At 39.4% G+C, this 576716-nt stretch overlaps 9 protein-coding genes across 15 annotated transcripts; 4 read left to right on the forward strand and 5 right to left on the reverse strand.

Annotated features, from left to right (window-relative positions):
• Positions 1 to 3021: 3021 nt before the first annotated feature.
• camkk1a (calcium/calmodulin-dependent protein kinase kinase 1, alpha a) lies at positions 3022 to 139752 on the reverse strand. Of its 2 annotated transcripts, XM_041801637.1 has the most exons (17): positions 139442 to 139752; positions 79126 to 79574; positions 66575 to 66622; positions 62913 to 62966; positions 54255 to 54306; positions 53585 to 53718; positions 45583 to 45619; positions 43513 to 43534; positions 40673 to 40761; positions 31264 to 31463; positions 27203 to 27256; positions 23211 to 23284; positions 19436 to 19523; positions 17547 to 17675; positions 14127 to 14230; positions 11032 to 11079; positions 3022 to 10759 (listed from the first exon to the last, which is right to left on the reverse strand). In XM_041801637.1, the coding sequence occupies exons 2-17, from the start codon at positions 79453 to 79455 to the stop codon at positions 10687 to 10689; spliced, it is 1536 nt and encodes a 511-aa protein (XP_041657571.1). In that variant the 5' UTR covers positions 79456 to 79574; positions 139442 to 139752; the 3' UTR covers positions 3022 to 10686. The 2 variants fall into 2 exon arrangements, with proteins under 2 accessions (XP_041657571.1, XP_041657572.1); XM_041801638.1 differs by lacking the exon at positions 11032 to 11079.
• A 20744-nt stretch (positions 139753 to 160496) lies between these two features.
• On the reverse strand, positions 160497 to 285036 carry atp2a3 (ATPase sarcoplasmic/endoplasmic reticulum Ca2+ transporting 3). 2 transcript variants are annotated; one of them, XM_041801272.1, is made up of 22 exons: positions 284542 to 285036; positions 248000 to 248017; positions 247567 to 247649; positions 228812 to 228916; positions 226489 to 226627; positions 205114 to 205194; positions 204757 to 204842; positions 201321 to 201785; positions 185185 to 185273; positions 182926 to 183028; positions 179592 to 179723; positions 176913 to 177029; positions 176614 to 176832; positions 172379 to 172714; positions 166182 to 166402; positions 165891 to 166093; positions 165657 to 165742; positions 163650 to 163783; positions 162955 to 163072; positions 161632 to 161749; positions 161454 to 161486; positions 160497 to 161351 (listed from the first exon to the last, which is right to left on the reverse strand). In XM_041801272.1, exons 1-21 carry the CDS (start codon positions 284657 to 284659, stop codon positions 161482 to 161484), a joined length of 2976 nt encoding a protein of 991 aa, XP_041657206.1. In that variant the 5' UTR covers positions 284660 to 285036; the 3' UTR covers positions 160497 to 161351; positions 161454 to 161481. The 2 variants fall into 2 exon arrangements, with proteins under 2 accessions (XP_041657206.1, XP_041657205.1); XM_041801271.1 differs by lacking the exon at positions 161454 to 161486 and having other exon boundaries at positions 284542 to 285035.
• Positions 285037 to 370521: 85485 nt separating this feature from the next.
• Positions 370522 to 435458, reverse strand: zzef1 (zinc finger, ZZ-type with EF hand domain 1). Its single transcript, XM_041800974.1, has 54 exons — positions 434954 to 435458; positions 432366 to 432510; positions 432045 to 432239; positions 431215 to 431398; positions 430897 to 431096; positions 426476 to 426686; positions 426253 to 426369; positions 420491 to 420669; positions 420136 to 420234; positions 419933 to 420024; positions 419694 to 419839; positions 418697 to 418802; positions 418297 to 418515; positions 417781 to 417872; positions 417411 to 417625; positions 413135 to 413268; positions 412976 to 413046; positions 412780 to 412894; positions 412521 to 412686; positions 412284 to 412405; positions 412072 to 412194; positions 409661 to 409830; positions 409496 to 409577; positions 409200 to 409401; positions 406452 to 406585; positions 406114 to 406354; positions 405918 to 405997; positions 405750 to 405840; positions 404346 to 404826; positions 404099 to 404263; positions 401501 to 401620; positions 401216 to 401377; positions 400893 to 401025; positions 400517 to 400655; positions 400205 to 400370; positions 399855 to 400117; positions 396271 to 396443; positions 395796 to 395988; positions 395514 to 395677; positions 395093 to 395373; positions 392894 to 393068; positions 392675 to 392807; positions 392361 to 392587; positions 389653 to 389961; positions 389471 to 389571; positions 389238 to 389373; positions 387316 to 387675; positions 387082 to 387225; positions 386620 to 386788; positions 386409 to 386507; positions 386117 to 386282; positions 383490 to 383640; positions 378951 to 379022; positions 370522 to 375496 (listed from the first exon to the last, which is right to left on the reverse strand). Exons 1-54 carry the CDS (start codon positions 435350 to 435352, stop codon positions 375416 to 375418), a joined length of 9093 nt encoding a protein of 3030 aa, XP_041656908.1. The 5' UTR covers positions 435353 to 435458; the 3' UTR covers positions 370522 to 375415.
• A 1327-nt stretch (positions 435459 to 436785) lies between these two features.
• LOC121518754 (neuferricin) lies at positions 436786 to 441905 on the forward strand. Its single transcript, XM_041801322.1, has 4 exons — positions 436786 to 437140; positions 437370 to 437510; positions 441347 to 441533; positions 441699 to 441905. Exons 1-4 carry the CDS (start codon positions 436891 to 436893, stop codon positions 441868 to 441870), a joined length of 750 nt encoding a protein of 249 aa, XP_041657256.1. The 5' UTR covers positions 436786 to 436890; the 3' UTR covers positions 441871 to 441905.
• A 103-nt stretch (positions 441906 to 442008) lies between these two features.
• ankfy1 (ankyrin repeat and FYVE domain containing 1) lies at positions 442009 to 463737 on the reverse strand. 4 transcript variants are annotated; one of them, XM_041801320.1, is made up of 25 exons: positions 463702 to 463737; positions 459016 to 459223; positions 458688 to 458806; positions 458161 to 458296; positions 457915 to 458038; positions 454692 to 454841; positions 454426 to 454591; positions 453956 to 454160; positions 453785 to 453853; positions 450981 to 451183; positions 450785 to 450882; positions 450295 to 450496; positions 450065 to 450163; positions 449781 to 449934; positions 449253 to 449421; positions 448863 to 448981; positions 448540 to 448696; positions 448201 to 448401; positions 447934 to 448110; positions 447671 to 447818; positions 445738 to 445828; positions 445426 to 445550; positions 445187 to 445333; positions 443695 to 443785; positions 442009 to 443594 (listed from the first exon to the last, which is right to left on the reverse strand). In XM_041801320.1, exons 1-25 carry the CDS (start codon positions 463712 to 463714, stop codon positions 443462 to 443464), a joined length of 3504 nt encoding a protein of 1167 aa, XP_041657254.1. In that variant the 5' UTR covers positions 463715 to 463737; the 3' UTR covers positions 442009 to 443461. The 4 variants fall into 4 exon arrangements, with proteins under 4 accessions (XP_041657254.1, XP_041657252.1, XP_041657255.1 ...); XM_041801318.1 differs by lacking the exon at positions 463702 to 463737 and adding an exon at positions 462747 to 462859; XM_041801321.1 differs by lacking the exon at positions 463702 to 463737 and adding an exon at positions 461062 to 461103.
• A 99-nt stretch (positions 463738 to 463836) lies between these two features.
• On the forward strand, positions 463837 to 509306 carry spns3 (spinster homolog 3 (Drosophila)). Of its 2 annotated transcripts, XM_041800993.1 has the most exons (15): positions 463837 to 463903; positions 464095 to 464238; positions 488425 to 488553; positions 490958 to 491203; positions 491282 to 491347; positions 494375 to 494511; positions 495072 to 495223; positions 499887 to 499953; positions 500114 to 500256; positions 501612 to 501764; positions 501858 to 502047; positions 504003 to 504068; positions 504166 to 504264; positions 505264 to 505435; positions 508665 to 509306. In XM_041800993.1, the coding sequence occupies exons 4-15, from the start codon at positions 490978 to 490980 to the stop codon at positions 508736 to 508738; spliced, it is 1545 nt and encodes a 514-aa protein (XP_041656927.1). In that variant the 5' UTR covers positions 463837 to 463903; positions 464095 to 464238; positions 488425 to 488553; positions 490958 to 490977; the 3' UTR covers positions 508739 to 509306. The 2 variants fall into 2 exon arrangements, with proteins under 2 accessions (XP_041656927.1, XP_041656928.1); XM_041800994.1 differs by lacking the exons at positions 463837 to 463903; positions 464095 to 464238 and adding an exon at positions 487951 to 487994.
• On the reverse strand, positions 469362 to 481496 carry ube2g1a (ubiquitin-conjugating enzyme E2G 1a (UBC7 homolog, yeast)). Its single transcript, XM_041800995.1, has 6 exons — positions 481295 to 481496; positions 479306 to 479408; positions 479065 to 479162; positions 474544 to 474722; positions 474240 to 474359; positions 469362 to 470672 (listed from the first exon to the last, which is right to left on the reverse strand). Exons 1-5 carry the CDS (start codon positions 481338 to 481340, stop codon positions 474273 to 474275), a joined length of 513 nt encoding a protein of 170 aa, XP_041656929.1. The 5' UTR covers positions 481341 to 481496; the 3' UTR covers positions 469362 to 470672; positions 474240 to 474272.
• A 15830-nt stretch (positions 509307 to 525136) lies between the features above and the next one.
• adssl (adenylosuccinate synthase, like) lies at positions 525137 to 539300 on the forward strand. The gene is made up of 13 exons (XM_041801830.1): positions 525137 to 525417; positions 526351 to 526453; positions 527234 to 527302; positions 530303 to 530353; positions 530436 to 530502; positions 530642 to 530749; positions 531281 to 531362; positions 532698 to 532824; positions 532912 to 533066; positions 536347 to 536471; positions 536631 to 536728; positions 538170 to 538319; positions 538423 to 539300. The coding sequence occupies exons 1-13, from the start codon at positions 525181 to 525183 to the stop codon at positions 538473 to 538475; spliced, it is 1425 nt and encodes a 474-aa protein (XP_041657764.1). The 5' UTR covers positions 525137 to 525180; the 3' UTR covers positions 538476 to 539300.
• Positions 539301 to 557493: 18193 nt separating this feature from the next.
• LOC121518952 (potassium channel subfamily K member 4) lies at positions 557494 to 572746 on the forward strand. The gene is made up of 7 exons (XM_041801659.1): positions 557494 to 557628; positions 557876 to 558152; positions 568560 to 568674; positions 568798 to 568958; positions 569057 to 569243; positions 571504 to 571646; positions 571744 to 572746. The coding sequence occupies exons 2-7, from the start codon at positions 557964 to 557966 to the stop codon at positions 572368 to 572370; spliced, it is 1422 nt and encodes a 473-aa protein (XP_041657593.1). The 5' UTR covers positions 557494 to 557628; positions 557876 to 557963; the 3' UTR covers positions 572371 to 572746.
• Positions 572747 to 576716: the final 3970 nt, after the last annotated feature.

Consider the following 576716-nt stretch of genomic DNA (forward strand, 5'->3'; position numbering starts at 1 on the left):
GGAAAATGCTTCGGCTGAATGTTTTTCAGTGGTTTACTGCTAGAACAACAATGCGAGGAGAACAAACCTCAGCTAAGGCTGCAGCAGGCAACACCTCTGATATCATTTTTGAGAATGTTTTTATTTTTACATTTAGATCCAGCTGGGAAAATGGAGAAAAATGTTCTGATTTTGCAAAAATCGGAATTAGATTAAGATTGGTGACTTTTACTTATATGTTGTGTAAAAATGTACAAGATTTCTACATTTTGGAGAAAGGTAACCCTTTGGTATCATTCAAATTTTACACCCTATAAACCATTTACGACATGTCCACTGTGAAAAACTTTCATTAATAATGTTTGCCCATTTTTGGAATTGTTTCATCAAATTTAGTTCTGATCAAAAACCGGAAAATATTTAAATATTTTGGGGATATTAAGTCAAATCTAAGCAACAAGACTGATTTTGATCCATGATTAGATTTTATAATCATACAATAAATTCATTATTTGAGCTGAGCTTAGAAATATCCAAGACTGTAATGTGATTTATTCATTTAATATTTCATAGAAAACAGTGACATCATGTGTTCAAACTGACATTTGAAGGATTAAAATCCTTGAAATGATTTAATGTTTAGTAGTTTTGATCAGGACTGAGGTTGACTGAAAGATATGAGGAAAAAATACTTATATATTAGATTTTTTTTAAATTATTTGACATTGTTGTCCACAAAAGGTATAGTAGGGACATTTTGAGTGCTCAAAAACTAATGCATCAATCAAATCTGCTGTTGTTAATTGTTGACATATGCAACATTATGCCTGAAAATTCTTCAAATATTGATATATTTTGAAGTTTTGATCAGGACTGAAGTTACTGAAAGGAAATTAAGCAAACAAAACAAAAAAAACAGACCAAAAAAAAAAAAAAGGCTTCTTAGGGTGCAAAATTTGTACACAGTAAAGTACAGGCCCAGTTAAAAAAAAAATCTAACTTGGAATTTTAAAGTTTAGAAAGAAAATATGAATTTATACAAAACACCATGCTATATTCAACAACATGTACAAGATGACTGCAAATAAAAGTGAAAAAGTCTCTTTTATGGACAAAAATGTTCAGATTGAGATTGGATGATTAATAAAATATTTTCACATTACCTTACCACTCTTGTGCAATGCACTCTGGGTAGTAACATCATCTGGCTGTATTGCTCCTCTTCCTGTGGATTTTCATCACTAAAACCTTTTTCAGACTCAAACCCAGGTGCAGTTATAGTAAAACGGACAATAAAGGTCTTTGCACACTAAGCCTGTTGTTTTTGGATGTTTTTGGGTCAAACACTCAAAGCTTGCACACTAAGTATAATAGGTTTTTGTGTGATCACTGCAAAAAAACTTAATAGAATGTGGGGAATGGTTTTGTACTGTGAAGAGAGAAAAAAACAAAAACAATAAAGATGGTTCTGTGGCTCTTTCACTCACTCACACAGGGAGCAAAATTTAATTCAGTGTGTGGTATGTGGCTGTAAAAATTTTGGACTGGATCTATTATACGGTTGTGTCCACATAATACACGAGCCAATCCCTGAGCTAAATGTGAGGAGAGAGAGAGGGGAGGGGGCAAGTGAGTGAGTGAGAAGGGAGCTGCAGCCACTAATCTGAATCATCTATCACTCATTTAAATGACTGTGATTTGCAAAAAATAAAAACCTGTTCTGAAAGAAATAATGGTGAACAAAACTTTTGCAGTCAGTCTGTAAACAAGAGAGACAACTTTCAAACAAATTTCAAATAGATCAAAGTTAGTACAATCACAAAGATATGGGAGAAGATCAGTACAGCGATATGGTATCACTACCCAGAGTTCATTGCACAGAAATGACAACCTTTATGTGAAGCAATTGGGTGTCTTGAACTGCATACAAATAGAAGACACTAATGTTGATCTGATAAAGTAAAAAAGCCTGTCGATGTTCTTGATGACTAGCTTTTTACTGTGCATTGGTTTACAAAGATTTTGGATTGGATGCTCAGCAGCAACTGTGTTTTAATTTAGCAACTTTTACAAATGATCTAAAACAGTCTGAAGAGGCAGTAAGATTTATTAACATTTGTGTATGGAATCAGGCTACTGTGTTATTATCTATGAAATAAATAAACCCCTATGAAAAATGTCAATATGCAATTTTAAACTAAAAGAGAAATAGATAAAAGAAAAAAACCATAACCTTTGCTGGAGTTTGACGAAAAAATAATCTTCTGTTTAATGTGCAGCCACACCACAGAGTGACGGACTGCTGTGCTCATCCAGCTCCACTGTTTACTTCTTGTTGTGGATTTATAGGTCTCTTTCAATAAAGTCTGTACTCTATCAGGTATAGTTATAAAACAGTAAACAAAACTGTCACTTCATTTCTGACCCTAAGTCCAAAAAAAGTTGGGACACTGTGTGAAAATGTAAATAAAAGCAGAGTGCAATGAATCCAAATCTCATAAACCCATATTCTATTCACAACTAAGACATTTCACCATTTTATCAGAAATATGAGCTCATTTTGAATTTGATGGCAATAACACATCTCAAAAAAGAAGGGACAGTGCCATGTTTACCATTGAATAGCATCCCCTCTTCTTTTATCAGCAGTCTGTAAACATCTGGGAAGTGAGGAGTCCAGTTGCTGGAGTTTCGGGGGAGGGATGTTGTCCCATTTTTGTCTGATGTAGGATTCTAGCTGCTCAACAGTTCTGGGTCTTTTTGTTGGATTTTTTTAGAAGGCCCAAGGCCTAGGCTCACAACCACTGAAGTAGATGATGACGTATTTCTGACGTGCTAGTCTTGTTGAGTCGTGGGACGTCTTTGATGTCATCAATTATGCCACACTACAAGTGTTTGTAATTACCTCCGCCAAGGAGGTCATGTGATAGGCAGGGTTTGTTAGTAAGTTTGTTTGTTAGTTTGTTAGCTACATAACTCAAAAAGTTATGGATGGATTTGGAAGAAATTTTCAGGAAATTTCAGAAATGGCATAAGGAAGAACTGATTAGATTTTTGGAGTGATCTGGATCACTGTCTGGATCCAGGAATTTTTTAAAGGATTCTTTACTATTGGGAGATAGGGCTAATGGTGGAGGTCTGCGCTCTCTGAGTGGTTTTTTAGTTCCCCATGTAATTCCCCATTCGAGTCGGCCTTTAAACAGTACTTTTACATCCAGTCATGATATCAATTAACCTAATTAACTGCAAAATGCTCCTTAGGATGTTCTCCATCAGTACCACTTTTCCAGCCTTCTGTTGCTCTGTCCCTACTTTTTTGAGATGTGTTGCTGCCATCAAATACAAAATAAGCTTCTGTTATCATTAAAATATAGGGGTTATAAAGCATGCTGTTATTATTGACATTTTACACAGTGGCCCAACTTTCTTGGAATTAGGGTTGCATAAATTCCACATATCAAGGGGAAAAGCTGTTTAAAAGTGACAACACCTTTTAAGAAGGGTCTCGGGGTGCTCGACACCAGCTAGTTTCTGTTTTGTAACATTTTGTATTCCTCAAATTTAAAAAGGAAGTAAGCGGTATACGGAGGGGCGACGCTCATCTGTCAGTTACTACAAAGCTTGTGGAGAAAAGCTGTTAAAAGTGGCATTTTTTAACAGCTCCCAATCTACTTATAAATCAGTCTGGGATTGGGCAATTTCTCCTGAGATTCATCCATGAATCTGTAATTGTTTAGTAAACCCATCTAAAAGAGTGCTTATGTTATTGAAAATACTCCCAATATGTAATAAGGGTGGACAGAGCTGTCGTCACTATTCAGCTTAGATGGATTCATGCAGCCCTGGAAGAGGTGGTGTCACAGCATGAAGACAAATTCCTGCAATGTTTTATGTTGTAGAGCAGCTGGGGTCATCTATCACTGTTACTCAGGACCTGCTCTTATACACACCCAGCCTATCCAACACAGTTTTTACCATTCTGCATTATCCCTGCAGTGACTTCCAGAAGTCTATTCCCTTGATTACATAACATAAAAATTCTGCTTTTTTTATAGCATCACGACAAAGACAACTCCTCAGAGTCCTCCTACAGCGGTTACAGTATTTTCACACAGACAGAGGAGGAAGTTTGAAACATCCTTGAGTTTCATTTGGTAAAAGTTCAGGAGCCCAGAAGCAGTGCTGTGACATGCAGGTTGATATCAAAGAGGAATGCCTTCAAAGAGACTGTAGAGACAGACGGCAGGAGCTCACAGTAAATATGTCTTTTACAGGTGAATCACTCAGTTCTGTCCTTGATCACAAACTGTACAGGGTGAACGGCTGGCAGGTACCAGAAGTGTTTGATGAAATCACAACTTTAATATCGATCTGTAAGTGGAAAAGTGCAAATATTTCAGTAGAAGCATTTTTTTTTCAACAAAGAAGCTTAAACATAAAAGGATGAGCCTTGCACAACAAAGATGTCTGTACAAAAATGCAAATGTAAAGCAGGAAACACTGAAAGAACCATTTACAGAGTTAAATAGCTTTAAGTTAATAAAATACCACATATCATTTCAAAGTTTTTGGTTAAACAGCCCTTCACTGAAGGTTACCCTGTACATTAATGCTTTCCGACACATCGGTCTCTGCAGAGAGAAGAAAAAACAGACACAGACAACCAAACCCTCAGTTTTACAGATACAACATTTCAGTCCAAGACAGGAGTGTCCAAACATTTCTCACTGAGGGTCTCACACAGAAACATGAGGATGACTGAGCCACTTTAACATATCTCATCTTTAGTGTAAGGGTTGACTGATTTTGGATTTCCAGGGCTGATACCAAACGGATTATTGGAGATTCATGAGACTGATTTTACAACTGATATACGTTTATGATTACAAATATGATTAGTGTGATTAAAATAAAACTACATGATCAGAAATGAAGGAAAATAAATCATTTAGTACTAGCTCCACTGAACAGGAAGTGATGCCATATTGCTTCCTGTGTCAGCATGCATCCACCTTAGTGCTTGTGAGATGCCTAGCCAGTCAGATAGTGTTGTGGATTGGACGTTAGGTGAGACCTTGGAGAATGAAATCATGGCCAGAGAGGGAGATACACCTCACAGTTGAGCCACTTTTTGATTAATATGCTAACGGTAAAATAAAACACTGATACAGATAATTGGCCAAATGCCAAATAGCCTCAAGCCTGGCTGGTAACTTGTCGACCCTTCCTTCTGTGTCCTAAAGAATTTTTCAAAAATCCAGTCTAAGTTAAATGCACAGTACACAAAATTTACCCACCAGCAGGCTCTTAACCAAATCAATAACACAGTATGACGAGTACAGACCAGTGCTGCTCAGATATCTGTTTACTTCTTTTTGTTTGAACTGAGGACACTGTTCCATAAAAATCCAAGACAGTCTGGTTGGACACCACAGATCTCAGAGTGCCGTCTTTGCAGACCACTACAGTGAGATACCTGCATCTGTCACATTAAAAAATACTCGCTAAAACTTAAAAAAAATTAAATCAGATTAAACTTCTGTTAAGGTTGAGAATAAGGATTAAGGTAAGAATAAGAATACCAGAAGTTAAAAGTCAAAAACCTGACCTGCTAAACCTAATTAGAAAATGTTTATCAAAGCAGAGTAAACAGTCTACAAGAAATGATGAAACATTTTAACACAGCTAACTTAGCCAATGCTAAAGCTTAAGAAGCAACATTTGCTATGTAGATAATGAAGTTATGTAGATAAAATAGCAAAATCACAAGCTAATCAAGTCATGTAGGATACATAGCTAATGCTAAAGCAAACAAAACTACAATAGCCGTATAAACTACTTAGGTTATGTAGCTACATAATGAATGAAGCTTAAGCTATAGAAAACAAAGCTATGTTAGCCACATAAACTACTCAGCTAATATGACTGCACAATGAATACAGCTTAAGCTATAGCAAACAAAGCTATGTTAGCCACAGAAACTACTACAGTAATGCAGCTACATAATTAATGTAGCTTAAGCTTTAGCAAAACAAAGCTACAATAGCTATGCAAACTACTTGGGTATTATAGCTAAATAACTTTTTTTAACTAAAGCTGAAGCAAATGCAGCTTGTTAAGTGACATTAGCTTATGCTTAATTTGCAAAAGCTAGACCCTTTTCAGAAGTAGTTATGTGAGCAGTGTCTTGCATGACCTACATTAGCTTAAACTAGAGCTAACTTAGCTACACTGGCTGAAGAGTTATGGTAACTATGCAGCTAGTCAAGCTATGCTGGCTTAAGCAAAGGCTTACAAGCTAAAACAAGTCTCCATTTGTATAACTACTTCTAAAATGGGTCTATACAGTTCTATTGCTTTCATATTTGTTTAAACCTGCTGACAGATGTAAAGGGTGACCAGTAGCAATGATTTATGAAATTATTAAAACAAAATAATGAAAAATGGAGCTACAAGGTTTTGGCCCAACACCAGTGATAAGTTGCTTACTCTGCGTTTTGGTGAATTCATTTTCAGACTTTGCGAATAAAGATGAACTTAGAAAAAAAAAATATCAGAAACATTGTACCCACAAATTACATCCCTTCTGTTCTGATAGAGGTGACGTTTCACAGTAGAAGTCTGAAAGAGGGGGCACCTGAGGTCTGCGGTCTGCAGACAGACCCCTTGTTAAAAAACGGTACCTCATAAGGCAAATTTACAAATCAGCAAACCAAAGTTTTTTTTTCATTCATAAATATCTCATAATGAGGGAGAAATGCATTGAAAGGTGCTGGAAGTGGTCCCAGGATGCATATGTACTCTGGATTTGCAACCAGTGCGAACCTAGAAGAGCACTTTTAAGAACATTTCTCCCTCATAAAGGGAAATTTATGAATGAAAAGAAATCATAGGTTTTCTGTTTAGTTAATATGCCTTATGAGGTGCTGTTTATATTGAACAGGGCCTTAATTTCAAACCAAGAATGGGTATTGAGAAGGAGGTTGTAAAGTTGGGCAGTGCTGAGCAGTGCTGGTCTTAAGTCACAGGAAATGTGGCGTATGAGGGGTTCCATGTTTTAGAGGTGATTTTGGGTTGACTGAAATAAAAACAACCTATGGCAGCCTCCACAAAAAGATGAGTCTGGTCACAGTTGTAAAGATTAGGAATTTCCCTGTATTTGAAATTTGGGAAAATCTTTGAGAAAATATAAGACTTCAGCTGAAAAAATATGTATATAACATAAGAATGGTCCCTAATTGAGTTAATATAGATATTTCAGAGCCAAAATGCTACATACCATATCTTTAATCAGATGACATCATTTAGGGATGGGGAAGCATGTAGCCAATCAGGGTTAAGGATTTAGAAGTGGCCTATCAGATTACAGTGGTTGGCCTTAGTTAAGAGGAAAAAAGTTACTGCGAGCAGCAGAGAGGAGAGACACTGACAGCTCATTTCAAAATTCAGACCAGAAAACAAAGCAAACTGCAGGAAGCTGCAGAACTTTATATGAGTGTTGATATCTGAAAATCCATCCTTCAGTTGGAGCAGATAGAGGCACATAGAAGTGCAATTCACACTGCTGTTTGCTTCTTTTCTCATAATCCGCCAGGTGTTATGAATCTAGATATCGTCATTACTTTGGTTGTCAAAAACTTTCACAGTCTGACATGGTAAGGTGTTGGTATGCACTTAGGCATTTTGCAAAACCTCCAAGAAGAAGAAATAAGAAGAGGCAGCCAAGGAAAACTCTCATTTCAACATTTTTTTATGCTCTATGCAGTCCATGCATCCTGCAGGCTGCTGAGATTTTTGTAATTTCAGGATGTCAGCCACTACCTTCCTCCTACCTCCACATCAACCATGCACCTCAGAAGATAAAAGGGGTCAAAACTATATAGATCTGACAAGTGTTGTCTTCAGTATATCATGTCTGAGTTCACATGAATTATGCCTGACTCAGGCATATGGTATGGCTGCATTCACACTGATCCAATGATCTGGACTTTTACAGATCTGGGCCTGGATCCCTAGTGAGAAACCACTCAACGGAGTACAAATCAGTCAAGCACAAGCTAATGTGGACCATATTTCATCTTACATTTAGAATTTGCTGCAGGCTAACTGAATGGACCACATTGGACCCACTTATCACAGTTTGGACACTCCTGCTTTAATACAGGCATTCATCCTCTACTAATAGTTTTTTTGAACAATACAATTAAAAGATATACAGATTTACATTCCCATTAGCCACAGGGTTATAAAGTTGACATTCTTATATGAACATCATTCACAGTTTTAATGCATAAGCCTTAGTGAACATGACTCTGTAAACAAAGAGACTCATAACAACATCTCTCATCAGACCCCTGTGTGCTCCCCACACTTAACTCTCCATCCTTCACTGGAGGATACCGCAGGCAACGCTAATCGAGGAAACGCAAAGCAGTGCTCTCTGTTTCTAATCAGCCACACTGTGGAGGCTCTGAAGTGGATGGAGAAGTGTTGTTGTTGGCAGCTCGGGCCTAATCATGACATTGAAATGCTCCTTTTCACTGCAGTTCAAGTGATCGCAGCACTCTGGCAGCCAAACACAGGAGGAGGGTAGAATCAAAATGGAGTTACATAACATTAATGTGAGGCACAGAGAGTTGCTGTGGAGGCTGAAATGTTCCCATCGATTGATCGGAGGAGACAAAACAAACCACAGTCTTCGCTTTTAAGTGAGTCCACGACCTAACAAGGTCCACGATTGAAACATATCAAATAATCCTTTTTGATTCACCAATAATTCCTTTAATCTCACTGCTGATTTATTAGTTTCTCCAGCTCTTAATCTAGAATTAGTCAATCAATAATGCCATCAATCAATAACATAATTGGTTTTTGGGAATTGGCTAGGAAATTTGCATGTATGTTTTGGGGTGGATGTATATATTTTGGAGTTTTAACTGGCTTAAATTCTTCTGGCATTTTTGGATGCAAAGACTTTTTATGCATTTAAAAAGTATCGCAAATTTTCATGGAAATGTAGGGATTATTCATGGAAATGTGTGGAATTTATTTGTAAATCTTTGCATATGTGGGGAGTATTGAAGGCTGAAAATTTCCAAGAATTTAATGAAAAATTTTCAGGAATTTGTTCAAGGGAATTTTGAATAATTTATATGGAATTTGGGTGAATGCATTTATAAATTTGGGGAAATTTTCTTAAATTTTTGAGGAATTTATATCCATTTCTCTTTTAGGTTTTTTTATGGTTGTCTTTAGGCTTAATGACAAAATTACAGAAAAAATTGAAGAAACTTACACCTAATCACACCTTTTGTGATAACATTCCCTCCTTTTCTGAACATTTTCTGACCTCGTTTTCTCCCATGATAATTTGTGTGCAGCCCCTTGTCGGGAGAAGCTTTAAGCCAGAAGATTTAATTTGTTCTGTTAAGAGTTTTCACTGATGTTTAACTTGGACCACAAGATTTTTCACGCCTTCAGATAAGCCCTACATCAAAGAACATTATATAATCTGAGTTTGGAAGAGGACTTCTGTGAAGTACAGGCATTAGGAGGAAATTACAGTCATTTTTTGCATCTCATAAGGAACATACTCACATTCAAACATCCCCGTTTCTGTCACAATTACTTCACATCAAATCAAATGATACAGTCTGACATTAAAGGAAGGAGACAACGTTAGATAACAGGAATCGGACACATAACAGAGAAGGAGAAGAGGCGTAAAATGACTCCTTAAACAAAAATGTTTGAGGAGAAAAGTTGACATCCTTTCTGTGCAATCGCCCTCCGACAGATGACGTCCTCCCTTAGCTGTCAGAGGCTTCAGGCTGAAGGGAACACAGGAAAGACTTCAATCTCTATCACACGGCTTATAAATAAAAACATCTGATGGTGCAAATACAAGGACCGGGCTGTGAGACAGTAGCAAGACATCTATGTACATTATAAATATCACTGATTGGGAAAAGAAAGCCTAGCAGTCCTCTGTAGAGACATTTTTACATGCAAAAGTTTGAAGTGTTTCTTTCTCCCTTTGACGGGCTGTCTGATGATGAAGCTTTTACTTTTCATCATGCAGATGGGTTACAAAAAGTCATGGTTTGGGGTGCTTGTAGCCTTGTGGTCATGCAAGTGCACCCATATAGGCTGACGTCCTTAAAGCAGGCAGCCCGGGTTCAAATACGTTTCCTTTCCGTCATGTCATTCTCCATTTTCAAACTCTGTCCACTGTCCTACTTAAAATAAAGGCATAAAAGCCTTAACAAAGTCTTATTTTGACAGTCTTCCTCACATTTTAAGTGTAATGCTGACAAATAAGTTCCTTTCTTTTGCCACACAATCCTAATGTCAGCCGTTAATGATCCAGAAATTCAGCGGAGAGTTCCCTTTCTTTTTGGTTCACTGATGCCAGACACAACAGTCAGTGGATTGACGAGTTAAGACGAGAAAGATTAGTGCCATGAGACTTGCCATTTGGAAGAGAAAAAAGAGGGAGGCTTCATAATTTGAGGCGGACAAGAAGCTGAAACCAAAGCAAGCCGTAGCTCACTCTGAATGTAAACATGAGCATTAAATCAGATGAAAATACGCAAGAGTCGTCGGCGTATAGAGTGATCTGCCTGTAGTGTGTCGCTTTGGATGAAGGGGTAAGCACACAGTGGTCCAAGCAAAGGGATGAAATGTGGATGAAGTTGAAGGAAAAGCTCACGAGGAGGGCTCGTCTTCATGCAGGTCCTCCAGCTCGCCCTCTCGCGGCCCATCTCCTGTGCTGCTCTTTCTGGAGGAATAAATCACAGAGAGAGAGAAAAAAGAGGGAGCTGAGTGATTTGATTGTACGTGTAAAGATTCTTCTCTTGTGCTTGTGACACAATGAATGTTAAAAAACACCACAAATGCAGCGTTACATGACAGCAGCAAAGACATGGCTCTGGGGAGGAGGCTGCTTGGTCGTTTCTACTGATGGGTTTAAGCGAGAGTCTTAAGATGATGATGATGGACGCAGCAGCAGGTAGATTTGGATAGACAGCAAGCGGGACTGTATTGTGTTACCTTAGCGAGGGGTGGAGTTTTAATGAGGGCCGGAGAGGCCACGCATCCCTGCAGCACAGTGAGAGGGAGAGAAAAGTCATAGGTGAGAGGGCATCTGTCACCTCAGGGGGTCAAAGAAATGGTCACTTGAGGAGATGACCTAGCCCTCTAGCATTTCACCTCCACAGTACAAGGGGCATCATGGAGCTTTATTATTGGTCAGTCTATTGATTGACCAACAGGTTAATATCTCATGTTTTAGAATACTAAAGAGCTATGATGACTTCCTTTTAAACATCTATTTTCTTTGGTTTTAACATGTGTTTGGGAACTAAAACCTTTGAACTGTAATTGTTTCATTGTTATGATTCACCATAAAAGGCTCAGATTGGCTAAAAAATTAAAAATGTGCAACAACATGAACAAATGGGAACAGAAACATTCTTTTTTGGTTCATATATATATATATATATATATATATATATATGTATGTATACATATATATGAATATAAAATATATTATATATAATATATAAAATCAGCCAATAAGAAACCTCTTGCTGTCTTCAGAGCATCCCTACCCGTTAGTCTTTCTAGTGTGATAGCAAGGACAGCACCTCTTACACTAAATACACACAAATTAATACACAACCACAGGAGGCACTATAGTAACAAAATATGAGTATTTTACAGTCCTGGTTCTCTTTGAATCATTTGGCAGATTTCAGTATGTCACTTAGAGCTCCACACTGTGACTGTTTGAAAAATATTTTATTTTTTAATAGTGATTACCCTGAACAGAGTCATACAGACCAGGCCTCAAAGCAAACCGGATCACCTGATGTGGGTGGTGATCAAGGTTTATAAATATTTTAGTTACAGCTTGGTAGATGCTCCAGTTAAGCCAGCAGCTGAGGCTGAGTTGTGCAGCTTGCAGCGCACCAGCTAGTCAGCTCTCACACTGCGATTTCTTGAAATTGTCACAGTCTATTTCCTTTTGTTGTTGTGAATGTTAAGTGTCCCCCCTTTGCCCCCTATTTCTGTCTAAATAAAGCTGGGCCCCCTCATGACCCACTTGGCTGTCAAAAATTGTAATTGATTTCATTTGTTTCATTGATAAAAACCTAACAACCAAAAGAGTTATCTTCAAACTATTTAAAACTGTGTAATGATGATTTTAGCTAATATATGCAAATCTAATTTTGACAATCTCAGAGCAGACAAGGCTTGCAAAGCCTCCTGAGGTCTTTGGTCAACCCTGCAGCATTAACTAAAGATAGGATGGAGACTTTGTGACCTAACACACTAGATAGACTGTCCCACTCTATCCATTGCATGGGATATATTTCACATCCAACAGTTTGGGAAGGGCAGAACCTTTCAGAAAATTCTTGGATGGTGATTGGACGAATGTGACAGCTACATCTAACTGCTCCACTGGCAGCCATTGTTTACCAGCTAATACAACTTTACCCCTGCCCTCAGCTACACTCTGGTTCTCCTTTAATGATGTGGATTGTTCAGGCTACTCTCAGACTGGGGACAAATGTTTCAGATTGACGCTTTGTAAGATGGAACTACCCAGGGTGCCAATAGTTGAAAAACCTGAGGTGAGGGTACGCAGGATACGCTGTGCACTTTTTTGAGTCTGGTTTGCAGTGCATAGTTTGTGTGAGACCTCAGGCCATGTGTGAGTATCAGGGTTTTGGTTATATGTCATAAATGTTTCAGTGGCACAGCAGGTACTGATATTAGACCACCACTGTTAAAGAGTTGGATGCAGTCAGTCCAAGTAGAGGGTTAAAATAGGGTTAAAACATATTCCCCCGGGAGATTAAAATTTATCATCAGAAGCAGAAGCAGAAATCCAGACTTTCCCTCCAGCAATTCACACCCTGGATGACAGACAAATCTGGCCATCTTGGCTTTGCAAGATTCTGAACATTCTGATGCATGCCTTAAACCGGAATAAAAGCAAAGTATAAATTGCATAGGGGGAAATGTAGGACACTATGCGGGGCTTTACCCATAGAATGGAATAAAAATCAGAATATTGGGGCCTCTGTTATTGTTTAAATGTTTATTTTGATGCAACAACATTCATATCTAATACTACATCCTTTTAGATTACTGAAGAAAATGCAAGCATTTCTACTTAGATCAGATTAAGTGTTATTTATCTTCTAACATTTCTAAATGGTCCCATATGTGTAGATAATGTCTAATCTTAATATATAAGTGTTTAGAATAGATGATAAAATGATACATGAGGTTGTTGGTTGTTCTTCTGCTGTCTCATTGAATTCAGCTCTGACATGAAACAGGGAGCCTCAGCTGAACAGGACAGTTATTTCAATTTTCCATAAGGGGGCAGTATTGTGTAAAAGTCCTCACACGTCCTCTGAAAACACCTTCACCTCAGACAGCAGCTCTGAGGCTGCCTGCAGTGTAACAAGGGAAGCCTCGGCCTAAAAAGAGGAGAAATCATCTATTAAAACGCTCACAATGGGAGATTACACGTTCAGCACTGCAGTGGTCCCTCCTCATGACAAACTGTGTTAGACATATAACACAGATTAGCGTCCCCAGGGCACCCACAGTACTGCAGAGAAGAGCTAGAGCTGCTCTCATTTGCCCTGAGTTGTACTGTGTATGTTGAACGAAGGAATAAGACGATTGGCTATTTCCCCTGTGATGCTTTCAATCCCTGTTTCAGAAAATCCAAGGTCAGCCCTAGGCGCTGTTGGATCTGTATCATTCTGAGTCTCTCTGAATCCCACTACCCTTGAAGGCTGAAAGCAACACACAAAGAAACACTTATAAAAGCTGTAAGCTCCACAGCATACAATGAAAGAATGAATTATGGTGCTATGGCAACCCAAAGCGGCAGCAGCTGCTGTTGCAGGACAGAGAGCTGCTTAACCTGATACACAGAAAGGAGACAGGTGAGAGCTACAGATATAAACATGTCACAGTCTACAGAAATCCCTGCTATAAAAGCAGCATGTGTGCTTTAGTTTATGGTTTTAATCTTCATGGATAAGGTACTCAGTGTAGAAGGGAGAGCAGGATCAGGCAGACAGTGTGTTACTGACTGCATAATAAAGTGCACTTACATCAGCAGACTGCTAGGAGCAGACATGGACCTCTCCTCTCTCCGGCTCGGACACTCAAAGGGGTTACTGAAGGAGCGCTTCCTCAGCATGGCTCGGACCAGGATCTGAAACATCCACAAAACATAAGGCTGTTTTAAAGACCGTTAAAGTCTAAAAATCTTTAGTACAAAAGGATCTTAACCCTCTATGGACAGCACTGAGAGGAAGGAGGAATAAGATGGGACAACTCATTCCTTCATGCCATCATAATCAGCTACGTCATCATATACAGCCTATGCTGCTTCTGTGGTTTTTGTCATAAACCACAGAATCGTAACCATCAAAGGCAGACTCAGTACAAAATATCAGATTGTATCTTATCGGCTTAAATTGTATCATTTATTATCATTTGCATCTTTTCATTTTGTACCATACAATATCATATCATACTGATCCTATCATATTGAATAATATTGCATAGTACCATGTCTTGACATCTCCTAATGTATAGTACTCCAAAGTAATATGGTATAGTATCATGTGGTAAAGTATTGTATGGTATGGTATGGTATGGTATTGGCTCATATTGTGTTATTGCAGGATATATCCTATCTAGGGATGAACAATATTATTGGCCTGATATCAGTATCAGCAGATATTAGCTAAAAAAAAGGCAAATATCTGTATCGGCAGATATCAAATTTCTGCCGATATTTTCATCCGATATTGTGGCCATGAATATAAGCATATATTGAGGGTAAAATTTGGCCATATATATTAATAAATTAGTGGAGATTTAGGAAGAACAGACCTATGTAAGTTGAGGTCTTTTTCTTTATTCATCCTCATACTTTAAACTTTAAAGTGTGTTTTTTTTAAGAAAAGTTGTTTTTGGTTTTTTTTTTAATCCTCAAACCTTAAATTGTGTTCAAAGGACTGAATTTTTAGTTAGGCAAAACATACTTAATATTGGTTTTGATATCGGTAAGGGCTAAAATGAATCTGTAAATATCCACATATCAGATATTGGCAAAAATCCAATATAGTGCACCACTAAACCTATCCTATTCTATCATGGTGGCTTGTATCCTATCCTTTCCTATTGGATTTGCTTGTATCATATCCATATTGGCTTGAATTGCATTGTATTGTATCATATTGTATCGTATTGTAATTGCTGTGGCTTGTATCATATTGTTGCAGCACATCCTAATCCTATCAGCTTTTACTGTATTGTAGCAGCCCATATCCTGTCATATTATAGTATTCTCTGGTATTGGCTTGTTTTTGTTTGTTTCATATTGTATCAGAATGGCTTGCATCATAACGTTAAAGCCCATATCATATCAGCTCATACTATACTGGATTGCATTGTTTCATATCATATCAGACTGGCTCGTATCAACTCATCCTATTGTTACAGCTCATATCCTATTGTGTTTTATCAAAACGGCTTACATCCTCTCAGTTGTTTCATATTGTATCAGCTTGTACTGGCTTGATTTGTATCAATCATATTGTATTGTGTCATATTGACTTATACTGTATTGTATTGTACTGTATTGACTTGTATTGTATCATATCGCATTGGATTTCATTGTATCGATGCTGCACAAATCCTTTCATAGCCTGTTGTGCCCCATTGTATCCTGTCATATTAGCCTGCATCATATCGTATCATTTTGGCTTGTATTGTATGATATTGTATTCTATTGGATTGTATTGGTTTGTATTGTATCATATTTTACCGGATTGGCTTATATCACATCACTTTATTGTATTGTATCATTGCAGCACATGTCCTTTCATATCTTATCATATCCTATCATATGACCCTTTATCACACTGGATTGTTCTGCCTTGTATCATATTGTATCATATGGTAACAGCTTGTATCCTAACATACCCCGTAAGTACTATTGTATTGGCTTGTACTGTACTGTATCGTGCTGTATCGTATTTTATTGTAATACCTTCATGTACATAATGTCTTTCTGTGCTAAAAGTCTCCCTACTTTCAACTTTTCTGAGCATTGATGGTTAAAAAGCCACCCTCTTAAAATGCTGGAAAATTTACCAACCTCAGGTAGCCATTACTGTTTTTTTTTTTTGTTTTAATCTCATGGGATCTATGTGCTCAATAAGCTATCTTGATTAGACAACTTTTGGAGCTCAGTTAAAATACTACAAAATTGATGGCAATTCCATTCACACCTCTACCAGGATACAATACAATACAAGAACTTTATTTATCCCCGAAGGGAAATTCAATCGTCTGGGAATCTCATCTGTTTACTTTAGAATGTAAATAATTATATAATATATAATATATTAACAATATAATATATATTATAAATATATCATATATATGTAATATGATAATTTAGGATTTTTACCTGTTTCAAAATGCTCCATCATGTATGTACTATACTCTCTATAAGGGATCAGTGTGAGAAAGCTTTACCATTCCAGAAGAAAACTCTGTGTTGTCATAGCTGTATTGTATCATGTTAATGAGCTCTTCTTTATTATTTAGAGAAAATATCCTTATTCTGTTAGTGAAATAAGCCATAAACAGTGAATGCTTTAGCAAAATGTTGTGATATTTTTGAATAAATAACGCACAATACCATCCCTCTGAGTGGAGTGTGAGGCTTTGCTTTAAGTGAGGAAGATCATGCATCCTCACAACTAAGAGTTAAATAGATGGTGAGATCAACAGGTGGATTGTTTTAGCACTGCTGCGGACATTTCAGCTAGAGATAGAAGACAGATCTGTGTATCTGTGTATCCCCTGTGGTTGAGAGCTTTAGATTATAACCAAAAGAATAAGATTGCAGATACCAGCTGTTAAAATGAGACTACTCAGGGTGTCTAGGCTCAGACTTCTGATCTCCTCACACTAAGCCAGAGCCGCTGCTTCTTCACACAGGAAGTAGCCAGCTGAGTTAGTAGACCTCTGATGAGGATGGCTCCAGATCTCCTCCCTATGGAGATCTTGCAGGCACATCTAAATGGGAGGAGACCCTGAGCAGACCCAGAACTCACCCATGAATTACCTCAGGGATTTTTTATTGAGTCTAGCCTGACCCAAACTGGATAAGCAGATGAAAAAGGATGGTTGGATGAATGCAAGTTTTACAGTTAGATAGTGTAGGAGCTGGATGGCTTTAATCAGGGGACAAAACAACAGAACTGACATGGTTCTCTAAAGAAAAACACACAATTCAAACTATCAGAGTTAGACAATGTTGAAAGCTAACCTTGTTCTCTAAAGTGTGAAAGTAAAATCAATCATGGCTGCTGTGTTTGTCACTTTAATGGTTCGCCGAGGACTGAAGCTGTTAGAGAGCTGCTACCTTGGAGGCATCAAGGAAAAGACAAGTATTTAGATTTGATACCAAAGTATTTGGTAAAGAAAGGACATTTGAGGTTTCTTACCACTGCAGAGAGACTGGGGACAAACTTGACAGAGTTCTGGATGTCCTCCTCTGTCACCTCCACCACAGAGCAGTGCTCCTCCTCCAGAGGTAGGGGGTCAGTGCCTCCCTGGGTAACCCACTGGTCCATCTAAACACAAGCCACAGTCTTTAAACTTCATAACATGTCTCTCACTGTTACATCATTTAACATTTGAGACACTTAGAAGGCATACAGCAGATTTTAATTATGATTAGGCACTTGGACATATTTTACATACTAATTACGGACAATTTCTTCCTGCCAGGCTTACCTTCTGTTTTGATTTATATTCTTAAGCTGAAACCAAACTACAAACACTAAATCTTAAGACAGAAAATCAATCGGAGAGAGCAGCCAGTCTGTGTTTATCTTTGTCAAAGTAGCTACAAGTCTGCTCACATTGATTTAAAGTAGAAGTCTGGGAGAATTATGTCTGTTTGTTGTTATCTACTCACAAAAAGAACAAAAATATGTTAGTCAGCCTCCCACTTTCACTGCCCGTCTGTGTCTTTTAGTTCCAGCCAACTCATATCTGCTGAAAACATCAGTCATAAAACTAGAACTACCACCTGGTGGTTCGATGCCTCTGTGAGGGATACAGAACGACTGCCAGGCAGTGAGAGAACAGTGGTGGATATTTAAGACAACTAGGGTGGTTTCTTTGGTAGAATTATCATCTTTAAAGGAAGAAGGCTGCAGTTTTCCTCCTCAAAAAAAAAAACAAAAAAAAACCAGCCCAAATTCAGGAGGCTGGGTCCTTCAATACACTTTTAAATATAAGAATTGCCCCATCCTCAGTAAAAATGTTATCATAACTTTATGGCATCAAAGTAAAAGTGGACGGGTGCTGTCGTTAGTACATCTCCATTTTAATTTCTGCAACTGCTGAGAATATGGGCGTGGTCATTTCAGTGATGTAATCTCGCACACTCGCTAATCTGACCCAAATTTGTGTTAAACAGATGCCCGGGAGGACTCTGGCCTCACCTCCATGAGACCTGACTCGGTAGCAACCTGACTTTGAGAAGGACTTTTTACTCCTATTGAGACCCCCCTGGTGGATGAAATTGAATACTGCATGCTTTATTTAATTTACAAAAAACACCCAAAATGAAACATAAAGAAATATTTTTTATGCATAATTACAACCAGTTATCTAATGGAACTTTTATTAGAAAAACAGGCCACGACTGACGTCTTTGCATTATTTAAAATCTAATCAAGCACTTGGTGAGAGAAATGAAGAAAACAATTAATTTCAGCAGGCAGAATCCTCAAGAAAAAACTAGATTCCTTGTTGAATAGCCTTTTACCTATAAAGCTGATATTTAAAAAGAAGTAAGCAATAGAAAAAACATTTCTAGTAGTGATAATGAAATAAAAAAATATAGTAACAACTGTTAAAAATAAAAATATAGTGTGTTTATGTGCATATTTGTGCACACACATACACCTGATGCATGACAGCCTAATTATCTCTGGTTCCATAAGCACAAACAGAGTCTCTGGTGAGAAAATGACTCACTGACACATTATCAGATTGTGTCATGGAAACATGGTGGGGAGTGGGGAATGACATGTGTCATCCTCACCTAGTCCTGGACCTCTCTTCCTGCTGTAGCTTGTACTCTAAAGACACAGACAGGTCTCATCATGCCCTGAAGCTGCACAGCATGTCTAATAATCCCCTCTGTACGCACCACACTGAGGTCAGAATCCTCTGAGCCAATCACAGCAGAGAAAAGCACAGTCATGTTGTGTCTGAACATGAACAATGAGAGCCTCGTTATGATGAGCTGCCTGTCTCCCTGAACAGTAAGTGGAGAACATGTGTTCTTCTTAAACGCCTGCTTTGTTCTCGTTGTTACCTTGATCTCTGGGATGGTGATTCTGCTGTCTGGGTTCTTGTCAAGCATCCGTAAGATCAGAGTTCGCAGCTCTTCACTGATCTCTGGCCTGAAAGAGACACAAGATAATGATTCAGGGAAATGTTCTGGAGGCTGGCTTGTTTGTGCTCATGTGTTTTATAATGAGACTACGACTATTGTCTGGCGGTTATATGCCCCTGCAAGGTATAAAACTGCCAGACAGTGAAAGAACAGTGGTGGGCAGAAGGCTGAGGTGTTTTTGTGGCAGTGTGATTGGTAGAAATGTGATTTCTTAAGCTACTGCAAGAAGGTTGCAGTGACTTGTCACATCCAAAATGTAATCGATTCACCTTCAATTGGAGTTTATGCAATGCATTCTTGAAATATTGTGCTCAGCAGATCTAAAGCCATAGTGACGTTTATCTCGATCCTTCAAAATATGGTCAGTTTATTTCTAAGTCTGTGTGGACATTTGTGCAAATGTTGAAGAAACAACATGAGGGCTTGATGACCTTTTTCTTTTAACTCAAAATCCTAATCAGTTAATCTCTGAGTCAGAATGGACATTTGTGCAAAGTATGAAGACAACTCCTCAATAAGTTTTTGAGATATCATGTTCACGAGCAAGGGATGAACATGAGGCCTGCTGACCTTAACATTTACCTTTGACCTAAAAAATATAGTCAGTTTATTCTTGAATCACAGTGGACATTTATGTTAAGTTGGAGAATTCCTCGATAGCTTCTTGGGGTATTGGAGTCGGAAGCAAAGGATGAACATGAGGCCCAGTGACCTTTACCTAAAATCCCCTAAAGTGTTCTTGAGGTATTGCATTTTAAAGATTGGCCTAAACAGGGGGGTGGACAGACAGATGGACAACCCACCAAATGTATACTTCCAGCCCTGGCTACTATTGGGGCAAAGGCACAAGGACAGACACCAAAGCTAATAGTGCGTTATGAAATCTGATTTCTTACATCCTTGTTGGAAGTTAAAAAGACACTATATCTACTCCTCTTCGCATTTTTCCCCCATGAGTAAACATGTTCTCTCAGGTTCTTTTAATTCGATGTTTTTGAATGCCATAAAAGAAAATCAGAGAGAGAATAATAAATTATGTCCCATCTGCAGTCATCATTTGTGTGATTGTTTGTGCTGTCAGACAGAATTAACAGTAGATCTTCTTCTCTCACCTCTGAGAGCACGCCTGTCACGTTTGATCACTCTGAATATAGATGAGTGTTTGCTCACATGCACAGCAGAACAAATGACGGGGTAGATGATGACCCGTGGATGATTTAGGTGTCTGAGTTCTTCGTGTTACAAGACGGGCAAACAAAAGTGTTGATGGAGAAAATGAAAGACTTGTCAACCCCTGCCAAGCCTGCTTGTACCAGGTTTGCAGTTCGCTTGTTTGAGTCCTGTGAAGACTGAGAAATGCATTCACCTATCAAGTTTCATAAACCGGGGTTAGAATTACAGATTGACTGCATATGTCATGGCTGATGTAAAAATAAGGGAACAAGGAAGCAGTTCATTTTATAATGGATAAATAAAGTTGGAAATAAAAGTAAGCCAAGTCAGCTAAATCTAAGAAATAAACACAAAAAAAAGTCACAATGCTATTAGTTTTCCAAAAATAATCAAATTAAGAAAAAAAAAGTGCTTATTTATTTAATTTATTCGTTTTTAAGATGCTTAACAAGTACAGTTGACTTGCAGCTTTCAACAAGGGTTGAGATTCTAAAGGCATTTTTGCATAAAAAATACAGGCGGACCAAAACTAAGAAAAACTGGCTTGAGGTTACAGAGGTTGAAACAAGAGTGAAGAGCAACACTGAAAACTTCTTAGCAGAGAAGAAGTTTTTGCACATATCCGATAGGTTCCAGCATAAGTTTCAGCCCCCGGCTAGCCTGTAGAGCTGAGGTTAGCACCTGAGCTAGCACATGTGTACTACTTTATTTTGTCTTGTCGCTCTGATTGGCCTGCCATGAATGTGACTGACAGAAAGTTCGTCCAATCACCTTCAACTATTCTTATGAAAGTCTTGCCCCTCTGAAACACTTTGTTTGGAGGTTTCTCAGATGAATGTGAAATATAGCCATGCAAAGGATATATGAAACACTCTATCAGGCGTGTCAAGTTACATAAATTTAAGACTTTATAATCTCCAAATTTTCGCTGTGAGTTTTTTCAGATTGGCCCTAATATGCTGTCATACTTCGGCATAGTCAGCACCCAGCTAATTTGTTTTTAGATCAGACCTCACTAGCTATGGGAATAGATTGAAAAAGATCTCCACTGACAAGTAAAGATGGCCAAATAAGTAAGATGATTGACAGAGTTTCAGGAGCAAGCCACCAGCAGCAGTTTAGTTCCAGATTCATGCAGAAATGCTGACTGCAGATTCAGCTCCATCCTGAGCCACAGCACCTCAGTGCAAGTATCATCATCATTACCACTGCATGTGTTCTTGTACATTGTTTTTCCTGCATTGTAAGTGGTTTTATTTTTGTGTGTGATTTTTACTGACCAGTACCAGGAAAAGTCTTCCAGCCTCAGCTTGATGGTGAAAATATTTAATCATATTGGTCGGATGTTTGCTTATGTCCAGTAATGTACATGTGAGAGGGCAGAATAACAACCTCTGAGCTGTCTGCCTCTGTAGTTGCAGTGATTTGATGTGCACTGCTATTGGGTGTTGATGTGACTGCTGGGATGTTATGGTATTATAGATTTTTCTCACATTAATCAGTGACCTAGGCCTCAGATTGTTTGTGTATGAACTGTAATCTTTCATAGTGTTGTGAGGTTTAATGTTAGTTCATGCAGCACACAGAAGTCATAGGCCCAGCTGCAATCAGCCGACGGCCTACTGATTACAATTACTGGCTCCCGGCTCTCACGGCAAATAACTGCTTTTCCTCTCAACACGAAGGTCCATTTAAAAATGACATCCTAATCCCTGATTCACCACACTGCTGCAGGCAAAACTTCCCCTCCTCCACCCTAGCCTCCTCCTTTACAGCCTAAAGCTTTTGTTGCGCCCTCAGATTCAGTTTCTGCTACCATGGAGTAAATTGCTGCTGAAAATATTTTTATTGTATTAGATACACTTTGTCAAAAATGTATCTATACAGGGATTTCTAACAATGCACTCACTGAGAAGTCAAAGCATGCTGCTTGATTTACCCAGGGAGTGTCTAGTAAAACTGTAAATTCCTTTTGAAATAAAATAATTTAAGCTATGATGAAAGGGTTCCTGATGGAACAACATTTTTTTGTAGAGGCAACTTTGCCAGTCTTCTAAAAATATGCTGCATACTGTCAGGAGCAGGTTGGCTGAAAGGTGTATTATAATGCTATTATAAGATGATCCTGCATAGCCTGCATAGTGACCTATTAATTATGAAAAAGCTGTTGTACTCAAAGTTAAGCAAAAATGGCTTTGGTTGTCCCAAAAATTGACCAGCTACTTTTGTCTGTTACCAGGACTGACCAGAACCATACTGTGAAGCTATACAGTTAAGGGTTAACACAATGTGTACTGTGTTTGCAAAGGCAGCTGCACCAGGCTATTAACTTTTTTCCTGCAGGGGCAGTTAGTGACTGAAAATGAGAGAAATGCTTGTGTGACGAAAATGAAGACGAACAGATAGCAAAATGGGGAAAATGATGACTGCTGCTTTCGAAGAGATGGAGGCTGGAGAATCTCTGCTGTCCTTTTTTTTAATAAAGTGGAGCAGGGGAGAGGATGCAGGAGAGAAGGCTTACATTTCTGGGAACTCCACAAGCTTGGTCCTTATCTTATTGTGCAAAGCCAGTATGTAGTCGTCAATAAACGGGCACTGCAGGAGAAGCAGAGGAAAAACACAGACAGGGAACATTGAATTACAACTGTGCCAGAGAAAATCTGTTTTGCTGAAGACAGCCAAGAAAAATAATCACTGCAGTAATCAAAATCTAGCTTTCAGGACTGTTACTAGACAGCTGCTCAAATTAGAGTTAAGGAGTGCTTTAAGAACATTTATTAGTCTATTTGACGAGAGCCATGCACAACCTGACTTGGTCCCTAGATAGGAAAACAAACAAACATGAGCAAACAAAATTGTGACACAAAAACACGATAAATTATAAAGACCTTCTCTACATGTTTAAAGATGAGTTCATACAAGGGATGGAAACTGTGATCACATGACTGGTTTGCTTTAAGCCATGATGCTGTCTTACAACTACTTTAATGAGTAGACTTTGACTTTAAAGTCCCGCTATAGGTACAGGTGACTCATCCTCAATATTGTCTTGTTTGACTGACATTACACGCCTCTGTCTGATACAGTAGGTGGCAGTATGCTGGTGTACAAATGAAGACGAAGAAAGAAGAGGAGGCAATCATGACAACCATTCATGTTTGCATTTGTTATGCTCCATGCAGGCTACTATGAATGTTTTCATTATTTCCAGACATCAGTAATGACCATCTTCTTACTTACACATCTACCACAAAGCTCAGAGGATAAAATGGGCCCCTGCTGTTTGAAATTGATGGTTTTAAAAGAGACATCCTCAGGCATAGTGTTAAGATGTATTTTATATATTTAGTTGTGTTTAGGGGTTGCCTATTGTACAGTGATCTCTGCTGGGGTTCTTATGGTCATGTTTCTGGTAGATCGTTTTGTTTAAGATGCAAGACAAATTTGCACCATGAGCAACGTTATCCACTGAGTTTCCACCTGTGATGTTTCTAAAGGGCGTATAGTGCTTATTCTTCATCAGTAAGCAGTGCCCTGTAATGAAGTTGAGTCACTGTTTTGTTCTTGCCAGAGGAGACCCACCTTACCACAGATTTACAGAGTTACTGCAGCTCTGTCATACTGCAAACTGTTTAGCACTTTCTAAAGTGTAATTTAACTCTATGTAGTGTGGACCAATATAGACACTTTCACAGTGTTAAATTGATCTCTCTGTGAGTTTAATTAACTCTGTCAATTTTGCTGTGTATTTGACTTTATTACAGAAAGAGATCTGAGAGGAGCTGAGAATATCGAGATTTTTAAACTCAAGCCGAAAACTCATTTATTCAGTCTTGCTTTTATGTAGTACTTTATAATTTCTATGACTATATCACAACCATTGTTTTATTTTATTCTATTTCTTATCTTAGAACATTTTAAATCTTATTATGTTTTTTTTAGGATTTTATTTAACTCTAGTTATGATTATCTATGTATTTATGTCCAGTTTTATAAGCTTTAAATTGTGTGAAATGTTCAAACTTTTATCATTGTTTTATTATCATTTTTTATGCTAATTTTAAAGATTCTTAATTTATAAATCCTTTCCTTTACTGCTTTGTCTTTTATCTGTCTCTTTTTAATCATCCATTTTTTAAAGTATTTTAGTGAATTACTTTTCGTGTGCATTAGTGTCCAAACTCTTTACCATTTTACCTTTTCGTCAATCACTTTTGTGCAATCCTGTAAAGCAAACTGAACTGCAACTGAATTTGTTTAAAAGGTGCTCTATAAATAAAGTTTGATTGATTGAGATGTAACTTTACCTGAACAACTTTGTTGGAAATCCAATCCCTTGTTGTTCTTTCCATTAAGGAAAGATCACATTTTACTGCACAACTCCTTAGTAGCTACTGGGTACACATTACTTAAAGAAAACTTTAATCAAGATACTTTTTACTTGAGTAGATTTTTAGATCAGTATTTTGACTTCTAACCAGAGTAACTTTACTTTTACATGAGTACGAGTATACTTTTTCCACCTCTGGCTATGACCAACTTTGTGGTTCAACTTTACACCGAGTGCACCAAGTGTAGCACAGAACAGTGCTGCTGCCAGCCATAATCCTGTACACAATGTGTACAATTTATTACCAGTATAATTTTTTTCAATGAAAATAAACTATGACAACGGCTGATCATGTGTTCGGTTGTTTAATTCCCTCAATATCTCTACTTTTTCTGTTCCTGACTTGCAGTCAGCATCCACTCACAAACATCAGGACCCAAATACATTTGAAGGTGTATGATTGGTGCAACATGACTTGTAGTGGTAAACGTCAGAGGTTATTTTTCTGAAATGTTTCTGGAATTTGGAAACAACAGAATAGCCTACAAATACAACTCCCAAAAGTGAAACCTGCCGGGTTTGGAGATTTTGTTCGAACAAACTGTGCCTAAGGTTCTCTTGATGATGCTTGTATTCAGTACTGAGCGCTCCTCTGGCTGCTTATGTTGGTTAATAACATATCTAAGGAGTACGAGGGACAAACGCCTGAATGGACTGACGCTGATAAACATTCATGAAGACACTGACATGGATAAAGAGTTTGACGCATCTGGAAGATTATGAAATAACTTCTTCTATGTAGGAATGCAGTTTAATTTGGTCATTCTATTTCATCTGTCTTGTTATTGTTAGTAGTGGGGGATAGAGTTATACCTATCTGATGCAATTCTCTCCTTACTCTATCTTGCCTTTCTCTAATTCATGTTGCCAAATGCTGTATCAATTGCCTGCACAGCGCCATCTCTTTACATTCCTCTGGCCCAGTGCATTTCTTTCAGCATTAAGCAGCTGTTTGCTGTCAGGTGTGATGTCTAAGTGCACGTAGGAACGTTTAGGTGTCATAGGTTCATTCACCATTGGAATGTTATTGTGAGTGCACTGTATCCTCCTCCTGCCACTGGCATAGAGTGAACATAGCTACACCTGGTGTGATTGTGAGAGCTTTCATGGAGAGGGGAGGCTATGGGACACCAGAGTTTACCGCCTCCTCCAGGTGTCGTGGGACAAATCTGATGAAACCACCTCAGTGATGTCCTGGCTCTTGCTGCACATCTACCTACAATGTTGGGTTGGGTTAGGTCTTTCTACAAAACACTTACCCATTCATTAAAAGGGACATATTTTACCCTTTTAAGACAATTTTATGTTAGTCTCAGAGGTCCCCAAAAAATGCCTGTGAAGTAGGATTTTTGCATGTTTAAAAACCCCTCTGTTTCAGCCCTGCTCAGAACAAGCTGCTTCTGTGGCTTTAAATGTTACTGAGCGGTCTGACTCCGCCCCTTTTCGGGACATTGATGTGACTTAATGGATGGCTCTCCTTATCTTACTCTCAGCTGCCAGCTGAGAGGAGGATCAGGAGGGGAGGGCGGAACTTCTTCCTGATGGGGACGGCCAACCGAACCTGGGGGCGGTGCTAACTTTCCACGTGACATCATGAGGTGAAAATCTGAGAATGGCTTGTTTTAGCACACATTTTCTGAAAGGTGGAGAAAGACGGGGGGGTTTCTGGTACTTGAGGGGATTGTGGACAGGCCAGGGGCACATATTTTTGTTAGAAAAGCCTAAAAAAGTGATCCATGCATGATATGTCCCCTTTAAGGCACATGAATCTCGTGTCTATTTCAAATTTTGCATCAAATTAAAAGTTTCTGGTAATATGTGAATCTTTTAAATCATACATTCTTACAACTTCAGATAATTAATCTCTCTTCTAATTAGCTTAAACAACCAAACATGGTGTCTCGTTTGCTCTAGTTGGTGGTTTTCAAAGCCTTACTTTCAAAGTAAACTTGCTGTAACAAAGAAAAAAAATGGTTATAGAAAATGTTCCTGCTTAAATGTCACTTTATTCTGTTAACAAGCACAGCTGCCTTTGAAATGAACACTTTTCTCTGTCCTCTCTGTTACCTTTCATGGACCAGATGCTGATTAATGACTAAGAGACAGAAAACTTGCTGACTCACCTTCCCAAAGACGAAGCAGTACAGAGTAACTCCCATGGCCCACACGTCCAGCGCCTTCAAAAAGAGACATTAGATGTGACATAAAGACCAACAGACGCTTAAAAACCACCATACTGCTGAGATCCAAACAAACATGGTGACCTTAATCTGTGCAGCCTGCCTGCTGTGATTTATCGCACATTTAAGGTTATTTTTCTGTGGATGTGCGCTGTCAGATACCTTGTAGATGGATGTGTGAGATCAGATAGAAGAGACACTGCAGCTATCCATCAGCCTCTTTGTCTCCTCTCAGCCTCTCTCTCTCTCTTTGTGCGAAAAGCTCTCCTGGAAATCCATTTTCTATTCCCTGATAGATATGAAATGATAAAAGCAGCCCTCTGAACCTCAGAAATCTATCTCAGAACCACGCTTTTGTTTGCAGGCACTATTCTCATTGACTAACATGTGCTAATGGTCTGAGGTATCACTGGGACTGAACACTGAAGGGTTTAAGTGACATAAAAGTGTTTGATATTCAATATTTTAATACTGAGGAGAGGTGGCAAAAGTAAAACTCCACTAAAGCAGGCCTATTCAACACCTTTACTGAGGAAAAATGGAAAAATACAGGCTCTAAAATGTTGTCACAGAATAAAATGAATCCATCTGAAGGACATTTATGCACTGTTTCTGTGCTGAAGGATAGCTGAACCTCATGTCACATCCTTTAAAGGTACAAGACGTAGAATTTTCACAATTAAATATCTACATTAATTACAAATGGACTATTCCAATGTTTAGTTGAGCTCTTATATTACCTCAAAAACTTCCAACAGTGTCTAAGCCAGAGAAATAATTGATTTTTATTGTTGATAGAGTCCGTGTCCTGTCCAAAAGGAGCTTCTGTGACAGGAATAACATGTCTGCCACTGCGGTAGAAATGCAATAGGTCTTATGTAAACGACTGATACTTTAGTAAGCATAAGCTGCTGCTGGCTGCTGCGTCTTTGTTGCTCTTTCTCACTCATGTTTTGTGCTGCTGAAGGTTCCCAGGAGCACAAAGGCCTCCAAAAATCTCAAATTAATGAAGGTTTGCCCAACCAGGACTCTTCCAAGAGCTGGTTGTCCAGTCAAACTGAGCAATCAGGAGAGAAAGGCCTTAGTAAGAGAGGTAACCAAGAACCTGACAGTTACTCTGACTGAGCTCCAGAGATCCTGTGTGGAGATCGAACAAAGTTCCAGAAGGACAACCATCACTACAGCCCACCACTGATCTGGGCTTTAAGGCAGAGTGGCTACACGGAAGCTTCTCCCCAGTGCGAAACACATGGAAGGCCACTTGGAGTTTGCAAAAAAGCCTCTAAGGAACTCTCAGACTGTCAGAAACAAGATTCCCTAGTCTGATGAAACCAAGATTAAACTGTTTAGCCTCAATTCTAAGCTTTATGTCTGAAGAAAACCAGACACCGCTTATCAGCTGCCCAATACCATCCCCACAGTGAAGAATGGTGGTGGCAGCATCATGTCGTGGGGTCGTCTTTCAGCAGCAGGGACAAGTACAGAGATATCCTCAATGAGGAAAACTCTGTGGATGTCCTAGAGTGGGCCAGCTAGAGTCCTGATTGGAACCCTTTTCAACCCTCTGCAGAGACCTGAAATGGCTGTCCACCAACGGTCCACATCCAACCTGACTGCACTTAAGAGGATTTGCAAAGAAGAATGGCAGGAAAAATTTCTTAAATTCTGTTTTCACTTTGTCATAATGCCAGATTGACTGCCTCGTATATCTACTGCATGGATATGTTTCACATTCATCTGGGAAAGCTCCTGTAGAAAGCATTTGCAAAGGGCAGGACTTTTCAAAAAAATCTGATCATCCAAAGATGATCGGAGAAACATTACGTCTGTCACATTAATCACAGGCCATCAGAGCAGTGAAAAATGATGTTGTACGCATGTGCTTCTCCTGAGCTGACAGGCTACTGCTGCCATAGTTGTGAATGGCAGAGAATAAAACTGATGCTAAGGCCAGTCAGCAAACATGCAAAAACATCTTCTCTACCAATAAGCTTTCTGTGGGACTCTCAGTACTTGTTTTATTATTGTTATCATACTGCCACTTTCCCTCAGCTACATCCAAGCTTATAGGTATCCCAGCAGCAGCGACTGGATACACTGGCAGACCCTACCTGTAGCGATTGTAAACCCCTACTGAAGCTGACTGGGAGAAGAGTGAAACCATCCTTTCTATCATGAAAAGCCTTCAGTGTGGCTCTTTGCTCTTGTTTTAATAAAGGAATGTTGTCCTGTTCTGAATTTCCCTTGGGATCAATAAAGCTTCTATTTATCAAAACTAACACTGTGGCTGCATCCGAGCGAATCACTCCACCAGCAGCTATTGTATACAACCACTAACTACACAACTACCACACCGTAACTGTTACAAACTCATGCTGAAGCAGGTTGGCAGGGGAGCGAAGATATCTTTTCCATCATGAAAAGCTTTCAGTGGTGTTGTCACTCTTTGATTCATACAGAAATAAAATCCAGTTTTGATGAAACTGCAGCTATGTTGCAGCTACATCCAAGCTAATCAACGCTACGGAGGCAGCCATTGCAAATGGCTTGTATAACTAAACCCCACCCATAGCTAATGCCTCGTTCTCCTTAAGTGATCCTGATTGGTCCATCTGCTTTGCAAAGTTCACTGAGTGTAGATTAGACTTCGCTTTAGCTTAAGCTAGCTTTGCTAAAGCTCACATTGCTAAAGATAATGCAGATACACTAGCCTGTGTAGTAACCTTATCTATGTAGCTTTTGTAGCTAAGCTAGCTTCAGCCAAAGCTTATGAAGCTTAAGCGAGCCTCTTTTTGCATAACTTCTAATACAGGTCTGTACATAATCTCGTCTTTCTCTTTCCTCTCGTCCCTGCAGACCCAAGATTATCAAAGCAGAGTCTGTTTACATACCTTGTGATAAAAAAAAATGTATAGACTAAAAAGGTAAATAGCTAATCCGCATATTTCTATGCATTTTCTCATGCATTTATTTTTCAACAGCTTTGTTTTTATTTTGTTTGAAAAAGGACTTAATTTACAACTGTTTCACTTTAGTTCCTGTTGTTTTGTCACAATTATCTGTTTTTTAATTTTATTGTTACTCTTTAAATGACACGTAAAATAATCTTCACTCATTTGCACCCCTATGTGAAGTTGTAAATACGCATCTTGAATCTTGAAATTAAAGGATTAAAAGTAAAAATGGTCAGAAATAGTATTTGTTCTTACTGCTGATTACACCCACATCCCAAATGTTGATGAATAAAGAGCTCTCAAGGGATTTGCTTGAACAAATGAAAAAAAAAAAGGAGCCCGTTCAGTTACTTTGTATGTTTCTTAAAGGCTCAAAGAAACAGCAGGCTGAGGCACTTAAATTCCTCTTACATCCTCTTCATGTGCAATCAACTCTCTTTTTATAGCTGTACAATTCTCTTCTTTGAGCAAATCCATTGGTAGTAAACAGTGATAGATATCAGGGGAAATGTTTGATAAGAGGAGAATGTCAGGGTTCAGTCTGAAGCCTAGATATCGAAGGTCTTCTGTAGATATTTGTTCAAATATTACATAAGACTGATTCAAAGACCTGAGCAGATTTTTAATTATGTAAGCATTATGAAAGGGGTACATTAAACATGGAGGCAGGAGGTTGTCGATCCAATCATTAAATCTGAGCGGTATTATCCTCCACAAACATGGCTGATCTTTATTTGACTGTTCAAACAGAAGCAGCTTAATGATGGGAAACATTCACAAATCAATATCAGCAATGTAAAATAGATCTGTTCCTTCAGACTGGTAATGGTGCTATTCTTAGCAGGACTAATGACTCCAACCAGCTCACTCACAGAGGGGATGGACAATGACAGTTTTGTCCTTGGATTAGCAGGTCGGCGAAGGTCTGAAACCTCATCTTGGTTTAATGGTTCTCATTTAAAGTAGTGGGTTTAAGGCTTAAGCCAGCAGCTGCAGTGACCGCAGGAGTTCAGCTCCTAAAATTGTTCCATAAATGTGAAGTTGACTTACTTTTCCACTAAAGCTCTTGCGTGTGTCAGAAAGTGTCTCTGGAGCCATAAAAGCAGGAGTTCCAGCGGTGCCGGAAAGCAGAGCATCATTTCCCTCAAACTGGTTGCTGACTCCGAAGTCTGCTATCTTCACATGACCGTCATCCCCCAGCAACAAGTTAGATGGCTTGATGTCCCGGTGGACGATCTTCTGGTAGTGCACTGAGGAGACGACAGAGGAAATTAACCATCATCTTAACAATACCAGATAAACACTGAGTCATGATTTACTGGATCTGCATGATTAAGTCATTCATGGTCTATTAACAGCAGTGGACTACTTTAAAGACTCTCCAGGGCTTTTCTCCCAGCTATACCTCTTCTTTTATTTATCGTTTCTGCTATTGCTTCAGTTTTATTAAGGCCCGAGCACCGACATGGTCGACGAGGACCCTATTGAAATTGAAGGGATTTATTTTCCCCGCCTCTGTGCGGCCTGTTTTGGGGGCCGAAAAGTCTCCTGAGGCCATCCTCTAAAACCTACAGGAAACGCACTACAAACGGCAAAAGGTCAAATTTTTGCATTTTTGCAGATATTTTGCACCTTTTAATGAACTGGTCTGAGGGCTTTCATCTAATTGACTCCAGAATTTTTTGCTCAAACTAGACAACCTTGAGATCAAAAGCTCTCAAAAGCTTGAGTTTTTACCATGGGGCGTGGCTGCCATAGGGGCTCACTTTTACACTACTTTTTGTCCTTTTTTTTGTGAAATTGCACCAATAATGCCTTTCAACATTTTAATGTTTATTTCAATCATCACCAAACTTCACAAGAATAATCACACATTGACCCTGAAAACATCCATGCCCCAATATCAGTACTTGGTCACATCAGCCCCTTCTGCCAGTTGAACATTTGCTCCACTGATTTTTTCTTTGTTGCCACAAAAAACAACAACAACAAAAAAAAACCACATCAGCCCTTGCACACTGTTCAACCCAGGCTTATGTTTTTTGGTCTGCATATGGGTCATCACTAGGCCTACAAAAAACCTCTTGGACCTATGCTTAAATCCCAACAGGAAGTCCACCAGTGAATCACAATTTCAAAATCAGGCCTTTTTTAAGGTGCCAAATGACTTTAACCTGTTCTAACTTTTTCATACTTTATCCTATGTTTTTCAACATTTTCTAGCAAAGGGGTGTCAAACTCAAGGCTCGGGGGCCAAATCCGGCCTGTTGTATGGTTATACCCTGCAAGATCATATCATATTTTTATTATAAGTGGTCCACTAACATCTGCAGATTTCCAGTACAAGAATGTAAACTTAACCCCGATAATTAAAAAGAATGTCAAGTCATAAAAAATTGAAAAACAAAGGCTTAAAATAATTACATAAAAAGTCAGGATGTGGTAAAGAAATTTTCTATTCATTTCATTTTTTTTCAATTTTATTTATTTTATTTTTATTATTTATTATTAAGTTCTCATATTTTGCCTTTTCGAATTTATAGATTTGACTTATGTCATTTTTTTCATCTTTTAGGTCACAATTTTAAATTTTAAGTAATATTTAATGTTTTTTTACTCAATACTTTTCAATTTTATGTCATGTTTTGGCCTTTAAAACATAATTCTGACTTTTTTTCATATTTTACTTTTTTAAAACATTATTTTGACACTTAATTTTGAGTTATGACCTTTTGAACTAATACGTTTGACTATTTATCTCAGATTTTGAGCCTTTCAACTTGTCATTTTGACTTCTTTTAATCTCAAAATCATTTATCATCAGTGCCATTTTTTCCCCCATTATTTATTACTGTTGAAAATAAGGTTGACAGTTTATGGTTAGACGTTGACCCTGTAAGGCTCTCAAATTGGACCGAAATTCAGAATCCAGACCCTGCTGAGATTGAGTTTGACACCCCTGGTTTAGCAAGACATCAGTGTTGTACTGAAAATGCCAACATGCAAAAATATCACCGTAGTGCCCCATACTGGCAACAGGAAATGAAACAAATGGGTCATATCTATAATATATACAATTTTGTCTTTGTGACCAAAAAAACCCCAACACTTTCTAAGTAGTGTTAGTAGGTTAAAGTCAAAGCATTTGCATTGAAATCCCTGTTTATGAAACTAGAATACAAGGGTTTGGTGAGCCCTGGAAGATTTTCTGGCCTCAAATTGGGGCACAGCATACTGTAATTCTTTTCTTTTAAGAGGGATGAACAAAAAAACAACAGTTAAATGATAAATGTGGAGGTGACAGAAGCTCATGCGAATTAATCAAAGTGATAAACTATTAATTGTATAATTTGAGGTTGATCTAATGAAAATTGTTGCAATTTGAAGAAAATAGTGATAAATCTTCTCATTGTGATATTTTTCATTTATCATTTCATTTGTCATTAACAGCTTAAACATGGTCATTTATAATCAAGGTTGGAAGTCATAAAAGGTTATAATAAAACTTATGGTGATAAAAAATGTATGTGATTTGAATCATAAAGCATTAAATGCATTCAAATTAAAACACTGAAAATGTTTGTGAAGTAAAAATAAAAGCAATGGATCCAGTAAATATAGAAATCCCTTGTCATCATTTAAAACATGCAGTTTTATGACCTTTGAAAAAAATGTCAAGCTTCTGCTCAACTCAACTTAAATGTGTCAAACTTCACAGCAGCAATTAAGACTTTTTATAGACTTTTGGGTACGAGTTCATCACTTAATTAACTTGTGGGAATTTTTGAGGTGAGAAATTGATGTTGGTGATTGTTAATATTGAAAGTTTCATGAAATTTGACATCAAATGGAAAATTTTCTCCCATGTTTTTAGAGTTGAGAGGCTCCCCAAGGTGAAGTAAGCAGTCAGACACCCTCGACCTCATTCCACAGCTGCCAGCAAAAGGATCTCTGGCAGAAGGCATATTTTTTGGTCTTCCAACAGTAAAACATCAGGCTTTTTGTCACTGGAACTTTGAAATTATATCACAGTGTATGTATTATAGCTTCGTCCCATGTCTGTGTAGACAGCAGGGCATTTCCAAACTGTTACTGGCGTCCAAATAATTTTGTCAATATAATGTATCTAGAAAAAATGTTAAAGAAACTGAACCACTTGTTTTGTGATATCACATTCTTAAAAACAGGATCCAAAACAGATAGGACACATGAAAATCATAAATGCACCTTCATATTAAGGCAGTGCAAAAACAACAACAACAACAACAACAAAAAAACAGATCGGATGTGAGTCAGTCATTAGCCAAAGATAATCACAGCCTGCTGATATTTACTCCACCAGCTAAGCCTTGACTGTGCCACTGCTAATATTGCATTCAGCTGCAGACACTAATGAGGAACAGATCATTATTTTTTGATTATTTGATCATTCATTTGACTCAACCAGCAGAACAAATGCTTTCGTGCATTTTTCTCACCCAGTGTGTCAACATGGACTGGTCCCTTACCAATATGATTATTTATCTGTATTTCTGAATTTAGCAGAGATTTAAGGGTTTGTTGGCTTTTGCATTAGTTGATAGGGAAAAAGACTGCTGATGTGATGCTGTACAAATATGTACTGTAAAGAAACAAACATTTTATCAACAATAAATACAACTCCAGCTTGTATCCTAACAAGGAGGGAACACAAGGGGTAACAGCGTTGCATGTTTAGTCATACTGTTCTGCTCTACTGAAAAAACTACCTCGTTACCTCTGCTCTCTCTTTGTTGCTTTAAATGCCAGGTCATAGAACGTTTTAACATCAGCTGAGTCTGCTGTTCACATGGGAAAAAGAAGTTCAAATTCTCTGCAGAAAAGGGCAAAATGGACATTTAAAAAGGTTGCATATAAGTCATATTGAAATGTTGTCTCATAGTAAGAGCTAAAAATGCTTCGCTTTAAACAACTTCATTTGTTGTCAGGTAACTGGGACAACCAATTTGGATAAAAATATAGTCTCCATGTTAAAGACGTCCAGGACAGTCATTTTAAAGTTTCAAAGTCACTGGCAATTCTTCATATAAAGTAAGAATAGCTGCACCCCCTAATACCAGATTTTATGCTTCAAATGCATTCAACAGCGAGCCTCATTTACCACAACAGGCTAATAGATTTAGCTTTTTTTGCGCACTCACGCTAGGCCTAGTTGCTTGGTCTGGACCATAGGTCTATGCTGAGATCCATCGTCATATTGACTGGCCCCTTGGTGCCCTGATGTTTGAACAAAAACCAGCGAAAGTGCCCTCTTGGATGCCACTATGGTAGATAAGAAAGATAAATGTCCTCTAAGGTGCCATTTCACTGACAAATAGTGCTCATAGGGTGCCTTCTACGTGAACACAATTTGACTCTTTTGTGCACTTTAAGTAGATAAAATTTGTCGAGTGCCCTAGGTTGACCTTTGAGTGGACAAAACGAGACATAGTGCCCTCTTTTGTGCCCTCTTAGTGGGAAAAATCATTATAAATTTGCATCCAGGGTGCCCTTCTAGCAGAAAATATGGGGTTAAGTGCCCTCTATGGTGACCTTTCATTGTTGAAATCTTATAAAGTGTACTCTAGGGCAGTGGTTATCATCTGGTCAGATATCAGTACCCATCACCACTTTGGTAAGAGAAATTTATTCAATGAAAAAAGGTGCAGTCTGGGCCCTAAAATATATCTTTTTGCCACTTGACATCCATTTCTGCCCCTTGTAACCCTTTTTCATCACTTTTTCTGCCTGATTTTGCCACTTTAGAAAGAATGGTACCACTTTCTGTCAATGCTTTTCCTCTGTCTACTTATTTTTGCCTCTCTGACCAATTTTGGTGCATTTTAATCTCACTTTCACCAATTTTTCTGCCCATTTTTTGCCACTTTCTGCCTCTTTTGACCAATTTTTGCCATAATTTTATCCTATTTCAACTCCTTTTCTACCCCTTTTCGCCACTTAATGCTTAGTTGTCCTCTGTTAACCCTTTTTTTTGCCATCTTTACCCAATGAGAACACTTGTTAATCCCATTCCATCACCTTTGTTATCCCAATGTTCTCACTTTTTACTCATTTTTTTCAATTTCAAGGAAAGGGGTTTAAATTCCAAGGTGGCTATATACTACAGAAAAAATAAATAAAACATTTTCTTTGCTTTTAAGAGTGATTATCATTCAGGCAATAAAAAATAAACTCTGGTTTTCACAGAAAGCTGTGATTCAATTTTACAATGGAGTGTGATTTTGCTGACCTCTCTTGGCCCCCAGTTTGGTTGGGCCCCAGAAAGCTCTCCCCTTTATCCCCTTATAGACAGCCTTGCTCGTCATCAGAAGAAAAACTTGTATGTCTATTATGGGCTTCTGTGCATAGACTTTTTTTTTTTAAATAGTTAATTGCTCATCTGTTCTATTACAGAGGTGTGGCAGGTATAACATGCAAAACTCCGAAACTAGAGTGTTTGTTCAGCAACAAACTTCATGGGCATGTTTTGGGGACCACCAATATAAACTTGTCTTAAAAGGGTAAAATATGTCCCCTGTATAGTTAGTATATCTGAGGGCATGATTACTCCTCTGTGTCTGAGCCCTGGAGACTTCACTGATTGGATAAACGGTGCCTTCTAGTCTGAGGAGATCTTATTAAAACATGAGACACTCAGCCTATCAAAGGCCTTCAGTTAAGTGATATGAGCTCTGATGTTACTCAGATTAAAAACACACATCACTGACCTACAGAACGAGTGCATGCATCTATAATTGAAGCTAATTTAGGCTTTAAACAGACATCCCGTATCACTCTGGTTTGACACAAAAACCATATTAGAGTTCATCAGGAGGAAACCAGCAGACAGTGGCTGCTTTAGGTTTTTAATAGAGCGTTGAATATATAGTAAATAAATAAGTATTTAGAAAACAAGGCTGCTAATAATGAGCGGGTTGTTTCTGGTTTACAGCTAAGTGTAAGCGGTTAATTCAGAGTCTCTGTCTCATTTAGATTATAATGATGTACCAAAGAGGCTCCTCTCACACATGCACGCGTGAAATTTTTCTAGTTTGGGTGCATGTCTGAACAAAACTTAAGATTCACAAGTGCCCTGGAAAATGTCTGGGTGAGCCGAAGGGTGAGTCAGTATGCAGGATGGTGACCTTGGTCACACTGGAGCTAAACGCTTGTGTTCTTCTTATGAATCTTCTTATGAATCTGCTGAAACATTGTTATTTTTTTGGTTGTATAGTGGAAACATCTCTAAAGTATTAGAGTCCTGAGAACAGTGGCACACCTATAAAGCTCTTCCAGAAACTATCAGGGTATCTGAATATCTAGATATTATTTAGAAAATGTCAGGAGTTCATAAACACCATCATCATGTCCAACACAATCTATTTAATTCAGCACACACTGGTCTTACTCCTGCAGATTAATTTTGGCATCTGTGTCCATTCATAAAAGCCTTTAGTTGGTTTATCAAGAAGTTAGGTCTGTCCCTCTTGTTTGTATAATTTCTTTAAAGGAAATGTTGCTTATTTGAGGTTATAAGGTTCAGATTTGTGCAAAAGTAAATGGTTTGGAAAAATAGCTGCAGCTGCTCCAGATGTTCTCTGTCTCTGAATGCAGCATGGATTTGTTTAGTCTCAGTCATTTGTCACGGTTGTTGGTCTTAAGGGTCTACAGGTCATTTAAGCTTTACTGCAGTAAAGTCAGTTTGTTAATTCGACTCTTCAGAAGTCAAAATTAGTTTTTCATATATTAAAAAAATCCTGATAAAACAATGGCTGGATAGTTTTATTTAAAGATTTTTGGTAAGGAAGAGCATGCAAGCCTATTCTGTCAGGCATCTATCAAAGAAAATAATTAAAACTAGTGAGATTAGGTGTGACCCCTGGAAATGGACCAAAACGCCCCACTTTTGGCTAATTTATTCAAAATGATGGATTTCTTGTTGGACATAGAATCATGGTCCCGCTATTTCTTTTGTAAATCTCCCAAAGCCGGGTCTTCACACCAAATTTCAGAAATCAAAGTAAAACTGTCTTTTGACAGTGTAACATATATCACAAAAGGTGGTGTTGCTGTGTCAATTCTTCTGGACCATTTTTGAAACTCATGTCAACCGCTCATTTTCAGTTTTGGGTGTTTTTGCCAGTTTTCATACAAATTACTTCATGTCTAAACAGAGAAAAACAAAATGCCTACAATTACAATAGTGCTGTTGCACCCAATTGGTACTTGGACCCCAATGAATCTAAGTTTTTGATAAATATGCATTGCATAATTTTTCATCCAGGGCCTGGGGGACCAGGCGATTCTTACATACAAGTGGGAGGGGGGGTCTCCAAGGAAATGGCTGGCAACCACTGCTCTAGACCAGTGGTTCTCAACTCGTCAGGCATCAGGACCCACCACCTTCTACGTAAGAGAAATCATGACCCAAGGGTGAATTGTCCTGACTCCTCTGTCCTCTGTTTCCTTGTCCTTGCTTCCGGTTGCGTGGCATTGCTGCGATACGGACTCCTGTCCTGTTCTTGTTTTATGTGTTTAAAGCTGCTTTAATGCGTTGTTACTATTCCTGTTGGTCTTTAACGTTGGCTCTGGACAGTATGGCATGATATGCTACAGCATAGATTTAACATGAAAGTGTCACCAAGCTTAAGGTTGTGGATATTGAAGAACTATGTAGAAAAGGATGTATGAACTGCTGCCTCAGTTCCTCCTTCACTGATTACTTTTACTCTGTGGTTTTCAACCTTTTTTGTCCATAAGCAAGAATCTCAAGACACACCATACTCACGTTGATACAAAATAGACTCTTGAAATAATGTTACAGTCAAGGACGCTCATAACGGTGGATAAAGGCAACTCCCAGCCAACTGGGGAATCATAGAGGTTAGCAAAACCATGGTCCATTGTTAAGTTAAATTGTGATAACCAATATATTTAACCCGAATAATAAACATTCTTATCAAAGCAACAAAAAATAAGTTTTATTTATCTGTGCTTTGCTGCGATATAGCTAAATAACTAAATAATTCAAAAGTTGGGCAAACAATGACAAAACTGGGTGAAAAGTGGCGAAAATGGGGTTGAAGTAACAGAAAATGTGGCAAAATTGGGCAAAAAGTAGCAAATTGGTTCGAAAGTGGCAGATTAGGGTTAAACAAAACAAACAAGACAAATGGGTAACGAGTTGCAATGGGAAGAGGAAAAAATGGCCCATTATGTGCAAAAAAGTAGGAAAAAGGGACAAAAATGGGTTAAATGTGACCAAAAGAAGTTGCAAAAAATTGGTAGTAAGTGTGGTTAAATTGGTTAAAAGTAGCACAAATAAATAATTTCAACATCTGAACCCAACAATAGCTAGTCTCTTTTTTCACCTCCAAAATGAGAGAAGTGTTAGCCAGAATGCTAGCAGGGGCTCAGCTAATTCTGTGGGTAAAACTGGTTACAGTTCTTTTCATAAAGTTGTAGTATTAATGTTCGGTTGTACAAATTCCCAAGGCACACCTAGACTTCCTTCAAAGCACACTAGCGTACCTTGCCGCACCATTTGAGGACCACTGCTTTTACTCATCACTGACTAACATGTGCATGAAATTCAGTTACAGCCACAGTCATACACAGCTATGATTTCATTTCAGAGGAAAAATTATGCACTTCAGTGACGTTTTAAGCTCATATCTATCAGTACTTATTATGAGCAGACTCTGATTGGTCTCCTGGTGTAGTTTTCAGTGGATCCACCATTAAAGTGGAGTTGTTTATTTGACTTGTTAAACTGAGCAGGAAATGTAGCCGACTCTCTACACTGACCTGTGACTCATTCAGGTTAAAGCACTCAAAAACAGGGAAAAAAAGGTTTGCAAAGAGCTTTAACATATTAATCTGTTGAAACGTAACACACCACAACATTTGAGCAATGAGAGTCGGCTTTTGCATCAGTATCTGAGCCTCTGTGGCCTTATTTTTGAAGACGGAGCTCAGAGAGGGCAGCATTGATCTCTAATCATTAGTCTCATAGCTCAGTGAAATAGATCTAGTGCAGCAAATGAGGACACAGCTTGAGGAAACCATTTCAGTGAAGAGAGACTCGATACTGATGAAGTGGACAGCACACATCAGCTGACAGAGCCTGAGGGCCTGCAGACAGACGGTCAAGAACATGTTGTTCTTTGAAAAAGGAAACACTACAGGAGCACTTCTTTTTGAGAGCACTGAGAGAGTATATGGGTAGAGAAAGACATGTCTCTGATTTTATACTTGAGTATAGAGGGGGATATCTTTAGAAATGGAGACTAATGCTTCATGGGTAAACAGAAATTCTTCTCAAACTGCATGGAGCTCTCTGTAGTGGAGCATCAGAGCTTTAAATCCACAAAAATACATCTGACTGACACTCTGTAGAGGTGTATTTCAGCAGCTCAAACACTAGTCTTATTCTACTCACAGTACTCTATCCCCAGGATGACGTCTCTGAAGTAAAGCCTGGCCTGCTCCTCTGACAGAGGGCTGTCTGTGGGCACCTCCATCACTGGACTGTGGATCCATGCAGGCAGACACAGGAAGACAGAGAACAAGTCAGACAAATCCTCAGAATATCAGTATCAGTTGCTTTATTAGCACAAGATTTTTGATGCCAAAAGCAGAGATGTATGCAAACAGACAAACATGATGACCAAACAGCTCTGAGATCCAAAATCAGCGATTGAGACTTTGTTTTTCTTGTATGGATCCAAATCCAACAGCACCAGAAACATCCTAGTATTTGTTTGGATTAGCTACAGCAAATACATTCATTAACATCTCACTGTAGCAAAAGGGTTCTAGAGGACATTAGGACTGCCAATCCGAGGACGGTCTGAGCAATTAAAAGTGTTTGTTTACAAGTATATGTAGTTGGTAAAACACTTTAGTTATATTCATCTAAACTCTCTTTTTTTCTGCATTTACTCAGACGAGACAGTGGATAAAGCCAGAAACTGAGGAGAGAGAGAGAGCAGGGAATGATATGTAGGAAAGGAGCTACAGGCTGGATTTGAACCTATGCCGCCTGCTCCAAGATCAACAGCCTCTAGACGTGGGGTCTGCAGACATAACCACTTCAAACTATCTTAACACCTGGATACCAGTGAGGAACAGTTTTAAAGGAATTATTCAGTCAGGACCACTTAAAACACAAATGATTTGTGGCTATATTTAATATTTTTCTTCCTAGGCAGTTATTAATTTGCATTTATTGCCATTATTTCTATTTGGCCATTTAACTGTTCTGGAATCTCTCTGCCCTTTCACAAGCCTAAATGCAAAGCATCAAGCAGGAACAGAACACACATCTATTTATGGCTAATAATGCTGATTTGTTGTTGTGAGTTTAAAATGTCGTAATCACTGTTCACTGCTCATGGTGCAACAGTGAGGGCTACCTTCCTGGCTGTGTTTGCATCATGATGATGTGTTGAGCTGATGCTTACAGCTATTTTGAAACTTCATGAAAATGTCAGGGATGCATATGTGAAAGGGCTATACAGTGTGTAAGAAGTACCTTGCAAGGCAAGCTGTTTAAAGAACGCATCAGGTTTTACTTTGTCCTTTTGCAACTCTGGAGATATCATTCAATCATGAGAAAACAACCAGAAATGACTGGTTATGACAGGAAAACAGATTGCTGTAAAATCTGGTGTATAAGACGACTTTTAAGATTTGTTTTTTTCATCTGAAAATTGACCATGTCCTACATCACTTTGAACAATTTTCCCTGATAAAATGCTGAGACTCCCATAGCAAAATCAGCTTTAGGCGGCTTAACACTTAAGGACTTTTCCACTGATTTCAAAGTCGCAGACAAAACTCTAAAGCTAGGGTAAAATCATGGGAGCCTTGCTAAAGTCGCAGCTCGCTCCCATTGTCGCAGTCGTTAGGTGTAAGGTGGTCATAAGACTTGATTTTAGCAGTTTTAAGGCAGTCTTTCTTCAGTCTTTAGACAGGTTGTATGCAAATTGTGTTTCTCAGTGGCACAACCGTCATTCACAACCAGTTGGAGCCAGCGTTACGCATAAGCACATTAAATCACTTCAATTTTTCAAAATATAAACGTGAGCATAGATTATTCTAGAGTCGCTGAGTGTCCGCTCAGAACTTGAGAGATTTAAAAACTTTTCTGCTCAGACCTGAGATCTCCTTCTACATCTTGGTCTCTGCCCAAAAATTGTTGTTGTGAATTTCCACCAGATGCGTAATGGGAAATAATCTCAAAAGGAGTGAGGAGTAAGTGACCACCAGTCTTTGCAAAATCTAAGTCTGGGACTGAAAACTTAGCGACCTGCTGACAAATTGTCTCAGGGTCTCAGATGTCAGTCTTTTAAGAGTTTTAGTGAAGCCGGCGTAAGGCCGGCCTTCCTGCTAGTGCAGCCACCACCAGTGCACTGCGTGATGGCTGTGGGTCTGTACTTCACAGCTATCACTACTGTGCAGATAGCTTAAAAACTGTACAGTAGCTACAAAGAACCTGAATCATAAGAACTTTTCTGAAAGCAAAGGAAAACATCATGCGGGAAGATACTTTTTCTTCTGGGATAACCCCAAAGAACCGACTCTTGTAAACCAATATGATCTATGTTTTTGATTTTACAAAAAATAAAATGTATGGACACAAGACTTCTGTAAAATACAGATCCAAACAGTAAAACTTTCTATCATTGTAACATCAGTGCTCAATATTGCAGCACTGAAACGTTAGAATAGCAGTCTGTTTTATTAGAAGAAGTAGAGCCAGTAGCTGTAGCAGCAGCTGCAGAGTTTTATGATAAGCAGAATCCAAAACAGGCAGCTGTTCAGTATTAATCAGCTCCTCCGTCTATCATCTCTCTCCCAGGGGCAACAAGAGAGCAAAAGTTCTCCCCCATCCTAAAAAAGCTTACCAACAGAGCAAACCTTCCTATTAAAAGGAGAACATTACTTATTAAAGTACATTTGTGTAATGATACCAGCTGCCCCCACCCTCCTCCAGGCTCTGAGAACAACAAAAGGTCCCTGATCATTAGATCAGAGCGGTGTAGGAAGGCGCAGCTCGTGCATCAGAATGTGAAACATTTACACAGCTTACTACTGCTGCTGATAACTGTGAAAACCTAAGAGCATTTCCAAAGCCTTTGAAGCCTGGGATTCAACAAACAGCATGCTGTCAGATGGGAGGAATAAAGGAGAGGAGGAAGACATGGAGGTGAAGGTAGACCAAACAGGAGATGGGGAGCTTTCAATTATTTAAAAAAGAACATGTTCTCTACTCACCCTTTACGCATCAGCTCAAAAACTGTCAGGAAAATAAAGAAGGAAAAAAGGACACATAAGACCAAAATATGTATTCGCTGATTTATTCAGCCAAGTCTGAGCACTAGAGTCATGCTATTCCTCAACCTCCTGAGACCCTGTGTGTACATACGAGGACATTCACTTTGGCTTTCCTACAACATAACAACATAGTAATCATTTCTCATTTTAGATAGTTATTCTGAATTCACATGAGTTTACATCATTTTCCTAGATTGTCTGGAGAATTCACTCTGAATTTTCAAGAAAAGTTCTTGAATTCTTTTGGGAACATGTTTTCTTAATTTTGACAGTTTTGATTGAGTGTTTTTTTGGGGGGGTGCGGCGCTATGGAAGTGTATTTGGAAGTTTTGGAGTTATCTTAGTGGGAAACTGGGGGGATTCATTTGTAAATTTAGGGAAATTTGATTGGAAATGCAGGTGGGGATTTTCCTTCAAATTTTCCTGAATTCCCTGGGAACTTTTATAAAAAAAATTTGTAAATTCTACCTGGAATATGAATCGAAACTTTATTTTTTTTTTTGTAACATGTTTTCTTTAATTCTGACAGTTAAATTGAAAATTTTGGCAGTTTTAAAGAACCTTAATGGTAAACTGGGTGAATTCATTTGTATATTTGGGGGAATCTGATTGGAAATTTGAATGGGGATTACCTTTAAATTTTCCTTAATTTTCCGGGAACTTTTAGAGAATTTGTTTTTCCTGGAATTTGAATTGAAATTTTGGCTGGAATTTTCTTCGATATTTTGGAGAATGTGCCTTATAATTATAAGCAATTTATTATTATTATTATTATTTTTGTGTATGTGTGAATTTGGTGATGTTATTTGTTCTTAGGGAATTAGTTTGGAAATTTAAGTAGGGAATTTCCTTTAAAATTTCCTGGAATTTTAGGAAATTTGTTTGGAAATTTGGGAGAATTTGTGCGTGTCATTTTTGGGAATTTGATTTAAAAGTTTTTGCTGATTTTCAGGGGAATTTTTATGGATTTCTTTTATAAATTTGAGAGAAAAATTTACTGAAGTTTTGGCTGGAATTAGCACTGACATTTTGGGCATGCCTGAAATTTTTTTAGGAATTTTGAATGAATTTTTAGTTTAAATTTTGTGCCTTTTTTAACAAAGAGTTTATTAAGACATTTTGGGGAATATTTGAGGATCTTTTAGGATATTTATTTTGAGGCATATTTTGAATTTAGCAGACATTTATGGTAATGTTTTGAAAATTTGGGGGATTTTTAAAAACTTTTTAAAGTTCTCTGATCTTTTAAAATGGACTTTTCCAAGACCTCCACAACTAAAGTGAAAATCTTGTTCATTACTGGCCTTACAGGCTGAATCCTACCAGCTAGTCAAAATACACTCAAAATGTAGAATAAGAAAATGTTATAAAAACTGTGTTTTGGACAGTGAGATAAGCCTGTTGTTACAGACATCATTTTTGTGAAAACTACTTCCAGTTCAAAGCCAGGGCCAAGGTTTTGCACTTATTTTAGATAAGTGTGTGAAACTAAAAATGCATTCCACACAGAACTGCAGGTCTCAAGAGGTTAATAACATTGTCAACTTTTCAATATTTTTTGAAACCATACGTTTTGAGACATGCAATCTCAGGTATTTTAATGATCAATAGTGTCTAAGAACTTAAAAATAAGGACATACCACATTTTGGGAGCAGAGGAACTTAAATGGCCATGCTTTCCTAATATGTCTCTATATAATCTGGTTTTTATTCCTACCATGTAAAATCTAAAATTCTAGTATTGTAACAATCCAGTCTGAAATAGCATTAGATGAGGCCAAAGTGTCCCATTAAGCACAAAAAGTGTTTGATGTTTCACACTAACGGCGTCCTAACCATGACCTGGCTCTGCTGATGGAAGATCTCTGCATAATGTTTGAGCCCTGAGGTGATTATTCAAGAGATGGACTGAATTATGAATAAGTCAGATGAGCACTTGTCCCTGGCATATGTGCCACAGAGGGCAAAAACACAGTGAAAGACTTTGAGAGAGAAAAATAGTGAACGTACCCATGTGAAGGTTGTCCTCTGCAGGATCATCCAGCACCTGAAACATTTACATAACATCATTAACAGAGACTCTGAAAGCTCAAGGTCCTATTCTGAAGTACAGGTAGGAGTGATGACTGTCAAATGAACTTCTACTTATTTCCAAGAGGGTGTAAAAACCAGAGGATGCATTCAGGTCTGATCTTATGAAAGCACTGAGCATGAATTCACTGAGGACAGAGTCCTTGATGCTTTAGAAACTCTTTGAAAATAACCTTTTGGTCTTTATTCATATAAAATCCAGGATGATTGTCATCAGTGGGACACTGGTAGGAGGTGAAGTTAAATAGACTTTACAAAGTTTGTGCAAATTCACAACTCGACAGTCGACAGTTGGACAGGTTCATGGCCGGCTGCTATGTGGATGTGTTCTGACAGTTTTTTTTTAAAAACTGTTTCTTTTTACACTTGGTGCAATGTTTTCTTTTACACAACCAAAGCCAGACGAAGCGAGCCTCTACCCGGGTAAACAGACTGCAACTTTAGAAGAAAACGCTTCCAACACCACAAATCTAGACCCCCAGAATAAAGTTATTAAATTGACACTTATCAGCACTCAGATATGCCAGAGTAAAGAAAAAGATACTATGACATCATTTTATATTATATTTTACTGCATTTTTAAAAAATAAATTGAGCTCTTTTATATCATTAAATAATATGAACAAATACATCTCTTCAGTATGGTACACTTTAATGTAACCATGCAATGTTTGATCTCAACTGTAAAATGGTTAGATTACAGGTTAAAACTCAGAACATTTTACTCATTCAGTTTTTAGAATAAATGCAGCTTATATATTTTATCTGGAACGAGGCATTCTATTGTCATCACAGTGTGATGCATGTTGTTCCTGATGTTACTGCTGTCTGAATCAGAGATATTGTCCAATTTATCCGTCTGTGCTGCATTTTTAATATCCTCTTCTGGCACTAAATGTGAAACTAAACAAACTGAATCATGCTTTTCCAGCTTCATTTGGAGCATCAATACACCCACTTTAGTTTACAGTGCTGTGGAAAAGTATTTGCCCCTTTATGATTTCTTATTTTTGCATATTTGTCACAATTCAATGTTTCATATCACCAAAAAAAATATTATATTACACAAAAATAACCTGAGTAAATACAAAATATGATTTTTTTAAATGATGATTTTGTTTATTAAGGGAAAAAGCATCCAAACCTACCTGGTCCTATGTGAAAAAACTAATTTGCTCCTCAAATGAATAACTGACTGTGCCATGTTTGGCAGCAATAACTGTGAACAAACATTTGTGATGAATGACAGTGAGTCTTTCACATCAGTGTGGAGGAATTTTGTCCCAATCTTCTTCGTAGAATTGTTTAATTCAGCCACATTGAAGCATGAACAGTCTGTTAAAGGGGGCATATTATGCAAAAATCTCTTTTTCAGGCTTTTCTAACAAAAATATGTCTGTCCACAATCCCCTCAAGTACCATAACCCCCCACACCCTTTCTCCACCCTTCAGAAAATATGTGCTGAAACAAGCCATTCTCAGATTTTACCCTCATGACCTCACATGGGGAGTAAGCCCCCGCCCCCAGACTTGGTTGGCCCTCCCTGCATGGAAGAAAGTTCCTCAAGTCCTCTCCTGATCTTTCTCTCAGAGGAGGAGATGCTGGATAGCTCAGTGTGTAACCCTGCTGACTTTGATCTGGGAGATTGATGGTTCAAATCCCAGTCAGGTCCTTAACTTTGGATAAAAGTGTCTATAACATTGTAACATCAGGAGTGCCACATCCATCTCCTGAGAGGGGTGTGGTCAGGGGCGGAATCAGAAAGTTCATTAACATTTAAAGCCACAGACACAGAAACAGCTCATTCTGAGAAGGGCTGAACCAGAGTGGTCTTTAGACATGTAAAAATCACACACTAGAGTTACTTTTCAGCAGCAAACTTCACAGGCATGTTTTGGGGAACTCTGAGACCAATATAAACTTGTCTTAAAAGGGTAAAATATGTCCCCTTTAAAAGTAATGCCACAGCATCTCAATCAGATTTAAGTCTGGACTTTGAATAGGCCACTCCAAAACCTTCATTTTGGTTTTTTAAGACATCCATAGGCGGACTTGCTGGTGTGTTTTGGATCACTGTCCAGCTGCATAACCCAAGTGCGCTTGAACCTCAGGTCAAGAGCTGATGGCCCAGACCATCACACTGCCAACACCATGTTTGACTGTTGGTATGATGTTCTTTCTATGAAATGATACAGTATGTTGGTCTTACTCCAGACAAGCCTTTGTGTTCTTTTTGGTCAGCAGTGGTTTTGGTCTTGGAACTCTCCCATTGATGCCATTTTTGCCAAGTCTCTTTCTTATAGTTGAATCGTGAACCCTGACCTTAACTGAGTCAAGTGAGGCCTGCAGGTCTTTAGATGTTATTCTAGGTTCCTCTGTGACCTCCTGGATGAGTCAACAATGCGCTCTTTGAGTCATTTTGGTAGGCTAGCCACTCCTGGGGAGGTTCACCACTGTTCCAAGTTTTCTCCATTTGTGGATAAAGGCTCTCACCATGCTGTGCTGGAATCCAAAGGCTTTAGAAATGGCTTTGTAATCCATACCAGACTGGTAGGTGTCAATGACTTCTTGAATTTATTTAGATGGCGCCATGATGTGTTACTTTTTGAGATCTTGTAGCCTACTTCACTTTGTCAGATAGTTTTCTATTTGAGTGATTTCTTAATTAAGTAATCAGGCCTGGGTGTGATTTAATGAGGGAGCTTTACTTTATCACAGCACTGTACTTGAGTGTTTCTTATACTTTTTAAATTGATTTATTCTGAAACGTATATTCCTGACCTCTTACTACTCCCCTTTCCTTTGTTTATTCACAGCCCTGCAGTCTCATGCCCTTATATGGGCATAAAAGATGCATTTGGGAACAACATGCACAAGCTTTCAGCTTACATGCACAAGCCATTTATCACTTTATGACCATATGTGAGAATAATTTAACAGTTTAAGAATATGCATCCAATCTGACATCATTTTTCCTTAAAAACATTTTTTTGAAAAATCTTAAGGGCCAAAGTTTCCAAAGATCACCTGTGTGTGAAACTACAAAGCCAAAGCAGTGCTTCTACTCTTTAGTCTTCATACTCTTTGTTTGATTTTGAAATTTGGTGCTTAAGTGAAAGATCTATATCTACTCTCTCATACTTTTAAAACTCTAAAAGCACATACATGTTCCAACTAAATAGATGTCTTGAGTTTAGCTGTAAAGAAGTGAACATGAGTGTTCTTGTCTGTTTGAAGCCCCCTGGGACTCTGGACTGCAGGTTAGCTGCCTGTTACGTGCAGTCAATAATCCAGTCTTGGCCAGGTAATAAAAACAGCCGTTCTCTCTGGAATACGAGGTCCATGTTCTGCTAGAAAATGGCTCAGACACAAACATGGAGTCCATCTGGAGCCGGGCTTTAAAACACAACATGCTGCTGAATTTAAATGACGACAGGGAAGGTAAACATCACACAGTACACACTGAACTGGAAAAACAAGGGCAGGAAGTGTCCTCTAAAGTAAGAGGAAGATGATTTACACAGGACACAGTAAATAAGTGAATGTTTGTTGTTTTCTTCAAATAAACACTGTTTTTAGGCTTGTTTTTGGTGTGAAATCAGAAAAATATGAGCGGTAAATTGGCTGGAAAAGGAAAGCATTAATATTCAGGTAATTTCTCTGCAGCTGCAGTGACTAAGATGTATTAAAAAGGAGTCTGAACTTATGTTGAAGTGACATTAATTGAGCCTGGTGTGTTTAAGTGTCCTCTCTCATATCAGCTTCATGCCTGGACTAATACAGACCTAGTTTTACAGTCTCTCCCCACCATCTGTGACAAATGACCACATCACTCATCGGTTTTAATCTTCTCCACTCTGCGTCCGCTTTAATGTTTCAAATGAAGAGAAAAAAAAACCCATTCATAATTAGATGGACTGGGCTGCAGTCTCATAGGAATCAGTCGGGAGGCTGTAATAAGGCACAGGCTGTTAAAATGGATGAGCGGAGAAGGACAGAGAGGAGAGAAACGGGCTCTCCCATCACCCACATATCCCCATTATGAGAGGGGGCTTGATGGCAGACAAAGATGCCAAAGAGATTCCTCAGAAAATACAGAGCTTTTCCTTTAAAAACGGTTTCATATTTCTGGCACATTTGATGCCCGAGTGAGCCAGACAGCTTTCCTTCTGACTGCTTCCCTGAGCTTAACTCCTGACCACGACGTCGGCACCCCCGCCATCTGGCCGAGATTGAAACACAGATAACATCGAAAGGGAGCAGCGGGCATCTCGAGTCACGTCTTCAAATGGCCTATCATTTTTCACAAACAACCGCCTCTGCAGAAAGTGAAAGTCTATCCATCTTTAAACTTCCCAAAGTCAGTTTGAGAGCGCCGTCTGCTGTGAATAAGAATCCATTCAGAGGAAGCTTCATTTTTCCAGAGAATATAACACTGTAAATATCCAGTGACAGGAAGTGTAATGGATGTTTCAGAGGTCAAACCTATCTTATGTCTCCTGCCTGATTCCTGACAGCACAGATTTTATTTCTCCTTTTTTGTCAGAATGAAACACGATAAAATGACAAAGGTTCAAAGCCTGGGCCAGGAAGGCTTTCTACGACACTGTCAGACATGATTTTCAGACTGAAACAAATGCTCTCTTTGGATAGACTTCCTTCATCCTTCAGCCCCCTCTCTCTAATTCTGCTTCTAAACTTTCCTCATTCCTCCTTCCTATGAACTATCAAGTTTCTCTGAGACAGAGAGCCACAAACAAGTTCTGACACAGTGCCTATAAAAAAGTATTCATCCCCTTGGATGTTTCATCCTTTTATTCATATTTTATAAATCAGTCATAGTCAATATACAGTATATATACAAAAACAACCTATTTGATGTCAAAGTAGAAAAAGGTTATATAGAAAAAAACCCTTTGGAAGGTCTAGTCACCACTATTCCTGGCTACCATTACACCGTGAAGACAAAAGAACACTTCAAGCAACTCAGAGAAAAGGTTACTTAAAAGTAGAAGAACATCCCCCAGAATTCAGTTAAATCCATCATCAAGAAATGAAAGGAATATGGCACATGTGTAAATCTGCCTGGATCAGGACGTCCTCACAAACTGCATGACTGTGAAAGAAGGAGAGCAGAAAGGCCACCAAGACACCTATGACTACACTGATGGAATTAACAGTCATATAAAGACATCTGTCTGGAAGGTCCAGTCACTGCTTTATCAGTATTCCCGGCTACCATTACACCACGAAGACAAAAGAACACTTCAAGCAACTAAGAGAAAAGGTTAATGAGAAGTATAACTTAGTTAAAGCATTACGGGAGAGTGGCAAAGAAAAGAGACTGTTGAAGAAAACTGATAAAATCTGGATAAGAGCTCACAAAAATGCATGTGGGAGACTCCAAGGTCAAGTGGAAGGATGTTCTTTGGTCTGATGAGACCAAAATGGTGCTTTTGGGCCTCAGACAAGATGCTATGTTTGGGGGACACCAACAACTGAACGATATTTCCTCATATAGGGAATCATTAAAGGTTTTTTATCTTTTTATCTTTATCCCATGCCCACAAACACACCATCCCTACTGTGAAGCATGGTGGTGACAGCATCATGCTGTGGGGATGCCTCTCAGCAGCCAGCCCTGGAAGGCTTGTAAAGGTAGAGGGTTAAATGAATGCTGGCAAAATATATAAAGATCCTGGAGGAAAATCTTATTCAATCTGATAGAGAAATTTTGCTTGGGAGAAGATTTATTTTACAGCAAGACAATGACCTGAGGCATACAGTGAAAGCTACACAGAAGACCTCAGTCCAGTGGAGAATGTGTGGCTAGACTTGAAGGGCTGTTCATGCCTGATCCCCGTACAACTTGACAGAGCTTGAGCAGTTTTGCAAAGAAGAATAGAGTAAAATTGCATAGCCCAGATGTACAAGCCTGATTAAAACCTATCCACATAGACTCAGTGCTGTGATTGCAGACAAAGGTGCATCTTCTACATATTGACGTGAAGGGGGTGAAAATTTATGCAGTCACTTATTTTACATCACATTTTTTTATTTAATTGACGTTAATTCTAGAAATCTGTTTTCACTTTGCCATTAAAGAGGTTTTATTGTTTTAATTTTTTTCAAAAGGCAAAATTATTTTGACCGTGACTGATTTATAAAATCAATCAAAGGGTGAATACTTTTATTGTCACTGTAAACCTCTAAAATACATCCTTCTGCAATTTTTAAACAGCTCCAGTGTATTATAATGCCAGTGCTAATGTTTCCTAATAGGCACAGAACACGTCATTTATCACCCACCGTTTCTGTTCTACACAAAGTCATAGTTGTATTCATGTCATCATAGCATATTTACTTTGTAGTTGTGGTTTTAAAAGATAAATACTGACGTTGTTTGTTAAGATTAAAATTAATTGGTGTTTAATTGACCAGGTCTCTAAGGGGGTGCAGCATGTTTGCTTTTTGTGCTTGTTAACTAGGTGTGCTATTAGCCTGAAATATCATTACCACCTCTGTGAATAGTGTTAAGTAATTATCACTAATGTGGCAAAATGTTAGGGAACTAGTGTGGGAACACGGGCAAAGAGAGTAGTTTTTATAATGACTCTGAGCTTCATGTAAGAATGCAGTAGACTAAATGGCACATGCACTATGTGGACAAAAGTATATGACACATTTGTTAACGATTAAATTTAGGTGTTTCAATCAGACATGTTCCAACAGGTGTATAAAATCAAGCACATAGCCATGCAGCCTCCATTTACAAACATTTCTGATACATAATAAGTCCTCTCAGTGATGTGGTACTGTGATGGATGCCACCTTTGCAATACCCTGTTTCACATGATTTCATCCCCGCTGGATATTCAACAGTCAAATGTAAGTGTTATAACTGTATTAGAAAGTGGAAACGTTTAGGAACAACAGCAACTAAGCCACCAAGCAGAGACCACATAAAATCACCCTTAGCCCAAAATACTTAATTTAGACTGGCTATTTGTCTTAGTTAAGGCAGGGCTTATTTGTAAATAATCGGTGTGAGCTGTGTGATGCAACAAGCTGCTTGTTGTATCGTCATACCACAGCTGAGTAGCATGAACTGTTTTCTAATAATCCAGAAAACTGATAAAAAAAACTTCCATGCCTTATTGGAGCAATTAAAATACAGAATAATGCTGATTTATCAGCAACCTTGAAACCTATCCAGCAGTACCTGTTATCATTATCTGACAGACGCTTTGTACCTCTGGGAATAAAAGTGGCTTTTTCTTTAGTTCTGGTGAAGCCAGCGGTTAGTGTTGAATGACTTGAAGTGTTCCCTTTCAATGTGGCATTTACATCTACATTGTAAAAGCTGTCATTTTTATTTTCTCTGGAGTAGCGCTGTTCATCTGAAGAGTCTTAGTTCTTCTGTAGACTGTATTCACATTTCAATGGCTCTACTTGCACTCATTTGTGCAGAATATGCCCAGGAAAGACATGTATTTTAATCTTGTTTTATCACAGTTAAGGTGAATGAAGTTTACAAGAAAATTAACATCACCGCAGATTTCTTTTATGTCAAATGTCATCAGCTTTGTCAGATCTTGAATTTCCCCTTAAAACAAATAAAGTATCTGTTTTTAGAGACAAAGAATGACATTGAGGTGAGCTGGTTTGTCAGCATAGACTTTGTTTCTCAACATGGACTGTTTTACCTGTGTACACCAAATCCTCTAGATACATAACTGGTCAATATTGCAAGAACTACAAATGTGCTCCAAACAGAAACCAGAAGACTGAACATGCTGAAACTCAAAATCCCTGTGTACAGATTCTACATCTCTGTACAGGAATCACAAAGACAGATTCCTATTTCAGTAACAGAACGCATTAACTGATGCTATTTACTAAAGATAAATATAATCTCACCTCCACCAGCTTGACTATGTTGATGTGGTCCAGTTTTTTAAGGATGGCGATCTCTTGGTAGACCCTCTCCAGGGGTCCGAGAATCTTTGGCTGCTCTCCTTGCACTGCTTTGGGTCCTCTTGGAGGTGGACGACCTTGAGACCACCACACAAAGCGAACACGCTTGTTATGTGCAAGTATTAAATCAAACCACCACAGTCTTGATACAGTCTTGGAACACAAAGTTCTATCTCAAGCATAAGGAGGAATTTTAAAACTTATTTCCATCTCTCACGCCTTTCCTCTGAACATCTGGTGGCGGGGCAGTGAACATATCGCTGTGTAGCCTGGCGTGACTTTGTGGTAGTGTGCCTGCCTAACCTGACATAGTGACCATTGTAAGGGACAAAAAAATCATGTAGCCTGACCTCAGCTTAAGGATTACTTCTCTACGGTAAATCTTCTTCATCTACTATCATCAGATTTTAGATTTTACTGTTACTTTTACTATTACTGTATAATGTTCTATTCTTATTCATTTTACTATTTAATAGTAATGTAGTCCTGTTTCACGATTTGCTTTTATACTGTGAAACACTTTGGTCACCCGTGGTTGTTTTAAATGTGCTATATAAATAAAGTTGATTTGAACTGAATCACTCATTGTCAGTAAAGATGGAGTTGGACTTACGTGGAAAACCACACTGCTTCATTAACTTCTTCTTGGACACCACCTTCATGGCCTGAAAAAGAAATAAAACACTTTAAATAAAGAGAACAAAAGCAGCATCAGTTAAGTGAAGTTTATAAACTTTAATTACAGATATATATGTAAAATGGGAATATCATGAAAAAGGTCAATTTCCTTGTGATTTAAGTCAAGAGAAACTTCCATTCTAGATTTATCTCATACAAAGTGAAATATCTCAAGACCATCTTTGTTTTAATATTGATCATTGCAGCTTACAGCTTATGAAAATTTACAGTGATCTATCCCAAAATATTAGAATATCACAAAACACCAGTCCAAAAAAAGAATTTATAAGACAGAAGTGTTGATCTTCTGGAAAATTCTGGTCTGCCAGCAGCCCTCAGCTCATCTGAATTGTTGAGTCTGGTGTCTCTCATCTTCTTCTTGACATTTCCCAAAAGATTCTCTATGGGGTTCAGGTCAGGCCAGTCAAACACAGTAACACCATGGTCAGCAAACCAGTTTCTGCTAGTTTTGGCTTCACTGTGGGCAGGTGCCAAGTCCTGCTGGAAAAGTAAATCAGTATCTCCATGAAGCGTCTCAGCAGGTTGAAGTATGAAGTGCTCTAAAATGAAGAGACATCCGGCTCCAGACCTCAATGGTGGGGTGTTTTGGGCTCATCTGTTGCAGACCTCTACAACAAGGTGACCTTGGGGTACTAACCTTTGTTGAGTTTTTCTGTAATTTGTGGTGTGTTATTTTTAACCCTAACCTTTAAGGTTCAGGTTCCTAACCCTAACCCTTCGCTTTATATTCATACAATTCTGCTGATGGGAGAAGTAGCCACTGACTGTAACCTTTGACAGCGAGCAGAAAATATACGTCATTCAATACGTCATTCTGGTTCTGGCTCGGGTAATGTACGTCACATCCCACCTCACAGCCGAGGTTGCCCCATTATAGAGGTCTGCAACAGATGAGCCCAAAACGCCTCACCATAGAGCTCTGCAGCTAGATCATCTTGCTAAAATCTCCTGGCAGACAGCTGACAGTGTTGACTCTGGACTCCATAAAGTCAGTCACAGTGGACTAACAGCAGCAGATGACATGGCACCTCAAACCATCACTGACTGTGGAAACTAAAAACACTGGACCAAGCTCCTTGGATTCTGTGCCTCTCTGATCTTCCTCCTGACTCTGGGACCTTGACGTCCAAATGAAATTTAAAATTAACTTTCATTTGAAAACAGGACTTCGGACCACTGAGTACTGGCCCAGGTCTTTTTCTCCTTAGCCCTGGTGAGATACTGATGGCATCTGTGGTTCAGGATTGGCTCAACACTATGAACAGAACATCTGTAGTCCATTTCCTGGGCCCTTCAGTGAGTGGTGGCTCTTGATCCACTGACTCTAGCCTCAGTCCACTCCTTGTGAAGCTTCCTTAAGTTCTTGAATCTGCTTTATTTGACAATCCTCTGAAGGCTGAACTCATCTCTGTTACTTGTACACCTTTTCTTACCAAACATTTTCCCTAAAGTCCATTGTAAATGTACATGCAAAAGGGACAATCATACAGCCAATCAAACTGAATTTTCAATGCTCTACACAGAGCCCCTAAGGGGACTAAAATCTTGTTCAAACCAGAGTCACACATATGAGAACATGTGTGCACATGTGAGTCAGATTTTTGAGATAAGTTTGGGTTTATGCTCAGACTACATGTGAGTGAGTAAAGTAAAAGTTGTAATGATGTTTTAGGAGATGTAGCTGGTTATACAAAGAGAGGAGAAAACTTTAAATGCATGTCTGATGAGTCTCAAAAACCTGCTGTCAGAATGTCAGTGTGATTTTTAAGGTCTCTAACTCAAGGTTAGGTGAAACATTTTCCTTCAACAACCCTGTATCAGATGTAGTGATCTGCAGCTCTTACAGACACTTATGCTAAAAGTCCGGTCATTGTGGTTCTGACTGTGCAGGAACCAGGTTTGGCATGGAACGGATCCTCCTCTTTCCTCAGTTCTCCTCATGCTGTGGTGTTTAAGTGTGCGTGTGTGTGGGAGGGTGACTCAGCCTCAGAGTCATCAAACAGTTAAAATTATCAAGCAATTTTCAGGATTACTGCAGTTTTTTGGTAGTTTAGATCACGTAACCGCACAAGCACTCAGACAGCTCTATTATTCTTGATCAATCAGAGTTCATTACACAATCTGAGACTGATGGGCGACAGTCTGAGTTATTAAACTGATCTCAGGATGACTACTTTATGCTTTTATAATTTCACTGATATAACAGGTTTTAAAGATAGAATCAAAGATGATGTGAAAGAGCTACTGTGTTTATGTTTTACATTGATTAAATGCAGTCAAATACAGCTTCTGTAATTCATAAAAAGAGTAGAATAAAGAGGTCTAAGTAGAGTTTGATTCATATATTGTTCCTTCAGACTGCCATTGTGTATCTTTTGGCTCCCCAGTTTGCAGATCAATTAGTTTTTGCAGGTAAACAAGACCCTGAACTGTGGCTGAAGTTGTCTAAGAGATGAAGAGACAAATGTTTTGGTGAAGAGAAAAAGCTGAGCTGACCTTTTGTGAGTGTTGACACAAAGCTGGATTAACCTTCTATGGGGAGAAATAAGATAAGGCCTTTAGGGAGCGACTCTTCTTAGTCATCTAGACTGCTGTTATTCAAGTACACAAAGACTGAGGAGGAAGAGTCTCCTAAAAATGTGTTTTTATTAAAGAAAGTCGATACCGATTCCTGGTGTCTCATATAAAACTGGTCCTAGATGATTGATTCAAAATAAATTTAAGTTATAGGTGGGGGGGGGGGGGGCTTACAGGGACATGGGACAGAGAAATATTTAGAAATGGGGATCACCTGAGTGCAGCGAATGTGTCTCAAGTGACTGAAGTATAAAAAACACCTGTGTCTGGAAGGTCCAGTCACTGGTAAATCAATATTCCTTGCTACCATTACACCACAAAGACAAAAGAACACTTAAGGCAACTCAGATAAAAGGTTATTAAAAAATATGAATCAAGGGGTGGATAGAAAAAAATCCAAGGCACTGAACATCCCCCAGAATTCAGTTAAATCCATCATCAAGAAATGGAATGAATATGGCACATGTGTAAATCTGCCTAGATCAGACTATCCTAACAAAATGGGAGGCCGTGCAAGAAGGAGGATAGTCCACCAAGACACCTACGACTACTCTGAAGGAGTTACAAACTTCAGCAGCTGAGATGGGAGAGACTCTGCATCAACTGTTGCCTGCCCTGTCTTCACCAGACAAAGCTTTATGGGAGAGTGGCAAAGAGAAAGCCAGTGTTGAAGAAAACTGAGATTAAATCTGGACTACATTTCACCAAAAGGCATGTGGGAGACTCCAGGGTCAAGTGGAAGAAAGTTCTTAGGCCATCAGACAAACCAGTGTTAATGTCATTTACTAAAACTATGACAACATTTTTATCGACAGCCTTTTTTCCATGAGAAAGACAAGATTAAGACTAGCCAAAAAAAGATCTTTGATGACTAAAACTGACTAAAGTAAGTTCAATTTTTGCTAAGATGACTAAAACAAGACTAAAATGTAATGTAGTTTTCGTTGGACATTCAAAATCCATGATTTATCTCCAATGTGGGTAAATCTGTCAAAATACAATGCATCTGTAGCTATTCTGCCTCTCAGCTGTAGAAAGCAAGGACCCCAGGTTTTGCAGCTTGTATAGAGCGCACTACCATGATTTGGTGCCAGATTCAGGCAGGAGAATTAATGTTTGGATTCAAAGTAAAGACTAAAATGTGAGGACTTTTTATGGACTTAAACTAGACTAAAATGTTTTTGAGTTTTCGTCGACTAAACTATAAAGGACAGAAATAACTAAAATGTGACTAAAACTAAAAGGTGTTTAATCTAAAGACTAAGACTGAGACTAAAATTAAAAATAGCTGTCAAAATTAACACCATCCCCAGTGAAGCATGGTGGTGGCAGCATCATGCTGTGGGGATGCTTCTCAGCAGCTAGCCCTGGAAGGCTTGTAAAGGTAGAGGGCAAAATGAATGCAGCAAAATGGAGGAAAACCCTGACTTTGCTCCTTTTATCTGCCCTTTCATTTTGTTCCTCCACCTGTTCTTAATGATTGAGTTATGCTGCAAGAATAAAGTCAAGTTACCCTCCTGAGTGCTGCCTTCTAGCAACGTTATGAGCATTTAATCTATGGAAGTTGCCAGAAAACACATACATGCAGGATTCAAAGATCTCAACTACCAAAATCAAATGTCCTAAAGAGGCAGGATCTTTTTTAAGACTTTCATGATATCCCTCGTAAGAGAAGCATATAGTCATGTCTATAACTGGAATGTCCCCAAAGCCTCTTATTCACATATTTTCCTTCCTGTGCTTGTGCCATGATATTTGTACATACTGTACGTGGGCTCTCGCTGCAGCTGCTCCAAACACCAGAATCCAATCCATTTTGTCTGAAACCAACTGAGATTGCCAGGAAATAGAATCAGTCGTCCATGCCTTCATTACTCATCTACACCTCCGATTCCTGTCAGTCTTTTTTCAGAACTAAACGTCATTCAGTCGACCTGCACTGACCCAAAAGTCTGTCCAGGAAGGTTACATTTTACATCATCGTCAAAAATCAGGAAAAAGACAAAAATAAATTAAAAAAAAACAGTGGAAAAGAATGATGGCACAGGCAGAGAAAACATGAAATCCTTGCATACTTTTGCACTCACAATGATCAAAAAGATAGAAGAGGATGAAAAAATTAGTTTCTTCTGATCCATGAATTTCATGTTTGGGATTCTGTGGTTTTAGATTTAAAGATTCTGACAGGAAGAAAATCTTTCAAAGTGCGTTTGCATGTGGAATATCTAAGACTGCAACACCACTCACTGGAGAGCAAGTACGTACTGAACTACTATGTTTGCAGTTTTGCTCACAGCCAATTAAGAAACTGTTCTTTAGTATCATCGTAGATGTCATTGTGCTGCCTTAGCAACAGCTGCAGCATCTGTATCTGTAGTTAGGTTATCTTGAATGCTGTATTATTATTGAATTTGTTAGCTTATTGTGGTTGCAAATAGAGGTTAGATTCTCTGCCTGAGACAGGCCAAAATAATAAAACGGAAATATTACATTGACACTTAAAATTATTAACACTTGAAATTTAGCTCAGGTGGCTCCCATTTATTTTGATCATTGTAGAGATGTCTCTTCACCTGTAGTAAATCAGACACACACCTCTCTGTAGAAGGCCTCACACATATCAAAGCCATGAGATCAAAGGAACGACCTGCACTGAAGGTGGCCTCCATAATTATCAAATGGACAAAAAGACATTTGGCAAAACCAGGACTCTTCCAAGGGATGGGTGCCCCTTCAAACTAAGGGAAGAAGGGCCTCAGTAAGAGAGGTGATCAAGATCCTTATGGTCCCTCTGACTGAGCTCCAGAGATCCTCAATGGAGATGAAGCAAAGTTTTGGAAGGACTACCATCACTGCAGACCTTCACTGATCTGGGCTCTATGGCAGAGTGGCTGGATGAAAGACTCTCCTCAGTATAAAACACATGAAACCCTGTTTGGATTTTGCAGAAAAGCACCTGAAGGACTCTCAAACTGTGAGAAACAAGATTTAACAGTTTGGCCTCAATTCTAAACATGTCTGAAGAAAACCAGTCACTGCCCATCAAATGTACAACACTATCCCAGCAGAGAAGCATGATAGTGGCAGCATCATACTGTGGGGGTGGTTTTAAGAAGCAGGGTTAAGGGAAAGCTGAATGGAGCAAAATACAGATATCCTCCATGAAAACTGGTTCCGCAGCACTTAGGACCTCAGAAGGTCACTTTTCCTTTTTTATAAATTTGCAAAAAATGTAAAATTCTGTTGTAATTTTGTCATTGTGGGGTACCTAGTGTAGATAAATGATGAAAATTTATGACCATAGCATCAGGTTGTAACATAACACTGAAAAAAGTTAAGGGAGTCTGAATATAAGGGGGTTTATGTAGCCTACAACCTTCATCTATCTCTACTATTAACCAAGACACAGCTGGCTAAACAAAGACAGTTCTTATAGAGCAAGAAAGGAAGAAACTGATAAAAAAAACCCACAATCTCAGAGACTATTTCCTTGTATGTTGACTGTGTTTCTAGGAGTCAGAGCTGTGCAGTGTCTGAGCAGCCCTGCAGGTACACATTATTATTTAAAGCTGCATGTCATTAGTCCACTCCAGAGGACACATTTATAAATACAAGCACTACCTTGTAACAATGGTTTCCTCATGGTAAAGGTCTCGTCTGTGTCCTCACATTAACTCCTCTTGTTTATCACTCTGAATCAGCCTGTTTTAATGATACTGCATTGTGTTGAGCTCCTGCTGGCCCCAGTACAAAAGTAGATCTTTAAGCTATGCAGGGTTGGCAGCTTATGTTAGCATGATTCATCCAAACACCCTCATTATTGTTACTGTACGGAGCAGCTTGGTTGTGTTCAAACCTTCAAACAGCTTACATTTAGATGGGTTGAGTTAACAGAGCTGCTACACGGTGAAATCACTTATATGGTAACTGAACCGACTCACAAGGCTGTCCATAAGAGGGGATAGGGGAAGCTTTCTGGAGTCCAGCCAATTTGAGGTCATAGTCCAGTGTAGAGTTAAACAGTAATGACTACATTTCATATCTAACCTGAATAATAACCACTCATCAAAGAAACACAAATGAATTGTATTTATTTATGCCTAAGAATAATAAAGCCCCTCTTAAAACAGATTAACCTTTTAATTGGTAATGTTTACAGTGTGGATGGGCACACTGACTTAACAATTAGGAAAGTAATGTTAGCCTTCATAGCTAAGCCATGATATTCACAAACGCCAGGATACTAGTGTGATAAGTAGAAGGAACAAATATTTCTTTAGCAAAAATAATCATCTAACTTAAAGATAAAGGTAAAATGGGTAAAAACAAGTTTAAAGTGGCAAAAATGGGAAGGAATGAGTAATGAGAAATGGTAAAGAGTAGTAAAAATGGATTAAAAGTTGGAAAAAAATTGTTAAAAGAGGCAAAAATGGGATAAAGCAGCAAAATGGGGTGAGAAAGGAAAAAATGAAAAAAAAAAAGGCAGAAAAAGCAGTGAAAAGCGGTTAAAAAGTTTCCAAAAAATGATTAAAATTAGTCAAGAGTGGCAAGAGTGGCAAAAGGGGCAAAGATAGGAAAAACAGCAAATATGGCTTAAGAAAGGTAAAAGGAGTAAAAATTGGATGAAAAAATGGTGAAAAGCAAGTAAAAAGTGTCAAAAATGGGTTTAAAGTGTGAAAGATAGGTTAAAAGAGGAAAAAAGGGGCAAAAACAGGCAGAAAAAAATAGTGATAAAAGGGAGACAAAAATGGGATAAAGCAGCAAATATGGTTTAAGAAAGGGAAATGGGCAAAGATGGACAGAAAAAAGAGTGAAAAGCTGTTACAAAGTGTCAAAATGGGTTTAAAGTGGTAAAAAGGGCCAAAAGAGGCAAAACAGGATTAAACAGCAAATATTGCTTAGGAAAGGAAATAAGGGCAAAAATGGGTAGAAAAATAGTGAAATTAGTTAAATGTAGCAAAAATGGCTTCAAAGTGGCAAAGTAGACGAGGCAAAAATTGGATACAGGGGTTAAGAAAAAAAGGTAAAAGGGGCATAAAACCTGGCAAAACAAGGCGGGCTGTTAAAAAAGTGTCAAAAATGGGCTGGAAGAAATGGGTGGCTAGTTTAGTTAAAAGGGTAATAAAAAAAAAATAAAAAAAACAGCAGATTTGAACAAAAACTGGCAAAAATGTATTCAATGTGGAAACAAATGTGGCAAAATGGGCAGAAACAGTGATCAAAAGACCAAAAGAAACCATTAATAATTTGACACACTTTTCAGCTCTAAAATGTGGAAACCTTTAGCCAGGACGATTGCACCAATTATACTGATCCAAAATCGCATTGATATCATCATCAAACTAGAAAAGGACTTGGAGAGTGCAGACCTCTGCCATTAGCTCTATCTCCCAATAGCACAGAATCCTTTAAAAAAATTCCTGGATCCAGACGGTGATCCAGATCACTCCCAAAATCTAATCAGTTCTTTATGCCATTTCCGACATTTACTGAAAATTTCATCAAAACCTGTCCATAACTTTTTGAGTTATGTTGCTAACAAACTAACTAACAAACTAACAAACCCTGCCGATCACATAACCTCCTACGCGGAGGTAATCACAACAGGGGAGGGCCCATCCACTGGATTTTTCAGGGGCCCAGCCAGCTCTGCAGGGAGGCCTGCCAGCTCATAACCACAATTTCGCATGAACTGACCTCAAAGCAGCCCTGCACGTACAATCAGCAGCAGCAGCTTTGAAGACCGATAATAAAGTCTGGGGACGCACTTTCAACAGCATCACAAGTCACTCTCATTTCCAAGTTCCTTCCCCGAGGCGACTGATGCAATTTGAGGGAGGGGAACTTGTAACTTGAAAAAGAAAAAAATCAATAGCACTGTCGAGAGCTTTTCTGTCGAGACAAAAGAGGCTGAGAGGACTGATGCTGTGAGACACAGTGACTGCAATTTGAGTTTGGAATCAGAGAGAAAATGAAAATGATTGCACTGACTTACATAATGTTTGTCATCATCTTCGTTGTAGGCAAGTTTGACCACACCATAGGAGCCCTGCAACACAACAACAACAAAGAGATTACATTTTATATCCGCATAGATTTGTTCACAGCAAGGTAAGAAAGCTTCATTTAAACAAAACCTTTCAAACACAGCGACAGCCAAATAACTCTACAGGCAAAGAAATGGTAAAAACATCCCACATTTTAAAACAATAAGGAAAGTTTGGACATGGACAAGAAAAGCCTGGGAAAATGTGTACAATGTGCAAAAAACACCTGGTACATTTCACAGGTAAGTAGATTGATTGGTAACAGGTGATAGTACCACGTATGTGTAAAAAAAGGAGCACTCCTGATTGGCTCAATAATACTCAACCAACAGTAGTGTAAGGTTAGCAAATGTAGAGTGTTTATATCTAATAGTTAAATATTTCACAGCTGATTTGAACTCTTTTCTAAGTTAAATGGCCCTCAGTGTGGAGTTATTTCACAGTTTTGATCCATCCAACACGGTTGAGCACTCATACCCAAAGTCTGGGTATCCACATGAGTTTTCAGAATTTCTTTGCTACAGTATTTAATGTGACATTTATGTTTTCAGTACACATTATAACCACAAGGGTGGCTCCATCATGTAACACTCAACCCCCCTTACCATACAAAAAAAAGCTCTACAAGTCACTGGATGGCAAAAGTGATTAAGTCAGTTGTTGATGTTTGCCCAATAAAAAAGAAACATGCAAAAAAAGCTTATGTGATGGAGGTGAAGTGATTTCTTCCAGGCTTGTGAAACAGAAAGAAACAGGTCCATATTGAGTCCAGATTAAAGGTAATAAATGCTAGCAACAGCCATCAGCTCAATCAACCAGTCAAGGATGGCGCAGAGGGCAGCCTGATGAAGAATAACGTACAAAAAACTGCTAAGTTGATGGGTCGAAATGGCGTCTGCCTTGTGAAATGGGGGTAACCAGAATAAAAAAGTTTGGGAATCACTGCTGTACAGAGTCAGTTGATCTAAGCTCCGCCCACTGCCATTCTAAATCTGTGGGCAGAGTTTTCCCATCATGACCTTGGGCAGCGTGTGTATACAGTATGTCTTGAAGATGTATTTGAAAATGTTCCAGTTGGGACCAAATACACTCAGATACAGTGTAAAATTTAACTCTTTTCTTCCAAGTTGGAATGATGAAAGGAGGAAATTTCCAATTGTCAGGAGGGGGCGCTGTGATAAAGTAATGATATTGATACCTGAATGTATTCAGGATCAATGTGAGAGCCTCCCTGTGAAGTTTAATGATGAATGATGAAAGCACTGCAGAGTTACGTATAACTAATTATATGACCTGGAACACAGTGAAAACAGATGAAAAACAGTTTCCACACTTTGGCTCCTGGTCGTGGCCCCACCCTACAGCAAAAACTCAAGCTTTTGATAAATTTTGCCCTCCAACTTGACTAGAATGAGCAAAAAAATCTGAGGTTAATCAGATGAAATTCCTTGGGGAGTACGAAAAAATGTGAAACTTGTGAATCAGCGAAAAAAAAAAAAAAAGCGCCTAAATTGAACAAAAATTGACCAATATTTCATAGTGCATGTCCTTTACATTTTCAAGGATGGGCCCAAAAGACTTTTGGCAGTCTTCCCCATGATTGTGTAGCCTACTGATCCAGACTGAGAGACCATTTAAAGGCTCAGGAAACCTTTGCAGGTGTTTTGAGTTAATTGGCTGATGAGTGTGTGACACCATGACTTTCCAATATTGAACTTTTTCACAATATTCTAATTTTCTGAGACACTGAATTTTGGGCTTTCATTATCTGTAAGCCATAATCATCAACATTTCAAGAAATAAAGGCTTGAAATATTTCACTCTATGTGTAATGAGTCTATATAATATATGGGCTTCACTTTCTGAAATGAGTGACAAAACATATTGAATTTTTTCACAATGTTCTATGTTTTGAGATGTACCTGTATGTATACCAATTTTCATGCATGTAGCTTTTACCCAATCCTTATCTCATGTTTGGGACCTCTGTGGGGGCCCCCGGGGCACTGACTTGCACAGTTTACCTGATAGATTTTCCACCTGGAAGGTTTTTTTGGACTTTTCAGGCATAAGTCCCCCAAAACAAGTCGCAAAGGGCCAAAAAAATAATTCTAAGAACGGCTGCAGTTTCAGCAGGGTCCTCGCTCTGAGGTCGATGCTCAGAGCGTTAAGAAAACAGTATTTCTTAATTAGGTAATTGCCTTTTTAACTTTATAATTCCTTCATCTTTGTTACAAAAACAAAAAAGAAACTTCTGCTCTTTTCTTGTTTAAAGTGATGGCAGTATGAATTTACCCAACAGTTTTCTATCTCCAAACATTGACAGAATGCAGAGCAACATGTTATGTAACGTAATTCAACCCTTTAGGTAACTTTTGTGCTTGAGCTCAACTTTAAAACAAACTGGGTCATCAGCAGAAGTGCTGAGGGACTTTGTTTAAATTCCTAAAGCATCACTTTGAGAACAGACGGCAGCACCATACTGACAGAGTGTTTTTGAAGGCAGCACAATTTCCACTCAAACACAACATTTTCATTCTTTGGCAGCAAAAATGGATCATCCCACTCACTTAAACACACATACACAGGCTGGTCTAGAATGTGTGTTTTCTATCAGTCCTTTTTCACTCGACTTATGGACCGACTAAATCCATTTGTAGGCTTTATCTACCTTTCCACGTTAATATTAAATTCTCTTTAGACTGTTAATAATCTAATGATAAATGCTTTTGGAGTGTGGCAGTGCTTTTCGCATAAAATGATGTGTGCTTCACTCTTTTTAATTTAACAGCTTTTTCAATTTCCATCCTTGTTGCAGGCACAATGAATTCCCCCGTGTTTGCACTAAAGTGTTTATCTCTAAGCGGCACATTTTCAAATGCAAAAACTGAATTGGATCTGGTGTGCTGTCAGAATCAGTAATGAGACATGATGCTACTTTCTGTGTCTAGTGTGCAGCTTGGAAATACTGAAGTTTAACAGAATAATTCTTTTCTCCAACTCAGATATTTAGCGTTTTGAATTTTTCCCCCTACCACTTTCTATTCGTTTAGTTGGGTAGGTAACGTTTTCCCAGCATCCGCCAAACCCAGACTCGCCCATCTGACCGCTGCTCAGCCATGTAAACCTATTCCATGAAGCTCCTGCCACACAGTTGTTGCTTTTTTTGTTGGAGCACTCACAGCATTCTGTTAAAAAAACAGTTGAACTCTAAGATTGATGCTGTAATCATCTTCCTCACTGGCCAATCAAAATCAAAAAGGGTGGGACTAATGATAGCAGCTTTGTCAACAGCAATAGTCAAGTAGAAACTTCAACCAACCTTGTTTTGGAGCTTGAAGCATTCAAATGTGCACCAGAGTGCTCCGTAGAGTTCTTATAATCTTAGATCAAATCACAGATAAGAAAATTTTGGTGAATGTCAGAATGTTCTTGAAAATTGCTAAAAAGGGTTTTAATAGAATTAAGGTCCATGGTTTGTTTGCACATGCTGAAAATACTTGTGGTGTCCAATTTTCCCTTAAAAGTTTAATGGCCATTGGGTCAATCTTCCCTGCAGCTGTATTTCTTTTAATACTGAACAGAAGCAATCAGCAGAAAATACACTCACCTTTCCAATCTCACTCTTCAGCTTATACTGGTTCAACTGGATACAATCCTGTGAGAGAAGGAGAGAAGAAATTTGGACTTAAAGAAATAAACCATCAGCGTCAGCTCAGCACAAACACAGAGAATGCTTCAGTCATGCCATGCTCCTTGTGAGACTATAGTCTTAATATGACTCCACCTGACATGCCAGATAGACTGTTTCACGTATCAGTTGATTGGGATATATTTCACATTAATCTAGGAAACCTCCCATACAAAAGTATTTGGGAAGGACAGAATGTTTCCGAAAATTCTTGGAAAGTGATTGGACGAATGTTCTGCCTGTCACATTCATTATGGGCCAATCAGAGCGATGCGACAAAAAGAGGTAGGTATGAGAGTAGTAATGTGAGCTCGGCAGGTTGGTGCTGTCGTACTTTATGAATAGTGGGACTTGTTGGTGGATAAAAATCATAACGAGGCTGGTCAGGAGGTGCTAAAATTTTTTCCTGCTGTTGGTCTTTGTTAAATAAAGAAATTCTATCCAGATCTGATAAACTGCTACTATACTGTAGCTCAGTGGTTCTCAAATGTTGTGGCGAGGTACACTAGTGCGCTTTGAGGCAAGTCTAGGTGCGCCTTGGGAAACTGCACAACCATACATTATCATTACAACTATACAACAACACAAGTTACTGTAGCATGTTCAATGCAGCTGTTTTGTATGAATGTTGATGCCTTGAGATTCTGGCTTGATCTTAGGTGGACCTTAAACAAAAAAAGGTTGAAAAATACTGCTAAGGCTACATCAGAGCTAATCCCTACACTGGCGGCAGCCATTATCACCATCCTCCAATATAACCAAACCCTGCCTCCTCAACTGTAACTAAAGCTTCATCTGAGCTGATACCTTCACCGGCAGAAGTCACTGTGTTGACTCACAATACAACTGAATACTCCCCACAACTACTGCAATGTCATTTCAAAGCAGGTTGTGAGAAGAACAAAAAAAAACAGCTTTCCTGTCAAGTAAAGCTTTCAGTGTGAGTCGTTGCTCTTGTTTTAATAAAGAAATGTGGCCCAGTTCTGATAAAACTTCCACTATACTACTGCACATCCAAGCTAATTGCTACACTAGCAGCAGCCATTACTACCAGCTTCCAGAACAACTAAGCTCTGTCATTAGCTACCGCCTTGTTCTCTTCACAGTCGTTCCAGATTGGAGCTTCACAAGATGGATCTGCCTCACAAAAGACAAGGAATCTGGCCAATCCCTCTGCTTTGCAAACTATGACACTTAAAGCTGTAGGTATTCTTGCTACAAGTACACATAGGCATTATTGCCATGCATCACCTATATCTGCTTGACGTGTCTTCTTGCATGTTCTCAAAAATGTATGTGACACAGGCACAAGACTTTCTCCTTACATGTCAGAGGACATGTAATCTGTTTCAGAAGGGTCAAATTATTGGCCTGCATCAAGCAAAGGAAACATCTGAGGAGAATGCTGAAGCTACAAAAATTGGGTTAAAAACTGCCCAACGCATTATTAAAAACTGGAAGGATAGTGGGTAACCATTATCTTAGAGGAAGAAATGTGGTTGGAAAAAAATCTTGAATGATTGTGATCGGCAATCACTTAAACATTTGGTGGAATCAAATCGTAAAAAAAACAACAGTAGAACTCATGACTATGCTTGATAGTGAAAGTAAAAACATTTCCACACCCACAATGCAAAGGGAACTCGAAAGATTGGGACTAGACAGCTGTGTAGCCTTCAGAAAACCACCTATCACTTTGGCTAATCAGAAAAAAAGGATTCAATGTGCTAGGGAGCATAAAGATGGACTCCGGAGCAATGGAAGAAGGTCATGTGGTCTGATGAGTCCAGATTGACCCTGTTCCAGAGTGATAGGTGCATCAAGGTCAGAAGAGAGGCGGGTGAAATGATACCCCCATCATGCCTAGTGCCTACTGTTGGTCAGATCTGGGTTCAGCAATGTTGCGTGCACAAAGAACAAGGTCAGCTGACTACCTGAATGTACTGAATGACCAGGTCATTCCATCAATGGATTTTTTCTTCAGTAATGGCACAGGCATATTGCAAGATGATGCCAGGATTTATCAGGCTCAAATTGTGAAGAAGTGGTTCAAGGAGCATGAGACATAATTTTGTCACATGGATGTGCCACCACAGAGTCCAGACCTTAATCCCATGAGAATCTTTGGGAGGTTTGGGAGGGTGCTGGAGAGGGCTTTGCACAGCAGTCCGACTCTCCTATCTTCAATACAAGATCTTGGTGAAAAGTTAACGCAACTCTGGACGGAAATAAATATTGTGACACTGCAGAAGCGAAATGATACCGCAGCGAATTCATTCTATAATCAAAGCTAAGAGCAGTCCAATGAAATATTAGTGTGACTTTTTTTTTTTTGATAGGCATTGTATTTCTACAAGAACACTAGTCATGCAGCCAGACGCATAGGCAAGCACAAGGTGAAACAGTAAATATATCTCTGTTCTAAGATGCCATTTAATATTCCTGTTCTGTACATGAAGGGGTCAATATCTCTTCGTCATAATAAAGCGGCCTACCTGGAACTTCCTATGATTTTCATTTGCCCCAAATTGTACATTTTTAATCTTAAGTAACTGAAGTGTCCATAATGAATTGGCAGATCTTTACGATGGTTTAAGCTCTCTTTGGATCACCCACCTCTCTTTATTGTTGTACAGTTTATCATACAGAATATTTCAATTTGCTACATTGTTAGAGAACATATAAGCAGGCTTATATTTTCTAAAGCATCTCTTGAACACATCCTCCTGGCTTTGAGTGCTTGTACACGTGTCTGAAGTCATTTATTCCTGAGATGCAGGTAACGATGCAGTCTGTAGTTTCTGTTTACTGTCTGAAAATCCATTAGAGTGCTACTGCTTAAATGGCTGATTTGCAGTTCCATAGCAACCACCTGCTACAGCACGGAGTCAGCCAGGGCCATGGTGGAGGAGAAGCAACCACAGCTGGACAGAGAGGGGGAGAGAAGGGGGGGCAGATGGGTGTAGGGAAGGTTTTTTTTTTCTTTAAAAGGGGTGCAGGTACAGGAGAGTCAATGAGCAGAAAGTGCGAATGTAAAATGGGAGGGAAAAACATATTGAAGCGAGTCTCTTATTAGCGTGAAAATGGCGTTAACTCCTGTGCAAAAGCCAGACCAGAGCCTGAGGCTTGATGCTGTTTGCAGGATGAGAGGAGGCAGTAGATGTAACAAAACAAAAAGTGCTGCACCAACTCACAGTACAGGGCAGGACTCTATCCAGCACCAGGCAGGATATTTTAGAAATATATCCCTTACATAATCCTCCTGGTTATGTAGCTGGTTTGAACACTGCTTTTGGTGCTGCAGGAGATGTGAGGAGGATGCTCTGCAGGGTTTGACGGTGTGAAGCACTGTGGGAAGGGATTGTATCAAAGAGAAAGAGAAAGAATAAAGGATGGGAGTTTTTGTGGTTGAAGTAAGCTGAGGAATTAGAAAAAAGGATTTCTTTGATTGGACGTAGAAAGATGAAACGAGGAGAAAATAGGACGGCGAAGGATAAAGGGAAAGTCAAATGAGGAGAATCAAAAGAAAAGAGGGGATTGTGTGTGAGGACTTCCACAGTTTCCCCTGCACATGCTCAGTGGGCGCTGCACTGCAGTTAATACTCTGTCAGGACTAATGGATACTGAGGGGCCATGCAGAAAGCCTTAAATACATCTGCCACTCTTGCACATGCACGCACACGCTACAATGCTTCGGTGGGGTTCAGTAAATCTTCACAGGGCTCTTGTGGTCATTTTGGCATGTTAGCCTGTTGTTTTACATCTGCACTGCAGCCCCCTGAATGCAACACACTCGCCTCTCCTCATCTACGTCCCTTCACATTGTCCTCTCCTCCAGCCTGCAGCGACTCTCCATCCATTACTCAGAAAGTTAATCAATACAAGCGCATAACTAATAGATCACTGCCACTGTGCCACTCAAAATCAATAGCCATGCATTTCATTTTCATAAGTAATGAGCATGCCAGGAAGCCTGCATGATTGTATTTGAAGCCTGTAAATGTAAAATCATTTCCTCAGCCAGTCATTTTAAATGGAGGTTGATAAATGAATGTAAAAAACATGAGATCCCTGCAGAATAAGATTGCTTCCATGTTGTTCTGTTCCTCTATGCGTCTGATGGCAATGATAGAGCTATGCAGGATTAGCTTATAACACAGGGAGGGCCTGTTTTAATTCTAAAAGACAAAAATAAATGAGCCAACACAGATTCAGCAGTGTAGTACCAGTACTAACTACTGGTGCCAAAGATGGAGAAAAGCACATTTATTAAACTAATGCGCCGTGAAAAAGAAGACACTTGTGTTAATCTGTGCTCAAGGGGCTGCCAAAGTTACTTACTTTCAAATTTTCTCAACTGCTTTTTCTAATATACAAACCCCAATTCCAAAAAAGTTGGGGCATTGTGTAAAATTCAAATAAAACAGAATACAGGGGTTTGCAAATCATTTTCACCCTATTTAACATAGCACAATGACAAGATATTTGATGTTCAAACAATTTTACCATTTATATGGAATTATACACACATTCTGGATTTTATGACTGCAAACACATGGCAAAAGTTGGGACAGGAGCATGTCAACTACTGTGTTACATCAGCTTTTCTTTCTACAATACTGTAAGAGTCAAGGGACTGAAGACACTTATGTTAAAGCATTCTCATTTCTTTTTGATCCAAAGTTGCTCAACAGTGTGAGGCTTCTGTTGTTTTATATTACAGTTCATATGCACCGACAAAGAGTGAAAAAGGTACTTATTGGACCAAGTGCTCTTCCATTGTATTCGGCACATCATCAATACTGCTGTTGCTCCCCACAGGTGGGACTTCTTTAATTGAGTGGGTAACCTCACTCATGGTGCAAAAGTGCCTAATGCCCAAAAGCATTTCTGAGAAATTTCTGCACATTATAGGATGATTATGATGATAATTTGAATACAATGATAAAAAGAAGAAAAATCAAACCTGATTGAGTTTACTTGAAACAAAAATTGTGTTCCAACAGCTTAAAAAAAAAGCTGACTGGCTATTCTGGATTTTTAAGTAAACACAACTAATTGTTTGTAGATCTCCATGCAAGCGTTGCTTCAAAACCTGTATGTAGTATTGTCAGTCAGTATTAATGCTGAATTCACAGATGTGCGAGTTACCATGCCATGGACATTAATGCACCCACACACCATCACAGATGCTGGCTTTCGAGTTTTATGTTGATAAATTTTCTGGATGATCCTTTTCTTCTGAAAACCAGATGACTCAACGGCCATTATTTCCAAAACAGTTTGAAATGTGGACTTGTCAGACCCAGAACACTGTCACATGTCAGGTCTATTCATCTCAGATGAGCTCAGGTCCAGAGTTTGCAGGGTTTCTGAACGTTGCTTAACCTTGCAAAGCAGATGGATACGCCCGTTTCCTTGTTTTTCACTGGTGAATCCATCTTGCAAAGCTCCCATCTAAACTGTTTGGGCCCAGTTAGAAAGTGACAGGACCAATCAGCAACGAGGGGTGGTACTTTCAGGCGCAGCAGAGTCGTGATGTTAACAAGCAGAAGCAAGAGCTGGTGCAACTATGGAGGAAGAGATTAGAGTGGATGCTGCTAAAGTGCCAGTTTTATCAGAACTTTACAACATTTCTTCGTTAAAAGAAGAACAAAGAACAGCAGTGAGTTGTTTTCTTTTCAAAAACGACAAAAGTCGAGTACTTACATGTCTATAGTTGCCATGTTTTGCGTTATTCCTCAGTAGCTGCACATGTGCAGCTTGATAGCGGCTACGTCACGTGTTTTGTTGCTCTGATCGGCCCGTAGAGATGTGACAGAACGTTCATCCAATCAACCTCCAAGTTTTTTTTCAAAGCCTCTGCCTTTTCTCAAATGTTTCCTATTGATGCTTTCTCAGATGGATGTGTGAAACAAATCCATCTGTCGTGTCAGGTTAAATGTTGTTAACATGGCTTTCATTTGCATGGTAGAGTCTTAACTTACATTTGTAGACATAGCAACATACTGTGATAACTGACAGTGGCTTTCTGAGGTGTTCTGGAGTCCACATCGTAATATCAATCATTTTTAATGCAATTCTGACTGAGGGATCAAAGGTTACAGATGTTCACTGTGTGGCCTTGTGCAAAGGTTTCTCCAGATTCTCTGAATCTTTTTATATCATTATCTACTGTAAAGGGATAAAATCTCTTAATTCCTTGATAATGCACATTATCATTGATCAAAGTGCATGAGTCTCAAATTTGGCCATACCTCCCTGTTTGTTTGGGGGTTAAATCTGGGCTTAAACCAGGTTTAAAATCCTCCATAGTTAAGCCAGAAAGATACAACTTAAAACATATTTTGTATGAGAAAGTTCCCGAAGAGAAAAATAAAATCGAACTCCTACAGTGAGCATTCACAGTTCACATAGTTAACAGCGTCAGTGTAGTGGGTATATGAAGCACTGAAGCTGTCTGCTCTGAATACAAAGTGGCCTTGAGTACAGAAACAAGCAGAAAGAGGTCTCATCAGGGAAAAGCTGCAAAAATCTATTCTCCAAAATGACCCTGCCAAGTATTCTGATTTGGTTTCTTCTCTGCATTAATCATAGTTTTAATATTTATTCCCCCATTCTCAGTACCCATCCTGAACACACTGGAGGAAACAGTCTAGTAAGAAACATTCCCTAACAACATGTCCTTTTGTTGCCCTTAGAGGATTAACTCTCACTGTTTGGAGTCTTATCTGTAAGGGATAGTCCACTAATTTTAGTGACCTTAGTGCTTTCCCTCCAATCAGGTATAAAGTGTAAAAGCACCTGCAGTATTTATGTGGTTATCAGTGCCTCTGGGCACAGCCTTGTTCTTCAGCAACCACTGCTATCTGAAGTTACATATATCCTAAAATAACCGCAGGGTGTTTCAGCTTGGCTACAGTCTCCACCTTTCCGTGCACTGCAAACTGACCATACTCTTTAACTCAGTCCACATTGGTGATTTTAGACTTTTTTACAGATTCTGAAGCACCCCTAAGTTTCATCTCAGCACAGCTGGGAGAAAAGCAGGGGCACTGACCCACCACATTTTTTTCTAAATCTTACAGCTGTTTCATAAAACTGCTTTCTTGATTTTATTTTTCTGTCATTATTTTCAGTAAATTGAAAAAAAGGAAAAGAAAAATCAATCCATAAAAACACTCTGGTTAAAGGGGACATATAATGCAAAAAATCACTTTTTCAGGCTTTTCTAACACAAATATGTGTCCCTGGCCTGTCCACAATCCCCTCAAGTACCAGAAAAATCCATTCTCTCTCTCCCTCTCTTTCTCCACCTTTCAGAAAATGTGTGCTGAAACAAGCCATTCCCAGATTTTACATCTAGTGACCTCACCAGGGGCCTAAACACCCGCCCCCAGGTTTGGTTGGCCCTCCCCCACTCGGAGGAAAGTTCCCCAACCCTCCTCTACTGATCGTCTCAGCTACCACCTGAGATGCTGGATAGCTCAGTGGGTTACCCTGCTGTCTATGGTCTGGGAGCTTGATGGTTCAAATCCCAGTCTAAACAGAGGGGTTTTTAGACATACAGAAATCTAATACTGGAGTGTTTTTCAGCAATAAACTTCACAGGCATGTTTTGGGCACCTCTGAGAACAATATAAACTTGTCTTAAAGGGGTAAAATATGTCCCCTTTAAGTCAAGCATAACACAGTCTGATTACAGTCCACAGCTCTTAGATGTCAGATCTGTCAGAATGCAGATACGCATTAAAAACTTCAAATTCAATTGTACAAAGGATTGAGGTGAGGGTTAAAATAAGGGAAAGGATACCAAAAGTTAAAAGTAAAAAACCTGACCTGCTAAACCTAATTAAGAAATGTTTAATAAAGTTGACTAAAGAGTTTATTTACAGGAAAAAAGCTTGTCCACCATGAAAACATTAGGCTGACGCTAACGTAGCTTACCTTAGTGACGTAGATAACATAGTTACATAACTAACAGTGGCAACATAGCTAATGTAGCCAAATCAAAAGCTAACATTAGCTACTGTAAGCTACATAGGTAACAACCACATAGCTTAATCTAAAACTAACAAAGCTACATTAGCTACATAAGCTATGTTAGCTGTGTACATAATTTTTCCACACAGCTTAATCTGAAGCTAACAAAGATACCAAAGCAATGTAAGCTATGTAGCTAACTTCTCTACATATCCTAATCTGAAGCTAACAATGCTACCTAAGCAACATAAGCTAAGTAGGTAATTTATCTACATAGCTTAATCTGAAGCTAACAAAGCTACATATGGGATGTAAACTACAGGGTAACATAGCTACATAACTAACAAAGCTAAGGCAAATGACACTGTGGTACCTACATTAGATTATGCTATGTTTGCTGAAGCTCACCCTTTTGTAGATAAGGTGACCATACATCCATGACTTCCAGAGATAATCTCCAATTTAAGAGACCTGTCCCTGGTTTCTTTCCAAGGGAAGAAGAATTGAAAAAAAAAAAAAGAGCAAAATATAAAGCTAAACCAAACAGTACTGGATTGGTGCATAAACTTGTGTACTCGCCATACCAGTACCTGCATATTAAGCAGTATCAGACATATTTCTGATGATGAATTGGAACCAGAGCAACCCTAATTTTTAAGAACAATTTTTTGGCCTGAATATTTCACTACTTTCAGGACACAGAATGAGCTAAAGAATTAAGAAGATTCATATTTTCACTCTTGAACGCTTGGAATCTTGGAATGGGTCCTGAAGAGCAACACCCTGGCCAAGGAGCTGATGGTGTCCTTTTACAGATGCTCCATTGAAAGTGTACTGGCATACTGCATCCCAGTGTGGTTTTCCAGCTGCGCTGCTCAGGAGAAGACAGCTCTCCATAGGGTCATCATCACAGCACAGAAAATCACTGGCTGTGCTCTCCTCTCCTTAGAGAAGCTGTTCACGTCCTGTTGCCACAGGAAGGCCCTGGGCATCCTGAAGGACACATCCCACCCAGCACATCACCTGTTCCAACTGCTACCCTCAGGAAAACGGTTCAGGACAATAAGAACCAAAACTAACAGACGGAAAAACAGAACATATCCAAGAGCAGTTTCAGTAATAAATGATAATTGCACCAAATGGAACTGCTCATGCACAGAATGGAAATGCAACAATTTTGTTGTACCTTGTACAATGACAATAAATGATTCTGATTCTGAATCACTACTTTCAACAAGTGTTCTCCACTGCTTAATTACATCATCTGCAAAGAACCTTTAAAGCTGGATTTTTAGAAAAGCTTCTGAAATGTTGTACCGACAAATCAAATCTCTTGTTTTCTGACAGAGGGGACCTTTCACAGTAGTGGTCTGTAAGAGGGGGTATCTGAGACCTGCAGCCAGACACCTCTCATGTTAAGGATGTGGTCTGAGTTTAACAATTCACATTAAGAAACCATGAACCAACAGTCTTCACAAAAAAATTGTATTTCCTTTTGAAATATCCAAAGACAGAATCTACTTGTGTTGCAGCTGTGAGTTAATCCTAAATCTAAAATTTGGCAAAACACAACACATGATTGGTTTGGACCACTGACGACCAGATAGGCAGATATTTTACCAGGTTCTGTCCTGTGTAACTCCAACAATATCAGGTTTGTTATGTTCTGAGGTAGGGAGCTAGCTTTATTTTGGGTTGGCTTTCTCAGGATTTTCTTAATCTTAGTAGATGGATATGTTGCTAAAGTTGTGTATACAGACTGATGGTGAAGACTAAGTGTGAGAATGAGAGACTTTCCTGCACCACACAGTGATGACTGAGCCAAATATGAGGCATTTCTGTCCTTCAGGATAATAATCGCTGTAGATGTATTTCCTCCTGTTGCTGAATGTGGGACTCGTCAATTTCATGTGTCAATAACGAGAAAGGGGACATTTTCCATGTTGGAATTCAATGCTAAATACAGTAACAGTAACGACACAAAATGTCAGTCATAGCTGGCATTTGTGCAGCCAGAATCCTCTCTCTGTCTCCGTCTCTGCCTCTCTGCTGTGTCATGCTGTAGCCGTAGATCCCGTCGAGCAGAAAAATAGGAGCAACATGAGTCCTTTTTATGGTTCAGTGAAGGAGCTGCAGACGGGAAGGACACAGTGACAGGTCTGCCGGTCTGTGACAGCAGTCTGTTAAATTCACAGGGGTTCCTCATCCTGGCAGAGCTCATGAATTTTTAAAGTTGAGTCTAAAAATAAAAAAGTCAAAAAGTCAAAAAGTCAAAAAAAAAAAAAAAGAAAAAAAAAGGGAGCAATAAGGGGTCACAACAGGAAACTCTTTACTTTTTACGGTTTAGAGCAAACACAAGGATTTATATTTTCAGCTGCAGTCACTATGTTATATAAATCATGGTGCTGCAGCATTGCCAATAAATTATGTATAACTATCTCCACTGTTCTCTCATTTTTTGGCATTTTGGCTCATTGTTGTCTTCATGTTAAATCTAAAGCTACTTGACCTGTTAGCTTAGCTTAAACTCGTATCATTAGCATCAGCTAAGCAACAGCATCAGTAGCAACAGCTACCACTATCTATCTTATTTACTCTACATAACAACCAAATGTCAGATACAGACTTTCAGAGGAGTTTCCAACATCATATTAAATCCTATGGATTAAGAATGGGATGTCACTTTTGTTCATATGCCAGTCAAGGCAGGTGAGTGTATACTTTTGGCAATATAGTGTATGTGTGACTGAATTTTTGATATAGACAATTCGAAAGTTGTTCACCTCTTTCCTGGCTTGGTTTGAGCAGGGCAAATATAGGAGCCCCTGACATCATCGGTCTCAATGGGAAATTACCCCACCCCTCTAATGCTACAATGATGAAAGATCATGGAGCAGTTCTTTTCAGTACAGTCTGTTGTTAGCTGATGTCACTGCCTTTATTAAAAGTTAGCAGCCAGTTACATGGTATGTTTCTACTCATTTTAAGGTAAATTTCCTAAACCTTTAAAGCTGTATTAAGCGATTTATATTTAGTGTCGTATGCCCACAAAAACGACACAACGCGTCAGGGTCTTGTTATTAAAGCCATCCAGCAGAAAAACACACTTCTGCAACGCCTCCTCGCGCTGCACTCTCACCTGAGGAAAACCAGTTAGGGACGATGCTCCAGCCAATGAGAGGGCTAGTACTCACTGCAAATCAAAGCTCAGGTCAGAGGGAGCACTCCTTTTGGCTGCTGTAGTGGGTGCGCTTCCACCTCTCAGCTCAGTGAGGAAGTTGATACAATGGCGGAGTTACCGGCGGCGTTCGGTCCTGTGTAGAATTTGTTCATGCTGAGACAAAAGGTTTTTCTTGCCTGTGATTCGGCCACCTTTCAGTGGAAAAATGGAGCAAAATTACTCCACGGGAGCTTTGCCACCGTCAGTATTCAATTCAGCGGATGTGCACATTCGCGAGGAGGTATGTGAGAAGAGGGGCGGAGCTACGGAGCTCAAACAGGGAGAACAACAGAAGGGAGGGGGCCAAGGGTTGATTCTACACGGTTCTCACTGAATGTTACATACTCAAGCTTTAAGCCACGGACTGGTGGCATTGGGGTCACGAAAAGTATCAAAGATTTGTAGCAGAAAACATGAAATGTAATCCCAAACTTCTGTGTCTCTGCTCTGGCACAGAGCTAGGCAGTTGCACTCTGATCCAAAGCATTTTTTTTGGTTTGAGAGGTTCATATTTCTTGACTGAAATGTTGTTAATCACTACTTCAGATTTATACAAACAGATGCATACACAGAAAAACAAGTAGAAACGTTCCACATGATGGCTAATCATTTCAACTCCTTCTGTCTCTCTTTTTTAAATGATTTATCTGCTTCCCAGAATACATTTTATGTCTGTGTGATGAATCAGTGTAAACATAATCTTGTAAATATCACAGCTAAAGCTGCTCTTATACATCATTATAACACAAATCTACCCACAGTGCAGACATTCATAATTATATAGGCAGCAGATATGCGACAACAGCTCTGATGATGATGATGCATTTACATAAACCAGCTAATCCACAGTGCTCTGTTTCCACCACCAGTGCTGATAGTAGACTTGTGTACACACCTGCTTGTGCTCACTCCTTACTTTCATGTCGCATGCCGGCCTTCTGCTCCTCTCACAGAAGAGTGACTGAGCTCCATGTACAGTGACCACTGCTTTAATGAACACAATGGTGCTGCTCTCTGTTTGTTCTTCACTCCCTGCTATGATACCACCTGTCACACCCGACTGCAGAGATTCATCAGCCAAATGTCCTAATTTTGACTCCAGATGAACATTTTAGGAGAAAATTTCTCATTTTTACTGAACTTGCTTTCTGTGCATGTCCATGTGAGTAGTATCTGTGTTGATAGCTTCAAATATCTATATAAATTTAACTTAAGACCTTTTCAGGAATTTAATGCTTGAAGTAAAGGCTAAAAGTTGCTGCCTCACCTGAGAGTCTGAAATAGAGACTCGTTTGGATTCCACAGTGGGCCGTCGAGCCACACGAGGAGAGATGTGAGTGTACCCTCCTCCAGAGCCCGACATGTAGGTGCCCTTTTCCTGAAGAGACAGCTTCCTCCCAGCCATGTGAGGCCGCAGCGAATGAGTCCTCCTGCCCTGAATTGCCTCTCTCTGACCCCCACCATTCTTCATGCCGTTTGCAGCTGAGCCATCTGAGTCTTTGGTCGTCATGGCCGCCAGGTTGTCTGTGAGACTGCTGGTCTGTGCATCCGAGTCCGGGGCCAGCCTCTCACAGACGGGGTCTCCGCTCATAGCCATGGCCGGTGTGGAACTGGGAGGAGCAGGAGCAGGTGGTGGGGAGAATACTGGACAGCGCCCAGCAGCATCAACGTGACCCCGGCCAGCCTGGAGCCACCTCGGTCAGGGTCCCACCAGAGCTGGAAGACAAAAAAAGAGGCTGTGAGAGGATATTACAGATTACTTAAGGCTAGTATCACCAAGCAAACATGCAGTTGTACTGTTTTAACACCCTAAACTGAAATATTTCCTGTAGTTAGATTCTTTAGGCATGTTAGCATGCTAACCTTAATGATGAGCCCTGAACATAAATCACAATGGATGTTGACGAGACAGCAGGTGGAACTAAAACTACTACCTGGTGGTTCTAACAACAGTAACTGCTTGAAAGTCAAAGTACAGTGGAAGGGCTGAGGTGTGTCACTCTGATACAGCAGGTGGCTCTATGCATAGCTGGTTTGCAAATCCACCAAGGAGAAAAAAAGAAGCAGATGGTGTCGGTGTGTTTTGGGCATAAGGTGAGTCATGACAGACCACTTGCTGGCTATATTCTTATGATTTCCATCATGCATTTATGAAAACTGTTAACAAACAGCTAACCTGGCATGCCATATAGACTGTTTCATATAATAATAACACAGGATATATTTCATATTCATCATGGTAACCTCTTATAAAAAGTATCTGAGAAGGGAAGGACTTTAGAAAAATTCTCAGATGGTGATTGGATGAGACGGTGATTCTGTCTTATTCATCAAAGAGACAAGAGAAAATGAGGTAGTAGGCATGTGAGCTCTGATGTGAACTGAATCTGGCAGAAAGGTGCCGTGATAGGCCATGAAAGGCTGAGCCTGTTGTTGAAGAAAACTCAAGCTGAGGCCTGTTTGGAAAGAGCAAACACATCTTTTACATAATTAACAGCTTTCAGTGCTGTTATTTGCTCTTCTTTTTATAACGATTCAGTTCTGATGAAACAGCCACTACACTACAGCTACATCTGAGCTAATCGCAGCAGCCATTTTTATCAGCTTCCAGTCCAACTAAACCCAGCCTGTAGCCACTGACTCATTTTCCTCTAATGACGCAGATCAGTCAGGTCCATGATCGTTTAAGATTGGAGCTTTAAAAAATTGATTTTGGAGACATGGAATATGGCCAATCTATCTGCTTTGCAAGTTTAACAAACTGCCAAGTCAAGGAGAGAAATTCTGTTTTCATGGTGATGTCATACTGCTGATACAATTCTTTGTCCTGTATGTGGGTAGTTGTGTTTACATCCCATCACACAGTCCATTTACACCCTTTTAACTATGGGTGCAGGGGTTAATCACAAGGAGCAAATTTCCGCAACTGTAAAAGAAAAATGTGAAAGTTATGCAATTCCTTAAAAAAAGAAAGAAGAATCCTAAATCAAAGTCAAAATTATGGAGTAAAAAAATCATAATTCTGAGATTACTTTTTATCTCAAAATTTCATATCATCTCTCTTTCAATCTCATAGTTATGACGTTTAATATCATAATTTTGAATTTATATATCAAAATGTGGCTGTTTAGCTCAAAATTCTGACTTTTTATCCCATCATTTAGACTTTTATCTCAAAATTGTGACTTTTATCTCAGAATTTTCCCCTTTTTGTCTCATAACTGACGTTTTATCTCATAATTTTGCCTTTTATCCCATATATGACTTTTTAATCTCACAATTTCAACTTTAATTTCATAATTATGACTTATAATTTTCACCTTTTCATATGATTTTGATTTTTTATCTAATGATTGTGACATTTGACTTCACAAGTTCAACTTTTTCTATCAAAATGTAGCCTTTTAGCACACAATATTGACTTTTTATCTCATAATTATGTATTTTATCCCAGAATTTCCACGTTTTTACCTTATAATTTTGCCTTTTATCTTACATGAGGTTTTATCCCATAACTTCAACTTTTATCTCATAATTAAGACATTTTATCTAACAATTTCAACTTTTATCTCATAATTCTGACCTTTGAATCTAATGATTTTGACTTTTTTCTTATAATTTTGACCTTTATCTCAGAATTCCAACTTGTATCTCATAAATATGACTTAGGATTCTTTTTTTTGGGGGGGGGGGGGAATGCCTAACTCTCACATTTTTCTTTTATAAGTGTCCAAAATGGGCTTCCATGCTCATCACCCTGTGAACCATGTTTAAAGTGTTTGATGACATTTAAGTTTTGCTCTGGTTCTATTCCTTTCTCTCCCCTCTTTCCCTCCTCTGTCACAGAGCAGTACAGGAATCAGATTTGGACATCTGGAATCCGAAAAGTACTCAAAAAAACAAAAAGAAAAGAATATATGTTTAGGTTAAAATTGTAGCAATGTACATGAAAAGGCACTATATCCACCTGGAAAAGAAAAAAGCGATGTATGTATCACAAAAAGCCATTTTTTGGAGCATGTGATTACTCACATCGAGTCAACTTTTATTGCATAATAAATTTTAAATCAGGAAAGTTAGCTTTAGTGATCATCGCTGGTTTAAAGCATTGTTTTTGGTCACAAACTGTCAACATGCTGAACACCAGGCAGATCACACCTCCACTCATGTCAGCAGAGAACATCTGAGGCCACGAAAACCAAAAGTGGACATTAGAAGATTCCCTGGTTTGAGAGAGTCATGATTTCTGCTGCAACATTCAAATGGTAGGGTCAGAATTTGGCATAACACAAAAGCCTGCAAGGCCATCAACAATCATCATTATTCCCCAATCTGAGCCTCAGTTTGAACTTCAGCAGATCACCTTGACCATCTATACATGTGATTGGCTGTTGAGATATTTATGTTGATGAGCAGTTGCACAGGTGTACCTAATGAAGTGGTCGGTGTATGTAAATGTACCATATATGGTAAAAGACCTTTAAAATTGCAAAAAGTAACGATTTTCTCCTAACCTTTGTATTTAATTACAATTCTCTGGATAGTGGCATCAAACTGCCAAAGCACCTGTGAGACTGAAGTCTAATTACACTTTCACATTATGTGGAAATGCCATCTCCCTCTGTTTCTCTGTATTCTGGTTGGTCAGTTATCTACAGTAAACATGTGCTCATAAATTGAAATAAATGTCCCTCTGATAAAAGCCAGCACAAATGCTGCAGAGTTAATTATGCTTTATGCCTTCGGCCACGACTCCCTGAATCCTCATCAAATCCATGTAGGAGGTCTGACACTAGGAAAAACACACAAAGAAAGACTGGAGGTATTGTGTGTGCACAGTATATGTAGAAGACATTTAGTGGAATTGATTTTTAGAACTTTTTCTCTTTTATCTACAATGAAAATAAAGCCAGAGGCAGATTGCCACTGAGCGAGAATATCAAAGCTTTCTGATACATGTGGCTCATCTTTTGTTGTGCACATGAAAGAACAGAGAAATGCAAAGAGAGCCTGTGAACAGCAGTCTAGAGGAAAGGCCACTTAAATCTTGCATCCTCAAACAGTGTCAGTGGAACAGGTACCCATGGGAATCAGGAGAGATTAGTGCAGTGAATGTTTTCTCCCTGGAGGAGCCAGCTTGGTCTGTTTGTATCACATCAAAAGACATGGACTAAAGGAAAATAATGGAGACAAACACAAAGTCAGCTCTGATGGTGGTGGACAACAGGTGGTCAGTAAATGGGCCATGTAATTCTATTTTAAATGTGTGTCAGGAAGGTAGAGATTCATATTCAGAAATAACACACTGTTCTACTTTAACAGGTGGGTCGGAATCATTCATGCACTAGACAGCCAGGGTTCATACAGACCTCAGAGTATGCTAAGATGCTGACACTCCTTTAGAGACAATGTCTATGAAGGCCTTCTGACCACGTCTTTCTTTGCCTACCAATATTACTCTAAGAGTGCATCAAGGACTCATCCAGGAGGTCACGAAAGAACCAAGAATCGGCAGGGTTTATTTGTTAGTTAGTTAGTTTGTTTGTTAGCAACATAGCTCAAAAAGTTATGGACGGATTTTGATGGAATTTTCAGGAAATGTCAGAATTGGCATAAGGAAGAACTGATTAGATTTTGGGAAAGATCCGGACACCATCTGGATCCAGAATTTTCTAAAGGATTCTTCACTGTTGGGAGATAGGGCTAATGGCGGAGGTCTGCGCTCTCCGAGTGCTTTTCTAGTCTATCAGTATTATGTGAACTGATGAGACAAAAGTTAAGCTAACTATACATATATATATACATACATTTCATCAAAATAACATCATCCTAAGAGTCAAACATGGTGGTGGTAGTGTGATGGTCTTGGGCTGCTTTAGGACCTGGACCACTTGCCTAAATTGATTAAACCATGAATATCGGGGGGGGGGGCACCCCCCCCCAGCCATTGAAAAATCATTGAAGTGCCCCCACAATCTTCATGTCATTGTAAACATATAATTGTGTGGCATATGATATGGATTGAATAAACTTGAGTGAGTTTCACAAGCAAAACAATTTAGTTAAAGTTTGTAAAGACCCCACCTGTCCTCCATCCAGTGCCTTAAAGGTGGGTAGTACAGAATAACTAAAGTGACTATAGAACAGGGATAATCAACTACATTTGTACAAGGGCCAGATTTTTCTTGATGGATGCTTTGGGGGCCAAACTTTCAAATAAACTTGAATTAAGAGACATTTTGGACTAATTCAAATACTTAAAACTATTTTATTTTATTTTGAATGTGTGCTATTTTTTAGCCTCTATAAGTAAGATCAGTCCCTATACCATAGCCAGCCACAAGGGGGCGATCGAGATATTTTAGCTGAATACATCAGGGCTTTTATGTTTGATGCTAATATGGTGTGTCGTTATTGGAGGAAAAACTGTGCAAGAATAAGGTCTTTAGTTTTGATATTTAGGCTTGAGGTCGATAGAAAACCATAGTTTTATACAAGAACTCAAAATATGTGTTAACATGCATCATATTTGCTGATAATGGCTGCTAGGTGGATTTCTGTAAAATGTAAACATTTAACAAATCTGGTCCCAATGTTTTTTTCTCCCTTTCTTTTTTTATAGCTTTAGGGAATTTAATAAAGGTACCTTATTTATACCAATCTATTTTTCCTGTGCATATTTCTGAATTTATTTTTTTCTGAATTATTTTATTTCTGGGGGCCGGGTGGGAAGATATGGGGGGGCTGATGTGGTCCTCAGACAGCCAGCTCATGATAACTGCAATAGAGCATCTTTAGGCTATCAACTCTTTTTAAAAACCTATAAACATAACATTTAAAATAATTTTTCACCTGATAGACATTAATTATCCCTAATAAGAGTCGTTTTGCCCTCTGCCTTGTTAGCTAAAGTCAGCTGTGACTTGCTTAAAAGCATTGCCTGCTCAGTGTTGATAAACCGAGTTCAGAGCTGTGTAAATCGAAATGACCACCTAATCACCACTGCTGTTAAGAGCACTATTGTGGACAGCCAAACTTCAACTGATGTTTGAATATTTTATTTATACATTAGTGATATAAAACTTACTATATATATACTATATATATATACTATATATCACTATTCTTCACATTTGGGTTAGAAAAACATGGTCAGTCTTCAGGAAAGAAAGCCTCTTGTAATGAGGAAATTGGACACAGCACCCAAACAAGAGGAGGCCAGCCAGAAAAGAGTGGCTGTAATAACTCACTTTCAGACATCATTATTAATATCATTATAAGAGGCAGGGAGCAGACAGTGATATGCTGGTATACAGTGGAGATAAACTGCTCTTTTCTTTCTGTTAATGAGACTTTAAAAGAGATTAAAGAAAGCCTGAAATGTCTGGGAGCCTATTAAATGAATAAAGTGATATGTCTTTTTCTTATTTGAATAGCTTCTTGCCAAACAGAAAATTTTACTCCGACATTTCAGAGCGCTGGAGTCCCGTCTCTTTCTTACAGCCTATGTGTGCAATTAGACAAGGGGCCCAGCACTGGCTGAGATGGATTATTTAAATCTCAAGACATGCCCGTTGATTATGAGCTAGTGTACAACCTCAGTTCCAAAAAAGTTGGGGCATTGTGTAAAATGCCTATGTTCTATTGTGAATAAAATATGGGCTTATGAGGTTTTCAAATTCTGTTCTATTGACATTTTACACAGCATCCCAACCTTTTTGGAACTGGCATTGTAAATAAATGTTATGATCTGTTTCAAACGCAGTCAAGGATCACAGGGTTAATAGAGCTATAAGAACAGTCTGGTAATATTACACTGACAGTAATATTAAAGGGTAACCTTATATGCTGGCGTTCTGGTGACATCCATAACTGCTGGATTACAAATCTACCCATGAATGTGATTTCCATACAGGGATAATTTCATGTTATGAGGCAGGAAATCAATTACTCCTAACACACAAAGACAGACTGCATGTTCACACCTCACCTATCATCATTTGCCCTCAATTTGCATATTCCATGACTGTTATTCAATCCATGTAAATTGGAAGTGCAGGAAAACCTTTTAACCATCATGACTGAGAGTGCTGTATTATTTGACTCCTGATTCATTCCAGCAGAGACAAGGAGGAACCGACATATTTTTTTATTTCTCATCTAAATCAGCAATCATCAATCTCTTTACACTTCAGCAGCATGTGTGAACATTATCCTTCTATAGGTGGGAGGCAGAGGAGCAGCAGAGGTGTGTTCGTTAATTTCTACAGCTCCCAGACTCTGAACTGTTTCTCACACTGAAGACGCCTTTGCATTGAGTTTTGCATTCTCTGTTCTACGGATTCTCTTATGAACATGTGTCGCTCAGCAGCAAAGGTCAAGCTCGATGGCATCTCTTTTGTCCGGTCCAGGTTTTTGTTTTAAAGATTTATTTCTGGGTATTTGGTGCCTTTATTAGAAAGAGAAGGACAGTGGCTAGAGTCAGAAACAGGGTCAAGAGTGGGAGAGAGATATGCGGTAAAGGGCATCAGGCTGGATTCGAACCTGGGCCGCCCGTGCATATGGGGAGCGCCTTTAACCACTAGGCCACCTGCTCCCCCACTAGCAGTTTTCAAGCTCTTGGTGACATCTACAGCACAATCAGGGATCATGGCAAACCTACTACCCATCTGATGGAACCGTAGGCCACACTTACTCAACCCTACCACACCTGAAAGGTGTGAACTATGCCATTTTTTCAACTGATAATTTTCCAATGCCCCTAATTCGATGCAAGGATATCCATAGCACAACAGGCAGGCCTGCAAACAGAATTGGCTGGACTCCAGAAAAAAACAAAAAACAAAAAACCAAAAACCATAAAATGGCCCTCACAAGTTGTGATCTATTGATAAAATCAGTATATGTGTGTTGGATCAGTAGCTTTGGCGCTAGCACCCTGGCTATAAGTTACTTTATTTTGGAGCTAACAAGTGAGTAAAGTTATTAAAGGGCCCTGATGTTCAACTTACTTGTTCATGCAACTTTTAGACCCCTTTCATCAATATTTTCACCCATTTTTGCCACTTTTTTCAATTCAACTCAGTTTGGGAGCTTTTGGCATATTTTGTCTCTTGTAACCAATTTTTACCACTTTTCAACCACTTTTCACCATTTTTGCCACATCTACCTATTTTTGCAACTTCCAAAGCCATCTCTTCCACTTTTAAACTGCTTTTCACCAGTTTACCCACTTATTTTTGCCTTGCTCAGCCCATATTTGCCACAATCCCATTTTTGTCTCTTTTGAAAAAACTTTGTCCTTGCATATTTTTGCCACTTTACCTGTTTTGGCCACTTTTTAAACCGCTTTCACAAATTTTCTGCTACTTTTTGCCTTTCTTAACCCATTTTTGCTGTAACAGTGGCAAGGGAACTCTTTTTCCAAACCTTTAGCAGAAGCAGACTCGTGCTAAACAGCCATCTACTAAAGCTGTTGCAGTTGTAAGAAATAGAAACAAAAGCAGAAATATAATTTGGTCAGGGCTGCTTAGTCAAGAAACACACAGTTTGCTGTGATTTTACTCTTTATCAGCGGTTATTAATTTTGCCCCTAAGGCAGTTATTTATATTTGGTGGTGTGGCTGTTTGGGGATCCCCCTGCCCTTTTTCCAGCTTACTTACAAAACATCAAGTAGGAACATCACATGTTCTTTCCCTTCCTGTGCATGCAAGAATAGCCTGGGGCAGGGGAGAAGCAGCAAAAAACCCAGAGCAAAGCAGGCAACAATGATGACGGAATGACATTGACTAAGTAAAAGCAGAATAGAGGAGGAGCTGGGGTGGAGGAGTGTTGCAAAAAAGCAGCTTGCAAAGGGAGCAGCAAAGAACTGGCAAGCTAGAGCAGCTTAAATAAAGCAGCATGAGTGCAATTAGCCATCAGCATACTTAAAAGTGGACCAGCTAGCAGTCAGCTAATCGCAATTATATGGCTGTGCTTGACTCCATGGACAGCTGTGATAGTAATCTAAGATGCAACATTGAACTATGGAAGTGTGATCAAACCCACTTAGAATGTTGAGAGGTATGACTGTCTGCTGTTGTGTCATATTGAGTGCCTTATGATTGACCTTGGAGTGTTTTGCTTATCTAGCTTTGTATAAATACGCACCTTTAATTTGTTCTAGGTCAGACTCTGCAGAATGCTGATGTACTCTGTGTTGCTTGACCCCTTTGCAAGGGCTTCATTAAAACTCACAAAAACAACTCTTTGGTGTGGACATAACTAATTTGGATTTCCATAACAATATTATGTCAGAAGTGGAATCCTATGAACAATTACTTTTGGAACTTTATCACCCTGGGATAAATTTCCCTAGCCTCTACATCACCAAGTTGAGAAATGCAAGGTGTCAACCGACTCAAGGATCAGAGACTGTGTCCATCTGGATCTCTATTTGAGTCTGACCTACGTTCTCCATATGACAGTGAGAAATCTGAAACGATGCGATGCTCAGTTAATTCAGGGTTTATGCCAACAGCCAGTGATTTTAGCGCTGGCAATGCTCATTTTCATTACAAAGCCAAAGTGATCTAGAGATTTCTCTATGTCATCATTTTTTTTTTTTTTAAGATTTATTTTTGGCCCTTTTATGCCTTTATTAGATAGAGAAGGACAGTGGATAGACTTGGAAACAGGGACGAGAGAGTGGGGAGAGACATGTTAAGGCCCACAGGCCGGATTCGAACCAGTGCCGCCTGCGTACATGGGTCATGCCTTAAACCACTCAACCATCTGCGCGCACCCCTGTCATCTATTTTTTGCCACACTTACAATCTCATTTGAAAAATGTTGAACTTTTCAAACAATGCTGTGGTCGTTAATGCCACTTGTCCCTCTCTGGCCCATTCAAAGTGAAGAAGGGAGCGGAACTTACGATAATAATGGAAGAACCACATATTCCACTGCTAAAAATGCTGGCTATCAACACAAAACCCTAAGATTTAAGAATGCAAACTTCTGAACGTAGATGTGAGAAACACTTTAATTCAAGTAATATACTAATTTTAAAAAAAGTGAAAATAACAATGTGATAGATTGTTTCACTGCTTCCAAGTGCAGAATCTCATGACTGCACCACTACTGTGAAGATTGAGCACTTGATGTGAATGTAGTGATAACTGTGATCTAATGCTTCATAATTCATGTCAAAAAGTGGGAACAGTGAGGAAGAAAATTAAATAAAGCTCATCTAGGAGATGCTCATATTGCGTTCTAATGAAGGCAATTAAAAAGATTGATGCTTCGTGTCAACAAAACAAGAAGCTCATGTGCAAGCTTCAATATTTGAATGAAAATAATTGTACCACATCTTTCTATAATAAGATCAACAAAGCAGGAAAAATAAAGCAGAGACCAGCCAGAGCCTGAATATGAAGTCTTTTAAATTGCTGTCATCTTTCAATAGTTCAGCTGGAAAGAAGCTCCAGCAGCCAATTACAGGAGGAGGAGGAGGACAGAGTGGGCAGAGAGGGTGAACAAATGAATCCATCTGGCTCCATTAGTAAACCACTTTCACCCCTAACCTGGCTGCTATTTGTCTCCGTCACCATATTGGTGAGTGCAGAAAGCAAACAGAGACGAGCGAGGCCAAAACTAAAATGAAATCTGTCATTTCCTGAGCAGGAGACAGGCAGAGAAAGTCCAAAAAGATTCACTAATGCACACAAAGACAGTTTTTCAACAGGTAGTCTTTAATAATGTTGTTGATGTTTTTCCTCTTCCTCTGAGAGCCTCTGAATTTAAGGTCGTGTATTTACTCTTCTGAGAGCTGACCTTGTAGACGGGAGGGTTAAAAGTGTTCTAAAAAAAAGTCTCTATTGATGTAACAACAAAATGTTGAGAGCAGACGGCTGAATCCTAAAGGTTATGTTTGCTACTTCTCTACATAAGGCAGGGAGGGACAACTTTGGTTGCCAAGGGGGCAGGGTAGCTTGATAGTCAATTCTAAATGGCCAAAGTATTACAGATCGTTGAATATTATCAATTTAACCCCTGATTACTAATTATCCAATCAGAGGACGTAGAAGTTGCTCACATGATCATTAATTATGCCAATATTTATTATTTTAAACTGTACTGCAAATGGAAATGTTAATTTAACTAAATAAGCACAGATTTAAATCAGTTTCAAGTAGCTATTTCATGGCAGTGAACATGGTCGCAGTGTAAATTTTGACAGCTATTCTTAAATTTAGTCTCAGTCTTAGTCTTTAGATTGTTTTTTAGTTTTAGCCACATTTTAGTCATTTCTATCCTTAGTCTAGTTTTAGTCAAACAAAACTCAAAAACATTCCAGTCTGGTTTAAGTCCATATAAATCTTTACATTTTAGTCATAGCTTTTAGTCAAAACATTTATTCTATTTCTTAAATCTGGTACCAAATCATAGTAGTGTGTTTTATACACTCTGCCAAACCTGGGGTCCCTGCTTTCTATAGCTGAGAGGCAGAAGAGATACAGATGCTCTGAAAGATTTACCCACAGTGGAAAAGAACGTCATGGATTTTGAACGTCTGATGAACGTAAATTACATTTCAGTCTAGTTTTAATCATCTTGACTAGTTTTAGTCTAGTCTTTCTCACGGAAAAAAGGCTGCTGACAAATATTTTTATACATTATTGTAAAATTAACACTACATGATGAATATTTACTTGCATAGTTATTTTTTAACAAATGCGTATCTATTAGGGCTGGGACGATTCACTTTTCTCCCGATTCAAATTTTTTTTTTTGATTTTTTAGGTGCTGATTCGATTTAAATTGGGATTCTACGATATTGTCGATTTTTGCAATCTTTTGTTAGCTTTTTAAACACCAGTGAAAAAGATGAATGATAATGATGCCTACAGACTATATCAGGAAAAATACACATCACATGTGTATAACGATACATCACAAAATATGTCTAACTAGAGAATACAAAATAGTTGTAAAATGGTCAAGTGCAGGATTTCTCAGGTTATTCACAACAATTTAGTATCAATTTCACAGAATTTGACACAGACTGAGCTAAATACTGAATATGAAGTGCATAAAGTCTATACATATGTGTGTAGTATATATATGTATAACTTATGTAATTTTAAGTTAATATCGAATTTAACAATGTAGAATTAAGCTATTTAAAAAAATAAATAGTCCCGCATCATCTCGCATTTTACCTATCTTTGTTCAATCTGAAGATGAGGATTTTCCCCATTTGTTGCACTGAATTAAAATGCTACCGTGATTTTTTTTTTTTTAAGAAAAGGGGAATAAATTATTATAGAGTGAATGTACTCCAATCCTTTATATTTCATATTTTATCAGTTTTTATGGCATCACATAATGTGTTTGTGGAGGGAGATTATGGGAGATGAGCTGATCGTCACGTCCAGCTTTAAGACTGATGGACTGTGTTTTGCGGAGGGCATCACGTGACAGGCCAGTATTTCTTTCTTGTGTTACCGAAGCCGTCATTCTTAACGACACTACACGGGACATGTCCTTACAAATAATACGACTGTGATTATGGTTGCATGAGTAGGCTTGTTTGTTGACGTTAGCCGTTAGCTGTAGTGCTAACGCGATGATGCCTAACTAGTAGATTCGTTGTGTTGTCTCAGTATTTTACTCTTTTATTTTTATTTTTTTATTTTATTTACTCTTTTATTATATCTTGCAAACGACTGTCTAACTCCTGTCTAAGTTTGTGCTGTCGTTAATGTTTTGGAAGCCAAAATAAGTCTACATATCCACTATGAATGCGGCAGAAGTCGCTCTGCTGGGTAGGTACAAGCAACCGGCTCACGCAGACCGGAAGTCTCGTGTGATCTCGTTGTCTCAAGAGAGAAGAGGCAAGTGTCAACTGCCAGCTGGCGATTCCTGCCGCCAACTAGCAGTCAGGGGTGAAATTACACCACAAACTACCGCACCAACAAAGTGAATAATTGGCTAATTAATTAAATATAGATACTGCATTCTAAAATATCGATACAATATTGTGCCAGGAAGTATCGCGATATTTCAGTGTATCAATTTTTTGTCCCACACCTAATATCTATGCATATAAAAAAGTGTACAGAAGAAATTATAGCCAATTAAAAAGACAACGACTAAATCAACGATATCAAAGACATTCAAAAAATAAATTGAGTTAATTAATCAAGGAAAATAAGAATTTAAATGAAAACAATTAAAATTAAAGAAAAATGAAAATAAAAACAATTGAGAAGTTAATAAAAGAATTTCTTCTTTTATCAAACAAAAAAATTAAAATCAATATAAAAGCAAAAAGAAAATTTAAATGCATACATAAAAATAAAATTAAAACAGAAAAAAAGTTCTTAGAAAAATAAAAAGAAATATAAAAAAGTTTAAAATCTTACTGTTATAATTACTATAATATGTCTGTCGGTATTTCTGTTTCTATTTGCATGCAACACTGTTGCTCCAATTGTCATTGACACCTCTCAGAACACTTCTTGGACGTACTGGTTTGAAACTGGAACCATGAAAAAAAAAAATCTGAAAAATGTATAGATCTTCAATATAAACCTTCTTAAAAATAATATAAAATAAAATGAATTGAAACTTCTAAAATGTTGTGACAAGTCATCATTCAGGGACTTCTGCTGTGTTCTATTTCACTCAGAAGTTGGAATGTCAGAGCTGGGAATGATGTCACACCAGAGTTGGATTTGTTCCATTTGCCCAAGCTTGTAATGGTGGGTTCCATAAAGCATTCAACTCAGGTGTGTCTTGAGGAGATCTGAGGCACTCAGAGGGATTGTTGATAAAAAGCCTTCATTTCATAAGGGGCTCAGAATCATAAAAGCATGCCAAACATGTTTCAGCCATACCGGCCTTCATCAGGGCAATTGGTGCAGTATCATTCCGTGCTCCGATATACGAGAAGGGAATGTGGCATTAGTGACAGAGCTGGGAAAAAAACTGGACTCGGTTGAAACGGTGTAAGCTCTCTTTAAAGCACTTCGCTGCTCATGTTACACAAGATAATATGGGCAATGTGTCACACGTTGCTCTTAAAATAATCCTCAAAGAAATCACAGTTTGATTGCGGTTTTGCCAGCTGTAGTTGCTGGTTCTGCATATATATGTTGGAGTATGGGTCTGTCTCCACGTAGCAAGCATCACACAGCAGGTGGGACGTGATGTTTTATTAAAGCTTCACAGAAAAGTGCATGCACTAAAACTGTGTAAATAACTCTAAAAGCACAGCTTTAATGATCTCCTTATTGGGTTGGTGGCCCATCAGCACACATACGCAGAGACACTGAGCCATTACACAGTTATTTGGGGGAAAAAACACCCGATTCCATGCAAACTGGCATTAATGCATTAAGCATCTAATGACGTAGACAGTAGCAGCATGGTGTAAATAGAGTAAAGATTGGCCTACCGTCTGTGAGAGCTGATGAAAGTGCACTGCAGTTTTCAAGATGCACAAACTTTCCAGATATCAGGAAAAATTTCACCTCTGAATGACTTTAAAATAAAGAATGTGTAAATAAGGTCAGCAAATATTACTCTTACATTGCTATTAATAAGCCATAACCAGGAGTTAAACCAATCTGTGTCCCAGCTGGTCTTTTACCCATGTGACACCGTTTATGCGTGACGAGGATGTGGTTGTTCGAAGTTGAAGTCAACATAACAATATTGCCTTTGATTAAACACACTGTCTGTTTTTCTGAATATTTAACATGGACTGTCAGAATCTGTGAGGGATGTGGGCTGGATTTGACACACCTGTTGCAGGTAAGGGCCTGAGTGGATGGCATGCACTGCAGGACCAGGTGGTAATGGTCAGAATCCAGTGGGGGGCAGGATTTAGAAGATGGTCCTGCACAGGGCTCTAGTTGTTTTAATCAAATAAAAACACTAAATAAAAGAACTAACCATGCGAGGTAGTGAAAGAATATAAGAGAAACGTTTCTGTTTTAATTCTTTAAAGGCAGATTTTGTCCTGTTTTTTAAAGTTTATAATTTATTGGTATCTGAAATTGACTAGGGACTGCATCGGCCCCCAGGCAATGAGTTGTCCACCACTGGTTTAAAGGTAGTGGAGTTCCATTTTTGCTGTCCTTTTCCCAGCAGTGATGAGCTGTAAAACACAAAAGTTAGAGCCAGGTGATTCACCTTGATCACCAGAATAAAAGACAATTAGCTCTGATTGTTCACTGATTGCAATGACAATCTGCACTGTAATGATCTCAAATCAAACCCAAGCTTTCCTTTGTATTTGCATAATAGATGAAGACAAAGGGAAAGATGTAATTTGGGTGTCATCCTGTCAGGTTTTCTGATATGTGGTTTTACCACAGGTTTATTTTGTAATGTGATGGCTGTGAACTCTTTCTGTGGAACAGAGCTCAGAGGAACTGACAGCATACTTCAGCTCCAGGTCTACAGAGACTTTACTTTTACCTCAACACTGACTGTGCTTGGTTCAATATCTGAAGGTAAAAAGAGCGCACTCCAGGGAGAATCACACTCAGCTGCCTTCATTGTTGGATGCATGACTTTTGTGCAGGATCTTTGACATACTTCCTCTGCATCAGTTCAATCAATATCGATTTGTGTGGCACCAACTGATACTAAATGTTGTTAAGACACCTTTATGATTGAGACTACAGTCTACTGGTTATATTCCTCCATGAGATATACCATAACCAGGCAGTGAAATTTCACTGATGGGTAAAGAAGGACTACTGTGGTGGTTTCTGTGGGTGTGATTCATCGAAATCTTCAGAGTGAGGGATGAAGGCCCACTGACTTTGACTTATGACCTCCAACATCTCATTAGTTCATTGCTGAATCATAGCAGACATCTGTGCAAAGTTTGAAGAAAATTTCTCCACTGCAAGTTTTCTTGACATATTGCATTCACATTAACTCGACAGATGGATTAACATAAGGATGGTGAGATGTACAGTAGGAATGGGCAGTAATAGGTTAATACCGTATGCCAGGGTACTGAAAAATAAACTTAAAACAAAAAGTAAGGCAATTTGTGTTTGGTACATTATTTCTTTGTTGTAACAATGCTTCTTGGTAATAAATCTTATACTGTTGGAAAGCCTGTTTATTACCCTTTTAAATGATGCCACATTTGTAAGGATCAAGCATTTGTGGGATGAGCAGCAGAGCTGAATATGTGGGTTGCTCCCATGAAAAATGTGCCAAATCTTCTCTGCCAATGCCAAACAGCTGATTCTGCCATTGACTCTTGTTTGGTGTTTGGTGGATTGGATCATTGAAGTCTGAAGAAACAAGACATATTGACAATTTAACAATTTATTCATTTAACAAACAGGAGCCTCGATAGTGTGTGGAAGAACTATACACAGCCACAGCAGCCTGGCTCCTACTCCTCATGCTGGTCACCAGCCTGGTCACACACTGCTGTGGGATGGCATCCCATTCTTCAACCAGCATTTGTCGCAAGTCAGCCAATGTGGTTGTGTTGGTCACTCTGGCACGAACAGCACACCAAAGCTGATCCCACAAGTGTTCAATGGGATTAAGGTTAGGACTGCTGGCAGGCCATTCCTGGCAGGCGAGTGTTGTCATCTTGGAGGATAGAGTTCTTGCTGACAGGGTGAAAACACAGCATTCTTGGGGTGTTGTCTTCTTGGGACGCCTACTTCGCGGCATGTCTCTGACATTCCCCGTTATATGGAACTTGGCCTTCAGTTTGGAGATGGTACTAGGGTTCACTCCAAACAATGCCATAACTTGGTTTTGCGGAACACCAGCTTGAAGTTGCCCAGCCAACGGGCCCTATCCAGATCAGTCAAATGTGGCATGTCGATTCTTGAAGCAGACATCTACTGACCACTGTAGCAGCGCCCATGCTCACAGGTGCTGCAAATCAGGCACCTGATTGGCATCGCCTGGGGGTACCAGAAGCTCAAAACAAGAGTCAATATCAACAGCAAAATAAGCTGTTTGGCATTGGCAGAGAAGATTTAGCACATTTTTCATGGGCACAACCCACATACTCTGCTGCTCATCCCACAAATACATGATCCTTACAAATGTGGCATCATTTAAAAGGGTAATAAACAGGCTTTCCAACGGTATAAGATTTATTACCAAGAAGCATTGTTACAATAAAGAAATAATGTACCAAACACAAATTGCCTTACTTTTTGCTTTAAGTTTAGTTATGATTTTGCTTTGATTACTGTCATAAAGACGGTCCTGTGTAATGAGCACATGTTTATGATAAATGCCTGAAGACTGTGGGTCTGACTGTAGCAGCAGAACTGTCTGTATGTTAGATGTTCTAACAGTGATCACAGAACTCAGGTTAACTTGTCAAATAATGGCTGAGGAAATTAAGTTCAGTTCATCCTGGACGTGAAAGTCATATACCGAGCTGTGATCAGCTGACAGCCAGCTGATTCCAATCATTGCCTCCCAGCTTCCACAGCCAATCACAGCTCTTTTTCTCGACACAGCTGTGCATTTAAATATGAAGTAATTCTCACTAATCCCTGCTTGCATTAATGCTGATGCACCACACTGCTGCTGGCAAAGCTCAACCTCCTCCATCCCAGCCTCCTCCTTTATAGCATAAAGCTTGCACCCTCATATTCAGAGTCATGCTCCTATGGATTTATTACTTCTGAAGTAATTTTATAGCAGTCAATATGCATTGTCATAAATGTTTATCTATATCTACAATAAAATAATCACCAAAGCCAGCTCTGTTAGTTCAAATTCAAGAGCAGTTTCGTACACCTGGTTGGTTCATGAACAACACATTATTACAATGTTACTTACCCCAAAAGGTTTCTTTTTGTCAACAGTATAGCATCGTTCCTTTTAAAAGAATGTTTATGACAAAATTAGGGAGAAAAGCTGTTAAAGTGGTTCACCTAGCCTCTTAGCTGAGTACAAGACGCATTAAGGGTGCATTCACACCAGAGCTGTTTGGTCCGCTTTAAACAAATTCTGGTCAGTTTTCCCAGATAGTCTGGCTTGTTTAGAGTGGTGTGAAAGTTCACACAAACTCTGGTGCGGACCAAACAAGTGGACTCTGGTCCTTTTAAAAACGGGGGGTCTTGGTTTGGTTCAAAACCAACCCTGTTGTGGTTCGTTTGAGGTTTGAAAGAAAACTTGTGAACCAAAGGCAGGAAGTGGTATAAAGCGTAATGATTTATAGATTTATACATGTTATTTGATACACTCAAATACATGTCAGTACCTTGCTCGGCGTCTGTGTAGCCATAGCAACACGTCATAGTCTCTCACTCACATGTTGGCTCACCTTTTCTTCGGTACCAATTTATTTGTCTCATGGTAGGAACGACACACTGTACAGCTTGCTGCTTTGCTGTCTGCTCATAACACCCCAAAACAAAAGCAGAAATCCCAAGACAGCATATATTTGGTGTTGTTTCATTGTTTGTGTGGGGAACAAAAGACTGGCAGAAGAAGATGGATTTCCGGTTTTGTCTTCTTCTACATCTCCTTTTTTTCTTTGCCACTCTGTTTGGGACAAAAGCGCCACAAACTGAACTGAGTACTGAGTACCCCAGACTATCAGGTGTGAAAATGACCTAAGGCTCTGTCTAGTTTCATCTGGCTAGACATGCTGTAGGAGGTCTGCAGGACTGAGTCATATGTGATATTTATCATCTCCATGATGGGCCAATTGGCTAACCCTTGGGAAAAATCACTCTCTGTGAAGTATAGGCATCATTCCAAATGTATGTAGAAATTTTCTGATGACAATTGCAGTGTGCAGGTCTATTTAGAGGTTTTATGTAACATTTCCTCCATTCCCATTGGTTTGTAGTGGCTAATCTTCACTTCCTGCCCCACATCTGACATTCACTGGGATCATAGACTGCAAATAACCTATCTGGGGTGTGTCATTGTGTATAAAGATTTCCCAGAGACCTGCTCTTGTGTGCCCTTGCTCATTAAGCCTCAGATCTCAGCCCTCCTTTCTCGATCCTCTGAGCAAGCTGAAGAGCTTTGGGATGGAGGGTCAAAAACCAAAAATGGTTTGACCTAAGACACATCATTTAAGAGACTTGAGATGCACCTTGAGTTCAATAGCCTGTGTTTATTGAAAAGACTATGTCTAACACCGTATGCCCCCGCCCAGTTCATAGTCAGATTATGAGCATATTGATGATCTGTAAAGGTCATCACGTCTGTTATTGTGTTATCAGGCTGCAGGGTTACACATTATAGGCAGTAAACTAGGCTGTAGAATCGACCTGTATGTGTTTGAATTTTCTGTAAAAATGCATGATCAGCCCAGACTGCTGACATGCACAGCGCTCACACACCTGTAAGAAGTGACTGTAGAGTATGCCGAGAATATTAAGTAAATGCCAGCTGATTCAAAGGGAAAATGTTATTTCGGGGCTGAAAAATAAACTGAATCTTTAAGCTTTGATCCCTCCTGTGCCTTTTACCGAGGCCCAGAAACATTTACAGACGTGCTCCTGCTGAGGCTGTGTGCATGTACATTACTCTGCTGGATCGCTGAGCAGACCAACACTCAGGCTCTGCAGGATAACGTTTACATCAGATCAAAGTTAAATCAGGGACAGAAGGACCATGAAGGTAGACTTGCATGATTTTATCTTTACTTGTCTCAGCATTACAAAGAAAGAAGGACTCAAATGTCAGCAAAAGATAAATGTCAGGAGTAAATGTGTCTAATTAAAGGGCACTCTTATCAAATTAACTTCATTTATGACGCCTATAGTAGAGGCAGATTACTGTTGTTTGATAGATTATTTTAATCAGAACTTAAATGTCATGGACATAATAAACATCTTGTCTTAATTCATGATTGCTGATGCTGAGTTAAAGGAAAATAACAAGGATTCAGCGCTCCTCATCCACAGTCAAGGCTCTTTGCAGAAGCAAGGCCTAATTAAAGCTCAAATACTGAGCTTCTTTCAGGCACTGAGAGTCTTGTTCATCTTCATTAAAGACAAAACGGTTTGACTGCAGGGATTTTAACACTACAACAACACTATCACTGACTCACTGTTTAAAGCCCCTGGAACTGAAATCCACATGTAACTCATGGTCTTATGTGCATCAAAACACTTTCACTGATCACTTTATTAGGTACACCTGTTCAACTGAGTGTGTGGAACGTGTCTCAAGTGGTTGTAGTGTAAAGATACCTGTGCCTGGCTACCATTACACCATGAAGACAAAAGAACACACCAAGCAACTCAGAGAAAAGGTTATTGAAAAGTATAAGTCAGAAGATGGGTACCAAAAAATTTCAAGGCACTGAACATCCCCTTACAAGCTTCTCCAACTCAACTGTTGCCCATGTTCTTCACCAGTCAAAACTTTATGGGAGAGTGGCAAAGAGAAAGTCACTGTTATAGAAAAATAAATCTGCACTAGAGTTCACCAAAAGGCATGTTGGAGACTCCATGATCAAGTGAAAGAAAGCAGGTTTGTTTGTTGTAATGCCTGGATATGCATTTTAATCTGTCATCTCTTATAATTCAGCAATACAGCAATATAATACTGTTACTGAAAAGGAAAGAAAATAATGTGATACACATTTTAGGCCGTTATTTTCCAGTCCTATTTACACGAGCACTACAGAGATATCATTTAGTATCCTGTAGCTTAAAAAAACAGCAGTACTCATGCCACTTTAGCATGTGCATGCTAACTGCCAACTAGGAAGTGGAAAGAAATGTTTTGTAACTCTCCATGAAGTGACCAATATTGGCTGGGCTTCTGCCTTCTCCATTTACGTTGTCTAGACACTGAAGAGACCTTATATGAAGCAGAACTGTTAGAAAAAAAAACACTGGTGTGCAAATAAGCCAAAGGAGTGTCCCCGGGACTGTTGTGTCGCTGTTATGCACAATTTGTTTGCACATCCAATGCTTCAGGATGTGTACACATGTCTGTGTCGGGGTTGTGCTTCACCTTTGCCTAATGGGTTCATCTCTGAGGTGCTGCACATGGCAGCTGGATCTCCAGTTAACAAGATCGGGTGGTAATAAAGAGAATGACATACAATGACATGCATGTTATTTTGTCTATCTGAGGCTGATTTGCAGCAGCTCCATTGGAAAAACACTTTGCTACACTAAATGGACAAAAGTATTCAGCTGCCTGACCACTACACCAACAGGGACTGTAATGAAATTGTATTCAAATACATGTCGGCTACTTCTTGAAAGGCTTTCCATAAGATTTTGGAGTGTTTCTATGGGAATTTGAGCTCATTCATTCTATAGAACATTATGAGGTCAGGCACTGATGGTGGACAATGCCTTGCTCTCTATCTCCCCCAGACACTTGGCATTGGACTTGGAGATTTGAGGCTTGCATGCAGCTGCTCGGCCAAAGAAACCCATTCCATGAAGCTCCTGCTGCACAGTTTTTGTGCCAACATTAATGCAAGTGGAAGTTCAGAACTTTTCAGCTATGGAATCAGCAGAGCATTTCTGACTTTTACCTACCATGTGCCTTAGCAGTTGATGACCCTCCATGAATTTTGTGGTCTTCTGCTTTGTGGCTGAGTTGTTGTTGTTCCTAAATGCTTCCACTTTCTAATAATATTCCTAATAGTTGGCTGAGGAGTATCCATCCATCAGAGCTAAAATTTCACAAACTGTCTTACTGCAAAGGTGACATCCATCATCGCAACATGCTTGAAGTCACTGAGCTCTTCAGAACGACCCATTTTATATCCCAAATTTTTGCAAATGGAGATGCATAGCTAGGTGCTTGAAAGCATCTGTGACAACAGACCTGATTTCAACACCTGAATTCTATGATTCACAGATGTGGCTAAATCTCAAGTGGAGCAGAGTGGAGTGGTGCTTCTATCAAGGGCCAGAGACTGATAGTGGTGCAAACTGTGGAAACAAACTTTGACTAACCACAGGATTAATAAACAATGTTCCGTTCAAACATCAGTGGCCAAGACCACAATTTCACTTCACGATAACATGAAATAGAATTAAAGGTAAGTTAATTCAGTGGATGATTGTATGGTATTATAATTTTATAACAAGAGAGGTTAAATCAGCCGTGAGATTTACCCGTGCACACACTTGTCCGCGTATTTGGCAGACTCTCCTTTACGCACAGAGGATGAAATGTGTTTGTTGTCCTGTGAGCTGCTGTTTGTGGCTCAGTCAAGGAAAGAAGCTTTATGTCACAAACCAACAAAACTCTCACAGTCGTTAAAGCCTTACTTTGCTAGAAACTGCTCAGGAATGTGGACTGGACTGGGATCCATTAGAATGAGGTCATAGTGGAGCTGTGGAAAGTTAAATTCTTCAGCTCTTATAAAGTCCTTGTAACTTGTTGAAATACAATGAGACAAAATCTCTAGTTCTCTCTATCTTTCTAGAAAAAAATCCTGCTGTCTCTAGCATGCAGCTGCTGCCTGGTGTGCTCTCTGCGCTGAGGCGGGTCCTTTTGTTGTTACTTCACATTACGTCACATTCCAACACTTGTGCTCCTTCATTTGCATCTGTGCTGTGCCTAGGCCCACCTCGTCCTTCCGCACGGAACGATTGCACTAACACTGGCCAAATGTACCGGACTTTAGCCTGAAACGGGCTAAACGGCATGGCACGGATGGCCCAGTATGAGTGTGCCCTAAGATGCTACTAGTTGCTCTAGAGGTTGTAGATGGACCCTGTAGACATTTTGGATTAGATGTAAAGGCTTTTGATAAATCAAACTGCAACAGTAACAGGAAAATAAGCTGTTTTCCAACTGTGTTTCCCATACTCAATAAAACTCATTTTCCTCAGAATGAAGTGAGACTAACAAAACCCTCTAATGTGAGATTATTTTTACCATTCTAAGTATTCAGTAGCTGAAATTAAAGCCCACAATCAGTCCAAAACATGCACAGATGTGTCTTCTTAATATGAAGGCCTATTTTCCTTCCAGCTGCTCCTCCTCCTTCCCTGAGCCCACAGGTTGATCAGGCTTTCTCTCTTGTCGCCTTCCCCCGTCACATCTCATCTGCCTCTCACAGAGGATATAGGTCACGCTGACTGACTGCTGGGAAAAACTAAACGTAGGAGAGGGCAGGGCGGAAGACCCAGCAGGAACATCCACTAGCTGATCCTGACGGATGATAGAGCGAGTTGGCGGAACAGCTTGGATTTGCATGCACACACGCACACGCCCACTCAAATACACAAGCACTTGATTTTGTTTTTTTGTAAAGGGGATTAAGGTCGGCGTTTCATCCCATATTTACATGACTGTGCACGCCAGAATAAGCGCTTCCACATTTCCTTCCTGTCGTGGATGTAAACTGTGAGTGGTAATTCTGTCGAGTCATCCCTGACTGACTGAGCCTCATAAGGAGCAGAAAGCGTGGAAACTTAAAGAAAATTATTAATATCAAGTGTGATAAAAGGAACCTCGGCAGCACATCTGTAGATGAATATCTTTAAAGTTAAAGACAACCCCTTCTCTCAGAGAAGTGCACATGCAGAACCACACATCAGTATCAGAAATAAAGTCTACTGCCTACAGAGAGTGGACTACAGCACCCACAGCACATTGGTGATCCTCTCACTATAAACAACACATCATCCCCTGAGTGCTTTTTGAGACTTAACATGAACTGACTGAAGAAAATCCTCCACAGTGAGCTCCATTTTACCCTTTTCTAAGACTATTCAAATAAAAGACAGGAGCAAGTCAAATGCTCTGACTGTTACATAGCTCCATTTAAAAAGATTTTATATTATTTCTTTGGGTAAAAAATGACATTATGTTCTTAAATTTTGTTAAAAAAAAAAAAAAAGCTCTGGGAAACTAAGAAAAAAAAGAGCATCACTTGACGCTAGTCTATTATAATAGGCCACATCAGAGAGTACAAGGAAATATGGCCAACAATAAATCTTAAAGCATGTGCTTAATCATACTGTACTTGTTTTCAGCACAAGGCAGTGCTACTGGGTTAAATCTGTAAACAAACATTTTGGCAAGAAAATATCTTGATTAATAACATCCTGTTGGATTATCGCAGCAAACAGCACCACTACTAACTTTTCAGCCATTAACTAGCCATTTGGGCATACTCAATGGTTAAGCATGCATCAACATACATTGAATTAGTCTTACTAACTTTCAAATCATCATGGCCAGAAATATGAAAGTAGCCCCACCATGCTAATATAGTTCTGTATGTGGAACTCTGGGGACAATGTTTGGACACCCCTGGAGTACAGTCCAGACCTGCCCTCCTTGTAAAGTGTCTAGAGATAACTTTGGTTATGAATTGGCACTATACAAACGATGATTGATCTGGAGATATCCCTGTGTGCGAGGGACAAGGCTGAAGGTCAGTACTGAATGTTCGTGATCTCTGGGCCCTCAGGCAACACTGCATAAAAACAGGCATGATTCTGTAGTGGGAATAACTACATGGGCTCAGGAACACTTCTACAAATCACTGTCATCACAGTTGGCCGTGCCATCTGCTTATGAAAGGTAAAGCTGTGGCATGCAAAAAAGAAGCCATATGTTAACATGATCCAGAAACACCGCTGACTTCTCTAGGACAAAGCTCATTTAAAATGGACTGAGGGAAAATGGAAAACTGTTCTGTGGTCACATGAATCAAAATTTGAAATTAATTTTGGGAATTACAGATGCTGTATCCTGTGGACTAAAGACGAATGGGACCATCCAGTTTTTTTTTTTTGTTTTGTTTTGTTTTGTTTTTTTACCAGCGCACAATTCAAAGTTCTGCATGTCTGATGGTTGTAAAAAGAAGAGGGGATAATACACAATGGTAAACATGGCTTTGGCTGTACTTTTATCGAGACCTGTTGAACAGAGACTGGAGAGAGTCCACTGCAGGTCTGCTCTGTCTTTGTTGCCTGAGCATGTGAAAACCAACAACTTCTGCCTAATTGAAAGTGCTAATACCCACAGTAAATACAGCCCAGTCTCTCACAAAGACTGAGTCTCCATCATGTGATGGTAAACAATTACAGCTGACAGGAGTTCATAACTGTCAACAGAACCACCTACGCACACCCTAGCTTTAAACACACAGGAACTAAAACTATAATTGCAGCACTTTCCTTCAGAAAACACTTGACTGTGTTTTCACCTGTCACAGACTAATCCCTGGAACTCTTTAATTCAATCCACAGGATTAACAGGCAACTGTGCGAGACACAACCAGCTCTTTCCGTAAACCTGTTAAAGGCATTCTTTCGGAGCCGATCAATGGGACATGATGAGAAAACTGGCAGCTTTGCTCCTCAGGACAGACACCGGATACCACCGGTCCATGAGTGGCGATCAATCTGACTAGACAGAAATACTCTCAGGGACAATCCCAACTAAATCCAGGGCCACCCTCTCTGAGGATGGCTGCCTCAGGCAATTATAAGCCCAGGATTACACGGGATATAAGAGTGCAAAGTGGCAAGTTGGATGAGCCAATTATTTCTCCTCCACTCAATCTGACAACAAGTCTGCTGCAGCTTCCAGCATGGCTGACCTGCCTGGAATCTCAAAAATGTCGCCTCTAACAAGGAAAGACCGCCCACCCTGCACACAGCACACTCATAAAAACCCAGCTGCACATTTGGGTCAGAGAGGACTCTTGAAAATGCTCAGGTGGGGCAGGCATTATGCCTGCTCCACCCTGCCCTTGTGACTAAGGCTGTTCGGTGTCGGCTGATCTATTTATAGAAGGACTTTGTTGCACTAGAGCTGAGTCTGGAAGGTGAAGCAAGAAAAAAGTTAATAAATAAAAGAAACAGAAATCCATCTTCCATCCAGCCTGAAATAATCCCATTCAGAGGTTTCAATACAGCCGTGCTGGAAATCTGTGATGATGTGAGCCCACAGAGGATTATCTGCTCTGCTGAAAATGAGAAGCCATCCATCTTTGCCATTGGGAGTGGTGCTCAGTGCCCTCTAAATCCCCCAGAGAGCCAGAATATCCCAGCAATCTCTGTCCCTGCTTGTCACTGTTAGAAACCTGTGGTAAAGTAGCGGGCAGGCTGCCAGGTCAGTCCTGACGCAGCGAGGCCGGATACAGCAGCAGCTTAAACTCGTCTAGCTGTCTGCTTCACATAAAGCCAGAAAACAAGAACAGATTAAACTTTTTATTACTCACAGAAATGCATGAGGACGAGCCACACCTGAAATATAAGTAAATATTACAAAATGCATCAACAGATTTAAGAATGGGATTGATATAATATATGCAGCACTGTTAGCTTTTCATACCGCAATATTGTAAATGTAACCTTCCATGCTTGAAGCGTTATTACACTGATACCAGCTCTTGACCCACTGCTCATTACAGTTGTACTGGCTGTGATTATGAGACTGCTAACTCTTTGTCCCTTTGCATAGTGATGGATGTCCATCTGGAGTTTGGCTAAATGCCAGAATGGCTACCCAACTACGGGCTGTTTCAGCCAATCAGAATGTCTTATTATTTAATAATAATGCTAATAAATAATAATGCTAATAATGGGGCATAGATGGGTGCTGGTGGCCCAGGTTTACAATGTGAAATGCTCATTAAAATAGGTGTATTATAGAGCAATGCATCACATTTATGATTCACAAAGTGTGCTGTGACACTGTCAAAAAGTTGTTTAAAGTGGTTAATCATGCAAAATCCTGACTCTTGTTTGCCAGTGAGGACTACAGACTAGCTCATGTGAACACAAGGTGGGTTGATGTAACTGAGCCAGAGCAGAGCACTTAAAAACACAGACTTTTAGCCTGTGCTCTCTACTTCTGCAGGTTGGTGCATAGTCTGTAAAAAGTGTTAGCATCTGTAATGTCTCAGACTCTTTCTGCCCGAATCCGAAAGCTTTTTAAAAACATTGCAGAGATGATGAGAGGACACAGAGGCCTGCAAGTCTTGCTGCTTTAGTGGTCTTTGGTATGGATGCCAGCTTTCTTCTTCATGTGTTTTATTGTGTGTGCTTCTTCCTCTTCTTCATTAGTTGTTTGATAGTGGTTAGCAAACACAAGCATTACTTCCCCTTAGATTGGTGAGAAAATACTTTCACTATTGACCTTTTCTTAAAATAGTTGGGACATATTCGATTATGTGCACCAAACTGTGACCCATGCAGAACGAAGACAAATACATCCCTAATATCCAATAATTGTATATTTAACCACCAACATTAAAGGAAATATGTTGGGCCATCCAACCCTTTCCCAAGCTGCCCAAGCTTGAGTAATGTAAGATAGCTTTATTTTATTTGTCAAGACTTCAATAATTTGGTCATCTAAAGTCTTCAGTTGAATTAAACAAGACCAGGTAAAAACCTAGCATATGTCTGACCACAACATAACACCCTGTCAGCAGTAACAGCTAACCTGACAGATAGACTGTTTCATATATCCATTGCATTAATATATTTGACATTCATGTGGGAAAGCTCCCATAGAAAGTGTTTGGGAAGTGCAGAACTTTCAGAAAATCTTCAGAAGGTGATTGGAGGAAAGTTCTCTATGTCACATTTATGACGGGCCAATCCAAGCGACAAATGATGTAGTGGGCATGTGCTACTCTTGTGCTGTCATGCTATCACTGCCTTAGATTGTTGATGGTGCAGCTTGTCCTTGAATAAAATTGATGCAAGGCAGCTCAGGGAAATGCAAAATCCTCTTCTCTGTTAAGTCAAGCTTTCGATAAGCCTCTTTGCTCTTGTTTTGAAAAGAAATTTGGTCCAGTTTGGATTAAACTGCCGCGTTCCTACAGCTACAGCCGAGCTAACGGCTACTGCGGCAGCAACCACTGCATACATTGACAGGCCCCCACCCATAATGATCGGCAGCCTCTGCTGAAGCAGACCAAGAAAAGAGAGAATACATTTTTTTCTGTCATGGTAAGCTTTTGGAGTTGTTTTAAAAATGACAAAGATGTCAGTTCTGACAAAGTTGCCGCTGTGGCTAATTCTGAGCTAATCACTCCACTAGCAGGCACTGTATACATTCAGAGTCGGCAGAAGAGCAAAAACATCTTACACAACATGAAAAGATTTTAGTGTTGTTTTTATTCTTTATTTCATACAGAAATATGGTCCAGGCCATAATGCTAAAGCTATATCCAAGGCAAGGTTATTATAGTTAACTCAAACGAACTAAATGACTAAAACTAAAATTTAAAAATCATTTTAGTTTAGAATCAAAACCAAGCTTTACAGAAAAAAACAAAAACTAACTAAAACTGCATAGTGTGCTTACAAAACTAACTAAAATAAAATAAAAATAGAGACAAAATATCCTTAGATTTAGTCTTTTATACAACCATTTTGACTGGCACCTACACCAGAGTTTGGGGAGTGTAAAAATTGCCTGAATTAATTGGTTAAGACTTCACACAGTGGTGGTTTTATGTCTGGAGTTGTATTCAAACATCATCTTTAAACAAATAAAATGAAAAGTGAAGAGTAGCCTGTTTAAATATGTTTTTAAAAAAGGTATGACGTTCCCTCAGCCCCGACATGTATCTGAGAAAACTAAAACTAACACTAAAACTAATGAAACGAAACTGACACAAAGCATTTTTGCAAAATAAAAACTAAACTAAACTAACAAACCAGCAGTAAAAACTAATTAAAACTAAACTAAAATTAAAAGAAGAAAATGAAAACGAAATAAAAATAAAAACTATTGAAAAATCCCAAACTATTATAACCTTGATCTAAGGTATTGTCAACATTGGAGGCAGCCATTACCGGTGGCTTTCGGTAAAACTAAACCCCGCCCATAGTGCAACTCTGAATGTATGGCTCTGAAAGTAGAGTCACTTGCTCACTTAGTCAGCCAGCAAGACACAAACAGACCCACGTTTAGGGCTGACCTTTGGCAGTCAGCCAAAAAAAACTAAATCAAAATGGAGTATTTTCACAATATATAAACTAACTAACAAACCAATATTTAAAACTAATAAAAACTAACTAAAATTGGAAGGAGTGAAACTGAAATCAAATTAAACTAGTGAAAGAAATCCAAAACTCCATAACTTTAGTCAAGTTTGTGCAGCCGTCAGTGTGTATGTCTGTTGTACAGAGCTGCTGTTAACACTAAGTTTAATTTTTCATAAACACAAATTTGCACAGACAGGGACCTCTGTCTAAAATTTCAAACGATTAAGATAACTGTGCAGATCTGACATTCTTGCAAAATTTGCACATCTTGCCATCACACTTAATGCACACAGACTTGAATATTGCAGTTAAAATACCAAACAAGAGCTTGTACATATTGAAATCTGAATGCATGCAAAGCTAGCAGAGTTAAATTCCTTGTTGCATAAGCATTCTTGGCCAATAAAGCTGTTTCTGATTTCTATCAGAGATTATACATAACAGATGATTCATGTGTTTCAAGTGAACTTTTGTTCCTCCTGTTCTGAAGGCAACAGCATATCAGCCTCCCTCTTTATGGGTATATGGGCTCTTTAATTCTCTGACTCTTTCTAAAGTAATTAAAGGAAAAATCACTTCAATCTTTTAATTTGAAGTAAACAGCAGCTATTAAGACATTTCATTTCATGATGTGCACTACATGTTGTAGCCTATATTCACACGGTATTTAAAAAAAAAAAAAGACAAGAAAGGGCAAGTCTTTTCAGCTGAATTTAACTGATCATTCACGAAAGGGAGATGAGTAAAACTGACCTTTCAAGTTAAGAAATGAGCATCGTAGCATCTCCACAGTCTGTTACACTACAACTGTAAAACTGGACACTGATGCTTTCTTCTTCTTCTTAGCAAAGAGCTCTCAGATGTGCTGAGACAGTCACCTACAGCTTTTAAACACATAAATGTTCTCTTATACAATATAAAAAGTAAATAACCCAGTACTCACTCTTACTCGACTAAGATGCATAGTCATTTTTACATTATTACTTACAGTGCATTCAAAAAGTTTTAAGACAATTATCCACACCCTTTGCCAAAACACTTGATATTTAGCTCAGGTTCCTCCCATTTCTCTTGATCTTTGCTGAGCTGTTTCTACACCTTGACGAAAGTCAGCCTGTGGTTGATTAAACTGATTGGATGAGATTTGGAAAGACACACACCTCTCTATAGAAGGAGAGAAGGACCTTAGTAGGAGAGGTGACTAACCCCTAAAATACACCGTATATATGTTCGGTCCGTCTCCACTCCAGCACGGTAACGGAGCAGATAAGTTTTAGTTTTAGTCGATGAGAGTGCCTCCACCAGCTCTCCGGAGCCTTGCACACAAATTCAGCAAAGATCGAACGGGGCAAGAAGTGTCACCGAAACCAAATTAAAATATCTGGTTGAATTTCAGAATAAAATACTCTGTGTTGACGCCAGACTTATGCCAGATCGTATTTCCTGTCACCACATCAATTAAAAGTCTTAATGGGTGTAGCCGAGCCTGTAGTCAACAGGTCAGCGGAGCAAAAAAAAAAAAAAAAAAAAGGCAAATATATTTATAAAGCGTTACTGATCCATGGTAGAAGCACAAAAATCTACGTGTAAGGACAAAACAGAGACAAATCAAAGCAAGTCCATCCCACTCCTGCAGTTCAGAACAATAGCTTCACGTGTGTTTATTTTTCTGGCACTTGAGTAGTTTCTACTCACGCGGCCAGGTGGGATTCTATAACTACCAAGAAACTCCTCAGTCTCGCGAGTCTGGCAGTCCACCAGTGCTGCCCCGTGCTGCACTGCAATCGAGTCAGTGGGAGTTGACGGACAGCGGGGCATGCAGTCAAACTGCAGCGCAGCCGTGCTGGAGCGGAGACGTATCTGGTGTATTTTAGGGGTAAGAACCAGATAGTCACTCTGACTGAGTTCCAGAGATCCTGTGTGGAGATGAGGCAAAGTTCCAGAAGGACAACAATCTCTGCAGCCCTCCACTGATCTGGGCTTTATGGCAGAATGGCTATGGAAGCCTCTCCTCAGTCCAAAACACATGGAAGCCCACTGAAGGCCTCAGATTATACAATTTTTTGGTTGTTCACAGCATCACCATGTCAGACTATGCAATAAAAATCTCGACCCGTCTTGGCTGACAGTCTGGCACACTACAAGAATGATCCCCACCACTCATATACTGACGTCACCACTGTCTCCGCTACTGAGTGCGGGATCACAGGTCGTCAGGGGGGAGGGTCAAAGAGTGTCAATCACTCTACAACAGAAGTGATCTGTGTGATTGTAGTGGTCTTCAGCCCATGAAAGGAAAAAAACAACTAACAAGAAATAACAGTTATAAATGTATCAAGAGGAGGACAACATAGACTGGCTCTCCTTTAGCTAGAACTTAAGGTATGCATTAAATAACATAAATGAAATAAAATAAAATGAACATGTTACTTTTCCAGAGGGATAAAAATTGAGACTCTTGTGAATAACGACGCAAAGATAAGGATCAAATGTTCTCCTCTTGTTAGGCCTCAGGATTCACGTTGTTAACATTGTGTTAAGGTGTCAAACTGGATGATGACGTAAGAAAAATTCTGACATGCTAGTCTTGTGGAGTCGTGATTGTAGGGCGTCTGACTATGCAGTCAGGCTGAACTCTGCTTGAATTCGTGTAATCTGTGAGTGAGCATGAGAAACAAGGTTCTCTGGTCTGACTAACCAAAACTGAACTGTTTGACCTCAGTTCTAAACATTATGTCTGGAGGAAACCAAGCACCGCTCATCATCTGCCCAACACCATACCAAAGAAAAGAAGCAAAGAAGAATGGCAGAAAATCCCCCAATCCAGGTGTTCAAAGCTTGTTTCATATCCAAAAAGACTCAGGGCTGCAATTGCTGCAAAATGTGCTTCAACTAAGTACTGAGTATGGGTTCTAAATACTTATGTCAATGTCATATTTCAGTAGTCTTCTTTTTCATAAATTTGCAAAATTTTCTAATATTCTGTTATCATCTTTTAAGGTGAACTGAGCGTAGACTAATCAGGGAAAAATGCATTCAAACTACTGTAGCATCAGGCTGCAACATAACAAACCTGAAAACGAGTGAGGGTGGTCTGAATACTCTCTGAATGCACTGTATGTGTTACAAGTATAAAATGTAAATGGTGCAGACTTATTTTGAGGGAACAAGCAAGCATAAAGCTCACAGTCAGCACGAAGCCACAAGTGTTTTTACCTCGCTGTGTATTTATGCGTGGTGTGTTCATGGTCTAATGAGTGTAAACTTGCTGTATATTATCATGCTGTGATGTCAGAGTATATAGGGCGTAAGTCTAAAACAGAAACATGACTAACACGATGATGTTCACAGCTTCTGACTGTGGATAAAGATCTAATGAACACAATTAGTCATGTAATTACAAGCTTGTGTTACAGACGGCTATTTTAAATGAGCAAACACAGCAATCAGCAGACTTGATAAAGCATTTCCTGTTTGATGTAAGATGCAAGACCCTCGATTTAAGTCCCATTCAATCAGGAGTTGTTTTTCCTCTGAGCTCCTCCTGAACTGTATTTCAGAAAATCGTGACTGTAAGAGAGGATGAAGAGCTCTTTCTCCTCCAGCTCATCTCTCGCAGCGTTTCAAACATCAAAAACAAAATGTTAATTTTTGGAGCTCTTATCTCTTTGGAGCAGGTTTCTCAATGTGCTTTTGGAGGTTTTATTTGAAAAAAAAAAAAAAAAAAACACTGACAAAAGTCTCTGGGGAACAGAATGAGCCAGAAGTTTGTGTTTGGGGAAAGGTCACAGATGGAGGAGGACAGAGGCTTGGGCTGTAACAGGCTGCTGCTATCACAGCAGCAAATGTTTGGCCCTGCAGCACTATGGTAACTCATCCAAAAATAATACTCCCTGAGGATAGAGGATCTTTATTTACAGCATTTACAGATGCTTTCATTGAGAACTCTCCTTTTATATGCCTTCTATTCAACTTGACCATATTTCTGTTTAGTGTGTAATGTTACTAAAGTCAAATGTCCTATTAAGACTGTCAGTTAAAGGTGTGATATTTACACCCAGGTGACATTTCACCTTCACTACAAATGTCACAGAGGTGTGATCAGGTTGCAACAAAGTGACCCCCCCCCCCCCTTTATGCTACCATTGGAGACTGTGTCCCTTAATTTTTGCATTGAATTGGTGTTTTGGAACTCCTGTTTATATAGGACACTCACTGAAATACTTACAAATTCACAAATTAAATACTAGACAACACCTCCAGGCTGACAGCAGAAAGACATGCCTCACCTGGAGCCAGCTGGAGGTAGGCCTGGGCGATATGGCCTGGATATCATATCATAGTATTTTTCTTGTCTTTGCCAGTAACAGTGTTATATCACGGTATTAAAAAATGATAAAGAAATAATGCTTTTAAATCCAAATTAGGGCAGGCTATTACAAACCCCCTTGAAACACACCTTTGATGACATACTCAATTTATGGCTAAGCAGACTTTTTTTTTTTCTTTCTATAGTCCATTTCTTTCTAACTGCGCTCCAAGTTTTATGTTTCATCTCTACCCTGCTGAGATTTGTTAAGCTGCAAATGACTTGAGCACATTTACTGATGAAGCCTTTCCTAATTAAAAGCATTTCAGAAAAATATTATATATATAATAAGAGCTTGAAGGAAGTAGTGTGTTTGGCATTGATTTAGCTTAGCTTTGGCTGCCGTACTGGCAAATTTATGCAGCTAGATTACAGCTGTTTCTCTGACCTCATTTAGCATCCCAACTTAAAAAAGAAACTCATAAGTTATATTGTTGTAAGAGGAATGTAACCTGATGCACCAGATAGATTTGTTTCATATATCCATCTGGTAAAGCACTCATAGACAGCGTTTGGGAAAGGGCAGAGCCTTTGAAAAAAAAATTTGGAGGGCGATTGGATGAACAATCTGTCTGTCACATCTTTATGGGCCAATCAGAGCAACAAAACATGTGACGTAGCCGCTACCGAGGAGTAAACTCCATAGAGAACTGCATAACGTGAACCATGGCAACTGTAGACATGTCAGTACATGACTTTTGTCATTTTTGACAAGAAAACAATTCACTGCTGTTCTTTGTTCTTCTTTTAATGAAGAAATGTTGTCAAATTCTCTCTCCCTCTTGTTGCTGCTTGCTTGCATCACAACTCTGCCGTGCCCAAAAGTGCTACCCCTTGACGCTGATTGGTCCTGCCCAGATGGTTCAGACGAGGGCTTTGCAAGATGGATTCACCAGTGAGAAACACAGAAAGGGGCATATCCATCTGCTTTGCAAGGTTAAGAGGAATTCGGAGACCAGTCAATCAGCAGGCAGCTTGTGTTGAAGACCCAGGCAGACTGACAGAGAAGGCACATTGACTTTGTTGCGGTACAGCTATTGAAGATGGAGAGAACAGACCACATGTTTTGCCTGTTGACTGTGCTTAGTTGGGTGATGTTTAGTTAGTTATCTAACTACCGTAATGCTAGTGCTAAACATGTTAATTGCTGGACTCAGCCTGAGCCGCCCATCATGAATCACTAACCCCGCCACCTGTTTTACTGCCCCGCGTGTGCATCACAGCACAATGCAGGCATTTAAAACAGAGTTGACAGTGTTGCAAAAATCCATTAGGAGGCAGAAATTTTGGCCAGTGATGGTATTGATACTGGTTTACCACCCACCGATAACTCAGGCTCAGGACAGAACACACTAGAGAGCTTTCATCGATGGCCTAAACCCCAGCAAAGTCATGGGCCTAAGTAAATATGCCATGCTGTAATCTGTGTAGTGCACATTTGTTACATGGAAAGTTTCAGAAAGCTTAAAATTTCAGTATTAGATGCCTATGGCTCATTTTTTAAAGCATAAAACAGCATTATCCAGAGCAACATCTTATCTGTAACAGAAGCACATCATGGTGTAATATGCTGTAGTCTTTATTGGTTTTAACTGATGGGATTCTGAAAACAAGGAGTAGTCATGAATGCCTCTTTGTCTGGTCTGATGAGCATAGTTTTACATTTTAATGACAGCTAAACAAAGAGGTTTTCATGTGGACAGCTGCAAAGGATTGAAAGCTTTTAAAAGCTTTAAGATCATTGCTTGTGTTTGGAGAACCTAAGCTTACAGGTCCACAGACTCACACTACAACCCCCCAATGATCGTAAAGTCATGCTGAAGCAGGTCAGCAGAGCATATCTCTTTCTGTCATGAAAGGTGTCAGTGTGGGAAGAACACTACTTTTGTAGTCCAGTCTTCACAAGTTTCTTTGTTTTTAAATGCCCTTATTTATTGAAATTCATTCAACCAGGAGAACCTTGGTGAGATCAAGAATCTCATTTACAAGAGTGTCCTGGCCAAGACAGGCCACAGCACATTTAGCAGACATAGAACATCAAAACTATTAAAAGCACTGCCTTTTTCAGACTCAGGAACATCTCCAGACACAGATCATTACTTGCAGACTCAGTGGCAGAAACCCTCATACATGCATTTATCACCTCCCATCTCGACTACTGTAACAGACTCCTGTCCAAAACTGCCAAGTTCCTCACCCCCTCCAGGCCCTCACAGCACATCACCCCTACCCTCATCCACCTCCCAGGCTCCCAGTTAAATTCCGAATCAAAAACAAATTGATTAAGAATAGCCTTAAAAATAAGAACATGCCAGTGCTTTTGTCTATGTGTGGCCAAAGATGGCCATCCAATATAATCATACAGGATACAATGATAAGTTAAGGAATTTAGATTTGCTATAAACCTCAATGCCTCATGGGACAGTATAAGATTTAAGTCATTGAGAAGATGAGATTATAACGTCAATGAGGCTTTCCTGGTTAAATAAATCTCAATAAATAAAACGAATCCATTTACAGAACTTTACCATAATCAATCATCATGGAAGTGGCAGAAACAAGTCTTTCTTTTTCAGTAAAGAAAAAACAAAACTTATTTCTTCCAACTTTAACATTTTTATAAGTTGCTCAATATGAAGCTTAAAAGTCAAAGAATCATCAATCAAGAACCTGATGTATATTTAGAACGAGACCTTATCAAATTTATCACGTTTAAATAGTTAACCATACACGCCAAATAGACTGGGTCATATAACCATCAGTGACTTCAATCATAGTACTATGATGGACGCCACCTTTGCAATAAGACACTTGGGGAAATTTCATCCTTGCTGGATATTTCACAGTCAACTGTAAGTGATATTATTAGAAAGTGGAAGCATTTAAGAACAACAGAAACTCAGCCATGAAGCGTCGCAGAGACAAATGTCAAGCGGGATGGAGTGGTGTGAAGCACACCAACACTGGATTGTGCAGAAGTAGAAACATGTTCTGCAGAGTGACGAAACATGCTTTCTGTCTGGTGAGTCTGGTTTGTTGGGTGCCAGGAGAACATTACCTGTCTGACTGCACTGTGCCAACTTTGAAGTTTGTTGGAGGAGGGATAACGGCATGGGGCTGTTTTTCAGAGACCCCTTTTTTCCAGTGAAGGCCAGTCTTAATGCTTCAGCTACCAAAACATTTTGGACAATATTATGCTTCCAAATTTGTGGCAACAGTTTGGGGAAGGCCTTTTTCATGACTCTGCCCCAAGTGCACAAAGCAACGACCAAAAAGACATGGTTTGATGTGTCAGTGTGGAAGAGCTTGACTGGCCCTGACCCCAAAACCACTGAGAACTTTTGAGATGAACTGAAGATTATGAGCCATGCCTTCTCAACCAACATCAGTGCCAGACCTCATAAATGCTCTACAGACTGAATGGGCACAAATTCCCACAGAAACACTTGGGAATCTTGTGGTAATTGAATACAATGTCATTACAGTCCCTGCTGGTGTAATGGTCAGGCAGCCGAATGCTTCAAAGGCATGTTTATGACAAAACCAAGAAGAAAAGCTGTTAAAGGGGCACAGCTAGCCTCTTAGCTCAGAGCAGGATTTCTCAAGACTTTTCTCAGCTACTGAGTTGTTATTTTGGACCCACCAAGCTACAGTAGAGAAGAACAAGGCTACCTGAACTGAGGAACCCCACATTTTGTGAAGTTAAATGACTGCTTTTGCTGTACATATCAGTTTTACTTTAGCTGACAGTTCTTCCTGATGATGTTCCATCTATTTTTTTTCTTCCGTCGGTGTAAGTGCTATTTTTCTTGAAAGACAGAAGAGTTTAAGCCCTCTGAGCTGTGAGCCTCTTTCTGCCTTCATCAATAATGTTATTAGCAGCATCTAGGAGTCTGTTATTTTGCACCCTGGTGCCAGCTACAAAGAGAAATTTTGATGCAGGAGCCAGGAGAGCAGTGCCGAGGTTGGTCGATCGTGCAGAAGACGACCGGTTTGCTCACGAAAATAGGTTGCTTTCTCAAAAGGAGAGCGCTTGAGTCAGCTGGCCCAGGGTCAGATTCTGCTTCTTACTCCTCCAGGATTTCATCAAAAGGACGACCGGCTCTGCTCTTTCATGCAGCTCCATCATGCACACCGAGGGATATCTCCAGCAGCCTTTCTGCAAGCAGACCTGAGCAGAAATAGTAAATCACAGTCCTGAGAACACGAGCGCTGTCAGCATAGATCTTAGCTGAGGTTTAAGCTCTTCTCTGTGGCTGGCACATCTCGCTGAAATCACAAACCTGTCTTTAGAGCCATGAGAGCTCATTCCTCCCCCAGCATCGCTGTCACTGCTAAGCTCTAGTAGACAATGTGCCAGGGCCTCCTCCACCACCACAGCAAACATAAAAACATAATTATAGAAGCAGAGGGGGGGGGGTGGGGGCTTTTGAAACCTATTAATTAAGGATTTTATGTTGGCACCGCACGAGAAGTACTTAAGAGGTAGTTTCTTGTCACATCAGGTAAATTTAAGGAGAATTTAGGCACTATAAAATCTTTTTTGTGCATATTTTAGCATTGAAATCACTACAAGGTACAAAAAACTTTGGTACTTAGTAGATTTTAGGATTTTAAAAAAAGTTGTCAACACAAACAGAAGCAGAGAAAAACTGGTGCATTGTTAAAGTCTTACAAAGCTCCATTATACCCGACGTCCTCCACCCAAGAGTCTTTAAGAGTTGAGGCTCTAACTTTGGCTTCTGCTGCGGTGTAATTTCCTGGGTTTAATGATCTGATTAAAGAACATCTACTCAAGTTTTTTGTTCTGCCACTGAAGGGAATAGATTAATTTAACCAGCCAGAAACATCCATCCATCAATTATCTATATCTCTGGTCCTGTTCAGGACCAGCTGGAGGCTGTAGCCGGCCTCCTCTGGCAGGGGCATCTGCTGCAGCTCAGTGAATATCTCTGAAGAAAAATATGACACATTTTGCTGCCAGAAGTTGTCTAATATGTGCAGTGAGAACTGCTGTATTTAAAAAAGCAGATCATTGTTTTCCCTCATCTCCTATGTGCCATCATGCCAATTTAAAATCGGAGCTTATTCACATTTTTTGCAGCAAAGCTAATTTCCTAGCCCATCTTTGTCTTAGTCTTGCAATGTGTCTGTGTAGTAAAAACGTTCCTCCCTTTCCAGGTCAATTTTTATTCCATCATTGTAAACACTCACTATCCAGAACCATCCAGGACGTTCAGTGACTTTAAGGAGCATCTGCAGCAACAATAAAAAAAACACCTGCACCCAGACCCAGTGTGGCTAACCTGGAGAACCTCTGTAGACTGGTGTACAGTGACAGTTGGTAGATCATCGGGTACCTCTGGAAGGAACGGCACAAGCACTCATTGTTGGACTGGTGTTTCCCTCACAACTCCCCCCTCTCTTTTTACAGCTCCCTCCCTCCTTTTCTTTCTGCATCTACCGACAGTAATGTCCGACTGACAGCAAATCAATACGTTTGGTCAAGAAGTCCATCCGTGTCCATCTGACTGGAAACACAAGTATGACATTGGTTCCTTGAAAACAGTCAATCCCTTCACCCCATGAATAAAAACAGATGGATACAAAGATGATAATGAACCAAAAAGCTGAAATGTGCCAAATTTAACAGGTATAGATTTTTCAAACTAAAACAAGCTTGCAGCTTGATGTAAAAACCAAGGTGGAGGGGACACAGGTAAGTTAACAGTGCTAAATGTGCAAAATAAAACACAGGATATAAAATGCAAACCACTATCCAAGTTTCTGAATAAATTCAGTTAATTGCGGTGTTAAATAGCCAAATGAAGACAATATGCTTAAATTCTTAGCAAACACTAATTATTCACCACAAGAAGTTTACGTGAAACATTAATACCGTAAGTCTGTTTCAGGTGTGTGTTTTAGTGCATCTGAGATCAGACTTTCATGCATAACTATGACATATTCATGACTATGAGAACATTTTTAAATTTTGCGTCATTAGCAGTGAAGTACCCAGTCCAGTGAGCTGTTACCTCATTATGTGAACAATTCTACATGATCCAGTTATTTCAAATATCATAACTATTAACACCTGAGATTGACCTTTAATGCCTTTAATTCATATTAATGGTAGAACAGTAGCGTAAGAAATATGCTAAATCCACAATGATGTATCTCTAGTAAAAGTTTGTAAATTTGGCTGGTCTGAGCTGTGAAACTCCAGCCCTGCAACATTTGCAATGCACTCTTTATGAGGCTATCCATCTATTTTGAAGCTCATATTAAATGTCAATAAATGATGGGAGGAACTGCAAAAAGTCCACTTCCCCTCCAGTTGGCTGGCTACAGATCTAGCTTGCCTACATACTGTATCTCAGTACCTTAGCAGTATTGTCCAAACAAGCTACATCATCCACCTACAAAACATACAGTGCTGTGAAAAGTATTTGGCTCCCTCCTGATTTCTTTCTTTCTTTTTCTTTTTCTTTTTTTTTTTTTTTTTTGCATATTTGTCACACTTGATGTTGATGATGATGATGATAATTGCATTTATTAAGGGACAAAGCCATCCAAGCCTCGCTCTGTGTGAAAAACTAACAAACACCTAAACTTAATAACTTGTTGTTAGGTTCAGGTTGTTAGGTTGCACCTTTGGCAAAAATTTGTGACAACTAGCAGTGCTGATGTGTTTCTATCATTGTCCTACTGCATAAACTCAGTGTGCTTGCGCTTGAGGTCATGAACTGATGGCTGGACGTTCTCCTTCAGGATTTCTTGTAGAGAGAATTCATGGTTCCATCAATTATGGCAGCTGATCCAGTTCCTGAAGCAGAAAAGCAGCCCCAGCTCATCACACTACCACCATCATCATGATGTTCTTTCTATGAAATGCTTTGTTAGTTGTACTCCAAATGCTTTGTTAGATGTAAAAAGTTCGGCTTTTATCTGGTCAGTCCACATAATGTTTTCCCAAAAGTCTTGTCTGGGGATCATCCTTTTTTGGTGAGATGAGTCTTTGAGCTCTTTTGGTCAGCAAAGGTTTTGGCCTTGAACTCTCTCATGGGTGCCATTTTTGCCCTGTCTCTTTCTTCTTGTTGAATCATGAATACTTAAGATATAGTTCTGGATTCTTTTGTGATATCCTGGATGAGTCATTGATGCACTCTTAGAGTAATTTTGGTAGACTGGCCAGTTCAGGGAAGGTTCACCACTCTTCCAAGTTTTCCCTATTTGTGGGTAATGGCTCTCACTGTGGTTTGATGGAGTCCAAAAGCCTTGGAAATGGCTTTGTAATGCTTTCATGACTAATAGATGTCAGTGACTTTGTTTTTCATCTGTGGCATGATGTGTTGTTGGCAATGACTTTTTCCCATAGTCAGGTAGGTTTGGATGGGTTATTTCCCTTAAAAATCAAGGTATCATTTAAAAGCTGCTTTTTGGATTTACTTTGGTTACATTTCTCTAATATCAAATTTTGTTTGATGATCTGAAACATTTAAGTGTGACAAGTATGCAAAAAAAAAAAAAAAAAACTAACACGTTATTACTTCCGCCAAGGAGGTTATGTGATCTGGTGGGTTAGTTTGTTAGTTTGTTAGTTTGTTAGTTTGTTAGCAACATAACTCAAAAAGTTATGGACAGGTTTTCATGAAATTTTCAGAAAATGTCAGAAATGGCATAAGGAAGAACTGATTCGATTTTGAGATTGATCCCGATCACTGTCTGGATTCAGGATTTTTTTAAAGGATTCTGTACTATTGGGAGATAGGGCTAATGGCGAAGGTCTACATGGTTACCACTTTACACCAGGAGATGGTGGACATGAGTAACTTCAATCCCAGCAGCATTTTAGGTATGTTTCTATTCAAAGTTTTGGAGTTTATAGAGTTTGAAAGACGCACGCCTGGTGGATGAGATGAGTCGGAGCGTAACAAAGAGAAAGACATTGAACTGTAGCGAGAAAACTCACAGTGCTGGGAGGAGTAGAGGAATAGTGCCAGTGAGACCATGGGTGAGACTGTCAGTGCATCTGTTGGCACTAGCAGGCAATGCTTCCACCATGACAGTCCACCTGTAGTGAAGCCAATGCTTTGCCTTGCTGTGTTTCCACCCCATCGGGGAGGAAGTAATTGGCAAATGTTGTGTTGGGGGGCACAGGGGGATGGATCCAGATGTTTTATAAAGGATTCTTCACTAATGGGAGATAAGGCTAATGGCGGAGGTCTGCGCTCTCCGTGTGCTTTTCTAGTTGTTACTGCATTTCTTTGCCTGGGAGCTCCAGTGTAGCTTGATGTTGAGTAACCAGTACATTAGCTCACTATATTTTGAACCCATATCTTAGACCGGCAGCTTCTTATATCTCGCCAACAAAGCACCGTCTTTTTAATTAACCTGGCTTTGTTTTCAATTGCTTTAACATGTACCCCTGGGAGAAAATTCACTTACTTAAGGGACAAGAGCTCTTATTGATTTTTCTTCCCCACAAAGCCTTCGATGCTATCTTTTCCTCTCTAATTTGTGTTGACCCTTTTTCTGCAGAAGGACATTGACCATGTTACTATGACAATATTGCCATAATTACTCCAGTTACTTGCTATGTGGTTGGCCAAGTGTTTATTAGACGCTGCTATCACGGCTGCTAACACAACAAACTATGATTTATTTCTAAATCACACCACAGGTTCACAAGGATTTAGCAGCTTAAAATTAATTAGGAACTCCTTGCAGATATAAAATCCACACATGTGACACCTGCAGCTTCATGGACCAGATCCAGTTCTTTATTTAGGAGATAGTGTTAGCTACACCATTCCTGTTAAGTTCAACACACATCACACTAAACTAATTAACGCAGTTATACCCCCCATGTTTTACTGGAATTGTAAGAAAACACAGAAAACACCATCTGCTAATGTAAATCTCATTACTACTGAATGTATGAGAGAGTTGACACGTGTGGGCTGTGTTAGCCTCTGTTAGTGGGAGAGTGAGAGAAAACTTAATACTATATTTAGCCTTTATTATTGAAATCAAGAATCAATACCTTCTGCATGTCCTCCTGGCCTGCAGAGTGAAGTGAAGTGGTGCTGACAGATGCTAACCTGGCAGAGAGGCAGAGGCTGTCAGAGGTAAAACCCAAAGGAATAGCAGTGACATGTCGACGCAGGGGGAATGATGGTGTCGGGTGTGTGGATGATTTTTGGACAGCATAGAGACAAGCCTCTCTAGAGGACACACATAAACTCAACCAGCCATCAACTGTTTCAGTCAGCTCATCAACCCGACACACAATACAGCAGCACTTAAGAATAAACACTGATCCTCTTTCACCAATAACTTCTTTTTAAACTTGGACTGAAGTTCCTTACAAAAGCCTACCCAGATTGTGATCTTAAACTGTAAAATTATCCACATCTGTGTTCTTACATTAATGAAGGCCATGCACTTGTACGCTGAACGTTTGCATATTTTTTTTCTAAAAAGCACAGAAAAATGCCCCTTTTATGCTTAAATAAAAATGCAACACTGCAGGGTGAGCAAACAGAAGAATCAAAAAGTTAAGTTCAAATGGTTGCATGCTGATCTTTTATATAATAACTTCATGAAATAAAACATCCAATAATCAAAATCTTCTCAACTTTAAGCTGAGGAACAACAGAGGATTAAATATGACCTTGTCCTAACTTTTTGCAAAAAAAAAAAAAAAAAAAAAAAAAAAAAAACATTGGTAAGTTGTCCCTGTGCTTTTATTCATTTTAAAGGGAGGTTGCAATTTTTTTTCCAAACTTACATTGTACTTCAATTCAAATTTAACACAATTTCCCATTTTTTCAGGAAACTGGGCTGAGAAGAGTACAGACAAAATATTTGTAGTCCCACATTTGCTACAAGACTTGCATTGTCTTAAAGAAAGAATGGTCAAACTGAACTATGTCAAAAACAGTTCTATTACGATGAAACTTCCTTTCAAGATGAAGGTCAAGTCAGTTTACCAACTGTAATCTTTACTTCCTATAAGTTTATCATTTTAATCATCAGTGGAAATCATTCACAGAACCCACTGTAAAATAAACCTTCATTTTAATGACTATTTCATTGTAAAAAGAGGCGAATCATGTCAAAAAAAAAAAAAAAACAACGTGAGGATCCTGAGGAGCCTTGATGAAGACTGTCCTTGCTGTTTCAAGGTTCCTTACAATTTTAATCCTAATCGTCAGATTCAATGAGACTATTATTCCCCCACAAAGGATGGCCTCACTTTTTCCTCTTGATTTCTGTTCACTGGCAAAATGTACCTTCAAGTCTGAACTTTGGCAAACTGCAGACTGATTATTCTTCAAGATATAAAGCATCAGTCAAAAGAATCATGGGGTAAATTTGCTTTTAGTCTGTAGCATTTCTTCACATTTTTTTTTTCTTTTTGAATGTAACTGCAGCAATAAATGACCATCAAAGTTGTAGAAGGAGAAACCTTCACTGTGTAAAATGTAAATAAAAACAGAATCTAATAATTGTCAAATCTAATAAACCCAGATTTTATTCACAATAGAACATAAACCACAAATCAGATACTGAAACTTTTTACTTGTTCATGAAAAAAAATCTGCTCGTTTTGAACTTGATGGCAGCAGCACGTCTCAAAAAACTAGGGACTGGGTCATGTTTCCTACTGTAAGCATTTCTCTTCTTTTAACCACAGTCTGTAGGGGTTTGGACTGCAAGAAGGCCAGTTCAGCTCCTGGACTTTTCTAATAATAATGGAGCTCAGCGAAAGTTCAAGCAGGAAGACTGTTTCTGCTCATTCTTCAGTCCCCACTCAATCACATCTCTCCCTTGTCCTTTCTTTCTCTCTTCCTGCTCTGACAATCAGCTGATGATGGGCATTCATTCTGCTAAGTTCTCAGCTAATCAGATCCTGCCTCAACCCTGTTTGTCCAATCATCATGCACCTGTCAGATTTTAAATCTGTCATTCTCTCTTTCAAAGTCAGCCAGTCGTTCTCTGCAGATGCTGCAACCCTCCTCCACCCCTGCCACCTCCATTCAGTTATTCAGCATCTAGTCCAGATCCTTACAGGTCTCCTGTTCATCTTATCCTGCATTCCTGGGCAGCTTCTCAGAAGTCTACTCCTCATCCTGCATCTCTTAACACCACCTCCAGTGTCTAGACTCCATGGGGGGGTATACTATTCCTGCCGTTTGCTTCACCACCCCTTCAAATACATGATATCGTCACAGTGGAGTCTAATCGCCGAGGACTTTGCACAATTCTCTTTCACTCAATTTGTAAAATAACTCATTGTCAAACTCATGTTAAGTCTCTCCTGATTGAAATGCTGTTGTGATGGATGTGGTATGTGGTTTAGCATTGTCTTCATGAAATATGCCAGGCCTTTCCTGAGAGAGAGGTTATCTAGAAACCTCTGTTTACTTTTCAGCATTAAAAGTGCCTTTCCAGATGTATAAGCAGCCATAGGCACTAACGCAACCCCATACCATCAGAGAGGCATGGCTTCTGATCTGTGTTGTGATAACAAGTTGGATGGTCCCTCTCTAAGGACACAGCATCTGTGGTTTCCAGAAAGAATTTCAAATTTGATTCATCTAACCACAGAACAGTTTTCCATTTAGCCTCAGTCCATTTTAACTGAGTTTTAGCCCAGAGAAGATGGCCCGTGTACACATATGGCTTTATCTTTACATTTACAGCTTAAACTTACATTTGTGTATGACAGTGAACTGCATTGACAGACAATGATTACTGGCAGTGTTCCTGAGACCATGCAGTGGTTTCCACTGCAGAATCATGCATGTTTTTAATGCAGTGCTGCCTCAGGGCATGAAGATCATGAGCATCAGCCTTGTCCCGATGAGCACAGAGATTTCTCCAGATTCTCTGAATTTTTTATGATATTATGCATAATAGATGGTGGGTGATTTAAAGTTTTTGCATTTTTTACGTTGAGAATAGACACAGTTTTTCATCGACAGGGGAGCCTGTGCCCATCTTTAACTCTGGGAAACTCAAACCTCTCTAAAATGCTCATTTTATACTCAAATATGATGCTGACCTGTTGGCATTTAAACTCATTAGTTGCAAAATGATCCTGCAGCTGATTTTAATTAGTGCCACTTACTTTTCCAGCCTTTCATTGCCCCGTCCCTACTTTTTTGAGATATGTTTTTGCCATAAAATTCAAATTAAGCTAGTATTTTTCATGAAATGGTAAAATGTGTCATGTCCAACATCTTATATGTTGTTTATGTTCTATTGTGAATAAAATATGAGTTTATGAGATTCAGACCATTGCACTTTGATTTTATTTACATTTTACTCAGTGTCCCAACTTTTTTGGAATTGGGGTTGTAGATAAACAAGTACAAGTTTCATAAACTTTCTCTTCTTCTTCTGAGCTTAATTTTAGTTATGATACAAAAACCCATCGGCTGGTTTTGATCCTTGACTGATGGAACTTCAGTAAAGCTAACTTAAGGCTGACCTACATAATAGCACCACTCTAGAGTTTTAAGCTCATTGAAAATCTAAACAGCTCTGCACAGTCAATTAAATTACATTTGACAGACAAAAATCCAAATCTAGCCAGGTCAAGGGCTCAGAAAGTAAAGGGGACACACTAATAGCTATCCTTTCTTTGTTATTTACTTGTATCTCCTAATAACTCAGCCGTGCTCTTCACAAAAACATGTTAAGATAGAGGACACTAACTGTCGTAGGTTCCCAGCGGGTGTCTCATTCATGCTGCTGTCTTTCACTCACACTAATGAGAAGAGGAGAGATGTGTAGATCATTTGGAGAGCAGGATAACACTTGAATGAGGTTAGCTTAACGATCTAAGAACCTCCAGAGTCCTCACAGGTTGTGCTTTGAATAATGAACACTAATAAAATGCAAATGTGTTTTCTGCCCCGCTGCACAGAGGAAACTAATGAGGAGCTGTAAGTGTATTCATGTCAGCACGCTACTAAACAGCTCAAAACAATTTGTAACTGAACTGTTTCACTCTAGTTGCATAAGTATGTTTCTTTGCTGATGTTGACATTTGAGTTAATTTGGGGAGTTATGCTAATGCTAGTGTGGAGGCTAACTTTCTATTTTCCACTGACGTTGGCTTTTATCCGTTATGTCAGTCAGTTCAGACAGGATTTAAAGAAGACATGCTAGCAGCTCACTAAAGTGCACAGTGGTCTGCTGCGCTAAATGCTAACATCACTGCTAAAGCCAAACACATGCTAGGAGAAAAAAGTGCAGATCCCGGGCCAGAGTCCCCCCTTTCAACCAAAGTCGGCGAAAGCCAGATTATCATAATATACTAGGAATATCTCACCAGATTTTCCTGTGGTGAGTGGTGTTGAGGATTTTCTTTCCCTCTCTTGTCTGCTAGGAAGACAGAGCCATTCAGATTAGAAATCATTACTATTTAGACCATAAACAATATCTAAACAGTATGTTGAAAGTCTGCACTGAAATACATATTCATTTAAAAAGTGACCATTCCTATATTATAGATTTTACAGGCTGCCATAGGCTGTGAGTTCAATCACTTAATCTGTAACATGGATTCCCACCCCTCTGCATTTCCAGCGAGTTAACTGTTTACTTCTTGATTCTAGTTGAGGACTGAGCCCCTAGGGAGTTTTAAAAATGGTTTGTTTTCATTCATAGATTTTTCAAATTAGGGAGAAGTGCACTGAAAAAAAGCACTCCCGGGTTCCTGCGGTTCCATGATTTGCCTGTGCGTTGCCTCCAGCGCACATTCACATCAGGGACAGCGTCCAGCAAAACCAGAAAGTAAGTTTGGGGGAAATTTTCTCTGAATATTTTAGCTCTTTAATTGGAATTTTGTTTTGATGTTTGGGGGGAATTTATTTGGAATGTTTCAGTACAATTTTTCGTAAGTGGATCTGAATTTCTGGGGAGAATTTGCTTTGATTTTTTAGGTATATACTAAGAAATTAATCAGTAAATTTCGGGGATTTTGATATACTTCTTTTTTTATTTTTAGATTTTTTTCTTGAAATTTTCGAGAATTGACATGAAAATTTCAAGGAATGTTTTTGTAAAAATTTCTGGGGCTTTTTATGCCTTTCATTGGTAGTGCAGGACAGTGGATAGAGTTGGAAACAGGAGAGAGTGGGGCAGAGACATGCGGGAAAGAGGCCGTAGGTGACTCGGACTCGGGGCATGACCTGGCCGCTAGGCCATCTGTGCTGTGATGGAATGTTTAGGTATTAAATAAATGTTTAAGGTATAAAGTTTCACTGAAACATTCCTGACACATTTGAAGAATTTTTTTACATTTTTTGGGATACTTTGCGAATATGTTCAAAAGTTGTCACACAAATTTTAGGTAAATTCTTTGACATTTTAGAGAGTTTATGGGGATTTGGGAAAGAAAAATTTCCAAGAAATTCAGAACTTTTTAAAATTATATATTTTTTGCCATTATTTGATAGAACAGCTGAAAAGAGGCAGGAAATATGGTGAGAGTGAGTGGGGAAAGACATGCACCAAGACTGGGACTGGTTCCCATGGAGGACTACAGCCTCTGGGTGGCTGTGGCTCAGTAGTTATGGTCAGTTGTCCTGGAATCAGAACATTGGGTTCAAACACCAGCTGCTGCAGTCACGTGTTGGGCAAGACACTAAACCCCGGTTTGCTCCCACTTCTTCCTCAGGAGGAGTAAGTGGTGTGTAACTGGGATGGAATTTAATGGGATTAACCAATACTGCCATTTACCATAGCAAATTCTGCCATCAGTGTGTGAATGGAGTGAATGGGTGTGAATGGATTGGGGTGACCTGCAGTGTAAAAGCGATTGAGTGGTCAGATGACTAGTGCTATACAAGCTCAAGTTCATTTTCCATTTACCTCTGTTTAAAGTGGAAGTGATGCTTTGTAGAATAGTCTCAGGACCACGCCTCTTCCTGCATTCCTATAAATTCAAACCTGCACTTCTCCTGCTACTTTCATTCTCGCTTTGGCAACCCTCCCTCCCAGCCCTTTCTTCTATTTCTCTTTTTCACCAAAAAAAGAGGGGAGCTATGGCAGAGTCCCTAAGTTTCCCAAAACCACCGCCAAACATCTCAAATCACTGCCCAAAGAATCATTCCAATCATCAATAAATGATTAATGAAATAACTTTGTTAATGCTTTTACATCACTTAAAATAACTTTCTATTGGAAAGTTTCTCATAAATTGTTTTATATCCGTGACTCCTTCTCTAAAATGACTGTTTTATTCAACCACTGATTCAGGGTTTTTATATTTTATCCAATTTCCTTTCCTCTTTTATTTTCTTTGTATTCAGTTTTAATTTGCCACTATTTTGTATCTTTTCCTCTTAAATCCATGATCATTTTTCTTTTTATTGCTGGACTTTGATGTTTTTTTGAAGCTAAAACAGCCAAAACATATGATCTTAAACTCATCCTGTTGTATTTTCTGCAGAAACAGGACCTTTGGGGACAGGAGATTTGTGGCCATCATTTTTGACTCCTCCCTGTTAAAAGACAAGGCTGAGCTTTTAAACTTATCAGATCCTACTGATCCCAATTAATGGGAGGAACTAAAAACGTATTCAAAACAAAAGCTCAGGTTTCAGGAGGTTAAGATTATACTGATGACAATACTGCCACCCTCTGAATAAAGGACTTTTACTTGTTGTAGGAACACTAAAGTGTGAGAACTTTTACTACCAGGGGCAAACATTTTACCACAGAGGGAATGGCAGATTTAACCAGTCAAACGTCTTCTTTATAAAGATTTGCCTCAGCTTTTGAATGTTATGAGATTATGACACCTCAGAGACCTTTGTCACTCTCTGCTTTGCCAGGCTGTTGTTACCTCATTAAAGCCTGGTGTCATGTCAGCTCCTCATCTCTGTTGCAAGCACAAGCACACAGATGAATATTTCTCCTTCATTTTTTCAGCTATACAAGGGTTTAGAAATATCAACAGTTGATCTTTGAGTAACCAGGAATTTCTGTATAACACTCTATCCCAACATATGTGGTACATGTTGAGATACTGGCTGGAAATAGGTCAAAGTGAATACTCCACCCAATGTAAAATCTATGATTTACCTGTAAGAATAACAAGAACAACTAAACATTAGCCCATGGATACGATTTTGTTGCACCTACTCTGACATCAAACCTCACTAATGGTGGTGCAGTAAGCAGAAGGCAGACACATACAGTAGCTGACATTTTTAAAAAGTCCACGCTACAATAAAGCACAATAGATGAGAGATGCATGATGTATGTGATACGAGCTGTCTCTGCTCCTGTCATGATGCCATAAGGTCGGCCTCCTGACATTTATCATTCATCACTGCAGACACAGAACAGACACAGCAGAATGGAAAAGCAGCAGCACCGATCATCAGTGTCCATGTTTGAATATGGAGCCTGGTTGGTGAAGCAGTAAGAACTCTGTGAACCTCCTGAATCTCTCAGTCCCGCTAACTCTTCCTCTCCTCTCTGTACGCCCTGTTTTCTCTTCAGCCTCACTGAAGGAAAAAAACAAAGATTGTCAAAACTCCCCGCGGCTGGAGCATGAATTTTTCTCCCTGAATGCAGCTGTTCCCCCGAGGGAAAAATTCACCCAATAGTTTTTCAGATATGTCATTTCAAGGCAGTCGACACACAGAAAAACAAATCCATCCCTAGATGAACTATGCTAGCATGGCTAAAGAAGGTACAGCAAAAGTCAAAGTAGGCCAAAACTGACCAAACTCATCAGTCTTTACAACAGTTCAATGTCTGTTTTATCACTGTAATTATCCTTTAAAAACATATTCTTATTACAAATATGTGATACAGACCATAAAACCTATTGATCAAGCAGAGGGAGAATTTAAGATTCATCATAAGTTTAAGCTTTCCAAGTTTGAACAAATTGAGTGTCGATTTTAAATCAGTCAAACTTGGTTATTCAGCAACTCCCATATCTCTTAAAGTTTTTCCATATATCTCATAGATTCGTAGGCTCTAAAGATAAAGCCAACCCTGATGATATTACACTGACATTTTGGGGTTATTTTATCAGATCACTGAAACACCTGAAGAGCCAAAACTAGACAACCAGTACATTTTTTAACTGGCTGAGTGGATTAAAGCTATTGTGGATTTCTAACTGGATATGAAGCATACTTATATTGCTATGAGGTCTCTCTCTGATCTGGAAATGCATACAAAAGCTAGCTTTAAAGCTATTTAGCCAGGGGGAGACTGAGAGATTGGTAAGCTACGTTGCAGAAACAGCTTTTAACTATATTTGACTGTTTAAATGAAGGTGGAGACTATTTCTATTGTAAAAAACACCTTACTTTCACATTTAAGGCACAAATTCAGCTCTGAAGCAAGATTCGCCTATTGCTTTGTTTACAGGGGGCTCCAGAAATGACACCCACTGAAAGAGAATTTAATTAGATGTTAAGTAGTCATTTTGTACATAACCTCATGCTTATTTCTTAAAAGTGTTAAACTCTGCATTGAAACAAGTAAGTGCTTTTACACTAAGCCAGTGGTTGCCAAACTCTGTCTGAGGGCCCCTTATCGCAGATAAAAAGGTATTCAGTCCCCCACTACCTTTTACCGTGCACATTAACATGTAAATATATGTAAATGGATGACAAACACTCTGTTACTCTCAAGTTTTGCATACAAATTCCTGATTTTTTTAATTAACAAAATTGTGTAGAATTAACTAAAATAATTGCCTTAAACAGAGTTTCAAAAATCTGACTCTCTGTAGAAAAACAATTCCCTGAAAATAAAAACTCTCACACAAGTAGAAGTTGCAAATTGGAGGACTAGAGCCAGGGCTCGCCTGCCTAACAGCAGGCTGTCCTTTTACACTCCAATCCAAATTATAGACCATCTTTGGACTTCAACTGTAACCGCATTGTTGAATCTGAGTTGACATCAATGAACTCCTTCTCTCCTGCAGTGTTAAAGTAATCAGCTGGTGCTGCTAAGCCTTGCCTTGCCACAACTCCCCTGTCATGATGCATAGCTGATTGCACAGCATCAACGCAACTGACCAGCGTCAATGCCATGTTGAAACCAATACAGGATGGTTTTAAAACTTCTCAAAATAAAAAAACTTCTTGGTGTTGTAACACACCTGGCAATTGAGGTCTATGGACAATAACTCAACCGACTGAATTTTGAAATCAATAGGAATTCTGACTTTTACATGATATATTTATAGTAAGAAATCTGACTATTGACTGAATCATTTCATCAAGGTATTTACAGAAAAATGATTCAAAAAGAAAATCGAATCAGATTTTTAACAATGCTTGGTTATTTCCAATTTTGCAAAGCAGATGGATTTGCCAGATTCCATGTCTGTCATCAGGCAAATTCCATCTTGCAAACGGTTTGGAACAATCAGCGTCATCTGAGGAGAACGAAGCAAGAGCTACAGATAGAGTTTAGTTGTACTGGAAGCTGAGAGCAATGGTTGCCACTGCTATAGCAATTTCCTTGCATGTAGCCATAGTATAGCTGCAGTTTCATCATAAATTTGCCAAATTTCTTTATCAAAACAAGAGCGCAGAGCCACTCTGAAAGCTTGTCATGACAAAAAAGATGTTTTCGCTCTTCCCTTTACTTGCTTTGGTATGAGTCTGCGAGTGCTACAGGTGGGGTTAACTGGTACTATAAAGCAGTGTCAATTGCAATTAGCCTGTATGTAGCTGTAGAAAGGCAGGAGTAGCATCAGAACTGTACCACATTTCCTTATTCAGACAAGAGTAAGGAAGCACACATAAAGCATCTCTTGGCAGAGAAGATGTTGCAAATCTCCCAATAGGTTTCAGCATGAATTTTAACCACAGACAAGCACAGATGTGCATAGACTACAAGCCTAGCCTGTACGGCTCAGGTTAGTACAAGAGCTGAGCATGAGCACTACTTCTTTTCGTCTAGTTGCTCTGTTTGGCCCAAAAGGGATGTGACAGACTAAACATCTGTCCAATCACCTTTAAGGAATGTTTTTTTTAATTCCTGGCCTTTCCAACACATTTTATGGGAGGTTTCCAAGATGAATGTGAAATATATTGCATGCAATAGATATAATATGTAAATGCATCAAATCAGATCTTCACCATTACTTTGTTATTCCTAACCTTGCAAAAAAGATGGATTTGCTAGATTCCATGTCTGTCATCAGGCAAATCCATCTTGCAAAATTCCATTCTACAATGTTGTGCCAGACCCAAAAAAACTTCCAGACCAGTGGGCGTCATCTGAGGAGAACGAGGTGGTAGCTACGGATGGGGTTTAACTGTACTGGAAGCTGATAGCAATGGCTGCCACCGCAATTAGCCCATAGCGGCAGTTGACAAACAAGAGCAAAGAGCCACATGGTAAGCTTGTCATGACGTAAATGGTGTTTTAACTCTTCTCTTGACTTGCTTCAGCATGAGTTTGCGATCATTACAGGTGGAGTCGAGTTGTACTATAAAGTAGTGTTTACAATGACTGCTACCGCTGTAGCAATTAGCTCAGATGTAGCTGTAGGGAAGCGGCAGCTTCATCAGATCTAGGCAGCATTTCTTATTATAACAAGAACAAAGAGCTATACAACTAGAGCTTCTCCAGATAGGTCTAGACATGAATTTTAGCCACAAATTTGCTCCAATTTTCATGGACTATGGCAGCGCTTGTCTGTACCACTTAGGTTAGTAAAAGAGCTTGGTAAGTGTACTGCCTCATTTTGTCTTGTTGCTCTGATTGGCCCGCAAGTTATGTGACAGACAGAACATTCATCCAATCACTTTCAGATAATTTTTTGAAAAGTCCTACCATTGCCAAACACTTTCTATGAGAGGTTTTCTAGATCAATGAGAATATAAAATAGTCTATGTGGCATGCAAGGTTATTCCTAGTTATTTGATTACTGTGATCATGTAAATGCGGACTTTGCTCACAAGTATAATATACACACTGCAGAAAACACAAAACATTTATAGTCCCTCAGTACAACACAAAAAATGAAGACAGTTAATCATCTAGAACAGTTAACTTTTTAAAATGTACGGTCCAGAGCTGGAGTGGGAAAAAAAGCAGGATTTTAACCCAGCAGAAAACATTGTTTTGCTGGTAACCCTGCGTGATGAACCTTTCAAGATGCTGTAAGCATACACCGCAGTGATTCCCTGACACTGCGTCTCCATAAACATCTTGAGAGCTTCCAGGAACTGAGGGCTGATTTCATGGAGGAGGAGGTGCATGCTGTGCTAACAGTGCTAGCTGTGTGACAGTGACTCTACAGCAGGTACAGCTGCTACTCTGTTCTCACAGCTGTAGTTTGAAAAACCTGTCAGACACCAAATAAAGAGCCTCTGAGTGCAGATTCTCCAGCACTGCAGAGAATCTTCACACTCCTAACTGGGAGACACGATTCAGTCACACCTTACAAGACGTCTTAAATCTCAGAGGGAAACTACAGTATAAAGAAACACTCTGCAAATCAAGAAACAAGCCTTTACTATACTATACTAGCCTTTAATGGATGCATGAATCTGGAAATGCCAAGGTTAAGGTCATACATGACCTGTAATTTCCATCCTTTATAAGTGCCTGTAGATGTCTTCATGATAATCACACAGACATCCTTAAAGCCAACATACACATCATAAAGCACTCCACGTGCAGGATATATCATACAAGTACACATCCAGCAGGCACAAGGGTCTTTTGGTTCAAGTGTGCCAAAGAAAAGCACTTTGAACAATTGAACGCAGCTTGACAGTGATTCAGTGTCACAATCAATCAGGATGATGATTGAAACACAGAAAATTGCAGCAATAAGAGAAGCAGAACAGAGCAGCCAGAGAGCAAAGACTCTCTGTTTATTCTCTCATTTACAGTTTAGCTTAGCCTGACGTTCTGGAGATGAACACTGTCCAGACCAACTTGTAAAATGTTTTACTAGATTTATTAAAGACATTCATATAGTAATAACAATATAAACTCACAAATCTGCTCATGCAAGAATAAACACACATCCACACACATAAAATGCCTCCTTCTCTCCTCCGCCTTTCTCAACTGATTTCCCAGAGGGGCTGAAGGAGCTGGAAGCTGTTGACGTGTCCTCTTTTTCAGGAGCTGGGTCGAAGCTCCGGTTTGATTAGCAAAGCCACGTGAAGGAGTGTAGAGCGGGTTACATGCGTCAGCACATTCAACAAAAAGTGTCTAAGGGAAACAGAAGTGATACTGACGATGCTCATTTATACCATCTAGTGACTGGAATAAAGCAAGGTTAATTTGGCAGCTATTCTAAATTTAGTCTAGACGTTAGATTGAAATGTCTTAAGTCATTTCTACACTTTGCATTTTTAGTCTAGTTTTAGTCTTTAAAAAGTCCTTTTAGGGGCCCGAGCACCAACCTTGAAGTGAAGGCCCTATTGAAACTAAAGCAGTTCTTTTTTTTATTTATTCGGACAAATACATTGCTTATTTGGAGGCCTCAACATGCTCCAATACTCACAAACAAAAACTAATATACTTTCTTCTTAAAATATGTATAGGAAGTGAGATCATAAAGGGAAAAGCTCAAATATGGCAGTTTTTTCAACATTTTTGAGGTTGCACATTTTGATGAACTAGTCCAAGGGATGTCATCTGATGGACAACAGAATTTTTATGCTGATTCTAGACAAGTTAGAGATCTAAAGTTATCAAAAACTTGAGTTTTTTCACCATAGGGCAGGGTCACAGTCCCCATTGTTTGAATTATGATTTTCTTCTTCCTACATCACTTAAAAAATTCAGCCCCCACACACCACTCAACCTAAGCGTTTGATTTTCGGTCTGCATATGGGTCATTATGAAACCTACAATCTTGGACCCATACCAAAATCCCAACAGGAAGTCCACCAGCTTCACCTTAGTTTCAAAATAAGGTCTTTTCATGATATTAAATGATTTTAATCTATAATATCACTTGGATATATTGTTCTTTGATCCTCAAAGTTTTCTGACAAGACAGAAGTATGATACTCAACATGTCTACATGCAAACATCTCATCAAAGCACCACATACTGGCAACAGGAAGTGACACAAGTGGGCTATTTGTTTATTCCTCTTACTGTGCTGAAACTACCAAGCTCAGATTTTGAACTGTACTCCTCAATATCTGTCCACAACACAGACATGTTTCATTGAAGGGCACCTCACTGCTGACAGCAAGCATTTTGGCATCTCGCCAGTTTCACAGGAAGCTGGTGTAACTCCAATATGAAAAAGCAAAAAAAGGAGCACCCTCCCAACACTAAACTGAAAGGTAGGTGCACGACCACAAAGATTAAACTGGAAACAGGAAGGTGAGCACTCAAAATGTCCTTTTTAAACGTTTATTCAGGCTAACAGGCCACAACGGACGCGTTTCGACACGTAGATCTTCTTCAGCGTTGTAGACAAAGAGCGGAAGGGCACCGTAAATACAGGAAGTAACTCTAACAGTACAGGTATATCCTTAAAAATAAGACTCTTAGTTTTAGTTGGGTGAGATGCAACCGCTCATTGAAACCTAACACAAAGACATCAATGTACATAAGAACACAAATTAATCAAGTACAAATACATCACAAAATGATCAAGTTGTGTATCTATACTGTTAGTTACTTTCTGTATTTAAGGTGCCCTTCCACTCTTCGTCTACAACGCTGAAGAAGACCTACGTGTCGAAACGCGTCCGTTGTGGCCTGTTAGCCTAAATAAACGTTTAAAAAGGACATTTTGAGTGCTGACCCTACTTTTTCCAGTAACTCCAATATGAAACATCCGATTTGCTTCAAATCTCACAAGTATGATCAAGTTCTGCCCCTCTACACATTCAGACATTAATTTCACGGTTTTGCTGTTGTGCCCCCCACCATAACAACCGTAACATCTCTAACATAAAATGTCCAATCTCCTTTTAATTTTACATGATAAAAAATATCAGTGCTGGTCTGGTCACTTCTACATATTAACAGCTTGCTTTGTCATACTGCCACCTACTGTTGACAGCCAGTGCTACCTCATACACAAAGTGCAATATGTTCATTTCTTTCAATTTAATGGCACCTTTAAACATCTTTAATTCATTTTGTTGCCTGAAATATGTCTCTGCTCTGCTTGTGGGCTTTTTATTGTGTTTACTTTAGAAGTTGTCTTTGATATAAAAGTATTCAGGCACCGTTTGGACCCTGGAACCATTTTGATTTAGCACTAATATGGTGAAAACCCCAAACAACACCCAACCCTAATCTCCACTTAAGTTGCAGGGAGATCATAATCAGAGGCATAGATCACGAGCATGTGTGTGTGGGGGTTTTTTTTGTTTGTTTGTTTTGTTTTTTTGAGGAGCTTAGCATCATGCAAAACATACTATTCCACCAGGTGGAGACATCCTGCTGCCGTCCTTTGGCTTGAATGCACCTGCAACCTGCAGGCCTGAGTAGGCAAGGGGAGAATATTCAAGGTGTCCAGCTATTTTTTTGTCCTAGTGCAACCACATCCAAGATGTTGCACTGTCAGGAAACGTAATCTTGGACAGCCAACTGGAGAATGTGCACCATGTAGCATAGAAGACTGCCTGTCATCACTTTTGCAGTTTTTGCATCATTAATGCATTCATTGTTTAATTAGTGGCATTTACAATTTTGGAATTTGGATCAGAAAGACTACAAAAAAGAGATCCTGGTTATAATCAAAACTTTTCTGTGCACATTCTTTACATTGTCTCTTCTTTAAAATATCTTGCTAAACCACAATGTTGCTTCAACACAGAGTGACTGAACAGGAAGGAAAGACACAATACAAGACACATCCTTAAAGGTCATCTGGTCTGGAAATCCTTCATTGTCCTGAAACAAGCCTGTCACACAGTTGTTGCACAGTTGCCTAAAACATGGTGTAACCTCACAAGGGGGAAGTTAAACTGCTTAGCAAGAATACACACAAACACATCAGCACATTTGCATTTCAGCCTTCAACCAGCTCAGCAGAGCCTGTTTTAAATATTATCCAGTGAATATTTAAATCACCAAACTGTCAGAGTTACTCGACCACAGCTGACAGTGGTTTTCTGTTTGAGCAGACAGAACGTCATTTACAGCCTCACTGTTTCAAGGCGCAGCACTATAGGATGATTTCATTTGAAGTCACCTTTCATGCAAAACAAAAGAACAATTCAGCCCCGCGTCTCATGAAAGGCGGATTAAACAACCTGTCAGTCCAGGGGAATGAGAACCACTAGAGGCAGAAGTGAAGCCAGGGCTTTTTGTTAATTTGATACCAAGTCACTGTAGGCTAGAGAGGAGCTGTGGAAACATGGATAACGTGCTAAATGAGGTCATTTCATAAAAATAGGACCCAAAAATCACAGGTTTTGATTTACTAGAGCATACAGAAGCTCATTTTACACATGACCTGGAAATTTCTAGATGATTTCAGGAAGGCTGCCCCTGGTATAAAGTTCCTACTCTAGCTCTATCTTTGAAAATTTCTGTGATTAGTGTGTAGTTTTCTGTGAAGATTCTAACCCCTTTTGTTTTTCTGTTTTCCAGTGCTGTTGTCCAGACTCCTCAATTAAGAAACACCTCAGTTTGATGGAGTTAAAAGTGTAAGACATCCCTGCTGGTTATCACATCAGAGTATTGAATTTTCAGCATTAACTGTCATTTCTACCATGGACTCTGTTTACAAATATGTGGCGAGCCATTTCTGCAGTTTTATTTCTTTAACCAATTTTTGGGAGGATGTAAGAAATTTACATAGGAGGATAACCAACAACTGTTTTGTTTGACTGTATGTCCAGACATATTGGATTTAAACGCTAAGGTGAACACTCCAGGAACAGTGCCACAAACGCCACTGCCAACCCCCCAAGAACAGTGAACACTGATCCTTACCGGACTCACATGTGGCACTGTGAGCATGTGTGCTTGACATTTATGCAGGTGCATCATCAATGGTGCATTCATTTAATGAGCAACTTTAAGCTCATAGTGATTATTCTGCTTTGAAATACCATTGTATGCATGTGCACAATGGTTGCAAACTTTTGAGGTGTGATACCATTATTTTTCATATGTACAATACTGTTGGTGCAATATGACTGAATAATTATGTGCATTTCTTTTCTTCTTGAACCTTTTGTTTTAATGTGTGTAACACTGTAGATTGCACAAGACTTTCAGAAACTTTCTACCTCCATTTTTTCATCTGTCTTAACTTTTAAACATACCATGTAACCAGGGCTTGACATAAAGTCCATGTAGAGTAAAATCCAAACTTTGTGTCTGTTGGAATATGGTTGTTGTTACCACATGAAAACACTGAGATCTATGCCTGACTGAATTTTTGATTTCGACTATTAGAAAGTCGTTCCTTGCTTGGTTTAATATGAGTAGGGCAGATATAGAGGCTCATGACATCACCAGTCTTGATGGGGAATTACCCCACACCCCCAACACTACAGCAATACAAAATCACCAAGCAGTTCATCCCAGTACAGTCTGTCACTGCCTTCATTGAAAGTTAATAGCCAGTTCCATGCTGTGTTTTTATATATTGTGAGGTAAATTTCCAAAATCTGTCAGCCTGTGAGTCATTAAAAGTATTATTTGTGCCAGAAAACAGTAAATTCAATCCCAAACTTCTGTCTCTCTGTTCTGGTGCACAGCCAGGCAGCTGATCAGAAGTGTTTTTTATTTGAGAGGATCGTATTTCTCCTAAGTGGGCATGGCTTCAGTTCATTCAACTGACACAACCACGCAATTCTAGAGCAGATTTTACTGCCTCATCTTTCATGATTTTGAAGCTTAATTTGATCAACTTAGATGTTTTTCGTGACTGAAATTTGGCCTGGTGGGTCATAACTCAGCTACCTGTCATACTACCAACCTACAATAAAGATTTTTTTTGATCACTTTACGGGGACTTTAACATCCACCAACCAGCCGATGCAGGTGGATTTCAGCTCTGGCAGGTAGTGCAGTGCCAGGCTGAATTTATGGCTGACACATCCTGTGCTTTACTCTAACTGGGCACAGCTGTTCTGTCAGTGTTTGTGATCACTGTTACAGTGGTACATGCTTACTGCAATTGGCTGTTTTGCACATAAAGGGGTCAAGTCTTTTTCAAAATAATTTCAAAGCGCTAGATTTAATTCAATTTATATTTGACTTCAAACTTTGCTGGTCAATTTGTGTTTTCTCTCAGGTGGATGAGGAAAAAATACTTTAAAGTTGAAAGCGCAGTGTTCATTTATGATTCAAAAGATTGCAGATCTAGATCAAGAAAATTTAAGTATGATATGGTGAACCTTAATCATTTATGATGTTATTTCCAACAAGACATTTGTGGCTAGTGAAAATTCAGAGTGGCTAGTAACTTTGGAAAACTACTGGTCACAGTGGCCGGTAGTTTAAAAAAAAAAAGAATGTTAAGCCATGCATGAGTTTGTTATTTTTTTCTATGTTGTCCTTATTTTAAGTGTAGCAAAGAAAATTTCACCGTAGCTACAGCGTGCGATGACATTAAAGCTATTCTATTCTATTCTATACTAAAAGACAGTGTGATAATTATGCTTTAAATCTGCACTTTGTGAATCTGTAATGAGGAAATACATTGCTTGAATGGCAGATCAATACTCCATCCATGTTTATTGACTGGTAAATTTATTAATTTTACCACTCAGTACCATAACATATCAATATTTATGGACTGAAGGGGAATCCTGTGATCAAATCAGACATCCCTTGGTGTTCTGCACCATCTCCTAAAAAGGAAAGTGAAATTAAATCCTTCCTTAGTTGTGGACCGCTTGGATCGCACAGAGAGTCCGTGATGGGACCTCGTACTTCAGTTTTAACAATACTTAAATTAAATCCCTCACAAAAGTCCCATAGGGGTGAGGCGCCAGTATTTTACGACAGGTGCATGACACGGATCAATAGCACATTACTGGCGAGCATGCTTCATTCTGGTGCAGCTTCCAGTTCCATGGTGCATTGTGCGTAAAGTGGTTAAAATCCACAGCAGCTGCAGAGGAGTCAATATCCTTCCGATCGGTCTGTAAACAACAGTAAAGCACGTGCAGGGTAATCCAGCTGCAGCGCTGGAGCATATTCAGCACTACTTCCTCTTAAACACAGCGCACAAACCGACAGATCACTGCGGCACAGATAAGATGATCGTAAAAGTTTCACTCACCCAAATGACAGCCCGGGTGTGTTTGAGCCCCTCTAAGCGTCCCTGTGATCCCGAGGCGTCCCGTTCGGACGCACGGAGCCTGTTAGATTCCGATCACCGCAGATTCTGGTCCCACAGTCACTGAAAGACATCAACACAGACACGCTTTCTGTGTGGCAGGCAGCGGGATCAGCTGCTGACCTCAGATGTGTCCCATGTTTCACACCCTCTCTTCCGGAAAACACGGACGGACCAGCCCACACCAGCCCGTCAGAGCGCGCGCACATACAGAGGCTCCACGCGCACAGAGGCAGCAGATCAGCTGGTTGCTGTTGCACCGCAGCACCCTGCACACAGCTGCCTTCTCTCACAGTTTAAGTCCGCTTCGAGGGGCGTCGAAGCACACGGTTAACACCAACTTTTATTATTCTAAGAGACACAGAGCCACGGGTCCTAAGATCCGCCTTGTTTCTGCAGAGTGACCAACTATGTGCCATTATCACCCCACTGCAAGCTCCCACAGTGTCATAATTTATGTTTGCATCACAGCACATGATGTAAAACACCTTTAGCCATTCAACATCTCAGGTGCCATATGCCAATTACCTCCCCTGCTGCCCTATTGAATCTTACACTATCAGGCACCGTATTTATGCAGCAGAAGCGGAAATAGCGCCTCTAGTGGTCAAGTCCTCATTTATTCTCCAACCGACAAAACTCAAATGAATGTCTGAGTGATCAGGGAGGACAAGCAGAGCAGTCATCTCTGATTTCAGAGGGTAACAACGTCATTATTGAGGCGTCTGAATTCTGCTCAAAATGTAGGAAACAAACTCATCAGCTTTGGACTTCACAACCAATTTAAATCCTGAAGGAAGGGGCGGTAATAAGTAAAAACTTAGGAGTTTGAGTGAAAAAATATTTAGAAACATCCTTTTCAGGTAGCAAAGACAGAGAAATATCCAAATGCTCAACAGAAAAGCATCAAAACTACAAGCCACATCTCTTACATGATTATAAATTATGTGAAACTTCTAGAATGATTCAAACAAACCCATAGGTGTAGTTTTATTAATATAAACACATTATGGTACTGGGCCATCTTAAAGGGAAGAAAAATTTTGCTCGCTTGCTTTTTGTTGACTTTCTTCTGCTTTTAACTGAATACAACCTCACATTTTAGCTGATCGTCTCAAAAACAATCATAATGTGGGCCAGGGTGTGGTATGCTGACTAGCTGAAAACAGACCTTCAGAGGGTAAGAGTAATGGTGTTTTATCAAAGGTGCTTTAATCTTCCACCAGCTCCCCTCAGGGGTGTGTCCTCTCACCCCTGTTATTTATTTTAGACTCAAATGAGTACCAAAGTCGAAATGAAGGCAGATATTATGAAGTTCACAGATGAGCTGGTGATTGTTAATGTCACGTTTTACTGCATAGAACAATATGTTTGAATGTGCAAACCCATTTTCGTAAAACAGAATTACATTTTAGGGTAATGTTAACAATGTGGATGTGCACATAGAACTAAACCAATTAGAAATTAATATCAGATTTCAGGATGCCAGAAAAGGAAATAGAAGAAAGTGAGACAACTTCAGTGAGTAATTGAATAATTGTGAAATGATGCAAAAATCAACAAAAAATAGCACTAATGGGATAATGGTGACAAAAGTGGCAAAACTGTCTAAAAGATCAGCAAAGCTTGGTTAAACATGGCAATGAGAAGAAATAATGGGTCAAAAGATGCAAAACTGGGTTTAAATGGACAAAATAGGTGTGAAAATGGGTTAAGAACTAATGGGTTAAGAGTGTGAATAAGAAGCAGAAATGGTTAAAAGTGGCAAAACATGTTAAAATGGCACAAAAAGTGGCAAAAATTGGTCTAAATTGGCAAAAATTGGTAAAAAAAAAAAGTGGCAAAAGTTGATTAAAAGTGGCAGTGAGCGTCAATTAGTTAAAGTGGCAAAAATGGTTTAAACTGGGCAAAGAATGGTTAGAACTGGTAATAAGTGGCAAAAAAAGGTAAACATTTTTACAAGGTGGCAAAAATGTGAGAAAAATGGGAATAGGCAAATATTGGTTAAGTGTCAATAAGGTGACAATACGGGGTTAATAGTAGCAAACATTGTATAAAAGTGGCAAAATGGGTTAACAGTGGCAAAAATTACCGGCAAAAATGGATTAAGTTTGGTATAAAGTGGTATAAATGGGTTAAGAGTGGCTTTAAGCTGCAAAAATAGACTTAAAGCAGCAATAACTGGTAAAAATGGGTTAAAAGTGGAAAAATGAGTGGGGAATGTGGTGAAAAGGGGTTTAAAGTGGCCTGGTGTAATCATTTCAATATTAGATCCAAATAACCACTTGACACTTTCTTCAGCTCCAAAATGAGGTAACTGTTAGCAAGAAAGCTAGCCCCGATGCCACTGGTCCAACAAACATGTACTGACATAATTGATAAATCACAACTAAGGAGGATCTGTTCACTGGGAGTTTCAGCAGCCCAGCCAATTCTGTGGGTGGCCGTGATTGTATCACTTCATAATGACCAGGACACTGATCATGGCCATGTGGTGAATTGTTTTATTAATTGGTGTGAGGGTTCATCATCTCAAAAGTTAAAGGGATACTTCAACATTTTGGCAAATTTGCCCATTGCCATAATCCCTATAGTCTGAGTAATAGGTTCGTTACCTTTAGTTGTCCGTGCAAGCTATTTTTAGATCACCGCTGCCAAGTTCGGACCTGCTGTGCCAACTCATGACTCAGGTTGATGGTATTCCGGCTTTCCCTCATCAAACTCATCAAATACACAATCCAACAACTCCAAAACACTCTCGTGGACAAGTTGTGACCTGCACATTCACCACGCTATGAAATAATCATGGAACGATATGAGACGGAGATGTTTTAAAGCTAAATGCTAAGCTGGAACTACACTCCAGACATGGCTGCTGCACTGTGTCACTCTGCCCAGTGGTTTACTCGGAAAGTAGTTCAGAGTATTTGCCTAATGTGTCATAATGTTACATAATTATACGTTATCATTTCATAGCGTGGTGAATGTGCAGGTCACAACTTGTCCACGAGAGCATTTTGGAGTTGTTGGATTGTGTATTTGATGAGTTTGATGAGGGAAAGCCAAAAATACCATCTGTCTCCATTGAGTTGGCACAGCAGCTCCAAACTCAGCAGTGCTGATCTAAAAATAGCTTGCACGGACAACCAAAGGTAATGAACCTTTTACTAAGACTATAGGAATTATGGCAATGGGCAAATTTGCCAAAATGTTGAAATATCCCTGTAAGAAAAGATCATTGGTTTTAAGAAAAAAGCCCCTAAATTTTCCTTGTTTTTATTCATAGGCTTGCTGTGGAAGTTTCACATCAATACAAGTTTCTTGGCACTTTCATTGACATTTCCTTGACCTTTGATGCTAACACAGACACAGTCTGCTAAGGTCCACCCATGCATGTTTTTTTTTTTTTTTTTTTATGGTGAACTGAGAACGTTTAACATTGACACGTTTTTTATGAAAATGTTTTATTCTTGTTTATTCTGATCCATTTTAACTTTCTCTTTTATCTGTTTTTTTTTGTATGGTGTTTGTAAGTCTGTTACCATGGTTACTTTGGAGATGATAGAGCCAGAGATTCTTGTTTTTTTACTTCACTGACAGGGATTTCAGAAACAGTGCTACCTGACCAGTCCTCACAACCACAATTATGATGTTAGACTGGACTACACCTGCACAGCTGACTATAAACACACTGTATTTACTGAACTATTTGTTTGTCTCTCCAAGCATTCTGCTTGCTTGATATTAAAGCTAATGGCACTTACTTGCTTGCTAGAGTGCATCAACTAGTTCCTTCCAAAATTTCTCTTCTTTTAGTCTGTCCTGGTCATTCCTCAGCAATGCTTTGTAAAAGCAGGGATGTTGTTAGAGCTCGACAAACTTTTCCTCTGTCTCACAGTTTCATCTCACAGCACCAGCCTCATCACTCTTCGCTTTGTCTTTTAGTTTGTTTACATTTGTGTCTGCTGAACATGCAGAGCGCTCTGTGCTCTCATTGGTCAACATCCCTAAAATCATGTAATAAATCACAGAAAGCAGGACAAAAATCTGACATGCTAGACTTTCTGTTGGGATGTCTCAGACGATTTCTTGATTGTCATTCACAATGACACACGAGATGAAACAAAAGATTTCCAATGCAAACGTGCCCTGAAACCCTTTGACTGTGCTATAATCATGCTGAAAACAAGCCACATGTGGCTTCATTGGACACCAGTGTATTATGGCGCCTATTCAACCTTCAGAAGATAAGTTGGAAAAACCCATAAGAGAACAGACTGGAAATTTGTCAGTGAAGTAAGTTATGGCTGTCACTTAATTCTCTTAATGGATGACAATTAAAGAAGCCACTGTTGGCTCCACATGTTTACCTTCAAAACGATTAACTGAGGTGGAAGAACTCGCAGCCTATTTGTTGCATTGCAAAACAGTGCCAGACAGAGGCTTTATGGAGCAAAAACAATAAGTTTTTTTTGTTCAAGCTACTGCACATTTAAGTCAACAGCTTTGATGCATTTTGACCTAAAATTCACAAATTTTTGCAGAGCTTCAACACCTATCCGTAGTGCTATATAGCCTACCCAGAATTCAGCTGACTCTGAGCTGGATCCAGTCACAATTTGCTGGATTCGCCTAGCAATCACAGCTGCTTAGCACCATTGCACCAAACAAAGCGGGATTAGCAGAATGATTGGTAGGGTGTTGGCAGGGTATGAGTTTACATGGGGCGGTCCTTGCCGACTGGACGTGCTAAAATTAAAATATTGCCAGATTCAATGAAGTCATATCCACAAAAGCAAGCTACTCTTGCTGGGCTCTTACTATTGAAGAAACACATCCATGATGCAAATCTCCCATTCCACCACATCCCAAAGGTGATCTATTGGAATGAGATCTGGTGACTGTGGAGGACAATGAAGTACAGTGAACTCACTGTCACATTCAAGAAACGAGTTTGAGATGATTTGAGCATTTTTACATGGTGCATTATCCTGCTACAAGTAGCCATCAGAAGACAGGTGATCATAAAGGGATGTGCATGGTCAGCAACAATACTCAGGAGGGCTGTGGCATTTAAATGATGCTCAGCTGGTACTGAGGGGCCCAAAGAGTGCCATGTTAAAAAATCCCCCACACCATTACACTATCACTACCAGCCTGAACTGTTGATACAAGGCAGGATGGAGTTGTGCTTTCATGTTGTTTACACCAAATTCTGACCCTGCCATCTGAGTGTCACAGCTGAAATCAAGACTCATCAGACCAGACAACATTTTTCCAATCTACTATTGTCTAATTTTGGTGGGCCCATGTGAATTTTAGCCTCAGTTTCCTGTTCTTCGCACTTAAGAGTGGCACCCAGTGTGGTCTTCTGCTGTAGCCCATCTGCTTCAAGGTTTTCAAGTGTTTTGCATTCAGAGGTGGTAATCTGCATGCCTTAGTTGTCATGGGTGGTTATTTGAGTTACTGTTGCCTTTCTATCATCTTAAACCAGTCCAGCCAGTCTCCTCTGATCTCTGACTTTAACAAGGTATTTTCATCACCTAATATTTTCACTTTTTCAGACCATTTTCTGGAAACCCTAGAGATGGTTGTGTGTGAAAATCCCAGTGGATCAGCAGTTTCTGACATACTCAGACCAGCCTGTCTGGCACCAACAACCATGCCATATTCAAAATCCCCATTCATCCCCATTCTGATGCTTGGTTTAAACTTAAAGGGATACTTCAACATTTTGGCAAATTCGTCCATTGCCATAATCCCTATAGTCTTAGTAATAGGTTTGTTACCTTTAGTTGTCCGTGCAAGCTAATTTTAGATCGGTGCTGCCGAGTTTGGAGCTGCTGTGCCAACTCAATGTAAGCAGATGGTATTTTTGGCTTTCCCTCATCAAACTCATCAAATACACAATCCAACAAATCCAAAACACTCTCGTGGACAAGTTGTGACCTGCACATTCACCACGCTATGAAATAATAACATATAATTGTGTAACATTACTACGCATGAAGCAAATACTTGGAACTATTTCTTGACTAAACCACTGAGCGGAGTGACACAGTGCAGCAGCCATGTCTGGAGTGTAGTTCCAGCTTTGCATTTAGCTTTAAAACATCTCCGTCTCGTTTTGTTCCGTGATTGTTTAGTAGATCTGGCCCAATGCCTTTTGTTTGCATATGATTATATGAACATTTGTTTTAATAAGAAAGTTTTCTTTTATGAAAAATGTATTAATTTAACAATAAACTTTTTGTCTGTTTGTATGTATTTGTTTGTATTTTTAGTTCTATGGTGTTTATGAAGTCATAAAGCAAACGTCATTGAAAAAGAAACCTGAGTCATGAGTGATCAATGGGTCGCATAGTGGATGCTGCTAAAGCGCCAGTTTTATCAGAATTTGACATCATTCTTCGTTAAAAGAACAAAGAACAGCACTGAGTTGTTTTCCTTTTAAAAATAACAAAAGTCAGGCGTGCCAGTAGTTGAGTGGTTAAGGTGCATGCCATATACGCAGGCGACCTGGGTTCGAATCCGGCCCATGGCACCATTTCTTGCATGTCTCTCCCCGCTCTCTCCCCTGTTTCCGACTCTATCCACTGTCCTATCAAAATAAAGGCCAAAAATAAATCTTAAAAAAAACAACAACAACAAAAGTCGTGTATTTGCACAAGATTTGGGCATTCATTCATTCATTGGTTTCCATTAATCTGGACCTGTTCTGGTCATAATCTGTTACAGTTTCATCAGGTGAGTCCACATCAGATTAAGCCAGCCCATTGTGCAAAAAGACACTGGGCTGAACCCAGTTCCCCAATTTGGACCAAAAATTTTACATGTGGCCCATGTCTGGTCCAGTCACACATTGCTATCTGGGTAGCTTCTTTGCCTGTTACCTCAGCAGTCTCTCCTCAAAGGGGCAATTAAGTCTCTTGTGGCTAAATAACTACTATTACCAAAGTATACCATATTCAACCCAACTAACAAAATACAGAAATATCCCTTTAATATCATATCTTGTGTTGCCTCTTAGATTGGTGTACAGTGAGTGACTCTACCCTGTAAGTAGCAAACTCGATCCAAACCAGGCCTGCAAAATGTCCTGAGCACCTACAGTCTAGATCCCTGTACTGTAACATTTCTTAGTCAAAGATCTGAACAAGTAACAATGTGCAGAATATTATAGAAGAGTCTCCATTTTTTCTTAAAAAAAGAGCCAGATGCACTAATGTCTGGTCACTTTGCATTTGCAGGATAGAAAAAAGAGAAGGTGTCACTGAAAACTCAATTAAACATGTTACACTGTGTCTGTAATGACTTTTTAAGACCAGCAGGAGGGGTTGTTACACTACTTTTACCTTATGGGTTTAAGGTTATGGATGTTTCATGTGTACTTTTTCTTCTGAAGTCAACAAAGGGTTTTTTTACCTTCTCAAATGCAGTCACACATAGATCCTTACATTTTCTTCATGAAAAAACATAATCTCTTTACTTCTTCTTCAACACAACCAGACCTACCCTCTGTACACCTGTGTGACTGCCAATTAGCACACAGCCATATTTGTCCTTCCTCACAGCTTACCTGGGGAATGACCCTGAGCCCCTCTGGAGGAAGTTCTCTGAAGGTGGTGTCCCACGGGTTGCTGGGAAAATAGAAGGGGACCTCATTAGTATTAGGCCGTTATTTCCACCTCAAACCTCACAGGGACGCAGGAAGAAGAAGGTCAACCTGGGCAACGTCCCAAAGAAACATAAACACTCCAACACAGGGAGCTGAGAGCTCAGCTCCATTCACACAGAGTGGAGTCGAGCCTGAGAGGGGCTTCACTGAAAAAATCCCGAAACAATAGGGAGCAGGTGGTAAAACTTCAGATTACTAACATTTTGATTTTAGTAAAGACAAAAAAATAAGACAAAATAAGAAAAGATTATGTAATACAGAATAGGAACCTCGGCCTGGGTTATACCATTAAACAAGACAAGAAATTGTTTTTCATTTCCATAATAAATCCCCTTGCCTGGATCCAAAAGAAGATGAGTCCTTTTGTAAATTAACAAACGTAAGAACTAGGGATGTCCGCATTAGTGATTAACTGTAATGTAATTAAGATCCATCAGTCCAAAACATTTTTTAATGGCATGCTTTATTGTCTCTTTCACCACTCTTAAGCCACTGCAGCATCTCCCTGCAGTCACAGTAAAGTAAAGTAATTCCACCACTGCCCCTTAAAGGAATAGTTTGGTATTCTTTAAATTGGGTCGTATGATGTACTTGGCAACAGGTCTGCCGATTTGCAGATTTGGCTGGGCCCATGGCCCTCCCAAGATGTGATTTATTGATGATATCAGTGCATGTGTTGGATCAGTAGCATTGGTGCTAGCATCCTGTCTAACAGTTCCCTCATTTTGGAGCTGAAAAGTGTGCCAAGCTATTATTGGGTCAGAAGTTGTAACTGTTTAGTCATGACACTTTCCAACACTTTTTCACTCTGTTTTTGCCACTGGTAACCCAACTTTCAGCCCACCTTTGCCCCTTTTAACCTGTTTTTGCCACTTTCCTGCTACTTTGTGCCCTTAGGACAGTTCTCATTCATTTTTTTAAAAATAGCCTTTTAAGAGGAAAAAGCACAAGACAATCTGGCTTATTTCTCCACTCTCTCAGACCCTTCGTCATGACCAGCATATCTCAGAATGGAAATCCACGTTAAAAATTATAAAATAAAATTGGATTAAACTTCTGTTTAGGGTTATGGGTAAGGGTTAAGATAATGGTTAGGATACCAAAAGTTAAAGTCAAAAACCTGATCTATAAACCTAATTACAAAATGTAAAATAAAGCCAAATAAACAGTCGGATAACAGGAAAAGACTCCTCCATAAAAAAAAAGGACACAGCAAGCATAGCTTACGTAGCTCTTTGGACTTTGTAAACTACACTGGTAACACAGCTACATAGCTAACTGAGCTAGAGCTAAGCTCACAAAGCAGCTACGTTATCTGCGTAGCTAACTTAGCCGTAGCTATGTTTACTAAAACATAAATATCAATTGTGCTAAAGTTCATAATGCTTAATTAAACTACAGTAAGGTATTGAGCTACATAGCTAAAGGACCTACAGACCTAACAGAGCTCAAGCTTAGCGCACACAGCAACTACATAAGCTATGCATCCACATTATCTGCATCTTAAGTTAGCTTTAGCTATGATAGCTAAAGCAATAGCTATCAAGTCGCGCTTAAGCTCACATTGCAATAGCTATCTTAGCTATTGATAGCCACAAAGCTAACGGAGCTACAGAGCTATAGAGCTTAAGCTCAAAAAGCAGCTGCATAAGCATATCAATATGTGCTATAGCTCACAATGCTATATGTATCTTACATAGCTATGTAGCTTACACAGCTATGTGTCTTACATAGCTACATGGGTACAGAGTTAACATAGCTGACATAGCTATGTACATTGCTGAAGCTTAGCCAAGTTAAACAGTTTGCTAATGCCCATGTTGCTAAAGCTAACTTAGCTACATTGGCTTATAAAGTAACATTAATTACAAAGCTTGCGCAGCTATGTTAACTTAAGCTAAAGTTAAAAAAGCTAAAGGGAGCTACCATTCATGTGACTACTTATAAACCAGGTTTATACATTATCATCCCAGATTAAACCTCTGATGGCTGTTTTATTTATGAAATCTATTTTCAGTCTGTAGTGTTGTTAGTATGGTTATTTCATAAATGTAACTGCCAGATTTTGTTTAAAAATCTTAAAAAAGAAATATGTTCCATCATATTATGGCACTTCCTTCTTTATAGAAAAAACCCCCAACATTTAAGTTGCCTATGTATCATTGTCAAGTTGTATTTAATTATCCCCCCCACACACACACACTTTAATACATATTATTTATATAACATATATTTTTATGTGTATTTTTTTCTGCTCCTTGTGTAACCTTTCTCAAGGTTTTACTTTATTTGATATTGTTATTTTAGTCTGCTATTATTTTTTGTAACACCTGTTCGTTTTTGTTCTTTCATAATGGATGGACGGATGGATGGAACTAAGATGATAATGAAATATAAAAATTACTTGTTTCAAGATTTTTTAAAATAGAATTGAAACATTTTCATGGGGGATAATGAACCACGTTAATTATCTTTATATACAGAGCATGGAGCTGATGTGCAGCACAGACAGCTGGTGTCTTGCCAACTTCAAATTCATGTCACAAGCTGGGCCTCCAAATGTGTGAAAAATACATAATTCAGTGACCAAATCTCATTTATAAACATACAGTTAGATACATAAACCACAATGTTACAAAACATAAGGTCTATAAAGCAATACAAAAACAGAAGTATAGGAACAAGCACTGGAGGTCTGACTGAAAACTCTGACAATGAGATAATAGATTTGTCACATTGTAACAAGACTGTTAAAATAGAAAATGTGCTTTCTCCAAAGTAAGGCTGAAGTCAACTCTGTTTAATCTTTTAAATCTTTTTAAATTGCATTTAACCTGCTGTGGAACAAAGCCTTCTTTGGCCGTATTCATGCCCCGCTCAGTAAGAGCATTTTAGGACAGAAGCATGGCAAAGAAAGACACATGAAAAATGTCTACAATATGGACTTTCTGGCACATATTTTTTCTGTGTTCATCATGAGATAAAAGAAAGGAGAAATCAATTTGACATGTTGATGATGATGAACTTATAAAAAGCACACACAGAGGCTAATCTCTGCTAAAGAATCTGCAGAAAGGGGACTGAAATACTGTTTCTACTCTCTTTGATTCACTTTCATCTGTGCTTTTATGTAACTCTCACTGCTCCTATTGATTTGACTCTATTTGCTTTTGTAAGAGAAAAGATTTTGGTTGTTTTTGTCGTCCCACGCATTAATAAATATGTCATGACCCGGTCAGCAGCAGTCACAGATGCTGGATTAAGATCATCTCAGTGCTCTCACACTCTGATGTGTGTGTGCATGCAGGCGGCTGGCCTGCGTCTGATTTAACAATGACTCATGAGAGAATAAACAGAGGTTGCTCGCTGTGACGACACACATCTGAAACTGCACCTTGAGACAGAAAAATACTTTAGTCTGGGGGTGAGGCTCGGCCTCTTATCCCACAGTGTCAGACTGTGTTGTGCTGCGAGGCTGAAACTGTTGCCAAGAAAGGACATGAACTTCAAATGAACTTCCCCCACGGCTGTGACAGGAAAGGGGCAGTGCTCTCTAAGACCACAGCCCCCATGTAACCACTCCGCTTTTATCTCTGTCGGTCTCTGAAGCAGTCTAACAGCCAGTAGTATGGGGTCATTATAGATGCAAAACTCAAGAGTCAGTTTTAACTTTTTGAAAGCATGACTTATTAATTTTGGGCTCTGATTTTTCTTTTAAATTTACATTAAACCCTGACTTTGAGCCCAAAACTGCATCCTTGTGCTTAGATATTCCCTACTAGTATTCTAAATGTCTGCTTGCTCTCAGATCTTTAGTTGCTTGCTCAAATATCCTTTGCAAAAATATAAAAACTGAATATAAAACTGAAGTTTCACACTGACATAATCAATCCCTTTGCAAAAACACTTGAAATTTAGCTCAGGTTTCTCCCAATTCTCTCAGTCTTTGTTGACATGTTTCTACACCTTGACTGAATTCCACCTGTGGTAAATTAAAATGATTGGACAGACTTTGAGAAGGCACACTCTTCCCTATAAAAGAGTGGTTCTCAACTAGCGGAACAGGACCCAAACATGGGTCGCTAACGTCTGCCAGGAAAAAAAAGTGGCAGAAATTCTATATACTTTCTACCTATTTGTCTCCTTTTCTTTGGCTGACACTGGTTTCCCAAATTCCTCCAGAAATTACCAAATATCCATGCTGCATGAAAATGAAATAAAATCATTTGTTTGGCTTTGTGTCCTTCTGTAATGATTGATTATGCTTTTCAGCATAATTGTTTTGTGCATTTCCAGTCTCTTAGGGCCCAACATTTTTATGAAATACATTTTTTCTGGCAATGCATATCAGAGCAGAAACCAAGCCATGAGGTCAATGGAGCTTCCTGCAGAGATCAGAGACAGGATTGTCAAACTGAGCAATCATGGGAATGACCTTAGTGAGAGACATGACCATGAACCTGATGGTCTCTCTGACTGAGCTCCAGAGACTGTGTGGAGATGGGACAAAGATCCACAAGGACAAACATCACTGCAGCCCTCCACTGATCTGGGCTCTATAGTGACTAGAGGGAAGCCCCTTCTCAGTACAAAAAACATCAAAGCCTGCTTGGAGTTTGCAAAAAAAAAAAAAAAAAAAAAAAACTCAGTGTGAACCAGGAGGTGACAAATACATGGAAGGAACTAAATTCATCTGGGATAAATGTTGGTTAACATGAGTATGGGAAATGCAATGGAGTATTCAAAAATAACTCTCTTGCTGTTTTCAAAAATTCCACAGGGCGGCGCCAGAGGATTATTTACACATTATTAAAAATACCATTTACTGACGTTTAGACTGTTAGAATAGTTTAAAAAGTGTATAAAAGTTACTGACATTTACACACAGATTGACTTCACACCTTTGTACCTTCCCCACTCCCCACTAACAGACAGACTGAACCAGTCTAACCACTGTTAAACCCTTAAATGGGTGAACATATATATACATGTTTTTAAGAAAATTAAGTAGTTGCTTTCTAAGATGTATCTAGGCTACAATAACATTGATGGAATGTCTTTTTTCAAATATAACATTTGATTTCTAAGTTAAAGTCTGTATCTTCCACAATAAATTGCCCATATATTTTTTTCCACTTTCTAGTTTTGTAAAAACATAAATAAAAAAATAATCAGCCTTTTTTTTTTTTTTTTTTACATATATCGTGTACAGAGTTATTCAAGACTGAAAGTGTGCAAAACTCCAATTCCTAATAAGTTGGGACATGGTTTGACCTGTGATTTAAAAGAGAATTCTGAGATCTGCATGTCCTTTTCAGCCTTTTTCGATTGATCGTAATAACACAATGAAGATATTTAATGTTCAAATTGATAAACTTTATTGGTTTTTGGAAACACACACATTCTGCATTTGATACCTGTAACATGTCGGTAACAGGCTGGGACAGCAGCAAGGAAAGAGTTACCTGTAAATGTAAAAATAAACACCTGGAACATTCTAAATATAAGTAGTTTACTTTAATAAAGGTTATAGTATCATGAGTGTGTATAAAAGGAGCCCTTCTAAAAGCTTAGTTATTCACAACCAATGATTGGGCCAGGTTATCTGATATGTGAAAGCATGTGCCACCAAATAGTCCAACACTATATTAATAACATTCTTCATTATGCAGTTGAATGGAATTTGGAGGTTTCACCACCTACAGTCCATAGAATCATCAGCAGGTTCAGAAAATCTGGAATAATTTCTGCATGTAAGTGGCAAGGCCAAAATACCAACACTCTAATTTCAGTACTTCAACAATTAAGAGTCTTTAGTCCCCAGATGCTTACAGAGTTTCTGTCCTAAGTTTTTAGGAACATCCACTCTTCTAACATGACTGAGGTCTGTCTCCTCAATGCTGCATCAGCCTTACAGGGCCATCTTGTGGCAAAACTACAGACCTCAGCTATTGTGCCATAGAGACTGATATTCTGCACAGAGATGAATTAATCGATAATACACAGTCAAGAGTAAAAGAGAGAAATGAATATTTCACACCTTGATGATATTGAGATCTGTACAGCAAAGGCCTAAAAAACACAAGTACATCAGTGAGTGATCTTCCTCCTTTTGGTAAATGTATACTCCAGGATACAGACTTAAAACACGTGATTGTCAGAGTGGTGAAAAGATAATAGAAATCTGTTAAATCTTGCCTTAAAACCAATATTTCATTAAGAATTCAGGTCAGGTGTGGGAGTTGATTCTGCAGTTTCCAGTGTCAACCTTGACTCTGTGCAGCTCTGGCCTCCTGGTGGCTGAAGTCCAGACCTGCGCCAGGCCCTATCCCCCCTACGGCATCTTTCAAGCTGACCACGGGTATGCAAGAGTCCTCCTGAAGAGAAATCTGGTTCCAGGTGCCGATTCGGACTGGCTGCCTCAGGTCGAGCTGAAACGGTTAAGAACTGGTTGTCAACTACCAGAAACTTTCAGCCTATTTTTGCTGTGCAGGGATTTCTGATTACTCCCCTATGACAGTGGTAGATGTTTACATGCTTAGTTGTTGGAGCCCTTAGTACGACAGTAAATGCAACAGGGAACAATATCCAGGATTTGCTAGCCGACCAGCGCAAAAGAACGACATAAGAAATTTCAGTGTAGTAAAATCTATTGATGAATTCAGGGACCAGTCATGTCTTCAGTGTCTACTGACGTTTCCTGCTAACTGATAGCGACAGAGATCATTAGATTATGTGTTAGATAGCTGTTTGTGAAGGTACAGATGATATTTTCAGTACTTATGTTTCACATTAGCGTCTCAGATCTGCTGTTTGTAATAGTAAGTTTCAACTTTTTTCTCGACATTTTGACCTTTTTCTCAAGATTGTATTTCAACTATATTCTCAACATTTCCACTTTGATCTCAACGTGCCCAGCATTATTTTTTACCTTTACGTGCAGCCCTTAACCTCTCCGTAACATTTGGCTAATCCAGTTTGTACTGACTGTTTGGTATTGTGCTGAAACAGAAAAGTAAAAACTGCTTTATGTCCCTCCCTCCTATCACCGTCTGGATCCAGGAATTTTTTATAGGATTCTGTATTATTGGGAGATAGCGCTAATAGCGGAGGTCTGCGCTCTCCAAGAGCTTTTCTAGTTGTTCATGGTTTAGTGCAAATATCATAGTTTAACATCAATATTAAAGATATGAAATAAAAAAATGAATGAATGAAGAGTTGTAATAATATTCAAAAAACTACTAAATTTGATAGTAGATATTCTATTTCAGTTTTAAGTAAGCTGAATAAGGGTTTGAAAGAAAATACAGTGTTTTACAAAAGTATATTAAAGACTATGTTCCTTTTGATCAGTAGCGGTTTTGGCCTTGGAACGCTCACACGGGTGCCATTTTTGCCCGGTATCTTTCTTATAGTTGGATCATGAACACCGATCTTAACTGAGTCAGGTGAGGCCTGCAGGTCTTTAGATATTGGTTGGCTTAAGGTTGGTTGTCGTTGGTTTACTGTGTAGTTTTACCTTATAGAGTGCAGTTTTTGTGGAATAGATTATTGAATTCAAAACAAGAAGAAACAACAGAGGTGGATAGAGCTGAACAGCTCGTCTCCACATGTGATCTTTTGCTATAGTTTTGATTTAGTGCCCCCTGGTGGTGGAATTTACAAACTGTGCATATACAAAATTTCTCACCTTTTTAAGGTAAATTTCTATTAGTGAAATAATTTCCATATTTCAAATGAGCAACAGAAAGAAGACAAGCTGTGAATAAATAACAAGATAAATTATCTTTATTTCCACGTCTTTGTCATTTATAAAATTATGTGTCCACAATTAATATTAACAAGGCAATACAGAGAATCCTTTAATTTCTCAGAGGCGGATCTCGGGCTCTAGAGACAATAGAAACAAAATAAAGGGGATTAAAGATCTGATTTTATTGGTTTGAGCCTGATCACTCTTGCACTGTTGTTATTAAAGATGGTTTTCATTGTAACATAAGGTATTGATGACTGAGTACCGTGCTGGACTCATAAGGATTGTCAGAGGTCTCTAGAGCCTGCATCCACACCAAGCCCTTCAATGTACAGTCATAAAACTTCATATCCCAGGATTCATCACTGCTTATCACTCAGTGTAAACCAGACAGTTTATTCACAAACTCTTGAACATTCTCCCATCGGATAACCATCTCTGAAATGATCATCATCGTCATTTATTAGCGTAAGCATGACACTTGTCTATCTTAAACATGATAACGACAAATTCTTCTCCCTACAGTAAAAGACACAAAACCCCAGAAACTGTAAAAACCAAACAATGAAGAAACAACCTCTCTACTCTACAAAACTAAAGAAATCAAATCCTTATATACCATGTGCTCAAAGAAAAATAATTAAAAAACATTTCTTGCAAGTCTGTCTGTTGTTGGTAAGTAGGTTTCATTGATGTAAGTTATCAAAAAATTAAATATTATATACTGTATAGGTTATTATTACAGTAACAAGGTTCCATGCGCTCATATTCTCGTCTTCTGTACAGAGTTGAGGATCAGTAGTAAATAACAAGACTATACAGACCTATAGTGCCCAGAGGCCAGAGTGCCAGTAAGTTACAGAGCCGTGGAGACCTGGGGCGGGACAGAGGGGGGTCTCTGCTGGTCTGGACTGAGGGGCCACATTCAAAGGATGATCAAAAAAATATAAGGTTAGAATTATGTCAAAGTAGGAGCTGTTTATGTGCAAAAAAAATCCAGCATATTGTTTAAATGGAAAGGAACAATCCAACTTTAAAATCTCTCATGTTGTGGGGGTAGGTATGGTAGCCTGAGAGGCAAAATGGAAAAAAAGTAAATAATTTTCAAAGTGTAACTTCAATAATCAAAGACTGTGAGGAAGAAAAATGGTTAATTTTCAAGGTTTTTTTTCATGTAAAATTGGGAAAATAAAGATGTGAAAAATTGAGCATTTTTAAAGTTCTGATTTTTTTTTGTTTACAGGGGATAAAAGTGTTAATGTTCGTATAGTCTTTAATGAGCTACAGTCAATATTTTGTGTTTTCAGGCTTCAAGAAGAAAACAAAAACAGCGCATCTATATGTATAAAGAAACTGTACGCAAAATGTCATTTTTAACCTGCTTTTAAGTTTTGAACTCAGAGGATATAGGTGTCGGATAAAGAAAATGAATCAGAAGATATTTTTTTCTTGACTCTCAGAGGCTTCCATACTCACTGTGCACCATGTCCTAACAGCATGCAAACAACAGACATCATGCTGCATTGTTGAATCAATTAAAAATCTAATTTTATTCCCTGTGAATTTCAGGCTCCACTTGTACATAGTACGCCATCAAGAGCTTTTGTTTTGAATGTTGAGAAACAGAAGTGTAGGGCTGTGTACTGACAGCCTTTGACAGTTTTGAGCTGAATAGTTCTGAAGATGAAAGCAAAACTATCTCCACACTTTGTAAAACAAGCTGACAAGCTCTGTTGAGAGAGGAAAGTGAAAGAAAATATTCCTTTCCAACACTCCTGATGCATTGTCATCTCCCTCTTTTCTTCTTCCTCGCTCATATCAATGTGAGTGACAGGGAGGAAAACATCCTGCCGTATTGCACCACATCACTCACAAGACTCCAGAGTCAGGGCTCTACATTAGGAATCAATGTGATCAAGCTGATTTTGTTGCTAACACTTGTGTCGCGTGTAGTTAGGATCCGGTGTTTGCTCCACAGTTTGCTTTTTTTGGTATGGAGTTATATTCTTGTGTGATTTTTGTAAATGACTCCAGGGAGAAGGCAGGCCTGAAAATACCATGATTACTATCCAAGTGTGGCTGATTTTGTCAAAAATTATACAAGATAACAAAAAATGAAAATAGCTAAAGGAGTAATTTCAGCTGTATCAGGATTGTGCACAAAATTTGAGGTTTTTAATGATGGACTGTCCCTTGAGCTAGGAGTAATGCTCTGTGACAAATTGCTGAAACAAGAGCAAATTTTATAAATAAATCTGGAAAAAGCAAAGAAAGATCTGCACAGTGTGCCGGTAACGCCTGATTAATTTAATTCTAAAAAGGTCAATAAAAGGCTGTTTACACCTTGCAACTAACATCCACCCCCTGGGTGATCTGATTTAAGCTGACATCACTTCAATACAGACATTTCCACTCTGCATCAGCAGTGCATTTCTGCCAAATGAGCAAACAAAATTCTTGCCGGTATGAGAAGACCAAATGCATCACTGTCTACACCCAGAGGGAGGTGATATTGTTCTCATAGTTTATATGTGGTCCTTACTGCTGCCCAGGATGCATGAGCATTTACACTGCCATGTATATAATGTGTCCAAGCCTGCTCTAAAGCTGTCAGATCTCCATCTTTCTTTAGGATATGTTGGTATGCGATCACAGCTAGCGTTAAGGCTCATCATGTGAGGTCTGATCACTCAGGATGGATGTTAATGTAGGGTGCAGATGGCCTCTTTGAGATCCTCATAAGCCATCAGTCCCTAGAGGATCAAAATGCTACCTTATCAATTTTTCTTTGACATTACTTTAAGTAGCTGAAACTGTGCAGATCCAACTTCCTGTTTCTGTTTGAGTCTTTACCAAGTATTTCTCTGAATGTGCACTCTCCTCTGTCATGTGTGGAAGCAAAAAGAGACCAACCACCCCTGACCCAGTCCACAGAGCGCCAAGGCCTGTCTCACAAAACCCATTATTAAGACTTAAAAGACACAATCCAACCCCTGTGGGTTCATTCAGTCAAATACATTACTATTTCGCCATTATAAAACAATACCCAGGTGAGTTGCTAAAGCACTGAGAGAGCAGGAGGAGCTGAGGGAGCAGCACACGAAGCAACAACAGGAGAAGGAGAAGTTTCCTTTCAAACGCGCCTCAGACTGAGCTGACATTCAGAGTCTGTAAGAGCTCAGCGATGGGAGTCAACTTCACTGGTAGGGCACGTATGAGAGGATGGCTTTGTTAAAGGCTAGCAGAAACACATTCATTTCGACCACATGTTTCATGTGGAGGTGCAGTGGGCTTTATAAGGCATGGATGATACATGTGCTTAATATTTAAATGACTCATCAGCAAGTGAGACAGTCAAGCTGTTTCAATGCTGTCTTCTTAACTTAATTTAACTACAATATTTGTGCGATTCAAGGACTGAAAAGCTAGACAAGTCAAATTTAACAAATTAAATTAATTAAAGTAAGGCTAAACACACACACAAACAAAAGAGCTGGTACAGGGTTAGTGATGTTTGCAGTGCCTTTCATAAATATACAACCACCTCAGACTTGTACTATTTTACAACCTGGATTTAAAGCTCCTGTGAGGAATGGGTGATTTGGCTCCCCCTTTGGACGAAAGTAGCTGATCATGCAAAAGTAGTGCTTCCTGATGACAATCTCCTCCTCATGTCTTTAAAATGGATAAAACAGATAAGGGCTGATTTTGTAATAACCACTTCTGACACCTACCATGAAGCAGCTCTTACAATGACCTCATGGATTAAATATAAAAAGTCGTTAAAAGCCTTCTTTGCTTTTCTAGATCATAGATAGGTCTTTTAGATTAGCTTCTTTCTGTTTCATAACCACTAAAAAATTCCTCGCAGGAGCTTTAAATCAAGTTTGGCTGTATAAGGGACTCAGTAAGGGCAATAGCAGGTAAGCTAAGCTATACAGCGCTTCAGGTTGGTACAGCTACTCTGCAAAATTTAGCCAGTTTAAGGTAAAAACAAGCCATTAATTAATGCAAGCTATCCAAAACATGTGGCATTTTATTTTTCCTTCACAAAGCCTCTGAGTTTGGCACTATTTTGCAATGCAACAGATAGGCTGCGTGTTCTTCTGCCTAAAGGCTTCAGGAGACAAAAACTAGAAACTGAATTAATACTGAGCCTAGCTAGCTTTCCCACCCTTAGTACTCTTCCCTTACAGGGGCCACAAATACTGACATCCCTGGTGAATAATACACCACAAAGTACCTTATACAACCAAACCTCAAAAATACAGAAATGTCGCTTTATGGGCATTTTAATGTTACGTTGATAAAAAACAAAGTCCAAAAAGCAGACATGATGGATGTACAAGTTCACTTGAAGGCAGTTAGTTGTACCGATTCTCATTTAGAATCCCAAATTTTGGGCGTAATTTTATTTGATGATTCACCTCTATCTAATATTTGATGTTTTTGTGTTCTTCTATTACCTCAACCCCAATAAACTGTTTAAATTTGCAGTTGTAGCATGACAGAATCACCAAAAGTTCAAGGGGGTAAAACTGCACAGTAAATCTCAAATTTAAGCAGGTTTGTTGGTCTAACTTCTAGTCAAGATATCACATTACATTCGTATTAGCCACATCAACCAGTAAATTTAAGATAAATATCTAATTTCAACATTAAAAATAATAATAAAACTGGGGAAGCTTAGAGTAGGATTCATTTTCTGTTTTACCATCCAATTTACAATTATTTAAAGACTGAACTTTTTAGAGAAATGTCTTTGATTTCTTCTGGCTTTTTTTTTTGGTTGGATGATCAATGAAAAATTACAGTTTTGCTTAAGAAAAGGAACCTTTTTTATAGCTTTTTTCTGAAAAGCCTTGGAGGAAAGGCAGAATGTATCGTTCATAAGCGAGCTGTCACTCTGATTGGCCCATAATGAATGAGACAGATGGAACGTTAAGCCAGTCACCCTGTGAGGATTTTTTAAAAGGTTCTAACCTTCCAAAAACAGATAGATGTATCACATGTCATAGAAATGGAAAAATGTCTGTCTGATTAGTTTATTTTTAATTAAGGAGGAGAATGTGGCTTAAACTTAGTGTGATGAGATATTTTTTTGACTAAAAATCAGACAAATGCCCTTGTTAAACTTGAGTTTTTACAGTGTGAATGCAAAGCATTGCAAAAGGAGATTAAAAAATATGATGCAACAAGATGAATTCTGCACTGAGCATCTTTGAGCTTCATCATCTTGTCTTTTAAAGTCGATATCTAACGGCTAAAACTCAGACAGCAGCACAGCAGACAGACACTAGAGTGAGGCGTAATAGGACCAGCTGGGGGCACTGGCTGAAAACTACTCTACTGATATGCTGGTTTGGTTTTAAATCATCTGTTTATATATTTCAATGTTTTTTTTTTAGTTCTGTCTGTGAGCTGACCTCAGCTCCTCCAATTAGGAGCCGAAGGAAGCGGCCAAGCAGCATAAAGCTATTCACACCATTTTAGACAGAGTGACACCTCAACACCCGGACACAAGAGCCCGACAACATCACAACACCCCACCCACCCACCCACAGCTGCCTCCAAGACAAAGAGCGAGAAAAGAGAGACAGAGAGAGCAAACAAACAAAGAGGAAGAGGAAGAGTGGTGCTGTGACAAACTGGCCAGAGATACTATGGTGTTGTGCTGATAAGGCCGTGATCTCCTGCAGAGCCAGGCTGAAGTGCTTTGCCATTATTGTGGGCTGAGCCTCCTTGTAATGTTCCTGCAGGTACAATGGCTCTCATTCCACCTCCAAAGCTGGCTGTTTTCACCCTCCACATTCCTGCTGATCCTCCTCATTCGCCGGTTTCTTCTCCACGACAGGCCTCTCAGTCTCTCTTTCAGTCTCTGTGCCAATTTCAAAAACCCTCCCTTCCTGTCCCAGATATTATTATCAACCTTTATTCCCCAGTCCTCCCTCTCCTTCCCTCCCCGAAAAGTCCATTTTCTGCACCACTATATTTGTACTGTACAGTCGGAAAACTGATGAGCAGAAATCTTTAAAAAGCAGAGCCCTGGGCGGTTTAATCTTAGATTTTGTCTGTGGTTGTTTCTTGCTCTGGCATCTATAAAGACAGGCCTGCATCTGCCTTTTCATACACACTTACACTCACACACTTTTCACTCTCTCACACACCCCCACAAAGCCATGCTCGCACAAACACGCATGCTCTCTCTCTCTTACGTTCTTGCACACGCTCGCTCACATGCAAGCCCTGCTCGTTTTCTAGTGGTGGTTGGTTTGTCGGACATGCAGGAGTGGGGAACGAGGATGGGGGGAGAAAAGGTTTCTAAAAGGAGGAGAGAAGGTGTTTGTGTCTAAGTGTGTGAGTGTTGAGGGAGAGGTCTTAGTTCAGCTGCCATCTCCTGCGGTATTTCTTATCGTCATCACCTGTAGAAGATAAAGAAAACATTAGTTAGCACCTTTTCTAAGCCTAGAGTGAGCGCTACACTAAAAAAATGTAAGGAGGCATGAAGGGGTTGGGAAAAGTACCTTTCCACAGAAGGTGAGATTAAAGAGTTTAGGCTGAGAGAGAAAGCAGCAGAGAAAAAAGAGCAGATAAGACATGTCTGTAAAATCACAAGAAGAGTCACTGATTTTTGTCAACACTGGATAATTCTGAGTTAAACATCAGGGAGGTTTAATCATGGAGAGAAGTGGCTGAACATACCTTCTATATGGTTCCTGGACATGTATTTTAGTGCTTCATCCAGGAGGATGACTGGGATGGAAATCTTCAGGACCACAATCCACTGGGACCAACGCAGAGGGGTCACCTGGAAGATCAGCTAAAGGACAGAGGACATGAAGTCAGAAACTTTCTAGTAATACAGGTGCATCTCAATAAATGAGAATATCATCAAACAATTTATTTCAGTAATTCAGAGCAGAGGGCTATATATTAATTACACACAGACTAATATATTTCAAACGTTTATTTTTTTTATTTTAATGATTATGGAGGCGATCAGTCTGTGGCACTGCTGAGGTGTTATAAGGCCCAGGTTGATCTGATAATGGTCTTCAACTCCTGTGCATTGTTGGGTCTTGTGTAATGCATCTTCCTCTTCACAATACCCCATAGATTCTTTATGGAGTCTAGGTCAGGTGAGTTTGCCAATCAAGCGCATACCACTACCTCCAGGTAGTGGTATTTTTGCTAGTGTGGACAGATACAAAGTCCTGCTGGAAAATGAAATCAGTATCTCCATTAGGATGGTCAGCAGAGGGAAGTATGAAGTACTCTAAACTTCCTGGTAGATGGCTGCACTGACCTTGGACCTGATAAAACACAGTGGACCAACACCAGCAGAGTCCATGAGAGACCATTTAAAGGCTCAGGAAACCTTTGCAGATGTTTAAAGTTAATTAAGTGATTAAAATGTGACACCAAATGTGTCCAAGACTGAAATTTTTCACAATATTCTAGTTTTCTGTGATACTGAATTTTGTGTTTTCATTATCTGTAAGCCATAATCCTCAAAATTAAAAGACAAATACTAGATATATATCAGTCCGTGTGTAATGAATCTATGTTTCACTTTCAGAGTTGAATTACAGAAATAAATCAATGTTTTGATGATATTCTAATTCACTGAGATGCACCTGTATATCAGGTGAAGACAGGCTGACAGTCTGAAATATTTAAACTATTTCAAACCCTCATTTTCAGTCATGAATACCCGCTCCACCGAAGCAGAACAGGATGGGGTGAATGAACATAAGTCTCGTCAAGTAGAATGCGATTCTCCTCATTTTTCAGCTTTAGCAGATCACCGATACATTATATTTCTTCATGAAATGATCATGATCATCCTATTATGCACCCCTAGATGAAGGGCAAATGCTTTTTCTGGTTGGACTGGACATCTATGAGCTACAGCCTTAAAGCTCAATCCTTTTTGTTTCAGATCTGTAATTGTACGTTTGAAATACTAAAAGTGAGCATGGTACTATGTGTAAGAGCCTTGTTTTGTTGCTGCTGTGAACTCACCGGCAGAGGCTCCACATAGAGGATGAAGAAGTGGAGGGAAAGAGAGAGGATGATGGCACCCAGCAGCCAAATATTGACCCAGGGAGGCATCCTGATCAGGGACTGGTTCTCAGACAAACTGCAGGGAGGAGACGTTTTCAGACATCAGAACAGGCTTATCAAACATGCTTAGTTGAAACAAGGAAAACCAGAGCTTATTACTGAAACTACTTTACAGTCACAGACTTCCTAAAATAGGTGAAATCCAGCTTTTTAAAACCTTAACCTGCTGCTTTAATAATTTATAATGATAAATAATCACCAAAATGCTCCATCATTGCTCCTGTGTCTCTTTATTTAAACATTTCCCTCAGATTCTTTCCTGAATGACACAGCAGTGTTTGTTTCTATAAGAAGCTGCTGACAGACTTGCTCCATGAGCAAACCTGGCAAAAACACAGGCACTTTCCCCCTTATTCAGCCTCCTAAATAAGCATTATTCCATTTCTTCAGAGGTGTGACTGAGCTGATTTCTTTTCCACATTCACTTAAACAGAATCTTAACAGTAAATAACGTTAAAAGAAGGGAATAGATGTTTCTGACGGATGTGTTTTTATCCCTCTCTAAGCTGTGTAGTCGTCTCGTTTGATGACAGTTTTCTTTTTAATAAAAACTGTGACATTTAAAGAGCGCCCTCAGAGATGAGATGACTGACCTGTTGAGAGCGTTGAACATTTCGATGGTGACCAGCACAGACAGCGCCATGGTGGTGGGGTAGCGGGATTCAAAGATCTCACAGTCGATGCCCTTGAACATGGGGTTATCCTCCGTACACTGCATGAAGTGTCTCTGCAGAAACAGACAGGCAGACAGAGGTTAACGTGTGCTTGTATGTGTGTCAGCGAAAGTGAGCTGGACCTGTGTGACCTGGTGTAATGGAGCTCAGGTCTGATAGGGGAACAGCTGCGGAACCCCGGCCTCATTCCCAGCCTGTGTTCAATCAAACCACATGGGTCTGATTCCTCTTTTGATTTGTGGACACTGTTAAGATTTACCAAAATATTTCTGTGTTCATGTGGGTTTATGAGTAGAAATTAAGGATAAGCACCTTTAATTTAGCAGACATTTGTTTAAATCTTCACCAGAAGAGAAAAATTGAAAAAATTCAGGATAAACAGACATTTCTTTAGGCCTGTTTCACATCACTTAAAAACATGCAACACTAATGTATCATTTTATATTATTTTGGTAATATTCCTACCTAAAATGATAAAACATGAGCCTGTGAGCATGTGATTAAAAGACTGAGCTAAGTCAGAGGTGTCACTTTCAAGGACATATTGGTGCAATATCAATAATTAGCAGGCACAAAAATTGATAAAAAATAAAGTCTTTGCCTCTGCACATACCATCCACTGAGGCAGTTAGAGGGAGAAAGGCATTCAGGTAAAAGATTTTAAGCTACAGCTGATCTGAAGGGAGCAAAGCAGTGAATGCATCTGTGTAATGATTTTGACTCGAGGGATAAAAAGAGTATCAATATGTGTTCAACTCTTTCTAAACTTTGCACAAAAAAAGGAAATTTGTGTTTTGTAGATTATTTCTTTGTGGTACCAATGTTTCTTGGCAATAAATCTTATACCATTAGAAAGCCTGTTCATTTCCCTTTAAAATGGTGCCACATTTGAAAGGAACATGCATTTGTGGGATGAGCAGCAGAGCTGAGTATGTGGGTTGCACCCAAGAAAAATTTGCCAAATCCTCTCTGCCAATGCCAAACAGCTTACTCTGCCATTGACTCCTGATTGGTGGATTGGATGATTGAGGTCTGAAGAACCAAGACATGTTTGCAATTTAACAAAGTTGCCTGTGGAAGAAATATACACATCCACAACAGCCTAGTGCAAAATACTGCCCCACACATCACACTGCCTCCACCAAAAGATGTTACTGTATTGATGCAGCAATCAGAAGAGTGTTCTCCATATCTCAGTCTTTGACCCTATGATCCAACTGCTGTGGGCAGAATTTGGACTGATTGCTGAACATAACGATCCTCCTCCTCCAAGCACCTTAGCTGCTGTCATAGTCAGCAGGCAGCAGTAGATTCTGTGATTAAGACCACAGTTACAGCTGCCAGCCATGATGGCAGCTTCCGCAAATAGGCCGTAGGATTTGTCCACATGATGCGAAAAGGTACACATCAGCTTCTGGCATTGGTGTATACCACTTTATTGGATAATTAGGGTAATATTTTTCAAGGGCAACCAGTACAGATGCTGAACTGATATATTAATGCATCCCTGGTAAAATACAGTGAAAAGCATAATAATCTGGCTAAGAGCTGTCTGACACATTTATCATTATTGGGTTATCATTGACGAGCCAAGCAATAAAACAGTTTAATACTTGTATTTATCAGCCCCATGCACTCCTAAATTACAGCTTTAAGGTAAAGTGTAATATGTCAGTTAGAGAAAACCACAGTGCAGTTCTTTTTAACAATGCAATCTTAGTCAAAGACAGCTAAATTTTAGTGTTTTTCATATAATAGTATGCATATTTTTTGCGGTTTTGTATTTGTGGTGAAATCTGTTTCATCAATAAACCAAGTCTTAGTATCAAAATTGATATAATTAAGGAAACAATTGCATCCTACACCTCAAATCTAAGGATGGAAATAGTCAAATAAAAAAAAATAAAAGAGCAACTCAAAACTCACCAGCTGATAGAAAGACACCTGTGGTCCTTCTTCATCAAACAGGTACCACCATGTTGCAGCACTCACTGTCCCAAGACCCACATAACCTACAGGAAACACAGTCACACAGACAGATTCAAGTCAAACAGAACAATGCCAGGCCATTTTCTCATTTAAACTCCTAAACATTGTCATGACAATCAATTGATCACAAATGGATTATTTTTGGTGCATTCATGTCAGAGTTGATACTACCTCCAATGGCCAGGTATCTGAAGAACAGCCAGCCTGAGATGAGGGGCTCTTTGGGGTTCCGGGGCGGTTTGTCCATGATGTCCAGGTCTGGGGGGTTAAAGCCCAGAGCAGTGGCTGGCAGGCCGTCGGTCACCAGATTAACCCACAGCAGCTGGACTGGAATCAAAGCCTCAGGGAGACCCAGGATGGCGGTCAGGAAGATGCTGTAGACGACGAAGAGAAAAAACTAAAAACGTCAGACTGCATGTGGAGTAAAGATGGCGGCTGTGTTGCAGTGTTTCCATTCCTCACCAGACGACCTCTCCCACGTTGGAGGAGATAAGGTATCTGATGAACTGCTTCATGTTGTTGTAGATTGCTCTGCCCTCCTCCACAGCAGCCACAATGGTGGAGAAGTTATCATCAGACAGAACCATCTCTGACGCCGACTTTGCCACTGCTGTACCAGAGCCCATGGCAATTCCAATCTCTGCTTTCTTCAGGGCCGGGGCATCATTCACCCCGTCTCCTGTCTGGAGTGAGATACCACTGATTTAGTCATAAATACAACAAAAACCTTACTCATAGCTTCCCATTTGCTAAATTTCATGAACAGTCCTAACACATTACTGGTATATGCATTAGTGTTGCCACAATACCAGAATTTTTATCTTTGATGCAATTTGTCCAGGCTTTTTCACCCCTGGTGATACTCTTGGAAGTGGTTTTAGGGCCCCTGTGACATCCACATCACGACCAGGGACTTGTGGCAACCATATTATGGTAGGACAGTAACCTAGGCCATGCTTACTCACCACATCCACCCTGTACGCCGCCTTAAAGATGTTTGTTATTTTTTCAAAGAATTATTTTCCCATAACCCTGGTAATATGTAGGACATCCAGAGCACTACTGGGGTTGTGCCAATCCTTTTTCATGCCTGAGGGTGGCCTTAGGCAGCTTACTCGCCATGTATAAGCCTTAATGCAGCCTCAACTTTTGCCCAAATATGACTAAAAGTTCTGCAAAGTATGGCACATTTGTACACAGAATGAAAAAAATGAGACTTAAATGGCTTCTACAGGCAAAAGTCAGCATTTAGTGTCGCTCCCCCTTTCTACTAAGCACATATACTGTATTGAAGTTTTCTTCAGTTCTAGTTAACTATCTTTACATTATCCCCATCTATTTAATGGAGGTCACTCTACGCCTGTGTTTTATCAGATGTTTATCTCAACAAAAAGTGTCCCTGTGTGAGCATTCTGCTTGGGATCATGGTCATGCTCATAAAATACTGCAAAAACGTCAAAACTAATGGTGATCTAAGAATTTCGCAGAGTACTGCTTGCGTACGTTAAATATGCACATGTATATTAATATACATACAGAAATTGAATAAACGGTCAATTATTAATAAAGATGGGTTGGAATCTAATAAGTTCTTATTTATTCCCACTCCTTTTTGGAAGTCTGTGTGTTACCAACACATAGATAATACTCAGGTGGGCCACGCAGATACACTATATTGCCAAAAGTATTCACTCACCCATCCAAATAATTGAAATCAGGTGTTCCAATTATTTCCATGGCCACAGGTGTATAATATCAAGCACCTATGCATGCAGACTGTTTCTACAAGCATCTGTTAAAGAACGGGTCGCTCTCAGGGGATCAGTAAATTCCAGCGAGGTACTGTGATAGGACGCCACCTGTGCAACAAGTCCAGTCGTTAGATTTCCTCTCTCCTAAATACTCCACAGTCAACTGTCAGTGGTATTATAACAAAGTGGAAGCAATTGGTAACAACAGCAACTCAGCCTTAAAATGACCGAGTGGGGTCAGTGGATGCTGAGGTGCATAGTGTGCAGAGGTCGCCAACTTTCTATTGCTACAGTCAATTGCTACAGACCTCCAAACTTCATGTGGCCTTCAGATTAGCTCAAGAACAGTGCGTTGAGAGCTTCATGGAATGGGTTTCCATGGCCAAGCAGCTGCAACCAAGCCATACATCACCAGGTGCAATGCAAAGCGCCCGATGCAGAGGTGTAAAGCACGCCGCCACTGGACTCTAGAGCAGTGGAGTAGCGTTCTCTGGAGTGACGAATCATGCTTCTCCATCTGGCAATCTCAAGGACGAGTCTGGGTTTGGTGGTTGCTAAGAGAACAGTTCTTGGCTGACTGCAACGTGCCAAGAGTAAAGTTCGGTGGAGGGAGGATTATGGTGTGGGGTTGTTTTTCAGGAGTTGGGCTTGGCCCCTTAGTTCCAGTGAAAGGAACTCTGAATGCTTCAGCATACCAAGAGATTTTGGAAAATTCCATGCCCCCAACTTTGTGGGAACAGTTTGGGGATTGCCCCTTCCTGTTCCAACGTGACTGTGCACCAGTGCACAAAGCAAGGTCCATAAAGACATGGAAGAGAGAGTTTGGTGTGGATGAATTTGACTGGCCTGCACAGAGTCCTGACCTCAACCTGACAGAGCACCTTTGGGAGGAATTAGAGCGGAGACTGAGAGCCAGGCCTTCTTATCCAACATCAGCGTGTGACCTCACAAATGCCCTTCTGGAGGAATGGTCAAAAGTTCCCTTTAACACACTCCTAAACCTTTTGGAAAGCCTTCCCAGAAGAGTTGAAGCTGTTATAGCTGCAAAGGGTGGACCGACGTCATATTAAAGCCTACAGATTAAGAATGGGATGTCACTTAATTTTATATGCAAGTCAAGACAGGTGAGGGAATACTTTTGGCAATATAGTGTATATTTACTACCACCCAAGCATATTTGCCAACCATTTCTTCTTCATTTTATTTACAGTGCCATGCAGAACTTTTAGGCATGTTTGAGCCAAAAATAGGGGCTAATGTAAGGCATGTAATGGCAAGTAAGCCATTAGGGCCACACAGGGTGGAAACAAGGATTGACACAATCCATGTTGGATGACCTACATATTACCAGGGTCATGGGAATTAATCTCTCCAACAAAGTCCCATTTTAGGGTGGATTAAGAGGTGGCTGTGACAAGTAGGCACAGCCTTTGGTATCGTCCAGGTTGGTGGTAGGGTTGCCACAAGCCCCTGGGGGTGCTGTGGATGTCCAGAAGGACCAGAAAACTCCCAGCAGGCTCTAGCCATATCACCAGAGGTGCAAAAGACTTGGAAAAAGAAATGCTGTTGAGCTTGACCTTGGCTGCTGAGCTACACACAATGCAACGTTCCATGTTAAAGATTTAGAGCTTCATGCATTGTCATTTTAAAATTATTTCAGCAGCTAGTTGCTGCCAATATCCTCCTGTGCTCCAGTACTTTAGGAGGATTATTGTACAGCTGATGTATACTGCCAAGAGATCAGAAACACACAAAAATAAACCTACAAAAGGAGGTTAGGGTGACCCACTCTGCCACCCCAGCTAGCATAGTCTCATTATGTGGGAGACACTGGACATGTTTTAGATTTTGCTTACAGTTAATTATTTATTCTGCATAACATTTCCCATTGCTTGAGGTTTTTTATCATTTTCTGAGTATATGCTTGTCTTTTGGTACATGGCTAAAGGAAATCAAAATTCATAAAACACTCTGTGCCTCCTAAAAGTAATTACACACTCTGAGCTCAAGCTCAGCATTAGTATAGTAAAAGTGACCCTGACTCTAACCCCCCCACTAATGCTTTACTAATAGACCAATAAAGTATCTATAATTGTATTTATACATGACATATTAGTCACTAATGCTTTATGAATGATACAAGTTTGCTCATGTTTTCCTAATGCTTAAAACTGTCAAGTTATACAAGAACTCAAACATCAAGACCCAAAATGTCTTATTTTTCTGAGGCTTCATAATAAATCTAAAAACACAGATATTGGCAGAAAACTGAACCCAAGCTTTGAAGAATTAAAGTTTTTATTTTAATTTAGAAAAACTGAACAGAAAGTTTTCAACTCGTGTACTTTCCACTTGTTTACCCCTAGAATATTGAGCCCACATGACTTATTTAGGGATGATTATTATTGAAACAGATCAGTATACTGATGATTGAAAACAAACCGCTGAGTCATTATACTAAGTCTCATTATCGCTCCAGATCCAGGCAGGATTAAACTAAAGCTGAACAACAGAGATATATTAGTCTGTCATGTCAGGGCCTAAAGCAGCTTTAGTCTGGGCTGAATGGTGCAGTCAGCCTGACAGCTAAATGGTGAAACTGTTGTCTTCTCTTTCCCTCCCTTCTTTCTCTCAGATCAACGCCTGCTCTGAGACATGTGTCAGAGAGGAAGCAGCCGAGCGGGTGGAGATGACAGCTCTTGATAGCGGTGTCAGAGAGAGACCTGCAACATGTCACACCTCACTACACACTTTCTTCACGAGTCTTTACATGACCCACAGCTGAGGAGAGGAGGAAAGGCACTTTCTCCTTACTATAGGAATGAAAAAACCTCTACACAAAACAACAGACAGGAGAGGATGGATGGGATTTTCTCCTCTTTTGTTTATGTCATCTTCCCCTCGGTTCCACCATTTCCTATCCCTACTGTGGAATCAAATGATGTCCCAAACCCGTCCAAAATACCTATAATATTTAATTATTTCTAAAATAAGTTCAGTGCTGCAATGTGTAAAAAATTGCTGCAGTGCAAAGAACTGAAATGAAGAAGTACGTTAAATGGAGAAGTACATTAACTCAGGGGTTCCCAAACTCTTCAGCCTGTGAACCCCAAAATAACGGCGTCAGCGATCAGGCACACCCATCTTCCCTTGAGGGGTATAAAGCGCACAATATAAACACAAAGCATCATGTACAAAACTTGCATTTTACATAGTTTTTTGATAACTTTTACTTGCATTTAAGCACAAATATCACTTAAAACTATGTTTTGATTTTAACCCTTAGAGCTCACAGCTATTTTTCCCACCATTGTGTCTTATTGTCTTTAAAAGCTTGTAAAACATAAATGCTGTGGTGCACAATCAGGCTCTGAACATCTTTTTTTTTCAGGGCAACCTGGGCTTTAAGAATATGTGTGCTGCAGTAATGTCACTTGAATTTTAAAAAAGTTATGGGGCTATATATACAAAAGAAAAAACTGATAGGAAATTAAAACTCAAAGATTTTTATGTATTACACACAGTAAACATTAATGAATACGAGTTTTTTTTCACAAACTTGTCCTCCCAGCATTGAACTAAAGAATTAAAAAATATTCATTCTGTGACAAAAAATGTCAAAATATGCTCTTTTGGGAATTTGAGCCATAATTTAAAGTGCGGTGACTCTGAGAGACAAATTACAGCCTCCCTGTGTCTATTTCTCTCTATTATGACTCATTCAGACAGTTTCAAAGTCTGTCCACATGTGTTGTTCTGCAAAGCATGATGTGACAACGAAACAGCTTCCAGTTGGTTGTCACTGCCTGGTGGCAACGAATCCTATGATATAAACAGACAATATGGCGGTGGGCTAACCGGCCAACTGCAAGAACGATGGAAAAATGGATTAAAAATAAATAAAACGTTGTTCAATGTCAGAGTTACTGGTGTAAACTTAATCTTTAAAGACCCTGGAAAGTTAGCCAAGTTCCAGGCTCAGTAGAAAACATTCTGTAAAGGCATGGGGAACATAATTAGAAAGGCACAGAGCTTTCAAAGGTTCAAAAGTTACCAAGCAATTTACAAGGGTGTGCCTGGGCACTGATCTGTGCTGTGTGAGCTCTAAGGGTCAATTTGAATATTTTTTAAAATAATAGATTAAAATTCATGATTTAAAATAACACGAAATTTCTCTTTGTGTTTCAGAAAGCATCCCGCGACCTCCCTTTACCATCTCATGACCCCCCTGGGGGTCCCAACCCCCAATTTTGGAACCACTGCTTTAACTATCCACACTCATGTCAGTATGACAAAAAAAAAAAAAGAAAAAAAGAGAAAGAAGTGACTAACTTCTCCATGATAAAGAGGTGAACAGGTATTCAAAGGTCTCCTTGCCTCTTTAATTCCAACATTTTCAACCAACCCCCCCCCCCCCCCCCAACTGTTCCAGCCTAGAACATTTTAAAGCCAGCCAGCTACATCCGCATTAACAAAGCAGTTGTCAGGGCTGCCAGGGCTGCTTTTTTTTCATTTTTGCCACAAAGTAGTTAAAGTGATTGTGGCAGGGTAGAGCTTGATGCTACTGCAGCTTCTTCCACCTAACAGTGATGGAAAATAACGACACCAGCTTTCCTGCAAACATCTCATTTCACTTATACTCCCAAACAGCTCAGAGGGTAATTTAAAATGTAGAAGTCAATCTTCTTCATGTTTATCAGCCTTAGAGTTGATAACTCGTATCAGAAGATATGCACATTTCTGCTGACACTTAGTAGAACTTGAAATTTTTGGGACTTGTTAGTATATTAAAGTTTTATTTCTTTGTATTTCAGCAAAAATGTAAAATAATGTGCTGTATAACTTTCTTTTGTGTGCATTTTTCTTAGATCAGCGAGATTAACATATGCCATCCTCTCTCTTCCTCACCATGGCTGTGATCTCATCAAACGACTGCAGGTATCCTACAATCTTTGACTTGTGAGCCGGCTCCACCCTGGCGAAGCACCTCGCCCGTTTCACCGCCTCTCTCTGGGCCTCTGGCTGGAGATCATCAAACTCCCGACCCGTGTAAGCCTTTCCGGCCACGTCCTCTTCCTCGGAGAAGATGCCGATCCGTCTGCAGATGGCCACAGCTGTGCCCTTGTTGTCTCCTGTGATCATGATTACTCGTATTCCCGCCTCGTTGCACAGCTTCACTGAACCGATCACCTCCTTCCTGGGTGGGTCGAGCATGCCCACACAGCCAACAAAGGTGAGACCCAGCTGAAAGAAAAACAGAAATAAAGAGAGAGAATCAGACTGCACAGGACAATATCTGAACACAGACCTCACCTCGGTTTCACAGAGAGAACAGTTCACCTGAATTTATTTGTACTGCTGCTGAAAGCATCACATAGATCACTTTCTACTCAACAAAGAGACTGTTCCAGAGAGGAAAACAACGTGTAAACGCTCTCTGCTTTAGGTGGAAAAAGACTTTGTCACTGGAATGACTCAAAGAAAACACAAAGAGAAGAAAAGCTCACAACCTGACAATTGGTAAAAATTACCAATAATGGTAGATAACAAAGCTCAAAAGTCAGAAGACAGTTAGCTCACATTAGCATGAAGACTTAGGTACAAGGGGAAACAGTCAGCCTGTTTTTTCTAAAGTAAAATTAAAGTTAGCTAAATGCACAGTATGCACACTCTAACCTGATCTGAGAGTGTTTTGTAAGCTAATACTGTTAACCAGGAGGGCTACTTTTAACGGCTTTTCACTCTCATTATGTAAAATTCATCCATGCAACCAAAACGCTGGCTACCTTTTGAGAAAATACATGATGGAATGTTTTTTTATTTGATCAGACTCCTCAATTCAAATTGAGAAGTTAGTTGAAGAAATGAAGCACAGCGTTAGTTCATGCAGGACACGGTAGTCATACACCCAGCCATGATCAGCTGACAGCCAGCTGATCCCAATTATCGCTTCCCAGCTCCCATGGCCAATCACAGCTCTTTCTCTCAACACAGTGGTGCTTTTAAATGTGACGTATTCCCACTAATCCCTGCTTGCATAAAAGCTGATACACTATGCTGCTGCTGGTGGCAAAGCTTAACCACCTCCACCCCAGCCTCCTCTGTTATAGCATAAAGCTCATTCAGACTCATGCTTCTATGTATTTATTGATTTTGTCATATTCAGTATACATTGTCATTAATGTGTCCATCCATGTAGGGTTTTCTAGCTATGCCCTCTCTGAAAAGTCAAAGCATGCTGCTTGATCAACCCAGGGAGCATCTTTAGAGCAGAGCCTTCTCCACCAGGTAAAACTGTGTATACATTGTGCAATGAAACGGTAAAATGAGAGTGTTCCTGACTGAAGAGGATGGAACTGGAAAGCAAATCAGTGTTTATTGTGTTAAATTCACACGTGACAAGCTTAAACCAGAATTTACCGACATTTCTGAAGGAAAACATGGAGGTGCTGCATGGCTGCAGCAAAGAATTTTTATTTCTAAATTCTGTTCAAAAAAGCATTGTCGTGGACATTGTCTTTAGCAGGTGACACTTCCTTCATATATCCTACAAATACTGTTAACCAGTTTCCAAAAACAGGCACACAATGTTAAGCGACACTTTTCCAAACATAAATTGTTATACATGAAATCTACAGCTAAATAATACTGACATACAGTCAGGCACAGGTATAGAGAAGTTGTGGGAGGAAGAGGAGCAGAATCACAGTAGGAGTTAAGAGGGCAGGGATGCACACGCAGGTTAAGTCTGTAGAGTTTAAATTAATAATTAAGCAATATTAAGTCATTTGTGAACATAAGCTAAAATGAACTGAAAGCAAAGCACATTAAAGCCCTATTTGTGTCAAAACTTTGTTGACAATGTCTTGCACAGCCTCTATTATTTTCTTTGTAAGAAAAACTTGCATTGACCACTTAAGTTTAATTATAAAACACCACCGTTAACTACAGAGATGCTGGTTCGCATGGGATAAATATTACACATGGACCTCTGTGGGCAGAAATGTGTCCAATTTTCCCTGGAATTCTAACTTTGCAAATTACAGACATGGTAGATCCCCACAGGATTATTATAAATTACCAGATGTCTTACTAGGTAATACTAACTCAGTGCAAATAGAGCATTGGATTCTTTTTTTACATTCCCTTGGACAAGTATGGGTCATGGCTTTCCCAGAGAAGCCAAATTCATTGGTCACACAAAGGACTTAAACAAAGAGGAGACAGCTAAATTTACAATGAAAGAGCTGGAACAGGATCAATGGAGCTGGAGGGAGCAGCAGTATTTTCTGCAATTATCAACTGAAGACTGCAGAGGATGCGGGTTTGTGTGACTATGATAAGATACCAAATTAAAACCAGGGACATGCTAGATATGAAAAAGGACAGATAAGAGTAAAGCAGAGTGAGAGAGCATTGATTTTTCAGCATTTAGCCCTTTGTTTTAGCTTTGATTTATTGACTCTGTAGCTTGTGGAAACAACTTGGCAAAATTTTTCCTCCTTACATGCTTTAGCACTTGCAAAAAACCTCCTAAAATTCCTGAAGTTTTAGGGGGTCGGAGGTTGCATATCTGGACTTTCTCCCGCCAGGCCAGTGACCTAATGTGAGATCCTAACAGGATATTATAAGGAAATTTTACTGGGATAAAGAAAAAGAGGTGCACAACCATAGACTACTTGCACATGACCAGCGTGATCTCCGTGCAGTTATACAGCTTTATAGGGGTGTAATGGTACAGAAAAATTCCAGTTTGGTACGTACCTTGGTTTTGAAGTCAGGGTTCGGTACCTTTTCAGTACAGTTAGTAAAGTGAATAAATAACAGATTTTATTTTAAGTGTATTAAATTGTTTAAAAATAAATAGGCTGAATAAACTGCATTTAAATTATTAATAATGCTGCAACCTCCTTCCAAAAGGTCTTCAATTAATACAAATATTAATAAATAAATACATTTTTGAATTACTAGGTTGTTTTCGTTGATATATTGGCATATTTATAACCATTCTTTAAACACCAAAATTTCCCAGCCAACTTGAATCCATTATCACACAACCATAAGTTAGCTTGTTAAGTATGCCAATTAGCATCTATCCTGCCGATTTCAACACCGACTTCAGCACTAGATTAGTTTTTTAACCAATGGGACCTACTACAAAGTTTGGGAGAATTTTCACAGCACATCTAGGCGTTTAAAGAGGTTAAAGCTGTGTGAAATCTGAGGATAACTTTACCTATGACGCAGCTGCAGACATGATGGAGTCCCCTCTCCCCCCTCCTCCAATGCTGACAGTTGAAGGTAAAATTAATTTGATTCACAGAGCCAGAGCACCCTTGTTATAATAAAAGATCTAAAATTATGGGAAATTTATAACTGGCTGGTGAGACTTTTTATTGTTCCTCCTCATTACAGTGACGTTCTTGTTTGAGTGGTCCCTCTTTAAATGCTTTGATTGATCCGCTGGATGACAGCTGCTGAATAATGTAAGCATTGTTGTCTTTGTCCAGTGTTGTATTTTACCTGGAAACAAAGTGTTCCTAAACTTTTATCTGGGAATTTTCAGGCTGTTGCTGGCGTTTGCTGTGGTTGTGTGGTTACCAGGAGAGTGTGACAGTGAGTTGTTCTTTGGTTTTCCATTCCTGTATGAGCTTCGTTCCACATCTATCCATTTGGTGCACGTCTGTACCGTACCAAGAGGCCCTTACAGAATCGGTATGGTACGAATACATGTACCTTTACACCCCTACAGCTTTATCATGTTGTCTGTTCATTGCAACATTCTTCTCTGCTCTTTCCTGCTGAACTACACTTCGCAATAATATAAATGCAAATATTCTCATTACAGTGGTAAGGTGGACTTTGTTACATCATCTTCCACATTGTTCCATTATTAGCATGTCTTACCTTGGAAGGACACCCTGACCGCAACAATCCACCCCCATTTCTTATATAAGAAAATGACTTATGCTAAGCTAAGCTAAGCTAAACTATACGGCTACAAGGTTCATATTTACAAGAATTACCCAAAAAGGCCTAAAGCACAGATTTTTGTCAAACTACCTACCAAAGAAGAACTGTGGTGGTTTATATGAACATGAGCACAAGTGGATCAAAGTTATCAGTGATCTCTTCTTCTTTACCTCATACTGTGCAAACTTGCTGGAGTTCTCCAGGTCCATGTCCTCTTTACGTGGCGGACTGTCATGTGTGGCCAGAGCCAGACAGCGCAGTGTGTCCCTTCCTGTCCCCCAGTCTCTGATCTTAGACATCAGCTGGTCACGCAGAGCAGGTGTGAGTGTCACTTTCCTTGTTCCCACCCTCAGGTACTGACAGCGCTCGATCACACTCTCTGGAGCGCCCTGAGGGGGAAGACTAACATTACCTCAGGACAAAGGGACACTGGTGACTCTTTCTAGGAGTTTGTTAAATTCATGCATACCTTGACGAACATCTTGCTCTGAGATCCAGGCTTCACAGGGGTGCAGTAAACAGACATGGACTTGCGATCACGAGAAAACTCCAGGGTGAACTCTTTCTTCATCAGCTGTCTGATGACCTGATGGATGAAACAAAGAGGAAAGTAAGAAAGGACAGAAAAGACAAAGACGAGAGGGATGAGGAGTCAGAACTTCAGTTAAGTAGCAGTGTTCATGGGCAGCTGTCAGGAAATGCAGACAGAAGACAACTGAAGTGGCTGAGTCACTGACATTTGAAAGATGACACTTTAGACCTAGCACTCAACTATTGTATCTGTCTGAATGTCTGTCTGAAGCTTTGTAGGAGATTTGCTTCATAAAAAGGCATGTGATGCTGATGTCTGCCGAAAAACATCCCTGTTGTTTGATTCTATCTATCCTGGTTTAGCGTGGACTCTTACATTTATTTTTGAAAGAAATCAGAAATAAACAGATGTCAAGTTCTAAATAGTGATCAGTATTAAGAGATTTTTTCCCCACTTATGTTCTGGTTTGGATTTGGAATTTTCATTATATCTGTAAAGCTAAGTAATAAAACATTTCTGAAAATAGTGTGAATATATAGAAAAAAAATCCAATAAACTGTGGGACATTTTTAATCATTTCCAATGGCAAGGAGCCAGGCAATGAGAGATTCTGTCTTACCTAGTAATAGTACCAAGGAGGAAGTGGCTTGACAAGGGTCTCATAGAATTGTTTGTTATCAACCTACACCACATGGACAAAAATATTCATCCACCTGACCATCAGACCAACAGGGAATGAAAAGGGCCTTCCCCAAACTGTTACCACAAAGTTGGAAGCATAGCATTATACAAAAAGTATTGGTATGCTGAAGAATTATATATATACACACACTCTCATCCAATCTTTCAGTACACTAGGCTGCCAGAAAGAGACAAAGAGGAGAACAAACATAAGCACAAAAGACAAACACAATAATTCAAAATAATAAGTACATTGAAGTTAAACTTATGTAAAACTTATGGATGCTGAAGGTGCTGATGTCAGAAGTGGATGCACTGAGGATCATTTGACTAAGCAGATTAATACTCTGCCATCTCATAAAACAAATAGATGAATTATCTCTTGAGAATTATTTACCTTTTCTAATGACAGGGAGCAAATCAAATCATGTAATCAGGAATCAATGTTTTTTTTATTGTAAACTCTGAATCTACCACTAGGTGTCTCTCTAGTTCAGGCTCTATGCTGATCTCAGTTCCTATTAAAAAAAGCCCAAGAGTTTATCATTGATCTTTCTCTCTGTCCAGCCAGATGGTGATGATGTACACACACCCTGTCAGGGGACTGAAAACATCTGACGGACGTCCTGAAATCTGTCATTGTGACAAACTTCTCCTCGTCAAACTGGGACAGTTTGTCTTGGCTGGGCCTGCTCTCCTGGGGAAACTCTTCAGCCATTTCTTTTGTTTTCTATCTGTGTATAGTGAGCAAAGTTTGCAAAAGATGCATGTTATTTTTAGGAATTAATGCATTAGTTTATCAAGCAGAGGTGTGAATTTAACTACAAGGTATTGAGTCAGTCTTTTTTTTTTTTTTTTTATCAGACGCCTGTCACTACAAGGATAATCTCACCTAAAGCGTCTGCCACAGCTGAGCTTTGTTCCTCCTGAAAGTGAGACCCGTGGGGACGATAATGACCTTTATCTACAGAGGAGTGAGAAGTCTCTGAACCACGGGTGACTGGCTTTAACACAGCAGATGACAGCTCCCTCGCCGCTAAAACACCAGCAGCAGATTTCTGATCCACTGACATCAAGGAATTCTCTCACTTCAGCCTCTTTCCATGTTGAACGCACATCTTCTTAAGCATTTAATTTGATAATCTGCCCTTAGCTTTCAACAAAGTTGACGTCATTCAACTAAACATAAACGGAGCATAAAGCAGGGTTGTTTTCTTTACTGCTTTACTAAGCAACATGTCAAATATTATAGTGTGATGGTTCACACCCTGATGTCAAACATGCTGCATGTGTCGGTCAGCAAGTTTGTTCTGGAACAAGACGATGAACCTTAAACTGTTTACTCATCCCCTCTCACCAGTTCAAACAACACTTAAACACTAAACATTATCTGGGACAAAAACGAGGCACTTTATTATCCCAGCCCCATAACCAAGCAGAGTTCAGTATGGTCAGAGAGCTTCACGCTGGGATGTTTCGAGTCTTCATCAGTTACTGAAGAAAAAACATTCAAGCTGCTGATGAAAGAATTAATGACAATTTACCTGTCCACTTAGACTTGGCTTCAATCATTTTCATCTATGAGGATTATGCACCATCTGGCATATTCTTTATGTGGCTAACGTTAGCAACGCTGCCACCACTGACCTTAGACCCTCTTCGCAGGTTAACGTCCAAGTTTGGTGGAGGAGGGATAATGGTGTGGGGCTGTTTTTCAGGGTCTGAACTAGACCTCTTATCTCCAGAGATTAGCAATCTTTATGCTTCAGCATACCATGACATTTTTGACAATGCTATGCTTCCAACTTTGTGGCAACAATTTGGGGAAGGCTCTTTTCTATTCCAACATGAATGTGCCCCAGTGTACAAGGACTGTAAAGACATGGTTTGATGAGTTTGGCAATGGCAAAATTCTCCTATCAACATGTATCTTACCCCGTTGCAGGTACCGGCTCGTTCCACCTTGCTGAGTCCAGACAGGTCAGTCTTAAAGACGTTCATCTTCTCCACCAAGGTTGTTAGAGCCGTTTCTGTGGCTTCTCCCACCTTCTCATACACTCCCTTGGCCTAAGAGAGAACAGGAACACATCAAAACATGCCAAAAGACTTTCCAATGAATCTAGAAGTGTTATAAATAAGCTGAGTGAGCATGTGAAGAGTGGTTTAGACATTAAATTCTCGGAGCAGAAACAGATTTTAACCTATAACCTGTGCCTTTTGTTAAACATAATCAACCCTCTTTAGAATGCCTCCTGAGCAAATGGGCAGGTTATTCACCTCTGCCTTACCAAACATTGACTCACACATGCAAAGTGTTTTTAAGTGCGTGCCTTTGCTAGCTGAGATTTGAAGTGTTTGAGCTGAAGAGGTAATGACGTACCACACATCATTTGTTTGTGTGACTGAATAAAGACATCAATAAAACACCTGGCACCCGCACTCAGCTCTTCTAACCCTCTCTTCCTCCCCGTTTAGCACTTTTTGATCCCACTCTCAGGCTTTTTATTCAAAAACAGTCCAAATTGGTGGCTAAATGCCTGTTTAAGAGAGCAGAAACAGTCTGAGAGGGAACATAGGAGATGAAATGAGCCTTATCCTTAGTCTCTCTTCTCAGCGTGGTTACCATGATACCATGGTGATGACAAAGAGGTGAGAAAAGCAATCCAAACCAGAGAAAGAAACTTTGGAGTAAAACTAGCTCAGCTGATGAAGAGGAGAAAAAACGCTTTCTGTGATGTCACTCTGTGTGTTGCAGTTCTACTTTTTGTATTACAGTGTTTTTATAAACTTTACACAATTAAACTGTGCGGTATTTGAGAAGAAAACCTACCTGTTTGTGCTGTATGAGCCACAGATTGGTATCTTTTAGAGCCTTAACCCTCATTCTAAAAAAACGATTTAACAAACAGTACTAATGACTGTGATCCACAACCAAGTATTTTACTGTTAGCTCCATACTTTTAGTATGTCTGTGAAGGTTCTTCTCCATCCAGGCTATGGCTATGGTTTCATTTCCTCAAGCAAACCCAGTATGACTAAAACTTATATGTCATTTCAGTAATACTGCATGAAAGGTAGTGCAGTTACACTGAATATCAGCACTGCTGTGATTCAGCCAGAGTCACAGCATGCAGATATGTACTGCAACAGCACAGCATCTGGTGTGATACTGTCTTCATATATTTTTATCTATCTTTATAATTTTAGACAATACCGATTCAATACTGTTCAGACCTTAATCTTAGTCATAAGATTAGTCGTACATTAGTCGTACACAACTTTTGTCTTTTTGAAAAGAAAACAACCCAGTGCTGTTCTTTGTTCTTCTTTTAACGAAGAAATGTTGTCAAGTTCTGATAAAACTGGCACTTTTGCAGCATCCATGCTAATGTCTTCCGCCATAACAGCGCCAGCCTCTTGTTGCTGCTTGCTTACGTCATGACTCTGCCGCGCCCACAAGTACTGCCCCTCATTGCTGATTGGTCCCGTCACTTTCTAACCGAGCCAAAAACGGTGCAGACGAGAGCTTTGCAAGATGGATTCACCCGTGAGAAACATGGAAATGGGTGTACCCATCTGCTTTGCAAGGTTAAATATTTGCCTTTTTTAGCGAATATCTGCTGAGACCAAAATGGGTCGCAAAGCTCTTTCCAGTGGGTCACAAATGACAGCCTGGAAAAAAAGCTGTCGATGAACAGTGGAAGCTCTAAGTAGATAGAAACCCCCTTTGTTTTTATCGTATGAAGTTTCCTGTGATGATGAGTACATTTCAATGATTCTCTCAAGATTTCTTCATACTTATTTCCATCTCTTGGGATAACAAAGCTGGTTTATCCAAGATTATGAGGTATTTTGTTAGAAATCTGGGTCGAGACTTCTCATAAGGAGGTGGTGGTGGGGGCTGATACATGACCGTTTAGAACCACTGTTTTAAATTGTTCCACATTTGTAAGGCACATACATTTGTAGGATGAGCAGCAGAGCTGAGTATGTGGGCTGTGCCCATGAAAAGTTTGCCAAATATTCTCTCAGAATGTATAACTCTGCTTAGTTATAATAGCCAGTCTTTTGGCTTATAAGTGGCTATTCATCTGGTAAAAGTTTGGCTTTTTAAAATGTGTATAAAGTAACAAGAAAAGTGGAGGAAGGAAACAGGCCTGCAAATGAGTGCCAGCTGCTGTTGTCCACCTGAAAGAGCCCACTTGTAGAACCAGACTGTTTGTGAAAGACACTTAACCACTTGGTTGCTTTCCCCACAAGGTTTATTTGCTTAATAGCATTCCCATCAAAAGCATCATTGTGAAAAAAAATGCAGGTTGGAAGGTGTTCAAGGAGAGCAGCTAGCCTCTTAGGTCTAGAGATGACTCCTCAAGGCTTTTGCCTCTCTTCCTCTGGCTAGAGAGAACTGAGAAATATGTGATATCGATCACCTTTATGCCAGGCAGGTTGGTTAACCTGAGGGGAAAATCATTTTTTTGTAAGTGTAGGAATCATGCGCGATGTACAGTACTGTGCAGAAGTTTAAGGCACGTAGAGCGCTAACAGTTCTTCACAGGTCCTGATGTTCCACAACCCCGGGCTGAAGAGAGGAGGGAGGGAGGCCAGAGTCAGTGTCGACACATTTGACATGTACGTGTGTCACTCCAAGGTCAAGCTTAACAGCATTCTTTTTGTCCAGGCCGTTGCATCCCTGGTAATACGCCCAGCAACCACCAACAGTTTTCAGGTGCTTAGAACATACACATGACAACCAGGGGGTTGTGGCAACCCTCAAACCCACCCTAACAGTACCCTAGGCTATGTTTAATTGCCACATCTACCCATAACTCTGCCCTAAAGCTGTGGTTTTTGTTTTGTTTTCATCAGATTATTTTCCCATGCCCTTGGTAATGTACAAAGACATCCAGAGCATGACCTGGGTTGTGTCAATCCTCCTTCCCACCCGATGGGGCCCTCGGGTGGGCGTACTCGGCATTACACACCTTACTTCAGCCTCAAATTTTGGCCCAAACATGTCTAAACTTCTGCACGGTACTGTATGTCAAAATTTTCAGTAAAAACTGCAGAGTGCAAATCCACCTAGAGTCACTGATTCCCAACCAGGGTTCTTACAGTCCTTGGTGTGTCATCAGGATAACATCTCTAAACAACTTCAACTTTAAATTAAATAATTTTGCACTTAATTTCAAAAAGACAGCATTCCAGTCTGCTGGTACTGCTGTCACTAAAACTTCTAATGATGAAATTACTGTGTTTCTGTATTAATGACCTCATTGTAGTCCAGCGAGGAGTCGTTGCACATGGAGCAAATAGTGGCCAACTCCAGGAGTCCATCATAGTCGCCACACTGGATCGGCTTGTCTCCTTTCAGTCTGGAAACACACACAAACACACACATATGCATGTCATACACCATGCACGAGGGAATTCACTTCACAGTTCGCTACACCTCAGATCCAGTAACCCCATCCATATGTATGAGTGTAGCAGTCTTTCAGTTGTTTAGCATTCAAAAGTTGAGCAGAGAAACAGAGCTGGTTCAGTAGTAAACAGTGTGTATCTCTGCAAGTGTGTCGCTGACAAGAAGTGCTGATTGCATGACAACCGTGGATCTCTTCCCAGTAGAGACTGCATTGGTTGCTAGCGAGGCTCCCACACACTAACCCACACTGTGCTGTTATGAAATCGACAGGTTCATGCAGAGTCACTCAGCAAACAGCAAAATAAACAACATGTGTATGCACTGAACCCTCTCCTACCTGATGACTGGCCTTCTACCTTTAATCCTACACTAACGTAGAGATAAAATGCAGAGATCAAAGCTGAAAAATATGACTGTTAAAACCCTTTTACTTTTCAGTTTATCTGCAAAGTTCACACTCCACTTCACAACTTTTACAACAAAGAGGGTGTGATGCAACAAGAGTACAGTACAGCTGAGGCATAATGGATTATAATGGAGCACTACAGCGGCTATGAATGTATAGCTCTTCTGTTAAACTCATAAGAATCATCCAGGGTTACTAACTGTTTCTATTTGTAGAAGAAATTGCCAAGGTAGTACGTGGCAGCAGAACATTTTGAGTCATCATTAGAGTAATGAAACAAATCTTGGACCACCGACCATTTCACAGTTTGCCTCATTACAATTATTTTTATACAGCATCTACTTTTGGAGAAAAGCTGCTTGGATTTTCATGAGAGGCAGAAGGAGTTAAGAGGAATGGGATCAAATTACCAGTGTAAAATATAATGAAATCTTCGAAAGGACAGGACTTTATTAAATAAATAAGGGATGTATGTACAGTAGAATTCAAAATCGATACAAATGGGAAAATTCAAATACATTTGCAATTAGGCACCATTGTTTCATACTATACCCAAGTGCGACTGTTTCCCAGGTTCTGTACCTGAGCACACCAGGCGACTGTAACCCAGTAGGTAGAGTCGGTTGTCTCATATGTGGAAGGCTGTGGGTTCAACCCTCAGCTCCTTAACCTCGTAAAAACACATAGATTGGCCAGATTCCACGTCTGGGAAAAAGCTCCAATCTGAAAATGACCAGTCTGAAAACTGACCTTACCAATCAGAGTCATTTTAGGAGAATGAGACAGTAGCTAAGTGCAGGTTTTTAGTTGTACTGGGAGTGGATAGCAATGGCTGCCATCTGTGTAGCAGTGTGCTTGGATGTAGCTATAGTATAGTGGCAGTTTAATCAGAACTGGACCACATTTCTTTAATAAAACAAGAGCAAAGAGCCACACCGAAAGCTTTTCATGACGGAAAAGATGTTTTTCAGTCTTCTACGGACCTGCTCCAGCATGAGCATGTGATCATTAGGGGTGGGGTATAGCTGTATTGTAAACTGGTGTATACAATGGCTGCTACCGCTGTAGTGATTAGCTCAGATGTAGCTGTGGAAAAGTAGCAGTTTAATTAGAGCTTTTAAAACACTTTTAAAGTCCCAACATTTCAAAAACCTGAATAAAACCATAGCAAGTGACAAAAAGTTGAGGAAATTCTGCGCCCGTTAATTCTTGTTTTCAAAACCAGAAATTCAGGCTGCACCTCTGACTATTTCAAGATATTCCTATTTATACCATACAGATCTGTTTGATTTAGGGTTCACTTTAAAATCCCACTTCGGAGTGAATTTGGGAGGATTTCATCCTCAATGAATGAAGGGATATAGAAAAAAATCCCTCATCTCCCACAAGGGACCAAACACAAAAATGGTGAATACTTGAAGAGCATATGACAACAGCTGAGGTAAGGCTTAGAACAGTTTGGCTGCCACTGTAAATCATTTAGACTATCTTACTAAAAAGGTAAATGACAAACCTACAGAAGCTGTACTGTACTTTACCTAAGCTTGCAGCATATCTAGTGAGTCAGGACTGACACACCCCAAACTCTTCAAAATCTTCAAATATGGTGTTATCAGTTATACTGTGTGTATCGTATTGTAATGAGAGTACCATTACATTTGTTAAATTAAAACTTGGAATGTTTGAACCGTGACACTCACATTTGTCCCTCAGGAGCATACGTAGATCCAGTTATGGAGAACTCATGAAGGGTGCAGTTTGAATCCTCCACTTTGTCAGTGACGAACATCTGGAGAAGAGAAAAAACAAACACAATCAGAGGCACAATGGTGAGCTAATTAGTGGATACGGAGCATTAGATAGTCCCCATAATGGCTGCACCACATTTCTAATGGAGTCATTGTCTACAACTCTAATGGGCCCTTGAGTGCTTTAACCATTAAACCATGCTGTGTGGGTAGACATTTATATTTTCCTAGATTGTTTCATCATTAAGTCTAATTTTCATACATGTATGATACATTAGACACTGATTTATTTAAACCAGATTGAGAGTATGGTGACAGATGATGAGGTTGCTTTACTTTGAAATATCATATATTTAATTATCCCTGTTTAAATGTTTTGGTTTTCTCATGTCGTTACAGTCACGTTGGTTTTAAATGTACAGTGCTGTGAAAAAGTATTTGCCCCCTTTCTGATTCCTGATATTTTGCATATTTATCACACTTAAATGTTTCAGATCATTAAACCTGTTTAAATATCTCAAGTAAATACAAAACAATGCAGTTTCTAATGATGGTTTTATCTATTAAGGGAAAAAAATCCCAACCTATCTGGCCACATGTGGAAAAGAAATCCCCCCCCCCCCCATTAAATCATGCATTAACAGATTAACCACAGTTCTTGGAAAGTATCAATATATCGATACTTTAGTATTGATACTCCCACCATTACTTTTACTCCTTGCCATCCTCTCACTTTTCTGCAGATGTTTTGTTAACTGTACTTAAACTAAGAATAAGTTGTCTAAAAGAAAATTCCTTATAACAGCTTTAATAACTTCTGAACAGGTACGGCAAACACCCTAGAAATTAAAGGTAATATTTCTATTTTATGAGTGTACATTAATTAGGATCTCCTTGTTAAAACACAAACTTAAAAGATGAAGATTCACCAATGCCTGCAGAGATTAATGCAGTGATCAGAAACCAGGCAACTAGTATTTCTCATGCTTTTTGGGATATGGATGACCAGGGATACCAAAGTCCATGTAAACACACTCAATAAGTGATCAAGTTTAATAACCGTGGTCTTAAAATCTATAACAATAGTCAATTATAATTTTGGTAAACTGGAGCATCCATGCCCGCAGCCTTCCAGAGGTGACCGACTACCACTGACCCACAGCTGCCTCTTGTTCCTCCACTTGAATGTGTACCTGAACAGGTAATAAAACACCACCACTCTTACAGTGAGCCAGCCTACAGCTGTAGAGGAGATGTTTATATTTGAACAGTCACACTTGGTGTGTTCCCATCTGTAATTCACACCTGGCTTCACGGTGTCAACAACAAGTCAAGGCAGGATTAAGTGTAAATACTAAGAGCAAAGAAACAGCTCACAAAAGATTCACTAACTCAAAATTCTTTACTAACTTCTTATCTTGTTTCTTATAAATAAAGGGTTTAAAAGTATTTTTGAAACAAACAAAGAGCTGTGAACATGAAGAACTGTCCAAACAGGGAAATAGTCACAGGAGAGGTGGAGTCCAAACTGCCACTAAAAGCCAAGAAATCCCCTTGCTGTCAGTTTGTGCAGCAGTCCCTGCATTATTACGCCTCTTTCCTTGGTTCTTCAGTGTTTCTAAACACGCAGGCGACATGGGAGTTTTATTGCTTACATGTCTAGATGTAAGGCTTCATCATTCACTCAGACTGCCACACACGCTTCATTAAATCGCTGCAAAACAAAGAACAAGTCAGAGAGAGTTTGAGAAGGAGCCGCAGTCCCAGAGCTGTCCAAGGATTTGCTTTGTTGGCTGCTTTGTTGGCAAATCTTCTGCCTGAAAAACCCCCAGGAGAGCGAGTTCATGATGCACCGCTAATACTAATTTATCGATAAAAACGGAGAGGGAGAGTGGGGGCTAGAGGTCCATAAGAACGAGATACACAACTTTTCTACAACGCACTTCAAACGCACTTACGTTAAAGGAAAGTAACACACAAACACGCAGAGAAAAAAAACACCCTTCTGAAAGATTTAAACTCCTTTTGAGACTCAATTAAATGTGACTGATTGAAGATTTAATGAAGGAGCTTTCAATTTAAACTTGTGTTGATTCCTCTCTCACTGTCGTTGTGTTGCAAACTTACCACGGATTTAAAAATAAGCAGATAATCAATGGCAGACTTCAGATGAGACGAAGCTTTAGTCGCTCAAGTTTAAAAGAACAGTTTGGCCTTTTAATGGAGTAATTTAAAAGACTGCAGCACAGGGATACAACATGTAGTCAGCCAAGACTAGAAGAACCGTTAGAAATAAAAGTGAAGCATGGTTAAAGAGGCTGAGATCATAGCTACTGTGAAAATGTTCAGTTTGGGATTGTTTCATGTGGATGTAGTTGACATTTTGCTTCTCCAGATAAACCACGGCTCTAATGACAGGGATGTTTAGAGTTTTAACTAAGTGGGTTTCACTTTCCAGTCAATTATTTGAACCTCTGCAACTTCAGGGTTTAAATCAGAGTCAATTAACTTCAGGGAAAAGTCATGAGCAAATGTTCATGATTGCCGAGACCAACCCGTTTACACAAAATTTCATAATGAAAATAACTAATTACTGTTTTCATTGTTAGTTTGCAAAAGCTTTTTGTGATAATGTGATTGTAATTGCTTTGTTATGCACAAGGATTTTACAGAAAGAGAGGTATGCATATTACAGTTATCTCACTTACGTGCACTTTAAACTCATTAGCAGAGTTGTCTTAAGTCACAAAACATGCATTTTTTAATTTATACCAAAGCAGTCTAAGTTTAAAGTATTGTCGGGCAAACAATGTGAAAAGTTTCAAAGCTTACTGTGCAAGAGTTATGTTGTAACCCTGCCAGTGTATTGTAGTGTTACCTAGAGCAGCAATGCAATGACAATGACCACCTCACAGTTAAAACGCTCTCTCGCATTCTCTATTAATCATTCGGCTTTTATTTATCACTTCAGTTTCATCTCAGTAGTGCACTGCAGTACCCACTCACACACATACTCACAGGGGTGGAGTTCATACAATTCTCAGAGTTATAATGATTTTAAGGAAGTCAAAGGGAGCTGACTCTTTTTAAGAACAACAAAAAACCCCTGCTCTGAGTCATTAACAGGAAAAGTATATAGCTGTAATTAACTGAGTAGTCAGCCAGAAGTCAGTGAGGAGCTGTCTTTGATTACAAACTCTGATGTCACTCTGATGGCCAATCAACAGTCAAAGAGTGTCAGAAAATAGAACTTTCATTTAACAAGCACCTTAGCCCTACTTAAAGTTAAATACCATGCACTGTCTCTTACTGTTTTAATGTCTCTCAAATATTGTAAGAAAGCTTATTGATGTAAAATGCCTCACTACATATGCACGTATACTTGCACTTATTAAACTACTTACTGTACTAATAACTAATTTAATCTATTTACCATACTTAAAAATTGCAAGTAATTTATCTACTCTACTGTAACTTAAATGCTGTAAGAAGGCTCTCTGTGGTTTAATGCCTCACCTCATACGTACATTGCTCTAATCCAATGTTTCCCAACCATTTTCCTTGAAGCCCCCCTACACGTACCTAGGAAAAGTGGATAAAGGAATTGGACCGTTGGGCCCAATTCCTTTATTTTTGCTGTAGACTTAAAACATCTGGGTTTGATGTCAAAAGATGAATATGAGACAAGAGACCAATATCTCAGCTTTTATTTCCAGGTATTTATGTCTTGATCTGGACATTTTTAGGTGAGCAAAAGTATTGGAACAGATAGACTTAAAAACAGATTAAAATGAACAAGACTTAATTGCATTACCTGCATCAAGTCTGTCACCCACTGGCATCACCAAACTTTTGCGTTCTTTTTTTGTGATGCTTTTCCAGGCTTTAACTGCAGCCTCTTTCAGTTGTTGTTTGTTTTTGCGGTTTATGCCTTTCAGTCTCCTTTGTAGCAATTAAAATACATGCTCTATTGGGTTCAAGTCTGGAGATTGACATGGCCAGTCTAAAACCTGCCACTTCTTGCCTCTGACGAACTCCTTTGTGCTTTTGCCAGTGTATTATGGGTCATTATCTCACTGCATGATGAAGGATCTCCTTATCAGTTTGGTTGCATCTTTCCTTAAATTGGCAGACAAAGTGTTTCTGTAGACTTCTGAGTTCATTTCTGCTACCACCATGTGTTACATCATCAATGTAGATTAATGAGCCCATCCCAAAAGAAGCCATGACATTACCTCCACTGTGTTTTACAGATGAGCTTGTATGTTTGGGATCATGAGCAGATCCTTTCTTTCTCCAAACGTTAGCCTTTCCATCACTTTGGTAAAGGCTCATCATTGTCTCATCAGTCCATAAAACTTATATGTGTAAGTAAGTTCTTACAGTATTTGAGAAACATCAAAACAGTAAGTCACAGTGCATGGTATTTTACATTAAGTAGGGCTAAGGTGCTTGTTAACTGAAAGTTCTATTTTTTGGCACTCTTTGACTGTCCTTAAGACACACACAAACAAATTAACAAATTTCCATCCTGAAGACAGCTTTTATGTGTAAGGAATGACACTGAATAAAGAAAAAACTTCAGATAATGTAGGTCTGTTGATCCAGCCTAAAATTCCACAAACCAATTTGTTTTTACAGACAATATATGCACCTAATAAAGGCAGATTTATAAAGCCAAATGTTGGTTGTAATTATGTCAAAAATGTTTATATTCGCTTATACCAGGGGTCTGCAACCTTTTCTGTCAAAAGAGCCATTTTTGTTGTACACCCTTCCAGAAAATCTTTGAAGAGCCGCAAAACGCATTTGAACCTTACAATAAAGTTAATGCAGTCGATTACTCATCAGTCAACAATACTGACTGAGGAAAAGTATGTGGCCATACACTGACATGTTTTATCACACTTATAACCCTCCAGTTAGTCATGTTATTTTTCCTCATAATTGGCTTTTTGATAATACATTCATTCTGATGCATTTATGGATTTAGAACTCTAACAGAAACAACTGTGCACAGATTTTATTATTTTTATCTATAGGTGTCATTATCAGCTAGTGATTGTTATTTATTTATATATTTATTTATTTATTCATTCTTAATGATACCGATATAGTCTTTATCATTATTTCTTGATTCACCCACACACACTTGTTACAGTTACTGTCAGACAGAGTTAGTGCAGGATATTGTCGTAACCTACTGTTCACCTATAGATGAAACCTCCTCTACTTCATCTCCCCTCTCTATCATATGCTGTCATTTCATATACAAGACTTTAGTAGGAAAGGCATGCTTTTGCCCATTCGATAAACAACAGCATCCATTATTATTAAGCCACGGACTGCATCAACAATACAATCTGAAGAACAGACCCAAGCAATCATGTTAATCACTGAAAATATCTATGATTGAGGAGAGGGAGCCATCTATAGCCTCTCTCCCTCCTTCACTCTCTATAAGTGACAGATGTCAGTCAGCACCATGGACAGCACCACATTAACACACAACAAACATCAACAATCTCATCTTTTCCTACCTAAAAGCACACTCATACACTGTAACTTACATTCATTACATGCCAAAATATTTAAATTATCATCAGATTTATCCTCCTAAAAACGAAGACCTAACAGCAGCAGAGAGGAAAATAACAATACAACATAAGCTACCTGTTCATTTGGCTCAAACAGCCCATTATTGATCCCTCAGCCTCCTTTCTATCTGTCTGTCTGACTGATACTGGTAAGTGTGAATTTGCCTTAGGTTTTTAGGTTTTAGGTTTTTTAGATATTCTCCACTGACACCACTTTAGTCTGACAGATACACCAGTTTAATATGAAACTTATCAAAGTTGATTGTCTTCCTCACATTTCCTCCATCCCTCTTGCTATGCTCCACCAGCTCGCAGATATTAAAAACTAAACTTATGCACAAAACTCCTGCTTCATGTGTCACTGGTGACATGACCACAACCTAACAAGTGAATGAAAAAGCGTGTTTGCAGATAAAATATACATGTCTATCTCAATATAGCATAAGAAAAGCACATATTTTCATATTAGAAATAATCCTTTATTCAAAATTTCTGGCACAGCTGCAGAGAGCCTCTTGGGAGGTGCAAAAGAGCGACGTACAGCTCCGGAGCCACAGGTTGCCGATCCCTGGATTATACCGATATCATGCAGAAAATGTCATGCTCACCTGATTTGCACGGAGTTAACTTTTATTAAGATTCATTTTGGGGCTTTTTGTGCCTTTATTGTGTTGATAAGACAATGAAAAGAGTCTGAAAGAGGTATTAGAGAGTGGGGAAGGTTATGTGGGAAAGAAGCTACTGAATGGAAACTGAATCTGGGCCACCGGCGTATCGTGCCGTGAAAAAGTATTTGCCCCCTTTCTGATTCCTTAGTTTTTCTGTATATTTATCACACGTAAATGTTTTGGATCATCAAACCTATTTCTTTATGTCACAAAGACAACCCAAGTAAATAGAAAATGCAGTTTTTAAATGATGATTTTATTTTTTAAGGGAAAAAAAATATCCAAACCTATCTGGCCCTATGTGAAAAAGTAATTGCCCCACCCTTGTTAAGTCATGAGTTAACTGTGATTAACCACAGTTCTTGGAAAGCTGAGTCCAATTTCACTGGCCACACCCAGGCCTGATTACCACCAGATTTGTTGAATCAAGAAATCACTTAAATAGAAGCTGTCAGACAAAGTGAAGACGGCTACAAGATCTCAAAAAGAAACGCATCATGCCACGATCCAAAGAAATTCAAGAACAAATGAGAAACAAAGTGACTGAAATCCATCAGTCTGGAAAAGGTTACAAAGTCATTTCCAAGACTTTGGGACTTGCTTTATCAAAAATAAATCTTTAAAGTGCAAAATGAATATTTCTGGACACATTTTTAGCAGTTGTACCTTCAGATCTTGTTACAGAAGAGCTGCAGGAAATATGCCGCAAACACCCAACCTCACATCTAAGTAACAACTTTTATTGTGTCCTTCTCACACTCCTGGTGTAAAGACAGAGCACAATTATTCCCTGATTTGTCATTAGAACCACAGAAGATAATTTGGCTGCACTGTAAATAAATACGATGTCTTGCACTTTAAACGAAGGAGTGTTTGAAGTGGTATTGAACCACACATACTTTAAAAACCAGTAACCATGGGTAAACAACCCCAAACATGACTGTGATGGAAGTTTAAGAGCTGCAGCAGAAGCTCTACTATAACTATTTAGACTGTGAATGGCTCAGTTTGTGTGCTTTATTTCATGCTTGCCTCATAAAACATTGAAAACTTTTTAATTTCATCACTGAATGAACACTGAAACTACAACACCTCTGCTCTATTCTTAACAGCAATAAAGCCTTCTTACTTGTTCACTCCATTTCATTCTTAACTAAAATCTATAGTAACGTCTCGGCAGCCTGATAAATTCCACAAAAGCACACACACACATACACATCAAGGTTGAGAGAAGAAAATAAGGCTGTTCTTTCATCTGAGGTCAGTTTTCTCTCTATCTAATCTGCTGCAGTCTCCAAGGAAACGAGGCACAGTGAGATCCATGTGAGACAGCCGTAGTGGAAAGAGTTTGTGTTCTTACATTCACTTCACTTTGAGCTTATGTAGGGATTAATGAGGAGTAACCCTCTTAATGTGTGCATGTCTATTCGTGTTTGTGAGTGTTTGTGAAGGGCAAATGGGGGGAAGTGCAGAGTCACCATCAGCAGGATACAGAGGGGGGTATCCCTGGAAATCCTGTGGATAACGGGGCAACCCCAGAGGCAGGGGAGCCACAAGGAGAGGACCAAAAATATGCACAGATGGGTAAACATTAATGCAGCCAATTTATACTTTTATGCACTAAAAAGGTATCAAACAGAGAATAACAGTTAAAGGGGTAACCCGTGCTGTAAATGACTATCACCAGGAAGCACCATGTTGAAAAAACCTGCAAAGAGGAAGTTTGATTTTCTCTGTGTGAGTGTTTACCCCCTTATCTCCCTCCAGAGAGCCGAGGGCAGCCGGCCAGGGAGTAAAGAGGGAAGCAGAAGGTCAATATTTACCCGTGTCAGCCTGCCTCGCTCTTTTTCTGTCTGAGAGGATTTCAGGGCTGCAGTGAGATCACCGCTCCATGTCCCTCCTGCTGGAGGGAACTCCCTGCTGCTACGCATTAATCACACACACACACCCACAATCACGTTAGGAGTCAGCTCAGGAGACAGTGAAGGGAGGAGCTTTGACTTTAGACGACAAGAATACCAGGCAGCTTTGAGGGAATGCACTGTCCCCTTTCAGACAAGCCTAGAAAATACTGCAGAGTGTTCATTCAATGACTGAAGTCAACAAACCTCAGCTAGATGACTTTAAACCTTGTTCTGGCATTTATCATTAATACCCAATGGGCAAAGTTTGGTCAGCTTAAGTCTCACATGGAAAAAGTCACATAAAAAATATCAGCTTATTTTGAATTTGACGGCAGCAACACATCTCAAAAGCAGGGACGGTGCATCAAAAGGCTGGAAAAGTAAGTGGTACTAATGAGAAACAACTGGAGGAGCAATATTAACTAATTAGGTTAATTGACAACAGGCCAGTAACATGACTGGGTATAAGAGGAATATTTTACAGAGGCAGAGTCTCTCAGAAGGAAAAATGTGTACAGGCTCACCAATCTTTGAAAAATTGCATCTAAAGACTGTGGAACAATTTCAGAGAAATGTTTCTCAAAGTAAAATTGCAAAGACTTTGAATATCCAACCCTCTGTAGTTCATGAAATCATCAAAAGATTCAGAGAATCTGGAGAAATCTCTGTGAGCAGGGGTCAAGGCTGAAGGCCAACATTGGATGCTTGTGATCTTCAGACTCTCAGGCAGCACTGCATTAAAAACAGGCATGATTCTGTACTGCACACGCACAAGAGCACTTCCAGAAATCATTGACTAAAGCTGTGTTTGCAAAGAAGAAGCCATATGTGAATAAAATCCAGAAACACAGATGTCTCCTCAGTGCTAAAGCTAATTTAAAATGGACTGAGGCAAAATGGAAAACTGTTCTGTGGTCAGATTAATAAAAACTCAAAAGAGGGATCACCCAGCTTGTTGTGAGAGCACTGCTCAAAAGCCTGATGGTATTGGGTTTTATTAGTGCCTATGGTGTGGGCAGCTTATGGGGCTTTTCCAATATGTCATTTTGCGGATCCAAACCAAGGCGTGCTGATTTACTTTTCCATCACCAGTTGGGCCATGCCAGGTTACGCCAAGCCACACTCAGAATAGTCCTGCTCTGGAGTAGGGACCATGCATGCCTGTGCCACCTCCAAGTGCCACAATGACGTCACAGAGGTTCGTCATCATTCAGGGATGCCTCGCAGACATGTTTAAGTAGCAACCACTGCACCACTAGAACTGAGGTAAAGGTGGACCTGATCATACTCAAAGTCATACTTTGTCATACTGTACAATAGTTTCTACTGCCAAGAAATTCAGGTGTTTGTGTTTTTATGTATAATAGCTCAGTGGATCTTAATGGGTCAGAGTGTTGACAGTATTAATTTGATCCTGTGGTTTGTAATTACCAGTAGGGAAAATAAAAAGAAATCACTGACTTTGCTACAATCATTTTTCAAACTTTGTTTAGGGAGAATGAATTAATTAGAAAATCAATATCATTATCTCTGCTGGATTGAAAGAGCAAAGGATAGACAGGAGAAGTGAGAAGAGAGAAAAGGAATAGTACGCAGGAAAGTTACTGGGTTGGGTTAAAACTAATACAGGACTCAGATCTCAGTCTTAATGAAACATGCTCTATCAGGTGACAGCAAAGATATGATCTACTTTTACCAAACATACTTTCAAGAGCAACAGCCTAATCTGGGTTAGCACTACCCTCAATCAGGACACCTCACCCCTTTCTTTCCCCAATGTCTTTCTATCTTGTAATCTTCCGGAGGAATTCGGACTCATTCCTAGGCCAGATGAGACCCTCTAGCGAGTCCTGGGTCTACCCCGAGATCTCCTTCCTGTTGGATGCACCTGGAAGACCTCCGCAGGGGGCATTTAGGAGGCATTCTAATAAGATGCCCAAACCAACTGGCTCCTTTCGACATGAAGGAGCAGCGGCTCTACTTCGAGCTTTCACCCTTGTGGGAATCTAATTTTGATTGCTTGAACCTGCAATCTTATTTTTTTTGGTCATTACCCAAAGCTCATAACCATAGGTGAGGGTAGGAAGGGTGGATCAACCAGTAAATTGAGAGCTTTGCCTTCAGGCTCAGTTCCACTTTAACCACAATGGTCCTGATGGCACCTGCATTACTGCTGAATGCTGTACCAATCTGCCTGTCAATCTCAAAATCCATTCTACCCTCACCCGTGATACCTTAACTCCTTCATTTGAGGTAAGGATGAGAGAGTAGTAATCCACCGGCCAGCAGAGAACCATGGTTGGACCCTCAGAAGGTGCTGACCCTCAGAAGCCAACAGAACCACATCATCTGCAAAAAGCAGAGATGACATTCTGCAATCCCTAAACCTCTCTAATCTCTATCATCTATTTGTTTATGTGTAATGTTGGCATGAAGAATAGCTGCCTGGGCCTATTAATGGTTGTGATGCTGTTTGAGCTGCGTGATAAATATGTCTAATGAAGGTCTACAGTGTTTTTAAGGGTGCTGGAGCTCACTATTCAGCCTTTCTGAATAGATTGGACAAAGAACTGTTGAAGGGAGGTTTCCACTTGACAACCCTAGCTTTTGTAGCCAATCAGTCAACATTGTTGAATTATGGGTGCCATAAGGGCCCATGCATGGGTGGAAAGAACTGTACACATGTACACAGCATGGGTCCGTTGAGGGTGGCTATGCTGTGGCAGCTAAAGGCTAGTGTTATAAGGTTATACAACTCATCAATGTACAACATTGGGGCAGAATTAAGGCAAAAGGTCTTGTGTCTGAGCTCTCATCCTTTCATTTACTTTGTGTTTATTACAAATTATTTCACTTTACATTCATTTTGAGGACATTATCACATTGTTGCTCTTTTTCAACCATGTGGACTGATGGAGCTTCATGCTCCTGTTGAAGTTGTTCTGTCTTTGATCAGGGCTGGTCAGACTACATGCATAGAGGATTTGGTCTAATCATCCCAGGTCTATTCTGATCAGGGCTTTGTTATTTGAAAAATATGCATATGCATAAGGTTCAAGGAGATTTTCTGCAGATCACTTTTTGATGGTTTCCTTGCCACAGATCATTGAGAAAGAGAGTTTTAGTGCAAGAAAGTTGACCATACACCTGCCATACACATCTCTAGTGTCTTCTAGTTCACTTTATCCTGTCCAGATATGATTTGTGCTGAATATTTTTTTGGTATCAAACATATGATACTGAGATTTTCTGCTCCTGTTTAATGAATGAGCTGCCAGCAGCTTCCTGTCATAGTGATGTTAACTGGACATACCTGCCAGTACCTTTGAGATCATTAGCTGGGGTGAGAGGTGAGATGGAGGATGTAAAGACGAGGTGTTAACTGATTAGGTTTGTGTGTGTGCGTGTGTGAGCAGAACCACAAACAGGAGCCAAGACAAACAGCAGCTCTGGCATTTACTCTGTGACTGGAGCAAAGACTTCTAACAAAGAGACGCTCACGAACACACAAACAGAGAAAGGAAAGGGCGAGGCTATTTGTCAGAGAAATGCTCATGATTAGTGTTGATATGTTCTTTAAGTATTTGTTTGCAAAGTTAAATATAAACGCTTTTTTAAGAATTATAAGTATAGATCACTTTTGGTTTATCCCACACATTTATTTTCTCAGCACACTGCCACAGTAAATTTGTTGACTGAGCTCAGCATTTTTTAATTTACACTGTTGTGAGTAAGAATTCTTTCAAACCTATACATTGTGAAAATAATACACTGTTGCCTTTCTTCTTTTCCACTGCAATATTGTAAAGTGTGCCAAAGCAAACATCAACACAGAGATGTCTTAGAACTTATTCATCATAGCCAGATCTTCCCACAGGTTAACAGTCACAAGATGCTCCATGTGCTATCACTTCACTACCATTTACATCAGGTTAAAGACCATTCAGCTGCATGGCAGCTGCTATTGGATCACCAGTAACTGGATCACACTGGATCTACAATGGCTGTGAGTGGGGCTGGTTTACTGAAGTTTAGACAAAATATTTCAACAGGATTGTGGCCCTGAACTGATAAAAACAATCAATAATGCACCAATGCATCGTTCAGTGGTGTAACACTGGCATCAGTCAATGGTCATCCTGTTAAAGGTCACTGGCCCACTGAAAAACAATGTGACATGCGTTGATGATGGTTGCTAATGTGCATCAAACATGGAAAATAGACTAAAGTGCATGCTTTTGTAAGAGATAATGGTATTATACAACAAATGGGGATGGGAATTAAGAACCGGCTCCAATTGGTTCAATCCATCAACATCATTTACATTAAATGTGAAAAACATAGTCTTGTGAGAGGCAGTCAACGGTGCGAACAACAGAGAAGTCGAGGAAGTCAACATGGCAGACAGTCACAAAAACAGGCTACAGCGGTCGAGTGTGGCTTCACTTCTCAAAGAATTATGCGAACAGCGCAACATTTCATGCAAGGCATGCATCGTTTTTCAGAACAACTCTTGATTTTGTACAAGAGTTGACTTTGTTTTTATACTTCATGAGATCTAGGATCCAGAGACTACTTTAATATTAATTTCAAGGTTTAATTTTTTAAAGAAAATAAGCAATAGTATTGTATTATAATTAAGCTCAGATATTGAGGATTCAGAGAGCTTGTTTTAAGACAATTCCAACAAGATATTTTTTTTCGTATTTTAATGTTCTCCTCTCAAACACTAACCTGGCAGGCCAGATCTGGTAAACAGACAGTGTTTGGGAAAGGGCAGAGCCTTTGAAAGTAAACTGTGATGACTGGATGAACATTCTGTCTGTCACATCTTTACAGGCCAATGAGAGCAACAAAACAAGTGGCGTAGCCGCTACCGAGGAGTAAACTCCATAGAGAACAGCAAAACATGAACCATGGCGACTGTAGACATGTCAGTAGGGATGGGAACAATTAATCGATGATCAATTAATTGGTCGTTAAGAATTTGGTCGATCATGGGGAATTTAGTAGATCTGATGTTGGCATTTAATAAAGAGACTAAACACGTCTTACTCTGCACTGCACAACAATAACTACTGTCATGGCATTGTGAGTGGGACCATGCCTTGTTTATGTTTAAGAGCCCTAGGCACCCTAGGCCTTAGGGAAATGTTATACATTATATATATATATATACATTATAAATATATATATATATATATATATATATATATACATTATAAATATATATATATATATATATATACACACACACACACACATTATAAATATATATATATATACATTATAAATATATATATATATATATATATATATATATACATACATACACATACATACAGTGCTTAACAAATTTATTAGACCACCACCCAAAGTAAGGTTTATGCCACAGCTGCCCTAAATTAACAGCATTAGTAATTACCAAAAATCAATTTTTAATGCTAAAATATAATTATTACTGTTATCCATTAATTTTCAAATTTACTGATTTACAAAAAAACAGAAAAAAATAGTAAAGCACATTAATATTTCTTGATTAATATGTCAAATTATAACTGATGGACTGGCCAAGTCAAAGTCCGGATTTCAATCCTATTGAACAAATTTGGGATTTAGTAGATTCAAAGATTGATCGCACAAATGTTTCATCTTTCATCAAAATACATAAAAATAATGCCAGCAAGAATGCAAGCTGTTATCAAGGCCAAAGGAGGCCATACAAAATATGAAGTTTTTTGGTTATTATGTGTGGAAAAGGACTATTTAGTTGTTTCAGTGTGTTATTTGCCAAATAAATAACAATAACATTTTCAGTTTTAAACACATTTTGAAAGATTTCTAAAATATTTATGTTTTCTTGTTTTTATGACAGTTGGTCTAATAAATTTGTTAACACTGCATACATATATATATATATATATATATATATTTTATACATACATAATGATTACTCAATTAATTGATCGTTAACATTATAGATGCTCTTGGACTGGTTCTGGCCAAGTTCTGACAAAACTGGCGCTTTAGCAGCATGCACGTTAATGTCTTCTGCCATAGTTGCACTGCCCTCTTCTCACTGCTTGCTTACATCACAACTCCACCACGCCCAAAAGTACTGCCCCTTGTCGCTGATTGGTCCTGGGACTTTCTAACCAGGCCTAAACAGTTTAGATGGAAGCTTTGCAAGAGCTTTTCCAGTTAGACACACGGAAACAGGTGTATCCATCTGCTTTGCAAGGTTACTCAAACACTATATTTAACATTTTTAGTTATCAGAACTGTTAATTACAGTCAGTAATTTAAATGTGCTTGTCACTGACTTTCACTTAAGGTGGCATACATCTTGTTCAATGTTCAGAGAGAATCGGACTCAGAAATTTTGAGTTAACAGTAAAAACCTATATGGTCAACCTTTTTAAAAAGAAAAGTCAAAGAACAGAACCAATAAGGTAATTGCTAGAGAATTATCGATAAATAGAATTGATATGGTATTGATATCAACAAAATCTTATTGATTCCCATCCCTAAAAAGCAATAATAGACAGTGGTCTGAATGTGGTTGCGATTGGCCAAAACATAGGACACCTTGCCTGCTTGTGCCTGGAAGGCTGTGCAGGTGCAGCTGACAATGAAACCAACAAAGACTGCAGCAGGACTTGTCAACCCAGTGGAATAGTATGTTTTTCATGATGCAAGGCCTCTTGGAACAAAAACAAACACTTGCCATAATGATAATTAATTTTTCTCCCTGGCCTGGATAAAAAACAATCACAAAAATCAAACTGGTTACCACAGTTAATGAAAAAAACATCACTTTTGGCATCAGCCCTGATTTTCATAATTAGTGCATTACTCTAAGAAATCTTATAAATTAGGTAAACCAACTCATAATTTGTTGCAAACTGCAGACAGACATTGTATCTATTCATTTAGAAGGTTAATTGTAGGCATCCCTACTTTCTTCCTTTGTGAACTTGTGATCAGATGGTGCAAAACTGTGGTGCAGACAGACCTCGGCGCACTGCCTCTGTGGGTTATAGGGGTGTGGCATCACCAATCTGGTCACTACTGCACAGACTCTGACTGCAAATTTTACCGTCAGCTCAAGATACTGCAAGGGTATTCTGCTTTACATGAGTACGACACATGGAAGCAGAGTCATGCCATCCATCTTTATAAAGAATCAGTGGGTGAAACACAGGAGAGAGATCTGCTGTGTCCTGTTAATACACTGAGACTTAACTCCTCATGATTTATACCAACCTTGTCATGCTGTTGTTCAACAAGCATGTACGTTGTTCATTTGTCATCCAGGGAACCAATCTGGTTATAAACAATCCTCCTTTATTTGTGTTGACCAGCTTCTTTTGCGTGTGAAAAGCAAAAAATGCATAAGATAGAGATGACTGTATTAAAGCATTTAGTGGATAAACAATCAAATAAGGAGTAAAGTATGGTAAATCTAAAGTGAGGAAATGAGGAACAACCTACTATTAATATGTCACAGCGTCATTCTGTGGGAAACACTGACTGCATTGTTTTCTCTCAGGCAGTATGACATTTTGGAAGGCTTCCCTGTGTGGAAGTGTGAGCTGATCTGATACTGTGATAGCACTCTGGCTGCTGCTAGGTCATGCCAACCTGTACTATCCACCAGCAGCTATTTCAGAGCTGCCAAATGGAGGTAAACATTACAACATCACAAGGATTTTCCTTTATCTCTGAACACCACTTCAACAGGGAACAAAGAGAGAAAAACAGAGAGGGAAAATCTAGAAAGGTAGAAGAAACCTATTTACTGAGATCAGATTAGTCAATTCATTGAAGCTTTTATGGCGTGTCAATCGTACAGCAGGATATGGATTTTAAATATTTAGTTTTCTAGTACGGGTTTAAGTTTCCTGGTTGCTACTTACTCTGCAGACAGACATCTGGTTGGTGGTGAGGGTTCCCGTCTTGTCTGAGCAGATAACAGACGTACAGCCCAGAGTCTCCACTGACGGCAGACTGCGTACAATGGCGTTCTTCTTCGCCATGCGTCGAGTCCCCAGGGCCAGGCAGGTGGTGATGACGGCAGGTAGCCCCTCTGGAATAGCAGCCACAGCTAACGCCACAGCGATCTTAAAGTAGTAGATGGCTCCTCTGACCCAGGACCCACCATGAACGGGGTCTCCGAAGTGTCCGATGTTGATCACCCACACAGCCACGCAGATCAGAGAGATGACCTTGGAGAGCTGCTGGCCAAACTCGTCCAGCTTCTGCTGCAACGGTGTTTTCTCTTGTTCTGTAGCGGCCATCTGGTTACGGATTTTACCGATCTCAGTGGAGACTCCGGTAGCAACGACAATACCGATAGCTCGACCTGCAGCGATGTTTGTGCCCTGAGAGGGAAAGAAAAGTAGAGAGAAATGAGAGCTAGTAGGTGAGAAGAAAACCATAAAGAGAAAATTCCTCTCTAAAACCAAAATTATGAGTTAGACAGTTTGAGGACAATTTATGAAGAACAGGAACAGAGTTTTTATCAAATCAAAGAACTAACTAAAGAAAGGGGACATTTCTGGGAGTTTAACTCTGTTCAACTAACTTAAAGTCAGAGTTATGTATCTTTATTCTGACATGGCTGATGTGAAAGCTTTCTCAGTGATCTTGAATGAAACTACTTTGGAAACTACACACAGACAACTTGAACTGATCTGATCACAGCAGCACTGTAAACAGACTTTCATGCCAGATCCGGGGGTTGTACCACAAACCCAGCTCAACATGTACAGGCTTTCTTTGAGTAGCTCCAGAAGGTCTTTAACGCAAAGTATGTACTGTAAGTTCTGCCACCAGGAGGCTCTTAAACTTTAAAGGGATATTTTGGTATTTTTGAAGTTGGGTGTTACGAGATACGTTCCAAAAATAGTGGCATTTTCCCCAGAGATTTCAGTGAGTGTTGCCCCTTTAAGAAGACTAACAGGTTGTACAGGCAGGGAAGCTAGGCTATATGGTGCGACACTTTCTATGGTCAAGTTTTAGACAAAAATGGTGGAAGAAACAATGTTGGCTCAAATGTACACTCAATCAAAAATTTTGAAGCGTTTTACTTTTCACCCAGAAAGCCTCTGTGTCTGGCACTTTTTTGCAATGCAACATTCAGCTATGTGCTCTTCCATCACAGCATACCGTCAGTCCAAAGTATTCACATAGGACTACTATTAACTGTGGACCTCTGGTAATTTGTGAACTACACCTTGACATAAGTGTTTGATTTGCTGCATTTGCATGGCATAAGCAAAGTTTATAATGAACTCAAATTTACAGAAATTTCTGAAGGAAAGCATAACAGTACTGCATGACTGCAGCAATGACAATGCACAGCGAATTTATATTTCTAAAGTTATACACAAAAGAAATGCAATGTGCACATCACATTCTGCAGGTGACATTTCCTCCAGTTTCCACTGGACAACATATGCTTTAGCGTTTCTTTTCCCTATATGTAAATATATTCAAAATTTCTTAGATGTGTTGCAAGCTGTCCATAAATAATACACAAGTTAAATATTGCCTCCAACTCCCCCATTATGCATTGGGGTTGTGCAAGTCACCTGCGCTTATCTGCAGCTGATCAGGCAGAAGAAGAGAAAAAAAAGTAGTTAATGTATGAGAAAGAGAAACATCTATTGCTAAACTAATGTGAACCTCCCCTGTAACTTTTAAAAGTTGTTATGCACGTGTTGTCGTTGATGTTTGGGATCGTTACATATCAACAACAACACTGCTCATTCAGATCAGCTGTTGCAGCTAATCACTTGATGTTGAAAGACACATTTTAAATTATAAATTGTGTTATGTGTGAAATGTACGGCTATACAATACTGATATGAGAACAGGCACTTGGAAAGAGGAAGCAGTAGGAAGCAGAGCAGAATTGCTTTGAGTATGAAGACAGCAGCAATGCGCCCTTGCACATTTGGATTTGGAAAATAAATAAGTTAAGTGTAATAAAGCCATTTTTACAGATAAAATAAAATTAACTGAAAGAGAAGTACTTTTTACAACCTGTACGTGTCAAATCGTTGTTGATCTCCTTAGCAGCCTCAATTTTTTTTTTTGATCAGAAAAAGGCACATGAAAAGCTGCATGGAAGCCTCTGTGTGTCCTGAAATATGGTCGGTAATTTGCACAAGAATTTTTACTGGAGAAATTGCAGGCATGGTCAATTCGCATAGGATTGAGGTCCGATATGATTATAAAAGGTACCAGAGGTCCCTCGGTAACACTAATTCAGTGCCTTATACATACTTGAGCCAGTGTTCTCTACCTCTGAAAATATGCATATAGCCTTTAATATGCTGTCTACTAACAATGTGATGTGTTAAGGCACACTACATAACCATTATAAACATAATACCTAAAAGGCTCTAAAATACACACATTTTATTGTCATTATTACATTGTTACAGTTGTTTTAATAAGGAGATATCAGGAGATACTAGACTATTTATTTCTGTGTTGCTTGTTCATTTGGCAACTTTTTTTTTGTTTTTCCTCTTTCTTCATGTTTAATATACCACAGACATTTTATCACAGGTAGTCCTCAATAACAAAAAGAAGGTTCATAAGCTACACTGCTGTTTGCCTAAAAATAATAAATGAGAGAAACCAAGAATTAGGCCTTTAAATCCAGCACTTCATGTTCGTTTTTTACAGATGAACCAAACCTGAACCGAAGAATGAACCGAGCCGTGACCTCTGAACCGTTACACCCCTATTGTTTAGTGAATACACCTTTTAGAAGACAGTTTTTTACGAACACAGTCCTCAAATCAAGACAAGGTGTAAGCCACGTAGGCTTGTGCACTAAGCAATGAGCCTAGTCTCTACTTAACCTGAAAATGTCTATTGGGCACATTAGGTGAGTGGTAGGAGGGGTTTCCACTGAGTGTGTAATTGAAATCCTTACCAAGAGTCAAGATTAAAGTGAGCTGTGACTGGGATTACTTTAAACTCAAACTAAACCAGGTTTTTAAAGAAGGCTTAATCATGTATCCTACAATGATATGGGTCTTCTTTTCTAGGGTGTCTTTTGTATTAAAGTCTCACTTTTTTACTGCCTCTCTGTCTTGATTATACTTGTGAGCAATTAAAGTTGAGACTGCCTTTTGTTCAACCACTTAGTATTTGTTGTTTTATTTGTCCATAAGTCAAAAATCACCATCTGTCAAAGGTCATTGTAAATGACCTCAGGCTATAAATATAGTGGTTGTGTAGCTTCATTCCTTCTCTGGTTCAAACAAAGATTAAATAAATAAACAAAGGCAGTAGATCCACATGAGTCAGCCGGCTCCAGGGGGAAACACTTACAGAAAACAGCATGTTCTTCTTGTCTTGGTTGACGGCTCGGGGGTCAGGAACAGGGTCAGTGTGTTTGATGACGGACACGGACTCCCCTAAAGGAACGATTGTACCAGACAAGTACACAAGATTAGATCTGTGGGGGCGACAGGTGATTATTTGAACAAAAATAGGGTTTTTCAACAGTGACTAAGCTGTTAGAGTCAGAGCTGAAAGGCTAGAAGATCACAGACAGAATTACAGAAACTAAAGCTGGCTATAGCTCCAAAGTGTTTTAGTCTCAGGAAATAAAACTACAGGAGACTGAACTGAGTCTGTGTTATGTGAATGAGAGGGTTTTAAACAGTGATATGACAGGAGGGGTACCTGTGAGGATGGACTGATCCACTCGCAGCGTGGTGGATTTTATGGAGGTCACTCTGATGTCAGCAGGCACCTTGTCACCAACTGAAAGAAAACACACACAAAACAAGAAAACAAATATTTAAATATAATATGAACAGAAATGATCAATAAAGTTTAGATATGTTAGGGTGTTTTTTCAAAGTGGTGCTTAAAACTTGACCCATTGGCAGGCTCGGATTAAAACGGCTTATGCTTATGTTGAGCATATGTCACATCGTCTTCATGTGTTACCTTGGGTAAGCCGGCATCTATCACACACTGTTGCATACTGAAACATGCTTTGATGCAGCTTTGCATTTTTGAGCATGCGCAGACCCCCAATGCCTGGTTTTGTCAAAATGAATCTTATTCAAAATTTGTGCAATAAAGCATCAAACTCTTCCTTACAGTAGAGCAGCAGTCCTGTCAGTGTTGGTGTAATTAAGAGTGAATCTTTACTGGGAGTATTGTTTCAGAAGGCTTTGTGTGTGAGCTAAAGACACAAAAACTAGGGGAGGCTTTAACAATTCTCTGCACTTGTTCCTCTCCATATTTTGCTGCAGGATTGGTGTATGCAAGCACACTGCCCCTATACATACACGCACTTCCACTGTGCAGGCTAGTTAGCATGCTAGCAAGTTGTTTGTTTAAATTAATATTTCAGTAATATCTTTCTCTTAAATGATAAAACCTCAGAGTGTGTTTACAAAGACTCAGTGTCAATCAGATGTATCACTTAACAGGAAATATAGATCAATATTGACAATTAACGATTATATAACAAGACCCAAACTCCCTTAAACGTGTTTAGTGAGGCAGAGAAACAGAAGAGAGAGGCTGTTAAACCGTTTGAAGCAACAGCTGAAATAAACAGTGACTACTTGTGGTTATTTATTAGATATCTTATATTCCTCCAGTCAGAATCTGCAGGAAACTTCTCAGTTTTATTGATTTTATTTGTCAAAAAGTTGTATAAAAAAGAGGGATAAACAGTGTTAATCCTCATAGAATATGAACTTAACCCAGAAATTAAATCACATAATATTGAAATAGATAGATCAATAAAATAGATAACTTATAGATAATTTAAAAGCAAATATACATTAAAAATATCAGCATAACGTAGGAATTAAAGGTACAGAAGGATGTCAATTACAGTTGTTTAAGGACAAAAACTCATATCAGAGGGTCCATCCAGCAAACAGTTGGAAAGTAGAATTGATTAATTTATTTGGAATCAGTGCATCTTTGGTTAAAGTACTAGTAAAGCATAAAATCGCTTAAAAGAAAAAAAAAAAAAACTACTTTTACTATCTGAAGTAAAAATTGATGTTTTCTAGAAAAGCGATCACATCTACCATCTGGAGTCTGTGCATTGTACTGCATTAAGAAAATGACATTCTCATTCCTGTTGGGTCAGTCTGCTCCATGTGGATGGATATCATTTAACAGCATCATCTGCTGGAAATAGCCTCAGGATAAATCTCAGGCAGAGCAGAGCGTTTGATGCTTCTGGCACATGCTGGAGATGGATCAGAATGGGAAAAATTTACCAGAGGAGGAAAATGCTCTCAAGTGTGCTTCGTGTACAGATCGCTGTACAGATGGAGAAGTGAAATTTGCGAGTTAGCCCAAGTCTGATCCCCAAAGTCTGGTTTGTTTGACCAGTGCGAGTGCTCTGAAGCACGCTCAGGCATGGTATAGTTCCCTAACCTGGCATGGATGGAAGACATGGGCTTTGGCATGGTATGATTGCTTGTGCAATTGTACAAGTACAGGGGTGCAACATGCTGTTATGACAGTTCCTCTTGACACTCATTTCAAATGCTGGTGGAGCGCTGAAGAGCTGTATATGACCTAAATGACTCAAGTTGAGCCACAAAGAGGGTTAAGTTGCTCGTATGTGTCAGTGTAAATCTCCATTTTGTTGTGCTGTGAGACTGAACAACTTGAAACTGTGTATCATTTTACAACAAGATGATGTCTCCATGTCTGTGCTGGGCTGGGAGTAGTGTGAGTGCAGGTCATGAGGGGACAGGGGAGAGGGAACAATCATGCTTCAACACGGGGCAACTAAGCCCTGCTCAAGTGCACTTAAGGACAATCCTGGCAAAGTGCATAAATAAAAAAAATCTTAAAGCATGAAAAATTACACTAGCTGTAGTTCAATATCAAATCCTCAGAGCTCACTTTAGAGTTAAAGGAATGAGGATGAAAAATGCCAGCTGATGTAGGTCTGTTGGTTCTGTTTAGAACTCCACTAACTCCACCATGGTTTACTTTATAAGGTGATTCAATATTATCATTATTGTACATTTGTATTCTGTCAATATATCAGAAATAAATATCTGCTTAAATGTAGGGCTTGGCAATTAATCGCAAATTAGATTAAATCGCAATATGACGTGCTGCAATTTTCAAATCACAGAAGTTGCAATATTTCTTTAACTAGAAATTTGTCAAAATGCCAGTTTAATAAATCTATTTTTTGCAGCGGCACAGATTTTATGCACATTATGCAAACATTCAAGTGTAAATTTTTTCATAATGGTTTACAAAAATCCTCCCTTTTGTGTTTTATGCATGTTTTTCTTAATCAAAATGAGTGACATAAAAATGATAATGCCCTTAAACAAAGGAAATGACATCACATTTGCAATATGAGCAAAAAAAAAAAAAAAAAAACTTAGCTCATTCAATCTAAAACTGATGAACCTAGCGTTATTTCACGAAAGTCACACCCCAGCTGCGATCAGCTGGTAGCCAGCCTCACCTCCCCCACCCCAGCCGCCTCCTCTATAGCTTAAAGCTTGTTGCACCCTCATATTCAGATTCTACTAGTACGGATTAATTGCTTCAGAAATAATTTTATTGTTTTCAATTCACTTGGTCTTATTTATGGAATTACTTATTACTTGAATTTGTCAAAAAACATACAAGATTAACCAAAGAATAATTGTATATTAAATCGCAATCGCAATATTTGGGGGAAAAAAAATTGCAATTAGATTATTTTTGCAAATCATTCAGCCCTACTTAAATGTCATATCTGCTTACAGCAAATCTTAACATTTTAAAGTACTATCTGTAGATTCTGATATTATGCCAATAATATCACGGATTCCTAAGCTATTAAGTGATATTTCTCCTATGATATTAATTAAATACTTTTAAAGAGTGCATAAAAACATGCTCTTCATAGTCTTACTATATACATGGACTGCGTGGTGGTATAGTTAGTCATCAGGTAGGCTGCTGGGACAATAATTTAATAGGGGATATTGATAGCTTCTGTTATTGAATACCAATTCAGTAGCACTACTTATGACAAAGAAGCACAACTCAACAGAAAAAACTCAGCATTTTCAATTTTTCTTATTAACAATAAGCATAAAGTACAAATAAGGACGTGTTATTTCAGGTCTTCTCCTATCAAAGTGTTGCCATAAAGTCATTACCTTTTGCCCTGTGGTCCAATAATAAATGAGAAATTTAACTTATAAAAATTGAAGATAAGGTTGTTGAAGTATTAGCCTTGACCTTTACAAGCGCATTATTTGCAATAGGGGTAACTTTAATGGTATTATTTGTTTGTATATATGTCTGTTTTTTCTGTTACACTGCTACTACCTGGTACAACAGTTTTTTGTCTTACTTATATCTGCTGATGCATGAGGAAAGTGACAGTTAATCTAGAACTGAAAGCACTGACCTGCTTGTGGTTGTAGAGAAAAACACAAAGAATCGACCAAGTCATCAGAATTTTTCCACTACAGACCTTAAATAAAGCCGCAAAACTAACATCAATCCACCCAATGGTTCTGAAAAAATGTCAGTGTGAAATGTAAGGGCACTTAAGGAAAGGTCAGCGGATGACTCAAATAATTAGACTTTACCCACAGGAGACCAGGGATTTATGAACAGAATTTCACAACAGAAAATTTAAATGGCCATTTGATGCTTATGTTGAACTCCGGGTGTGGATTACAGGTTAAGGTAAGGTTCTATGCAACCGTTATTTTTTCCTTTTAATCATAAAATTAAAAAAATACATTTTACAACGAAATTTCAAAAGGATGTGAAGCTATCTTTAATAATAAAACAAACTTGATAACAAATAAGACATTTTAAAAAAAGCTAAAGTTAGCATTCAAGCACTTGTTGTTACCGAAGCTGTTTAGCTAAAATTCTCAACTTATTATACATGAACAGGAAATGCATGCTCACCTAATTTAATGCACAACACTTCTGATGGTAATACAAGCATAGGATAGCAACATTTAGCTAACATGATTGGTTTACACTGGCTTAGTGTTTTGTTTTGTTTTTTGTTTTTTTTTTACTAAACTGGTTATATAATGGCACTGGCTAAGTTGTTCATGCTGATTACAGAGGTGGTTATATACTTAAACTGGCTAAGTTATTTGTGCTGATTACTGAAGTGGGTTTATACTAACACTGGTAAACTTGCTGCTAGTTGGTGAACTGGTCATAAGCTAACATTAGCTAGTTCTGAATGCATTTGGTTAGGTTTTTATGTCAATATGGCTGAGTTGATAGTGCTTTTTACTGAATTGGTTACAGGTTAACATTGGCTAAGATGTTTTAATTATATATCTGACTAAATGTGTACACTGGTTAGGTTGTAAAAGGTTAATTAAAGGGACAGGTTATAAGCTAACCAGTTATTTCTTCTAAGTTTTTTGCTAACTGTTTAAATGCCAACAAGATTCAGTTATACATGCTAATTATTAAAGTGGTTATATGCTAACTTTGGCTAAGTTGTTAATGCTATCAATGGACTGAATGTTTGTTATTGAACTGGTTATAAGATAACAAGCTAGATTTTTATGCTTGTTAGCAAGCTTTTTTTTTGTCAACAGGGCTAAGCTGCTCGTGCTTATTACTGAAGTAGTTATGTCCTCACATCCGCTGAGTGTTTAAAAGCTAATTACTAAACTGGTATGATAAGAATGGCTAAATTATTTATGCTAATTACTTAACAGTTTAGTGCTAGTACTGGTTAAGATGTTAAGTGTTAAATACTGAACTGGTTATAAGCTAACATTTGCAAGTTTTTCGATGCTAATGAATTAATTGTTTATATGCCAACGAAACTCAGTAGTCTGTGCTGATTACTGAGGCGGTTATATGATAACATTGGCAAAATTGTTAATGGTAATACCTGAACATAAAATGTTTATTACTGAATTTGTTATGAGTTAAGTTAACTAGATTTTTATGCTTGTTAGTAAGCTGTTTATTGCGAAGTTGTTTTATGGTAGCACTGGTTCTCGAAATTGTAATTTGGAGAAAACTTTTGAGGTAAACACCCACAATTCAATGTGCCTGTTTGAGCAATAAATAATTTCCCTGCGATTCATTTTATCTAAACTTTGAAAATTTATATATATATATATATATATATATATATATATATATATATATATATATATATATATGTGTGTACACAGTGCTTAGCAAATTTATTAGACCACCTGTCATATTTGTCTCAAAGACCATCCAGCATTATGAAGTGCTTTAATGCGGACTCTTTCATTTTCAGTGAGCTCTCCATGTTTTACCATTTTGAACAGGAATGAGGGATTTCAAACTGAATTCACCCAAATATGAGCCGGCTCACTGGTCTTCTCTGAGAAGTCAGAAATGAATCAAGCATAACATTCAACCACTAAAACTCATTTTTCTGTTCAAGAATGCAAATAAATAACTATAATTTGACATCTTAACCAAGAAATATTAATGTGCTTTACTATTTTTTCAGTTTTTTTGTAAATCAGTAAATTTAAAAATTCATGGATAACAATAATAATTATCTTTTAGCATTAAAAATATCATTTGGGTTAAAGAGTTTCTACATATTGGTGTATTAACCACTGCAGAAACATAAAAATGATTTTGGTAATTACCAATGCTGTTAATTTAGGGCAGCTGTGTAATAAACCTTACTTTGGTTAGGGTTAGGGTGGTATAATAAATTTGTTAACCATTGTATATATTTTTCAGATGGGCTACCACACACTGCATTGTTAGGGTTTATATCTCAAAATAGGGACACTTTAATTTTACTGCAGTCGCATATGTATTATGTCATAATACAAAAGGGATTTTTCATCAGTGCACCTTGTAACACTATGGAAGCAGATAAAATAAATCAACGAAAACAAGGCCATGTTTTAAAATGTTATGTTACACCAGTAAAAACAAAACACAAGTACTGCACTGGTATTAAATAACATATGGCATTTGCTCCATTAATTTGATTATCACTGTGTTCTGTTTGTGCAATGTGATGTTTGTGTACTGTGATTACTGACTGTAAAAATTATATTGTCACAATGTAAACTGTGGACCCCAGGAAGAATATCCTACAGCTGATGCTTGAGCTAATGAGGATCCAAATAAACAAACAAACAACTAAACAAATAAACTGATGTCTGCCTCACTGTACCAGGACAGTTCTATTTCAGTCATTACATTTGTGTTAGCTAGTTTTAATACTGCATTGTTTGCCAGCATGTCTACCATGCAGTGTGTGCAAAATGTGGCATATTCAGGTTGCATACAATTCAAAACTGAACTTTGAGTTGCTGTGCATTACTGATATTTTTCCTCTTGGTTAAAACTAGGGATGCTCTCAGGTGCCTAATGCCCTATTAGGCTAAACGCACATTCAAATTATGATTAACTGACTAGTCTAAAGAAGGGAAAAGGCCAAGAAAACAGTCAAATTTGTCTCAGGGTCAGGCTGAGTATAGCATTGCTAAAGTTAGCAGCTAGCCTCTGTTGCTCTTTGCAGATTAATATCATGCCTAATATGGTTACTTATCACTTCGGTTGAGAAGCTAAACGTGTATAGCCCTCCACAGCCTGCATACAAGTTTGTTTCCATTTTCTAGCTCAAAACACTGCCAGATCGCACTGTTTCCACAACACACTAAAAGCAAAGTTTCTCATGATTTGTCCAGTGAAGTATCAGGGGGAGCTCTGGCAGGAAGCTAATGGCCATTAACTGAAGCTACAGTGTCTACTAGTGGAGGGTGGCTACATTTTAAAAGGCTGAGTGGTTTTAAGGCCTGTATATGAAAAATGATGGGGATTAGCTTCATTGACTAGTAAATCTTGCATAGGCTAATTTGATATCCAAATTTAGCCAATTAGCTGGCTAACTACCAGGTAGAACAGCAACATTGACATGTACAGACAAATCAGTGTTGGCAGGCATGGGGCATTGTTTTAGTGTTATAGCTGGTCAGAACTTAGACAGCAACAGTTCAAAACAGGACATTTTAGTGTTTATAGATATTAGTTGGGACTTTGGACACAGAGCTTGACAACAGGATGGTCCTAGTCAAATTAGGCCACATGGTCACCCCGTCTATTGTACCAGGGTATTTTTAAGCTAATTTTCATCTGTAGTCTCTAAGAAGGTTTTGTTACTCATTGTAAGATAGATTAAAACCACTGTCACATCAGTTTGACATAACGGCACCAGTGCAGCTTCTAAACCTGACCATGAAGTTAGATATAAAAGGCTGCTTGGTGGATATGGTCTGAACTGTCAACTGGACAATATTGTAACCACAGCAAGCATAGCTCAACATGACCAGAAAGCCATGCTACAGGAGCTTTCCAAAATAAAATAAGAGGCAAGAAAGGCATGATAGTTTAAATATATTTTCACTTGTGTTGTAAGTAGCTGCAGGTTATCATTGGTTCACACCCACCACTGAATACATGTTCAAACAATAAATCCTTGAGCAAAGAAAACAGTGGGTTGCAGAGCTCAGGCTGCAGCTGCAGGTAAACAAGAGCTCTGTCTAACCTTGATGCAGTCACACTGGTTTAAAATAATCGATTATTTCCTCTCCCTTCCTTTTGCTCCATCTTCACTCTGTAGCTCATTGTGTTCCTGATACACCTTATCTACGTACAGTCAGACTTAGATGGCAGATTAATCCTGAATTAAACCTACATAATATGTTCCATCTTCTCCACCACAGAATAACTGTTAGCTTATTAGGACCTGAATATTAAACTCATATTTCATAACCAGAGCATTTTAAGTGTCTGATGCCCTAAAACATAATGGTTATTGCTTCCTCTTTATCAGAGCCTGACAATGAACATTAATGAAAATATTTCCCTAACAGCAGGACAGAGCCAGATTATTGAGAAAAATTGATATTTTGATGTCGTTAATGACTGCAATCTCTGTGAGGAGGACTGGGAAATTGCTCCAAACACTCCAGGCAGATGAAATTTTCTTCACTTGTTCCTTTCAAGCACTGATGGACAGGGAGACAGGGCAGAATATGCTTTGTGTAAAAGTTATTCATGCAATGGGATACTTATTAGCAAAGGCGGGAAAGAAAAGACATTCTCAGCTTCAGCAGATTTGGTCAATTTGTGTTAAAATGCTCTGGTTAAGGCAAAAGCACTGACTTGCCATATCTACTGAAGCAAAAGTTGATTGTAAAGGCTCTGGAATGTATAGAAATAAACACAGGCTGCTCTAAATGAAATATTCCAGGCTAAACCTTAATTTATACTTTCTTTGGTTCTGGCCAGGCAGCTTGTTGGTGCAGCAGCTAGCATTGAAGCCTCATTGCTAGAAGGTTCCTGGTTTAATTCCCCAGTTGGTATTCCCCATGTATGTGTTGTCTTAATAATATCGTTCTGTGCTTGAACACACTTGTGTATAAAGTCCGATACAGCAGGTGGGGGTATGCAGGGAGCTGGTTTGCAAATCTGTCAAGAAGAAAGAGCAATCATGGCAACCACTCAGTTCATCAACTGAACACAGACCGTTAACAATTCATGCCGGCAATGTCGTCATGTCACCACCCCAACACCATGGATGTTTTTGTAAAATCATCTTGGAGATTCTTCATATTTGCACATCTACCATGCCTATCAGAGGATGAATCTGGCCTGTGCTGTATTGCTACAATGTTTTTCAAAGATACAGGAGACGATCACAGCAGCCTACAACTTGCAGGCATCCATGAGGTAATGGACATTTTAGTCTCAACTTTAGCCAAGCCAACTCTAAGCCTTTATTCTCTTGCCAAAATCGTGATTACACTACCAAATTAGGTGTTTTATGCACCCTGCCAAACCTGGGGTCCCTGCCTTCTACAACCATGAGGTAGAACAGCTACAGACGCATTGTATTTTGACAGATTTACCCACAATGGAAAAATACCATGGATTTTGAAGGTCTGACAAAAACTAGATGACATTTTCATCTTGTTTAAGTCATCTTGACAAAAACTACACTTACTTTTAGTCAGTTTTAGTCATCACCGCCTTATTATCGGCTAGTCTTAGTCTAGTTTTGCTTATGGAACAAGGCTGTCAGCACTTTTTTAGTCATAGTTAAAGTCAACAAAATTAACACTGTTCTAAAAAGGGATTCCCCATCACAACATACAATGCTAAATGGTCATCAGTCGTAGAAATGCAAGCATGATCAGGGTTTACCATGCCAAACTATGCTACACTGTACAGAAACAACCAGGACTGCTTGGTGGAAACATACGTTGTCCGGCACTGTTCTTCAAGGCTGTAGATGGAGGCTCCTATCCTGGATTTGCCTCCATTTCTCTATAAGTCTTTTGTCTCTACTTTCAGAAGGTTTTTTTTTTTTTTTTCCCCCCAGTTTGGTTGACACGATCTAAAACACCCTTGGCTTTTTTGATAGTACTTGTCTATACAGAAATCACTTCCTATCCCCCATGTGGAGTCTTTCAATTCATATGATGCCATCTGCAAAAAACCTATAGCAAACCGGTCCCCAAGCTGGGGTTCAGGACACCCTTGGGGGTGGTGGGGGGTGGCAAAAGATCTCAGGGTGGGTGCAAGGCCTTGTTTGCACAGAGGTTGTCAAAATTTGATTTACACAAACTGACTAAAGCCATGATAAATTACTTATTAAAATATTCATAACCAGAGATTGGTAAGAAAAACATGCATAGGCCTACTTTGCTTTGGTTTTTATCAATGAAACACTTAAATTTTTTGTTTATAATGAGTCACTTGGGGGGCTCAGCTCCTCTCAGATACAGGGAGGGTAGGAACCTCTGCTACGCAGTGTGAAGATTGGTTATAGTCCCAATAGGATCAGGGCCATAGATAATAAGTGGGTGCTTATTTTACATTTATCTCAAGAACAAAACTCAACCTACAGTTGATCTGATATGCCTTCTTAAAATAAGGAAGCTTGGACATCTTGTTGGATTCCTGCTTCTCCCAGCTCACCTTTCAGGCACATGCAATATGCAGATTTTCTTCTGCGGCACATTTCAGTGAAAACTTTCCAAACTGGTTTCAAGCCGAGATGTTTCTGAGTGTTCATTTTGGATGGTTTTGCTCTGAGACCAGAGAAGTTATTCACCATCTTGTTCCTAACGGGACAGAGAAGTGAGCGAAAAAGATGAAGAGGCTGTAGTGTTTAGCTGAACAGACTCTTCTCCTGCATGTTCTCGACATTTCTGTGTCTGACACCCATGGGTTGTGAGAGAACAGGAGTGGGAGAGGCGGAGGGGGAGAGGAGAGTGTGATGTGTTTGTGTGGGAGACGGCTGGGGGCTACAGGTTCACTGTAGGACTGGCCGAGGGCAGAAAAAGAGAGGCTTTTCAAACGCCTACCCACAGACTCCTGTTCCCCGAAGCAGCCTCCCACAGAAACTCTCCATCTGCTGGAAGAGAAATTTAAATCCTAATGCAGACACTCAGAGCACAGATAGGCAGTGTTTTAATATCAGAGAGAGCTGAAATATGTATGACTATTAAACAGACTTCTTTTGAACTCAAGAGGAAAGAAATCATTATGAAAGTCATGAATACGTTTAGGCATAGAACATTAGTATTTGATCAGAAATAATGAGGAGATCAGCTGTTTTAATGAGAGGAGTTCTTCCATTTGGTCAGAATGGACTTGAATCAAAATCTTAATGTCTTGCATAATATCCTGGCAAAGTGGTCCCCCTTCACGTGCAGGATAGCCGTGACTTGTTACAGGGAATATTTAGGTGCAGGTTTCCATCTCTTTTATGTCCACCGCTTCAGTCACTCCATCTAACAAACCCAGGAAAGTTCCAGTGGAGGCGCAAAATCACAACCGTGTCGTAACCATGGCTGGCATCCCCGGGAATGTACCTATGAGACGGAGGCAGCAGCAGCGGCAGTGGTGGAAACTTGAGTAAATATATTTATGTTCTTTTCTTTCCCTAAAAACCTCTGGTGGTTAGCCGTGTCCTTTTCCGATACCTTCATACGGCTCGAGTTCCCATGGAACAACCACCGGCTGCTAATCTGCACTACAGGAAAGGCCGGGAAATCACTGCAGGAAAGGAAAATATTTACGTGTTTTCTTTGTCACCATATACCTCACATGTTTCACTCAGGAGAGAGCGAGTGAAGATCCCTGACACACTCTTTCTGAGCAAAAGGAGTGTGTGGTAGAAGCAGTGGCCACCTCAGCTGTTTACTCATGTTTTAAACTGGTTAGCAACAAGATTATGTCAGAAACAACTGAGGCAGCTAATATATGGCTGTGTGTATTTTAGAAAAATGCAGGAGTGTGCATAACAGCCCCATCATAGCTCTGCTTAAAGTAAACTTTGACTGTTAATGCAACTGTTACGTTCAGCTTTCACAAAGTCTTCACACTGATGTCTACATGCTGATATCTTTACAGGCTGTGAAGGACTTATTCTAACTTTCTGTACCATACATGGTCATTTAGGGCAGTCATGAAGTGCATTAAAAATGGCAGGACTTATTCTATTAACAGTTAAATTTTCAGTTTCAAAACAGCCTTTCCTATGAAACAGTGGACAAAATGTACTGTACAGATGACTCACTGTGTTCAGAGAGGAATCTTTTGTTGAGAAAAAGGCACCTTCCTGATGTTTAACACAAGATTAAAGATAGGCTGGAGACAAACTTGCTGTTTCACCTTCCACTCACAAAATTTTTCAGCTGTCATTAGAGTTCTTGTAAATATACTTGCCAAATAGGCCGCTGGCTGTATGGCCTTAAATTTGTGTCATGTATCATGTATTTGGTTAATCTTTACTTTAGGGTACAGGTCGCAGCATTAATTAGCTTCTTATAAGCATGCTAATTGGCAGCATGCTAACTGCTTTTTAGTCATTATTAAGGGCTTATTTGTACATTATTCTACCAGACCATTAATATGTTAATTAATATGATAATTTATTGTAAATCATATTTTTTAAATTTATTATCAATCATTTTGCAAGGCCTTAAAATCATCAGTTAAAATTTTGTAGAAGCCATGACAAAGATAGTTTGCAAAAAGCAAAACAACTCTAAAATACTTTAACTGTCAATAGACACTGGCAGTATATCAGTTATGATTATTGTTATAAGACATTATGAATAGACATGAGAGCTTATAGCTCTATAGGTGCGTTTTAATGCACTACAAGTATACTTATAATTTGTTATAGTACGACATAAATGTAGGCTTCATAGAAAGTCTTACCCATTTCTCTTACCAGGAACTGTAAAATGTTTCATTCAACTCCTACATATCAGTTGCATTTCTTGTGTGCCAAGCTGAGACAGAGAAGTGAGCGAAAAAGATGAAGCCATAATATATTACTTATGAAATTATGTATACCCAGAGATTTTGGTAAGATCTATTTTGATAACAGCAAATTAGTGAATTGTGGAGAAGGGGTGGGATTAAATATATGTGTACTTCCTCCCACTCCTTTTGGATATGTAAATCAAATTGTTGCATGTGATATTTGTTTTGTGCTATTTTGTTTAAGAGCATGACTTTCTCTCTTTTTGTATGACCACTTTGCACTCTCTTTTACATATTCAAAATATCTATCTACCTATCTACCTATCTACCTTATTACTCTGAGATACAAAGGTTTATTTAGGAGTTATTTGGACATTACTAAGAACTTACATTGTATGTTTTGTTTTATGAGATTAGACCATATTTATGCAGATCAATTAAGGGAATTATTCATGTGGTAATACCTCATAAGGGCCATGCCAAGCAAGACATATTAAGATCATTAAAATGTGAACAACTTCCTAATTTGCTATCAATGTGTAGTATTAAGGTGGTTATAAAGGAAAACTCTTAATTAACAGCCTATTAGCCATAGATACGGTCTTGTAAAATAAGGCACTAAAAAGCTCTTAATAATAACTAATAAGCAGTTAGTATGCAATAGGGCTGACAGCTTCCCATTCGAAGTGTTTGGTCAAAAAGTTGAAGTTTCACTTCTCTCCTGCTGAAGTTTTGCCAAGCCCATGCCCCATCTCTCCAGGTATCCCTCCAGCTGATCTCTCCATGACGTCTGGCCAATGGGTTGTGATATAGAAGTCTGGTCCAACCCACCAGGTCCAGGGCACCCAGTATGCAGTGAGCTGGATTAGACCCGGTAAAGCATGCAAGGTGCCCACAGAAGCTCAGCTGCTGCTCCTGTATCAGGAAGTTGACCCTTCCCATCCCTGCTCTCCTGAGCACATGGCCCTGCCAATGGTACCCAAAAATGCGCAAAAGAGAAGATGTCGCAAAAGGAGTCCAATTGGCACCTCTGGCCATCAGTTAACGTCCAGGCCTCACAAGAGTATAGGAAGACCGGGAGGACCAAGGACCAAAAGACTGACTTTTGTCCATATGCTCAGATACTGGAAGTGCCACACAGCCATGTGCAAGTCCAAGTCTGTGGTTGATCTCAGCCTTGCAATCAGCGGATCAATGGATAACACTGCCAAGGTAGGTGAACTGCCTTACAACTTCCACGCTCTCACCATTCACAGACACAGATTCGATGGCAGCATCCAAGGTATCCCCAAATGCATCGGCAAATGCCTAGATCTTTGTTTTGGCCCAAGAGATGTGCAAAGTCCAGATCAGTGATCTGGAAATCATCAAATGGCACTCCACAGTTCGCTACCCCTGTTACCCGCCTCATTATCCAGTCCATACAGGTACCAAAGAGCATAAGAGGAACGGATTTGGGATCCCACAGAGCTCTAGAATTCTCAAGAGGACATCCCTGAACACTTTGTCAAACACCTTTTGAAAGTCAACATGGGATATGTACTTGACAAAAGACTAAACGAATACAGTCATGGACACTCGGCTGAAAGGCACTTATTAAATTAGTTGTTTTTAAAATCCTATTTTCATTATTTCTTCAGGTTCAAACATAGACTTCTGAGACAGATTTTATCTTCCATTATCTGGTTAGACAGACGTTTGTCTCTGTGAAGTGACAAAAACACATCATAAAGATGTAGAGAACTGTCAATTTGGTTCAACAATCTTCACAATTAACCTGTGGGGCAATAACAAGGGCATGATCTCTCCTATCCATTCTCACTCAAAGACCTGATTAGATTTGAAAAATTATGGATCACATGACAAATTCATCAGTCCCTTCATGCCTTGCTTGTGAATGAAATAACCCAACAACTCTTTCCCTTCTGAAATGTCTTCAAACTTTGCGTAAATATCAACTCTGACTCAAGGATGAACTGAATACATTTTGGTAGCCCAAGGATAAGGGCGAGAGCCATCCCAGCTTCCAAAGTGATTTTTCTGAGAGGAATCTCAATTGTCAGATTTTGTCTTTTGTTTTTGTTTAAGGGTTTGATAGGACAACCCCTGGTCCATGTAATGTTATTTCATTATGAATCTAAACCTCTGTTCATTGGCTATAAACTGGGCAAGATGGGGTTAAAAAAAACCATCAGTATTGTTTTCCTGCGTCACCACAGTGGGACAAACAGCAGACTTCACCAGCAGCAGCTCACAGCCAGTATTAATATCATAACCCTTTATTCAAACAGCAGATGGCTGATCTGAAGTCATATCTGCCTCTGCTGTCATCATCCCCTCCTGAACTTCATTCACTGAGCTGAACGGAGCATGCAGCGTTGTCATGGTAACAGTGTCGGTGTTGACAGTGACGATGACGGTGGTGGTGGTTTTAGAGGGGGATGTCTGAGTACTTTCGGTTGTGCCTACCTGTGTGGGCTTGTCTGAGTCTGGCAGTGAGAGTAAATGTGTGGATGAACACGCCGGCTCAAACAAGCCTGAATTCCACAGAAGAGCTACCTGTGGTATAAACACACAAACAAAACTACACACTGACACTCACACAAGGGCTGTTTTAATTTTCCAACACATGTAACCTATAAAAATAATCTAGCTTTAAGTGGCTTTAGAGTCTCTCTATACTTTGCACAAATAGTCTATTTCCTGGTTTATGAACTGTCTGTAGGTTTGACTAAGTTAATTTTTTTTACATACTTTGGTGAAAAATGATTATAAGCTAAATGAAAAGGTTAGCCCATAAACTAAAGAGTGATTACAGTCGAAGCTAGAAAAGCACTCGGAGAGCGCAGACCTCCGCCAAGGCAGCTCAGCCCTATCTCCCAATAGTAACGAGTCCTTAAAAAATTTCTGGATCCAGACGGTGATCCAGATAAATCCCAAAATCTAATCAGTTCTTCCTTATGCCATTTCTGACATTTCCTGATAATTTCATCAAAATCCGTCGACAACTTTTTGAGTTATGTTGCTAACAAACTAACTAACTAAATAACTAACAAACCCTGTAGCGCCACATTATGTAATAACGCCTCATTATGTAATAATGTCATACATGTTCAATTCAGTATGTAATAACGCCACATTTTGTAAGCCACTAAGCGGTTAGGGTTAGGGCAAGGTAGTAGGGTAGGTGTTTAGTCTAGGGCAGTGGTTCTCAAATTGGGGTACGCATACCCCTGGGGGTACGTGAAGGCACTCCAGGGGGTACGTGAGATTTTAAAATATATTCCGGCTATTTCAGAAAACCGCGTCTTTCTATGCATGTCAGGAGCGACACGATTTTGCGAGTACATTACCTACATTCTAAAATCACATTTGTGCTGTGAACGTCTGCTGTGTGTTTTCTCTGTCCTCTAAAAAACAGTGATATTTATTGGAGCGGAAGATAAAAGGTTTCTCCCTCCCTGTCCTTCACTCCATGCCTAACGCAGCACTTTTACGCACAGCCAGGAGGTCAGAACCGTTTTGTTTCACTGTTTCATTCACTGTGCCAGCCAAGTTTGTAAGAGGAGGAACTGACTTTTCATTGATTCTATGTCAAATATGATCAATAAGAGTAATAGGGCACAGCTGAGGGTCGCTGTGAGAGGAGTTAACTCGCCCACAGCCCACAGATTGGCTCACCTGTTTGTGTTCCAGACTGGTCAGAGGAGTAAGTTCAGTGAGCTGGTTGATCCGTAGCATTTATAAGTCATATGCCTGAGGTCAGAGAAGACTGTGTTGGTAAATATTTCACTGGAATAAAGTCCTGTTAGTTTAGAAACAGACCCAGCTGTGCGAGTAGCGCATTTGCGCTCATGTGGACATGTCGGGCTGCCTGCTGCCTGTCTCCCTCTCTACCAGGCTACATGAGGCAAAAACACAAAAACTGACTACAGACAGTTATGAGGACAGGACAAATATCAGGTGGTGTTAGAGAGGAGGACGTTTTTGTTCCTCTGTCTGCCTTAAAAATTGGCACCACCACCATGTGCGCTCGTCGGAGCGAAACTTTGAAAAAATATCTGCAACAATATTGCGCTCCGAAATGGTGTTGCAGGTATGAAAGCTTGCATTGATTCGCTACAGGTTTGAAAATAAATATTTTGTGTGAATAATTTGCATGAAAAATTTGAGTCTGGCGTGTAAGTACTTAAGTTTATGAAGTGGAGTTCATGTTTTGTAAATTAATTAAATTTAAAGACCCTAAAACCCCCTGATTCTCCCCCGTTGGCAGAATGGTTTGACCCACACTGGCACATGCCTGTCAATCACTGTATTCACAATCTCTCCATTCATAAAAAGGTTCATGATTTATTTTTGTGAGGAAATGCTGATCTATAACTAAGTTCATGATTTCAGTTTGAGAAGAGATCTTTATTATGATCCCAAAAAGGGGCACTAAGCTGTCTTTTTTATAATTAGTTAATTATTTACAGGTTTTTAGTTCTTTCTAGCTCTATGTTTATATTCCCAAATTGTTCCAGAGAGACCACTGCAGCTGTCCAGCATTTTGCACACCTCTGGGTTTAAACGGTTTTATGCCTTTCCACTCACTGTTTTCAATACATTAATTTGAATTCCCACATTTAGTGATGAGAAGATGTGCCATGAATTTAGTCAAGCATTTTTAACATTTAAAATGTTTGGAAAAAAATATTTGTAATTTGAAAGTGTTTATCAGTTACAAAGTTTGATAAATCAGACGGCTGTCACAGCACTCTTTAATGTCTCTCTTTTTGGCCAAAAAGCTTTGCACTGTTTAGGGGGTACTTGGCCGAAAAAATACTTCACAGGGGGTACAGAACTGAAAAAAGATTGAGAACCACTGGTCTAGAGCCCTGAAGGGGGGTTAGGTTTAGGTTTAAGTCACTAAGCGGTTAGAGTTAGGGCAAGGTAGTTGGGTAGGTCATACCTTGGAGCCCACTCTAAGTCCTATGGTTAGGGTTGTTACATAATGTGGCATTATTACATAATGTGGCTTTACGAACCCTGCCGATCACATAACCTCCTTGGTGGAGGTGACTATGGCTATCACAGCTTAACCCTTTGGGCGCCAGAGTTTTTTCAAGAAAATATTCAATTTTGATATCAAGATTTTAAAAGGCTGTAGCTTGAAAGTGGTTAGAGATAAAGGCATACTGTAAATGAGAAAAATTTTCAGTATGACCCAAACTTTGTGACATCACCAGGCAGCCTCCACCGCCATTGGATGTGCGTTTTCTCTTACGGCTTGTACCAAGTCTCTGGGAGTAAATTTAGTCATCTACTTTGCATATTCTGACATCACCAGGCAGCCTCCACCACCACTGGCTGTGCGTTTTCGCCCATGGCTTCTCTTCTAGGCTTCTACTCTGGGCTTGTACCACATCTCTACCTCCACAGTATTTTGCAAACCATGGTGACTGTAGACATGTCAGTACACAAATTTTGTCATTTTTGAAAAGAAAACAACTCACTGCTGTTGTCATCAAGTTCTGATAAAACTTTAGCAGCATCCACGCTTATGTCTTCCGCCATGATTGAACCGCTCTCTTGCTGCTGCTTGCATACATCACGACTCTGGCACACCCGAAAATACTGCCCCTTGTTGCTGAATGATCCTGTCACTTTCTAACTGGGCCCAAACGTTTCAGATGGGAGCTTTGCCAGATGGATTTGCCAGTGAGAAACACAGAAACAGGCGTATCCATCTGCTTTGCAAGGTTAGATACATTTTGCATTCATCTGGGAAATCTCTCATAGAAAGCATTTGAGAAGGGCAGGACTTTCTAAAAAATCTTTGGGCATTGGACAACATTTTGCCTGTCACATTCATGACGGACAAACCAGAGCAACAAGACAAAAGGATATTTTATGCGTGCACCTCTCTAGAGCTGACAGGTTGCTGCTGCTGTAAATTGTTGATGCCTGACATATAAAAATGACGCCAAGTCTGGTCAGGGCCAAGCATAAATGTCTTCTCTGCCGAGAAAAAAGCGTGGTTCTCTGCCCTTGTTTTAAAAAGATAAGTGGTCCAGTTCTGACAAAACTGCCGCTGTGGCTAAGTCTGAGCTAATCACTCCACTAGCAGCCACTGTATACAACCACTCACAGTGCAACTAACCTTTTCCTCTGTAACTCTCAAAAACTCATACCAAAGCAGGTTGGCAAATGAGCTGGAACATCTTTCCTATCATTAAAAGCTTTAAGAGTTGTTTTTATTATTTACATGATGCAGACACGTGGTCAAATTTATGCTATACTAGAGCTGTGTCTTAGCTAGTCACTGCACTGGAGGAAGCCATAGCAAACAGCGTTGAGAACAACTAAACCCCACCTGTAGCTAGTAACTTGTTCACCTCTAGCTGATTGGTCCAAATAGCGTTTTCCACGCTTCATTAATTGCCATTAGATGTCACTACTTCTCTGTGACAAAGCTCTGAAAGTATAGTCAGTCACATACAGACCCACATGTAGGGCTGACCCCAGCAGTCAGCCAAAAGTTCATTGTTAGTGTAGTTGGATTTAATAATAGCTAAAGGATTATAAATAAACAAATTTACTCTGAGGATGTGAATTTAAGTGATTTAAGTCTAAGAACTTTAAAACTATACTTATTCTATCCTCTTCAACAAAGAACAGCAGCTGTGGTGACTCCAGTGTAGGAGTCCCCAAATCAGCATGTATCACAACACATATCACATCATGGCCTCTGTATCGTAGTATGTATCCTTTCTTGAGGCTGTGGAAATTAGCCAGCGCTAATTTTAGTATTAGTTTACTAAGTAATTCTTTCTTAAGTGTAAGATGAAAATGAAAAATAATTAGTGGGCTAAATTTATAAGTTTATAAGTTAAGTCCAGTAGATCATCTTTGATGCTATGGTATCGAATCAGGCACTGGTATTGTAACAAAATTCCAAATTCTGGTAGTGTGACAATTCTTAGGTTGTTTTCACACCTCATAGTCTGGGGGACTTGGTCTGTCTTGGAATGGAAAGTGCAACATTGTTGCACTTTCCTTTGGTTTGGTTCACATTCACACTGCTCTTGGTCAAACAGACCAAAGCGTCTGAACACCTACAACCTCTATCTATTAGGGGCACAAACGGCGGCCAAAAAGAAAAGAAGGCATAGAAGAAGATGAAACCGGAAATCCATCTCCTTCCACTGGTCTTTGTGCATTACGAGCAGGCAGCGAGGCAGTGAGCTGTCCAGCGTGTCGTTCTTTACATGAGATGAATAAATCAGCACAGACTATGACATGTTGCTATGGCTACACAGACGCCAAGCGAGATGCCAACATGTATCTGAGTGTATTAAATAACATATAAATTCATATATCATGATGCTTTATGCCACTTCCTGCCTTTGGTCCACAAGTTGGTCTGCTTTGCTTTCGCACCTCAAATGAAGGGATGCGGACCAAGACTCCCTGTTTTAAAGAGGACCAGAGTCCCCTTGTTTGATTCGCACCAGAGTTCTTGTGAACTTTCATACCACTCCAAATGAACCAGACTATCTGGGTAAAATGGTACAGAGTTTGTTTAAAGCAGACTAAACAGCTCTGGTGTGAATGCGCCCTTAAGTGCACTACTGTCAGTTTAAAGTAATAAATGAGGGAAACTAAGGTTTATAAATTTGGGACTTTATGTTTCCTGATAAACAAACCTCTATGGAACCGGGAATGCAAAACCAAGGTAAGTGTGAACCCTGACCTCTGTGAACTGCTACATTATTTGATAAGAGGTATAGAAAACCTTTTATTTACTTGAAGTTAGCATTTTTTGTCAGGGCAGCAAAAAACTTAAAAGGAAAAAGGCCCAAAATTAATATTTTGGGGTGTATAAAAAAGCTAGAAAAAGTAAGTTAATTTGCTGCTCTGACTGCTATGATAATGAATGACATCCAACCAAGAACCACACCTCATAATCTCAGTTTCAGCAGCACATTTCTCAACCACCCATTCATACTGCTGTCTGCAGTGCTGCTTTAAGAAGTGCTGTTCTGAGGAGTCCTCAGTGATGGTTATTTGGATGAATGATCTCATTTCCATTTCTGAACCCTTGAGCTGAAATCGAACAGCGCCAAGGCTTCACTGTAACCACTGTAGCGAGTATAATCCTTCTCCTTCGTTCTGCGTGCTGTGATTATGAATGAATGCTGTGATCTCCCCTCCTTGCTGCACATGACTCTGAGACGTCTCGGTTGAATCACAAACCACGTGCAGCTGAGGATTACACTCTAAAAACCAGTCATGGTAACCATAAAGTGATCTCCTTGGTTGTTACGCGGGCACACACAGATGCTCTGGAACCAGAGTGACAACAAGACTATTTTTAGATCAGGCTGCCCACACACCAACGAGTGTACAGCGGGGGGATTGTGTGTGCTTGTAATGTGTGAGTGAGGAGCTGACAAACATCCAGCAGCGTCCAGGTGGTGGGACTGAGAGCATGGAAAGCAGAGTGAAACGGGGGGAAAGCTGTGGAAAATTAAACTGGGCCTTCAATACGAGGGGTGACCACAGCCACTTGCACAGACCCTCACACAAACAGCAGCTTTGGCACCTGCACATCCAGGGAAAAGACACTTATGTAATCCGGTCAGAGATATTCCAGCAGTGTTTCCAGACTCATGAATGGGTGGCTGAGGCTGAGTGAGTCTGTGTTTCGGAGCGTGTCGGAGTCCTTGAGGTAGACGAGGCATAAATTAGTCTCAGTGAGTGACAGTCAGACTTTGGCCTGGTGCTTACCTGCCACCTCAACTATGTCTCCAGGAACAATGTCTCTTGCTTTGATCCTCTGCACGGCTTTGCGGTTCATGCGGTAAACCTTCCCCATCTCTGGCTCGTACTCCTTCAGAGCCTCAATGGCATTCTCAGCGTTTCTCTCCTGATGGGAGACAAAACAAAGTGAAAGCTATGCCAAAGACATTTACTGTAAATAGTTGTTTTACTCAAAAGCTCTTAAAAAAGGTTATTTGGTGTCATGATATAATACAAAAATGTAGGAAGTAATCAATAAAAACAGACCAGGGTAGTCATACACCAAGCCATTATCAGCTGACAGCCAGCTGATCCCTATTATAACCTCCCAGATCCCACAGTCACAGCTCTTTCTCTCAACACAGAGGTGTATCTATATATTATGGATTATCACTGATGCTGATACACCAGGATGCTGCTTTTGGCAAAGCTTTACCTCCTCCACCCAAGCCTCCTCCTTTATAGAAAAAATCTTACTGCACCCATATTCAGATTCATGCTATGTTTTAGTTGCTTTAAACTAATTTATTGTATTCAGTACATATTGTCATAAATGGATCTACCCATATGGAGCTTTCTAGCCATGTGCTCTCTGGAAAGTCAAAGCATGCTGCTTGACTAACCCAGGGAGCTCCTTTTGAACAGTCTTCTCCACCAAGTAGAACTGTATATCCATTTTGCAATAAAATTTTAAAATGTATGATCAGAGTGTTCCTGACTGAACTGTAATATAAGTTGAAATTATTCTAAGTAGGAATGCTCGCAATTAGCTAAACAGTTGAAGTGGCATCCTGTAGCTGTTCTTCACAAGACAGTCTGGCTGCAGACTGTCAACACTGACGGCCACTCACACAGACAGTTCATTTGAAATTCTCAAAGTGCCATAATGTGCCGTACAATACATTTCCAATTTTAGATTTGCTTTATAAATTCAACTTTATTCATAAACAAAGTGAAGCAGTTACATTCCTGAAATAACAACACTGCAGATTAGGGCTGGGCAATTATGGCAATAATCACAACCACGATTAATTAAACTTTTTTCCTCGATTACGGTGGATTGGGGTATCCATTTTTTTATATTTATGAAAGTCATTCCGGCAATAATGTGGCTATTTTAATACCTCGGCATATGGTATTATCGCTCATTCCTAGCTGGAAGCCTAGCAGAGTTACCTCGGGATCAAATGATCCCTCGTCTCCCTTTTCCCCCCTCTCTCTTTCTCTCCATGTCTCTATGCCTGATAACTTAGCTGATTTCTTTACCCTATTGTACGAAGATAAATCAAAATAAGAATCCACAACTATTATTATACAGTATACGAATGTGAGTCAACGTGTGCTTCAAAACAGATAAATATCGACTTCAATTTATGATATCCACGTTGTGCAGCCTGGTGAGCTCCGTCTTGCTGCGAATTCACTTTATAGGAAGCTTACAAAAAGTCATGGACTACTTTAGAGCTTGAAATAACTAAACATCGATAAACTTCATCTACATCTCCCAAAAAAGGGAGTTAAGAAAAATTATGCTCTACTTTGCTGCCACAGCGCGCAGCTGTGGTTATTAATAGCCTAAACGTGAACATTTCTCATCACTGACCTACACACAGAAAGAAGAATTAGCATGTTTAATAAACTCACAATACCGTGGATAACATTACAGCCAGCAGTGCACATAAACACTTTGACTTTTGAGAGGACCACACCGCGTACCGTGCCAGGGAGCCAGGCCATTGCACACCGTGCACGAGTTTAAATACTCTGATATAGCCCTGAGCACCTTTGCCAAAATGAAATGAAATCATAAGCAGGATTTCATTCATCATGTTAAAGCATCTTCACACACTAGCAGGGGTGCTGCTGGTGGAGCGGGACACATTTTTTCACAGCATTTTTTTTTAAAAACCTGCACTTATCACATGGCACCTTCTTAATGACAGTAATTGAAGCAATACTGTGGCTATTTTTTTAATATCCCGGTATACGGTATTACCATATTACTGCCCATTCCTGCCTCCCCAATTCCCCCCCTTCTTCATAGGCTACACACACAGCAGTAACTGTGTGTGTAGCCTATGAACTGTGTTTCTTTGAGTGTTATCATCAGTAGAGCATGGATAAAAGACACCATATGAGACTCCATGTTTTCTGCAACATTTGGAGGACAGACTAGTCTTTTTTTTTTTAATTGTAGAGCATTATCAGACAGTTTTAGCCTTTGTAACCCTGTAAACATGCTGTAAAAGAGACAGAGTAACTCCTGAGAGTACTATTTACACAGTCCGACAGGATGAAAGGCGGATCTCACCTGCCACACTCCGATAACAGCGTTGGCGATGAGGATAAGAAGAATGACAAGAGGCTCAACAAAGGCGGTGGTTGTCTCCTCTCCCTCTTCAAACAGAGCCAATACCTAAATAAACACGGAGAACATGGAAAATTAGCAGACATTAAACATCCTCAAGCCACATGGTGATTTCACTTATCATCCAAATGACCATTATGTGTTCATGCTAATGGATATTACACCAGTTGTAATCAAAAGTCCTGCTTGTGTTTGATATTTGTACAATATAAATCAAATTGATAAGACAAAAAAATGCACTGTATTATCTGTACACCCAACTATGAACCAAATATAGGTTTTGGATAAAACTGATTCAAGTCATCATCATGATATTAACTTACAGTATTAATTTCTATGATTCTGAATCAATTCAAAATGTTCAAAAATTTATGTTAAAACTGAAATGAAGTGCTGTGAAAAAGTATTTGCCCCCGTCACACTTAAATGTTTCAGATCATCAAACAAACTTCAAAGTTACACAAAGATAACCCGAGTAAATACAAAATGCAGTTTTTAAATGATGATTTCATTTATTAAGGAAAAAAAAACATCTAAACCTGTCTGGCCCTGTGTGAAAAAGTCATTACCCCCTTTGTTAACTTTAATTCACCATATCTTTTGGAAAGCTGAGTGCAATTTCACTGGACACACCTAGGCCTGATTACCGCCAGACCTGTTGAATCAAGAAATCACTTAAAGAGAACCTGTTTGACAAAGTGAAGCAGGCTAAACGATCTAAAAAAGTAGCACACCATGGCACCATCTAAAGAAATTCAAGAACAGATGAGAAACAGTCACTGACATCTATCAGTCTGGGAAGGGTTACAAAGACAATTCTTAGACTTTGGGTCGCCAGCTAACTATGGTGAGAGCTATTACCCACAAATGGGGAAAACTTGGAACAGTGCTGAACCTTCCCAGGAGTGGCTGGCAAACCAAAACGTCTCCAAGAGCGTACTGACGACTCATCCAGGAGGTCACAAAAGAACCAAGAACAGTGTCTGAAGACCTGCAGGCTTCACTTGACAGTTAAGGTCAATGTTCATGATTCAATAATAAGCAAAGAGACTGGGCAAAAAAATGCGTGTTAAACGTTTCACGAAAAATTAAATGTAGATGTGCTAAGACAAAAAAAAAAAAAAAAAAACGATAACAACTTGCAAGATACAAGATTAAGTGGTGATAACATGCATAGGTTTAAAACATTGGTAAGGTTAAAACACGAGGAGAAACCGCCAGAGGAAGACAACAGGCGATCTCACATCATCTGCTAGTCCTGTAAGCACACGTCACTGCAATGTACTAGAGAGGAAAAGATCAGTCTGATAACAAAAACGGTGACCAATGATACACTACATTTATTCAAACACTCCTCTCTCTTTATTCTCCCATATCAGCTACTTGATTTTTGTATTTTCTTGATATGAATGGCTGCTCCACAGTCTGCAGTAAATCTCTGACTTCCAGGTGATAAAGTGTGTGCTCTTTTCACACTCTAGCACTCCAAACACAAAGACTCTGAAATGACCAGAGGCTGGAGGTCTGTTCATCTGCAGCAAATATATTCAGAGGCTGTAAACACTTCAAACTGGACTTTACTACAAGAGAGGGATACTGCAGAGCTCAGAGAAGCTCATACATAGTGCCATTTACGAGGAAAAGTTGGAATCTTTTATCAAATAGGGCTTTGGACATTTGGAGGAAATACAATAAAATGATGCAACTTTCCCTTTTTCTAATGAGGATGTCTCCAAAAGACTGATATTCAGGCTAGTTTCATATTCAACAGCTGCCTTCTCTCACACTGCTGATCACACAGTCCTCCTGTCAGATTAAAAAAACTGAATAATGGTACTGCACTACCGTAATTTCAATCCCAACACTAGCTATTCCTCTGAGACACTGGTGTCCCACAAGGTTCTAGTCAAGGTCTCATTGAACATGTTGAATTAGGGGTCTACTCTTGGCAAATATAATATCTTGTTTAACTGTTATGCACATGATGTGCAGAATTAAATGATCATGACATCAAGAGGAAAGGGTTTACTTTACTTGATTGTCTTAGAAACATCGAAACATGGATGACTTTTAATTTTCCTTGGAAAAAAAGAAACAGAAGTTCTTGTACGCAGACGCTCTAAGCTGTTGGATGCGGGTACTCTCAGCCCTCTTGCCTTTATTCTTCAGTAAAGAATCTTGGAGTTTATTTTGACAGCCTTTTTGAATTTGACAGGTCGATCTCTACTGTTGTTAAGTGATACATAACCTGTAGTACACACGTACCGCACCATGTTTTCTCAGGGCTAACTGGTCATGTGACACTGTACATCACATCCTGAGACCTATAAATATGAAAAAAGTGTTTCCATTGCACCTTTTTTTTTTGCACTTTGCAGATACACTTTTGTGATATATACTATATCGAAACGTCTGATACATTAAATGCAAAAAAAAAAAAAAAAAAATCATGGTAATTTGATGACACTCATGCAGAAAACAAAGTAATGTTTAAAAATCCTTCTAATACAAGTCTTGTATGTGACTATTCTTGATTGTGCGAGGCTGTGCTTTAATCAATCTTCTTCAATAGCTATGTTTACATGGACCACTGGTAACCTGAGTAAAAATGCCTGATCGGAACGAAAACGCTTCATACACACACTCCATTCGCAATGAAATCTTCTGATCCGGCTCATTCTGAATGAAATTTCATTCTGAACGAGAGGGGTGGTTTATATCAATCCTCATTCTGATCAGCGTCTATGAAAACACTTGATCTGATCACCTCTCCCCGTTTGGGGTGTGTTTGTCTTACCGCGCCTGTCTGCCCCACGTGACATGACGTCTTTCTGCGTCCTTATTCCCCTGTCTGAATAGACAGCAGCAATCTGACAGCTTAAGCATGCTGCTTGAACAGGGGAAGCACCAGAAACATCAGAACTGTCTGCAGCACACGATAAAGGTCTATTTATAAGCACAATAAAGTAGAAATAAAGATAATATAAAGTACAGGCATGAGTAAGTAGAACAAACCAATATTTTCACGTGGGGATGAGTTAAAAAAATGAGTGAGCGATCTGACGGTGTAAAGCAGGGTTCCCCACAAGGTTATAATAGTTTGGGGTATTTCATTAGTTTTTTTAAAATTTTGTTTTATTTTTTCTTTCTGCGTCATACTTACGTTCAGTTTTAATAAGTTTTTACTGTGGGTTTATTAGTTTAGTTTAGTTTTTATTTTGGAAATATGCTTTGTTTCAGTTTAATTTTTATTAGTTTTAGTGTTAGTTTCAGTTTTTCTCAGATGAATGTCAGGCCTGAGTGACTGCGATACATTTTTTAAAACATATTTAAACAGGCTACTCTTCACTTTTTATTAATTTATATAAAGATGATGTTTGAATACAACTTCAGACATAAAGGTACCACTGTGTGAGGTCTTAACCAATCAAATCAGGCCATTTTCACTCTCTGGACTTGGATGTAGGTGCCAGTCAGTGTGGTTGTGTCACAGACTAAAACTAAGGAGATTTTGTCTCTAATTTTATTTTATTTTAGTTAGTTCTGTAAGCGCACTAAACTGTTTTTATTTAGTTTCAGTTTCCTAAAAAGATTTTAGAATTTTAGTTTTAGGTATTTAGTTAGTTTTAGTTAACTATAATAACCTTGATTCCCTAATCACTCTATTACGAAATATTTCAGGGTCAGAAAGCCGAGGGCCAGACATTGGATTTTTTTTTTCACCCATGACACCATTTAAACGTCTTGGATGTTCGCAGATATAATCTAAACAGGGCAGGCAGAAATATGCTGTCCTTGTATCAAAATTTTTTTCACTTTAACGTTTTCAGGATCCACTGATGCTAGATTTATAAGACTGGAATATTCATTATCAATATACATTCAGCATGCCTTTTTATGGCTTTAAAACAGAAAGCTGTTGACCACAATATCTGATCTGACCCTGAAATTATTTCACCCGACCTGGGATCAGTGCACAGAGTCCAGAGAGAGCTTGTAGAACTACAAACCCTCACATACTAAGTGAAAACTTGACTGTGAAGCACATATGAGCCCTCCAGTCGTTTTTTTTCGCATATACTTTCTATTAGAATCCCCCTTACACCTCTGCATGTGTCATGAACTGACCCATCTCTGTGCATAATTTTGGATGTCTTTCAGCACTGCACCAAGTCATAGGACAGCCTGTGTCCAGATGAGGATTAAATTTTTGGTTATAAAAAATTGTTTTTACCTTTTGATGAGACCTGTAGTTATAATACGTCACAGTAAAGATGTCCCGCATTTCTTCTCGACATAAAATTATATCATATGTAAATTAAACTAGCTGATATTAGTTTGGCATTCCATATTTCTATAATGAGGCATTAAACCAGACTGACATTGAACAGAATCGCTCACCAAAGTGAGATGCGATGTCTGCGATTGGGGCTGACATACTATTACATGGGAAAAGTATTTGCTATCATGAGAGCAGCTGTTTTAATCCCACACAGGGATAGAAGTTTTTAAAAGGCAAAAACCTCTGCCTCTGATATTTGTTAAAGTCTGAGATGGAGAAAACTAGTCAGAAGTGCTGAGATGATGTTGCACTTGCGCTGGTGTGCGCTCTGCTGTGAAGTTCCTCTAAAGAGGGTTCCATGTACCATACTTAACTCATTTATTGCATAGTATCATGACCTTTCCTTACTATAATTATCCCCGCCAAGGAGGTTATGTGATCGGGTGGTTTTGTTAATTAGCGTGTTTGTTTGTTCGTTTGTTTGTTTGTTAGCAACATAACTCAAAAAGCCATGGACGGATTTTCATGAAATTTTCAGGAAATGTCAGAAATGGCATAAGGAAGAACTGATTAGATTTTGGGACTGATTCGGATCACTGTCTGGATCCAGGATTTTTTTTAAGGATTCATTATTATTGGGAGATAGGGCTAATGGCGGAGGTCTGCGTCTTCAGATCTCCATTCACCAGTGCCCCGTCAACCTGCTCTCAGTTCCAAGATTCCTTCTCAACTGTCGACACCCTGACGACAACAGGTAAACTGCATCCCTAGGACACGGGGATCAGACTTATCCAGTTACTCATTACATTACTTGATTTTGCACATTAAACTCAATTTTTTGGTGCCTGTATTGTCAGTCTTACAGTGTTTGTTATAACAATCTGGTCCACTTCATAATACAACACAAACCACAGACTACCAACTGTAAATCTTATCACTAAGTCAACATTATCAAACATGTTTGATATTTTTATAACGCCAATACTGAAGAAAGACTGCCTTAAAACTGCTCGGATCAAGTTTTATGACCACCTTACACCAAACTACTGAGCTCACAGGAGGGTGCTGCAACCTTAGCAAGACTATTGATTTTACTCTAACTTTGGATTTTGTCTGCGACTTTGAAATCACTTGAAAAGCTGTCAGGTGTAAGGCCGGTATAAGGAGTCTGAGGGCAGTAGGGTTGCCACAAGCCCCTGCTCATGCTGTGGATGTCCTAAGGGCCCGAAAAACGCCGGTGGTCTCCGGGCGAATCACCAGAGGTGAAAAGGCCTAGACAAAAGAAATGCTGTTAAACTCGACCTTGGCTGCAGAGAGACAGACGTATGTGGAAACATATGTAAAACTTACACCCTTAAGTTTTTTATTTTTATGCTATTTTATTAAGTATTTTTGTGTCATATTTATAATTTAAGGCACTTTGGTAAAACTTGGTTGTTTTAAAGCAGCTATACAATTAAAACTAACTTCACAAGTAAAAAGTTTAGTTTTTATTAGGGCTGTCAAAATTGACGCATTGATGCGGATTAATCTATCATCATGATTAATCTGATTAAAAATCTCAACACAATTAACCCATCTACAGCGCAGGATGAGTCAAAATCCCTGTAACGTCTCTGGCAACGCATTACGGGCAGTTTGTCCAAGTAGGGTTACCTCAAGCATGCTGCCGTGCAGGCGCAAATGGGCTGTTGATCCAGTAGTGACCAACCAACTTGATATGGAAGACGCTAAACAACACATTGGCCCTCTCGATGGGAAATCTGAGAACAATAAAACCCAAGACGAAAGTCGACCGACATAAAGTATTATGCACATTCTGCAGGAAGGAGTTTTCTTTTCACCGAAGCACTTCCCGCTTAAAATACCACATTAACGTTCATACGTTCATTGGGGATTCTGCTAGCACTTTGGCTAACGCGTCGCCAGGCTTGCGACAACCACCCTCACAGAACGCCAAATTTAAAAGGGAGACTATGAATAAAAGTGAATATTTTTCACCAAATTGATCCGTTTTTTTTTTTTTAATTTGACATTACCAGCTGCTTACTGGGTGCCAAACATGTCTGGCCTGGCTACATTTCTTGATTTAAAAATTTGGCTCAGTTGAATTTGTAATTGAATAGCCCTGGCATAAATATTCTATTCTTTCTTGAGTTTGCTTGCTTATGCAAAATGAAATGCGATTAATATAGATTAAAAATGAATGATATTTAATCATGATTAATCTAAATTAATCCACAGCAACCCTGTGATTAATCTGATTAAAAATTTTAATCGTTTGACAGCACTAGTTTTTATTCATCTAAATTAAACTGTCAACACGAGTGATGGATACAATCGATGAAAGACCAAAATGAAGAGAATGAAGTGTCTGTTTAGGTAACTTGAAGTGGAAGGACACAGTCATGAATGGAAAGAGAAAAATCAACCCTGCAGGAAAAAACTAGCTCTTTAGAGGAATTAAACTCTTAGAATGACATGACATGAACACCACCTTTCTTATGGAGCTTTGATTTGCAGGAGCATGTTCTGTAGCCCAGCACAGTTCAGATTCAGCACACACAGGTAGGAAAATTAAACACAAATTAACATTTACACAAGGCTCCTGTAGGATCTTGTTGTGCCTTTTGCACGGTGTGTTTTAAATAAATGTGTACAAGACAATGAGGCTTGAAATGCTTGAATGACACGTCAGTCAACAGTTCAAATACTGAGACTGAAATCTGTCTCACAGAAAACTTGTTTGCTTTTTTTACTTGCATGTTTACATTTGCAGAGAAAGGAATGTCTGAGTCATTCTGAGTGTAATATCTTTTCTCAATATAATTAGCCTACGTGAAGCATCTTTGACCTTCCCCTGTAATTACTGTCTCTGTCTTGAGATCTGGTTTTAGATTCCGGTAATATCTGATGATGATAAATAAATTTGTGAAAACATCACTGAGTAATACTCAATTAACATAACCTCGTAGCTTTTTTGTTTTCCGACCTTGAACAGCGTCTGAAACATGATTTTCTCCTGTGCTTTAACTCGTTTGAAAATGTTGGCTTGTGCACTTAAATGTTGTAGGAGTTCCTGTGTTTTACTTTTGATACTGTGAGTCGTAGATATGACTTCAGCTTGCTTTATCTTATATCATATAAGCCCGATTTTGGGTTAAATTGCCCCCACTTCAATTGTGGAGGTCATATTTACTAAAATCAAAAGCTATTTCAATCAAGAACTTTTTAACAGGCCAAGTTACATGTTCACATAGGAACCCTTCTTTGATATCACCTTCACAAATCTTGCATCCATTGAACTTGGGAGATTTGGAGAATTTCTGCTTGAATTTCTTTGCAAGATGTCAGAATAGCCTCCCAGAGCTGCTGTTTTGATGTGAACTTCCTCCTACCCTCATAGATCTTTTGTTTGAGGATGCTACACGGGTTCTCAATAGGGTTGAGGTCAGGGGAGGATGGGGCCACACCATGAGTTTCTCTCCTTTTATGCTCATAGCAGCCAATGACACAGAGGTATTCTTTGCAGCATGAGATGGTGCATTGTCATACATGACTAAAATTTTGCTATGAAAGGCATGGTTCTTCTTTTTATACCATGGAAGAAAGTGGTCGGAAACTGTATATACTTTGGGGAGGTCATTTTCACACCTTCAGGGACCCTAAAGGGACTATCAGCTCTCTCCCCATGGATCCGGCCCAAAACATGACTCATCCCCCTCCTTGCTGACATCGTAGCCTTGATGGGACATGGTGGCCATCCACTACTCCATCAGTCTGAACTATCCAGGGTTGCACGGCACTCATCAGTAGACAAGACTTTGAAAATGAGTCTCCATGTATTTCTGGGCCCACTGCAACCATTTCTGCTTGTGAGCATTGCTTAGGGGTGGCTGAATAGTAGGTTTATGCACGACTGCAAGCCTCTGGAGGATCCTACACCTTGAGGTTGGTGGGATTCCAGAGGCACCAGCCGCTTCAAATACTTGTTTGCTGCTTTGTAATGGCATTTCAGCTGCTGTTCTCTTAATCCAATGAATTTGTCTGGCAGAAACCTTCCTCATTATGCCTTTATCTGCACGAACCCATCTGTGCTCTGAATCAACCACAAATTTCTACACAGTACGATGATCAAGATTAATTTTTCATGAAATATCTAATGTTTTCATTTCTTGTCCTAGGCATTACACTATTTGACACTTTTCAGCAGCAGAGAGATCCTTCTTCTTTCCCATATTGCTTAAAACCTGTGGCCTTCTTAATAATGTGGAACGTCCTCCTTAAATAGTTTTTCCTTTAATTGGGCTCATCTGGCAAACTAATTATCACAGGTGTCGAGTGAGACATAATACATCCATGAGTTTAATCTAAAAACAAAAAATTCATTGTCTGACATTAAAATCCAATTTGCATAATATGTGGAATGTGGTGTAGTACCGCACTGAAAAAAGAACATGTTTAATCAGTAGTTAAGGCCTTTGCACACTGAGTCAGTTTTTCCATCACAATTTTTCGCACACTGAAAAGGAAAATCGAGCTTATGTTGTTCTAATCATGTTAGCACACTGATCACTTTAAACACTGTCATTTGCCGGTGTATTGTGTGGATATAACCATAGAAATATAACAGATAAAGGCATAAGTTTGTACCCTACTCACAGGCCATAACAGATTGAATTAAAATGTTGCTGGCCATCTCTCCAACTTGGCTCAGTGCTTTGATGCATGAGAGTGTGCTGTATGAAGCTCTCTGTCTGGATGAATGCATCCAGCTGGATTTTAAAGGAGTGACAGAGCCACAGGCTTGCAATACAAGAATTTGCAATATTCTACAAATTTTTGCAGTGACAGCAAATAAAAATGCATCTGACTCAGTGTGTAAGGTCCGAGTGCAAAATGGGTTTTTTTTGGATGATTGATCAGAAAAACAGGCATCTGAAAATAACAGACCTAGTGTGTAAAGACCTTTTGACTTAATGAAGCATAAATTTTTAAATCAAACTGATTCAGAAACGGTAGTTCACTGCCTTCCTTTTTAAATTTCCCCGACGTGAACTGAACAACAACTTCCAGAGCATCTGGAGTGACTGAGCTGTCACTTATAAACTCATTGGCCAACAGGGATACACCTCAGAAAAACCAGCCCACCATGTAACATTTATGTCAGAACTGCCAAAAAACCCTCAAGAAACGCTAACAAAGGATCACAGCGCAAATGCAAAACTGAATAGTGAGAGCAAAAGTCTGATCACTAAGAGAGAAAGATGTTTAAGATTAATAGTCTGTTTGCAATTTCAAATTTGTCCTCCTGATGTGAACCTTTTTTTTTGCTTGGATCACTTTGTTCTGTCCGATACCAAATAAGTTTTGTTTGATTTTTTTCCTACTCAAAATACATCCATACAGAAACTCATCCAGTGGATGAGGGTGCATGTTTGGTTGGAGCAAAACTGCAGCAGAATTTGCAAGTTATTATTCACCATTATTCCTCCCCTGAAATACCCTATAGTTAAAAAAAAGTCCATTCACTTTAGAAGTTACCAGCAAACTCCACCAATCAGAGATTTTGCTGGGATATCCTAGAATTGTGGGATATTGTAGGCTTTTTTTTTTTTTTTACCCCAAAATTGCAACGATACCATGTGTTTTATTAAAACAAGGTTGGTAACATACAAACTTCTGACTTCTACAGGAGCATATGCCTTCTCTGCCTTGAAAAGTTTGACATTATGGCTAATAATCATATCTGAAAAGCAGCATAGATAGACTGTAAAATGTTGGGATGGATATAGCACAAAAGAGGAGCGGGCTTATCTTATCCCTCCTCCTCCAAGTTCTCTCTATGATGTGTTAAAGTCATTTTTAAATTCCAGGGTAGCTGCACCTCACAAGTACTGTGGTTTAGTTACTGTTTAATTAAAAGTTAAGGTCTCAATAGCATCTCCACAGAGATGGCACATATTCTTTCCAATCACTCTTGTGTTACTAGAGTTGTCACCTCTCTACAGCCATAAATAGTTTATAATGACAGCTGAGTTTAACGGATTCTGAGAAGGTGTCAAAATGGCATCTACTGTCAGCTGTTATAATGAGCAACAAAGACCATCCTGTGGAAATCATAATCCACACTGTAACATAAAAACTGACTCCACGTTTGTGCTATCAATGGTAGAGAAACTAGAAAGAAACAAAGAGAAAGCTGGAGATAATGTGGATCTTCATCTCCCTGATCTGATGGGGCTTATCAAATGATAAAAGAGTATATTCTCCACAGAGTATTGAGCAGAGGAGAGCACGTCACACAGCCTGAGCCCGGTCGATAGCTCATCATTCCACATCATTTGGGACGCTAAATCTCCCCCACTGACTGAGCTGAGGGCAACAAAGGCAGTCCTCTCAGTGAGGAGCGATTCAAAAGGCTCTTCATTCAGAGCATGGCTTCGATATCCAACTGCTGCCTTCACTCTGAATGGAAGCTCAAACAGAGAAATTTCTACAGTGTGCATGAGGAGGAAATTCATCTTCTGGCTTTTGACAGTTCAAAAGAAAAAAAGGAACTGAATTTCAGCACCAAAATAAAACATTTCTGTCCTCACAATCAAACTGAACACAGATAGCAGACAGATGGCACATGAACGTCTCCAGAGTTTTAGAACAAAAGAGCAAAATGGAAAATTTATATCAAACTAATCAGGAAAAACACTCTTAAGGTCACCTTTTGATAAATTTTCTTTAAACTGAAAAGGCCTGTTATCTAATTTGACCACGGCTTGACTTTTAAGCCCTTCCTGTACTCTACCCCCTCTTGGTGATGAGGGGATGCGGACAATAAAATTTAAAGTTCAGCCCTGATTCTTTCTCCAGCTCAAAGGGAGGAAGTGTTCTGATTGTTTCAGGTCGTCAAGTCAAACTTTATTTATAAAGTGCATTAAAGGGAAATGTGCTTTACTTTCAATCAATCAATTAAAACTATCAATCTTAACCTGATATGCCAGATAGACTGTTTGACATTTCTATGGCATTAGATTCATTTAACATCCATGTGTTTGGGAGGGACAGAACCTTTCAAACAAGTCCCATTAACTACCAGCTAATCAGAGTAAAAACACATAATGTAGGAGGCATGCACCACTGCAGAGAGGTCAACTAAGCAAGCTCAGGCAGCAGTCGCTGCGTGAACACTTATTCTTCACTATCAGTGGAGCCAGTCTGTAGATCAAAATCTTTCAAGCTTTCAGTGCAGCTATTTGCACTTTTGAATTAAAGAAATGCTGGTGAGTTCTGATAGAATTGTGGCTGTAGTTAGATCCACACTTAACTCCTCACCAGCCATTGTCACAAGCTTACATTCACTTTAACTAAACCGCAACCGTAGATACCACATCCTTCTCCTCAGAGGATGCTGATTGGTCCAATTATTCTCTGATGCGGAATAAATGCTTCAGCGTGAAGATTTGCAAGATAAATCAACCTGGCCAATCCGTCTGCTTTGCAAGGTTTAACCTTTCTTTGTACAGTGCCAATAAACAGTAAATGTCATCTCAAGACACTTTACATAGAGAAAGTGTCCATGTCATTCTGTTAAATGTTTCAAAAAAGATCTCCAAGGGGAATGATTTCTTTATTGATTAAAAAAAAAAAAAAAAAAAAAAAAAAAGCATGGTCTCCTCCTCCCAGTCGTCCACGCTGTTATCCACTTCATCAGTGTCCACTCCTCCTCTTTTTAAGTCTTCAGCAGAACACTGGTGGTATACAGTATTACTGCTAGGTGTTTAGAAACTACAGCATACCAGCAGCCTGCACAAGTGAGCTAAGCATGCTCTTTAGCAGGCATTTCATTCAATCTTTAAATGAAATGATTGAAGTCTTGAAAATAAGAGAGGCATTGTTTTCACACTGCACAGGTAAACTGAGTCAAATCAGGTGGATGATTAATTGAAGTTCTCTATTTTCCACTCCCTCTGTGAGCAATTGTTCTCTTTTTCTACCTTGTTCAGAGTATAAATTTGAAATAATAATCTAAAAATATTACCGGACAGGACCTCAGAATGTGAATTGATGTTTTGCATGCTTTTAAACACAGAAAGATAGGCCATAATTATTTTTGCACTGCACAACAGTGGCAAGCTCCATCCAGCCATGAGTACAGAGTGAACTTGTCACATCGGTAAACCAAGGAAGGTGGAAAGGGTGCGCTTCCAAAAGTGTGATTATCACAATTAAGAATAATTATTAAAGTGGTGCCTGTTTGGCTCAGGTAGTGAAGCGGGCAGCCATGTACAAAAAGTCCTCACTGCACAGGATCTGTCGTCAGTCCTTGGCATTTTCAAGCATGTCTTCCCCCTCTCCTTCTCCCTGTATTTCCTAACTCTCTTCAGCTGTCCTATCAAAACAAAGGCAAACAGCCAAAAAGATAATATTTAAAAAAATTCAAAAGGAGTACACAAATTAACACAAAGATGCACATAGTCATAAAAGCTATTAGAGCATTAACAAATTTCAGGGTTTTTTAAACTGAATATCATTTTTGAGTAAGTCTGAGTTAAGAATAAAAAAGGGATAAAAAAATATGTCAGATCAATGGTACAAGATGACAATTTCATAATCGATTCAATTTTTAGGGATTAACAGCATTCTTAAACTTGTAGCATAAATTTTGTAGTTTTATTGGATATGAATACAACTCCAAAATAAAGACTGAGACACTTGAAAATGTTTCTTTTTACAGTAGTTCAAGTGTTGAGTAGTGTGTTTTAGTCTGAAGCTAACTCATCTGATTTCACTGAATTTTTCATTTTCTGCTGTAAATTCATAGCATTGTTTATTAGGAGCTTAATGCACTCACCAACCACTTTATTTGGCTCACCTGTTCAACTGCTTTTTAAGTAATCAGCCAATCACATGGCAGCAACCAATGCCTTTGGGCTTGTAAACATGATGATGATGATCTGCTTAAGTTCAAACTAGGAACAGAATAAGGAGGAAAGGTGATTTAAAAAACTTTGATGTGCCTTGGTAGACTTTTGCATCGTTTTTGTTTGATTCTGCCCTTATCATTCAAACGCTGCTGCAGAAATTAAGACTCAGATGAGGCATTGTTTTCAATCTTCTATTGTCTAATTTTGGTGAGATGTAGCTTCGATTTCCGGTTCTTAGCTGACAGGAGTAGCACCTGATGTAGTCTTTTGCCAATTCTGCTGAAGACATTTTGCTTCATAGATGCTGCATGTAACAAGTGGTTATTTGAGTGATTGTTGCCTTTCTATCAGCTCACAAGTCAGGCCATTCTCCTTCCCCCGCCATCAACAAGCTAATCTGGCTGATTAGATATCTGCAACCATGAACATGTGTACCTAATAAAATGACCGCTGAGGGTAAATTATAAAGGAGCCTAATATGCCATGTTGGGTCTGATAATAAGCTTTTTGTTTCATGCAAAGTAGAGTCTCATCTCCTCAGTTTGAATATATTCAAAATATCAGTCAAATGAGTCTCAGGGTGCGGTTCCACTTTCACTCTCTTTTTCTGCCACTCCCTGACTATACATGACACTCAAAAAACAGACAGTGAATAGGAAAGTTTAAAAACTTACAGAGGATTAAATAAATATAATTCCTGAATAGACAAGATCTGCAAATTGTGGAGGGATATGTGAAAGATTTGGAGTCAGATCAGGTCACCCTGGATCCTGAGCTGAAAACACTGCAGGCAGAGATGACATAGTGAAGCTTTCAAATCTGCAGGAGGGGAACAGAGGCCTTGTTCCACTATAAACAAGCTTTTTAAAGTAAGGACAGCCTGATTTAAACGAGGGAAAGTGAGCCCACGCTGAACAGTCCTGCAGTAACATCCCGCCCACGCCCCCTTTAAAAACCTCTCACCAACAAGAGAACAGCCAGAGAGGATATATTGTGTCATATACGTTTTTAGAGCAAATTTTCCTACTTTCAGAAATAGAAACAGCAATTCCACCCTGAGACACCGGGGACGTGCCGTAACAGATGGAAAAAAGTCATTATGCAGGCAGGATTCCCCCTCTCCACCCTTGTACGACCTTCACAGAGCAGGGTCACAGTATGAGCTGCAGCAGCAGATGAACTCATGATTAATTCTTATTTTTACAGGACAGCAGAAGGGCTTTACCCTGTTCCTTTTAGGAGAGGTAGAGGTAATAAAGTAGATATTATTTTTAAAAATAGTTATCTACTCTCTGTCCTCACTTCAGTATCGTACTTTACCCTTGACGTTTAACTTGTGGTTTAAACAACCACAAATATCCAGAATTTCTTCTCTTTTCATTTCTAAAACAGGCTCCTTCCTTTAGCTCTTAGTATTGTGTTGCATCTTCATCGTTCTTGCAACATCTAATGTTATTTCAACCAAAACGAATGGGCTGAAAATACATGGGAAAGATGATTCTTAGGTGCACCAATCAGTAGAAATGACAAATCAAGATATACAAAGACAAAACACAAAACTTGAGTAAAACTTATTCTGAAAATCTGGGATGATAACAATTACCTTGTTTGTATCACTTTATTAAGTAATGATTGAGATACTGTGATTTTTTTCTTCCACCTCTATGTGATTTGTTGGGTCGTTTTTCAATGAGCCTGTAAGATTTTATGTAAAATCAAGCTCTAGAGAATGATTATTTAAATCATCAAGGGAAAAAAGCCACCTAAACCTACCTGGCACTATAACTGGTTGTACCACCCCAACAACTGCAAGCAAGCATTTGCAATAACTTGCAACTAGTCTTTCACATCTTGTGTGGAGGAATGTTGGCCCACTCTTCTTTGCAGAATTGTTTTAATTCAGCCACATTGGAAAAATTTTTGGGCATGAATGGACTGTTAAAGGTCCTGCCACATAATCTCAAACCGATTTAAGTCCAGACTTTGACTAGGATACTCCAGAACCTTCCTTTTGTTGCCATTCAGAGGTGGGCTCTCTGGTGCATTTTGGATCATTGTCCTGCTTCATAACCCATGTACACTTGAGCTTGAGGTCACAAACTAATGACTGGACTTTCTCCTTCAGAATTCACTTGAAGAGAGCAGAATCCATGGTTCCATCAATTACGGCAAGTGGTCCATTGTCCAGACCATCACACTACCACTACCATGTTTGCATTGGTCAGCAGTGGTTTTGGCCTTGGCCCACTCCCATTGATGCCATTTTTGACCAGTCCCTTTCTTAATGTTGAATCATGAACACTGACCTCAACTGAGTCCAGCGTAGCCTGCAGGTCTTTAGATGATGTTCTAGGTTCTTTGGTGACCTCCTGGATGAGTTGTTGATGCACTTTTGGAGTAATTTTTTTGGCCACTCCTGGGAAGGTGAACCACTGTTCAAAGTGTTCTCCATTTGTGGATAATGCCTCTCATCATGGTTTACTGGAGTCCTAGCATAAGAAATGGCTTCACTAACCCTTACTAGACTGATAAATGTCAGTGACTTTGTTTCTCAGCTGTGGCATAATGTATTGCTGGCAATAACTTATTCACATAGGGCCAGGTAGGTTTGGATGGCTTATTTCCCTTAATAAATTAAGACGACATTTAAAGACTGCTTTTAATATTAACTTGGGTTATACTGTCTAATAACAAAAATTGTTTTATGATCTGAAACATTTCAGTGTGAGCCTACTTCACTTTGTCAGAGGGGTTTTATTTGAGGGGTTTCTTGATTCAACAGGTCTGGCAGTGATCAGGACTGGATATCGGGTTACATTGGGTATTTGATGAAGACCTTCTAAGACACCTGCCTCTGATGTTCAGCTGGTGTAATCCTGAAATAGTCTGCAGAAGAAATACAGGTCTTAGAAAATTCAACCTGGTAAGTTTTCATCATAGAGCTGTTGTGGAAAAGGTGAAACCGAGTAGCTGATGATGCTTCAAGGAGCCTCCCAGGAGAACCCTGGCAAGAGGATTCAGAACGAGGTAAGACGGTCTAACCTGCTGTGTTTATCTTGCAAATAGAGTTTATAAAATGGATCCTTTCATCATCATGATAGCCTCCTCTCAGTCACCTTAGAAGTGTCTAGAAACAGTGATCACTATCGACTGTCTTGTAATAAATTCAAAGAACACTACTGATAACACTCATCTGTGTATCTGCACACTGACACCTCTGCAGTATCTGAACATCAAGAAATGTACACGCTGTGCTTATTTCCAGCATGTGTCAAGCTGACACTGGTCTGTTATTTTCAGACACAATTTTTCTGATCTGTAATCGGAAAAAAACGTCACACACTCAAACCTTGCAGGCTGAGTCCATTGAGTTTTTATTTGCCATTACTTCGAAAATTCATAGAACATGGCAAATTGTTTCGTGCTGCGAGCCTGTGAGGCTTTGTAATACTTTAAAATACAGCTAGATGCATCCATCCTGACAGAGAGCTTCATACAGCACTGGCTCATGCATCATAGCACTGAGCCAAGTTGAGGCGACAAAGAACAACTTTTTATTTAGTCGTTGTTATGACCTGTGAGCAGGCTACAAACATATGCATTTATCTGTTAAATATCAATAGTTAAAGGAATATTTCAGTATTTTTGAAGTTGGGATGTATGAGGTACATAGCAGTAGTAGTGGCATTAGCCTCCAGTGATTTCAGTGAGCATTACTCCTTTAAGACAGACTCGCTGGTTGTACTGGCCAGGATGCTAAGCTAGGCTATACAGTGTAACAGATGGGTACAGTTTCTCTGCCTTATTTAGCGAGTCTTTGGTAAAAATTGGCCACAAAACAATACTGGCTAAAACATACGCACTATCGAAAACTTCTGAAGCATTTAATTTTTTAGCCAGAGAGCCTCTGTGTTTTTGTCACTGTTTTACAATGCAGACTTTGGCTAATAGTTATGTGTGCTTGCATTGCAAAATAGTGACAAAAACACAGATGCTTTCTGGGTATGAAATAAAATGCTTCAAATGTCTTTGATAAAGCTTACATTTAGGCCAACATTTTTTTGTGGTCTGTTTTTTTACCCAAAACTTGCTAAATTCTGGAGAAAAACTGTACTCATCTGTTACACTATATAGCCTAATTTCTTGGACGGTACAACCAGCGAGTCCTTCTTAAAGGGAGCCTTTAACATTTTGGCATATTCGCCCATTGCCAGAATTCCTATAGTCTTAGTAATAGGTTCGTTACCTTTCGTTGTCGGTGCAAGCTATTTTTAGATGGCTGCTGCCGAGTTCGGACCTGCTGTGCCAACTCAATGTAAGCAGACGGTATTCCAGCTTTCCCTCATCAAACTCATCAAATACACAATCCAACAACTCCAAAACGCTCTAGTGGACAAGTTGTGACCTGCACATTCACCACGCTATGAAATAATAACGTATATTTATGTAACATTACGCCACATGAAGCAAATACTCTGAACTATTTCTTGAGTAAACCACTGGGCAGAGTGACACAGTGCAGCAGCCATGTCTGGAGTGTAGTTCCAGCTTTGCATTTAGCTTTACGTCTCGTAATGTTGCATGATTATTTCATAGTGTGGTGAATGTGCAGGTCACAACTTGTCCATGAGAGCGTTTTGGAGTTGTTGGATTGTGTATTTGATGAGTTTGATGAGGGAAAGCCAGAATACCGTCTGCTTACATTAAGTTGGCACAGCAGGTCCGAACTCGGCAGCAGCCATCTAAAAATAGCTTGCACCGACAACTGAAGGTAACAAACCTATTCGTAAGACTATAGGAATTCTGGCAATGGGCGAATTTGCCAAAATGTTGAAGTATCCCTTTAAAGGAGCAGCAATCACTGAAATCACTGGAGGCTAATCACTGGAGGCTAATACGGCTAGGTACCTCAAACGACCCAACTTCAAAAATACTAGAGTGCAAGCAACAAGGAAAGGGAAACGCTGATCTGAACCATCGATCACCCATCTAGATTACTTGGACTGATGTGAAAATTTGCATAAAATTGAAGCTGTTCTGTAAAAAGTACAAAATTGATGGTGTTCGTGTGCAAAAATAATCAGAACAACATGAGCGCTATTTTCATTTTTAAAGTGCTACAAGACTCAGTATGCAAAGGCCTTAAGACGAAGCCAACTTTTAAGATGATAAAAGCTTTAAAAGGTACCCTATATAGATTTTACTCTACAAACAAAAGATTGTGTACTTTTGCCTCTTCTGCCCACCAACACTGTGTAAAAGCCTGTAATTCACCAGTTTCCCCATGAACAGGGAGCTCTAACTAAGCCGAGCAGTGTTCTAACAGGGGAATAATTGCTCCCTAAAGCTAATGGAGGATTCTATTATGCTGCAATTTCCTGACCAGTGTCCAATTTGGGTTTTAAGTCCCACAGGAGGGAGTACATTTGAGAATCAAGATGAAGAACAAATAGGATGAGGGCTCGTGGACTTTTAATGAGCTGTGTCGTACTCACAAAGGAAACGCAGGCAGCCAGCAGCAGGATCCTGACCAGGAGGTCCTCAAACTGCTCCACCACCAGCTCCCACAGGGACTTCCCTGGAAAATTCAAACACGTCATGGGACTTTATGCATGAAAGAGAAATAAAAGTTCAGGCTTTAACTACGGGATTCAGAGTTAGCTCTTGTACTTAAAGGTGAATAGGTTTTTGTACGATATATTGACTTTATTTTCCTGCCACAGATAAGCTGCTGTAAAAAAAAAACACAATCCCCATGTTTACAGAGTAGCAGGGATATGTGAGCAGGATTTGAAAGCTGCAGGAGTGTCCCCTCCCAAAGTTTAGCCCTCAGTGTACAGAATGAAAAAAGCTCAGAGCTAGAGACAGTTAGTCAGGTAGTAAAAAAGGAGGAGGACCTGCAGTGCACACAAAAAAATCAATATTTACCTTCTTCAGCTGGGAGTTCTGTGTAGATGCCACACCATGACGGATGTAAAGGAATCAGCATTGGCCCGGACAGAGAGGACAAGCAGAAAGGAGAGACAAAAAATAGTTAATTTATTTGATTAACTCTGAATGTCTTTAAAATGCACTGGCACGTACACGTCTCTCTGCAGATAACTGAGGTCACAGCAGAAAAACAGAACAAAAACACTGCATTTCAAGCTGAAGGTCATTAGCTTCTGTTGTATTGTTGCCATCTTAAATAACTACAAATGCAAGCCTATTGATATGCTACTGAGACAGCTTCCTGTAGTTTCTGGATGTCTTTCATTCCACTTTCAGATCCTTTAGTACAGCCTCAGGCCGACAGCATATACTCAGCTGCACACGCTCTGAACAACCTGGTCCACACTGACAGCGTTCTAACAAACAGCTTCATAAGACCTAACCAAGGCCTCTGATACCCGTTTGATTGCTCATATCCTGCTCCTGTAAAGGTTATCTGGGATCACTGATGGGCCTTCAGCTTCTGAATGGTTTAAAATCATCGGTGGGATTGGACTCAATATATCTTCAATGAAGAAGGTGAGAGGGTGTTCTCTTAAAATGAAGCTTGATGTGGTCAAAGCTAGACTCAGTTAAAGCAGTGGTTCCCAACCTTTTTTTCCACTGAGGCTCCATTTGCATATCTAAGAAGAGCTGTGGCCCACCACGACCAAAGAAAGTGGCAGAGAAAGAAAGAGTAGACAGACCTTCTGCCTACCCTCCTGAAATCTCTGCCCCCCTGCCACACAGGGGTCTCAGACTAGGGTCCTCACAAACCAGGTTGTAAACTTGGCTGAGAGTTTAGTAAAAAAAAAAAAAAAATAAATAATAACACCTGTTAAGATGCCACAACAAGAAAAATGTGAGTCCTAGGTCGCAGATATTGTGTCAATTCTTGCTTTAATTAACAAAAATTCACGTCAGATTTCTCTACACCGTCTAAACTGCACCAACAAAAAATCACATTGTTCCTGGTTCAATCCTCTCCGATGTATAGATCCCATGAAGTAGTGGCTTGTAAAAGTTTTGGTACTTCTTTCTACAACCGATAATTAATACAACAGAGAGGCCGAAATATTTCGAAAAACACAGCACTGAAAACTATTACAAAAGCATCAGTTGTGAAACCGTGGCCAGTACTCGTGTTTAAAATAACAATTTAGTCAATGCTGATGGTTTTTTCATCGCTATGACAACATCTTCTCTCCTGTCTGACCTAAAACTAGGGATGCATGTTATTGGATTTGTGCCATTATCTGATTTGCAGATATCTGTAAATTAATTTTAGCCAATATTGGCATTAATACAATATATAAATGTCCCTGTAGGTTGGGACTAAAGCTACAGTCCTTAAAATACACTTCAAAGGTGAAGGATGAACAAAAATAAAAAACGGACTTCAGCTGACATGAGTCTGTTGGTCCTGCCGAAAACTCCAAAACCTTATTAGTGCATTTAAGGAATAGGTGGTAATATAGTAAAAACGTATCCTAAGGTATTAAAAATAGTCACAGTATTGCTCTAATTAATGTCATGTAGATGGTGCTGTATGATAAGCATATGTCTATGATAATTTTTTAGACTTCAAGAATTTTGATAAAGGATGAAATGAAACACCTGCAGAGGCACGCGCTCTGCCTACTGTGCTTGCACATATATGCTGACGAGTACTTTTATAATTTGGTTTTTAAATACCTGGTGTTAATACGGTTTACCCAGGTAAAATCTGGGGAGGGTATGAAAGTATCAAAAAATGAATACCGCCCAGTCCAAGTGCATTTGGCCGAAATTTATAGCCAATGTATCTGTTGGAAACATCTACTGAAATGTTCATATCTGATGATATCGATACCATGCTGATTAAATGATGCATTGCTCCTTAAAACAGATAAGGGTTTGTCCAACAGGCGACTTCTCCTGCCAAATAAAAAAATCCTCTCTGAATCCACAGTTAGGTAAACTAGATGATAGCATTAAACTGATTAGACAAAGCAGATTAACACTGGCTACTAATATCTGTTCATGACACATTATTTGTTTTTCTGGAGGGCTGATATGAGCAGACATTGATGTTAACTGGTGCACCCTAAAAAGTATCATACTTTCAAAAATGTTGATATCTTTAGAATCCTTTACTGGAAGCAAATGCATTATCAACCTTGAGCATTAAGGGATGCAAATGAGCATAGATGTAAGCTTTTTAAAAAGTGCACATTTTACTCGCAATGCACCAATTGTAAAAATTAGGACTGATACTGACACTAATGTTTGAAAAAACAACACAGTCTTTGGGTACAACCCTCCTAGTATGTCAACATTTTCTCTCACATTTGATCATGAAATCAAATCAAAGTTTGTCCAATAGATCACTTTCTCTACCCTGTAAAAATCTCCTTTATTAAAATCTCCTAAATATATCAGATACCAGCATAAAACTGATTGGACACAACTGATAACCACTGATAACTAATATCATGCCACACATTTCAGTAATGAAAATGTAAATGAAAGTTATTTCTGCAGGGTGCAGTTAATCACTTATTTTGATGCCTAGGCCTAGCAGTGGTTTCAGACATTAAAAGTAACAACAGAAAGAGAAATTCTTTATAATGATAGTTAGATTTGCTTTTGCAGGCCATATATCAGTACCATGTATCAGTAATCGTCAGTCTGTGCTATACAGGAATTTACAACTCCTTGCACGAGCTTCAACTTTTAAAGAAATGAAAACTTTCTCAAACATTTTTTAAAAAGATGCACCTGGGACTTTACTTTTTTAAAGCAGTAAAAATGAACTAAAATGTTGAACAGCTGTGTAGAGAAGTAATTAAAAGATGAAACTTTTACATAATAAATAGATTAATAAAAACACACCTTTTAAAACTAAAAACAAGTGCAAACAGTCTTCATAACAGAGTTGTACTGTTAAATTATTGCAAAAATTGATGGACCGTGTACCACAGGTCAGTGTTGGAAATATAGAATCTCAGTGAAGTTGAAGCTGCTGACGGCATTAAAATAAGTCCAAGGGCAATCTATCGACTGGATGTGTCTGACACTCTGAAGAGGAGGCTTAAAAGTTTGTTGCCTACAGGCAGGAATAACTTCGAGACAAGTAACAGATTGCATCTTAATGTAACAAGCTCTATACTGTATGCATAGCAATGCTGAAACCATGAAAGAAGCCCTACAGTAATGCTGCCATGGAGTCTAGCTCCACCTTTATAGCGTTTTAGTCACTCAGTCCCTTTACACTGGATTTGTAAGGGGACAGCAGCAGAACAGTTTGTGTTTGGTATCTAAGCTCTTACCCTATCCCTTCAAAAAGATTTATTTCCACGCAGAGATTTGTGAAGTAATGAGATAAGACCTGAAACTCCACATCAGAAAATGATGGTGGCTGCTGGGGCGGTGATAGGGCTGCTGATGGCACAGCTGGGACAGAAAGTATTTCAATGAGTGCTACACCAGTGTAGTCTGAAGCCATGACTCAGGTAGGATAAAGCTTCACGGATCTGATTCTGTGAAATACAGTGTCTAACTCTGTTAAACATTAAGGGTGCTCTCACACTAGGGCTGAATGCCCATTACAATGTTAAAGCTCGCTTGTCCCTAAAGCCCAACCAGGCTTGATTACAGATACCATACTAACCATTCACACACACTATTACTGAGTCATCAGAATGGAGAAATACACAGACATGATGGTAACTTTTCTGACTTTATGACTTATTTTGAGTCATTTTAGTCAGAGGTGGCCCTGTAACATGCTTGTGAGCACAAACAAATGTATCATACTAAAGCCCACCTTTTTCAAAGAGTACTGTGTCTGAGGACAATATGGAGCATTCACACTAGTAAAACAAACTGGACTTTGGGGATTCTGCATGATACTGACTGCCTAGTGCTAAAAGCAATATACAGGAGTGCATGTACAAAATGACTAACTGAAGCCCAGTGATCTCTGATAAGTGTGAGGCCATTTTCAGTTTTCAGGAGTTTCAATTTTGTAGCTTTATCTGTGGAAGTATCCCAGTTAAGGTTAAATATTAAGAAGTTTATCACCAAACTGTTTGTTCTTTCACTTTGTAATTTGTACTGTATTAAGCCAAGGGTTCTCTAATTCCTTACTGATTATAAACCTGTTTTAATTTGAAAGAAAATAAAGATCTAGATAGTGCTAGGTATTTGATTGGGCTACAATTAATACTTTAGCTTCCCATAACCATAAAAACAAGCTAGTCGATTAAACAGTTACTCTGACACATGACGTGTTCTGTTCATATTTAAATGTATTATTCTATCCTATAATTCTTTTAAGATGTTTTATACTTTTCATTTCTCATTTATTTATTTCTTTTTAGAAGTTATCAGCAGTAAAGCTTTAGAAATATTGTTCACAAATGTGATGTAGAAGTTGTAAAATCAATGAGTATTTAGGCATAATAAAAGTGATCTAAATATTAATCATAGCCTATACATCAGGATTATGTTTTTTTGTTTTTTTGTTTTTTCGAAAATCAAGCAGCACTTCTTCTGGTGGATTCAAACCAACAAAATTAGGAAGACAGAGAACATGCAACACATAGAATACATTTAGCTTTACTCATAAAATCTCATTAATTTTTGTCTAAATGGTTTTCATTATCTGCACTTGAATATGAATCACTGAGTATGAAACGATTCATTAAAATTAGTTTAATGTGATCGTTTGTGCTTTTTATTCCTAAATCTCACAGATTCCTCATCCTCTTGTATTGCCTTACACAGTGGACTTGCCTCTGGCAATATGGCATCATTATCGACATACATCCACCCAGTCAATGAGGCGTCTATGTATATTATGTCTATGATGTTCGCAAGCTAGTGCTCTAGCTAACGTTAGCACTGGCTAGCTAACTAATGTATTACTAGCAATGGCAGCAGATTGCTATCAAGACAAAGGCATTTAAGGAAAAATAAGTTCATTTTCTTTTAGCGAGTAATGTGAACATGAAGTACAAGTTGGATGAAACTAATAGTGAGTGAAAATAGTCATCAACTTTCGATCATAACTGCCTAACTCCTATTCATAACGAAGTAAAAGAAGAAAACAGGAAGCTGAACGGTCGTCACTTCCTGTTAGCCCAAAATGGCACTGCGCATTTTGAGACAATACTAACCCACTGTGATAAACGAAGTACAGAGCACTTAAGTGTACTGTACTACAGTATACTAACATAAGTATGCAATTTGAGACAAGCTTCATTAGCCTTAGCTAACTAAATAACTACAACACTAGCCTTAGCAGTGTTGTAGTTTTTGCAGGTCAGCTTTTAGACTTTTAACTTTTGGTATCATAAGCTTTACCTAAACCCTTACCCTAACCCTAACGGTAAGTTTATTCTGATTTTTTTTTGCATGCATTTATGTCCTGACAGAAGTGGTGTCTCACAGTTTTGGTCTGCAGCCAGACTGTCTTGATCATTTCTTATGATTAGAAGGAAAATACTTCAGGGTGCTGGTTTAGCTCAGTCAGAGAAGAGTCATATATAGAGGTTTCAGTCCTTGATGCGTCACACACAGGTTCCCCACATCCCCACAGTTCCTCTCCCTATTCAGCTTTCTTATCAATGGAGGCAAAAAGACCTTGAAAAAGAATAAAACAACACTGTTATCAGTAGATGGTGCTGCAAATGAAATGACTTCAAAGCGGTAGGTAACCTTTGTCAGCTGGTCCGGGCAGCGCTCTGCCTCCATCAGACTGTGCTGATGTCATTGACATTCAAGCTGCAGACTCAGCCTGTGAACAGGCCGACTTCATTACTCAGTGATCAGAGCCACTAAACCTCATTTCTAACATCAGTACGTGGCTAAGCTCCCTCTGCAAACACAATATGATGCTTCTTTTCCTTCACATCATCTGGTCATTGCCCATCTGTTATTTGAAATAGATGCTGTGATTCGGGGGGTATTTTAGGATAAGCTGAGCATCTTCTCTCTGATGGTTTGATAATCTCACATCACCCACCACATGAGTCACTGATGCGAGTAGAAAACACATCAGTCACTTTCTAAAAACATTCCTATTGACAAGTACTGTTGATCAGTGTCAGCGAGAAGACACAGATGTGATTAGTCACTGCGTTTGTCAGAAAAACATCAAGTCCAACACAAAGGCCGAACAGGCTGGAACGTCATAAACAGCATCCATCACATCTGCAGAGCTCCATGAGGGATGGCAAAGCTGTTATTGACTAGATTTCAGCTCGGTTTGGAGCATTTTTCTGCCATGAAAGTCTTTGTTTTTGCTCTTTTTCTGGAAGAGTGGGAGTTCTCCTTTAATCAGTGGAAACCTCGTGTTTCTCTGCATGTTTTGGCCTCACTGCGCTACACGAGTCTCAAACGTGACCCTGTGGGGAGAGCGAGCAGCTGGAAAGAGGAAGGGCCATGACGCGAGTCTACAGCCGCCTTCCAAAATAAGAAAACTCTAGCAGCCACTTGCATTACACGTGCCACTGGCGGAAAGAAATTTATTTCACATTAAGAGCACTGGGATCCTTCCAGCACTCGCAAATGTTGTTATTGGGTGGTCGGAAGAGTGCGGACTCTGCCAGAGGTAATGAAAAGTTGTCTGATAGATGGAATAAGTTTCCTAATTTGGTTGGTAATAAAAGCAGGACGAGAAACAGACTGTGGCACTACAAAGACGCTATTAGAAATTCTTAAAAAGGCGTTTGAACAGAGCTCTTTGATTCTATCACGCCTCCGTAAAGATCCTTTTTTGGAAGATTGACCCCTGGGTCAGGGTTGTGTCTCAGCTCCACAGGAGACCGTCCTCCTCCTGTGTAAAAACAGCTGATGAGTCATTGTGAAGAGCTTTTCTAACTCACTTTCTGGAAGCTTTTCAGAGTTCAGGTTGGACACAGTTGAACTCACAAGGGACTTTTGGCTGCACTCTGCCCAGAAATGTGGAGAAGTGGGTTCTGCTGTTTTCCATGCTCCACCAGCTTGACATAAGCCGGTTTCCCCATTACTGCGCCTCCATGGTTGTATAATGTTTTTATGGCAGACAGGCTGGCTGAGGGCTGCAGACAAAGACGAATTGAGTGAAAGGACGAGACAGACGAGAGGGGAGAGAGAGCGAAGGGAGGGAGGGAGAGGGCTGGAGGTGGTGGACGGGGTTCCCCGGCTTCCCTCTGCCAAGGATTCCCTCACAGTCATCTGGGCTGTGTCAACCCGGGGGCTTGCCCAGGCGCATTCCTGAATACTGACTTCACCTCCCTCTCTCCTTGTCCCCAGAGCACCTCCCCAGCTCTCCCCCTCCTCTCTCATGGCCCAGACAATGAATAAAAGAGCTTGTTTACACGCAGCGCAGAGCAGAGAGGGGAGACACTTCCTGGAGACGGTTGCCAACAACAGCAGGGAGCTGGTTTGTGTGTCCAGAGAGTCAGGAAGGAAAGGAGGAAACTGGACATCTATCTGTCTCCATGCAAACTGCAAATCAACTGCTGAGAGAGTGGATTTCATAACAAGCTTACAGGGCTGGGCGATAAGGACTAAAAATTCTATCTTAATACTTGCAGCAAAATGGAAATACACACAGTATAACTCAATGTTTATTCATGTAGCAAAATAATCAATCAATGTAACAAAACCAGATTTATAGAGCTTGATATGAATCAAGGAAAACCCTTCTAAGTAAGTCTCTAGGGATGCCACAATGACCAGTATAAAATTGAATCACTTGGTATGGCATCCATGATTCAACACATGCTGATGGATTACAATATTTCATAATGCTTAATAATAATAATAGTATCTTGAATTTATATAGCGCCTTTCAAGAAACCCAAGGACGCTTTACAGGAACACATATACATGGACAAACTATGTGAGGGGTAGGATGAGTGTAAGGGGTGTTTTAGTGAAGACTGTAGGCTGTGGTGAACAGGTGGTGCTTGAGACGTTTTTTGAAAATGTCCAGAGACGGAGCGCTACAAATGTCTGCAGGAAGAGTGTTCCAGAGGGTGGGAGCTGCAGCACTGAAGGCTCTGTCTCCATAGGTTCGGAGTTTGGTTTTGGGCATGGAAAGTAGGCCGGTGTCTGAAGATCGAAGGTTGCGGGATGGTGTGTATGGATGGAGGAGATCAGAAAGGTACTGGGGAGCCAGAGCATGGAGAGATTAGCATGTGAGGAGGAGGACTTTGTAGTTGATACGGGACTTGATAGGGAGCCAGTGGAGGTGGATGAGGGTCGGAGTGATGTGTTGCCAGGGTCTAATGCTTGCATGCATTATCTATTCTGAATTGTCTCTGTTCATCTGTGCTTGTGAGTCCACACTGCAATAGTCCCATAAATTCATCAACTCAAGAAAAAATTCAAACCAGAGTCCAAAATTAACACCAATCAAGCACCAAATAGCAGTAGATTGTCCATTTGGTGTGTCAATTTAAGAGGCTGGTCCCCATGTGGAAGAATGTTTGTGCCCAAATAAACATAATTTTAAAAAAAATGTGGAAAAAATACTGCAATGAAAAGTCACTTCCAAAGCCCCCGTTGAAAATGTCTTCTTTTTGGAAGCATTTTCGTAAATGTCTGGAACACCTGTCGTACAAAAATGTATGATAAGCGTGTTTTACTGCAAAATGAATGTACAATTTTACTTGGCAGAGACAGCTCCGCTCAAAAGACGCTCCCTGGGTTAGTCAACCAGCATGTTTTGACTTTGCAGGGAGCACATAGCCAGACATCCCCCCAATATGGGTAGATACATTCATGGCAATGTGTATACAATAAAATGTGTTCAAAAGCAATTAATTCATAGTAGCATGAGTCTGAATATAAGGGTTGCTACAAGATTTATGCTATAAAGGAGGAGGATGGGGTGGAGGAGGTTAAGCTTTGCCAACAGCAGTAGCATGGTGCATCAGCATTAATGCAAGCAGGGATTAGTGAGAAGTACGTCATATTTAGATATACTGCTGTGCTGAGAGAAAGAGCTGTGATTGGCTGTGGGAGCTTTCAGGCGATAACTGGAATCAGCTGGCCGTCAGCGGATCACGGCTGTGTGTATGACTACCCTGTCCTGCATGAACTAATGCTGAGCCTCATGGACTGAATAAGGGCTGAACATATTAGAAAGAATCACGCACAATATGATATTATTTCTCTCTGCGTTTTTTTAAATTAAGAAATAATATCAAACAAAACCAGATCAATGAAGTGTATTTATTTACATTTATTAAACGGAAAAAAAATCTAATTGGGCCATTTTATCACTTGTTTCTTTATCAGTTTTACAGATAAACTCATCACACTGTGTTTTTTAAAAATCTCAACCATTACTTAAGACTTTCAAAGTTGAGTTTAGGCAACATGATCATAGCAGTAGAAATGAGATATAAATAAGATATAAGTAAGATATAGAAGTCCTTGGTCCAAACTGCTTCTTTAGTCATTAATATTTGCTAAAACTTTGCAGTATTACAGCACTCTGCAAGGGGGAGGGAAACTTCCTGTTGCCAATACATTTGAGCAACTTGGACAGAGTGCGGGAGTTTTGGGGCATTTTTTGATGAATAAAACAAAAAATAACCCAAAATTGGGTGTCTGGAGTTCTAGTTTTGTTGCAGTGGTATCAATAAGACTCGACTTTCATTAATGATAAAATACTCGCAAATTCAATTAAATAAATTCAATAATAATTTCCCATTTAGACAAATCACTTCAAATAGATTGTCTAGTAGTTAATAAGCTTAAAGCTGTTAGAGGTTCTTACTTGTAAACATTTTTACTGAGCATAAGCTCTGACATCTATTCGTTTCTAACCAATATCAACATCAGCTACATCGATGTAAACTAGTGTCATCCCATTTTAAAACATACCGAAAAATCTTAAAAACTACACATTTTTTCCAGCCCTAAAGCTCCTGTCTGAGTCCATCAAGAAATCACAGCTCAGATTACCTGTCCCCCATGAACATCACAGCATGGTTGAGTCTTATTAACAAGCTTGAGTTCAAAACCCTCTTCTGCAAACTTCAGACATGAGAAAGTTTTCAGCAGTTACCATGACGACTTGGCTCATGCTGCCTCCTTGAAAAACATTTCATGAGGTAATGTGCCAGTGTCTGTCAAAATTAACCAAAACAACAGTTATGCAATCAGCAGGGCCTTGATACAGGCATCAAAAACCCACACACAAACTTTCTGAAGGGAATAAGCTCATTTCAAGCTTCTGCAGATCACTAACACACAGCTAACAGGAGGAGGAGTAGCATGCAGGTGAGCAGGCACACCTCCTTATAAACAGCAGCTGGTGAAGTGTGAGCTACAAGCTGAGAGGGTGCGGGGAGTAAGACTTGTGCTACTGACAGGTCAGGCTCAGTCTACAGGAGGTTCAAAATCCAACATAACATGCCACATTGTACCCATGTAGGGAAACTTAAAGCCCTGTAAGGAGTTTTTAGAAGATTTTTAAAAAGACAAAAATCAATGCTGATATTTTTATGAGACAAGAGCAAAGATGGCCATCAGCGTGAAGACTTGACTATCTGTTTAATGTCTGGGTTTGCTTCTGCAGGTTAGGAGTCAGTTGAAGCGATTAACAGCAATGATATATTTGACTGTTACAAACAACAGCAATACTTTCTCCACAGTTTGTAAAGATTGTCCACAAAGTAAAAGTTCCTCTCAGGAGCTGCTGAATCCCTCACTACAGGATGGTGTTAAAATTATCACAGGTCTGTTCTCACAAGATCAGATGTGGAAACAGGCAAAAACAACATGTAAACTAACTTTGAGCTGCTGTAAAGATGGTTTAGGGGATGACAACCATCCAGTCTGGATTAGATTTTTTTCAAGGTAACTGGTGAACATGGGTTTCTATTCATGAATCCATTTATCCTTCCATCCACCTATCCATCCATTCAGAGTTTCCAGGGTTTCCATCCATCCATCGATTTATCCAGAGTTACCATTCATCCATCCATCCATCCTGGTTTTCTCTTCATTCATTCATCCATCCATCTATCCATGGTTTCCATCCAGCCATCCATCCATCCATCCTGGTTTTCTCTTCATTCATCCATCCATCCTGGTTTTCTCTTCATTCATTCATCCATCCATCTATCCATGGTTTCCATCCAGCCATCCATCCATCCATCCATCCTGGTTTTCTCTTCATTCATCCATCCATCCATCCATCCCTGGTAAGGCTGCAGTGGCAGCAGGCTCAACTAGTTATTGACATCTCTTTCTCCCCTGTGTCATTTGGGGGATCCTGGGGTTGTTCCCAGGCCAGATGGGATATAAAATCCTCCAGTATGTTCTGGGTCTACCCTCAGGTCTCCTCCCAGTTGGATGCACCCCAAAGGCCTCCAATGATAAGCAACCTGATCAGATATCCGAACCACATTGACTAGCACCTTTTGATGCAAAGTAGCAGCAGCTCCACTGTGAGCTCCCTCAGGATATCTGACCTTCTCACCGTATCTCTAAAGCTGAGCCTCTTGAGGAACCTCATTTGACAGTTTGTATATATGATCTGATTTTTTTGTCACTACCAAAAGACATGCTCCCCATCTTGAAGGAGCAATCAGCTGTTTTCAATATGGATGCATGATATTGGAATTTAGCTTACATCCAATATTCTTTAGTTGGCTTGGCATTTATAGAACTCCATGTCTCAGTGGCTTTCTGTGACCGCAATTCATTTAGCCTCCTGCCAAATAACGTACGTGACCATCGTCACCTTTTTTCCGTTTATGTTTTCAAACACTGCATCTCCCCTGAGGTTCTCTCATGCCCCTCAGTGTTTGAAAGCCTCTGGTCTAAGACCTTATCATGTAAAGGTTTGACTCAGACAAAAGTGTTAAAAGATTGTAAACATTTTTATTTGTTGTGACACCACCAACATATCAGCTACTACACAATATCACTGTAGTAATCCTGTGTTCAAAGAGAGCACTGAACCAACTAATGAGAGTTATTTGACAGCAGATGTAAGGAAAAAAGAGGCTTTAAACAACCTGCTGTTGTGATGTTCAGCAGAGAGAGTAAACAAAAGCAGACACAAAAACAAGTGTGGATGACACAATGTCTTTGTCAACACCTGTTGTTTATTCGTGAGGACAGACTTTGTGTTTGTTCTCTGTCAACATTAGCATACTAGCTAACATTAGCATACGAGCTAACATTAGCCTCAGGTAAACGTGTTTATCTCAGCTTAGAGACATTATCGATGGTCTCGCCTCTATTATATGCTGTTTCTCTTTAGAGGAAGTAATTCTAACCTAAACAGGCTTAAAACTTCTGTAGAGTGCATCATCAGGATCCCACTCCATCAACAAACCACAAGAATGTAACAGAGGACTATAAATATCCTGATGATGTAACCTCTAATAACAGTCTACTATAGCTTCCAATATCCGCTCTCCCTCTAATGTATTCTCCCAGTGGTCTGAATGCATTAACCATATCAAAAAGGAATTGGAAATGCTTCCCTCTCCATCCTTATTATCTCCGATGTTAAGAGGGCACAGCAGGTAACAGCAGGAGAGACATCTGCAGTCCACTGAGTCAATATTTCCTTCATTTGAGTGAAGATGTCAAGGGAGGACTTCCCGTCTCTGAGGAAGTCATTCACGGCCGTGTCGAGTGGGTGAGTGTCAGTGGCTATCTTAAGGAGTACTCAACCTCTAAAACAGTCTAGAAGGAAATAGTCATCATTTCTCTGCAGTAAAACAAGAACATGGAACTACAACATGGACTAAACGCAGTCATCAAAGGTCCTAAAAGCTCATACAAGTTTCTGCACTTAGCACAACATTCAAACAAATGTTTTGCAAGCACATTTTTTGAGGATATAAAAACTGCTATCTTCCAAATACCAACATGCACTACTTTTACACATGTACTCCTAAAAAATTTAGGACATTTACACATTGGCTCACCCTGAAGTCACACAGAAACCTTACTTGACAGGGAAATCTGGTGTAAAGTCAGGGTGGAAACTAGTGTTTTTACATTCACCCATGCAGCTCAATCCAGATACTTTAAGACATTTCAGGAGTTTTGTGCATGTGTGAAAACACCAATAATCATGGTTACATGTTCACAATGACAACAGCCACTTTTCCATCACAGGAACTTTCCCCAGTAACAAGAACATTTTCAACTTTCCATGGCATGGTTCCAGGGATTTTTTTTTTAAAAATCTGTCAGTCACTGGGAACAATTTCCAGACTAAAAGGATGGCATGGACTGGACGCCATTGTACTGAACACATCTAAAAAGTCTAATTCAGCATCTGCATTATGTATTTGGCTTTTCTGTAATAGAATTATATGACTAAACTTAATGGGACTGTAAGTAGGGATGCACGATATCATCTGCAGTATATTGGTATCAGCCGATAATAGCTTATAAGGTTAATTATCGTATCGGCCAACAATAAAATTTACGCCGATCTGTACAGCCAATAATGTGATGTCATAATAAGGGGTACGCGATGACGCCAGACGTGCGCCAACAAGAAACTCAACATGTCGCCTGTGTGGGAGAAGTCTGAGGTGTGGGAACAAGACAGCAAAGTAGCTGTTTGCATCGCTTGTAAAGTACATGTGATGCGAGGAAGACTCGACAACACGCCTTTAACACCACCAGTTTAATTTTGCATTGCTTTTGGTAACATGTTTCGGACATGGAAAACAGAGAAAAAGAACGTGCATGTCTTGCTACGTGACAGTGCACGAAACATGGCAAAAGCAATGACAGACTTCTTCTTCTGCCATTTCTTTTTTCACTGTGGAGCTCACTGTCAGCAGGTTGTTTTGCTGCACTTTATTACCCTCAAAGATGCAGATGGCTTTGGCTGCACTGTCAAAAATACACGTAATGCACAAGTAACCCAAAGACATCACTGTAAGCTTTTCAGTAATGTATGGCTGCTTAAAAAAAAAACAAACAAACAAACAAAAAAAAAAATACATCCTTCATTTCTAGTAAAAATCAGATGTTTTGTCAGTTTTTTTTTTTTTAAATAGACTACCAATATTTTAAAAAAATATATTTTTAGTACAGGATGGAATAGGTGTTTTTTACAGTGGAAAAAATATAAATAAATATCGGTATTGGACAAAATGTGTTTTAAAATATCTGCATATTGGATATCGGCAAAAATCGTGCAATGTCTTGCAATCGTGAAATATCGTGCATCCCTAACTGTAAGTAATGGTGCACACCAGGGGTTTTCAAAGTTTGGACCTCCCACCCCAATGAAAGTGTGATATTTTTTTAAACATCCATCTTTCCCAGGTTATTTATCAGTTATTTGGTTTCAGTGATGAAGTTAGTGCCAATACGAACTCCTCCTCTACTCTGCGCTCTGATTAAGTGGGAACTATGAGTTTGCATCTATGCAGTTGATGCAGGATTGCATAACAGCAGATCATCCTCCACACCTTCAGCCTTGCCTGGTACTTGCTTTTGATCACTGTTGTTGACAAAAACCTGCTGTTGCACAGGCTGTCTTGATGTTAAAGGCACTAAAAGTCTCAGTTACCTTCAATGATCAAAATTCCTTTCACTTCTTGTCAAAAATCCCCCTGATTTGTTCACAAGAGTTGGTGTGTTTGTAAAACCCCAGGGTTTGCACAGCCTTTAATAATTAGCTTGTACATCTTTGCTAATTAAACCCTGTGACTGTTGAGCATCATCAGGACCAGTGCAGGAAAATCCTAATTTTAATAGTCAACTCTAGCATAGTCTCTATAGTAACTATGAATCTGTCCAATTTGCCCCATACGCAGCAGAAGTTAAAAGCAAATCACCGGTTTATGGTTCCACACCTCTCTTTATGTCCTGTGGCGCCCCCAGGGGAGGCCTGCGTCTCACTTTGTAAACCACTGGTATACAGAAAACAACAAGGTTGTTCCTGTAATTTAAAGTCCTCCTGGGAATGTCATTAATAGTGACTTTGTGAGGTTTCGCTTGTTTAGTGTTTACCATATCATTTAATTTAACATTTAAGGGTGGCTATATGGGCAAAGCAATTAATACAAAGAATAACTAATAATGAAACAAGGAATGTAATTATTTCTGAAGATATTTAGACAGCCAGAGAAAAGGGGAGATGAAACATTTCTAGGGATATATGGGTTTAATATTGGTATCAGCTAATATAGGCAATCATTCAAATAATATGGCACGTGAGACTAAAAACTCAGAAGTCTTCTCAAAGTTTTATCGAAGTCCTCTAGTGTTAGGACAGGAAAATTGAAATGACTCTCAGAAAAACCACCTTATTTTGAAAATAACATCACAGGACGATTCTAACAGAAATTTATATCGCAGTAAAATTCTCTTTTGCAAGAAATTATCATTTTTGTATCACAAATTTATGTCAACCTTCTCATGGTCTACACACAACCACCAACTTAGGCAAACAAGATTTGTATGCCATGGTTTCTCTGCAGCACTATAACATACTTTCATTTGACTCTTGATTGGTACTGTTTCAAATTTTACCATCTTCACAGGAGCTTTTACAAATAGGACACCACACTTGTCACTGGAGCCCTAGTACTTACATTTGTTGGGATGCACAATATTATTAGCATTTCAGTATAGGAAGATATTAGCATTGTATTGACATTTGCATGGCCCAATGCATGACATCCCTTTACTGTGAAAATGCCACAAAAAAAAAAAAAAAAAAAAAAAAAAAACTTGTGGTGGCACTGACAGACTGAGAGAAATTTAAAGAAATCACCAAAATCAATTGAATAAATCCTCTAAGGACATCTTCGTGAGACCATGACTTTTGAACAAGTCTTTTTAACCCACGACATCAGTCATGTTTTGATCATCTGGTAGCTCTCAACTAAACTCTGATCACCAAAGTCACTTTTCTTTCCTCTGGGGACAAAATTTCAAGGCACTTTATCCAAGAGTTAGACAGGCTATATATCAGTGTCTGAACCAACCAAAGATCAGTATTGGCATCCCTGAAGTCCTGCTGCAAAAAAAGCCAACAACAATTCAAGAACATAAATGTACCACCATCACATTGGCAAAAATTATGGTAGAAATTGAGCCATAAAATGCTTGTATTAGAGGAAGTTTTCAAGCGGTCTTTATCTTTTGATTCCATAAAAATCCAGATGTTGGCGCATCATTAAAGTCATTACATCAGCAAAAGCTACCGTCTATTAGGTGGAATATTAAGTGCCCAGTCAATTTCAACTTTGTTGGAAAATGTTTTGCAACATCACAAAAAAGCTCAAAGCTTGTCTCAACATTTTCTTTGTCTTCAGTGTGAATGTTTTTAGAACACCTTTCTACATAGTGACAGTAAATGTTCTCCATTCACTTTCTGCAGTAACTGTTCCAAACTAACCCGGCCAGTGTTTGAAACCTGCTGACACATTCACACTCTCAGGCTGAAATGACTTTGACTTCAGCGCAGTGCTCTCTGGACAAAGACAAGCAATAATGCTCTCATTTCAGTGAGAGAATAGAAGAGACCAAAGTGAAGGGAACTGATGGGATGTCCCGCTTAATACAATTTTATCGCTTTAATGTTTGATAAGCCGATCAAGCTGAAACTTCTTCAGAGCTGGCCTCACACAGAGGAAACACCATCAGCTGCCAGAGCTGCTCTGAGATAAGTTCTTTTTATGAGTCTGTCCCGTCAGAAAAGGAGAATTACTTTGGAAGTGGAGATTCTATCTTTTTAGCCAATTAAGAAAGAAAAAGACGAGAGAGATTCAGCTCAAGGGCTGGCGAGGCTGCTGATTGGCTGAACTGTTTCTGATGTCATCGAGCTGTGGTCAGGGAAAAAGAGACTCCAAATGATGCTGCACAGGACACTGCCTGCTGAATTTACACTGCAGCTGCACACAGCTTCACCTGAGAGGAAAGCCAACACCTGTGCAGAGAGTTTAGTGTGCATTATGCTGTTTGTTTTCAGGGTTTTCACAGTCATTATTGAGTATTTCCTTACTGGACAGTAATGCTGCACAACTAGTGGTAATTTCATTGTTTTTGTGGTCTAAGTCTGAATTTATTACAATATATAAACAAAGCTATTTTATATTTACCAGAAACCCTCACTTAGTATTCGTACACTTTATCTGTTGAATGGAGTTCTAGGTATGATAAACATGCAGCTTTACCATTTCAATGCAACTAGACTAGAGATTTTACAATATTACAGCTGTAAATGTTAAAATGCTACAAGTATATTGATCAATACTGATATAATACTTTGTACCACAGAAACAATTTTTGATTTCCAACATTTACTTCTGGTTAGAACTGAGGAATCTGTTCACTAAAAACTGTACTTCATACAATGTATTTAATTACCAGTGTTTTGGTTTCATGGATGAATTTATCATATTGAGGGGCAAAATCTGTTAAAACTTTCCTACTAAAGTAAAAAAAAAAAAAAAAAACATTTTATTCTTACTTACCAACACTCAGTACCCCATTATGATGAAGTGAAAACTGAATTTCAGATTTTTTAGCATATTTAGGAAAAAATACATAGATATCCCATTGACAGAAGTGTTCATACCCATTGTAACAACTATTAAAATTTAGAACAGGTTCCTCCTATTTCTATGGATCTTTGTTGAGATGGTCTACACCCTATTATTCTCACTGCTGATGTTGTCCCTGTGTACCTTGTCTTTTGTGTGTTCTTGCTGCAGCACTTTCCCCTTAAATAAAGAGATTCTGATTCTGATCCCATTGGAGTCCACCTGTGTAAAATTAAACTAATTGGACATTATTTGGAAGAGGGGGTTGCATGGTGGCGGGCACAGGGGTTAGGGCTTTTGCCTCTCAGGAAGAAGATTCCTCATTCGCTTCCCGGTTCACCCCCGCAGATGCTTGGTTTCTCTCTGGGAACTCTGGCATCCTCCACCACTAAAGACATCCCCTGTATGTCATCCCTGTGATTGACTGACAACCAGTCCAGGGTGTACCCTGCCTCTAACTCTATGACAGCCAGGATAGGCTCCAGCCTCCCACTATCCCAAAACGGGATAAGTGGCAAAAACAAAGCCATGAGGTCAAAAGAACTGCCTGCAGAACTCAGGGACAGATATTGTTGCAAGGCAAAGATATGGATAAGGCTTCAAAAAAAATCCTGATGCACTGAAGGGGGAGAAGGGCCTTAGTAAGAGAGGTGGCCAAGAACTTGATGATCACTCTGAGCTCCAGGGATCCTGCATGGAGATGGGACAGAGTTCAAGAAGGACAGCCATCACTGCAGCCCTCCACTGATTTGAGCTTTATGGCAGCGTGGCTAGACAGAAGCCTCTCCTCAGTGCAAAACACATGAAAACCCATTTGAAGCAGGCTTTCATGTGTCTGTTTAATGACTAAAATGTCTTTATTTGTTCATCCTCAGACTTTAAATTGTATGTTTTAAGGAGTAAAGTTTTTAGTTTCTTGGTCTGGACTTTACATAACTTAGATATCAGTATTGGTATTGGCTAAAATTGATTTGTAAGTATCAGTATATCAGATATCAGCAAAAATCCACGATCATGCATTGCTAACAAAAAGTAAACATGCAGGTTTTGTCCCATCTGTCCTCAAGAGGAAAATATACAACCTTTTGTTGTATGGAGGTCTGATCAATCCCTTCTGATGTGTTTTCAGTATTTGGGGGTATCTAGTTGCTGATTGGCTTTATCAATACAGCATCATGCCAGTTTGAGTTTCAAGGTGAAATGTTTGACCTGTATTTGATTTTCTGTCTCAAAACGTTGCATTAATCATAGCCAGAATGCCATTGATGGAAGCTTCTGTATCATTAGCACTGGTAACGTTTCATCTTTGCTGTCCATACAGTTTCTCCTGCATACACCAAAGCCTACTGATACACGATCAGCACAGCTCAGACTAGAAATGCAAAACAAATGGATACAAAAACACTTCCTATGCTGGGGATTAAGACTGAATGATTTTGAAAAAATATCTTATTGAGATTATTTTGACTCATATTGCAAATCTGATATTAAGTGTTGCATTAAGAGAAAGCTTATTTTTACGTCATTCTCATTTTAATAACAGAAACATCTGCATGGCATTCGAATGTTTGCAATGATGTTGTTGGCAGCCCTGACCCCCATGTTCAGACTGTTATTACAGATGAATGAGAAACATGTTGCAGGCACAGGTATTGTGTAAAACATGAAGTACAGCTTTAAGATAAATAGGCTTGTTCTCAGCCTCTCTATGCTAGAGATAACACATCTTAGTCAGTCTGATTAGGAAATTTAATGTAGCACAGAAGAGTGAGACAGCTGATGTTTACCAAGATATCTGTGCTCTTGCATTCACTGTTTGTAGCTCATCTCTAACCAGACATATCACTACCTGTTGCAAATTTGGGTCTCAACACTCTGAGCGGGCTTCTCTCTGCACATCTAAGCCCTCGCAGTGATGAGCTCCAGTGAAGGGTTAAAGCGGAAAAAGGAAAAGGGCCTGTCAACTGCTCAGGACATGCATGAGGTGATTAACACAGAGCTGCTATCTCGTCAGGGCTCGCAGCTTCCTCTTTAAGGTCGCAGCTGTGCAAAGAACCATTTTTTGAACATCCCAAAAGGCCGGCAAAGGAGGGTGGCACCCAGCCATCCGGCAGCCAATCGCAGAGGCTGAAAGCTGTGAAAAATAGTCAGCAGGGCCCCAAACGACGGTCTGAAATATCTGTGTTACCACCTCACTATTTATAGGGTTTATTCTAGGTTTAGAAACCAGAGCGACACTTTTATCCAATCAGATGGCTGCTGCAGAAGAACTTTACTGATCTGAGCCCTGCAGTTATGGAGGACATTCAAAGTGGTGAACAGTTCAGACTGCAGAGTTAGGTTCAAGAATATACACAGACTACCACTAGAAGAGTACGTCACTAAGAAATCTGGTACGTCTAAAAAAAAAAAAAGAAAAAAAAAGACACTTTTAGTACTACAAGTCTGAAAAAAATCTATATTTATTCATGACAGATCAGAAAACAGTGGCCTTTAACATGCACTGCCTGTGTTTTTAACAGTCTGACATCTATCTTATCTTATCGTATCTTATTTCTTTATCGCCTCTTTAAGGAAAGTGACAAAAAAACTGCAATGTCACTATGGAAAATTTTTAATATTGCAGCTGTTTTTGACTATACTATGTGTGTTGTCTGTGTGCTCGCCTTTAAATGTGAATTAGTAGATCAATTTTTTTGGTTGTTTCTTTCTTGCAATGTTTGTATTCGTTTGGTTTTTATTTTACTCTCAGTATCACTTAACAAGGACATGACCTTAATGATTTTTCGAAGTTAAAAAACAGGTTGAATAAACAATGAACCTGGGCTTTTTAGTTTCTTCCACAAATCCTCATACACTTTTCTGCAGCTGTAAACACACAAAAGAGAAATAGCAAAAAATAGTCCCTAACTTTACAAAACTACAGTCAGAGTAAAAGTTTAGATGAATTAATATCTTTATATACACTCATTTTATATAGCATATATACAGTCATGTCTTAGGCATGTAGGGCGCTAAGGATTTGTCTAAGAGACCCTTGTGCAACAACACGTGTGTGTCACTCAGCAGTCAAGGTCAAGCTTGATGGCATTTCTTTTGTCTGGGCCTTTTCACCCTAAGACCGTCAATGATTTTCGGACCCTGTGAACATTTACAGCATAACCAGGGTGCTCATGGCAACCCAGATGTCACTCTAGGCCGTGCTTACTTGCCAAATCGACCCCTTACTCCACCCTAAAGACATGAACTTTGTTATTTTTTAACAGACTGTTTTCCCATGCCTCTGGTAATATGCAAGAACATCCAGAGCATGACCAGGGTTGTGTCAATCCTGCTTCCCGCCCGATGGTGCCTTCAAGAGGCTCACTGGCCATTACACACCTTACTCCAGCCTCAATTTGTGGTCCAAACATGCAAGTTCTGCACAATACTGTAGATTATCAGCACTAAAATTACAGTCTGTTTAACTAAATTGTACCATTTTTTTAATATCATTTCAGGCCCACAACCCCACTCAAATGTCCAATCTAGCAGTCGATGTAGTTCTCAATGATTACTGCCTTGCTGCCACAATGATCTTTACTCCATCATAAACAATCACTAACTGATAGCATCTTGTCTAAACAGTGCTGCCTTTCACTATTTTGATAATGGGGATACAGTTGTCCAGGGGCTGTGTCAGATTAAACCAACATAACTTAAGCATGAAGTGATGATATTGAGCTTAGGAATGTGGACATTAACCTACAAAGAGGCTGGAGGCCGGCTGTGCTAGCTCTGCTAACCTTAGCTACATTCTGTAAACCGACTCTGCATCAGTACAGCATGAAGTTGTTTAATCATTGAAGTGTGAAGCTGATTTACAGAATGCACTCGTATTCACTATAGATGAACAACAATGAATTTCTGCTGATATCCAATATGCCAATATTTCCCAAGACAGTCTGGCTGCAGATCGTACATCTCAGATATCCCCTCTTGCAGACCAAGAGATGTTGTCTCTATCTGATTGTAAATACATGCTAAAAATTTCTCAATAAAATCTGATTAAACTTCTGTTAAGGGTTAGAGTAAGGGTTAGGATGCCAAAAGTTGAAAGTTCAAACCTGACCTGCAAAACATAATTACAAAGTGTTTAATAAAGCTGAGTGCTTAGAGGGAAAAGGCTAATTCTCCTTTACAATATCCTAATACAGCTAATGTTGCTTTCATAGCTCTGTTGGCTGGGTTAGCTACATAGATGACAGAGCTACATAGCTTATGTAGCTAAAGCTAAGCTCACAAGCACATAAATACATTTACAAACAAAGCAAAAAATTGAATGCTTGCTACACAAGCTATCTTAGTTTTAGCTACATTTGCTAAAACTCATGTTGCTAAAGATAACAGCTACAATGGCTTATGTCGCAAAGTTAACTATATAGCTAGCATAACTATGTTAGCTTTAGCTAAAGCTTAAAAAGCTAAAGCTCCACTCTCCACTCCACTGTTCTTACCTCTTTATGCTGCTGTGTCCCTTATAGCTGATTATTATCGTTATAAGGATTTTATTATGACTATTATCTTACCACTACTAGCTTTCTCATTTTTGTATTATGACTCATTTATCTCTACATTTTAATTGTTTTTATTCTACTTATTACTGTTTTGATTCATGTTCCTTTCTGTCTCTTTCTATTATTTTAATGCTCTTACATTTCTGGTCCTTGGGTCTCTTTCTAAGTAGTTGGGTTCCTGTGTTGCCTGGATTCATCCAGGTTATTTTGGGTTTTTTGTTTTATTTTTATTCTTGGTCTTTAAATTTATTCTGGAATTTTATAAATCAAGGTTTCAAGATGTAACTTGACATGTTTTCACTAGGATGATTATGATGTTGTAATTACATTGCTGGCTTTACTGGTTCTCCTGTTGATGTGGTTTTGTTTTGTTGTTATGTTCTTTGCTTTTTTTATGATGCTTTGTTTTGATTGTGTTTCTGCTTATTGTCAAAGCTCTTTGCAAACCCCTGTTTTTAAATGCTGTACTATACAAATAAAGTTATTATTATAAAAACATTACATTTAACAATTGTAATGTTATTTCATGAATGTAATTGCCAGTTTGTTTATGAGTAAAGCTAAAAAAAATTTCAACTGTTAACATGTTATACCTGTAAATTAAGGGCACTTTTGTTCTGAAAAGGAGCCGTCAGAGATGTGCTGATCTGCAGCCAGACCCCTCTCATATTTCCAGACTCATTTCAGACGACAATACTAATACCAATATGTGCTCACCTTTTTATTATGTTAAGATAACCAAGTGTTTTAAGTGCAGAGAGAGGCTATGTCAAGCAGAGCTGAGAGAGGCACGGAAAAGGAGACAGTCTGGTAGTTGTTTTACATTTCAAGTTTTATTTAAAATGTTCAGAGCTCAGGATGTGTGCTGTGCCCTAAGCAACCCCCTACACCTGAAGGTACAGTTGTACATTTTCTGATACTCAAGGCCGTCTATGCTACCATATATACTGATGATATGTATGCTGGTAACATCATGCATCCCTAGCATTTATTGGGCTAGTTGGCTAAACAGGGTTAAATCGGATGGAATTAGTGGTCACTTATTATCCCTTTGAAAGTGAAGCATTCAGGAACAGCCAAAAGCCTCAGCCCGAGTAAAAAAAAAAAAAGCTAAACAACAGGTCACAACTGTTTATAGATGCACCATTTTATCAGTCTCACAGGCAATAAAAATATAAAAATACATCTGTTTCATTTCAGAGACCTCCGCTACAGCATCATGAACAATGAAGGATTTGACTAAATAAAGTTTATTCAATTAAACTTAGCTGCAGATCAAAGAGCTTACATGGAGCAGAAAAATCATGATGAGAAAAAATTCAAATTTTTTTATTTTCCTCGTCTCAAGGCTGTTCAGTGACTAATTGGTGGTTAGTTTTGAATTGCATATACAGTGCTTAACAAATTTATTAGACCACCTGTCATATTTGTCTCAGAGACCATCCAGCATCATGAAGTACTTTAATGCGGACTCTTTCATTTTCAGTGAGCTCTCCACGTTTTACCATTTTGAACAGGAATGAGGAATTTCAAACTGATTTCACCTTTTAATACCCAAATATGAGCCGGCTCACTGGGTTCTCTGAGAAGTCAGAAATTATTCAAGCATAACATTCAACCACTAAAACAAATTTTTCTCTTCAGGAATGCAAGTAAATAACTATAATTTGACATATTAATCAAGACATAATAATGTGCTTTACTATTTTTTCAGTTTTTTGTAAATCAATAAATTTGAAAACTCATGGATAACAACAATAATTACATTCATCATTAAAAATATTATTTCAGTTAAAGAGCTTCTACATATTGGTGTATTAACCATTGCAGAAACATAAAAAAGGATTTTGGTAATTACCAGTGCTGTTAATTTAGGGCAGCTGTGGCATAAACCTTACTTTGAGTGGTGGTCTAATAAATTTGTAAAGCACTGTATATGTCACAATGGCTGTAACTGTATTGATTTTTAATTGTACTTTGAGATATTGGCTCATACCTACAGCTTACCCTGGTTTTGGAACAGGTTCACCCAGCTGATCCGAACACGACCTCTCGTGTTTACGTCTTTATTCAGACTGTAATGAGCTACAAAAGTTACCTCACAAACAGCTCATTATACTGACCACACAGCTCGTGTCTCGTTCTCTTTGAGATAACCTCCTCTTCAGTTTACGATGCCCTGCAGGCGCACACATACTGTACAGTATGTGCTCTGTGTACACAAACCTCCACACTGAAACACAAACACGTTAAAGTACACCTCTCCTCAGCGGACCGGGCCGTGTTTTTAACAGCGAGTTAGAACTCTGTGACTCAACATCATCTCAACCAACAGGCCGTGAGTGACAGCTGCAGAGGTGGGAGGGAAAATAAGACAAGTGACAAGCTTGAACAGGATCACAGCGTCTTTGAAGGCAGCCGGGCAGGCACACACAGAGCCCACTGAAAACAGGGAAGTGACTCAACACCCAAAGGACTTCAAATTACTTTCTACGACTTCTCTCTCCTTCTACAGCCCACACACGACTCCAACACGGTCGAACTCTCTAAACTGGACTGCTTTCAGAACAACAAAGTTAGAAAGAAGTCCTTGGTGTCGCTATGAAGGAGAGGCAGGAAGCAGACATAAGTTAGGCTGTCTTCATGTCAAGTTGCAGAACAGGAAGGGAGACAACACGGCGTGAGGTTTCACTACAGGAAGTTGTAATTACTGTTTGTGGCAGATACCAGAGTGAGGACGCTTCAGTTCTAATTGTTAAACAGGGAGGGCATCACCTAAAATATTTGAGCAGCAACGTCACACTGCATGTGGAGATGGGGAAACCTTTTAGAGGATTATCTTATTTCCACTTTAGGAATAATCAAACCAATCAAATCATTAACAGGACTTAATGTCAATGGGATCAGCAGGAGCTCAGCGTGTGCAGAGAAAACTGACTCTGTGTTTGTCATATCTCTTTAAAAGGCCAGCAAAGTTCACAATATTTCAGTACTTTCTGGATATCACCTTTTGTAACGATATGATCTCTGTTGTTTGAATGGTTTAGAGCAGGGGTGTAAAAATCAGGGCCCGGGGACCAAATCCGGCCTGTGGTACAGTTAAACCCGGCCTGCAAGATCACGTCACATCTTTACAATAACTGGCCCACCGGTATGAGGTTTGCAGATTCCCTCCAATATAAAAATGTAAATTTAACTCTTATTTAACTTGTGATTTTGACCTTTCATGTCTTATTTTGCACTTTTCAATTTTTCAATTTTAAATTTTAAACCATATTTTGACCTTTCTGACTTATTATTTTTAATTCTATCACACGTGTTGACCTTTCAGCTCCTAACGCTGACCTTTAATCCTATAATTTGACATTTTAGACACGCAATTTAAAATCTTAACTCACATTTTGACCTTTATAACATGATGGTGCCTTTGTATTATACATATTTGATTTTTAAAAACATCATTTTGAAATTTAAATGTGTTTTGACCTTTTGAACTGATAAGCCTGACTTTTTATCTCAGATTTTAAAATCTTAATCAAGAATCTGGCCTCTGCTTTGATTGAGTTTGAAACCCCTGGTAAAGAGCATCAAAAGGCACCAAAACTTTAAATAAACTTCATTTATTTCATGAGCTAGGCGTTTAGGAGAGGCATTCATCCATTAGGAATTTCAGGCATACTCCTGCTTACTGTCTGGATTGAAAACACATTTTTGGTGCTGAAACGGGACAAATGTCGTTATGCTTTATATCCAGCCTCCAATTTCTGGTCATCGAAAGCTAGAAATTACCCAGTAATGAGTGCCAAGGAATGGGTATTGACAAGGATCTCATGTTATGCATTTTAAGATTTTGCAATACTCTGCATAATTTAAATATAAAAAATGGCTGAAATACAGTTTGCTGTTGTAATGAGGAAAAACGATCTAATGCAGACTATTTATTTCAATTTATTAAGACACAATCTTTACAATACCAATACCAGAACATGGAATTAATTTTAAAAAATCAAGGAATATCAGTATCAGTTTCACGGTCAGGTATGTGGGGCCCTATGATTTCAGAGTTAATGGAATCACGGAATTGGTCAATAAAAATGGAATTTGCAATTTATTTTATATCAGGGTTATCCAAACTGTGGCTCCTGGGCCAACTTTGGCCCTTTTTCAATAAATTTAAGGTTATTACCTCTGCCAAGGAGGTTATGTGATCTGGTGGGTTTGTTCGTTTGTTTGTTTGTTTGTTAGCAACATAACTCAAAAAATCATGGACAGATTTTGAGGAAACTTTCAGGAAATGTCAGAAAGTTTCTATTTAATTAGTGAACATTTTATTCATTTACATAAACAAAACACTCTTTTTTATGGTGAAATTAGTGGAAAGGTTAAAAAACGGAATTCCAAAAAATTAAAATGGAGAAAATGGAATTTGGCAAAAAATAAAGCGGATTTCATAGGGCCCTAGGTATGGGAGGGTATGCCAGTTTTGCACTTCACCACGTCAATCTTGGTCCTGTACGGCTCTGGCCTTACGCCAAGCCAATGCCCCATCTCTCCAAGTATCCTTCCAGCGTCCCCCTTCATGACACATGCAGTCATCTTCGGCATCTGGTCCAGCTCATGGGGTCCTGGACACCCAATATCCACTGAGTTGGATCAGGCCCTGGAAAGCACAGCTGCTCCTTCCCACTGTGGTGGTGTCTTACGGTGATGCTGATTCATTATGGTGATATTTCATATATGCATGCAGCCTCTCAGTACCTTACATATTTGGATACTGTTTACAACAGGGCACTGAGGTTTATATCAGGACCAAGCTTAAGTCCTTAAGTCATCATTGTACTCTGTATGATCGACTTGGTTGGCCTTCTTTGACAAGTCACAGACAAAATCACTGGCATATCCTTATTCGTTAGACTACACCTAACCTGCTTCCATCATAGTTGTGTGATTTCATTCATGTGAAAAGTGCTGGAAGCTTCAGTCGTTGCTCTGTGACTCAGTCACAAGATTTACTTTTGCTATCTGTCCCCAAAGTGCATCTTGAAATGGGTAAAAGGATTTTCAGGTGCACTGCTCCTGCAGCCTGGAATCTGCTGCAGGAGGCTTTGAGTCTTGAGAATCTGGTCTCTTTAAATCTTTTGTAAACTAGATTGAAGACGTTGGAGGAAGATGCATCAGGTTGTAGATGTTTTGACTGGTGACTTTGTGCTGTGTGGCTCAGCATTGACCAACCTGTGATTTTAACTATGTGGCATGTCTGTGACCGTTGATTATGCTGCTGCCTGCAGATAAGATTCTTGATCTCAATTAGGCGTTATATACTAGTAAGTAACAGTGTCTGTGTTTATGTGTGACCCTACTGTTTAAGACTTCTATTTTTGTTGTCCTGGCAACAAAATAAATATCAAAATTTTATAAATTATATAAAAACCATACTTAAAAGCAATGTATTCTGTCTAAAATCAACAAGTGTATCTAAAATAAGCCACTGTAGCATGATGGTGCAATTACAAGCGTTGCCAACTTGTTTAACCTGAATATGTTGCGCAATCAGTCCCCACAGAAGGGAGTGTCAGGAGACACAACCACTAAAAAAGGCCGTCAGACTGAGGGGTGATTTATTTATGCGTCTGATTAATAATCCTACTTAATTTAACTATCTTATTATCTTATTACGTCAAAGAAACGGAAATTTGATGGAGTAATTTGTGAGATTATAAGGTTTTATTGACCTCAATGATCAATAAATTAAAACTAAGCGATTTTAACACCTGTGCATCAGCTTACAAGTAAGAGAAAATGTCCTGCTGAGGTCACAGAGAGTGAGAGGGAGAGGCAGAGAAAGGCCTGCTACTTCCCCTCTACATCAAACCAGCCATGTCACAATGAAAGTGACAAACGGTCTTGAAAATTTAGGTGCTTGTTAAACAGTACATTTTTTGTCTTTTCAGTCTGTGCTGGCCATGCATGTTAATCAGGTCTATAAATGAAAGGTGTGAATAGAAGTTCATCAGCTCCTCACTGCAGCAGCACAGTCTGCTCCATTGTAAATAAAAAAAAAAAAAAACATCCAGATGTGATTGCCTGAGCTCGTTCTCCAACATGTCAGAAAAGGATCAGAAACTGTGACACTGCTCAGCGGGGTTTTACTCTCACAGCACATGAAAGTGTTGACATACAGTCTGTCTTTACTCACAATGTGCCATTGAAGGCAACAGTTTCTTGCCTTCTTATTGGCGTAAGCCTCCTAAAGAAAGGGGGATCTGAAGCACAAGGTCAAATCCTCCTCTCAAAAGGATGAAAATTTCTGCCTTTACAGCGGAATTAATGACACAGATCAGCCTTAACTTTGAAAGGATGCTGTCCTGCATACTAATATCAGAGAAAACTAGGCCAAACTTTAGGTTATCTCCTGAAGTAATGAGGCAGAACATTCTCATCATGTTTTAATTGTGGGGCCAAAAGAGCAGAACAGACAGTTCTAGGTTCTGATGTGCTGATGCTATTTTTTCCATGCTGCTACCAAACCCAACACCAAGATTTGAGTATTCCAACATGCAACAGGGAGATTAAATAAAGAAAACATTTATATATTAGAGAATGACAAGAACAAGAACTTGCAACTTGATTTTGTAGGGTTTTTTTTTGCAATTTTTAAAGCAGCATTCTAGCTGTACTAAGTTGATTTTTGCAGTTTTCAAGCAACCAGTTTTTTTGCAAAATGGGAAGAACTGAGCATCATCCTTTAAAGATTGCACCCAAGGCTAAACCTGCAATACGGCATGGTGCAACTTCACCCTTTACCAAACATAAGCAAGCCACTGCCCATTATACAACCTGAAAAATCTTCTGGTGCTCACCAAAACCCTAACAAAATAGAAGATTTCAGTCAGGAGCACTGGTCATGTTTTTGATTGTAAAATGGATATACAGTCTTACTTGGTGGAGAAGGCTCTGCTCAAAAGACACTCCCTGGGTTAGTCAAGCAGCATGATTTGACTTTCTAGGGACAGCATGGCTAAAAAAAACCATATGGTTGATGCACTAATGGCAATTATACTGAATACAATAAAATAGGACCAAAAGCAATTAATTAATAGTAGCATGAATCTGAATATGAGGGTGCAACAAGCTTTATGCTATAAAGGAGGAGGCTGGGGTGGAGGAGGTTAAGCTTTGCCAGCAGCAGTGTGGTGTATCAGCATTAAAGAAAGCAGGGCTTAGAGAGAAGTGTGTCATATTAAAACACACCGCTGTGCTGAGAGGAAAAGTTGTGATTGGCTGCAGGAGCTGGAAGGCATTAATTGGGATCAGCTTGCCGTCAGGTGATCTTGGCTGGGCGTACAACTACATATCCTGCATGAACTAACATGAGCTTCATTCATGATACGGTATTTCCCAATACCTCAAACTCAGCCACAATACAATTTTGACCCAATTAGATTCAGGGGATTTATTTATTTATTTGATGATCTTATGTTTCCATCAAGTGTGAGGCCACCTCAGTCCCACTAAGAAAGAGAGTGATGCCTGATTAAAACCCATCAGTGCCTCCTCCTGTAGACTCTTTTGCAGTGCGTCGGTGGTGGAACGACAGCAGATCATGTCAGTTTGGGTTCACTTGCCTTCTCTTCCCAAGACTGAGACATATGATGACTGTGGGAGTAGAGTCACACAGCAGAGGTCTTGTTTGAGGACAAGTTGATTTAGGCTAATGATCCTGCTGATAATGAGATCCTGTTAACTACGCCCCAGAGTGACACGCTGTGAATGCATGTTAGTGGGAGTTCTGGATGCATACCGCCTGCAAAACAACTTTGGAGGGACTCCACAAAGCCACAATTGGCTAAAATCTGCAGTTTGAGAGAAGGAGCCGTATAGCTGTTGTGCATCATTCTACAGATGACACACCATAAAAAAAGAAGCAAACTCATGCCAATGAAATGCAGTTTTCCCTCCTTTTAAGCTTAAGGAACAGCAGCTACAGAGCAGATAAAGCCCCAACAGAAAACAAGGGTATCCCCCTCTCTGCTGCATGCATCTATAGCATGCTCACACCAGGCAGGAAGTTCACAGCTAAAAGCGAAAGAGATGTTATCTGTGGCAAGACGTTGCTTTCTTTCCATGAAGTCATCACAAGCCCCTGGGTAGAGTGGCTGGCTGCAACAAAAGGGCTACTGTTCAAATGGCACAATGTGCCGCTCCACTCCACAGCTTGGCCACACATGCAAATGACAGGCCGGGAGGGAAAGGTGTGGCGATGTCAGGTCAGAGCTCAGCATGAAAAATCAGCCATAAAACACCAGCTGAGACTCAGAGATGATGAAGACTACAGGGAAGCCCTTGATGTTTAAGCTAACACTGCTAAAAAGGAACTCTATTTTCACTTCAGCTCATATTTTACCTTATTTTGTTCTTACACTATTTCCTCTTTTTGATCCGTATTACTCTCTGTGTATCCATTTTTTTCTGTTATCTTGTAACTGGAGCTGGAAAGTACAAGCCATGTGGAGAACAACTGTTGAAAGTGAAAACAGGTTGTTCAAGATTTTCTGTTTCATTATCTTCCCCTCCTCATCTTCTTCCACTCCAGTAGCCTGAGCCTGCCAGCTCTGCACTTCCTGATCCCTGACTGTCAGCCAGGGATGTGCGTATTTACACACAGACACGCACGGACACAGGAGCAACATGCCTGTGTCAACACCTGGCCGGGGACGGCTGCAGGTTTGTTTGCAAAGACAATAAAGCTTTCTTTACTGTGATACTGTATGTGTTATTTGACATACTTTGACATGAAGTGACCACAAGGGATGAGTAAAATGAAAAAAAAAAAGTCAGGATTAGGGCTGGAGGATATAGACCAAATATCATAATTCAATATTTTTCAGCTGAATTGTGATGCATCATATAAAATTCCATATTTTTTTTCTGTAAACACATAAGAAATGTGAATCACAAACCCAGAATGATCAACTTTGATAAAATTCAAGTGAAAATCAAACAGTATTGAATTTAATTGATATTACTGCAAAAACTAGAAGTGCCAAACACCCAAAATTAAACATGTTTTCATCTTTAATCAACAAAAATTGCAGCGCAGCTCCTACACACTAAGCCGACTGTTGTTTATCAGGGCTGTATATTGGTAGTTGATGAAACCAGTAACTAGGGATGTACCGCATCACCAGCACGATATCAGTATCTACAAGTATCTGGTTAAAGAGTTCATTATCATATTGGCACATTTGAAAATTGACACTGATATCATAACTGATATATCAGCTGTAAATTGGACTTTGAAGCCAGGTTAATAGACCTACAATCTTGGGCCTCTAATCCAATCCAGTGTCAGGCTGTGCTATTACATAACTGCATAAAAGGCTGCAGTTATTTTTGTATCAAGTAGTAACTGAAAGGTTTGCTAAAACGCCTGCAAAAAGCACTTTAAGTTTACAATAGCGCCAGAAATGCACTTTGCAAAGCTACCTTTACTTTCTTCTTACTTGAAGTAATACACTGGAGAACAGCTGATCTCCAGCTCAGTGAAGTCCTCTCTGTTTGATATCATATCTGTGGGCTCAGATGTATTGATTATGACACCAAATCAATCACTTCCAACAACACGTTACGGTTGTAAACCCTGTGAATAAAGGGGCTGTTGCTACGGTGATAACTGAAGACTTCTCCAAGTTTTAACTGAGAAAAGTGTTTATTTTCGGGTTTGTTGGTGCTGCTTTTAGCGTTAGCGTCTTAGCTAAACTTTAGCTCTGCCGTCCAAAAAGGTGAGATTTATGAGCTGCCAGGGCAGAAATTTCGAATGTTATCCTTTCTTCGTAAGAAGTCCATGTGACTTTTTCCTGAGGTGCAGAAATGAAACTGATAGACATTTAAGTGACGACCGGTGAAACACATCCAGCTACCTAGCGAGTACCTACGGTGAACGGTACTCTCGGTTAGAGGTAAAAGGTCACCGCAGGTCGCTTGAGATTACAGACACTGAGCCAGAGCATGGTGGAGCGGGCTATGAAAACAAGCAGCAATCAATGAACTGATCTCTAACGTTACAACCGGTCCAAAGACTGATTCGTGCCGCATTTTTTACGGTCCAGGGCTCCACAGACCGATGCACTCGGACCACTGACATCAAGATCGGTTAACCAATCATCTTTACACCAAGCAACCAGACCAAACTTTGAAATACCTCTCGACAACAGCATGGACAATAGGGGTGGGAATCACTAGTGGCCCCACGATACGATATTATCACGATATTTGAGTCACGATACGATATTATTGCAATTTTAAACATTTTGCAATACAGTGAGTATTGCGGTACATTATATTGCAATACAGTACGATCTATACCATTTTTTCAACAGCTTAGCTTATTTAGCATTAGTCTTGCCCTCATGTTTGTCTTATTTCTGTAGTATTTTATTTTCATTTAGCACTCTTCTTCTTCTGAGAGAACAAAACGATGCTTACTGAAGCGCAGCTATCTAACATCGACTCAAATCATCGCATCATGAGCTCTAGCAAGCCCTCAAATGGGTAGCATGGTTTCAGTGGAAAAGTAAATTCCCTGCCATGCAGGAAGAGTCAAACCAGGTAGAGCCAAGCCACTCAATGTAATTTAAAAGCCCCAGAAGTTAAATTTGAAAGCAGTACTGTAAAAACTTGGTTTTGTGATTTTTATGCTACTTAATATTTGTATGTTTTGAGTCGAGAAATATGCACAACAAAACTATTATTATTCTCTGTATTTCCCTTGATATCTAAGCAAATAGACTCATGATACTATTTATGTATCCAGTATAATAGTAATAGCACATTATTAAAAAAACACAGCACTGTAAAATCCAACATCATTCATCCCTAGGGATAATTGGATCAAAATTGTAAAATAAAACATACAATGTGCATCTGTAGCACCCAGGCTCTAGTGCTGATTGGCTACTACTTTTGTGACGTGTTGTGGGCAGGACAACAGGTAAGACCTTGGAGAGTCAGAGGAGGAGACAAACACCAAAGTGGCACACTTTTAGATTAAGTCTTACCTATACAGATAACCAGCATAATGCAAAACATCAGCTTTAATAATTGGCCAAGTAGAAAAGATGTCAACCTTTACAACACAGTCTAACAAGTGCAAGGAAGCTAGTATATTTCCATATATCGAGGCTGTACGCTTGGAAAGCAACTAATTACATGTACTCAAATCACTGTAACAGAGTAGCTTTCTCATGTACATGTACTTATTTACTATTTCTTGAGAATATTTTGGGAGAAGCGTTTTAATTCACTAAATTTTTTAAAACATCAACTACTGATAAAAAAAGACCCACTAAAAGTCAAAATAAGGAGGTTCTGGCTTTCTGTGAAAGACATGAAACTGGCCGGTAGTTTGGCTTTGACTGCACATGACCGTTAGAAGCACACTGCAAGAGATCGACTCCACACCACATCTGAAAACAGCTGTTATGTTTAACTTTATTGTAAAAGTGTGACTTTACCTGAAAAACCCGGTTACAGACCCATAATCTCATGTTGTTACTGCCAATAAGGAATTATATTTCATTGTACAACTCTTAAGTGCTTTCAAATGAAATACTTTCAACTTTTTTCTGAACTGATTTATAGAATAGTTATTTTACTGTTACTTAAGTAACTTTAACCAAAGTAACTGTACTTTAACTCAAGTATAAAATTCTGGTACTTTTTCCACCAGCCTGTGAGGCTGTCACATTTCTTCTATACTCAAATACTCTTAACACACTCTTTCAAATGTTGCCAACATTTTGTGAAATTTAGACTGTGTAAGAGCTTTTTTTTATAATCAAAACCATAAGTGTTCCAGTATTATGTGGACAACACTTCTGGTTTTGCTGCCATGGTGTCAAAAAAAAGCATCAATATCAATTGTTTTTTTAAATTAATATAAATGCTCTTACATTAAATGGGATAACAGGGTATATATGGAAAATTTCTTCATATACTTTAAGATCCAAGCTCGTCTTCATTTTCTAAGCCATTTCATCAGTGATACAGTCACATACTATATATATATGTTATGTACTGACTGTAAGAAAAAATATGACACCATAGAAAAGAAAAAGCCAGTAGTGTTTCTTATTGTAGTAAGCAAATAAGGCTTTTAAGGAGTATTTGGCCATCACCTTGGTTTGATACCATAAAGTAGCTGTCAAGGGAAGGTCAGATTTTTGTACTTAAGCGGTCTAAAAGTAGTCACTAACTGTTGCACCTGATATACTACAGCTCACTATTACAGCATACAATAAACAAACACACCAATGTTTCCCACAAATAGAAAATACTTGGGTGGGCCACCCAGGTATTCTTGCCAACCATCTGAGCACATAAGAGAAATTTCTACTGGTCTATTCCCTGGTATCTTTAATAAGAGATGTCACACCAACTGAGGTGGGATGTCTACTACTGCGTAGTGTTGATATAATAGTACAAAAAATACAGGCTGGCCATCCTTACATCCTTAAGTACAGTGTCAGTCTATGTGAAATGCTGTACTGGCCTACAGGCCCGCCCACAGGATTGGTGGGGCCCATGGCAAACCTCTAGAATGGGCTGTCCCCAGCTGTGATTTAGTGTCGGTATCAATGCATGTGTGGTGGATCAGTAGCATTGGTGCTAGCATCCCAGCTAACAGTTATTTCATTTTGGAGGTAAAAGGTGTGTTGAACTATAATTGGCTCTGATGTTGGAATTATTTATTCGTGTCACTTTTAAACTTATTTTCCAAACTTTTTCTTTCTATTTTTGTCACTTCTTTCTTCCACTTTTAACCCATTTTTGCCACTTTTCACTCTTTCTGCCACGTCCAACCCATTTTTGCTGCTTTTCAGCATTTTTTGCTACTTTGTTGCTATGTTTATCCCATTTTGCCGCCTTTTTTTTTACAAACATATTATGACATATAATATGACAAAAATATGTTATATAATATAGAATATATTTTTTGCTGCATTTCACCCTTTTGCCACTTCTTTGCCATTTTTAATGCATCTTTGCCACTTTTAGCCCATTTTTGCTATGTTTAACCCATCATTGCAGCTTTTCAATTTTTAAAAATATTTTTCTTGCTACTGCTAACCAATTTTGCCACCTTTTCAACCATTTTTTCCACTTTTGGCCACTTTTAATTCATTTTTGCCATTTTCCCTCATTTTTTTTTTGCTCTTTTTATCATAGCTTAGCACTGAAGTCTGACATTACTTTCCTAATTGTTTAATTCAGTGTACCTATCCGCATTTTTTTTACATTACAAAAAAAGTAATTCTGTTCTAAGAAAAGGGCTTTCCACTTCTTAAAAAAGGCTGTATTGTAGAACATCATACATAAATAAAATTATTTTTTATTGCTTTGATAAGATTGGTCATTATTCAGGTCAAAAATAATGTTTACCCCAGCTTAACTTTACAATGGACCATGATTTGCTGATCTCCATGGGTCCGTTTGACTGGGCCCCAAAAGCTCCCCCTTTATCCCCCCTTATTGGCAGCCTTGCTGGCACTTCTTATTCATGAATCATGTATCTTAAATATTCAACACCCTATCGTATTGCATCAAGACTTTAATATTTCAGCTATACATAGTATAAATTATATATTGGCCTTAATTATTACAAAAATGCTAAACTGTACCATCAGGCATAGGTGGTTACCACAGGGTGTCACACAGTCAAGGGAGCGAATCATAAGCTCTGAACATTTTGAATGAAGCCACAAATGTAAAACAGCTACCACACTGTCTACTAACCTCCGCTGCTCTCAGTCTTTCTTTGCACAGGAGACACTTTACCAATAAAAAGGTTCATGCATCAGTGTTGGTTTCAGCTAAATGAGTTTGGAAATATCTGCATATCATATTGGCAAAAAAATCACTATTGTGCATCCCTAAATGTGTGGTCAACAAGAATATTTCTGATAGGCTCGAACTGTAAAATATGTTTTCACTGAGCATTAATCTAGCCTTTAATTTGAACCAGCACCAACATTAACTATATGGATAGAAATGATACTGCCTCCCCGTTTCTAGAATGCAAACATGCGGATATATGTGTTAAAAGTTGATTCATTGCCCACTTCTACTTTGGGTAAATGATAGTGAGGTTAAATGAAGAAGCCTATCTGCAGTGTTCAGCTCCCTTGTTCAGGTGAGTCAACTTTCCTGGTGTGATACGCAATGAATGATTTCAACAGCATGTGCATCAATGAATGTGCCAATGATAGTGCGCCAGTGGGAGCAGGATTGTTTTTTTTACGCGCACTATTTGTTCAGCCTGGCATTAGACGAGAATAGTTGGATTTCCTGGCACATTAATCGATCCAGGCAGCACGCGCTGAAATAAAAGAGGAAATTACTGCATCAAACTACTCACCGTTAGGTCCATATTTCTCCAAATTGACTTTGACCTGCTCCAGAGTCAGCCCAGTGTTTTCGTTCACGCCGAAGTTGTCCAAAACTTCGGTCGCTGTTTTAGTGTGCGCATTTTCCATCGTGTTGGACCGGGCTTAGGTGATCAGGTCGTGTAGTTGAGAAACATCTATTGAGACAAACGCAGGGTGCGCACGAGGAGGGGTGGGGGGGGTAAGTGAAACAGCGGTAATGTCCACCGAAGGACGCAGAGGCAGCTAGGAGAGAGTCCGTCACCTGTCTCCGCTGAAGAGAAAAGCCTCCCTATCCGCGGAACAGGCGCTGTTGTTGCTCTGTGGCTCGACTGCTGCTGCTTCTACTTCATCTCCATCTGAAGGTGTGCTGTGTGTGCGCCGGGGAGCCCCGCCTCCTCTCTCATGAGCACTCCCTCCTGCGCTCTGGTTGGCTGTGTGTACCTGAGCGCAGGCTTCAGCTGCTCCATGCAAACATCTCCCTCTGAACCAGGATACACAACTCTGCCAGTCCTCGTGATTCCTGTACTTGTAGACAGGTTACTGTAGAGCCAGCCAGGTGACGTCATGGTAGCACTCCTCATGGGAAACTTTCTCTCTCTCGCTCTTTTTTTATTTTATATTTTTGGTGCAATCCCCAATCCCCCTTGACTCTATCCTTAATTTAAATTCCTTTATACATTTTCACTTTCACATCCCATGCTTTTTTTTAGTTGTATATGGATTCTAAGTTTTCCTCTGTTTACCCAAGGGGCTGACTCTCAGGGGCTGAGAAGTAAAGAAAACAAGGAAGTGACAGAAATTGTACTTCCTGGAGTGGCCACTTGAGGCTGGTTTTAAGTGCCAACCAATTTACATTGTAAGGCTTGCTGAACATCAAATTATTCTAAATGTAAAATGAATTTTTAAAGGACAGTTAAGCTGATGTTTTATTCATTATTGCCCACTGAATGCTCAAACTAAACCAGGAGTTCCCAAACTTTACCATGCCAAGAAACCCAAAAAGCTTCAGCCTCCACTGAAGAACCCCATCTTGAAAACTTGATAAATAATCATTTTTATTTATTTTATTCAGTCTTTTTCTAAGCGCTTGAGATTTCTATTGTATTTTATTTTTCTAATTTTCAGTTTTAAGAGGGGGTACTTGTGAGCAGTACAGAAATTTCCCAATATATAAGTGATACTCATATGGGCCGCTTGATCTTGATTATGTGTTTTCTTTTTATTTTCTTTTTTTATGAAGGGTTTGCAGTAAAAAAAAAAAAAAAAAAAATCCTATATTTTTAGGGCTCGGATGGTGTGGCAGTTTGGTTGTGCAACATGCACAGGTGCATCTAAAAAAATTAGAATATTGTGAAAAAGTTTTTGTTGTTGTTTTTTCCTGTGATTTACTTCGGAGAGTTAAATTTCCAGAAAGTCTAGATTCATCTCATACAAAGTGAAACATTCCAAGAGCTAGTGGTCCACTGGTCTTTATCGAGTCCAGAGTCAATGCTGTCAGCCACCGACCAGGAGATTTTAGAGATCTTCATGCTTCCCTCTGCTGAGAAGCTTTATGGAGATACTGATTTCCTTTTCCAGCAGCACTTGACACCTGCCCACAGTGAAGCCAGGAACTGGTTTGCTGATTCTGGAATTATTGAGTTTGATTGGCCAGACAACTGGTCTGACCTGAACTCAGTAGAGAAAATCTGAGGAAATGTCAAGAGAAAGATGCGAGAAACCAGACTCACAAATACAGGTGAGCTGAAGGCTGCTATCAGAGCACCCCAGCAGTGCCACGGACTGACTGACTCCATGCAATGTTGCAGGGATGCAGTAATTTACAAAAGGAGCTCCAGTCTACTGCTGAGTGCTTAAATGTGCATGGTTTTCCATAGACACATCTGTACAGGTTTGTTAAGTCAAAAAGAAAACAGTGCACCACCACCATTTTTTATATTTTTGCACAGGCATCTACAAAATTGCCAATATCTTTTGAATATAAATATACTTCTTATCCCTGCAAAGTTTTCCAAGCAACATTAATGTACACAAACATCCTGATAAAGTCTTATGTTTTAGAAGTGAGCAGTGTGGTACAATGTTTAACAAAGTGTCAGTAAATTAAATCTTCTAGCTGAGCTTTTTATGTGTTTTTAAGATTTTTTTTAAGTAAAAGAAAACAAGGAGTTTATGATCATTTAAAACATTATTATTTTTAAAATTATGCTTTATTTATTTAAAGGGGACATATGCAAAAATCACTTTTTCTCCTCATGTACCAGAAAAATTCATTCCCTTCCCCCTTGCTTTTTTTCCCCACCTTTTAGAAAATGTGTGCTGAAACAAGGCATGCAAAAAATCCAATGTTGGAGTGTTTTTCTCCAACAAACTTCACAGGCATGTTTTGGGGACATCCGAGACCAATATAAACTTGTCTTTAAAGGGTAAAATATGTCCCCTTTAAAGTAAATGATTTCCCCACATCCCACCTGCAGTACCCCCAAAGCCCACAAGGGGGGTTATAATTAGGGAAGCACTGTTTTGCACTAACCATTGTGCTGTATGATGTGATTAATTTCATATATCAAAAAAGTAAAGTCTCAGGAAAATCTCACAAAGAGAGTAATGAGATAACTTCCCCAAAATTTTCATCCAAGTTTCTTCAACAAACCTTGCATCTTCTGGTGATCCACCAAGGCAGGGGAGTCAAACTCAATCACAGCAGAGGCCGGATTCTGAATTTAGGTCTGAACCGAGGATCTAACATGGTCAACCATAAACTGTCAACCTCTTTTTAACCGGTCAAAAATTGTGGTGGGAAACAACTTAGGACTGATGATAAATGATTTTGAGAATGGAAAACATCAGTATGAAATATTTAAAGGCTCAAAATCAAAGATAAAAACTCAAACTTATTAGTTTAAAATGTCAAAACATGTAATTAGATGCCAAAATAAAAAAATATTGAATCGAGAGTCTAAAAAGTCAAAATATGGTATTAAAGGTCAAAACATGAGATTAATTTGAAATCATGAGCTTAAAAGGTCAAAATAAGCCTTGAAATTTAAATCTGTGAACCGTAAAAGTCAAAATATGAGATTAAAAAGTCAAAATCATAAGTTTAAGTCATAATTGTGAGCTGCAATAATTTATTTTCCCATATTCCTGAATTTTTATATAATTATTTTTCTTTTTAATTTTTTTTTATGACTTAACAGGAATATTCTTCATCATCAAGATTTAGTTAACATAATACTGGAGGAAATCCACAGACCTCATAACCGAGGGCCAGTTATAATAAAAATGTGATATGATCTTGTAGGCCGGGTATTACTGTACCGCGGCCCCCAGGCTTTGAGTTTGACACTCCTGCCCCAAGGAATCAGGACTCCTACATATAAATACTGAACTAGACATTTCAGCCAGAACCCTAGACCACATTCCTGTCATTTGTCGCAGTTTTGTCCAAAAAAGTAACAGAGATACAGCATTGAAAATACTACTGCAACCTGTGAAGAGGTTTAGCGAGGCCGTAGGTAGAGGATAACTGTGGTCATTCCTCTCCACATCAACTGTGTATGCACATCAAACACATGGATGTATCGCTCCTGTTAAACTAGAGGTGAGCGTATACTAAGGCAATGCTGGCAATTAGTTTATGGTGAAAAGCAGAGCTGAACATTATTAATAGACCATGTTGAGACCATTTGATGAAAACTGTGGTGCACATCTGTCCATTATATCTTTCTATTTATTACTGGATTATTTAACTCAGGGGTGTCCAAACTATGGTCTGGGGGCCAAATGTGGCCAATTTTGATTGGCCTGCACAAGACATCAGAAATAACATGACATTTATGTATTGTTATGTATCGTATCAACTGTGTCAATTTATTGTACTTCAGAGTTTTAGCACAGGCCCGTGCTACCGTGCTAATTCTATAAACAAACATCTTGACAAGAAGATATTATTGATGTGTTTGTGATTAAATTTAATCAACACTGTGGTAAACATACTGGTGATTATTATTCCAGGGGCAGAGCCAGTGGTAGCTTGGGCCAGACAGGGCCCCCTGGAAACCTGGACATGATAGTCTATTTGCCAGCTGATTTTCTCTAAGCACACTATTGGCTAATAGCTCTTATTCTGCCTTATTTAAACTGTTGTAACCTGGCTACACTCTGCCACTCTCTGCAAGCTGCTCTTGCAACCCTCCTCCACCCCAGCTCCTCCTTCATTCCGCTTCTGATTTAATTCAGTTGTCACTGATGCCTGCTCTGCTCTGGGGTTTCTGCTACTTCTCTCCCTGTCTCAGGCTTTCCTTGTTGGCATAGGAAGAACAGGATGCTTGATGCTTTCCACACAGGCTTGCGGGAGGGCAGAGGGATCCCACCACCAAACATAAATAACAGCAATAAGAGTGCTAAATAATAAATGCTAATAAAGATATATTTATAGCTGCAAATCATGTGTGTTTCTAAAAAAGAGGTCCTGACAGAACTAACCATTTCACTTAGCATTTCTTAAGCTACACTATATTGGTATTACAAACTTTCATAGACTTCACATTGAGGAGATTAAAGTGGCCCCATCATCCTTATGTATTTATGTATGTGGCCCTCCGTGGAAAAAGTTTGGACACCCTTGATTTAACTGGAGTCAAACTGCTCTAATAGGCCTGTCTAACAGGTTAAAAACCCCTGGTCTAGTTTGTAGTGTCTTATAGGGACAGCAGAGTTAAAATTATTTACAGAACAGAAGACCGTTTAGGTATCCAGAGGTCATTTCTCTATTTATCCAGGGCTGAATTTTATTTCACTCACCTTTTTAGATCATGCTGGATGATGCACATAGTTGTTGGTTTTAGTGACCCATGGGTGCTGCTCGCTGTCATCAACATAGCTCATTCACTTTTTGAGCTTAGCCTTGGCTGTTTTTGTGTTGTTGGTTTCTTTTGGGTATTTTTGACACAAATACTCAACCAAAAATATGCCTTGATATGAATTTAAGCGTTTTAACAACACAGAAGTCTGTATTCCACCTTTCTAGTAAATCAAAGCCTGCATGTTTCTGGGTCCAATCACAGTATGTCGAGTAGAAACCAGCACTGCCCATCTCTGCTGTTTACTTCTTTTTTTTAAGTAAGGGCTTGAAATGTTTTGTTTTCATTCATGGTTCTTTTAAAATGAGGGAGGAATGTGCTGAAAAGTGCAATTCCACCTCTTCGATGGAGTCCTCAATTCAAAACAAGATGTGGTTTTTACAAGGAGACAATGGTGGGGGCGCCTAGCAGCGGTGGTCTGAACTTGCTGGAAATGCAGAGTGTGGGGAGGGTCCATGTTGGAGAGTTTTTGTGCGAATTTGTGTCCATTCATTCTGTAGAGCAGTGATCATCAACTGGAGGATCAAGGACCACATCAGGCCCCCAACATCTTCTCATGTGGCCCCCAGAAAATGATCAAATTAAGAAATGTGAAGAGGAAAAAGTATGTCGATGTGTATTTAGTACATCTGCTTTTAAATTCCCTATAGCTAATAAAATAAACCCCAAAACAATTGTGATTGAAGCAATTTTATCTAGGTTAAACTATGGTTTCTTTCGACTTCAGTTTTCCAGACAAGGGAACAATACTAAAAAAATGTTTCTTGCAGGGTTTTTCCATCAATCATGCCACAGCATATTAGCATCAAACTCAGCGAAAGAGGAAAAAAAAAACAGCCCCAGAAATATTCAGCTAAAATTTCTCAATTGCCACCTTGTGGCTGGCTAAGGACTTACGGAAGAGTATTAGGGCCACTGAAAAAAAAAAAAAATTGAGACAAATTTTTTTTTTTCACTTGTAAGAAAAAAGTCAGAATTCTGAGAATAAAGTCAGAATTCTGACTTTAATCTCAGAATTCTGACTTTAATCTCAGAATTCTGACTTTTTTCTCACAAGTGAAAAAAAAATTTTCGTTTTAAATTTTTTTTTTTTTTCAGTGGCCCTAATACTCTTCCGTAAGGACTGAACTCACTTTGGAGGCTAAAAGTTCCATACATTCAGGAGAAAAATAGAAATATTTTTGATAATATTTTAATTAGACCAAAATGTCTTTTTATGTCAGTTTATGTAAAAGTCTTCCCCCAAAGCATCCAACAAGGAAAAAGCTGGCACTTGTACAAATGCAGTTGATGATCTCTGCTGTAGAGCCTTTACAAGGTCAAGCACTGATGTTGGACGAGAAGGACTGTGTCATGGCTCTGGATGCCTCCTGTTTTTCTGTTTCCCTTGTGTCCCCTCCCCCTGTCCGTCTATGAGTGGCAAAGCCTGACAGCAATCAGCAATCAGCAATCAAGCACCTGGCTGGATCACCCGGAACCTACACCTGCATCCCATCAACTCATCGGCCCCAGTATAAGAAGCCTGGTTTCAACTCCACCTATCAGATTATTACATCCACTCTGTGGTATTGTTTGTTGGCAAAATTCAAGTTCAGTTTTTTTCTGCTTTTGTATTTCTACCAGTGATTCTAGATGCCTTTTTCACTGTGTTCAGATCCTGCAAATTCTGTCATTCTTCCATCAAGACAACTCCTCCAGTAAAACACCTACAGAAAGCCAACAGCACCAGAATTCACCCGTCTTCTCAGCTCAAGCCAAACCATCCAGGCAGACCACAACCCTGCCAACAATAAAGCACTTTAAAACCGTTCATCTTGTCAACTTCTGAGTCCTACGACAAAAAACTTTCACACCTTACAGCCTGGCTCCCAATCTCTGTTTCAGTTCATCCCAAAGATGCTGAATGAGGTTGAGGTCAGAGCTCTGTGCAGGCCAGTCAGGTTCTTCCACACTCAAACCAAGTCTTTGTAGTCCTTGCTGGATCAGAGAAGAGCCTTTCCCAAATTGTTGCCACAAAGTTGGAAGCATGGTCCAAAATGTCTTGGTATACTGAAGCATTAAGATCATCCTTCACTGCAGATAAGGGGCCAAACCCTGAAAGAGAGCACCATACCATTGCCCCTCCTCCACCAAACTTTACACTTGACAGAGTACAGTCAGGTAAGGTTTCCCAGCATCTGCCAAACCTAGACTGACACATCTGACTGCCAAACAGAGAAGTGTGATTCATCACTCCACAGAACATGTTTCCACTGCTTCACCATGCAGTGTCAGTGTGTTTAATACCATTCGATCTAACACTTGGCATCGGACTAGGTGTTGTGAGGCTTGCATGCAGCTGTTCAGCCATGGAAACCCATTCATGAAGCTCCCACCACACAGTTTCTGTGCTTACATTAATGCCAGTGGAAGTTCAAAACTATTGAGCTATGGAATCAGCAGAGCATTGGTGGCTTTTACCCACCATGCACCTTAGCAGTTGTTAACCACACTTTGTGTTTTTACATGGTCTTTCACTTTGTGGCTGAATTGCTGTTGTTCCTAAATGCTTCCACTTTCTAATAATATCACTTACAGTAGACAGTGAAAAGTCCAGCAGGGATGAAATTTCATGAACAGTCTTATTGAAAATGTGGCATTCATCACAGTACTAGGCTTGAAGTCAATAAGCTCTTCAGAATGTCCCATTTTGTATCATAAATGTTTTTAAACGGAGTCTGCTAGGCTAGGAGCTTGATTTTATACACAAGCAGGTCTGACTGAAACACCCGAATTCAATAATTAACAGGTTAGGTTGAATACATATCGTGTATCTCAGTGTGCATGTTGAATCTTTGAAAAGAACGTATTGACCAAAGTGCTGTACAATGAAAAATTATGCAAACAATAAAAACACATCAAAACACAAGGCCAAGTAAAACAAATGAAATGAATGTTAAATATTAATACCAGCAGAAAATGAATCACTTGTTTATTTTCCGTTGGTCAAAATACCCCAGTGCTCATCTTACATGATATGTTGGCTTGTTCAATATATATGATCACTTATGGCTCCTCATAACCAGAATGGCATTGACTAAAGAGTTGAACTTGAGGCTTTGAATATGCTGTCACCAAACTTATGGGTTAGATCAAGGTGGCTTAGTAAGTTTAATTGTCAAAGCAACATGCATGAAGGGACCATAAATCAGAGATTTTAAGCACTTAGTCAAAGACAAGTGCAACACGCTGAGCTGAACCCTGGGGCTACAGGCACAGAGGTGAAACTAATCTAGACAATCACTTAGGATAGTTTACTCCGGGGCCAATCTAAACCAAGTCAAATATAAATAAGAGCAACTAATTTGGAGCTTTAATAGACTGCAGCTCTACCCTGAGGGCTCTTTTCCACTATGAAACTGAACTAAGTAAAGGAAAACATGGTTTGTAATTTGTGGTTTGTTAAAAAGTCAGCAGAAAAAAATTGTTTCTGAAAATGGCCTGTAATCACTGGAAATAAATGTCAATTATGAGTTTTATGCATGACTATTTATTTTTCCAGTACAGTGATTATTCAGCGCTTTATGTAAAGAGAGGAGAGGTGAACAGCTGCTGACAAATATGTTTGGGAGGTTGCAACTTTATGGAAAATTACTAGTTCACCAATAAGACTAAACAGAAATGTAACTCTAATATGGGGAATTACTGAGCTTTGAGCAGCGGGTAAGCTGATACCAAACATGCAGAGTTTACACTTGTTAAAGTTGTCCCATTGTGCTCTGAAAGATACTGCAACATTAATTTGTAGGTAATGATCAAATTTGTCATTTTGTAGTTTTAAAGTGATATATTCATGCTCTGAATGCATGGAAGAGAAGACATAAGTAACACAGACATTTCAGATTTTCTGCGCTAAGGCTAAGAGACAGAAGAGGATGGTGACAAATGAAGGCCAGAAGAAAGGGAGCCTAGCTAGAAGTTCCTTATGTTGGACAGGTATTTATACAAACCCACAAAACGAGGCTGCAAGTTTGACATCAAGCTGGCTATGTTGATGTCGATAGGTGAGTACTTTTTATATGCTATGCATGCAAACAGTTTACAAACAACAGGCTTTAGATGCTGAGTCTTTATTTGTACAAAATCCAGTAATATATACATTTTAATGCTACCACTGTGTATGAAAAAGATCTGTACGTATAAAAAGATACAACCGTTGATGCCCATATGCTCACGCGTGTCTGTTTTGTTTGAGTAGACTGCTGCTCCATCTGTCCTCTACCCAGCTGTTCTGTTAGATTGTTTGTCTCTGTACCCAGATGAGCTAACATCATATATATGTTTGTAGTTTCTAACAGGTGGCACAGTATTAGGCAATGTTCCTCAGAAAGTTTGGGTGAAGTTCTGCAATTTTTCAAATTATTCTTCCTTGTTGTGTTTTGCCGCTCTGACTTAAACTGTTGGCTAAATTGCTCAGTACTGTCTCTTTACCAGTGGTATTACAACATCAAATATATACAGGTAATCTCCAGAAACCATGAAGAACTAGAAAAACACTCAGAGAGCGCAGACCTCCACTATTAGCCCTATCTCCCAATAGTGAAGAATCCTTTAATAATGTTCCTGGATCCAGGCAGTGTTCTAGATAACTCCCAAAATCTAATTCCCCAATTACTCCCTCCTCAGTGAGGTGGAAACATGGTGAGGCAAAGCATTGGCTTCACTACGTGTGGACTATCATGGTGGAAGCGTTGCCTGCTGGTGCCAACAGATGCACTGACAGTCTTACTCATGGTCCCACCGGATGACTGAAAGTCATGGCAGAGGGTGAATATTCCTCTATTCCTCCCAGCATTGTGAGTATTCTCGCTACAATTCGCTGTTTTTCTCTCTGTTACGCTCCGACTCGTCTCCTCAACCAGGCGTGCATCTTTCAAACTCTATAAACCCCAAAACTTTGAATAGAAACACACCAAAAAATGCTGCTGGGATTGAAGTTACTCATGTCCACCATCTCCTGGTGTAAAGTGGTAACAGTGCAGACCTCTGCCATTAGCCCTATCTCCCAACAGTAATGAATCCTTTAAAAAAATTCCTGGATCCAGACGGTGATCGGGATCAGTCCCAAAATCTAATCGTTCTTCCTTATGCCACTTCTGACATTTCCTAAAATTTTCTTGAAAATCCGTCCATGACTTTTTGAGTTATGTTGCTAACAAATGAACAAACAAACCAACAAACTAACAAACCCACCCAATCACATAACCTCCTTGGCGGAGGTAAAAATGGACAACATTAGCACCAAGTATGGACAGAAAGCTCTGTATATAATGTGTTTCGAATGTAAAGCATAAATGAGCCTTTAATCAACATCATTAGCACTGTACATTTTGTGCTTCTGATATCCTGCCTTCTGATGATACATTTTCAGCCCACGGGGAGATACGTTTTATCCCTGCCTCTGCTCAGACTGACTACAGCTCTTTAACAGTACTAGTAACGTGCTAGTAAAGCATGCTACTCTTATTGCCCAATCTAAAATTATGATCGTGTCCATTTTCTTGTAGTCTGGGACCTTTAAATCAGTCATCAAAAGGCTAGTCTTTAACTTCTTTGTAGAAAAATTCTTTCTTTTTGATGATAAGCACGAATTTTTGTTTATTGATCGCAGACTTTTTTTCACATAGGGCCAGGTAGGTTTGGAGGAAAATCATAATATAAAATTGCACTTTGTGTTTACTAGGATTATCTGTCTAATATTGAAATTTGTTTGATGATCTGAAACATCCAAGTGTGACAAATATGAAAAGAAAGAAAGAAAGAAAGAAGGAGGCAGATAGTTTTTCACAGCACTGTATGCTGTACTTCTGACTGCAATAGAAATCTCTCCTCACAGGGATGATAATGAAAACCTTTAACCTCCAACACTGAAAAAGAAATTGGAGGGCATTCTTTGAAAAGAGGTTTGTAGGCGTGTTTGTTGTCATCAGCAATAATAAGTGAAGAGCGCCATGATGAATGAGTCTTTTTTTCTTTTTATAACATCAGAGACATCAACACGTGATTAACATTTAAGAACCTAAGTTTAGCTGAGGATTTTTCAGAACATTTGTCAAACATACTGTAGAAGATGCAACCAGAACAGGATAAACATGAAGGTAAAAACACGCCATCAGAAATAACAAAATTAATGTAATAAAAACACAGCCTAACAGAATGGACGAGTTGTCCTGTTGGCAGTGGACACAAAGCTGCACTAGAGCTGCAAAACAGACTCTGACAGCTGTGATCTCCGTCCTTGCAAACCCACCAGGCTGTTCTCTGAAAGACTGAAGAGAACAAGAACATCCTTCTTACAACCATCCTTGGCTCTCCTGCTGTAAAAAAAACAGTCCTCAGGACCAAGGCTGAACACTTCAGCTTCAAAGGATGTTTGTGAAAACAAGGTCTAAACACAGGAAGTCCAATAATAGAACAGTTGGAGATGTTTGATGAGTTGAAATGGAATAAAACAAGTCTTACAATCACAACAGCAATCAGAAGGTAAAATAAATAAGGGGAACAAACACATTTGTTTATTTTCTTTTTCTTATTTTTATGTGATCACAAAGTAACTACATTTTGTGGGGTGAAGGTTTAGCTGTCACAGTGTACACATGGACTCCACAAAGATAATTCTGACCCTTGCCATTTGCAGCATGTCTCCATCCACTCTCTTCCCCAACATTTCTGTTCTACTGTTCAATCCAAATCTAAATAGGCTGCAATTCTGGTCACACTATCTAGTGTAGGGGAGAACAGGGTTGGTTGTCACACAGGTTTGTTGTCACACTCATTATATTTCCCCACCAGAGGGTGCTGTCACCCAATATTTGGTATGGAAATGTACAAAACTGGGACGTTAGCTCACCTACATAGTCTTTTCTGGAGAAGGACAGCCGAACTTGAGGTGAGGGGGCTTTTGTGTTTTTCATGTCAAATTGTAAATATTCAGCTCCACAGTATTTTTCTTCCAGGCTTTCACACAATGGGTTTATAACAAAACAATTCTTAAAACGTGTGAAGGGGAATCTATAGTTTAGATTGTTGTTAGCTAGCTAACTTGTTAGATGGTTTTCAGCCTTGATGCTAGCCAGAAATTCCAGTTTGGGTTGGTCGTCACATTCTCTTTGGGGTTGGTTGTCACAGCAGTTCATGGGAGTAATGGGAGGTGTTGAATGTGCGACCAGTGGGCACACACGCTCTGCTTGGTTGGAATGCACAGACCTAACATTTGCCATCACTGTAATGCGTATAGCCTAGAACAGTGAGGCCCATTTGTTTTGTTCCTTGTGTATAGGCTGGCCTAAAGATGTTCCTGTTCATGTTCCTTGTTTATTTTGTGTTAAGATGCATTAAGTTTTGTTATTTGTCAACTTCTCAATACAGTTAAAGTTTAGAACTTAGTTCTGCCTTCTTTTCAAGATTTTTCCCATTAAAACACCATTGCCATAAACAACCTCACGGTGTGTGACAACCATTCCTGTGATGGGGTTGGTTGTCAGAGTGTCTTTGATAGTCAGTTACCTCTTTGTCACACTAAGTTGGAAAATTAGAGGGATACATATTTTAAGCCAATACATTAAGCTTCATTTTAATGTAGGAATGATTATTGAAAGATGTTTTGATGATGAACAGTTTACATTAGAGTGACAAGTGTGACAACCAGCCCTGTTCTCCCCTATATGGATATATTAGCAGCACTGAACTGGCTAGTGTAGATGAGGAGAGTAAGCTTGTTTATTAAAAGTCTTCCTAACCTTGGCTGCAGCCCGTTTATTTCTGACGGCCACTCTCACAGACCGTTCATCTGAGACGCCGTCTATTCCAGAACAGAAATACATGCTAAAACTTTTGAAATAAATTGGATTAAACTTCGGTTTAGGGTTAGGGAAAGGGTTAATGGTTAGGATACAAAAAGTCAAAAAGTCAAAATGTCAAAAGCCTGAGTAAATAGTTTACTTACAGGAATAAAGCTTGTCCTCCAAGAAACACTCTAATGCATCGAGCTTTGCTTACATAGCTGTGTTAAGCTGGGCATACTGTGTGATTTCAAGCCAACTCTATGTGTATGCCTGGCCTAAGCTGTGTAAGATAAGTAGATAATGGAACCAATGGAACCAATAATGGAACCAACCAGCTAATGCTAAGCTCACAAAACAACTATATAAGCTAAGTAGCTACGTAGCTAAGTTAGTTTTTGCTCTTTTTGCAAAAGTTCACTTGGCTGAAATTAACTTGACATAGATAATGTAGTTACGTAGCCAAAGCTGAGCTCACTTCGCAGATATGTAACCTACATAGATATATCATCTACATAGCCACGTTAGCTTCAGCAATGTTTATTAAAGTTCTCATTGCTTAAGCTAATTTATCTTCAGTGACTTTTGCAGTAATGTTCACTACGTGAATTAGCTAGCATAGCTATGTTACCTTTAGCTGAAGCTACCAAAGCTAAAGCAAGCCACTAACTACTTCTAAAATGGGTCTACACATAATTTAATCCTTGGTTGGACCTCAGAAGTTTTTTGCTGTTTTATTTATAAAATGTTTCTTAGTCTGTAATGATTATAGTGTGATTATTTCATGAATGTAACTGCCAGACATTGTTTATGGATAAAAGTTGTGTTTAAAAAATCTAAAACTGGAAATATGATGTACTGCCTGTTTACAGCACTTCCTCTTAAATGAGTTCTTACTTCATACCTGAACAGAGTTTGCTGCACACTTTATGTTTACCTGTTTGTTGAATGCTTTTTAATGCACATTCACTTAGCATCATGTGACTCCATAAATCACTTGTTTCCAGCCAAAGCTTGTTGAGTAAGATAGAAACAGGCTTCTTCAGTGGTGTGCTTTACCAAACCATGTCAAACTGTGCTGAACCAAACCAGAGTACTCCCATACATATGTGTTGTCTGGCATCATTGGTCCAGAGCTTGGAAGGAGGCTTTTAATCCATGGCAATGTCGACATCAAATCACACTCATTGCAGAAATCATTTCCTGCCCCCCATCAGAAAATCTTTGTTGTGACATTCAGTGCCATGAAAAAATATTTGAAAGAATGTTTTGCACATGTGTCAGACTAAGATGCTTTGGATCATCATAAAAATAATAAAAGTCAAAAACATCCTGAGTCAATAAGTAAATGTTGTTTTTGAATGATGATTTCATTTATTAAGTGAATAAAGCCATCCAAAACTATCTGGTCCTATGTGGAAAAGTAACTGACCCTCCCTGTTAAATTATAAATTAACTGTGGTTAACCACATTTTTTTAAAGCCGAGTTCAGTTTCACTAGCAACACAGACCTGATTACTGCCAGACCTGTTGAATCAAGAAATCACTTAAAGAGAACTTGTCTGACAAAGTGAAGTAGACTAAACGATCTAAAAAAGCAGCACATCATGGTTCCATCTAAAGACGGTGAAGAACAGATGAGAAATGAAATCACCGACATCTATCAGTCTGGAAAGGGTTAGTAAAGCCATTTCTTAGGCTTTGTAAAAAAAAAAAAACACTTCCAGAAATCATTGTCAACACAGATTCACCGTGCCATCCACAAATGCGAGTTAAAGCTGGACAACGCAAAGATGAAGCCATATGTGAACCTGATCCAGAAAAACTGGAATCGTCTTTTGGCCAAAGCTCATTTAAAATGGACTGAGGCAAAATGGAAAACTGTTCTGTGGTCTGATGAATAAAATTTTGAATTCTCTTTGGAAACTATAGATGCTGTGTCATAAATATCAAAGAGGAAAGGGGCCATCCAGCTTGTTACCCCGCGTCTCTGACGGTATAGGGTTGCATTGGTGTCTATGACGTGGACAGCCTACACATCTGGAAAGGAACTATCAATGCTGAAGAGTCCATAGAGATTTTGGAGCAACATATGCCCCCATCCAGACAACGTCTTTTGCAGGGTAGACCTCGCATATGTCAGCAAGACAATGTTAAACCACATATCGCATCTATCACAACAACATGAAGGGTCTGGGAGCTGAACAGGCCTGTCTGCAGTCCAGACCTTTGTTTTCTATTACCACTAGAAAACATCTGGAACATCGTAAAATGGAAAATATGGCAAAGAGGACCCAGGACTGTTGAACAGGTAGGATCCCACGTCAGACAATAATGGGACAACATTCCTCTCCTGGTCTCTCCTCCCACCCAGACATATAGACTGTTGATAAAAGAAGAAGGGATGCTACATGATGGTTAACATGGCCCCCTTCCTACTTTTTGAGATGTGTTACTGTCATCAAATTCAAAATGAGCTAATATTTTTCATGAAATGACAAAACGTCTCAGTTTCAACACAACAAGTTGTTTATTCTCTATTGTGAATAAAACACAAGTTTAAGAGATTTAACAGTCATTGCATTCTCTTTTTATTTAAATTTTACACTACATTAACATTTTTGGAATTGGTGTTCTGTACATTTTTGAAATAATGTCAACATGTTAAAGCTTCTGACAGAGGCTCTGCTCAGCTCTGTACCAGAATTCCCAGGTAAAAAGAATAAACTTCTCCAGCCTTATTATTTGAGCAACATGACAGTTTCAGTGTGTTTTCAGTGTGTGTGTGTGTGGGGGGGGGGGGGGGGGGGTGTGTGCGTGTGTGTGTGTGTGTGTGTGTGTGTGTGTGGTGTGTGTTTTTTTTTCCTGCACTAAAGCAGTCATAAAAATGTCAAATTATCTTGATGAAGACTTTCAAAAACCCAGACTGTCAGCAAAACAACAACAACCAATAAATTCTAGAATACTTTTTCTTTTTTTTCTTTTAGTTTGTTTTGACCATTTTTCATACAACCTGAAGGAGCATTTCCAATGCAGGGTCACTCAGATTTCACACTCAAATTAAAATGGTAATATCTGAGTCACCAAGCATGAACTTACATCACCAGATGGGATCTGGCATTTGCTTTTGACATTGAAGCCTACCTTGGAAAAAGTTACACTGCTTTTGGTGTGACAACACCTTCAAGATATTAAGCCCTTTTCTGACATCCTGAAAATGTTTACTTCAACCTAAACATGATAGTCCTAAATAATGTGGCTCAGGCTCTAAATGCCTCTCTGGTGACCAAGGACTGGAGGTGTGATGCCTTCATGTTGTCCATCCCTAAATAGCTGTCTGAGCCGTTCTTGTGAATGCAACACCCCCAAATATAGGTTGGAGGGATCTTCTTCAAACTTTGCACAGATATCCACTCAGACTCTGACATGACCACTTAGATTTTGGAGGTTGTAAGTCAAGATCACCTGGCCTTATTCACCAATATCTTACTAATATTTTTTAGAATTTGTTCTTAAAGATATCTTGAGAAAAAACTTGGGAACAGTGATGAAGCTCTTCTTAAACTGCTGACTTGTTTGCACATGTACTCTTAAATTTATGAAGGCCATGTGCTTGTATAAGCTAGAAGCTTGTTCCATACTTTGCATAAAGAAATATCCCTTTAACTGCCACAATCTAATTTAATTGCATTAATTTAGGGCTGTGTACAAATCCAGATAGAGTAAATTTTGTATGGAAAGTAAGGAAATTTTTGTTAGACTATTTCTTTGTTGTAACAATGCTCCTTGGCTATACATCCTATACAGTTGAAAAGCCTTTTTATAGTTCATTTTACCCTCTACCTTTACAGTCCTTTCAGGGCCAGCTGCTGTGAAGCATCCCCACAGCATGATGCTGCCAACACTGTGTTTCACAGTGGGGATGGTGTGTTTGTGGTGATGTGCAGTGTTTGGCGTCTTGTCTGATGGCCAAAAAGCACCATTTTGGTCTCATCACACCAAAGAACTTTCTTCCACTTGACAATGGAGTCTCCCACATGCCTTTTGGCAAACTCTAGTCCAAATATAATCAGATTTTTCTTCAACAGTGGTTTTCTCTTTGCCACTCTAAAGCTTTGACAACGGAATAATCTGGTAAACAGTTGTCTGCAGAATCTCTCCCATCTCGGCTGCTGAAGCTTGTAACTCCTTCAGAGTAGTCATAGGTGTCTTGGTGGCCTCTCTCTCTAGTCTCCTTGTTGCATGGTCACAAAGTTTGTGAGGACAGCCTGATCTAGGCAGATTAACACATGTGACATATTCATTCCATTTCTTTCTCATGGATTTAACTGAACTCCAGGGGATGTGCCATGGTCATTTTTTATCCATCTTCTGACTTGTACTTTTCAATATTCTCTGAGTTGCTTTGAGTGTTCTTTTGTCTTCATGGTGTAATGGTAGCCAGGAATACAGGTTAACCAGTGACTGCACCTTCCAGACAAAGGTGTCTTTATCACTTGAGACACATTCACTGAACTTAGGTGAACCTCATTCTTGATCCACATCAGCACTTTCACAGTCAAGTAACTCATGGAGGCATACACCCACCAGGTTATGGTTCTAATTTTATCTTTTTCTTAGTCATGTGACAGAAAACAGTTAATTACAAATGAAGCTAAAGGACAGGCAGATGTTCTCTCATTAGAACTTCCACAAAGCCCCATATATGGAGTTCGGCCTTCATGGGGAAATTAAACATTTTATTGAGGTAAAGGTAAAGTTGACTAAATTTGCCCATTCATCATTGACTGAAGAATAAGCCAACTAAATGTGAAGAAGGAAACCAGCGCTCCAGATTCCTATCCTGTATCCTGTGAGGGTTACTGCAGCATCACAGTGTGAAACACTAAAATGGGTCTACTGTTCGAGATCACAAACACGGGACTGGGACCTTGATAGGCACAAAATATAAAAGGAACAAGGCGCTCCAGTTCTGTCCTCCCTCACAGCTGGCCTCTTCTCTCATACTGTTAAAAAAAAAAGTGTATTTATATCAGGAGCCTGCTGTCTGGAGGATGCTTGGACTTCTTGGATGCTGCAAAAGTGCCTCCTCACTCGCTGTGGAGGTTCTGTCTTTGCTTCTGCGTCAATATTCAGATTATTTTTGAAATCCAGACCTCACTGCTGATACCTACAGAACCACTGCAGACACTCAGGCTTCAACCACTTTTTCTCCTCTGCCCACTCGCACATATACAGTGAGAGAGATTAGTGTTAGTCATCACCACTATCAACTTGTATCTGTGAGTGTGTTTCTGCAGGAGCTACAGCCTATGCAGCAGCAGAGAGGTGACATAAATTTTAGGAGAACTCCAATGCCAAAGCCCTCATGAAAAGGAAATCCCCACCCCAGACCCCCACTACGGCTCACTCCCTCTTACCCCTCACACACTGGGGGACTGTGCAAGCCTCAGCGCCAGTCACACAACATTTTCCACACAGCACTGTCAGACTTCCAATAGCATTTGCCTTCCCCTTTTTTTGCTTGCAGGTTTGATTTGCATGAGGGAAATGAGCCGAGGCTGGCCGAGCATAAAAAACGATATTTCCCTCCAACCTTGCACACGATGGATCACAAACCTGCTGTACCAACTTCAATGATAACATTCTATTTTTACAATTCATACAAAAACATTTCAGACTGAAAAAACAGCCACTCTTGATGGTTTTCAGCGCATCTAAAGGCTTTTTTTCAGTTGGCACAAAAACCAGTGTGCTGGGGACAAACAGCTGCTACTGCCATTGACTTTGACTCAAGGAGAGGTGATCCGAGTCAAAAAAATAGAAATTCCAGAGCAGCTGTACCTGACAAGCACCCCAAGTGGAAACTCAGCCACGCCCAGCTGCCTCGCCATTAATAATCCCTCTCCCTCTTCCCATGTCCCTGGCTGGGGGCTCCGCACATCTGTGAGAAAGTCATCATCTCGCCGTCTGGCATAGCAGGAAACCCCGCAGCCTGTCAAACCAAAGAAGAGACATGAAATGTTTCATGTCAGAAAAGAAGTGTCTGATTTCACGCATTTTAATGAGAAATCCATATTTTTAATGCAGCTCTTCAATGATATTTCAAATAGATTTACAGGGCTATAATATGAAACATATCAGAGCAACAGTAAGTTACTTTTCCAGATTTAAACAATAGTTTTAAAGTTGATTTAATGATGATGGCTCTCAGCAGGGAGACTGGCATCAAGCCCATTTCCACAGAGTGCCCAGGTCACCTGTTTTCAGCACTACTGTGATTACTGATTTTAAAAATCAATCATGGTCAATATTATTTTGCATTGTTGGCAGAAAAGTCAATAAACAAACGTATGAAATGTAAGATAATTGACTGTATATTCACCGACTTTGAAACACCTGACCTAATTCAACAGAGGTCCAGCCAGCTGGTGCTAGTAGTCTCACAATTAGAGAAATGAGGATCACCTGAGTTGTAGAATAAAGACACCTGTGTCTGAAAAGTCCAGTCACTGGTTGATCAGTATTCCTGGCTACCATTGCACCATGAAGACAAAAGAACACTCCAAGCAACTCAGAGTCACTGAAAAGTATAACCTGCAATTTCCACATAGGACGACTTCACCGCGCACCAAAGCACCGTGGGTTTGCTCCGACCGAAGAAGAGCGACCTCACCCACTGTCCAGAGCACTGTGCCATGGTATGCAGCCCTGATCAGCGGACGGAGATCATGGGAAAACTGCGAGTTCATGCAGGAATAGCACGTCAACAGCAGTTGATTTTACCTTTTGGGGTTAATTTATCATCCTTTTTATTATTGCTTCCACTATTGGGTGAGTACATTAGGAAGTTAAAAGGTTAAAGTTTGCTTAAAGGATGTGTGGTTTTATGTAAAATTCTTTGGCTAAATGCCCTCAAAAGTTAAACTTTCCTTGTCAATGGAGCCGTGGTAGCTTTGTGACCCACTGACCTCTCTGTGACCCTTTGCTATTGCTGCAGGATGAGATGTAATGTTGATATAGTGATGATTTACGATCATGAGTCGGTGCACTGTTGTATTATGAAAGAACCGGATATTCTACGCTTGTAAATTCCTATTTGGAGCTTTCTGATCAATGGGGAATTGACTTTGTTTGGCAGTGGCCAGCACTGAAAATAGACCTGCAGCATATCTCAAATGAAGTGGAGACGAGGGGCACTCCAGGGACACGCCGTTGCCGGACTAGAGCATTGGCTGTGGAACTGCTCTGGCAGACTAGAGTGGGAGCATTTTGCTCTGCAGTACGATCAGGTTGTGGTCCCTGTATGTGGAAATTGGAGGTAAGTCACAGGATACAAAAAATTGACCAAGGCACTGAACATCCCTCAGAGTTCAGTTAAATCCATCATGAAGAAATGGAAGGAATATGGCACATATGTAAATCTACCTAGATCAGACTGTCCTAACAAATTGAGTTATTATGCAAGAAGGAGGCTAATGAGAGAGACCACCAATGACAACTGCACATCACCACAAACACACCATCCTCACTGTGGAGCACTGTGGTGGCAGCATCATGCTGCTGGGATGCTTTTCTGCAGCCAGCCCTGGAAAGCTTGTAAAGGTAGAGGGTAAAACTTTTGGTCATGGAAATGCAAATCAACATGTACTGTGCCGTACCAAACTGAACCAGACCAAACAGTCATGTGACTGAAAGCCATATAAACATGGCAACAGTTCAACACATATGGTCCACATGCAGTTAGTAAACAACCGCTGTAGCAGAGGACATAATATGTCCTTGTCAGTAGACATGGCTCTCTGACTTCTCCTTCGTCTATGTGGGCCTCCCACTCTCTGGTTCTCAACAAATAAACATTGTCTTTGAGGGGGAGTTGACTCAGAGACCTTTGGTGGGTGCCAAAAGCACACCAAACTGAATTCCTACATGCTGTTGCTTTAACAGGTCACATTTTACATTTTTAGGGAACTAATATGTTTTCAGATTGTGGGTTTTCAACTCAAGGTGGGTGTTCTGATGTTAAAGCTGCTAAATGATCAGGATTGAGGGGAAAAACATAATTTATATTATCCCAAATGTGACCTACGGCCACCAGTGTGCTGCAGAAGCTTATAAGAGTAGTAGTGAAGTAGTGCAGATGTCGCTATAATTATCTAAATGTCTCAAAGGACTGTCTCTTTTTATGTGAGAGATGTTGCTGTAATCTAACACCTTTAATTGGATAAAAACCAACATGGCTGAGCTGTCTCACTATTTGCAGTAAGATTACTCTCCAAAAACTTGCAGTTATAGACAAACTTTTGAATTTTACAAAGACGATACAGAGCTACAATGTTTTAAATGTGACATTTTTCTTTTGTGTGTTGCTTCTTTCAAACATAACGGGTGCCAATCCAGCTTGAGTCATCAGTTTAAGGTTGATTTCCGACAATAGTGGCAGTTAACTAGTCTTTGTACTTGAAGACAAGGCAGTCTTATTGGCCCATCTTTGCCTGGTTAGTGGCTATGGTCTTCTCAAGAGTCAAACGATAAATTAAGAGAAACAAAAATTAGATTTTTTGTGTTTGGATGAAAGTGAAGTTTGACAAAGCTGAACTCTACTGATTCAATCACCCATGTCTGTTTCCAGGTCTGTGATTTAACACTGCATTATGTAGAAAGTTTAATAAAGATGATGTGGTGCAAAGAAAGAAAAATTAAAACATGATAAATGCCATCATGGGAAAATCCAAGAGCTCACCAGACCTCTGTAGCCTTTAACTGCCAGACTAATTTCCAATTGCAAATTAGCCTGAAACGTCTCTGTTCATTTTTCCAGTGCTGTTATCAGTGCTCCCTAAATATAATGACGCTAAACCCAATCAAAGCTGTGAAATGAGTGACTCAGTGGAGGGGTGCTAGGCTAGCTAACTAGTTCTGCCACCTGAATTTAAATGGCTGGTTTAAGCTTTCTAGGCAGACTTTTGGCAACATATGGTAGCCTGTGATTAAACTGAACAACCGTGCTGTTTGTGGTAAGTATACAGGACATCATGGGCTATACCAGCTGCAATCATTTTGGTTGTGTAACAAAAATGCCGGACTGGCTCTAGAACTGATTCATTTAAATAAAGGTTATGATTAGTCTGACCTGACTCAGCATAAGGGCCTGCTTTAGTACTGCAATAAAATAAAATAAAATAAAAAGAATAAAATCTGCTTTCCATGCAATGACCACTGCGGCTCTTTCTCATCTCCTCTTGAGGCTATATGATATTAGTATGCTGCACAACTTGTCAGGTTTTAAAAACATGATCATAAATCAGGAGTGTTTAAACATTCACTGAGGGCTACATATTAAAAAAGAGTGTCTTTAGTGTATTGAAGTTAGTAAAACCAATCCAGAATTCCACCCCAATTCCAAAAAAGTTGGGGCACTGAGTAAAATAATGACTGAAAAACAGAATGTAATGATTTGCTGATCTCATAAACCCATATTTTATTCACAATAGAAACAAAATATCAGCCACCTTATACTGTTTCCTGAAAAATATATACTCATTTTTAATTTGATCACAGCAGCACATCTCAAAAAAGAAGGGACAGTGCCATGTTTACCATTGAGTAGCACCCCCTCTTTTTTCAACAGCAGTCTTTAAATATCTGGTAAGTGAGGAGATGAGTTGCTGGAGTTTTGGGAGAGGAATGTTGTCCCATTCTTGTCTGATGTAGGATTCTAGCTGCTCGACAATCCTTGGTCTTCTTCGTTTTTCCCAGATTTTAATTCTATGATGCTCCAAAATTTTTGAAAGGTGTGGACTGCAGACCAGTTCAGCACTGGGACCCCTCTACTGTGAAGCCATGCAGTTGTGATGGATGTGGTATGTGGTTTAACATTGTCTTGCCAAAGTATGCAAGGTATGATACGATACGATACAATACACTTTATTGTTCCCCTAAGGGGACAATAAAGTGTATCCTTTTGTATAGACTAGAACAGAGATGCAATCACATAACCCACACATATTGCACATACCCATATTGCACAAGACTCTCATACAAACAGTTAAAAAGAAACATGCTTGCGATAAATAACACCGACAAAGAATAAAATACAGCAAGATAAGATAAGATAAAAAAGATAAGATAACACCATGGTGTCATTGAACAATCCGGCCACATCTTCATAAAGCATTATTCAAAACCCTATTTGAAGTGGTCACGAACGAGTTTTTAAAGCTGTTCAGTTCACATTTGGGGACTCTGTATCTCCTACCAGACGGATGGAGTTCATACTCAGGGTGAAGGATGTGAGAAGGATCAGATAAAGCTTGCTGCGCTTGCCTGAGAACAGACTGTTCATATAAGGACTGCAGGGAAGAGTATTCAGTCCTTCCTACAACCTTCATGACGGTCTGCACCAGACGAGCAAGTTTAGATTTTAACTGGACGGAGAGATTATCGTACCAGGCTGACATCCCATAGCAAATAATGCTCTCTAAAACAACCTGATAAGATGAGCCTGAGCCAGGTCTTGCCTAAAAGAGACATTGTCTGGGTTGGTGCACATTGATAGTGCATTTCCAGATGGGTAAGCTGCATCAGAGATGCAGGCTAAAAAGCTGGATGGTCCCTTTCCTCTTTGGTCCACAGGAAACAGTGTCGGAGGTTTCCAAAAATAATTTCAAATTTTGATTAATCTGACCACAGAACAGTTTCCTATTTTGCTCAATTTAAATGAACTTTGGCCCAGAGAAGACGGTGGTGTTTCTGGATCATGTTCACAGACCACATGTTCACAGAAGTGTTCCTGAGCCCATGCAGTCATTTCCAGTCCAGAGTTTTTGATGCAGAGATTATCAGCATCTATGATCTAGTCATGTTACTGAACTGTTGCCAATTAATCTAACTAGTGGTAAAATGTTCCTTCAGCTGTTTGTCATTATTACCACTTCTTTTTTTTTAGCCTTTTGTTGTCCCGCCCCTATTTTTTTCAGATGTGCTCATGCCATCAAATTCAAAATGAGCTATATTTCTAATGTCTCAACATCTGATGTGCTGTTTATGTTCTATTTTGAAAGAAATATGGGTTTATGAGATAAAGACATCAGTGCGTTCTGTTCTTATCTACATTTTACACAGTGCCCCAACTTTTTTGGAATTACTTTCCAGTAGTTTCAGTGTGTGTCCCTCTGTAAAAAAAAAAAAAAAGCTTGTACACCCCTGATTTATGTCCATGTTTTTTGGAGATATCAGCTGTTGATTTGAGTGTAAAACAAAGATGCAGAACTTAAAGGTTTATATAAATATCAGCTGTTCTAATAGAAGTGTTTGTTCAGTTTGGATCATCTGAGTCATTCTTTCTCCTAAAACTGCTGAGAAAAAAACATGTAAATAAGCAAACTGTTTCTGCTGGTCTGATGTGATTACTCTGCTCAACCTTTGACTGTCAACTCTCTAAACTTGTCACTTTTCATTTTCTGTTCCCTCTGAAACTGATGCAATGATTCTGAAAAGGCCACATGCACACATATGCACATGCACATAATCACATCCAGGCTCCGTGTTTGCAACTCAATCATTCTGGACAGGATGAGTCACCAAGCGATGACAGCCTGCCCGGTCAATCAGTCTGTCTGTAATGAAATCAAACGCTGCATATGAGGCAATTACCCCCCCCGTCACTGATTATGTGTAACAGGCTGTCCTGTGCAGCTCTGAGCTTAATGCACGATCTCACACAAACAGAGGGGCGCATTGCAAAATCAGATCCTGCAGGGAGAAGTAAAGATGAAAACTGCTCATGATTTATCTGCAGTATCAATAAAACAGACAGTGTGGCTGATTTAAGCAGCGAGAAATAAAAGAGCTGACAAGATCAACATATGGTAGATTTAAAACATATTCATTGTTGACAGCTAACAAATACAATTCTTTCTGACACCCATAGTTCAAGAATATCAGTTATTCAAAATTAACTATATCTAGGGGGTGAATAAAACATGTTTTGAGGATTTTTTTTTTTTATAAACTCTATTTGTGTTTTTTGCACATCCTTTGTGTGGTGAACATCAGGAAGTTTTGAGTCATCATTGCTCATCAAGGCCCATGGTGGTCTGCAAATCATGGTCCATGTAAAGCTAAGCTGTGATAACCATATTTATTTTTTAACCTAAATAATAAAAACTCTTATCAAAGCAACACAAATTAATTGTATTAATTAATGCTGTATAACCTTTTCAAAATGTAAACTCCTATTTATTACTGTGTTTGTAATGCTAATAATGTAGATGTGCACAATTAACTAAACAAGACAAGGTTAAAACCTATGGTATGGCTGACCGCAACAATCTGGGATGCCTGATGAAATGCCTGACTAAATTGTGTTTTCTGGCAGAGTAATTTTTTTATAATCATTATTTTTGTATAATTATTATTTTCTGCCCAATTTATTGTACTTAAATTTATATAGCTACATTTTCTCCCCCCTCTCTCTCTCTCTGTGGAGATGAAGCCCTGAGCAACATCATCCCCTCTCTCCTCCTGCTTTTCTTTAATTGCATATAACTGGTTAAAAGTCGTGCACAGAAACAAATGCATCAACACAGGCACATCTAGTCAGCTACAGCCCTTGAGAATGGTAAGGAGAAACTATCCTCCCTTTATTCTGTGCTCTTTTTTTGCAGTGAGGGGACACATCACTACAGGAGACGTGCAAAAGCTCTTCCCTGCCAAGACAGGCTGTCGGTGCGACTCAGCGACAGCGACATCCAAGCTAACAGCTAACGCAGCAGCAGGCACTGGATATGCAGGACAAACATCTTTTCTGTCATGGAAAGCTTTCAGTGTTGCTCTCTGCACTTGTTTTAATAAAGAGATGTTTTCCAGTTCAGACAAAATCGCTGCTGCATTTAAGTCCAAGCTAATCACTCCACTAGCAGACCTTGTATACAGTCACTCTCAACAAATAACCCTTTCCCTGTAACTATCACATACTCATGCTTGAGCAGGTCAGCGGAAGAGTGAAAACATCTTTCCCAACACGAAAAGCTTTTAGGGTTGTTTTAACACTTTATTTCATAAAAAACAGGGCCCAGTTCCAGTAAAACAGGTGCAATGCTAACGCTTTATCTGAGGTATTTACAGCAGTGGAGGCAGCCATTAGAGCGCTTTCAGTACAAGCAAACCCAACTCTGTATGGTATGACTCTGAAAGTAGCATCACTCAGTCACTCAGATACAGATAGACCTCAACGGTCAGCCAAAAAGTAGAGACACAATTTATAGGGAAAAAAAATTAATAATAATAAATAATAATTGTGTAATCTGACAAAAAAGGGGTTAAAAGAGGCAAAAGTGTGTTAAAAAAAGTAGTAAACAAGGGTTCAAATTTGCATATACATTTAAAAAAAAATGGGTACAAGTAGTAAAAAGGCAGAAAGGAGGTTTTAAATAAGGATGGGGGTGAGAATTTTTAAAGGTGGCAAAAAATAAATAGCAAAAGAAGTGGAAAGCGCAGCAAAAGTTTGTTACAAATGGCCATAAAAAACTAGCAACAACAGGTTAATAGCAAAATAAATAAATAAATATATAAAAAAGAGGGGTGGGGGTGTTAAGGGGTTAAGAACTGCAAAGAAGAAAGAAAAAAGAAACAGCATGGGATGAAAGTAGTAGAAAGTGCCATATAGGGTGGAAAGTAGCAAAAATGGGTTAAAAGTGGCAAAAAAGAAGTGGTAAAAAAGGATGAAAGGAATGGTCTAATTGACAGGCTGTCTTCACTTTAAGCTATAATATATAGAATTACTGCTCTTAAATATCTACCGTAATCAGAAAATTACTACTTTGTTTGTAATATATTGGTTGGAGTCCTTTATTTATCCTCAAATACAGAAACAACATTTTTTCTTCATTGATCCCTCAACAAAACATTCCCTCAGATTTGTCATGAACATTTATGGTCACAACAGTAGAGCAGTAAATGTTTTATTGTGTGCTACAGGGGCTCTTGTAACTTGTTATTCATTACTTTCATGACTTTTAGTGGACTTAAATAACTTGTTATAACCCATAAAGCACTCTTTTCCTTTTAAGATATGTATTGTGAAACATTTCCTGTACCTGTACCTCAGAGCTCAACCCACAAACCAGTCTGCCCACAACCAAACCACTGGTCTTAGACACAGCCTCTACCATGTTTAACCACAGACAATAAAACTGTCTTTGGAAAGTTCATTCAACATCAAAAACCTTTGCTTAAAAATAGTGTAGAAGAAATGAAGAAAAGAAAATATACTGAACGTACAGGCATACATTAAAGACATTAGAGCAAGAAATATACACATTTAATGACAAAAACCTTTGTAAATTTGTCTAGTTTGGTTTAAAAAGTCAATGACGTCCAGATTCAGGCACTCAAATATACTCAAACTGCTAAATAAATCTTACTTTTATTGTATGTATGACACAAATGATTTTTTTAGATATGAACTAACAAAACCTGCACCTTACTTATCCTTTATTACATATTTTCTATCAGAAATAAGAAACAGGGAATAAACATTTTAATAACCTGCAATGAACTTTAGCAGCTTTTTCTCAGTTATAGTCTTATTTTACCAAACTGTTCAACCTTGACCAATCCTTCTAAAGAGAAATAGGATCACCTCCTTATTGAAATTCTTGTGTTATCAGCATAAAATGAATCAGAATCATAGACTCTGAATAACACAGTGTAAATCACTGGTTTCTTTTATGTGCAATTGATAGCTCAAGTTTCAGACTGGATGCCGCCATGTTGGTTTGTAGAGTCAGAAATGATCATAAATAGAGGAAAGGGTGGAGCGTAGCTTTCTTAGTGTAGAGTCTGCTGTTGGCTGCTGGCTAACAGACTAACAGCCACTGATGTCCAGTGAAAACCAGTGTGTTCTTTAATGTCCTTTTTGTTTCAAAGCTGTATCGCCAGACCTTATCAGAGGGAAGACAAGTCCAAGAATATCCTTAAATAACACTGAGTTTCCTAGGAGCAATTACAATCATAATTTTACACATACAAAAAGTCATCTGAAATACGGTTTTAGCCATCACTTAATTTATTTTATTTTATTTTATTTTATTTTTTTTTTTCAGATCAGATGATGGAGCTGAAGATGAGTAAGGAACTGGGAAATGAATACCAAGTGATCAACACTTGTTGCAGCTTTGGCATAGAAGCAGCAGTATCTATTGGTCACTTAATGTGACTGTATAGTATCCTATCGTGTCATGTTTACCGTGTTGTGCATACGTATCATAGCATATGGTATTGCGTCATTCTGTAATGTATTGGTTCAAATCTTATCATGTTGTTTCATCTGGTGTCTCATGGTATTGTGTCATGGCGTACAGAGCCACATCACATTGTGTCATATCATAACATGTCTTATCTTCTTGTGTCATATTAGATTGTGACATACCGTATCATATAGTAGCATATCATATTGTAGCTTGTAATATCGAATCATGTATCATAATGTGTCATAGGATATAATGTCATAGTAGCCGGAGAGAACCCACGTGTGCACAGGAGGAACCTGCAAACTCTGCACAGAAAGGCCCTGACCGGGAAGCAAACCAGGGACCTTCTTGCTGTGAGGCAACAGCGCTAACCCTGTGCCACCGTGCAGCCCTCAACTTGTATCATGTTATATCTTATAATATATATATAGTATCCTATCATATTATATGGTCTGGTATGGTACTGAACATTGTAGTCCAGCATTTTTAGCGCTTTGCATCCAGAGTGCAAAAACACACTTCACTCTATTTTACTTCATACATCATATCTTTGTCTTAATGTTCGAAGCACTTTAAGTTGGAAAAAGTTCAACGACACTTCCCCCTTACATGTCAATCAGAATCAAAAAGGAGTGAGCCTTATGATGCCAGCAGACACATCTTGTCAAGAGTTAAGTTTTCAGGTCTATAGCTGTTGCTAATACCAGAACAGGATATTTTTTATTTTTGATGATGTATTCTTGGTAATATTGCTGGAATAAAGGAAACTATCATGGGTACATATCTAAAATATGATGTTACAGATATTACCAAGGAAAGCACAAGTCAACTACACTAAACGCCAGTGAGAAGTGCTCTGAAAGTAAGGTTATGAGAGTTGGAAGCAGAAAAAGAAGTATTGATGGATATAGTCATTTAATCCCTCAGGGGACATTTGGTTGTTCCTCATACAGTATATGCCATATAGTAGAAAAATAGAAATGGAAATGAAAATAGGGCTAATATATTCAAATGAGTGTAAGCACTATGTCTTAAAGTGCAAAGTATCAGAAAAATGAAGATGTGGGGTGAGTAGGAAATAGAATTTATGTATAATGCATAGGAACCAGAAGAAATAAACAATAGAAACCAAATACACAGTATAGAGTAGTTAAGATATTGCACAGGGTATCTAGCATTATGCTCAGTGAAAGACATTGGTTGTTGTTCTATTATGAAAAAATGTCAAATCAGAAACAAAGACTGTTTAATATGGACGAAGCCACCATGATATCAGCTATATGATTCTGGACTGCAAATTCGAAGCCTTAGGCGTGGCATCTGGCACCCATCATGTTGGTTGTCTTGAACCAAAAGTGAACCTATTTGGAGGAATGATCATAGCTGGAGAAGAGTGAGTGGTTGGCAAACATCAGGAAAGAGAATTGATCATGTTTCCATCAAACAGCTGTGAGTTTCTATGTTATCATGTCCAAAGTGATGCATGACTTTGGGCTAAACAGAATTAAAACCACCGAGTAACATAAATACACTCCAGTACAGGCATCTTGACTACAGATATGGGCTATAGGACTAAAAAAAAGCATTACCAGCGAGTATTTTTAATTCAAAGTTGTGCATTTTACTATGGAGATTGACTTACTTTTGGTTCAACCCTCAAGGGGACATTCAAGGCACCACAATTCTTTTTTACTTAGTGCATGGCCTTCATTTTTCCCTTTGTTGCTGCTTTATCAAAGATAATAAGATATTTACCCCTAATCCATCACAAAAAAAGCCACCTCCAAAACACCATCTACAACAGTTTGAATGGTTAATCCAAATAATGAAGTTGTAAATCAGCCTCAACATGGATTTAAACAGGAAGCCGGAGCCAGCAGTTTACAATAAACCACCGCGTCCTCAGGCAAAGGAAGACAAAGCTGAATAATAAATATCAGTGCTATTCCTCTGTCGAAGTGATGGATTGAATTTTGTCCTCAGGATTTACTCCCCTCGCTTGTCTTAGGCCCCAGCCTGCTCATGCTATTAATAGCTGTGATGATAAAGCTCTGAAGCTCCTGTTATCTCCTCCTGTGCTCCTCCGTGCTGCTTTGACAGGTCATCTACACCAATTAACTCCAGCATGAATCGCTGTCAACAAGTGCACAGGTTTCAGAACTTTGGTCTCTGACGTGACTTTACAGAAACTAATATAAATATTCAGAGTGACGAGCACATTAACAAGTCATTGTGTGGGCTTTGAAGGGTGAGATTGTAAGGAATAGTATCAGAAGGCAAACATGGAGAGGATGCCTGCCTTTTATTTTGGCCATAAAGAGAGTAAAAATGTATGACTCAAAGAGCAAGTTTAAAGAATTAGAGCCTGTTCTAATTATTACACCATACCACCCATCATCCAGGACAGATCGAGTGATTCAACAGAATCAAGCACCAGATCAGCCATGTTTCCCCAATGGGCTTTTATGTAAATGACCATCAAGCATGTTTTTCCAATCACATCAGACACATGAGCTATCACGTCGCTTCAGTTGCTACAATTACCAATCAGTGACCTGAGAAATAAACATCAAGGTAAAGGGAGCAGGTGATCAACACAGTAAGGCCATCATATCCAAATGAATGAGAGTGCTGATGTTAATCAAAAGAAAAGACTAAAAAAATCATCCTGTGGATGTTGCAGGATTGTAAAACAGCCAACTGATCATTTTATATGGTGCGGTAGCTCAGTGGGTAGTTGTTTGCCTTTTGCCTGTAAGTAGTGGGCTTGATCCCCAGCTCCTACTGTCACATGATGGACCCTTGGGCAAGATCTTCTTCTTCACTGGTCTGGGGCCAGGTTGCAGTTTTAGCAGGCTGAGCAAGTCAACCTAGATATCCCTTTCCTCTTTCCAACTCCTTTTGGGGGACCCCGAGGTATTCCCAGACCAGACTAACCTTGCAAAGCAGATGGATATGCCCGTTTGCTTGTTTCTCACTGGTGAATCCATCTTGCAAAGCTCCTGTCTGAACCGTTTGGGCCCAGTTAGAAAGTGACAGGACTAATCAGCGACAAGGGGCAGTACTCTCAGGAGAGGCGGAGTCGTGACGTATGCAAGAGGCCCGTGCAATTATGGCAGAAGAGCTTAGCATGGATGCTGTTAACGTGCCAGTTTTATCAAAACTTGACATTTCTTCGTTAAAAGAAGAAGAAAGAACAGCAGTGAGTTGTTTTCTTTTCAAAACGACAAAAGCTGTGTACTGACATGTCTATAGTCGCCATGGTTCTTGTAATTTCCTTGGTGGCTGCACAGGCGCAGCTCAATAGCGGCTAGGTCATGTGTTTCGTTGCTCTGATTGGCCCGTAGAGATGTGACAGACAGAACATTCAACCAATCACACTCCGAGTTTCTTTCAAACCCTCTGCCCTTTAATTCATTGCTTATATAGAATTTCTATTTACAAGTACCTTAAAGGATTAGTTTAGTCATCTAGATGCAAACATAAAAACCATTACACAAAGTAGATTAGTGAGTACTTTTTCACCTGCCAAAGTTTCAGTCACTTTCTGAAACCAGAAAAGTCATTGGGCTTAGTGAGGCAACTTTAGCCTCGTCTGTGTGAAGCGTTCAATTAGTGGATTGTCTTTTGTTTCTTTAAAGAGAGGACACAGAATTGGTTTTCCCTAATCATATTTTAATTGTCAGTTTGTATTAATAAGCTTTTACAGTCCCACTTTGTAAGATTGTCATCAATGTCATCGTTTTTAGGTCTGACTCCAGTTTCAGTGAGGATTAAACTCTGCTGTGGTTTGATCCAATTAGGCCGAGGCCAGACGAGAACAAAAGAATACTCCAGGCATTTATAGGAGGGACGATGTTAATAGCAATTTAGTGGAGGCTGAGGCTGTATATCAAACATGGACATCATTTCAGTGACATTGCCATGTGGTTTCTGAAGGGGAGTTTTGAATCAAAGTTATAGTCATTGCCATGTTAGAAATTATGGCAAAATCAAACTCAGAAAACGGGAAGAAAGTCTGCACACTGTCCACCTGCCAATGGGCAATTTTAGTTAAACACAGTAACATTTTTTATCCAAACATTTCCCTCAGGAAAATGTGGCCTGTGTTGGGTTACATTACTTTAATGGGATATTTCAATATTTTTGGATAGACGATACTTGGCAGTAGTAGTGGCGTTAGCATCCAGAAATTTCAGTTAGTGCAACTACACACAGGTACAGTTGCTCAGTGTAATTTAACAAGTTCTAGGTAAAATAGCCCCCCCCACCTGGACCAATTTGCCTTGGGAGACTCTGCCAGGGCCTTATTCCCTTGACAACCTATCTCCCAGGTTTGGACCATGCCACCACAACCTGGCCCTGAATAAGCGGAAGAAGATGGGTGGATGGATGGAGTACCTCCTCTTTACCATCTTACTAGCTTAATCCATCATCTACATACACACTGATACTCCTGAATTCTGTTGTGTTTTTTTCCCTCTAATTTTCATGGTGACAAAAGGTGAAAGGAAACAGCAGTTTTTCACATTGCTATTAGATATCAAGAAAGGAACTAAGAACATATTCCTACTATTTCAAAATGAATGAATTATATTACTTGCAGAACCAACATGTTACCTCAACACTGATTGTGGCAAGATACAGTCTTTTCTATTTTTTTTAATAAATAAAAAAATAAATGAAATAACTAATGGATAAATAAATTATACTTTTTTTTGTCCATCTCCTGCATACATTTTGCTTGGATGTGCTTCCATCAGTTATCTTAACTTCAGTTGCTGTTAAAACAGATGTGGAGCTATGGCAGGCCCTCAGCCATCTGACAAAAAGCTACCACTTTACCTCAAGGCAGTCCGATCATCCTTAATTATGCAAAACTCTTTGGCTAACTATAACTAAATGACTGAGTCATGAAAATAAAAATCAAGGAAAGGAGCTTTTCATACTAAAAATGTTTGATAGACCAGGCTGTAGGTTTTTTTTCTGTTGTAAAAATGAACATTTTGATATGGGGTTAATAGGAATTCCTCAGTTTTACAGCCAGCCTCAAGTGGACATTTGTGGAACTGCAGTCATCTCTGCTTTAGTATCATTTTTCAGCACAGTAGGTTTGTGTTCTGTGAGTTTAAGTTGATTTACTTTATGTTAATTTACCTTAGATGGTTTTGCAAACAGCTGTGCCAAACAGTCACATTTAATCTTCTTTTTATTTTAAATTTTTCTCAGCAACGCAATACTAGTTCTTCAAAGGTGTAGTTAAAGGCTGCTACCAATGCAGGAGTCAGTTGACACATTATCCCCATAAGACAGGTCTCAGGGTGTTTTGACACACCATCCTGACATGCTCTGTTTAAGCTGCCTAACAAGAAAGCAACTCTTATTAGTCTGTCTGCACTCAGAGTTACCACAGCAGACGGGGAGTCAGCCTTGATCCAGCTTCCCAAGGGAGATCCCTTTCTCAGAGTCTGTGTGAATGTGGACTGCTGTGTCCAGTGGTGATTTGGCTCTCTCTTTCTCCTTCCCACCATTTTTAATGAGGGACAGATGGCTGCTGTCTGTCAGCACCTCTTCTTCTTCATCAGTCTGCAGAATAACAACACAAAGCAGAGCACCGGTGGTTCAATAACAGACGTGCACATGTTAAAAGTGCACAGCTCTTTATATTTTCCTCCTCTGTGGAAGTAAAGGGGTGTTTGTAGCTTTAACTGAGAGATGAATCAGACATCAGGGTTTCATGCAACATGTGAAAATGAGCAGATGGGCCAGGAAAGAAGCCCTTCAGTTTGAATATCAACACTTCCTCTTTTAGAATAAGGGTGCGACCTTATTCAAATGAGCACAGAGACACGCACTTCCTCTCTGTGTCTGCAGAGCCAGGCTGACACAGAGGTGACACTAGGAGACAGATTTTACTCCACTCCTACAACGGCTTTGCCATTTCATGGCCGGGTTCCCTCGAGTCTGATTGCACTCGAGTGACACGGTAAGAGCGAGGTTTTCCTGTCAGCTTATCCCACTGACCTCCATGAAATATTTAACACAGACTGCTGCTGCCCCAAAGAAGAGGGAAAAGGAGTGTTTAAGTCCTTGAAACCAAAGAAATTCAAGAAATGATATTAGCTCTCATGTCTGAGAGACTGTGAATGATACAATTCTGATGAAATATTCAATATAATAGAAGTTCATAAATTAAACCAACTGTTGAATTGTCTTTTCCAATTTGGAAAAATATGTGCAACTTAAAATTTAAAAACAAATGAACTCACATGAATGAAACGTTTGATACCACAAGGGGATTTTTCATTGCGCTTAAACATTTAAATGTAAATGGAAAAAGTCAAAGGCCCAGTACTGAACCAATTTAAAGTTACTAAAACCAATCTAAAGTAGGTTAAGATTTTCTCAGGGATTGGCTACGCTTAAATTAGCTTTTAAGGATTTCGGGGAGGCCATTCAGATGTCAAGGCCCCCTAGTAAGCTCTGGATACCACTGGCTCTGCCATGGAACATCATTGGTGCTCCTATTTGCTGCTATAATCATTAGGGTGTTATAGATATAAATATGTTTTGGTTGCCAACATGTTAACTATTTATAGTGTTTCAATTTAGCCCTGAAAAAACAGCAATAAATTCTTCTTGTCAACATGTTTGTTTACAGTATTGCAGTATAGAGCATTTCCACTGCCCATGCTCTAGTCCGGCAGCAGAGCATCCCTGGAGCACCACTCCACTCCACTTCGTTTGAGATACACTACAGGTCTATTTTCAATAATCAGTAGTCAATTCCTGTCGATCAGAAAGCTCCGAACATTAAGTCAGAAGCGTAGAATATCGGGTTCTTTCAAAATACAACACAATACACAGACTCTGGATCATAAACCATCCCTCTATCAACATTACGTCTCACCCTACAGCGAGAGCAAAGGGTCACCGAGAGGTCAATGGGTCACAGAGCTACAACAATGACATTGACAAGGAATAGTTAACTTTTGAGGACATATAGCCAAAGAATTTTACATAAAACCACACATCCTTTAAGCAAACATTACATCCTCATGTACTCACCCAATGACGGAAGCAATAATATCTTATACTGAAATAGATGATAAATGAACCCCAAAAGGTAAATTAGTCCACTGTTGAGTTACTATTCCTGTGTGAACTGGCAGTTCTCTTGTGATATCTGCTCGCTGATCAGGGCTATGCACTGCTAGACACGCTTCCAGTGGGCGAGGTCACTCACCTTCCGTTGGAGCAAACCTGCAGCGCTTCAGTGCACAGTGCAGTCTTAGTATGTGGAAATTGTGGGTAAGACATTTGGATTTCCTCCTTTGCTCAGGGAAATAACAAAACCAGATTTCCATTCATCAGAGATTCTATTTTGAATCAAAGTAAGATTAAAAACGTGACACAGTGGCTCAGCTTTAAACTCTGAAGCAAGCTTTAAAAAGAATGGCTCTAATTGGTCTGGACCATGGGCACCAGTTTGGCTCAGATGGTTAATTAGGCACTCACATACAGAGGCTAAAGTCCTTGATGCACTGGTTAAAGGTTAGATTCCCAGTCCCAGCACTATTTGGTGCATGTCTTCCTCCCGCTCTCTCCCTATGTTTTCTGTCTCCCTTCAGCTGTCCTATCAAGATAAATAAAAATAATCTTCAATGTGTCAACACATCAAAAATAGTAAAAGCTGCAATGTGAAAAACTTTTGTGTTGTGTCTGGTTGATTCAGTAATTGGACACTAAAGTTATGGTGAATGTTGACCAGTGCAGCAACCAAGTACCAACCTTAATAAAACGCAGGGTTCTACATTAACACTATTATTAGAGCTGGTTTATTAGCTGCATGTTTAGTCGAACAAAGGCTGTGATGTCCTTATCGTCCACCTAATTTGCTATTCTGTTCCAACTCTGGAATTAAATGTAACTATCAAAATTCTTGATCTGAGTCTTTCTCTGTGTGGGATTAAATCCCGGTAAAAATGATGATGGAGCTCAATAATGTAGGGGAGATGAATAAGAGGTTTAAATCATCTAGCAATTCATTAAATCATACCCATAATAAAAGAGTGAGTTAGTGATGTTGGTGCTTACCTCATCTGTGACATACAGTAAACAGGGGGAATTAAGTCGAGCAGAGCTAAGTTGGATGTCTGCAAAGTCCAGCCTCATCATGTCCCATCATGTTCAATTTGCGTTATTGTCATGCTCGATGAAATTCCTCGTTATCTTCAGCTTTCCAGGTGATACCTGATTTTGTGCCAAAACTGACTGGTATTTGGTTTCAGCAAAAGCACGATGGTCCCACTGCCATGCTTTGCCCTGACTATAGTGTTCTTGTGGTGATGGACAGTGTTGTTTTATGTCAAATATATCATTTCAAAATGATGGTAAAAAAAATTTCAACTTTGGTCACATCAGTCCAAAACATACTTTACCACATGCTTTTGGGAGACTTTATATACAGTGCTTAACAATTTTTTTAGACCACCCTAACCCTAACCAAAGTAAGGTTTATGCCACAGCTGCCCTAAATTAACGGCATTGGTAATTACCAAAATCTTTTTTTATTCTGCAATGGTAAATACACCAATATGTAGAAGCTCTTTAACCCAAATGATATTTTTAATGCTAAAATATAATTATTATTGTTATCCATGAATTTTCAAATTTACTGATTTACAAAAAAAACTGAAAAAAAAAATAGTAAAGCACATTAATATTTCTTGATTAATATGTTAAATTATAGTTATTTACTTGCATTCATGAACAGAAAAATTAGTTTTAGTGATTGAATGTTATGCTTGATTCGTTTCTGACTTCTCAGAGAAGCCCAGTGAGCCGGCTCAAATTTTGGTGAATTCAGTTTGAAATTCCTCATTCCTGTTCAAAATGGTAAAACGTGGAGAGCTCACTGAAAATGAAAGAGTCCGCATTAAAGCACTTCATGATGCTGGATGGTCTTTGAGACAAATATGACAGGTGGTCTAATAAATGTGTTAAGCACTATATGTTTCAGCAGAACTCAGCTTACCCCAAAGACAGTTTTACACCAAATATAACATACAATTTCTAATACTAGTCAATTTTGGCACAAAACCTTCAGGAGAAAATAGGTAGGTAGGTAACACCAACAGGGACTGGGATGGCATTATTTTCAAATACATGTGCTTTAATATGGAGTCCATCCACTTTTGCAGTTCTAACAGCCTCCACTCTTCTTGAAAGGCTTTCTGCAAGATTTTGGAGTGTTTCTGTAGGAATTTGTGCCAATTCATTCAGTAGAGCATTTATGAGGTCAGACACTGATGTTGGGTGAGTAGGCCTGGCTCACAATCTCCATTCCACATCATCCTTACACTGTTCAATGGGGTTGAGGTCAAGGCTCTGTGCAGGCCAGTCAAGTTCTACCACACCGAACTCATCAAATCATGTCATTACAGTCTTTTTGCACTGGGGCATAGTCATGTTGGAATAGAAAAGGGCGTTTCCCCAACTGTTGCCACAAGGTTGGAAGCATAGCATTATCCAAAATGTCTTGGTATGCTGAAGCATTAAGACTGGCCTTCACTTGAGATGGGGGTCTTGCCCACACCCTTGAAGACAGCACCATACCGTTATCCCTCCTCCACCAAAGTTTGCTCAGTGCAGTCACGCAGGTAATGTTTTCTGCATCTGCCAAACCCTGACTCGCCCATCTGACTGCCAGTCAGAGAAGCATGAATCCCTCCACAGAATACATTTCCACTATACTGTCCAACTGCATCTGACACTTGGCATTGGACTTGGTGGTGTGAAATTCACATGCAGCTTCTCGGTCATGGAAACCCATTCCATGAAGCTCTCGCCGCACAGTTTCTGTGCTTACAATAATGCCAGTGAAGTTCAGAACTCTTCAGCTATGGAAACAGCCGAGTGTTTGTGACTTTCATGCACCATGCGCCTTAGCAGTCACTGATCCCATTATGAGATTTTACATGTTCTTCAGCTTTACAGCTAAGTTGCTGTTGTTCCTAAACACTTCCACTTTCTAATAATCTATCTTACAGTCCACTGTGGAATATCCAACAGGGATGACATTTCCCAAACAATCTTATTGCAAAGGTGGCATCTATTACTACCATGCTTGAAGTCACTGAGCTCTTCAGAATGGCCCATTTTATATCACAGATGTTTGGAGAATGCATGGTGAGGTGCTTGATTTTATACACCTGTAGCAACACCTGAATTCAATAGGTGTGGCCAAGAAATTTTGCCCATAAAGCATATGTTATTAATCCCAAAGAAATACATGATCTAATCTGAAACAAAATGGCTCCAGGCAGTAGCAGGGGGTTAGGTTAGATTAATAATATATAGCTTTATAACTAATAAGAGAGTGCTAAGGTATGACTGCTAATGCCTGTTAAAGTTTTGACACTCTCATTTAGAGGTTTCAGTTCTACAGTTCATTTGTGCTGGTTGGAATCATGACCCCATTGTTTAACCAAACCATGGTTGCATAATTACCTCAAGTCTCAACTTTGTTCACAGACATTCACATGTGAACTAAAACTTGAAATGCATGAAGAACATGCTCTCTCTGCAACTTCACGCCTAATCTCAACCTCAGTATATGAGGCTGCAGTGATCTTTAACCTCAGAAATCTCATTAGCTCGTGTTCTTGTGCCAGATTTAATGGAGATCCCTCAATGCATTCTTGAAATATTGTTCTCATAAGATTTGTTCAAAGATGGATTTGGACAACCCAAAATCATGATGCATTAGGCCTGCAGTGGCATTTAAGTACATCTCACTGTATGCATAAGGTGGTTGTACAAAAAAACCACTTGATGTATGGCAAACAACTGAAAAGGCTCAAGCTTCTAAAATAGCCCACAACAAACTCCACATCCCATGTTTCTGTGTGCTTTTAAAAGCTGACAGATAAACAGGTAGTCTACAGCCGAGGTGTTTCCTGCTTCATACATAACAGCACTGAGTTTAACCACATGTGAGGTTTGTAAGCTGACATTCATTGCTCTGCAGTTTTACGGTAAAGGAAAGAATAACAGGAAGAGGAGGAGCGAGAATGAAAGAGAGGTTGGTCCAAGGCGCTGTCAGAAAGTGTTTGACTCCCACAGTAAAGATGAAAATAACTTGAGTGCGGAGAGCTCAGAGCAGTCAGCCGTTTCAGGCAGGGAGTGTGTGGAGACTCCAGAGGAATACTAAACTGAATGGAGAGGCTCCTCGTAGAAAACACAGTCAGAAAATACCAACTGGAAAAGAGAGGATTCAGTGATTGCTTAGAGGGAATAATTTATGATCAATAATTCCAAAAAACAAAAAAGTTGGGCATAAATAAACATAAATTAAAAACAGAATGTAATGCTTTGCTAATCTCATATGCCCATGTTTATTCACAATAGAACATAAACAACATATGTTAAAACTGAGACATTTTATCATTTCATGAAAAATATGGGCTCATTTTAAATTTGATGGCAGTAAAACCTTTTTAAAAAGTACGGACAGGGTCATGTTTACCGTTGTGTATCATTCCCTCTTCTTTGAACAGTCTGTAAACATCTGGGAAATCAGGAGACAAGTTGCTGGAGTTATGGGAGAGGAATATTGTCCCATTCTTATCTGATGTAGGATTCTAGCTGCTTAATAGTCCTGGGTCCTCTCTATTGGATTTTTCATTTTATGATGCTCCAAATGTTTTCTATTGGTGAAAGGTCTGGACTGCAAGCAGGCCAGTCCTGCAACTGGACTCTTCAACTGTAAAGCCATGCTATTGTGATGGTAAGGTTTATGGTTTTGCATTGTTTTGCTAAAATAATCAAGGCCTTCTCTTAAAGAGATGTTGTCTGGATAGAGCACATGTTGCTCTAATACTTCTGTTTACTTTTCAGCATTGATAGCATCTTTCCAGCTATGTAAGCTGCCCACGCCATAGGCACTAACGCAGCCCCATACCATCAGAGATGTAGGCTCCAAATGTGTGATGATAAAAACTGGATGGTCACTCTCCTCTATGATTCATCTGACCACAGAACAGTTTTCCATTTTGCCTTGGTCCATTTAAAATGCACTTTGGCAGCATTTCTGGATTGTGTTCACATATGGCTTCTTCTTTGCATGACACAGCTTTAACTTGCATTTGTGGATGGCACAGCCACAGTATCAACCTACTGTACCTAACTGCTTGTGCTCTACCTGTCACACTGCCTTACACATAATGCTCTTACTCTCTCACTTATGTTTGTATTTCATAGATTATACATACAGTAAAGGTTCTGAAAGACCAACAGTCAGGCACTATATATTTTAGTCTCATTATGTGTCATTGACAAAAAACTAAGCTTATTTTCATTAGAGTTTTTAATCATCAAAGTTTATTCTAAGTTTAAGGTCTTAGTCTGATCTTCCTCATGAGAAAAGAGTCAATGAAATCAACACTGCTAGAGTAGGCTTGGTTTTTAACAAGCCACTGACTTCATTTATGTCCATATGATCTTAACATCCAGCAACTGAAACATACCTATATAAAATAAAGCACCTAGCCTTGCAACTGCAAACATCTGTGTTGCAAAATGAGTCGTTCTGAAGAGGTCAGTGACTTCAAGTGTGGTACTTTGATGGACGCCACCTTTGCAGTAAGATGGATTGTGAAATTTCATCCCTGCTGTATATTCCATGGTCAGCTGTAAGTTAAATTATTAGAAAGTGGAAGCATTTAGGAACAACAGCAACTTAGCCATGAAGCTGACGACCATGTAAAATCACAGAGCAGGGTCAACGACTGCTAAGGTGCATGGTCATCATGTCACCAACGCTCTGCTGGTTCCATAGCTGGAGAGTTCTGAGCTTCCATTTGCATTAACGTAAGCACAGAAACTGTGCAGAAGGAACTTCATGGAATGGGTTTCAAGCCTCACATCACCAAATCCAGTGCCAAGTGTCAGATGGAGTGGTGTAAAGCAATGATTTCCAAAGACACTGGGAGAGGGTTGCAAGTTGCCTTCCAAAAAATAAAGATTTTCAAATGGTTTCAAACTATGTTTGACCCATTTTTGTAGAAATATATGCATGAAATTAGTACAATTTAGATAAAACATGGTCATTTGGAGAGATTTATAATGTAATCAAAGTGATTTTTAATAATTCTTGAAATGTAAATCTGCATGACTATCTTAAATGTACACGCCTGTGTTTAACTATGCCTCAACCACCCTCAGGGACATCCAGGGTCCCTGGTAGTGTTGTAGTACTTGTGAACACTCTCGGTCTTGAGACCAGTCTCAAGACCACATTTTGAATGTCTTGGTCTTGTCTCGGACTTAAGAGCATTTTTACCCCGTCTTGTCTCAGTCAGACAGGCTGGACTCAGGATTTTCCATTAAGACCAGTTGAGACCAACACTGATCTGCTATTCTTCAACTTCATTAATGTGTTAATAATGAGAAAAACTTGCTAAGACAACAAATAGCTACACCTGCAAAAACTCGGACATCAGTCCATCCTATTTCTGGTGAGAAATACATTTGAACAATTATTTTAGGCCTCATTTACCTGACAGATCTAGATAAACATCTCATTTTCAGATATAAAAAATAATTCCTGACTTGTCAGTGGTTTTTGAATACATACAAGGATTTATTTCTTACAAGAAGCTGGTTGAACAAATTTGTTAAGATTTGAGATTTTTGCATTTTGTGCTTCGAAAGAGTTGCAGACATCTTGTTTTTATCTGTCAAATTTATTTAAAAGAAACCTAAAATTAAAGAGAGAATGCTCTTTAACTGTTCAACCTTGTCATGGCTTTTTTAAAACTGATTTTTATGGTCTTGGTCTTGTCTCAGTCTCGGCTTGTCTTGGTCTTGATTCGGCCTCGACCCCCAGAAATCTTGGTCTTGTCTTGGTCTCGGATAGTGTGGTCTTGAGTACAACACTAGTCCCTGGTGTTAGTCAGCATTAATCTGGGGGTTGTGGGCTGAAAAGTTTTGAAACCCTTGGTGTAAAGCAAACCAATGCTGGCCTTTGGAATCAGTTAAAACGTGTTCTGTGGAGGGACAAATCCCACTTCTCTGTTTGGCAGTCAGTCGGATGAGTCTGAGTTTGGCAAGTACCAGGTGAACATTACCTCCCTGACTGCACTGTGCCAACAGTAAAGTTTGGAGGAGGAGGGATAATGGTATGGGGCTGTTTTTCAGGGTTTTGGCTAGACCCAATTTCCAGTTAAGGCCAGTCTTAATGCTTCAGCATACCAAAACATTTTGGATAATGCTATGCTTCCAACTTTGTGGCAACAGTTTTGGGATTACCCTTTTATACTCCAACATGACTGTGCCTCAGAGCACAAAGTAAGGACTAAAAAGATTTGATGAGTTTGGTGTGGTAGATTTGCTTCACCTGCGCAGAGCCCTCAACCCCATCGAGCACCTTTGGGATGAATGGGAATGAAGATTGCAAGCTAGGCTTTCTTGATGATCCTACTTTGTGATGGAGCCAGGTGTGTTCAGCTAGGAGAGACTGTCTTGTAGCAGAGCTGGGATTATTTTGTTAGAATTGTGTTTTTAATGGTTATCTTAATGTAAAGGACAAATGTAAGGGTATGGGCGAGGATGGCCGAATATATAAACATCTAATTCTACACATAAGGAAGTATATTGAGCCTTCTGTGGACCCGTAGTTTCACTTAAGCTGCTGTTTGAATGACTATCTTGTTTTGACAGTATTTTGCACTTCTTTCATTGAAGTATTTTGTATTTTTTCTGTGGAAATAACTGATGGTTTTCTATTGCATGCGTTTTTCTTTCCCATCAAGCTGTTTCTCTCATCATTTCCTCTTTCAAACTAAAGTTTTCTCCATCCTTAACTTATTTTTTACTCTCCAACTTCTTCTGTGGAAGGAGCGTTTCCATCACTCTGTCAGCTCCTTATGTTACTGCTGTATTTTATTCCTTTTCTCTCAGCACACAGTGATATAGAGCACTCTGGAGCTGCTGCATTCACAATGACAAGGACATTAACTTCATAAACACTGTGCCAGAATAATTCAGCTCTAAATCTAAAAGTCATTATTTTACAACACTGCCACCCTATCCGAAGCTGAAAAAAACGTCCTTTTACGCTGAAAATAATCTCAAGAGCTTTCCCATTCTTCTGTTTTTTACGTCAGTTCTTCATAGAGGCACACAGTGAGGTTAAATCACAGCTTGTTTTTGGCTGCAGAGACAGCAGAGCGTGCTCAGTCATGGATGTGAGTTCGTACCTGCTGTACGGTGCCTGTCTGGTCATGCTCAGATCGTCGTTTCCCCCTCAACGGAGGCCTCAAGACGCTGGATGAATTTTAACAGAGAAAGAGAGGGACGGAGAGATTATGCAGCCTTGTCATGCTTTAATGAGCTGTCACGCCGTCAGACTCAGACAGATAATTAACCTTGATCATGTGTCATGTCATAATATTATTGGCAGGTCCCACTGTGTGTGTCTGTGTGAGTGTGTGGACTGTGGAGAGGTTGGCGTGCCCGGGCAGCTCTCTCTAGCTGACATTTACCAGCAGGAAAGGAATAACAAGAGGGATAGGCTGATATTTCCTCATTTTTTGGCTTTAACGAATATAAAACATTTACAGTGTATTAAGAAAGTATTAAGACCCCCTTCACTTTTTTAAGATTTTGTGATGTTGTAGCCTGATATTACAGTCAAAAAAAATCTGGATTATTCTCACCAATCTACACTCAGTACCCCCTCATGAAAAATAAAAACAGAAATTTAGAAATAACTGAAAATTTACTAAAAATAAAAAACTGAAATATCACAATGACATAGGTATCATCTTTGCTGGGATGTTTCTACATCTTGTCTGGAGTCCACTTGTAGTAAAATGAATTGATTGGACATGTTTTGGAAAGGCACACACCTCTCTATAAAACACCTTACAGCATATCAGAGCAAAACCAAGCCATGAGGTCAAAGGAACTGCCTGCAGAGCTCAGAAACAGGATTGTTGCAAAGCACAGATCTGGGGAAGACTACAAAATAATTATGCAGCTCTGAAGGTTCCCAGGAGAACAGTGCCCTGGGACTCCTCCAAGAGTGGGTCACCCAGCCAAACTGAGAAATTGTGGGAGAAGGGCCTTAGTAAGATAGGGGGCCAAGAACCTGCTGGTCACTCTGACTGAGCTCCAGAAATCCTGTGTGGAGATGGGACAAAGGTCCAGAAGGAAAACCATCACTGCAGACCTCCACTGATCTGGTCTTTATGGTAAAGGGCTACACAGAAGACTCCTCAGTGCAAAACAAATGATTCTGTAAAGAACTGTATAAAAAGCTAAGTGAATACATTTTTTTTCCTTTTTTTTGACTGTAGCATCAGGCTGCAACAAGTTCCAGGAGTACAACTGTCACTGCAGCCCTCCACTGGTCTGGGCTTTATGGAAGAGTGGCCAGACAGAGAACAGAGAAAAACTTAAATTTTTACCAAAAAGTCATGACTACAGACCTGTCACCAAAATCAAGTGAAAAACGGACCACTGTGCAAATGACACAAAATGTGTGAAAAACACAAGACAGCCCGTTTGGAGTCCACATTAAAAAAAAAAAAAAAAAAATCACTTTAGGACTCTGACTATAGAAACAAGATTCTCTGGTCGGATGAAACCAAGATTGAACTGTCTGGTCTAAATTTGAAAGGTTTAGTCTGGAGGAAAGCAGGCACCAGTCATCACCTGTCTGGCACTATCCGAACAGTGAACCATGGTGGTGGCAGCATCATGCTGTGGGGGTGTTGTTAAGCAGCAGGAACTGGGAGAATGGTCACGGTTAAAGGACAGCTGAATGGAGCAAAGTACAGATATCCTCCATGCAAACCTGTTCCACAGCACCCAGGACCTCAAACTGGACCAAAGGACAATGACCCTAAGCACAGGGCCAAGACAGCACAGGAGTGGCTAAGGGACGACTCTGTGGATGCCCTAGAGTGTCCCAGCCAGAGCTCAGACTTGAACCATATCTAACACCTCTGGAAAGACCTGTAAATGGCTGTCCTCTGAAGGTCTGCATCCAGTCTAAATGAACTTTAGAGGATTTGCAAAGAAGAACAGCAGAAAAAAAACCCAGGTGTGCAAAGCTTGTCACATTATGGTCTAGGCTGAAATTGCTGCCGAAGGTGCTTCAACAAAGTTCTGATTAAATGGTCAGAATACTTATGTCAATGTGATATTTCAGTTTTTTGTATTTTAGAAATTTACAAAAAACTGAAATACTGTTTTCACTATTGGTACTAGGTGTTCCAGGCATCCCTTTCTTGCCACTGTCCCAGCTTTTTTGGAACTTATTGCTGGCATCAAATTTAGAATGTGTGTTTATCAAGAAAAAGAAAAATGTCATCAGTTTGCAGATTAAAAATCTTGTCTTGCGGTGTAATCATTTGAATATAGGTGGAAAAGAATTAGCAAAACACTGTATTCTGTTTTGATTTAGATTTTAGACAGCATCCCAACATTTTTGGAACGTGGGTTTATAACTGCATAACTTCTAGCTGACTGTATGTGCATTGTCTTTCAACTTGTCACATGTGTAATCTGTATGTTTGAGGACTGGAAAAAGAGGAAGAGAAGGGGTGAGTGTGATGGAGGTCACAGATGAGGACAGCGGATGTTGATTCCTCAGGGAGCGGTGGTCCTCTGGAAAGTCTCAGTCTTTTTATAGTCTCTGTGGTCCGACTCCCATACAAACCACCTGACGCCTCATTTCATTTCCCATGTCAAATCCATTTCTCTTTGTCCTTCCCTGCCTCTGTAAAAAGCTAAATAATGCAAAAGTTTGTAAAAGCTTACTAGGTCTTCTCTCCTTAGATGGAAGAAGAAAAACATAAACTCGTTCTCACTCAGCTCCAAAGAGAGGCAAAGTTTATTTTGCTGTTATCAGATATAAATGGCATCTGTGGTGCAACATGTTGAATGGCAGATCGGAGAAAGTCTGAATGGAGAGGAATGTGCAGTCAGCGGTTATGTAAAGAAATTCACAAATGGAATGTGAGAAAAGGAGCGAGCAAACACGGAGGCAGCCGTGTGAACTCTGTGTGCATGTGTATTTATACTGTAAACACATACATAGTGCAGTAAAAGCTACCAGAGGCTGCTTGTTGTAGGCAGACAGTGTACCTTAAAAGCTCAGTCTTATTGGCTATCACACACAAATGTCCATAAACACGGTTGTTTTCCTTTAAATCCACTGAATTTGTCTGCCCTTTTGTCCAAAAATTTGAGTTTGTTACAAATTTAGAGTCCTCTTTTTGTATAGAGGGTATCAGTAGGAGTAGGTAATAACTGTGATGAATGCTGATATGATGATGTCTTCATCCCTTTACTCTATGCTTGTCTCCATGGCTAGATGACACTTTAGTCTTCATCTGGAAATGAAAATGGACAATGAATACCTGGTGGTTATAGGGATCTATGGTGGCTACAATTTCTGGACAGGCTGAGTACATACATGGGTCAAGAGCACTCCAAATAAGTCCAGATGGTTGGATTCTATAATTTGGAGTTAAGGGTTGTTACAGCTGAGTTCATCAGCTTATGACGACTGACATAAACTTTGCAAAGCAGATGGACTAGCCAGATTCCATGTCTATCATCAGGCTGATCGGGCTTACAAAGCTCCAATCTAAAATGATTGTGCCTGGTCAGAGGACGGATCAAACCAATCAGCATTATCTGGTAGCTATGAGTGGGGCTTAGTAGTACTGGGAGCTAGTAGCAATGACTGCCAACGGTGTTTTGAGTAAGTAAGCTGCAAGATTTGAGCTCTGAAGAGTGGCAATTTTACCAGAACTGGGGTCTCATTTATGAATGTTGCGTATGCAGAATACAGGACTTTAAGTTGGCGTGGGCCACTCAAGGCATGTGATCTATAAAGTCCACTTGGAGTTTGCAAAAAGCTCCACATTAGAACCAGAGGGGCTTTTGTGTGTTTTGCCCTGAGGAGGTGCATCAGTTTAGCCACTCTGCCATAAAGACCAGACTAGTAGAGAGCTGCAGTGATGGTTGTCCTTCCGGAACATTGTCCCATCTCCACATAGGATCTCTCAGTTAGAGTGATCATTTGGTTCTTGGTCACCTCTCTTGGTAAGACCCTTCTTCACTGACTGCTGTTTAGCTGGGCAACCGGCTCTTGGAAAAGCCCTGGTTGTGCCAAACTTCTTCCATGTAAGAACCATGGAGGCCACTGTGCAGTTGGGAACCTCCAGTGCAGCAGAAATTTTTGTGACCTTCCTCAAATCTGTGCCTGTCAACAATCCTGTCTCTGAGCTCTGCAGGCAGCTCCTTTAACCTCATGGCTGAGTTTTTGCTCTGATATGCTGTGAGACCTTCTATAGAGATATGTGTGCCTTTCCATATCATGTCCAATCAAATTAATTTACCTCAGGTGGGCTCCAATCAAGTTGTTAAAACATCTCACCAATGAACAGGAGAAATTGGAGGAAACTGAATGAAATATGTTTTTGCAAAGGGTCTGAAAACCTTTGTCAATGTGACTTATATACATTTTTTTTTTTTTTTTAACAAATTTGTTACACTTTCTAAAATTCTGTTTTCACCTTTTCATGATGGAATATTGAGTGTAGATTAATGAGAATTGAAATGATTACTTTTTATCAACTATAGCATTAGCTGCTAACCTTGCAAAGCAGATGAATACGCCTGTTTTCTTTGTTTCTCACTGGCAAATCCATCTTGCAAAGCTCCCGTCTGAACAGTTTTGGCCCAGTTAGAAAGTGACAGGACCAATCAGCAATGAGGGGCAGTACTTTCAGGTGTGGTGGAGTCGTGACGTATGCAAGCAGCAACAATTGCATACCTATTGACCTATTGGTGCAATTATGGTGGAAGAGATTAGCATGGATGCTGCTAAAGTGCCAGTTTTATCAGAACTTGACGACACTTCTTTACAAAAAAAGTGAAGGGGGTCCAGATACTTTCCGAATGCAAAAATAAGGGAAATCAATGAAAGCTTTTGTCCATCAATCAAACTCGTTCTTCCTTATGCCATTTCTGACATTTCCTGAAAATTTCATGAAAATCTGTCCATAACTTTTTAAGTTATGTTGCTGACAAACGAACAAACAAACAAACAAACATACAAACAAACCCACCTGATCACATAACCTCCTTGGCGGAGGTAACAACAGTGAAACTGGTGCATAATGATGAATAATGGATTTTTCTTTACACTTAAAGAGGAGTGCATGAATGTGGCAGAATAGGAGGCAGATCCACTTGCGCAGTTTTTCAGGTGAGTTAAAATTTATTCAGAGAACACTGCATGAAGATATGCATGTGCAACATGATATAAATCTGAATTGTTTTTGGCGCACATGCAATTTTAGTCTAGATTCTCCACACTGCTGTACAAATGAGACCCCTGGACCCCGTTTCTTTATTTAGAGAAAAGCAAAGAACTGCACTGAAAGCTTTTAAAGTGGAAGAAGTCTCAGTCATGACTTAGGGTGCTTTCACTCTAGGCCCAGTTGTTTCGAACCCGGCGCTGCATGATTCCTCCGTCTCCCCCTTCCCCCTGCTGGGTTGTGTTCACAATAGCAACATCAATCAGTGTCCCAGCCCACTTGGTTATGTATTCAGTCTGATACAACAGGTGGCGGTAAGCTCTTAGCTGGTTTACAAACCCGCCAAAGAGGAGAAAGAAGAAAAAGCTACTATAGCAACCATTTAGATAAATGTTATTTTTGTGTTGACCTGGCTAAAAAGTCCACCATGGATGATTTAAAATCACTTTTTAAGCTGCCAGCAACGTTGCTCTTCGTATCTACACATCTGTGCTTGCACTTCACGGAAATGGCCATTTTTTAGGTGACATGAGACTTTTATTGCCTTAGCATCTCATCATACTGACTCCAACTTGTGTGCATCCAAAGGATGAGTCATAACAGACCATTTGTTGGCTTGATTCTGATGATTTCTACCTTTTTCTGAGGAAAAATGTGAACAAACTACCATGTGTTTGAAAGAAGTTTAGTTTTTACAAAGACGTCATAAAGCTGATACCACACTCTGTCCCGTATCCAGGCACCATTGCATTCACATCTCATTTGAACCGTGCCAGAGTCCACTCTGAACCAGAGTGTGGGCTCAAATACACTCAGATCTGGGACTAGTTAATAATATTTTTTTCAGACCAGGTATCATTGCAGCAATAAAATTAAACCCCCCCTTTTGTTTGTAATAGTCATCCTTTTTTAAACAGTTAAGGCTCTTTTAGTTCATCTTATTGTCTTTTTAGAGTGTGTTGAATGCATCTGTATACAAGTGATAGATTTAAATATACAAAAAGCCCATTTGTGCTGCAGGATGTTGTTTTAGTCATAAGAAAAACATCAGTGTGACTATTAAATACAGCTTGTTTCTTTCCTTGACAACGTGGGTGCCATTTTCTCTTCACTTGTTATTTATGCGGCCTCCCCACAGGTCCTGTGTTTTGCATATTTCTCCCTTCACTACAGTGAAAACAGTAATTTGCTCTAAACCTTACTTGACCCTCAAAAAGAAACTCCATCAGTGCAGAGACAAATGCACGACTCCAGAGTGTGTGGGTAAATTACAGACTAGAAAGAGAAACCTCCATCTCTCTCTCTCTGTTCGTTCAGATTGTTACCGTACGGATCAATAACATTATAGAGGAAACATTGCTCTCCCAGGAGACTCTTTCTCTGAATGGACAGAGTTTGCCAACTTTCAGGTGTCTCCTCTCTAAGAACTTCAGTTTTCAGCATATAGATCGGTCTTATCTTATCACGTCTGTGATTCTGACCTCCACTTTTCTGAGCGATGTATGAGCAGAGACACAAAAGGCACAAAACTGGCTGATGTTATGTTGAGATCATGCAAGCAGCATGAGTCCAGTACGTCAGCGATGACAGCGCTAACGAGCAGAACAGCAGTAGGTTTGTTGATCCAGATGGGTTTAAGCTCTAAAATGGAGAAATTACTCATCAGCTGATCTGACAGTCTTCTGGTGCTGCAGGCAGCTTCACTCACTAGGAGCTGAGAAAGTGCTGAAAACACAAACCTCTGAAAGATAAACAATTTACACTCATCCTACACCTCATGCCCACTGTCATATGCTACTGATGTCTGTGTATCCTTAAACCATTCAGATTTTTGGATCGATTGATTTTACCTCTATAACCCTAAAAATCTAAGAACAGGAGCTAGTGCCATAAGCAAGATTTTCAACACCTTCAAATCAGAATATAATAATATGCTGTTCGCTTCAGTCTTGTCTTTTTTTTGCTGCGTAATTGTTCCCACGTAATGTTGCGTCTCTCCATAGTGTATTATCTGTGTCATATATCACTAAGCCTGTGTAGATTTGCTTCACTTAATAATAATATAAAAAAAAACAGGAGCTGGTGCGTCACAAGCTTTTTTTTTTTTTTTTTTTTTTTTTTACCTGAAGGAATGTTAAAAATATATATATATCTGGTTTGGTTGGTTTTGATTCACACAGTAATTATTCCCAACAGATCGACAGCCTTTATATGATAAACCTACATGCTATCATCATCAACTACATGGCTTTCATGTCTCTAGTAGGGCTGTCAAAGTTAATGCATTAACTTTTCTTGGTCGCACAATTTACACACGCACAATCTGAATGACCCTCGATCCATCTTGTAGTTTGCGAGATCAGCAAATTGTTCCATAGTGATGAGGTTCAAACATAAATGGATAAAGGACAGAGTTTTTAATAGCAAGTTCAGATTTAAAGGGGACACATTATGCAAAATACACCTTTTCAGTAATCTGACACACCAGATGGATTTGTTTTACAAGGTTACCTTTTCAGGCTTTTCAACAAAAATATGTGCCCCTGGCCCTGTCCACAATCCCCTCAAGTAACAGAAAAATCCATCCTCCCCCCCCCCCCCCCCCTTTCTCCACCTTTTAGAAAATGTGTGCTAAAACAAGCCATTCTCAGATTTCCCCCTAATGATGTCATGTGAGGAGTTAGCACCGCCCCCAGGTTCGGCTGGCCCCCCCAGCTTGGGAGAAAGTCCCGCCTTTCTCTCCTGATCCTCCTCTCAGCTGCCAGAGGAGGATCAGGAGGATCATGGTGCCACATCCATGATGCCACATCCATTTCCTGACAGGGGTGTGGTCAGGGGTGGAGTCAGGCAGCTCAGTAACACTTAAAGCCACAGTCACAGAAACAGCTTGTTCTGAGCAGGGCTAAAATAGAGGGGTTTTTTGATATGCAAAAATCCAATACTGGAGTGTTTTTTCAGAAACAAACTAACTTCACAGGCATGTTTTGGGGACCTCTGAGACCAGTATGAACTTGTCTTAAAAAGGTGAAATATGTCCCCTTTAAGATCATGCCAGATAAACTTATGTTTTTTGCACTTACTTTTACATGAACTGAGTTACCCTGAGTTGATAGAGTCTTAAATACCCCACACCACTTGCCTAGCACACCAGCAATGCAGAGACACTCCATTTTGGTATTATCCAATAATCTTACATCGAGGTCAGTATCTTTATCTGTTGTGGATTGTTAGGCTTAAGTTTACCACGTTATGCTCTCAGCATATTTTTGGAGCATTCAGTATCTTTGTAACCTGAAATTGCCTTTGTAACCTTTGTAACACCAGATGGATTTGTTTCACACATCCACCTGGGAAAGCTTCAATAGGAAACTTTTGGGAAAAGGCAGAGGCTTTGAAAAAAACTCGGAGTGTGATTGGATGAACTTTCTGTCTGTCACATCTCAGGCCAATCAGAGTGACAAAACACTTGACGTAACCGCTTTCAAGCTGCGCATGCACAGCTAACAAGGAATAACGTGAAACATGGCGACTAAAGACATATAAGTACTCAACTTTTGTCATTTTTGAAAAGAAAAAAACTCACTGCCGTTCTTTGTTCTTCTTTTAATGAAGAAATGTTGTCAAGTTCTGATAAAAGTGGTGCTTAAGCAGCATCAACGCAAGGCTCTTCCGCCAATCGCATCGGCCTCTTGCTGCTGCCTGTTTACGTCATGACTCCGCCACACCTGAAAGTACTGCCCCTCATCACTGATTGGTCCTGTCACTTTCTAACCAGTCCAAAACTGTTCAGACGAGAGCTTTGCAAGATGGATTTGCCAGTGAAAAACAAGGAAACGGCGTATCCATCTGCTTTGCAAGGTTAGTATCTGTCTCAGTAGTTAATTGTGCAATTAATTTGTCATTAATCACGAGTTAACTATGAACAGCCCTAGTCCCTATGGTTTAATTGGATTCATTAGTTGGACAGCAGTCATCTGACATCAGTATGTTTAATAACACATATAGCTTGCATGATGTGACCAATGAGTGAAATAGTGAAAAGTTTCCCGTCATCATATTGTTGATTTACCAACAGTGCCAACTGATAGAGCAGTTCATATGTCCGGAGTTCACCTCATGAGCTTCCTCATTACACAACAACATTATTGCCCTAGACAGGAAAGGAGAAGACAGTATGCAATCCTGCGAGCCATGGCAACACTGACTCAGGAGAGAAGATGACTGCGGTGATTCAATTTTTTCACAGAGCATCACACACCCTCATATACTGCATTATTGCTGCCACAGCTTCTTTATCTTCAGGTGGCATCTTTGCGTATCCTCTCTCCTTCATCCTCTTGGAAAACAGTTTGAAAATTTCCATATTTTTATGCATTTTTTCCACTTGGCCAGTTAGACATCTGGTCCTCTCTTCCCCTGTGTGCTTCAGTGGTTCATTTTGTTTCGGTGTTGGATTTCCTTTTTTTCTGGTTCTCTCTTGTAATTTTCTGTAATTGATACGAATGTCCAAACCTTCAAAATAATGCTTTCACAATGGGCATGAATAAGACCGTGGTTCAGTTTGGTCAAGACCAGGAACACCTCCTTTGGTCGGACCAAAGTCCAGCTGTTTGGTCCGGGCCATGGCCCAGGGGAGGTTTCACACCTATCATTTTAGTTAAGATCAAACTGAAAGGTCTTCAAGTCTGGACTAAACGTTGTAGGTGTGAAAGCACCCTTTAATTCAAATATAGCAAACAAAACACTTAAATCCAACAAGATAACTCTCTCTCTCAAACACCCACTCTGCTAACCACTGCTGTTAGGGCAAACCACTGTCAGGACAAAATACTCTCACTAACTTTACTTTTGGACACCAAAATTTTAAAAACCTGCAAAACCGTATAACAACATTTTTAATATAGCCAACTAAACAGTCAGCTTATAGAAAAAAAAAGCTCATTCTCCATGAAATCATTCTTATGCAGCTATGCTAAAGCTAACAAAGCTACATTAGCTACATTATCGGATGCTATGTTTGCTAAATTAACATATGCCTAAGCTAATATTAAAAAGGCTAATGTAGCTATGTTAGCTATGTAGCTACAGTTCCTACTGAGCTAACCCAGCTACGTTAGCTTTTGTTATTTTTACTTAAGCTATGTTGGCCTACTTAGTAATGTAATCTACATAGCTAGCATTAGGGTTGCCACCTTGGATTTGTGAAAAAAAAAAGGGACACTTGACCAAATGTTTGGGGCGGAGGGCTCGGGCAGTATTACCAGTTAAGACTGACCAAATTAACATAAAATTCAGCTCGTTTTTTTTCGTGCTGGTGGCTTACATGTATTTGCTCCATCTCCTTCCTCATCAGTCGTCTCTACTCCCATTTCAAATGAAGACGCCAAAACTTGATGAAAAGAAGACCTCAGCGTGGACGTCTGCTAATTCGGCTTGCCGTCTCTCTTCGGTCACCTTTCCCTCCCTGCTTGCATGAGCCGCTTTGAGTGCTGGGGCGTGTGCGTGTGATGTACGCATAGACAGGAAGAAAACAGAGACAATTTTAAATCGCCACAGAAGCACGGGGGACCTTTCTAGACTACAGAACGAAGGAAATCAATGAGGTTTTTGTATTTTCCCCAAAAAACAGGTCAAATTGTGTCCCGGGAGAGATTTTTTTTTTTTTTTTTTTTTTACCTGGGACAGCAGGTAAAAAAAGAGAACAATTCTGGGAAAAACGGGACGGGTGGCAACTCTAGCTAGCATAGCTAATGAAGGCACTGTTCATGTAACTAATTCTGAAACAGTAAATATGTTGTATCAAAGAATTACATCACTTCTGTTGTGATGGAGAAATCACCCTTTATTCACACGTGCAATCTGCCTGCAAAGCACACCGCAGTGCAAATCCCTTCCTCTCTAGTCAGTCAGAGCGCTCACACTGCCCACGCTCGGGTCCCAGAAGCACAACCTTGCTAGGCTCTGTTGGAGATATGCAGCAGGTCTATTTTCACTGTTCAAAATAAAGTTCACAACACAATAGACGCACTCCTCATCATAAATTATCATGAGATCAACTTTACGTTATATCTTGTGGCACAAGCTATAGCTTACTGGGAGGTCAGCTGGTGTCAGAGCTACTACATCACTATTGGCGAGGAAAAGTTCAGCAATAAAATGATGGAATCATGTTGAAATGAAGGGCAAATTGACCTCAAAAAGGGCAAAATAGTCTGTTACCACGGGAACTCGTTCTATTGTGATCTTGTGCCCTCTCATCTCAACCTGCAGGGCTTTGCTACACTGAAAGAAACATGACACCAGACACACTTCCAGTTTAAATGGTTGCTTGCCTTCAACCGGAGCAAAATGTTTGTGTGAATCAGGGCTTACAGTAGTGGCTTATAAGAGGAGTGTCTGAGAGCTGCTGTCTGCAGCCAGACCCCTCTCAAAAACTGGGAAGTTAATGCTATAAAATGTTGGTTTTTGGATCATTTTCATTTTTTAGCTAGGGGCTGAGATCTTTCATGCCCCCTTTTGGCACTGGAAGTGTTGAATAAATGATCTTCTTTCATAGGTAAGGTTTATTTAGAATGAACTTGTGAATTCTACTTCTCCTTTTGAAAAAAAAAAGATACTTTTGACCTCTTACAATCAACTGTTTTTGTTCCTATTTTTTACCCTCGGTGCTCTGTGAGAGTGATGCTGCACAGTAGAAACAAATCTTTCAACATTGTTGTGAACATGCATGCAGGTAGGAAGCTGTTTTTATATTTACACTATATCTTTTGTGTAAGTGGAACAATTCATGATGATAGAAGCCAGGAAAATATTTTTGAGGTAAGCTTGCTTCTCAGTCAAAGATGTCATCTTACCTGAGCATTTTTTAAACATTTTAATAATTTTATACCTAAGATACTTTTTTTATTTCCTCTAAAACTCGTAAAATATAATGTCTGTTTGCTTTGGTGGCATTAAAACAGCTGATTATAGATTATTGTGGACTGTAACTTCTTGTTTTTCTGACTAATTATAATGAAAATGCTTTAAATCTAAAGCTGCAGACAGGCTGCTTGTGTGTGTGCATGTGTTTATGTGTGTTTTGAATCAAAGATTGTTTACCTGTCTCAGGCAGTTCTGCTGTAAATGCAAAAGAAAATTTCTAGAAGGATTTTATGGCTCCAGAGAGGCTGACTAAAATCTGATAAATCCTCAAGTGATGTGACTTGAGTGTAATCTTAGTCTGTGAGTATGAACACTAAATAAAAATCTGTGCAGCAGAGTCAGAATGAAACAAACATACTAAACCTGGGGAGGCTCCTGAGGGCTTCCTGCTTGAAGGGAGATAAGCCACTAAAAAATAACATTGTACTCTCTCACTTACTGGTTCCCTTTTTTTTTCTTTGGAACTCCTCCCTTTCCCATATAAATCAAACAGAAACTGAACTCCTCCAGGGACCCATACCAATCATTGTCTATACCTGTTCAGGGTCTTCGGGGACCAGTAGGGATAGGATAGTAGGATAGCTGGAGGGTTTGGGTAGCACTGTCACTTTGCTGCAGAAAGGTTTGAATCCTTGTCACAGGGTATTTACCTGAAAATGTAGAATCCTAGCATATTTATTTTCTTTATACCATATACAGTGGCAAGAAAAAGTATGTGAACCCTTTGAAATCATCTAGTTTTCTGCATAAACTTATCAGTTGTAATCTGATCCGCATCTAAGTCACAAGTACAGACAAACACAATGTGCGTAACCTCATACCACACAGACGAATATAATATTTCATGTTTTATTGAACACAGCCATTAAACATTCACAGTGCTGCTAGAAAAAGTCAGTGAATCCTGGATTTAATAACTAGTTGAAGCTCCTTTGGCAGCAATAACCTCAACCAAGCATTTCTGGTAGCAGCTGATCAGACCTACATAACATTTCAGGGGGAACTTTGGACCATTCCCACATAGAGATTAGTATCACAACAGCACCGGTACACATCCAATACCTAATGTACCAAATTAAAAGACAGATTTCGATGCTTTATCTTGGTACCTCGCCACCTAAACGCGATCCCCGTAACTCCAAAGGAAGACATGAATATGTCACGTGAAGAATAACACCTGTCTACTCTACTATTGGCATCTTATTTCTGAATCATTTAAGATACCAAGACTGCTTTTATTCAGCTGCTGACTTTCAGAACACTTTTTCTCTTTTGATTTAGGCACTGTTTAGGTACTGGCATCTTTTGAAAAGTACAGATTCAGCACTGGTATCTGGGAAAAAAACAACCTTATTCCTGTGTGAACTCGTGGTTCTCCTGTGATCTTCAGTCTGGAGCTTCTCAGGGCTGTGCAGCACTGTACAGCGGTCGGGAAAAGCTTCCAGTGCACAAGGCTGGAGAAAAGCACTGCACACCCAGACCACAGTGCCTGAGACTAGCTTAAAATTGATCTCTGATAAGACTCCAAAAACGTAAATTGAGTTTTCATCATGGAGGCTAAAACAAGACTAAAATGTTAATGCTGGAACTTTAAAGTCATTGATGTTTCTTTACAGGGCATATGAGGGATGTCTGTTTTTCATCTGTGTATCTTAAAGCAAATAAAGTAATTTTAGAGAATTAATATGAATGTTTTACATTTAATTTTACGTCCATCCATCAATCCATCCATCCACCTTCTTCTGCTTAACTGGGGCCGGGTCATGGCGGTAAAAGGCTGAGCAAGTCAACCCAGAAATCAACTCCTTCTGGGATCCCGAGGCGTTCTCAGACCAGACAAAATCCCACCAGCGCCTGCTGGGTCTTCCCCAAGGTCTCCTCCTAGCCAGAAGACCTCCAAAGGGAGGCACCAAGGAGGCATCCTGATCGGATGCCCTAACCAATTTAACTGGCTCCATTCATGGCAAAGGAGAAGCAGCTCTACTCTTAGCTCCCTCTGGATGTCTAAACTCCTTACTGTATCTCTAAGGCTAAGCCCAGACACCCTCCAGAGAAACTCATTTCAGCCACTTGTATCCGCAATCTCATTCTTTGGGTCAATACCAGTGGCGGCTGGTCAATAGGGGGCACTAGGACATCGCCCCGCCATGACTCTCCACAAAGAGAGGAAAGATCTTAAGTTCACTGAATAATTTTTTGAACATTTGCTTTAAATATCAATAAATTCATATGAATATAGATAAACTCTATCATGCACTGTATAAAGATGATTTATTAAGAGATTTAAATATAATGTGCAATAAATCAGTATATCACGAATGTTCTGTTTGCCTTTACTTCTGGTTCACTCATTTCCTCCCTGGGGCACAGGGCTCCTGTGCCCACACCCTTCTATAGACCTCCATTATAAGCTGCGCGTGCACATTCAGTCCTCTTCAATACAAGAGATAGGAGCTCTGTGGGCGCAACATGACTGCGCCCCCAAAGGGAATACCACTAACCACTCGCCAGACACCAAGAGTTGGCAGCAGAGAAATATGCTTCGTAAGTTGAGACACACAGAGGATGTATGCACCATGGCAGTACATCTCTGGCTTTCTGCCAGAAATTGCACCTGCGTTCGTTGTTTAGCTCACCAAGAGACGCTAGGAAGACAGTTAGCAAAATGCAATAAGAAAACTCAGTCAAGTGTTTGAGAATAAGGCCTTTTGAGAGGAGGACATTGAAGGAGAAACTTGGACCTGACCGGCCAGATATCAGGATGAAGCAACAAAGCTGTGACCAATATTAAGAAGTCAGTAAATCAATCAATAAATAATAGTTTTGTGGGTTTAAGCATTTTTGCTGCATTCAGGTCTGGTATATACTAGTAGGGAGAGTGGGGTGATTTGTGCCAAAGGGGAAGTAGTGCCACCCCTTGTTTATGGAAAACAATAGAAGAAGTTGGTCATGTGACCACATATTTTTGAAGAGCTATCCATTTTACTCATTCTGCATAAAAGGGAGACACATGGCATGAGATGTAAGCACATTTTAGCTCAAAAAAACTGTTTTTGCCTTTCGAAGTAAAATTTCTATGATCAAGGTTTTTTGATTGTTGTGTCTGAACAATTATAGACAAGTTTGAAAACATTTCACACGTTTTAGTGCTTTAGTAGGCTACACAATTGTGCTAGTTTTTCAGAATAGTGGGACTGTGGTGAATTGTGCCAAAGGGCCTGGGTTAAGTTGTGCCAGTGGCACACCCACAAACCCAGACCCACAGACACACCCGAACCCTGACACCCACACAACCAGACCCAAATACCCATAAAATCCAGACCCACACACCCAGAGACACAAATCCCAGACCAACAGACCTAGACCCTAACCCACACATCCTCTCACCCAGACCCACACACCCAGACACAAACACAACCACAACAAATCCACACAACCACACCGAGACCTACACACCTAGAACCCAGCAAAGAAGGGTCAAGAACAGCTGGAGAAGTAAGGAGATGGGCATGCCTCATCAGTGTTTGATTTACCTGCCATTTGTTTGATTTAACTAACAATGATTTCAGTTTTGAGTTTGCACTGTTATTAAAGAGCAGTTTTTTTTTTCAGTTTTTAAGTGGCCTAAGTCACAATGGGATGTTCAGAAATTGGCCTAAATCACTTTATTCATATATGTTATATAACTGACGGACAGCATTCTATGTATGAAATGATTCACAAATATATAATGTGTATAGGTTTTTTTGTGTTTTCCCAAAAACTTGAAAATATGACTTATGCCATTAGTTTAATAGAGTGAGGATATCTAAATAAAACTTAAAAGAGTAATTTTGTATTGAATTTGTCTTGCTTTTATATAGCGTTACAGTTTATGAGATTAAAATGTTACGTTTCACTCAATATACCCCAACGTATTCTCCCGAAAGGCACAACTTACCCCGCACTGGGGGCAAGTTGTGCCACGAGACCACTTTTTTCTGAAAGCTGTATTTCTTAAACAGTTTATTTTAGATCCAAAGTTTCTGTTCCCAGGGATGCACCTTATCCTGAAATATATGTACTTAAGTTGGAGGCATTACTGTCATGGCCTTACTTTAAAGTCACTTTGAGTAAAAACTGGCACAACTCACCCCACTCTCCCCTGTATATATTTTTCTCAACCAGTCACTATTGAAGGAGTGACTACTTGTACCTTATGCCTTTAGTAAATTTTTCTATTTAAAATAAACATTCAATCAGCCCTTTAACATAATTTTGTCATGTTTTGAGTTGTTAATGTGTGATAAGTTAAAAATTTAAGTTGACTGTGTTAAGAGTTAGCTACTTGTGGCTGCTGATGACCCTTATTATAGCCATCTTGTTTTAATATTTGTTCACCAACCAAACAAATGCAGATGTAAAAAAGGCATATTTATTTAACTTAACTCTCAGTTTAGTAACATCTTTGTTTCGATGTACCTCACATACATAACATATCAAATTGGGATTTTGTTGTAGTCCCCCCTGAAGAAAAATGCACCAGCTGTCACTGGTCATTACCCAGAGTTCATGAGCATCAGTGAGGACTGGGAGATAGATCTACCAGTAAATCAGAAGTTTTGCCTTTTGGCTCAGCTCCCTCACAGCAACAGTCTCGTAAACAAGACCCAAAGATACATGAAGTCCTTCACCTGAGGCAGAGACTTACTCCCCAATCAGAGGGAGCAATCCACAATCTTCTGGCAGAGAACCACGGCCTTGGACTTGGAGGTGCTGACTCTCATCCTGACCGCTTCACACTCAGCTTCAAATCGTCCCAGTACCTACGGGTGACAATACTACTGTTCTGATGAAATAAGCATTGGGACTAAAAGTAATTACTAAAATGTCAGGACCTATTATGGACTAAAACCAGACTCAAAGGTTAAAATGACTAAAATGTGACTGCAGTTTAAAGTTTTTGAATCTTCAGACCAAGACTGCTGCCAAACTAGCTAACACTAGCTAACTAGCTGCCAAAATTAACACTGGTAAAAGCTAAAGATATTTGTCTTTCTAAAGATGAAACAGCTCTCCATTACATAACAATCTTCCTTGGTGAGTTTCCAATCCATTTTCTCTTGTGCTGTTGCAACTGTTGTGTTAATCCACCAAAAATAAAAAACGGAATGAAAATGGTTGTTTTTGTTGTTGCATTTGCACAACCCCCATTAGTCCCCTGAAACACATGCATTTGTCCTCCTACGTGTTTACAGCACTAATGAAACGTCCCTGACCTTGTGTGCACCTACATGATAAATAGACTTGTATACAAAACAGGCATCCACCCTGTCCTCCTCTTTAAATATCTCTGTCTCAAATCTCCATCTTCTCTGTGACTCTGAGCAGAAACAGTCCCACTCTGGATGAAGCGTCCGTCCTGCCCCAGGTTGCTCCAAATTCTAAGTGAAGGGGAAAAAAGGGCTGAGGTGTTAAAAGTTAGTAGGAGGTCTGATCACCTCTATGAGAGCTGTGCTGTGAAGCCTCAGAGCCCCTGAGAGTATCTGCTGCCCACGTTACAGTCTTTAAATAAAACACTGGCCTGATTACACCGCTCACTTTCAGACACATGCAGCAGAAGGCAGTGTGCCTACATGGCCTAGATGCAGGGCCCAGATCAGCTCAGTGCAGTGTGGCGCAGTACGACACGACACGGGACAGTGACATCTTCAAATCTCAAATAAGAGAGAGTCCAATGCAAATATCTACCACTGCAGTGAAATGATTCATCTTTGTCCAAACAAAAGTAACTTTTTAGAGATCTTGTTGTACTTCAGATGCTAAAAGTTGAATAAAAAGAGTGAACAACCATCCTAGTTATGAGCAGATTTCTCTTTAGATTTTATGAAATAAGATTTAAAAGGTTAAGCCGACTCAGCACTTAGAGTTCAACTTAGTCTGCATGAAGTCCTCTGTGTCCCTGCTTCCCAAAGAATAAGAAAATGTCCTCTTATAATGTCATGAGGGTTATCTCTGCTTGGGCAAAGAGGTGTTAAAGTACAGAGCAAATGATGGAAGGTGTTCCATTTTATCAAGGACATTTGGAAGGACTTGGGTTGGCTTTGGACAAGTATGCAGCGCGCTTCAAAGGTCAAGCAGGGGCATCTAGAGAATTTAACACAGACACAAAAATGCTTCAAACAACTACCATATCCATGCTACAGCTCTGAAAGGCTGTGCCCACTGTCCGACAGCTAGCGCTAATTTTCAAAACAAAAGCACTATAGTCAGTGTTTTGAATGCCAAGCATCCTGGATGCCATGAGGTCAAAGGAACTGCCTGCAGATCTCTGAGATAGCATTGTTGCGAGGCTCAGATCTGGAAAGTCTACAACAAAGTTCTGCTGCACTGGTTCCTAAGAGCACAGTGGCCTCCAGAATTCTCTAATGGAAGAAGTTTGGCACAACCAGGACTTTTCCAAGAGCTGATTGCCCAGCCAAATTGAGCAATCAGAGGAGAAGGGCCTTAGTAAAATAGGTTACCAAGATCCTGATGGCCACTCTGACTGAGCTCCAGAGATCCTGTATGAAGATGGGACAGCTGAAATAAGCTGGAAAAAGCTGAAATACTTCACATGACAGCTAAGCAGACGTCCATTGTGAAGCCATACTGCTGTGAAGGATGCAGTATGTGGGTTAGCATTGTCCTGCTGAAATGTACAAGGCCCTTCCTGAAAGATATGTTGTCTGGATGGGAGCATATGTTGCTCTGAAACCTATTCTTACTTTTCAGCATTGATAGTGCCTTTCTAGATGTGTGAGCTGCGTATGCCGTAGGCAATAATGCAACCCCATATCATCAGAGATGCAGGCTGTTGAACGTGCTGGATGGTTAATGTCCTCTTTAGTCTTCAGTACATATGGTTTCCAAAATGAATTTCAAATTTTGATTTGACCACAGAACATTTTTCCATTTTGCCTCAGTCCATTCTAAATAAGCTTGGGACCAGAGAAGCATTTGGCAGCATTTCTGGATTGTACCCACATATGGCTTCTTCTTCGCATGCTACAGCTGTAACTTGAATGGTTTTTTGGAAGTGTTCCTGAGCTCACACAGAGATTTCCAGTACAGAATCATGCCTTTTTTTTGCTGTCAGGGGACCTCAAGATCACAAGCAACCATTTTTGACCTTTGCCCTTGCCCCTTGTGTACAGAGTTTTTTTTCTAGATTCTCTAAATCTTTTGCTGACATTATGTTGAGGAAGATTCTGAAATATTTTTGCAATTTTTAGACATTGGTTTTCACAGATTGGTGAAACTGCCCATCTTTCCTTCTGAGAGACTGTGCCTCTCTAAAATGCTCCTTTTATACCCTGTCTTGTTACTGACCCATTCCCACTAAACTTGCTCCTCCAGCTGTTTTTAATCTATGCCGCTTACATTTCAGCCTTTTGTTGCCCCATCCTTAATTTTGTAGGTGATTGCTGCCATCAAATTAAAAAAGAGAATAAACGGGACACAAAAGCATGCCAGGGGACTGTAATTAGCTCTGTGGTCGGCTGCTGTCTGTTGGGCATTAGACGAAGGCTGGTCAACCTGATGCATGGTAGCATTTGCCTAACAAATGATGTCAGGCAGGAATGGACACTGGATGCAAAACTAGACTGAGATAATAGAGACTGCTGGGCTGGTTTTCATGTGTCATACATTGCTGGTTAAAGTGTGCATGGTGGTTGTAAGCTAAGAAGGTTAAAAGAGCAGGTGGAGAACAATAATTCATGAGTAAAGTATAGATACAGCAATGTATCAGTATAAGAGATCATTTTTTCTTAGGAAGATGTGATGCATGTGAGGAGCAGATTTTAGATTTTGGCCTTTTAATTAGATTTTTATATACTTGCAGAAATGTGAGTTAGGCTCATTGTTCCTTTTATGTAAACTCAGAACAATCCCACACTGTTGATCTATGTGTTTATGCACAGTTTGACACTTGAGGATGAGATAAGAAGAGTCTTACACAGAGAAGTTTAGAGACTTTTAGGGCTTTAATTTAACTGTTGAGTTATCAGACTTTAATTTGGATGCTAATGAGAAAGTGCAGAGGTTTCATTATGGGATTAGCCTTCAGATGAGGCCCAGCGTTTGATCTGAACTTGTCTCAGAAGCTGCTCTCTTGGCACAAAGCCATCAGGAATAAATTCTCCTGCACAGGCCGGAGCATATTTGATGTGATAGTGCAGAGATGCATTATGTCTGGATGGAATAGCTACCTTAAAGGATGTGTTAAAGGAGGCTCACTATAAAGATGCGATGAAAGGAAGTTCTCCATCTGGACTATATGGATCCCTGGACTCCATTAGGGCATATGTAATGGAAAAATTTTCATTCTATGTGCAGGCTCTCTCTCTCTCTCACAGGTGGCTGAGACACCCGACTCTTACATGCAGTGACAAACCAGCTGCCTCTGACAGATCGCCAGAAAGCTGCTCGAGTGTATTAAATCCATTTCTCCACTTTTTCCTGCTCCTTCATGCACTTTGGTGACCATTTTAATAAGGAATATCCCATAAATATCATCACACAGTATTATTTTCCTTCATGTTTTTTAATTTTTTTTGTTTTTCAGAGTTATACCCAGAAATGTCCCATCATTTCTGGCAATAAATGGAGCAACTTTATTTGCTTCTCCAGTCATTCCAGCAAAATCCTGCATTTTCTTTTGGACTAAAAAAGCCCAGCACAAGACAAACCTGTGGCCTCCACTGCCAAGTTCAAGTAATAATGGAGGTGGACATTAACAATTAACCAGCTCTTATTCATTCATGCTGAGGCTTCTTTGTCCACCAAGGTCATTCAGTGAGAGAGAGACACAGAGACAGGAGAGCTCGATAAAAATGAGGGGAATTAAAATATCATCTTACGACTACAACGGACGATCACATTGGACCTGACTGAGTTCCACTACAGCGAACACTTAAGAAGATCACATTGTGCAGCAGGCGGGCAAGGCTGTGAGTTAATGATAGAAATACAAGTAGACCACTGCAGCACATTGCTGTGCATCAAAGTGTGACCTTAATCTGCAGGAGAGGGGATGTGGAACAAGTGAGGCACGGGCTGAAGCAAGATTAAGTATTTTGAGAGTTTTATGAGTCCTAATCAAAGAAATCAAACAAATTAATGTCAGTGATATATATGCAGACTTTAGGCTCCATGTGCATGCACCTGCACACGTGTCCAACCTTTAAACCTTTCCCTTTCATCTGAGAGCCTCTGAGCTAAAATAAGACTTTGCAGGCACTCAATGACACACTTTTCATTCTGGAACGTGCTCTGACTCGTGCATGTTTGGTGTTTTTTTTTGTTTTGTTTTTTTAAGCGCATGCTTAAGAGACCTCAGCAAGGTCACTGATGATGCACACAGCTTATCAAACATGTAGGGTGAGAAAAATCAACAAACTTAGCTCCTGCCATTAAAATCCAGCAACACCTTGAGTTGAAATTTGAAAATTACTGAAAGTTTTGGAACTTACCTTAAAAGTTTGACAAACTTGTTGATGAAAATAAGATATCTGACCAAAAATGAAGTGAGATTTTCCCTAAAATGTTCCTGAGTTACTGGTTCCCACATTCATCTCAGTATGAGACTTTATATGTCAAATGGGAAGGCAAGACAAGACTTTGGTGAGCCACCTAAGTATATTTGCCATGTTGCCTTACATTTTTCTTCTTCTTTTTTAAAATACATAAACAATGCATTCAAAAGACCCCCTTCACTTTTTAAAAATTTGCAAAGTTGAAGCCTGATGCTATGCTAAAAACAAAAAGACAAATTAAAAACTGTATATCAGAGCAGAAACCAAGCCATGAGGTCAAAGGAACTGCCTGCAGAGCTCAGAGACAGGATTGATGCAAGGTACAGATCTGGGGGAGGCTCAAACAAAGTTCTGTTGCACTGAAGCTGTACAAGCCCTATGTTTAAATGGAACATGAGGTAAATAGTATCACACTGTGTGGGAAACACTTCTAGTGGATGCTATGATGACAATATTTTCCTTTATGTAAATGCTACTGAGGCATATGAGGTGTACCAGAAAAGAAACAGGACTGAAGCCACAACAAAATTATTTCGCATCACTTTCTCATCCTTCTGCGTCATGCCTCCATAAACTTCTGGAAGGATTTTCTGCAGCTCTGCAGAAAACACATCCCCTTGATGATTCTGTTGAGCTTTGGGAAAAGGGAAGAATTACACGGAGCCAGGTCCGGTGAGTAGGGATGTTGCTCGGTGGTGTTCTTCATAGCCAGAAACTGACAATCAGGGCGTTGTGAGCAGGCGTGTTGTCGTGGTGAGGCAGCCGCAAATTGTCCTGCCACAACTCTTGCCTCTTCTGCACACTAAACAAAGCATACGCTGCAGTATGTTGACATGCTGGTTGATCATCTGGTCCTGTGGCAAAAAAAAAACATATGTGGACGATGCCCCTCACATCAAAGAATGCGATCAACATGACTTTGGACTTTGACTGTCTTGCTTTCTGCAGCCTTGGTGACTCTGCCAAGGATGCTTCCCCTCCTGAAGGCTCTGGTGTTTGGTCCCTTGGTCATACTCGAAGATCCATGTCTCATCCCCAGTGATGACTCTCCCCAGAAAGTCTGATTCGGTTTCAAGATGCTTGAGAATGTCCTGATACACCGGCATACGCCGCTCCTTCTGGTCATCGTTCAGTGTCTTTGACACTATCTTTGTGCAGATCTTCCACGCGCCCAGATCTTCGCAGCCAGTTGAACAGCCAGCCAAAGATCACCATGCACTACCTGCCTCAACGTTGGCTCCAGTCATGCTCGTTGAAGGCCTTTCGCCCCTGGGGTTGTCTTCCACGTCCTTGGGTCCCTCTTTGAACCTCTTGTGCCTCTTAAAAAACCAGTGAGCGTGACATCGTCTCACCTCTGTACACTCGTTGCAGTACTCAGATTGGAGTTTTCCCTTGCTGGACCAGACACTTCAGGCTGGCTCGTTGCTCTGCTCATTGCTTGATGGCCTGAAATTGAGGAGCACATGAGCAAGCACGCAAATAAACATACAGTGGCTGCAGAGACCTGAGATTGCGGTTACAGCATATACTCCCCAGATATGACGTCACACAGTGACACAACCTGCTTATCCCTACCTCATTCATAATTCACACAGACAGACACTAAGACCTTTTACTTTTCTGACACCCCTCATATTCACAGAACAAACACAACAAAAAGGAGAAATGCATTCTGGAGAATAGAAAGTTAAGGAGCAACTCAATTATGTGCTTGGAGGTTACACTGGTTTATTTGTATACAGCCCATGGTCATACACCAGTTGCAGAAAAATAAACATCCTCCCCTCCCAGTCACTCGCACCAAATTTTCCTGAATATATCCCACTGTGTTTTTACATCAGATCACCCTGACTTTTATATATGTATTTATTCAAGGCAGTAAAACAAAAGGCATCATCCGTGTAGAGGGCTAGAGGCCTTGCTGTTTCCACATTAGGACTTAAATCTCATGAGCAAATCAACAACGGAAGAACAACTTCCCAACTCGGAAACTCTGAGTATCCAAGAGGCGCAACGTTATTTGGATGTAAGGCTTGAGCTTTAACTTCTCTTCTCTCTCACTATGCCAGTGTTTCCTCCCCAGAGTGAAGAATAAAAAAGCTCAGGAAGTTAAATTTTCCTCCAAGTACATGTGCACGAGTGAGTGTGAGTGTTTCAATCCCAAAAGAGTAACAGCTCACACCCTGCAGAGCAGAGGCAGGGATTCTTTTGTTCCATTCTTCACTGCATAATGTCCTCACTGTTCTTTATTACCCAGCATCCCTCCCTCCCTCCATGTCCCCTGGCCTTATCTATCACCTTAACACACCCTGCTCTGTGTATGTGTGTGTTTGTGTGTTTTTGAGGGAAATCCTGCAAACCCCTGAGCTCTGTTGAACAGATTTTATCCCCACAGGAGGCAGATCTGCAACAGAACAGACAATATTTTCCTAAAAGCATCTGTTCAGGATTCATGGAAATGCGCAGTGTGAGTGTGAGCTGCTTTTGAGTAAATAACCTATAAAAACTGACGTTTATACAGAGCTGGAGAAACGAATACTGCTCATATATATTATAAAACAATGTATTTACAGTCCATTATTATTAGCAGTATTAACTTATTGAGTGCCAGACCTTTTATAAAATGGAAAGCGTTTTTGGCCATTTTGAGTCATCTTTCAAGACCCACAGAATATTTTGTACTATGATTCTGAAAACACCAAATAGCTCAAATGAAAGAAGAAACTCTCTATTTCATCATGGAAAGAAACGTTTGTTTGTAGCTTGTTCCGTTCTTGATTTATCTAGTTTCACCAAAAAGACCACTTTTTTTTCTAGAAAGCTGAGAAAAATACATTTTTGTGAAAGAGAGTCTGTCAAGCAGAACAATGATTTGAATGTTATAATTTTGCCTTCAATAACATAAAAGGCATCTGAAAATTGTATTACAAATGTTATTTTATTGTAAATTAAATAACAATGCTTCCAGTCACTGTCATGCCATTCACACTCTGGAACTGGACGGCCTCCACGAGATCTCCCTATACACCCACGTCCTCTCCTGCTTGTCGCTGTATGCATCCAGCTGACGAGAAGCTGCCTTGTTTCTACGACGCACAGGGGAGACCTTGCGGCATTCTTTTGCCTCTTTGCCGGCTGAGGCAGATCAATAAAAGCGCCGATCCCTGGATTCACTGTCGTTAAGTTCAGTGTCGGTTTCACTGAGTAAGCGATTTCTCAGGCAAAAGTTTAAAGTTTCTTCCAGTGTCTAAGTTAGAACTTTTAGCTTAGATTACCTCCGTAACGATCGCTCTGCTCTTTGACCCCAGGGTCTCCACCTCTGATGTTTGATCTACCATCACTTCCGACTATAGTGTTCTGACTACATATCCCAGAAGCCCCAAAATTACTCACAGGGAGCGTGAGAGCACCCCCTTGTTCCAGCCGCCGAAAAAACACTTTGATGTATATATACGACAATGGCACTCAAGCGTTGTTTTTTAAATTACATATATATACGTCAATGGCACTCAATGAGTTAAAGGTCTGTAACTGAAAGTAGAAAATACAATCAGCAAAGGCACTCTTGACAACATATGACCAAATAAAAATAATTTCATAATTATGCCACAATGTTGTCATAATTACTCTTAAAAAACCACTGATAGTAAAGAAATCTCTGTCAGTATGTGAGCCAATAGACGTCACTACGCAGTGACGGTATTTCTACCTCCCCAAACAGATTTTTGGAAAGTCCTTGAAACAGGCCAGCAGGATTAAGTGATACTACAACACCAGCAGGTATTTTTTATGGTTTATAAGAGTATAAAGTAACTTTTAGGTCATGTATCAGAATATGCTACCAATACAGATGCATGTAAATGGGACTAGCTCATCCTGATGGCCTCTCTCCACGGCCCACATCGCCATCAGTGTGTGAGTTAATGGGTGTGAATGGGTAAATGTGACCTGGGGTTAAACATCCTTCTAATGTACAGTGCTTAACAAATTTATTAGACCACCTGTCTCCAGCATCATGAAGTGCTGTAATGCAGACTCTTCATTTTCACTGAGCTTTCCACGTTTTACCATTTTGAACAGAATGAGGAATTTCAAACTGAATTCACCTTTTTATACGCAAATATGAGCCGGCTCACTGGGCTTCTCTGAGAAGTCAAAAATGAGTCAAGCATAACAATCAACCACTAAAACTCATTTTTCTGTTCAGGAATGCAATAACTATAATTTGACATATTAATCAAGAAATAATAATGTGCTTTACTATGTTTTCAGGTTTTTTTTGTAAATCAGTAAATTTGAAAATTCATGGATAACAATAATAATTATATTTTAGCATTAAAAATATAATTTTGGTTAAAGAGTAACCATTGTAGAAACATAAAAAAATGTTGTTGTTTTTTTTTTTTTTGTTTTTTGGGTTTTTTTTTTTTTTACCAATTTTTTACCCATGCTGTTAATTTAGGGCAGCTGTGGCATAAACCTTACTTTGGGTGGTGGTCTAATAAATTTGTTAAGGACTGTAAGTCTGCAAATAGCAATGCTAAAATATGCACGGCTGTGCTCAACTATGCTTCAACCACCTTCTGGAGCTGTGGGGGTCCTCAGTCTCTGGCACTGTTATTTTGTGGGTTTCTGGTCTCTGGCACTGTTATTTTGTGGGTTTCTGGTCTCTGGCACTGTTATTTCGGGGATCCCTGGTCTCTGGTAATGTCATTTTGGGGGTCCCTGGTCTCTGTTGTTTTTGTGGTCCCTGTTCTATGGTACTGTTATTATGGGGGTCCCTGGTCTCTGACACTGTTACTGTGAGGTCCCTAGTCTCTGGCACTGTTATTTTTGTGGTCCCTGGTCTCTTGCACTGTAATTTTGGGAATCCCTGGTCTCTTCAACCATTATTTTGGGGGTACCCATACTCTGGCACCATTGTTTTGGGGGTCCACGGTCTCTCACACCATTTTATTTGGGGTCCCTGGTCTCTTGCAATGTTATTTTGGGGGTCCCTGGTCTCTGGTACCATAATTTTCAGGTCCCCTAGTCTTTGGCACCATTATTTTTTGGTTCCTGGGCTTTGACACCCTTATTTTGGAGGTCCTCAGTCTCTCTCACTGTTATTTTGGTGGTCCCTGGTCTCTGGCACTGTTGTTTTGGGGGTCCCTGGTCTTGGGCACCATTATTTTGGGGTCCCTGGTCTCTGGCACTGTTATTTCATGGGTCCACAGTCTCTGCCACTATTTTACTAGGGGTCCGCGGTCTCTGGCACCTTTTTATTGGGGGTCCCCGGTCTCTGGTACCATTATTTTGCGGGTCCCACCAGGTGAAAAGTTTGAGAATCCCTGCTCTAGAGGGTTGTGTATAGACAAGTGTATTGATTACTAACAGTGGCACACCCAGAAACACTCAAATACAAGGTGAAACAGCAAGTATATCTCTGGCCTCAGAGTAGTCTTAGTCTCCCCTGCTGGTCATTACATAGAATGCAAATTTAATGGACTTACTTATTGGCATGACTTTTGAAACCTGACACTGCGTCCATCATTTAATGGGAGTCAAAGACAAATATCCTTCAGGTGACACTGAAAATGTTTTTATTTACCGTGTAATATTGTATTGCAGCATATCCTGTTTTATTGGAATATAGTTTACCATACCATAATTATATAGTATCATGTTGTATTGTAATGTGTTGTACTGTATCCTACTGTACTGTATCATATTATATTGTATTTTTTGGAAGTTTATTGTACCATCTCTTCATGTCACATCTTATCCTATCATGCCCAATCATGTTGTATCCTACTGCTTTACCTCGTTTGATACTGCATCATAATGTACTGGATGGTATCCTATCCTATCTTGTATCTGATACTGAAAGATACTGTATTGTAATATTGAACCATCAGGCAGGAAGGAGGGCTGACACTACCCAGGTAATGCTCTGGATGTCTATATACAAGGAGCATCTGAAAATAATTTGATGGAAAAATTATAGAGTACCACCTGTAGGAGGGGCCATAGAGGTCGGGTGCCATGTGAGCTGGGTGGCAGCCGAAGGCGGGGACCCTGGCGGTCAGATCCTCGGCTGCAAAAGCTGGCTCTAGGGACATGGAATGTCACCTCTCTGGTGGGGAAGGAGCCTGAGCTTGTGCGTGAGGCTGAGCGCCACCAACTACATATAGTTGGTCTCACCTCGACGCACAGTTTGGGCTCCGGAACCAGTCCTCTTGAGGGGGGTTGGAGTCTTTACCACTCTGGAGTTGCCCTTGGTGAGAGGTGCCAAGCAGGTGTGGGCATACTGATTGCCCCCAGGCTGGCAGCCTGTACATTGGGGTTTACCCCGGTGGACGAGAGGGTAGCCTCCCTCTGCCTTTGGGTGGGGGGACAGGTCCTGACTGTTGTTTGTGCGTATGCACCAAATAGCAGTGCAGAGTACCCATCCTTTTTGGAGTCGCTGGAGAGGGTGCTGGAGAGCGCTCCTTCTAAGGGACTCTTTTTCTGCTGGGAGACTTAAATGCTTACGTGGGCAATGACAGTGAGACCTGGAAGGGGGTGATTGGGAGCAATGGCCTCCCTGATCTATACCCGAGTGGTGTTCTGTTGCTGGACTTTTGTGCTCGTCATGGAATGTCTGTAACGAACACCATGTTCAGGCATAAAGATGTCCGCATGTGCACTTGGCACCAGGACACCATAGGTCGCAGTTCAATGATCGATTTTGTAGTCGTATCATTGGACTTGCGGCCACATGTCCTGGACAGTCGGGTAAAGAGAGGGGCGGAGCTGTCAACCGGGATCATGGGATCATGTTCCGCGGGGAATCCTGTGGAGAGTGCTCTGGAAGTATGGGGTGCCAGACCCCCTGATAAGGGCTGTTCGGTCCCTGTGCGACCGGTGGCAGTGCTTGGTCCGCATTGCCGGAAGTAAGTCAGACTCATTTCCGGTGCAGGTTGGACTCCGCCAGTGCTATCCTTTTTCACCGGTTCTGTTCATAACTTTCATGGACAGAATTTCTAGCCGCAGCCAGGGCATTGAGGGGGTCCAGTTTGGTGGCCTCAGGATCAGGTCTCTGCTTTTTGCGGATGATGTGGTTCTGTTGGCTTCATCAGGCCGTGACCTACAGCTCTCACTGGAAGGGTTTGCAATCAAGTGTGAAGCAGCTGGGATGAGAATCAGCACCTCCAAATCTGAGGCCATGGTCCTCAGTCGGAAAAGTGGTGAAACTACCTCTCCAGGTTGGGAATGAGACCCTGCCCCAAATGGAGGAGTTTAAGTATCTCGGGGTCTTGTTCACGAGTGAGGGAAGAATGGAACAGGAGATTGACAGGCAGCTCTCAATTTACCGGTCAGTCTACGTTTCTACCCTCACCTATGGCCATGAACTGTGGGTTGTGACCAAAAGAACGAGATCACGGATACAGGCAGCTGAAATGAGGTTCCTCTGCAGGGTGTCTGGACTCTCCCTTAGAGATAGGGTGAGAAGCTCGGCCATCCAGGAGAGACTTGGAGTAGAGCTGCTGCTCCTCCACATTGAGAGGAGCCACATGAAGTGGCTCAGGGCATCTGGTCTGGATGCCTCCTGGACACCTCCCTGGTGAGGTGTTCCGGGCATGTCCCATAGGGAGGAGGCCCCGGGGAAGGCCCAGGACACGCTGGAGAGACTATGTTGCTCGGCTGGCCTGGGAACACCTTGGGATCCCCCGGGAAGAGCTGGACGAAGTGGCCGGGGAGAGGGAAGTCTGGGCTTCCCTGCTTAGGCTGCTGCCCCCGCGACACGACCTTGCTAAGCGGGAGAAGATGGATGGATGGATGGAAATTATAAAGTCCACACCTTTAGGCAAGAGTGAGGGGTCGATGTGGGGAGTAAGCATGTCCTTAGGTAATGTCTGGTTAGGTACTAGGCTTACATGAGCCCTTGGTTGTGCTGTGAATGTCCCAATGACCTGAAAACTGCTTACATACTACCAGGTGTGCAAAGACCTAGGTAAAAGAGATACTGTTGAGCTTGACCTTGGCTACTAAGTGATACACTTGTGTCAGTCTATGTCCAGCTTGACATTATCTGGAATGGTATTATCTGGTATCATGTTGTATCATATTGCGTTGTATCATACACATTTTTTACTACTTATGGTAGTGAACATGTAAGAGAGGTTTAAGAGGACATAAGAAGTCTATAACTGCTCCAAGTCTAATCATTACCGTGTTAATCTTTCATAGTTGTAGCCATAGTTGTTAGTCACAGAGAGGCTGCTGAGAATAAAATAATAAAGCCAAAGGATGAAAAGAAGAGCAGAAACAAAGAGAAAACAGAGAGGCAGTTGAGGCAGAGACACTGCTGTCCTCCAGGCGTTCAGGTGGGCTGTTTCACCTGGCGTGGGTAGCCGGTTCTGCAGCATGGAGACACACAACAGGGACTAATGCAGGGTTTATGTTGCTGTACCAGCTTTGAGCAGTCTCTCAGCACCTGACAGCCTCCTACAAGAGATGACATCATTACAGACAGGCCTCCTGCTGCAGAGGAGCTGCAGGCAGAGACTACACAGCTGATGACTCCAGATCCCTGGGAATATTTCTACCTTTATCTCTGCTGCACTGTTACAAGCCTTGAGATATTTTCCACCAAAGAGGAGGACAAATAATACACAAACAACTCTGACATTGTTTTCAAAGATACAAGTAGAGGGTAAAGCAAGTCAGAGCCCACATGTGGTTTAGAAGTCACCTTAGCGGGGTAAACAACCTTTTAGATTTTCTGTCAAATTGTGATTTTGAAGTTCAACATTTTGGAAAATACACTTGCCAAGAGTTAAATGAGAAGTTTGATGCCACTTTCATAACCTGAATTGTTGGATGATTTTTTTTTACACACAACCATCTAAATTGTCTTTGGAAAGTGTTCGGAAAAGTGACGGTATGTTGAAGAATACTTGGCAGATAACTAGATGAACCATCAGTGTATCACCAGGCTAACTTCAAGGAAAATCAGCTGAGTCATATGTTACTCAGCTTCAACCTTGTTGCCAATTTTACTGACATGAATAAAAACTGTAAAAAATAAATAAATAAATAAATTTGCCTTTCAGTTTGAGGTGAAATATAAGAAACGAAGGCAAAAGCACTGAAGTACAAAAAAGTAATGTTAATGAAAACATGCATGACCAATTTATGACAGGACTCGTCAAGTAATCAACATTTTTCACAAAGCAAGTCTGGCAATTACATTCATTAAATAACTACATTGCAAACATGACAAACTAAGAAACAGTTTAAAAACAAAACAGAGAAAAAGGTTAGAGGTCTTACCTGGGATTCAATTATATGTACATCCATTATAGATGAAGTTAGATGAATGCTGGTTACTTTTAGCTTCTTTAGCTTGAGCTAATGCTGATATAGCTAGCTCTGAAATAAACTTTTCTAAATAAGCCAATATAGCTAAATTAGCTTTAGCAACATGAGCTTTAGAAAACATTGCTAAGGCTCATGTAGCTATGTAGCTAACGCATCTTCATAGATTGCATAAGTGCTTTGTGAACCTATCTTTAGCTACATTGTAATGTCAACTACATAATTCCATTATCTTTAGCTAAGTTATCTTTAGCAACATTAGCTTTAGGAAACATTACTTAAGCTAACGTATCTACGTAGCTAATGCATCTTCATAGATTATATAGGTGCTTTGTGAGCTTATCTTTTGCTAATTTAGCATTAGCAACATGATCATTAGAAATGGTGACTTAACGAAACTACTGTATCTATTTAGATAACATTTCTACGTAGTTTGAAGAGCTGCTTTGCGGGCTTAGCTTTAGCCAAGTTAGCTACATAGTTCCATTATCTATAGCTGAGTTAGCTTTAACAATGTGAGCTTTTTCAAACATAGCTAAAGGTAACTTAGCTGCATAGATCATGCATCAACCGACTTACAAATCTGTTTTGTGAGTTTAGCTTTAGCTACATAGCTATGTTAGCTACTTTGCTACATCAGAATGTTTGCTTGGTGGTTGCAGCTTCATGCTCTGGGGATGCTTCTCAGCAGCCAGACATGAAGAGGTAGAGCGTAAAACAAACACAGCATAATATTGGAAATCTTGGAGAACAGTCTTATTTAGTCTACAAGAGAACTATGGCTCAGGAGAGGATTTATTTTCCAGCAAGACAATGAAGCGAAGCATACAGTGAAATCTACACAGAAATGGTTTGAAGACTACGAGGTGAATGTTCTGAAATGGCTGAGTCAAAGTCCAGACCTCAGTCCAGTAGAGAATTTGTGGCTGGACTTGAAAGAGCTATTCCCACACAATCCCCATACAACCTGACAGAGTATGAGCATTTTTGCATAGAGGAATGTAGTAAAATTGCAGTGTCCAGATGTACAAGCCTGATTGAGACATTTCCGCACAGACTCAGTGCTGTGGTTACAGCCAAAGGTTTATCTACTAAATACTGACTTGAAGGGGGTGAATATTTATGTAGTTACTTACTTTAAGTGACATATTTTTGTTTAATTGACATTACTTTGTAGATTTTTGACATGCTTACACATAAAAACACAGTTGCTCAACAGAGACGCCTGACAAGACTATAGAGGTTTCTTCTTCTTCATATAACCCTCCAGAGACACAAACCCCAACGCCGTCGGCCATTCAGATAAGACCCAGTTCAGGTTGAGAAATGAAGCTTAGTGTCCAAATTTCAAGCACTTCCATAGAGACAGGATCAATTCAAACTTTCTGGGGAAAAAAACCTGCACACATTCTTCAGAAATAAACCAACTGCTTGTGTAAGTGGACATGTTTGAGTCCCTCGCGCGTACCAGCTGCTCTTCAGAGGCAATCAAAATCATCCTTCAAGCACAAAATGCCAGAACCATTCAAGGACATTTGTGTTACTCTTTGAAGGCCTCATCATGTTTAAAAGTTGTATTTGACGACAAGAATACAGCTCATTCAGAGTGTTGGTTCTACTCACAATGGGTGTCATAAGGACAGAGTTCTATTGTTCAAGCAGGTACTCTGTGTTTTTCTGACTGAATAGATAAGTTAGGAGAGCTTGAGCTTAGTATGACAAAGATGTGCAGCAAAGTGAAAAGAAATCTCAAGCATATATTCTTTAGGCTGAAATTCCAATACTGCATTCGTTGTCACTGACTACATTTATAGCTTTTAATGATGGACTTGCATGCCTTTTTGTCTCAAAGCTACGTTGATAGCCAAGTCTTTGCAAGCCAGGCCACAGAAACAAAAAATAGAGTTCTGTGATTTATAATTTTGACTCATAGGATATAAGTTTATGTGGTAAGAAAATGAATAGATTTAAAAGCATAAAGGGTGTTCAAATCATAAAACTGATCTGTGTTCAGCAAGCATTTTTTTTTACTTTCAACCCCCTTTCAAACAGTTCACATATATCACTAGTTTTGAAAGCAAGTAGACCTCTGCTAATTTCCTCATTTTCTATGATTGCTGCCTCATTTTTCAGAGCACCTGACCATATTTGACACGCAGACATTCCTGAGTAAAGATGGGACTTTGAAATCAAACCAAACTCCTGGAAACATGTTTAAGTCAGGTCAGGAAACGGAGCATAGTCCAGTTTGGCACTTTGCCTTGTCAACCCTGGTACTCTGGCTTCCTGATGGCCATCGTTCAGGCCTGCACCAGGCCCATGCCCCATCTCTCCAGGTATCTTCCTAGCTTCCCCCTCCATGATGCATGCTGGTGCCTCAGGCGTTTGGACCAGCCCCCTGGGTCCTGGGCACCTAGTATGTGGTAAGCTGGATCTGGCCTGGGAAAGATCGTAGGTGATGTTCCCTTATCTAGCATCTGACCCTTTCCACACCCCCCTCTCCTGAGCACATCAGCAATAGACTCACCGTTTTGCCAACGATACCCAAAAATGAGCCAAACAGAAGTCTTCACAAAGCAGTCCAGTCAGCACCTCTGGACATCAGTCAACATCCAGGCCTCACAAGAGTATAGTAAGACCAGGAGGACCAAGGACCAAAAGACTCAAAGTTATAGTCTGCATGCTTGGAAACCTTTATAAACTCAGAATAACCATCTTATTCCTCCTTGAAGTAAACGGTTGTCAGACATTGAAGGTGCAGTGGTGGGTCAAGAGGAAGAGCTTGGGTAGTTTGGTAAAAGTGTGATTCATATGAATCTAACAAGCAAGGGATGAACATGAGGCCCAATCACCTTGATCTTTGACCTATACACTTGGATCTATATAATTCTGAGTCAGAGCATACTTTCAGAATTTTTTAAGAAAATCCTTCAAAGGTCCTTTAGAAATTGCATATATAAGAAAAGGATGATCATGAGTCTCAGTTACCTTTACCACTGACCTTTGGTCTCAAACTCAAATCAGTTTGTTTTGTTGAGTCATTTGTGAAAATTTGCAGGATATCTTTCATAAGCACTCTTCAGATATTGTGTTCACTGGCCTATATAGATCAATGTAAACCCAAAAACATAATGGTGGAGGGCTTACAATTTTCTTCAGATAAAGCAATCAAAAGCAATTTGGATGTTAACAAAACTTTCTACAGAAAGGATAAGCACTCAGTAGAGAAATTACTTAACCACTTAGGCCAGCCAAGTATATACAGGTTTTTACTTGAGTCAGAGTGGACCTTTGTGAAAAATTTGAGGAAAGTCAAGTCCCAGATGGCTGTGTAAAACAAATCCATCTGGTGTGTCAGGTTAGGACATTTGTGCAAATTTACAGGAAGTCAATTAAAAGCCTTCTCAAGGTAACATGTTCACCATGGCAGGCATGCATCGACAGAAAAACAAGAAATCATAATGACTGGGGCCTTAAAAATGTCTTCATGTAAAGCAATCAAAAGCAATTTGAAGTAAACAAAAGATAAGTTTGTGACATAAGGGATTAGCACTCAGCTATGATATTCCTTAACCCAGTTAAGTCCTTAAAATTGGCTCCCAGAAGTCAATCTGTCAGACCAATGGGCATTAAAAAACAGCATTTCACCATGGTTGTAAAGCATGAACATGAGGCCAAGTATCCTTGACTGCAAAAAACTACTAAGTTCATTCATTAGTGAGAGTGGACATTTATGCAAAATTTAAGGAAAATCTGCCTAACAATTCTTGAGATATAGCATTCACAAGCAGGGGAGGAGCATGAAGCCCATTAACCTTGATATTACACAGTGTTCCACATTATTATGCAAATTGGATTTTAGTTTCATAAACATTCATTTTTTTTTGTTTTTCAGTTAAACTTGTAACAGTTGAGATTGTGTGATGTACCTTTAAGACATACTGTGCAACGTCACTAGAAGCGCAGTTGTTTATCTTTGTTTTCAGTCTGAGTGGCACTCTCATTATCGATGCCTACCTGTAGCTGAGCTCCTGTTCTCCTTATACCACTCAACTCACGTAATGCATTGTGGAAACCTCCAAACACGTGTGGATATGCACACATCAACAACAGTACACAACAGTAAACAACAGTAATCTTAGAAATACGGATCAAGACCATTACAAACTCATGGATGGTATTGTGTCTCAGGGCTCTTTGGATCACTGAAATAAATCTAGGACTCCTGTGATAATTAGTTTGCCAGGTGAGCCCAATTAAAGGAAAACTACTAAGCAATATGGGAAAGAAAAAGGATCTCTCTCTGCTGACGAAAACTGTCAAATAGTGCAATGCCTTGGACAAAGAATGAAAACATTAGATATTTCACGAAAACTTAAGCGTGATCATCGTACTGTGAAGAAATTTGTGGCTGATTCAGAGCACGGATGGGTTCATTCGGATAAAGGCTTAATGAGGAAGGTTTCTGCCAGACAAATTCATCGGATTAAGAGAGCAGCTGCTAAAATGCCATTACAAAGCATTAAACAGGTATTTGATGCTACTGGTGCCTCTGAAGACCATGAACTTCAAGGTGTAGGATCCTCCAGAGGCTTGCAGTCGTGCATAAACCTACTATTCGGCCACCCCTAAGCAATGCTCACAAGCAGAAATGGTTGCAGTGGGCCCAGAAATAAACGAAGACTAATTTTCAAACAGTCTTATTTACTGATGAGTGCTGTGCAACGCTGGATGGTCCAGATGGATGGAGCAGTGGATGGTTGGTGGATGCCACTATGTCCCAACAAGGCTGCAACGTCAGCAAGGAGGTGGGGGAGTCATGTTTTATGCTTGAATCATGGGGAGAGAGCTGGTAGTCCCCTTTAGGGTCCCTGAAGGTGTGAAAATGACCTCCACAAAGTATACAGAGTTTCTGACTGACCCCTTTCCTCCATGGTACAAAAAGAAGAACAGTGCCTTCCATAGCAAAATGATCTTCATGCATGACAATGCACCATCTCATACTGTAAAGAATACCTCTGTGTCACTGGTTGCTATGGACATAAAATGGGAGAAACTCGTGGTGTGGCCCCCATCCTCCCCTGACCTCAACCATGTTGAGAACCTTTGGGGCATCCTCAAACAAAAGATCTATGAGGGCGGGAGGCAGTTCACCTCAAAACAGCAGCTCTGGGAGGATATTCTGATGTCTCACAAAGAAATTCAAACAGAAACTCTCCAAAAACTCAATGAAAGATGAAAGAATAGTGAAGGTGATTTCAAAGAAGGGTTCCTATGTTATCATGCAACTTGGCCTGTTAAGATGTTTTGATTGAAATAGCTTTTGATTTCAGTAAATATGACCTCCTAATGCTGCACATTCAACAAAAGACCATTTTCAACTCTTTACAACCTATAAAATGTTTTGAAACTCTGATGTGCATAATAATGTGGAACAGTGCATTTAGAATTTTTTTATTTCTGAGAAATAAATAGTTATCATTGGGAGGTTTATTCAATAAAATCTGAATTATACTCTAACGGCTGATGACTTGAAAATTATACTGACTGTCATTTGCGTTGAATATTTAGGAAAATCAGAGAAAATTATCCTTTGCATTATAATTTGGAACTCGGTGTAGATCTTTGACCACTGTAATCTAACCAGTTTATACCCTAGCCGGCATAGACATTTGTGTGATGTTTGAAGAAATTATGTCAAAGCATTCTTGAGTTAAGGCATTTACATGCAGGCAACGAACATGAGCCCCATTCACTTTGTATTCAATCTCCAGAATCTAATCATATATGCCATCGCTCTGTCCTGAAGCTAACTCTAGCAGTAAGTGACCTGTTTTCACCCTGATCAGAAGGCTTTTATTTGACTCAGGCTCAGGACACAGCAGGCCATTACATCTCTAACCTGTGCAGCATTAAAGCCAATATCTCCTCTTAGCTCTCATCCTAATGATACAGATTAACTAGCAGCACTGCTACTGTCATGTAGGAACCTCATCTATCCATTACCGTCCACATTCTCTGGAAGCCACAGGTGGTTGGTCCAATAACAGCTGGCTGCCTCTAACCCCAGAGAGAGGTGAGAAATTAGATCAAAAACAGCACGCTTCTCTCCCAGTGCAATCACACAATAGTGTGAGCATGGAGGCTAAATATGGGTGCAGGCCCTCTCTGTGTCTTATTCTCACTGGATTGTTTAAAATACCCAATTATCCCTGAGCCTCACGAGAGCTGACCCACACTGGCCTCGTGTCCCCAGAGGATGATAGGAAGTAGGTCTCATTATGACAAGGTGAGGAGGAGTTTCCTCCAGCATGGCAACAGTTTTATCAGCAGGGCTGTGGGTTCACAGGGAGCCAAAGGTGAATGGAGAAGAAGGTGTTAACATGTTTTTTTTTTCTCTTAAGTCCCATTTGAACATGAGGTTTATGAAATTTCTAGTTTTTAATGTCAGGATTGATTGTCTGTCAATCTGTTAGTGAGCGGTGGGCTGTTATGTTTACCATCATGTCTGGGGTCTGTCACATACTCAACATCTGTTAAGTTTTGGATTTAATGATAACACCTATGTGCAATATTTTTCTCCTTAATGCTCACCATTGGGTTCATTCTGTACATTAAGTGAGGTAAGCCAAGTTTAGAGTGACTGATCTTTTTCTCAAGTTGGGTGCTTCACAATCTTGCTCCATTTGGCCGCTCTATACACAGTTTTAAGCCCTACTCTAGGGCAGATTTGCTCAACCAGCCATCAGAGGGCATGTCCCTAACCAAGGCTTGTCACAAACTCTTGTCATTCCAAACAGTTCAGATGTGTGGTGTCAAAACAGTTTTTTTTTTACCATTACTTATTGCATCAGAGCCTCCCGAACATTGAATCATAAATATAACAGATAGTCATCAAATATGTCTATGGTTCTAGGTTGGACTGCCTCTGTAAGAATAAACACAACCAATGAGAGCAAACAGAAAGGATGGCTCACCGACCAGCTATTATGTCTTTTTACGAGATAGATCTGGCTGCAGACTACCACTCTCAGATGTGCCCTCCAGCAGACACCACCTCTGCCAGAATGGAAGTAATCCGATTTGCTTGTATAGCTTATTTGCTGTTTTATAAGTAGATACGCAAATAGTGGCTAGCTTTAGCTGTGTTAGCGTATTTTCATGGGGCATGAGCTTTTTATCTGTGAGTAATCAACATGGTTGAATTAGTTATAGTAAAAAAAGATTGTAATATTTTTGTCACTTTTGGTTTAAAAGGCTTACATTTTGTAATAAAAATGATTAGTTTTACTGTTGTCCAGGCTGTTCCTAACCTGCCCTGCCCTAACCCTAGCTCTTATATTAAAGGTCACATATTTTACCCCTTTAGGACAAGTTTATATTGGTCTCAGAGGTCCCAAAAACATGCCTGTGAGGTTTGATGCTGAATAAACACTACAGTATATGTCTAAAAACCCCTCTGTTTCAGCCCTGCTCAGAATGAGCCATTTCTGTGTCTGTGGCTTTAAATGCTAATGAGCTGTCTGACTCTGATGGATTTTTCTGATTCTTTGGGGGATTTTGGACAGGCCGGTTCACATATCTTTACTAGAAAAGTCTGAAAGAGTGTATTTTGCATATTATGTGACTTTTAACACCCAACCCAAACCTCGATTTTATTCAAGGCTAATGTCTGACCCAAAACTCCAATGTTAGTCAAGGTTACTGCTAATCCAAACCTCCAATGTTAACATCTTGCCTGAACTTTCAGTGTTACTTAAGGTTTACATCTAATCCCAAAACCTAATGTTAGTCAAGGTTAAAGCCTAGCCTGAACCTCTTATGTTAGTCAAGGTTAATGCAGAACAGGATACACAGGAGTTGGACAACCTTATTTAGGGTATCTCTTGAAACTCAAATTCTTATTCTTCACCTTTATCTCCTCTTCACCCTCTCACCTCTTATGGGAAAAGCAGTGATGGTTGCAGAGAAGCCTATTCTGGCAGAGGGTGAGTTTTAACCTTTGTCACGATGTCCCTCTGATACGGTGTGGTATGGTATGGTATGGCATGGCATGATATGGTATGGTATGGTATGGCATGGTTGGCGTGGTGTGGCATGACGTGGCGTTGCATGGCATGGCATGGCGTGCCGTGACGTGGTGTGGTATGGTATGGTATGGTATGGTATGGCATGGCAGAGCACGGTACGGTATGGTATGATAATACTTGAGCTTTATAGTGAATACCTGCACATTTCAACACATTACAAAACACTGGCTAATCAAACACAAGTGTCCATGCATAAAAAGGTGCTGATTGTTTTCCTTCATGATGAAGTCAACATCACACTCAGCATTAGTCTAGCGCTAACAGTCATAAAAGAAGAAAAGACTTACTCAGGAGACAGAGAGGATGCAGATGATTCAAATGGAAAACCTGTCCTTCAGCTGACCTTCATAATTAGCATCTTACTGCAGTCATCCATTTATCTGAATGCTCTTACAGGAAAATGATGTCAGCCATGAAGGCCGGCTCATAAATTTAGGAGTATGTGTTTGAGCCCTGGTCCTGCTGCAGGCAGTGTTTTGGAAAACATCAACATCATGATTCATGTGATGTTCAGAGGTTTGTGATTCAGAAGTTAAACAGCTGAAGGAGACCATAAAAGCAAATGAGGTCTGAGACATGATGTTTCTGTCCTGTTCAGTGTAAATGGGCTCATCACACAAACTCTCCATCAGTGATCTTGTTGTTAAACTTCCTCTTTGAAATGAGGGCTGTGATAACACCACACAGCTGTTTATTTTATGTTTTTTTTTCTTTTGTAAATGGAGAAGACCAGTAACAATGGGTCATTTTCTTACCTTCTTCTACAATTCACAGGTTACCTGAAAAACACTGATCAGCTTTTAAAATGATTATGTTTACTGATTAAAACAACGATTGCTACTTTTCTGCTTATAGGAATAGAAAAAATATTTATTCAAATGAATGATTTGCATTTGGGACATGCCAATAACGTCACAGTGGTTGTGCATGCAACATGGAGGCAAAAAAAGCTTAAAAAAATGGAGAGGAACAGAGAGAAGCAGTAGACTTAAAATGATTTAGGTTGCTGTGAAAAAGCATTTGCCCCCTTTCTGATTTTTCTTTCTTTTTGCATATTTGTCACACTTGAATTTCAGATCATCAATCACAATTCAATGGTAGACCAAGATACCCTGAGTTGATACCAATAACTGCAAGCATTTACAAGAACTGACAATGAGTCTTTCACATGAAGGAATTTTGGCCCATTCTTCTTTGCAGACTGGTTTTGATTCAGTCTCATCAGAGGGTTTTCAAGCCTCTTTAAGGTCATGCTACAGCATCTGAGTCAGATTTAAGTCCAGACTTTGACTAGGCCATTTTTATTTTGTTTTGAAACCATTCAAAGGTGGACTCACTGGTGTGTTTCAGATCATTCTTTTGTTGCATAACCCAAATGTGTTTGAGCTCAAGGTCACAAAATGATGGCTGGACATTCTCTTTCAGGATTTTCTTGTAGAGGGCAGAATTCATGGTTCCATCAATTACGGCGAGTGGTCCAGGTCCTGAAGCAGCAAAGCAGCCCCAGCCCATGACATTGCCACCACCATATTTGACTGTTGGTATAATGCAAGTTGATGTGCTTTTGGAGTCATTTTGGTAGGCTGGCCACTCCTGGAAGTTTCACTGCTGTTCCAAGTTTTCATTTTGGTGGATAATGGTTTTCACCATGGTTTGCTGGGGTCCCAAAGCCTTAGAAATGACTTTTTAACCCTTTCCAGACAGAAACAGCATTTTACGGCATTTTACCCTTTTATTTATTTTGTAAATCAGTCATGGTCAATATCATTTGACTTTTTTTGACAGAAAAAAAGATTACAAAAACCTTTTAAATGCCAACGTGAAAACAGATTTGTACAAAATCATGACAATTAAATAAATTATGCAACGTAAAATAAGTGACTGCATTAATGTTCACACCCTTTAAGTCAGTATTTAGTAGATGCACCTTTGGCTGCAATCACAGCACAGAGTCGACACTGCAGAGCACTGTCAGATTGCACTGGGATTGGGCATGAACAGCCCTTTTCAAGGCCAACCACAAATTCTCTATTGGATTGAGATCTTGGCTTTGACCCTGCCACTCCAGAACATTTACCCTGTTGTTTTCGGTGAAGCTTTCACTGTATGCATCAGATCATTGTCTTGCTGGAAAAAAAAATCCTCTCCCAATAGTTCTCTTGCAGACTGAATAAGCTTGCCCTCCAGGATTTCGTATATTCTGCTGCATTTATTTTGCCCTCTACCTTTACAAAACTTCCAGGGTCAGCTGCTTAAATGCTTCCCCACAGCATGATGCTGCCACCAGCATACCTCACAGTGAGGATGGCGTGTTTGCGTTAATATGTAGTGTTTGATGTCCGCCAAACATAGCGTCTTGTCTGATGGCCAAAAAGCACCATTTTGGTCTCATCAGACCAAAGACCTCTTCCACTTGACCCTGGAGTCTCCCACGTGCCTTCTGGTGAACTCTAGTCAAGATTTAATTCAAGTGAACTCTGGGGAATGCTCAGTGTCTTTTCTTTGAGCTGTTGAGTGTTCTTTTGTCTTCATGGTGTAATGGTAGCAACGAATGCTGATTAACCAGTTACTGGACCTTCCAGACACAGTTGTCTTTATACTACAGCCACTTGAGACATATTCACTGCACTCAGGTGATCCCTATCTTATTAAATGTGAGACTACTATCACCAACTGGCTGGACCTCTGAGTCAGGTCAGTCACTTTAAAGGGGGGTGAATATTTATGCAGACACTTATTTCAAGTGACATATTTTTATTTGACATTACTTTGTAGAAATCTGTTTTCCCTTTGACATTAAAGAGTGTTTTGTTGTAGCATTTAGCATTTACTCGGGTTATCTTTGTCTAATATCAAAACTGGTTTGATGATCTGAAATGTGACAAGTATGCAAAAAATTCCGAGAAAATGAGAAAAAGTACTTTTACTGCATGTTCATACAAATTTTGCAATACATTGTTTAATTTACGAGAGTAACTGACTGGCTGCACTTCATATAAATACCCAGGACAATCTTACAGTTCATGCAAAGAGTTGCAGGTATTTCTCTGGTTAAAATCTAGAGAAAGGATTTTTCACTGGCTAAAACTTCAAATTTCTGACCTTGACAAAGTATAACCTATCTCCAGAGCTTCCCTTGTTACAGCATCCTGCTTTCTCTGCTGCTTCTTTCACCTTGATGAAATGAGAGCTCTGGGATGCTATGTTTAAAAAAATGTAGGAGACTGAGGAAAGGGAGGGGGAAGGAGGATAGGGAGGAGGAGGAGGAGGAGGGGAGGCCAGAGAGCTGACTCACCCTCAGTGTGGGGGCTTTTGCTGGCGCAGGGGGGCACTGAATCATCTGGAACCCTTATTGAATATTTCCTGCATTTGATGTCATTATCGCCCCAGTGATCAGCACTGCCATCATCAGCTCTGTCCCTGAGACTCCAGATCACAGCTAGGGGGGGCAGGAGGGCTTTGAGGTGAAAAACCATGTAAGAAGAGGAAGTGGATAAACAGAAGAGCGTTCTGCCCGGACTTATGGAGATGTAGGAGAGAGGATGTGTTTGGTTGAATACGTGGGATGTCTGTAATAAAGTGCAGGAGACGGACTTGTTTTCTTGGAGTAAAAAGATCCAGAGAGAGGACTATTGATGGATCACTGAGTGCAGTTTCTGCAGAGGGTGAGCGTGTGGGCTCTAATCAATGCAGACTGAGTGATCAATATGTTATTTGTTGCAGCACAGAAATCCTCAGTTGATCCTACACATAAAGAAACATGACAGCAGAAGTTAAGTCATTTCTATTTTTATTAGAAATGGATCGCATTTCAACCCAAGCAATTTATATATTTATTTTTTAACCTTCAGAGTGCCATGCATACAAAATCAGAATCAAAGTGTCTGTCTGCTAGTGCCCAATAAAGTTTTAATATATTTGTAAGGGGTTGATATCAAAGTCTTTCTCCTGTGCAATTAATATTCACAGATATGTACATTCAAATTAGTCAGCCTCGAATATCAAGCATCCTCGCAAATAAAAGAAAAAAAGAACCAACATTAAAAGTAAAAAGTTACAAAAACCTTCAAATTAAACAATATATTTCTCTTTTAAAATAGAATTAATAACTATTCGGCTAACATGAGTTAAATTATGATTGCTTCATTTTTAACCATAGGCACGTCGTAGATAAATGAGGCGTCTTAGAAGCCAAACTGAGGCCGTATGCATCTCTTTCTCTCTCCTTGTTGCAGCTGATGTCTGTGTAAACAAAACCACCGAGCTATTCTGCGGCAGGAACCGCTTTAAAAATAAAAATACAAATAAAAAAAAAAAAAAAAAAAAAAAAAGAACAGAACAATGTCTAAATGTTTTCTCTGCTCCAGCTTCTCACAGGGTCGCTTTCTGATATGTGATCAACAGAGAAGGAGCTCGACCGGGAGCTGCTTCAGAGATGTTTTCATGGCTCACAATGATTGGTTTCTTTGGTATAAACAACCATTCCTACAAAGAAAAGAACCACTAAATCTGAAAATTAATACAGTACTGATTGGAAAACAATCCAAGCTCCCTCTCTATGAAATTTTGATTTGTCTAAAAAACACAACATGAAGTTTTTCTTACATTAAAGTGAATGATGACTGTTTGTCGCTAAATGTGTGATGTGAAGTTACATTAAACACTTAAGAAAACCTCATATCATCAATTTTTTGTATAATTACAAAAGATGAGGTAATTCAGCAATACAGGATCAAACTTTGAGTGATTTAGTGAGACAATGTGTCTATTTTACAGAGTTTTGTTCATCAGTGTTTCATTTGTTAACAATGGCAGTCAGTTATGTGTTCAGAGGTGAAATTTAGGCCAAGTTTACACATTTTAGCTGTTTTTTAACACCACAACGGCATTTTGGTGCCTGAAAACAAAGTTCTGGAAAGGGCTCCAAAATGCAAACTTAAGCTCAATTCACTCATGCAACCTGAACATTTCTGGACATTTCAGGGTCATCAATCTAGAAAACTTCCTGAATTGTTTGCTCACACTTGCCCCTTTTAAGAGGGAGTTTTCCTGTGGTTTGTAAGTCTGTCTGTGGAAATTCAGGAAGTTTTCAAGTGTTTCGTGCAAGTGTGAATAGGGCTTTACCAAAAAACTCGACTTAGTCGACTTAGGACTCCCTTTGACCCTTGCAAAGCAGATGGATTGGCCAGACTCCATGTATAATCAGGAAAATCCATCTCTCAAAGCTCTGAAACAATTGTGTCAGGTCTGAACTGGCCAATCAGCATCACTTGAGGAGAACGAGGTAGTAGCAAAGGAGGGAGTTTAGCTTCACTGGAAGCCAATAGCAATGACTGCCGCCAGTGCAGCATTTTGCTCAGATGTAGCTATAGTGGCAGTTTTATCAGAATGAGCCACATTTCTTTATCAAATAAAGAGCAATGAACAGCACTGAAAGCTTCTCTTGGCACAAATGTTTTTGCACTTCTTTCTATCGGCCTCTACATGGGTTTTATCCACCAACAAGCTCCATAAACAGTCTGTCAAGCTCAGGTTACTACCAGATCTGGGCATGCCTGCAACCTCATTTTATCTTGATGCTATGATTGACTTGTGACGAATGTGCCAGACAGAACGTTCCTCTAATCACCTTCTAAGATTTTTTTGAAAAGTCCTGCCCTTTCCAAATGCTTACTAAGGGAGCGTTCCCAGATGAATGTGAAACATTGCCTGTATATTAAATATATGAAACAGTCTATCTCACGTGTTCAGTATTTTGAAATTTAGAAACCTGTAAAACCACAAACATAAGGACAGTTTCAACTAATTTTTTTGCATGATAGTGCTCTAAATGTGCACTAGGCAACTCAGCCAGACTGAAAGACTACACACCCGCCATTTACATCTTTCAGTGGAGAGCCTACACAAGAGATCTTACTGAAATTTGCAAAATCCAGTGTGACCTTTAAGGAAAAACAAACATGAAGGATGACTGAAATCCTCAGCTGGCTGTCTTGGCATGTGTTATAAATGCAGTGCAACAAAACCAGGAAAAGCATATGGGTGAAATCCTGTGATGCTACCTGGTCTGTTTGCTCCCATTAGGTATTGTGGGTATTCTGTCTGAGGCAGTCAAACCTTGAATTGTTAACTGAGAAACGTTTGATATTTAGAATGGTTGGGGGGCTCTGACGGAATAGGGAGCAGGAAAATTTGTGAAAATTCTTGACAAGCTTTGATCAGGATTACCTGACCAATAGACTGTTTTAAATATCCACTGCATGGAAGATATTAAACATTGATCTGGAGAACATCCTATAGACCTCAGTTCTCATCTGGTCTACCCTCAAGACCCACCAGTTTCTTCAATGACAAACCGCTACCTACACTAAAGAAAACAAAACAATAAAACATGTTTATCTAATGAATAATGATGCAACTTGGATCTTGACAAAATATATGAATATTTATATGATTTTTTTACCATTTTCAAGAGACCTTGAGAAATAACCTGATCATTGTAGGAAAACAGCTTTGTTACTACAAGAAAAGGAGATAAATGAGTTGAAAAACTAAGAAAACATTTCAATTTACCCTTTATCACAGTAAAACAGTAAAATAACATAAATGGATGCCTGTCCACCAAGAACTGTAGTACCTTATTGACCTTTTGCCACCAATTTTCCCAGAGAGATATTCATGACTCACTGAAAACAACTTTAAACAGGTCCTGACCCACCAGTTGAGAATCACTACTATAGATGGTGTTTGCGAAGGATAGGGGGATTGGACAAACCTGTCTGTCACAGTTGTCACAGGCAACAACACAGGTAATGTAGTACACATGTACCACCCTGGCGAGTAAACTACATAACATAAGCTTGACAGGCAATGAACGTTCAATGAACGTTAGTGGAATCAGCTGACGTATGCCGAAGCCAAGAAGAAATGCCCAATTCTAATAAAACTGCCACTATAGCTACATCCATGCAGGTCACCATTGTTCACAGGCTTCAAGTAAAACTAAATCACTTCTAAAGCTACTGACTGTCCTCTAATGATGCTACAATCAAGATCTGACCGAAATAAGCAGGGTAAAGATTTGCAAGATGGATCCACCTGACAGACATGAAATCCTGTTGATCTATTGGCTTTGCAAGAGTTTTTTTTTCTGCAGGGGGCGAACAATTAGGTTCAAAGTCGTCTTGTGTTTGGCCAGCCTCACACAATGGCACATTGTGGTTCCAATAAACAGCCAAGTTAAAGAGGTTGAACTACAACAATGGTGGACTTAAGAGTTTGGTTTGTGCTGCTTACTCCTAGTCCACATCTTAAAATCGACTCGCTTTGTAGTCCAGGGTCTCTGGGGTCCACTGACTAGCAACCCTGCCTTATCATCTGCCTACATAAACTTTCATGTTTTAGCATTGTTTCTATGTGAATGCAGCACTTTTTAAATTGAAAAGTTTTCAGTGGATAATTTCCAAGTAAATGTGGCCACAGTTTGTATATTTGTGGGAACAATTCTCACATTCATTTCATTATGTATTCTAGGGGGAGATGATTGTGTGACCAGCTTTTCTTTCAGTGCTGTAAAAAAAAAAAAATGAAAGATTTAAACCTAATTAAACTCAGCTAAAATAATAAATAAGTGGATAAAAGTGAAGGCCTTTAAGAGATTCTCACTGACATTTTTTGCTATTATTCATTTTCATGAACATCTTTTGACATCATTCATTCATTCACGAGTAAAGGAGTGAAAATACTTCAACATATTGGTAGAATAACAGAAGGAATGCTTTGCGATAGTATTTTATCACAGTTTTCCCTCAGCTGTAATTCTCATCCTATGCAGACTATGGCTATCGTTGGCTTTGTGATAATCCTGTGCAGCCCAATCAAGCTGTCATCAGGTCTCAAGTGGGTTTTTAGCGCATATTACACGTGTCATCATGATGGATTTAAGTTAAGGAGAATAGTGATTATCAAGTTATCCTATCCTTCAACAAGAGCCCTAAAAATACCATCATCTGCCTCTGTTGTCAGGAAGGAAAGGAGGTAAAAAGAGGAGAAAAGGTGAGAAGGAAGGCAGGAAGGAGGGGGTGGAAGGAGCTAGTAGGTCAGTACCTTCTCCCCACGGTGACTAATGAATCTCCTCTGTCCTGGACAGTATTTTTAGGATGCTCTACATGTCCGCAGAGACATGCGAGTCGCCAAGGTGACCTGTTTTCACCATGATCAACTATGAAACCAAGAGTGGCTGCTGTTCAGGAGGAAAAAAGGCAGGACGAAAAAGAGCTCACTCCCCCTTGAAGGTCGCTGATTTGGCACACGGCATGTCCTTTAGCACGGCATCTTCAAGTAAAAACTTCATAATACAAATAAAAGGAAAAAACAAGAGACCCCGCAGTTGTTCCTGCTCCAGTGAATGCACATGCTGATAAACTGGATTCACCTAAGGCAAAAAGGATTGTGAGTAAGTGTGGAAAGTGCTCTTCGAGTGTCATCCTCCACAGCTCCAGACAGATGACTGCAGAGACGTTCAGGTGTGGAGAGGATGGAGGGGGGACTCTGGTCAGGGAGGTTTTTCTCCCCCACCTCTCTTGACCCTGTTCAAAGTTATCCAGCTGAGTCAGGATGTGTCCCCCTTCCCTCAGGTTGGTCTCCCCCAGTCTCCCTGTGGTGCCCTCAAGGAGACACGTTGAGGAGCTTGGTAGATTTATTGGGGTAATTGATGGCCAGGCTGATGGCAGCGATGTTCTTTAGAGCCTGCACAATAAAAAAGGGAGTGAATGAATTAGAGAAGAGAAGGGAGAAGGCGAGTTTTTCACATGGGCTCTGCATTGCATGCTGAGTTGAGATTAATAGGTGCACTCATTCCACTAAATTAATGATGCCAGGACTGTACAAATTACATGACTTAAAAAAGGAAAGTGCTTAAAAGACTTATGTTTTTGTTTCTCTCTGAGTTTCAGTAACTACCAGTGCAGGTGAATGTTTCTCTCTGCCTAGGTATGATACCAGTGACAGAGTGAGCACCATTTTTTTTAATTGTTTAATTATTACCATCTACCAAGATACAGTAACAAATAAAGCTAATGTTAGTTGTGAGAAATGTTGGCTAGTGTAACTTTTTAAGTTACTGAAAAAAAATGCCTTTGAGTACTTTTGCATTTCTGAAAAATTGTAAAAATGCCACGCAGCTAACTGAAAGTCTGCCTTTCAATGTGTTCAATAGGGACATAGAGAGCCTAAGAAATGATAATAATCTGTAACTCTGCAGGCTAGTAACAGGATTAACAGGCATGATATGCAGTGCCTATAAAAAGTATTCATTCTCTTAGATGTTTTTCCCTATTATTGGTTTTATACATTAATCATGGTCAATACAATTTGGCTTTTGTTTACAAAAAATACAGAAAAAAACTCTTTAATGTTAAAGTGAAAACAGATTTCTACAAAGTGATGTCAATCAAATAAAACTATGTAATGTAAAATAAGTGACTGCATAAACATTCACCCCCTTTGAAATGGCTGACCTAATTCAACAGAGGTACAGCCACATTGCAATGTCCAGATGTGCAAGCCTGACTGAGCTCTATCAACACAGACTGTGTGATGTGAAAGATTTATGCAGTCAGTATTTTGACATTACATATCTTTATTTAACTGATGTTAATTCTACAAATCTGTTTTCATGTTCGCATTTAAGAGCTTATTTTAAAATTTCTTTTGTCCAGAAAAGCCAAATTGTATTGATCATGACTGATTTATAAAATCAATAAAAGGGTAAAACATCAAAGGGGGTGAACACTTTTTATAGGCACTGTACAAAACCAAAATCAGCACAGGCATGTGGACGGTAACCTGCAGGGAGGACTGATGGTTAGTTATTTAACACTGTTAACCTTCTGACACTTTAAATATCCTGTACTGAATTTGAACCATTTTTTTACTTTCTGACTTTTAGTTGTCTGAATTAAAATTTTCATTAAACTGAATGGGAAATGAGTCGCCTTGGACATCCACGTTTAAATCTTGCTGAACCTTTAAATTGTTAAAGTTTCCAAACCTCAACAATTTAAAGGTTCAGCAAGATTTAATTCAGAGGACATCTTTGAACACTGACACTGAAATGCTTTAGCAAAGATCTGACTTTATACGCTTCATCAGCAATGGAGCAACTCTGGCATATGAATGGAGTCCTTTAATTATACATTGTTTATCTGTTTAACTTTGTTTGCTGTTAGCTGTATGTTTTATAAGCTTGATGAGGACACTGACACTAAAGGGAAACAGTTAAGTCAAAGGCTTTGTGAAAGGATATGAGCTAAAGAAAGAGAAAAATGTTCTGTAGATATGAGAGGAACTCTCTGAACTTATGTTATTACAAAGACCCCTTTGACAATAAACATAATAAACAGTCAGACCTTTAAAATACAAAACTGCTGCTTTAATTTAGTGACTATTGCACATACAACAGCTGCTGTCTCCCGGTCTCATCTGTACTTTAAATATGATGTTATTTCCAGGGTAAATGTCTCTGCCGATAGACAAAACTGAATTATTTTCTAAACTTGGACAGTAAACGATTATATTGCCTTTTGCATTTTTACTACAGTGGCTGTTCAATAATTTGTCATTTTTGAATGCTGGGATTTTTTGCTCTGTGATAAGTAATTTTCACCCCGGTGATTTCCTTGGAGCTCCAACACAGCTCTGGGTAACGCTCCAACACACCGCAGTACCTGATGATTGTGTTTACACGCTTGGAAGGTTTAGTGGATATTTCCTTTGCAAATGCCATGTCAAAAACACACGCATGGCTCTCTGTTTTTAGTGTTTAATTGTGCAAACGACAGGATGAATAATAGCCAGAGAGAAGCAATCCTCTGAACAATGTGCGGCTCATTGTTTTGGTCTAATAAACTCCTCAGGAAACAAAAGGCCATTCCAGGAGGTGAAGACACATTTTGTTCTGGATGGCTGTAAACGTTTTTTCTGCAAGCCTCTGCATACTCACTCATGGATTCAGCATCATCGTCGTCCTAATAGCTATGACTACTGCCAAGTCACCTATGGTTTCAACCTGACAGGTATTAGATAACGACTCTACAGAACCACCCACAATGTTTTTTATTTTTCCACGACCCCGCATCCTCTGCTGCTCTTAACTGCCTTCAGGCTCCTCTGATGTGTTCGGGGTCCTTGTTGCACAGAGCGCTGCTGTGGCTAGCTCTGCCGCGAATGCTAATGGACTGTAATTATCAAATACATTAGTCCTGAGTGAGGCCCACACACACTCCAAACAAAAGGAGGGGGGTGCTGAGGGATCTGCTGGGTGTCAACAGCTTATGATTCACTGGTAAAGAGACTTCAGCCTGTGGGTGACTCACAGACCGCTCAATCAACCAGACTGTGCGTTTAACAAAAGAGTTGTGTGTATAACTTGTGGGTGCTCGGACAACTTCTATGAGCTGATCTCATCTGTGTTAGGATGAAAACCCATAAAAGATAGGGCTTTGAATTCAGAAAGACAGGGATTAAATATGGGGTTTTAATGTGGATCCTGTTCAAAACCAATAATGTTGCATTTATGTTGTTTGTGGTTTCCACTGGTATACTCTCCTCTGTTTACACATGGACAGTTGTTTGTTTCTGTTGTTTTGGGTTATCCATTTAAGATAAAGGCAACTAAAGATGTGCAACACAGGTTTTTCCTTTAAGGCACATTAAAGGGCCTCCTATTGCAGGAGTTCCCTTAACTTTTCAGCCTGTGGCCCCCAAAATATCAGTGCCAGAGACTGGGGACCACAGCTATCCCTGAAGGTGGTTAAAGCATAGTTGTATGCTGCCATACACATTCAAGAATAGTTAAGATAAGATAAGACTCTATTGATCCTCAGAGGGGAAATTCTGGAGAAGACAATCTAAACTCCTAGAAAAGGTACTGCTGGGATTTGAACCCAGGATGTCCTCTTTACAAGACAGGCGCTTTAACCAACTAACCCACAGTGCCACAACAGTTGTGAACAGACTTTAAGAATTTCCAAACATTACTTCGATTTTAGCATAACTCTTAATGTCTATGGTTTTAATTTTAATTTAATTAATTTTATGCATTCATGCAAGGGGTCCTGCTCTGACTTTGGCAACCACCATCCCATAGTGTTGTAAATGCACTGACAGTTTTTATGTAAAGATCTAAAGGAGTGAATTTTACCATTGCAGTGTGGTTGAGGAGCTGCTCGTCAGTGGTCATGGATAAAAGGTATTCCTGGAGGATCCCCTGCGACTGAAAAAAACACATTAAAGATGGGTTTATATGGTTTCTGCAAAGATATTTGAAAAGAGACAAAGGTGCTTTGACATATTGGCAGAAAAAAACTGATACAGCAAAGTCCTGGCATTTATAATGAGCCAATATTGGATCAATACATAAACACAAGTATGGATCTTTTATCATACTGACTTTGGCAGCGCTATTATAAACACAAATTTTAACATCTTGTTACCAGAGGAAAAAAATAATTGCTAATCTGAAATACTTTTGTAAACCTTAATTAAAATTAAATTCAACTCAAAACTTTAAGAAAAACCAAGATAAAATGACAACAAAACACATAGAAAGATGGTGCAATCCATAATTCAGAAAAGCACCAAAAAAAAAATCAGAAATTTTGTGCACATTGTGAAAAAAACAACAAACAAAAAAAAAACTTAACTTGATTTCATATTCTTCAAGCTTCAGATTGGTATCATTCTCATATAGGCTTCTGAATTGTAGAATTGTTCTAGACAGAAATTCCATGCCAGAGAAAAGCTATCTGAGAATGAGACGGACTCTGCTTTTTATTTCATATTAATTTTTGTTCCCCTTGAAAGCTCTGAGTTTCTTCAGGGTAAAGAATAGGGAAGTGGGATTTGTAAGAAATGTGTGAAAACATTCAACTATTATTTAACGTCTCTTTAAAAGTAACCATTTCATTTAAAGTCTCCCAGTTGTTTTGAAGGCTACATATACAGAGCATTTAGAAAGTATTCAGACCCCCTTCATTTCGTTTCAAACTTTGTTATGTTGCAGCTTGATGCTACAACATAACTGGGTGTTTCAATTTCTTATTTTTCTCATTATCTATACCCTGTACCCCATTATGACAAACAATGAAGATACAATTTCAGAATTTTTTGCAAATATATAAAAAAGAAAAACTGAAATATCACATTCACATAAGCATTCAGACCCTTTGCAAAACACTTAAAATTAGCTCAGGTTCTTCCCATTTCACTTGATCCTTGCTGAGTCCACCTGTGGGAAATTAAATTGCTTGGTTATGATTTGGAAAGGCACATATCTCTTTAGAAGGTCTCGCAGTTGAAAATGCATATCAGAGCAAAAACAAAGAATATAACATTTTCTGCAGCACTGAAAGTTCCCAAGAGCACAGTGGCCTTCATAATTCTCAAACAGAAGAAGTTCGGCACAACCAGGACTCTTCTAAGAGATGGTCACCCAGCCAAACTGAGCAACTGGGGGAGAAGGGCCTCAGTAAGAGAGGTGACCACAAACCAAATTCTCACTTTGCTCCACATGAATGCCAGACTAATGGCTTACATGTGGAGTTTTTTGCCAACTCCAAGTGGGCTTTCATGTGCTGCACTGAGGGAAGGCTTCCATCTAGCCTCTCTGCCGTAAGCCCAGGTCAGTGTAGGGCTGCAGAGGTGGTTGTCCTTCTGGAACTTTGTCTCATCTCCACACAGGATATCTGAAGCTCAGTCAAAGTGACCATCAGGTTCTTGGTCACCTCTCTTACTAAGGCCTTTTACCTGGATCGTTCAGTTTGGTCAGACGTCCAGCTCGTGGAAGAGTCCTGGTTGTGCCAAACTTCTTCCATTTTACAGTTATGAAGGCCACTGTGCTCTCTGGAACTTTCAGTGCAACAGATTGTTTGGTAGCCTTCCCTAGATCTGTGCCTTGCAACAATCCTGTCTCTGAGCTCTGCAGGCAGTTCTTCTGACCTCATGGCTTGGTTTTTGCTCTGATATGCACTGTCAGGTGTGAGGTCCTCTATAGAGAGGTGTTTTCCTTCCCAAATCATGTCCAATCAATTTCATTTACCACAGGTGGACTCAAGTTCAGGTGAAATTACCCCAAAAATACCATATCTACCTAAACAGACACTCCCCTCTCATACTGACTACCCAGTCCAGTTATAAAGAAGGCTAGGATCCTTGAACACTCTTTATCTCTTTCTTACTATCAGTCTGAACTATTGTTTGTTGAAAAAGTCTCTTTAAGCTATCAACAAAGTATAGAGCACTTCGCCTAAAGCCTCATGAGACAGATGTGTCACAGGTTTCACAAGCAGAGAGAGTCTGAGAACAAAGACAAAACCACAGAGTGGCTAAATGGGCCAAGACCAGGCCACATGGAGTCTTTGCATGACAGGAGACACAATCCAGATCACTGGTCCTCCATTCATCTCGCTGCACCCTGACTGTTTATGCCGGGGAACATCCTAGGACCATTTGTTCAGTCAGCAGTGCATGACATGCTGTTTTGATTCCTAAATATAACTTTCACTTCCTGGGATAGAGGGTTTGTAGAGTCTCAGAGGACATGGCTGTGAGCTTCATGTGTGCACAGAGAGTGAGGACTGAAGCTGGAATGTGAAGCCACTAAAAACTATAAAATGAGCCAGTCCTGGGTCCAGACCTAATATGGCCAGAGAGGACTGAGTGAGGATAGCTGTATGTCATCACTGCAGTTACACTCGTAAGTCAATGTGACATGAAGGCCACCAACCTCAGTCCAGACTAATCTGCACTTTTCAGAAGGGTGCTGACAGATGGTGCAGAGTACTGCAGGTAGAGTGCTGATCCTCACAGCTGGTGCAGGTTTTCCAACATTCAGCTCCATATTAGGGTGGATGGAAATGTGAGTTTCTGCATCGATACAGGTTTCTCTGCTTTGTTAGAAAATCCTCTGTGAAGGAATGCAGGAATTCTGCAGTGTGGCTTATTTAGGTTCACCTGATAGTATTGTGATTTTGGAGATAAACACTGAATTGCACAGAGTGGGGTTTATCAGGGACTACCTCCAGAATTTGGGAGTGGAGAGGATGGAATGACCTGCTAGCAGTCCTGACCTCAAGTATGAGGAGGAGGTGCCAGGCTGTTGTGGCTGTGTATGGTTCTTCCACACGCTACTGAGGCTCCTCTTTGTTAAATTCAATTCAATTCAATTCAACTTTATTTGTATAGCACATTTCATACAGGCATAAGCTGAATAAATTGTTAAATTGCCAATATGTCTTGTTTTTTCAAACTTCAATCATCCAATCCACTAAACACCAAACATGAGTCAATGACAGAATAAGCTGTTTGGCACTGGCAGAGAAGATTTGGCAAGTTTTTCATGGGGGCAACCCACATACTCAGCTCTGCTGCTCATCCCACAAATGCATGTTCCTTACAAATGTGGCGCCACTTAAAAGGGCAATAAACAGGCTTTCCAACGGTCTAAGATTTATTGCCATGAAGCATTGTTACAACAACAACAAAAAAAAAATCTACCAAACACAAATTTCTTTACTTTTTGTGCTAAGTTTATATTCTATTTGGAAAAATTAAATGTCATATTAGAAAACTACTGTTGTTTTTTCTGGCAAATTAACAAATGTCATTGATTTTGCCAGTGACAAAAACAACCACCATATGTTGACTTGGCCCCTTTGCAACAATTTCATTCATATTTCATTAATTTACCCTTCCTAAGACTTGAAGCTCAAATGGCATCAAACTATGCATAAAGAGCCAAAGTGACAAACTACTGAACTAAAACATTCACTTGAATTGTGCTGATAAAACAGGGGTTTAAAGTAGACACCCAAATGTGTCAGACAACTATCATGTGCCTATCATTGCTAACACTGGCGTGTCCACTGAGGTCCTCTCGGTTAAACTGCTGCATACTGCTACTGCCCCCTGGTGTATGTCCAACACCCTGCACCTCTGAGCCTCTCCTTTTCCCTCCCATGACACGATGCTCAGCCAGAACAGATGGGAGCCCAGATTCCATCCTGAATGACGAGTCGACTGATGTTATTTTATTGTCAGATTAGCAGCCCTGGGGCCACAGCAAGCAGACCTGGAGGGATTGGGGGACACGGTGCTTTTCTGGGACTGTCTGGTTTGATTGCATCTACAGATGGGAACCTCCTGGCTGACAGCGTGCTCGTAATCCCTGAGACTTCTCTTAATCAATAATGCAAGACAATTCAGGGAGAGAGGGAGAGACAGGGAGAGCATCACACTTTAAAATGGATAGCTTCTCTCCCTCTCTCTCTCGGGCAGTCTGCAGGGAGTCGGTGTGGCTGTGTGGCTGTCTGGCAGATGGCAGGGCCGCGCTTTGGCCTCGAGCCCAGCACAGAACAGGTGGGAGGAGGAAAACATGCTCACCTCACAGAGAGACGGATAAAGACGGAGAGAAGGGAAATACAAAGATACAGAATGAATGGGGCAATTTTTCCAAACATCTTACTTAAATAGCCTCATAATGAAAACATGATCAAACTAAAAAATGGTTCTAAATAAACCTTATTAATCCTAATCTCACCCACAGAGTCCATACAGCAGTCATCACATCCTAAATACCTGAAATGTAATGCATATCAGCCTCCAGCTTCAACAACAGACACTTTTAAAACACTATATACAGTACTAAGCCTGCAAAGGTGAGCGGTGCGTGTGTTTCACTCACAATGGCACGGGCCTCTGCGATGAAGAAGAGTTCAGTCAGGGCTCTGTGCAGAGGCAGCAGCACAGTGATACTGGTGGGATCCTGGCTCAGGCCGTTTTCCATGGACATAAAGAGCTGCCACAGAGGTCGCAGCAGCATCAGTTCACAGGCACTGGGATGAAAACAGATCAATAATGAGAACAAAAATCACAGGTATACCAGCAGAAAAGAAAATATAAAGAGTTAAATTCAGAGCAAAGCCACCACAGACAACTCAAAGAACTAAACTTTATGTTTTCATCAACTTTTTGGGGCTTTTTCACTTTAACTTGATTTAATTTGAACTTTCATTGCGTCTAAAGGACCTCAAGAGTTAGAAAAGATCTAAACATTGAATATAAATCATTTATGTAAAAAGGAACTTCATGGTAAAAACACAATACACAAATAAAGCTTGTGTTCCTATTCCCAGAGAACAGCTTGACTTGAAGTTTTTATTATAAATGAGGAAAAAGGTAATTATACCAAAAACATGACAGACAACAAAATGGAATTATTAACATGGACAAGAATTAAGTAGGGCAGTCAAAAGATTAAAATCTATAATTATTCTCAGCACCCAAGCCTGGACCCAAGAGAGAAGAAAAACTGACAGATCAACATCGCAAAAATCCACATAGATTTTAGTTGTTTCACTGATAAAACCCTAAAAAAAGGCCTATGCATGCTTTTCTTATCAAAAGATATAAAGAGATGTATAAACTACTTAATAACTGCTTTATCATAGTTTTGGTTGATATTTTCAAATCTAATTTTGGTAGCCTCAGAGCAGACAAAGCCTCGCGCCACGATCTTTGCGCCCGAGTTTGTGATATGATACCAAGTACAATATCTCCAATGTTTTATGAGCAAAAGTACTCAGGCTTGTTATCGACACTGATACATGATACTGGTATTTGTCTGTGCATCCTTATCAAGTAAAAATGTATTGAAGCAGAAATGTTATTATCTACATTACACACTAACCCCATTCCACAATTTCACTCCACAGATGGTGATACAAAAACTATTTTACTGCCTATATATTTAGTTCAATTGCAAATATAAACTGATTAATCACATATTCCTCTAAATTCAAAATACAAATAAATCATTTTTCATCAAAAAAAGGTTGACTTCCCCTCATTTTACAACTCAAATTATGCTCCTAAGCAGCTTTTTTATTGTTTCAGAGTGTGCCCTCCATCACTGAAAGGTCTGATGTCAGTTTAAGTGATCTTTACATTTCCACATTACTCCTGTGTAAGCTGCAGTACAGTTGCAGGAGAGGAGTGTAATTATTTAGGATTTCACTAATGCTGAAACTAAAAGTCTCTTGTTAGTTTTCTCACCAACTACGTTTCGTGGCTCAAAGGTGGAGCTCTTCCTTGGCTTTGATCAGCATCAAACACTTTAGCTGCTTTAGGATTTCAAGCTCTTTGATGAAAGTCAAAGGTACAGGCATATGTTTTTGAATATGTGAGGTAGTTCTAGCATGACAATGATCCAAAGCATACACGAAAAGCTACACAGGAGTGGTTTAAAGACAACAAGGTGAATGTTCTAGAGTTGTGGAGTCAAAGAGAATTTGCGGCTGGACCTGAAGAGAGCTGGTTAAGCCGATTCCCGTGCAACCTGACAAAGCTTCAGCAGTTTTGCAAAGAAGAATGGAGTAAAGTGGAGTGTTTAGTGTACAAGCCTGATTGAGATCTATCCACACAGATTCAGTGCTGTGATCTCAGCCAAAGGCACATCTACTAAATACTGACTTCAAGGGGATGAAGATTTGCAGTCACTTATTTTACCTTAATATTTTTATTTAACTGACATTACTTTGGAGAAATCTGTTTTCACTTTGACATTTAAGAGTTTTTTGGTCAAAAAAGCCAAATTATATTGACCGCGCTTGATTTATATGATCAATAAAAGGGGAAAAAATCCAAATAAGGTGAATATTTTTTATAGGCACAGTACTGAAAAAAATCTGTTGCTAAATGTAACCCCTTTTATGCCTGTGCTTTGTGTTTTTAAAGAATTTTAATATTTGGGACAGGCTATAAATCTATCTTTTTATCTATAGAATTGAAACTATAAAACTACACTGTCCTTACGCACCAGTGCATTTGGACAGAGATATGTACTTTGATATCAGGAAATTCTGCTTCTGTTCATGTATCAAAGATAAATCAGAATAAAATGGTTTGTAGTGCACTACTCTGAACACTTTTTATTCTTCTAAAAGTAAGACTGAAGTAAAAACAAGCAAGAATAAATTGTTCCTTCATGTCATCGTGTTCTGATGGTTGCTGAGTCAGTCTGCTCATGCAAATTCCTGAACACATCCTTCACCTCATATCCGTGGTGAAGTTTATGAAGGCTTTTATGCAAACTTTGTGTGGACGTTTAATCCTCCAACACTAAGGAAAGTCAGTGCTGGGTGCTCTTTATATAAGCTTGTCTGATCAGAAGGCCTGAGTCCAGACTAAAATACTACTTTTGGTGTCTATGCACTAAAATAGATGTAATAACTGCATTTCAGACAAAATAGGGGTGAGCTGTTGAGAAGCACCGACTGGAAAAAGGAAAGTGTAAAAGGCCTTGACTCTTACTTTGTGGACTGACACTGTAGGAGTCGGAGCAGCAAGTGGATGGCTTTGAGTCGCTGGTTCCCAGTCTGACGACAGGCCACGCCCACCTGCCACTCCCAGATGTCGGCCAGTGGAAGGTGACTCAGGACTTTTTCATCTGCTAACATTTGCTTCAGAATCTCAAAACCTGATTGGAAAAAAGAGAAATTGCAGCGAGAATGAATAAATTAAAGTTAATCTGTATTAAGTCAATAGTCTTACATTAAAGAATGACAAACCTCCAAAAAAGTTGAATGTTTGAATGTTATGTTACCTGTCTGGAAACGTCCTCTGTGGCCTCCTGTGACGGTGAACTTGTAGCCCCACTCTGTGTTACTCATGTCTGACATGAATCTGTAGTAGAGGGTGTCACCTGAGAGAAACCAGATTGCAAATTACATGTTTTAAATGATTTAAACATAAAAATCAGACTGAAAAATTCACATAAAAAGCCACAAAATGTGGAAAAGAAATTCACGGCTCACCAGGAATCTCAAAATCCGACCATTTCTGAGGAGAGCCACTGAAGTTGTGGACATCCTGGAGGAAATCACTGCTGCTCGACATGATGAGCTCGTCACAGCCCTCCTCTGTGTAGCAGCGGGAGTCAAACTTTACAGACAGGTAGATCGCCCCAGGTATGTGCACCTTGTCCTGAAAAGATGAGAAGAAGACCACCTTTAAATTCAACTGAAAAAAGATTTCCTTGGTAGTTCCTAAACCCCCAACAATACATGATTAAATCGATATTGTAAACAATATTTAAGGGATGGAAATTATTACTTTTGCATTTACATTTTCTGAAAGATGGATGGAGTGAAGGAGAAAATTAGGACTTTATAACCCAGAAAGATTGGCACACATGCTCTTTTCAATTATGTATCCACATCCAAAAGTTAGATCTCAAAATAATGTAGCTGATGCCAAAAAAAAAGTTGTTAACATACCTCGAAGTTGGTGTTATTGTCATACGGGTGTTTGGACTCTCTAATCTGCACAGCCATTCCCGGCTCCTCCATGAACTGACAGGCAGTGAGAGACAAACTGCACAGCATGCTCTGACTGCAGCCCTTCAGCACTCTCTGCAGAATCTGATCATTATAACAACATGAAAGCAACATTAACATACAATGCAACTGATCCAAACTACACAAACACAACACTTGAATCATACCCCCTACCTTCTCCCACAGCGGCCTCTCCTCCAGCTGCATCAGCATGTCCAGGATGTAGGCCATGTGTGAGGCCCCATTCAGCTCTAGGGCCTCCTCGCTCAGCGCCGTCTCTGCAGGCCAGTCAGCCAGGAGCAAGGCCAGCACATGGCGGGCGTACAGTGTGGCGATGGCCTGGTTGACCTTCACCAGGTATTGACGAACTGCCCTGTTGCTGCGGACGTCCAGCTCCTTGTGCAGCAGAGCCGAACTTTTTGTGCGCCTCTGTTTGGCGTAGCTGAGCTGTAGGTCGCTCTCTGAATTGGTGATGAGCTTCTGAGCCACAACATTGATCTCCTCTGTAGCCTTTTCACAGTGACTGGGCTTAGACTGTGCAAGGAGGTAACAATGAGGAAACATCAGAGTATTTATGAATAACATTCCCTCATTCCCTGAATGTGGCAGTTATAATGTGACAGAAATTTGTAAATGCAACTTTCTGAAGAACTGTGCAATGTTGTTCACCATTAAGTTGATAGTTATTTCATGTAACAAAACCCAGTCTAAATTAACACAGATTAGATATAAAAATTGTTGATAAAAGTGTTGATGTATGTATGTATGTATGCCTTTGGAAGCTGATTCTCACTTCTCAGTTACCATCAATTTTCTAGCAGTCTGCTAGCAGGTGTCTGAGGGGTTTTTGATTTATAGCCTTGTTCATTTTTGTCTCAGGTGTCATCATTTGTACTGAAATGAATATATGAATATAAAATAAATGCATAAAAATTGATGTTTTGTTAACGTTAGTGCTTCATTTTAGAAAACTCAGTTCATATGTCTGCTGGGGGGGTGTACCACAACCAATAAAGCAGTGAGGTCACTGTACAACCCAGCTAGTCAATGCAGCATCTACATATATAATATCTATGAATCAGAGATACAGAGTCTGGACACAGAGGTCATGATTTTCACATTTTTAAATGCTCTGGTTTTGTTTTTGTAGTGCATTTGTATACTGAGCAGTCTTGACCAATCACATACCAGTATAATTTGGTGTATACGGCTATAGCATGCCATGTTGACAACAATTAACAGTTGGAACTTTGTCCATGTTGATAACAAACAAGCTCCCATCGGCAATATCTAAATAATTTATGAGTCTCTGTATCAAACATCTGCACAGAAGTGCAGCAAACCATCAATTGTAGATCAAATATTTAAACCTGGGCCACAAATCTGCTTGACATTGTGTATAATGCATTTAGATGAAAAAGGAGCTGAACCCTGCTTCTATTACTCCATCTCAGAGCGATGTGATTGAGTCTGTGTCTTCTTAAAAAAGGCTTGGATTCTTGATTGATGTGTCACTGTCTTTTAAGCTTTATACTGAGCAGCTTGTAAAGAAATTAAAGCTGGGACTGGGTTTTTATTTCAGAAACAAGTCTTGCTTTTCTTTTGATGCAAAGAAAAAACCTTGTTGCCGCAACTTGTGTGCCTCTGATAACAGTGATGTTCTGAGGATGCTGGGGAAGACCACGAGTTGAAATGCGTCTGTTGTGCCTTGCCTTAATTAAACTGCTTAAAAGGACGTTTTTTAAGAGCTGACGTCTCAGTTTAAGTAAATCTCTTCTTGTCGGGCACCTGAAGAAGTTACTGTTTTGAGGGTACTCCTTGTTTCACTTTCCTTCTTACTTGACAACCCTGGTAGTGTGATAGCTTTGCAGCCCATCTGTATTCATTGTTAAATAGTGGAGTAAATAAACGGGGCATAACTGGGTTTAGGATTTCTTCACTGAGTTCTTATTTCAAATGCACACAATGAATTCTCTACTACTTCTATAAAGATGAGGAAAATTTAGGACCATCAAACTTGGACTAACTTGGAGAAAACACAACAACTTTTCAAAAGTTTTACAATAGTTCTGCTTTAAAGTTAGGAAAACACTCACCACACAGGAAACCACGATCATATCTGTATCCACAGCCTTTGTGTTCCTCTCCTCAGAGCGAGGCCGCCTGGTAGGTTGCCACTTCTGTGCCAGCGTTCGGATTGTCTCATCTGTTTTTATCTCTTCTCCATCAAATCTAAAAATAACACAAAGGGAAGTATTAGATGACCTTTAACTGTGTGGAAGCTTTAAAGAAAGTCTGAATCAAAAGGAAATGAGGAGTTGATCCTGACCTTTTCTGCACCTCCAGGAAGAAGGAGTCTGTTCTCTTCATCTGCAGCTCATACATGGCTCGCAGGATGGGCAGAGGGGCATTTAAGGCATCATGGGTGATCTGCATCAAAGAGAGAGAATCGGGATTAGTCAACCACACAATATTCTGCAAGATGGACCACTGGAGAGTAAATTTTATAACCTGGAAGCAAATCTTTGTCTCCTCATCAAGACCCTCTAAGGGGTCAGGTCTGTTGGCGTCAGTTTCATCAGCACAGCAGCTGGAGTGATCCGAGTCGTGCTCCTTGTCCTGCTCCCTCTGGTCTCTCTCAGGGTCCTGGGCCATGGAGTGGATCTCCCTCTTGGATGAGTAGAGCATGACGGAGAGGATCTCTAGATCTCGGAGCAGCCACAGTTTGCTGAAGCCGGTACCTTTGCTGCACTTTCTCACCAGCAGCTGGGTGAGTCCTGACTGCTGGATGTCTTCCTGAGCTTGCTCTACTCCATGTTTCTACACAAGATACAACAGAAGGAAGCTCCTTAGATGAATGCACTGCTCTCTGGTAGAGCATCCTTGTAATGTCTTTATGAGCCGTGTTGTTTCTAAATGCTGTGTTAGTGTTTCAAAAACATCCATATACATTTCGCAGCAATATAAACTCAGAAATAGTAACCATTGTTAAAGGCATTCCCTCCATTTTCACTTAAATCAAGATGTGAGGGCGTGATTGACACAGCTGATATCATACAAGAGCTACATGTGTGAAAGTCGGGCTAAAAAAAGGTTCAGAGCCAGAAGTTATTGAAAAAGTTCAGGAATTAAAGTGTGACAGAGGCTTTGGTAATGCGTCACTGGATTAACTTGGGGTAAAAAAAGCTGCTGGTTTCTCATCTTGTTTCATATATCACCAAAGATCTCTGAAACAAAATGAATGTTAGCTTATCACCAGTTGCTGCTGCTCATGGAAAGTTTCAGTCTTTTTTTTTTTTTTTTTTGCATAAATTGAATAAAATGTTTCTTTACCCGTTTTTTTTTTTTGTTTGTTTTGTTTTTACTGAACTGAATTGAAAGGGGAAATCTAAAGAACTGAAATCAACGAACTGAAAACATTTCACATTTTAATCGTTTTGATTCCTTATTGTTGGGGGGGGGGCATTCAATTTAATACAAAATTTTTTCTTTGAATGAAAACATCAGGGTCTGTTTCCACTGCTTTGATAATAAGGCTGCTGAGTTTTATACTTTTACATCCTTTGTGGGGGGTTTTAATAGAAGTGGTAGCTTTAAGTGACTTAAAAAAAACAACTTCTATCAGGTTTAATTCTGGTTGGCATCCCAGAAATGATACACAAAGAAAAAGCCTGGCCTCTAAAACAGTCACAATTTGCTATTCCAGTCCAGAAGATGGTCCTAAGTGTTTTACCAATAAGGGCATTAAGGATTGGTAGGAAGCTGGTTAAAACCAAGATGGGAATATAAATATTTCATGTCACATTAATAGTTCTTTCTTTCAGTTGCTGAATGGGTTGCATAACCCTTTTGTATGATTTATCTGTTTTTAAAATAAGTATGTGTCTGTTTGAAGCTCTCATTCTCTGAAAGTGGAAGTGAAGTTGAAGTCCGTGTAGAGCAAAATCAGTGGGAGGTCTCCAACGATTACTTTCTATGCTGGAAAAAGTTTCTTCATGAAAAGACTGAAAACTATGTTTGGGTTGATTTAGACTGTTAGAAGGTGTTTCTTAACTTTTAGGTTTAGGGGGTTTTTGGGTTTGGTGGGCCAGTGAGTTTTTGTACTGGGGTAGCAACTACTGACTACTACTACAATATAAAAGCAATGTGTACTTTGGCATATTTCTTCCAGTTTCATCTATGCATTCTTTCTGCATCTGTATCTACTCTGAACTACATAGATGGGAGAATATGATTGCTTGTTTTTAAAAGTTGATAGGCATGTCTTTCCAGTGAGTGGGCAATGCTGCAGCACATTTAACAGACATGCCAACAGAATCTCTGGGCAGTGATTAAACCTTCATTTCTTCTAATTTTTAAAATTTATTTTAGAATAATCTAGGCATTTTTTCTTTTCATTATAGAAATTCGGACAGGTGGTTAACAGCTAGGGCTGTGAAATGATTGAAATTTGAATAAATGTAGTTAATTTTGATAAATCCCTCTTTTCTTTATGTATTATGAAATGTATTTAAATTGGCTTTCATTTCATTTTGAATATGTGTACATTCTTAAAATAAGTAAATTGACCCCCTGTTTGGATGCTGCTTTTATTTTAAAAGAAAATAAGGAACTTTGGGTGGATCAAAGATTATGACATGAACTACAGAAAAATGGACTTGTTATGGATTGAAAAGGAAATAAGGGGACGGTGAAAAGTTAAATGTTCGATCACACAAGGTGCAGACAATTTTTCCACTGTGAGGTTTTTTAAACTGGTGGACTTATTTCACATCACTGTAAATGTAGGGAGATGGTGCATTAATGACAACTAATGCAGTAATGCAGACAGCCCTGTAATTAACATATTCTTTCATTGTGTAACAAACTTAAAACATATATTTGTATGTGTTTACATGGATTTAAACCTTAATGTACTGGATGTTGAGAACGCTTTCCTTTTGGGACATCATTAAAAGTAGGAAGGGTAAATACAACACAAATATATCATCCTTCACTCAGTTGCAAAACATTTGAAAACCTATAACTGAATATATTATGACTTCTTAAAGGCTTTCTTTATTTCGCTAAATTTGCGAGTCAGGACAGCTGAAGATGGGAGAAAGGTAGGGTAGACATGCATCCAAACAGCTAAGGAACAATTAAGCATGAGTAGCAACCCAAAAAGTGTGCTTTGACTCAATTATTATGATGACAACTTGTATTTGGGTTTCTTGTACCTTCAGAGTGTTGTAGAGGCCTTTCAGAGCCAGGGAAAGAACCCAGGATGCCTCCACGGCATCAGAAGAGCTGTTGTCCTGACTGGTCTGCAGCAGGTGGCTGATGATGGATGTGAAGTTTCTCAGGTAGCGTCTGAGCAGGGTCTTCTGGGTGCTCTGGCCCTCCGACTGCCCTGGTAGACCAGCTGTAGTGGAGTCCTGAGATTGGATGAGCTGGTAGTCCTTCACTAAAAAGGGCAGAAATACACAGGGTTAAATTTATGTATATGTAAAAACACTGGCAGAGCTGTAAGTGGTACTGCGACTGCACTGACCTGTTTTCCTCTTGCGAGTCTTAACATCCACCACAGCAGCGTGGTTTTTCTCTGTGAAGTGTTTGAGCAGGATCATATTGTGCTGCTCATTGGCGTTGTCGATAAATACCGTCTGGGTGCCCACACACAGCACCTGACACATACAGAGGAATAACAACAGTGTTCAGCAGTCAGAGAACACAGTGTGCAACACTTTACAGAGACATGTTGACTGCCTACCTCAGGGAAGCCGACCAGCACCAGCAGGGTGAAGAGGTTGGTGCGTTTAAGTGTTTGTGGAAGCTGCTGAATACAATGGTCAGTGAAGGCAGCGATGACTGCGCTCCAGTCAGGACACACATTCAGACTGTGCAAGATATCTGCCACTGTGCACGCCCAGTCCAGACCGATACGACTGCAAAACACAGGACAAAAGAGAAAACAACTTTAAGATGACAGGCTCCAAATGCAGTGCCTATAAAAAATATTCACCCCCTTGGATGTTTCACCCTTTAATTTAATTTAGAAATCAATCATGGTCAATATAATTTGGCCTTTTTGACAAAAATGTCAAAAACCTCTTTGTCAAAGTGAAAATAAAATTCTACAAAGTAAAGTCAATTAAACAATGACTGCATAAGTGACTGGCCTAATTCATCAGCAGTCCAGCTGATCGGTGCTAGTAGTCTCACAATTAGTAAAATGAGGAGCACCATGTGTAAATCTGCCTAGATCAGGCTGTCCTCACAAACTGAGTCACCGTGCAAGAAGACAAGTGAGACCAAGACACCTATGACTACTCTGAAGGAGTTACAAGCTTCAGCAGCTGAGATGGGAGAGACTGCATACAACAACTGTTGCCTGGTTTCTTCACCACTCAAAGCTTTATGTGAGAGTGGCAAAGAGAAAGCCACTGGTGAAGAAAAATCAGATTTAGGGTGAATCCCATTTCTACCCCTTAACCCTTCCCCTTAGCCCTTCCCCTTTGTCTACCCCTTCCCCTTGCCCCTTGAAACAGAGCGGTAAGGGAAGGGTGAAAACCTTCCCTTAAGAAACGAGACACCACTTGATTGCAGTTCATCATCACACATTGCCAATTAACAGCTGCGTCAACGGAAGTGACTATAAAGCATCTTGTTCATACTGCGTTGATCTCCACTTATTTATACAATTTCTAACCCTCCATGAAGATACCAAAAATACAATAAACTTCAATCCTCAGTGGACAAAGATTGAATATATGAGAAAATACAACTGTTGTGTTTTCTATAATCACTGTGCCAAAAATATTTTTTTATGTGTCTCCTCTGCACTCTGTTGCGCCATTTCGCAACTGAATGCATTGCATTGAGGGGAAATTCATCATACCCCTTGGTTTCAAGTGTGGTCCTGGAAAATCTTCATTTCAAGGGCTATGTAGCCCTTGGCCCTTAGCCCTACCCCTCGACTCAAAAGAGAATTGGGACATCACTTCACCTGATGTGAATGTGCAAAACCAAGGGGTAGGGCTAAGATAAGGGCTACGGGGTAGAAATGGGATTCACCCTTAATCTCGACTAGACTTTTCAAAAAGGCACATGGGAGACTGCATGATTAAGTGGAAGAATGTTCTTTGGCCCACCAAAATGGTGCTTTTTGGTCATCAGACAATACGCCAAACACTGCACATCACCAGAAACACACCATCACACCACTGTGAAGCACAGCGGTGGCAGCATCATGCTGTGGGGACACTTCTTGTGCAGCCGGCCATAGAAGGCTTGTACAGGCAGAGAAAAATTAAAATAAAAATTGCAGTGTCCTGATGTGCAAGCCTGATTGAGATCTATCCACAGACTCAGTGCTGTGATTGCAGCCAAAGATGTATCTACTAAATACTGACTTGAAGGAGGTGAATATTTATGCAGTCACTTATTTTATAAAAAAATAAAACCAGAAAATAATTAAACCTACTTTTCAAAGAAAATATCCATTTCCGTTATTTTCTTACATTTCTGAAGGTGGGAGGACTAATTGTTGTATTTAACTAGCAAAACTATTCAAATATGCTAAGTGGAAAGATGACTGGAAGGGTTATTTACTTCTGTGTTGTCAGGAATATATAAATGATATTCATTGAAATGAAACTACTGTTTAAAAAAAGCAATTAAAATTCAGATTAACTGTAAAAAGAGAGGGTATGGAGGCAGATTACTTACAGTTTTCTGATCTACCTGCCAAAAAAGTAGCCAAAACATGTAAGAAGAAATGTAAGTGTGCATCATTTTTAAAATAATTATTGTTATTAAGTGCTTGTTCTATACTTATAATCCATATTGATTCCTCTGTTTTATAGCATATGTTTCCAATCTGCCTCCTGAGTATGAAGATTCACTTAGGATACAGGAATCTAAACCACATAACCCATTTCCTGGCAGCATCACTATTTCCTCCTCCTACCTGTCTAAACAGACGGCCCCCAGGCTGAAAAGCAGCTGTGTTGTCTTCCAGCCCTGGGTGTCTAGGCTGGCTGCCTCTCCCTGAGTCAGCAGTTCATATTTATCAGCCAGAGCCTCTGTGACTGCGGTGTCGGCCTCTGCCGGAGAGATTCTGAGCAGCAGCTGACCCAGCAGTCCCAGAGTGAGGTGGAAAGTCTCGTTTAGAGAGCCAGCATTGGAGATGACGGCTCTGAAGAGCTGAGGCAGGATGGAGTTCAGACTGGGCAGAGATAGGGTGTTGCCCTGAGGACACAAGAGAGAAGATGATAATGTTATATACCAGCAATCATGCTATACAGAGATGAATGGAAAATATGTCAATGCTGACAAATACGGGGCTCTTCTCTTTAAGCCAAAATAAAATGGTGTCCGATTTCACGTACTGGTTTTGCTGGTGGCAGCATGGCAGCCAGTAGTCCCAGGATCCTCTCCCTGGAGCACTCAGAGAACACATGCTCCTGAAGAGGAACCTGTGGCAGCCTCTCATCAGTCTCCTTCACAACATCAGACGTTGGAGAGTTGACAGCTCCTGGTCCAGACTCTGAAGCTGCAAATGTTTGAAAAAATAAAATGTTGATAAAGACAGCCGAGGGAAAGACCTTAATACTACTAATGAACAAAATCAGAGACAGAATCAGCCTGTTGAGCTTCTACTCTTTGCTTACTTCGGACCACAGGAGAGAGGGGATCCTCACTGGACATTGAGGGAGTCTGGCTGAGGCTGGGGGAGTCCAGGGTGTCTTGGGTAACCAACTTCATTTTCTCCCCTTCTCCAGTGCTTGGGGGAGACAACACCTCAGGAGGAGCAGGAGGAGAACCTACTTCTTTTGGCTTTTTGTCTTTAGCTGATGATTTGCTCTAAAGATGGGAAGATAACATCATTTCAGTATACGTACAGAAGAATGTTTTAATTCTTACCATGTTTAACTGTGTGTTCCCTGTTCTATGGAAATTAGAGGTACATGTAAATACTCGATCTGATTTTGTACACTAATCACATAAATATCTTTAATCTTTGGAGTGAATAATCTACCTATTATTTTGCACTTTTTTAGCATCATTTCATGAAGCCATTTTATTATTATACTTTCCACAGAGGTTTTTTTAACTCCATGTTATCTTATGAAATCTGTTGCTAACCTTGTCTTTCGGAGATGTTGGGGAACAGATCGCTGCGGTGGATCCAGGCAGAGAGGAGGTATCAGTGGCTGTACTGAGCTCCTGCGAGGACTCTGGAGAGACTGGACATAGCTCACTGTCAGAAGACGAGTCATTGGACGACAGCAATGCAAGCAAGGCAGAGGAACGCAGACCTACAAGGACAGAAGGAAAGTCGGTTACTGCCTGTACCAAGTTTATGAATTGTAAGGAGTCAGAACATGAAAACACAACTAAAATGACTCAGATGTGAAATGTGAAACCTTGTGTAAATAAAAGGCATTTTTTTAACCCAAAAACGTCAAAAAAGGAATTTAAAAAGCATGGATAACAGAAATGTGTCCTTTGAAATCTATTTTAAAAGAATATTTCTACTTTGTCCATCCATCCATCCCTCTTCCTCCGCTTATCCAAGATCGGGTCACGGGAACAGCAGCCTAAGCAGGGAAGCCCAGACTTCCCTCTCCCCGGCCACTTCGTCCAGCTCTTCCCAGGGGATCCCAAGGCGTTCTCAGGCCGACATAGTCTCTCCAGCGTGTCCTAGGTCTACCCCAGGGTCTCCTTCCAGTGGGACCTGCCCGGAACACCTTACCAGGGAGGTGTCCAGGAGGCATCCAGACCAGGTGCCCGAGCCACCTCATCTGGCTCCTCTCAACGCGGAGGAGCAGCAGCTCTACTCCGAGTCTCTCCAGGATGGCCGAGCTTCTCACCCTATCTCTAAGGGAGAGTCCAGACACCCTGCGGAGGAAACTCATTTCAGCTGCCTGTATCTGTGATCTCATTCTTTCGGTCACAACCCACAGTTCATGACCATAGGTGAGGGTAGGAACATAGATCGACCGGTAAATTGAGAGCTTCGCCTTTCGACTCAGCTCTTTCTTCGCCAAGACAGATCAATGCAAAGACCGCATCACTGCTGACGCCACACTGATCTGCCTGTCGATCTCCCGCTCCATTCTTCCCTCACTCGTGAACAAGACCCTGAGATACTTGAACTCCTCCACTTGGGGCATTCCCAACCTGGAGAGGGCATTTCACCCTTTTCCGACTGAGGACCATGGCCTCAGATTTGGAGGTGCTGATTCTCATCCCAGCTGCTTCACGCTCGGTTACAAACTGTTCCAGTGAGAGCTGTAGGTCACTGCCTGATGAAGCCAACAGAACCACATCATCTGCAAAAAGCAGAGACCTGATCCTGAGGCCACCAAACCTCAATGCCCTGGCTGCGCCTAGAAATTCTGTCCATGAAAGTTATAAACAGAACTGGTGATAAAGGGCAGCACTAGCAGAGTCCAACACGCACTGGAAAAGAGTCCGACTTACTTCCAGCAATGCGGATCAAGCTCTGACACAGGTCATACAGGGACCGAACAGCCCTTATCAGGGGGTCTGGGACCCCATACTCCCAGAGCACTCTCCACATGATTACTCACGGGACACAGTCGAATGCCTTCTCCAGGTCTATAAAACACATGTAGACTGGTTGGGCAAACTCCCATGTACCCTCCAGGACCCTACCGAGAGTGTAGAGCTGGTCCACTGTTCCACGACCTGGATGAAAACCACATTGCTCCTCCTGAATCTGAGGATCGACTATCTGACAGACCCTCCTCTCCGGGACCCCTGAATAGACCTTACCGGGGAGGCTGAGAAGTGTGATCCCCCTATAATTGGAACACACCCTCTGGTCCCCCCTCTTAAAGAGGGGAACCACCACCCCAGTCTGCCAGTCCAGGGGCACTGTCCCTGATGTCCGCGCGATGTCGCAAAGGCGTGTCAGCCAAGACAGCCCTACAACATCCAGAGCCTTGAGGAACTCAGGGCAGATCTCATCCGCCCCCGCGGCCCTGCCACCAAGGAGCTTTTTTTACCACCTCTGCGACCTCAGCCCCAGAGATTGAAGAGCCCACACCCGAGCCCCCAGACTCCGCTTCCTCATCGGAAGGTGTGTCGATGGGATTGAGGAGGTCTTTGAAGTATTCCTTCCACCGACCCACAACATCCCGAGTCAAGGTCAACAGCGTGACATCCCCACCATACAAGGTGTTGACAGCGCACTGCTTCCCCCTCCTGAGAGGCCGGATGGTGGTCCAGAATCTTCTTGAAGCCGTATGAAAGTCATTCTCCATGGCCTCTCCGAACTCCTCCCACGTCCGAGTTTTTGCCTAAGCAACCTCTGAAGCTGCAAACTGCTTGGCCTGCCAGTACCTGTCAGCTGCCTCTGGAGTCCCACAGGCCAGGAAGGCCCAATAAGACTCCTTCTTCAGCTTGACGGCATCCCTCACCGCCGGTGTCCACCAGTGGGTTCGGGGGTTTCCGCCACGACGGGCACTGACACCTTATGGTCGCAGCTCCTATCAGCTGCCTCGACAATAGAGGCACGGAACACGGCCCGCTCGGACTCAATGTCCCCTGCCTCTGTTGGAGGTGAGAGTTGAAGCGCCTTGCGACAGGGGGACTCTGCCAGACGTTCCCAGCAGACCCTCACAATACATTTGGGCCTGCCAGGTCTGACAGACATCCTCCCCCACCAGTGGAGCCAACTCACCACCAGGTGGTGATTGGTTGACAGCTCCAACCCTCTCTTTACCCGAGTGTCCAGGACATGTGGCCACAAGTCTGATGATATGACTACAAAGTTGATCATCAAACTGCGACCTAGGGTGTCCTGGTGCCAAGTGCACATGTGGACACCCTTACGCCTGAACATGGTGTTCGTTATAGACATTCCATGATGAGCACAAAAGCCCAGTAACAGAACACCACTCGGGTAAAGATCAGGGGGGCCGTTGCTCCCAGTCACCCCCTTTCAGGTCTCACTGTCATTACCCACGTGAGCATTGAAGTCTCCCTGCAGGACGAGGGAGTCCCCGAGGGAGAAGAGCCCACGAGGGAGAAGGAGCGCTCTCCAGCACCCTCTCCAGCTACTCCAAAAAGGTTGAGTATTCTGTGCTGCTGTGCGGTGCATACGCACAAACAACAGTCAGGACCCGTCCCCCCACCCGAAGGCGGAGGGAGGCTACCCTCTCGTCCAACGGGGTAAACCCCAATATACAGGCTGCCAGCCCGGGGTCAATCAGTATGCCCACACCTGCTTGGCACCTCTCACCAAGGGCAACTCCAGAGTAGAAAAGAGTCCAACCCCTCTCAGGAAGACTGGTTCCAGAGCCCAAACTGTGCGTTGAGGTGAGACCAACTATATCTGGCTGGTACCGCTCAACCTCACGCACAAGGTGATGTTCCACGTCCCCAGAGCCAGCTTCTGCAGCTGTGGATCGGACCGCCAAGGTCCCCACCTTCACCCGCCACCCAGCTCACATCACACCCGACTTCTTTAAATACCATTAGAACTGTTGTGACTTTCAGACAAAAGAAAGCTAGAGCTAGAATGGAAATATACGCTACATATATGGACAAAAGTATTTAAAAGTAAGCACTCAGACTGATTGCCACAGGTGTATAAATCAAGAACCCTAATTTAGCATACATGCTATAGGGTAGGACCGGTCTTCTCTTCTAGTAACATATCAAACTAAAACTTTGAAAACTGAATTATTTGAATCTACCTTTGCCAGTCTGTCCCTTGAGTAGGCAGTCAGTGATGAGCTGTGAGCAGCACGTCTGCAGTGCTGACGCCTGGCTCAGGTTGTTGCTTTCCAAAGACTCTCCCTCCGTCTTCTTCTCGCTGCTCAGCTCTGATGTGTAGAGTGCCAGAGCAGCAAACAGCAGCCAGGAGTAGTTGTGGATGTAAGGCTGTATCAGGCGGTGGCGGTCACTGATTCGTATGGTCACCATGGGGTACACTGTGATCCGATGAGTGGGCAGGTGGCTGGAGATGGCAAAAATATGTCAAGTGTACAACTCAGATGTTAACACTAAAAGTAAATAAGTCTAAACAGGATTAAAGCTGTGTCACCTGTCAGGGTATTTCTTTGCATGGTAACATCCAAAGCAAAGGTCGAAGTCTTCACAGACGTTGCAGTTGATCCTGCTGCCTACAATCAGCCCCTGACAATGATCGCAGGCGTACTCCATGTTTACCATCTCATGGTCGTCCTCGTGGCCCTCAGGCTTGGCTCCACCTGGTAACAAACACAGATTTTTATGAACTCTTGTGCTCTTTTTAACACAATAAATACAGCTACATTGGCTCTTCACTCTGAGCTACAAGATCTTCCTTCCTTCCTGAGACAGAGTGTGAGAAGTGTAGAGGAGTGTGTGAGCTCACTGAGGAAGCAGGTCTTGCAGAGGTCCATGTCCATGCACTGCAGACATCGGTAGCGATGCCATGGAGCCATCCTCTCACAGCCGTCACAGGAGATCACCACGTTGAGCAGATCACAGTACCGTGCAATGAACATGTGCATCTGTGGACAGCATCAGATAAATGCCTTAGAGCTCACAGCATTTTTATCATTTCTTATACATTTAATTATTTAATTTTATTTCAATACCCTGCCAAATGACATAGTTAAGAATTTTTATATTCCTTTCTTTATAAGGCAGGGATGCAGAAGAAATGGGGACACGGTTGACTTTCTTTTCCCAGATTCAGGTATTTTTTCTGTCTTCTAAAACTTTTGTGTTTTAACTTATTGACACACCTTCCTCCTGTCCTCCATGGAGTCCTCTTCATCAATTTTGTCGTACCACTTCTCAAACATGCCATCCATGCACTCATCCATCCATTCCTGGTTCTTCTTGTAGTCCGCAATTTCATCCTCCTCTGTCCACTGACTACGAATGAAATTAAACAGCAAACAAAATAAATTGCCAGTGCAGATTTAAGACATTGACAGACCATGTAATCTTAAACAGTTGGACTATTGACCTGTTAAAATAAAAGCTAATCTTTGCTCAACCTAGCAGCTTTTATTGAAAGAAAAAATACTAAATATATTGTTTTCTGAAATGTGTCATAAACTACCTGATGGCAATGTCATGAACGCTGATGTTCTCCTGAGACATGCTGAGCAAGAGTTCAGGAAGTTTGATATTGAGGAAGAGAGGAAGGTCATGAACCTCCCAGTTCATGTCCAGAAGGTGCAACAAGCAGGTCTGCACACAGGACAGGGCCGGCAGCAGAGCTCTGCAGAGCAGTGATGAGGGCCAGGTTAAAATTACAGGACTCACACATCAAATTAAACAAAGAAGTATTGCTTTTAAACTTCAGTGAATCTACTTGTGGCCAAGAAAAAACAGAAGTTCTTACTTTTCATTGAGGCTGCTGAAACCTTGTACAGCCTCCACCAGCATAAGCACCAACTGATGGTAAGAACGCCTCACCTCCTCCCCGAGCTTCTGCCCACTGTCTGACAGCTGAGAGAAGTAGCTGAAAGAGACGACACAAAGGGAGCATATGAAATTAAATTCTACTGGACAGCTGAATCATCACTGATTTTTTTTATATTAAATTTAATTTTTCTGTAATATGAAAAATCCTAACATAAGTCACCCAGCTATATAAGCTGCAGTCTGCTTTTTGGAATCTCTTAAGGTTAAAAATGTTTAAATTGTCCTCCTGTGTGATGATTTTCATTTCTTTCAGTATAGTCAGTAACTCTCAGCTTCTGTGCAGCTGTGTTTTCAGTACCATCTGTTTTCACCGTATGGAGTTTGTGCATCTACTAGACACAGTATGGTAGCTGAGTTCACGACCTCTGGTTGATATGAGACAGTCATCAAGCCCATTAGTCACTCTGCCCACTTCCATCCGCCGCTAGTTACTTTAACTGAGAGGTGTTTCTAGTCAAACCAGCACTCAACACTAACAGTAGACTTCTGGTTTTCTTATAATTTAGGGTCATGGCCTAACGAGGGAGAAAAGTGGATAAAAAGCAGTGCCACTGAGTGGGGCTAATTTTCTTGTGTAGTGTGTAGAGCTGGGCAATTAATTAAAAAATAATCAAAACTGGCATTTAGAGCCTCTAACCAATGTGAACCTGCCGTGTTAATTATTTCAATTTGTTACCTTGTAATTCTCTCTCTACTAATGCACCACCCCTTTGAAAACAAACTACTGGCTGTGTAGTCACTGTGTAGTATATTTGGCAGCCAGGTGCCACAAGGCATGTAGCCTTATGTAAACCAAGAGTAGAAGTACTGGTCATGTGATACCATGCCATCCAGTCCCCTAAGAGCAACAAAGTTATTTTCTACTTTTTATACAGCAATAAAAAAATAATTTTGTTCTTAGCAAGAAACACAAGTTGTTCATTGACTACTTTTCTTGAAAAACTGGACTTCTTCCAAAAAACATTTCCTTTCAGCTGTGTTTTTTTTTTTTTTTAAATTGTTTCAATAAATAACCATAAATTGTTCATCTGTGCATGTTTTTTTAAGTTATTTGTTTTAAAATGATACAAATATTTACAGAACAAACAGAGTCAAGTATGGGGGTGGAATAATCATTCATTAATTGTAATCAAGGGGAAAAGGTCGTTTAATCGTAATCTTGATTTTTGGCATAATCGCCCAGTCCTAGTAGTGTGTGACAGTGGCAGCTGAATGTACATGCAGTAATGATGTCAGCTGTCTTGGCACTTCACAATGATATATGTTGCCCCAGGATTTAAGTTGCAGCCCACTTTTAAGATAAAAAAATTAAAGTGTAAATAGTATGGCCAATTAACCATATTTATGGTATTTCATCAAACTCTTATTTGATACTTTATATCTGAGATTTGTTAAACTGGTAATATTGAAATTCAGACCTAATAACACATGTGATTGTAGCATGTCATAATTAATCAAATCACAATAGCAGTCACTGACAGGCTATGCATTTACTTAACCACATAAAGGGCTGTGATTATTTTTGTACAAAGTAGAACTTGAAAGGTTCACAAACAGCCTGTAGAAATGCCCTAAGGTTTACACCAGTATCACCACATTTGTACAAAGTAATATTTTGAAAGCAGCACATTAAAAATATAGATCTTTTTCTCTGCATTTTCCTTGATAATGCAGCAAGTAGACTAATTATACCATTCATAAATTATATCATTACTGCAATCACAAATTGCAACAGTTTCCAGGCTTCCTAGACTTTTTTACCAAATCATGCAGCACTATTTGAAGAAAGATTTTTCTAATGTATAACACAAAGAGATTCTGAATCAAACAAAGATTCAGCTGTGTTATGCAATCAATCAGAAAAACTCTGGTATAGTGAAACACACTTGATCAATTTTCTGTTTAAAAATGTTTCCTATCAACTTTCCACAGCGACAATAAGCACATCCTGATTGTCTGTAAGTAAACTGTATGAGTCTTATCTTAATTAATTTCTAACATTAAAAGCAGATAAAACTTCATCATTTTGTCACATTAAACACATTAATCTGATCTGACTGATCTGTGACACTGATAGACAAGTAGGATATATAAATCATAAATAAACCAGGACACAGAATGGATCTTGTGAAACTTTTTTGTATCTTTAAATAGACGAAAGACAACCTTTGAAACACTGTGCAATTTTCTAAACATTTAACAGTTTTCGAGGACAACTCTAAGTTAGTCAGCATCTCCAACAGTAATAGGGATAAACTATTTAAAAGTTCTTATATTATTACTTCTAAAGACTTAAATTTGGCACCCACAAGATTCTCATTTACAGCTATGCATTTAAGTACAATAACAACCCTGTACTGCTTTATTCTCAGAATCAAAACCACACAGTTTTTTCTTTATTCAAAGCTACATATATTAACTGTGCTTTCTTGGGCTTGTCTGTTGTATACAACCTGCAAACATAACAAACTGACATTTCTTCCATTTGCAGTACAAACAAAGTCTTAAAATGTACCTGGTGAAGTCTTTTTGACACGCCAGCAGCTCCTGTAGAAACAGGATGCAGGGGGCTTGAAAGAGGTGTGGCTTTCCAAGGGAGTGTAAACATTGTTGAACCATCTCCAGGACTTTACACACACTCAGAGCCTGGGCTTTGCTTAGTGACAGGGTCTGCAGAATGCTACAAGAAGAAGAAATATTATAACTTAACTCCTGAATGGGTACAGACATTTAATAAAAATAGCAGACTAAAGTTAGGCTACCTTGCTGTTGTGAGAGCCTGGTCCCTTATAAAGTTCAGGATGTGTTTAAGGATCGGGTAGCGATCCTTTACTGAGGGGGTCATTCGGGGCTCTTCTATAGATCTGCAGGAGAGGAGGCGGAGGCGTGCCCGACTGAATGGGGCTTTTCGGGGGAAGGTGGAGGGTGAGGCTGGTTCTCCTGACTGGGAGGAGAGGCTTTCCGTGGAGCTTCTGTGGCCTTGCTTCCCGTGCAAACATGAAGATGAGTTCTGGACGCCAGAGGTTTGGCTCTGAGCTGCTTTGGCATCACCACTCTCCTCAGACCCTGCAGGCTGGGGTCCCACAGCGGAGCTGGGCTGGAAGTCGCCCTCTGAGATAGAACTGGAACGGAAGAGTGGGGCTCTGCTGCCCTCTGTAGCTTTGATAGAGTCACTGTCCTGACATGGCACTCCACAGGGGGCAAATCTGAAGAGTAAGAGGCTCTTCTCTATGCATGTCTCAGCTACAGAGAGAAGATAACAGGTCAGCAAAATTATTTTAAAACTAGGACAAAAAACTCTGGTTTGTATGTGTCTGCAGAAAAAAATTCAGTCCATGAAACACACGTGTTGTGTATGGAATGATGATAAAGAAAAGCACTTTGGATGATGAAGCTCTGTTGCTCCAGCATAAAACTCTGTTGTTTGTACAGCCAATATAGGCTGATTTGTATAGCAAGAAATCAGTTGTAAATATCAGCAGAAATTTTTGGATCTGCCAATACTGATATCATGGCGATAATATCCTGCATGCAGAGCAATTATGCTCCCATCCAGACAATTTCCCTTCCAGGATACCTTGTATATTTCAGCAAGACAATGCTAAACCAAATATTACATCCATTATAGCAGCATGGCCTCACAGTAGAAGAGTCTGGGAGCTGAACTGGTCTGCTTGAGTCCAAATTTTTCCCAACAGAAAATATTTACTGCATCATTAAACTAAAAATCCAGCAATAGAAGACCCAGAACTGTTGAGCAGCTAGAATCCTCCATCAGACAAGAATGGGACAACATTCCTTTCCCAAAACTCCAGCAACAGGTCTCCTCACTTTCCAAACATTTACAGCCTGTTGTTAAAAGAAGAAGGGATGCTACACAATGCTAAACAGTCCCTAGTTTTTTGAGATGTGTTGCTGTCATCAAATTCAAAATGAGCAAACATATTACAAGAAATTTTAAAATGCGTCATTTTCAACACCTGATATGTTGCTTATGTTTTATTGCAAATAAACTGGGTTTTTGAGAATTGCAAATCATTGCATTCTGTTTGTATTTACATTTTACACAGTGCCCCACCTTTTGTGGAATTGGAGTTGTACATAAAAATCTTTGGCCATGGCTAACAATGTTGATGAGAATGAATTATGGGTGCTGAGGTCCTCACCTAATGTTTCCATGGTGACCTCATCCTGACCTCCTTCCTTCTCGTCAGGAACATTCATTTTGCCGACGAGGTACCTCTGCTTCATCTCCAGCTAATGGAGGACAATGTTGGTCAATGAAACAATACTTGTTGATTGGTTAAATAGTTATGAAGGATATGAACTCTCACCATCCATGTTCTGATGCTGTCTGCTAGTGAATACGCCTGCACAAACTCTTCACTCAGACACGACTTACAATCCTGATTAACTTTTCATAGAAGACAAAACAGAAGCAAATCAACTTCAACATCAATCACCCATGCAGAATTACTAAAATAAATTAAACAGTTAGCTCTATATCTATCGTTCAAAGTTGAGTTTTACCATAGTTCTTTAGTGCATGGTTCAGGGCCGGTGTGTGGTACACCATGGCCGCCCAGATGGCATTCACAGCCTGGTCTGTCTTTGACCCAGCAGCAATCTCATTCCTCATGAGCTGCTTCCTGCAGGAATGCATGAGGGTCTTCATCAGCTCTGTCCTGCTGTCTGTCGGCTCCTGAGATGGGTTCCACCGTGCAAAATCCTCCAGGAAGTTCATTAATTCATCAGGAGTCCATGAGTTTGTCTACGAAACACATGAACAACAAACCGTTAAAGCGCCTCCTAGTTTCAGCCTGAGATTGAAGCAGATCAATAACTGGATTCATCTAATTTGTGATTACCTGGTCTGTGGTGGTTTTTGTTCGATTTGTCTCTCTTGTTTCACAAAGCCCATGATGCAGGATGGGTTTCCATAGAGGAGAAGACTGAACATGGGACATTTTCCCTGGTGGAAGCTCCTTAACAGTGCGAATCTCTGCAATAGACAACAATGTATATTCTTTTAAAATCTGTATATTTGTATATTAAAAATGGTGCGGAAAAAAATGCTAATTCTGTTCAAATAGATGTCGGTTAGAAAATGTTTTCATAAGCCCCAATACATTTTTTTAATCAAATAGGTCATTTTGATGTACAAAACATTAAACCAATTGTATGTTATCTTTTAGACAAGACCGGCAACTTAAGTGTTCGATATAAAAAATAATAGAACAGAAAATAAGGATCCACACAAACTCCTAAAGAGAATTACTTTAAATTTCCATGGAATTCTTAAACTTGTTTTAAAGTATCCCATTGAGGCCCAAAATTTCTTCAATGTTTAAGTGAAATTTTACCATAAAGCCTAAATATTCAAAGAAAAAAAATCCCCAAAATCCATGGAAATGCCTGAACATTTTCAAACAAATTCCTCTGAAGTCTCTCATAAATTTGTCAATAATTTGCAAATACAAATAATGAAAAATTTCTCCTAAACATCCAAACACACACAGTGAAATTTCCATTGAAAATCTGCAAAATTTTAAAGGACATCCGCTATCAAAAATTCCTAATCAAATTCCCCAAAGTTGTAATAGTTTTCACAAGTTCCCAGGCAAACATCAATAATTCCAAATCAAATTTCCCTCAGAAACTCAAAACAAACTCCCAAAACTGAAAATAGATTTCATAAATTTCTGTGGAAAATGCCTGAAAATTTCCAAACAAATTCCAAGAAAATGCCAAAATAATTTCAAAGCAAATTTTCCCCAAAACCTCCTTCTCTCAAACTCTCAAAATTTACAAACTTCTGTAGAAAATTCCATAGAAAATGTCAAAAATTCCAAATGCCCCACCTCCTAAAATTTCCAAGAAATTACAAATAATTTGGCAAATTTCCATGTAAATATCAAAAATCTTAGATCACATTCTCCCAAAAGTTAAAATAAAAATCTCAAAAATTGCAAACACATTCCCCAAATTTCTATAATAGTGAAAAATCCAGACAAAATCCTCCTATTAACCAAACAAAAACAAAAATAAAAAAAATGCAAATTAAACCCCAAAACTTCCAAACAAACTCCAGAATATACAAATGTATCCCCAAAGTTTTCATGAAAATTCTTGAAAATTATAGGGATGCACCGATCCACTTTTTTTCAGTTCCGATCCGATTCCGATAAATATGTGCCGATACCAATACTGATTCATATATATATATATATATATATATATATATATATATATATATATATATATATTTGTATATATATATATATTTTTTTTTTTTTTTTAAACAATTATTATTGTTGTTGGTATAATGTGAGAGGTTAGATGAGGCTGCAGTAAACCACCCAGCTCCTCTTATTAAAAAGAAAAAAAAAAAAAAAAAAAAGAATTGAATTTAAATGTATTCCAAACAAATTTATTTGAAGTACTACTTAAAAATAAAAAATATCAACATTATCCAAAAAGGGTTAAACTACTTAAGCAGTCGGTTAAACTAATTACCTATCATTTTTTAAGAACACAGGCTTGAAATCCCTGTCTATACTGTCTTTAATGAACCTCCCGCCACTAGAGACGGCTGTAGCTTCAGTTAATGGCCGCAGTCTTCCTCTCTGACCTTTCACGGCTGGATGTAAACAATGAGAAGGTCTGCGGTGGCTAATCTGTTAGCATATAGTAGGAAGACCGCGGTACAACAGTTTTCCAAAGTAGTAAATGGAAAAAAGTGGCATGTGGGCTGTAGAGGGTTAAGCTCACGTATGACTACTCACCCAAAGTGAAAAGAGGCCAAATATGAAAGCACGATATTAATCTGCAAAGAGGAACGAAGGCGGGCAGTGCTAGCTTTCAATGCTAGCCACACTGTAGAGAGTATATCAGGCTTACATCACACCCACTCTTCTTTGTGTTCTCTCGTCTTTAGACTTGTTTTAACTATTTTAAATATAGATTTACGTTTAATCGACTTGGTAATTATACCGCTAAGAACATCCTTACCTAATACTAGCTCAGTTACACACAGACTGTCTCGTATTAGACTGCGGTGCATTCGTGATCTACCGCAAACTGTAGGATGGATTTGGATCAGTCACTTGGATCGGCGCCATCAGTCAGATATCCGATCCGATTAATTACGTCCATATTGGACCCGATACCGATATTGGATCGGATTGGTCCCATCCCTAGAAAATTTCAAAGCAAATTCCCTATAACTTCCATGAAAATTCATGAAAAGTTCAAACAAATTACTTAAAATTTAATAGACATTCTGGACAATTACGTCACAAATTCTAATTGCAGAAATTATCAACATGTTATGGGAAAGCCAAAATGTGACGTGTTCATATGTACATGTAAGGTATTAAGAGGTTAAGGCTGAAAGTCTACACTTCAGTCACATATTGATTGTTTTATTTCACATCCATTGTTGTGGTAAATAGAAGACAAATATGTTGCTGCACTTAGGGACCTAACTGTACATCAAAAAAGAGACAATTTGACGAGATCTATTAATGTATGCTTTGAGATTTCTTTTTTTTTAAATGACTCACAGAAAAACACTTGAACCATCATGTCACAAACTTCCTGCTGAATATTCCTACCATAGGGGGATTTCAGAGCAAGTGTTCTTGAAGCCAGACGACCCATCAGACGAGCCACCAGCAGCTGCAGGTCTGACATCCATGAAATGGTGATGTCTGGGAGGCCAAGAGCAGTCACTGTGAACTTGTAACCCCACTCGTTGTTACTGCTGTCAGAGTGGAAGAGGAACTGGAGCTGAGGGCCGGCGTCAAACGTTACTTTCTGAGGAGCAGACAGAAACAACAGAATACATGTAAAATGATGAAGCAACAACAAAATCTCATGTAAAACAGCTCAGTGTTTTCCTGTTCCCTACCTTTGGCCACTTCTCAGTTCCAACCTTCATGTCATAGCGGACCTTTCCACCTCTGGAGTCTGTGAACTCGAGGTAGTCGTATCTGGAAATATTCAGAGTATAGAGAATGGTTAAGGGACAAAAAAAATCAAAATATCTTACTCTTTACTCCTTCACTTAGCTCACCTCTTCTCTGTCTCACAGCGTTCATCAAACTCCACCTCAAACGAGGTCGCCCCGGGGCAGGCGAAGATGCTGGTTTCATGTCGACTGTTCTCATAGTTGTGAGGAGACTCCAAGTTCCAGGTCCTCAGGACTACGGGCTGCTGGGGTTGGTGCCAGCTCTCCTGATCCACCTAACAATGATGTGGCAGGAAATCAGTGTCTGTAGCTAACATAACTGCACAAATGTGCTTAGGAACTGCATGGTTGTGCAAACTTAATGATGGAAATTTTTACGTGAGCGCTCCTTTACTCTGTTTACATAATGAGACAGAATTTCTGCACTAATGTTTTTCATGCATCCCAACATATTTTAAGTTGATATAGGGCAATATACCGATTATGACTTAACACCTTTATCCCTATCATTTCTATACATTCTTTTGTATTTTATTATGCATATAATTGACATTTTTGCCTATTTACTCCTTGAATTTTATATCTTCAAGCCTATCTTTTGTCTTATGCTATTTGGAACATTCATTTTGCCGAAGAGGTACCTCTGCTTCATCTCCAGCTGATGGAGAACAACGTTCATTAGTGAAATAGTACTTGTTGACTGGTTAAACAGTTATGAAGGATATGAACTCTCACCTTATAAAATTATTTCTGATTCTGAGACACTACAACATAGCTTTATTTTTGATAATTATGATAAATCATTAAAGATCACTAGGTGTTAATAGAGCGTTAAAATCATTAAAGAGTTTGCTTGGTTGCTGATACAATTTATATGTATTTTCATGACGTCTTTAAAATATTATACTTTAAGTATGTTTTTGCGAGGGCAAAGTATTTTTAGACCCTTTTTAGAGGTGCTGCAGCACCCCTAAATTTCATCTCAACTCCCCTAAAAATGATGAGGGCATTGCCCAACCAGATTTTTTCTCAATATGTCAAGTCTTTATTTCATATCTTTTTAAATTCCATTATCCTAAATCATTGTGCCATGTATCATGCCCAGTTCATGCCATATTCTAGTCAATTAAGATGCTACAAAAGTTGCAGTCTGCAGTCCCTTCAGCAGACAATCTGAAGCTGCGGCAGCCTCGTGGAGGCGGACAAGAGATGATGCAGGAAGCAGAAGGGGCAGGTGGGCGACAGAAAAGCTGTAGTAGGCCACATGGTCTGCATGAGGACAGTGAGTGAGCTCTGTGAAGTATCCTAATAAAGGCTAATAAACCCAATCAGACTGTCCCTTTTAGAAAGAAAACACAGTTTAACTCTCTCATGAGCTCTCTTGATTTTTTTCTGAAGTATTAAGAATCAATTTTGTGTTTATGGGCATTATACAGCACATTCACTTCAAAGATAAATAATTTCACTATTGCAAACATTTCTGTTGAGTTTAGGTCTATTTAGTTTGAAAATATAATGCATTCTGGCAGTCATTAATCCCACATTACTCAGATTTACTGTTGTTAATTTCATAAATGAAACACATAGGAAAATAATACTTGTGTATTAATAATGGTGTTTTTGGTGGATGCATTCAACCCTTGCAAAACTGCAGACATGTCTCAGTGTGTTTAGGTGCTGAGCACCCTCAAAGTTCTAATTCTAAATCTCCCCTGCTAAGCAGTTAGCCTCTCTAGCTATGGCCTTTTTTCTTTCTCTCCCCGTCCCAGTATGCCAAATGTTTATAGCTATTCCTCATCCTCTGTTACTAAAAAGGTACAAGTATCAGAAGTAGTTTATTACTAGCTTTGGAGGCGAGGGCTCCTCAGTAACTTATGATAATTAGTAATGAAGCAGCCAAGACTTTCTGAATGTCAATTGTCCAATGACGTGTTGTAAATCATGGTTCCAAATATCAGTTATCATGACTTAGAAACAATCAGCACTGGCTCTAAAAATCAAGAATGGTTGACCTCTACTAAAAACAAAGGATAAAATTTAGCTATTGTGCTGATTATTGCAGATACATTGACTAATGCACCCTGGCAGAATTCAATAAACTTCATAGTTCAGTAAACAATTAAATGTGATGATTTGGCTCAAGAGAAGTTATCATTATTCCTACTAACTTTTGAATGGTTGTTTTTAAAAAGATTTTGTTCACTGACTCATCAGAAAAAGCTGAAAATGTAACACCATATGCCCTGCCATGTTTCCTTTACTCTGTCTTTTATAAACTATTTTTACTTAGCGCTGAACATCAGACCGCCCAGTAGAAACAGTAGTGTAGCTACATGAAATAACTGAACAATATGTGGGATGTGAGTATAGAAATAGTGTGCTGAGAAAATGTTGAGTCAGCTCTGGTGGTGTTGCTGTATATTCACAGCTCTTAATGCGCCAAATACTTGTCTATGTTTTCACCTCTTGTTCACACTCAGTGGAACAAGAGTCAGCATAAGTTTAAGTGGACTGACCTTAGAGAAAATGTCTCCTGTATCACTTGATAGGCTTTTGAGCAGCTCAACCAGAGAGGAGAAACTCTTCAGCAGCACGCTGTGAGGGATGTCCAAAGAGCACAGCTCCAGGAGTAAAATCATCTGCAAGGGCCCAATAAAAAACACAGTTATTCAGCTGATACAACTCTATACCAGCCATGTTAAAAAAATAGGACTGAACTGTGTTTTACCAGTTGTCTGAAGACTGTAGCGAGGATGGAGCTGCCGAGTTTATCAGTGATTTCTCCACTGGTGTACCTCTCCAGCAGGGAGCCCAGGATGGCTTTGAAACTTCCCAGAAACTGATCCACATCTGTCAAAGCGAAACATCCTGTCTTTATAAAAACGCATCTTCTACTCCTTAACCACAACAGCTTATCTTTTCTTTCACCTGTTAGATGAGCACATTTGGCTGAGCTGTGACTTACATTTGAGCAGGATTTCTTTGGCCAGGTCCATGGCGACGGCAGTGGAGGATCCTGTTTTGAGCTGCAGGTAGCACCAGGAGAGCAGGCTGCCCTGCAGAGCCCAGAACAAGGACAGCAGCACCGTCCTGCTGGCTCCACTGCTCTCATCCACCATCATGACCTCACACTGAGACAGTTAAACAAAAACAAAAGATCAGAAAAATAAAGAAGTAGTGGGTGACAGAAGAATGTTGAATAATGTGCCTAACGGGTGTCACACCTCTCTTGTTGCCACCAGAAGCAGTGTCTCCATCACTGACAGGATGGGGCTGATGTCAAAGTCTGAGGGAGCTCCTTTAGGTGGGAGCAGGAGAAGGCCACTAGGATCTTGGTCACTGCACAGAGAAAAACACAGCTGTTGATGAACTATTCTCACCTGGATGTTTAAGAAACATGTAAATCTACAGTCTACCTACCTGAAGTAATTACAAAGTGACTCAAACGTCACCTTCACCGACTCTGGCTGATCCTCTTCTGTGATGTTTTTCTACAAAAAGGCACATTATTACACTAAATCACTGCATCCGATTATTACCTACTTCTTTATGTATTTATTTTGCAGTGGTTTAACTCACCATCATGTGGAAGAGTTTGTCTCTCCTGACGTGTTTATCAGGGAAGAAAACAACTGCTCCATTAAGAACAGACTTGACTGCTTCTTTGTGCAAAGCTTTCTCTATTAACGTCTCCCCCTCTGGACCGTCCACAACTGAAAAACAACATCACGACATTAGCAAATCTAAAATTACATTTAATATATTGCAGACTTTTTTAAAGAACGTTTCCATATGCCATTAAGACCCCTGACACGTGAGCAGAGCAACAGCGCGCACCTCTACAGTGCTTTATTTATTCTTTTATCAAAATGCTTCGGTTAAAAAAAAGGTTATAGGGAGACGTTTGCAGGAGCTCATGAAGTGGTTAACAGGTGAGCATGTTTATCATAGAAGTAAACATTTACTTCACTTATTTACCACAAATGACATTTCTCTCTTTTTCTTCTCCACACAGACGTGCACTTATTCCTCTCTCTTACCTCCGCTCCCTCCAGCGCCATTATGAGACATAATAACCTATTATCATACAGGACATGGGAATGTTTAGTAATGTCCAGTGTGCTTTTAAACAGATAGAAGATTAGCCCTTAATATTATTTCCTCATAGTGCAACAATGCCAAGACCCGTCCTCTGTACAGCGCGTGCACAGTGCTGATGGCATTCCATGTCGCACGAGTTTTTATGCGTCGGTATGTATGTGCGCGTTCGTAGTTTGCCAAATTGGGCTGACAGAAATTCTTTCATCACCTCTGAAGCATCTTCACACAGACACAGTGGCGCTACAGTTGGAATGGACACAGACTCTCAAGGCATTTTTTAATAAACGTACACTTTTTTAAGCAGTACTGTCTTCATGACAGTGACTAAAGCAATAACATGGCTATTTACTAATACCCCGGCATATGATATCACTCATTTCTAGCTGGAAGTGAATTTTAGTTGAAGCCTTTGTTTTCACACCTTACAGGCAAGAAGAGATAAGGCAGAATGAACTCATCCTTTGTCTCTTTTTTCCTCTCTCTCCTTCTCGCTCTCTTTCTCTCCGTGTCTCTGTGTGTAATACCTTAAATATATGACATCTTTACCCTATTGTACAAGGAAAAATTAAAATAAAAATCCTCAACCGTTATAATACAGCATCTATGAGTGTGAAGCAATGTCCCGTGTGCTTCTAAACAGATAAAGATCTGCCTTAATTATTTATATTCGCGTTGTGCAGCGCGGGAAAACTCTGTTGCCACAAGTTTAAAAACTCTGGTATAGCTCTGAGCGCCTTCATCATTTGCCAAACTGAAATGAAATCATAAGCAGGATTTCATTCATCATGTTGAAGCATCTTCACACACTGGCAGTGGTGCTGCTGGTGGAGAGATACACATGTTTTCAAGGCATTCGTTTAAAAACCTGCACTCATCACATGGTCCCATCTTAATGACGGTAATTGAGGCAATACCATGGCTATTTTTTTAATACCCCAATATATGGTATTACCATATTACCGCCCATTCCTAATTGAGACCCCATCTTTAAGCTAAACTAGAAGCCCAGAAGGCTGCTTTCTTTAACAACCAAAGGAGAAATGACTGGCTGCTCAATGTGGTCAAACGAGAGGAAACAAAATTGGGTTCTCTTGGAAATCAGGCAGAAAATCTGAAAAATATAAAGAGAAGAAACCAAAAAGAGAGGGCAATACTGAGAAGGCCTTCATTTTAAAGATCAAATCATTTCAAAAGTCAACATGTTTCGACCAAATAGGTCTTACAGTGAAACAATTGTGGTGTGGCCACACCTGTACATCAACTACATCCAAGGGAACGCAGTCGCATGAATGAAAGAAAAAGAAGCCAGGACAGGGCCTTCAAACAGGACCGGCAAATCAATCATTGCTGGCCTCTTCCAGGTATCAACCACAACCAGCAAGAGGTAGCAGCTCAAACCAGAGGAAGACAGGTTAAGTGAAAAATGTTTTTAAATGATTTGGTCATTATAATAAAGGTCATAATAAAGTATTTCCTTCCACATTTTTATATTTTTATGCATAAAGTGCCTGATTCCTTCTCTTGATGTCGTTCAATACATTTTTGTTGATACTTCATAAACTCAACATTGGTGTTTTGCTACGTGTGCTGTGACAAAGCTGAAATTAAGATATAAACAGTGGAACAGAAACAATTCTGCTGGACAAATATGTTAAGACATCAAATCCAATAACCAAAAGTATTGTTGTCTGCATAACATGATCCATATAAAGAGTTTACACATCAAAGAGCATGTACGGAAATGTGAAATATCTGTGAAACGCCTATATCAGCCTAACAGGATCACAGGATGTGACGACAGCTGAGGAAATTCAACGTGTCAAAGATAATGACAGCACACTTTTACGCCTCTATGATTGAGTCAGTCCTCGCTGCCTTTATCACTGCTGTCACTGCTAAGGGCAAGAGCAGGCTGTAGTTAATCATGTACTCTGCAGAGAAGGTGATCAGCTGCAATCTGCATTCTCTTCACAACCTTTGCACTTTCAAGACCCTCAGCCTGCATGCAGCATTATGTCTGACCCTTCCTTCCCCTTTCCTGGGTACAAAATGTTTGACACTCTTCCCTTGGGTATGAGACTGTGGACCATCAGGGTGAAACTCTCATGCCATAAGAACAGTTTCTTCTTTCATCATTTTGGGCCCCAGCACGGACTCCTTCCTAACCTAGTCACCTGTCTTTGGTTTGTGTGTTGAACTAAGCCTAAGGTCATTTTCTCGCATCACAGACAATACAATTTCTGAATCTTCTTAACAGCTTTTTCAGACGAGCAGCATGTTTTGCTGCTCGCAGCTGGTGCGTGTATCTGCTCTGGCACGCATCATCATCTCCCTGTTGTCAAAGCCCTGTCATTCTTCGTAAAGTTTGCCTCAATAAAACTTCCTACAAGTGAGCTGACCTAAATCAGCTCACTTGTAGGAAGTGACCTGTTCACTGAATCAGGTCACTTCCTACAAGTGACCTGATTCAGTGAACAGTTGAATCGTGCTGAGATATAATCAAAATAAAACCATTATGTGGAAAAAAAGGTAGTCTTCCAAAGAAATGCTAAATGTATTTACTTTGAAAAGCACAAACCTGAAGCGTACTTGCACTTCATCTTTCCTGTGACATATTGTTCTGATGTAGAAACAAAAAGCTTTAGAGGTTTAGAGAAAAATGTATTAAACAAGACACATTTTTGCATTTTGCTTTCATCTGGGTTGTCAAGAAATAGAGTGCAAACAAATTCAACTAATGTGGATATTAACATCTGTTAAAATGAGGTAAATATAGCTCTCTATCATTTTTTCAAACTATTTTGGCTGATTACTGAGCGCAGTGCACATTAAAAAAAGACGAGACCTCTATTCTGTAGATTCTCTGTGGGTAAGACGTGCGAACCAGGTGAGTGAACATGCAAACAAATTGAAAACACAATAGAAATGTGGGGGATCCAAAGCCAGATTTCAAGTGTTTTGAAAATGGTTTGAATACTAAATACTAAGAGTTACATTTAAGTTTTATATTTTTAGTAAATTCACAAAAAATATATATTTTCTCTTTCACAAGACATGGTATTGAGTGTAGATTACTGAAAATAAAATGATTTTTTTACTGTAGCATCAGGCTACAACATAAGAAAATAGGGAAAAGTGAGGGGGGTCTGAATACTTTCTGAATGCACTGTAGATGTGTCAGTTTTAGGGGCTGAGTAATGGAATGGACTTAATGAAAAATGAAAACCTATGACTCTGTTTGTATTCAAAGAATGTAAAACAATCAAAGGTAATAAAATGAATTGAAACTTAATGAAATTGATTTTTTAATTGGAAGTATCACACCTATTTTTCTATAGTATTGCTCATTTTCTAGATTTTTCCTTGAATGGTACAGGACGGGCTAAAATAAGCCACTGGCATTAGCCTATTCCTTTTTTACTGACTGAAAAGTTTTATGTAAAATGATCTTATTTGAGGGGTTTTTTTTGTCAACATGAATGTAACAAAAAGAATCATTATTTCATTCAAACATATTCTTTGAACATTTGAACCTACTTGGCAATAAACCTGGTTGTAATTTTAATGGCATCAGTACAGAGAAATTAAACCAGACACTAAATATCTAGAAAGATTTCACAGTCTTAGAAATCAATCTTAAGGTTCTAGTACTACCCAAATAATCTCTGCAGAGAAACCTGTCATGAAGCCATTGAAAAGGAAATTAAAAAAGTTTTTCTGCTTCCACTATTGTAGTTTTTAAAATGGTTCTTACCCTGGCAGAGATGAGTATACAGCTCCCATACTGCTCTCACAGGGTCAGATATAGGCTCTGAGTCGCTGGACGTGGACGGACAAGCTGCTGCCCCCTCAACATGTCCTCTGCTCTCCTCTGAGCCTCGGGACTCCAGCGGGTTAGGTAGCATGGGGAAACAGTTCTGCATCAGTTGGAGCAGCAAAACTCTGCTCTTCAGCACATCCTCTCCCTCACTGAGACAAGAAAAACAGTTGGATTAAAGCAAGGATCTCAGTGTGTCTAGATGTGTCCTGCTTACTGAATATCAGTGAGTCTGTCACATGGTTAAAAGTGCTACACAAAAGGAGAAAAACAGTAGGAGGAGGAGCGGGAACACACGACTACTCACATCTCCCTGAGTTTACTGTAGAAGCTCCAGAAAAGGTTCAGACCGAGGCCATTGAAGTCCAGAAGATACTTCTGTTTAAAGTGAGAGGCATCCTGCAGCAGGAGAAAAGGAAATAGTATTTAAAAAAATGACAACATCTGCATGTAGTTGGAATTCAAAATTACAGAAAACAAGAAGTTGTTATGTCTCGTAATTGCCACAAGAGGGCAGACTGAGCCCCTTTTAACAAGTAAATGAATAGTGAAGGGAGAAACAAGGAGATAAAAGAAGAAGCACAGGATCATTGTCATGGTCTCTTTTACAGATTGTACTTGTTATCTTGCCTCACTGTCTTTTGTTTGTGTTGTCTAGTGAAAGATTATTTTAAAGACTAAAGAGGCAAACAAAGGAGGAAGCTATTATTATGTGCCATTGTCACCACTGGCTTATGTTTATAAGGTTTTCTAAGAGGATTTCGATGTTTTCATCTTATGATTTTTAGTATTGTGGTGGGGATAAACTATGTTCAGTACTTACCATGTCTCGTGTGAGCTGCTGTATGAAGAATAGTGTTTTATTAAGTAGACAGAGGCCGGTGACAGCTTCATGGTCAAAGCTCTCCCCCTCTGGACTGAGGTCGTCCAGGTCTCCTAGCCTCTCTGCCCCGGGACACAGGTAACCACTGAAGGAGAGGGACTGCACGCCAAGACGCTCTGCAGAGTCCTGCCTGGTGCACAGGAACTTCACCATCAGGAACTAAGAAGACAAAAAGACAATTAAATCACAACACAAAACCCAACATGGGCTCAGTTTAGGATACTTTATTATGTATATTTTAAGAACACAGTGTTATGTAATGAATGCTTGATGGGGTTGAATAATAAATAAAGAGAGCAGAAGAGTAACTGCGTTGTAGTTTTGTCTGCATGTTGTGTACCTTTGCAACACGGCACTGCTGCAGCTTGATCTCCACATCGTTCCAGTCATCCTCCAGCTCGAACCAGCCAATAGGCTCGTCCTCTGACTGGGCTGGAGTCCTAGAACTGCAGGTCAGAAGACAGGGTAATGTGTTAGCCATTCACGTTAACAACTGCTGAAGACCCCCTGAACTGAGGAGTGGCTCGATTTCTCAGTAGGATTGTTTCCAATACGATTATTTTAATTTTCGAAATAAAAATAATTAATATAAAGTGAAAGCAATAACTGTTCGGATACCATGGCCACAGAAATTAAAGTAATAGGCAATTAAGACAGAGTTTAGGAGTTTGCCTCCAATATATGCTAGATTAATTTGGTCCTATGTAATAGATGTAGCGTATTGTTTTAACTTTGCCACTTTAATATAACTGATCATTAAAAAAATGGAAATTGTATCATTTTTTGGCACATGGTATCAATAAGTATCAAAGTATCAGACATTTTGACAATCTTTATACAGAGATAAACTGTCTGCACAAAAACGTATCATCTGCTTTTATCATAAACGTAAATGTTTTCTTTTTTAAAAAAGGGGCAGCCAGTTTGGTCTATTGCCTACTGGTAATTTACCTTCATAAGTTGTATATTTGCTGTGTACAGAAAGTACAGAGCAGGAGCTGATCATGGGCCTACTGACCTTCCCTTTTAGCCCTTGACCATCAATATCTAATCAGCGGGGCTGGAAAGTAACTAATTACATTTACTCACATTACTGTAACTGAGTCATTTTTATCATGTACTTGTATATTTTTAAGTACATTTTGAATTGTTGGGGGATTTCTGGGGGTTTGTTGTTGATGTTTTTGTTGTTTGACACATTTGCACCATGAGTGAAGTTATCCACTGAGTTAGGGTTCCTGTCTGTGACTTTAGGTGCTCTCAAAGGACATATAGTGCATTAGTATGCATGCCTTAGAGGCATGATAAATTGTAAAACATTTTAAAGGCACCCTTACCTGTCTTGTACAAACTCTTTGTAGGCTTTGTAGTCCCAGGAGTCATACTTTTTAAACCTCTTGAAATGTTTCTCAGCATCAAACGAATCCTCCTCCTTGTAGACAAACACCAAGCCGCATTTTGCTCCAATGGCTCCTTTTCGCACCTTAATCACAGAGATCAGACAGTTAGTGTCATGTTAAAAAACACCTTTATTGCTGCCAGTGACAAAATCAGTAGAGAGGAAAAGGTGCCTCACTTTGATCTTCATCTGAGTGACCTGGAAGTTACTCTGGTCTTCTGTTGACAGAATCACACTGGCCTTCTTCCTGCCACTTTCTGTGAGAAAACCTTCAGAGGGACAAAAACATCCAGATTTTATTAAGGCTGTGTGCAAAGTCAGGATAAAGTATGAGTCTGGTGCTATTATTCTTTATTGAATAAGGCTGGTTTCCATTATACCGTCTCCAGTGGAGGTTTCTGTGAGCATGTTCTCTGGTCCTGATTTCTCCTCTTTACTCTTCACATCACAGGCCTGCAGATGCAGCTGGAGGGGCTTCCCTGTAATTAGACATCCATCTATAAGACAGCACATTTTCACTGACATATCTAATCATCTGATCATTTTCCATGCAGGTTCATATTTCATTCCTCTACTCGGAAACATTGAACTGCAGCTTTGTAACAGAATTAGCAATTTTCCACTGCACACTCCACTAATGCATCTGCTCCGTGTGGACTAAGCACTTTCTCTTCCACGTCTGTGGTTTCAGATGTTGTCCTGTGAGTGAGAGGGAAGGAGGGCTGGTCACGTTACCGTTGCGATTAAGTAGTCGCAGTCTGACAGAGGCCATGGACATGATGAGGGCGGAGGCCTTGTACTCGGCCTCCAAGTGGTCGCTGATGCAGGACAGGGCCTGGAGCACCTTCGCTACGCTGCCCCGGGCCAGAGCGAAGGCAAGGAGGGTCAGCTCTGCGTCAGGACTCACACAACAACTATACAAAAAAAAAAGAAAAAAAGTTAGTTAAAGGACCTTATCATTTATAATCAGACACCCAAATACCTCTGTTCATACTATTTCATTAGTGATATGCTCTTAATGTCTCTTCAAATCTTAAAAAATATCAAAAATACACTTGTGTGCAAATACAGTCATGTGCATAAGTTTTAAACATACAAGGCACTAAGGATTCATCACATCACCCAGGGCACCTGGAGACAGCTGACAGTTTTTGGGCCCTTTTTTGGGGTCCACAGAATAACCAGGGGCTCATGACAACCATTTTATGGTATCCTAGGCTGTGCTAACTCGCTACAACCAGCTTTATTTCACCCTAAAGGTGTGGACTTTGTTAGTTTTTTAACAGATTATTTTCTCATCCTTCAATGTGCAAGGACATCCAGAGCATGACCAGGGTTCTGTCAATCTATGCCTTCCTTAAGCCTCAGTTTTGAGCCCAAACATGTCTAAAAGTTCTGCACAATACTATACATGTAAAACTACAATATTTGTTGCACTGTCCTTTCTATTACTCAGTGCTAGGTTGGCATCATACCAGAAATTTAAACTTCCGTTTGATATCAGGTAAAATAAAATAATTGATGCTTGTTTTGTGACACAGTAACAAGAATTCAGGTCTAAATGGTCAATAATGAGTAATTTTTATTTTTGATTATCAGAAAAATCAAAGGCAAACTGCACACTTTCTAAATAGCCAGAAAAACAAGCAAATATCTGGAAATGTCAGAGTTTTTGTGCAATTCAAACAGTTTGCAGACGGATTAACTCCTTTTCTGCACGTGTTTTATGATTTCTCAGTCTTTTTTTCTCTTTTTTTCGTATATTTATTACTGAGATTATAGAGGTTGCAAAGTTTTGAATACACAGTATCCAAAATGTGCCAAACCAAAAGTAATGGCAACTTTGGTCTAGGTTGCCGCAATTTACTCATCTACTTCATATTGTTGAAGCCAGATGAAATAAGGGCAGAATTTCTTCATGTAAAAAGGACTGTGCATTTTTTTTGTTGAAGATTTAATGGAATTCAATTAGATTATGAAGAATTATGGTGAACTAAAAACTTTTTTCAGTTCGAAGTCAGACTCTGTCAATTCATAGTTTAATTTGGCTGAAACTACTTTGAATCAAGATCAATGACAGAAGGGAAAAATCAGCTTTTTACATTTCTATTCCTGCTGAGTCTCAGGACTGGTTTGCACCTCCTTTATCAATTCTCTTTTTAAGAAAAAGGAAGATGTTACAACAGCATTTTGATAACTCTCTAGATCTATCTGGTGCATTACAACATAACCAAAGGGGAAAAAGTACATGACTATAGAACTCAAGAAAAAGTAGTTACTCTGGTTAAAATTTACTTCAGAAAATTACAAGTACCAGTCTATAAATTCATTCAAGTAAAAGTAAAAAGTATTTAATTCACAGTTTACTTTAAGTACTGACTACAACAAGAGAAAAGATCTCCAACCAGGTTGTTCAGATAAAGCCACACCTTTATAATAAAGTACCGGGTAATTTTGACAGTATTAATTAAACTTATATGGAGTTAGATTTAACACTTTCAAGTTGTCTATGTTAGTCCATAGTGCATATAGTTAAACTATTCTTTGTAAACTTAAGTATTTTAAAATATATGTGCCCTTTAAGAACACATAAAGTCACAGTCAACGACTCTAACTCAGTGGATAACTTCACTCATGGTGCAAATATGTCACATCAAATACAGCAATTCATCAGTCTCATGAGCAGAAGAACCCAAGCACGGATCACTCACAACAGGCAACATCTAAACACAACTAAACACATACAACACAGTTCTAAACACTTCCAAAGAGCATGATGGGAACTCTACCCATACTTCCCCCCCCGATTTGAAATCCCAGTGGATGGAGCTTAGTTCAGCTGACTGTTTACAGAGCTGAACTAACACTGGTGGACCAACACCGTCAATTAACTTTAACACTGAAGACCTTTTCACTGAAAATGGAGTTGAAATTATACTTTAGGAGTAAAAATCAACTTTAAAATGTTCAACCCAGAGAGATCAACACTCCAGTTTTTGCTGTGTACAACAGCTGTTCTGGGATGTGATGTGGAATCATTCCCTCTGTGCATGCTACTGTGTAGTCAACAGAGGAGGAAAAAGGGCAAGAGTATTGTTCTCAAGTAAAAGTACCGTTACTGTGAGTCTATAGCCTGGTCTGATTTGAAGATGTACTCAGAAAGTACAAGAACCCAAAAACTATTCAATAGTTTGAGTAATGTAATTAGTTGCTTTCCACCCCTGATCAGAACAAAGACCTACTACTGATAATACTGTCAAACAGTCATTGCCTATCATCTGTTCTCAAAGTCTGTTTAAAACAGGAAATCAATCAAATTGGGGCAAGGGCCACTATTTTGTATTCTGTGGCCCTGGTTCACAACAGGATCGTGCAGCTTTTACGCCCTCTAAACCTCTGCAAACGAGTCAAAAAGACAGCTTCTACTTCACAAAATGCACACAAACGGTTAAATACACCCTCATCTGCACTGTAGTTCAAACAGTGAATCTGTACCCTGGTGCTGTTCACCTGTATTAAAATGAGTCATTATGCATGTCATTTAGGAAAACTGGCTCCTTTCTATGCAAATCAGACTCTGCAAAAAGTGTCAAATTGACAAACACCAGCACAAGTGAAGCAATAACCATTTGCTGAGACCAGGTGTTTACTGCACTGTAGGATTAATAAGACAGGGCTGAGACACATTTACCAAGGTTAAATTCAAGCACCTTCAAGGCATGCTTTTAAGCCTACATACAACACATTTAACATTAAAATATGATTTCATTTCCTCATCATTTAAAAATGGATATCTTGCTTTTGACAGCCAAAATGGTGTTTTACAATAGCAGTCTATAGATTAATGTCAATATATAATGAATATAAACATTTGACAAAGCAAATAGTATGAGTTTTAATGACTTCTTCATGAAAGTATAAATGTGATGCACTGTGGAAAATGATGACTGATGCCTCAAGTTTACTTGCTAACTGAATAATATTCCTCTTATTTAGATGAATACAATAAATGTTATATCAATTATTTCTATATTAAGACCCTCAGACTGATTTTATCTCACCACCAAATCATTCAGTCAAATAGCTGTTTTTATCACAAGAGGCATAAATCAAATTTCAAGCACTTTCAAGAAGTTTATCTGAAATCCAAGTACTTTTCAAACTGTGGAAACAACATTAAAACTGAAGCATTTTCAAGGAGATCAAGCACCTGCACAAACCCTGAAGAGATGACACATTTCCATTGATCAGGAAAACCTCTGTATGACCTACAGACAAAGGATCAGCGGTACTTTATCATCATTATCAATATAAACAGGAGATAAGTTGGTCTAGGCTTTCAGCAGCTCAACAATTCATCCACGTGTGGAGACGGTCTGGAGCCTTTACGCTCAGTAAGGATGCAGGCTTGTTGATTTTTACTTTGAGTTTTTCTTGTTTGCTTCATTCATGATGAAACTTGTATTAAAGTCTGGCTTCACTCTACACCTGAATAAGTTTTTCTCTCCTTCTGGTCCATTATCTTCATCTAGACAAAACTGTGCTCAATCAGTATGAAAGCACGGCTGAGTGCTGAGTAAAGGTGTAAACAGCCCTTTTCCACAAACTGCACAGAGCAAAACCATTTTTTAGGTGCTTTCTAACAGAGCAGGGGAATTTTAACACAGCTTTTCAAAACATCCTGGTTTATTTTGGATGATTACATTTTACTTTGCACACAGAAACAAAATTATTTCACAAAAAACGAAACTATCAGGGTCAAAATTATTACCCTCCTTTAGAACTGACCTTTTTGTTGAGCCCCAGTACAAACCACTGTTGTGCAATGACAACTCCGCAATGCTCAAAGCAGTAAAATCAAATAAAAACTGAGGGTTATCTTCATATTTACACACAGTATAAAAACTTAAGTAAGGGCCTGAGCTGTCACAAGAAAGCATCACAGCAAAAACAAAAGAAATCAGTTTAGACTTCAGGAAAGGAATTGTTGATGCTCACAAAGCAGGAGAATTATATACAAAGTTATCACAGCATTTCAAAGTGTCAAGAACTGATGTGAGAAGTATCATCAAGAAATTCAATGAGAGACACACAGTACAGAACAAGTCTGGCAGAAATAGGAAGAGAAAGATTTCAAAGACTCTGGCAAGAAAACTAGTGAGAGATGTGTCTAAAGACCCCAGAACAACTGCCAAGACACTGGTGAAGGACTTAACCAAGTCAGGAATTGTAGTCTCAAAGACGACAATCACTAAAGCCCTGCACAGGAATGGACTGTGAGGTTGCAGACCAAGAGAAACTTCTGCAGAAGAGACACCTTCAAGCCAGACTGAAGTATGCTAAGGACAACTTGGAGAAGGATTATGAATACTGGAAGCATGTCCTTTGGTCAGATGAAACTAAACTAGCTCTTTGGCCATCGAGACTTTGCTTATATTTGGAGAAAGAAGAGAGTTAAATAACCCAACAAACAACTACAACAAATGATTGCCTGCTGTTATCCAGCAAAAGGAGACACAACTGACTATTAGCATCAGAGGGGCCAATAATTTGGAGACTGTTAGATTTTGTTTTTTTGTGAAATAAGTTTGATTCTGTGTGCAAAGTAAATAATGCAAGCTTTCAAAATAAAACTAGGATGTTTGTAAAAGTTTAGCAGCACTTGGGACATACTTGAAAAATGAAACTTTCATAGGTGGGCTAATAATTTTGTCCTCCTCTGAGTATTTAATAAAAACTAAACTACACTTGACTGTACTCTGTCACCACCTTGTATGGCTGCAACAGAGTCCATCTGTCCCAGCGAGTTTGACAGCCCTTTCTGTCTCTGTGCAGTGACCATAAAATATCTTTATGATGTGGAGAGCTGTAGATTTGGTTCATTAGTATGTCTTTAAAATCTTCAGCTGCCATTGTTTCTGCTGCTGTGTTGACTGTCATACCACCACATGGGCATATTGTATCTTGCATCTGCAATGCATCAGTTCTGAGGACATGCACAGCTGATGCACCAAGCTAATACATGGGACACATGGCAGTCACAATATATTCACATATGTGTAGCTAACAACAAGTTCTTCTTCAGCCTATGACAACTGAAGAATTGAATAAGGTCCTGTATCTTCAAGATAAAAACATGAACTTGGGCAAAATAGTGTGCAAGTAAGCCTTTCTACCTGCACATCTCTATGTTTTAATTGAGCTCATTTCCCACTTGAAATCAGCTTACCTGTATTATGTTGATATTTGTAGAGAAATAGCCATCATGCTCCTCTGACATCTATACTGAAATATTTCCTATGTTTAAGTGAGCAGAATATTCAGGTTATGCTGTTGCTGTTGATGCCCACCACTGAAGGATATAGAAAATAAAATGAAGTGGAAAAAGTGTGTCATCCTCCACTGAATCAATACTCTGACTTTGGCCTGTTCTCACTCTGATGATGTCAGCATTATGAGCTCAGTGATGAGTAAGTGTGCTGATGTAATCATCTTACTCTGCTATCCTGAGAAGAAATCCATCCACCTCCTCCAGGATGTTTAGAGAGAAGAACTTGGGGAACTCTGTGGATGATGGCGTTAGGGACAGTGGTGGCATGTGTTGTAAGGCTTTTCTGAAAAAAACATCACATGAAAACCCTCAGAAACTCAACCACAGCAGCATCGTTTCCTTCAAAATAATGCACATGATAAATACAAAATCACAAGTGTAAGTCTTACTGCGTGCTCTGAAGGACGGTCTGAGCCAGCGCAGGGTTCGTCTCCATGGATGCTGTGACCAGCGAGGTGAGGAGAGACAGGTACCAGATGGCCGAAGCATCTGACACAGACACCTCTTTACTCTTGGTAATCTGATAACCCAGAGTCTTCAAGCCATGAATCCGCGTGTCACATCCGTCACTCAGGCACCGCTTAATGTTGATTTGGATGTCTGGGATTTGTTAGACATGATGCAGTTAGCTGACTGATGGATTTGATGATACAAATATTTGTTTCACAATTCATTTTGAGAATAAAAAGCCAGAGAGGCATACCACAAAAAGATTTAGGGAAGCAAAACGCATACTGATGTAAGACGGGATGTATTAACCAATTAAAAGTCTGACTGCAACTAAAACTAAATTTTAACCTGAAATATTAAGAAACCTTGTTGAATTTGACTGAAAACAAACTGATTTGCACCGATATAATCATGCAAAGGGCGGCTTTTTAATACAAACGACTTAACTATGTCTCACCTTGCCTATGGCTGTTTTGTACACTGTCAGCTTATTCTGAGCAGAAAATGACGGCTGCATTTCCACAAATGTAAGAATGCACAGATGCATTGATCCAGCGTTTGTAATGGCAAATATTGCCTTGTCTACAAATAATGTGGCATTAACCATTGCCTCCTTGGCGCCTTCCTGTGGAGGTCTTCCAGGCATGTCTAATTGGGGGGAGACCCTGAGGCAGATCCAGAACTCACTGGAGGGATTATATATCCTATCTGGCTTGGGAGCACCTTGGAATCCCCCAGGAGGGACTGGAAAATATTGCGGGGGAGAGGGACGTCCGGGTTGACCTGCTTCGCCTGCTGCCACCGCAAACTGACCCCAGGTAAGTGGAAGAAGATGGATGGATGGATGAACCATTGCCAAATGTTTAACTGTCTGTCTAATCAAATTGATGCTTGAATCTAACATGCCTAGCTGTTGAATCAAACAGAGAGACAGAGAGATTTTTATTGGGCAGAATAAGTGACCTGTTGGACAAACTCTCATCTGTTTTCATATTCAATCATAAGAAAATGTTGGCACCACAGGAAGAAGTAATGAAAAAACACTGGTGTAAGCATTGGCCATTGGCTAAATTGTTGAACATTAGTATCGGTATCAGCTCTAACATTCAAAATCAGTACATCTCTATTAAAAACTTAGCAAAGGTTTCAAAACAGCCAGTACATAACATCCTACTTTTAGGCCCCCTTCTGTTAGGGTACCAACTATCCCTATCCTACCCTAAAGTGTGGAGCTAGACTTACACCCCTGCCTACCAAGTAAGGGTATGGTACAGGGTTGGAAATTAACTTCTTCTCCTGCCTGCCACTTTAGCCGGTGGATTCAAAAATCACTCACATTTTTAACAAGCCACTTTATTGTTTACAAGCAGAATGATGAGATGAGGTGTAACATGAAAATCAAGAATTATAGTTTTTAGTTTCAGTGTTATAGTTCAGTATTCTAGACCTTGTTTCTCAGTAAAGATCAGTAAATTAAGAGGGAGTTAGTGAACCAATTATCCAAACTGTCACTCATTTCAAACTATCAGTTTGTCCTATACCCATCCATGCAAATGTTTGCAACATGACATATGGGGGCACCATAAATTCATGCAGCATTTTCCTGCATTATGAGTGTCAGACTCAAGAGACTTAAATATTTTATGCATGATTCCTGCAACCTCATGCTGGAATCCAGGACTTTTTTGACTGTCTTGGAATTAAAACTAGCGATACATTGGTTTAAAAACACCTCAAGCAGGTAGACCAGTTCCTGCACTAATCATATGATACTGAATCAAACCATCCCAGCACACAGCTGACGGTAGACATTTGACAGCAGCTCTGACACAAAGAGGAGGAGGCAGGGTCCTTTGGTCAATCTGATCAGTTCTCGTCATAAAGTTGGTAGAAACAAGTAAAAGTGAGACTCAATTCATGCTGTTTACCACCACAAAATCATGATGTTATGTTACTTTTATTTGCCTACATCAGTGGCTGGTAGGTTGAGCAAATTCACCAGACACAGCTCAAAAATAAGAGCATTTGGCTGGTGGCGGGTTCTAATTTTCTGTAGAAAGCTGTGGAAACGCAAGCAAGATGGTGGTTTACGGGACCAAACTGTGCTGAACCAAACCAACTGCTTGGTGGAAATGCACCTGAACAGCTCATCCCTGATGATAAACAATCAGTTTGATACTGAGGAGGATTAGGGCCAAGGGTGAAGGAAAAAATAATGCTGTACACTTTAAGATCCAAGTCGAAATGATAAGAAAAAAGTTTAAGTAACGAGAATAAAGTTAAAGCTTATTACTATAACAATTTTGGTAAATTTGTTTACATTATCCCATCAGAATGCATCACACCAAACACTGACGTTCCAGACTGATTCATGAATTATCAGAGGTCAACAGGTAATACATTTCCTGTGGAAATAGTTCTGAAGCCAGTAAGAAACTGTGAATCTTGACCGCCTCTACAAAATGCCTTGTATCAATGAAGATGTGAAACTACACAACAGAACTGGATTTAACAACAAACAAATTTATTCTCTTTTAGCTCATAAACTCAGTGGGGTTTTCTAAGATCTTCTGTTTGTTCTAGTAACGAGCTTTGACTTTATCCTCAAAACTTAAGCTTTTTTCTTGAAAGTGTATTTCGACTTTCTTGAGATCTCAACCTTTCTCTTGCCTTTTCGACTTTATTCTTGAAGTGCACCGCATTATTTTATTCTTCACCTGTGGCCCAAATCCCCTTGTGTAGTTTGAAGTACTTGCAGTTGTGACATTAATTACTGAACTATTCTGTAATGCACTGCTCACTTTTTCATTATTATTTGAACCTTTGCTAACATCTACCTGTTAGTACTCAGAGCTGACAGGCTCTGCAGATTCTCACTTGATGTTACATAATTCATAAGTACAGTTTACTTTTAGTAAAAATAGTGCTTGTGAGTTACAGTCTTCTCAAACCAACCCTACACCTTCTTCCTAAACATATCACTCTTTTGCTTCAAGAAAGGTTCAACATATTGAGTGCTATCCAAAACATCTAAATGTGAGTGGGCTGAAGACTATTGAACAGCCAGTCTGCACCAGTGCTGACTTAGCTTATAAAGGGCAGATGCAAATAGAGATTAAGAAGAGAATATGACATTTTTCTGAAGATGTTAAGGGTAACTTCAGCAAAAAGTTGCAGCTAAAATACATCTTTCCTGGATTTTTAAAGAATGCCTTAAGAACAACTATATAATATTTCAGACCTTAATATTAGAATATATTTCATTTACTAACTTAAATACTGTGCTAAAGGGCAGTCATTATGCACACACAGTGGCATTTAATTCAGGATTGGTAATATAACACAGTATGTCAAATTTAAATATAATAACCCTACTGAAGCTGAATTATTCAACATCACCTCTAAATACCAACACACCACTTTTTAACTGAAAAAGTGTCCTTTGAGTTAAGTGACTCTTTAATGAGTCTGTCTAACAGACAAGTATGTTGACCAGTGGTTCAAATCCTTTTTAGAGTCTCTCCTACTTAAATCTTTCAGAAAAAAAAATTTGAGTCACCACAGGACCCACATAAAAGGGACAAACGTGTCAAATGCCTTCAGATTTGTTCTTAACTCCCTGTAAACATTTTCATAAGCTATCCAGTACATGTTGATTCCCGATTTTATGTGCAAATCATATTTTGAGAACTTAAGGGCAGATGGAGCCTCACACTCCCACTAAGTTGGACTGGACTAAGGATATAGATGTAGGTTAAATATTAGTTGTTTGAAATTAGACCAATGTTCCAAAGAGTGTAAGGAGTTCATCCTAAAGCTTGCTGCTGTTTCTAATCTCTACACCTTGATGAAGGGTGCTTCGTTCAGCTGTGGGTGGTATTTCAAACAGATTTCAGTCCATAACAGAGCAGGACTGAGAGGGCTTGAAGGAGGTCTGTAAAAAGGTTCTGTTTAGCTGAAAAATTTCAAGTTAAGGGGCCAGTATATCCTACTGGCTTCGCTAAAAATCCCTTTGAGACCAGAACGAGAAGATGGAAATCCTTGTTTTAACTCCCTACATCAGCTAAGAAAAGAAAAAACAAACAGGTATCTTGCTAAAATACAGAAACATTGGTTAAATTTAATCCCAGGCAGGGATTTTTGAAGGCAAATGAAAAAGAAGCTTGCCTTTCTTTATTAGCCACTAAACAAGTGTATAACTTACTAAAGCTAAAATGCGTCTCTGGAAAGGACAACATAAACTGATCTCACAAGAGGGGTGCACATAACAGGGTTAGGGTTAGGGGTATTAAAAATTACCAAAAAATATTATCAAAAAAGAACCCTAAACAAAGCAGACAGACAGACAACTGATACTCACAACGGTGTGTGATGTTGGCGTTTTCCAGGAGAGCTACGTAGCCCGTAACATTACTGGGGATGCGGATGTCTCTGATCTCCTGCAGGGAACATCGGTTCCTCCCGACAGCAACAGAGACCAGCTGAGGCATGTAGCTGTGGTCATTAGAAGCCACAGCAATGGCAAGACGTCTCAGAACCACATCTGGTTTCATTTTCAATCTGGGGATAGAAAAGAGATGAGTCTCTGGCTCGAAGCAGATCATACAAGTTGGGACAAAAGTCCTCCTAGGATAACACAAGGAAAACTAGTCAGATTTTATAGAGGATAGGTCCTTGCCTTATCCAGTGTGAGCGTGCACTGCCGTCCGACTGCCAAAAAGACGAAGTTTCCCCATTAGTCATCTTGTTTATGTCGGCGACGTTGGATGAAGCTTCGATTGTGCTGTAGCACTGCGTGACCACCTTCACCTTGTCCACCTCTGGATCACGGTCCAGCTCTGCTCGGTACTGGATATCCATATCTGAAAGAAACAGACACAGATTAGGAGAGTCCCGGTGTGGCAGCGGGAGTTACACAATTTAAGATGCATGTTAAACTTAATCGTACTCCTGAAAATCACCTTGGAAGACTCAGAAACGTAAAGTTTAAAGGCTTATGAAGCAACTTTCAGAGCAGATTTTTAGGCCAAAACAAACGATCTCTGTGGGCCAATCAATCGGAATCAAAAAATATTTCTCTTAGAGTTTATTTGGATGTTCTCTGATTGTCTTTTAAGGCCAAAGTTTGGAAAGGTTAATCATTATCCTTCAGTCTTACTACTTTCATGCCTCCAAATGTGGTGTCCCTCAGTGGGCAGTGCTGTCTTGTTTCCCTGACACGGTAAGGGTATTAAGGTTGGAAGGGGAGGGTTTAACATGAAAAATTAAACATATATAAAACATGTTTGAGCCTCTGATTAACACATAAACAAGCTGAAGGTTGTGCAATCAAATCAGCATGAACAGGGAGCTGAAAACAACAAACCCAGAGAGAGTTTTATTTTTTTGGGAGTCATTACTCCACAATACATTTTGATAGGGTATACTAGATTTGTGCTTAAATGTAGAATATCCCATATTAAGCCTTCACACTGATTATTCAGGTTTTATCCAAAGTCTTCTATTCACCTTTTTCCTTCTGCAAGAGGAACTCTAAGTAGTCCTGGACCACGCTGGACCTCATGGTGCAGATACTGTTGTAGCCCTCTAGGATAGGGAAAGGTATGGCACTGCTGGGAATACGATTCCTGTGCAGGAACTTAAGGATCTTAGAGGCATGTGCCCCTAACCGGTCTTTGGTCTTGGAGAATATGTCAACAAAACCTATGCAAAAGAAAAACGAGAAAGAGAGGCCACATACACAAGGTTAGCTCTTCTGCATGCTGCTGATAACGACTATTCAAATGACGCTGGCCTTGTGCATCCAGGTAACCAAATCAAATCTCATACCTGGAGTTAGGGAGCATGCCTGAAGCTGTCTTATCACATGACTTAGCTCTCCCTTTAGATTAGCTCCGTTGGAGTTCTTCAGAGCAATCAGCATGCTCTCAACGTCCACCACACCATCCCCCTCTGCATCGAACTGTCCAAAGGCCTGAGACACAGACAGAAACAGTTTATATCATGACACCTGAGATATGGACACAATTAAAAACAATCCTTTGTGTGGCAGACAAAATTCTCATTATTTATTTTCAAGACATACATATTTATGTCTGCTCAGTGAAACACCTTTTTATTTTACAAGAACAAAGGTAGGTATGAGCTTTAAATCATATGAAGGTGTGATTTTCACATGAACCAACGTGTTATTCAAAGTGTGGCTGTGACATTCCATGTCTACCTACACAAAGCCAATTGCAGACTAAAGTACACATTCATTGGTTTACCCATTCATCTGCAACCTTTGCTCAAACAACGGATGTCACACAACAGACAACAAAAGCAATATGTCATGCTTACAAGAGGCCAGAGCTAAAAACCCAGTGACAGCTAACCTGACAGGCAAAAGGGACAATATGACAGTGTTTTTACCCGTACACACCCTAAAGATTATGAAGTAGATTACAAGATATCAGGTTTTCATTATAGACTTCATGATGTAATCATAGCTCTTAATCAGTAATCAGAAATGGGCATGGCTGTAAACACTTGGGATGGAACAGGAATAAACATGACACTCATAATAATGGCATGTGGCTGAGCGATAGAGACCAAAGATTGTATCTTATAGCTGAATGGTGATTAATGATGCATATCTGGATTTACCAGATCAAATAACCAGAATTACAAACTTTGATATGATTCCACTAAAAATCAAACAATATTGAAACGTGTTTGATACCACAGCAACAAAAATAGAACTTAATATAGGGTAATTTTAAATCACCAAAAACTGAATAAAAGCACAATCAACATTTCTGTATATTTAGGTTGTCATATTTTCCTATATTCTTAAATACTATGTGTTTCAAATGCTAATATCTCTGGGGATGCACGATATTGGATATTTGCTGACATCCTACACACCAAAATTACTCAACCAGGGTGGCAACTTCGTGTGCCTTGTGGCATCATCAAGAGTGCATTCAAAATGCTTTAAATTCAGCCAAGAATTACCATGAATACACCAAACAATAGCTGTTCCAGCGGAATCATAAAAATTGTCTCATGTGCCCCTTTCCTGGAAATGAGTCAGTATACGGTCCAGCGAAAGAATAAGCTTATGTCTGGAAGTTCTGTGCAGGAATCATGCTTTTTTTGCTTCTTTTGTTCAGTTTGGCAGCTTTGCAATAATGTCAAAGTAGTTTTAAGGTATGCATGTCTTTGGTGAAAATATAGGTTTTTCATAGTTGGAAGAGAGTTCTTTGGATATAATTTCGATATCTAAATATAATTTGGACCTAAAACTTCAGTCCTTAAAACACACAATTTAAAGTTTAAAGATGAACAAATTTTAGTCCTAAAACTCACTTTTAAATGTTGAATAAAGAGGAAGACTTGAGCTGACATAAGCCTGTTTGTCCTGCCTAAAACTCAACTTACTTATCTATTCATATGGCCAATATTTACAGTTAATAAAGGCAGATTTTGATAGCAAAAACATTGGTTGCAAATATCAGCAGAAATGTTCATACTGTCAATACTGATAATATCGTGCATCTCTAAAAAATCTCCATTATTCTAAACACCAGTAGTATCAAAAATACAGAAACTTAATGAACTTTAGGCCTATTTTTTAGTAAAAGAAAGACAGCATAACTGCACAAATATCTGGCACGTATTAGGAATGGACTGATTATTAGCCTGGCTGATTATTGGGGCTGATATTTGGAATTTGGCTGATTATGGGTATCAGCATTTCACCTTACTGATAATCGATAAAGTTAATCAATAAAAAAAATGCTCTACTTTGGTTCCACTGCTAAATGTGTTTTCCCCTCTGGCTTTACTTTCACTCTCTACAGTCTCATTAAACGTCCTGTATACAACACAATCTGATTGACTAGTCATGTGAGTACTAGCCAATCAACACTCAAGCCTGGGTGCCACCAACACAATGAGCTTATGTCATCACTTCCTGTATTCCTGCTGTTACTGTGTTGCTCTGTCAATCATGCTAATAGTTAGGGCTGAGTTGTTATCCTTCATGTTTTGGCAATTATACTTTTGCCAAATAAGGTGCATTTTGTATGTCATAACAAATGCACATTGGTTCCAAATATCAGTTATCGGTCTCATGAACTACTAATATCCTACATAAGATAAAATATAATGAACATAATTCCTAATTTAGATTTCTAACAACCATGTGATCAGTTAGCATCTTACTGTTCATTGGTCCTATTGTAAACAAACATTTTACTGATCATTAGGCCTGTAAACTATTTTTAATTCGATATTAACATAATCTATATAGACATGAATGTTTTTGTTTTGATCTACAGGTTATTTCAAAGTATATCTGAAAAACTCTACATGTTGCCTAGCCCCGTAGAGACATTCCCCATGTTGGAGGCACGTTTCTGTCTGTATACCTCTTCACATTCATCTCTGGGGGCGTCTCTGCTCTCCAACATCTCACAAAACTGTTCCACATTGACAGACTCCTCTCCTCGGTTTAACCGGTCCTCCAACCACCGCACCAGGACTCCTTCATTCCCTGCCAGGACAGACTCCTGAATGGCGACTCCTGAGTCACTAATACGAGCCGCAGCTTCTCTTAGTTTCACTTGCTCCAGGAGGACCCCGGGGCTAGGTGGTCCGCCGGTGGGCACAGGCAGGTTATTCGATCCCCTTCCGCTCCTCCCAGAGCCGGAGCCTCCGCCGCCAGTGGCCGCAGAGGCCGGACTGTCTTCCGCGAAACCGGGACTCTCCGTTTCTACGTCTTCCTCGTCGCCGCTGCCGCCCCCGCAGCCACTCTCCGCGTTTCCCATGTTTGTTTCACCGACCAACGGCTCCCCCGAAAATCTCTGCGGCCCACTGGGTGTCAATTTTGAGAACCGGTCTGTACACAGACCTCTCTCTAACCTACAGCTAAGGCTCTGCCGTTCACTACTACCGCATTGACGTACAGTACGTCAGCTTGGCCAAAAACGTCCTTTGCGTAATATTCTGCGCATGCGCTGTAGGGGGTTCACGATGAGAATATCGGCTCTATTTGGCGAGTCGGATCATTTGGCTCAACCTAGCAACAGCCTGGTTTTTCAGTTCCCAACTCAACTCTTCACTTAGTTGCTTTATAATTTTTTTTAACTTAGTCAGTTTTTTCAGTGTTTTGAGCCTTTACTTATTTATTCTCATGATCATTTTCATGATTGTATACCCAATCTTCACTTTTTTTAGAACAATGCAATGTTTGGTAATGTCTCTACCTACAGAATGCTTTTCACATTTTTACTAATTGGTTACCGTTTTTTTCTTTTATTCACAACGAGTAAAATAATAATAAAAAAGAAGTTTTTCTTCTGTACCATACTATTAAATTAAAATTATAAGTACTGATATAGCAAGCAAAGTCATTGTTGTCTTCAAAAATAACATCTAATAGATGAATGATAAATTGACACATATCTTATCATAGCATATGTATGATGTGACAATACAAATAAGTGTTGTGAAAAATATGAAGATTTTATGTATTTCTTGCTAAAAAAAAAAAAAAAAAAATACAAAGTCTGAAACAGTTTTACAAAACTTTAAACAAATTTACAGCAATGAAAACATTTAAACATTTCAGGAAACAAATTTACATTTACAAAAATAACAAAACAAGTTTACAATGAACAAAAATACTTTTACAAAAGATGAAACAAGTTTACATGTCACAAAACACTTCAACAAATATTTAAAATTTCCTATTAAAAAAATTACAAAAGACAACACAAATGTATGATGTACAAAACACATTTTCAAAAGATTTAACAAATTTACATTAGACAAAAAAACCTTTGTAATAAGAAAAATTACAATTAACAAAACACTTTTGCAAATGGCAAAACAAATTTAAATTTACATGCAAATTTCTTTTTTTTTTTGTGCTTTGTTACGTTTTTTTTATTTGTCAATTTGGTTTGATAAATGTTAATTTGTTTGTGAAATGTTACATTTTTTAATCATTTTAATGTTCTTTCAAGATTTATAAAGTATTTTAGACGTAATTTCTTCTTAGGCCACTGTTATCTCTAGATTGCACAAACAAATGCATTCGTAGGTTGGCCTTTTATTATAGTCCTCCCACCCACTGAAATAAGGGGGTAAAATCGAAGTCGCACTTATCAGCATGCACAAAATATCTCTCAATGAAGATCCGTTTCCTGTCGTCAAATTAGGGAGTCGCTTCTAAAACCCCACTCGTTCGGAACTGATACAGCTCTACCACGGAAGCACCTGCATTGTTGTCATGGATATATCGTTCACTCATATCGTTATGTGATGTTAGATTATTACGTGCCTCACCGTATGACTTAACATAATGCTGAGTTATGTGTTTGTCGCCTTTTTATCAGTAGCAGTAGTGTTTCTTCCCTGGGAATGGCTGTCTAAATTTTTACATGAGACAAACCAGGGCCCACCTGTGCGGCTCCTGAGCAGGCGTGAGTTATCCCTTTACGACGGGGAGGAAGGCAGCAAGGGCCTCTACCTGGCTATCCTGGGACAGGTTTTTGATGTGCACGAAGGACAGAAGCACTATGGACCAGGTGGTGCTTATCACTGCATGGCAGGTGATTCCCTTTCTCTTTTGATGTGTTTTGTGGATGTATTCCTCCTTAGTTGTCATTTTAAACCACTGTGAGATGTTTTGACTTTAACACTGATTGATGTTGAATTACACCCAAAAGCATTAACAAACCTATTAAAGGATCATGATTCAAGTCTAATAATGGCACATAAACAGCTTAAGTAGATTAGTATCTTACTGCACTCTACTGTATGTTCTGTTTGGATTTTCAGGTAAAGATGCCTCACGGGCTTATATCACTGGAGACTTCACAGAAACTGGTCTGACAGACGATGTATCCAGTCTGTCTCCACTGCAGGTGATGGCCCTTTATGACTGGCTGGCCTTCTATAAGCGGGAATATCAAACTGTAGGTATGTGATGTTTGTTCCTCGAGCCCTTTATTTTAGCTCTTTGCACAGGACAACCAAATCTCTCATACAAAATTAGCCTTTATGAAGTGTCATAATACTTTTATTCCACTGACAATCACAATTAGCTAGCAGAACTTGAGCCTTACTTTGCCTTACTTATACAGGTACATCTTAAAACATTTGAATATCATGAACAAGTTCAATATTTTTTTGTCACTCATTTCAGAAAGTGAAACCCATATATTATATAGACTCATTACACATGGAGGGAAATATTTCAAGCCTTTAGTTCTTGAAATGTTGATGATTATGGCTTACAGATAATGAAAACCCAAAATTCTGTGACTCAGAAAATTAGAATATCATATAAGATCAATAAACAGAAATGTCAGGCTTCTAAAAAGTATGTTCATTTCTATGTACTCAATACTTGGTTGGGCCTCCTTTTGCATGAATTACTGCATCAATGCGGCGTGGCATGGAGGCGATCAGCCTGTGGCACTGCTCAGGTGTAATGGAAGCCCAGATTGCTTTGATAGTGGTCATCTGCATTGTTGGGTCTGGTGTCTCTCATATTCCTCTTGACAATACCCCATAGATTCTCTATGGGGTTCAGGTCAGGCCAGTTTGCTGGCCAATCAAGCACAGTAACACCATGGTCATTGAAGCAGCTTTTGGTACTTTGGCAGTGTGGGCAGGTGCCAAGTCCTGCTGGAAAATGAAATCAGCATCTCCATAAAGCTTGTCAGCAGAAGGAAGCATGAAGTGCTCTAAGATTTCCAGGTAGATGGCTGCATTGATTGTGGACTTCAGAAAACACAGTGGACCCACACCAGCATGCCATGGCAGCCCAAATCATCCCTGACTGTGGAAACTTCACACTGGACTTCAAGCAACATGGATTCTGTGCCTCTCCACTCTTCCTCCAGACTCTGGGACCTTGATTTCCAAATGACATGCAAAATTTACTTTTATCTGAAAAGAGGACTTTGTGACCACTGAGCAACAGTCCAGTTCTTTTTCTCCACAGCCCAGATAAGACGCTTCTGACATTGTCTCTGGTTCAGGAGTGGATTGACACGAGGAATGCAACATTTGTAGCCCATGTCTAGGATTCGTCTGTGCATAGTGGCTCTTAATGCTCTGACTCCAGCCTCAGTCCACTCCTTGTGAAGCTCCCCCAAATATTTGATTGGATTTTGCTTGATAATCCTCTCAAGGCTGTGGTTATCCCTTATGTTGGTGCACCTTTTCCTACCACACTTTTTCCTTCCACTCAACTTTCTATGAATATGCTTAGATACAGTACTCTGTGAACAACCAGCTTCTTCAGCAAAGACCTTTTGTGGCTTACTCTCCTTGTGGAGGATGTCAATGACTGTCTTCTGGACATCTGTCAAGTCTGCAGTCTTCCCCATGATTGTGTAGCCTTCTGACCCAGACTAAGAGACCATTTAAAGGCTCAGGAAACCTTTGCAGGTGTTTTGAATTAATTAGCTGATTAGGGTGTGAACTTAGGGTGAACTTTTTCACAATATTCTGATTTTCTGAGACACTGAATTTTGGTAACCTGACACACTGGAAAAGCTCCAATAGGAAATGTCTGAGAAAAGGTAGAGGATTTGAAAAAACTGGGACTATGATTGGGTGAATGTTCTGTCTGTCACATCTCTACGGGCCAATCAGAGCAACAAAACACGTGACGTAACTGCTATCAAGCTGCGCATGCGCAGATACTGAGGAATAACACAAAACATGGCGACTATAGACATGTAAGTACTCGACTTTTGTAGTTTTTGATAAAACTGGCGCTTTAGCAGCATTGACTCTAATCTCTTCCTCCATAACTGCACCAGCTCTTGCTGCTGCTTGTTTACGTCAGACTCTGCTGCGCCTGAAAGTCCTTCCCCTCGTCGCTGATTGGTCCTGTCACTTTCTAACCAGGCCCAAACGGTTCAGATGGGAGCTTTGCAAGATGGATTTGCCAGTGAAAAACAAGGAAACAGGCATATCCATCTGCTTTGCAAGGTTAGAATTTTGGGTTTTCATTATCTGTAAGCCATAATCATCAACATTTCAAGAAATAAAGGCTTGAAATATTTCACTCTATGTGTAATGAGTCTATATAATATATGGGTTTCACTTTCTGAAATGAGTGACAAAAAAATATTGAACTTGTTCATGATATTAAGTTTTTTTGAGATGTACCTGTATTTGTTTTGAAATATTTCATGACTTTTTTCTTTTAATCATGATGATTGTGGCTTATAGATTATGAAAATCAAAAACCCATTATCTCATAATACTAGAATGTTAAAAGACATCAGTCCAAAAAAAAAATTAATACAGAAATGCTGATCTGGAAAATTATGCTCACTAATGCACTCAGTACTTGGTCAGGGCCTTGTATGCACATATTATTTTATCAGTGTGATTTGTCATGGAGTCACTCTGTGGCACTGCTGGGGTGTTATGAAGCCCAGTTTGCTCTGATAGCAGCCTTCAGCTTGACTGTATTGTTGAGTTTGGTGTCTCTCATCTTCATCAACATTTCCCCAGAGATTCTCTATGGCGTTCAGTTTTGGAACAGTAATACCATGGTCAGCAAACCAGTTTCTGGTGGTTTGGCTGCACTGTGGGCAGGTGCCAAGTCCTGCTGGAAAAAGAAAGTATCTACATGAAGCTCCTCAACAGATGCAAGCATGAAGGTCTCTAAAATCTCCTGGTAGATGGCTGATAGTGTTGACTCAGGACACAGTGGTCACAACAGCAGCAGGTGACATGGCACCCCAAACCATCACTGACTGCGGAAATGGAAAACACTGGACTTCAAGCACCTTGGATTCTGTGCAACTCTGATCTTCCTCCAGACTCTGGAACCTCGATTTTCTAATTAAATTTTAAACTAACTTCTCTCTGAAAACAGGACTTTGGACCACTGAGCAACTGTCCAGACCTTTTTCTCTTTAGCCCAAGGGGAGACACTTTAAGAAATCCTTTGTGGTTCAGTATTGGTTCCACACTAAAAACATGAAGCTTGTTGTCCATTTCTTGGACCTGTCTGTGAATATGGAGAACAGCCTGCCCTTTTAGCAATGACCTTCTGTGGCCTCCTTGTGAAAGGTGTAAGTGGTGGTTCTCTAGACACTTTTCAGCCCTTGACCCCCAAAATAACGGCCTCAGAAATTGGAGACCCCCACCTTCCCTTGAGGGGGATCAAGTGCATGATGTAGCACAAAGCAACTTGCTTTTTAGGTCTTTTTTTGCTTCTACTTACATTTAAGCACATATATCACTTTATAACAAAGTTTTTATTTTAAATCTGACTCATTTTTATATAAGATGTATGATTTTAAATCATATTAAATTTCTTGGTTTTTGGAAAGCATCCCGCGACTCCCTGTCACTGTCTCACGAACCACTACTCTAGACGACAGTCAGGTCAGCAGTCTTCCCCATGATTGTGGTTGTGTGTACTAAACCAGAATGAGAGAGAGAAGGCTCAGTAAACTTCTGCAAATAAGATTTTTCCACAATAATCTAGTATTTTGAGATAGTGGATTTTTGACTTTCATGAGCTATAAGCCGTAATTATCAACTTAAAACAGAACAAGTCATCAAATATTTCGCTTTTTATGAGATTAATCTATAATATATATGGAAATTTAACTTTTTCAAGCAAATCACAGGAAAAAATTAACTTTTAAATAACATTTTTTGAGATGAATATGTAAATCTCAGTTTAATTTTGCTCAGCTGGAAGTTGTACTGTATTTTCAACTGTAATCAATTGATTATTTTGCAATGCTGACGACCTCTCCCATGTGTAACTCCAGGTTTGGTGATTGGCCGGTTCTATAGTGAGACAGGGCAGCCCACAGGCGCCTTGATACAGGCTGAAACATCTCTAGTAGAGGGTCAGCGAATGAAGGCCCAGTCTGAGGCTGAGAAGGTTCAGTTCCCAGCCTGTAACTCAGAGTGGAGCTCCGCTGGTGGAGGAAGAGTCTGGTGCTCAACTAAGAGGTAAGGAAATAGTTCTGGCCTAATCAAATATTAACCAGTTTATACAGCATATGACGCAACGTTCTGATGTACTGCTTATCTCCGGTGGATGATGCCTTACACAAACAGGCATAATGGATATAAATCGTGTATGAGAATGAACAGAACAGATTCATTTTTCTCCAGTGGCGGAGTGGAAAGAAGCTGGGTAGGTGTCCCACGGAAACTCTTCTCTGCTGGCTCGTCTGGTGTTCGTTGTGTGTGTGTTGAAGATCCGTCTGCAGCAGAGGACGATCCCAACCTGCAGAAATATGATGACTGTCCTCCACATGCTGACTCATGCTCTGTTAAAGACTAGAACTCTCTGGGCCCAGCTCAGAAAAAGGAACTAAAAGAGGCCTGCTTTTGACATTAATCTCAGGGAAATACAAAGCATTTGTAAGCAAACTGGTGCACAATAAAAGAGACTCCATGATGTTTGTTTTTGATGACCTTTATGTAAATTTGTCCTCCCCTTTTCTAAAAGGATACACCAGGAAGAGACAGGCTAGATATCTGAGCATACAGATACAATATAATGTGCATAAAAGATTAAACAATGTGCATAAAAGATTAACAGAGGCAAGATTTAGGTTTGTCACAATGACAAGCACAAACTGCATTTAAGTACAAAACAGTTGTAGTGGTCAAAAATATCACACATTTATCTGTACAATTTAACAATACTTAAAGAGGCCCCACTCGCTGGCCGTCACTACGCTCCACATTCTCCCCAATGATCGGAAATGCCATGTGATCTTTGATAAAGTGCACCTGTTAGGCTTAGAAATCAAGAAGCGTTACACGTGATGGGTCAAGACCACGACTTGACTTGAGGCAACATTTGGGGGATTTGATCACGGCTTCCTACAAAGGACCTCATGGCATGAATGGAATGTAATCATTTGATGGCTGATTTCTGAAAAATGATTAATGATTATGACATGACAAGGCTACAAATTAAATCACATGCATAGGCATAAGAGGCATCTCTGTAACTGAGGATGATGACAGTTGAGAGAATTGTTTTTGTTCCTCTTGTAGAAAAAAAAAGGATTTCTCAGGTCACATGTCATCAACTTGAAATGTTAAAAGTCAGCAAGAAGATGGAACAATCACAGAAGACAAAGACAGATTTCATTAGGGTTTTCAACAATGCTCAGTTGTGCTGTCTGTCACCTCTAACAGTAAAATAAGACAATGACAATGATATAATTCTTTAGGGAATGATGCTCATCTAAAAATTAAGTAGGTTTTCTTTCCCTTTAAATCTTCCAAATCTGTCCCATGTTATCCAGTCAGCACAGAGTCAGGATGACAGAAGAAAGACAGATGAAAGATTACAGAGAACATGCTGATAGTTCAGTCTTTGTAGATCCATGGATCTACTGCCGTTTTACAGTTTTGCTCTTGGCTGACAGCAGCCTCCGCTCTCACATAAATGCAAGAATTCATTGAGTTTTTGTCTTTGGGCAGGTCATATAGCATGAAGGCTGCAGATGGTGAAATAAACCTACAGGGAGCAGGAACCCCTCCTTCCAAAAGCTGATTTGATCATTCTAACCTTCATCATTTAATTGAAATGTCTACGTATAGCCTGACATAGTAAGAGCTAATCATAAAAAATATTACTGATCATGGGAAATTGATTAACCAACTTTGTCCAGCTGGAGATCTTTATCCACTTGATATTTTGATCAAAACATAAACAAAAAGACAACATCCCTCTAGAACATTAATAGTTTTTCATAGACTGGAACATTATAAATGATGATGGTCCATAACTCTCCAGGAATCTCGTTAGTTTGTCCTGCTACTGGTGTCCCTTCTCCTGGTGTGCCTGGATATCTGTGCTGAGTTGAGCCTAGCATGGCCGGTGTCAGAGGGCGGAGGAGCTCCAAACGGCTGGATTACGATACCCCACCCAGAGTCAGTACATCAAAGCAGATGTCACACACTCTCACCGGCTTGTTCAGGTCAAACTTGATGATGGGGATCTCCTTTATAGAGCACTTGTGGCACAGCAGGCGCCCACAGTGGCGGCTAGAATTCACAGTCAGGGAGGAAACGACAAAAACATTAAATGAAAAGGTAAATGAAATATTTGGCGATATTATGTGTGAAAAAAGGCCACTCTACTAACCAGTGATGTTTCCGTGTTGTTACACCAAACTTGGCAGCACATTCATAGCAGTTTGACCCATCACACCATGGGGGCTCTTTGGACAGCATATCTACACAAAGTATGACAGATCCTTATTTAACTAGTGATTCATCCAAATACCATGTGGTAGACTGTTATTTTATCCTAAGGGGTGCATCTGAAACCACAAACTTGCATACTGTCTACTATGTACTCAAAAGGTACACTGTATAATGCATACAGGATACCAACAGTGTTTTGCATCACACTAACCCTCACCTTTTTGCATCATATCATGTACTTCTGGTCAGAGCTGTGTCTAATAAGCTCACACCAAGCTAGCTCAACCGCTGAGATGTAGATAGAATTTAACAGCAACACAGTGACTTCAACAGTCACTTAGTTTGTGAAAACAGGCTAATCTAGGCAGATTTACACATGTGCCATGTTCCTTCCATTTCTTGATGATTGATTTAACTAAAGTCCAGAGGATGTTCAGTGCCTTGGAAGTCTTTTTGTATCCATCCCCTGACTAAAAATTTTCAATAATCCTTTCTCTTGAGTTGCTTTGAGTGTTCTTTTGTCTTCATGGTGTAATGGTAGCCAGGAATACCAATTAACCAGTTTGTGGACCTTTTAGACACAGGTGTCTTTATACTAAAATCACTTGAGACACATTCACTACACTCAGGTGATCCCCATTTCACTAATTGTGAGACTAGTAGCACCAATTGGCTGGACCTCTGTTGAATTGGGTCAGTCACTTTAAAGGTAGTGAATATTTATGCAGTAACTTATTTTACACAACATATTTTCAATCAGTTGACATCACTTTGTAGAAATCTGTTTTCACGTTCACATTAAAGTGTTTTTATGTTTTTTTGTCAATAGAAATCCCAGTTATATTGACCATGATTGATTTATAAAATCAATAAAAGGGTAAAACATCCAAAGGGGTGAATACCTTTCTATAGGCACTGTACAAACATTCATTACTTAGATAGCTACAAGTTATTAGGATATTATTTGACAGCATAAAAACACTTGACAGTGCACTTCCTTCTGTATGCTGCTTGTTGAAAGGTTGGTGAGCTCTGCCATTGGCTAGACTGAAGAGCTGCAATTCACTGTAGGGTAGTTTTTGGAATGACAAGTGAGCTCACGTATTATACTCAAAAATTATAGCTATTCTAGAGTACATCTGGGGACTTGTTGCGTTAAAAAACATTGAATAAGGATTAGGTGGTATTCAGTTTTTCCCGGAATTTTTCTGTGGTACTCTTGCTGGCAAGAAGAGTCCACAACCCTACTCTTGCTTCAATCAATCCTTTACAGAGCCTAAAAATAATAGGGTGAAGTAATGCTTTGTGTGTTTTTAACCAATGAACTTGTCACAAATTTAGTCTGGCATCATATTCGGCATGAATAGTCTAAAAGCCTGTGGCTTCATACAAATGCCAGAGTGAAAAGAAAATGAGGTAAGAAAACTTACCTAGAAGGCGGAAGAGCAACTGCTTGGTTGCGACTTGGTAGTTGAAAATGTTGATGCCCTGATTATTATTGACGCCGAGTCGAGCTCCGGCCCTCACAATGGCACGGCACAGGTTTGCATTTCCTTTCATATAGGCTAGGAGCAGAACTGAAATAAAAAACACAGTTGTTTTCAATGTACTAAAACAGACAAAAACATGACTGTGCTGTTACACTTTAAAGTACAGAAAGCTCCAGTACCTGTGTTCCCTTCATTATCAGGTTTGTCCAGAGGATACTCCGGCATACACTCCAGGAACAACTCAAAAATGGCAGCGGCGTTCTCTTTCCCATAATGGCCAAGTACATGCATTGGTGACTGACCCCTAATCAGACAGAACAAGATAACAGGCAGAAGAGAAAGGTAACTTTACAGTCCACAGAAAGGTGTTTGAACTTCCCACATTTTTACATGATGTTTATATTTCACTCCAGTTTTTCTGCATTCTTAATGGGCTACTGAACTGAACTGACCTTAGAGAAAACAATGACAATAACAAAAGCAAAATGTACCTGAGATTGAAGGCCTCAGCATCGATGTTGGACTCTGTGAGAAGGGCTCTGACATTGTTAAGGCGGCCCTGCATTACAGCCAGATGCAGAGCTGTGAGATCACAAAAAGAAAATGATTTAAATGTTATGAGGAGGATAAGTTTATGTTTGGTGATAGAATAATGATGAATAATCAAGTACTCCTGTGGTTCCCAAACTTTTTCTGTTGGGCCTCCCTCACAATAGCAATTGCAACATGATATCTTCAAGTTGGGACCGACACTTTTAGCTCATTTTCAATGTTTCCTTCATCATCTAGCATTGTACAGGTGAACTTGTCACAACTTCATGTCTTTTGTATATCAATTGTGATTTGGTGAAGCTTCATTGTTAGCCCTACATTTGTTTGGCAAGACCTCTCAAAACTGTGCCATGCTTTTGTAGCAATGCTAAACATTATGCATTGACTTTATTTAGCATTGTTATGTTCTATCCCTGCCTCTGCTCGAACTGACTACAGCTCTTAACAGTGGTGATCTGATGTCAGAGTTCACTTCTTATTGCCCAATCCAAAAATATGATGGTGTTCATTTTCTGCTATCTAGAGACCCATAAAAAAATCATCAGAAGACCTTTCTTTCACTTCTACATAGGAAAAATTCTCTTTTTGATGACAAGTGTGAATTATTGTTTGTTTATTGATTGCAGAGAGAGAAAGAGAGAGGAAGGGAAAAGAGTGGCATGCGGAACTGTCAGTCTACAGTTTGATTTTTGCTCTAAACACTGTAAAGGCGATTGGACCAGACAGTGTTGAGATCAGACTGTGGATGAGATCAAGGTGGGCTCAGAACGTCATGTCATCAGCTCTAAACACACCCTCAAATGTGTAGCTCAGTTGTAATGGAAAAGCGAATCCCCTGCCGTGCTGAGACAAACCAAGTTGAGCCGAGCTGACCCTTGTAATGGAAAAGCCCCATATGTCTCGCTATTCAGCATCAGAGAAACAGTCTGAACTCCAAGCATCTTTATTCTTTGTTTTCACCAGTTCTTTAGTTGAAGTTCTGCTTTTTAGTGGACACATTCAGGTTATCTCATCATTATTTTTAAATAATGCTAAATTAAGCAAAGTCTCAAATGAGACTCTGGAGTTCACAGCCTGTCATGCAATTGCTCCTGCATTCGCATGACAATAGACTAAAAAACTACAGATAATAATCACATGCAACTTCTCAGGGTTTTCTAAACTGATTCAAATAATCATCTTCGGATGAAAGCCAAAAATTAGTGAAACAGCTAAAACACAAATTTCATTCCTTAAAACACACTTTAGAGGGAAAGTAATGATTATGAATAAAGAAAAGATTTAAGCTGCCTAAAGCTCAACAAACATATTTCTTTGCATAGCCAGTATAAAAGTTGTTCTCCACAGCCAAACTATTGGCTATAAATATCAACAAAACTTTTTGTATCTGCTGATTCCATTTCATATCAGGTAGCTTGTGACAAGTCTACCTTGGATGGTTATTGCTTCCCAATTTGAATTAGAGTAAAAATATGAACATTAAATTCAGGAGTAGCAGCCAAAGGCAGAAGCCCATGGAAAACAGAAGGCTCCATCCATCAGATTAGCAACTCTGACACTGTCATGTTGTAGTTATTTTACACAATATCATGAATAAATCATGTTTTTCTTGGAATTATGTTAATTTATGTACCAACGTGAGTCTCCATCAGCCGCATATACCATCATTGCACATCAGGTAGCTTGTAGCAAGTCTGCATTGAGTGGTTAGGATGCTGTAATCAAATCTGCAAACGCAGCATGAACGTATGATGGGGAAAGTAGTGGTAGGAAGGAGTGAGTGGGTAGTGGTTAGATTTGCACCTCAGCCAAAATTGAGTTTTAGTTCATTTTTAGCAACATAGAAATGTGATAATCAAGAAGGTAAAGTACCATTATTGCCATTCTCATCCTCGGCAGCAAAGTCTACTCCATTCTCCAGAAGCACAGAACAAATAGTGGCTAGGTCCTGCTGAGCAGCCAAATGCAGCGCTGTCTGTCTGTGTTTGGTCAGCTCATTTACTTTGGCTCCAGCAAGCAGCTGGAAGCAGACAAACACAAAATAAAATCAGCATTAACTGCACTGTTCTTTCATTCACTCTTTGATTGGATTTATTTTTTTAATTCTGAAGAGCAAGAGAATCAAAGGTGCGTACCAGGTTGCGGACGATGATCTCAGACCCGGCCTGGACAGCCAGGTGGAGAGGGGTGAGTTTGGCAGCGTCCTGAACTCTGGAGTTGACATTAGCTTGGACACTGATGAGGAACAGGACACTTTCAATGTCTGAATTCTGCACAGCCACGTGTAGAAAATTACGCCCTTTGTTGTCAACCTGGTGGTGAAAAGAGTTTTGCTGTCAGAAGAGATAAATGCATTTTTTGTAATTAAAGTGCTACAAGGAGAGTCTTTCTGTCAGCTCTACCTGTTCTGCAGCTCCAGGCTCCCTCTTTAGGATAGCCTCTGCCGCCTTATTGTTCTTGTGTGTCATGGCACAGGCGAATGGAGTCATGCCTTGACGGTCACGTATGTTGAGGCGGATGTCAGGATGAGATATGAGGAGCTGTATGATGACGTTGTGCTGGTTGCTAATGGCAGCGTGGATGGGAGCTCTGCCCTCCGCATCCTGAAACGAACAGAAAAGCAGGTTAAAGGCTCAGAAAAACAGTAATAACTCACTTAATGACTAAATGTGTGCTGCAGTGGTCAGAAAGTTTAAGTATAACTGGATGTAAATCAGTGCGCTGGTGTGACAGGAACTGACCTGCGCATTAACATTTGCTCCGAACTCTAAAAGGCACTGCACCACCTCCTCCAACCCCCAGTTGCTTGCAAGGTGGAGAGGCGTTTGTCCGTCTCGTGCTTCTTCATCTCCTTCCCCATTAGGCCCAGGCTGCCTGGGGCTGTTTACGTCACACCCACTATAAGCACACAACCAGACAGAAGTTAAGAAAGCTTACTACATTTATGTCAATAAAACACAGCTTTAATATTTAGTTTAGGCTGAACACCTTTTTTCAATGGAAAACTATTCAAACCGTGGTTATTGATTAACTAATTCTGCTGATAATGAGGAAGAAAGCTGACCTGCGAATGAGGAAGCAAGCAGAGACTTCATTGTTCTCATCAACAGCTCTATGCAAGAGGGTCTGCTGGCAGCCTGAGGGTCCAGGGCCCCAACAAGTTGCATCGCAGCCATGGCGGACCTAAATAGGACAGACAAGCCTCCAGTGCTCAAAATATAAAAAGATACTGTTTCTCAGACAAAAAGTAACAACATATCATGCAAGCAGCTTCTAACAGGACAGAAAACAGTGCTGCAAGTGTGAGAAGAGGTATCCATACCATTTTAAAGTTAGTGAGCAAGAGAGTATCAGTGATATAGGTACATGTGTCTGTTCCCACTGTGACATCTCATTAAAGGTTTATTTAATCTTAAATAAAGATTGATTTCTAAACCGACTGCCTTTGTCTCACCAGTGTGGATGCGATATCTTCCAAACCGTTCACCAGAGCCAGCCATAATGGAGGGTCTCCTTTGTCGTTCACCACTGACATATCAGCTCCTCGTGTGCAAATGGCATCCACCACCAGTGGCAGCTGGTTACTGATGGCCAGCTGTAGTGCTGTTTTTTCCTCCTGTGTCCTGATAGTAGAGGGGCAAAGTTTGAACATAAGAGTCATTTCAGACGGTTGAATGCTTACCACTTGGTTTTGTTTGCAGTTTTCTAGCAACAGGACTCTACTTTTTTCTTTCATCTTTTATATGTTAGGTCCTAACCAGCTGACTGTTAGGTTAATACTGCATATTTTCTACTGTAACAAAGTCTGGTTAAACAAAGCAAAATGCTAACAGATAACAGTGATAGCCTGGTGGGCAGTGACACAATTCCCTCATCTTTCTCTCCCTTCATTTTTTACTATTCACCAACTACTTGAGGCTAAACTAACTCACAACAAAAGTACAAAATACATTTCACAAAAGCTACATCATCCAGGCATTACCTAACATTGATATCTGCCTGGTGCTCAAGGAGGAAGAGGGCACTCTTGCTGTCCTGTCTTTGGATGGCCATATGGAGCAGAGTTTGTCCGTCAGACATTGTATCATTGATAGAAGCCCCTGATCCCAGCAGCTGAGCTGCTATGGTGTGCATTCCTAAGAGGGACACACAATATGTTTGTTGGAGATCACATATGCAGATGCAGAATTTTTACAAAATTCAGAATTAAAAAGTAATTTTAACCACTGTAATACTTCTTGTTTGCGGAGATGTAGTAGTGTGTACCTGTCCAGAGGGCCAGGCCCAGCACTGTCTGGTCAATGCAGTCTTTGAGACTGAAGTCTGGAATGATCTGGAAGTTGTTGGTTGCATGAAGTGCATTGGCTGGAAGGGAGAAAACAGTGGATTCATTTTAAAATACTTGAAAACAATACAATAGGAATGAACACATCTGCCATGTTTGCTGTTCAATTACATGTGTTTAAATGTATAAAAATCCCAAAACATGAACTGACCTTTTTGTTCGAGAATCACAGAGACAACATCTGGGTGGTTATGAGCAATGGCCATGTGGAGGGGTGTCTGCATAGCCACATCACGGTTATCATCTGACAGAGCCTTCTGGGTCTGCAGGTTGGGGTTGGCCCCCTGCTGGAGAAGCTCTGCAGTCAGGCTGGCCAAGCCACAGCGACATGCTGTATGAAGCGGGCTCTCACCCTGAAATAACATAAAGGGATTAAAAATACGAACAACATTAACACACATGAATTTAATACTCACTTCAGGATTATTGGTACAGTAATCTAAGATTTACAGGAACAAATTTAGGGTCATATATGCCCAAATTTTAGGGCACTGTTAGACCATTGAAAAATTACACAAGCTTACTTAAGGACACTGTTGTAGAGGAAAAGCTTTTATACATTCATGGGAATAACTCCTAACTTTACTGTATCAAAGTTGTGTAAAAGATTTGGAGATTGATGATGAAATGTTCATACACACCCATTTGTTCACATGGTTAACCTTCGCTCCATGAGTGGCGAGGAAAAGAGCAGCTGCCTCATTGCCCGCCTGAGCAGCTCTCTGCATGAGACAGTTTCCTACAAGGGATAAAGCCCAGGGAGATAAAGATTAAAATGTGTTTAGAGGCACAACACTATTCAGCTGAGGCAGTGAGATGTGAGGTTATGAAACACACCTGTGGTGGTGTCAGGTGCATCAGGATTGCTCCCTCTCTGGATAAGCTGCGCTGCAAAGCTATTCTCATCAAAAGAGGTGCCGTTTACTACTGGAGCATCATCCTCGAAAGGGTTTATTGAAGGGTCTGAAGACATGGTGATGTACTGCAGGGCCAGCCACAGAGCCGTGCTGCCCTCGTGGTCTTTGAGTTCGAGGTCAAGCCTAACAAGATGGACAGATTATCTCAGGTTAAACACAGGATTATCTTCAGAGTGAGATGATGAACATGGACACATGATCTTAACTGTTGGTTGTGGAAAGATAAAATATGTAGTTTTTACCATTTATTTCAAAAATGATCAAACCTTTGTATGTATCTTTTAGATTTGAATACATACATGCCCTGAAATATTTCCAACAGTTTTCAAACCCAAAAAAATTCTTAATTTTTCATAGTCATAACAGGGTGTGCACTGTGGTGGCGGCTGCCATGACAAGAAATCCTTTGTCAGTGCTGTGCAAACCGATCAAGACTGAGCTTGTATAAACTTTCTTTAATCAAACATGAGTAAGCACGGTTGTATCACAAGTCAACACAGAGAGCATGTCCTTTCAATCTACTTACGAGCTGTGTTCTAACATCGTTCAGACTGTATGTGTGCGTTTTAGACTGTGTGCACACACAAACATTCCCAAATTCATCAGATTAATTAAGGCAACAATTCTGGGCAGTAATATTGGACTTAAAGATTTAGTTCTTAGATTATCAGCATGTTTGGCCCATTTTGAACAAGCTGTATTTTCTTTCCAAATGTGTATCATTTTTAACTTACTTTGCAACTCTTCAAACACTTTCCCTATGTTGTTAATGTTCTTCACTCACCAGTTCTTATGATTGGGAAGCAAGCAGTGTAATTGCATGTTTAATGATATTTGGAAGGAAAACAAGAGAACTCAAAGGTAATCCCCCCTGAACATCTGCTCAGACTATCACCTGTTAATACAATACAAGCTAAAAGTGGGGCCTCAGTGAATGTGTTGACACTAATCGCTAACATGAGTAAACATTAGCTGACCTCAGTATCGGTAGGATAACAATTATATGATGATAGAACAGTGCAGTGACTCATACTGTAACATAACACTGTTCCAGTCAAACGTGTCAGTTTTTTTTCATCATGGGATGAGCCTTCAAGGACTTTAACTGCATTAAGTGTGCAGTGCATGAGTCCACGAGGGCTGAGGCTGGTACTAAAAAATAGCTATGGTCAAACTATCATGACATAAAACTAGGGATGGAAATTTGTTAATTTTCATTGATACTGTTACCCTTAGCGATACTCTTTAATGATACCACTATTTGTACTTTTCTATTGTTTGGTGGAAAGCCAAAAAGTTAACAAATATTTACAACAAAAGGGGTCTAAACTGAGTAGTGCTTCAATTGAAAAGTTACACTGCACTAACAGCATAATCACATGTCTCAGAAATTGATCATTTTCTGGGTTACATTTATATTTCCTTATTTGTTCAGTCTAGAAACAAGGCTCAAGTAAAATTGCACATGAGCAGGCTACTTGTGCAAAGCTACAGCAGTAGAAATTCTGTTTATAGTCCACATGCTTTAAAATCTAAATTACTGTGTTGATAAACAAATAGATTTTGAAAAACCAAAGAGGAAACACAAACCATAATTTCAAAGTGGTGCACAAAATGCAGAAATTGGTCCCATAAAATGGACCAGAATGCAGTAAAATAAATGTTTTGTTTTTAAATATTCTGGAGAAGACCTCCGGATCCCCTTGGTTGACGGTGCCAACTATGACATAGCAGATTTCATGCATTGACCAACAGGCATTTAAAAAATTGATATGAAGAATCAGTTTGTTTTTTCTGGTCATCAGCTTACAAATCTGGGTTAAGAATTACATGACAGAAATTGTGATAGAATCAAAATCATGATCTGTCCATAAAAAAGATGCGATATATTTTTTCCATACCACCAACTTCTACTGGAAACACACAACTATTTAAACATGCCATGAAGAACCACAAAGTAGTACACTAGGCAGCATACTTTCATTTAACCTTATTTGTTTACCATGCTATGTGCAAACTTTAAATTTAGTTTTATTGCAATGTTCATTTAATACTGCCTCAATATTCATTAACATTAAACAGAGGGCTGGATGATCACATTCTTCACATCACCATACTACAACTTATTCTACATAATTCCACAGAAAACTCTGTAAACATGCCTACTCATTGAAAGGGTATAATCTACTATTGAGAAGTCTGCATGAGAGCCCTCACTGACTCGATAATTTCACACTGGGACAGCACTAAACACTCACATAGCAAGGGAGTGTTGGTACTAGTACTTAACACTAGTAAACATTGGGTGACCTCAATATTGATAATGTAACAATATTATATGAAGATCAGTGAGTCACACAGTAACATGACATAATTTCAGTTACTGGAACAGGTAACTAATATGTGTAAGTTCATTTTCATCATGGGATAGGGGTGAAGTAGTGGAGAATCTCTCCCATTATTCTCAGTAATCCTCAGCTTAACCTTGTGTTATTGTTTTAAATGAGAGCCCCCTGGTGGCTGTAAACACATAATTTACGTTTTAACAGTGTGTTGCTGAGAAATTTTCTAAATTTATTGGCTGTAATATACACTGCTCTTTTTAAAAATGACAATATATAAAAGGCACCTTTACTGTTTTCATATGATGGCTGTCTTATCCATTTTAATCCATTCCAATGTGAAAGAAAAACATATATCATAAAAGAGTAGGATGTGACTCACTGTTTGCATTGTAGTAGTTGGTTGAACACGGGCTCGTTCCCCGATGCCACAGCTTCATGAAGTGGAGTTCTACAACAAACAAAAGACAAAAATGAAATAACAACTCTTTTCATAGCATTTCGCCATCTTGGAAAACATGACTGTGCATAGATCATCAGCCTTATGACTGACCTGCCCTTGCTGTTCTGCATGTTGGGGTTTGCCCCCGTCTTGAGGAGGGCCTCTGCGATTTGTGCCATACCACTCATCACTTCAGCTGAGTGTTTCTTAGGGCTGAAAGAACAGACCAGGTGAAGAGGGGTTTCAACCGCCCCAACTGTGGCTGCATTTACCTGAGCTGAGTGACGAATCAGGAAGATGGAGGCAAACTCATCACCTGGAAGAAGAGAGGACATCTAATGAGGAAAAAAATCTGTGGCCATATAACTAAATAAAAATTTAGTTTCACACAGTTCTTCTAAGGAAACAAACATAAATAGGAAGGTTGAGACTTTACATAGTATGTTCATTGAATAATTTGAAAAAAATGTGGATCAAAGGAGGCCCATTTAAAAGTGAGCACATAGAAATACTCAAGAGAAGATGCCCACAATGAAAATAACCTCGAAATAAAATAGTATAATTGTTATGACTCCCCGCACCTCTTTGAATGGCCTTGTGCAGGAGACTCCAGCCGCTTTGGTCCACCATGTCTACATCGGCTTTGTTATTAACGAGAGTAGTGGCAATACTTTCCAATTTACGAGAGAGCGCCAGGTCGAGAGCCAGGTCACCGTTATTGTCCAGTTCATTTAGCTTACCAGGTAACTGAAAAACAGATCAGACACAGATTAAATACCCTGGTTGTGGTAAAATCTGACTTGTATTGCTACTTACACTGTACATAAATACCCTGAAATGAGCTTACCTGTGAGTCCATCTCTATGAGATAAAGAAAGACGACATCTTCTCGTTCAACTTTGATGGCTTTGTGGAGAGGATACTCTGTTTTAGATTTGATCATCTTGTAAAGTAGTTGAGCGCTCATGGTGCTGAAATCTTCTTTCCTCAAATCATCCTAATAAGTCAAACAAAAAAAGACATTTCTCCATCACTACTGGTACTGATCCATAATGGGTTATTAGTGGGGCTGTCAAGATCAATCACATTAATCACAATTAACAAAGATCTACAACTAGCGAACTAAAATATTTTTTAATCACATGATTTATTGCCCCATCAGGACACTTGTTCAGCCACAGTAATGTTAAATAAATCCAACATAGCTCATCTATGGATGAGTTCATGCTAAAATCTTCAATCTGCTTATAAAAGCAGGTCAAACAGTAGGTCAATTACTCTTAGTTTAAGGCAGTGGAAAATCCAAATTAATACAAAAACAGTTTTAAATGCAAACTAGTTAAAGTTCAAAGTGTGATAGAAAGGATGTGTTTAATCATGGTTAACTAAGTAAACTGTAAGATTAATTGCTTTTAAAAATTCTAATCTTTTGACAGCCCTCGATATTAATGATATTCATTCTCTAAGGCTGGCCACAAACTACAATACTTTAAGCCTCAATTCAGGCCAGATTTGTCTCTGAGGATGGTTGGGCTGAATGCCATGTGGAGGATCGTTGTACACAGTTATTTGTCTGAAAAATCCTCAAGTGTGTGGTGTCAACAGGATTGTTTTACTGCTCCAAATTTTGTTGTAGCCTCCCACATCTCTAATTGTAAACACCAAGCATATTTGGTATTTACAAATCTAGGTCATAATGCCTCTAATGGAATACCCACAACAACCAATGAGAACTAGCAGAAAGGAGAGCATCACCACCTGGCTATGTACTTTCACCATTCACAAACGAACACAAATGTACCTTCATCCTAGCCAGGATTTTATCCATACTCTTTTCTTTGTTTTATGATTTTTTGCTGCAACTGTAACACACGCAAGAACAGCCTGTTGTGGAAGATAAGCCAGTTGAGGATATCAGAAATCATCAATATCTATTTTCATTCTGAAGTCATGTTTGAGCGTGCAAGATTTTTGAAATCTCATGTATAGGAAATCTGCACTGTGAGGCTGTCAGCGGGTCGGCAGGTGTGCTGCTTCCAGTGGTCTGACAATCTGCCCCAGTCATCTTGTGTGTGCACTCAGAGGATTAAGATGGTAAATTGTTTGACATTGTCCTTATGTTGGTGTTCTCCCACGTTTCAAGATTTTAAAATTGTCTGGTGTGTGGCCAAGCTAAAGGCTGAAACCTAACAATAATGTTAACAGGCTGTTAGAATTGAGAATTCCTTGTTTTGTTTAAAGAACTTTTATCAGATTTTGAGCCTATAAAAACAGAAAAATAGAGACTGATGTGTTAGAGGCTTGTGACAGTAAACAGCTATTTTCTGCCACATAATCATAAAGAGAACCTTGAGCACTGGATTTACTGTGTCATAAAGTTAGAGATGTGACACACAAGAGACACAATAACCTTGATCCATCAGAAATGTATAAACTTGAGGAGATCAGACCACAGACAAACATGGCAGATTTAAAGTGGATGGTGGATTTTGATGATTCAGGACTAATCAACTCCCTGATCACTTAATTAGGTACACCTGTACAACTGCTCATTAATGCAATCATCTCACGAGCCAATCACATGAAAGCAACCAATGCATTTAGACTCAAAGACACAATCAAAATGATCTGCTGGAGTTCTAATCAGGAGCATCAGAACAGGGAAGGAAGGGGATTTAAGTGACTCTGAACGTGCCATAGTTGCTTTTATGCTGTTCCTACAAAATTCTGACACTTCAATTCAAATTTTGCAGCATTGATTGAGACCCATCAGACCAGGCAATATAATTGCAGTCTTATATTGTTGAATTCTGTTAAGCTTTTGGTGAGATGGTGAAATGTGGTCTCAGTTTCCTGTTATTGGATGACAGGGATGGCACCTGATGTGGTCTTCTTCTGCTGTAGCCCATTTGCTTTAAGGTTCAACATGTTTTAAGTTCAGAGATGCTCTCGTGCAAACCTTGATTGTAACAAGTGGTCTTTAGAAGTTGATCAAAGTTGTCTTTCTATCAGCTCCATTCACTCTGGTCATTGTCCTCTGATCTCATCAACAAGGTGTTTAAGCCCAGGGATCTGTCACTCACTGGATATTTTCCATTTCTGGACCATTCTTTGTAAAGTGTAAAGATGGTTGTGCGTGAAAATCCCAGTTAATCAGCAGTTTGTGAAATATTCAGACCAGAAAATGGTGGCATCAATCATGGTACAGTCAAAAGTACTGAAATCACCTCTCTTCCCCATTCTGATGCTCAGTTTGACCTCATCTTGACAATGTCTACTGCAGCTTGGTGCATTAGATATAAGCATTTATGAGCAGCTTAACAGGCGTATTTAATCCAAACAGAATTCACCTTTATTTACAAAGGCTACTTCATTTAATCTGTGATAAATATCAATGGACTTGACATTTTGTGGTCTTTCCCTAAAAACAGCTGTGTTAACTGGACTTAATGTACAGTTATATAACAGAATCTGTTGTCATTTGATGCATCATCTTAGACATCATTTAACTCTCTGGTTGATTTTCTGTAATTTAAGTACTTAATTTTCCTTTAAGATAAGATGAAAGAAAATAGAGTAGGTTTTAGCTTACATTCATTACTAAATCAATGCTTGTTGTAGCTACTGTAACAGTGCAGCTTGGTTTTGTGTCTTTATTAACGCATCGTTACAGCTCAAAACACTGAACATATAGTCCATCAGCTGAGGATCTGTACTGACCACAATGAACATCAACAAGCTGTACTTGGTAAAAAGACAGCACTTCTCAGCTGAAAGAAAGCTGTTTACTTCTTACTCCCTACTGATTTCAGTCACTTCTATGAACCTTCTGCCACTCAGTGGCTGAAACTGCAGGTGTCTGCGACTTCACATGCATACCCTCTATATAAAGGATGTAAATTATCATAAAATTCAGACAACTTCTGGCATATAGCAAACTCATGGCTTGGTGAGGCTTATTTTTCAGAACTTAAAAAAATTCAACACCACACACCAATGATAATTCATTTACAAAAAATAATTAAGTTGACTAACGTGTTGGAAATAAAGCCCCTTTCTCATGAACTCACCCAGTGACTGGCGATGATCTCCCCACAGTAATTCATCAGGGTGGTGGCATTTAGCTCCTCAGCTGTTTGATAGAAGCGAATACAATTCCTAACATTCACCGAGGACATCACACCTTTTTCACACCTGTATGAGCAGAAAATATGTGTGTTGTAATCCATAAATACTCCTCTATGATATATAAATCAACATTTAAAGTTTAATTGCAGCCAGCATGGTGTCATTCAGTATTAATGACGCATGCTGACCTCTCTCTGAGGAGTTGAAGCTGGAAGCGGTTGGCCAGCTTCATCAGGTCAATAAGGAAGGCGTCATCCTCACTGAGCTCCAACTCATCCGTGTATGCCCATCGCAACATTGCCATGGCAACCTCAGGTTTGCAGTCTGGAAATCCATCATGACATACAGACAGAAAACCGTTAGGCAATTGATCTGAAGGACAAAATAATAGACAGTTCCTCTGCACACTTGGCTTTGCAAATAACTATCCTTTCAAATAAAGAATGAAAAAGGGAAAAGAAAAGCACTCATTTTGTTATGATTTATATTCTTATATTTGCATGAATTCAAAACCTACAGAGTTCCTGAAGCCTACCTAGAGCTTTTAAACACTGGACTTTGACATGCCAGATAGCCCTCTACAAAATAAATATGGGCACATCCTCTATTAACCCTTCAGCATGTGGACAGATTGGGGGATGAGTAACAAATGCATTCTCATTAAGATTAATACTACCTCTGAAGCAAGTGATGAAGTCACACCAGGAATTCTTACCAGATAGGTCCAGTTCTGAGGTGGAAGCCATGTTGGCCAGGCTCCAGACATCACTGCGGGCAGCCAACACAAACTTATGGGCACTTAACGTCTGTCCTGCAACTTTCACTTTCAGATCACTGCAGAGTAAACACATTCATCTCTGAGAAACCAAGTATGCGACAAGTATTATGTCTTACAAAAAGGAATACATAGTCAGAAACATCCAGAATGAAGCAGCATACATACACTGTCCATATAAGACACACAACTAGATAATTACAGCTACAGAGAAAAGTTGAGCAGAAAAACATAACTTTTAATCATGTTTTACAACCACGATCCTCACCTGTACTGTTCCTGCTGATAGAGGTCGGCCACGATGTCGAGCAGACGGCTGATGAATGTGTCTGCAGCTGCAGAGCCGGAGGAGCCCTGGCCGGAGGTCTGAGCAGCGAGCACGGCACAGCGCCTCTCTGTGTCGGCCAGCTTCTGCTGCATCTTAACATACTCCTGCCTGAGCAGGGCCAGGTGCTTCTGCAGCTTGGCCACCTCCTCTGTCCCACATCAAGGCACAGGAGACAGGCAGAGGACAAACAAGATGCAGCGGGAGAGAAAGTGGTTAGAAAAACTGAGCACTTTGTAGACACGTAGAAGTCTGTCTCAGCTCAGTATAAGAAGTGGTGTCAGAAACTCATGTTTTGGATTTGTATTTACATACTTAACTATCCAAACTATGCATATTTTTTAAGTTCAAATGGGACATGGTTGATGAGATTGTCAAAAAGATTAAGTAGATTTCAAACTGTAAGGCGAACTGATTTGAGATCCCAACATAAAATTGGCTCATTACTTTTCCGGAACACTTTTTCATGTTACATAAGTTGCATATAAAAGACTTTGGGCATCAACTGTAAAAGACATACAATGCAGAACTTTCTGGATCAAAATCAGACTATGGCAGGATCTAATGACGGTCTTTGGGACTGTTTTGCACATGGTTTAATTCTTTAATATGCTCTATATTCCTAATCAAATTCATATTTTATATACATTTCTTTATCTCTGACTACTTTTAGAAAAACTGTAACAAATATGCATATATTTCCCTCCAAGAACAAATAAAGCATCTCTGAGTCTGTTTGGTCAAAGCTTTCCCTCTTCCTCTTTGGGTCACTTTCAACACATCTCAGTGAGGCTCATTTCCTTCCGTTACACCAGTAAAGTTTTTAGTGAGGAAAGAATGCTGATGCGGCACATTACTTTGTCCTCTCTCGTAAACCCTTACTGGCACAGCTTCTGGTCATGAGGATAAGATGGGGGGGGTGTTTCTGAAAACCACCTGATCAGCTCCACACAGGAAGGGCAGCATGGTGAAGCTGCAGCTTAAGACCCACCAAACAGCCACTGAACAAATTCTTAGAATATAGTAAAATCCACTTGTGTTTGCAGGATTTAGCTGGAAGTACTTGTGTATTTCCAAACCAAATATTAAGCTGAAGCTGAGAGAGTCTGTTAAAAGAAAACCACTGATGGCACAACTATACAAGTGATCTCTCTTAAGTAAACCCACACAAAACTGCACATATAAGCGGCAAAGATGGTGATTTAGAAGAACATAGGTAATCCTTTATTCACATACTACTTTTGCAATAAAGTAAAGGCTTGGACCTCATTACAAGTCCAAAAGCATGTTATCTTCTCTGTTTCAATGTAGCAGCTCCAAACACAAACACCTGCAGAATGCAGTATTTAGTCTCTGTGTTATAAGTGCTAAGTAGATTTAATTAAGGAGGCACCCACAGCATATATTTGGCCCTTGTCTAGGCCAAATATAGGTGGTGCCCTAAGCCATGGTACCTCTGCCAGGTGATGACTTACAGGGAGTGACACCTGTAAATCGTAGTCATGTAATTACCCTCTGCTGAAGACCAATGATACGAAACTGTGCTCCAAAACAGCATATCATTATTCAACCTGCCAGCAACAGTAAGGGATCGTTAACGGTTGTGGGAATTTAACGTTAGCTAGAATAAGGTGACAGTTTGACGCAAACGTGACCGTTGACGTTCTTTAATACAGACGCTGCCTGCAATTTCAATAACTTAGCATTGGATTTATTTTTCACATAGCAAAAATTAAACACACCAACACAAAAAACTCGCAGCTCTTAAATTCAGCTAGCAACATCAACGAGAGCTAACGTTACCGACAGAGCTCCCCTGGTAAGCAGAGACTGACATTTCTTCTGTCGTAGTGGTTAGAATTTTCAACCACAGACAATGAGCGGTTTTCTATAAACTACCGAGCCACTAGTTGATTCGGTCACGACAGTTAGACAAGCATATGAGGATAACAGGGAGTGTACCAAATAGTCAAAAACCCAATCTCATACCTTCCGCCATGTTGCTCAACGTTAGCTCCGTGGGCCAACGGTTTCTATCGCGATAAGAGGAGAGGCAGACAGCAGGCGGAGCTGCCGCTTTCAACTGACTATCAAAACACGCTGATAAATCATTTGTCACTTTCCTCCTTCGGAAAATGGTACAGAATATGTACAGACGTATGTTAGAAGCGAGTTTATTTCTTAGTACTCTGAATAAGTCCAAAAGGTTTTCCTGACCCGAAACAGCGCCGTATGAACACTGAAGTGGGTCAACGGTTTATAAACTGAAGTTACCTTCTTCAGTTGGAAGAGCAGTTCCACCGAAAGGATGCCATTTACTTCAGAATCTTAAAAAGGGACTTGAGTTTCATCTTTTTTTAACAGTGGCCTTAATTGAGCATATATCCATTTACCAGTGCACTTACCCATATTTGGCAACGTAATTCAAATTTTATGAGGTTTCGGCAGAATATTGGTGCATATTTTTAGTGGGCTACTGTTATCGAAACTCACATGCTTTGGCAAAACTTTAGCGTTACATAGTAACAGTACATTTCAAAGCAATTATTATTTTAAGGAAGTGGTTGTTTACATGTAGTGGCAAAAAATCCACTATATATGCACACAGGTCACAGTGCATTAAAATGGCAAGAGTATTTTTCCTTTTAAAGAAGACCAAATCTTTAAAAAATGGCTATTTATTTATTCAATAATTGAATAACTGAAGAACTAAACATATTTGTAAAGGAAAGTGTTTTACTACTTTTTTGTAGAAATTAAACAAAGCCTATGTAAGACAAGGGGGTTCATAAGAGGGGGTCATTGCCCCCTGTGGTTCCATAATGTTTAATAAATCAACATAAAGGTGCCCTGTTGTATGCCCTTATGGTAGAAAAATACAATTTAGTGCCCTCTTGAGTGAACTTTCAATAAACCAAAGTTGACTTATCACCTCTTAAGTGCCCTCTTATTAGACACTAGCAAATCTTACACTTACAAATATCTCTGTTATGATTCTTTTAATGACCTGTAGTCCACTGTGGCTGATAGATCTGGGAAATTTACCTCACAATGAACAAAAACAGCATGTAACTGGCTTTTAATTTCAATGAAGGCAGTGACATCTGCTAACGACAGACTGTACTGAGATGAGTGCCTCTGAGATTTTACATCATTGTAGTGTTAAGAGTTATTGGGGGTTATTGGGTTATTCCCCATCAAGATGATATCAGGGCTCCTATATTTGCCCTGACCCCAGAGGTCCACAGGTAATACTAGTCCCATGCAAATAGAACTATTGTAATCAATTCCATGTTTTTTGGAAATAAATCAAATGAAATGATTGCTGTGCATAACTCACTGCAATGACTGGAGCACAATCACTGATGAAAACTACTGATTGTGCAAAACATAGTTAGAGAAGAAACCTGGCAAAATTTGTCCAAGTTTAAAATGAACTCATGTTTTCCTCAAAGTGGGAGGCCTGGGTTCAGATCCAGTCTGTTGCCCTGAACTGCATGTCATTCGCCATTGTGTCCTTCCTTTCTTTCCTACTTTATCCACTAACATATTTGCATGAATGCATATAAGATATTGAAAAAAAAACTCATTAATTCATTTTAACTGTAATATTATTACATACAATAATTGATACTTTTCTAACTCCCAGAAACACTCTGTTAAAGGTATTTTACCATCAACATGTAATTTCCATCCATCCATCTTCATCCACTTATCTAGTGTTGAGTCATGGTGGCAGCAGGTCAAGTCAATCCAGACATCCTTCCCGAATGTTTCCTAGCTGCTCCTAGGCGATTTAGAGGTGGTAAGGCCAAATGGGATATACAGGTGCATCTCAAAAAACTAGAATATCATGAAAATAGTTCATTTTCCCTGTGATAAAATTAAAGAAATTTCTGGACACTGTGGATTCATCTGTGGTGTGAAATATTTCAAGACTTTTTTTTTATTTATAATTGATGATTATGACTTACAGCTCACAAAAACCCACTATTTCAAAATATCAGAATATTGTGGAAATGTCCAATTTGCAAAGGTTTCCCAAGCCCTCATTCTCTTATTCTGGATCAGTACGCACAACTGCAATTATGGGGAAGACTGCTGACTTGCAAATGTCCAAAGGACAATCACTGACACCCTTCACAGGTAGGTTGAGCCACAGAACTTCATTCCTGAATGGGCCGGCTTTTCACAGAGTGCTGTATCAAAGGATATTGATGGAAAGTTTACTGGAAAGGAAATATGTGGTAAGAAAGTTGCACAAGCAACAGGGACAAGCTCAGCCTTCAGAGGATTGTCAAACAAAGCCGATTCAAGAACTTAGGGAAGCTTCACAATGCATGGACTCAAGCTGGAGTCTGTGGATCAAGAGCCACCACACAGACAGGGCCCAGAAATTAGCTACAAGTGTGGTGCATATACTATGGACAATTCTTTTCTTGAATTAAATCGCAGGATGAAAATTAACTTTTTCATTAGACTATACATTTTTGAGATGCACCTGTACTTTAAGGCTGAGCCCAGGCACCCTCCTAATGAATCTCATTTTGACCACTTGTAACTGCAACCTCATTCTTTCTTTCACTAACCAAAGATCATGGCAGCCAACTGGTAAGTCAAACACTTTACCTTCCTGGCTCATCTCGCTTCCACCACTGTTATGGATCAATATGGACAGATTTCCCAACAAAACAAGGTCACAGTTCACCTTGCTCATTAGTCAAATCCAGTGCATCTGTGATGGTTTCTCACAGCTGATAGCTGTTGGTAATCAGCCAGGCTGTGAGGCTGGATGTGGTAGACAGTGGTGTTGACTTTGTGCCTCAAAAAGGTAAACACATCTTCATTTGACTTTTTTTGTTGTGTGTTTTAAAAGAGTATTTAAACTCTGTTTCATCCTTCCTGCACACCCAGGTTGAGTAGCTTTACCAACAAGGTCCTGTTTGACCCATGCTGACCCAGACTAGTTTACATACTTCAGCGTCCTCAGTGGAACTGCTCCTGGTGTCTTTTTTCTCTTAGGTGTTGGACTATTGTTACAGCATTCACTTTGAAGGTCACTGTTATTATCCCTGTGACCTCTGTGGCTGGAGCTGCACCTCCTCAGTCTCCCTCCTAGGGCAGCCGGTTGGCCTGTCTGCATTTCTTTGAATCGCCATCCCTAAGGTTAGTCATTCCTGAACTGTGACTATTATGTTTTTTTTTTGTTGCTAATTGTTGTACTGTTTTCACCTACATCCAGCATAAATGTGTTTCTCATTTCCAATTCACAAAAAGCATGTCCACTTTAGCTAATATAACTTTTTTGCATTGTAAAGATAGTAACTTGGATGCTGTCATATCTAGCAACACTTACTTGAAATGTTGAGCTTTTTGTTTTGCTAGGCTAATCAGTATTACTCTTAATTTCCTAGAAATTTTCCAGCTTTTGTTTCTCTAAGCCAACTAGTATTACTAAGGTGGCACCTGTCATTAGATGACTGTCTGTGTTTATTTTTTAAACCCTTTGTCATTGAAGGCATTGTTTGCGCTTGAGCAGTTTAGTTATCAGTAGGAGTGTTGGTCACTCAAACCAGTTTATATTCAGTGTGTCGCTAGTAGCCTTGCTGTGAAGACTGTTTACACCTGGAGCATCTGAGGGAAGGCTTGTCTGAAGATCCCTGCACGAACTGTAGTTGGCCATCTGACCGTTACACTAACAGGGACTGTAATGGCATTGTATTCAAATACATGTACTTTAATATGGACTGGAGCACCTATAACAGCCTCCACTCTTCTTGGAAGACTTTCCACAAGATTTCGGAGTGTTTCCTCAGGAATTTGTGCCCATTCATTCTGCAGACCATTTATGAGGTCAGGTACTGATGTTGGACAAGAAGTCCTGGCTCACAATCTCCATTCCAGTTCATCCCAAAGGTGCTCGATGCAGTTGAGGTCAGGGCTTTGTGTGGGCCAGCCAAGTTTGTCGACACCAAACTTATCAAACCATGTCTTTATAGTCCTCATTTTCTGTGCTGGGGCAGTGATGGAACAGAAAAGAGTCTTCCCCAAACTGTTGCCACAAAGTTTGAAGCATAGCATCGTTCAAAATGTCCTGGTATGCTAAAGCATTAAGATTGCTCTTCACTGGAGATAAGAGGCCTGGCCCAAACCCTGAAACACAGCTCCATACCATTATCCCTATACCACCAAACTTCATTGTTTGCATATTAGGCAGATAATGTTCTCCTGGCATCTGCTAAACACAGACTCACTCATCTGACTGCCAAACATTCCATTCTGGTTTTTGTGCTTATGTTAATGCCAGTGGAAGTTCAGAACTCTTCAGCTATGGAATCAGCAGAGCATTGGTGACTTTTATGCACCATGCACTAAGCAGTCATTGAACTCACTGTGATTTTAGCAGGGATGAAATATCACAATCTGTCTTATTGCAAAGGTGGCATCCATCACAGTACCACAGTTGAAGTCACTGAGCTCTTCAGAACCACACATTTTGTATCTCAAATTTATGCAAATGGAGACTGCATGGTTAAGTGCTTGATTTCATACACCTGTGGCAATGGATCTGATTGAAATACCTAAATTCAGTAATTAACAGGTGTGGCCACATACTTTTATCCAGAAAGTGTAGCTACCTGCCAAGTGCAGTTAGGGCTACAAGTACAATGTATGTGAAGAAACTCCTGGGTGGTGTAAGCTCATCAGGGCAGTTGTCTTCTTTTGCTCTGGCTCAAGAGGTGATGCTGATCAAACCTTGCAGTCAAAGTGCTGTGGTCAGATGATGACTCTGTGGGGGCCTAGACAAAACCGCCTATAGCCAGTGCCTTTCAGCACGGCACCAACTGCCTGTTCTCTGCCTCCTTTAGAGGAGTTCCTTGACAGACTTGCATATGTGAAGATTCAAAGCGTCGGATGGCCAGCTTTTGCACCGCGTTCTGTCACTCAGAATCTTGGTGAACATGTGCGAAGCTTCTGTAGGAACAGATCCCTATTCAACCTGCAAATGCACACAGGCTGCGTATGACCCTGCTGACCCAGATCTAGTGGTTAAAGCACCCTCTCTGGCAGTCATCAAGGGTTCAAACCTTTTGGTTAAGTGTTTATATGACACCAAAAATCCTTCTTTCTTGTCCAGTGACCCAAACTTGTTCTTGTTTAGGAAAATATTTTAATTGTATTATTTTAGATAGAATTAGTGGGAGGTGTTTCGAGAACCATACCCCCCGTCACCTTTTAGAAACCCACAACCCATTTTTGTTTCAGCTCCATTTAGTTCAGTGTGCAGTCTACTGTTAATTTCTCCAATTTGTGCCCCAGTAATATAGTTTTCACCTGACATGCCAAATAGACTGTCATATATCAATTATATCCACTGCATGGGATATGTCATTATTTATCTGACAAACCTCTGAAACAAAGTGTTTATGAGGGGCAGGACTTTCCATAAAATTCTTGGAAGGTGATTGGATGAATGCTGTCACATTAATTAAGAGCCAATTAGGGTGACGACAAATTAAGACAGTAAGCATGCACGGCTCCAGCAGTAGCCTGAGCCTGGTATACTGGTGCTGTCCCAGGCTAGGAGCAATGGAAGTTGTTGTTGGATAATACCCATGCTGAGGCAGTGGATTGGTTGTGGAGCAAAAGCCTCGTCTGTGCCAAGGGCTTTCAGTAAGGGTTTGTGGTCTTGTTTAAAAATTCTTCCTGGTTCAGAAAAAAACTACTACTATGCCATAGCTACATCTGAGCTGATCACTTCACCTGGAGCAGCCATTGTATACCAGCTTACAGTAGAACTAAGACCCACCCAGAGCTACCACCTTGTTCTCCTCAAAGGACACTGATTGGTCAGATCTGTTTTCAGACCTGGCACAACCACGTCAGACTGGAGCTTTGTAAGATATACTGTATTTGCGTGATGGAAGACATGGAATCTGACCTGTCCATCTGCTTTGCACATTTAATAAACGGCACTGGGGAAATGTAACACCACAATGGTCCAGTACAATGACTGCAACACTGCTGATAATCTGTCTGTAGACCTCACACCCATTCTTTCTTCACTCATGAACAAGAACCAGAGATAACTGAACTCCTTCACTTGGGACTTACTCCCCACCTGCAAGGAGCAATCCATTGTTTTCCTTCAGAGAACCATGGCCTTGGACTTTGAAGTGCTGACCCTTATCCAAGCCATTTCACACTCAGCTGCAAACCACCCCTCTGCCTGCTGGAGGACCTCAGTTAAGGGCGTCCAACAGAACCATGTCATCTTCAAAAAGCAAAGAAGAAATTCCAATGTCCCCAAGGCGGACACCTTACTCCTTCAAGCTACGCCTTGAGATCCCTCCCATGAAAATCACAAACAGAATCAGAGACAAGGGGAAGCCCTGGTGGAGGCCAGAATGCATGGGGAACATGTCTTACTATATCTCAAGAATACAGGAACAACTCTCACTGTGACCCTCCGAGGGACATGATCGTAAGCTTTCTTCACATCCACGTAACAATTGTAGACTGGATGAGTCAATTCCCATGGTCCCTCAAGAGGCCCTGCAATATTAAAGAGTTGATCCACTGACCCCTGGCCAGAGTGGAGGTTCCAAGGTTCAACAGTCATCCAGAGTCTCCTTTCCAGCGCCACTGATTTTACTTTTCCCAGGAAACAGAGTGGTGTGACATCCTGATAATTCCCCCTTTTATAAATGGGAACCACCATCCTAGTCTGCCCCTTCAAACAAAATTGCAATGTGACTAAAAGTCTTTGCATGCAAATGTAAGATTTTTGCTGTCTTAACCAAATTGTCATTTTCAAATTCATGCTACAGATAAGAATGACATTTTTAGCCTCTTTTATGACCATTTTTCTTTAAATATTTCCCAATTGCTGTTAAACAGAGCAAGGATTTTTTAACACAGCTTTTCCAAACATTCAAGTTTATTTTAAAAGCTTACATCATTTTACTTTGCACACAGATACAAAAACTATATAAAAAAAAACCTACCAGGGTCTGAATTAATAGGCGCAACACAAACTATTGCTGCACAATGATATGCTTTAACTTTAAAATGCTAAAAGCTTGTACAATAATGTAAAAACTGAGGGTTATCTTCATACTTGCACAGTTTGAAAAACTTCAGTAAGGGTTTAAGCTGTCACTGAGAAAGTATCATGGCAAAAACAAAAGAAATCAGTTTAGTCCTGAGTAGAATAATTTTTGATGCTAACAAAGCAAGAGAAGGAGAAGCAAAGTTATCACAGTGTTCCCAAGTGTCAAGAACTGGAACGAGAAGTATCATCAAGAAATTCAAAGAGAGCCACACAGTACAGACCAGGCCTGGCAGAGGTAAGAGGAAGAATTTAAAGACCTGCCAAGACATTAGTGAATGACTTAGCCATGTCAGGTATTGCAGTCTCAAAGAAGACAATCAACAAGCTCTGCACAGGAATGAACCTAGTAAAACTCCACTTCTGCTGAAGAGAAACCTTCAGTCCAGTCTGAAGTATGCAAGGATAACATGGAGAAAAATTCTGCATACTGGAAACATGTCCATTGCTCAGATGAGACCAAACAAGGGCTCTTTGGTAGTAGAGACATTGCTTAGTTTGGAGAAAGAAGGAAGAGATGTATAACCCAAAGAACAGTGAAACATGGCGATGGAGTGGGGATGCTTTAGTGCATCTGGAACTGGGAATCTCGTAAAAGTGAAAGGAATCATGATGAAAGAAGGATTGTCACTTTGTCTCCCAACACAACAATGACTATCAACATAAGTCACTCCTGGTGAAAAGCTACTTCCAGAAGACCCAAGTAAAAGTTACTGCTGGCCTGCACAAAGCCCTGACTTGAAACCCATTGAAAATCTGTGGGGTGAACTGAAGGCCAAGGTCCATGTCAGAGGACCATCAAATCTGGAGGAGCTTGAGAGATTCACCAAAGAAGAATGGGCTGGGATTCCTCAGGAGACGTGTCTGAGACTTGTTCCAAACTACAACAAACAACTGCAGGCTGTTGTCCAGCAAAAGGAGACACAACTGACTATTAGCATCAGGGGGTAGTATTTTAGACCCTGGTAGTTTTTGTGAAATAGTGTTGATCTGTGTGCAAAGAAAAATAATGTAAGCATCCAAAATAAAAAATTGAATGTTTGGAAAGGCACTGTTAAAAATTCCTTGCTCAGTTTAAGGGCACTTAGGAAATATGAAAATTAAATTTCCAAAGAGGGCTAATAATCTCATCCTCATCTTTATATCAAAACACCAATGAAACAAGTACACAAGTAAATATTGAAAAAGTCATATTTTAGAAGAACTCACTACAGGTGACAGGTTCCATAACATGAAAAATATACATCAGTATTTTGTTTTTGTACATTAGGCAAAACTGCAATAGTTCAGTGAGCAGAATAATTATGAGATTGTGGATTTGGAGGGCAAAGAATCAGAAAAACAATTCGCACACATACTGTTTACACAAACACCCGAACATTCGCAAACAAAATCCCAGAAACATTCAGCAGATCAAACCAAAAAATAAAAAAAGGTACGATAAAGCATGCATAACAATTTCTACTGAGGACAACACAGACAAGGAAAAGAGGCCGCTAAAAAAAAAAAAAAAAAAAAAAATTAGAGGAGGACCTCAAACTGTATTGGGATATCAAAATTAACAAGTGTACACTTTATACTCGAGGAGTTATTGCTACACCAAATTATTACCAATACCCTAATTATACAGATTCCCTGTGTACTCGCTATTAAATAAATTTATACATATGTGGTACATAATTTCTCCATACTTTTTCACCATTTTTAACAATTGTTCAAAGCAGAGTGAAGTGGCCTAGCATTTTATTAGGAGGCACTTTTGAAAAAATAAAAAGTTTTGCATGCACAAGAACTAACATGAACTTTGTCTTTTTTTTAAGTAAACTAAACAGGATGGTAAGACTCCAAACAAAAAAAATCATTCAGGGTGCACACATGATGATGAGTTCCATGAGTGTTTATGAACCCACAAGAAAAGAACAGCTGTGTTTTCTAATATGGCGGTATTCCTCAAAAAGAAAAAGAGAACCTTCATCAGTCAGGTCACGTCTGGCTCGAATCAATCCAGCTCTTCACTGATGCTGACGTTCCTCTGACAACATCCTCATTCAATAAAAACCTTTTAAAGCAACCTAAAGAGAGCTAATGCATGCTGGAGCGGAGAGGGAAAAAGAAGAAAAATAAACGGATCTGAAACCAGCGCTATTCATTTGGTCTAAGTGTCCTGGTGGATGGAAAGGGAGTTTATATATTATCCGGTTTAGTCTGTTCTATTTACACGTCTTTACAATATCTTCCTGAATGTTGAAGCAGTTCATAGACTTGAAAAATGTTTTGTCATCTTCTGGGTTTTATTTCTTGTTTTTTTTTTTTTTTTTTTTGGAGTTGGCACTTGCTTGGCAGTTTTCTGTCAGCCGTGGTAGTCACTGTTGTGTTCTATTGCAGCCTACAGTAGCCAGTCTGTTCCTGCCACGATTAAGAAGGACGAGCCTGACGACAGGGTGGAAGAGTGCAGGAAACAGTGCCATGTTGATTTTCAATTGGAGACCTGTGGGAAAGAAAACAACAAAACAGAGACCTTAGGAAGCAGCATAAGCAATCACAGAAGGCAATAACTAGTAATAACTAATAAGGCAGTAACTGCAGGAAAGAGTATGAAGTGATAAAGAGGAAGTGAAACATATGCAGCTAGTAAAATGGGTTGACAGAGTACACACAGAAAATCTGATAATAAATTTAATACTTTTTAATACCTTTTTCCAAGACCCTCTTAATCTACTTTTAGACTCCAGAATCTTCAATTTCTAATCACTTACATCACTCACATTCTAGTAAGGAATAAAGCTCCATCATTCACAGAACAATGTAATCATGCCTGAAATTAGTCAATATGTAGTCAACACACAATATGGAGCGTCTTTAAAGTCCCTGTAAAGTAATAAAAAAATCTTTATTTTAGGTTTGTTGTATGACAGGGTGCCATTGACTGGCGACCAGTCCAGGGTGTGCCCGCCTCTTGCCCAGTGACAGCTGGGATAGGCTCCAGGTCCCCCGCGACCCCCAACGGTATAGAACATGGGTAGGTGGGTTGGTGGGTGACAGGCCACTGTGTTGTGAACCACCTGGCCAAATTTCAGTCAAGAAAAACATCTCTAAGTTTTTAAAATTAAGATTCAAAATCATAAAAATTGAGGCTTTAAAAGAGCAGAGACAGATCAGGGATTCTATTTTCTGGTACAAATCTCTCTGTTATGATACTTTTATTGACTCGTAGGCCATCATTGCTGATAAATTAGTGAAATTCACCCCACAATGAACAAAAACACAGCATATAGCTGGCTGTTAACATTCAATGAAGGCAGTAACATCACGTAACAACAGACCATACTGAGATGAACTGCTCCATGATTTCATATCACTGCAGCATTAGGGGGATGGGGTTATTCCCCATAGACTGTTGATGCTATGGGCTCAGATTTTTGCCCTGCTCAAATAAACCAAGCATAGACAGAGGTGAACAACTTTATAAGTCTGTTTAAAATGCAGTTAATTAATCTAATTTTACATAAATAATTTATTGCATCACCTGACATGTGCGCGTAATATAAAGAGAGAGACGGACGGACTGAAAGAACCCAACAGGACTATACTCATGAAGCCTGCAGATGCTCTGTGTAACACTTGGGTGAAACAGAGAAGTTTATGAAATCCCCTAACCATTGTCTCATGAGTGTGAGCAAGTGCTGCAGGCTGTCACACGGAGCATAAACTTGGAGATGTGCATAGCATGGCCCGTGCAGTCTCTTTACTCTCTGTGGAAACATTGTTTCTCTTTTTTTAAACCTTTCATTACAACACTGCACTGCTAAAATGTATAATGCTGCAGTTGCCATAAAGCCACAGACAGTGCGTTTTTAAAAGATGCAGGATGAGTGCCTGTCAGCATCACTGCATCACCTTCTCTCCCTCTCCTCCTTCAGAATTTTCATGCCTCGCATCATCTTTGCTGTGTGTCACATGAAAACAAGTGCACTGTGCCACACAAATAACCCTCAATGCAACACACAGCACGATGTCTGTATTTAAACCATGGGCATGTATGAATACATGACTGATTAAATGAAGCATCAAGGGAGATAAATTTTCAATCTGAGACCACTGAAGTGTGTCTATGCTCCATAGTTAAAGAGTTGTACCAAATGCAGATTCACTGTCTGCAAACTCTGCATCCTGTCAGTACGTCCCTGGTGAGACTGTTAGGTACAGTACACTTCCAGATAGAAATACAAAGTAAAATCACTGCCGGTTTTTCAATTATTAGACTATCTGTGTTTTCTAGCAACATTTAATTCTGAAAGTGTCTCTGGAGCAGTTATTTCATTACTGGATTCCCTTTGCAACATTGTACAGATGTGCAGGCCCCTTTCAAACCTTTTTTTTTTATTACAGAAAACAGTCATAAATCACTAAGGCTGTTTACACACACTATTTTAATGATTAAAATCATAAGGTTACAGGTTAATTTAATTTAATTCATTAATTAAAAAAATCTCTCTCTATCTCTTCTGCAATCAGTAAATGCAATCCTTTTCCTTCTAAATTAACTGTAGCTGTAAGGTATGACAACAGCCTCTAAAATGTGGAGTGGTTTGTATGTTTTATTGATGTGCATTAATCATAATTTAGATGACCATACCTCATCAACCTTTTCTGTACAGAATCGGTCCTTATGAATTTTTTCACACCAAAAAGAAACACTTCATGTTGCCTCTCAAGGCAACAATGATTTACTGAGGCCTAACCATGTGAAATTCACACACAGATCCAGATTTCAAATCAGTAATTTTATTTAGAAATCATGACCTCAGTATCAATCTAAATCATCATATTTATGATTTTTGCCAGAATACAGCAGCTCTAATTTTGTGTATGACAGTTCAAAAGCATGACAAACTTAAGGCGGCCTTACACCTAATTACTTTTTCTCCGGTTTTAAAGTCGCAGACAAAATTCAAAAGTCGGAGTAAAATCATGGGAGTCTTGCTAAAGTCACAGCTCACTCCTGTTGTCTCAGTCGTTAGGTCTAAGGTGGCCATGGGACTTGATTTTAGCCGTTTTAAGGTGGTCTTTCTTCAGTCTTGGTGTTACTTTAATATCAAACATGTTTGATAATGTCTTAAGTCTTTAGTCTGGTTGTATGCAAATTGTGTTTCTCAGTGACGCAACTGTCGTCCACGACCAATGGGAGCCAGTGTTATGCATGAGCACATTATTTCACTTCATGCTTCAAAATATGAACGTGAGCATAGATTATTCTAGAGCCGCCGAATGTCCGCTCATAATTCAAGAGACTGAAAAACTTTTCTGCTCAGAGCTGCAGTCAGATCTCTGCACCTGTGTGTTTGTGTGCCTTGTCTGTCAATTCATTCCAGGCTGACATGACAGGTGCGGTAAGCCGTCACTGGGATTTTCAAAGTAAAAGCCCGATCAGTTTGTTTCCATGCTGAGGCGACTCACGTTTTCATACGGTACATTTATTCTGAAGTGTTTCTGGGATAGTTCCTCGGTTGTTGCAGTAACATACAAAGTTGCTTCGATGTTTAACTTTCCTTTCATTTCTACTTAATGTAAATGGTTTAAAAACATCAGGTTATAAGAGATTAACTCAAATGCGATCTCCATCTTTATCTACATCCTGTTCTCTGCTCAAAAAATGTTGTTGTGTCCAACAAATGCATGATGGGAAAAAACTGAAAAAGAATTGTATTCTAGTCTTGTAGTTGGTGACCACCAGTATTTACAAAATCGCAGTCTGAGACTAAAAACTCAAAGGCTTGCCAGAAAATTGTCTTTAGATGTGAGAGGGTCTCAGGTGTCAGTCTTTATAGAGTCTTGTAAGAGTTTTAGCAAGGTCTTCTGGTGTAAGGCCGGCATAAGACTTCAAGGCAATCATGCAACGTTTAACATATATATTGCTGTGATAATGACAGCATTTTAAACTCCATGTGTGTTATATCTAACTGCATTTATTTTGGAGAGTTGCACCTTATAAACCAGCAACAAAGGGAGTTTTGTGTGAACAACATGCTGTATGCTTTGAGATGGTTTAACTTACCCTGAAAACATGAAGCTAAATCATTGCTCAATATCACTCAAACGCAGTCTCTTGGCTTTTTCGTACACATCTGGCAACTTTCCTTTTAAATGCTCCATGTCTGTCCTCCCTCCACTCTTTCTGCAAAGGAGTGATAAAAGATTATTAAGATGGACATTTTTATATCTAAAATCCAAATTAATGAAGTTTTTATGCATTTTATATAAAAAGCTTATTTGTTATATAGTTATGGTTTTCTAAGAGAAAAACTAATGCACAAGATCACCTCTAATTGTTGTACTACACTTTTTTGAAGTAACCTTACCGCAGCATCCACATTAGCTGGTGAATCCCCATTAGGGTCTGCAAGCATAGAGATAACACTAATCATGATGGTTTCCACCGTGTGGATTGGCAGCCAGCGCTCCTCTGGTTTCTCATAGCCATACTTGTCCTCCCCAGGCTCGTGTAAAATAGAAATACATACGTCTCCATTCTTGTCAACTAGAAAGAAAAAAGAGGCAGAAAATATTAGAGATAACTGAAGTATGATGGATCTAAATCTTTTCTTCTTATTTTGATTTTCTAATGATATATGGTAAATAAACTACCTAACAAATTCATATTCAGGTTTATTAAATTATATGAAAAACATTTGTCCGCTTTGTTTTTCAGCAAAAGCTTTGACATACACTCCTCGGCCACTTCATTAGGTACACCTGTTCAATTGCTTACTAACACAAATAGCTAATCAGCCAATAACATGACAGCAACAATGTAGTCAGGCATGCAGACGTGGTCAAGATGACTTGCTTAAGTTCAAACTGAGCACCAGAAATGTAGAGAGGAAATTTAAGAGATTTTGAATGCGGCAGAGTTGTTGGTGCCAGACACATTGGTGGGAGTATGTCGGATTACTCGGATTTCACACAAAACTATCTCTAGGGTTTGTAGAGAATGGTCCAGAAAAGGGAAAATATCCAGTGAGTGGCAGTTGTGTGGAAGAAAAAGCCTTGTTGATGTCAGATGAGAATGGGCAGGCTGTTTTGAAATGACAGAAAGGCAATAGTTACTCAGATAACCCTTCATTACAACCAAGGTATGTAGCATACCATCTCTGAATGCACAACATGTCGAACTTTGAAACAGATGGGCTACAGCAGCAGAAGACCACACCAGGTGCCACTCCTGTCAGCTTCGAACAGGAAACTAAGGCTTTAATTCACACAGCTCACCAAGATTGGACAATAGAAGATTGAAAAACGTTGCCTGGTCTGTTAAGCCTTGATTTCAGCTGAAACACTCAGATAGTAGGGTCAGAATTTGGCATAAACAACATGAAAGCATGGATCCATCCCACCTTAAGGTTCAGGCTGATGGTGGTGGTGTAATGGTGTGGGGGACATTTTCTTGGTACACTGTGGGCCTGTTAGTACCAATTGAGTATGGTTTCAAACACCACAGCCTACCTGAGTATTGTTACTGACCATGTCCGTCCCTTCATGACCAAAGTGTACCCATCTTCTAATGGCTACTTCTAGCAAATGATGCACCATGACACAAAGCTCATATCATCTTAAACTGGTTTCTTAACATGATTATGACTTCACCGTAATCCAATGGCCTCCACATTCACCAGCAGCAAGTTGCACAAGCAATGCATAACTAATGTCTAAAGTTATGGTGTCAGGTCCACACTAAACCCTATGTTAACTAGGTAAGATGTAACTTAAGTTGTGTCATTGTTTGGTTGCACCACAGAAACGCAAGGTTGATATTAACTAGTAGAGCTTTGCGTCCAAACTAACCAAAATATTGTTGCAGATGTGACGTTTTCGCTTAATCTAACCAATCAATGAAAAGCATTTTTCAACATAGGGCTTGTCACAACCGGGCCTCTCATGTTGAATTCTCTCTAAACGCTGCAGTAACTTGTGCTTACTGCCATTAATCCTCAAACAGCGCTGAGTGTGGATGAAAAAATATGACAAAGTATTTTGCCTTGGTGATTATTAAAGCCTAGACCCCAGAACCAGGATAAAATAACAACACTGACATCGAGTGGTGAAAATGCTAAAAACATGAGGAAATTTAATGGAGGTCGGCAGAAATTATCTCCACTCAGGGAAAACAAAAGTGTTATTGATCATGGAGAACACACTAGTGGCACAGAATTGACGGTGAAATCCTCAGCTCCTCTTCATCATCCCCCCCTCTCAAAACTATCACCATGACAGCCATTTTGACTGAGGGCTTTATACCTAGAAGGAGGAAGGTGTAATACCTAAGTTATAACTTAAGTATACGTTGAAACTATCTCAGCTGGTGCAACACTTTAAATGTTAGTAGAGCGTAAACTCTGTCATAAGTAAGAACTTGTATTCAAAATTAGGCTTCATTTGAACTTACGCACAGATAATGCAACCCATAGCTGATCTCAATCCAACAGGGTACCTTTAGGAAGTGGCAGATCGGGAGAGTCGCATCATGGATGTGCAGCCAACAAATTTGCAGCAACTGCATTATGCTATCATGTCAATATGCAACAAAATCTTAAAAGAATGTTTTCAACACCTTGTTGAAACTATACTAGGAAGAACTAAGGCAGTTCTGGAGGCAAAAGGAGGTCCAACCCACAAGGTACTAGCAAGTAGCTAATAAAGTGGCCAGTCAGTGTATATGTATTAATCACTACCAAGTCCATTTTGTAAAATTACGGTATATCAAAAAGCCAAGGAGCAGTGAGTGTGAAGTACAATTTAAAATGTTATCATATTCACTGCACTAGATAGAAATATCATACTTGATTACAAATTTTGATCCAATAACAGGACTGCATTTTTTAAATTTCAGTGACTTATAAAAGCTTTCAAAAGTTTTATTTGGTTGCATTACTTCTCATTTAAAAAAAAAAAAAGACTTCTGACTACTCAGCTGCCAGTATGGCAGTACAAATTAGTTTAACTTAAAGAACACAGATAAATGATAAAATCCGTTTCATAGTTAAATACTACATAACCTTTAACACACTAAGCTATAATGACAGAACATTATTTTATTACATTCATGACAGAAGTGTTCAAAGTTCACTTGGGTATCTCATGCTGATACCAGTTTGGAAAAAAATCTCAGAAGGGATGTGGAGCATTATGAATTCGTGATAAATAGGTATAGAGATGTTTCAGTGTAAATCACATTTTATGAATTGCAAGTAAATATTCTGTAGTAATAATGCACTGTAAGGTATTAAATCTTTAACATTAGTAAAATGGGGTACATTTTGGTGTATATGTGTCTACTTATGTTGCTGTTAAATTTGCTGCTGCCCATCTGGGCCAGGGCTCTCTAGCAAATGAGATTCCTTAGCTGCGTTTTCATCAGGTGGTCCAGTTTGACTGGGTGCAGTTTGGTATGGCTGGGTACAGTGAAGCCCAAAATAGCTTGCATTTGCGTACCCTCACTTGGTGAGTGGACTGTAGGAGGTATGCATGTGACATCACAGGTAATGACAGAACACAGCAGAAGTAAGCAGTAAACAGCTTTGTTGCAGCTAAAAAGTGCCATCATTTTAATAAGTACAGCTTAATGTTGTTCACCACAGTCAGGACAGATCTAAGCTGATGAAATATGCTTAAAGAATGTTTTGAGCTGTAACAGTATAATAATAAAGACACAAGATGAAGCTGGGTTATTAGAGCAACTACAACAAGCATCTAGTGAATAATATATTTTAAGCTCGACACCATTCTCCTTCCTCTTACCTCAAAGGAAAATCTCAGCAAATCATACAGTAAAATTATATCAAAGGTGACCAAATGTATTGAAATTCACTGATATTTATCACAGAATCAATAAAGCAGTAATGAAGTCCACTGATATTTATCACAGAATAAACTAGAAAAGCACTCAGAGAGTGCAGACCTCCGCCATTAGCCCCATCTCCCAATAGTGAAGAATCCTTTAAAAAAATTCCTGGATCCAGACAGTGTTCCAGATCACTCCCAAAATCTAATCAGCTCTTCCTTATGCTATTTCTGACATTTCCTGAAAATTTCATCAAAATCCGTCCATAACTTTTCGAGTTATGTTGCTAACAAACTAACAAACAAACTAACTAACAAACCCTGCCGATCACATAACCTCCTTGGCGGAGGTAATAAGGCAGCCTTTATAAATCAACAGATTTTCCGTAACAGATTTTGCAAAACCAGAGAGATCTATTCACAGATTACCTAGAGTAAATGCAGAGAAAGAACTGATCAAAAACTTCATAATTACAAAACTTCAGTTTCACATCCATTACTAAAGATCTGAGATGATGTGCCTTCAGCTTTTGCTTGGTGTCCATGAAATCAGGTCCAAATAATGTCAGGAAACTTGATTTCTGACCATATATAAATGTTGACAGTCCAAGAAACAGTATAGATCTCTGTCAAGTCCAAATATCCCTACTTTAAATAGATTTTAGGCTGTTTCAATCCCATTCTAACCTGCTCTTCATAGAGCAGACAGCCATGTTTTGTCACTCAGGCCAGCTGAGCAGTCGTGTCACACTCTGAAACGTCAGTGCCAACCCTCTCAGTTAGTCAGTTGTTTGGGACCCTTTAATGGAAACGCAAATAAACGCATACCATACTGTACCAAACTGAACTGGACCACTTGGTGAAAACGACCCATTTGATCAAATTAACCACACTTTTGGGTCAAGTGTGCATAGTTCCGGTCCTGGATACCTTAAATGAAACCACCCAGAGTCTCAAATGAAGTTTTCGTGGTTACATAGCCTGTCTTTGAAAAAGAACAGCTCTTCATACAAAAAACCACTGTGTGAATAGACTGTACCTACCATTAGGGTGCCAAATTTCTGTAATAAATTTCATTTTAGGTGGCCTGAGAGGGTAGTCTTTGGGAAATGTCAGATGAGCTTTAAACACACCACCTTCACTGTAAAACAGAAAACAGGAGGAAAATCAATAAAATATAATACCAAACAAATCAATGGAACATTAGAGGCAATTATTTAAAGACTGAGCATTATAAAAACATCACCTCCAAATACCTTAGGGAAATAACAGAAACAGACTTACTACAGAGTGTCTGGAGGCCCAATTATGAGGACTTCCCATCTGTACAGATCGTTGTCCTCTATAAGGCCCGCTGAAAATCCCTCCACAGGGTTTTTATTCAGCTCTAAATGCAAAAGAAAATTACAAAAGGCTAGTCATTATTAATTAATATCAAAGTATGCAAAATGTCTAGTTCTTGTGAGACTTTACATGAAAATGAGTAATTAGCAGCATGGGATTAAACTTGCATAACTTGCTGATAATGAAGCACCAATCGTACTCACTAGATCAAGATAAAATTATCAAAATAATTCCAGAATTAATAACATGATCTAAGACAAAACTAGATATGTTAGTTTTGTTAGAACCCTCATTTTTAACATTTTGTAGTACTTTAAGAACCATCCTGAGAGAGAAATGGTAAAAGATATGTCCACTTCTCTTATCATGACATATACAAGGATCATTTTTCTATATATATTGGGGTGCTGATAATTCATACCAGTTTCACTCTTCATTTGCACAGTGTGATGGATGTAAAGATTTTTTTCTTTTCTTGAGTCAAGAAATCCAGAAGAAATTCCCTATCTCTAAGACAAATTCAAAGATACTTAGTCACTATTGTTTCTGCATACTTTGTCTTATTCCAGTAAGGCTGGTTAGCTGAAAATGTGGAGAACACCTTGATTGTTTTGTGCCATCCTTGTTTATTGTGCCACTCCTAAAGGGCTGAAAATTGCTCATGTCATAATTCTTGTGAGCAACTGAAATGAAACATGGATTAACTGCATAAATTTTAACTCCAAAGATATTATTGTATTATTACTGTGATTTGAACACTGCAGTAGGACATATTCCAATTTAATCTGGATTTTGAGCAATTGTCTAGTAATACTGTACACTAACTGCTATCTTAGCTTTGTCATATTTGTTTACAATCATTTTTCATAAAAGCTGCCTCTGTGCTGATAGGGATGATGATAATTTTAAGTGTCATTTTAAGTCCTCAAAGCACTATCTCTGAGAAAATGTTTTTCAGATTCTAGATTACATTTTTTATCTCTCCTAACAGTCTCAAATCTGAACGTGCATTAAGAACACAAGCAAGTACAACCTAAACTGTTAATTTAAAATTCTTACACATAAGATAATTTAAATTAATTTCCCTCCAAAATCATTGGATCCAGCTCAATTAAACATCTCTACTGAGGTAATGTCTCGCATATAATAGCTAAGTACACCATGTCCCTGTCAGATTGTATATGTGATTAACACACAATCTTCATCAAACTACCTGATAACGTTGCTGCAACATTATCGGAACATTTACGTTTGATCTTAAAGCTCGTAAAGGTTGTCTTGTGTGAGGAGGGCGCTTAATTCATTTCAAAGTGGTTAAATGAAGGTAATGCGAGATTAACATTTGTTAGCCTGGCTTGTTGAAGCTAACAACAGTGACAGCAGCTACAGATGTAGCCTGTTTGCTACACATTTCAACAATTCAATATGACTAGCGATGGAAATGGGTCAACTAGTGCAACACCACTAGCTGTGCACAAATACAGAGATAGGTTGATCATTCATTATAAAGGCAGCGAAAATAAACAACTTAGACTGCATTAGAACGGTTGTTATGTCGATTATATATATGTAAACACATCGAGGCAGCTAGGGGCTAACGTTAGGCTAACAGCTAGCGCAGTACTACAAAGTCGTTGGGACTTCTGACAGCGGCTTTCTCCTGAAATCACCACGAAACATCTAAACACAGTACTAAATGAGTCACTCTGTCACTGTCAGCACTCGGAGGGAGGTTTTTCTATCAAAGAGTGGCGTTTCTCTCAAACACCGCCGTTATATCTTCCTCCTAGAGTATTTGTTCTGGGACATGAACGTTAGTGTGGAAGGTTCAAGAAAAACAGTTTGCGCCAGCTCCGTCGTTTGAATCACAGCTAACGGCAGCTAACTGATACCGTTAGCTCCGCAGCAGTTTCACCAATGTTTAGTTACCTGCAAGCTGTCTCCTGAGTAACAGCGCTGACTGAGGCTCTGTCATAGTTTAGCGGATATAATGCAGCTAGGTTCAATGGTAATATTTTGAGGTAACAGCGTTAATTTAACGTTCACTAAACAGTACTCCGTCCTCTCTATTTTCCGTTTAGCATTCTCCTCATTCTTCTTCTTCGTCGCCTTCTCCTGCTACTCTGGTCTCTTCTTCTTCGTTGAAAATACACAGCAGTCTGTTTTGTATGTGCTCTCCTGCCACCTTCTGGATACTTGTACGACAACAATATGTTTATGCCCTGCCCTGTTCCACCAACGTGTATGGGTGCCAGATAGTGCTGCCCAGAGAATGTGCTGGGCCCCTAAAAACAAAACTGTCCCTCCCCGGTTGTGATTTCTTGATGGGATCAATTTGTGAATTGGATCAGTAGCAATGCACTGACATCCTTTCAAACAGTGACTTCATTTTGGGGCTGAAAGGTGTGTCAAGCTTTTATTGGGTTCTAATGCTGAAAATATTTGTTCTATTGCAGAACACATTTCAAACGTCTTTTCGCCAGTTTTTAACACCCTTTTCCCTCTTTTCCCCAGCCAGTTTAGCCACTCTTTGACCACTTTTCACGAGTTATTCTCTCTTTTTGACCCACTTTTTGACACCCTTTGATCCCCTTTCACCATCTTTTCCTGCCCTTTTTGCCACATTTAAAACTGATTTTTGCCAGTTTCCTACCATTATTGCATCATTTAACCATTCTTGCCACTTTCAACCCAGCAACACCACTTTTTAACCCCTTTCACCATCTTTTCCTGTCCATTTCTACCTCTTTTAACCTCCCTTTGCCACTTTAAACCAATGTTTGCTAAATTTATCCCATTAGCGCCTATTTCAACCAACTTTTCAGTCATTTCCAACCCCTTTTTACCACTTTCCATGCCCGTTTTTACCCCCTTTTCCCCTCTTTGCCTCTTTTAACCCCTTTTAACACTTTTAACTAATGTATGCCAAATTTCCCACATTTCATGTGTTCCCACTTTTCCACTTTTAACATTTTTTTCTGCGTATTTCAACCAAATTTAGCAAATTTTGACCTGTTATCACCATTTCGACAGCCCCTTTTTGCCTCTTTAAGCCTTCCTTGCAACTTTTGATAAATTAATTGCACCTTTTGATCCATTTTTGCCATTTTGACCCTTTTTTCACTTTTTAACCTTTTTTCCCACTTTTTTCCTGACAATGTTTGCCACTTCTGCACATTTTTGCCTTTTTTTGCAATTATTGCAACATTTCTCCCGTAAAGTTGTCTCAGTTTTGATTGATTTTCTGTGATCCTTACATTTGTGGACATAAATGTTAGCTATAAAGTCTGATATTACTTTCCAAATTGTTTAGTTCAGTGTGCACATTTACATTGTAAACATGATGCAAAAAAGGTCATTCTGTTTTCAGGAAAAGTAGTGTAATTTTTTTTTAAAGGCCATACTGAACTACAGTTTAAACAAATAAAGCCCCCTAAAACCATTTTCTGATGAACCCTGATTTTGCTTACCGTCATGACCCCCCCAAGACCTCAAACAAGGTCTCTGCCTTCTGTCTGTTCAAAAGTGGTAAGTGTTTTGGCCTTAATTTCTCTGCATTCAGAAGAACGAGCACTGATGCACTCCTGTGTTGCTGACTGGTGATTGATTATTGACTGTATTACTCACATTGGTCACCAGATGGCGATAAGTAAAATAAACTCAACAGCTTTGGGAGAACTCCACCAAAATGTACTTCAAAACAACAAAACTGACTTTGGTTACACTTTCTCTTACCAGTATTTCTTACCAGTAATACCAAAAAACAAACACTAATGAAAGTACAAACCTTTGAAAGAAGAAAAGACAAACAGGCAGTGCCACATATTAAGCATTCGTTCTTTGAGATTATTTTTTATCTTTATTCTAATAAACACTCTTTGCAAAACAGTGAAGAAGGAAGTTGATTAATTGCAAAATGCTCTTCAGTGGTGCAGACAGTGTAGGTGGTCAGTGACTGTGTGCCTGAGTGTTTCTTTTTTTGTCACAAAGTCTGCTATGTGTGCTACAGAAACCCCATGACTGCTACACAGTCAATTATTTGAGCTTTAGTCATTTGGTATGATATACAGTATAGGCTTACATTGTAAAGCTTTAAATCTACAGGTTAAAATGAATGTTCATGACAGCTCTGGTCAGAGATTTCAGGTCTTATTGCTCCTGGCTTGGTGTCTGGAGGTTCACAGATAGAAATCTTTGTTCTTAGTGATTCTCCAAAGCAGCTGACAAAAACACCACAGAGAGGCGTCTATATTGCAAACTTTTTTTTAAGAAATTGAGGCTGTGTTATCTAAGTGCAAATGTAATGGTTTAAGGAGGTGTTTTTTTTGTCACGAAGATGAAAGAAGATAATCCTTTTGAGCTGTTAATGTCATGAGTGAGATGATTTCATAATTGAAATGCTTTATTTGAAGAGAGACAATCACAACTATAAATACAGTTGAAAAATGTGGAAATACAGTTAAAGTTAAACCAAGCTGAGAGGCAAAGACAGTAAAACTGCATACAACTCCAATAAAATAAAGCATCATCTTAAAGATAAGACTGTAGAAAGGATGTCTGCTGACTGAACACAAAGTGGAACACAGTTCCATAACCGGGGACCATTACAGCAAAAGCTCCGTCACCCTGACTGCAGCCTTGACTTAGGCACAGTTGGCAAGCCTAAAGGTGCTGATCAAATAGGCCCTGTTGACGCTATAACAGGGGTGATGTGGGAAGTGTGCTTTGTTTCTGTGGGAAATCTAGTGGAATTCTGTACAGTCTAAAGTTAGGCTATGTTATGTGCACTAAGAATGACGGTGCAATAATCCAGCAATGAAGAATGAAAGTATGAATCATTCTTTCAGTGTAGCTAAAAGATAAAACTGGCCTGATTTTGGAGATATTCCCAAGATAATAAAGCAAGGCTAAATCCCTTTAATTATTTTCCTTAATCAAAACTTAGGTTACTGTCAGATATTACTCCAGAGTTTCTTGCGTGAATCTTATTTTTATTCTGAATTCAACTTTATTCATAAACAAAGTCTGACAGCTACATTCACTAAATAACCAAACTGCAAACATTACAGACTTCATAAATAAAAAGAAAAAAATTCATAGATCCAATCCAGAGTAAACTAGAAAAGCACTCAGAGAGTGCAGACCTCCGCCATTAGTCCTATCTCCAAATAAAGAAGAATCCTTTAAAAAATTCCTGGAGAAATTCCATTCCCATGTGCCCCTCTCCCCAGCAAGGTGGAAACACTGTGATGAAGAGCATTGGCATCCCTATGGGTGGACTGGCATAGTGGGGGCATTGCCTGCTGGTGCCAACAGATGCACTGACAGTCTCTCCCATGGTTTCACTGGATGACTGAAAGTCATGGCAGAGGGTGAATATTCCTCTATTCCTCCCAGCATTGTGAGTATTCTCGCTACAATTCGCTGTCTTTCTCTCTGCTACGCTTTGACTCATCTCCTCGACCAGGCATGCGTATTTCAAACTCTTTAAACTCCAAAACTTTGAATGGAAACACAGTCAAAATGCTGCTGGGATTGAAGTTACTCATGTCCGCCATCTCCTGGTGAAAAGTGGTAACAGTGCAGAGCTCCGCCATTAGCCCTATCTCCCAATAGTACAGAATTCTTAGAAAAATTCCTGGATCCAGACAGTGATCCGGATCACTGCCAAAATCTAATCAGTTCTTCCTTATGCCATTTCTGACATTTCCTGAAAATTTCATCAAAATCTGTCCATGACTTTTTGAGTTATGTTGCTAACAAACTAACAACAAACAAACAAACAGAAAAACCCACCTAATCACATAACCTCCTAGGCGGAGGTAATAATTATAAACCCGTTTTGGAAAAAGTTAAGTGGTCGGTGGCTTTGTTAGTTTTAGCTTAAGCTTTTGTTTGTATGCTAGCTGCATAGTTAACAATACTTTGTCAGTCAATGTGGCAAGATCAGCTTTTATTACATGAGCTTTAGCAATGTAGATTCATTTACTAAATACATAACATAGCTACGTGAGCTTTGGCTAACGTGTTAAAGCTGATGTAGTAACATAGCAGCTATAGCTGACATAGCTACATTAACCACATATATAGCTTAGCTACAAGCTTTAGCAAACTTAGCATAAGCTAAGATGGCTAAAATAGCTAATGTAAGGGAAGGTATCTATATAATTTAAGTAAATAAACCTTTTTAGCTTTGGCCTTAGCTGCATTAGTTTGAGCAAAAATTTCAAGCTAATGCAGCTACGTCACTATGTACCTAATGTAGCGATGTAAGCTTTAACAAAGTTAGCTGTAGCTAACAATACTACATTAACTACCAATGCAATGTCACTCTGTGAGCTTTAGCAAACTTAGCATAAGCTAATGTGGCTAATGTAGCTTTGTTAGCTTCAGCTACATTAGCTATGTAAGTGACGCTACATATTCAGATTATATTAATAACACTTTTTTAGCATTAGCCTTAGCTACATTAGCTGCATTTGAGTATCACAGAGGACAAACTTTTTTCCTGTAAGACTGTTCCCTCTGCTTCATTAAATATTTTGAAATCAGATTTTGGAGGTCAGGTTTTTGACTTTTAACTTATGATATCCTTTCACCTCAACCCTTACCCTAACCCCGACCTCGAGTTTAATCTGATTTTATTTTGTAAAGTTTTAGCTTGATAGTTAAAAACCTAACCTGCAAGGCTAAATCTAACAAAAGGCTATTTAAATAAGCTACATAGGTGACACCAATTACATTGCTATGGTAGCCAAAGCTAACAAAGCTAAGTTAGTTACGTTAGCTTATGCTAAAACTGCTAAAGCTAATTGTCAGAAAAATTCCTTTCATCCACCTCTGACCGGTGGTGCCAGTGTAGAAAAATGACAAGAGAATGAGCTGTCTTTAAATACTTTTACTTGCAAGGGATTGAGCAGTTTGCTATCATAAGATGCAACTTCCTCCCGATTGGAGGAAAGATTTGTGAACACAGTAATATACGGATGCATGGTTACAGTTTTTTCATGAGTGGGCGTATACTTAAGTCAACATAGTCTGTGCAGAGCAGATACTAGTGAAGAATAAACAGCCTCCCTTTTAGGGAGTTTGAGAAGAGAAAGTCTTCACTTTGATTTAACAGGTTGAACATCCTTGAATCTGCAGCCTCCCTGCTTCAAAGTACCTCCTGGGTTGCATTCCTTCGTACAGAAACATTTTCTTCACATCTCACAGCTAATAGTAACAACATAAATCTACATACAGTTTTACACAAACACTGAAAAGTTAAGAGCAAAGTTCATTATCTGGAAGGGGTCAACCGTTTGAACTAACAGGATGAGCATGTGGTTAAGATGACATGACATACTTCTGCAAAGGCACACAGCTGGTGTCACAGCAAAGCTGTGGTATAAAAACATCAGAATAACTTCTACAATTCCTTATATGGTAATAAAACACATAATAATGTAGATTATAATGGGATTTTCATCACACTAATGTAGTAGCTTCGTCATGTATTAAGCTTTAGCCACATTTGCTTAAGTTTCCGTTGCTAAACTAATGTAGCTACGTTGCCTGACATACTTACATTTACTGCATAGCTTGCATAGTAACAATAGCTTTAGTTTTTGCATAACTTCTTCTAAAATTGGTCTATTCATAATTTTCCCTGGATTAGACCTCTGATCTTTTCTTTGTTTTATTTATAAAATAATTCTTAGTCTGTCGTGTTTCCAATCTGATTACTTCATGAATTTAACTGCTAGCCATCACTCATAAAAAATTTGAATTCTTAAAGACCCCTTCTAAAATGTTGTACCAGCAAACAACATCACTTCTGTTCTAACACAGGCTGTGTCTCACATAAGTGGCCTGCAAGAGGGATGTCTGAAATCTGCGGTCTGCAGTCAGACTGCTTTGGAAAAGGGGCTTGAATCTGTTGTCCTGGGCCAACAAGAAGCAACTTTTTTGGTTACAGTTCAGTTGTAGGAAGTTTAGTGACATCCAGTGTCCTACATCACTCAAACTTCTTTGGGGTGTCGCCAGTTGAGTGTTTTCTGATTTTATAGATATAAGTGGGTGTGATCAGCAAAACTATGGAACATTGTGACGGTGGATGACGTGGCCTAATGGGAGCATGTAATGTGGAAACAAATCAGGGGCAAGAATCGAGCCTTGAGCTATGCCATATGATGTCAGTGCAGAGGGAGAATTGAATGCATTAACTGATACATAAAACTACACAGAAGATTTGGGGCTGTACCAAGAACAGAAATGTTTTCCCATTCCCTGCATCTGCGTTTGGAGTATATTTATGAATGGTGCTGAACACTGCAATAGAACAAAGTGCACAAAAAGATTTTCAGTGGATGAAAGTTGATTTTTCTGCAGCCCTAACCACACTTGAATGCAAAAAACGAGAACTTAAAGCGTTTTACACCTACTTTTGTAGCTTTGACCTGTCTGTTTTTCTTAGAGTTGCTAAAAGGAAGTCAGAAGTTATTCTGGGTGAAGAACGTTACCGCCTTTTAATTACTACTTCCTCACTGCCTGCCTCAAAGAAAGAACTGTGACCACTTGTAAAAGTCATACAAACTCATCAGCCTGACACTCACATGGACTATCTCAAGTCTTTACTCTACCTGCTGTGAGTAAATGTGGGCAATTTAAACTAAATCAGGCCACTATAACATTCTGATTCAACACATTTTGGTCATATTTTTTGCTTCTTAAAAGAAAGAATGCAGAAACCATACTAAGATATGATAATATGATTAGATAATGCTTGAAATTTAAAGGGCCACACTCTTACAACAGCACTCGTGCTGTGCTATAAAAGCGGGTTGTCAGATGATGTTTTCACTATGGATTGTGACTCTTGTTTTACATTAAACACATACAACCTTGCACTGTGTTGTTTTGGTAATAAAAGAGTTATGAAACTTCAGTAGTTTTTTTATGTCTTCAGTGTTTCTGTGGCCTGTTTACAGCATTACATCACAGTGAAGATGTGTGTATGAGAGCATATGACCCGTCAGAGTGGGCAGGTCCTTTTTTCTAACTTAATATCTCTTCAGGAGGGAGTGCGAGAGCAGAGGCCTGCGTCAGTATCCTGAAGACCCACTGAGAGACACGCTGAGACTCCTCTGACAACTGCAGATATGGAATAAAGTGAGGAGACTGTACAAAGAAGGCATCAGCAGCAGGTAAGTGAAAACTGTTTTTACACAAAGTTGAATTCACAGCCACAACTAGAGGTTTCACTTGGATGATATAAGCAGAATAACCACAGTATCAGCCAGGTCTTAAGCTATCTTATGCACAATAGTGTCACTGTTGTTATAAAGCATCTCTAAATGGTGCAAAATGCATGACGCAGCTTATGGGAGAATAATGTTGAAGCTGTCTAATGCAAGAAAATTCAACGGAGCTGTACTATTTGGAACTTAATGTCATGCACATATAGTTTTTTAAATTTAAAAGTGACTCTAGTAAACCTGTGACTCCTTGTGACCAGTCATGCCTCTTTAAGTCATACTTCAAACAAACACTAAGAAACTAAAAAAAAAGAAAGGGAAACATCAGCATGAATGATTCATTGCAAGGCTCATCAATACACCCACCACTCTGCTGTGTCAATCAACCAATCACAAGTTATGGTAGGTCTGCTCCGTTGTTTTAAAGCCAGACAATCAACACATTTGACCTTATCAATACTGCCATGGAGTCTCATGAGCTAAAATGTAACACAACCCCAATTGCAAAAATATTAGGGCACTCATTAACCCATATTTATTAACAAAAGAACCTAAAAACATATCAGATGTTTAAACTGAGACATTTTACCAGCATCCCCTCTTCTTTTAACAACAGTCTGTAAAAATCTGGGAAATGAGAAGAGCAGGACTTTTGGGAGAAGAATGTTGTTCCATTCTTGTCTGATGCAGGGTTCTACAACAGTGCCAGGACAGTCCCAACGTTCCTGCTGGATTTTTTTTGTTTTATAATGCTCCAGATGTTTTCTGCTGATAATAGGTCTGGACTGCAGGCCAGTTCAGCACCCAGACTCTTCTATTGTGAAGCCATGCTGTTGTGACGGATTTGATATGTGCTTAGCATTGTTCTAATGATATATGCAAGGGCTTTCCGTAAAAAGACATTGCCTGAATGGGAGCATATGTTGCTCTAAAACCTCTATATACTTTTCAGCATTGATAGTGCCTTTCCAGATGTGTGAGCTACCCACACCGTAACCCCAGACCATCAGAGTTGCAGGCTTTTGAACTGTGTGCTGATAACAAGCTATGGTTCCTCTCTGCTTTAATCCACAAGACATGGCATCCCTGGTTTCTACAAAGAACTTCAAATTTTGATTCGTCTGACCACAGCACAGTTTTCCATTTCACCTCAGTCCATTTTAAATAAGCTTTGGCCCAGAGAAGAAAGTGCTGTTTCTGGACTGTGTTCACATATGGCTTCTTTTTTGCATGATACAGCTTTAACTTTCATTTGTGGATGATATGGTGAACTGCACATCTATTTCCTTGGACACGTGTGTTGGAGAGCAAGGCATCCAACAGACAGTTTAAAAAAAAACTCCTGCACATTCTGCAACTTGCAAAGAGGGGGGATTTATTTGCATGTCTTTACAACTGAGTATTAATGAACATTTTTTTGAAACTGTTCCACCATTTTAGACACAATTTTTTCCAAATTGGCAAACTTCTGCCCATCTTTACTTCTGAGGGACTCTGCCTCTCTAGAATGTTTCTTTTATTCCCAGTCATGTTACTGACATGTTGCCATTTCACCTTATTTGTTGCAAAATGCTCCTCCTTTTTTCATTTGTACCAGTTAATTTTCCAGCCTTTTGTTGCACCATTCCTACTTTTTTGAGATGTGTTGCTATCGTCACATTCCAAATGAGCTAATATTCTTCATGAAATAGTACGAAATGTCTCTAAATGTACTGAGGTCTTGTCTTTCTACCAAATAATACTAAAGTATAGATATTTATTTCAGTAAGGACTCAGATGATTGATTAGTATGAATAAGGCTAGCAGGATCAGGACAAAGTTATTCCTTAATAAACAATGACTACTATAGTAGTGTGAGACTTAGTACCACTGACCCCTTTCTTCTGTTTCTACTGGTCTTTACAATGAAAGAGTATCTTTACTGCTAAGTTTCCTTCTTCTTTTAGGATTATTTTGACACACTGTCTTTGCAACAGTTTGTACACACTGTTGTGTAAGTGTCTTTTGTGTAACACGACTGTTTCTTAAGTGTTTCCCCAACCTAAACCAAACTAGATTACATGTGAAGCACAGGACATCAAATATCATGTGTTTTATTACTCACCATGTCACATTAAGTTGATAAAAGTACAGCATAATAAATTCTTACAGTTTAGTGATGTTCAGAGAGCATTTACAACTATGAAAGCAAAAAACTTTAATGTGTATCCTCATATGAAGTGTTTTCCCCAGTCTAAAGCTTATTTCTGTCCTGTCACTTAGCTTTATTAAATTGTCCTATTACACTCACTACCACACAAGGCACAGTGTGGATTTTCCCTCTATCTTTACACCATCCATTCTCCACTCTCAGGTGATAAAGAGCTGTTCACTATGGAGCCAAAGGTATCAGTGATGTCCCCTCAGGACGGGCCCAGGCCTCGGTGGAGTGTGGGTTCCAGCTCGGGTCTACATTATGGCTCTTTTGTGAACAGCCTCTCATCGCTCACGCCACAGACACCAGAGAAACAGAGGATTTCTCCAAAACGTGCGAAGATCGCTGTGGCTGTGCTCTGCTACATCAACCTGCTCAACTACATGGAGAGATACACAATCGCAGGTTAGTTATGGCCATCTGTGCACACAAGGACTCATTCATTTCATTGCATTAGATAACATATGCGTTTTTGTCAAACAGGTGTCCTGCTCAACCTGCAGAAATTCTTTGACATAAGTGACAGTACAGCTGCACTCCTACAAACAGGTATGATTAACAAAAACACAAACACAGCCTCTTTGCAGTTTAAAGGAAACTACTTTGAAATTAATGTTTTGCAAGCTGCCTGTTGCTTCACAGTCAGACAGAAAAACATTCAGAGATGCCCCTAAGCAACTCATGTTGACTTGGCTGTATGCGTTGAGTCATTGACCAGCCTCCCACTCCCTGCTGATGAAAAACACCCCCACGGCATGATGCTGCCATCACCATGCTTTACTGCTGGGATAATATAGGGCAGGTGATGAGCGGTGCTTGGTTTCCTCCAGACATAATATTTAGAATTGTGGCCAAACAGTTAAATGTTGGTTTCATCAGACCACAGAATCTTGTGTCCCACAGCCTGAGTGTTCTTCAGGTGCTTTGTTGCAAACTCCAAGTGGGTTTTCATGTGTTTTTCACTGAGGAGAGGCTTCTGTCTAACCACTCTGCCACAAGCCTAGATTAGTGGAGGGCTGCAGGGATGGATGTCATTCTGGAAATTTGTCCCATCTGCACACAGGATCTCTGGAATCAGTCAGAGTGACCATCAGCTTCTTGGTCACCTCCCTTACTAAGGCTGGCCACACCCATCCATCCATCCATTTTCTATACTGCTTATCCCGTTAGGGGTCACAGGGGGGCTGAAGCCTATCCTAGCTGTCATTGGGCGAGAGGCGGGCTACACCCTGGACTGGTCGCCAGTCAATCGCAGGGCTGACATATAGAGACACACAACCAGGCACACAAACACTCACACCTATGGCCAATTTTAGATTCACCAATTAACCTAATGAGCATGTTTTTGGTGGTGGGAGAAAGCCGGAGTACCCGGAGAGAACCCATGCGTGCACTGGGAGAACATGCAACAGAAAGGCCTTGACCAACAAACAAACCAGGGACCTTCTAGCTGTGAGGCGACAGCTACAGCCATGCAGCCTGGCTGGCCACACACTAGTAGTAAAACAACTTTTAAAATGTGTGAGTCCACAGACACAAAGACAAACTAAAATGATTTTTCATCCTATGATCCTCTGAGCACTCTCATATGATGACTCAGCCAGGCTGTTGGACCACTGAGACCGTACACCTGCCGACCTGCCAGCTACCTCGTGTGATTACATGACTTTAGAAGAATAACAAGAAGTGGGTTCCACCCTGAAGTAGTCGTCAGTCAATCACAGGGCTAACATATAGAGACGGACAACCAGGCACAATTTAGAGTCTTTGGTGGTGGGAGAAAGCGGAGTAACCAGAGAGAACCTACGCATGCACGAGGAGAACATGCAAACTCTGCACAGAAAAGCCCTTACCAGAAAGGTAACTGGGAACCTTTTTGCTGTGAGGCAACAGTGCTAACCCCTGAGCTACGTGCAGCCCACATGTTATGGGTGCAGCAAAAATCATGAAACAAGGAGGAGACTCAGGATGAATGGCTGGAATGGAGAAGACTACAGTTGGGTTTCGGCCTTTGAGCGGTAAAGTATGTATAACCCGGCTGGTGACGCTACCTGGTCTGTTCGTTATCTTTGTTAGAGGCACTGTGACCTACAATCATAACTATCAAACATGTTTGAAATTTACAATTTGACATCTGGGAGGCTACAACTTGATTTGGAGCAGTACAATGATTGTGTTGACACCACACGCACGCGGACTATTCAGACAAATTATCGTTTGCAATGAGGCTCCACTCGGGATACTCCCCAACGATCACTGGGGGAGGCAAATCTGCCCTCAAATTGGGCTTAAAATCCTGTAGTGAGTGGCCAGCCTAAGGCTCTTGGCATCTGATTGCTTACCCTAACCCTTCTTCAGAGAGGTGTGTGCCTTTCCAAATCATGTCCAATAAATTTAATCTACTAAAGACAGACTCCTATCAAGGTGTAGAAACATCCCAGCAATGACTGAGAGAAATGTTGCCAAGGGTGTGAACACTTATGCCAATGTGATATTTCTGTTTTTCTTTTTTAGTAAATTTGCAAACATTTCTGAAATTCTGTTTTCACTTTGTCATGATTAGGTACTGAGTGTAGATTAATGAGAGAAAAAATAAATTGTAGCATCAGACTGCAACATTAAAAAAAAAAAACTTGAAAAAAAGTGAAAGGGGTCTGAATACTTCGTAAAGGTATAAGATGATATCTTTGTATGTCATGAAAGTTTAACATGGAAAAATTAAACTTATACCTGCAAAACTGTAAGGCATTTTCATAGAACAAACAACAAACTTGAAAAATAATTGCATTCACTTCATTTCTTTCTCAGGCTGAGATTTGGGACATTAATGGTGCTGGAGTTGTTAAAATAAGGGAGTCTTACTTTTTTGTGAATGTAGACATAAAGGTCAGGTGCAGCCTGATGGTGCCTTAGAACAGAAACTTGTGGTTAGGTCTTTACAGCATTCTGTAAGAAAGAAAAAGACCAGCTGGTTGATTTCAGGGTCCAGTTTTATCCAAAGTTGTATCACATTTGCACTTCCTCTATTACTTTAGAGTCAAAGGTTATCTCTACACTCTGAGCAGCACATCCTTATCATGGCCTGTATTGAAACTAGATTAAACCACACCGTTCCTGTTAGTTAAAATTTATCTGATTCTTGTGCTTTGCTTATTTGGTAAAACTACATAAACCACTATTTTCAAATCAGGGTCAAGTGGCCAGTAAGTGCACGTATTATAGCTAAATCCTGTTAATTTACTGCTGTGAATGCTGAGTCAGCATCCTCATTTAACATTCACATATCATTTGATGGCATTGCTTTAAATCTTTATCACTAAAGATGAATTCTTGCAACATGTGCTGCAAGCTGTTAAATGCAGATCAATCAGTGTTGGTTGTTTTAGGACAGAATAATAAGACGTTACACCCTCGCTTTGACTCGTGTTGTGTTTTCTATTCTATGTGAGTCAGAGATCTGTGTGGTGGAGGTCTGTTTATACTTATTGGTTTATACATGTTCAGAACATTTCATTGCAGTTACAACATCTTGTCTCGTCATCAGGTCAGAGGTGATTCTTATTTTTGTGCCCACAGTCTTCATCTGCAGTTTCTTACTCCTGGCCCCCCTCTTTGGATACCTCGGTGACCGCTACAACAGGAAGTACATCATGATTGGTGGACTTTGTGTGTGGCTTGTGACGGCAGCAGGCAGCTCTTTTGTCACTGAGTCGGTAAGTGAGAAATAGATGTGTTCACACGAGTAAAGCGACTCAAAAAGATGACAAAATGTCTCTTCCTGCAGCCTGTAGTAAGACCTCTGTTCCTCTTTTATGCACCCTCGATGCGCACCCACTCCTCAAACAGGAGTGCCCTTAGCAGCAACAACTGCCAGCAGGCATTGGCGATAACTGTCAAAAAGTCTTTCACATTGCTGTGGAGGACTTTGGCCCACTCTTCTTTGTAGAATTGTTTTGATTCAGCTATACTGGAGGGTTTTCCAGCATGAGCAGCCTGTTTAAGGTCATGCCAAAGCATCTCAATCCAATTTATGATGATCTGAAACATTTAATTGTGACAAATATTAAAAAAAAAAAAAAAAAAGAAATCAGGAAGGGGGCAAACATTTTTTCTAAAGTACTGTAGTTGAAAGCGAGAACTTGTTCCAATCTGCAGTTTCTTTTGGCTTTCTTTTCATATTAATCAATTGTTGATGTTTTTGCAGTTTGAATGCCATCTGTTAAGCCTCTCATATCTCTTTTGCTGACCTGTGCCCATGTCCTGATCTCTGTAGTTTTTCTGGCTCCTAATACTGCTACGAGCTATGGTTGGGATTGGAGAGGCCAGCTACTCCACCATTGCTCCCACCATAATCGGTGACCTCTTCACTGGGGCTCAGAGGAGCATCGTCATCTGCGTTTTCTACATTTTCATCCCTATTGGAAGGTTAGAAACGATCTCCAACCTGCATCTTTGGTGTTTTAATCAGCCACTAAAAATCATGTGTTTCTGCAGGAATTCAGTTGAATGCATCATATAATCCTGGATAATAAAATGAAAAAGGGGGAACCATGAGGAGCAATGCACACTTGAAACATGTAATTGTTGGCAATGATCTTGGTGTAATTTTCTTCAATGCATCAGATTTTGGAGTTCTATTTCAGTGCAGGACTTGAACAAGCATCAGAGCAGATTGACCCAGACAGGAACAAGAATGTAAAAAGACAATTCAGTCAATTTCTAGATACAACACAGTGCACAGACTCCCAACGGTAAAGCTTATCACTCTGTCAACATTACATCCCTTGCTGTGGAACGAACCACAAGTCATCAGTTTGTCAGCAGGTCTAATGGATAACATGGTGCCATGGACGAAGAAAAGTTTATTTTTAAAGAGGAAAACCACAGCATTTTATTCAAAAACCCCACCACACGCCCTGCATAGAAAACAAAAATTTTAACTTCCTGTGGGGGTTATAATGCTTCTGATTACTGTTTTAGTTACTTTAGTTACGGATTATTTTGATAATCATTATTAATAAAAAATATGAATAAAGGTCCCTTTCCCACTGCCTTGTTAAAATCAAATCTCTCTGCAATCAGTCCCCTGATAACCAGTATTATTAACCAGTCCCTCCAAGCCGGCCACATTCCATCAGCCCTTAAGATGGCGATCATCAGACCCCATCTCAAAAAACCAACTTTAGACCCACAAATCCTCACACATTACAGGCCCATATCCAACCTCCCATTCCTGTCCAAGGTTCTGGAAAAAGCAGATGCAGTTCAACTTCTAGAACATCTGGATCAGAACCAGCTTTTTGAAGAATTCCAGTCCGGCTTTCGATCAGCCCACAGCACAGAGACTTCCTTGGTCAGAGTCTCGAACGACCTACTTCTGGCAGCTGATAATGGTTCCACATCCCTCCTTATCCTCCTTGACCTGACCGCTGCTTTCGACACTGTTGACCCCAACATCCTACTTCACCGCTTACACCACACTGCTGGTATCTCTGGTTCTGCCCTGGATTGGTTCAGATCTTACCTCCCAGACAGGTCAGAATACGTGGCCCTCGGGGAAGCTAGGTCCAGTACCCACTATTCCACCTGTGGAGTCCCCCAAGGATCAGTCCTCGGCCCAACCCTCTTCACACTCTACACGCTTCCCCTCAGCCACGTCATCAGCAGGCATGGAATTTCCTTCCATTGCTATGCTGATGACACACAGCTATATCTGAAAACAGACCCCTCTACCGCTGCCTCTACGCCATCACCATCTCCATCCGCACTCATCACCTGCCTGGAGGAGATAAAGGCGTGGATGAGTCAAAACTTCCTACAACTTAACAGCTCAAAAACAGAGTTCATCCTAGTTGACACTCCTCATCAGGTCCACTCATCCCGCATTACAGGTATATCCTTCTCTGGTCAAAACATCCCACTTTCACCCCTGATCATCAACCTAGGTGTCATATTTGACCCCCATCTCACCTTCGATTCTCACATCAAAACAACTCTGCAAGAGCTCCTACTTCCACCTCAGAAATATTGCTAAACTCCGGCCATCTCTCACCCTCCAAGATGCAGAGAAACTCATCCACCCCTTTGTCTCCTCAAGGCTGGATTACTGCAACACACTTCTCATCGGGATCCCAATAAGAGCCTTCAAAAGCTCCAATATGTCCAAAACAGCGCAGCTAGGATCCTGATGAGAGTGCGTAAATTTGAACACATCACACCAATCCTGCAATCCCTACACTGGCTTCCCATCCACTTCAGAATTCAATACAAAATCTTCCTCCTCGCCCACCAGTGCATCTATGGCAACGCTCCATCAAATCTCAAAGAACTGTTAACCCCCCAAACCACCTCAAGACACCTCCGATCCAGCAACTCAAACTGCCTCCTCACACCCAGAACTAAGCTCCGCACGATGGGGGACCGTGCCTTCTGCTCCTCCGCATCCCGCCTCTGGAACACCCTCCCTGACCACATTAAAGCTCCACAGACAGTTAAATCTTTCAAAAAAACAGCTCAAAACCTTCCTCTTTCAAAAAGCATTCATCAACTAATCAGACATTGGCCACTCTGCCTCTAGATCCCACCCTCTCGGAATTTGGGCTTAGCAGACCTCTGTTGTTTTTAATTCCTGCTTTGTACTGTTCTTTCTCTGACTTTATTTTAATCTTGCTTTTATTCTATTTAAGGCTTTTACTCTTATGCACCTATTTATTGCACTTTGAGGTTTGTTTCTAAATGTAAAGTGCGTTATAAATAAAATTTATTATTATTATTATTATTAATAAATATCAGGGCACCACCCTGAAAACAGGGAACAACAACAAAAAGGAGTCAAAGTTTAAAAAATTATAATACTAGTATTTGATAAAAATTGGTATTTGAATAAATAAAAGGTGTAAAATCAAGTATGACCCTCAACCCAGCAATATGTTACAATGGGTGTGCACAATAATCAAAGAGAACTTCTCTTTAAATCAACAATAGTATGTACATTACAGAATCAACTAGCAAAGCACTCAGAGAGCGCAGACATCCGCCATTAGCCCTATCTCCCAATAGTGAAGAATCCTTTAAAAACATTCCTGGATCCAGACAGTGATCTGGATCACTCCCAAAATTTAATTCACTGATTACTCCCTCCCCGGTGGGGTGGAGACATGGTGAGGCAAAGCATTGGCTTCGCTACGTGTGGACTGTCATGGTGGAAGCACCCATGGTCTCACTGGACGACTGAAAGTCATGGAGGAGGGTGAATATTCCTCTATTCCTCCCAGCATTGTGAGTATTCTCGCTACAATTCGCTGTCTTTCTCTCTGTTACACTCCGACTCGTCTCCTCGACCGGGCGTGCATCTTTCAAACTCTATAAACTCCAAAACTTTGAATAGAAAGACACCAAAAACATGCTGCTGGGATTGAAGTTACTCATGTCTGCCATCTCCTGGTGGTAACAGCGCAGAGCCCGCTATTAGCCATATCTCCCAATAATATCCAATAATAATCCTTTAAAAAATTCCTGGATCCAGATGGTGATCCAGATCAGTCCCAAAATCTAATCAGTTCTTCCTTATGCCATTTCTGACATTTCCTGAAAATTTCATGAAAATCCATCCATGACTTTTTGATTTATGTTGCTAACAAACAAACTAACTAACAAACTAACAAACCCACCTGATCACATAACCTCCTTGGTGGAGGTAATAAGGCAAAATCAAATAATTTACCATTACAAAACTAAACTACATAGAAAAACTTTTTAAAAAGTGAAGTAAATAAGTAATCCTGGTGTTTGAGAATGTGTAAGAATGAGAAAAAGAGAAAGTGAGAAGAGGGCAGGAATATTACAATTGCTGGACAATGTGTGGTTTCACATATGACTTTAAAGATGGTGGACTTAGAACAGAGAAAGCTCCCTGGCATGGCTGGGGAGTCTACAAACTCAGTATGGTAACTTCACCACATAAATCCAGTGGCTGGGTGATTTTACAGTCGTCCTAAAAGTTCGTGTGAGCAAAGGCACTGTACTGGACATAAATGGACACAGCAAAGTAAACCGACAAAACATAAGCAGAGACAACAAATGCCACTTTCAAATGAAATGCTTTCAACAGTTCTGCCCAGATCAAAGCCTCTTACTTGTGATGGCGGTGTGTGATTAGAGTCGAGTGTCCAACTGGTTCCAAAAGTGAGTAGAGGTAAGTCCATTGATGTTCCTTCCATGGCTGGAATTGACTCCAGCAAGTAAAAAGTCTTGTGGTATCAAGATTCAGTTTTGGGACAAGAGTATGGCTTATTCGCCCTTATAAGGCTGGAGAAGAGTTGCATTTCCTTCTTCAGTTACTGGTGGTCCACAGAGGAGGGATCAAGAGAGCTTTTCTAGTATTGAACCCCCTGTAGCTTCTTCTTAGGTATCTTCATATCTCCATAGTCCGGTGATCTCTTGTCTCCAGCTGCCCAGGGCAGTGCTCCAATGCACACCCCCCCAGAAACACATCCAGTGGGCAAGGGCATGCAACATCAGTCTGTACACCAGGAAAGTGGCAAAGGCGGAGTATGTAAAATTTGCGTGCAACATAATAGTTTGACTTTCTATTACTGCATGTTAACATAAATACTTTGTAAGAGCTGTTGCTTTGCCTTCCCTCTGAAGCATCTTTTTCTACATTACGTTCAGTCTCCTGAGACCCTCTCCCTAGTAAACGGGAAATGTCTCCCTCTGTGAGGCATGTCATGCAATTCTGAAAGATTTCAGGAGGTTACACTGAAATTTTCTCGATATTTTCAGAATTTCCTGTGTGAAAAGGGCTGAAGTGGCCTTTCAATTTCTCAACCATGGAGAAATAACTAAGCTGCAATGACAACATCAAGTTTTAATCTGCAAGATGATTTTTACAACAAAGAAATGTTAAACCTGCTGAGTTCTTTGACAGTTAAACATGGAGGACAGTGGTTTATGGTGATTTTTTAAATCATATTAGAGGCCACTAAGCCTCAACCTATTTAAGGTTTGAAGTGACATTAATATATCTGATACATAACAGTGTTAAGTTTTATGATCACTCAAATATTTTGTAATTGTGTGTTTTCAGTGGTCTTGGATACATCACAGGAGCTGGGATTGCTACTCTCACAGGAGACTGGCGCTGGGCTCTCAGGGTACAAAGTTTCAGTATAATACTATTACTACTACTACAACTAATGATAATAATAACCTTAATGTATAGAGCCACTTTCAAGGAGCCTAAGGATGCATCAGACCACACAAACAAAGACTGTGCACTTACAGATAATCTAACATTTTGTTCCTTATTCTCAGATTACTCCTATCATGGGAATAGTGGGACTTGTGTTGTTGGTTCTCTTGTGCCCAAACCCACCCAGGGGTGCTGCTGAAACCCAAGGAGAGGGGATCACAGGGGGGAGCTCTTACCTGGAGGATGTCAAGTATCTGCTGAGAAAGTAAGATATAAAATGAATACTGAAGAAATACTATAGCCATGTAACCTGACACTACAGGTAGACTGTTTCCCATATCTATGGTATGGGATGAATATTTCCCATCCATCAGGGCAACAGTCCACAGACGGTGTAGGGAGGCGAAGACATTTCATTTTTAAAATGAGCAAAAAACAAAACAAAAACTCAGAAGGTAATTGGACAAATGATTTGTGCTACATTCATTTAGTGTAAAACAGAGAAACAGAACATATGACATAGTAGGCATCATACTACAAAATGTAAAGAAACATAACAGCCAGCAGCTACCTTTGTTCACTATCAGTGGAGCCAATTTCCAATGAAACAGACACTAAAGGCTAAGTTTGCTATGCAGATAACCTAAGTACCTAACTTACATAGCTCCTATGTGAACTTAGTTTCATAGATACTATGGCTTGCTTAAGCTATGTACTATGTAAGCTACGTAGCTATGTTATCTATCACTAAGTTAGCTTCAGCCACATGAGCCTCAGCAAACGTAACTTAAAGTCCTTTAGTTATACAGATCACATAGATTGGTAGCTTATGTAGATGTAGCTTCTTTGTGAGCTTAGTTTCATAGATTCTATGGCTTAGTTTTAGCTATGTATCTACGCTTTCTATGTAGCTACACAACCACATAGCTTTCTTAGCTACTTAGCACGATTATCTATAGCTAAGTTAGCTCTTGCAACATGAGCCTTTGAAAATATAGCTAAAGCTAATTTTGCTATGCATATAACATAGATATGTTACTTACATTGCTTACATAGGTTATGTAGCTCCTTTGTGAGCTTAGTTTCATAGATATTATGGCTTACTTGTAGCTATATAGCTACATTAGCTATGTTTTCTATAGCTACATAGCTTTAGCCACATGAGTTTTAGCAAATGTAAAAAAAAATAGATACGTAGCTTGTACAGCTTTTGTAATCCCTTTGTGGGCTTAGTTTCATGGATGCTATGGCTTAATTGTACCTATGTAGCTACATTAGCTACATAGCAAAGTTATCCATGTAGCTTACATAACTTACTGAGCTATGTTAGTTATGCTGGTTGTGGCTGAATGTTCTCATGGAGGACGAGCTTTTCCCTGTAAGCAGGTTGTTTATAAGGCTTAATTCAAAGTTTTTTAATCAAGTTTTGCAGGTCTGGCTTGTAACTTTAAATTTTTGGTATCCTAAACCTGAGATAAGGGTCAGATGAACAGTCAGTGTCAGTGGCTGTCTGAGATGAATGATCTGCAGCCAGACTATCACTTTAACCTATGGTTAAAAGGGATATGATTTCTATCACTTAATTTATATTTTCTACTATTTTTGTCCCTCTTACACTAGTAAAAGTTACATGTGGTCAACACTTGGAGTAACAGCTACGGCCTTCCTCACTGGAGCTCTGGCTTTCTGGATGCCCACTTTCCTGTCCAGAGCTCAGATCGCTCAGAATCTCAGACCTGTGTGTGAAAAAGAGCCGTGCAACACCACAGACAGGTACAACATGACCAAAAAGACCCTTCAGATTTCACACTTCCTTTTAATCCACCTCAGAATGAAATAAAATTGATCATGATGCCCTCTGTGCAGTTTTATCTTTGGAGGTGTGACAGTGGTGACAGGCATTCTGGGAGGGTGCCTTGGCACGGTTTTGTCTCGATGGTTTAGGGACAAGGTGCCAAATGTGGACCCTATCATCTGTGCAGTGGGTCTACTGGGATCAGCCCCCTGCCTCTTTATCGTCATCTTTGCTGCTTCATCAAGTATTCCTGCTACTTATGTAAGAGACAAACTGCTGTCTTAACTGACGTAATCCAGCTAACAGTGCTGTGAAAAAGTATTTGCCCCCTTCCTGATTTCTTATAGTTGTCAGACTTAAACATTACAGATAATCAACAAATTTAAATATCAAAGATAACCTGAGTAAATACAAAATGCAGTTTTTAAATTATTTATTTATAAAGGGAAAACGCTATCTAAACCTTAACTGCCCTGATGTGAAAAGTCATCAACCCCCCTTGTTAAATCATGAATTAACTTTGACTAGCCACATGTTTGGAAAGCTGAGTTCAGATTCTCTAGCTAAACCCAGGCCTGATTACTGCCAGACCTGTTGATTAAAAAATGTTGTATACTTAACCTGACTGGTAAAGTGAAGTTGGCTAAAGGATCTCAAAAAAAAAACAATACATCATGGCACCATCTAAAGAAATTCAAGAGCAGGTTACAGACATTTTGGGACTCTAGCCAACCGCAGTGAGAGCCATTATCCACAAATGGAGAAAACTTGAAACAGTGACTAACTTTCCCTGGAGTTGCCAGCCTACCAAAATTACTCCAAGAGCGCATCTCTGACTCATCCAGGAGGTCCCAAAAGAACCCAGAACTACATCTAAAGAGCTGCAGGCCTTACTTGACTCAGTTAAAGTTGGTGTTCATGATTCAATGATAAGAAAGAGACTGATCAAAACAGCATCCATGGGAAAGTTCCAAGACCAAAACCACTGCTGACCAAAAAGAACACAAAGGCTTGGCTCACATTTGAGGAAAAAAAAAAAAACAACTTAATGATCCGCAAGTCTTTCAGGAAAATCTTCTGTGGACTGATGGGATAAAAGTTGAGCTTTTTGGAAGGTGTGCACCCCTTTACATCAGGCATAAAGCTAATGTAGCATTTTATTAAAAGACCATCATATCAACAGTCAAACATGGTGGGTGGTAGTGTGATGGTCTAGGACTTCTTTCCTGCTTCAGGACCTGGATCAGTTACTGTAATTGATAAAACCATGAATTCTGCTCATAACAAGACCATCCTAAAGGGGTCTGTCTGGCTATCAGTTTCCAGCCGCTGTGGGGTTATGCAGCAGGACAATGATCCAGCAAGTCCACCTCTGAATGGCTGAGTGGCGTAGTCAAAGTCTGGACTGGATGCTTTTGCATGACCTTAAACAGGCTGTTCATGCCCCCAAACCCTGCAATGTGGCTGAATTAAGACAAAGAACTCAGTGGCAGTAACCAAAAATGCTTGCTTGCAGTTGGTGCCAAGGGTTGCACAACCAGTCAAATGGTTATAGGGGACAAAGACTTTCTCAGGGCCAGGTAAGTTTGGATGGTGTTTTGTCTTTAAGAAATAAAACCATTACTTAAAACTACATTTTGTATTTACTCAGGTTAACTCTGGCTGATATAAAAATATGTTTGATGATCTGAAATATTCAAATGTAACAAATATGCCAAAAATAAGAAATCATGAAGGGGACAAATATTTTTCACAGCACTGTAAATGACTGCTATATGCATGGCTCTCAAGGGCAATGGCATTATTGGTCTATCAGTCAGTTTTCTATACTAATAACTAATTACCAGATATAACAATGCCAAGTGGAAGATTTGCCATGAAACTTTGCACATAGTTTACTGAATGTCAATGACAAATCCTGCATCTAAGTCTTAAAACAAGTTTCTGACTTTTCTAATTCAGGCTCATGATTAATGGTTTTCATTCTTAAAGGCCTCTGGCTTAATTTGCTGGCTTGTTGTGATTTGTAATGAAGACATGAATCCATATTGTTGTGAATCTTTAGTGCTGTCTTGATGACTGTCTAAATATCTGCCCTGGGATCAAGAATGAAATCAGTATCAACACTTGAATGTTTCTCTAAGTTGGAGTTAGCATGAAGGCTTATTCTTGAGGAATAACTCTACTTGATGCATTGCTTAAATGTCTCATTTCAGGTATTCATTTTCATAGGTGAAGTACTGATATCGCTGAACTGGGCTGTCATGGCCGACATACTGCTTGTGAGTTTGAACCCTGCATGTGAGATTAACAATATGAAAAAGTCAGCTGTAACTTGAAGCTAGCAAACAAGATTTTTTATGTAATTTTGTATTTCAGTATGTTGTTATCCCGACCAGACGGTCCACAGCTGAGGCTCTCCAGATTACTGTGGGTCATCTTCTGGGTGATGCAGGGAGCCCTTACCTTGTAGGAGCGGTGAGGAACTATTTCACTTTCATTAATCAGTGTTAGATTTAACAGTACAGAAGTATGCATGTGTCCAGTCTCTGGAGTGTTTATTTTACACTTTTTAAAGTGTTTTTTACACTGAACCAGAGCTATCCCAACACTGCACTATGTTAAAAATTAACACTAGTGAACACTGATTAGTGTTGATAGTACTCTATACAGGGGTCAGTATAAAAGAATGAACTCTGCGAGACTACACTGAACTCTGGTGTATTAAACACTAAGTGCAATACAATTTACTACAGTGGATGTACAATATTATAAATAACCATTGCTTCCCTCCCATCCAAATGCCTTCTGCGCAAACCTATTAGTAACATATCATACCAGACATGCAACTTTGGAACAACATTGTGTACTGATAAGCAGATACACTGTCAAACACGTGATACTGTCCTCTGACAGAGGTGAAACAGAGACACAAACCCAAAGATGGGTTGTGTTATTGATGACAGTACACTCCCTGATTTACCTCGTTTTTACATCACTATCTCAGCGGGAAACTTCACTCATGATGCAAATGAGTTTAACACAGAAAGAAGAGTGTCAGAAGTGACTGAGGAATGCCAACAGTGATTGCTGTCCAAAAGACAACATCAAAGCACACGTGAAAACATCTTAAACATGGCTAAACAGATTGCCCAAGGGCATGATGGGAAAACTCTGACTCTCTAAAACTGATAGATCAACACTGTCAAATAACCTCAACACAGTTAACTCAGAATGGAGTTAAAATTACATCATTAAATGCTTTCTCAAGTCAATTTGCATAAAAGAGCAGATCTATATTGTAATATAATTTACTAGACTTTATTTAGTCACAGTGATGAGGAAAAACTGTCTAACAGGCAGAAACCTCAAGCAGAAGCAGACTCATGTTGAACAGCGTAGGTGCTTGTATATTCAAGCAAACACATCTTTATGTGCATCATCTTGATTTTGCTCTTTATCTACATATATGTGCAGATTTCTGACGGTATAAGCAGATCTGACCCTACTAGTCCCATCTGGAGCTTCCACAGTCTGAAGTTTAGCCTGCTGGTCTGTCCGTTTGTCGGGGCTCTGGGTGGACTGTTCTTCTTCATGGCTGCTCTTTATATCACTGAAGACAAGAAGGCAGCCCTGAGACTGGTTGAAGGTAAGGGAAAAGTTTTCAACAAGTTCCCATTTATTTGAGCAACACTGCATGCTTCTATCAAAAATATTCTGGGAATGTTAAATTTAAGTTTTTTTGGCTGGATAATTGTGTGGATAACTCTCTGGCATATGACTAGATCTTCACTGTGGTGCTTGTCAGCGTTGAAATCTCCTCTGGCTCTGCTTGAACAAGAACTCCTTATTAAATTCACTAACAAGATAGCAACTGCCCTGCAGCAGTTAGGAATAAATGGCCTTATCTGCACACATGCCCTATAAACACTACATCTAGTTTTCTGGCTTTTCATATATGAACCAAGCAGGATAAAGACAACATTGTATTATAGTTTGAATCTGATCTGACCTCACTCTATTCATTCTGTTGGACTGATTATTGGCATTAGAGAAAACTGCACCAACGGGGTGCTTTTAGCAGGGGTGGAAAGTAGAAAACTGAATTCTGTAAACTTGTAGTTTTACACTTACATAAGTGTATTTTGGTGGAAGTATTGAAAGTCATTAAATTTTAAAAAGCATCCATTACTGAAGAAAAACTGAAAGTCAAATGAAGGTGTGCCAGGTTTAGAGTGGAGGACATGAAAATGTTTCTCCTGTGGTCTTGATAAAAACAGTGTCATGCTTTGGTCAAAACGTAAATTACATGTGGAAAGAGAGGGTTTGTGACCCTATATAAACTAACTGGAACATTTTTTTTAGACTAGTCCGGTTTGGTGTATGTCTCTTTAAATGCAAATGAACTATTTCTTACTCGTGCCCTCTTTCCCTCCTTCCTTCCTTCTTGATGTAAAGGCTTTTGGACAGGGGGCAAAATAGTGCAAATTAAAGTTATTTGTTAATATTAGCTGACATAAACTGGAGGAAAAGTACAATAAATGGTCTATAAACTTTGTTCACAATGTCCTACAAAGCCTTAGTAATTTTTTGACCATGAAAAGTTGTAGAAAAAGTTGCAAACACTATGACCTCCGCAACAGTTTAACATTTCCTCCTGTTCATTCTTGTTTTACTGAAACTCATTGCTTGTAATGTGATTAAAACTCCCACGACCTGTCCCTTCCAGGGCAGGAAAATGCAGATTTGTGCTGAGGTATGCTAGACATTTAAAAGGCTTATTTCTTTAGTTTTCATGTACATAGAAATAAAAAAAAAAAACAAAAAAAAAAAACAACAAAAAAAAAAAAACGAACTAAAACTTCTTTCCAAAACTACAGTGGAAACAGTTCCATGTTGTCTCATTAAAATCACGTTTTAATACAAAGGAAATGATCCTTTCCTGAATAAATGTCTTTTAGCTCTGTAGCTAACTCACTGTGCTTATTGGGAGCTAACTGCTCTGTGTGTTTGCAGGTAAGTAACGGCATTTCATCTCACATAATTATTACATACATTTTTACAACATAATTCAAAGTACACGGTAAAATCTGACGAAGTGCATGGGAGTTAACCAAAACCATTTATCAACTATTTTTACCAACCATTTATTTATCAGAGTGGAAGCCTTTTCTTAAAGGGACACTTCAACATTTTGGCAAATTTGCCCATTGCCATAATTTCTTTAGTCTTAGTAATAGGTTCATTACCTTTAGTTGTCCATGCAAGCTATTTTTAGATCGGTGGGGCTGAGATACTTGCTGCTCTGCAAATACTATGGAGTCTTATGGTATCCCGGCTTTCCCTCATCAAACTCATCAAATACACAATCCAACAACTCCACAATGCTCTCGTGGACAAGTTGTGACCTGCACATTCACCACGCTATGACATAATAACGTATAATTATGTAACATTATGACACATGAAGCAAATACTCGTAACTATTTTCTGAGTAAACCACTGGGCGGAGTGACACAGTGTGCGCCTGTGGCAGTGCCGTAGTTACTTGGTAGTTCCAACTTTGCATTTACCTTTGAAACATCTCCGTCTCGTAATGTTCCATGATTTTTTCATAGTGTGGTGAATGTGCAGGTCACAACTTGTCCACAAGAGCGTTTTGGAGTTGTTAGATTGTGTATTTGATGAGTTTGATGAGGGAAAGCCAGGATACCATTAGACTCCACAGAGTTGGCAGAGCAGCTGGTATCATAGCTCCCTGATCTAAAAATAGTGGATGAGACAACTTAAAAAACCTATTACTAAGACTGTAGGAATTATGGCAATGGTGAATTTGTCAAAATGTTGAAGTATCCCTTTAAGATTAATATTGTCAGCCATTCGTCACGCAGGCTTTCAGTTCTTCAGCATGGCGTCACCACAGTAACACTTTCAAAACACATTTAAACTTCACAGAAAGAAGCTAAAACACTCTGCAATAGAGACCTGCAGTGCTTAGCTAAGCTTAAACATGAATTTTGAGTGTTTGTACACAATACTGACCTGTAAAACAGTAGAAATAATGATAGAGAAAACTTGCAGCCGTTCTTCTGAAGCAAATGACCACCACGTATCAAGACAGTCCTGTTGCTGCAGGCGCTCTGCTGCCATCTAGTGGCCGGAGTGGCACATATACATTTTAGCCTCTAAAGCTGCAGAGAAACAAATTGGAGGTTTGTTTCCTCTTACAATATTGTAACAATTTTACAATAGTTAAAATAAAAGACACAGTAACATTTTACAACCAAAAATTGTGACCACATATTTTATGGGTGTCACTGTATTCGTGTTGTCTCCAGTTTCTAAGATGATGTCAACATAATGTAGGCATGAAAAGGGTCTATAGGCCATACAGTTCTACATTAACACCACAAACAGGTCTATATTCAAGGCTAATATATCAGTTGTAAATGTTTCTATAAATTGTATATCTACAATAATATCTTCAGACATTTTTATTTCTGACATACCAATAATAAACTTTATAGGCTATAGTGATAGCATGCTTATAATATCGTGCATCCCTAGCCATTTTTATTGTATATTTTTTGTTGCATATTATGAAAAACCCTTAGAAATAAAGTTGTCTGTTTTTTAACATAGTAAATGAGATTCTTAATCTCAATAAGGCTTTCTTGGTTAAATGAATTTAAATAAATAAAAAATGAATTTATCTTAACTTGTATTTCACTTATTCAAAAGCAAAGCAGTTCGATCTTTAAAAAGACTTGAACTTCCCTTTCAAATACTGCCAGACGTTGTGTGAATATTGTTTATTTTAAATGCTTCGTGCTCTCATATAAAATGACTGAGACATATTTCTGTGTTTTTGTTTTTAGAAGTAGAAATCCCTTCACCACAACAGGATCCTTCCTCTGAGCCTCCCCTGGAACTGAGCCCACAGAAGAATTAGTATTAAAGCTGTGGAAAGGCAGCCGTGTATTAATTTATATGTGAATATTTAAAGTTAAGTTAAAAACTTCAGCTGTGGACAACATATTGTTGACAATGACTTGAAAAAAATCGTCCTGTTTTGTGAGTTAACAGTCATGAAACAACCGATGTGGATGAAAATCACATCTTAAAAAATGTTGGTCTACTTAGTCAGGATTTTAACTGTGCTTTTGTATTTAAACTGGATTTATAATGTTTTGTAAAATGTATCTTCATTCTAATGATTGTTTTAATGTTAAATCTGAGTAAGTTTTATTTGTAAAGCTCTTAACTCATTTTCTGAATATCACAGGACGCTTTATTCTGACGTAGAAAAATCCAAGCAATGAAATTCTGAAGAAAGTGACAGTTTGACATTTGTCATAGAGAAAATAAAGTTGAAACCCCATTTTTTTTTATTTTTAATGTTGTATTAATGCAACATTGTATACCATTCAGGGCATTATGTATAGTAGCTACATGCAAGTAAGCTAATTTCTGAATGGAAATGCTGTTTTTGACCTTTTCAATAAAACTGTTACAATGTAGTGAGTTTTCTATCTATCTATCTATCTATCTATCTATCTATCTATCTATCTATCTATCTATCTATGACGTGTCCTTCAATGCTGTTCTTCCCAGGTGTGGTCAACCTGACAGACCTGAGGGGTCTATCAGGCTGACCATGCCACCTGATGGTCTCTGGAGGAGAGAAGGTCTTTCATATTTCACATTCTGGTATCCTTCCTTCCTCCTTCGTGTTGTTTCCTCACGTCTTAGCTCCACCCAGCAAGGAGAGATGTGAAGAAGACAGAGGAGGATGGAGGAGGCACAACTTAGTGAATGAGAAATGCTTCACTTCACAGTGTCAGTCTGAGCGATGTCAGGTACTGAAAATGAGCTGATCAGTTGGTTCACCTCAGAGCCCAGACATTAAGCAGACCCTCATTCAAAATGATTTCAGAACCTTTGAAATGATTGTAAAAATTAAAAAAAAGTAGTTATATTGTCTTACAAAAAGCATTCTGTATTATATCTGATTTTCAGTGGAATTACTTTGGTTGATAAATTCGATCATTTAATCATTGTTAATCATCTGTGGAGCCTATTGATCTGTGTTATTAGATGATAACTTAGGCTGCCTCTCACATTCTTGTAATCTGATCAATATTCTGCCACAGAGCTCTGTGAGTTTAAACTGATTTTGTTTGGTAAAATAGGAACAATGAACGAACTTCTGCCATAGTGGGGCCATAATTCTTTCAGAGTATATCATCCTGCATAAAGCTGTTCAGTGGATACATATATTTATTATCTATCTTTGTTAGATTATTTTATTTTAAGCAGTTTAGAAATGTGAGAATAAAAAACAGTCATGAACCGTGCAGAGGTGCTGCTCTTTGCTTCCAAACCAACCACATACTGCCCTTGGTAAAAAGACTTCCGTGGAGGATAGACTGGTGTTTCCTCGGTCTGAGCTCCTCCAGGAGCTGCCTCCTTCCTTGATCCTCACCTCCTCCAGAAGCATTTAAGGAATTGGAAGATCCTCCATCATGGCGGTGGGAGAACGATTTCCAGGTCAGTAGAGGAGAGAGGAGGTGAGGATGGACATAATTTTGTAACGAGAAGCACCCAGGGTCTCAGGTGTGGGAGAGCATGAATGCTCCTGCATCCTGGTTGATGGTGGTTTTGCCCCGCTTCCTGGTTTCAGTGGCCTCTTTGATCAGCGTTTGTGTTTGTTGTTAGTGTTTCATCATTCTCCCCCTTTACCACTTTACCAAGGGTGGACTGGGGGAAAAAGTGGCCCGGGAGTCATTGACAGACCGGCCCTCTAGATGCGTGGTATGGGGTGCCAGCCAGCTGGCTGCACAAGTTTCAAGTAACTTAATGAAAAAAATCTATGCACTTGGTGTTTTGACTATAATTCATAGTTATCAATAACCTGAAGAACCTAACTGAGTAGCCTACAAAAAACTACATTTACTTATGTAGTTTTAATGCCTACAGATCTTTGGTTCAGTGATATAAGCACACATCAGTTTGCCAGGCTGTTGGACGTTGGAATTACACTATCTATATCCTGAATCAACCACTAGAGGGCAACATAATTACAGCAAGAATCCATTTTTAAAGACAAACTATCCCCCTCTCGATAGTGCGGTATAAAAGTGAGGAATGCAAGGTGCATTAAACTCAACAACATAAATGTATACAGGGTACTCGTCCATGTGTTGCCTATGAAGGCTGGGTTGAAGTGGTTTATGTTGACAGTGGGGCAGGGGTAGAAGGTAACTACTTACATTTATTCAAATTACTGTAATTGAGTAACTTTTATTGCGTAGGTACTTGTGCTTTTTGTGTAGTTTTTAAAATCACTACTTTTATTTAAATATATTTTGAGTCAAGTAACTTGACTTAATTACAATTTTAAAAAGCCTCCAGTACTGAGTAAAACAATTAACACGAAGAGCCACAACAAGGAAGTCCAAGCTTTCAGTCAACAGAATGAAAACGATCAGTCGTTTGGCTTTCACAACACATGACAGTCAGTACATGCACATAGCGAGAGAATGATTCCATATTTCTTCCCAAAACAGCTGTTGCACTGAACTTTAGGTTAGGTCAAACATTATATCAAATAACCTGATTGGTGGTCCATATTTTCTTCTTGTTATTGCACACTAAGACAGGCCATGTTTCACTGTGAAAGCCCCTTGGCTTTCAAAAGTAGTATGCAGTACTCAGTTCTTTGAGTAAATTTTGAATGACTTACTCTTTACTTTTACTTGAGTAGATTTATAGACCAGTACTTTTACTTCTACTTCACTACATTTTAACCAGCGTAACTGTACTTTTACTTGGTACACCCACAGTGACCAAAGGTGACTGGTTATCATCATAGGCAGTGATAGGTGTCAGATGAACAAACAAACGAACTATCAGACGACTGAATGAACGAACAAATGAAACACGAACCTATAAAAAACGAACAAAGTTATGAAGGAACAAACCAAAAATGGATGAAAGATCAGAAGAACGAATGAATAAAAAACAAAAGAACGAACGAATGAATGAAAAATAAACTGAAGAAAAACTGAACGAACAAAACAGAACTAATGAACCAATGAATTGAAACAAATGAAAAACAAACCAGAAAAGCACTCGGAGAGCGCAGACCTCCGCCATTAGCCCTATCTCTCAATGGGCTCTGTGCATGAACTGCTACCACATTTGGCATTAGACCGCTCCCACATTTCCAGTCGGGAGAAGAGAAAGGCGTATGATGGCAAATTTGTTGCGGTTTACTTGCTGTTTGCATGAGTTACCTGAGCTGACTGTCAATGACGAGTTAAATTTAGCGGAAGAGGTACATTGCAGCACGCAGCAACGGTGTCCAGAAGTGCTTTTAACCTGTTTTTGAAACATCATTTTAGCATGTTTGGATGCCAAGCGATGATGATAGAGTAAACACAAACAACAGTCGAAACAAAAAAAAACAAAAAAAAAAAACGGACAAATTAAGGCAGTATTGGAGGGTTTAGATTCTGTTTTGGCTTAGCAGGTATTGTTGGGCGGAAGTTGTGAACCGGTCTTATTTTCCACCGGAAATACGCCACCCCCTGCTGTGCATAGAGCCCATAGTGAAAAATCCTTTAAAAAATTCCTGGATCCAGACGGTGATCCGGATAAGTCCCAAAATCTAATCGGTTCTTCCTTATGCCATTTCTGACGTTTCCTGAAAATTTCATCAAAATCTGTCCAGAACTTAGAGTTATGTTGCTAACAAACAAACAAATAAACCCTGCCGATCACATAAACTCCTTGGCAGACGTAATGAACAAGCGAAAAACTAACAGAAACGAGCAAACTATAAACGACAAAGCGAATGAACGAAAGAATTAAAAATAAGAAACGTACAAACAATAAACAACATACAAAAAACAATCGGAAAGAAGAATGAATGAAAGAACAAAAATCCATGTATCATTCGTTCATTTAATGTTTGATTGATAATTGAATAACAAATAAATGAAAAATGGTTCATTGTTCCCTTTTCTTTTTTAAAAACCAAATCAAATAATAAAAATACTATTCATTTTCTAGTTTTCATTTCTGAAATGAAACCAAATAAACAGGAAATTATGTGTCTTTCTTTCTGACCTTCCTATTTATGTTGCGATCAAAGAATGTAATATGAAAAACAGCTGTAAGCAGTCAATTTGATTGCAATATTGATTTGTGTAACCTGGTGCAGGTGTTGTGCTCAGAAAAGCATCCTGAGAATCACATGCCCATCGCTGAGGAATTCATGCTTCCTGCAATGATATACGGGAACACAAACGCCAGCACCAAGTTAAGTGATATATACAGCGCTAAACAAATTTATTAGACCACCTGTCATATTTGTCTCAGAGACCATCCAGCATCATGAAGTGCTTTAATGAGGACTCTTTCATTTTCAGTGAGCTTTCCACGTTTTACTATTTTGAACAGGAATGAGGGATTTCAAACTGAATTCACCCAAATTTGTGCCAGCTCTCTGGGCTTCTCTGAGAAGCATAACATTCAACCACTAAAACTCATTTTTCTGTTCAGGACTGCAAGTAAATAACTATAATTTGACATATTAATCAAGAAATAATGATGTGCTTTACTATTTTTTCAGTTTTGTTGTAAATCAGTAAATTTGCAAATTCATGGATAACAATAATGATCATATTTTAGCATTAAAAATATCATTTGGGTTAAAGAGCTTCTACATATTGGCGTATTAACCATTGCAGAAACATAAAACATGATTTTGGTAATTACCAATGCTGTTAATTTAGGGCAGCTATTGCATAAACCTTACTGTGGTTAGGGTTAGGGTGGTCTAATAAATTTGTTTAGCACTACATATATATATATATATATATATATATATATATATATATATATATATATATATATATATAGGGAGAGAGAGTGAGAGAGAGAGACAGAGAGACTGTTTTGTCCTTTGTTCATTATTTTTTGCTCTATTTGACGTCCAACTAGAGACAGGGGTTGGAAATTAGGTATAAACTGTCTGTACAGCACATCAGCTTCATGCTCTGTAATGAAACAATGCTAAACTACACCGTCCCTATCAAATAAAACTAAATCAATAGCTTTTTTAATTCACTGCAGAATTGAAACCACAAAGCCACTAATAAAACTCCCCGTCTCTCTCTCTTAGAGTTAATCATTCTTATATTGTACTTTATACTGTTTTGGCATCGATACAAACAGCTTAAGTAGCCTGAACTCTTTACCTGGAAGCCTAAGTAAACAAAGTTATGCTAAAATGTTATCTTTAGCTACAGTAATTCTCTTTTAATCAACACATATTTAAAAGGTAACAAGTGATTTAAATTAATATATCAAAGATTAAATTGAGAACAACAGTTGTTTGGACTTGAAACTGCTGAAAACATGTATTAGACAGAACACTGACTGACACAAATAATCTAACCTAAACAACACGTGGTTTATTTTAAAGACACTGACTGATTGCCTTTAAAAGACAACTTCACTTTTAAGATTAATGACTAAATAAGCAGCAATCAAGGTTATCAAAATAGCCTAGACTGTTATCTTTTGGGAGTTTATGACTATAACTGACTTTATGGGGTATTTTTTGGTGTGGTTTAATCAGAACAGACTGACTCGCTGACAAAAGTGAGTTCTTATTTATACGTAGTTCAATCCTAAACTTAAAAGCATCAGAACACATTTAAAATCCTGAGATTTGTCTAATTTAAACCAGTTACAACAGTACAGAGAAATAACACAGCTCTATTTGGTCCAAACATTTTCTTCTGTTGTCCCTATAGTGAGTTCTGGGTCTGGCCCACGAGGTTACCCCTTCAAAAGGAGAAACTGGTTTAGAAAATTCACTCCTTGGAAATCTGAAGATACCGCATGTGCTTTAGTCAAATAAGATCTATTTTATTAGTGGATTCCCTCTCCTGATACTAAAACCAATCATACCTTAAGGAAAGGCAGCCCTTGTTGCTCCATACATGGCGATATTAGCCATTATTTGAAATCTTTTAGTCTTTAAAGTTTCAGGTCAGAGGATTGATCCCTGCTAGGGTTCTTTTGTCCTTGTTTTTAGTGGATTGTTGTTTTTTTTTGCTGTTACACACATTTGCCCCATGGGTGAAGTCATCCACTGAGTTCGAGTTTCAGGCTTTAGGTGTTTCTAACGAACACATAGTGCATCAGAATGTATTGCTTTGCTATGAGATTACCTGTCTGCTTTGCTCTTGTCAGAGGAGACCCACTTTACCAAAGATATTTAAGAGTCACTGCAGCTCTGTCATATTGTAAAATATTTAACACTTTGCTTCTTCTTTTGATCACAGACTTTTAATGGAGTTTAGCATGACTGAACCAAAGTCCAAATGACTGTGTAGGGAAATAAAAAACAATAGAAATGTAATTCTGGAAAATGGAGGCTTGCAGAAGGCGACTATCCCACTGCAAATAAAATACTATTAAAAACAGAGGGCATTGATAGTAAGTTTTAAAAAATGTAAGTTCATATATGAAACAAAAAACTTCTCCAGAAATGACGACACTAGCTGGATAGGTGAAATGGGATCATAATCATTAAGATTTAGAGTCTGCATGTGACCCTGTGCACGAGGTAATTTCCTGCTCAGCAGACTGTCACTGTTATCGGATCTAAAGTGCAGTAGAAATTATTCTGACCTTAGGCACCTCTGATTCAGAGCAGTAAGACTGGACTTTATCTGTCAGGCAGATTAATGGTGTGCACTTCTTCTCTCTTAGCGACACTGGACTCTGCACCAAGGCACGCCAAACCCTTGAAACTCTGAGATAAGATAGTCCAAGTTTATGAATAAAAGAGGAGCCAGAATATGTATTAGCTCTTTCATTGGCTATAGTGGGTTTAAACTGTTTTAAAGGTTTGCTGCTGTGTTTTTAAGTTTAGATAGAGATTTTGATAAGGAAATGTTTACAGCCTCTCCTACAGCTATAAATCAAGTTTCAATATAAATCTGCAGAAGGTTTATTACAAGAAAGAGGCTCTTTTATTCTACAGGCAGTCCTTAAACAGATCATCAAGTTAGTGTGTAAAACAAATAAGGGATGCACCAGTACCACATTGTTTTCAGACCGAGTATAAGTACACTTACATTTGGGTACTCACCGATGCAGAGTATAAATATGAGTACTTAATATTACCATAAATGTTCTCAAAATTATTTTAAAAGTTCATTTTATTTTCATAGATGTTCTTCGTCCCTCATCTTGACAGTTTAACAGCAATAGCATTCTCAATCAAAGCCTCTGATGAAATCCCCAGAACACCTAAGAGAGCACTGCAAAAACTGTTTATTCATTGTCGGGGCTATAAAGGTCTTGAAAGAAGAAAGCCTTCTGGTTGGTTTTATTAAAAAGTATTTAGAAATGTGGGTGCCAGTGTAGGTAGAGCATGCTCTAGAATACAGGTTACAGTCTTCTTTAGGCCACAGGTTCTCCTGAACTTGATGCTACATATCATCTGCACTCTCTCTTCTTACATTTTTTGGCCTCTCTTCAGCTGTCCCATCAAATTAGGGAACTATTGTATTTTGTAGTCCTGTATAAAATAAGAACAGGGAGCAGAAATATTTCATGTTTCTGCCGCAAAGAAGTCTCTTGTGTGTTGTAAAAGATTAGATATGTCTGACAAAGTTCTTTTTAGTTATTATAGAGTTGCAGTTCTAATGAACTGTTGGACTCAGAGGGGGGCTGTTACCCTCCTTGGTGCCCTAATGTTTAAAAAAATCATTGCAAAATCTCAGTTGTTGTGTCATTATGGTAGATAAACACAATAAAGTGCTCTCTTTGGTACTTTCTTTTTTTTTAAGATTATTTTTGGGCATTTGGGCATTTGCCTCTTTTTTACAGATTGATTTCACGAACAGCACCGAGGATTACAGCCTCTGCACATGGGCCTGTGATCCACCAACCCAGCCAAAATCCCAATCGCAACCTTTGCTGCTTTCTGATTGGATCGTTTGCCAAAGTTTCCCCTTGGCACATTTTCAACATGGACAAAATTTACCAAAGTGCCCACTTTTTGGTGCCCTCCAAGTAGAGTGCTTATGTGAATAAAATTTGGCTTATGGACCTGAATAGCCAAAATTTGGCTATGGGCCCTCTTAAGTGCCCTTTATGTGGACAAAATTCGGCTTACTGCCTTGAAGTGGACAACATTTGACAACTTGCCCCCGTTGGTACCCTCTAAATATGCAATAAAATACAAAGTGCCCCCTTAAGTGCACTCTATGTGTAAGAAAATAGGCTAAATGCCCCCAATGTGGATATGTGACAAAGTGTCTCTAGGCTGCCATTCCATCCAGCCATGCATTTTCTATACCACTTATCCCGTTAGGGGTCGCGGGGGGGCTATCCCAGCTGTCATTGGGTGAGAGACTGTGTACACTCTGGACTGGTCAATCGCAGGGCTGACATATAGAGACAGACAACACTCACAATCACACCTACGGCCAATTTTGAGCGCTCAATCAACCTAATGAGCATGTCTTTAATGGTGGGAGGAAGCCGGGGTACCCGAGAGAGAACTCGCGTGTGCCTGTGGAGAACATGCAAACTCCACACAGACAAGCCCTGACCAGGAAGTGAACCAAAAACCACATCTTCACATTCAACCTCACACATACATCTGGTAAACCACCCATAGACGGCGTTTGGGAAAGAGCGCAGCCTTTGAAAAAAAACTTGGAGGGTGATTGGATGAACAATTCTGTCTGTTGCATCTTTACGGGCCAATCAAAGCAACAGAACACGTGATGTCATAGCTGCTAATGAGGGGTGCCACTACCAAGGAGTAAGCTCCACAAAGAACTGTATAACATGAACCATGGTGACTATAGACATGTCAGTACATGACTTTTAATGTTTTTTTAAAAGAAAACAAATCACTGCTGTTCTGTTTTTCTTCTTTTAACAAAGAAATGTCAAGTTTTGATTAAACTGGCACTTTAGCAGCATCCACACTAATGTCTTCTGCCATAATTGCACTGGCCTCTTGTTGCTGCTTGCTCACGACTTCGCCACGCCAGAAAGTACTGCCCCTTGATGCTGATTGGTCCTGTCACTGTCTAAACGGGCCCAAATGGTTCAGATGGGAGCTTTGCAGGATGGATTCGCCAGTGAGAAACATGGAAATGGGTGAATGCATCTGCTTTGCAAAGTTACCCTTGTGTACCTTTGTGAAACCAGCAATCAAATGATAATTAATCTGTTTTTTTAGATGTAGTAGGTATTTTTAAATCATAATATAATCATAGGTATAATCATAATTAAAAAAATATATCTTAACCAAGATTTCTAGAAATGTAACTTTGAATCTTCAACTTCTTTAGTGAAGAAGGCACACAGCAGGTGCCCTTTTCATTTCCATTGTGATAATGTATGTACAGTGCTAAACAAATTTATTAGACCACCTGTCATATTTGTCTCAGAGACCATCCAGCATCATGAAGTGCTTTAATGTGGACTCTTTCATTTTCAGTGAACTCTCCATGTTTTACCATTTTGAACAGGAATGAGGAATTTCAAACTGAATTCACCTTTTTATACCCAAATTTAAGCCGGCTCATTGGGCTTCTCTGAGAAGTCAGAAATGAATCAAGCATAACATTCAACCACTAAAACTCATTTTTCTCTTCAGGAATGCAAGTAAATAACTATAATTTGACATATTAATCAAGAAATAATAATGTGCTCTACTATTTTTTCAGGTTTTTTTTGTAAATCAGTAAATTAGCGAATTCATGGATAACAGTAAGAATTATATTTCAGCATTAAAAATATTATTTGGGTTAAAGAGCTTCTACATATTGGTGTATTAACCATTGCAGAAACATAAAAAATGTTTTTCTTTTTTTTTTTTTTTTTTTTAACCAATTTTTACCAGTGCTGTTAATTTAGGGCAGCTGTGGCATAAACCTTACTTTGGGTGGTGGTCTGATAAATTTGTTAAGCACTGTATGTATGCACAAATTCTGAAGGAACACTTCGACTTGCCTCAGGGCATATTATTTTGGAGCCAGTGATGTAAACCACTTTATTTTCAACAGAGTATTTCAATGAGGGGTAGCATCCCTAAATAAGTCTTTTGTGTATAATTGTTGCCATGGTCTTTTAAATAATTTCTTGGACCAACATAAAAAATAAAGTTCAAATCTGAGTTTTTAATGGCAGATGAAAAAATCCGCTATTGGAGTGACTAACACACATTTGACAACAGGCTTTATTTTACTTTTTTGGTGGATTAAATGTCTTACAGAAACCCAACAGGGAAAAGGTAAGAGATACAGAAGGAACTCCTTTAAATCAGTGCAAAAATGGAAAAGTCTGACTGTTACAGTTTGGGTTTACTACTATCACTTTGTGTCACATGTCATAAGTCTTTTTTACAGTCTTAAAGTTAAAGAATTACATCATTTAGGGTCATTTACATTTACCTCGGTGATATCAGGCATTTTTTTGCGCTCAGTTTGCTCACTTTAATTTCTATTTGTCACTTTTCAAGCATCAAAGTGAACCCTGTACCCTCTTAAACACACTTCAATCAGTCATTTCTTGTGCTGTCATTTACTCTCAGGCCATGGTCTTTTGCTTCTTCCTGTGTTATTGCTTCATAGCCTTGAGCTTCATATCAGCAGGTAATAGTGTGTAGGTGTGTATATGTGACAGTTATAGTGTATATTAGGCTCACGTGCTGATTTTTAGCTTGTGTCATCACACATTTACAACTTTAACCTTAAACAGAGTTATCATGAGTGTTCGAGGTGGCTCATGAAAGTGTATTTTACAATGCAGTTAAAGAGCATAAGTAGTATTAGGTATGACATGGTAGGTTATACTCAGTAAAACCACATTTTTCTGAGTATTACCTGCAAACCCTATGAAGCATTGAACACACATTTAAAGCAGGGGACAATAGAGATGTGCGTGTGGCGGCCCTTCCCTCTGTGTCAGTCAGAGAGGAATCAGGATGTTGGACTGAGGGGCCGGGCGCTGGGCCTGTTAAATATTTACTGCAAGTGTAATAATTAACCTTCCACCAAGTCCTGATCTCTTAAACTGGCTGCTCTGCCTCGCTGCCATTGCTTCGTCCATCATCATTGCAGATGATACGTCAAAATTCTTCTCTTACAGCTGCAGCTCGATGCCACTATCACCCTATTTCTCTTTATTTGTCTGTTTCTGTTTTTCTGTTTTTCACCCTCTGACTCGACTCCACTCCACTGTGTATTGACTCTCTGCTGCAAACCTTTGGCCTCGTCCTGTGAAAGCCAAAGGGCCATGTTGCATCTAATGGTGAGTATGAACTCTTAAACTGAAGGCTGAAGACTGAATGCAACAAATATTCTGATCAGAGCAATGAGAAAGGAAATAACCTAGCATTTGCTACAAGAATACCATGAAATGAGTGGTTATAGTTTTTATTACACTGAAATGTCCTCATGCAAAAAGGCACATTGCTTATTGTAAGACGAATGAGACGACAAAAGAAGCTCAGTATGATGCATTTTTATCCAATTTGTCATTCTTGAATGTAAATGTTCGTCTGTTTGACTCGTTTTTTATATAAAACATATTTTCAAATCAATCTGTTTAAATTCTAAACATTAGATGAGCTAAACAACAATGGATCCAGTCTTATTTAGGTCTTAAAGACAGTAAAATCAACCAAGAACAAGCATTGACGCCATAACAGAGCTGATAATCATGTAATTACTTTATTGTTCTGTTTTTCCCTGAGTTTTACTGCAAGGCAAAGTCTACAAAGATAGTAGAGGGCAGGCTGACTGAAGCAGGAGAAAAAAAAGAGCAAAATGTTACCCAGAATTTAATAAATACACCCAAATAAGCTTCAAACTTAAAGAATATTAAACTTAAAACTAAACTTTGTGTAGTAATGATGATCAGTGTAAGCAGGAAATGGTTCTCCTGCAGGTACAGAGTTCAGACACACCCTGATATTCACATATTGAAAAGCAGCCTCATGTTGACAGCCGCCATAAAATCTGTGTTATCTACCCAGGTCTCGGCCCTTTGCCCGGGCTGTTGGAAGAGCGTGAGCAATGATGCCGTCTACTTCAGGCAATAAAACAGGGAGGAGGAAATTAGCAGGTCAAAGTCACTTGCAAGTGGAGACTCCTCACGTACTAAAGCAGCCGCCCTCTGAGTCCAAATCCTGAGACTGATTTCGATGCTTCTTTCTGCTCCTTCTCTTTCTCTTCGTCTCAGGTCTTTCAACAGTACCAACCCGGCCATCTGAAGAAACTGGAAGTGTGGTCTCATCAAAGGTTTGTTTAACTGCAGTCAGACTTGGAGGACACCTAGAGAGCGAGGAGCTGTGTGGCGCTGGCTGCATGTAACAGCAACTCCATGTGGAAGCTGTTTGTGTTCCAGTGGAGGTGCTGCTACCTGCAGAGAGACGCCAAACACAACACGAAGTTGGTGCTAAAATTATATATTTTTTCTGAGCTATTTCATTTTCCCTGAGAGATTGCTGTTCGACTTAAAGCTTATGGAGCCCTGGGGCACAAGGTGATGACCTATGAATTGACAGCCAGTGATTGTAGCATCTGCCTGTCAGTTCTGTAGGCCACTGCTGTGTTTGTCCCTCTGAACAGGTGAACTTATAAAGACATAAAAGAAAACAAGAAGGAAGCTTTGGTTTCATGAAAATGTCTACAGCCAAGGTCATGTGACCTCTGAGGTGCTTACAATCATCACTGTGGTTCTCAATGATGTATTTTACTGTGAATAAAGTCTTAAAGTGTTACTTTGTGAGTGGATGGTTTGTCTTTTTGTTACCTTAGATCAGTTTTCATAATAACGATGATACAGAAACCTCTGTGCTAAGCAAACATATCAATGAGGTACAGTTTAGGGTCTTTAAGTGTGAAATGGGGTATCATAAAATTGTTAAAGATAATGAAGAGCTAGAACTACTATTAGCCTCATGGAACAAGTCAACAATGTATGGCATTAAATGGTTTTGAGGGCTATACTAGAGACCATTTGCTTTAATCTTGAACAAAACTCAGATTTTTAATTATAAAAAAGCATTCAAAGTGATACTAAAACATGCCAACATAATTGATATGATCATGATAAGTGACGTGTCAAAAGGCTGTGTAACAGGACATTTATTAAAATCAGCTTTTAAAGAAAACTAAAATATCATCAGGGATTCAATACTGCCATCACACTTTCACTTTTGATTTTCTAAATTGACACACTGGGCTTAAAATATGAGAAGAAATTATTAAAACAAAATTCTTTTCAGGCTCGCTAACCCTGTTCTGTTACCAATATGGCACATGAATTTGTTGTCAGTATTTACTGGTGGTTCCTCATAATAAATACAGTGAGAGACAGATAAAGGTACTTCATAGAAATCATAAATCCTTACTGCAATGGTTTTGTTTAAAACTTTCTTGAATTCTAATCTTATCATCCTAGCCTTTGAAGCCTAATATTAAGAACGAAGGGTTAATATGCATTTTAGACTCTATCACAACAGATATAGTAAATTGTGGGTAGCAATGCCTGAAAGCATAGTCGACTTTATTGTCTCTTTGATTGTAAATGGGAGAATAATTTACTAAAGTGACATCATGTTGTATTAAAAGATGATGCTATCGCATGGGACCATAAACCCATTGGGGAAATGTTTAATGATGCAATAAATCAACTAGAAAGTATGTTCAATTTCCATCAGGTTTCAGTATCAGACCTCTGTTTATATTTTGTACAGTCAACCCTTTATTATCTTGAAATTCATTGCCCATTATAGGTAACTTCATCTTATTCTCCATAGTCTATGTTTCAAACTTGGAAAACTAAATACTACAAATATACCAGAGTTCCTGGGTAAATTTTGACAGCTTTTTTAAATTTAAGTCTTGACCATAGTTTTAGCCACATTTAGTAATTTTTCCCTCTATAGCAGTGATACTTAATGTATGGCTCTTGAGCCACATCTGGCTCTGTTGTGATGATTCGTGGCTCTTTTATGTCTTCATTTGAAAAATTATTCCCCCAGAGAACCTTGAAAAAGGAAACTTTGACCTCAGAAAATGTCTGTTGCAAATTGCATTAATCAGTTTAGTCCCACAGTCCCACAAATTCAATTGTCAAACTTAACTAAATATTTAATTTTTGTCTGTATATTTCCATTGCCTTTATTTGCAGTTTTTGCCCCTATTTTATTTTTTGCCCATTTTGATCAATTTTTGCAACATTTAGCCCTTTTTGTGGCCACTTTTCACCTATTTTTGCCACTCATACCTGCATTTCCTATACACCCCACTAAACCTGTACCTCATTATGTACACAATGAGGCAATTTGTCCTCTTGGTTTTATAAAATGCAAATGTTGACTGGATCATACAGCCATTGAAAAAGTATGATCTAATTAGAGGCCTTACATGTATTCTTATGGTTAAAATATCTGCTGCCACCTGGTGGATAAAACAGCCACCTTAACATCTCAACATATAACAGTCCTCAACATCTGATGGACGAAGGAGGTAATTTGATTTGACAAAAATAATAATGCATAAAAATGTACTGAAAAATAACTAATGGAAGTCAGAAATTGCTTTTGGATTGTGGTTCAACAGAATCGTTTTAAATAAACTAATGTAACATATTGAAGAGACAGATAATAGGAATGGTGACCAAAGAGCCCAAACTTCCAAAGAGATTAGAGGTGAACTCCAAGGTCAAGGTACACCAGTGTCAGAACGCACCGTCCATCACTGTTTGATGCAAAGTGGACTTAATGGAAGACGACCGAGGAAGACTCCACTGCTGAAACCAAATCATAAAAAAGTGAGACTGGATTTTGCCAAAATGTATATTGACAAGCCACAAAACTTCTGGCAGAATGTTGTTTGGACAGATGAGACAAAACTGGAGCTTTTCAACAAGTCAGAGCAGCTCCATGTTCACAGACACAAAAATAAAGCATACAATGAAAAGAACACTCTACCAGTTATGAAATGTGGAGGAGACTTGGTTCTGTTCTGGGGCTGCTTTGCTGCATCTGGCACAGGGTGTCTTGAATCTGTGTAGGGGACATTGAAATCTCAAGACCATCAAGGCATTCTGGAGCGAAACGTGCTGTTCAGTGTCAGAAAGCTTGATCTCAGTCCCAAGACAAGGGCCATCCAACAAGATAATGACCCTAAACCCACAGCTAAAAAACACCCAAGGATGCCTAAGAACAAAACAATGGACTATACTGAAGTGGTTGTCTATAAGCCCTGATCTAAATCCTATTGGACATCTGTGGAAGGAGCTGAAACATGCAGTCTGGAGAAGACACCCTTCAAACCCGAGAAAGCTGGAGCAGTTTGCTCATGAGAAGTGGGCCTAAATACCTGTGGACAGGTGCAGAAGTCTCATTGAGAGTTACAGAAATCGCTTGATTGCAGTGATTGCCTCAAAAGGTTGTGCAACAAATTATTAAGTTAAGGGTACCATCATTTTAGTCCTGGCCAGTTTCATTAGTTTGTTTGATTGTTTGTTGTTTAAATGATTCTGTTTAACCACAATTCAAAAGCGATGTCTGATTTTCATCAGTTAATTTTATTATAACTTTTGTCGGTTTTCAACTAAAACCCGACTGCTTCAGTTTAGGTGTTTAAATCCAACTGGTTAGATTTAGGCATTAAAATCCGACTGGTTAGATTTAGGCATTAAAACCCAACTGGTGAGAGCCAAAGCTTCATGGGGTCATAGTTCGTGTATTAATTAGATAGAAGTGTCAAGCTGATTTGAAAATAAATGTAAAAATCTGTTTTATTGTTTCCATCTTAATTTAGCATATTTGACAGCTGATGAGTACAAAATTAAACAATTCATCCTGCATGCACATGTTCTTCTGTAACTATAATTAACTTGTTTTCTGACTGCTGTCTCAAAAATAAACACTGGAGTGAAAACTGACCACAGTGTTTTCTATTTGGCTATGAAGCGTTTAAGGACTACACTGAAGTGTCAGACTTCTGACTGCTTTATTTGTGAGAACAGAGTCTGATTCTGGGCACTGATAAAACTGTTTAATGTGATTGATTTTGACCACAGATGTTTTGTAAAAATAGCTTGAAATTGTTTTTCTAATGTTTGGAGAAAGGGGAAGAGGAGTTTGATAAATACGTCTTAGAAACCGTGGGAAACTGTATAAAAAAAAAGGTAGATGAATTACGGCAATCATATTCCGACAGAAGAAGAAACACCGCCATCTTGTGACGAAGCTACGCGCGTGCACTTCCCGTGACGCAGAGAAACGCGGTAAAACGATATTCCGGTTTGCAGAAGGAGGGCAGCAGCATGGCATCCGACAGCAGCACCATGGCTAACGTGAACGGACGGGAGACCGTCTCCTTAAACGGGGAGCCGGTCGTTAAGCGGCCTCGGGAGAGCGGCTCGCTGGAGTCTCCTCTTCGGGTCCCGCGGGAGCCTCAGAACAAAGTGACCGTGGTGCTCGGAGCGCAGTGGGGCGACGAGGGCAAAGGAAAAGTTGTGGACTTGCTGGCTATGGATGCGGATATTGTATGCAGGTGTCAGGTACATGTCTTTTCTGATGATTTTACTTTAAAATGTATACCCAAGCTCAAATTTCCACACTGCTTATTTGTTATTAAAACGTCTTCGAAGTGAAATACGGCAGTTTGGTAAAGTCCTAAGCGTTTAGCGACCATTAAATATTCACGATCTTCCTCTGACGTCAACAACCTTGTCTGACCTCCCGGATGTGGAAGTGCTAAGTTAATGCTAGAAAACTGCTAACCCGTTTCTCTAGTTTTTTTTTTACACCTGGTTTGTTAGCATATTATGCACGATATCCTCCACATGACCTCCACATACTGTTTCCTGTGAATTTAGCGTTATGTAAGGTCCTCACCGCCCGTAGTTAGCCAGCTGTTCCGCTGCCTCTGCAGTCCACACAGTGACATTTTAAAGGAATTTAATTATCAATGTCAATAAACAAAACCAACTGGATCAGTGTTTTCTCTCGAGCTTAGTATTTGTCCCTGAAACGCAGATAGGAATGCTTATAGGGGTGTCAAAAGTACAGCGCTTTGTTCCTGTTTTGATACCACGTGTTTGAAAACAGCCATACACTTGATATTTAAAAAATCGTTCGTATAAACAAGTACCTAAACTTCATGAAAAACAACATATATTTCACCAAATAGCTGATAGGAGAAGAATGAAATCAGAAAATGCAGGCATTGCACAGAAACAGACATTGCCATTGTTATTGTGTAGTTTATACAGCATGCAGGAGTTTTTCTGTATTTTTAGTTGTAAAAAAACAATAAAGAACAAAATAATTGAGGCTAAGGCTTTTGTTTTGTTGCTTGGTTTTAAACATTTGTCATTTTTCATGGTTTTAAGTTATGGTATCTTGACAATCCTACGTTTTACTAGTTTTCTTTGTTGTCTCATGATTAAACTGCCTGTTACCTACTTTTGCATTTCTGATGCTGTCTACAGGGCGGAAACAACGCAGGTCACACTGTGGTGGTGGATTCAGTGGAGTATGATTTTCACCTGCTGCCCAGCGGAGTGCTCAACAAGAAGGCTGTCTCCTTCATTGGTACCTAATCATTCATTTCTCTGTTAGTTTTCTTGTCAGATGTGAAGTTGGCGGGAAGATAACAGCCACAGTAAAACAATAAATACTGTTTGTGACCCATATCAAAGCCACAGCAGATGGCCTTATCAGTTGTCAAGTAGTGGAGATCTTCAGTTTGATAAATGTGATTGAAACACACATTGTTCTCAGTTTATTAGGTACTGCTGGTGTAAAAGTAGTCTTATTTCTATAGCTTTACATGCTATCTAGAGTGATGTCAATCCATTTTAGGACAGTTTACTGTGTCATTTTATCACTTATATAGGGTTAACATTGGATCAGGCTGTAAAACAACCCCTCTGATAATCATCCTTAACATTAAACAACCAAGAAGGGTGATTTATGCAACAACTGTGCCACGTTTAGCTATGTGTGAATACAATATGAAAACTAAAGCAAACTCTTACATGATATGTACATATTTACACAAAGGGTAACAAAAGTCTAAACCAAAGGTAAAAAATAGACTATTATGTAACAGCGATGCCTGACTGTTCAGGTATTTTAGTCAGGGTTTAAAAATGTTTCCTTGTTTTACCATTTCCACCTTTTTGAAGTTATTTAAAGTACCTTTAAACACAAAGAGTGGAAAGAGGAAGCATTAAAGTGGCACTTGATTAAGTACAAGGGCTAGCTTATTGTCTGAATAAAACCCAAGGGAAAACCTTAGCAGTCTGTTACTCAAAAGAAATGTTTAATACAAGAACCTTTTTTTTTTTTTTTTTCAAAAACTCTTGTCAGGCAATGGAGTGGTGATACACCTGCCAGGTCTGTTTGAGGAGGCTGAGAAGAACCTGCAGAAAGGCAAAGGTAAAGTTTGATAAGTCAGCAGCATGAAGTGGTATCAGTATATTGTCTCAATTAAAAAACATCCATCCATCAGCTATAGCGCTTATCCTCTTCAGGGTCATCCATCCCAACTGTCACTGGGGCAGAGGCAGGGTACACCATGAACTGGTCGCCAGTCAATAACAGGTCTAACACATAGAGACAAACCACCAGTCACGCTCACACTCACACCTATGGTCAATTTAGAGTCACCAATTAGCTCGAGCATATCTTCAGGCTGTGGGAGGTAGCCAGATATAGCCCACACACGCATGTAGAGAACGTGCAAACTTGACACAGAAAGGCCCAGACTGACAAGGTTTCAAACCAAGAACCATGTTGCTGCATAGCAACAGCTATAACCCCTGCACCACCTTTCAGCCCCAATTAGAAATCAGTCCCAGTCAGAAGAATCTATTCATTAAAGTCATTTTCACATGTAACTGTATAAAAAGCACAGTTACAAATGTAAGATAAAAAAACATCAACTTAGCAGCTTAAATGTCAGGAGCCCGGTCCTGGTTTCATGCGTATGTTGGCTCTCTGTCTCACAGTTATGGCTGCTGTTACAGTTTTTAAACTAAGCAAAAATAGTAAGGAAATTTGCATTTGCTAGATTATTTTTTGTTACAACAGTGCTTTTTGGCATTAAATCTTAAACCTGTTTAATTTTCTTTTACATGGCTCTCACATTTGTAAGGAACATGTATTTGTGGGATGAGCAGGAGAGATGAGTATGTGGGTTGTGCCCATGAAAAAATGTCCAAATCTTCCCTGGCAATGCCAAACAGCGTATTTTGCTGTTGCTATTAATTCTGCTTTGGAGCTTCTGGTACCCCCAGGTGCAAGAGTCCGTATTCTTCCTACAGCAGTTGGGGTCAAATTGCGAAGAAGACACAGAGAATGTGATGCTGACTGCTGCACAGATAAAGTAACATCTTTTGGTGGAGGCAGTGTGATGGTGTGGGGCGGCATCTCCCTTACTGGAAAAACAAGGATTGTTATCAATTGAGGCAATCTCACTGTAGAGAGATGTCTAGATAAAATTTTACAACCAGTGGCATTCCCAAATCTCAATAATCTTGGTCCAAACTCTATCCTCCAAGATGACAACGCGCACAGAGCGGGGTTTAGCAGAGACTACCTCCAGAATTTGGGAGTGGAGAGGATGGACTGGCCTGCCAGCCGTCCTGACCTCAACCCCATTGAACACTCGTGAGATCAGCTTGGGCATGCTGTTTCTTCCAGAGTGACCAACCCAGCCATGTTGGCTGTGTTGTGACAAATGCTGTTTTAAGAATGGGATGCCATCCCACAGCAGTGTGTGACCAGCGTGAGGAAGAGGTACCAGGCTATTGTGGCTGCATTTGGTTCTTTCACACACTACTGAGGATCCTGTTTGTTGAATGAATATGTCTTGTTTCTTCAGACTTCAATGATCCAATCCACCAACAAAACCAAACAAGAGTCAGTGGCAGAATAAGCTGTTTGGCATTGGCAGAGAAGGTTTGCCGACTTTTTCATGGACACAACCCACATACTCAGCTCTGCTGCTCATCCCACAAATGTATTTTCCTAACAAATGTGGCGCCATTTGAAAGGGAAATAAACAGCCTTTCAAACACAAATTTCCCTTTGTTTGTGCTAAGTTTAGTTAATCACTTTTTACGTTCTTCAGATTAATGGAGCAGTAGCTCAGTCTCTTAGATCGTGAGTTCAGAATGGATGTATGCCAGTTGAAGTCCTGGTCTGAAATTGGTCTTGTTGTTGAAGACGCGCATCCTGAGTGCTGCCGAAGAACCTTTGATCAAGGCGTTGAGTCCTGAACAGCCCAGACAGTGCTCTTTAATGGGCAGCATCTCTTTATTAGTGCAGGCCCACAGGATCCAGTTTGTGTGTGTATATCGGCCTATGTAAGTGGAGGGTGATTAGTAACAAGTCACCTATGATTTATTTACCTCTGGAAATATTTATTTAGCATATCTTCATCTTGGGAGAAGGTCAAGATTTTAATTTGTGTTTTATTTACTTTTGTGATACAGTTTAAATATTATCAGATAATATTGAAGTTCTGGTGAGGAAGTTTTTCTTCGTGTTTATTTTGGAGAAGCCTGTTGACCTCTGCTATCGCTTTTCTGATTTTTTTCCCCCCTGCACACTGATATGCAAGTTGTTTGAAATCTCATCTTACCTGCTTTTAACAATCCACGCATCGCTCTCATAATGCTTCTTTTAATGGAAAATTTATTTCACTGTAGTCTGCAGTCTATTATATCATCTACCACCCACCCTGCTACAGTAAAGGCAGACATTAAAAGGAAATACAGTGAATCTAACAGACTTGTTTTCTTTTCTTGATCATTAAGGGACATTCACATTATTTCAGCCTATTTCATGGCATGACCAAAACTCAGGAGCTTTAAATAGAAGTCACTGAATGTAAATTTGGCCTTCACACACTGATAGTTTTGCCCTGAATACAATTAAAGGAGCTTGTAGAGTTAAGTTATGGAATGAATATGTGTATTTATATTTGATAAATCCCTTTATTTCATCGACTGTTCAAAGAAAATCCTTAGAACAGTTTGATGATAAGAACATAAATTGCAATGGTATCCATCTCTCTAATAACTTTTTAATTGTTATTTTTCTTGAATATCTACATGTTTATTTTTGTAACATTTCTGTCATGTCTTTAAGCTAAATTTCAATGTTTTTATATGTGATGTCTGATGTATAGTAATATTTTGTTTCTTTTATTTAGCTCTCTAAATGTCTTCTTGGTGTAATTTTCATGTAAGCCACTTGCAGGCTTCTACCACACCCTGACACATAATTCGGATATGTTTTTTTGTGTGCCTTGTACTCCAGAGTGTATAAAATAAATACATAAATAAAATATAATAGAAATAAGTACACAAGACTCTGTATAGATGTTTTTAGAAGGTTGGTCATGCTGATGTATGATCTGTTGTCCTTCAGGATTACAAGGATGGGAGGAGAGATTGAAAATTTCTGACCGTGCCCACATTGGTGAGTAAAACTTTTCCCATCTTAATATTTTGAGTTATAAAAGTACTCTTATTGATTCTTCTACTCCTCTATCTGTCTTCAGTGTTCAACTTTCACCAGGCTGTCGACGGTATCCAGGAGCAGCAGAGACAGCAACAAGAAGGGAAAAAGTAAGTCTGATTAGTTAAAGAAAAATACTATAAATCTCAACTTTTGGTGGTGTACTCTTCTGAAGTTTTTAGTGCTGATTTTATATGAAATAAGTATTAATTCATTTTTACCGATGATGTGATATTATTTGTTCTACAGTTTGGGAACTACCAAGAAGGGCATTGGCCCAGCCTACTCCTCCAAAGCTGCTCGCAACGGCCTGCGTGTCTGTGACCTCATGGCAGATTTTAAAGTGTTTGAGGAGAAGTGAGTTTTTTTTTAAATCTACTTACCTTTCATTCTTTTTTCCCATGTTGTCATAACAGTGGTGGCCTTTTATGAGAGAGAGCTCTGAAGACTGATGAAAGCACATAAAGTGATTGTATACATTATGAAACTTTGAGGAGTTTTCACTTTAGTTTTCATAGTTTAAATCTGTTAAGTTGCGGTTTTGCCTACCACAACCAGCAGTTCTTTTCAAGGTTGGCTGTATTTAAACCTCACAGGTTTTGAGTCAATGTCAAAATTTCAGAGCTTTTCTTGTGTTAGAAGTTACAGACATCAGGGTTTCCACAGTTCGTGTTGCCAAAGTACAATATTTGTTGCGTCTATTTATTAGTCTGCCACCAGATGGCATCGTCCAGCTGTTACACACGTTCGACTCCTGATCTCTTGCTTTCATGAAAGCAATTCTGTAACTTGTTTGTCTTGTACATCTTGCTGCAAGACTAATTTAGTGTGAATATTTTCATAGAAAGCTGTGCCTCGCCTAACTAAACAAACTTTGTACACCTGCAGGTTTCGCATGTTGGCAGAACATTTCTTGACGATGTATCCAAACCTGAACGTTGACATTGACAGTGAGCTGCAGCAGCTGAAGGTGAGGGCAGGTTCCCATGTGAAGCCAGGAAACAGCATTAAAGTTACATTTTACATTGTTCTTTTCCCTAGATGACTTTGCATTGATTTAGATAGTAGGGGCGTTCGGTCCACAGAGGCAACGGTTCGGTTCGTACCTTAATTTAAGGCATGAAAAAGGAGGGAAAAACACACAGAAAAGACAAAAGCAACACAAACACGAATAGCCTAATTTCTCCTCAGAATGATAAGATTATAAAACATAATGATGCATATAAAAAGTGTGTATTTTAGAGCCTTTGTAAGGTATCCTTTTAGGATTTATATGGTGTGCCTTGACGCTGTTAGTTAGCCGCTATCAAACATCGTATTAAAGGCTTTACGCAGACATGTAGAGGTAGAGAACACTGGCTTTCGTGTGTGTTGTGCAAATCATGACCAGTCCTGGACTCTCTCTGCCTTCATATCCTGTGTAAAGAATTTGGGAAGAGGAGGAAAAAGTAGGCAGATCTTGATGCTTCTCTGCTACTGCATCCGAAGCTGACTTCACTTCTTCGTGTGTTGTGTTTTGCCTGCTTCTTCCTCTTCTTTGTTGGTTGTTTAATAGCAGTTAGCTAACACCTAAGAGCGTTACTGCCACCTCCATTGGCGGGTAATACAGTCGTCTGTGATTGCCTTTTTTTTTACATTGAGACCACAGACTGAAGAAAGCATTCCAATGTATTTGTCATGGGATACAGTAACCTGAACCATGATGGTTCAGGACTATGACAAATACTGTTACACCCCTATTAGATAGACTTTGTTATTTGTAAACATATATCATATATTAACGTATAACTGAAGGAAATGAATGTAGTTGAATAAACTTAATTTAGCTACCACAGTTTTTACATTATTTGGTTCCCTGTTATGACCTTTAAGGACAAATGAGTAGGAGAGAGTCCTCATTTATGTTGTAATTAGCAGTTTTGCTTTCCTGCTGTGGCAGCTTAAAATGTCTGGTGTTAGAGGTCTACAGTTTCTGAAATAAAAAAGGAAAAAAACCTTTTGGTTTGTCATTAGTCTTTTATGAAAATGTGATAAATGCCTTAGTGCTCATATGAGTTAAATTTTTACACAGTGAATCTGACGTGAAAATGAAAAAGTGATCATTAATCTAGATCATTAATGAATAGTTCATTGCCTCTCACTTGTAGTTTTAAAAAGCTACTGTTTGAGTACTGTACCAGGCATTAATTGCAGTGTTTTCATTACTTTTATGAAGTGAAAGTGAAGTTTTCACACACTTTGATTCATATTTTCAAACAACTTATCTAGAGATGATCTTAAAGTTTGTTGCTGTCTCTGTTTTTAGGGCTTTGCAGAGAGGCTGCGTCCTCTGGTGACTGACGGGGTTTACTTCATGCACAAAGCTCTTACTGGACCCAGTAAGAAAATCCTGGTGGAGGGAGCCAACGCTGCTTTGCTGGATATTGACTTCGGTGAGAAACACTGATTTTGTGGCGTTATAATTTTTGTAGTAGTGTCAATGTTTTCTTTGTTGTTATAACTTATATTCCTCCATTCAGGGACATATCCTTTTGTCACGTCTTCTAACTGCACTGTGGGAGGTGTGTGCACTGGTCTGGGCGTGCCTCCATCACACGTTGGCCGAGTATACGGTGTCGTCAAAGCCTACACCACACGGGTGGGCGTGGGTGCTTTCCCAACAGAGCAGGACAATGTGAGTAGAAGCACGCTTCTTTGGAAAAAAAAAAACATGTTTTTGAATGTGTGACAGGAAAAGATCCTGCTAATTACAGATTTGTAATCAAGCTGAGCAGTAGTCAATGGTGTGATTAAAGGATTTAATTTATCACATCGGCTCTCAGACACTCAGCAGCAGTTTTTTGTTGTAGAGCCAGCACACTCCACTTGGTCACAGGAGATGGTGTTGTCTGATTAACACTGTTGGAGCAGACAGTGTGTTTCATGTAAACACGGTGGCATTGGAAATGTGAGGAATTGTTCCAGCACTCAGAAGTAATAATAAAAATGCTAATCAAAACCAAATGACTCTGTAGAAATTGCACTAAATAATCAGAGGTTATTGACTTATTTATGAAAGATGCAGAAATGTTGTAATAAGTCATTGTTTGCGCATGGTGATGAATTGTAAATGGACGCCTACACTCAATGCCTCATATGCTGAACAACCTGTTTAATTATTTGTTAAGATCGATCCTAAACAGTGGCTGTCTTACCTACTGTTGAACTTCATATTAAGTCAGCTTGACAGATTTAAGTATGCATTAGCTCATTATTATAATTGCATCTTAAAAAATTGGAATATTTTGTGAAAGTTATTTTTTTTCCTGTGATTTGTTTCAGAAATGTACATTTCCATATATTCTAGATTCATCTCACATAAAGTAAAATATTTCAGTACTTTTCTGTTTTAATTTTGCTGATTACAGCGTACAGCTCACTAACATAAAAATAAAAAATCCACTATCTCAAAATACAACAATATTGTGGAAAGTCCATTTAAAAAAGTTTTCGGAGCCTTCATTTTCTCTCTCTGGTGCCAACAACCTCAATCGTGAGGAAGACTGCTGACTTGACTATTGTCCAGAGGACAATCATTGATGCACTCTGCAAGGAGGCTAAGCCATATAAGCTGAAAGGCCAGGCTGTTCTCAGAGGCGGTATCAGAGCATACTCATGGAAAGTTGACTGAAAGAGGGAAGAGTAAGAAAATGTGCACAAGCAACAGGAATGAGCTCAGCCTTCAGAGGGTTGTCAAACAAAGCAGATTCAAGAACTGAGGGGAGCTTCACAAGGAGTGGACTAAGGCTGGACTTGGTGTATCAAGAGCCACCACACAGAGACAGGTCCAGGACCTGGGCTACAAGTGTCATGTTCTTAGTGTTGAGCCAATCCTGCACCACAGATGTCAAAAGATTCTTACCTGAGCTATGGAGAAGAGGACCTGGACCATTGCTCAGTGGTCCAAATTCCTGTTTTCAGATGAAAGTAGATTTTGAATTTATATGGAAATCAAGGTCCCAGAGTCTGGAGGAAGATCAGAGGGGCTCAGAATCAAAGGCGCTTGAAGTCCAGTGTTTTCAGATGGTTTGGGGTGCCATGTTATCTGCTGCTGTTGGTCCACTGTGCTTCAGCAAGTCCAGAGTCAATGCTGCCAGCCAGTCTGTTAAAAAGCTTTAAGGGGTGAAATGAAGTGAACAACGTTGAAGCATAAACTACCAGAAATTGTTTTTCTGATCATGGTATTACTGTGCTTGACTGGCCAGCCAACTGGCTTGACCTGAACCTCACAGAATCTCTGGAGAAATGTCAAGAAGAGTATGAGAGACACCAGACTCAACAATGCAGGCAAGCCGAAGGATGCTAGCAAAGCAGCCTGGGCTTAATATTATCCCAACAGTGCCACAGACTGATTGGCTCAGTGCTGTGTAGCACAGATGCAGTACATCGTGTTAAAGCAGCTCCAACCAATTACTGAGTGCAAAAATTAGCATAATTCTCCAGAAGGTCAACATTCCTATATTATAAAACCTTTTTGGACTGATGCTGTTGTTTTGTATGAGCTGTAAGCCATAATCATCAATGTTAAAACAACAAGAGTACTGAAATGTTTCACTTTATAAAGATGAATCTAGAATATATGGAAATTTCACTTCTTGAATTAAATCACAGGAACAAAAAATAACTTGATGATGATAAAACTTTTTGAGATGCACCTGTATATCTTCATTAGTAAAGCCAGCCAGGGCAAATTTAGATAACCTCTGCTCTCTTTCAGTCTTGAAGGAGTTTATCCAAACACTTTGTTTATTGTTCATTTTGGTTCCAAAAGTCCAACTTGAATTGGACAAGAAAGCTTAAAGATTTTCTGCCTATTTGCCTGTAGTAATTTACAGTTCGATTTTTAAACATTTGTAAATGCTCAGAAAATAATCTTAAATCCAGGCTTTCTGTCTGGAAATGTTATGGTCGATCATTTAAATATTTTTTATGTGCTTTATGAGTATGATTTTTAAGTATGAGTAGTTTTTGTTGTTGAAACTGTGTGCTGCTGCTATTCTTGGCCAGGCCTCCCTTGGAAAAGAGATGTCTTTCAAAGGGACTAACCTGGGCACTTCTAGGCTAAAGTAATAGTGTTTTATGTTTAAAAAGTGTGTTTAGTAACACTAAAAGTGTGTTAGTGTTTTATGTTTTAGTGTTTAAATAAGTTTTTCCTACATCTTCTATATGAAGAAGTGTGCCTGAAAATCAATCAATCAAATTTTATTTATATAGCACCTTTCAAACAAATTCAAGGAAGCACATTATGATTGAACTATCCTAAAATAAACTATTTTTTTCATTTTGGGTGATATGTTGCCAGATAAATGTAATTTCTTTCTACTGGAATCAAACTGTGTTATCATTGAAAAGTCCCCAGCTGCCTCCTTCATCACATAAATGTAGCTAAAATTTCAATAAACAAAACTGAGAGTTAAAAAGATGTGAAACAGCCATTTCTAAAGATGCCCAGGCTTCAGTAACATTATCAGTTTTCAGGTGTTGTGTTGAGCTTCAGTTTTGAGGCTACAGAGGCAGGATTTTGTTTACTACTGCGTTAGTTCATCATCATCATCATCAGTCCAGTCTGCTTAGAGAAAACCTTTAAAGCAGGGGGGTGAAGTGTGCCAACCATGTGCTCTTTACAACACTTCACATCAGCAGCTGCTCAGTGGTGACAGCAGAGGAGAGTTGCTGTGCTTGAAAGTTTCATCCACGTCTGAGTGGGTTTATTTGGAGGTACTAGAAAATGTGTTGTACTTAACTGATCATTTCTTCGTAAGTATAGGTAACAAAACAAGGCAAAAAGTCATACAGTGGATTTACCTAGTTCTTATGCAGATGATGTGAAGATAAATAGTGCTGTATTTTTATCACAGCTGTTTTGTCTTTTATGATTCACAGCTGACATTCTCCTTTATTCTCTATATTTTTAGGAGACTGGGGATTTGTTACAATCCAGAGGGAGAGAGTTTGGTGTGACAACAGGCAGGAGGAGGCGCTGTGGTTGGCTCGACCTGATTCTGGTCAGATATGCCCACATGGTCAATGGCTTCTCTGCGTAAGGAACATCACACCATTTAACAAGATTGTCCTCTTATTATCACCTGTTTAAACACATACTTCTGCTATTTTTTTTTCTTTTTTTTTTTTTTTTACTTGAACATAATGATTTACCCTGACTGCCCTTTAATACCGTTAACTACTCTTATTTGAACAGGATTGCCCTGACGAAGCTGGACATTTTGGACACGCTACCTGAGATTAAAGTGGGCATTGCCTATAAGGTTGATGGAAAACCTTTGCCAAGCTTCCCTGGTAGGTTGTTCACAATGAGATACTTGGAGATGAGCTCTTGGTGTGCCCATTACAGTAGTTTGATGTTTCATTTAGTTTACAAATTTTGCAGGGGCCAACGTTTGATGACTGCAGGAGTTTTTTAAATAACCTATTATAAAAAACAATAAATAAATAGCATTTCACAAGGTCAGCTACAAATGCTCAAAGTCTCTGCATTATCATCTTTTGTATTATTAGAGCACCTGTATTATTACTTGCATAATCTCTAATCTAAACAGTAAATTACCTGTTTGAGCTGGCAGGTCCAACTATCTCGCCTTAAAAGTTGAATGCCAGAAACATACTGACAGCAGACATGGGAGCAGGGATCTTTATTTTCATTGCAGCTCCTCAGAAATTTGTTCCCAGGCAAAAGGAAAAAAAGCTTTTATGCTCCCTGTGGTCTTATTTCACTTTGGTCAGCATTTAGTTGCAGGAAATGGTACAGCCTGGGGGATTTTTAAAAGTCTCTTTTCTGCTAAAAGTGAGGGTGCATTTATCTCTGGTAATCTAATGCTTATATGGCTAAATGGAGTAAATTGAATTGTTAAGCTAATGAAGCAGAATGGCAGCACAGCCTCTCTCTCTGCCTCTTGTGACACTGCAGCTACTCTCACAAGGGTTTTGGGCCATTAGCCTGCTGAACTGTCAACAGTCTGATCATCAGTAGTCAGCACCAGAAAAACTAGTCAGTTAACTAGTATATATTTTTTACCGCTTCAGGCATTCCTTCCTGATCAGTCTGTATTATCTGTAACACAGCTGCATGCCACAAGTATCCTTTGTAGCTCCAGGTAATGACTACTCTATTGCTGCCATAATGCTCTTTAACCCATATTCAAACAACTTTGAGCTGACAGTATCCATACCATCTTGTATTAGCAGCACAGTTCAGGACTATTTTAAACAAGCAAATAAACTTAGCACAAAAAGTACGGAAATTTGTGTTTGGTAGATTATTTCTTTGTTGTAACAATGCTTCTTGGCAATAAATCTTATACCATTGGAAAGCCTGTTTATTACCCTTTTAAATGGCGCCACATTTGGTCTTCTCAGTCTTCTCTGAGAGCACCGACCTCCACCCTGGAGGGGCTGAAGCGCAAGAGACTCTCTCTCAACTAATAATGTCAGTCCTAAAGAAAACAATATCCATTGACCCCTATAACAAACATTATTCATCAAATAGTATATATGGTTAACAAAATTAGCACAGCTCTTGACTTGTACAAGAGCATGGATTCCCCCACATATTTCTATCATCTTAGTCAAATAAAGGAAGACAGTTTATTAAAACTGGAACATTTTTGCAGACGTAACAAAGATGTTTAGCATCATGTTTTGACTGCAGTCTTTTGCTTTTTTGCTCACTATAAATCAATAGAATCTCGTTCTCACTAAGAGTTGTGTTTCTCTGTTGCAGCAAACATGGACGTTTTGACGCGGGTGTCGGTGGATTACGAGACGCTGCCCGGCTGGTGCTGCAGCACCGAGGCTGCCAGGAGCTTCGAGGATCTGCCCTCACAGGCCCAGAATTACATTCGCTTCATCGAGAACTTCCTGCAAGTGCCAGGTTCGTAAAGAAGCACTTAACATTAGCAAAGATGCGTCTGCCAAACTGTTTTTCACTTTGCCAAACCTGTCGCTCACATCTCATTTGTTATTTTTCTTTCCAGTGAAATGGGTCGGAGTCGGAAAGTCCAGAGAGAGCATGATCAAACTGTTTTGATCAACTGTGGACCTGTTTTCATTATTCAACCATGACTCATATTATGATATCAAGTTTTTATAGGTATACCAGAAAATGCAATCTTACTCTTAACATTCTGAAATACTTCACCAGCAAGGCTACTTGTAAAACATTTTTGTTGCTGCTTGAGCACTGCATCTACAGAAATTGTCCTTAGATATAATTTATGCATTCCACAAAATGTTTTCTGTATTTATTAGGATGTTAATTTTTTAAACCTGGGAGCAGAAATCATTCTTTGTTTATTTCATTCCACAGTAAAGCAGTTTATTTTTTTAGCCTTTTGAAGCTAATTAACATTAATATCTGTTCATCATTTTAGTAGTTTTTTTCCCCTTTTTTGTATTTGAAGAGCAGTTGAACAGATTTAGAAGCCTTTCAAGTTTAAAACAATAAAGAAATTATTTTCTGGCTTCAATGAAATAGGAAAAAGGTTGAAAGCCTGATCATGAACTTTTCTATAGAACAGTTTTAAAAAGCATCTCATTTGTTAAGTTTGTAACAGTATTTTCATGAGGATTCTTGAATAAACATAGCGCTTTTAAAATCATCCTTAAGATAGATAAATCAACAATAAATATATTAAGTTGATTAAATGTTCTCTTAATAATAGTTGAGAAAAAAGTATAAACTCTATGTCCATGAAGTGACATTACTTGGTATTTGAGAATTTTGTGTAAATGTAAAGAAATGGCCAAAGGGCAGAATAATCTCGATATGTGACCTTTGTCATTTCATTCATCCTGTTGATGAAGTCTTTGACTCAGCTTGCTGTTACCAATAAAAGGAAACTGTAACTTTTAAGTGTCGTATTGTCTTCTCATTAAAAAACATATGGTACAATAAAATAGTTCACTTAGCGATGCCTCAGTCTAGCTTCAGTATTAGCTGGTACTACCCTGTCACAAACATTGGCAAATGATGCAGCATTAACAGACTTGCCAATAGCAGATGTTTTCCTGTGTCAATCAAAAAAGGAGATTTTATTTGTTGTTGGTGGGCAGAAGAAGTCACTTGTTGGATAAAACTGGTTTGCTTTCATCTCCAAACATAATAGAAAATATTCGCACATTAGGACTCTTGAACTACTTTGAAGTAACACTGGTATCAGCCCAGGATTATAATATTGGTGCATATCTACATTCAGTCATAGACAATTATTTTACAAATTAAGACATTCTTGGAGATTCAAATGATTGTTGGGTGTTGATGTGAAATTTAAGGGAAAAACATTGTTTCTCTCAACAGTCTCTTTTCTGGGTCTTTTTGATGCCCGGTTACTGTTTACCCTCTTTATTAATCATTTACAACCTTTAAGAAAAAAAGTGAAAGTACGAAACCAAAATATGTCTGCTCACAATGAATGTTTACCATAGAATTCCACTACTCTTGAATTTCAATAATTCCTTTACACTAAATTCAAACCCTATCATTTGAATGTTGCACAAGAAAACAAGACTTGTCGGACCAGGCAATGTTTTTCCACCTCTGTTGTCTAATTTTGGTCAGTCTGTGTGACATCCAGCGTGGTCTTCTGCTGCTGCAGTCCCATCTGCTTCAAGGTCTAATGTTTTGACGGTTGTGCCTGAAAAATCCCAGTAGGTCAGCACTTTGTGAAATATTGAGACTAGTCTGTCTGGCACCAACAGCCATGGCCGCTCAAAGTCACTTAAACCACCTTTCTCCTTCATTCTGCAGCACAGTTTGAACTTCAGCAGCACGTCTTCATCACGTCTACACTGGTTTCTGCTATGTGATTGGCTGATTAGACAATTATGTTAATGAGTTGTTAAACAGGTGTTCAATGAACTGCCTGTATACATCCTGCAGATTCACCTGCAATAATGACATGATTTTAAAGAGTTCTGTATTAACTTCAGTACGGACTCCTCAGATTAAACACTGTGATTAACTTTTCCAGGTGGTTTTGTATCTTGTAGTGGACAGTTACCTCAGCTTTTGTCCCAGTACTGTCCCACACCTGTCCAGCCTGTAATCTGTCTCTCTCTTTCTTCCTTCATGCCTTCTTTCACTCTGCTGACTTCCTCTCATGATTTAAAAGCTTCTCAGGACCATGAGGGATTAGATTAAAGTGTAAAGTGGATTTCTGTGCAGATCGATCAGAGGTGTAACAGTGTACTCAAGCTCTGTCTACTCCAGACTTTATGATGTGTTAAAGGACCTTTACGCCCTCTCAGGTGTTTTCATTTGTTCAGCCTGAGTAGACGTAGACTCAGGTTGATGGAGGGCAGAGATAAAGACAGAGAAATTACTGTCATTAATTCAGAATAACAATGACAGCTGCAGCTCATCCAGAACGCTACTGCCTCAGTCCTTACCAACATGTTACACCAGCGCCCAGATCTCTGCACTGGCTTCTGTAGACGTTAAAATTCTACTCCTTGAAGCACTAAATGGTCTTTGGCCAAAATACCTGTCAACTCTTCTCTCATGTGGCATGCAGGCCCCATGGGTTCTCCTGAAAAGGCTCAGACATTTAAATGAAAAGCAGATGAATTTGCCAGATTTCATGTCTGTCCATCCAACAAAGCTTCAAGCTGAAATGTTTGTGCCTTGTTTGAGAATGAATGATACAAATCAGCATCATTTGAGGAGAACAAGGCAGGGCTCAGTTTTACTACAAGCTGAGTTGCAAGCCTGTAAACAACCATGACTGGTGAGGAGATTGTAGTGGATGCAGCTACTGCAGCAGTTTTATCATAAGTGGACGTTTCTTTATAAAGAGAAGATGCTGAAAGATTTTCTTGGTGGTTAAGATGTTTTTGCTCTTCTTCAGTCCTGACCGGCTTTGGCAAAGTCATCCATTGGCTCCACCAGTGGTGAACAACTGAGCTTGTTGAGCTTTAGCTATGTAGTTTACTGCTACATCACAAGTGTTGTTGATCTGTAATGAATGGGACAGCTAACCTTGCAAAGCAGATGGATACGCCCATTTCCTTGTTTTTTTTCACTGGCAAATCCATCTTGTTAGTCAGAGTCGTGACATAAACAAGCGGCAGCAAGAGGCCGGTGCAATTATGGTGGAAGAGCTTAGTGTGGATGCTGCTAAGGTGCCAGTTTTATCAGAACTTGACAACATTTCTTTGTTAAAAGAAGAACAAAGAACAGCAGTGAGTTGTTTTCTTTTCAAAAGCGACAAAAGTCGAGTACTTACATGTCTATAGTCACCATGTTTCCGGTTATTCCTCAGTAGCTCCACATGTGCAGCTTGATAGCAGATATGTCACGTGTTTTGTTGCTCTGATTGGCCCGTAGAGATGTGACAGACAGAATGTTCATCCAATCACACTCCGAGTTTCTTTCAAAGCCTCTGCCTTTTCTCAAACATTTCCTATTGAAGCTTTCCCAGATGGATGTATGAATCACATCCATCTGGTGTGTCAGGTTATGGGACAGCAGGAACATTTGACTTATCCTTCAAGTTTTCTTTAAAAAGGTCTGCCTTTCCAAAACACAGTGTATGGACCTTTGCCCAGATCGTTATGAAGCATATCCCATGCTAGGGATATGTAACAGTATCTGCCGTGTCAGGTTATCAATAATTGTTCCCAGAATCAGAGCCAAGCAGGGTGAGTCAGCTTTTAGTTTTCACACCCTTAACCTGTGGAACAATATTCATTTTGGTAGCTACTTTTAGTTAAGTCTTAGTCTTTAGATTAAAATGTTATTTTGTTTATTCATATTTTAGTTATTATAACCTTTAGTCAACAAAAACTTTTTTTAGTCCAGTTTTACTGAATAAAAGGTCTTATATTTTAGTCTTTACTTTTAGTCACAGTGTTATTTCTCTTTGAACTAATTGTATTAAGTTGTAAATAATACTTAAGCAAGTGCATATTCTTCATCAGTATGCATTGCCTTGCTATGAAGCCGACTCTCTGCTTTGTTTGTTCCAGAGGAGACCCACCTTTCCACAGATCTTCAAGAGTTACTTCAGCTCTGTCATACTGTCAAATACTTAACACTTTCAAAAGTATAGTTTAATTATATGCAGTGTGGACACACACAGACACTTTTTATGTTAAATTCAATGAACAATGCCAATTTTGCCGTATATTTTACTTATATTGTTAATGGTATATTAATTGGTACTTTTACTTGAGTAGATTTATAGACCTTTTTTTCTAACTTTGACTTAACCCTCAGGCCCTCCTTTAAAAATCACACTCTTCCTGTTGAAACCCTTTTAGGACATGTATGCATGTAAAAATATTTAACATGAAAGAAAACCTTTTGTTTTTTTTGGGGGGGGGGGGTCCGTAACTCCAGTCCTCGTCATGTATAGCAAGTGTGAATTCATTTTAATAATTTTAACCCTATAACTGGACACCCATGGCTGTACTGTTTACACTCTGCTCTACAGGGATTGGCTGCTTCTTGGTTTTCAAAACTTTTATTTATGATGCAGACATGGCTGCAAAGGTCATGAAAGGGGGTTTTAATCATCTTTGATCTTCTCCTTTCAAAGACAAAAGTCAAAGAAAATGCAGTGAGAACTGTTGATTATACAGACCCCATCTCTCGTGCGCTGGACACACGCACATGCACAAGCATACACACATACCTTGAATGCTCAATAACGTAGGAATACAAAGAGGAAATTTTCAAAGAAATAATCTTGGTTTTTAACCCTCTAAATTTCTATAACCCTTCAATGAGCATTTTGTGCCATATAATGTAATCTTCTGTAATACCATATAATGTCTGCACATCAATCATATCATAAATGAGTGAATCACATAAAAAACCCTAAAAACTACAACTTTGAAGGCATAGGTCCAGGATGCATTCCTAACATAATCAAATTCATGTTTTTTATACCATGGCTATGAGATACAAAAATACAGTTTGTCCTGATTTTCCAGTTTTCCAGCCCAGATTTTGGTGTGTGTTTTGGCTACACCTACACACTTACACATATACTCACTAATTTCTCTACACACATACACACTAGGCTCTGACATCCATACAAAACATTTACATTTAGTTGAAATAATTTATTCCACTGCCCTACAGTCACTGTTATATCCTATCAGTTCAAACGAGGTAAATATCTCCCACAATGCCCCTCTGCAAACACTGAAAAATGGTGAAATTTGGCGGCAATTTTTTTGTGTGCAATTATTTTTACCTCTGAATGACTGAATTACAGAGGAATTGGATTGCTTATGTCTGTATTGCAACGGCAGTAGATTGAAGATAAGTGGTTTTAATGGTAGTCAGTGTGGCCTAAAAGAGCTCCAGGAGGGAGAGTGTGAGTTTTTTGTCAACACAGTGGAAAATTCTGTCAACACAGTGTGGATAATGAAATTCCAAAAGTTCATTAAAAAATGAACATCTCTGTCAAATATCATCATCTCAGCGAGATAAATGCCAAAGTGAGAGCAAAAAAAAAAGCCCTAAAAAGGCTTTAGGAGAGCCCGAGGGTTAAGTACATTTTAAGCAGAGTAACTGTACTTTTACTTGAGTGCAGTAGTTGTGTACTTTTTCCATCTCTGGCAACACATTACCCCCAACGGTGCAGAGGGGTACAGAATAATTAACTCAAAATGCATACAGTCTGTGGTCCAGAGGTAATGACTAAATCTGCCCTTCTTTAGCTGTTAATTTCATAATGAGCAATACTCTCTGAAACAACATAAGTTACATGACAATGTTCAAATACTTAAGGCCCATTGTAAATTGAATCAAACATGTCCGTGATGTTCTTACATGTATTTGTTTATAACACAAGGTGGTTATTCTTTGCTGGATGGGCTGCTAAAAGATGTGTGGGATAAACCACTTCTCCAGAGACTACTACACCACTGAGCTCTTTACAATATGTGGATCATTAATCCTTATCTATCTTTCAACTCAAGCACCTGTACATTAGTTTCTTAATCTCTTCATTTTAAACTAAAACTTAGAAAAAAAAAACAAAAAAACAACCATATTTTTCCAATGTTTTTAATGTGGTCAAGGTGCTTCTTCCGGCAAATGAGCAAAGTTGCAGACGTTTGCTAACCAATCAATTTCCAGGCCAAGAAATCCCTACATCATCAAAAAGTGGATGCAAGAGGCCTTAATTGAAAATAAAGTGCTCATAATAGCGCTGTAGTCCTCCTCCCCCTCACATTTCTGCCTCCCTCTCTTTTGTTTACTACTACCTGCCTCTCTTTGTTATCAGGATCACATTTATCTTCAGGTCAATCAATCGGAGCATTTCATTCAAGTCGGGCTTCACTCTCCAAAATCTGTCTGTAGTCTTTATGCACCGGCTGGACTTTAATTAACTCTTCCTCAAGTCTTTTGCCAACAAAACTCTTAAATTTTAAGGACATCTGGAACTAAAGCCAAGGATTGACCTTTGAAAAGTAAGGAGTTTTTTTGTAGATTTTTATGTGTTTGCATGAATGATTAAAAGTTTATGTAAATTTCAAACTAAGGAAAAGCTTCAAGTAGATAAAAACCTTAAAAAAGTCAATTGTTGTTTGGAGAGGTATTATACAAATCAATGCATTGAATCAGCATGCCTTAAAGTGAAAACTTTGTGTATTTATGTATGTTCAGAGGTAAATGATGGAGGGTCAGAGGAGTTTTCCTGACTGGGCAAAAACTTCAGAGGTTTTGCTATTTCTGCAGTATTCTCTGCCTATATCTCCATCCTCTACCTTTGATCACAGCAATCCTCTGAATAAATACTCCTTCATTTCCACATACTCTACTGTATAATGATTTAAGCAGCTACAGCTCTGAGGGCGCAGTTTCACTGCAATTGGACTCTGTCAGTTTCTCGAAAGAACAAGGAGACAGCAGCTCTCTCACAGATTGAATTGAAGGAGCTAAATGTATTTAACAGTTTATTTGGTGAGTGCATAAGATAAATCCAATTCTGCAGCTCAGCAAGTAAAGATCGAGGGTGGATTATTTGCAGGAAAAGATGGAGAAAGATGTCTCATGTTCTGTCTCAATAAAAAATGTATCTGAATACATACCACCAGTTATAAAGAGTATGGCAGTAATGATGCGATACTCTGCTACATTCAGCATTAATATAAAGCTACTTCACAAATCAAACTAGAAAATAAAATGTTAAGGGGAACTAAACAAATATTTGATTCAATTTTAAACAAATACAAGCATTATGGGTAGATTTTTATTCCTTTACTCAAATAAACCTGATATGAAAAGTCCTCTTTATCCCTGGCCACAGAGTTTCAGCTGTTTCCACATGACATACATGCTGCATGTATAAACAGCATGAATCCACGCTTGCACCCTTAAGACTGACTCTGTTTTTACTGTAAACACTGAAGAAATGTGGCTTAGGGTGTATGTCCAACATTTCAACCAATCAGAATCCTGAGATCAAAAAAGACCTCAAGTAGGGATGTACAAAACTGGATTGCTGCTGCTGTCTGATTGCCTCTGATACGCCTATACTTAAAAAATCATTAGAGCAGATACTGATATTTGAAAGTATTTCAGACCTAAAACTCCTGTCCTAAGAACACTAATTAAAGCTTAAAGAATGACGATGAACAAAGACTTCAGCTGACATAGGTCTTGAAGTCCTGCCTAAGACTCCATAATCTTATTTCTACATGCAGGCAATATTTACAGCAAATGCAGAACTTGTAATATCAGCAAAATTTTATATCTGCCAATATGATGCTGATAATATTACGCTTATTTTTATGAAGGAATCTGCACAGTTGTGTTGCTGTTACTGTCTCCCCAGGGCTGCTATAACTAATGCAGTGGTTCCCCAAGTGGGGGTTGGGACCCCCAAGGGGGATCATTAGGCATTTAAGCGGGATCCTGGGATGCTTTTCAAAAAATAAAAAAAAAATTAAAAAACAGAGAAATTTAAAATGACTTAGAGCAGTATATTTTATGCATTATCATAAAGATATCCTTACATGAGTTAATAAGTGATATTTGTGCTTGATTATAAGTCATGTGAACGAAATGGCCTAAAATGTACACTTGTACATGATACTTTGTGCAACATTGTAAACTTTAACCAGCTCCAGGGATGGTGGGGGTCCCGGTCTCTGATGCTATCATTTGGGGGTGTTAGGCTGAAAATTTTGGCAACCCCTGGACTAATGCATCTGATGAAACTTGTTTGTTTTATACAAGTAGGAAATTTAGATGTTTTACATTGATACAAATATTCAGATGGGCCTTCATTACAAGTGAATGTGCTGACTCCACGCTGACATGGGTTTACATAAGCTTTTGGTGTATTTTTCACCTACCATACCTGATAGACTGTTTCAGACATGGAATCTAGCCAATCCATCAGCTTTGCAAGGTTAGCATAATTTAACTGCACAGTACAAAAGGTTTCATATGAATTATTGACTTAAAAATACAGTACATTAGGGCCAACCAACTGCACTTTTAACCGCTGTAACCTGCAGTATCTGCCCTCTGAGCTACATGTCCTGTGTGAGATAATGTGTGTGTGGTGGGGAGGGGATTATTAATATATTTGGTTTGTCTGATTTAACTCATTTTTAATTGATCTGTCTGACAGCTGAACAGTTTTTTTTCTATAAAGCCAACAGAGGTGGAAAAAGTACACAACTATTGTACTGGTGTAAAAGTACTGGCCTATAAATCTATTCAAGTAAATGTAAAAAGTATCCTATTTTAAGTTTACTTTAAGTACTGAGTATCTACTGAGGACTTGTACGGTAACACACCTTTAATATAAATATTTTACAATATGACAGAGCTGCAGAAATTCTTTAAAATCTGTGACCAGGTGGATTTTCTCTAACCTTGCAAAGCAGATGGATATGCCGGTTTCTGTGTGTCTCGCTGGTGAAATCATCTTGCAAAGCTCCCGTCTAAACTGTTTGGGCCCGGCTAGAAAGTGACAGGACCAGTCAGTGACGAGTGGCAGTACTTTTGGGCGCGGCGGAGTCATGCCGTATGCAAGCAGCAGCAAGAGACCGGTGCAATTATGGCAGAAGACATTAGCGTGGATGCTGCTAAAGTGCCAGTTTTATCAACTTGACAACAATTCTTTGTTAAAAGAAGAACAAAGAACAGCAGTGAGTTGCTTTCTTTTCAAAAATGACAAAAGTCGTGTACTGACATGTCTACAGTCTCCATGGTTTGAGTTATGCAGTTCTATATGGAGTTTACGCCTCTGTAGCGGCTACGTCACATGTCTTGTTGTTCTGGCCCAGACTGGATGCCAGTAAATCAAAGGGCTGACACCCATTAACCTAATGAGCTTGTCCTAAGTACCCAAAAAGAACCCATGCATGCTCTGGGAGAACATGCAGACTCAGGATAGAAAGGCTATGTCTGCTAACCCTTGTGTTCCCAGGCAGCCCATCATTTGCTAAAACGTCTGCATTGTTGTAAACACTATTTTGTTGGACAGAGATACTTGTACAGCCTAAAAGGAATGTTTATAAAGGAACTTGAAATGCAATTTATCAAATAGATTATACAAACTTGTTTTGTAAGTTCAATAATAATGCATAGTTTAACTTGCTGTACAAATCCATCACACTACCACGACCGTGTTTGACTGTTGTATGATGTTCTTTTATGAAATACTGTGATATTTTTATGTCAGATATAACAGGATGCACACTTTCCAAAATAGTCAGCTGTTGTCTCGTCAGTCCACAGAATATTTTCCCAAAAGTCTTGGGGATCAAGATGTTTTTTGTTTTTTGAGATGAGCCTTTGTGTGACTTTTGGTTAGCAGTGGTTTTTGCCTTTGAACTCTACGATGGTTGCAGTTTTTTTTCCCAGTCTCTTTCTTACTGTTGAATCATCAACACTGACCTTAACTGAGTCAAATGAGGCCTGCAGGTCTTTAGATGTTGTTCTGGGTTCTTTTGCAACCTCCTGGAGGAATTGTTGATGTGCCCTTTGAGTAATTTTGGTAGGCCGGCCACTCTTGGGAAGGTTCATCACTGTTCCAGTTTTCTCCATTTGTGGATAACGGCTTTCACTGGAGTCCAAGTGCCTTAGGGCAGATATCAATGACTTTGTTTCTCATCTGTTCTTGAATTGCTTTAGAATGCAGAATGATATGTTGCTTTTTGAGATCTTGTAGCCTACTTCACTTTGTCAGATGGATTCTATTTAAGTGATTTCTTGATCCAACAGGTCTAGCAGTAATCAGGCCTGGGCGGGGCTAGTGAAATTGAACTCAGCTTTCATAGAAATGTGGTTAATCACAGTTTATTCATGAGGGGGAGCAATTACTTTTTCACATAGTGGCAGGTAGGTTTTAATGGATTTTCCCTTAACAAATGAAATAATCTTTAAAAACTACCTTCTATTTTCACTTATGTTATTTTTGTCTAATATGAAGATGTATACGTGGGACAAATATGCTAAAAATAAGAAATCAGGAAGAGGGCAAATGTTTTTTCACAGCACTATATATCAGTGCTATGTGTTACTGGACATATTCACCGTAGAAATCTTTACTATATGCAGGAAAATCACCCTAGTGACTTCATATTAATGTCATCCAGTGAATTTAATATTTCCTGCTGCATTCACACATTAGCCCACCCCAACTTCCCAATGAATTTTCCAGGAGAATTTCCAGAAAAAAAATCTGATTGTTTGCATTATATGTGCTGCTCACCCCCTAAATTTGGGGGACGTGTGCAGGAGTTATGTCCTCTCTTGCTTGGACTCAACGAGGTCACAATATATGGATCTGGATAGTTCTCAAAAATGTTTTCACAGTGAAAATGCCATGCCAGCAAATACTAACAGCAGTATTTGTTTAAAGGACTTTATCCAACTTGTCGCAGCTGTCCTCAAATGTCTGTTTTAAATAACAAGCCCACATGCAGGTTCCTCACCTTACAGCTAAATATACTTCAGTGCTGTTACTGTCAGCGCTGGCTGCCAGCCTGGTGTGCCAGGGTAATATATCAGGCTGAAGGGATGAGCTGAGTTATTGTTCAGATGGAAACTATGGACTTAAAATTGGAGGTGGTACAAACAAAAAACAAGGGCACTGCTAAAGGATTACACATTCAGACAGTAATCATTTACATACATAACATATCAACCAGCCTGTCAATGAGCCTGAGGGCAGTGAAATATATTTTCCACTCCTGATTTAGACCAACTCCTCTGAACTGAGATGTGAAGGACTGTTTTACTGACTATTGATTAATAACCATAATCTTATCTTCCCTGCCTAGCAGTAACAAGACTCTTTGTGGTCAGAAACAAATTGATCATGTAAAGGAGAAACCAGAGCATCACACACAACAGCAGCTATTATCCATGAAAGCAGTCACTTCAACTTAAAGTCTTCCTGCTGACACAAGTGTTATTTTTATGATTGATTTAACAGTTCAGTATTTTAGGTGATTATACATTCACTACACGCAGCAGTCTGTTCAGCATGAACTTCTTGTCTGTGTTTATATTCTAAAAGACTGATATAGATCTGATCTATACAGACAGGGATTGTTGGCTCTGACTGAGTAACACTGAAGCATCCTGGGGATTTGCCCACTTGGCTTCAGCTTCTTAGTTTTCTGTCTGTGCAGACTTTTTGTCAGACTGGTAAGTTCAATAAAGTCATTAATTATATTGAAGAAATATTTCCATTGTGCTGTGTGGGAAACCATATGACAGTTAGACGTTGATGTCTCTGCAAATGATGGTCACCATTTCTGGGTTCAGTGAAGCCAGTAGTTAACAACACACTTCTTGCCAAGATGTTGCATTGCTCTTTCCTTCTTTTGCTCTCCACTTGGATTATTTTCATGGGGACAATCAATGTCTGCTGAAACTCTAGCAGACAGTGCTATTCCAAAACAGAGACAAAAACACAGCCAATACCAAAATACCATCCCTCTGTAAAAAGGGATGAACATTTTTTGATCAGCTGTAATAGACCAGACTTATGCAGTGACCAAACATTTAAAAATTAGCATCAAACATTCATATTTTTTGGGTGTACTAACAGCATGACTCTGGTAGCAATATCAATCAGTCATTAAATTTTGGTAGCATCTCCGACAGCCACTCTAAATGTTTGTTTGTTTGAGACGAACAGAACTACATGCTTAACCTTTCAACTTCCATTTAGGGTTATGGTAAGATTAAGGTTATGCTACCAAAAGTAAAAAGGTAAAAACCTGACCTAATAAACCTAATAACAAAACGTTTGATAAAACAAGTAAACAGTCTGCTCACAGGGAAAACGCTTGTCCTCCATGTAAACATTCTAATGCAGCAAGCAGAGCTTATGTAGCTCTGTTAGCTGCCCAAGCTATGTAGATAATCTAGCTACATAGCTAATATAGCTACATAGCTAACATGGCTAAAGCTAACCTCACAAAGCAGCTACATAGCTATATTAGCTTTTAGCTATGTCAGCCTTAGCTACATTTGCAATGGCTTATGTTGCCAAAGCTAACTTAGCTACATTGGCTTATGAAGTATCATAGCTGTTAGCTTTAGCTAAAGCTAACAAAGCTAAAGTGAGCCACCATTCATGTTATAACTTCTAAAACAGGTCCGTACTCATCTAATCCCAGATTAGACCTCTGACTTTTTTCTGTTTCCTTCTTTGACTATAATGTTTGCAGTCTGGTTATTTCATGAATGTTGATTCCAGACTTTATGAATAATTTTGAAATTTTGAAAAAGCAAATTTAAAACTGGAAATTCACTGTACTGGCAAATTATGGTACTTCCGTTCTGACACAGGCACAGTCTGCGAGAGTGGCCATCAGAGATGTACAGTCTGCAGCCACACTGTCTTGGAAAATACCAGTGACCTGTTGCACCAGCTATGCCTAGGTCATGTCTAGTTTTGGTTCTACATTGAAACTAGTTAATTGTTACTAGTATTGTATTATTGTTTGGTTGTACTATAGAGAAGGTTTTCTTGGCAAGTAGAACGCAACGTCAAAACTAATACAAATATTGTTGCAGATATGACATCACTTCATTTGACCAATAATTGAAAGATATATTCGATGCAGTGTTTGTGCACTACCTCTCATGCTGAATTGTCCATGGACTATAGGCTGATTTTTGAGAAATTTTTCTAAGGTCAAGCGACATAACCTTGCAAAGTAGATGGATTGGCCAGACAGCACGTCTGTAATCAGGCAAATCCATCTTGAAAAGCTCAAATCCACATCTGTTCTGATCCATCAACGATGGTTGAGGAGAATGTGGCAGTAGCTACAGGTAGAGTTTTGTTGTACTGTGAGCTGTTAGCAATGGCTGCCGCCAGTGTACCTGTTAGCTGGGATGTAGCTATAATATAGCAGCAGTTTTACTAGAACTATACCACACTTCTTTATTAAAACAAAACCAACAAGCCATACAGAAAACTTTTTTTTTGAACTTTTATTAAAACAAATCCTTGACAAATAGTCACACACTTATAGATAGAACATCATTGCCTTGAATATACAAAAAAAATCTACAGAGAAATAACATCACATGTTCAGGGATACATCATATAACCTGCACATTTAAATCTTCTCCAAATAGGAGATTACAGATGACCATTTCTTCAAATAGTTATCTCTCCTCAGTCTCAATATTGATGTTATGTCCTCCATACAGCTCAATAACTGAGCTGTATTGAGTCCATTGTTCAAGTGTTGGTGAATATGGTTTGAGCCATTTAATAGTAATTATTTTGTGAGCAATTAACAGAAGAACTTTTAAAATATACCCTTTGTCCTTGTCCCAAGTTTCAGGCATTGCACCGCACAAGACCACCTGATAGATATTGAACAGTGTATTGAAATTTAAAAATGTCTTTATTTCCACTGTCACTTTATCCCAATATTGTTTCACTACTGGACATTCCCAAAATATGTGGGAAAAATCCCCAATTTGTCCACACTTTCTCCAGCAGAGGGCACTGACATTATTGTTATAGCTGGCCAAAATAATTGGTGTCTTAAAGAATCTCATTCTTAGTTTCCAGCTATACTCTCTCCAGTTTGGACTGTTAAGACATTTAAGCCACTCTCCCCATGAGTTTTCCCAATCTGAATCATCTGTTACTGTGTTAAGGTCCAATTCCCATTTGTTCTTTACATCTAATGTTCTTTCATCTTGTTCACAGAAAGCTTTTTTTGATGGAAAAGATGCTTTCACTCTTCTGCCAACCTGCTTTGTCATGAGTTTGTGGGGTTGAGTTGTACTGTAAGCTGGTAGCCATTGGCTTGGATGTAGCTTGGATTAGCTTTGATGTAGAAAAGTGGCAGCTTAATTGGACTTTGACCAAAGAGCCACACTAAAAGCTTATCTTGGCAGAGAAGATGTTTTTGAATGTCTCATAATAAGTTCTCCACTGACATCTTCGCCTTGTCATGAGTACCATGAGTACCAGTACCACAGTAGTGCTAGCCTGTATAGTTCGGGTTAGCATTGGAGCTGTGCATGTCTGCTACCTCTTTTTGTATTGTCGCTCTGATTGGCCCATCATGAATTTGACAGACAGACTGTTCCTCCAGTCAACTTCCAATATGTTTTATTTTTAATTCCTGCCCTTCCTAAAAAAGTGAAAGTGGAAAAACACAACAACTTCTCTGGTGTCCATATGAGGCTGGCTGCAGAATCACTGGATGTCACATACACAACAAATATTAAAATGCTAATTTTTACAGCACAAATTAACTATTTTGGCTGGATGGTCCATGTCTTAATGGGCAGACACTGCTATGTGATGATTTTTTTTAACTTATCCATTTTGGTTTCAAGACAATGTTGCTGTTTGCCAGGAGCCGTATGATCTGCCTCAGCATCATCTCTGTCTGATTTTTGGTTGATCTTAGGCAGTTTGAGACAGCTTTTTTGATGTGCCAATCCTTGTAGATTGGCAAGACAAGTCTGTGTACAGTCTAAAACTTAAGCTAACAAAACAACAAAAAGAGTGGGATGAACAGATTGTAACTCAAATATGGAAGGAGTACACTACGGTATATTTTGGTTGCTACAGTAAGTGATCAATATCTTATTGATTTGATGTATTAAGTTCATAATACCATTAAACTTTGAAACCAGAATCAGAAATCTACAACTGATACTTCTGACCTGACTGGTACTCTAGTGCTGTGTCTGAGTTCACTTTAGTCCTCTGGATCTGTTTAGGAAACTCTATCCACACTCCTGTGAAATGCAAACACACACACACACACAGAAAGAGAGCAGCAGCAGTTCTGTCAGGCAGCTTGAGAGTAAGATGTGGTCTAGAGATCAGGGTGGCTGAGCTCTGCAGAGTCGGCAGTAAAACACCAATCAGATCTCCAGGAATTCCATAACATTGATCACAGGGAGGTTTTTAAACTACACATGACTGCAGCAGCTACAGCTTTACAGCCCATATGTTTAAAAAAAATGCTTATCATACAAAAAACCTGGGAAAAGACATTATTGTACACGAATGTAAAAAAGCCTAATCTGCATTTTCTTCATCAAAGATTATTCTCTGCTCTAAAAACCAATAAACAACAAAATAATAATCATCATCTTCACCTCCCTCTGTGCTGTCTCTCTTTAATCCCCTCTCTCACTCCACATAAAGTCATTTTGATTGAGTATCTCTTTCTCTCTTGTGCACTCAGCAGTAGCCTCCCTCCTCACCCTCACTCTCACACGCCCATTCATGCTCCCACACTCCTTGTATGCAGCTACATGAACTCATGAAACATTCTGTCTGAGGCGTCTGCTGCTCAGGACTCTTATGATCCTTCGTTTTGAGGTAAGGCAGCCTGGCGCGTTGGTCACTAACAGACATCATCTGGACCCAGAGGGACTCTAAGTGGTGATAAAACGGATCACTAAGTCTCAGGCTCGGCTGCTGCAGCAGTGTTTGCACTTAATGCATGCCTAATTACAATTCCCTTTTGTCTAGGGGTGTATTATCTGTCTGGTGTTTTGTGGTACAGTACGAGGTAGGTTTACAGAAGATTTACTGTATATACGCTGTAGTGTTTGAAATGTTAACAGATGTTTGAGGAGCCAAATGCAAGCTAATATGTTCTTTTTAGCTACTTAAATGGACCAGATTGTCTTCAATGTGCTAAACGTTGTGCAAAAAATAGCTTATAGTGTTCTTCAAGGAATTCATGAATTGCAAATGCATCCTAACGCATGTCCTTTGTGTATTTTTTGAAGGCTTTTGCGCTAAAGCAGAGAATGTATGCAGTAAACAGGCTTTAAAAGTAACCTTACACAAATACAACCGTGAGTTTTGTCAGACATTGCTGATTTCTTGCTGCAGTGTTTTCAATTTAGTAAGTGGACAGTCACTTTGTGTTTCCCAGCAGCTGTAAAACTGTTTGGAGCCATCACTGTGTGACAGTTTATTGCTCTAATTCTGGATCCAAACCAGCTGATCAGCAGAGTTAAAAAGCTGCAGCCACCGAACTTTACAAGATAGGAGCATTTTTACTCTTTTATCCTTCTCCTTGCAGTCCAGTGATGCAGAGATAAATTAAAAATGGCAGGTTTGCAACTCCAAAATTACAAGAAATGCTGCCTTCTTAAATCACTTGCCAAAATCTCCATGACAAGGGCAGTGTCTCACACATCTATGAGATGAGTCTTGGCTTCAGTTTGAGTTTTAAATGAAAATGCATTTTTGGATTTGGATGACAATGACTGCCATCATCATTTTATGCAGGCTGGACATCATTAAACAAAGTATTCTCCTGTAACATTTGCAAGAGGATATCCTATGTTTACATCTGCTGCTTTGGATGCATTTACTCACTTTAAGATAGAATTTTCATCTATGATAAGGTATTGTTTAAACGTCAATCAGCAAATTCTTTAATTTCTTTATCAAAGGTGAAAAAACAGAGCTGAACTAGCTGTCATCACAAACTGAAGTCTTAAATGATTTATTAGAGGATGGGTTCAGATCAGGATAAAAACAACAACAGGTGGCTATAGGTCCATAACATGAGCAGCTGTGTGTCACTACCTTACCCTAACTCTTCACCTTTTGGTTTATTATTTCCTGTCATCCAATATTATTTTTATTACATGCTGGTTTTGTTATTTTGCCTTAGTTTCCACTCCACACAGTTGGCCTAGTGGTCATGTCGCACCCCATCTACACAGTTTCAAGTTCAGTTTGCAGCTCCTTTCTCGCATGTCTCTCAGCCACTCTCTCATCCCTGTTTCCAATTCTGAAGCAAAGGCATAAAAAGCCTGAAAACAATCTTTAAAAAAATAAAATCTCTTTCTCTGATTTAATTTTGAAGTACAGTACCTCAATACACTTAATATGAGCCACATAAACTAAGAATTTGGGGAACTAAATCTTATTTCATGATTTATACCATAAAAAGGCCTAAATTGCATGTAGTGAATAAGATATCTGTCAATACAGCAAGAAATCTGTACTTGAGTGCTTTGAAATGATAGCCTGATATGCCAGATAGACTGTTTAATATATTCAATGCATGGAAATATATTTCACATTTATCTGGAAAACCTCCATAGGAAGCATATGGGAAGGGCAGGACATTTCAAAAAACTTCTCAGAGGGTAATTGGACAAACATTTTGTCAACATATTCATGACAGGCCAATCAGAGCGACAAGAGAAAATGAGGTATTAGACATGCACAGCTTCAGTAGTTTATGAAAAGTGGAGCAGGTCAGTGGTTAAAATTCATGCTGAAGACCACACTACCCGAGACCATGACACACCTGAGTCCAGAGTGCGCTGAGACCAAGATAAGACCAAGACTTTTGGGGGTCGAGACTGAGACCAAGACAAGACCAAGACCATAAAAATCAGTTTAAAAAAATCATCACAGGGTTGAACAGTAAAAGAGCATTCTCTAATTTTAGTTTGCTTTTAAATACATTTGACAGCAAAACACAATGTGTCTAAACTCTGTTTTCAAAGCACCACAATGCAAAAATCTCAAATCTTAGCAAATTGTTCAACTAACTTTCTTCTTCCTTGTATGTATTAAAAGCCACTGAAAAGTCCAGAATTGTTTTAAATATCTGAAAATTCGATGTTTCTTTAAATTTGTCAGGCAAATGAGGCCCAAAATAAGTGTTAAGAGGCATTTTCTACTAGAAATAAGATGGACTGGTTTGTTAAGATCTGAGTTTTTGCAGGTGTCTGAATAGATTTCCAAGAAGGAATAACAGTCAGTGACCTAATGGCAGCTGTTTTAAGTTAAATAACATTCATTAATAAGGATCAGTTCATTAATGATGTTGAGAATAGCACATCAGCGGTGGTCTCGACTGGTCTTGATGGAAAATCCAGAGTCCAGCCAATCTGAGACAAGACCAAGACATCCAAAATGCTTATTATTTCATACAGAAACATGGTCCATGGTCTGATTAAACTACCACTATACTTTAGCTACATCCAAGCTAATCGCTACACTGCCAGCAGCCATTGCTGTAGGCTTTCAGCAGAACTTAACCCCACCCAAGCTACTGCTTTGTTTTCCTCAAATAACGCTGATTGGTCCGAACCATTCTTGGGTCTGACATAAATGTTGTAGATTGGAGCTTTGCAAGACTGATTTGCCTGACGACAGACATGGAGTCTGACAAATCCATCTGCTTTGCAAGGTTATTGAAATGAAATGTCTGTATCTAAATTAGGTAGTTTGCCTCATTTCAAGACTTAAATTTAAGTTGCTTGCTGTATTGGTAGATAATAAGGCTTATTTCCTGCAGTTCAGGCTTTTTTGTATGTTTCATTTTTGGGACAAAACATTAAGCAACACGTAAGACTTGCTATAATTGGATTTTTCAGTGTAATATCATTGTGGCTAACCACTTGCCTATGCACTCAAAATTTGTTTATGCTTTTGTTTACTTTTTCTTCAGCAGTTTTGTACATATTATTATAGCTAAGGTTTGTGGTCATTTGTTAGGCCTTGGTTTTAACATCTTGTATTTGCTTAAGTGGATTATTTCTTGCAGAATCAAATAAATCTTATTCTTACGTGTGCCTTCTTTCCAGTGCCTCCTCCTTCGGAGTGTGAGGTGGACGGGCTCCCCAGTGGTTACGGATCCAGGGATTCGATCCTCAAACCTGGAGAGAAGAGGGACTGGAAGAGACGAAGGCGTGGGCAGCTACAGACGATAAGCAGGTCAACTTAGCCACTATTAATGCATCAGTTGTCATAACCCATTCAATGCTCAGAGTGGCAGATGATGTATGTTTTGAATCTGATGTTGCATTAACAGTGTGGCAGCAGTGTGGCGAGGCCTGAGTACATTTAATGCCTCATGTGCAGCCAACAGTCTGCCTGCAGCAGACGTGTATCACTGGGTTTGCTGTCAGGCGATGTGGTCAGTGAAAAAAACCTCATGTCCATGTGGTTTCTAATGTTTCAGCTGCAGCAGCTGGGATCACAGTCACACCAGCACTGAGGCTGGCAAAGGGAAGCAGCAGCAAGTGTTTGGACTAGGCGGAGGTGTATCCATGCGTTGCTCCACCTTGCTCGGCATCCTCACCGGGGTGCTCCTCTACCTGGTGCTGGGAGCCGTGGTGTTTCGGGCCCTTGAGGCTCCGCGAGAGATGGGCAAGCACATGCAGCTGCAGGACACTCGGGAGGGATTTTTGATGAACTTCACCTGCGTCAGCCCTGAGAATCTGCAGAAACTGATAGAGGTACAGCAGGTCTTTTAATATTTAACAAATGTATTTTCTGGCATTATTTTCTAATTAACATGAGTATTTACGTAGAGCACTACTGACTTCATTATCTCTCAATGACAGCGTCAACTCCCAAATCTATCTCACTGTCTATTAAACAGCTTGGGCTTCTTTTTTTTTTTTTTTTAAAGATTTATTTTTGGCCTTTATTAGATAGGACAGTGGATAGAGTCGGAAACAGGGAGGAGAGCGGGGAGAGACATGCAGGAAATAGTGCCACGGGCCGGACTTGAACCCGGGTCGCCTGCGTATATGGCGTGTGCCTTAACCACTCGACTACCGACGCGCCAGCTTGGGCTTCTTTTTGACACAATTTGTTTAAAAACAGAAAAAGTGTTCAAAAACAGTGATTCTCATGGTTTTTTTGGCTTTCAACCTTTCAAATTAAGACAGGCTAAATTGCATATAAATCCATATTCAGATATTTGAAATATCTGCAAGTGATGCTTGGTCACAGATAGGTCATTACTTGTTAGTTAGTTTAGTTTATTCAATCATAACACAACACCAAACATTTTGCACAGTATAGACATTTCAAACAAAATCAATAGTCATGTGTTGAATAATGAATGAAAAGGCATAGGCAGAAGCATACTGCTTATAAAAGCCTATCCTACATTTTTAACTTTTTAAGCTACTAACTTCCAGCAATGCAAAGAAACAACAACAGATAATCAGTCACACTTATACGCTTCAAAGATAGCTTTACAAACCATTTTCTTGAAAACCAAAAGAGAATTACATGTTTTTACATTTATACTGGCATCATTCCAGAATTTAACTCCAACAATGGAAGCACATCTCCTTTTCATACCTTTTTTAGCTTTTTGCACAATAAATTTACAAACACCTCTGAGATTATACGGACTCTCCTGAATTGAAAAGAACCTCTGTACTGAGTCAGGGAGCATTTTTGACTTTGCTCTGAACATCATTTGCATTATTTTATAATAAAACAAATCATAAAATTTCATAACATGAGAATTTAGAAAAAGTGGATCCGTATGAGCATAGTAATCAGCCTTATTGATGATGCGTATGGCTCTTTTTTGTAGTTTTATTATAGAATTTATGGTCGTTTTAAAGGTGGATCCCCACAATTCCACACAATAAGATATATAGGGAACAATTAATGAGTGATAGATTAAATGCAAGGCCTTAGAATTTAATACATTTCTAGATTTATATAGAATTGCAACTGACTTTGAAATTTTCCCTTTAATGTATTCAATATGTTGTTTCCATGTTAACTTTTGGTCGATCACAACCCCAAGGAATTTGGTCTCAAAACTCTTTCAATGTCATCATTACAGATTTTTAGTTTAATATTACCATCACTTTCCTTTAGATTCCCAAAAACCATAAATTTTGTTTTCTTAATATTTAAAGATAATTTATTGACATCAAACCAAGTTTTGAGATTTCCCAGCTCCCTTTCTACACCACACAAAAGTTCTTTTAAATTCTTACCAGAGCAAAATAAGTTTGTATCATCTGCAAATATTACGTATCTAAAGAAATCAGTCACATTGCAGATGTCATTGATATAAAGAATGAACAGTATTGGACCAATCACTGATCCTTGTGGTACACCACAGGTAATCTTTCTAAATGCTGATACAGTATCATTAATTTGTACACACTGATGTCTATTACCTAAATAACTTTCCAGCCAAGAATGAACAACCCCTCGTATCCCATACATCTTTAAAATTTTTAATAACCGTCTGTGATCAATGGTATCAAAAGCCTTCTGCAGATCAATATACAGGCCAATAGAACACTCATCGTTTTCATTGGCATTTGCTATTTCTTCAACCATTTGCATTACTGCAAAAGCAGTAGTTCTGCTTTCTCTGAATCCATACTGGTTTTCACTTAATAATTTATTTTTATGAATAAACTGATTTAATTGTTTCACAAACAACTTCTCTAAAATTTTAGAAAATTGTGGCAGAAGTGATATCGGTCTGTAATTTTCCATACAGTGTTTATCTCCATTTTTATAAATTGGGATCACCTTTGCTAACTTCATGTTGTTAGGAAAGATTCCTTTTTGGAAAGACAGATTACATACATAAGTCAAAGGTCTAACAATATAATCAATAACATCTTTAATAATTACTGTATCAATTGAATGTATGTCGATTGATTTCTTATTTTTTAAATTTTCTTATAAATTCAATAATATCAGTTTCAAGTACCCCGCTTAGAAACATAGAACAAGCATTAGTGTTTATCAAATTATTAAACATATGTTTTTTGTCATCAGATGCAATAATCTGTCTTGCCAAAGCAGCACCAACATCTACAAAGTAGTTGTTGAACTCATCAACAATATTTTGTAAATCGTCCACTCTATTATTAGTTTTATTTATGAAATAATGTGGAAGTTCTGATGTATAACTTTTATTCTGAATGATATGATTGATTACTTTCCAAGTTCTTTGTATGTTATTTTTACTGTCCTCCAATATTTTACTGTAGTATTCCTTTTTTTGAGTCCTCATAATGGTAGTTAGTTTGTTCTTATAACGCTTATATTTTTCTTCACTATCACTAGTTCTCTGTTGTAAAAACTTCTTGTACAGTTGATTTTTCTTATTACATGCCTTTTGCAGACCTCTTGTCATCCATGGTTTTCCTTTATATTGATCTTTCACCCTACACATTTTGATAGGACAATGTTTATTATATAATTTTAAGAATGCAAACAAAAATGCATCATATGCTAGGTCTGGATCATCAACATACACCTCATCCCAGTTATAATTTCTAAGATCCATCTTTAAGGCTTCAGTTCTCTCTGGTGTTCTCAATCTCATTAATTTGCAGGGAGGTTCACTTTTATTTTCATCAACCGAACATTTAGCAATTAAATTATGCACAACTACAAAAACAGGAAGATGATCACTGACATCACTTATGAGCAAACCACTTGTTGCTTGATGTTGAGTATTTGTAAAGATATTGTCAATAAGTGTAGCGCTGTCTTTGGTTATTCGACTCGGTTTGTCAATTAGGGGCCAGAGACCCAAACTAAACATTGTATTACAAAATTCTGTTGTCATTTTATGTTCATTCCATTTCATTAAATCAATATTGAAATCACCACAAACAAAAAGTTGTTTCTTATCGCATACCTTACCTAAAATGTCAACCATGGAGTTAACAAATGAATCGATGCAAGAGCCAGGTGTCCTGTATATGCAACTCAAAAAAATACTTTTCAGATAAGTGGAATGAATTTCAATTGTCAGACTCTCCATGATATCATCCACAACTGTACTGTCAACCACTCTACACTGAAAATCTTTCTGTAGAAACAAGGCCACTCCACCACCCCTTTTATTTTTGCGGTTTACACTAAAATGATTGTATCCTTCTAACATAAAATTAGAACCCTTTTCATTCGTCAACCAAGTTTCACTAATGGCAATGACTTGAAACCTATGTTTCAATGATTGTACATTTTCTTTGATTTGAGCAAAATTTGCATAGAGGCTTCGGCTATTAAAGTGTATAATTGAAAAACCATCAAGACTAAGTTCATTAAACTGATTTTCCATATAGTATTTGGAACCAGAGTTCCAATCTTTGTAAAAATTTGCATCTGGATCAATGTCATTCTCAAAGCTAAATGATTTATGTTCAGTTGACTTCAAAAAACTTATGTGTGACTCTTCATATATTCTATTATAACAGGGCTCAGCTAAATCATTATCATTTTCATAGAAATCATCATACTCCTGTTCTAAAGGAAAAGATTCATTTTTATCTCTCATGAAAAAAGCAAATGTCCACCAAAGTCACAGGATTGTATAATGTTTTTGTATAATTTAACTGCTCTCTTACCATCATAGTGCAGTGGGTGTAACTCAAAGTAAAAAAAACAAAAAAACAAGGAATTCTGATTTTTATACTGCAAACTTGGCACCAACTCTTTATCTTGCTCCTTTGTTCCAGTAAACCATCCAAACATTTTCCAATCCCCATTGAGTGTACCATTTGCTAACCAAACTGTGTCCATTGTCACTTGTATCGTTCAAGATCTCTCAGATTCTCCTCTGCAACCACCTTTGCCTGCTCTGGTGGTCCATTTAACTTGATAAATATTTTCACATTCCTTGTCCATGTTGCTTGAATTTTGTTTTGTTTTCTGAGTATGCGGCTATGTCTAGCTATTTCAGCATTTTTCTTTGTCAAATGTTCATTTATATACACCCCTGTGCCCTTTAGTCTTTTTGCCTGTCGTTGTACATTAATCTTATGCTTTGTGTTGGTAAAATGAACAACAATGGTTGGTTTGGCATTTTTATCCTTACGTGGAAGGCTGTGGCAGGCTGAGATGTTCTCACTGTCCAAATCAATGTTCTTACTGCTCAAGAATTGAACAACTTGTGTCTCTAGTGTAAGCAGTTCTTCAGGTGGTGCATCCTCATCTTGCTGGTCACTGGCTGCAGCCCTGGCATAGCTGCGATGTCTGGTATCCAGCCCAGTGATGATCAGATCATTTCCCCTAGAGTACTGCTCCAAGTCATCAATCCTTTCTTCCAGTAGTTGAATCTTCTGGTCTTTAAGTTTGATTGTGGCCTTCAACTCACGGACCTCTTCCACTAGACCCATGAGACTGGCTTGCTGCTTGACCACCTTGCTGATCTCTTCAGACATGAAATTGAGTGTTTTTTTGATCTCTTCCAGCTCTTCTGCCAACTTCTTAGTTGTTGTCGCCATGTTTTCCAACGTTCTTTACAAAATGATATGCTCCAGGAAGCTTGATGCCAAAAAAAGTTCTATTGCTGATCACCATGTGCTCCCAGGCCCCTTACAAAAAAAACACAGTCAGAAACACCAAAGTGATTAAATGTCCCCCAAAAATGAACAAAAAAATCACTTTATTGCCAACAGTGCTTTCATGGCACATGGATGGCATAGTATTTTGGTGATTTTAAACGGATTTGCAAGGAGACTCTAACCCAGGTAGATTAGTGGCAACCATCTTGTCAGCCATCTTAAGAGCAAACTGCATGATCCTCCACAAAACAACATTTTCGTATACCTGACAGGGTAAGCTCATCTGTTTTTCAAGATAAAGCCATAAATTTCTGTTTTAACTTTTTCACATCACTTGCAAAGTGACTTGGCTGCTAGCCTCCTCTGCCACATTCTCCATGTTGAGGAGCTTAAAAGTATGTTAAAAAAATTGTTCTGAGTTCAAATGTTCCATTGAAAGTTTCCTCCGTTTCTCCAATCCATCCACTTTGTCACTATTACCAAACAAACAAACAAACAAACAAAGGCTCATTCTGTAAAAAAAGGGGTCAACAATTTAAAACAACATAACTTTTCAGAGCCGAAACATTGGCCAGATTCTGTGTGTGACATTGGGTGGATCTGTTTTGTAAAGCTTTAATATGAAATATTATTCCTGGTCAGGGGATGACTGGACCAGTCAGCTTCATTTCAGGAGAAGGAGGTGGGAGCTTAAATGTAGCTTTAGTTTTACTGCAACCATGTAAACAATGGTCGCTGGTGCAGAGGTCAGTATGGATTCAGCTAAGCAGCTGTTTTACCAGAACTGGGCAGTGAAAGAACCTAAAGAACCTCAAATGAAAACCTTTGTTGGTGTAAAAGATGTTTTGCTCCTCTCCGAACAAGCTTTAGCTAGAGTGTTTTTTAACCAACTGGCTTCACTGGGAGCAAACAATGGGCTCAAGCAAGGTACAGTAGTTTACAACCAAGGGCAGTGCATGCCTACATCATGTTTTATGTTTCTCTGATTGCTCCGTAGAGATTATGACGGACAGAACATTTTTCCAATCACCCTTTCAGATTTCATTTAATGGTTCTGCCCTTCCCAAACACCGTCTCTGGGGTGTTGGCCATTTGGCTGTAAAATATATCCAATGCTGTGGATATGTGAGGCAGTCTGTCAGGTAAGTCAGGTTACAAACCATTTATTGACGTGAGAAAATGTTTGTTGCTTTAGTAAGACTGGTTATTATCATACACCATGGGCCCCCTATTAAGCTGGCCCCAGAAGGGCAGCCCAATGGAAAGTACATAATGAAATATTTTAACACTGTCTATTTCAATAAAGAAAAATAACAAAATAGTTTAAAATATATAGCACTTTAACCTTCAAATAAACTTCCTTGTTTGGGCTAGGCCCCTTATTTCCAGTGGAGGGCAATCTTAATGATTCAGCTCACCAAGACATTTTGGACAATGCTATGCTTCCAACTTTGTGGCAACAGTTTTAGGAAGGCCCTTTTCTTAAATTTCCCTCTGAGTTAATAAACTACCTACCTCCCTACCAACTCCAACATGATTGTTCCCCAAGGACTACAAAGCCATGGTTTGATGAGTTCAGTGTGGAAGAACTTGACTGGCCTGCCCAGAGCCCTGACCTCAATCCCATCTAGCACTGTTGGGATGATCTGGACTGAAGATTGCGAGCCAGGCCTTCTCATCCAACATCAGTGCCTGACCTCATAAATGCTCTACAAAGTGAATGGGCACAGATTCCCACAAAAACACTCCAAAATCTTGTGGAAAGCCTTCCAGGAAGAGTGGAAGCTGTTAAAGCTGCAAATGGGGCATGTAATTGAACACAATGTCATCACAGTCCCTGTGGGTATAATGGCCAGGTTTCTGAAAACCTTTGTCCATATAGTGTATATATAAATACTGCATTTTAACTGCCTCACATTTAGAGCTCATTGAAAATGTGATTTTCTTCTTAATAAACAACTTACCTTACTGAATAATTTTGATGTCCTCAAAGCAACTCCTCAGATTTTTTTTGTCTCTACTTAGTTATGCGATTTGTGACCTTGTGGAACATAACTGTTAACCAGCCATTGGGGGTTTTTATAGTTTTTATTGGGGCCGTGTAAGGATGGGTCAGCTCCTGTTTGTGTATGAGTGCATGCATGAAAGTCGATCCATGCATAGGCCGAGTGTTACAGCTGGGTTTGACTCCGGGCAGTGATGATGAGCTGTTTGTTCTCGTTCCAACATAAAGCTGTAAAACACAGTTTTAGCTGCAAAGTGAAATATAGATGTGTTGGCTGACATTTAGCTCAAGGTTAAAGAAACTGAAGGACATGACTGATGTAAACAGACGTCTTAATAAGTCAACAAGGCCATATTTTCTATTTGTGTTGAAGTAAAATTATAGGAGATTCTGTTCATTTTCTAACCTGACATGCCAGATGGATGTGTTTCATACATCCATCTGGGAAAGCTGACAAAAGGCAGAGGCTTTGAAAAAAACTCGGAGTATGATTGGGTGAACGTTCTGTCTGTCACATCTCTATGGGCCAATCAGAGCAACAAACACATGACGTAGCTGCTATCAAGCTGCGCGTGCGCAGCTACTGAGGAATAACCGAAACATGACTATAGACATGTAAATACTCGACTTTTGTCGTTTTCGAAAAGAAAACAACTCACTGCTGTTCTTTGTTCTTTTTTTAACGAGAAATGTTGTCAAGTTCTGATAAAACTGGCACTTTAGCAGCATCCACACTGTTCTCTTCCTCCATAACTACACCAGCTCTTGCTGCTGCTTGTTTACGTCTGAAAGTACTGCCCCTCATAGCTGATTGGTCCTGTCACCTTCTAACTGGGCCCAAACGGTTCAGATGGGAGCTTTGCAAGATGGATTCGCCAGTGAGAAACAAGGAATCAGTCGTATCCATCTGCTTTGCAAGGTTATTCATTTTCCCCACTTGTTAAACCTAAAAAGACCTTGAAAAACAGCAATTAAATACAGCGTGGCACTTTTCATGGCATGAGTGTTGGCACTTTCTACTCAATAGAAGTATATCAGACAGTACACTCTAAATAGAGTTTTAAAACTGACAAATCACAGTAAGCCAGCTAGCTCTAGTTAGCGACAGTAACCACTTTAAGAAAGTAAATCTGATACAAATTACTTGGAATTAACAAAGTACAGACTTTAGCTTAAAAAAACACTTAAACTTTGAAGCCTTACTCTATCTAAGCGTTTAACCATCTAAGTTACACAGCAGTTTGGGAGCTCAGTAATCACACAAAATCTGAGAGAAAAGCCTGTGTTAGCTAGCTAACATTAGCCAGAGTGACAATAGTTTAAAATAACATTTATTTTTATCTTTAGGGAGAATATTTGCAAAGTTAAGTCTTAGCTAACAAGTTACAGCTAAAGTTTGTTGTTAACATTCATTCACCTTAATGCCATCATCATCATGCTAAAGACATCTACAGAAAGGCTAGCTAGCTAGGTAACATGCAGGCTTGCGAGGCTACAATCAGCATAAAAAATAAGGGTTTTCTATCTGCAATTAACTTAAATATGCTTGGAATGAATTTTATACATCCTTATTCAAGCTTTCAGATTAGCTAGCTAAATTAAGCTTAAATGTAGCTTAAGAGCTAGCAAAAGAACGTTGCAGAGGGGGGTGATGTCCTAAAGGTGAGATGACCATGACCACACTACTGAGACGCATGTAGACAGAATACAAAAACAGACTTTTCTGAATTAATATACAAACATTACTTTTAATCATATAATCAATCATATCATCAAATATAGGACACCAGAAGACTTTGTGTAGTTTACTTGATAAGAATAATCATCAAATCATCAGCAGTACAGAGGTTTTTTTCATGACTGAAGCAGGCAGGTGTTCCAGTCTCATTCTTCAGATGTTGTTCTGTCTAACAAGAAGCGTTGTGGGTCCGGTTTCACTGAACCTTTGTCAGCTGATGTTTCAACAAGTCTTCAGTCTACTTCTTACTATAAAGGTGCTCTCAGTTTTAGTTATATGAGCTGGTGCACATTACACAATGCCACTCTGTACTGATTTAAATTTCTCTCTTGTCCGATGTGGTTTATCTTATATGTAATGTAAAACACTGAATGCTCTGACTCAGCCGACATATAGCCTCATTCCACCTCAAACGATTAATTAAAAAAAAATTCTAACAAAACTGATTCATTTTACTAATTAAAAACTGTCAACTTTCCCATGTTTTCTGAAGCTTTTCATCCCTCAACTATTTCTTTCAGTTTCAGAAACTTTCTTTTCTAAACTCTCAGTAACTTCCTGGACCTAGAAGGCTCAGCAAATTCATTTTAAAATCTCTATGAAGATTTCTGTAACTTTCCATTGAAAATGCTCTTCCTAGCGGTCTGGTGAGCTACCCATGTGGCTGCCTGGGTTCAAGTCTAGTCTGTGGTCCTTGCCGCAGGTCTCTTCCCACTCTCGTCCCATTTCCAACTCTAGCCACTGTCCTCCTCTGTCCGATAAAGGCACTAAAAAGCCCCAAAATATATCTTAAAAGAAAAAAAATGTTCTTCCTGAAGTCATCAGTACCCTTCAATATATAAACAAAAAACCTTGATTTTTAAATATATCAAACACTGTCTTTGTAAATCTGTTGCCAACTTTCTTTCATTATTTTTTTTCCAGATTTGTGTATGATTATGGGAATCTGTAATTAAGAAACTAATTTCTTACTTTCTTTTGGAATAATTATGAAAAATTCTTCTTTAACAAATTATTCTAAAATCTAAAATAATATTTTTCCCCCAAAAACATTTAGGAGCTCTGTTGAGATTTTCTAAAGTAACTTTCTTTCCTTTTTTAGATTCATTTTGGGGCTTTTGCCTTTATTAGACAGACAGGAAAGTAGAACCGGAAACCGAAATAAGACAGTGGGGAATGACATGCAGTGAAAGAGCCACAGGCTGCGCCTGAACCAAGGCTGCCTGTGCACATGGGGCACGGCCCAAGTGCTAGTCCATCTGTTCCCTTTAGATTTTGTGTTCTGAAACTGTTTCTGGACAGTTTCAAAGTTTTTCTTTCTTTCTTTCTGAAAGAAAAACGGGTGCCTTTGTCTTAGATTTAGCACAATCACAAAAGTGTACAAAGGGAAAAATTAGATCATTACTCTCTGACAAAGAGTTGACGACGCTGTCCTAAACTCCTAATCCATTTGAGGTAATGACATTTGCAGATACCACATTCAACCACAACATCATCACTTTTAACTGCAGGTCCAGAGCAAATAATGGTGTCATGGGTATTTGATTATCTGCTGGCAGCAGTTTGATTCACTCAGGGCTGAATGAGTCAACACTTTATTGTGTCTGATTTTCTGAGCTCTTAACAGTGACGGTGCAGTTTGTAAATAGCTTCCAATATTGTGCGAAGGCCTGTAAGGGGCTAAAACTCTGCCAGACATTTGATAGTGAATCATATGTTTTTATAGATCTACATGCAAAGTTTTAATTATATCTCATTGATTTGGTGATTCAGTATCAGTTTTGTTGTGTTCTTAAAATAGCATTTACTCTCTGTCTTTTCATAGGACGTTGCAGATGCTTTGGGTGAAGGTGTGGATCCCAACAATAACAGCACCTTTGTCAGCCAGTGGGATCTGGCCAGTGCCTTTTTCTTCTCAGGGACGATCATCACAACCATCGGTAAGCGTGTTGTAACACAGTTTAGACTACCAGAAGTAAATTCTTATTCAACATTTGTGATCTGAACCATTTACTACCTCCTTTGTCTGTTAATCTACTGCTTCTTGGCTCCCACCTGTCCAGGTTTTGGAAACATATCCCCAAAAACAGAAGGCGGGCAGTTGTTCTGTATTTTCTACGCTCTAGTGGGAATCCCGATGTTTGGTTTCCTGCTGGCTGGAGTCGGAGATCATCTGGGTACCGGGCTGAGGAAAGCTGTTCTCAAGATAGAGACTCTCTTCCGGGTCAGACCTGCAGCAGACCATTTCATGTCATCTTTGTCTGAACTTTATTTGCCTTTAAAACGTCTTATCCCATCGTGTGTTTCTCCTCTTGCTGACAGAAATGGAAAGTGAGTCCAACCATAGTGCGAATAATCTCAGCTGTGCTGTCCATCCTGCTGGGTTGCCTGCTCTTTGTCGCTGTGCCTATCCTGGTTTTCCAAGAGGTGGAGCAGTGGAGTCTGTTAGAGTCAGCCTACTTTGTGGTTATCACCCTGACAACAGTGGGCTTTGGAGACTATGTTGCAGGTATATTGAAGTTAATCAGATGCCCAGGGGCTACAGTTAAATTTTTATATACAAACACTCAAATGTATGTCTCATTTCTGACAAAACAAATGTCTATATTCTTCAAAGCTTTAACCTCTGACATAGATCATAAACCTAGACCTCAATTCTCTACTTCCCCATCTCAGTTAAAGCATAGTTTATAGTTGATTAAAATTCCCTAAATGTAACTGTTTTCTAAGTCCGTTGAAGGTGGTATTGCTGTTGGCCATGTGGTAGGGTAGGTAAGTTAATGATGGCTCCATATTGGCATGGTGGGTGGTGAGAGCTAGCATGCATGGGGGTTGCTCTGGGATGCTGGATATCACCGTTCAGTCCTTTGGTGGTAGTGAAGGAGGGTTCCCATTTGACAACCCTGGTATAGTGCTGGCTTTTTGCTACCTATTGGTATGCACAGTTGACTCTTGGAGGGAAATAGCACTGATTGTTTCTATAGTATCTCAAGTTTATTCAATTTTTGAAGCTTTCATCTTTCTAAAAATCCACATCATGCTACTGACGGTTTCCCAATGACTCCACATCTGCCCCCTTTTTCACCAAACACTCATAAAATCAGCCACAAAAAAGACAAATTTTGGGGGACCTTACATTCAAAGAAAAAAATGAGAGAGAGAAGACATAGCCAAATGCTGGTGCCAATAAAATATGGCTCCTTTATTTTAGAAAAGAAGGCCAGTACAGCAATTTCAAATGAGTTAAGTTACAGGACTAATATAAAAAAAAAAACATTTAAAAAAAGTCTTACAATTTCACCTGGACTAATTGACCAGATTTAATGTCTATTATCAGGTAGATCCATTTTGCAAAGCTTCAAGTTAAAACACTAGTTCCCAGTCAGAGAATAACCAGACCAATTGCCATCTTTTCAGGAGAATAAGGCAGGAGCTGAGGGCATGGTTTAGCTGCACTGCAAGACTGTAAACAATGGTGACCTTGCAGAGATGAGGGTGGATGTAGCTTTATGTTTTTGTTGTTTGTTTTTGTTATCAGAACTGGACAACATTTCTTTATTAAAGAGATGAGTAAAGAACTACTCTAGGGGCTTTTCTTGGTAGAAAGGTCATGTTTGCTCTACCTCTTGCTTTGGCAAGAGATTAATTTACCAACTGGCTCCACTGCCTTATTGTAAAACTTTTTTACAATAAGAATAGCTGAAAGTAATATGCTTTTATTTCCAAACAGATTTCTATTGAACTTTTCTGCAACACATGAATAAATAAAATAGCATACACAACACAGAGAAATATGCAAAGTCCTGCAGTACCAGCTACACCACAGTAAAAACAGAACAACAACAAAAAACAACAACAAAAAAAACGCTTAGGCATGTCCATCTTGTTTAGCAATCCTTGAGTTCAGAAAACCAAAAGTACTGGTAGATATATCAACAGATATGAATTTCCTGACAATATATCCACCATACATATCCACTGTATAATTCATATATTGGCCATTGATATTGGCAAATTGTACATATGTGCAATAGGGTCTATAGGTGGTTTCCTAAGGCACCACACACTCAACAGTGAACATTTTGGAGGAAGCCCCAACCTTTGAACAACTACCAGACTGTCAACCTACCCATTCCTGTCTCTGTTTCACTTGAAATAACATAACATGATATGATTCCTCATTATTTTTACAGGCCATATCATTGAGTCCATATTTCATTCTTTGAGATTCAGTGGTGCATGCTTATTGAGGACAACATAATCTGCTTGATGTTCTTGATGTTATTTACTTAACAATAAACCACTGTTTTCATTTTGGTGCCAGTGTGTGCCACTCAAAAAGTACAAGTAAACAAGAAGCCAAACAGTTACAGTAATGTAAATAACTGTAATCAGATACTCTGCACCCTTGAGTTTTGGTCCATATCACTCCTTGGCATGCTTTGATTTGCACAATAAAAATAAATATGCACAAGTTTATAATTATTTAACGTCAGACTTTATATATATATTTAGTCTTTGTGTTTTTCTGCACATGAGGTGAATGTGTGACTTAATTAGTCCTCATAAATATGACTGTCAGTTTTGATGCATAAAGTTTACTTAGCACAGACATTTTTCATTACCTCATAAATCATTCAGACTTTTTATCTTGTCTGAGTTGAATTATTGATGAAGTTATTTGGTGTATAGCAGCTTCTTTTGTAAATGTTCATTGAAATGCGTTGTCTGACACTCAGTGATACTTTACACTGTGTTTGATGTCACAGGGGATTCTGGGATTGAGGGCAGTGATCACTGGTACAAGCCTCTGGTTTGGTTCTGGATCTTGTTGGGTCTCGCCTACTTTGCATCCGTTCTGACCATGATTGGAAACTGGCTTCGTGTTTTATCTAAGAAGACCAGAGCTGAGGTGTGTCTTCTTTTTCTTCTTCTGTGGTATCTGTTCCATCATGTGTTGTCTCTACCACTTCCTGTCCATTATCTCTGCTCCCATCTCTTCCTTTTAGATGGAGGAGCTTCGAGCTCACGCCACAGACTGGACTCAAAACATCCAGAACATGTCCGTGGATTTCCGCATCCCAGGAAAAATTGATGATCCCTTTAAACGCCGTCGGAGAAAGCACCGTCATGGCCCTCGTAGCCACGGTCACAGTGTGTCAGCTAATGGAGCTCCTGAGGGGAAAGAAGAGCAGCCTGGGAGCCAGTCACAGTCTGGCTCTTCCTCCTCCTCCTCTAATGAATCAGATTCTGGATCAGAATCAGACTCTCAGGCCACGCAGACGGAGCGAGTGCCTGAAGAGAAAGCTGCAGAGCCTAAAAAAGAAGAGACTGTCCCTGACCCACACCTGTCTCAGCCTCTGGACTACTTTGGTGAAAATCTTGCGTTTATTGACGAGTCTTCAGATACTCAAAGTGCTAAAGTACATTTGGATCCTCTGCTGGATTCACAGTCCAACTCTGGGCGCTCTCGTCAGCCCAAGAGGAGACGCCACAGGAGGCCAATACCACCAAGAAGTCCCAGAGGAAACCGCTCAAACTCTGATAAGAAGGAGCCAAATGCAAATCCCAAACCAGTCCTAGATCTACCACTGAAGCCTCAAGCAGATTACAGAAACCCTACTGCACAAGTATAAACTGTAAAGACATGAGATATGTTCATAATTGGAACTCAAATTGATGCAAGTCTATAAACTCAGCTTTATTACAAACATCTAAAATGCAGTGCAGAAGCCTTAAAAAGTGGTTTGCATTGAATGATCTCAGCATGTGAGTGTGTATGCTACAATCAAGGATGATGAACTGATTTTTATGCCAATGTTCCCATTTATTTCTGAGGAGTTGCTGCCCTCTACCGGACCAGATCAGAAATGCACTTCTTTTCTTCAAACATGAGGGATCCTGCCTTTTATTAATCACAGAAGCAAAATAAAAACCACACAGTCATGTTGAAGGGACACTGATCTGGTCTGAGACTGTCACTCTTAAATTCTGCCAACAATAAACGGGTACCTAAACAGGCTCTAACGTTTTTGGTATGAGATCAAGTTTTTTAAACACTGTGCAACCTTAATATTTGCATTTTGATTGCCAAATGTCTGACTGTATGGCATATATATATATATATAAAATAAAGACTTTTCTAAACTACTGTAGCTTCCTTTGCACACATTATTGGGGGAGGTGGGAGGCAGTTTGCGATTGCCTCTGCATGAAGAAATCAGAACCATACTAGAACCACCACCATGATAGTAAACATGAAGCATAAAGTTTAGATGGACATCAGAAGGCACAAGCTACTTTTTTGATTTGTGGCAACAACAGAGGTGTTTAATGTGCACTGTAAAACACACCACAAACAAACTTGACACGGGAGGGAGTTGGACCAAAATTGATAATGGATGTAGCAGGTAGCTAACAGCTAGTCACATTAGCTGGTGTGCTCTAAATTTGCGTTTGAGTTAGAGTTTTGAGAGTCGAGACCAGGCCAAGACAGTAGTAGTTGGTGAACAGAGTCTAGTTGTGTGTGGTAGAGGTTGACGATTATTGACATGGCCTATTATTGATGCCAATTATTGTTCCCTCTCCACAGTCTCACCTAATGTCCTGCCCACAACACAATCTGACTGGCTTGATGTCATACAACTACCAGCCAATCAACTCTGAGGCCTAAGTGGCACTGAGCATATGGCATCACTTCCTGTTTTCTGCTGCTACTGTTTAACTCTGTGCTAACCCAGTACTAATTTTTTAAATTTTTATTCGTTTTTAAAAATATGGTTTTACTTTTGTCACATGAGGACATAAGTACATTTTTGTTTCATAATAACAAATGCACATTGATTCAAAATACTGTTTATCTACGAATACTTAGTATCTGTGTTCATGATCTCGTTTCACACCATAAACAAACAAATCACTAACAGCACTAACAGTTGAATCTATCATTACATATTGCCACGTGTGAAGTCTCTCACATTGAAAAAACTCAGTTAAGATTTTGCAAATCTTTTAGTTTGTGGCAGGCTGGAAATTTGAGTTTGGTAAAAAAAAATCTGTGTCCATGACATAACTTGTTCATAAGCAACCATAAACCCCATGACCTCGAGCTTTTACCTGTGACGTCCAAAATCTGAACAAGTCTAAAGAAAGTCCGAAGAAAATCCTTTAAAGACTTTAAAAGTTTATGTTACAAGAATGGCCTGGATAGCAAGTAAGCAAGTAAGTGAAATATAATATATATATCACACTTTTCACAGACAAAAGTCACAAAGTGCTTTACATAGACATAATACACAGAGAATACAAAAGTGATGCTAATGAAAACCCACATGGCCGCCATAGTAATAACAACTAGAAAAGCACTCGGAGAGCGCAGACCTCCACCATTAGCCCTATCTCCCAATAGTAAAGAATCCTTTAAAAAATTCCTGGATCCAGACGTTGATCCGGATCACTCCCAAAATCTAATCAGTTCTTCCTTATGCCATTTCTGAAATTTCCTGAAAATTTCATCAAAATCCATCCATGACTCTTTTGAGTTATGTTGCTAACAAACTAACAAACTAACAAACAAACTAACGAACAAACCCTGCTGATCACATAACCTCCTTGGTGGAGGTAACAAAAGAACAGCAACAAATAAGAGCGTGCACCATTAAAAGCACATTTCACACAATTTTAACAGTTTATAGTACATGAAAATAATGATGATTAACCAAAGGCCTGTCTAAACAGGTGAGCCTTAAATCGACTTTGAAAGTCATTTACAGATTTTGCAGAGTGCATAGACAGGGGCAGCTCATTCCAAAGTTTTGGGGCTATGGCTTGGAAAGCTCTATCACCCAGTAATCTGTAGCTTGACCATGCAGGGATCTGTAAGTGTGAAGATCTTAAACTTGATTCTCAATGTAACAGGAAACCAGTGATGGGGTCTGAGTGCAGGGGTGACCTTGACCTTATATCTTTAAGCTCCAAAATCTGAAAAATTCATCTATGGGTCAGGGTGAACATTTGTGCAAAGTTTGCTAAAAATCTGTGAAAATGTTCTTGAGTTATCACACTCAGAGGAACGGTCTAAGAAGAGAACCTGGGTACATGATTCCCCTGGCCTTGTCTATCACTGCATAAAGGCATAAAAACATGCTCTGTGGTTGTTTTAGCACAACACCACAAGTTCACATTTCAGTATAATACCAGTAAAGTTCAACAATATTGATGTCTGTTTTAGTACCAAGGCAACAAAACTAGAAGTCTTAGGCACTCAGTGTTGTGTATTCTCATGATTATTGTGTAACCAAAACTTTCAAAATCTGCGCATCATATTTGTGTACTTGGTTTGTATGAGAGGAGAACAAAACAGGAAGCAGATAAGGAAATAAAGGCGGAAGCCACAGTACACTCAAGCTCCTATCAGATGTTAAAGATGTATGGACTGCTTTAATATGTGTCTACGTTCTAGTAATTCATACAATCCTTGGTAATTTTATGCCCTACTGCCAGCACTTGCATAAGGCCAGAGGCATTATGTATTGGAGTTGTCAGCCCGACCAGCTGTCCTCTCTGACCATTCTTTTCAGTGCAATAGCAAGAACATTTTAAGGGATTTTCTTTGAACGTTGCATTAATATAGACTCCGAACAATGGAGAAACTGCTTTAGTTCTGGAGGTCATAGGTCAAAAGTCAAGGCCATTGGGCCTCATGTTATCCCTCTCTTGTTAACATATCTCAAGAATGTTTGAAGGATTTTCTTTAAACTTGGCACCACTGCACTCTCTGGCTCAACTTAAGCTGAATATATTTGGAAATATAAAGCTAGGGTCAAAAAATATCCTAGCCTTTCTTTTTGACCCATCACTGTACTTTCACTGTCAGACAACTGTACCTCATGGAAACATACAACTTAGCACAAAAGTAAGGAAATTTGTGTTTGGTGGATTATTTCTTTGTTGTAACAACGTGTCTTGACAATAAATCTTACACCGCTGGAAAGCCTGTTTGTTTCTCTTTCAAAATTTGTAAAGAGCATGCATTTGTGGGATGAGCAGCAGAGCTGAGTATGTGGGTTGCACTCTTGAAAAATGTGCCAAACCTTTGCTGCCAATGCCAAATAGCTTGTTCTGCCATTGACTCTTGTTTGGTGTTTGGTGGATTGGATGATGGAAGTCTGAAGAAACAAGACATATTGCCAATTTAACAATTTATTCATTTAACAAATGAGAACCTCAGTAGAGTGTGAAAGAACCATACATTGCCACAACAGCCTGGCACCTCCCGCTCATACCGGTCAACAACATGTTCACACGCTGCTGTGGGATGGCATCCCATTCTTTAACCAGCATTTTTTCTCTGGGAGGAACAGTATGCCCAAGCTGATCACACAAGTGTTCACTGGGGTTGAAATTAAAAAGCAGTGTTTATTTGTTGACTGCCAGAAATTGCAGCCGAACTCATGAACACTGTCTAAACTGCTAAGTGCATTAAAATATGACTTAAGACTGTGAAGTTTCTCTACTTTTTGTACCACTGATAATTAAAATAATGGAGAGTTTATCATTTTGAGAGAAATCCCCCTAATGTAAAAATATTGCCTTTTTTGACAATTTAGACAGTGTATGGGTTTTTCTGCAAATTCTGATAATCAGAAACAAAACATTGCCAAATATTCTGTGGCCGTATCAATCAGGTATCAGTGCCTTTAGATATTTGCTATTCACTGCTGTTTTTGCTTTTAGATAAATGAGGAGGGGCCTCCAAAGTACCAAAACCTCCACTAATGAGTTGTAAAGATTGAATTCTATAATAGTTAAACATGTGCCATTTACAAGGGTTTTAACTAACACTGTGACTCTATCAACACTTAAGATTAGTCCTTATTGAAACAAAGATACCCTTCTGATAATTTAGGTCTAAGATTCTGCAAAATGTCTTACAGCAACTTCAAAACCAACCACATTACATTTTTGGGAATCTGTTACAGAG

Source organism: Cheilinus undulatus, linkage group 12 (genome assembly GCF_018320785.1).
Source record: "Cheilinus undulatus linkage group 12, ASM1832078v1, whole genome shotgun sequence".
In the NCBI taxonomy this organism is placed as follows: Eukaryota; Metazoa; Chordata; class Actinopteri; order Labriformes; family Labridae; genus Cheilinus; species Cheilinus undulatus.

Coding starts and splice junctions, on each gene's coding strand:
- ube2g1a (XM_041800995.1), bottom strand. CDS start 481,340: ATGACAGAGCCTCAGTCAGCGCTGTTACTCAGGAGACAGCTTGCAG. Junction 479,409..481,294: donor ACTCAGGAGACAGCTTGCAG/GTAACTAAACAT, acceptor TTTTGCATTTAG/AGCTGAATAAAAACCCTGTG. Junction 479,163..479,305: donor GGGCCTCCAGACACTCTGTA/GTAAGTCTGTTT, acceptor TCTGTTTTACAG/TGAAGGTGGTGTGTTTAAAG.
- spns3 (XM_041800993.1), top strand. CDS start 490,978: ATGGAGCCAAAGGTATCAGTGATGTCCCCTCAGGACGGGCCCAGGCCT. Junction 502,048..504,002: donor CAAGTATTCCTGCTACTTAT/GTAAGAGACAAA, acceptor GTCTCATTTCAG/GTATTCATTTTCATAGGTGA. Junction 504,265..505,263: donor GCCCTTACCTTGTAGGAGCG/GTGAGGAACTAT, acceptor ATATATGTGCAG/ATTTCTGACGGTATAAGCAG.
- zzef1 (XM_041800974.1), bottom strand. CDS start 435,352: ATGGGAAACGCGGAGAGTGGCTGCGGGGGCGGCAGCGGCGACGAGGAA. Junction 400,371..400,516: donor CTGCAAGACCTGCTTCCTCA/GTGAGCTCACAC, acceptor GTTTGTTACCAG/GTGGAGCCAAGCCTGAGGGC. Junction 389,374..389,470: donor TTCCTGGAGGTGCAGAAAAG/GTCAGGATCAAC, acceptor TGTTATTTTTAG/ATTTGATGGAGAAGAGATAA.
- ankfy1 (XM_041801318.1), bottom strand. CDS start 462,780: ATGAAGATGGATGGATGGAAATTACATGTTGATG. Junction 449,935..450,064: donor GGGCCTGGCCCTCTGGACAG/GTACACACTACT, acceptor TGTCCCTCTTAG/GAATGCACACCATAGCAGCT. Junction 448,402..448,539: donor GAGCAAATGTTAATGCGCAG/GTCAGTTCCTGT, acceptor TGTTCGTTTCAG/GATGCGGAGGGCAGAGCTCC.
- atp2a3 (XM_041801271.1), bottom strand. CDS start 284,659: ATGGAAAATGCGCACACTAAAACAGCGACCGAAGTTTTGGACAACTTC. Junction 226,628..228,811: donor CTGTTATCGGAGTGTGGCAG/GTGAGATCCGCC, acceptor GTCTCCCATCAG/GAGAGAAACGCTGAGAATGC. Junction 166,094..166,181: donor AACGTGGGAGAGGTCGTCTG/GTGAGGAATGGA, acceptor CGTCGTCTACAG/CATCTTCCTGACCGCCATCC.
- LOC121518952 (XM_041801659.1), top strand. CDS start 557,964: ATGCGTTGCTCCACCTTGCTCGGCATCCTCACCGGGGTGCTCCTCTAC. Junction 568,675..568,797: donor GACGATCATCACAACCATCG/GTAAGCGTGTTG, acceptor CCACCTGTCCAG/GTTTTGGAAACATATCCCCA. Junction 571,647..571,743: donor CTAAGAAGACCAGAGCTGAG/GTGTGTCTTCTT, acceptor TCTTCCTTTTAG/ATGGAGGAGCTTCGAGCTCA.
- LOC121518754 (XM_041801322.1), top strand. CDS start 436,891: ATGCTGAGTTATGTGTTTGTCGCCTTTTTATCAGTAGCAGTAGTGTTT. Junction 437,511..441,346: donor GCGGGAATATCAAACTGTAG/GTATGTGATGTT, acceptor GTGTAACTCCAG/GTTTGGTGATTGGCCGGTTC. Junction 441,534..441,698: donor GTCTGGTGCTCAACTAAGAG/GTAAGGAAATAG, acceptor ATTTTTCTCCAG/TGGCGGAGTGGAAAGAAGCT.
- adssl (XM_041801830.1), top strand. CDS start 525,181: ATGGCATCCGACAGCAGCACCATGGCTAACGTGAACGGACGGGAGACC. Junction 525,418..526,350: donor ATATTGTATGCAGGTGTCAG/GTACATGTCTTT, acceptor TGCTGTCTACAG/GGCGGAAACAACGCAGGTCA. Junction 531,363..532,697: donor GTGAGCTGCAGCAGCTGAAG/GTGAGGGCAGGT, acceptor CTCTGTTTTTAG/GGCTTTGCAGAGAGGCTGCG.
- camkk1a (XM_041801637.1), bottom strand. CDS start 79,455: ATGGCTATGAGCGGAGACCCCGTCTGTGAGAGGCTGGCCCCGGACTCG. Junction 54,307..62,912: donor AAGATGATGACAAACATTAT/GTAAGTCAGTGC, acceptor TTTCTTTTTCAG/GCCATGAAGGTGGTGTCCAA. Junction 40,762..43,512: donor TTTGAGCTGATGCGTAAAGG/GTGAGTAGAGAA, acceptor ATGGATCCACAG/TCCAGTGATGGAGGTGCCCA.